The 464,964-nt window shown below is 39.8% G+C and overlaps 29 protein-coding genes and 2 long non-coding RNA genes across 40 annotated transcripts; 22 read left to right on the top strand and 9 right to left on the bottom strand.

Annotated features, from left to right (window-relative positions):
* The first annotated feature begins 8,725 nt into the window (after positions 1-8,725).
* Positions 8,726-69,537, top strand: LOC119738843 (ATP-binding cassette sub-family A member 3-like). The gene is made up of 40 exons (XM_038213814.1): positions 8,726-9,263; positions 13,683-13,756; positions 15,451-15,482; positions 19,841-19,966; positions 21,616-21,735; positions 22,101-22,251; positions 28,171-28,300; positions 30,848-30,958; positions 33,070-33,213; positions 37,159-37,355; positions 39,005-39,205; positions 40,419-40,545; positions 40,984-41,082; positions 41,526-41,807; positions 42,447-42,565; positions 43,293-43,439; positions 44,207-44,296; positions 44,478-44,662; positions 44,852-45,082; positions 48,698-49,104; positions 49,648-49,821; positions 51,033-51,121; positions 51,811-51,843; positions 52,942-53,134; positions 53,892-54,014; positions 54,676-54,792; positions 55,097-55,270; positions 56,432-56,542; positions 57,529-57,695; positions 58,289-58,427; positions 58,862-58,924; positions 59,277-59,454; positions 60,557-60,660; positions 61,919-61,948; positions 63,090-63,247; positions 63,721-63,891; positions 64,691-64,783; positions 65,844-65,958; positions 66,794-66,919; positions 67,559-69,537. The coding sequence occupies exons 1-40, from the start codon at positions 9,207-9,209 to the stop codon at positions 67,685-67,687; spliced, it is 5,517 nt and encodes a 1,838-aa protein (XP_038069742.1). The 5' UTR covers positions 8,726-9,206; the 3' UTR covers positions 67,688-69,537.
* Positions 69,538-73,248: 3,711 nt separating this feature from the next.
* On the top strand, positions 73,249-74,878 carry LOC119737934. The gene is made up of 3 exons (XR_005272415.1): positions 73,249-73,347; positions 74,079-74,269; positions 74,594-74,878. It is a non-coding gene; the product is annotated as an uncharacterized LOC119737934 (long non-coding RNA).
* Positions 74,879-76,600: 1,722 nt separating this feature from the next.
* LOC119737932 (E3 ubiquitin-protein ligase RNF166-like) lies at positions 76,601-83,045 on the bottom strand. Of its 2 annotated transcripts, none has more exons than XM_038212607.1 (6): positions 82,910-83,045; positions 80,778-80,883; positions 80,333-80,489; positions 79,331-79,443; positions 78,283-78,505; positions 76,601-77,868 (listed from the first exon to the last, which is right to left on the bottom strand). In XM_038212607.1, the coding sequence occupies exons 2-6, from the start codon at positions 80,867-80,869 to the stop codon at positions 77,803-77,805; spliced, it is 651 nt and encodes a 216-aa protein (XP_038068535.1). In that variant the 5' UTR covers positions 80,870-80,883; positions 82,910-83,045; the 3' UTR covers positions 76,601-77,802. The 2 variants fall into 2 exon arrangements, with proteins under 2 accessions (XP_038068535.1, XP_038068536.1); XM_038212608.1 differs by lacking the exon at positions 82,910-83,045 and adding an exon at positions 80,089-80,164.
* A 67-nt stretch (positions 83,046-83,112) lies between these two features.
* On the top strand, positions 83,113-93,360 carry LOC119737928 (protein SSXT-like). Of its 2 annotated transcripts, none has more exons than XM_038212595.1 (8): positions 83,113-83,340; positions 85,031-85,107; positions 85,741-85,822; positions 86,525-87,152; positions 87,506-87,649; positions 88,690-88,875; positions 89,647-89,841; positions 90,546-93,360. In XM_038212595.1, the coding sequence occupies exons 1-8, from the start codon at positions 83,272-83,274 to the stop codon at positions 90,938-90,940; spliced, it is 1,776 nt and encodes a 591-aa protein (XP_038068523.1). In that variant the 5' UTR covers positions 83,113-83,271; the 3' UTR covers positions 90,941-93,360. The 2 variants fall into 2 exon arrangements, with proteins under 2 accessions (XP_038068523.1, XP_038068524.1); XM_038212596.1 differs by lacking the exon at positions 83,113-83,340 and adding an exon at positions 83,424-83,474.
* Positions 93,361-93,494: 134 nt separating this feature from the next.
* On the bottom strand, positions 93,495-117,724 carry LOC119737930. 4 transcript variants are annotated; one of them, XM_038212603.1, is made up of 12 exons: positions 117,656-117,724; positions 115,625-116,088; positions 115,167-115,336; positions 114,487-114,591; positions 113,934-114,074; positions 112,098-112,291; positions 111,653-111,710; positions 102,293-102,349; positions 100,855-100,947; positions 99,457-99,525; positions 97,963-98,061; positions 93,495-96,567 (listed from the first exon to the last, which is right to left on the bottom strand). In XM_038212603.1, exons 2-12 carry the CDS (start codon positions 116,049-116,051, stop codon positions 96,457-96,459), a joined length of 1,524 nt encoding a protein of 507 aa, XP_038068531.1. In that variant the 5' UTR covers positions 116,052-116,088; positions 117,656-117,724; the 3' UTR covers positions 93,495-96,456. The 4 variants fall into 4 exon arrangements, with proteins under 4 accessions (XP_038068531.1, XP_038068530.1, XP_038068532.1 ...); XM_038212602.1 differs by lacking the exon at positions 117,656-117,724 and adding an exon at positions 117,532-117,649; XM_038212604.1 differs by lacking the exons at positions 99,457-99,525; positions 117,656-117,724 and adding an exon at positions 117,532-117,649.
* A 51-nt stretch (positions 117,725-117,775) lies between these two features.
* Positions 117,776-131,224, top strand: LOC119737929 (centromere protein T-like). Of its 4 annotated transcripts, none has more exons than XM_038212598.1 (12): positions 117,776-117,873; positions 118,855-118,886; positions 120,055-120,244; positions 121,764-121,977; positions 122,486-122,585; positions 124,068-124,240; positions 125,014-125,246; positions 125,949-126,280; positions 127,229-127,339; positions 128,035-128,202; positions 128,668-128,772; positions 129,485-131,224. In XM_038212598.1, the coding sequence occupies exons 2-12, from the start codon at positions 118,870-118,872 to the stop codon at positions 129,612-129,614; spliced, it is 1,773 nt and encodes a 590-aa protein (XP_038068526.1). In that variant the 5' UTR covers positions 117,776-117,873; positions 118,855-118,869; the 3' UTR covers positions 129,615-131,224. The 4 variants fall into 4 exon arrangements, with proteins under 4 accessions (XP_038068526.1, XP_038068525.1, XP_038068529.1 ...); XM_038212597.1 differs by having other exon boundaries at positions 117,777-117,873; positions 125,011-125,246; XM_038212601.1 differs by lacking the exon at positions 117,776-117,873 and having other exon boundaries at positions 118,863-118,886; positions 120,060-120,244; positions 125,011-125,246.
* Positions 130,888-135,972, bottom strand: LOC119737931 (putative ribosome-binding factor A, mitochondrial). The gene is made up of 5 exons (XM_038212606.1): positions 135,760-135,972; positions 134,395-134,443; positions 133,701-133,859; positions 132,679-132,791; positions 130,888-131,935 (listed from the first exon to the last, which is right to left on the bottom strand). The coding sequence occupies exons 1-5, from the start codon at positions 135,906-135,908 to the stop codon at positions 131,320-131,322; spliced, it is 1,086 nt and encodes a 361-aa protein (XP_038068534.1). The 5' UTR covers positions 135,909-135,972; the 3' UTR covers positions 130,888-131,319.
* A 10-nt stretch (positions 135,973-135,982) lies between these two features.
* On the top strand, positions 135,983-168,899 carry LOC119737926 (GATOR complex protein WDR59-like). Its single transcript, XM_038212594.1, has 24 exons — positions 135,983-136,080; positions 137,202-137,251; positions 138,067-138,208; positions 141,559-141,644; positions 153,301-153,419; positions 154,046-154,134; positions 154,954-155,070; positions 155,560-155,637; positions 156,138-156,297; positions 157,247-157,326; positions 157,480-157,794; positions 158,430-158,594; positions 158,989-159,084; positions 159,833-159,980; positions 160,255-160,321; positions 160,952-161,075; positions 161,521-161,687; positions 162,290-162,371; positions 163,277-163,389; positions 165,457-165,583; positions 166,356-166,516; positions 167,371-167,513; positions 167,906-168,022; positions 168,523-168,899. The coding sequence occupies exons 1-24, from the start codon at positions 136,024-136,026 to the stop codon at positions 168,693-168,695; spliced, it is 2,976 nt and encodes a 991-aa protein (XP_038068522.1). The 5' UTR covers positions 135,983-136,023; the 3' UTR covers positions 168,696-168,899.
* Positions 168,900-174,445: 5,546 nt separating this feature from the next.
* Positions 174,446-214,503, top strand: LOC119738171 (zinc finger CCHC domain-containing protein 2-like). The gene is given in 15 exon segments (XM_038212923.1): positions 174,446-175,085; positions 177,157-177,382; positions 182,055-182,128; positions 183,387-183,458; positions 187,844-187,913; positions 188,366-188,444; positions 194,237-194,376; positions 195,146-196,063; positions 198,446-198,503; positions 198,968-199,469; positions 200,165-200,253; positions 201,049-201,263; positions 205,827-206,033; positions 206,036-207,382; positions 207,710-214,503. Coding segments are annotated over 15 exon segments (4,677 nt in total). The 5' UTR covers positions 174,446-174,464; the 3' UTR covers positions 207,769-214,503.
* On the bottom strand, positions 192,956-204,780 carry LOC119738172. Its single transcript, XR_005272433.1, has 4 exons — positions 204,589-204,780; positions 202,955-203,928; positions 194,513-194,517; positions 192,956-192,966 (listed from the first exon to the last, which is right to left on the bottom strand). It is a non-coding gene; the product is annotated as an uncharacterized LOC119738172 (long non-coding RNA).
* Positions 214,504-218,219: 3,716 nt separating the features above from the next.
* Positions 218,220-241,610, bottom strand: LOC119738170 (multiple epidermal growth factor-like domains protein 11). Its single transcript, XM_038212922.1, has 16 exons — positions 241,416-241,610; positions 239,544-239,655; positions 238,991-239,107; positions 233,965-233,994; positions 233,240-233,335; positions 232,536-232,637; positions 231,908-231,937; positions 230,871-230,969; positions 230,574-230,702; positions 229,633-229,761; positions 228,033-228,149; positions 227,726-227,758; positions 224,835-224,927; positions 224,460-224,654; positions 222,942-223,105; positions 218,220-219,368 (listed from the first exon to the last, which is right to left on the bottom strand). The coding sequence occupies exons 1-16, from the start codon at positions 241,473-241,475 to the stop codon at positions 219,252-219,254; spliced, it is 1,623 nt and encodes a 540-aa protein (XP_038068850.1). The 5' UTR covers positions 241,476-241,610; the 3' UTR covers positions 218,220-219,251.
* A 5,682-nt stretch (positions 241,611-247,292) lies between these two features.
* LOC119736887 (proline-rich transmembrane protein 4-like) lies at positions 247,293-251,205 on the top strand. Its single transcript, XM_038210903.1, has one exon. It carries the CDS (start codon positions 248,309-248,311, stop codon positions 249,443-249,445), a length of 1,137 nt encoding a protein of 378 aa, XP_038066831.1. The 5' UTR covers positions 247,293-248,308; the 3' UTR covers positions 249,446-251,205.
* Positions 251,206-262,918: 11,713 nt separating this feature from the next.
* On the top strand, positions 262,919-274,212 carry LOC119738810 (transcription initiation factor TFIID subunit 4-like). Its single transcript, XM_038213772.1, has 11 exons — positions 262,919-264,274; positions 264,745-265,191; positions 265,750-265,839; positions 266,938-267,252; positions 268,556-268,722; positions 269,213-269,382; positions 270,344-270,474; positions 270,597-270,722; positions 271,403-271,579; positions 272,894-272,953; positions 273,353-274,212. The coding sequence occupies exons 1-11, from the start codon at positions 262,919-262,921 to the stop codon at positions 273,455-273,457; spliced, it is 3,144 nt and encodes a 1,047-aa protein (XP_038069700.1). The 3' UTR covers positions 273,458-274,212.
* Positions 274,213-292,582: 18,370 nt separating this feature from the next.
* LOC119738809 (BTB/POZ domain-containing protein kctd15-like) lies at positions 292,583-300,985 on the top strand. Its single transcript, XM_038213771.1, has 2 exons — positions 292,583-293,377; positions 299,085-300,985. Exon 2 carries the CDS (start codon positions 299,091-299,093, stop codon positions 299,874-299,876), a length of 786 nt encoding a protein of 261 aa, XP_038069699.1. The 5' UTR covers positions 292,583-293,377; positions 299,085-299,090; the 3' UTR covers positions 299,877-300,985.
* A 9,198-nt stretch (positions 300,986-310,183) lies between these two features.
* Positions 310,184-321,058, top strand: LOC119737272 (lysosomal protective protein-like). Its single transcript, XM_038211480.1, has 9 exons — positions 310,184-310,506; positions 313,621-313,732; positions 314,488-314,625; positions 315,625-315,783; positions 316,047-316,138; positions 316,601-316,685; positions 317,095-317,220; positions 318,460-318,605; positions 320,030-321,058. Exons 1-9 carry the CDS (start codon positions 310,289-310,291, stop codon positions 320,361-320,363), a joined length of 1,410 nt encoding a protein of 469 aa, XP_038067408.1. The 5' UTR covers positions 310,184-310,288; the 3' UTR covers positions 320,364-321,058.
* Positions 321,059-321,791: 733 nt separating this feature from the next.
* Positions 321,792-329,874, bottom strand: LOC119737273 (lysosomal protective protein-like). The gene is made up of 9 exons (XM_038211481.1): positions 329,477-329,874; positions 328,228-328,339; positions 327,865-328,002; positions 327,478-327,633; positions 327,048-327,139; positions 325,962-326,046; positions 325,589-325,735; positions 324,968-325,116; positions 321,792-324,123 (listed from the first exon to the last, which is right to left on the bottom strand). Exons 1-9 carry the CDS (start codon positions 329,641-329,643, stop codon positions 323,799-323,801), a joined length of 1,371 nt encoding a protein of 456 aa, XP_038067409.1. The 5' UTR covers positions 329,644-329,874; the 3' UTR covers positions 321,792-323,798.
* Positions 329,875-333,097: 3,223 nt separating this feature from the next.
* Positions 333,098-354,686, bottom strand: LOC119737281 (phosphorylase b kinase regulatory subunit beta-like). The gene is made up of 23 exons (XM_038211496.1): positions 354,541-354,686; positions 352,578-352,722; positions 352,101-352,200; positions 351,269-351,430; positions 350,070-350,206; positions 349,395-349,554; positions 348,482-348,679; positions 348,064-348,199; positions 347,303-347,461; positions 346,295-346,398; positions 344,994-345,140; positions 343,663-343,851; positions 342,630-342,712; positions 342,286-342,432; positions 341,205-341,331; positions 340,489-340,615; positions 339,702-339,850; positions 338,592-338,794; positions 336,918-336,972; positions 335,749-335,902; positions 334,988-335,157; positions 334,211-334,285; positions 333,098-333,307 (listed from the first exon to the last, which is right to left on the bottom strand). The coding sequence occupies exons 1-23, from the start codon at positions 354,602-354,604 to the stop codon at positions 333,116-333,118; spliced, it is 3,183 nt and encodes a 1,060-aa protein (XP_038067424.1). The 5' UTR covers positions 354,605-354,686; the 3' UTR covers positions 333,098-333,115.
* Positions 354,687-354,782: 96 nt separating this feature from the next.
* Positions 354,783-357,583, top strand: LOC119737283 (protein preY, mitochondrial-like). The gene is made up of 2 exons (XM_038211498.1): positions 354,783-355,064; positions 355,967-357,583. Exons 1-2 carry the CDS (start codon positions 354,877-354,879, stop codon positions 356,124-356,126), a joined length of 348 nt encoding a protein of 115 aa, XP_038067426.1. The 5' UTR covers positions 354,783-354,876; the 3' UTR covers positions 356,127-357,583.
* LOC119737284 (cleavage and polyadenylation specificity factor subunit 1-like) lies at positions 357,234-362,954 on the bottom strand. Its single transcript, XM_038211499.1, has 5 exons — positions 362,888-362,954; positions 362,100-362,258; positions 360,056-360,185; positions 359,205-359,343; positions 357,234-358,403 (listed from the first exon to the last, which is right to left on the bottom strand). The coding sequence occupies exons 3-5, from the start codon at positions 360,160-360,162 to the stop codon at positions 358,356-358,358; spliced, it is 294 nt and encodes a 97-aa protein (XP_038067427.1). The 5' UTR covers positions 360,163-360,185; positions 362,100-362,258; positions 362,888-362,954; the 3' UTR covers positions 357,234-358,355.
* Positions 362,955-364,302: 1,348 nt separating this feature from the next.
* LOC119737282 (neuromedin-U receptor 2-like) lies at positions 364,303-365,331 on the top strand. The gene has a single exon (XM_038211497.1). The coding sequence runs from the start codon at positions 364,305-364,307 to the stop codon at positions 365,310-365,312; it is 1,008 nt and encodes a 335-aa protein (XP_038067425.1). The 5' UTR covers positions 364,303-364,304; the 3' UTR covers positions 365,313-365,331.
* Positions 365,332-372,035: 6,704 nt separating this feature from the next.
* On the top strand, positions 372,036-373,149 carry LOC119738855 (neuromedin-U receptor 2-like). The gene has a single exon (XM_038213824.1). The coding sequence runs from the start codon at positions 372,088-372,090 to the stop codon at positions 373,039-373,041; it is 954 nt and encodes a 317-aa protein (XP_038069752.1). The 5' UTR covers positions 372,036-372,087; the 3' UTR covers positions 373,042-373,149.
* A 3,251-nt stretch (positions 373,150-376,400) lies between these two features.
* On the top strand, positions 376,401-377,420 carry LOC119736595 (orexin receptor type 2-like). The gene has a single exon (XM_038210612.1). It carries the CDS (start codon positions 376,401-376,403, stop codon positions 377,418-377,420), a length of 1,020 nt encoding a protein of 339 aa, XP_038066540.1.
* A 5,961-nt stretch (positions 377,421-383,381) lies between these two features.
* LOC119737204 (neuromedin-U receptor 2-like) lies at positions 383,382-384,534 on the top strand. The gene has a single exon (XM_038211388.1). It carries the CDS (start codon positions 383,602-383,604, stop codon positions 384,532-384,534), a length of 933 nt encoding a protein of 310 aa, XP_038067316.1. The 5' UTR covers positions 383,382-383,601.
* Positions 384,535-387,726: 3,192 nt separating this feature from the next.
* LOC119736594 (substance-K receptor-like) lies at positions 387,727-388,912 on the top strand. The gene is made up of 2 exons (XM_038210611.1): positions 387,727-387,940; positions 388,325-388,912. Exons 1-2 carry the CDS (start codon positions 387,727-387,729, stop codon positions 388,756-388,758), a joined length of 648 nt encoding a protein of 215 aa, XP_038066539.1. The 3' UTR covers positions 388,759-388,912.
* A 7,867-nt stretch (positions 388,913-396,779) lies between these two features.
* LOC119736593 (histamine H2 receptor-like) lies at positions 396,780-397,865 on the top strand. The gene has a single exon (XM_038210610.1). The coding sequence runs from the start codon at positions 396,780-396,782 to the stop codon at positions 397,809-397,811; it is 1,032 nt and encodes a 343-aa protein (XP_038066538.1). The 3' UTR covers positions 397,812-397,865.
* A 2,523-nt stretch (positions 397,866-400,388) lies between these two features.
* LOC119736592 (histamine H2 receptor-like) lies at positions 400,389-401,483 on the top strand. The gene has a single exon (XM_038210609.1). The coding sequence runs from the start codon at positions 400,389-400,391 to the stop codon at positions 401,418-401,420; it is 1,032 nt and encodes a 343-aa protein (XP_038066537.1). The 3' UTR covers positions 401,421-401,483.
* A 5,505-nt stretch (positions 401,484-406,988) lies between these two features.
* Positions 406,989-408,093, top strand: LOC119737545 (neuromedin-U receptor 2-like). Its single transcript, XM_038211983.1, has one exon. The coding sequence runs from the start codon at positions 406,992-406,994 to the stop codon at positions 408,009-408,011; it is 1,020 nt and encodes a 339-aa protein (XP_038067911.1). The 5' UTR covers positions 406,989-406,991; the 3' UTR covers positions 408,012-408,093.
* A 2,277-nt stretch (positions 408,094-410,370) lies between these two features.
* LOC119736591 (neuromedin-U receptor 2-like) lies at positions 410,371-411,534 on the top strand. The gene has a single exon (XM_038210607.1). It carries the CDS (start codon positions 410,515-410,517, stop codon positions 411,532-411,534), a length of 1,020 nt encoding a protein of 339 aa, XP_038066535.1. The 5' UTR covers positions 410,371-410,514.
* A 1,651-nt stretch (positions 411,535-413,185) lies between these two features.
* On the top strand, positions 413,186-414,311 carry LOC119737544 (trace amine-associated receptor 1-like). The gene has a single exon (XM_038211982.1). The coding sequence runs from the start codon at positions 413,268-413,270 to the stop codon at positions 414,306-414,308; it is 1,041 nt and encodes a 346-aa protein (XP_038067910.1). The 5' UTR covers positions 413,186-413,267; the 3' UTR covers positions 414,309-414,311.
* Positions 414,312-416,743: 2,432 nt separating this feature from the next.
* Positions 416,744-417,809, top strand: LOC119736590 (neuromedin-U receptor 2-like). The gene has a single exon (XM_038210606.1). The coding sequence runs from the start codon at positions 416,744-416,746 to the stop codon at positions 417,788-417,790; it is 1,047 nt and encodes a 348-aa protein (XP_038066534.1). The 3' UTR covers positions 417,791-417,809.
* Positions 417,810-418,226: 417 nt separating this feature from the next.
* On the bottom strand, positions 418,227-450,359 carry LOC119737543 (cleavage and polyadenylation specificity factor subunit 1-like). Of its 2 annotated transcripts, none has more exons than XM_038211980.1 (37): positions 450,239-450,359; positions 447,938-448,141; positions 447,203-447,233; positions 446,527-446,669; positions 446,053-446,133; positions 445,061-445,212; positions 444,571-444,711; positions 444,106-444,245; positions 443,277-443,387; positions 442,760-442,853; positions 442,054-442,141; positions 440,999-441,098; positions 440,777-440,814; positions 440,101-440,152; positions 439,498-439,598; positions 438,637-438,711; positions 437,803-437,883; positions 437,416-437,499; positions 436,704-436,874; positions 436,037-436,178; positions 435,173-435,348; positions 434,509-434,663; positions 433,986-434,075; positions 433,600-433,708; positions 432,465-432,562; positions 431,292-431,385; positions 430,879-430,968; positions 430,096-430,230; positions 429,100-429,252; positions 428,366-428,482; positions 427,747-427,837; positions 427,276-427,360; positions 425,891-426,032; positions 425,166-425,234; positions 424,455-424,538; positions 421,028-421,204; positions 418,227-418,340 (listed from the first exon to the last, which is right to left on the bottom strand). In XM_038211980.1, the coding sequence occupies exons 2-37, from the start codon at positions 448,079-448,081 to the stop codon at positions 418,242-418,244; spliced, it is 3,933 nt and encodes a 1,310-aa protein (XP_038067908.1). In that variant the 5' UTR covers positions 448,082-448,141; positions 450,239-450,359; the 3' UTR covers positions 418,227-418,241. The 2 variants fall into 2 exon arrangements, with proteins under 2 accessions (XP_038067908.1, XP_038067909.1); XM_038211981.1 differs by having other exon boundaries at positions 450,247-450,350.
* Positions 450,360-464,964: the final 14,605 nt, after the last annotated feature.

The raw sequence follows: 464,964 nt of genomic DNA, 5'->3' as shown, positions 1-464,964 counted from the left end.
AAGCGAAAAATCTTTATTTAAAGACTATTGATTGAGCGCCTGAAAATAATTTGTTGGATTCGGTTAAGAACATTCAGGAAGTATTGGGCTCGGGTTGTGATGCTTACAGTACATTTGTTAGTACATGAATATAATAAAACAAAACATCTCAAAATACCTAGATCACAATTAAAACAAAAATGTCTATGAGGTTGATGAGAAACACATGTTCTGTACATGAGCTTGGCATAATTATGTACGTCACACATTTTTCATCAGTACATTTTGTAATTTAAACTGCTGAATTGTGAAGATCCTGATCGAGGTATGAAAATTGATTGTGAAATCTTCTTGTACTACCATGAGTGAAATGCACAACTCCAGAAAAGCATACTTGAGTCCCGACGAAATTAGTTTTTGGATGGAACAGACCTCGCGTTGTTTTTTATTACTTACAAAAAAAATGATCTCAATGGCATGGTCCATACCCCCATAAAAGGCTTTGATCTGGGGGCACGTATATTATTTGTAGAGGTAATACACTTGCCACACTGCCTATATTTCTTTTCTCTAAAGCCCAGAATTCAGCTAAATTTTTACTGCAAGATTTTAATCCAGTTAATTTGTCTTCATTAAGGTTTTTTTAGTATACATATTTTTTTTTCACAATGTATAGGTTATTTATAAGTTTAGCTTATGATCTAAATTCATGACAAAACGAACACACGAATCTTGGATTTCGGATATTTTCCCTAATAATTAAAATTGGACTCCGGCCTATTGGCGTAGACACTTAAATTAATTTTAACTTTAAATGGTCTCTTTGTAAAATCATTGACCCGGCCGCGATTTTTTTCTCCCAAACGACATCCGCATACATTGTTTAGCGCCCTCTCCGATACTTTGATGAATCGCACGCAGTTATATAATTATTTGTTTCGCCTCCTACAGGCGAGTAGTGCGACAGCTCAGTCGATAAAGGACAGGATTTTGCACCGCGAGGTTGCGGGTTCGATTTTGCACCCAATTGTTTTCCTTTTCTAACCTGAGGCTTTGGAGGATTTTTTTTAAAGGGAAATAAAGTCCGAATTTCATAACGTTCAAATTCACTTTTTTTTCACATTTCATATTTTCTTCTCATGTTTTTATAAAAATTAAGTCCAAAACGCCATAGCGTACACCCATATGCGGATGTCGTTTGGGAGAAAAAAATTCGCGGCCCGGCCTTGTTTCAAATAGACCTATTTATGAAAAGAGTTTCGCTGAAACAAACAAATGGTTTATTGAGCACAAAGTGATTTATTTTAAGCAATGGGTAATTCGGGCACAACAAAATCTCAAATTTCTTGATTTTTTTAAAAGAAAATATCCTATAGTTTTTGGTGACAGTGCAAATTACCATAAATTTTAATAATTGGTGGACATAAAAAAGTCATCTGCAGTGATCAGTCGTGTCTCACGAACGTGATGTGAACGGATTTTCTGACGACTAACTGACACAAAAAAAACATGACGCCCTTTATACGGCTCAAGGTTTACGTATGATGAAAATTAGTAGCGAAAAAGTAAATATAAGCACTTTTCTACTCCGTTGATGAAATTAGATTTTTATAGCGATATTGCCTTAGTGTTATAGCATTAAATTAAATTCTATTGCAATTTGTTCTAGGTCAGGCCCTGTTTTGTTCTCAATTTGACCGGACTACTAAACATCAAGCCGACATTTCTTCCTAGGAACTATAATATAGGTTTTCCCGGACAACTTTGGAAAATGTACATTTGAATTTGCAAAACATAAATTCCATTTGGCGCTGATTTTGAGAACAACGTATATCTGGGTTTCATTTTTGCATTAACTACCATTCGATTTCATTTTGCATCATTCAAATAAATGAATATGCATAACGTTTCATTTAAAGGATTCCAAATACGTAATTAGGCTTTCGGTTCGACGGATGCGTTGCCGTTTATTACGAATGTGCAATCCAATTCGCAGAAAATCGATTTGTTATTGTGACACGGGCTGAATTGTACAGACTTTTTCATTTGTCATTATTTAAATTCGCAAAGTATGCTTTCAATTTAAATACAGTTTACAGCCTATACAAATCATGATACAGCTTTGTAGGCCTAATTGATCATTAAGGCGTTTGCTCTTATGTACACAAAGGCCTATTTGAAATAGGCAAATGAAATGTTAAAAAGATATAAATCTCACCAAAATAAAATCAATCAAAATAATCTTGTAGGCATATTATTGGGACGGTAAAGGGAAACATCACGTGTCATGTTACATGGGATCCGGGGAACTTTTTGGTTGTTTCTTTGTCTTAATTTATTTTAATGTGTTTCTGTATTTTTCTCTAATTTTATCAAATCGATTGCTTGATTATATGATGCGATTGTGGCAAATGCTGAGCAAAAAAAAAGAAGAACGATTGTCTTCCTCTTAGGTTTTTATTATTACAATAGTTGGTATGTTTTGAAAGACTGCACCACTTGGTTTAGATCAATCATCATGAATATTCAAAAGTTCAATCATTCATCCCATTATTCCTCATATGCTTTTTTTGTGAACACATAAATGAATTCCAATGCTTGACCAGGCATACGTTAAGTAACGCTGCGCGGGAAATCGGATGCACATTAGCGAAATAGATTGATGATAAATTAAAAGGAAAACAGGATTGCGGATGTGCCTTCGATTTCGCGCTAAAATGAAATGTCAATGTACCAAATTCAGTGCACATTCGGGAAATCGTACGCTGTTTATTAACGATTGAATGCACCTTCATGGAAATAGAATTATCATTTGTTAAATTGAAACAAGGATTTGGAACGTTCATTCTATTTCGCACAAAAACGAAAGCTTCTTTTACAAATTCTTGTACGTATTTTCCGAAATTGTCCGGGAAAACCTATAGTACTCCACCCTTCATCAAATAATTTAGCCATGATTTGTAAACTTACTATTGTGGCTCAAACATATGCCACGTTGTCACTAGCGGGAGACATTCATCCTAATCCTGGGCCTTACAAGCCAAAGTACCCCTGCAAGAATCTGTCAAAAGGCTGCAAAGTGGGGCCAGGAAGCTCTTGCCGCGACACGTGTAACTGTTGGTATCACAAGCCGTGTATTGACATGGGTGATGAGGTGTACAAAGTCCTTTATTTATTTATTTATTTATTTCTGATCTTTTACCAGGGTAGCTTCAAGAACATCCATCTTATTCTTGGACATGCGACCAATGTGGCATCCCAAATATCAGTCCTTGGTTTTTTTTGGTCTTCTCATAGTTTCATCCATGAAAATTCCTTTTCATCGTTGTCTAACATAAGTGATGAGTGACCAAGTGATAATGGAACCGACTCTGATTCGAATTTTAGTCTTGAGAGTGATATCTCCTCCCCTCGTATGAGTTCGTCACCATTCGCCAACAAGAGAAGAGATACACGTAGATGCAAGCCTTTAAAAGAAATTCTGATGCTGATGCAGACAAGCGTTGTAAGACCCGTAAGATAGGACACTTGAAATTCTTAATTATGAACTTTCAAAGCCTTTGGGGGAAGACAGATACAGTGGCAGAGAAAGTCAATAGTGAGAACCCTCACATAGTTCTTGGTACAGAGACATGGCTCAGCGATCAGATAGGCAGCTGTGAATGTTTCCCTGCAAACTACACTGTCTATAGGAAAGATAGACCTGGCACAAAGTCTAAAGGAGGCGTGCTTATTGCCGTGAGAAATGATATCATTGCTACGCATATGCAGGACCTTAATGTAGATGCAGAGCTCCTGTTGGTCAAAGTTCAGCTTGTGAACCAAAAACCTCTCTTTGTATGTGTCTTCCACCGTCCTCCATCCCATGGAGAAGAGCCTCTCCTAAAGCTGCACGAATCACTGCGCAAGATTAATCAATCTAAGAACCCAACAATCTGGATCGGGGGTGACTTCAACGTCCCAGATGTGAACTGGAGCATGACCGTAAGGAAACCACCAGCTGAATGCCTGTACACAGAACGTGTGTCTTCAACTTTTTGAAATCATCCACGACTTTTCATTGACACAGCTTGCCAGTGAGGTCAACCATGTTCATGAAACAAGAGTGACAAGGGTCATGAACATCCTAGACTTGCTGCTTGTGACTAATCCTAATTCAATCCCACCGGTCAAAACCTTACCACGTGTATCTGACCATTCCATCCTGACAGCGGAGCCTTCCATTAGACCCACCATTCAGAAGAGCACCCGTCATAAAGTGTTTTTCTTTCACAAAGCAGATGTTGATGCCTTGCAAAAGGACATGCAGTCTTTCCAGAACTCCTTCCTTGATGACCATGATTCAAGAACAGTTGAGGGTAACTGGGAAATGTTTAAAGCGGCTCTACACTCTGCAGTTGATAAACATATCCCGTCATCCATCAGAAGTTCCCGCTTCAATCTTCATTGGATGAATAGACCACTGAAACAACAGTCCGGAGGAAGAACAGATCATTGTATAGAGCAAAACAAACAAACAAACAACACCAAGCATTGGCAAAGATATAAATCCCTGAGGCGCTCCACCAAGAAAGAAACTAGAAAGGCTGAGAGAGAATACATTACTACGGAGGTGTTTGAATCTCTACGCTCTATTAGGCCAAAGAAGTTCTGGTCCTTCATCAAAAGCAGAAGGAAAGATGCCTCAGGAATTGCAGCTCTGCTTCTTGATAACAAATTGGTGAGCCCTTAGTAGACAGTACAAGTCGGTGTTTACACGGAAGAAACTAGACACCTTCCCACCATCGAAAAGAGAACCACTTCCTCAAATCCCAGACCTGAAGATAGGTATAGCTGGCATTCAAAAACTGCTTGAAAAATTGTGCCATTCAAAGCACCCGGACCAGACTGCATTCACCCTTTTGTCTTGAAAAGTTGTGCCAGCCAAATCGCACCCATTTTGACGGCCATTTTCAATCAAAGCATCAAAACCGGGACACTCCCACTTGATTGGAGGAAGGCAAACATCTCTGCCATTTTCAAGAAGGGAAGCAGAACAGATCATTAATACCGGCCAGTGTCTCTAACCTCAAACATGTCATCTACAGTCATGTGATGTCACATCTCCAGAAACACAATGTTTTAAATGACTCTCAACATGGATTTTAGGTCACGCAGATCCTGTGAAAACCAACAGCTCACCACAGTTCACAATAATATTCTGTTCTGCAATGAACCGAAGCCAGGTTGACGCTATTGTGCTCGATTTCGCCAAGGCGTTCGACACATTACCGCATTAGAGACTGCTCAAGAAACTTCATCATGTTGGCATTCATGGATCACTTCATAAATGGATTTCTAGCTTCCTACTGACCCAAAGAGAGCAAACAGTTGTCATCCAGGGAGTCAGTTCCCAACCAGTCCACGTCTCATCTGGTGTACCACAGGGCACACTGTGTTGGGCCCTCTCCTCTTTTTTAGTATATCAACGATATTGCCGAAGGACTGAACTCGAATGTCTGCTTGTTCGCCGATGATTGTGTCATTTATCGCAAAATTACATCTTCATCTGACTGCGAAGACCTGAAGACACTAGAGGAGTGGGAGCAGCGCTGGCAGATGTCATTTAAACCAGAAAAATGCAATATTCTCAGATTCACCAGTAAGAAAAACATCATCCACTCTTCATTCAAGCTCTCTGATCACATTCTGGAATCAGTTAAAAGCCGCAAGTACCGGACGTCGGCACCTCTCATCGGACATGAAATGGAATACTCATATCAATGCAGTCACAGCTAAAGCTAACAGCATGCTTGGTTTTATTGGCGAGCTGCGAAGCAGATGCGAGCCTATGTAATACCGATTTCCGTACGTCTGTCCGTCCGTCCGTCCGTCCGTCCGGCGTACGAACGTCCGGACGTCCGCGTTCAGATAAAAATGTTGAAGTTTTTGGTTCTAGCTAACTTGGTAAAAAAAAATGCAGTTTACATGCATCATCTCTATAACTTACAATTAGGTTCATTTCATTGCAGTTAATTTTATGATTTTATTGAGGAATTTTAATTAAGGAAAATGTTACAGTTTTTAATTGTTAAATGTATGTAATAGTGGGAGAACATGTACATGTACATGTATACATGTATATACCTGTATAACATGTACACTATGCATTTTGGGGGAGCATTCATGTGTATACTTATGTGCATGTGCTTCTGGTGTGATCTTTTAGTTTTATGGGGTTGGAGTAGGGATGGGTAGGGATTGGTTGGGGAGGATGGGGGTAGGGGATAGGGGTTTGGGTTGGTGGGGATGGGGTAAGGGAGGATAGGGGTTGGAATAATGGGTTTGGGTGGGGTGGGGATGTGTAGGGGTGGGGTGGGGACAGGTAGGGGAGACAGGTAGAGGAGGATGGGGTAGGTGGGTGTAGGGGTTGGGTTAGGAGGGGGTGGGGGAGGGGGAGGGATATAGGATTGAAGTAGGGTTTGGGTTTGGTTGGGGATGTGTAGGGGTGGGTGGGTGTAGGGGTTGGGTAAGGGGAGGGTGGGGGAGGGGGTGGGATGCAGAGATTGGAGTAGGGGTTGGGGTGGGGATGTATGGGTATGGGAGAATGGGGTAGGTGGTAGTAGGGGGATGGGGGAAGGGAGGGTGGGGGAAGGGGAGGAGATAGGAATTGGAGTTTGGGTGGGGTTGAGATGTGTAGGTGATGGGGTGGGGGGAGGAGATAGGGATTGGAGTTTGGGTGGGGTTGAGATGTGTAGGTGATGAGGTGGGAGTGGGTGGGGGAGGATGGAGTGGGTAGGGGGTTGGGGTGGGTAGGGGGGGGGGCAGGGCGGGGATGGGGTAAGGTTTGAGGCATGTGGTGATGATGCTGCGTCTACATGTACATGTACATACCCATTCATGTTCCGCATTTGTGGGGACTACACAATACCGGTAGTTCTTCCATGGTAATACATGTATGGGGACAGAAGATTCTGTGGGGGCTGCAAAAAGGATCCACAACTGGGAACTTAATACCCTAACAATGGAAAACTTTCATGTATAAATGGAAATATATGTACATGTATTTATTAGGACATTTGTTGACTTTTTATGTTGGCATTTAAAAACTGACCCCTACACCTTGGCACATCAACGAGAATCCTGATCCCCATCATGCCCATCCCCCAACCCTACCTTCAGCCTCCCTTCCTGCCTTCGACAGCGAGCCATGGCGGCTTCGCCGTTCTAGTTAGACGCAACTTAGGTCCAGCCCCACCCAAGGTCAAACTCTAAGCCTATCAAAGTTTAGTCCATCCTCATCTCGATTACTGTTCATCAGTGTGGGATCCCTTCACAGCCACCAATAAACAGAAGATTGAGATGGTTCAACGAAGAGCTGCCCGGTTCATCACTAACACATATAGCTGGGACAATTCTACATCTGTTACTGCTCTTCTTGAAAAACTGGAATTACCCACCCTGGAAATTTAAATAGGAGATACGTACAGCGCCTCACAAACTTCCACAAAATCTTCAATGGACAGATCGACGTTAAAGTTCCACCTGAAATAATCATTAGGCAGCCAGAAATAACAACGAGACGCTCAAAACCCATCTACCTTCAGAGGCCCTTCACCAATATCAAAGGACTCCAACACTCATTCTTATATCAGACCAGCAAGGATTGGAACGGCCTCCCTCAGCACATTACTGGCATAGGAGACACCAATCAATTCAGTGATACCCTTAGACCCCTTAGCACTCGTCAATAGCATGTCCATCCCTTCAAAGCTAAGTGATGTTCCTGTAGGAGCTTATCAGCTATATATCATTCAAGATCAAGATCAAGCCAAGACTTTGCTGCAAAGTACCTTTGTATACAAATATACATGTAGATACAGATATGTTCCCTATAACGTGGCTTCGACGTTTACCCCGAAATTCATTCAGTGAAATACTGGTACTTTTACCTTATTAAAGCTTGCTATTTAACCTCTGTGAACAATTTCGGTGTCATGAAATTGAAACCGAAATTCAAAAACGGCGGCGTCCGGAAATTGGGCACAAAATCGGCCGAGTGTTCCCTAACGTGGCGCACTTGAATAAATCGCGGAAAATTCCAAATTTTTTTTTAAATTTCTGTAAGGTTGACAAATTCTGCTAAACCATTATTATCTCTACTTTACATACCCAACAAGAAGTGTGTCAGAAAATAATGTTCTTATTTTGCGGGACATTTTTAAAGGGTTCACTGTGCACTTCGAAATAAAATCGGAAAATCACGCCGAAATAAATTGTTCTTCTACCTTTGTAACGGGTAGATAAACTCGTGATTTATGATGATCGGGAGTGTTTAGAACTTGCTGAAATTTCACTGTCTGTGAAATTTCAGTTAAAACTTTTGCTCTATAGCTAGGCGCGCGCTACAGGCGAAAAATCAAAGTGCGCCACGTTAGGGGCCTCGCCACATTAGGGTACAACAAATACATGTACAACTATTTTCACTTTTATCCCCCTTTTATTGATGTATTCGTTCATCATTCATTCCTTTATTTTTTAAAATCATTTTCCGGTGTATCCGTCTTTTTAACGTTTTTTTTTTTTTTTTTACTTCTTCAATGAAAATCCAGCTCGCATTACTTTTACAATGCGTAGCATGCAGCAGGCGCGTTTACCTACCTACCGTAAGCGGCGCCCTTCCCGATAGCCCAATTTAATCTGAAGACGTCATCGCACCTAGTCACCTGATCGACGTACATGTACCTATCACTGTCGGTATCACCCATCGCGCCGGCTCGGTACATGATACATGTCATTGTGTGATATCGATCGTTCGTGATCGTTGTTGCTTAACTCCTAACAGTAACAGTAACTAAAATTTAGTGTGATCAAAAACGTCATTGGACGATGTTGCTGACATGAACCATCAGTAGCCGATCACTGGATGTTGACATGTACATGGGCATGGATTATCAGTTTAATCGGTTATCGTTATCTTTCTGAGTTGACATTTGTCATGATTGTGTAATATTAACTTTCACCACCATCAGTCACTCCGTTGTCTGGTTGTTATATTCATGGTTATCGTTGTGCAGTGTGCACATAACGTGTAGGCTTAGGCGAGATATCTGCGTGCACTGCATTCAGCGCAGGTCAGAAATCGTCAGAAAACTGCACGACCAGCTCTGGTGTGCTGCACTGCACTGCATATCATGATCATAGAATTTCACAGCACATTGTGATTGTATTGAATACTGCTTTTCAACATGGGACAGAAAGGACGGCAGTTTCGTCTGCTTCTCTGGAAGAACTTTATTTTGCAGGTGAGATGAAGTTTGTTTTCAGATCAGGCTTTATTAGCTTGAGTAACTCCAGCTGACAATGCTCATATTCATTCACATGTAGCACTGGAGACATAACCTATTCGTTAGAGTGTGTACTGGTACTTGTAGCAAGAGACCCTAAAAAAAGGGCCTCTACAAAAATGGTCCATTTTCACCTCTATAATCCCACCCCAGATTCCATGGACAGACCTTACACCATTCAGCAGTCATTCACAAAGCTAATGATCGACTTGAAACAGAACCCCCCCCAAAAATGTGAAAATCGTTGAAGATTTCGGCGGCTTGTCCATAAAAACTGTCCAGTTCCACTTATGCAAATGAATGCATCACGTGATGATTATCGGAAAAAAGTTTGCGCGATGTACGGGTGTATGTGGGTACCACACCGCTTTCAAGCGCCGCTAGTGGGTTCAATTTTCGTCTGGTGCATTGTCTTGCTTTCCACGACTGCTATTCACGAATAAAAGAGTGATGAATGACTCAATCTTACGGCCGTTTCAAACCTTGCAGGGTCGTGGTCGTGATGCAGGTCACAGGTCATGCAAAATCTATCCAATCAGAGCATTCATCAGCCCTTCCCAGCGTCCTGTTTGCAGGGCAGGGGGTACGAGCGAATATTAATTATTGTACCGTCCAATCACTTAATTGCTAAATCAATTAAATTAGCTAATTTATTAATGAAATTTAATGAACAGTGTTTTGTTTTTTTAAGATTAAGTACTTTTTTTATTGTACAGTACATCATACATGTAATGCAATTTAAAGCATTTTGCAAATAATGTCAAAACTTGACCGATTGAAGGGATCATTATCATTCTTTTTACGTTAACAAATAACAACGGGTTGCACAAAGGAAATTATGATTTATTTACATTTAAGAATATAAATAAAATGCTAATTTGTTTTACAAGTCAAAAAACTTGAAGTTGGTCTCCATAATTGAACTACATGTACCGGTACTTCAGGAACTTTGTACACTTTTCAAGCAATTGCCGCTAGCGTGCTTATGACTGCTTGCCCAGTCCCCTTGCGCAAGGTTCTCAATTATTGCGATCGCCTTGCGCAAGTTGTAACGTGCGCGCGCAAATTAAAATGATGCAGTGTAATTTGCGTGCTTCGGGAGTCCCTCGCGCAAGTTTAAACTTGCGCGGGGGAGCCGGGGGACTCAAATTGCGCTCGACATTAGTACACAATATCTTTATTAACAACCCTGGTCATCATGGTCATTAGCAATTCGCAACAATTTATGATTTATAAAATCCACTTTTTTTTAAAAGATGGGCCTTCAAAAGAACTTTGTTTAATATTTTTTACTTTTAAACTGAGGTTCAAGTTATCTCTCAATGGTGATGTTTGAACTTGAAAACAAAAATTGATTGACGAAGTTGAAATCAGGTTAGTTGTTCAAAGCACCGGCCGGCGCGGCCAAGTTAAGATTTTGAGCACTTTTGTTGCAAATGAAAATGATGTACCGTATGGAAACTTCCCAAATTTGATGAAAATCACTGACATTGCTGTTTGGCCACACTTCCACCACCATGTACAAAAACATGTAGAACTTTGTCAAATTTTGATTTTCACATTTAGGCTTAGTTTGTAGTTCAATATTTGCTTTAGAAGCATACTCACCCTCTTCATAGGCTAATAAGAAAGTGCTGCCTTTTTAAGATGTCTATTTTTCGTGAAATTTCCAGATTCGTTTGTACACGTTTGCATATCAAAATTTCAACCACAGAATACATCTAGACACACCACCTGAGATACAATTACAGATCAGTGTTTAACCTGTACTAAGGTTTACTTATGTACAATTTGGACAAAAAGTGAACTTTACATTTTTTGTACCATTCAGGTGGCGTATCTGGGTGCACACCGGTAAATAGGCCTAAATCCATCCGACCTCATGAATAAATGTTACACCCTCAAAATATTCTATATTAGAGAGTTCTGAGCGTAGTTAAGTTGGGTAATTGAAGAGATAATTTATGGCAATGAACCCTGGCCCAGACTTGGGGCTTCCAATTCTGAGCATTTTGGATGCAATTGGGCTCAAAAGTGGCGCTATTTTGCCATGTTGTGGAGGGATCGTTTTTCAAGATGGCTACTTGATGGGAAATTAGGGGTCATCTTTTTTGGGTGAGAATTTCTCGAAAAGTCAATGGTCAACCCACCAAAAAATGAAAAGAAATGAAAGATGACATGTTGACCATCATTTTTCTGTGCAGCTTAAATACCTGTGAGAGTTCTGAGTAGGCCTACTGTACTTTTATTAAAAGAATTTTGAAGTACATGTATGGGCATTTAGCAATGGTGTCTATGGGAATTTTAATACAGGGGTGCATTCATCTAGCAATTCTGTGGCCATTTTGAGGTTGAAATCTGATTTTTTTTTTTTTTTTTTGCAATTTGAAGGTTGTTAATTATTGCCTATTTGAAAGCCATGTGATGGCGGACATTCAACTTGGGCCCTGCTGTCGGCTATAGTATAGTGTAGTTACGGGCCTGGTTCCGTTCCGTATATAAAAGAGAACAAAATCCAAGTTTAATTTGACTTACCAAACTACATACACACGTTGTTGGCGTCATTAAGAACATGCAGGTACATGTACATGTCATAGATAGAGGTCAGGGTCAAGGTCATTTTTGAATAATAAAAAGCACCCTTGACTCTAATTTGATCGAAACTAAAGAGGGGCCCGTAACTACTCTCCCTGCTGTTGCCAGACCATGTCAAATGTCAATAAGGCAATAAGTTTGGTCCAAGTTACTCGGGCTAGTAGTTTTGATTGTGGCCATTGTAGCAATGGGTCCCTCTTTCTTTTTGGACCTTGAACTAAAGTAAGCTGAACTTCTTTAATTTTAACAACCATATTTTTTTGGCAATTTTGAACAGGATCTTTCGGTAGAAATGCAATTTTCTTACACATTTTTCAGTTGCAAACCATGCGAATCAATGCAGTTTTGCGCATTTACGGTGCGTCATGGTGATGGCAATTTTTATATTCATGTTGGGATTTGCATTGTCATTTTACGCAAAAAAGTTCCCTAAAAAAATCAAAACAGTGCCCTGTAACCACAATAGTTAAATTTTGCTAATAAGCCAGTTCGGTATCTCAATGAAGTAGTCCAGGTCAAAGGTCATTCGGGATAAAATTGCTGATGTGACAATACAGCATGTACAATGGACCGTCTCCTTGGGTGTTAATGCGCCTTTGGTGAGCGTTGGATTATTCTGAATGACCCGTGACCCACATCATTGTGCGCATAGGCAGTTGAAATACCGACCTGGCTTACTACTTGAAGAACTGCAACTAAATGTATATTCTCTAGGATAAGGGAGTGTAACTACACAATGGCCTTGATTGCTGCAACTGAGGAAAAGAAAAATCACAACTAAGATAAAAACACTCTAAAGCTAGAACAGAAGAGAGGCACGTAAGCTACGCAATCACAATCTTACATGTAATAATGTGTTGCGAAAACAGGCTTTTTTAACCATCTAGCAGTCATCAGACCCCAAAAAATGCTATTTACCACATGTGAGGGACACAAAATTTATCACACCTGAGGGACACAAAATCAAAACCTGTCAGTGTCTGAGAAATGCCATATGTATTGTTAATTAAAGGTATAGTCCATCATTTATAATTTTGTGCATTTTATTCGTTTGAAGCAACAAAAGTTTTCACAACCTTTTAGAAGGATGCTGAACAACTAACTTGATGAAGTTTCAGCTCAGCTTCAGCTGTATATTTGGAGAAAAACAACATTCTAGGTTCTCGATTTCAAATCAAAAGTTGCTGAATCATGTTTAAAATTGGGCCTGAATTCAGCGTCCGAGACACGTTCTCACTGAGCCGATTGCAGCTACGTGATGTCGCGCACTGACCCGACGAACTATAGTAACTGCGCGCTAGTGTGCGTCATGTCAACGCCAGCGCGCGCTTCGCCAAATAAAAAAACCGAACTACATGTACTAACGGAGATTTTCAACGGTGCGTCTTAAGACGCACCATTGGAAAGGCCTTTTTTCGTTGATTTCTTCAAAATGACAGCATGCCAGAAAGAATAATTTTACAGGGAGTTTAGTTCCCTTACTATCTTTCAACCATGTATGTTTTTCCACAATAATTACGTCAGTTACTTTTTGGATGGCTGCAAATGATGGACTATAGCTTTAAATACAATTATTGCAAAGCTGCCATAAAGGATGATACATCTAGGCTATTGATCACATAATCAAATTGACAATATGTACAATTGTTATAATAGTGAACATTAACTACATGTACTTTTTGTAAACTATATATGACAACATGTAGGTCATTAATTGGCATGTCAGTCATCTAATTTGTAAAGGCTTTGTGAATCCACTCTTCTATCATGTTTATGTTGCAGATCCGACGTCCCATTGGAACCACATTCGAATTGCTGCTGCCATTTTTTGCCACAGCACTGCTTCTGCTCGCAAGGTGAGATGTCACAAAGATATCATTTGCTGTCCATGTCTCGCAAGCCATTTATGTGACCTCACTGACAAAGCAACTAATTACACATGAACATTAATGGTAACCTTAGTCAGTTCAAGTCATTGTGGAATGTTCATTTCATTAACATAAAGAAAGTTCTACATGTAACTCTAATTTTAACCTCAACCCCCCTCCCAATATTTCAAAAAGTTGTCTTCTTTTTTTCACTTTAACATTATTATTTATTACCTCCACCAAGGAGGTTACAATGTTTTCATCGGCGTTGGTTTGTAATTGGTTGGTTTTCTGTCAAGATTTAACTCAAAAATTATGGACGGATTTCATGAAAATTGTTTTAGGGGTGGTCCTTGGTACAAGTACAAATTGATTAGATTCTGGAAGTGATCCAGATCTGGGTCTGGATCTATTAGATTTGGAAGTGATCCGGATCTGGGTCTGGATCTATTAGATTTGGAAGTGATCCGGATCTGGGTCTGGATCTATTAGATTTGGAAGTGATCCAGATCTGGGTCTGGATCTACATTTGTATTAGATTTGGAAGTGATCCGGATCTGGGTCTGGATCTATTAGATTTGGAAGTGATCCAGATCTGGGTCTGGATCTACATTTGTATTAGATTTGGAAGTGATCCGGATCTGGGTCTGGATCTATTAGATTTGGAAGTGATCCGGATCTGGGTCTGGATCTATTAGATTTGGAAGTGATCCAGATCTGGGTCTGGATCTATTAGATTTGGAAGTGATCCGGATCTGGGTCTGGATCTACTTCTGGCACCCCGTGTGCTAGACCTGTGAACGTGGCTCTACATAGCCACGGATCGCTGTCAATCTGTGGGCTCGTGATGTATTTTTGAAATACCCGGTTTGAGACCTTCCACTTATGATACATTCCCGAATTTAACGAGTACACATCGTTGAAAGCAAGTTCACATCTTTTTCCAGTTTCAAATTATAAGGCACTTACGGTTTGGACCAGAAGGAAGGGTCACACAATTACCGGTAGGCACACACGAGATAACGATCCTGGATTATTCTTTAATTTCCGCAAAAGTCAAGTTCAGGTCTCTCATGGTTGATTTTATATTGAGTTTATATTGATTTTCAAAGATTAAATCTAGAAATTTTTAATCGCTTGTAATTTGACACCCAATGACGTCATCGTGACGTCAGAGTAATATGCACCACCGGGGATGAGGGTCAATATACCGGTATGTTGAAAGTTTAAAGTTCATATCATACACTGTTTAGCATTAAGGAAGAAAACCCGCTGAGAATTGTCCGGAAAAAAAGAAAGAAAGAAAGAAAAAAAGAAGATTTATCAGAACAATTCTAAACTACAACCCGACCACTCAACAAAATATCTTACTGCGCTGAGCCCTCCAGTGTCTTTCTCTCAAATCACAGTTTTACCCCATTAGTGTGAAAATGAGAAAGGAAAAGAAATCATTTATTGACAAACATAAAATATACACCCTGGAGACAGCGCTCCATGATCTGGTATGTTTATGAGCTTTGTAGAGGGGCCACTGGTAACCTCACTTGTTTACCAAATCCATTGCAAAATTCTTCCTGGCTACCCTTTTTTTTCAAAGCTCAAACTCATGACTCAGCATGCTTTCAAGTTGTATACACTGCATACTGATCATTTTGTTTTCCCTAATTTCTATCTCTCTGTAGAGTTCTCATCAGATCAGAAGACCTCTGTTTCAGTAAGTCTTGATTGCTTTATTGTGTTGATTAAAGGCTGGGGGGATGTGTGTTTACAGTAATGACCAAAACTATGCAGGTAGGAACATTACATGCACATATACATGTAGGTAGGAAATTTTTTTTATGTTTCTCTGTTATTTTTTGCACTTAAGTTTGTTTGCCTTAGTGTATCTTTAATGCTTTTCTTTTTTTATTAACATTTTCAATTGACTAATTAACCAATAGTTATGCAACAAAAATTTGCATATAGGGAAGACTCCTTTTTTTTCAAAATGTACTTTTTTAAAATTTTGTTGGCAAAACATGGTACAATACAAAGTTGTGAGTTCGGCAATTGGGCCTCAAATAAATCCAGGTAGGTTGAGTAACAGTATACATTGTAGACCTACATGTACCGGTACCACAATTGTTTCCATTGCCTAACCACTCAAAAAAGTCCTATTGGCCTTGAATTTTTCTTAGCTACATACGGTAAGTACATGTTTATAGCCCATAAACATCTTGTCTTATCTTGTGGGAAGATCCTTAATACTAGTGCTGTAACATCCTGTATTTAATTTACGGTAAGTCATGATGCAAGTTGCTGTAAGACTTTATAGTTTCCTCATGAATATTTTATGAAATGTACACACTATTGTTGAGGTTGAATGGTGAAGCTTGGACCAAATAGACTACAAACATGCTGCAATTGGCCCTGACATATTGTGTTTAGTAATGTTTTGTTGCCTCCCAACCCTACATGTAATAACCCTAAGTCATGTTAGTCAGTCACACATTTACCAGGAAAAGATGACATTATCAACCCAATTAACAGTCATGCAACTTTCCTGTGGATCTGCCAAATTCCTTTCTTTTTTACCTCTGTCTTATGCCATTAAACATATTTTTAAAATCTCCCAAAATGTCAAGCTTAACTATGGCATGTACATTCTGCTCATTACAATTTTTAAACAGACAATAAATTGTTTCCTGAGTTAATTTCCCTGCCACACCTTTTACACAGGCTAGTCACCAACAGTCAGATCATAATATTGTAAGCAAGCACTGTGACTAGTCAAATTCCATCAACAGACAGAAGCAAGCAAGTGGTAGGCACAGCTGTCTAACCAATCGCCTACATGTATGGTCAAAGCATAGCTGTATCAAGTTACATAAATAGTCACAGCCAGTCAAACCTACCGCTGGGAGTGGGAGCTCTTAAAACTGTTGAAAACAGTCACTTGGCTGATTTTGACTGAAAAAACAACAACTTTGCACAGAATGTATGTTTGCATAGCACATGTATTCAAATACTGAGCCGTTCAGAGACTCCATAGTAACTCCTCAGCTTCTTGACATGTTCAGCTACATTGGATAAGATTTAAAATGTTCTGCACAAAACTAGTATCATAAAATGTGTCTTAGTTGTTTTGTGTGAAACCGATACATACAGTACATGTACGCAACCAACAATATCTTTGGGAGTTTTCATTCATTTTATTATTATTTATTTCTTATTTCAACTGGGTGGCCCATTCAATGGAATCCACTGGTCTACCATGGGTTCCAGCATACATAAAAGACAATAAACACATAACAGTGTACACAAACAATCAACTTAAAAAAATACACATTCCCATAAAGTCACATTAATTTTAAAAGTCAATTAAATCATCGTTAACTATGTACATTCACCAAAAAAATGAAAACTCAATTGCTTAACTCTTATAATGTCTGATGAATAATTATTTTACTCCTGTTTGTTATGTTCCTGTTTGTCCCTGCGTTTTGTCCCTATTCATTACAAGTAAATAGTATTTGTACACAGGTTGGGGTACAAAAGCTATGCTTCACCCTAAAGGCCTACTACCTAACGTTGTTCCGAGTATGTATTTTGTTGATTTACGATAAATGTTAATATAATACATGTAATTATAACATTAATTTTGTATATGAGGAACAACGTTGAATAAATGTCTAGCAAACTGAAATTGAAGTCATGAAGCATGAGAAAATAGGACCCGCCCAAAACTAATTACCAGAATCGTATTAATTTACATGGTAAAAATTCACTTATAAAATAAATCCTGTGCTGTCTGTCTGATGTCTGTCTGATACATCTTTGTGTCACGTTTTTTGTGGAAGCACAAAATGCCATACATGTATGCATGTATCAACGTTTCCTCTCTTATTATGCTGTAATCCAGCATTTTGTCCAGTGTATGCCTGTGCTTTTAGGCCTTTTCACATTATGAACGTCCGATCCGTGTCGAAATCTACATGGTTCCAACCCGTGTCAACTTCTAAAAATTTCAACAAGGTTCAATTTCGCTACATTTTCACACTACTCATCGCAAACCCAGCGTTTTTGCCACATGTGTAATGTTTCGACCCGTTTATTGCGCGATCGTTTCACACTCGGCCGTCCGCCCTACACGTGTTTTGTAGCTCCAACCACGGACCCGCACTTCATGTCAGTCTTTTTTTCTGATTTCGGGCCCATTTTACATCGGAGGATAAAATATTCTGTGACTTGAACTTCTAGCACCATTGAAAGTATATGCGAAGAACGCACGAAAACTCAAGCGTGGTCGGCCACTTCTACTTTCTAGTGCTTACGAAAAAGCAAGCGCGGTCTGCAGGTGTAGCGTGAATTTAGGTGATATGAAATACGGACTCATTAAGGTACATGTATTGCGCATGCTCATGCATAGATAATTAGAAGAGGGACCGGTCATGTGAAAGGGTTTAACCAATAAAAGGGAAAAGGAGTTGATTTTCATAAGAGTCCGATTTTCATATCACTCCGTAGGTGGCGCCACAGGGCAGCAGGTAAAAGGTTATTTGTATGTTCGTTGCATGCTAAAAAGTAACAACTACAGCGTGATGCTGCATGCATGCACTCTCGTACTCTGGCCGGTCCGCGTCCAATGAGTCGATATGCTGAATGTCGAACGTAACCCAGAAGTGTTCACACTACGGCTTTCAACACGTGTTGGACTTCTCGACACGGATCGAGAATTCTCAACCCACCTCCCGAGTAGGGTTAGTTTCGACACGGGTCGAGCGCTCTACACGGGTCATTGCCGTGTTCAAATGTTGTAGTGTGAAAAGGTTAGTCCATTTTACATGTGTCGGACCCGTGTACAACACGGAGATTTTTCGTAGTGCGAAAAGGCCTTATGTGGTATATGCTCCGATTTCACTGTCCTCTGAAGCCACGGTTAGGTCATGAAAATTTTTTCATTTCAATTTATTTGTTTTGTTTTGCTTTTTTTGGCAAATTTGTTTTTTTTCTTCAGATTTTGAATAGTTAGGCCTACATTTAGGCCCTAAATATTGCAACATTATCTCTATGAAAACACATAACATAACGTTCATGATGAGAAATGTGGCAAAATGTGGCGAAATTGCTTCACCAAGTTTACCACGCCCACTTGGGGTCAGCAGTTAAATGACTCCATGCAGCTACTTTGCACGGCATCCCGCTAGTGAAGGATCAAACTGACAACACATGATGTGTAAAAAAGACCGACCTTATACAGCAATTAAGAGTGGGCAACCAAATCAACTGCAAAAGAATAAGAAAAACTACAATATTACAAATTACAGCATAAAGTTACTGTTTGGCCATGTACAGGTTCTTAGCAATCCTCTCTCTGCATGGTTTCATAAGCCTAAAATAAATTTGTAATTCAAGGTAAAATGTAAATTATGTAAGTGCCTGTTAGACCATAGACATGATAGACAAAGGAACATTGTACTTGTTTTTATGGTCAAACATAAATATTCTGTAATCCTTTCATGATCAGTGCATGATACATGTACCGGTACCGGTACGTGTCTACTGTCATGACTGTACTGCCAGGCGGTTGGTAATTTGTGTAGTTATACTGGCCCTGTTCCTATTAATAGAACAAAACTACATGTAGGTATCTATAGGTTATTGGAGTCGCCTACATGTTCTGCATGTAGATTGCAATGTTAAAACAAAATAAGAATGTTGTGGACAGAACCTCATCGATTTAGCAGTGCATCAACTGAAAAATGCGTCAGAAAACTGTGCCTTCTATGAATAGATACTGTTCAAAATAACAAAAATAGGGTCATCAGAATTAAAAGAAGAGTGCCTAAGGTCATGAATGTTACAGTATAGTTCAGTTTGGAATGATGAAGCCACTTAAAAGACTATGAAGGGCCTGTAACTACATGTACTCAATCACCACATAATTAAACTTGGAAAAATATCAACATGCAGCATTAGCCATAAGGGCGTCTTGCAAATAAAAAAAATTTCTATAATGATTCCCAAGCACTCATCCAAATCTTTGATAAATATCTACCGGTAACATGATTGCTGTTGTTTCCATGGTTACAGCAACCTTTGAGCCAGGCTTCTCGGAGCAAGAGAGTCTGTCTGCGTCGGACATTGAGCGGCTTCAGACATGCGTCACCAATGGCACAGGATGCCCCCAGTTGGCTTATTACCCAAACAACAACCTCAGTAAGTAGTTTCTTCTTTACATAAGGACATACATGTACCTTGTTTATTCTGTGGTTGTCAAATTTCCGACCAACCCTATTTTGGACTCTGACCATAAAAAAATACTTTTTTATTCCTGCCGATCCTGTCTGGAACTCCCATTAAACAAAAACAACTACATCTTTCCAAAGATGGCTTTTGTATTTAGTTCAGTGTTCACCACCCATGATAATCTCATTGCAATAAACAAAACAAGAAACAAAGTTTACTTGGCATCATTTAATCTAGCCATCTACATACATGGGTTCAACTGCAAATTTTTGTTTTCTTCAGATTTTTTGTTATTTTGCTGATGGGCCAACCCTACTTCACTACTTCAGAGGCCAAAAAATATGAGAACCATAGAAATAAAACGGGATGCCAATAATATTAATGTCCCCCAACAGTCTGACAGGAATGATTATCACAAGATGTTCTGATGATTCTTTTTATCGTGGCCCATTACATGTCAATGTGCTGAATATGACTAAATGTAATTATATCAGAATGATGGATGATTTATTTATGAGATTTATTTACAAGATGAGATAATTTATTTAGTCCCTATACATGTAAATACGAATGATTCAATTACAACAATATGTATAAAATTACATCTTTTTGTATTATAATTTATTCATTATTAATATGCCATGTATGTGTTGACAGCGATGCATTACCTGTAAAGAGTTGACAAATATTTGGGATTGTAGGGGCAATTCCACGGTTACTCACGTTACATTTTTTATGTACTTTTGAGATTCCTTGGGCTGTAATTACCTTACTGAAAAGGTTTAAGAACTGTTATCCCCATGTTAGATACAGTAGACATACATTGTAGACCTACCTCAGCACCAAAGATGACATCCAGAAAAATGTGTTATGTATGATAAATAAAACACACAAAATCGGTTACTCACGTAACGAAAATGTAACGTGAGTAACCAATTTTGTGCATCTTGTTTATCATACATAACACATTTTTCTGGATGTCATCTTTGGTGCTTAGGTAGGTCTAGGTTTACTCTATCTACCATGGGAATAACAGCTCTTAAACCTATTCAGTAAGGTATTTACAGCCCAAGGAAACTCAAAAGTACATCAAAAATGTAACATGAGTAACCGTGGAATTGCCCGTATGTTACTTTTAGCAAAATGATAACAAATTCTGTTGTTAATTACTAAAATTACATGGACTTTCACATTTTTAAAAAGTTACACGTACATGTACACATCATGTATATTTGTAAATAAATCAGGCGTGTAATCATCATATTAGGGAGATTTGTCAATGACCTGTTCCTATTTTATATATTTATTTTGCATGTCAAAAAGCTAAAACACATTGTCTCCAATAATGAGTTCATCTCAGAATAAATATCAGACATGTACATGTACATCAACAGGATCCCAATTACATCCCACCAATACATTTGTCAATTTTTTTCACAATAGTTCCCATACTCGACATGATATTCCACTGAGTTCACATTCTTTCCATGCATAGGGTTATTGCCTGCATGAGGTATTCACCAAGGCTTGTGAATTATGCAAATCTCTGTATGTGTATTATGCTGACCTCATGTTTATTCATTTCCCTCCCTCCCCCACTCCCCCCCCCCCCTCATCAGCCTCTGCCCTAATGCTTGGCGTAGCCCTGCAAGTGACAATCCCTCTGTCTCCTAGTAACTTCTCGTCAGAGGAGGAGTTGGTGAAAACAGCAGCTGAAGACCTGGACAGTTACTATGGAGGTGAGAAGAGGGAATTTGTGTCAGGTTTACTTATAATTTTTTTTCATTAAAAGTAACAGCTGAACTGTTGAACATTGGAAGAAATAAACTTTATTCCAATAAAATACAGATAATAAGCTTCAAATCAAAGTAATACATGTTTCAATTGTGGCATTTTTTTTTATAGTTTTCATTGAAGTTAATAATTCCTTGCAATTGCCTAAAGAAGTATTTGGAAAAGATGAACTGTCAGTACTATTTTTAGCTTAACCCTGAAAAAATACATTTTTTGTTTTCAATTTTGTGTCTGTGACCAATTAATGTGTCTGTGACCACATGGTTATGAATGTGACTATTTCAATCATTGTTTAAATATTTGCATGCAGTGATAGTATTTGACATTGGCAATGACACCACAACACTCCCTAAGGATGTCACCTATAAGATCCGTCTGCCTCATGACATAGTCCGACAGGAAACTTGGCGAACCGAGCGGACCTATCCCAACTTTGACGTAGTTGGGCCACGACTATACAAGTAAGCTTTAATTCTAGTTTGAATTTACCCAGATCCAAGACAGCCTGGCAAAAGTGTCAAACTGTTTTTTTTAATGTAATACTAGTTTCAGACTGACATAATATCTGAGTCGTTCGCTCCAAACCAAAGTAATCCGTACATTTGAATGAGGCGCATGAAAAGTTTGATGTTTGCAACAGTTAGGAGAAACCTCGTCAACAGTTCAACTTTACCAGAGTGTCTTGATATAAAGATGTTGCTTTGAGTGTTGCTTTACACTGCAAGTTCACCTGTCTTAAACACTAATTCTCTTTTCGGCCCAAGTCACTTCAATGGGAGTCAATGGATTATCATTGAATCTCTACGTAACTATCCATCATACACAGCAGTACTGTTATTGACTAATGCGTGAGCACCTTTCCCCTAATTTCCAGGTGTTTAAATGTGTGTAATTAGTGTACACAATCTGATTACTTGATAATCCCCTCTACTGTTACATACAAGCATGAATGTTGGGGAAACCTCTGAAATTAAGTCCTTGTCAAAAACAAAATGATCCTAAATGTGAACAAATGGCAACTGAGAAAAGACAGTTTCATGAAATCACCGTTTGTACGTTCTCAGAAAATATTTTAAACATTTCTTCAAGAAATATACAGTACGGCTCCCAAATTGAGTGGTCTATCAACAATAAAATACAACTAGAGGTTGTAGGAACAACCAGGCAGTGTTAGGCCATGGACTATCGCAAACTTTTTTCAAACACATCAACAGTAAATGCATGTTTTAATCCATGTTTAACTTAGTCAACATGCCGCTAGAGGGCGCTGTCACATTTTATGACGTCACCTGTAATATTTTTGTAAAGTACATCCTAGGCAGAAATTCACATCGTTGAAAGCAAGTTCACATCTTTTGCCAATTTCAAATTATAAGGCACTTCCGGTTTCGACCAGAAGGAAGGGTCACGTGATTTTGCACTTAATACTGTAACATTTGAGCAATTTACGCAATTTGTTTTGACTTGGCGTGCCATAGAAAGCAATAGACGCGCGATTAGTTTGTCGCCGCCAGCGGGCTAGTTAGTTGGTGAACGCTACTCGTGCTGGGAGGACCAACCAAGCCTACCGGAGTGTCAATCTCAAGGAGGCGAAAGGGCGTACTGCAGTAAGTACATGTACATGTATATGTGCCTACCTACCTTTAGCGTGGGACATATAGCGGAGCCATAGAGGCGCGACTGTTGGCCGGACGCCTCGAGGGACGACGTACGCTAGCGAGCGTACATCTACTGAGGCATCGGTCCGAGCACTGAGGCGCAGGGCTGCTGTAGGTAGCGGTGGAGGCGTTAGGACTCATCAGGAAGTTACACGCTCCATATAAACCAGGCTCACGAGGAGCCTACCCCTTTGAGGCCCGAGGAGACGAGAGGCGTTGCCGAGGGAACAACTGTACGCGACATTTAGAAGTTCATAAATGCAGCACTTGCGTGGTGGATAAGTGCAAACTAGTGGCGGGAGGCGCTATACACTCGCTAGAGGCGCCATAACACTCACTTAAAGCGCTGCTTAGGGCTTATTCAAGTAAATCACTTTAATCATAATAATTGATCTAATTAAATAAATCAGTGAAACCTTCTTCCTTTTGTCATTGCGTCACAGTCATTTTTACATGTTTGTCAGTCTGAATTGTCTGTCCGGAAGTGAGCGATCTACCGGTAGTGAGTAGACTGAGTATACGTGATGGTATATTTCCAACCTAACGGACCTGCACCTCGGCGCTGTTAGGGTTACTCGCCTTACCCGCAAGTGTTCGCCGAGGACAACCGACCTGGCAATAGTAAACCCGCCACAATACCAAAAATGAAGACCCTGCAATATTGTATCGATTGTCATAAAAAACAAAACCAAATTTGTAGCAGTTGATATTACATGTACATGTATATTGATTTTCAAAGATTAAATATGGAAATCTGTATTTGCTTGTTATATGACACTTGATGACGTCATTGTGACGTCATTGCCAGAAACCTCCAGAGCTATATTTACTGTGCTATACATGTATATAGCCACATCTTGCTTATCTCTCACGGTTGATTTTTTAGCAATTGTTTAAGGTTTAACGGTCTTTTCTTTATAACTTCCGGTCTGATGACGTAATCAATGTTTTCGCGCACAGGTCTTTTCTGCATTAAGTTCATCATGTATATTAAGTTTGAAGCGATTACCGCAAATTTCGCCACATACATCAAGTGATAATGAGTTTTTGACGTTTTTTAACCTGCCGCTAGAGGGCGCTCTAACATTTTATGACGTCACCTGTAATGTGTTTCTGAAGTACAGCCTAGGCAGACACTCACATCATTGAAAGCAAGTTCGTATCTTCTGCCAATATTAAATAATAGGGCACTTTCGGTTTCGACCAGAAGGAAGGGTCACATGATTTTGCACTTACCGGTAATACCGAAAATTACAACCCTGCAATATTGTTTCAATTGCCATAAAGAACAAAATCAAATCTGTAGCAGTTGATTTCACATTGATTTTCAAAGATTAAATCTAGAAATCTTTGATTGCTTGTAATATGATACTTGATGACGTCATTGTGACGTCATTACCAGGAACCTCCAGAGCTATATTTACTGTGCTATATATAGCCACATCTTGATTACATCTCTCACGGTTGATTTTTTAGCAATTGTTTAAGGGTGAAAGATTGATTTATAGTAACTTCCGGTTTGATGACGTAATCAATTTTTTTTCGCGCGGAGGTCTTGTCTGCATTATGGTCATCATGTACATTAATTTTGAAGCGACTACCTGACTACCGCAAACTTTGCCACAGACATCAAGTGAAAGTGCGTTTTTGACGTTTTTTAACCTGCCGCTAGAGGGCGCTCCAACACTTCATGCTGTCACCCATCATATTTTTTAAAAGGTCAATCCAGGCAGACGCTAACATCATTGAAAGTGAATTCATATGTTCTTCCACTTTCAAATTATTAGGCACTTCCGGTTTCGACCGGAAGGAAGGGTCAAGTGATTTTACGTGCACAAGATAAAATGAAGAGCATGTACATGTATTATCATGTCGATTCCCGCAAAATTCAAGTTCCGGTCTGTCACGGTTGATTTTATATGGAATTTCAAAGATTAAATTTATTAAACTTTCAAGTGACGTCACGTGACCCATGATGACGTCATAATGACATAATTACAAAAAAGCACATCTTCAATGGATTGTGCATTGACAAATGAAGTTCATATACATGTATGTTTCCATTTTCCAAACAGTTCCGGAGAAGAATTGTGTCTTGGAGAATAAAAAAAAAAAAAAGTGAACTTTTACAATAACAATAGGTGTTGGGCTCAAAAATATCTTTCTATTGTCGCATCATCGTGAAAACGGAAGCCCATATTCCATATGCAAATAACCCTAGGAGTCACACATGCGCAGTGGAAAGTGGCTGAAACGTATGTGGTTATCCATTGAAAAACAATTGTAAAATACAACTAAAGATTCGCGTTTGTTGTTACAAACGCAGAGTGGTCGGGTAGACAACTATTTTATGAACACTGTCCAGTTAAGTAATGAATATTTTTATGTAAGAGCAAAGGATCTCGAAATTGAATCCTTTTCAGGACAATCAATTATTTTGTTTAAAAAATGCATCTTAAATGCTGTGATAAATTTCAGTAAACATTCAATGTACACATACAAGTTATTTCTGGCTTGATAACGTCATTAGTCAAAAACGGGAAGTGAATACCGATTTAGTTTGGAGTGGATGTTAATTGTGAAGTTATTGAACGTATGAACATTTGGAAAAAATAAGTGTATGTATTCATAACACCAAACTTCCGGTTTGACGACGTCACAGTATTTGGAAGCAAAAGGTGAACATTCTAATGGTATCGTTATTTGGGCTAAGATATACGACATGGATCAAATGATAAAATTAAATTTTTACAACATGATCGTTGGCAAATTCTCATAGAAGTAACTTCCGGACTGATGACGTCATGAATTGGAAACTTTGCCAAGTTATCTGTGGTTAATCAAAAAATATCAAGGGGCGATTTGGTAAAATTTGAATCTATAGTTTTATAATTAAAGAAAAGAAACATTATTTTATGTGCCGCTAGGGGGCGCCCTTTCGGATGATGACGTAATCACACGTTTTTTGTGTCTGGCATTTCTCACTAAACACTTTCATAATATATGTCTGTAGTAAAATGCTTCCGCTTTTGAGTTATATTAAGTTTTTATTGCACTTCACACCGGAAGTAAAGGTCAAGCGGTTTTGTGTCCGGTAACACAAAATATTTCACACGGCATTGTCTACAACCTCACGAAAAAACAAACACGATACTCTATTTCGTTTAAAAGATAAAACGCAAACTATTTTGTCAAAATTTGCCCTTAAATCGCTTGTTATTTGATACCTGATGACGTCATGATGACGTAACAAAAGTTATAACATCTTCGTAACATGGTACAAGTTCACACAAGGTTTTGTGATCATACCGTTAACCGTTCAGAAGAAATTGTGCTTTGTTTTGATTTCAGGCTAACGTCTTCATTTTGAATTCACCTACGGTAACTTTGACCTACCAGTAGACCCGGAAGTAAAGGTCAAGCGAGTATACGTACACGACAAAAAATGTTTAGCAATTAATGGTCTATCTGATAATAGAATACAAACATCATTGATTATTTAGTTCAAGAGTTATAGGTGAAAGTAATTGGTCACTTTTTCAGCTAAAATCGCTTGTAATTTGACACCCGATGACGTCATAATGATGTCAGAGTAATATGCACCACTTAGGACGAGGGTCGATATATATTGAAAGTTACAAGTTCCTATCCTAAACCGTTTCGGAGAAAACCCGCGGAAACATGCTATACGGGAAAAAAAGAAAGAAAGAAAGAAAGATTAATCGTAACAACTCCAAAGAGTGGTCGGGTTGTACCCGACCACTCAAATATGATTCCTGGGATCAGATCTGTCAGAGAATTTACCAATTCAGCGTTACTAATCTTTAAATGAGTGAATGAGTGTGCAGCAGATAACCCTTAATTTAACTTATTTATTTAAAACAAATTCATTTACTTGATGCTTGTAGCTTGTGTAACAAAAGCCTGTCCTGATTATTTTGTTGCATCTTGGGTAATGGCATGAAGGATGTTGCATGCTAGACATATATTAACATTTATTAACATTGTGCTTGAGTTTCAAGACCATTTATTTCTTTTAAAACTTCTTTTAAGGTTTCAAGAGCCTAAAATTTAAAAAAAAATTGATCTAGCAGAACAAGGATGTACATGTATGAACCTTTGTATAAATTTGGGTTGTATTTTATTCAGCAGACATCACAGCTACATGTAGCTTTATTTTATGTCTGTTGGAGTCAGTGCATGCTTGTTTTGATTCTGATGGACTCTGCAGTGGCATTCGAAAAAAAATCGATACAATGAGACCTAAAAGCAGCACTGAAAATAATGAATTTGTTCAAACTTAATTAAAATCTGCCTATTTTTTTTGTTTTTTCCACGTTTCCCCTTGAAATCTTGATATCATGTACAGTCAACTCTCGTTAGTACAAACTCTGTTAATACAAAATTCTGGTTATAACAAACATAAAGCCTTGGTCCCGACTGTGTATTTATGTGCACAATGAATGGGACTGATGTTCCTCTTAATACAAAATTCTGATATAACAAACAATTTGGCTCGGTCTGAACGATTTGTTATAACGAGACTCGACTGTACAATGTACATGTTTAATTTCATGAAGGTACTGATACATAAACATGTACAATAAACCTCAAATGTATAATCAGGGCATCTACACAGATGATTGCTACTTAGTGCATGTTGCTCATTAGCCTGCCTACTAATCATTGCCGCTATATTAACCTAATTTTCCCCCTATCCAGCTTGTACAAAACCCGTTTCCTAGCCTTGCAGCATGCTATCGATTCAGTCATAGCCAGCTTCCATGTGGCTGAGATAGATGGTCTGTTCGGTGCCTTCCAGAAATTACGTACCGTTGAAGTACAGTTGCAGGTAAGGATAGCCAGATGAATTTCAGTACTGTGCATTTTTGGAAGAATTAAGCCTTTGATATTCAAATTGGATCCGATGGAATATTTGAATATTCACAAGACACTGATCAAGTTTTTACTTCTGTCCTGCACAAGCATGAATTGTATGCGCCGTTCATTAATTATATGGGGTGTCAATTGGGAATTGCATGTGCCTGTCGAAATTTAACAAAGTATCAAGAATGTCACATACGGTACTTGTATGCATCAATACCTTTTTCTCAAGGTTGCTGATTAGCTCGGATATTTGATAGATTTTTAAAATGCCATAAGAGCCTCTGTTCCTCAAAGGAGGTCTTCTATTAAGTCATGCACCTGTAAACCAACTGTCAACCGAAATGTAGCATTTGACACACAAAAACACCAAGTCTTATGCACCTACCTGTAAGATTAAAATTTGGACCTTTTTCTTGGTCTTCTCCAGACCCTTTACTTTTTATTAATATTCAAATAGGCAAATATTCAAATCGAGCATGGAAGTGCGTTTCCTGTCCCATTATTATTATCCTGATATGAGTTCTTGTGATCAAAGTCCCAAAAAGGTACCTTTTATTTAATAAATATTCAAATATTTGGTATATTTTGCACAGCCCTATCCCAATGATCTCCAGTGCCACACAGTGGCTAAGAACTGAGATCCACAGCTTGCATTTTATTTGAAATTAATCAATTGTGTAATTCAAGATGGACTTGCCCGGTGAATCAAATTGACGTTGTTGACGTCTGTAGGGTAACCATGGAAACCAGGCAATGTAATGATGTAACGACCCGCTAAGAGATAATAAATGTTACTTGGCTCCACATAATGTACATGAGACCTGAGACAAAGCCAATAGTGGTAACTGTATTTCACTTATTGACAATTTTTTCAGGCCTGGTTGTAAACAAAACACTTGACTTTTTTTGCTGATTGTGAACAAGTGTATCAATGATTCGTCCACTATTAAAAATCTTTCAAATTAATCTTATAATTGTTTTTTTTAATCAGTTAACTCCAGAAAATGAATTGAAACAGTATATCTTGTAGCCAAAAGTTTTTTTTAATTGTATAGAGTAATTACCTAATTAATAATTACTCAATGGATAGGTTGGTGGAAGGAAATGAAGTCGTTGAACTTTTCGTCCGGCCTTTTTCTCATACGCGCTAATAAATGCCCACATGCAGCCATCACTAGACGTCATCAAGACCTGAAGCCGGACAAATATAGAAACTAATTTCAGTTGCAAGCCTGTAATCACTCTACAAGCCATCTCCTTCGTAATAGGATGATAACGAAATGCTTGAAGTCATATTCTATACACTATTTGCTAAATATGTTGTTATGCTGACTCAAGCAACAACACAATAAATCTGAAGCAGGATATTAAAAAAAATAGTCTGTTGAAATCTCAGCTCAGTAGATGTCTTTTGAAAACACTGTGAAAATACATCTTTTATTGATGAAAGCAAGGATTCCAGTGAGAGCCCTTACTTTCAAGTAGACCCGTAAACGTGGCGTCAATAACAACATTGACGCCACGTTTGCGGGTCTGCCTTTCGAGTTGTTTATTGTTCGTTTAAACTTGCACCATACTGTGTGGTATGATACGCAGTGTGTCACTTGGGAATATATTTCTCTTTCATAAATACCTAAGACAGTTTACGCATTCCTATTGGTCGAGAGCCCGTCACGTGGCCGGTCTTAAACGGATGATAAAGACATGGCTAGCTGGTCTTAAACACTTTTCCAGTGTCACAATAAAATGTGGACTCCTAAAAATCCAGTGCCTCTTATCGTTTCATTGGTTGAACGTTCACAATCCTCACGTAGGCATGCGCAACACTACCAGGGAGTCAGAATTTTATAGTTCTAAATTCAAAATGCAACTCGCCAGGTATACGCGCGCGTCAATCTCCATAAAAGGATTGTTTACATCTTACTCACCAGCTGAACACTCCATTATTTTGCAAGAGGGATGTTTCAAAAAGCATAAAGTGAATTTGTTGAACAAAATCGGGATGTTTTGAATGAATTATATGATTTTTTTTTTACCGAAAAGGTATTTATGAATGGGAATAACAGAGTGATAAAAGCCTCCGGAGCACACATTTATTCCCTTATTCAAGGATATGTAAGCGATAGCAAACTAAACTGAATTTCGTTAATTTGGAGCAGTCTTTGGGAAAAAAAAGACCAAAACCATTGCGAGGAAATTATGTTAATCCCTTTATCTTGCAAGTGATAGCAATGCGCACTTATTTCAAAGGATGCTTGATCCTATTATTTACTTACAATCAAGTAGAATAGTTTGTAATATTTTTGGCAGTTTTGTGTGCAAATGGTGTCCATTACCTTTATTTAAAAAAAAAAAACCCCACAACATCAGAATTTTGATAACCAGTCCTCCGGACTTAGTATAAAAAAGTCACAATGGCAAAATTGTTTACAACTTGTATTTTTCTCTGTTGATAAATGGCCGATATATTTTGTAAATGTATTAATTTTTTTCTTTCCTGTATCTTCTCTAGCAATTTCCGCACCCGGCCTACCTGTCAGACAGATTTCTACTCACCCTGGAATTCCTGATGCCTTTCCTATTATGTCTAAGTTTCATCTACACGGCAGGAACCATTGTCCGGGTAAATTAGATTTGCAAAACTTATCAGAGTGAAAAAAGAAATCATTGTTCTAGTAAAGAACTTGTACATATAACATGTATAGCATTATTGCGTAGTAATTTGTTCGTCCTTGATTCTTGTTTCTGATGGTTTTTCCTGTCCCACAAGTCGTCCTGGTCAGTTCGTTCTGACCATAACCCAAAGGAACACAATGCCATCATCCCACAAGTCTCATCTGTCAGGCCATCGGTCAAAGGTCATAGATCAAAGGTCAAGTGAAGTGAGGAAGTTTACAACATTGTACATGCTTTCATTGATTTTGGTGAAACTTATATGCAGTGACCCTTGGGTGGGAAGACACATTTCTATATCTGATTACTGAGGTCAAAGGTCATGAAGGGGTCATTACTGGTCGTTCAAATATGCTTCAAGTGTTTCTTTGTCTACAGTATCGATGGATTGTAATGTCACTTGGATGGAGTGATCCTTGGGTGGGGGTTCATCAAAACTCTTCCGAAATTGGAGGTCAAAAGTCCTCTGGGGTCAATTGAGGTCGTTTTGTAAAAAATGCACAAAAGTTCACTTTTTTTTCAGAGCACAAAACATATAGGGATCGCCCGCGGAAAAAGGCGAAACATGCGATCTGCAGGTCACTTGTTACTAAGTTACATGTATATTGCTTGTTAAGGTCATGCCATCATCTTATACAATGACTTCTTGTTTCATGGTTATTTGATACTTTACTTTGGTTGGAAATAAATGTTGCTGAAAATTAAAATTGAAATTGAACTCCAAATACAATTTGGATTTAAAACAGGAAGTCAACTAAATTAAAAAATTGCATTCACATGTGGCATTGAATATTAATGTATTGCTTCTCATATGAAACAACTTACAAAATTAAGTCTGTAAAATCATATAGATTTACTACATAGTAAAATTGACTGGTCTTAACTGTTTGGTCAAATTGATTGGCAGCACAATACACAAAAAGTAATATACCGTACATATGGCACTCAAAATAGTGACCTTACAAAATTAAGTCTGTAAAATCATATAGATTTACTACATAGTAAAATTGACTGGTCTTAACTGTTTGGTCAAATTGATTGGCAGCACAATACACAAAAAGTAATATACTGTACATATGGCACTCAAAATAGTGACCTTACAAAATCAAGTCTGTAAAATCATATAGATTTACTATAGTAAAATTTACATGTGGGCAATTTCACGAAAAAGTGGACATGGCTGAAAAGTGGAAAATTCACTACAAGTATCACAACCTCAAATATGGTATCAAATGAAAGAGGATGTAATTACATGTATTATTAGATATGTATGAAAATATCGGTACTCCTTTGTTATGGCTGTTTCACTTGAAAGAAACTATGAAATTATATGCAAGACAATTTTTTTCTTGTCCTTTTTGTGCCAAGTGTGAGTAATCACATTTCCAAAGAGTGCCATGCTCAAATGAGGGAAGATACATTGTACATGTACAACTTTTTTTTGTCATCTGGGAAAAGCCTTGCATAATTGATGCAAGAAAAAAGGAAAGACATATGACTTCTAATCTAGTATCAGGACCACAGCACTTGGACTGTTAGGCCAAATAAAAAAAAAAAGTTTAGCATCCCCGCCTGCTTCCTTTTTGGAGGCCGCCTCCTTTTTTTCTTTTTTTTTTTTTAAACACACAAAAAAATGATAAATTTTAAACAGTGACATCATTCTGGCCTCTTTGTCTGTTGCATCTAGCTCATATAAAGCTGGTACAATGTATGTCATTCCTAAGTCCAAGTGGCGGCCATTTAAAAACAAAGCTGGTGGCCATCTTGAAAAATAGCCCAGTCAGGGCGGCCATTTTGGAAGGAAAACAAAAAAGGGCCGCCTCCTTCCTTTTTTTCAAAAAGGAGGACGCTAAACATGCTTTTTTTTTTTACTTGGCCTTAAAGGAGGTTGAAATAAAAAAGAAGTGTAATGCAAGTAACCTTGAAATTGCACATCTACACGTACATGTATCTTTATGGCACTGGGTATTTTCATAACAAAACTGACAAGGATGTTAATTGTGATTATGATTCTTTCTATACATGCGTCTTTGTGTTCATAATTTTTTTTGTGAATTTTAGGAACTGGTTTTGGAGAAGGAGAAACGTCTAAAGGAAAGCATGAAGATGATGGGTCTTGCCAACTGGATCCACTGGTCGGCGTGGTACATCAAAAATCTAGTGTTTCTTCTTGTGCCGATTATTTTGATTACCATCCTGTTGAAGGTAACTTGCCTCCCCCCAACCCAGATATTTTTCTCCCAACCTTAGATTTTGAAGGACCATTACTTTATTAAAGGTACAAAAGATCATTTGCTCTTTGTGCATTTTGTTCCATTGTAAGCAACACTATTACTCAAAATCTTAAGTACATGACAACTAATCTGTTAATATTTTAGCTCAGTAGCTACTGCAGGTACAATGTATATATTTTGAGAAAATCAAGAAAATATTTTTGAGGTCCCATACATGTAATTGGATTCCATGGGTACGCTTTCTAAATGGCCTTCAATGATTGCTTTCTTTCAATTGAAACCATTTTTGGTGGAATGATTTCACAGGATATTTGGTACCGTCCCTACGTGAGCGAAGGTTTTTCCTCATTAGATCAGTAGGTGCAATTCCTGGTAATTACCAATGTACTTACATGCCTTTTATAAAAAAAGAATACCCAAGCCCCCATATTTATTTTAGAAGCTGCAAATTGGAGCTCATACAATGTAGATACAGACTCTTAAAATACTTGCCAGTAATTTTAAAATGAGCTGATCTTTCTGCAGACATCAGAGTAGAAACAAAAAGTTTAGTGTGGGCTAACACTATTTTCTTTTTTTGTTTTTGAATATACACAAATATACAAAAACTATACAAATACAATATTTGACAGCCAGGTTTTCAAAATTACTAAGAATTTTCAGGAGAGTTGTAATTTTGGTGTTTCTTTTTCTTTCTGATATTTACGTAAAGATGGAATGCTATTTCCTGTCAAAGTCTATGAAGGAATGTTACGTAGAATTTTACCTTTGCCCAAACTTAATAGATAAAATCATAGAGCAGAAATCAGCTGGCCTGCCTGTTGTCCTCTAAAGAGTTTTTGATTCATACTACCTGTACTGTAATTTTCGGAATATAAGCTGCGGCTTATACGTTGAATTTGCCCATGAAAATGTTCACTGCAGCTTATACACAGGGCAGCTTATGCGCCGAGCCTTTAAGAATAAAAATGAGATTCAAATGTGTATTTAATGTACTGGTACAAGAAAACATCTGTTGCTGAAATGAATTATCAATTAAGAAAGTCATTGACAAACCGAAAGCCCACCCCACGAAAATATACCGAGCGGTAAAAAGTACGACAGGCTGGCCAGCCATGCGTGAGTGAAAGCTATCTTCGACAACCAGCCGGCTGTACGTGATACTGCTGCATGCCATGCTGCATGCATTTCCAATGGACCACACCATTTGTGGTTATAAAGGGGTGTACTTTCTTGGGAACAATAATTACCAATATTTTAGCTGTTTAAAAAAAGACAAATAATACTTTTCATGGAGTTCAAAACATTTCTTTATTCGATAATCAGTTGTTCAACGTCACAATATATATATATTTTTTTCTTGAAATGTATTCAGGAAACGATGTAAACCTCAAAACAGGGGTGAAATCACCCCTTACGAAATTAATGGATTCGTCCATAAAAATGTCAGCATCGTGTTGACTGTTTTCAAAGAAAGTTACTATCAAAACTTGAGTTTTTGACGTTACTACTCGTTAGTAATCACAACAATTTGATAAGTTTTGTTGTAAAAAAGGATCTTTTTATTCTTAGGACAAAGCAAGATTTGTAGCTCTCCAGTCAGACAACACATGGGTGGGTTGCATACTCTCTCAAGTGCTGCGGGAAAATGTTGTCATTCGCCGGCGCTGGCTGCCGGGCCATGCACTAACTTTTAGGCTGGGAACCAGAGGGGCCAGCCGGCAGCAATTCCTAGTGTTTATATTTCTCATCAATTTCCATATTTGTTTGTAAGAGTGTCGACTGTAAATGATTTGATATAACTTTTGTGGCCCTTTTTATAGCTTTTGTAGTGTAAATGGAACTGGTTCGGAGCATTTTGACTAGAATTTGGAGGTCTTACAAAATTGAAACCGCTGCAGTCGGTGCGGCTTATACGCCGGTGCGGCTTATACGCCGGTGCGACTTCAAATCTTAATTTGCAGATTTACACTCCGCGTGGCTCATATTCCGAAAATTACGGTAGATGTCTAAAACTGTTCATAGCATTCCCTGGTTACCTTTATGAAGACATACATGTAACATTGGGACAGGGACAGACTGGTACCAATCAATAACTAATTGTAAACACCGCCTTCTTCAGTAATCCTTTCACCTGACAGTAATCAATACCTGCTAAGTGCTCTGTGTCTATCATACCGGTATGTTGACCAAGTTGCTGTAATGCCACTCTTAATACTCAGTTATTGTTTGTGTAGCTTTCTTTGTTGCATTATGTTTGTTGTTACCATGGAAACCTTTCAGTAATATTGATCTGTTCACAAAAGAGGGGTATCAAATGCTGGAAAATGGGATTTTAATGGACGTTCCCGTGCTAATGAGTTGTTGGACATTTTTGTTTTCATTGAAACAAAATAATTACAACACAATGCACTTATTCTGTCTTCCAAATTATTGTTGTCCATATTTAATACAAATATGTTTTATGCTTAAAAATGTAGTTGGAATTAGGAGCAGAGTTTTCTTTAGAATTTGAAAGTTAATTAATTTATGAATTATTTTAGGTAGTTCTTTTTGTGTGATGCCTCATTGGAAAATTCATTGTAGTTATTGCTCAAAGACTATAAATTCAGTATCAACATTTCTTTGTATTATTGTGATTTATTTTGCCGGCACACCTTAAACATTTTAAAAGCATTGGCATGATGTTGACTTAGGGAATAAATAAAGGAAAGAGCCTCAACAGTGTTTTTACATACATAATATGAGTCCTATTAGTAGAAATTACAGATTTACTTTCTCTGGGGAATTGTTTTGGAATGGGGGTACTTTGAAAATAATGAGGAAAAACATTGAAATCTACAATGCTAAACATTTGTTGTTTTTTTCACAAAAATGGTCTGTTTCATTTTCACTATTGTTGAGTCTTAAGTCTTTGTTTGGCTCAAAACAATACCCTCTGGAGACAGCAAAGGGCATTGTTCTAATTTCAACCAGTCAACTAGTCTGAGTATCACCGGTTATCCACGGAGCAAGACTCCTGTACAACGTCTGATATGTCTAGACATATACATATATGCAAGCCGCGCGCCAGCCAATCGGAGTTGACTTTACTAAATCGTGCATCATTTCATTCCTAAATCAGGACTAAATGGTTTGATTGGTCAATTGGAATGCAGTGTTTTGTAAAGCAACAACAGCCGGGCACATTATCGCGTAACATGATACAGAGCGCGTGACGCAGGGCTTTTTAATCCATTGTCTATGACGCGCAACAGGTGAATGACCGAAGACCCGATATAGAAAGCGCCCGCTGATTGGTCAAAATCTAGGAGGTCAAGAGGCGGCATCTTGCCTAATTAATCAGCAAATCTGCTCTTTATCTATTACATAGACTACCAGTTAAAGAGGTTGTGGAATGCTCGAAAACATTTCCGTCATTTTTCGGGTATATGTAGCCTAAGGTGTGATGAAATACAAACAACTATTGTGTCTGTCATGAAATGAGTACAAAAGGTATTTTTGAGAGCTGTTTTTCAGGTCCTGTTTCGACCCAAACGTGCAATTTGTGTAAAAGTCGTCATTGGGGGCAGCAAACAAAACATAGTAAATCGTTTGCACTATGCTGCATCGGGAGTCCTGTTTATTACGTCATGATTTACTATGTTTTGTTTGCTGCCCCCAACGACAACTTTTACACAAATTGCACGTTCTGGTCGAAACAGGACCTGAAAAACAGCTCTCAAAAGTACCTTTTTTACTCATTTCATGTCAGACACAATAGTCGTTTTTATTTCATCACACCTTAGGCTACATATACCCGAAAAATGACGGAAATGTCTTCGAGCATTCCACAACCTCTTTAACATGGTCAAGGAAATTATTTCTGTACTCCAAGAATGTGATATTACTTTCATTTTGTGATTTTATCTCACAGGTAGGAAGGGTCTTCCCCAACTCGGATCCTACCATCATCTTTGTCTTTCTATTCCTGTGGCTGATTGCCAGCATCGCCTGGGGATTTGCCATCAGTGTCTTCTTCTCCCGTGCTCGACTTGGCCTCATCTTTGGTTTTGTTCTCTGGTTTGCCAACTATCTCCCACTGTTGTTCATAGCCTATGACAGCTCCACAACGTAAGTTCAGTTGATATCCATGCACATACAGATTGCAAAATTGTTTATGAAAAGGCCCATTTAGAGAGGGTGAGGGGTTCGACTCCAGCTGCTAACTAAACATTGTGTCTGTGGGCAAGCCACTTTACACCCCAAACTTACCTCTCCTAATCCAAGAATATAATTGGGGGTAATGCCAATCTCAGAATATATTAACTGGGGATCACCAGTGTGCCTCTCAATATGTATGGAGGTTATTAATGTGTTACCTGTACTTTAGTCTTGGGTATATATGCACATGTGCAATCTGTACATGTAGCAATAATCAAATGATCTTGGGTTACTCGAGGTCGAACGATAGTAACCAGAGCTGGTCAAGAGGTCATGTGGCGATTAAATCCCCTTGGCAAATGGATTCGGACTGTCGAAAGCGAGCCATGGTGACCACTGCACATGTACTTGCTCTTCCAAAGTGAAAAAGAAATGCGGGATATGTTTTAAATTAATGTAACTTTCCTCCCATCTGGTAGTACTATTGTGGAGTGAAGCTCAGACACTTTTAAATCGCCCACCACCGCAGCGTTAGACTTGGCCGCCATGTTTTGCATTGTATTGTGGGATACTTACTGAAGTAACCGGACTCATTGGGTCGGTTACTCGGGTTTGCACAAGTCATTGCGGGGGAAATAATTGAACGCTTTGTTAATATTCTCTTTGCATTTGAAAGACATCGGGGGAGGGCTTTATCAATGCTGTTACCATAGTAACTGAGAAATTGTCAGAGGACAATGCAAATGTGCATACACGTAAAATGTGCATGGCGACAAGATGGAATTGACCTATATCTGTTTGCGAGTTAGCTATGCCCCTTAGGCAACCCTATGGAACTTTTGTAGGTTGACTTTTGTTTGTCTCAGATTTTGCGCGTTCAGCCTCCATTTGTATATCATGTAATTGGACAATAGTTCACAAGCTGCGTTAACGCAATTCTACAGCGATAGGTCAATTTATATTGAATGAATCGTTGAGAAGATTTAATGTGATGAAAGTGCTGTGCTATGCTCTGGAATGGAAATCATCATAGAAATGAATGCAGTAGCAGTACGTGTATCTTTTTTCCCTTAACGTATCGGTACACATATGTACACTGTACAGCATCTCAAAAGTGTCAAAAGATTTGACATAAAAAACTTGCTTGATTCTGTCTGATTTTTCTCCCTGTTTTTTGGGTAAATGTCTGCATGAAAATAAAGGCAAGAAAATACATGTAGGGGACTTCCCTGTTTAACAAATCCTCAAAGTTGTTTCTTTTGAGGTCTGGGTGTTTTTGTTTTTTTTGGTGGTTTTTTTGGGGGGTTTGAAACAACAATCACGTGCTCCAACTTTTAAAGTTGTTTCGCATTTTGTTTTGCCTGAAAAGATACATGTATTTATGAATGGAGAAGTTGTAAGCATCTGGTTTAAAACATGTTAGGAGGCTGGTCACCATTATTGACGACCAGACCAATAACCGATGTGAAACCAGATGTTTAAAACTGCTCTACCACCCTATGGCTCCCAACACCATACAGAAAAGAAACTTGGGTAGATCTCACATTTTCTTGAAATTTCAATAAAAAAAGTCTCTTAATGGAAAATCATTTATTTGCTTTGATTTTTTTTGTGTTCAGACAAGTGAAGACAGCCTCGTGTCTTCTGTCCAACGTCGCATTTGGGTTTGGCGTGACGGTGGTCACGCTATTTGAAGGCAAGAGTGTGGGTCTGCAGTGGAGTAACGTTAATACATCGCCTTCCCTTGACGACCCTTTCACCATGGGCACTGTGTTTCTGATGTTCATTGTGGACACCTTGATATATCTCGTGATAACTTGGTATGTGGTGTATGTTGTCATCCTTATTCCCGTTAACATCTGTACTACGGTACATTGTATATATTCCCTGATGAATTCATAAAGCTATAGTGTGCTTAGGTGGGTTATGTGCAGACAGGAAGTAACAGACAGGGTGGTTTGGGGTGGACAGTGACTGATGTGTCAAAACGTGATGTTGTAGACCTTGAATAGCCCTGTTTAACTTAAAAGATGCAGAAATCAAACTTGTTCATAGAATAGAGAGAACAACAAGAATGTTACTGCATAGCACAAGTAACTCCACGGACCAAATTTGCGTAGGTTTAAGGGAATGAAACAATTTGTCTGATTGCTTTATTATGTAGAATAAAGTTAACATTATCAAAGTGTTTTTGATAAGATCTCTGCCATCGACGAGTGACGAAAAATTTTCAAACTCGGTACATGCATAGAACAACTATTCATGAACATACCCAAGAAATTTCATGACTGATTAGTTAATTATTCATATGCATGAATGGTAATTTAGCTCTGTGTACACTACGTATATGGGGAAATTCAGTTGTCCGATTTTTATGTTTTTGGTATCAAAAGATGCGCAAGGCTCGAGGCTAAAAATTCAACAGCTCGTATCGCGAAAAAAAAAAAATGTAAAGCTATTGCGGAAAGTGGTCCGCCCCCCCCCCCCCTTTAGGGTTACAGAAACAGAGTGCCTTGGAGTAGAATTCTTGTTAGTTGCAATGTGAAATTCAGCCAAGAACCTGTCACCATGGTCACAAGCAATTAACATCAAATTGTAGCCTTACCTGTCAGCTGATTGTGAGGAAAGTACATCTATGTCCAGCATTTAATTTTCTGTGAAATTGACTTCAAGTACAAAGGACCTTTTTTATTTGTGACCTTTGGATCCAAAAAGTCACAGAATATGATTGTATAACTCCTTAACCTGATAAGCGTAACCTGTATTTTTGCTTGTCCCAGAGGACCAACCTCTTGTACAGTACCCGATGGACTCACTAACTCTTCCACTGACTGTCACTTGTATATAGATTTGAAATAAAATAACCCCTGTTTTAGCAATGAATGAACTAAATCCAGCCCATTTGTGTAGAGCCACATACATGTACATGTACATGCAACGACTTCCAGTGAATAGTCATTCTGAATCTACTGAATAGAATAATATGTGCTCTGGGACCAGCTTTATCATGTTTGCCTTGTGTTGTTTCCCTAGGTATATTGAGGCAGTGTTTCCTGGGAATTACGGCATACCAAAGCCAGCGTACTTCCCCTTTCAGAGGTCTTACTGGTGTAGCGTATCTCCTAAGCAACAAGTAGCCAATGACGGGCAAGAGAATGAGGTAGTGCATTGTGGGAAATGTGAAAGGGGTTCTTGTAATTGTTATCATCATTCAAATTCTCAAAAGTATATATTATCGTTGCTTGAAATTGTGTTAGAAGACTATAGTTGGACTTGTCTAGTTGACTACATGTATACATGTACGTGTATTGGATACCAGCTTGCCAAGGTCAGTCAAATCACTGGTTACAACCACCGCTTGCTTTGTAATGCACAGCAGGGAGCCAGAGATCTTGTGATGATGTTTTGTCCATTGTTTGACTACAGACATTTAGACGGTGTTAGCCACATCACAAATCAACCACAAGTCCACAAAGGGTCCCTGGTCAAACTTGATCCTTATTAGAGAGCTGAATTTCATTCCCACAAAATGAGGGCCATGCTGGACTGAATCATCAATTTTAACTATTATTGTAACACTTTTGTGTTCATGCAACAGATTGGAATGAATGCTGGCTTGGATCCAGCTAACCACGAGGCCAGCCCTGAGGGAATCCCAGCCGGAATCAAGATACACGGACTGACTAAAGTCTACAAGGTCAGACATTATTTTTTAAAAATCACCCCAAATTCACAAAGAACAAAGTAAAATAGATTAATATGCTGTTGCCATTTTGTATGTCTTTCAAGCCAAGTGGATGTGTGGCAAGAAGGTGAACTCTCGTCAGGAACAGTTATTGCACACACAGAGTTGCACTGATTCAATGTGCAATCGAAATAATGACTGTGAGGTGTCTTAGCAGTTTGGTTAGGCAACACTCTGCAATGAGACAGTGTTGTAGTGAAGGAAAACTACATGTTTAGTTTTGACGGTTCACAGGTCGTCATAAGTCCATCACAAATTATCAAATACCAAGCATTCCTTTGTTATTGTTCCTCCCTGTTACTGGTGAACTGATTTGTGATATATTTGTGATACATCACTAGTACCTCAACTACAAAACTGCAGGGAGATAAATCACAAACACATTGCCTTAACAGAGCTCAGTGGGCAACAAGCTTGCTGTTGACAACCTGTCGGTCAGCATGTACCAGGGGCAAATAACGGCCCTCCTCGGCCACAACGGGGCCGGCAAGACTACCACCATGTCCATTCTGACTGGCTTATTCCCGCCAAGCTCTGGCACGGCCTACGTCAATGGTTACAACATCCGGACCGACATGGATCGTGCGCGCAACAGCCTGGGCCTCTGTCCCCAGCACAACGTGTTGTTTGATCGGCTGACTGTGAAGGAACATCTGGACTTCTTCATTGCTTTGAAGGTTCGTGGTGAAATTAGAAACTGACCTTCCTTGAAAAAGCTGTCCCCATGTTTCTTTTGTTACTGAAAAGAACCAGAGGGGTTTGGGAACATTCAACAGATATTGACACGTAATAAGAAGGCTGGTTCATCGATAAGGCGATTGAAAGCAAGCTTTTATTGTTACATTTGCCATTGAAATTTACATGATATATTACGTGACCAATACAAATCTGACAGTATCCTGTTGCTAACAAAATCATATTATGGGATTAATTCCAATTAACAATTGTCTGATTTTGGAGGCCTGCAAGGTTGAAAAAGAAAGCTATAAAATTAGCAAACTTATGATGTAGAGGGTTCATGCTGACATCCATTGCACAGAAATTGAGGTTAAAACGTTTCATTTCATCTAAGTTGTATATTATTCAATCTTTTCAATAAATTGTATATAGTATTGATTTTTTTCTTTTCAACAATGCATTTCATTGACATCAGAGGTTAAGCCCAGTAGGGAAACAAAATTTAAAGTAATAAGTAGGATGTTTACATTATGTTGTTCCTTTACAATGTGCAGGCATTTCTGTAAAATCTCACACTTTTTCTAGGCCAACTCGCACGCCCTTTTACAAAAAAGTTTTCTCAATTCTTGTTGCAAAAGGGAAAATCTGGGAAGGAAGCAGACCAAGACGTCCGTAACATGATAAGTGACCTTCAGCTGGTTGATAAGACCCATGCCCAGTCCACCAATCTGTCAGGTGGCATGAAACGCAAACTCAGGTAGGCCAAGATGTACTGTCGCTTCTTATTGTTTTAGTTACTGGTTTGCTAGCCAACATACATGTAAGTCATTCACATTTGAATGAAAATTCAAGTGAACAAATCTTAACAATTATTGTACACATTGCATAGGGTAGACTGCTTCCTGTTCCCTATAACAATTGATAATGTAGGGACAAGGAACCAGTATACTCGCAAGCAGATTTTTTGTGTGCACAAAAACAACCTCAAATAAAAGCCTCATTTAATACATGGATGCAGACAGCCAAAATAGAGAGAGGGAGGGTTTTTGTCATTAAAAATATAAAACATACAAGTTGAAAATTCGTCAGAAGAAAAAATCCCAGAATACGTCGAACAGCTAGGGGTACATCTTTATTAAACTGTGAACATTAAAGTTGTCAAACTTCAACAGCTAAGATTGAGTGCACGTCACGTTGAAATGTCAGGTCCTTGATACTATTCTGTATTTCGTCCACCATGTACTATCATGTACATTCACTGAGGCCCCCTTCAGTGATGAAAGCATTGTTCTTGCTATTGTAGAAAGCACCTCTGTATGCAAAATTATCTGAACAACAGCTACATGTATGTCACCATGTCTCTCTCCCCCTGTGTGTCTCTCTCATTTGTTGTATGGGAACTTGTACACAGGGTCCACAAGGGGTATAACAAGCTAAATACGAATCTGTCAAACTTTACTTAGTTAAATGTTCCATTCTTCTAGTTGTGCCATTGCTCTGATTGGTGGATCCGAGGTTGTGATTCTAGACGAACCGACATCAGGCATGGACCCCTATGCACGACGTGCTACTTGGGACTTACTGCTGAAATATAGACATGGAAGAACCATGGTTCTCACTACGCACTTTATGTAAGTTCGAAAATTGTTCTTAATTTGACAGTTGCGCATTGCAGAGGTCGGTTATCAGTTCCAGTTAAGTTTTATTTCAGTTTCTACTAGGGACTTTGCAGTTTTCTGATCCAGATACTCAAGTTTTAATATTATCCAGATAATTTTGTTGTCCACTTCGTTTCCTACTTACCTGTTGGACCTATAATTGTATAATCCTTAGCTACGTAAATTAACCGCTAAAGTAAAGATTTGCTATAGCGTGCCACAACGCCCACAATATAGTCAGAGCCCGCGCCATTATCGTTTGGGATTATTATCTTAATAATAATATAAAGACCATGTGACAAATCTCTTTTGTGAGTTTGTGAGGTTTTGAAAAGAACCGGGGGAAACGCAACGTTTTGGACAGTATACTCTGCCCATCGTCAGTCTTTGGTTTGTTCCCCAGTGTTGCCATCTCTCTTGCATTTTTACGTTTTTTTCCCCCAGTCATTTTTCTTGATCTATTTCTGGTCAGATTACTGTGTCCTCTTGTTTATCTTTGTCTTTGACTTAATTTATTAACTACTTGATTATTTCATGTCTTTGGTCTCCTTTCTACAGGCACTCCGCTACAAGCCTTGGCTTATTAGGATTGTGCCACCACAATATTGTATTTTGCTTTCTATTATGTTATTGTTCAGTATGGAAATAAATGTAATATTGAATTGAATGTGTTTTTCCCAATGGTGATGATATCAGGTCTTAAATGATGGGAGCACTTCTTTTTCCTTTGAATAATGCAGGGATGAGGCAGATCTCCTTGGGGACCGCATCGCCATCATGGCCAATGGACAGCTCAGATGCAGCGGCACCTCCCTCTTCCTGAAAAATAGGTAAGGACTCGGTGATACTTTCACAAAAAAGTAGCATCCTCAGTGAAAACTTTAGGAAGTTCAACAATTTTAGACTGATGCATGTGACAACTATTATATACTGAACAATCTTCTGTGGACCCAACTGTATTGGTTTGTAGCAAAATATTACTGTATATTTATAAATTTCAAACCCTAATAGGTTTGGTGTTGGGTACCATTTGACCCTGGTCCGTAACCAGACCTGTGCCATTGACTCTGTGCGGGCCGTTGTCAGCAAGCACGTACCCCAGGCTGAGCTGGAAGGCAACGTAGGCAATGAGCTGGACTTCATTCTGCCAAGGGATGAAACTGCGGTGTTCAAGTATCTCTTCATGGAACTAGAAGGTGAAATTTTACTCACAGAAATATATTTACAGTGTTCAGCAACTAAGAATGTAGAGTTTTTCTTTACCTAGTTAGATGACTCCTTAACCATAAGAACTTTTCGAGCGTGCAATCAGGACAAGTTCTACCAAATTGGTATACTATTTGTAGCAATAAATACCAATTCTTAAATCAGTGGTTTTTTTATAGGTTCTAGGGAAGCCCTGGGCATTGACAGCTTTGGCGTTTCCATAACAACCATGGAGGAAGTCTTCATGAAGGCCGGGGAGATGGCAGAGGACGCGGACAAGAGGAACGGAAACCTGGAGAATCACCGTGGCAACGGGGCCATCGTGAATGCCTCCTCCACGGAGCAGCTGGCTCAGAACGCTGAGATTCAGACCAACGGCAGCGTGCCCAGCCAGTCGGTAGACACAGGAGGTGGGTCTTTGAGCATTGTCAATGGAGGGTGCTTGATTGACAAGCTCAGCAACAAAAGTTGATTTCCTGAAGACACTTATGATAAACACACTCAGTTCCAAACAAAATACAACTCTCTTACTTGCCCAAAACACTAAATTAAATCATGTAAAAACATCTATTTTTTTGTGGGGGTGTGTGTGGAAATCCACTGACTTTGGTTGATATTATCACTCCTTCATGCTAACTCTTTGTAAAAAAAAAACTATCCCTTTGCAAAATAGCGTGAGTGACTTTTCTCAGGAATCGCAAGCTCATGAGAGCTGGGACCCTAATTCATTTACATGTATACAACCCTCAGTTGCTCAAGTGTGAATACGTTCTATATTGAGAGCAGATTTCAGGCATATAAATCATTATTTCGTTGTAGGAGAACTCTTTGGGCCTAGTTATACCTGCAATCTAAAAGGGTGCATGTCTTTAAATATTTTGTTTATCCATCGTTCCTCAGTTCTATTGTCCTTTTCTGTGTAGTTCATGGTGTTGTCAACTCAACATGTACACGCGTGCATGTCCGGTTGTGAAGTTACATACATTTTACATATGGTATGAATGTACATTGAAAGCACAGTATATTGTAACAGACCTTTGCTGTCATTGGAGCAGTTTCTCATCTACATGTAGTCATATCCCCTTGGAATCAGCACCGGTCTGTCATTAGGTAGTGCAGATTCCAATCTTCATTAGTGTTGATGAGCATTTATTACTTAATACTTTCACTAATAATAATAATAATAAAACGGTTCTGATATAGCGCATTACACAATGTCTCAATGCGCTTTACAACACAAAATAATTAAATGTTTAATAGGTATGTCTTTAGTGCAATTTTGAACTCAGTTTCAGTTCTTGCAGTCTTGATGTGTTGTGGGAGAGAGTTCCAGAGAGTAGCGGATGAGTGTGTGAAGGACCGATGTCCATACGTTTTGGTGTGAATGGCGGGGTCTTCAGCAACAGTGCTGAGCCAGAGCGTAGGGTGCGCGGTTCAATGAGGTCACGAAGGTATGATGGTGACGAACCGTCGATGTATTTATAAGTAAAGAGTAGAGTTTTGAAGATGATGCGCTGACTGACAGGTAACCAGTGGAGATCTGGAAGTATGGGGTTATGTGTCGTCGTGATGGTGAACGGGTAACAAGTCTGGCGGCAGAGTTCTGAATTCGTTGAAGTTTTGCGATTTGGGAATCTGGAATACAGTGAAGGAGACTGTTGCAGAAGGCGGGTCGACAGGAGACAAATGCGTGAACTAGTCTTTCCATAGTTTGTTGGTCCAGAACTTGTGAAGAGCTAGAGATGATGAACGGCATATGTTGTTAACTGGCTTTGCATTTTGAGGTTTGTTGTTACAATGGTTCCTATAGGTCACGGGTGCTAGTGACAGAGAACACACCTGTATGGTTTTAATTCCAAACCAGTTCTGCTTTAACTCAACCAATACTTATAGCTATCTTACTTATAATTAGTCATCCTAAACCCTGCCCCCTTAAATGTGATTAGATTGTTCGACCCCTCCCTTATCCCTGATTTTCTGCAAGTTTCGTGAAGCGTGGGCACTTATTTTCCACCGGTGGAAAATGGGAGTAACTCGCAGAGTAAATACATGCGCAGTAGGAGCTGTCCATGGTGCTTAATGCAAAGACTTATAATAAACAATGATATTTTTGTGGGTGCCAAATTAGAATAATAAATTGGATAATTTCTGTGGCTAACTTTGCCAAAAAGATAACGTTTATGTGGCTAACTTTGCCAGAAAGGGAAATAAAATTTGACAGGCTTTTGTCTATAAATTATAAGATAATCTGGGCAGTATTTTCTTGCCGATGAAAATTAAATAAGGTTCGTATTTACTTATAAATGCTGAAGAAAAAATAAAAGGAACCACCTGGGTTATCGGTAAAGGTAATAATTAAATGCGATGTCACCGTAGCTCACCTATTAGCTGTATGCTACTGCCAAACCGGTTCACTACGGCAACGAAGCAAAAACTCACGGACTAAATACGAATGAAATAAGAAGACTTGAATTGCGGAGCGTGACGATGTAGGCCTGTCTTGCTGCCGGTTGAGCTAACACGGAACTGGGGGCTCGTGCATGGAACCAATGCTGCTTTATAAGGCAAAGGACACGCTTGGCTACTCGCGTTGCGTAAGTGCAGCTGCCAATAATAATAAAAGGAATTCAGGCTACTACATCAGCCTCCCCCTAAACTGCTGGAGGCAGAGGATGATTTAACTTATTTCTATAGATATATACATATTTACATTAATCTCTTATCACTTGAACATATCGTTTAGGCCAATGGACTTTCCGGCCTGAACGAGTCGTGCGGGTTGCTTTCTCATTTGATGCTGGATATTGTTGTGGTTTTGTTTCTTTGACACTAGCTGACCTATTGGGTTGTGACACCGTTTTTCCATCATTAGTGAAATCTTGCTCCAAGTACGCCACTTTTAGTCGGTTGATGCTCACTGAATCTCGCTTGCCATTTACCTCAAGAATGAAATATTTATCTGTACGCTCCAAAACCTTAAAAGGACCTTTGTAAGGCGCTTGCAATGGTTTTCGCACTGAATCCACTCTTACCCAAACATGACTGCACTTTTTAATATCTTTGTCTATGTAAGATTTGGCTTTCGTGGGTCTCGTTAGTGCTGGTTGAAGTTTAACCATGCGTTGTTTCAATTTATCAACAAAATTGCTAGGATCTGGAACAGTGTTGTCTCGTGAAACAGTGATCAATTCGCCGGGCAATGTAAGAGTAGTGCCAAAAACCATTTCAGCGGTACTACAATTAAGATCCGCCTTGTGTGCAGTGCGAATGCCTAACAAGATCAATGGTAAACTGTCCACCCAATGATTTGGATCATCAGTAGCTTTGATTGCTGCCTTTAATTGACGGTGGAATCGTTCTACTAAGCCATTGGCTACAGGATGGTATGCGGTGGTTCTTATTCGCTTTGCGCCTAGCAGTTGTGCAAGTTGATTGAACAGGTGTGACTCGAATTGTGAACCTCTGTCTGTGGTTATAAATGCTGGAACGCCGAATATAGCAACCCATCTACTGATGAAAAACTTAGCGACTGTCTCGGCTGTGATGTTAGGGATTGGAATAGCTTCTGACCAACGTGTGTATCTATCAATGATAGTCAAAATGTAAGCACAAACAGGGGACGACTGAAGGCCTTCACAATATCATTCAATGTACATGGGACCACGACTCGCGGTCGTGTTCGGAATGGCATTTTCATGATGATTTGACAATGATTTTAACATAGGCCTATTTACATTTTGTTTTAATTTCTCACTCAACAACAACAAAAACTTGCACTCGCCTTGGATATTCCGGCTTTGGTTGATAATGTATGGCCGTACTTGGAATTTTAATTTGGTCATGTTTTCAGAAATCTTGCCATGCAGATGACGGCTGCACAGCTCCCTAGGTAAAACACTGTTTTGCAAACATGAATTGATATCACTAAAGTATAATTATCAAATATAGATAAGCGCATGCCCAGTAGGGATACTGAACAGGCATATGGGTGACACCATCAATCCACATGTCTCTTTGTTTTATAGAATTGCATTCTGGCATCCGCTTGAAGTACCATCAGTTTGCCGCGATATTTGTCAAGCGTTTCCTGTACAGTATGCGTGACAAGAAGTCGCTGATCACACAATTCCTCCTCCCGTTGCTCTTCGTTGTCTTTGGCCTGCTCATCATCAAGACCAGTGGCGACGCAGTAAGCGACCCTCTACGTGTCATGACATTGGAGAACATCTCCCGACATGACGCGACCATCGATGTCAAGATGTTCTACGCCGACCTTCGCAACCAGAGCCGCAGCACAATCAACATTGATGGCAGCACCGTAGAAGTCAATGGGACTTCTTTCACGTTCAACGGTACAACGGTAACTTTCAACGGGACCACGATTACCTTAAATGACAGCACAGTAGACATTAATTGGATGGACGTTTTCCAGGTAAGGCATTTAAGAATTATTGACAAGCAAAGCGGATTATATATTTACTTACCTCTCTCTTGCAGCAACAAAGTACATTAAACTACTTATTTCTTCCCACCATTTGCAAAAAACTGTCAATTACTTCAAATTCATTGCTCTCTGAAATTACATACTTCAATATCAGTTCCATTCTTTGTTTGTTTTGGAAAACCTCCAAATTAAATTTCCATATCATTTCTTTAATTGTATGCTTTTCAAAGAATGACATACGGTAAATGAAAAAGTTCGAGAAAATGGAAGAGTTTCTCTTATAGCTGTTTATTCCTTTATTAAATGAGCCAATAACATAAAATATTTTATTGATCTTGTATGGGTGAAAAGTTCCACCAAAAATATTGACTGACATGTACAATGCATAAAATCAACATAATAAGTTGACAATTCAGAATGTGCCATTGGTTGCCTCCACAGGATTTCAGAGGATCAAGGAACGTCCCTTGCAAACACAGCTACATTTAGGAACATTAGGGTTAATTCATGTATTTGTTTATTTCTTTGAAGTATCTCCCAAGTGTGTTGGAACCATTGGCCATTACGTACATCAACGTGTCATCTCCTGTAGTGTCCCTCATGGAGGATAACTCAGGGGATCTTGTCGAAGGAGAACCCATGACAGAGGATAAAGACTGCTGTGCCTATCCTAACATGATTCTGAATGATGAGTGTGCTAGTACTGTAAGTATTCAGAATTAGCTGGGCCCTATAGACTGATCCATAGTCATGGTCGAATGGTGCTTTTACCAGTTACAGCCACGATTAATGTCCGACATGCATGCACAAAAGTGCAACATTCGTGCATGTGTGAGTATGATGTGTGCAGCCAGAATATTGGAAGAAGGTAGGGCCTAATGAATAGGTCCATTGCTTTAAACCCCAACAGTGGCCAGTTTTGATGGGCTCACTTATGATATCAGCATAGTGCCATGCAAAATAAGGCGTTATTCTTAAGCAAATGAAGGTGCTGTAACGACGACATTATAGGAATATAAACAGATGTTAATAGAAGGCCATAGCTGAATAATGACATTTTTACAACCTTTAATTTTTAGATTTGAGTAAAGTTACTTATTTGCTTCAATAGACAGCATTTTCTAGTGTATGTACACCAAAACAGCGCCCTAATTCACTAAAAAAATATGGTCTATTAGAGTGTCCTAAAGGACTTTCAATTGACTGTAAACAATGTTAATTGAAAACATACTATATCAAAAAGTAACGTTGCTCGTCAATGTCCATATTTGGTAGAACCTCATGGTCTGATCATAGAACAGTGTCAGTGATAAACAAAATTGGAACATTGGCTTGATACGTGTTGCATGATTACTGAACAAATTGCAAAAGCATGTTTTGTAAGCTTGTTTCAAGAAAGTGTTGTTTTTTTATTTCAATTTATATTTGTAGGAAACGTAAATCCAATTTTCATATTGTGTCATACAAACTGTAGATGGGATCATCAGCAATTACACAAAAAAGGGATCCATCAGATTATATTTAGAAAAAAACAACCTTTTAGTTAAAGATGCATTCTCTGTGCATTTGTATTTGCTCTTTTCCTAGATAGATAAAAGTTATTCACTTTTGAATGAGACATCAAACAACAAATCTCCCAACATGAGTTTATTGAATAGTTCTTCAGAAATTTCAGATTGTAAGTTGCCAAACAATACCCTGCTCACGCAGGACGTGTTCATGTGTGCAAAATTAAAGCCTTTTAACACATGGCTGCAGATGCCCAAAATGTGGAAAAGTATTTTTATTTTTTACTTTTTTTTTAGAGCCCTAGCATCGTCTTCAAGGTAGGACTGATGTCAAAATAAATCCTGTGAAATTGATGTGATATTTGTGCCACATTTTGACGAGATTGACACTTTTGTCTTTTTGCACAGCTGTATAATAATGGTGAGAAGAGTGAACTCTGTAAAGACGTGAACGGCTTTGGATATCACAGCTGTCTTGCTTGCCTCACAAGCACCTCGTAAGAAAAAAGAAATCTTTTGTTTTAAATAACTGGAGTCAAGTTTCTAGTTACTTTTACCACAAAAAAACATGACAGGAAAAACTGAATTCAGGAGATTAGCAAAACTGCCTGTCAGAGTAAATAATCGAGTCAATGTCAAATCACAGGGCAATCACAAGGCAATCACAAGTCAAATCACAAGGCAATCACAAAGCAATCACAAGGCAATCATGAGTCAAATCACAAGGCAATCGCAAGTCAATCACAAGGCAATCACAATTCAAATCACAAGGCAATCACAAATCAAAATCAAAAGTCAATCACAAGTCAAATCACAAGTAATAGGGGATAAACAATACAAACAAGTGATGCCATGGTTACAGTTAAATAAGTTGAATTGAATTGGTTTTGACTTGACTTGAGAGACTGGATGACTTGCTTGTGATTGACCTGTGATGGTCTGTGATGACTTATGACTCGGTCAATTACAACTCTGCTACATGTTCATGTATTTTATGCCTTAAAGAGGTCATGTTTCATCTTAACAGTCAACCCCTAGCAAATATTAGTAGTTTACTGTCTCACCTGCACTGTATATTTGCAGTACCACACAAAAATGAAATGTTACTCATAGTCAATACATCTAACTGAAACTGTGAATGTCTGAAATGAATTTTGAGCCAGACGTCATATTCTTCTTTTGCTAGGTTTTATGAGAAGACTAACAGCAGTGATACCAGGTGAGTCATCAGTATTGCGATTTTCAATATGAAGTTTGCAGGGTATAAATTTGCAATGCCAATGCAAAAGGTAACTGCCTAAGCAGAGAGTAAACATGGTAAAACTAGACATAAATAAAAGTTTAAACAAAAATGAACTGGCAGAATCAATTTTGATAATGCACTCAGAAACCACTCACAATGCAAAATGTAAGATAGATGTTAACGTGGTAGAAGGTTAGTAAATATCCAGTGTGAGACTGTAACTTCAGTCTATTTAGAGGCATGACTATGCTCTGTGTTTTCCTAAATACTCAATGTATCATGTATTGTTTTTTGTCTTTTTTTGTTGGTTAATGCAGTGCATAATGTTAAAACAAATTCATAAATACCTCAGACAGTTTAGCCATTCCTATTGGTCGAGAGCCCGTCACGTGGCCGGTATTAAACGGATGATAAAGACATGGCTAGCTGGTCTTAAACACTTTTCCAGTGTCACAATAAAATATGGACTCCTAAAAATCCAGTGCCTCTTATCGTTTCATTGGTTGAACGTTCACAATCCTCACGTAGGCATGCGCAACACTACCAGGGAGTTAGAATTTTATAGTTCTAAATTCAAAACGCAACGCGCCAGGTGCGTTCTGCGCGACATCGCGTAGAACATGATACGCGCTCGTCAATCTCCATAAAAGGGTTGTTTTCATCTTACTCGCCAGCTGAACACTCCATTATTTTGCAGGAGGGATGTTTCAAAAAGCATAAAGTGAATTTGTTGAACAAAATCGGGATGTTTTGAACGAATTATATGATTTTTTTTTACCGAAAAGGTATTTATGAATGGGAATAAATATGTACTCCGTCGGTATTTATCACTCTGTTTAATACCACTTAGAGTCTGGGTGCTGATAATTACCCTCGCCTCCGGCTCGGGTAATTATCAGCACCCAGACTCTAAGTGGTATTAAACAGAGTGATAAAAACCTCCGGAGCACACATTTATTCCCTTATTAATGCACTCAGTTCTACACTTGTTTTTGTCAACACTTCAATATTTACATCGTATCTTCACCCCAAAGTCTGAAATTTTCATCAGCTTTTTTTTTTCTCGATTCTCAGTTATGATGCTGATGATACATGTCCCATTGGTGCCAACCGGAGTGTTCTCATGGACGGCAACACATTCTTCCAAGAGTATGTACTGCGTCAGAGCGAGAATGACACGGCATTCTTCAACAAGTATGTGGCGGGATTGACACTGACAGAAAACGGACTGAACCAGGTCCTTTTGACAGGATGGTACAGCAATGAGGTAAGGACATTGAACTTGTTTGAACTATTTTAACTGCAAAAGGGTTGGGGGGCTACAGGTACATACCCCTGGACATTTTTTTTCTGATATTGTCGAGGCGCCATTTTTAAATTTTGTAATGAGTTTATAAAACTGATATGTTGTGTAAGTTTTCATATCAATTTCATGCACATTGGATGTAACATTCATGTCAAATGTCAAATGTTGTCATGAGTACCAGAAAAATCTTTTGTTTTCCTTTTTCCATTTAAATGATACGTAATGATCCTGATTCAAAAACACTTTGTCTAATTGAGCTTAAGCTTTGTATACATAAACGTACCAGGCATGAATGTCTATAATAGCATACGTAATTTCATTGGTAATTGCATTTTCCCAACACCAGAAAGCTCCCACCCTCCACTCCAACTGAAAAAAATTATCATTGTGAGGTTTGGATCATTTAAACTACCAACCAAAATCTGATCCAAAATGGTTTGGAACTGCACCGAAAAAAAAGTATTCCTTGGCTCAAGCTTTTTTTCCCTTCAAATTTTCACCGGCAACCAGCATCTACAAGTTGTGTTGCCCTTCTAAACAGATTGTGTCGGAAAGAAGGCTTTGGGTACAACCAAAAAAACCGATGAAACAAAGTACCCGCCATTTATCAAGTGCCAAGAAATCCATCTCAGCTGTTGTAATAACAGGGTTAATACTATGTATGTTGTACTCTCAGCTCACAAACAATGTATCAAGGAATATCATACCTTATTCTCAGGCATACCACACATCCAGTGAGGTGCTCAACACCATAGCAAATATCGTCCTCAAGTACTTCACCAATGATTCCTATAGCATCACCACTATCAACCACCCACTACCCAATAGTGCTACAAACCAGGTGAGTATAAACTGATGGGTCAGGTTTGATTAACTGTGAAATTGGGGTTCAAATGCCATTTAGGAATATTCATGAGATTTAAGTCTTTCGGTACCTACATGTACTCGAATCCATGGGTTGTTCCTAGAGTATATTTTAGGATATTAATCCTTCAAAAAAAAAGCTGAGCGATTTTGCATAATCATTGTGCTCAGATTTGAGGCATTATTGCCTAGATTTTTAAAAGAAACCTTTTCATAAAGGTATCAAGCTATGACTTGCTAGTTGAGAACAGAACCAGTCAGTCTGCTTTTATTGTCATCTGGTAAAATCACTTCCCTTTTAATTGAGTAAGCCACTTTGTATGGTGTACTTATCTTCAAACTGAAGTTGTTTTCGCAATTATGTTTTCCTGATTAATTTAAGTGGGGATGTCATACACGTATGTATCGTGTGTATTGCACATCACTGATTTAACGTCCCATGTAGTTTTACTGTTAAATTTACATGACAGCTGAATGGCTGTTATTACACATTTTTTCAAGAAATATAAATACAATTATTTTGAGGCAAACACCTGGAGTGAGGAGATAGGGAAAATAATTGGGGGGGGGTTGCAAAAAATTACTTCCAGAGCCGATTTTTACCCTTGAAATTTGTGTGTATCTTTTTACTACCTCAGGTTGAAAATGCTGCATCTAGCTCAGATACCTTCACTTTGTCACTACTCATCCTGTACGGTGTATCCTTCCTTGCTGCAAGCTTCATCCATTTCATCGTCACGGAAAAACAATGCAAGGTCAGAAACCAATGAATGGTGGTTTAGGGGACTTGGTCCTGCAGGCCTGGTTTGACTAAATATTGATGTGGTGTGATGGACTTAAGCCTGGAGGCCCAAAGCAAAGCATACATTGGAAGCAGTGTGATTGATGGTTTTTGTTGGACTTGGTCCAGTGGTAAAAGACAGTAGGGGTTTAGGGTTAATGAACCCCCAAAAGTAACCACATATAACCAACAGTGTGATCGATTAATCAAATTTCTGAATAATTGTTGTGGGTCTGTGTACCACTAACTCGTTCTTGTTTTCTCCTAACAAATTTCAGGCCAAGCACCTTCAGATGGTTAGTGGACTAGACGGCCTGACCTACTGGATAGCCAACTTCTGCTGGGATGCCATTAACTATCTCCTGGTCTTCATCTGTATCATCATCATCTTTGCTGCATTCAACCTTACGGCATTCGGCGGGGAGAACCTGGGCACTGTAGCAGTCATACTGGTGAATATTTCCTGTATTCAAATAAAATTCTGGGTTTTGTTCATTAAGTTCATGTCAAAAGTTCTTACTGTTTTTTTAGTTGATAATTCAGATATTCACTATTTTGTATGAAGGAATTTATACAGCGGCGAGATGTACATTCAATATCAGGAATTTGCCCTTCACCAATATTATTTCATAATTACTGAATACTCATCAAAGCTGTCCGAGAACTTTTGAAGAAAAAATTCCCCTTACTTTGGTACCTTTTTGTACTAAAACTTTTTTGGGCTGGGACACTTTATCTTTTTTACAGTGGATGAACAGACAAGCTAAAAAGTGGCTTACCTTTGGTTATCCTACATTCATTTACAACTTTATGATCGTTGAGTGATACGGTTCAATAGTACAAATGGTGCTTTGTATGTGAAAATAAACGCCATTAATATCAGAATTTCCAAAAATCGATATATCCTAGATCCAATATCAAGAATATTCTATATATCGATTATCCCATGTAAAAGTTAAAGACCATGACGATGACAGTTAAAGTTAAAAAGTTAAAGACCATAAAAAAAAAAACAATCTGAAGTCCCAATTTTCCACGGCTTTCTCTGGAGCAATTTGCTCAAACTTTTTAAAACAAATCTCAGCACTGAGAGTTTGTCCAGAATGGGAAGTTTCTTGGCATTTCACAGTGTTTTTATTTGAGTCACAAGCGCAAGATGCTGCCAAGTTTTATTTCATTATACAGAAAATGTTAAACTCAAAGTAAAAGCACAAATGTGAGATTCGTTTTGAATGTGAGATTCATTTCGATATTTCGATATGATTAAATTAAGAAAATACCATCCGCGATATCGATATATAAAAAAATATCAAATAATCCAGTAATATCAATATATCGACAGTGCTTAATGTAAAGGTTAAATAATGATGAGTTGCAAGGGGGGTTTTACAGGATTTCTTTTTAATCTCTATCTTTGTAGTAGCAAACTTTAGTCTTAGAAATGCCCAAATTTCCAAATTAAGGTATAATCTTCATTACTCCAATTATTCCATTACTTAATACACGTATTAACCTGAGTTGATTTCACGAAAATATCTTTGAAACTAGAGCATCATACTTTTTTTTCTGTCTGCATTTTAAGGCAATGTTTCAGTTTACCTTTATCCTTACAGCTGTTGTTTGGATGGGCTGCCGTGCCTTTCGTCTATTTCCTCTCCTTCTTGTTCAAGACTCCTGTCACAGCATATGCTGTCACTGCTACTTTCCTGACGCTGGTTGGAATGGTAAGCCTAATGTCTGTATATTTGTTATTGTTTGTAAACCCCCTTTTGCATCATTTACATATTTGCAAATCTTGCATTTCTCAATTTTGTTTGAGCTACTTGGAGTGTAATCAAAGTTTTATAAATGATTATTTTGTAGCCTGTAACATACCATAACTGCCTGTGACTTTCAAGTTTTTAGAGCAGAGATTTCTGAAAACCAAGCAGGCCAGTTGATCAAAACAAAATTCATTTGAGAAGGTCCATGATTTCCCATGGAAAATTAAAGAGGGATTATCTTTCAAACTTTAAAATTGTAGAGTGGATAAGTAAACAAAAAATGCTACAGTATTTCTGATGTAAGATATTTACAAATTGATGTTCTTGTTTTGAACACATTTCAGCTTTTGCATATTTTCTCCAATAATCTTCATTACTTCAAAGTCATGTTTCATTTTCATGCAGTATGAGCCAGGCTGCATGCATGTTTAGTAATGTACAGAGTACATGTATACAGTCAATAATTATCAGCATTCCAGTCATGGTTGACATGGTGGTTATTGCAGATTCATCATTGAGAAAATTCATTCTAATAACAGTTTTGACGTCGAGTCATTTTTCTGTGTGTGTGATGCATACACAGGTACATTATCATTTAAACTTAAGAAACCTGACAGATTTGTCTGAGTTTTTGGGTAGAACATTGAGTATTTGGACAGAAAGGTATGCTTTAAAAATACCCAGGAATTTTCAAAAAGGTTGGGAATTGGACTCGAGTTGGAGTGCCCAAATATTTGTGTTTTTCTTCTGATGTGCATCCAAAAATCTCCTATTCCTACTCGTTGAAAGTACTTGATTTCTGATTTCTGCTGTACAATCCTTATTTGAGTTGACGTTTGTTTGGGACTCAAAAACAGACTCGACTGCAACACGGCTCAAAATTATTCCAAATAGTGTCAATTTTTGTTTGCTACACAATCATCCCCCTGTCACTCCTGCACATATAGTCCATGGTCATCACAGTCTTTGTGCTGGAAGTTATTGGAACTTACGAAGACGAGGTGAATATTGTCGATCACATCTTCATGGCCCTTCCTACTCACTGCTTGGCCCGGGGGTTGATCCAGCTGTCCACCAACGTGGCGATTCGCGACACATGCACCGCTTCAGACCTGTAAGTTCCATCAGCCCATCGGTTGCTCATACATCAGTCAATTCATTGTCATTACTCTTGACTGTTTCAGGGTGCTGTTCATTTGCCGTTTCATAGGAAGCCAGTTCATTCATAAATAAAATTAACTGTGGTTAAGAATGGTGTGACTAATCATGAATCCTTTTTTTTCTGTAAGTAATTTTTCAGGTTTGTTTCAGTTACATAGTTAAATATTAGTTATCTGTTAGCTGATGTTAAAAATCGTTATTTGTGCAATTTATGCATTAATTGGCAAGAGTTCCGTACAAAAAGTACTCTAGGGCAATTCGAGCGTTATGTAATGTCCGTGACAGAGGTTTTAAGAGCTCAGTCAATAAACATGAAAATTTTTCAGATCCTGTACATCGATCATCCAGTAATTGTCAAGGAGATTACAGACTAGGAGTTTTGAATCATTTCTCTCAAACATTAATCAAATATCATGGTTAGTTGGCTCCATCATTGACACGTCCATTCATAACATCCAAATTGCCTGTTACAGTTTTGTTCACACCATATTTAAACTTTATCAGCATGTGCACCGTTTGACTGGGTTTTTTTCTTCTCCTGATAAGGGATATGGAGGTTTGCGAGTTTGCCAATATCAGTTACGCTGCCAACAACCTAGACTGGGACAAGCCGGGCATTGGCCAGCATGCCGTATACTTGGCAGTAGAGGGCCTCATCTTCTTTGCTCTTACCCTTCTGCTTGAGGTATACCAGAGGCAAAGTTGTATTTTGCGGAAGTTTCTATCCATACTGTCAAGTCCATCACAATACCTCACAATGCCACTACAAGTCAATCACAAGTCCTGCAGTCCCAAGTTAAGTCACAAGGTATTCAAGTGACCTTGCGACTGGATTTGTGATTGATTTGTGATTTACTTACTTACGGTTTCGTGATGGACTTATGATGGACTTGACTGCAACACTGACACTTGGCCATAGATTATGAAGCCTTTTTCTAAAGAAAAAACGCAACACTTGTACCTCTTGTATGTGAAATTTTCACAAGTAAAATGATCATTTATGCACTGTTATTCATTTGCAGGGAAATCAGCGATTATTTTTGAATTGCACGTAGATGTAGATGTATTTTCAACTTGCTTTAAAAAACACATCAACTTTCCATTTGTTTTTCCACACAGATGAATTTTTTCATTCCGTCTCGCTCAGCCAAGTATCTTAAAGCTCACAACAGTGCTGCAGAGGTAAAAATATCAGTGCATGTAAATTATCAATATTTTTCAAAGATTTCAATTGAATAACGATAATGACTGATTTGGTAACTACCGACAGAAATGGCTGGATGGCAAAATTTGTAGGGTTTCTTTGGTGATTGCCATTTCAAGTGTCATTTTATTAATGACTATTTGCCCAATTTCAAAAATGTCTCACCTGTTTTGAAATATGATAAGCATTTACTTAATAGAGTAGGGAAAACTTTATTGTAGCAGACAAAACTGTTAGTGTCAGGAAATCTTGAAGAACAGGTTAGAGAAAAATATGAAAAACTGTCTTAAATGTGTGGTGTATTTGTGTATACTTTATCAAACATGATAGGATGTTGATGTGGCCAATGAGAGGTCAAAGGTCGATTCCCTGGACCCCAAGCGCAGTGAGTACGCTGTCATCTTGAAGAATCTGTCCAAGATGTTCCGCAGCAAACCCTCGCCTGCCGTGGACCAGCTCAGCCTCGCCATACCCAAAGGAGAGTGCTTTGGTCTGCTGGGAGTCAATGGTAAATTGCTTCATTGGTAAAAAAACTACAAACGATTCACTTCTCAAAACAATTGTGCTTTATTCACAGTGCATTATGACAATGTCCACATCTGTTTGTAGATGTTGCCAAACAATAGTAAGTTTTCGCTAGAGAAATGTTTTTAACCTGCCCCCCATTAGAGTTGAAATGTTTTTCCAGGCAGCAGTGAATACAGAACAGATTTGACATTACAATACATGTACAAATTCGCAGCACAAAAGCCGTGAAACAATGTCACAGATGCACACAATGCTGTAGTCAATTTCCTTTTCTTGTTTATTTGATGTAAAATAAAATTATGTCTTTAACGTATGTGTAATGGTTTAAGTATCCAACTCATATGATTGGTGCGTGGGGTTAAACCCTGACCGGGAGTATGGTGTTTGTGTTCTTGAGCAAGACACTTTACTGCAATTGCCTCACCCCACCTAGGAGTATAAATGGGTACCTGTGATGGTAGAGAATACAGGAGTATAAATGGGTACCTGTAATGGTAGAGAATACAGGAGTATAAATGGGTACCTGTACTGGTAGAGAATACAGGAGTATAAATGGGTACCTGTGATGGTAGAGAATACAGGAGTATAAATGGGTACCTGTGATGGTAGAGAATACAGGAGTATAAATGGGTACCTGTGATGGTAGAGAATACAGGAGTATAAATGGGTACTTGTGATGGTAGAGAATACAGGAGTATAAATGGGTACCTGTGATGGTAGAGAATACAGGAGTATAAATGGGTACCTGTGATGGTAGAGAATACAGGAGTGTTAATAGGTACCTGTGATGGTAGAGAATACAGGAGTATAAATGGGTACTTGTGATGGTAGAGAATACAGGAGTATAAATGGGTACCTGTGATGGTAGAGAATACAGGAGTATAAATGGGTACCTGTGATGGTAGAGAATACAGGAGTGTAAATAGGTACCTGTGATGGTAGAGAATACAGGAGTATAAATGGGTACCTGTGATGGTAGAGAATACAGATTGTGCTAATGTTGAGAAGATGGGCTCATGGCTGGATGAACAGGGGTGGGATATTGGCATTAACAAGCATATTATTATTGTTACATCCTAAAGGTGCGGGCAAGACTACCAGCTTTGGCATGTTGACTGGTGATCTAGGCTTGACTGCAGGCGAAGCCTACATGGAAGGATTCAGCATTCAGAAATATCGTAGAAAGGTAGCTAGAGAGCCTTGCTTATACCCCCACAATTCACTGTAACAATCTTAAACACAGTGAAGGGGTGTTTAAAACTAGGTGCATATTAGTCGTGTCTTTGCTTCTCATTTGTATCCCCCTGGCATTTAAGCCAGAAAGGGGGATATTGAGATGGTGCATTCCTTCTGTATGTCCTTGTGAAAAGTCTGACTTCAATCTCAACCAAACTTGGTGACAATAATCTTTGGGTAGGGGGTTTAAGAACTCTTCAGGCATTTGAGGTCAAAGGTCATGTAAGGGTCAAATGAGGTCATTGGTGATTTTGGTTAGGTAAACTGAAAAGTGTTGTAATATGAAAAGTCTGACTGTACTCTCAACCAAATTTGGTGACAATAAACTTTGGGCAAGGGGACTTCAGATGACTTCAGGCATTTGAGGTCATCTAAGAGTCAAATGAGGTCGTTGTTGATTTTGGTTAGCTACACTGAACAGTGTGCTGACTGACTGACTGTATAAATACTGCCAGCATGCCAGGGTGATTGCGCAAGTTTGACTTGCAGTACTTTTTCTTCTTGGTTGTAAGCCCTACCACCTATTAAGCATTTAAAGGTAACATATAACATTTGCAAAAAAAACAAAAAACTAACAATTTATTACGAAATACTTTACTTAACTGCAAGTGAATAATTGTGTCCAGCTCCTGTGAAATTGTGGCACCTGGTGTGCTGTCATGGTCAAGAAAAGCGTAATTGTATCAATTTCCAACATTGCTCGGCCGACCATCTTTGAAAAAATAATGACATTTTCAAATACTGCCCCCACTTTACAAAATTTAGGTAGTCCACATTTTGTTTGCAGTCATTTACACATCCTTGAATGGGTGCAAACCAGCTAGTCTGGTTTCCTGACCTGACATTTCCCGGACGTCTGTAAATTGCTCTGTTTCATCTGAAGTAGGGTCAGGGAACCAGACTACAAGAACAGCATTTTTTGCTTGGCTTTTCCAGTATCCAGGAACTTAAGTTAAGCAGGTCTGTGTAACAATATTTGCTATAAAATACTAACCCCAAAATCCATCCATTTCTGGAAATTACAGCAAACACAAATGTTGCATATTACATTTAAGCATTTGATGATTGTTGGCATATTGCTATTATACGTGTCTTACATATAAAATAAGGTAAAGTAATATTTACTGTTTAGAAGCACTCTTCAAAATACTGTTGTTTTTGTTGGAATGGAATTTGTAAATTTAAGTTGTTTTTTTTTTTAATTACAGGCCCAACAAAGAATGGGATACTGCCCACAGGTAAGCACTAGCTGATTCTGTTTTCCATTTTTGTCTTCAAGAAAACAAAACCAAACAAAAATAGAGCTTCATGACTGTTGAGTTAAAAACACTGGGTGATCGGGCCGAAAAACTATTTCATAGGACATTGCCCAGTTGTGAGTATTTTTATGTCGAAACAGAAGAAAGGATAATGAAGTTCAGCCTTTCCAGTAAAACCATTTGTTTTATGAGAAAAATGCATCTTTTTGGAGTATTTCAATACAAATTTCAATACACATGTACATGTACGCATTATATTTGGTTTGATGACATCAGCAGTTAAAATGTGCAAACTGAAAACTGATTTAGTTCAAAGGATACATGTTCATTGTAAGTTGAAACAAACTTCTAAAATTATAGAAATCATAATTAATGTTTAAGTGTTTGTATTAACAACACCTAACTTCCAGTTTGGTGTCACAGCATTTTGAAGCCCAAGGTCAATGTTGTCCTAGGTATCTGATTACAAAGTTTGAACATGATTGATCATTTTGTTCTGAAGTTATAATGAAAGAAGTTGGTTACTTTTTCAACTTAAATCGATTGTAATTTGATACTTGATGATGTCATCATGACGTCAGAGTAATATGCACACATCGGGATCAGGGTCGATCTTTGTTCAAAGTTTCATGTTTAGACCAGTACCGTTTAGAAGAAAAGTTGCGAATAATTATTGTCGAGAATAAAAAGTACAGAAAGAAATTTAACGACAGGTTGTACCCGATGACCCAACAAAGCAAATACAATGTGACTCACTACCCAGCTGTATTCTTTTCCATGTACTTAAGCATTTCAACCATAAACATTCTTTAAACATTTTTTTAAACATTCATCATGCACATCATTCCCAGAGTTTCGAAACAGTTTTGCTGCAGAATTTGAATTTACTACATCATAATTATGCTAATTCAGACTTGTTTGTGTCTGATATGTATCTCTTTTGTAGATGCATGGTTAGATACATTTTCTTCAAAATTATCATTGTCAAATGCAAAAAAAGGGAGCACAACACTGACTCATGGTCGATATATAATCAAGAGTTTTGCCAAGGTAAAATTTAAATTTTGAGAGAGCGATAGTAATCAGTTGGATTCCGATTGGTTTGTGTCAACCAATCCAGTTTGATGCTTTGATTGAGCGACTGACAGGCAGGGAGTTACTGACCTTGTTTGCTCGTCTGCGTGGGATTCCTGGAAAGAACATCAAGTCAGTGGTGAAGAGCACCATCACGCATCTGAACCTAGACAACTGGGCTGACAAACTGTGTGGGACATACAGGTAAGATAAACCCATTAGCACCTGTCAAATGTCTGTAATACATTCTATTTATTGCCTTATAAATCCATAAAACCACTTAGTGATTTGGCAGCACAGGGAGTAACGGGCAGACAGTTTCAGGCAGTACAGGGACTAGTGGGTTGAATGTGATCAACTTGGTCCAAAAACGACAGACAAATATCACTGCTTTCAGCCATGGGTTTTCAAGAGTCATTTTAAATTATGTCCAATTGTCCATAAAACACCTTTATTCATTTTGTCTTAAGAAGATCTGTGCACATAGTTGTTGTGACTGTTAATAATTCTGCCACAAATTTCCCAACCTCCCCCTCCCTCAAAAGCACAAAACAAAAACATTTTCTTCAAAATTACATATTACTCCACTCTTATGATTTACAAAAGACAAAAAGAAGGTAAAGATATGTGTAAATATACGCTTGTCATCGGCATTGGTTTTCTTGTCATTTTTCCAGTGGGGGTAACAAGAGAAAGCTCAACACTGCCATAGCCATCGTGGGCAATCCACCTATCATTCTTCTTGATGAGCCAACATCAGGCATGGACCCCAAGGCACGGCGCCATCTATGGGATGCATTGACTATGGTCATGAGAGACGGCCGGTCTATTGTCCTGACATCACACAGGTAAGGGACTACCTCAGAACTTGGTCATTCAATTCTGTAAAACCTGGTGTGTTTACTATCTTTTATGCTTTTCTTGTTATGCTTAATTGTTAATTAATTAATTTCTCTGTTCTTCCGACCACATTTTTGTTCTGCTTCAACATTAATTTCTGGATCCTTGCTTCATTGACATTTAGACTGTTTCTTTTGATCCATCTTTCATGTTCATGACGTTTTAGGTTTCCTCCATGTCTTCTATTGTGTCTTATATGCATAAAAGACACAAAGTAAAAAAACAAGAACTACTGAACAGCATTTTGAACAACAAAGGCCTAGTCCTCTGTGTATCAGACTGACAGACTGACTGACTCATTGACTGACTGTCACTTGAGCCTGGGGCAAGTTCGCACACGAACTATTGTTAACCATATTTCGACTAAGTTGGTTCCAACTCTGTCTAGTCGACGATGGTTGGACTGTGCTAGTCGACTATTTGGAACCAGATGACGTGGCACAGGTCCATCACTGGTTCCCAATAGCCACTGGCATCATAAAACACAGCAGGGAGCCAGGACCAAGACGTTTCTTGATGACATTTTAACCATCATTTGACCAACGACGTTCGCATGTTGTATTTGTGTTAGCCACCGGAACTTGCTCCTGTTTGTTGACTGGTGCAGAGAGCCGTGTAGTGCTGTCATAAAGGACTTCCAGTGAATAGCCATTCAGAGTAAATCGAAAAGAATTCAGTGTGCTTTGGGACAAATTTTACTAGGCTTGTCTTCTCTTTTTCCTATGTTTGTTTCATTTTGTTTTGCAGCATGGAGGAGTGTGAAGCCTTGTGCACACGTCTAGCCATCATGGTCAATGGGCAATTCCAATGCCTCGGTAGCACACAGCACCTGAAGAGCAGGTAATTGTAAACGTCTTGCTCCATAAGGCTAGGCTTATGCTGTAGTCGGGTCTATTACAATTCTGGTAGCAAGAAATCGTAGTCCATGTTGCGGCCAGTTTCTACCCTGGCAAGCTGGTCATGCCACCTCAGTGGTGGAGGAAGCTATCAACAAGATGACCAAATCCAGTCTTAAGAGCCTTGGCACTCGGACCCAAGAAAATATGAGCATACTTCACGCACATTTAGCAGATTGAATATAGGGCACGTTAAGTACACTTGAAACTTGTCAGGGTCGAGTGCCAAAATTCCCAAGATCGGATTTTATTTATCTTGTTGATAGTGCCCTCTGCTGCCGTGGTGGCTTAAGTGCAGTTGGCAGGGACCTGCTGCATTAGAGGAACGAAACCAAATCCAGTCTTGCATCAAAACTAGGTTAGAAGTCCATTCACAGGTATCAGGGCATGAGCAATATAGAAAGCACATGGCCTTTATTCATTGGAATAGCTTTTGACTTGATCTGGGACTAGATGACTTGTAATAGACTCTGGATGGTTTGTGTGGACTTGTGATATACAGAACTTCAACAATGGGCCAGGGCAGGCAAAAGAGATTTGGAAGAAAAAATGCTTTTCCATAACTATAAAAGCATGATTTTGTTTAGCTTTCCTGCAAGATTTATGCATTGTTCCTTGAAATAATAAGGGTTCACCATGTGTACTCCTATCTTTGTGAAGATTTCTTTGAAGTAAAATAAAAAGGAAAACATCCTGCTAATATTATGTAGATATGGAATCATAATCCACATATATTTGTTTACAATTGCAAGCAGTTTTTATCTCAACTTTTGTAAGCTTCAAGTTTAGTTTATACTGTTAAAATGCCACTACAAGATACGTGTAAACATAACACAAATTAGAATAAAAGTATGAAGTTAGATAATTGGCTGAAGCTTGTACTGGGCCTGTCCCATTCACCAAGATTATATGTCATAAATGTTTACATATAAGATAAATAATAATTTTGTAATATTTGATAAATTACAAAATCAATTTATGCAACATTTCATTGCATTGTCCAGGTTTGGGACAGGCTACACCATGATGATCAAAGTCAGACCCAACGCTGATGTGCAGATAGTCAAGAACTTTGTCCATTCTGTCTTTGATGGTGCTTTTCTTTTGGAGGAACACCAGGTAAACATTCTTGGCCTGTTAAGTGTGTTTACACTATGCAATCGTACCCAATCACTGGTTTAAATTAACCAGTTACACAATGCACCTACATTCCGCTGGGCGTAGAAACTTGAACTTATGAAGATAAGGTCCCTAACACCAAGATCTTGGAAATTACATGCTCTTCTGATATGTATACCATGCTTAGAGCTCATCACCTCCATTGGACTGGCCATGTTTGTAGAGAGGTGATAATAGGCTCCCGAAAAACATCTACAGTGTGCTAGCAGATTCCTTCCGTCCCCCTGGTTGCCCAAAGCTGTGGTACAAAGACATAATAAAACGCGACCTCACTGCGTTAGACATCCCTCTCTCATCATGGGAAGAAATGGCACAAGAACGCTTGCTGTGGCGTGATAGACTTCTCAGTGACTCGCATGTTTCTGCCGAGAAGTATATCGATTTCTGTGTCAAGAGAATGGAGCGGAGACACCAACAATCTTCCAATACAAGTCGTTTACTTCATTTTGCAGTTCTACTGTGGCGTTATGTGCTACTTTCATCGACTACGATGTGCAGGCTAGGCCATGACGATGATGAGAAACTTGAACAATCTTGTCAAAAAAAATACCATGTGATGATTAAAACTTTCTATGTAGTCACCCCCCGAATGTTTGAAACCTCAAACTTCTCATGCACTCGATTTAAATTTACTGAATAATTTAGCTAGGCACCGCAGTGAATGCCAGTCTTTAAAAGTGTGCAACTGTTTTCATGTGTCAGCAGTTTTTTGGGTACTTGTCCACGTAGTCTATTGCAGAATGACTGCAACCATTTCCCACTTTTTTTTTTTCAGGGATTGCTTCACTATCAGGTCAACAATGAGCAGCTGAGCTGGTCCTTCATCTTTGGTGCTTTGGAAGAAAGCCGTGTTGGTCTGGACATTGTTGATTACAGCGTCAGCCAGACTACTCTGGAACAGGTAATACTTGCACCCATTTCTGGCATTCCACTCAAGCTGGCCTCAAAAGACTTTGGTTTTGGAAGTTTAAACTTTTATAGACTTTTGTGAAAGTCTGCCTCAGCTTTTGTGGAGCTGGGTCGAGATTTGACAGGATATTTTTACTGATTTTCAGGATTTTTAAATAATCCCTTTTGTAACCTGGCATTCTTGAGGTTTTACCATTATTTGTGTTTTTACCTATCAAAGTTTGTATAGAATAAAAGAAATGGGTATTTTAAGGGGTTTCTTTAGGCAAATACAAACCATAGACCTGACAACCCTACGTTACCTGGGGCCCTCGGCGACCATCAAACCTTCTGCCAATTATTTCATGGATTTTGCGTTTTTCTCCCAATGTCATCCCTGGTTGAGTAATTGGTATTTTTACAAAGTTTGCACAATGGAAACACTGGGAAGAGTCAACATGGTTACCTACATTCTATTTGCATATACTGAGATGCTCAAATAATTGAGGTATCAAAATAAGTGCAAAGTACATGTATGCCTTTCTTGCTACACATAATAAACTAGTAAGTAAAACAAAATTGCTCTTATGACTCATTTTGTAGTATCTGATCACATTTTAGGAATTGTTACGCTGTCCCTTTTTGTTTGCAGGTGTTCTTGAATTTTGCCAAGATGCAGCATGCTGAGGGGACCACATTAAAGATTGGTCGTCAGCAACGGCCCCCTGCACCCTACAACGAGCCCAGCACTGGCCTGCAAATGCCTGTCGTCAACACTTAGGTTATAAGGCATGGGTACAGAATAAGGACCCATTTGAAAATACAAACCCACTCAGAATTAAAACACTACAAGTTCAGGATTTGGTAACTGACTACATCTTGGTCATCACGACAGACTAAGGGTTTGAAACTGAATTGCGATGAAACAATTGAAATTCCAAACCCAATTTAAAATATGTCCAGTATCTCAACCTAGTCCTGATATCTGTGGATTGATCTTGACTTTTTGCACGGGACTTACAAATTACACAGAAGACAGAAAAATTAACACAACAATTATAAGAGAAAAATAGTGTTTACGGACTTCTTATGATGTGATATAAGTCTCAAATGAAAAAAAAAACATTCCAAGGTTTGTTTTCAAAGGTATTTTATGATCAAATGCATGAATATATTATCACATTTCAATGTATGTATAAACTTTGCACAAGAGGTTAAAACTTGTTTACTCAGATGATGTTTGTGTGTGTGACATTAATGTCTAACTTTGCACAAAATGGTGTATTATTCTTGTTATCAGATGGTGTATATGTATATATATGAACATTCATGTATGTGAATTAATACAATATATTTTAAATATTAAGCTATTTTCTGACACAATTTCTACGTATTTTTCCTCACTAGTGCTTTCACAATTCAAAAATGTATTTTTTTAAAAACATTTCCAATGATCAAATTTTACAATTTTTTTTTTCACTTTGTATCCAAATGATCAATGTTACATTTTTAAAAACACTTCTATCTTAGAGATGTACTGTGCGTGCACTAAGTTCAGAAATTCAGGGTTTTTACCCCTGTGAGAAATTATTGTTTTAGGCCTCAATAAGTAGGAATTTGTAAAATGACTTTTCCATAATCAAGCATAATTTTGTGCTTGATGTCTCATTCAGAAGTGAATAACTTTGGCATTCCCAGAAAATAGCAATTTTAGAAAATAATTGTATTTTTCTGGTTGAAACGCAAAAATAGAAGTGAAAGTACATCTCTATTAAAAACCACAGCAAAGTTGACCAATTTTTCAATGCTGAACTGTCCACTCAGATACTAAAACTTAAAAAAAATATATGCACACAAGTCATTTGCTTGTTTTCAAAATGTTGTTTTGTCATTAAGAAGTGATGTTGTCAAAACTAAAATGTTTATAATCATGTGCTATTTTTTGCAATGGTTTTGTAACTTGTATTAACTTTTGAGGCATACAATGCATTTTGTGAAATCAATGCAGATATTGTTATAGTGCATTACACTATTTGCCGTCATAGATTTGACCTCACCAAGAGGTCAGCAGCTTGTTGCCATAGCTTTTGGAAACAGCAACATTTGCAAGTATGCAGCCTCTCATGTTGTGCCTCCCATGTTGTGCCGTTTAACATCAAACACTGAATTATTTGTGAATTCAGCAGGAAGGTTCCTGATATTGCACGGGCAGCTTGGTTTCCTTAATTTAGTTCATTGATACATTCATGGCTTCATTTGTGTGCCCTTTCAGTTATCAGTTTGTATACCAGGCTGTAAAGGTTCTTCCCTCTATGAGCCCACCATGTATTCTATTAGCAAGTTATCTGTTAATTTAAGTAAGATTTGATGGTTTGCATGGTGGAAGTCCAAAGATGTAAGGTTTGCGGTAGCACCATGGAGTCAAATCTCTTTTTGTGACTGTGTGTGGTTCTGAAAAGAACTGGTTTCATACAGTATGCTCTGTCCATCTTCAGGACCACACACAGTCACTAAAAAAAGATTTGACTACATGGTGCTTCCATAAACCTTATATTGCTTAAATCTGTAAAGTGTTTCAGATGGCAGAACTATCTTGGTGCTGGTATGTATGTTCAACCCCCCACCCCCCCCCCCCAAAAAAAAGGATTAAATGCTTTCTACCAAATGGGGGCATGGTTTATGTATTCAAAGTTGAATATGCACCTGTCACATATTCACTCCAGTCTTTTGTGTTCACAGTCGACCTTTCACTGTCACCTTTTTTCTTGTCCATAATTATTACTACCTAGTACATACGAAATTTTAATACACATGTACCACTTTCATAGATACCGAGGATACTTTTTAGAAGTGTTTATCAAGGCATTATAGTGAGTAATTTATTTTGGTTAGGAAATAAGTGTGATAGTAGAAAGGGGATGTTAATGAAATGCAATATATTGTAAATCATATAATTATCTATAAAGACATCTTAAAATGTATTTCATTGAGCAATATATTTTAATGTCTTTCTTCTTAACATTGGGCTGGACCATGAGGTTACTGGTCTAAATACTGTACTGGGCATTGGCTTTTGGTCTGCAGCTTTTGGTTTAAATTTGGTTTTTGCCTTTGAATAAAGTTACTTGCTGACATAACATATTATAATTATTACAAATTTGCAAACTTTGTAAAGACCACAATCTAAAATGTTTGCATAGTTCAGATACATACTAAAAGGAGGATGAAACTATTAGATTGCGTAGATCAGTACTGGTGTAGATTCACCAGAAGTTGAGATTGTTTGTTTGAAATTCATGAGCTTTGTACGGCATCAAGATCCAACTTTCCTCCTTGTGTTTCATGGCTGATGCATTGAACAGTGTGCAATGAATAGTTTTCTTTTTATAACATTCTTAATTTCATTTCATATTCAAACTTACATTTTGGAGAAAGTATGAGAAGTATATTTTTTCACTAATGGGCAACATTCCTGGATATTTGTGCACTTTCACAAAGATTTTTAAAAAGAACAAGATATCTATATGTATATTTATGGACTATTATCAAAGTATTTTGTGCCTAAGAATATTTCACACACTTAAAATGTTAAGTACATTGTAATGTATATTTTGTGCTTTCTGTTATATGTTTAAATTTTAGTCACTTTTAAAATGCATTATTATTATGGACTATTATCAAAGTATTTTGTGCCTAAGAATATTTCACACACTTAAGGGAATATACATCATTTGCTTTTGCTGTAATTTTCAGAAATGGATGGAATTGGGGGGTTGGAAATATATAGCAAATATAGTTACACTGACTTTTTTGAGGTTTTGGGTTCGAAAATGCTATAAAAATCAAGAAAAACGATCATTTTCCTGCAGTCTGGTTCCTGACTCCATATAAGAAGAAACAGAGCAGTTTACATACATTGGGGAATTGTAAGGTCAGGGAACCACTCTAGCTGGCTCGTACCCGTTCATAGGTTTGTAATCGATTGCAAACAAGTGCGATGGTCAATTAGGGCCAGTATTTGAAAAAAAAGCCAGTTGTTTCCAACGCTGATCGGCCGATCAGCGTTGGAAATTGATACAAAAATACCACTTTTCTTGAAAATGACAGTATACCAGGTGCCATGATTTTACAGGATGCTTTACACTGTCATTCACTAACAGTCCAGCAAGGTATTTCAAAATGATTTGGTAGTTTTATTTTTTGATGTTTGCAAATGTTGTATTTTCCCTTTAGTACATTGTAATGTATATTTTGTGCCTGCTGTTATATGTTTTAAATTTTAATCACTTATAAAATGCATTATGGGGTGTCTATTTTAACTCTAATTGCAGAACGAAAAGGGAACAAAGGTACTTTAAATGCATATTTACATGGGGAAAGGGTAACCTTTAATAAAATGTGTGTTCAGATTTGTGTGTACGAATGCTTTGTGACTGTATGTATGGGGTTCCCCTCCAAAAATAAAACGGAAGATTTGCGAGATGGGTTTACATATTGCTACTATTTGACTTAGCGAACCCCAGGAAAAGTAACCCAAAAAAAGGAGAGAAAAAAAACCGAGGTGCGAAGTCATATTGCTGTTAATTATGCAAATTTAACAACATGGGCGTCCGCAGGGATGTCAATGGGGGTGGGGTGGGGTGGGCAAATGTCCCCCGCCCACCCTCGAAAAAAAATGATGAATTGTCAATATGCTAGAAACAGTACAAGGACTTTTGGAAATACAATGTACGTGTAATGTGCTCTGCCCCACTCTAGATATCTCCACGCGACGCCCATGACCACAAAGCCCCAAAACATGTGTCGCATCCTATCATCTGTCAGCTGCTAACTTGGTGCAGCGAAGTATTCTCGTTGGTCTATGAGTATACATGGATCTATGATTGTGCTTTCCCTTAGGTAAAACAAAAAGTTGCTCACATTTATTGTCCAAAAAATAATCTTTTGTTTTAAAGATCCATGCACAGTGCTTGTTTTGTGAATGTGAGACATTTTCAGGGATTTCAATGATATATCCCCAATGGGGCGCTGTGGCCCTTGTGCCAACCACCATCCACCCAACCCCCTTCAAACGAGAAGTTTATTTTCCTGGGTTACGAAGTATAGCAGGAAAAATGTGTATTTTACTCACACGCTTAATGCTTGAGTGATCAGGATAATGAATAGGGTAATTTGAATAGAATGTCATTGACGTAATTGAGTAAAAGGGCGTGTGTACGTGTGGCCGCGCAGTGTGGCCATTCTAGCCTGCGTCCATTGTAATATTTTATTGTAATCTTTAACGAGGGTAGGTCGGTTAAGTTTAATAACGACCATAAGCCAGACACTCGGGAGTATATGTAAACAAGGAAGTTAATGTTGTCGGGGGATCCGGGCCACAAGGTTTTCCAAAGTTTTTAGCTCATAGAGTTTTACCTCAAGTTGTTCACCCTGATCAATTGACAAGTAAATGAAATCATAGTTCTATACAAATTCTGTATTATCTAAAAAAAAAAAAAAATTGCAGCAAACATAATTGAGAGCGAGATACGAAGACCCAAACCGACGCAAAAGAGAGCTTACATCGATTTGTTTGTAATTATACAGCAATTTGAACACAAATATGTGATTTTGAACTGTATTAAAATTGACAGGCATGTATAGCACGTCATAGACAATGGATAAAAAAAAAAAACCTGTGTCATGCACTCTGTATCATGTTACGCGCATATGCACCCGGGTGTTGTATTACAAAACACTGCATTCAAATTGACCTATCTAACCATTTAGTCCGGATTTGGAAAGAAATGACGTTACGATTTAGTAAAGTCGACTCCGATTGGCTGGCGCGTGGCTTGCATATTTGCATGTACAGAGCCGTGCTCGCTCTGGTCCGTGGATAACAACGGGTGTACTAGGCTAGCGTTGGCTGATTTATTCAGTTTATTAAAACCCTTCTATAGAAACATGCATTCTGAGCCATGCTGTTACTTGGGTCAATATTGGTCAACTAACCCATTGGTTTGTTACAAGTATGCCATAGGAAGTGGAAGGAAATGTATTTGTGTCCTTTTACTGACGCAGAATGCATGTTTCCATAGGAGGGTTTTAATAAACGTTTCGGACGCGGCCTGAGGCGCCCGCCGGACGTTGCATGGCCTTATGGAATACTTTGTATTATTTGAAAGTATAAATGTATGACCAAGTCCAAATGAAATCTATGGTCAGTTTCAATATTGGACCTGAAAAGGCCAAAATGGCCGCTTCGGCCCAGTTCAAGCACAATTAGAGGGCGCCCTCTATATAAAACTTTGAACCAATCGGCGCGCGTGTACGTACGTCCGTGTACCGCGTACGTGTAATTCCGGTTAATCGCTGCGCTTTCTTTGTGCTGTTCACGTGTAGATAAACTGCAGAAATCTCTAGCTCTATCGTCATTTTCGCCTAGATAAACTTGTCAAGGTAGGTTTTTATAGATAGTTTGTATAAGCGCAGTTTTTCTCTTTTATCTAGATTATTGCGAGTGCAAAAAATCTTGCTCCGAATTTCACAATTAAAAGACTTTACGAGAGGAATGTTTTGCGATTAGGCCTACGATATATTTTCGAAGTGCCCAATGATTGACAATGACATGTTGATTAAACCAGTAGGCCTAGCGTTAAGCCAAAAAAAAAAAAACCACGCGCCCCCCCCCCCCCAAAAGAAAATATTTTGTTTGGTGGCATAATTTTTTAGGCCTAAATATATAGTTATAAATAATAGATACCTACCTGAGTAAAAATAATTGGGTTTATCATTAAGAGTTAAGTTAAAAAAAATTTTTTGTTACCTAGGCCTATCAAGTATGTTGAAATAAGATTTCAGTGAGCTTTTTTTTAGTTCGCCTGATTTTTGTGCTCAATTAATTTTCGGACATCTTTTCAACTTTAGTAGGCCTACCACATGGATTTTCACAAGGTTCTCACATCTGTATTAATTTAAAACTTGCCAAGCAAAGTAAAGAGTTTGCAGCTCTGCATGAGGAAAATGGGGAAAGTCGTTTACCTTACGTCTTAGCACATTTTGGAAATGCATCACCACATTTGTTTACCAATTAGGGGCCTACTGCCTAAAGTCAAGCCTTTACAAAAAAAGTTGTATGTTATCTGGTTATATACTGTTACAATTGTGGCTGTTATTCCATTTCGTCTCAGGTCGTTCCACCATCAGTTTGTATGCAAAGATAAGATTTCATTTTACAAACCCTCATGGCACCATGGTCAGAACTTCTCACAAATCCCTCCAAGCGCCGAGCTGTGTTAGCGACAGTGGCCATCACTGGCATCGTGGTAGGCGGTTACTTGTACCTCAGAGATAAGTTGAGTACATCTGGAGATGGAACAAGGTAAGTCAAGTTGTGTTCTTGTGAATTTGGCCCTGTGAACAGTGAATGAATACAATGCCTTTGGGCATAGTATTTGAAAATTCTGCCCTCCTTTTCCTTGGTAAGGCCATGTGTCCTTGATTAAATATTCCCTTTCACTAGTTTCAGCAACCATGTTTTTGCTTGTACACTTGGCCTCTGCGTAGTACAGGAAAGCTTGCCCAATTTGAATGGGATGAAGATATAGTTTTAACAATCCCCCCCCCCCCCCCCCGGGTACAATCAATCAAGGGAAACTTAACTTAACTTTAAATTAATTAACTTTCTCCTGTGTAAATACTACAGGCGTATCTAGGTTACTATGGTGTTGGCATGCTGAGAAAGAAATCCACGTTGGACTTCTAAAACAATGTCTTCTGACAGTGCTGCGCTTAATTACATCAATGGTTCTCACGCCACATCAAAAGATGAAGACTTTTTCTACCAACAGTTCCTTTTTGTAACAGGCCTATATTCAAAAAAGATTTGCTGCCTACAGTAAGCAGAGCTGAGAAATAGAGAACAGGCCAAAAAATGGAATTTCGACAAATGAAATGAAAGCTCATCGATCAAAGTTATTAAAGGTATGTACATGTATCAATAAATACATATTTTAATATCAGTGTTGAACTTAAAAAAAAAATGAGGCAAGCAAACCGAGCAAAACAAATTTTATGTGGACAATTTCACACAAATATTTAAAGAGTTCTAAAATACATGAACTGAATATAAATCAGTATGAAGTATCCAGACAGAGTGCATTGTATTCGCAACTTTGTATGCAAGTAAACTTTCATAAAACTAATGCACTTAGAAGGAAACACATTAGCATAAATGTAATCTTCAAATCCTATTGAAGTTATTTCGTTTGTGTTTTGTATGAGTTATGCAAAGTAACTTGTGTATTTTAAATAATGCACGTAAATTACCGACAATGGTACCTTAGGGCGACGTTCCCATGGACTTGTGCCCCCCCCCCCCCCCAAAAAAAACACCCAACAAACACCCTCCCGTTATCCCATATTTAAATCCCCCCCCCAAAAAAAAAAAAAATACATGTTTTAATTTACAATGTATATTATTCTTGACCTTAAAAACATTTTATTCTAGAAATGGTAGTTAAAACATTAGGGAGACACTAAAATGTCTCCATGATTTCAAATAATTTACTACAGTGTTTCCCTAAGGTACCATTTAATGTTGTACAACTAAACATAATTACATACATAATTAACTGAGTTTTAATTGTGTTTATCTCATTTACAATATTTAAGAGTGTAAATAATTGTGGCTGTGTTTCACAGATTTCCTACCACAAATGTGACAAATCCCTACAAATTTAACTGAAATACTTTCTGAACTCGAATTTGCACATAAAACAGTAGTAAAAAAATTATGATCACAGAGATGAATATGTCAAATGTTTCAATGGGGAGTTGTGACTTCTGCAATGAAATTAATCAGCCAGTTTCAAATCAAGTGACAAGCTCTCAAAATGGACTGTGCCATATGCATCCATTATCATTGAGGATTCCCAGCCACATGTCAATTTAACTTTTGATTGACTTGGTTACAACTCAGAAATAAATAAAAGTGCATGTAGTTTGTAACGGAAGATTGTAAAAGGTAGATAGGTTTTTGTTTTTTATAACAAGGTCTAATTTTATTTTACAGGTGAAACGATTATGACTTTTAATATATATTTACCATTATTGTTTTTGTTATACATACATCTTTATAACTGAATCTTTTTTTAATCTCATGATAATAGCCAAAGGTACAAATGTCAATAAACAAAACTGTACAGAAGCCGAGTTAATCCACCAACCTAATTTCTTGTACATACTTTACTTGATTCAAAAGGATTCAGAACCAATAGAATGTGAATTTGCTTCAATACTCATCCCATGTTAATTGTGACTGGACCTGTGGATTGACTTGCTATTTACTGCATTACAGAATAAATAAACTTTAATTTCAAAGAAGAAACTTTAGTCCTATCCGTCTTGCTGTTGTTACATGGATGCCTCACAAATACATCACAATCAAGAATTGCAGTATGAAGCATATACGACCACAGTAAAACAGCATTGGTTCACCATGACCAATAGTTAGGACCTATTATAGTGAATCCAGGTGGGTAGCAATAATAAATAATACAACACAAGCTGTAATGCCAACAAATCACACCCCCCCCCCCCCCTTTTAAAAATTGGGGCATTTGGAAAGAACGACAAAACTGCTCATCAGGAGGGGCTACATAAGGCTTACCCAAAGCCTTCCCAATATTTTGGTGCCCCTTCCTCCAATCCCTAATAGAAATACTATGTCCCAACTACAGTAGTGGCCCCAGCCATAATATAGTTTTGACTTTATAACAAAAATAACAAAAACCATTAGAGCCCCAACAAAAATGTTGCGTGTAATGTACATGTAGAGACATTCTTGTTTCGTACCCATGGGGACTACACACGTGTTGTCCCACGGTATTATGGGAACTGAAGACACTATGGGGACAGCAGAAAGTCCCCATACCTCAGTCTGAATTTCCCTAACAATAAAAAACTTCCCCATAACGTGGTGATGGCCCGCGGCCGCTCACCTATACATGTACACAGATGCAGGAGAATCTATATTTGCAATCCATTACGTTTGTGTCATGTCTACTGTTCTGAAATGCCAAAATAATTCTGTTCAAACCATCAAACTATTTACATATTAAAATATTAAAATACTATATGTTACAAACCGAATGTCTTGATATGATTTGAATCGCTAAGTTTAAAAATATTGTTTGAAACATTCGAAGATTTCCCAGCTAACTGATTTTTTCTTTCTTCAATAACATTTCAATATCTTACTTTTTTTTCAAATTGGTTAATAAAAGCAAATGATGAGCTTTCCTTAATTTTCAGACAAGAAATCTATGCAAATGTGTGGGGTATTTGATATAATGCCACTGACCATTGTTTCACTCTGTTGTGGGGAAGGTCCAAGATATCTTGACGATCTGGGACCAGTTTCTTAAGACTGCTTTGCAGAAAATTTCTGCTCAGAAATATTTTCTGGCAAAATCTCAGCTTGGGACCGCAAAACTACATACATCAGGGCCTGATTATATGGCTCTGTTTACCGCAGAATTCTGCACTTTTAATCACCATCCTGTGCTAACAGCGCTGGCCAAAATCATTTGTACTAACTCTGTAAGCACAGCATTCTTAGTAATGGAATTTACCCATGCAGATAAGCCACAATTCCTCCCTAACCTGTGAAATAGGCTATTAACTGAAAGCGCTGATTTTTTTGCTACAGTAATTGGCAATTTTTTGCTAAAGGTAAGCAGAGATATGACATTGGGCCCAAATGGCATTCTGATTTTTTTTCCCCCAAATTTATCTGTGGTTAGCAAATGTGTGTTTGACGATCCATGAGATTGGCCTCTCAAGACAGCACTGCCAATGCCAACTTGCACTGTAACTTGCAATTTACAATACACCAATGAAAGCCAACTGAAGTCACTTGTCTTGCAGGGATGACTCCAAAACCTTCTGCAATATTTCCTCTTCGTCCTGATTGTAATCCTGAATTGTAGACAGTGAAGCACAATAAAAGCAGTGTTAACTAACTCATGTTCTGAGGGTCAGGGGTTTGAATCCAGCTGCTGGCCATATGTTTGTGTCCTTGGGCAAGCCACTTCACCCCACTTGCCTCTCTCCACCCAGGAGAATAAATGGGTACCAGCATTAGCTGGGGAGTAACCCGAGATGGACCAGCATCCCATCCAGGGGGAATAGAAATAATCTCAAGTCGTTTCATGCCAAGGAAACAGGAGATAATGCCGGCCTGGTGGGTCATATTGGCTTGTGACAGACTTCACTTACACTAATATTCTATGGTCAACATTTGGCTCTCCAAACCAAATCGTTTTGGAACTTCAGCCTGGTCCTCTCAAACTCGGCAACAATTTTAAACATCAAAACAATTGCTGTACTTACCACATAGGTATCGTACTCAAATTTATGTCGCAGGTTCAGGTGTTCAATAAAGTTACTGCTTTGGTAGTTGGGGTCCCCCCAGGGCATGGAGGCACATATCGGGCAGACAACGGACATTGTGGTCTCCTTGTGCTCCTTGTTGCAGTGCCTGTTCAGGTCGTTACTGTCTAGGTTCTTAAGGCCGCAGAATGGACACTTGAAGGTTGACCGATTTGGAACATCGCTGCAAAGTATAACATGAGTGATTAAATCAAATAAAATCAAATAAAAAGACACAATGAAGTATTATAAAAGACTTAACCATTAATTAAGCCCCAACTCATGATGATTCAAAGACCAATCATAACCATAATTAATGTCCCAAAAAAACCCGGACATGCATACATTTTGCATTGCACTGTGGCATCGGAAGATTCCTGGATCTTTACATGGAGGTCTTTCTTGAAATAATTAACATTAAACTGATATTATTTTTGGTCAATGATTTAACTGTGGATCTTAATTCAAACCTTGGATGTGAAATATCGATCAGTATTTAACAGGTGAGAGAGGAAATTTGCTCAAAGTGGATTACATACATGTACTGCCGGTCAGAGTTGAAGTAAAGTCCATCATAAGTCTATCACAAGTCAAATCGTAGAAACGGCCACGAGTCAAATCACAAGTCGAATCACAGAGTCAGCCAGGAGTCAAGTAACAAGTCCATCACAAGTCCATTTTTAAGTCAATCACAAGTCAATTTACAAATTGAATCACAAGTCAATCACAAGTCAAGTCCAATCACTAGCAACAAGTAGGGTCACAAGTCAACAAGGACCTATTTTGTCATATTCATTTCAACAACTGGTATTTTGACTTGACAATGAATGACTTGTGATTGACGTGTGAGGACTTGTGATTGATTTGTGAGGACTTGTGATTGACTTGTCAGGACTTGTAAGGACTTGACTAAAACACTGCTCCTGGTTGTCAGAACTTGAATTCCAGCATGCCATCTTAACCAAGAAAACAAACTCAAATTGCACATATGCAATGCTGGGTTACTTACCGTGGTGCTTTCTGTGATGTAGTAGCTACTGGCTTGAATTTTGAAGCCGAGTCTGTCATGGTTCCCATCTTGGGGCAGGTTGCTGTGTGGCTTCGGATTTTTGACATTGACATCTGTGTTCCCAAATATATGAAGACATGAAGAAATCTCATGAGTAAAATTCCTCTTCCTTATTTAAATCTGGCTCACAATATACATATATAAATATGGGGCTCCCTTTTTCAGTCCCAATTACAACTGACACGATTTTGTAAACTACCCAGGATAAAACTTCTTTTCGAGGAGTGATTTAACCCAATAATCACTGTAGTGCCTGTAATGCTAGAAAGCACTCAAGCACTCTATGCTTTTATGACTTCACTGGTCACATGAATAAACACAATATAATATAATGTAGTACAGTTGCTAACATGTTAATCTTCATTTAAAGCTTCATTAAACATGTTGAAACTGAATATACAGCTTTTGTTCAATCAAAATTTGTAAAAATCTATTCCCGTATCACAAACTAAATCCTTCATGATCTATTTCCCGCTATGAAGCATTATGCAAAAAAAACCTATTGCACCTCATCTGTTAGACTGTTTCCTAGTGGTAATGATGAGTCAATGTTGCGCATTCAGTTAGGACTGCCCCAACAATAGTTGGAACTGTGTTACTTATACTTGGTGGGGGAAGGGGGGGCGGGCAACAGACAAAATTGCCTTCAGAATGATGGAATTAGCAGGACATTGCCACTATCATCCTGAGCTACTCACGAACCAGCTGTTACTCTGGGAGCCAACACATGGAAGAAGACACAGAGGCAGACCAAAGGAATCAAACATCAATGTACTGAAGAGAGACACAGGGGTGGAAGAGACAAATGAGCTTGATGCATGCATGAGGAATCGTGACGAATGGAGTATCCGTGCCAGGGCTCGGCTGAGGCTGACTTTAAGTGTAGTGAGTGGGGGGGGGGGGGGGGGGGGTTATTGCTCTGATTGGGCATAACATACCAACCTTCTTACTACAGCCAGTGCAGACAGACTTAGTTGATGATATTTGTTTCTCAATGTCTTTTGCTTTGGCCTTCTTCTTGGGGTCAAAGACCTTCCGACACAGTGGGCAGTTTGGTGAGGGGACATCTAAATATGGAGCTAAGCATTCTTCACAGAACCTGATGGACAAAGCATATATATGTGAACTACCGTAAATGATCAATGATCTAGGATGTGGACATTACAAATTAATGTTACGCCCCAACTGTAGGTACCATGGATAGATCCAGTTTATAGTTGGGATTGTAATTGTCTTGTAATTTGCCTTGTGATAGATGTGTAATTTGGCTTGTGGCAGACTGTTTGTGACCCTCCGTACCACCTGATGTCATCCTATCTTCCATCTGCCCAACAAAACTGACATCTCAGTCTTAATACAGTGATAAAACTGTCACAGATATACTTACGTATGTTCACAAGTAATCTTAATTGGTTTGCAGTAAACATCCAGACATATTGCACATTTCAGACCATCATCACTTTCGTCTCCAGTGGCCATCCTCGACCTACTCCCTGACCAAACAAATTATTCAAAGAGTATAAAAGCCTGTTAACTAAATCTTGTTATGAGAAGATTGCTGAGACTGGTTACATTATATCTTGCTGATGATAAATTTAAAGGCAAGGTGTACTAATTTGTACCAATTTATTGAGGTAAAACTTGCTCAAAGTGAATGTAGGAATGGCTCCAAATTTACTATGTGAAATTATTCCTCCTGAAATGGTATCGTTCGGGAATAAAATAATAGTTGAAGGTGGTTTTAAACAAGTGTGCCCAGGGCCATGGGCACACCTTTTACGTTGTAGCAATCATGCCTGGCAATCGAATCCAGTTACGAAACCCAAATGGTACATTTATTTTTGATAGTGGATATTTTGCCGGAGGTAATGACGGCAAACTAACGATTACTAAAGGTTTGCCGGCGGCAATCCATATCAACAGAGGGCGCTGTACTCTTTAAAATAGGGCTGAATTAGAAGATGTATTAAATTCCCACCAAAAGTTGTGTAGCACGTTTGGTGTAATGGTTAAGCAAAGGCTCTAGTAAGCGGGATGACTCGCGTTCGATTCCGACCGCACCACATTTTTAAGGTTTTTTTTCTCATCCCCATATAAATAAGAATATTCTTCTTTTATTATTTTAACATGTCTCAAACATATTTTGCAGAGTATTACATTTTCTTTTTCAGATTTGTGGCTCTGGAGGATTTTTTTTAAAAGGGAAATAAAGTCCGAAATTATAAAATGGTCTGAATCCCATCTTGTGTATAAGAGGTAACAACGATAATTTTGGCATGGAGCCAGACTAAAACTTGTCACCGGAAAATATTTAAGTACCAAAAAACAGTAACTGCGCATGTTCAGTGCATATCTGGCAAACTAACGTTTACTAAAGGTTTGCCGTCTCCGGCAAAATATACACTGCCTTTATTTTTACTAGTCCGAGTAACTTGGACCCAACTTATCGCCTTTTAACATTTGGACATGGTCTGGCGATCGCCTAGACCCGTGAACGTGGCTTGTAAACTACGCCACGTTCTTATGTCATTTCGAACCTGGCGAACGTGTCCCTCTGACTCCCTCCGTTACACACACTGAACGTTATTTTGCCCATGTAATAAGTACTCACATATGAAGCTGTCTTGAATTCTATTTGTACGTCAAAACTTGCATTTGACGACAATTGAGGAAAATTCTGGCCCCGGTTCATGAAGTCCGTTCGTTACTGCTAGCTGCCATTTTCTCCCAACTGCCGCATGCGCATTGCGTTTTATTTTCGTATGATTCGACGGCTGTTTACTGTCGCAGCTAAAACAGACATCGTTTTAGACAAGTTTCAAGTCCTTTCCTCTCTCACCGCACCGCACGCGGTCGCACGTGCGCCCGCGTGTTTGTGCACACACGTACTGTACACGAGATAAGCCGAGCAGCCAATCGTCTGCGGGTTTTTTTTTTCGGGGTTGCGACAATGAAACAGCCGTCAATCTGTCCAAGCGACTCAGACGCGTCCGGGGTTATTTGTCAGGGTCAGGTTAAAATCTAATTTCTACACGTTCGTATGGGTCTTTACTGATGGGCAAATTTCGTCGAAATTACACAGCCGAAACAATCGGACGGGCAAATTTAGATTTCTTGGTGAGTACTCAACACCCATACGGAATTATGTATGTCGGATCGATTTCGCCAGGTTCGAAATGAAACAAGAACGTGGCGTTGTATACGACGCCACGTTCACGGGTCTAGCGATCGCCAGACCATGTCCAAATGTTAAAAAAGGCGATAAGTTGGGTCCAAGTTACTTGGACCCAACTTATCGCCTTTTTTAACATTTGGACATGGTCTGGCGATCGCCAGACCATGTCCAAATGTTAAAAAAGGCGATAAGTTGGGTCCAAGTTACTCGGACTATATTTTTACCGTAAAATTTTAGTATTTATTTTTAGACGCGATATCTGATTGACTGAAGCGGCCTAATTAGTAATTTATCGTGGTTAACATTACAAATACAACATAACGAAAACATGGAAAACAAAGGACCTGTTCTTCTTTGTCAGCTCCGTTGTTTCAGTTGTTTTTAGAACGTCAAATAATTGAAGATAACTCATCGACTCGACGTTGATGTTTTTTAACTAGTTACAGCTGCTGGGTCAAAGGTTACGCTTTTCCTCTGCCTGGCTCCTGCACGACTCTCCAGCATTAAACATGATCCCTTGAAAGAACCAGACTAAATACAACAAAAAACACTGCACTCGTTAATTTTGTGCGCGCGGTGGGTCGTTTCGTTTTGTTGTGTGCGATCTGTCTGCAACTGCGAATTTCTGTTTGAACGCATAGGAAATCTCTGGAGAATTCTAAAAAGTTCGTGCCTCTCTCATCGCCAACATTTGCCAATTAAGAACATGTCGCTTGCCTTTGTGCCGCCTCGACAGCGGGGGAAATCCGTGCCTGACCAGGCAACGATACAAAAGGTGAGTGGTCTGAGCAGTGTCACTGCACTGCACTTCATGCAATGAGTGCAGTATGCAAGACGAATTGCCTTGTCTTTTCCATTGCATCCTGGGAATGAATGGATGACAAACATGACAAACAAGCAAGCAATGCAGTGAGTTAGACCATGTTATTGTTAGACCCTATAAAAAGGCTATATATGCACAACCTATATGGGCAGGGGGCAGTAATGTAGAAAACCAGTCAAACTTTAGATTATAACTAGTATTATATATAAGTCGAGGGTGTTGTATATTTGTCATTCCAACATGACTTTTCAATTCATCCTAAAGCAGACTTTTCCTTATCAGTATCACCATCATGATCGTGTGTTTTTTTTTATAATTTTTATAATTTTTAATTTTTTTAAACTGATTCATTTGTATTTCTGTGAAGCGCCTTGGGCGTCAATTTTGACGGATTTGGCGCTATAAAAGAGTTAGTTATTATTATTATTATTTATGCTTATCAATAATCATTCTTTCTAATGAAACCATATTTATTTTTTTTTGCAATTTTGCAATTTTTTTTATGTGTTGTATGGTTGGTGCCATGCGAATCAAACGTGCATTCACGGTTTCCTTCTAAAAATCAATAACTGCCTACGAAATATAGGCCCTAATTATAATTTTGTTTCATGTAGGCCTACAACAAGGAAGGCTACATGTACATGTTAGTTCAATAACCTACATCATGACCTAATAAAATTAGATTGTTGTTTTCGTATATATGGAACAGCCCGTAAGCTACACAATAATGTAAACAAAGGTAAACATGGTCAAAGTGTTTATACATGGAGCTATTAAACGAGTTAAATGAGTTAGACTGGTTCATCTTTTTTTCCGCATTTGTGACTGCACTCCTTTCCACATTCGCACATACATGTAAATGTACTCATGTGATAACAAATTCTCCTTTTGAACCAAGAGAACATGTGGCTTTTGGTCCATTACATGGCATTATACATGTACGATCTTTATCATTTATGCACAGCCGCTACTGGCACATGTGCAAGGAAAAGATAGCTGGTCACTCTGCACTTGCACCACACACACCTGTTTTATCTTGTTCACTTGATGATCATGTTCTCATTTTGAGTGGACCCTGTGCTCCATGAATGACTGCTGGGATTGGTGGGAGTTACCTGAATACGATGTCCAGCATGGAAAATGTTGGCCGTAAATGCTAAAACCCTGCATCTAACTTCAATTCACCTGTGCTCTCATTGGCAAATTTCCAATGAGCATTTAAGCTGAGGTTTTGCAAGCTACATTACATACATGTAGGCCTAGTTCAAGATTGGGAAAGATTCCCATATCTGGCCATCACTTATTGTTACCTTCAGTGGCCTATCAGTCATCAGAAAGTGATAATAATGTCCTAAAAAGTCAAATTTAGCAGGGAAAATATTGAAGTATTTACTGAGAAAACTAGTCATGGCCAGATATGGGAATCTTTCCCAAGATTACAGTTTTTACAACTTTGGAGTAACTTTATTTATTGGATAAATTGTCAAGTTTCAGGATATTTTGGAATTGTTACAAAATGTGTTCATTTCCTTGTGGGTTTTAGTTTCGAATAATCTTTGAATCTACATTAACATTATATACAAACTTGCTTTTATGGCTTTCCAGTAAATTTGTCATCTTATTGCTGATCAATTTTTGTTAGATGCTGGATGAAAACAATCAGCTAATACAAGCCATTGTGGACTACCAAAACAAGGGAAGAGCCTCCGAAGTTGCACAGTAAGTTTAAAAGAGCACAGTTTTACTTGAAACTTGTTTGTAAACTTGTGTATGTTATGCCCAAAACTATAGCAATGGCCACAACTATACATGTAGTTTGGACAGTCCCAACTACAGTTGGGGCAGTCCCAATTTATAGCTGGGATAATCCTAACCAATAGATTGAACATATTAAGTCTGTTTTGTTCCCTTTTGAGATTAACAGCATCCAGCAGAAACTGCCAACATTTGGTTTTGTTGAGTTCATCATTGTATGGTTATTTGGTTTAGGTTTGTATTCTTGGACATGGAATTTGGGGAGAAGCAGACATTTTGTAAGAGCCAAAATGTATACATGTTCAATGTACATGTACCCGTATTCTCTGATTGTGACGTCTCGATCGTGTTCCCCACAACTGCATTAATATAATTGTTGCCGTGTTGTGCCTTGAATAGTCACACCAAATTCTAAGACCTCTGATTTAGTTACAACAAGCACTTTCATGGGAAGGGGGAAAGAAAGGGCACATGTTGGCTGAATTGAGTAGCAGAATGGACAAGATGCATAGAGCAATATGCCATTTTTTACCCTTGTCCAAGATGGCAAATTGTCTGCCTTAGAATTCAATGTCGGTCTGGATTCCTCTTCTGTAGATACCAACAAATTCTGCACCGTAACCTTGTGTATCTGGCAACAATAGCTGATTCCAACCAGGGCATTCAGAACCTGTTAGCAGTAAGTAGTGTGTTAGAAGTTCTAAATAAGCCAGTTTGGTATTTCAACTGAGCATGTGCACAAAGATATGGGTCACGGTCATTTGGCATGTTTGGGATAATTGAAATTCAAAGGCTCATCAACGCGAGCTCACGACGCTTGCGGGTAAATTACCAGCAGAATGGGCGCGCGCATAACATCGCGTAACATCACATCAGCGATGTTATCCCGAATGACCTCGGGTCATTGAAATACCAAACTGACTTATTCATGAAGAAATGCATAACAGCCCTTCAGACTACTAGGTAATATTGCTACTTGAATCATAACTCAGAATTCAAACTTTGACCTTCAGAATTCTCTCTCTTTGCAACACTGGAACAATGTCCTATTCCCAATTAGTTTTACACTCATGGTTGATTCTGAAAAGGAAGGGACATTCTGTGAAATCAACTGTGAACAATTATACAGAATTTAGTTTAATAGTCTATTTAACTGACAATTTTAAGAATTTCCAAGTCTACCTGCCTTAACACAATTAATACTGCATCTTGAAAATCACCCAAGCTTTTTTAATTGAATGTAGCCTGATTATCAAAACAGTTGTACAACTATATAGTTCAGATATCTTTCTTTACGCAGAATAATCATTTTCATAGTTGATACTTAAATTACTCTTTAAAAAGTACCCATTAACTGTGCATTTATTTTTTTATTTGTAAGGCACCAAACCAGAGCAATGCTAACATGGGCAACCCATCTCAGGGGATGAGTGGCCCCAACCCACCCACTATGGGCCCTGGACCAGGCGGGATGGTCCCCAATTCACAGGCTGATAATATGATGCATCAACAGCAGCATCCACAACAACAGCAGCAGCAGCAGCATCCACAGCATCAACATCCACAGCAGCAGCAACATCCACAACAGCAGCAGCATCCACAACAGCAGCAGCAACACCCACAACAACAGCAGCAGCAGCAGCACCCACAACAGCAGCACCTGCAGCAACAGCAGCATCCACAACAACAGCAGCAGCATCCACAACAACAGCATCAGCATCCACAACAACAGCAGCAGCATCCACAGCAGCAACAGCATTCACAACAGCAGCTACAGCAACAACCACCACCCCAGCAGCAACAGCAGCATCAACCGCCACAACAGCAACAGCCACAACAGCAACAACCGCAGCAGCAACAACCACAGCAGCAACAGCAGCCGCCACAGCAACAGCCCCAGCCCCAGCAGCAACCACAGCCACAGCAGCAACCCCAGCAACAGATGGGCAGTGTGCCTGCTAGTATGCCACAGACCTCTTCAGGCCAAATGCCTATGGGCCAGATACATGGTAGGATTTTTGGATGTATGCTTTCAAATAAAGTATGTATTGTCCGCCCCGCATACTTCAAGTATTAATTGATCAACTTTAACTTCTGCAGACCCTTTAAAATCCACATACATTGTAGACATGATAGAGGTTTTGAAGGGTGTTGTCTGCCTAAGAAATGTACTACATGTAGTACACTTGGCATTAGCTTTACAGTTGTAGAGTCCGGATGGTTTTAGCTTAAAAGCTTCAGAATACATTTTATATTTCTGTAGTAGATAAGAAACTATGGTATAAACATGTACATGTGTAGCTTTCATTTTGAATACATATATATATGCATTTTAAGACTGCTGTTCGTGTTTCCTTTCCAGGGTCACAAATGGCCGAGCAGTCTTCAATGGGCCCACCGTCTAGCACTACCAACAATAACATGCCTAGTTACAGTACATCAGGCAACACACAGAGTATGGGAGGATACCCAAGGAGCTCCATGCCCCCAGACCAGGCTGCACCAGGTAGATACTCCCTGCACAACCCCTGAGTAGATATTAATTGTCAGTTTGGTTTTCATTCCCCCACCAAAAAGAGAAAAATTCAAAGGGAGGTTCTGTTTACAGAAGAATACAGAAGATAACTGTAGTCCTATGCCCTTGATATCCGGGGCTGTGTTTGAACTTCTTTCTGTGTTACGAATAGACTGATTCGGTGACGACCATTTTTTGCGTTGGCACCAGGTTTGTGTGAGTTACGCTCAGGTATTACGCACACACTCTGGATGCCTTCGACCAATATGGTTACCTAGATACGCGCACCTCCTATCTAAGAACACATGCGGCATGCACATGAGCGTGGCACTACTACAAAAATGGCTTCTGATTTTGTTCTGTGAATTCCATTATTGTTGTCACACAAAACGGATGTACTTTTGAGGTGTTGTGTGAAAGTTAATTGTTTTTATGGAAATTATAATGAAAAGGTTTTGTGCCAAAATTATCAAACATTGACAAAATTCTATCGTTGCAATTACATATTTCTTTTAAATTCTGACCCAAAGGAAAAAGGGAGTTTTCAGATTGAAGAAATTTACGTACACTCTTGTTTTACTCAAAACGAATCACAAAGGAGTACCGAAGTATTCCTTGGCTACTGCCAGTGTAGTGTGAAATTTGCAGGGGTGTGAAATCTCCGCTATTTAGCGGATTTCCGCTTTTTTGTTCAGCGTGCCACATTTTGTTTTCCGCTTTTTTTCTTCCGATGGTCCAGATTTCCCCTCGCTTTTTCCCCCGCGCGTAAGCATTGATTTTATTTCCGTTTATTTTATTTTCCGCCACCGCCGAACGCACGCGATCCGCTCTCTACAACATACACGTAGCTCTGGGGTGCGTGCAATCGCAAGCGAGTATTCAATGTACATTGTACATACGGTTCTGTACATGTACATGTAAGCCAAGTAATTCAGACATGGCCAGAGAATCTACATATTTGTTTGTTAGTTGTTTTTTTTTTACTTTAAAAAAATTGTGTCTTTACCAATTTATGACTTCCTTCAATTTAGGTCCCCAAATGAGTGAGCAAAGCATCATGGGACCCCCGGCCAGCTCTGCCCTCGTCGGCAACAACATGCCAGCCAACCCCAACACTCCAACAATGCCTCCTAACCCCAGCATGCAGAGCGGCTACAGTCCCAGCATACCCCAGGGTAGTTCCTCATACTCGCACACCTCTATGCCGCAGTCGCAAGGTGAGAAGCTTCAATTTTCTGCTGAACCTTAACCCTAAAAGGGCCGGGGGGGGGGGGGGGGGCAGAATCCGGTGGCCGAGATCTTAGGGGGAGGGGGCGGAATCCACCACCCCTGGAGTCACTGACTCGCAGAGTCACAGACTCGCAGAGTCACAGACTCGCAGAGTCACAGACTCGCAGAGTCACAGACTCGCAGAGTCACAGACTGACTCGCAGAGTTACAGTCTCGCAGAGTCACAGACTCGCAGAGTCACTGACTCGCAGAGTCACAGACTGACTCGCAGAGTCACAGACTGACTCGCAGAGTCACAGACTCGCAGAGTCACAGACTCGCAGAGTCACAGACTCGCAGAGTCACAGACTCGCAGAGTCACAGACTCGCAGAGTCACTGACTCGCAGAGTCACAGACTCGCAGAGTCACAGACTGACTCGCAGAGTTACAGTCTCGCAGAGTCACTGACTCGCAGAGTCACTGACTTGCAGAGTCACTGACTCGCAGAGTCACAGACTGACTCGCAGAGTCACAGACTGACTCGCAGAGTCACAGACTGACTCGCAGAGTCACAGAATGACTCGCAGAGTCACAGACTGACTCGCAGAGTCACTGACTCTCAGAGTCACTGACTTACAGAGTCACTGAGTACAAAGAAGTATCCTATTGCATAAAGTTTACAATTGAAATCTTTGGAAAAACAAGCCTTTAAAAAATTATCAAAATTTGAACAGAAGTTGTGATATCCATAACAAACATTTTATTCTGTAATGAATAGGAAGTATGATGCCACGGCAACCAAATATGCCTAGTAACCAGCCAACCAATCAGCAGCAGCAGCAGTATCACATGTCCCAGCAACGGTATCCAGCGCAGCAGGGCATGATGGGATCATCACAGAATGGTAGTCAGGGCAACCAGATGATGGGCGGGCAGCAGCCAATGGGAGGCTTCAGGCAACCAGCTCAGTCAGGTGATTATTCAAACAATATCAGGCCATCAAAAATTTAAATCTTGGTTATCACTTCTGAGTTCATGCAGCACTAGGCCGTTACCCGCCTAGTCCCTGTTACGCCGGAAAGCGCCTGGCCTATTACTCATTACTTTACCTCATACATATTCATGACTGGAAACTGAATTCTCACTGGTCCATTCACCATCACGTGCCAGATGCCATTTTTGCTGTTAACCAAGCGTGCGGTGCGAGTATTCATGCACAGGCTAAATACGCATGCGTAGTAGACTGTCGTACAGGTAACCCTTGTGACAGTCTACTACGCACGCGCTTTACGAAGCAATCGTCAGAAACGACTTGGTTGATTTTGGAGGATTGAGGAGGGTTAGGGGCTACGCCCAAATTGCAAATCATCAGAGAGTATGTGAGATCATGTATCTGCCTACTTAACTGAAAAAGTTGCTTGAGTGTCATTTTACTTGGGGTTGACCTAAATTGAATTATTCAATATGTGTATTGCGCGAGCAGGTCACAGAAGGTCAGTGTTTATATAGCGCGCCTGTGCGAGATAACCACTTGGGAGGTGTTTGCGCAGTAACCACCAGAACCAGAACACACATACATGGAACCTGAACATTGAAACAGGTTGGGCTTTCGGGTCATATGTCCTGGATAATTTGTATGGCTTTTTAATAGCAATGTCGATTACAATTGTCTTGCAGGTCCCCAGTCATATGGTCAAGCCCCAGGATATGGCCAGCAGTACCCACCCCAGCAAGGTGGCTACCCACCCCACAACCCCCGCCAACCCTACTCCAATCAGTACCAAGCCCCACCCCAACAACAGACCGGACCACCGGGGCCCCCACCCCCACCAACCCAGCAGCAACAACAGCAGCAGCCAGGACCACCCCCACCACATCAGGGGAACTATGGCAGTTACCCACAAGGTCAGGCCCCACCCCAGGGGCGGTATGGGTATGGACAGGGTCAGGGGCAGGGACCGCCTGGGCCACCGGGACCCATGGTGCCTGTGGGCCCAGGGCCCGGCCCCCAGCAGGGCGGTGGATATGGTGGTTACAACCAAGGACAGTATGGACCTGGATATCAACAGTAATTTAAGAAAAATGTTACTGGTTCCATATTCTAGCTGACGACCACTTTGCACAGTCTGATGGTTTTGCTTACGTCAGCAAAAAAAGGAAGAGAAAATGGCGCTATCTGTTGCAAATGAATTTTGTAGGTGATGGAGGGTTTTAGATTTGTACGCATGTGAATGTTAACATGTGGCAGTGGATTTGTTTGTGTCATGAGCCAGTGAAGAATGTATTGGCGCTAGCCTTGTTAAACAAGGAAGTGGTGTCTATAAGCATGAGACTTGATAATGGCCAAAAGGACAAGGTAAGCACTGGTCCTAAGCACACTAAATTTTGAAAAGCTTTGCTTAGTATATTACTAACCATAATGCCATTTTAAGTATACTAGTTCTTGGCTAATTTTGGTTAGTAAACAAATTTGATGAGCATGTTTTCTGCACTGCAGCTGTGCTTTGCAGGTTCAGGGTTGTTTTTGCAGAAATTTCAACAACTTTCAGAAAATGTCAACACTTTCACAAAGTTACATTTTACTTTACAAGTTTAAGAAGTTGAAATGTAATGCGTTTCTGGGATCTATTCAGTTGTTGAACATCTCAAATAGCTTTTTCTTCTTTTTCATTATGAATTCAAAATCTTATCCACGGATTTGTCAGTATCTCATTTTTGCCAGTGGGACAGCAGAAGTCATTTGCACATGTGGAGTGGCCTTGGAACTTTTGAGAGCGAGACCAAAATATAGTTTTATTTCACTTTTTATTTAACCATTCTGTTTGTTGAAATGCATGTCAAACACAGCAAGTCTTGTCTACCTAGTATTATATGTAGACACCTAGATGTCTTCATATTTAAATGTACAATGTAAAGATATTGTAGTTCTCATTCATTGCTTTGCTGCAAGTACCTGTCGTTCGTTATGACTGCATTTGATGTAAACTTTTTGGCAAGTGTGTTGTGTTCTTGAATCCTTTTTAAGAGAAGTTAAAAACCATTCTCTTAAAGTACAATGTATACAATGTATGGTATCAGAAATTAAGTGCTGTTCACTCCATCAATAAAACTCTCAGCAAAAAAACAAATGTTTGCATACACTTTACCAAACATTTTGCAAGTGGAATAGCTCATATACAAAGATTCTACATGTTTTTGCAAATTGAGCCAAAAAATGTCTGGGGGTGCCACATTAGATTGTGAAATTTCATGGGTCGAAATGTGTTCCCTCGACCAATTTTAGAGGTTCGTGTTAATGAATGCCGGATGGACCAACAGAGTACACTTGTATTGTGTACTTCTGCAAAATCACCTTGATCATAACTCAAAACTTTACCCCCATGCCTCCTTTGGGAAATTCGTGATCCGCCAATGCGCATGCCAGTGTAGGTGTATTTTAATGGTAGGGGCGAGAGAAAATATAGACCGCACAATTTCATGTATAATATACTATGGTAAATCTGTTCTGAAATTTGTTCCGAGCCATACCAAAAAACAGTGGGCCATGTCAAAGCAGACAACTGAACCAGTACATGTATGTCACGTCTCCTAGCACTGTATGAAAACAAACTTCCATACGTTTTCCTATTTCCCTGAGAAATTTCTAACATTCCCAAAAAGCCACCATAGCTAGTCAGTCAATTGACACAACTTGGACACAAGATGCACATCTTCAAACTAGCGAAAACCTTTCCATTCTGTGTCACTGTCAAATTGGAAACTCATTTCCCAAGGTTTGCCTGATTGAGAGTGGCTGGGAAGCCTGTGCATGTGATTTGTCCTTGGGTCTTACGTGTAGGTCAAAAATCCCCTTCTGTATTTCCTGCATGGAGTCTAGTCTTGGTCCAAGATTGGCTTTGTTTTTTATTTCCCTTTGATTTTATTTCCCTTTACTCTGCCCGGTGACAAGTGCAGTCCGTGGCAGTAGCAATTGCTATCATCTTGATGAAGTCTTGGGAAAATTCCCAGTGTACCTCATGCACATGCATTAGCTTCAATACAGCGTGCCTGGGGTGTGCTCGGGTAGTGATGCCAAAGTTCCCAAGACTGGATTTGCCTAGATGATAGCAACCCTCTACTGCCAGGGCAGCTCACCACACATGTATTAAGGTGCCATTAGGGAAATAAAATCCAATTCCAGTCTTGAACCAAGACTACAAGGACTCCAGCCTTATAGAACTAGTACACCACCTGTTTTCATGAACACAGTTCATTTCTGCTGTATTTGTTTAGGTTTTTGTTCATGTTATTTGTAGTATGTGCTGATTGTACATCGTTTTGAATGCTTGATCATTAAAATGACAAGGAAACATTCCAATTGCCTTGTGTAGCATCTTAGTACATGTAGTTGTTGCCAATAGTTGGTCGATTGTTTTAATTTAATCAAATTAAATGAGCTACTTTATAAAAGCCATTATTTGGGAATTAAAACCATACGTTATGCCGACCTTCATTCCTGTTTAACTCGGTATTGTGTACATTTTTTTTTGGTAGAGGGAGTGGGGTTAAATTTCTAGTGGAATGTTTTGAAGTTCATTATTAATTCATATTTTTTACTCCAAAGAAGCAGACAACTGAGACACAACATATACAAAATGTTCATGAAGTGTTTATTTCAACAGTCAGTATTTATCATTGCTACTCATGCATATGTTCCATGCCATTAATTAATTACAGTTTGCACTCATTTCGTCTAACTTTCCCCATATTTTAAAGTCTTCCACCTGAGGCTTGCAAGCGCAGAGAAATCTTAATGTACTCAAGTAACAGCCATGCCGTCCCTTTTCCATTATTTTGTATAAGTTTCGCACTCCACATCTTCTAACATAGCCACTGTATCAACACCACTTCAATACTTTTCTGACAATTAATATGAAGAATTACCCACATTTTGCAGTTATTACACGCAAATGAGCATGAAAACCCTGATAAATTATCTGTATCTATCGGTGCTGAAATCAAGTCGAGTTCTCTTCCCCGGAAATATAAGCCGGTGTAGTGTGAAATTTTGGACTCTATGAACTACAGACTCATTGCTTGGTTGTGTTGCGCATGCTTACATGAAGATAAGGACAGTGACAGGTCACATTTGAGTGTTGGAGTTTGTACATGGTAGAAACGACAAGATTTCATGGGAGTCCAAATTTTATATGACATTGGCACTAATTATATACTGTTTCAAGCACAAGCATGTTATCCTACATATACCTTAAGAAATTGATGAATGAAAACATAGCAAACATTCCAAAAATACCAATAGTCACAACATAGGAGCACTAGTAGACTGATCCATTAGGCCCCAGCCACTGAACATAGGGCAACTACATTATATACGTGTGCATCTCCAATGCCATGCTGTACGTTTCAGCTGTGCATATTGCACGCACCTTTTGTGCGCACAGTTCAAACCCTAATGAACTTCAATCCTCAAAGTTTTAAAGAGATTTTTGACACACCCTTGGGTGGGGCTTAATGGGTCAGTCTGTTGCTGAAACCTTTGACTACTGCATTCTCATTGGTCAATCAATTATGTTATGTTGTTGGGAATTTTCAGCCAATTGTTTTTCAAATTGCAACTTAAATGATAGTAAAATGAAAACGCACACTAGTGAAAGGAATTATACATGCGAAGTAACAAATGACCGGAAAGTTTAAGGTATACATTCGAAAACTTTAGAATTTGAAAACTTTAGAAATTGTCAATGTGTTGCTTCAATTTTCCGCATGCATCATGCAGCTATGCCTGTTTATACACATGCTTTGCTAAGACGTAACTTTACTCTGAAAAAAAATTAGAGATGGAAGATTTTTTGAGCATATGGTATTTTTTCCTTTTGACAGTTTACAAAATGATATAACAGAATTGATAGTCAATTGTCCATACCCAATGGTTTGGGTCTGACCATATACGTTTTAATCATCACAATTATTATTCTTGTCCCCATTTCCATTACAAGCTTATCAAGTAAATTATAGGGGGGAATACACAGGGAACCTTATAAAAAAGAAGGCGTTAATTTGAATGGTGAACCATTACAAGTTAAACATTTTTGTATCACCTAGTGTAACTTAATCAAAATTTCCTGATTTCTTTTACACCCCTACCCTGGAGTTCCAAAGTCACGCCCAACTAAATTATTCCAAATAGTTAAACAAGGAACATGAAGAGTTGGACATTGGAAACAGGGCAGACTATGCAAAACATTGACAGTTGCGGTTGTTGGGAATGACTCTAGGGTCTAGTCAATGGAACATAAATACACAGTTTGGCTGTCTGAAATCAAATTTACTTTGCTGTTATTCAGTTTTCCCACAGAAATTTAAAAATGATCTTCGATGACTTTTCAATGACAATATTGAATAGAGTTTTCCACGACCAGTTCCTCCCCTGAATGGCATCCTAGGAGTCTAGTTACAATACACTGGTCAGTCATCACACTGAGGCATGGGACACCAATCCCATCAGCTGTCCAATTTGACACAAGACTGGGCGCCACAAACGCGTCCTGACGGTGCAAACTGGAAGACTGCCATAGCTAAATATTACGCCTTATCATGTAAGGGTTGTGAAGGATTCCATGACTTTTCCATTTTTTTTGGAATATCAACTTTCCATGACTCCTTGTAAAATAACAAGGCTGTAAATTTCAGGATTTTCCGTGCTTTTTCCATGACTGTGGGACCCCTGCTAATACTGTTTGATCAGCTGGACTCTGGAATGCCAGTCTAAAAAGGGTGGAAATGGCCAAGAATTTTGTAGGCTTTTAGATGCGCTTCTATTGTCTAATAATGTGTATATATTTGTACAAAAATGAGGAGTTTAAAGTTGTCTTCTTGTCACTGAGAACCAATGGACGTACGACATAATGACATCACTCTTTGTTTACATGTGCGCTATGGGAGCCAGGTAGGGATGCAAGGCAGTTGGCCCCACCCGGCTCCCATAGGAAGGCGCAGAGGTAAAACAAGGCGTGACATCACTATGGCTTAAGTCTATTAGCTTGGGTAGCATTTGGATTAATAGCTGGTAAAATTTTATATTCTACACAAAATGTTAATAACTTTTTCCAAAAAATCTGAACACTATACACAAATGAAACAGCAAGTACAGCATTTATGCCTCACACAACTGAATTCAATACGATCCAATAGTTGACAGATTCCATGGATCTTTTTGATACAGTGAACTATAAAACCGATTTGTTTTCTTCGCTGTTTGACTTCACTGGAATCAACAGGCATTTACATGTTTGCTTTTCTGGGATTATACATGATTCAGCAGGACCCAGAGCAAAGAAGTAAAGTAAAGAAAGTAATGCTTCATCAATAGTTGGAACTGGGGATGAGGGGGGATGGGTGGAAATGGTGTCTAGCATTCATTGATGGCCTGTACATGTACATGTACAAATACATCACCAGCAGTAATCGGACATGTGGTTACAGATATGTCAGAAAAGCAAAAAGTAAAAAAAAGGAAGGACAAAAAGGCAAAACCAAGCACTGTTGGAATTGAGCTGGCGAGTTCATCCTCACTGTAAATACTAGACTATCAAAAGTTGTGCAAGCTCAGTCTAAAGATGTCATTCAGGACATAGTAGTTCCCTCCGCCGCTCTTTAGTAGGAAGCTTTGATGGAATGACTTAGGGGGATCGTCATCCGTCTGCAATATAAAAAAAAACACCAAAAAACAAGAAAATGAACTTATCAAAGTACAAAAATGAAACAAGATCAAGGCCGCAACCAAATTACTTAGACAATTTTTGCAAACGGGTTATTCTATCAATTTTGATAATTTTTCCACAATTTTTTAACTGCTTAAGTATCGCTAAAAATTGAAGGTTGCATTGGGGGAGGTTGTTAACAGTACACGGACACACAGATTAGGACACTTAGGACACAAAGTGTCTGGATGTTCATAGGGCTGTGCAATTTTTGAATAATTGAACAAAGAAACTGAATGGAGCAGTGTTTGAACCTGCGACCTCCAGATTACCATTCTGGTGCTCTACTAGCCTTGGTCAAGGCATTCATCGTTATTCATTCGTACGCGGTAAACAATCATGCAGTACATTAAAAATACAGCGCGAACATCGACCTGATGCGGCCACTATTTTTATGCAAATCAGTTGGAGACGATCGACCGCCTTGGTCCAATCGTCCATGTGAGGTTTTGGGGTTGGTGCTCATTATGCTAATAGCCCAAGCTGACCTTAAAAGCAGTTTTCTTACTGGTCAATCATTGCGTGCAAACTTGCATAATAGTTTAGCGAGCGGTGTGGTGAGACATGTACCGTACTGTACATAATACATACAATTTGTATGTCGACATCTCACATTACACACAGCACCAATGCACAAAAAAATTGGTTTATAAAACGTCCGCAAAAGGCGAATAGCTGCAAATAATTTGATGACGTTGGGATTTACCAAGGTGTGATTGGACACTCCACATATTAGCCCCGCCTATACTATCTGTATTCGCATACGAGGTCGTGCGCTAGAAATCTAGCGCAAAATAAAGAACAACATAAGCTTTGGCGACGATTGAACCAAGGCGCTCGATCTTCTCCAACTGATTTGCATAAAAATAGTGGCCACATGAGGTAGCTGTTCGCGCTGTATTTTTAATGCACTGCATGCAAAGCGAGGATATGCCGCTGATTGTTTACTGAATTCAGATGAATAACGACGAACGCCTTGACCAAAGCTGGTGCTATCCCAACTAAGCTATCCAGCCCTGTGTAAGCAGTTTCCCGTTTTGTCACCATCTTTGTTCAAGGGGCGCTGATAATTTATACATATTTTCAACATTGGCCATATCTTTAGCAAATGAGGGCGCTGTAACGACGCCATCTTCTGGGAGCAAAAAGTTTTAAAAGTCCCATTTATTGGAGTTTTTTTTAGTAACTTATTTCAAGTCTCAAAAAATTAAGATTGTAAAAAAGGTATTTTTTTTAACTGCAACCATGGGTTCATGTCTGTTTATACACCTGTTTATACCGCCCTCATTGGCTCAAGAATAAGGCCATTTTCCCTCTTGCAACTAGAATCTCACCTTTACTTGACCTAGTACAGAAATCAGGATGGAGTTGTCTACAGTAGGTTGACAATCTACAGCTGTGGCTACATGTTTGACTGCCTTGAACGGAAGTGCCTGTACTTGCAATAAAACAAAATACTAGTGTCGTCATTGTTTTCATATTCATTGTAGAATGAGTCACAGATGCTCACATTTTTGGTGATAGGGACTTGGACTCAAGTCTATTTAAAGGAAAATACATTTGCAAACATCAAAAATATTGCAAGTGAGACTTTCGCAATCCCCCTGGCATATGCCGGCAGTGTCCCTAACCAAATTGGAAGATTTCTATTGCTTTAGCAATAGTGACTTTGACCTTTGACCTGTCACCCCAAAATCAATAGGCTTGATAAGACTACCAAGAGCAATCCACAAACCAACTTTGAAGTTCCTTAGTAAAGTATTTCTCAAGCATTCGTGCTGACAATATTTCGATTGTTTTAGCAATAGTGACCTTGACCTTTGACCTATCGGCCCCAAAAGCAACAGGCTTCTTAAGGCTATCAAGAACAATCCACAAATAATTTCAAGTTCCTTAGTAAAGTATTTCTCAAGGTATCATGCTGAAAAGAGGTGCCAACCAAAACATAACACACACGGACACACTCATGAGTGTTCACCGTTGATTGTGGACGTCGTATTGTGTCTCTTTTGTTTGTACTCAACTTTTTAGGAAGACTCCTATAGGTTTTGTTCACGACCCCAATCGCGGACGTATGCTAGGAATCATAGACGATATTGTTCTCTTTTGTTCTCTGGTATTTTTCGTCCACGGTTTGAAAAGATGAACACGTACACACACAACGGAGAGCTGAAGCACAGACAGTGTCTGCTGGGAGATAACGAGATGGAGAGCTGACCAGTCTCTGGATGGTTTGGCAGACTTTTGTGTGCACATTGTCAGACTTTTGTGCATAAATGTCAGACTTCTGTGCACGCATGTCAGAGTATTTTGCACGCATGTCAGACTTCTGTGCACGCATGTCAGACTTTTTGCACGCATGTCAGACTTTTGTGCACACATGTCAGATTTCTATGCATGCATGTCAGACCTCTATGCATGCATGTCAGATTTCTGTGCATGCATGTCAGACTAAATGCATGCATGTCAGACTTCTGTGCATGCATGTCAGACTTCTATGCATGCATGTCAGATTTTAGTCACTGCTGTGATTGGTGAAAGCACCACTGGGCAGAGCAATGGATCAGGCTATTATTCAGGGCCAAATTTAATGGAGCTGCTAATCACAGAGTTGTTTGGTACAGCAAATACCTGCCCAGCAAAGACAGGTTAACAACCGAAATGTCATACAGGGGGTGAGATTGGGAGAAATACATCATAGGGCTTGTTATTATGATTGGTTCGTGACAGATTATGCCCCGTACTTTAATTTGCTATACATTTCTTAACAGCTCCATGAAATTGGGCCCCGCTCAAAACTTTCACATATTACATATAGGTTCACATACCATAAGTTTTGCGATAATTGAATTGGCTCCAATTTTCAAATCACCTTCAAATGACATGACAGAGACGTCCTAGAAAAAATCAAATGGAGACACATTTTGTGATAATAAAAAGAAGATAGTACATGTAATAATAAAATAAGTCTTAATCCTGGTTTTCCAGGCAGTCTTTTAGTCAGTATATATGAATTGTAAATATTCCCTCTTTTTTAATGTTTTCATAATTTTCTTTGTCTTTTTCCCCCCAAATTTCCCTTTTCCCTCCCTGTTTCTACAGAGCGATGTCAGTACATGTACATGACTACATGTATTAGTAAAGTCTGTCATGAGCCAATACAGTCCATCAGGCCAGCGTTTATCTCTGATTTCCTTGGCATGAAATGACCAAGAATATTTTTGTTCCCCCTTGGAGGGGATGGCAGTCCATCACAGGTTACTCCCCAGCCAATGCCGGTACCCATTTATACTCCTGGGTGAAGAGGCAAGTGGGTGTTGAAATAGCTTTCCCAAAGCTGGCAGCTGGATTCGAACCCCTGACCCTCTGATCGAGAGTCCTGAATCCTAACCACTCGGCCACACTACAGGGAATCATTGCTTATTTTAAGTAAAAACAAGTCAGGTGTGTTTACAAACACAAATGCCCCGCAACCGTGACTGTTCCCATGACATAACACCACTCTTTTAACATCAACTTACATGTACCTTGGTCACATGGAAAGTTCATTGACAGTTAATGTGTGTTTTCTGTAGGTTTTATATGAATTAATCCCTAAGATCTCAGAATAAATACAAGATTTCTATTGTTTTAGCCACTGTAACCTTGACCCTTGACATTTCGACCCCCAATGCAATAGGCTTCTTAGGATTACCAAGAACAATACACAAACCAAATTTGAAGTTCATATGTACATGTAAGTATTTCTCAAGTTATCGTGCTGACAAGATTTGTCCGGACACACATACCCACCCACACACGTGTGTAAATGCCGGCAATCGTGGACGCCCCATTGTCCCTAATCCTCTTTCCTTTGTTTGTGCTCTAACTTTTTAGCGACAGCTCTCATTAGTTTTGTACACGATTTGAGATCGTGGACGTTCAGTCAATTGTGGACGTATTGTTTGCGCCCCAATTCTTTTGTCCTACATCCACGATTGCCGGTGTTTACACACCCACGCACACACCCACCCACAGAAGGACAAGGCGGAAACAGTATGCCCCTTCGGCTTCGCTGCGGGGCATAAAAATCCACTTACGAACAGCTTCATTCTTGACTCGCTTGAAGATTTGCTTTTTCTGTATAGTTGAAAAAGTTTCAGTGAAACCCCAACAGAGAGGGGGTCTTGAGGTATTATTTTCTTTTTCTTTAGACCACAGAGTTTTGTAGGACTGTGTGTACTTACAGTGTATAAAGGTGCAAGCCCTGCCCGGTTTGTGTCAAATGTATTGTAGTACTGTTCACAGAATTCTGTGCCAATGTTTTTCGCAAGTTCTGCCTGCATGAAGCAGAAACGTGGGGAAGGGAAAGAAATATCAGAAATTCATAAGTTAGAAATGTATGTGGAAAGTAGTTGATGTAACAAAACCTGCACAGGCAATGTATTTATATTTCCATAATTTTCGGAATATAAGCAGCGCACCGACCGCAGCGGTTTCAATTTTGTACGACCTCCAAATTCTAGTCAAAATGCTCTGAACCAGTTCCATTTACACTACGAAAGCTATAAAAAGGGGCCACAAAATTTATATCAAACCATTTACTGTCGATACTCTTACAAACAAATATGGAAATTGATGATGAGAAAAAAAACCACTGGGAATTGCTGCGGCTGGCCCTACGGTCCCCGGCCTACAACTTAAGTGCATGGCCCGGCACCGGCAGCCTGCGCCGGCGAATGACAACATTTTTCCGCAGCACTTGAGAGAGTATGCAACCATGATGCAACCCACCCATGTGTCGTCTGACTGGAGCACTACAAATCTTGCTTTATGGCAACATATGCTGATTTGTTTTGTCCTAAGAATACAAAGGTCCGTTTTTACTACAAAACTTATCAAATTGTTGTGATTACTAATGAGTAGTAACGTCAAAAATTCAAGTTTCGATAGTAACTTTCTTGGAAAACAGTCAACAATTTTGTTAGGGGTGGTTTAGTCCCTATTTTGAGTTTTACATAAGCCGTGGCTTATATTCCGAAAATTAAGGTACTGGCTGTGGTAATGATCTTTGTAGCACTTCAAAACGATGAATGCAAATTTTACCTGCTCAATGTAATAAGTTTAAATATTAATATGCCCATAAACTATAGTTCATCTGTTAAAAACAAAATAATTGGTAGGCCACTTCTTTTTTAACCCAAGTGAACGCATTTCTGCAGTAGAAAATTTGACAGCATCGACATATGAACCAGGAGTCAGACTCTGCACCTGTATGCAGACAGGTGTACGCATTGCATGTATCTTAGGAAAATTTATATTTTTGGGAAACTCAACACAAAAATTAATGGCGAACCCTAACCAGCAGGGTCCTATTGAATTCAAAAATGAGCACCTATCTTAAGTATCGAGACACCAAACCACTTCATTCAGTTAAAAAACTTTAAAAGCTCATATTATATTAGGGCCAATTGGATTTGCAATGTTACAATGTATGTTACAATTCCATAAGTACAACCACTGGAAAATATGTTATGGTTTCCGCAACTATATCCAATTCATTTTAAAACAGTTCTACGCTTTAAACATGTATACATGTCATATCTGTACATGTATACATGTAGGCCTACATATTACACTGTGTACATAGAATTTTGGGTGGACAGTAATATTTACTATGCTTACATTCACTGGGAGTTCTGCCATGTTTACAGACTGGTGTGATTGTCCTCGAATCTTGAACTTGGAAAATAAAGAAAACAAGATTTTAAAGGAATTTGGATTGTATTGTATAAAATATTTCTAATTCACTAACAAGGTCTTGAGGGAAACAATAGCATGATATGTGTAAATTATCGACCTAATAGAATTCAACATCGGGATCTTTGGCTGTTGGAACCTGTCTATCATTCAACCGAATGGTACTCAGACTTTATTTCCCTTTAAAAACTACTGAACTACTGATTACTGAACTTTTTTTTAAAAATTGAGCAGTGCTGCAAGCACCTTGTTTCGAACCTGGTTTCCCGGCACAGTTATGTGTAATCTATCAAGCTATCGAAGCATTCTGGTTGGATGGGTAGTTCATGTGGTATCATATAGGGCCTATTAGGGCCTAGGACTAGATTCGCAATGGTGAATACTGTAATGCACCTATCAAATGTCAATGAATGAAAGGTTTGCGGAAACACCATGTGCGAATAATTTCTCAACTAAGAGAATGGTTCTGAAAAGAACCAGAGGTATAAACTCGACGTTCCGGTCAGTATGCTCTGACCGTCTTCAGGAGAGTGCCTAAACTCTAATAAAGTAAACACTTACAAATGTAAGTAGCAAAAGCGAAATCGATTAAGTCTGACAGCTATCACTGTATTGCGTGTGAGAACGAATTTCTCGGGTCCACTTTTGTGACCCCACAAATTCGAGCTGTTTGGATGGTAGTTGTGATTTCATTCGTATCGTGTTCGCCTTTTGCAGACATTGAAGAAAGCCCTTTTTTTGCATTGGTGATTGGTCTCCGCTGATTGGTCCCCACCCATAGATAATTTCATTGGTCCCAAGTAAAGTCAGATGTGTATTAGAGTTGTAGCCATGTAAGGGAATGTTTTATAATCGTACAACAATGTACACTATAGTTGGGACCGCAAAATAAAAAGATTGGGGTGGCCCAACTATAGATTCGCCCCATCAATAGCTAATTTCAGTGGTCCCCAGTAAAGTCAGACATTGTCAGATGTGTATCAGCATGATCAGAGCTCTAGGGAACGTTTTATAGAACTTTGTACATCAATGTAAACTATAGTTGGGACACCGCAAAATAAAAAGATCGGAGTGGCCCAACTATAGATAGATGGGCCAGCCCAACAGTGGATCTTACAGTTGGGACAGGCCCAACTTAGTTGGGCCAGCCCAACTGTGGAACTACAGTTGGGACAGGCAGCTATAGTTGGGACATACTCCTAGAACTATGAGGCTCCGCGTGACGCGGAGCCTCATAGTTCTAGGAGTAGTTTGGACAGGCCCAACTATTGTTGGGCCAGCCCAACTGTGGAACTACAGTTGGGACAGGCAGCTATAGTTGGGACAGGCCCAACTATTGTTGGGCCAGCCCAACTGTGGAACTACATTTGGGACAGGCCCAACTATAGTTGGGACACGCCCAACTATAGTTGGGACCGATGCGATAGTTGGGGCGTACATGGCGTAACATCGCCATGACCGACCGTAGGGCCGATAGCTATTTAGCAGCAATGTTCCAAATGCAAAGTCTTAAAATATTAGAAGTTTAATATGATGTAAATATAGCTCACTAATTATTGAATTTCTAGAAATTTCGGTGATTTGGTGGTTACAACAGAAATATAAGTTATAACTCACAATTTGTAGAATTTCTCAAAGTTTCGGGGATTTAGCGCGGTACCCGACGAGCCTGACCTTTGACCTACTGTACGGTCGCCAGAAGTCTCCATGCAATTTTTAACACAAATCCAATGAGACCAGCGGTACCAATCTATTCGGTACTAGGGTGGGTAACCTCGCCCCCAGGGTTGACTTTATTTTCAACCTCGTTTTTAGAGTAGATTGTGGGAGCGTACTGCTCCTTAGCTCAGCGGAGCTCCTGTGAAGGCAGGTAGCGATTTTTTCCCGTAGGTGGGTTGCTCAAATGTCATGCATAAATTCAGTTTTCCTTTGAATCGTTGCAAGACACTTAGGTTCTCGTTCTATTTTTCCGAATTCCCCTTAAAATAAAATTATATCAACGATAAAAAGAAATCAGAGAACACCAAACCATTTTGGAACTATGTCAAGTCTAAGAAGCAGGAAGTGTCTCACCACTTCACATTGCAAACCGTATCATCTCAAGTGCAAAAGATAAAGCTGATGCACTAAACCACCAATTCTGCTCAGTATTTACATGTGAAGATCGAACCAACTTCCCAAACCTAGATGAAAGCCGTTTTCCTGACATCCCCGACCTGGTCTTCACCACCGAGGGAATTCAGAATCTACTGGCTGACTTGGATCATGGAGCTATAAACACATCATTGAAAAACCATACTGTCCCGATCGAAACTATTGCATTATTCCTGACTTTGGAGCAACCCACGCCACCGGCGACGAGGTCTTCCTCCGTCCACTGGGAAATGGGAAATGTTCTTATAACCGGGAAAGTATTTAAACACACTTTCTCAAGTTGATTAATCGTCTATGGGAACGAAAGCTACGAATGGTCCATTTACAACGGTCATAATAATCCGGTGAATCCAATCGTTTTGCATTTCACATTGTCTACTCACCGCCAAAAGGTTAGTTCGCCACGTGCACGGTCTAGGCCTATTACAGAATCTAAATACAGATTCGTTGATTAATTAGGCAAGACAACCGCATCTTGAGTTGACCTCTAGATTTTACCGATCAGCGGGAGCTTTCTATATTGGGTCTTCGGTCGATCATTCACCCGCATGCGCATCATAGACATGGATCCCGAGGGGAAAAAACCTGTTTCGCGCGCTCTGTATGATGTTACGCGATACAGTCCTGATTAGGGAATGAAATGTCGTCACGACTAGTTTTCTACTCCGATTGGGTGGCGCGCAGCTTGCATGAATCTGCATGTTTAGCCATGTCAGACGTAACTTGGCTCCGTGGATAACGGGTGATAGGGCCTACTCAGCCTACCAAAAGGTCGACAATTACAAAAATTGATGCACACATAAAAAAATAGTGTAATTTGTAGTAGGCCTTTATTACAGATTCTGTTTCCACATAACTTAAAATCTAAATTTATTCGGTATCGAAATTCGAAAACCGTGTAGGTTAAAGCCAGAGTCCAACGTTGGCAGCTATCCCAAAAGTAACTGGCGTAATTATTGTTGAAAAACATACTTGGTTGAAAGATTGTAAGGGGACTAAACTCCCTGTGAAATTATTCTTTCTGGCAAGCTGTCATTTTGAAGAAATCAACGAAAGAAGGCCTTTCCAACGATGCGTCTTAAGCAGCACCGTTGGAAATTTCCGTTAGTAATTCGGGTTTTTTTTATTCGGCGAAGCGCGCGCAAGCGTTGACACGACGCACACGCGCGCGCAGTTGCCATAATTCGTCGGATCGGTGCGCGACATCGCGTAGCTGCAATCGGCTCAGTGAGAACGTGTCTAGGACGCTGAATTCAGGCCTAATTCAAAACATGATTCAGCAACTTTTGATTTGAAATCGAGATCCTAGAATGTTGTGTAGCGGGATCCTACTGGGCTCTTGTCCGCCAAATCCAGCCAAACGCAAGAAAAGGGGACAGACAGTACAGACGGAAGGAAGATCTCATTTATTTCGCCAAGCGGAGTCTAAGGGCAACTTGCCGCACCGCTACCAGAACTGCAACTGATCAATTCCCAGCATAGACATTCACACAGTCTGAACAAATGTATACAACTGCAGCAACTTTACCAAACCCTGGAATCCAGCCAAGTTCTTCCCGCGCAATTGAACAAAAGAACCCCACTTAGCCAACCTATAGACCGCTTGCAGACGCGATCGATAATTGATGCGCGAAGGTGCACGACGCCATGTTATGGGACAAAATGTGCATGGATAGATATACGCCTGTCCCACAACATGGCGTCGCGCGCCTTCGCGCGTCGATTATCGAACGCATCTGCAAGCGGTCTATTTGTAGAGCCTATTTCCGGAGCGCGCGCCAGCAAGACCCAAAACCAGGTCAGGTGCGCGCCTCCGGAGCCCCTCCGCCGGAGCACTAGTGCTAGAAAGCAATAACAAAAGCGTGCATAAGACTGTCCGTTACAGTTGTTTTTCTCGAAATATACAGCTGAAGCTGAGCTGAAACTTCATCAGGTTAGTTGTTCAGCACCCTTCTTTAGATTTTGAGCACTTTTGTTGCTTCAAACGAACAAAATACACAATGATTACAAAATGATGGACTATACCTTTAATTCTACTTAGTTTTGTACTTTAAATGTACTTAGTTTTGGGCCAGGGCGGCGGAATCCCCGGAGGCGCGTCACATAGACAATGGATTTAAAAAAACGTGTCACACGCTCTGTATCATGTTACGCGATATTGGGCCAGGTGGTGTTGTATTACTACAAAGCACTGCATTCGAATTGACCAATCAAACCATTTATTCCTGATTTAGGAATGAAATGACATCACGATTTAGTAAAGTCGACTCTCTGATTGGCTGGCGCGCGGCTTGCACAAATTTGCATGTCAGGAGATGTCGGACGTTTTCCAGGATTTGGCTCGTGGATAACGGGTGATACTCAGACTACCTATGGGGATTTTCACGCCCGTTTCAGATTGGCTTTGACGTACTGAAACAAACACGAGTTATGACGTTTGACACAGTTCGACTCGACGCGTTTGGAACAAACTAACCCGTTTTGGTTTTAGACGCCGTTCTTATGAATAAAAAATATACACCTACGCGTTTGTCTGCAAGGGCGGATCCAGAACACAATTTTGGGGGGGGGCCAAAAAAAAATTTGGTCCCCCCAAAAAGTGGGTCAAAAAAATTTCGGCGTGGGGTTCGGGGCCCGTAAGGGCCCCGAAATTTTTTTGGATTCTAGATGCTCTGTGGTGCGATCTGAAGCAATTTCTGACCACTTTAACCAATGTTTTTTGAGGAAAAGATGGTGGTGTACTCATTGCCTGCCTTTATTGCGATGTCACATAAAAAAAAAAAAAATTGGTTTCGTTTTGGGGGGGGGGGGGCCATGGCCCCCTTTGGCCCCCCCCCCCTGGATCCGCCCTTGTTTGTCTGCTGTTATGAAAATCGACTTAGAGTGCGGCCCCTATAGCCCTGCGTCCGGTCCAAGTCTGGAAGGGGCCGTATCGTAATTCCGACGCCTCATAGTCCGAAATTTCGGACTTATGAGGCGTCGGACATTATTTTGAGGCATCACATTGATGTATTCCGCCGCATAAGTCCAACGTCGGAAAAACGAGGCGTCGGACCTATGAGGCGTCGGAGCTGTGGACCGTTACCCCCAAAATTTTGTCCGACAAGGCATTTGTCCTGCCAGCGTGCATTTTTTGGGCGCAAGGGTTAATGCCAAGGGCGTAAATGCCGGGGCCGGGGAGGGATGAGGGCGTGGTAAATCCCTTAATGTGAATGTTAACATTCTAAAATTTTACTCGATTATTGTATTCGTTAATAATGGTTGCCGGACAAACGCGGCGTCTGACTTATGAGGCGTCGGATTTTCACGTGTCGGAGTTATAGACCGAAATAAAAGTAAAGTAATTGTCGGCTTATGAGGCTTTATTTGGTTGGGGGATGAGATTTAGTCGGACTTAATAATATGATGCGTCGGACCTTTGAGGCTTTGGAACGCCAGTTTAGTCTCTTGTGCGTCGGAATCCGGGACGTAGGGGGTACATTATCTGGGTTCTGTCAACTACTTCTTACTCTCACTCAACTGCCAAAATTGATGCAACACCGATCTGACAATCTGTAAAATAATCACTGCAAAAAAAAGAAGATATTCCACATACATTGGAGGGGTCATTATTATGATCGTCCTATAATAATGTCATAGACCTTTCGGAATACTGTAAGCTGCATTTTGATACCCCGTTTGCTTACTTCCAAAGACTGTCGTCAAACATTGAAAAGGTACAAATGTAAAGAGTATGCGCCAGTGGAAATTGCTGCGTCACAATGTCACACTGCCCGTGCCCGGAACGAATGGCAGGGGATACGGATCGCACAGTGCTTGCGTGCGTGGGAGCCTCACGCTAATTGAATTACCCGCGCTTTGTTCGGGCACTATGCAGTCGATAGGGGCAAATTACGGGAATGTGTGGTTACGTTTACGCTTGGCAATTTCTCCTAGCGTAATCTTTAAATTTGCAACTTTTCAAACTGCATAATTTTTCATAAACCGTTGGCAACCTTGGTCGATTTACAGTCTTTGGTAGCAAACGGGGTATCAGAATCTAGCTCACAAAATTCCCCAAAGGTCTATATAAATGCCGTCATCATTAAAGGATCAGATTCAAAATTATGACCCCTCCAATGACTGTGGACTTTTTTTTTGCCTAGTTTATGTAAATTTTGAAGGGAAATTCTAGGTCTGGGCATTATATAGCGCACGTGGCACACGACATTTTGTGCCAAAATATCGAAAATATGTTTCACTTTGACATAACGTAATACTTCACGAGTCACGAGTAATGAGACTCTTATCCCTACTACTTGGCCGACTAGAGGTTGTACAAGAAACCAAGGCAATGTTTCATTAAAATAAAAAGTGGTCTATACTAGTCTTCCAACTTCGCGAAGGAATTTGGAAAAAGGAAATGCACGCCGAAAATTCCAATAAAATCCATTCTTTGCGATTTAAGGTCCTTCAATGCATGGGCAGATTCTTAAATAGGAAGGTTCTGAAATTATTCTTATTAAAGTTTCTTTCCGCCTGTTATTTTAATTGATAATGTTAATATTTTAATAACAAAGGAATTAGGGGCGTAACAGTAAAAGCAGGGCTTTTTTCTGAAGAAAAATAAAAGGCACATATTTAAATTCTGGGAAAACGTGAATTTGTTGAAGGGCAACAGAAAAGCAACGTTAAGAATTCAAACAACGTTATGGAAATATCATGGGTGATCTTAAAACCTTTGCCTCTTTTTTCATAACCAATTAATAACCAATTATGAATACTTAAATTCCAGTTCACACTGCTTCGCCTTAATTTGCAATCATATTTATGCAACTAGGAAAAATATTAAATAGAAGAGAACGAATTTAAAATGACATTATATGGCTGAAACGTGGAAAATTCATCATTTTCATAACTATTGGTGTTCATTAACTTTATAAAACTGTAAATTACTTTTGTCTTCAACTTTTAATTGTATAAAATAGAAGGCCTTATGTTTCAATGGACCTAAGCAAAGGAACAATCACAAACAAAACAAACTGATCATGATAGGTCATCAGAATTTTTGGTCTTTTACATTTCAGGCTAATCAAATCGGTAAGCAGTTCACAACCGCAATTTTATTAGCTATTGTATTTATCCCCAGCACTGAAGAGGTTTTTCCCCCCTGCTTTGGCAGTCTTCAGATTAGTTTCCTCATCTTAATTTTATTATCCTTTTCCAAATCAGCAAAGAATATAATGTTTGTAAAGCTACTTACACTGTTGTGCTCAGCTGTGCTGAGCAAACAGTGTGCACAATGAGCAAAATAAGTGGCAATATTTGGCAATTTTACACATCATGTGGTGTTTCCCTTCAAAAAGTTGTCTACAATTTTGAAATGTCCAAACTTATTCTGCAATACAAGGAATAGACAGTGGGGCTGATTATACAGCAAACAGCCTTCTAATTTCAAATATCGTCTCTTTACTCCAATAAAACGTTGTTGCTACTGTAACCCATGATAACGAAAACCTAATGCCCATCTGGATGACTGTCAATAAGCAAGGCCCTGTGTAGAAATCCTGGAACAAACAAGACAATGCAAGCCTAGTAGTGCTGGCCCAAGAGCCCACAACCTTCTCTTCACTACGGGCGATTCACAATAGTGCGCCTCCAAGAGTTTGCAACGCGTTGGCCAATCACAATGCTCGAAATCAGTCGACCTTTTCCAAACGCGCATTGGGTCGACAGATTTTGCGCATTGTGATTGGCCACCGCGTTGCAAACTCTTGGAGGCGCACTATTGTGAATCGCCTGTATTGATCCGAATGGCTATCCACTGGAGTCTTTTCATGCACCTGGTCTACCAGATGGGCCGGGTCTAGCCTATTCATTGGAGTTGCAGGGTAATCCTGTAGGATAGCACTGCCCAGCTCACAAGTAACAGTGGGGGAGTCAGTCAGTGAGTTAGGTACAAAATGAGTACAGGCTGGCCATCTCGAACCAGCAACAATTGTGATTTACATGCCTGGGACAAACTTTTGTGATTTAAGTGTATAATAATGTATATTTGTGTGTGTGTGTCTGTCCGTTTATGCTTGTTTGACCTCTTCCTTTTTCATTTTATTTTCTTCAATTTTTAAAAATGTCTTGAAATAATGTTGGTGATTTGATGAATTGTGACTTATGTAAGGACATTCCCAACAAGCTTCAGATTTTCATACCAGGGGCCTCAATTGCTTCTCAAAAGTGTGGGGGGGGGATACCTTGATCAGAACTGATGCAGCACAGCGTGAACCCCTTAAAGCATGGGGTTCTGGGCCCACTTAAGGGCCCCGAAAAAGTTTGGATTCTAGATGCCCTGTGGTGTGATCTGAGGCAATTTCTGACCACTTTCCTCCATGCTTTATCCAATACATGTATTTTCTTAGCAAAAGATAATAATTTGAACATAATTTTCAAGATTGGAATAATTGAATCAGCTATCAGAGAATAATTTAAACATCATTTTTAAGGATAAAGTCATTGGATAAGCTATTATATTCTCAGCTAAAGGCGTAGGTTTCAGTGCCCACTTAAGGGCCCAGACAAATTTGAATTCTAAATGCTCTGTGGTGCGATCTGAGGCAATTTCTGACCATTTTAACCCATATTTTCACAGCAACAGATAGGTTGTAGTACATAATAGGGCCCTGTAAATGAGACACAAGTTCAAAAATCTGGGGGGTTGGGGGGGGGGGGTTGACATTTGATAGTGTGTCCCCCATCCTTCAAAAAGTGGGGAGGAGGGGGGGGGGGGGGGGGAGGAAACATGTCCCCCTATCTCCCCCAGGATTGACGCCAATGGTTCATACCTCTATCTTACATGCATCTTATTAATATGATATCTTGTACTCATGGGCTATTACAATGTATCAGTTTTTGATGGAAATAAATGTTTAGGATCCAGGTTGTTGATAATGTCCCAAGCCGAACTGCAAGTGGGCCCCTAACAGGTTTTAAACCAGACATTTTAAACTGCTCAACCACGCTATCAACAACTGCTTTACATATTCACTGAAAATAGGAAGAAGTCACCAAATCACACAACTGATTTTAACAGGAACAAAAAATGAAAATTTATAAATTAATTTGTATTTGCTTTGGCAAATTTGGAACAAAATTTACCTCGCTCGTTTCTTCATGAGTATGCGTCTGAGGTGTACAGCACCTGTGTACTTGAGTTCTTCAACAGAGAAAAAAAATAACAAGATTGAAAAAATAGAAAATCAAACTGTATTACCCATGGTAAATTAATTAGAATTATGGTGCAGTAATCATTTTTAGATTGGTTTCAATCCCTTCCCATTAATGTCTAGAATGAGAAGTTCACAATTGAACCAACCATGTGAAAGCCGAACTATTGTCGGGCTGCAAATAATTGAAATTTTGTAAAGATATCATGCAATAACTAAACTACAGTGGATTTGTTTTGTTCTATGTCTCATTCGAAAGTGTACAGCTGTTACGTTGCTAGGAAAATAGCAAGTGGAAAAAAAACCAATCTATTCTTGAGGTGATACTCAAATTGGCACAGGGAATGCATTTATAAGTATACTATATTGTTGCCTACCGGATGGTGAACTTGCTGGGAAAGAACCGTCTATTGCTGAGTGGTATGGAGGGCTGCCCAAAGCAGATCTCGTTCTGGACGTAATTCTGCAGATGCATTCTCATTTCTTCAATGTCCAAAACACCGGCAGCCACAAGTTCCTGTAGCTTCTTCATGACCCTTTCATCAAGGGCTTGGTGTGTGACTTGGGTGTTCTTTTTGGATGAAAGAATCTGATTATAGTAGGTTTTATAACACCTCACCCACAGATTCTGTGTCTTGATTGGCCGAGAGCGAGTCACACATGGTACTTTCTATTTTTGCTATCTTTCAGTGCACGGCCCAAAGTACTATACCCATAGCAACCAAAGTACTATACCCGTAGCAACCAAAGTACTATACGCACTGTGTGCAAAATGCATAGGGGTGTGTGTGTTTCGCGTTGCGCATATTGTTTCCAAGCGCGAGCGCTACAGCGCTGGGTTCAATTATTTCGAAAAGGGGTAGTTAGAAAAAGTGCAAGTTAATTTTCAACTATTTTCATATTCAAATAGAAGTAAATTTGTATTGTATTCAGATTAAATTAATCAGTTATCGCTTAAAATAAAACAGAATGTGTGGGAGAGGTGTTATTAAACCAATATTGACTGCTTTATCTCGTGGTGTAGTGAAACTATCCTCCCTCGGTGATCCATGGAGCATTCTATTTTCCCTCGGCTTCACCTCAGGAAAAATAGAATGCTTCATGGATCACCTCGGGAGGCTAGTTTTACTACACCACTCGAAGCAGTCAATATTTGTACACGACAAAACTGAATGATCTGAACGAACTCAATGAAGATAAGAAGTTAAGCATTAATTATACAGGGTGTATTCAAAAAAGATGTTTGCAACAGTCTTACAAAGTGATGAGTGCCATGTTTTAGTGGGGGCTGAAGATTCCTTTTTGACATCCATTGATGAATGGATTTATCACTTACAAAATATTAGTTCAAGTTTTAATTGTGTTTTCTATAATTTCAGAAGCTGCTGTCCACCCAGTGATACCCGACGTACTGGGTGCCGTCATTTTGACAGTTTTTGCTGGTCACAGAGGGCCAGCCTAGTGTCATTTTTGTACCTGTCTAATGACTGACTGACTGACTGACTGACTGACTCCCCGTCATTCGTTGTGACTTACTCTGGTCTGAGATAAGCTTCACAAGGCTTGACTATTTATGTATGTCATGTAGCATCCTTACACCATGTGTGCCTTAACCCTAACCCCTTTGGTATATTTACTAGAAAGTATCCTGAATCCGCCAAAATCCATCAATTTTGCCATGCAAAAAAATGCTGGTGGCCAGTGAGTCCATTAGAATCCACCAGTTAGCCAGGAGTAAATCTGTTGTGATCCTGAATCCATCAAAGTCCCCCAACTGCTCAATATGGAGGCATCCTGAATCCATCCAAATCCTGCAGTACCCCTAGGCTTCATGTCCTGAATCCATCAAAATCACCCAACTTTTGCAATATGGAGGTATCCTGAATCCGCCGAAATCCCCTGAAACGGGTGTGGATATTGATAGATTCAGGTACGTTAGGGTTAATAATCTAGCGCCACTTGCTTTATGTAAATTTTTCATGATACATGTGTAGGCAATAAGTCACGTCTGCATGTGAAGAGCGGAAGTAGATTTTCCATTTCCATCGCGTTGCCATGACAGCTTATAATACAAACTTTTCAGCCTCTCTGAATTAATTAAACAGAATTGTGTGCACTGAGACCAACTTTGTCAGGCTTCCCTAGTCTTGTTTAAATGAAGTGATGTTCCGCTTGTTTTGCGTTAGAGAAACGCAGCCCTTGTGGCATCTTACCTGATCAATAGGATGGTTATGACTGGACACATCTGGCAGGTCAATGTAGATTCTCTTCTCTCCTCTAACTCCGCCCTTTTTCAATGCCATCCTCAGCTGTTTTGAGGCAAATTTTCTTTTGTATTCCGAATTTTCAACTATCTAAAATTATTCATGATAAAAATAAAACTATTTTATGATTAAAAAAGGTGTTAATTTCATTAATTTTAAGATCTGCTGTGGGCTCACAAAAGCAAGAAAATTCACAAGCAGATTTAAAGCCACGCCCTAAAGAACACATTAAGACAAAGATCACATTTCAACGAAACACATTAACATTTACATCCATGTCTTTTGACCTAAAATGCCTTCAAGATTTCTATAAATCTGCCACTAACACATAATAGATCATTTGCACTGTCTGCAGCTATCCTGGATGAGGCGCGTGCATTTGTTCCACAAAGATATGTTACACATAAATAAGTAGACCCCTTACAAGTGTATTTATCGTTACTGAATTGAAGTAACACAAAAATCATTTCAATTTGTTTTTTTGGTGTGACAAGGTAAATACCTTAAACTCTGGGAAGCACATAAGTTCCCGCATCGTGATGTTTGCGAGACATCCAAGCTTTCTTGTTGCTGGAGTGCACTGTTTCTTCCTTCGTTTTCTCTCTGGCTGAAAAAGTAACCAAATGAAACAAAATTCAAATAAAAACTGTACCTGCCATGTTTTGGGGGGATTTTTTTTTGGGGGGGGGGGGGGGCGGGGGGTGAGGCCTGCAGTGCAGACTCCTTGATTTCACTTTACCAAGCTTATTTTGGAAGTGTACAGTCCTGCATGGAGGCTGTGCAATGCAATGAAAAAAGCCCGCAACAATATGCAGGCCTTCCAATGAGTAGCAGGGCTATGCCCAAGCTGCAAACAACAGCTCAGACCAAACAGCAGATGAGATCAATTAAAATCCAAGCTGCTGCAGGAAAAGTTTCAATTCAGCAGATTCAAATATGGGTCATTCTAGAAATTTAGGGTTCAAATGTGACAGTATAATTTGCCATTCAAATATTATTAATAATGACATTAATAGTATTTGTATTTGTCGAGTAGGTAGTGTGCTATTCATAATCACTCTTGAAGTGTATCTGCATTAAGGAGTGCATTCAGAATTTTAACATGGACCAAAAAAGTGGACCCCAAATTCCTAGAATGACCCATATTTCAGTCAAAGTGTAAAGTCTGTTGCCTGAATGTACCTTTTCTTTGTCCCTTCGTCTGTTCCAAGCCCTGCCATGCTGGCAATCCAGAACTCTCTTGGCCAGCAAGATGAACGGCACTCCGTCAAACTTGATCCTTGACGTGCTTTTGATGGGCGTGTCTTGCTGCGGCTCCTCCCAGTATATGCGGTGATTCTCACGACTTAATTCTGAAATTTGGTTGACAAAAAGACGTTTTAATATCAGAGAGATATCTGAAAGAATAATGGCCAATGTTATAGTCGAGGTACTTGAGATAGATCACAAGTTGGGCACATAAAAAATCACACATCAATTCACAAGTCACAGGGGATGAATAACAAAACAATGCCTTTGTTACAACTCACTTAATAGCTTGTGAGTTGACTTGACACTGGATAACTGTGAGTTACTTGTGATGACTTGTGATCACACACATTAATAATAGTTTAACAAATGGCGAAAAATACTTTTAATACCCGTTTGGCCAAAGTTCGGTCTGACATTGCTGACAGCCACATATGACGTGTTGGTCCGCACTTCGAAATTCCTGCGCACTTTCTCAGCTCGGTCCAGACTGTAGACGTATCCGAATCGTTCTGACATGGCAACATCAAATAAAGTATCTGAGACAAGTGCAGATTTGTGATCTGTATTTGAAATGGGGATCTGTATTTGATCCAGATCTCCATGGCCATCTTCTTGCCCACCCTCTGCCTCAGCGTTCTGTGAAAGGAAGACTGGAATTGCATCCGAGTTGCCGTCTTGCACCTGTCGCTCTACGTCAGTAGCTCCCCCCGTACTGCCCTCTTCCACAAATGCCCCGCCCACTGGGTGTTCCTGTACTATGATCTCCACAGCCGCACCCATGTCTCCCTGTAGATGGATGACTGTACCTTGGTCCATCTCTTTGCACCTCAGTATCAATTCTTTCTGATTGAATCTGAAATATAAGTTCATAGCAAATTTGGAAATAAAAACAATCATCTGTTGCCAAAGATAAAAATGCCTTAAATTGAATATGCCTTAGACTTTGCAGTGCTCTCTAGTATTTTGCCTTGTTTTGACTCACTATCTACACTAGATTTGCACTATCGCTGGATGACTCGATGGCACAGAAATGCATTTGTGCGATTGGTCGATCCTGTGGGAAATCTCAGACTTTAGGCCTACAAAGTACTTCCCTTTACACTACAGTCCTCCAGAGCCATGAATTAGAGATATGTGAACGACGGATGGCATGATCAACCATCATGACCATAGCACAACGTGATTGGGTCATAGCTCAACGATTGTGCAATAGCACAGATCAGATTGTGCCCAACACTAATGTCACAGCATATTGCTTTAATATCATTAACATATAAAGTTATTATACTCCAACTTCTAAGAGTAAGACCTAGGCCAAGATGGGTCATTAGAGTCGACCCAAGACGCTAGTGATCGACAGCGGATTGTGCTGCACAGGGCGTCCTCCAACGACACAATAATGAGACCAATGCACCTGGGGGGGGGGGGGGGAACGTAAGATTAGAATGAAGAATGTGAAGAATGAAAATGAATACTGTGACATCCCATAGTGCTAATGCTATTTCCCATTTAAATTGCCACCAATTAATTGTTCACACCCCCACCATTACGCCGCAGAGCTGGATTCTATCTAGTCAAAAGAGCAATTTTGGCAGCTTCTGGACATCGTTTTTTTTTTTTTTTTTTGTGGCAGGCATATGACTAAACAAAGCACTTCCCAGACTAGTTCCCAGTCCTCCGTTATTACAAAACTTCCCATATTGGGCAGAAAAAAGCAATGATAACAGGTTTAATTTGATTCAAATTATCGTAGTTAAACGAGTAGGCCTACAGACATGACAGAAGTCAGAAGCATAGAACATGTTCTTTCCTCTTTATATGAATTATTTCCCTTTTAACCGCTATATATTTCATTTAACATAATTATGTCGTGCAATGTTTGTTAAGAATAAGATTGCGCAAAATTCATAAATTGCGCATGTGATATTCCCACGCAATCTTAAGATCGAATGAGCGCTCATTCTTAAGAATGCGCGCACATTCTTAAGATTGCGTGATTTTCAAGAAAGCGCGAAGCGCAAGTAAGGCTGCATCCGAATCAGATGGCTAATGCTACATGTAGGTCTAGGTCTGCGCCCATTGAAAATACGCGGGGACGCGCTGACAATAGACGTAGCCGTGTAGCTCTGGAAGCCCGTTTCGGACACGGCCTAAGGAACACTACTAGTACTACTATTGATTGTTATTACTGGCCCATGAGTAGGGCGCCCTCAACAGTCTGGCAGACTCAGCAAAATTCATTTCCGTTTTAGATAGCCACACAAATAAACAAACACATGAAAGGTACAAATCTTACGTGATTCCAAGATCTCAGACTCGCGTCTTAGTTAGCTAGCTCACGATATAGGCTATTATTAACGCACGACTAAGCTTGACGAGGAACTTAAATTAAAGCAGAAGCTAGCGCCGCTTGAAATTACCTGGCACCAACTTCGTCCCAGTGCTTACTTTATTTCCAACCTCGGGCCTTGTTTCCAACATGTACGGTAGTGGTGAGGCGCGTACTGCTCGACAACCTGCAGACGAGGCTGCACTAGAACAACATCTATGCGACTGAGTTCACCTCTTGAGGGCGCTATATAATATTTACAGGAAAAGAAAAAGGAATCGAAGACGCGCGAAACCCTATCAAGTAAAGGGGTGTCGGACGCTTCGCCCCATTTCCACGTCGCCCCATGTCACTTCGCCCCTAACCACTTCGCCCCATCCCCACTTCGCCCCATCCCCACATCGCCCCATCTCCGCTTCGCCCCATCCCCACTTCGCCCCATCCCCGCTACGCCCCATCCCCACTTCGCCCCATCCCCACTTCGCCCCATGTAGTATGAAAAAGGTGAAGGCTAGGGGTGCAGACCAAATAAACTGCCAAAGACCCCAGATAATAAATGCTCCCAATTCTAGAAACTCAGGAAAAATACAAACGCTCTGATGAGGTGCTCGAGACACAGATGAGAGAAATGATGGCTCTATCCCATTCAGAGACGCCTCTCCTATTGGCTTGTAAATACAATCATCAGCCGCTGGATTCAACTTAAAAAGAATCCCGTACATGTGTATGGGTCAGTGAGTTAAAAGGAACTCACTGACTTGAGGAAAGTGTTCCGTCAAAATTTGTCTGATATGTGACACTTACAACTTCATTGATGAGATTGGTTCCTCCAAGAGTGAAATTAGGATGTCAAAGGTATTGTCGTTCTCAGATAAGTGGGAGACGGGTTGGTATAGCCGCCGGGGTTGGGAACAAAGTTGGGTCTTTTACTTCAAGCTTCTCGGTAGGGGAGAGCCTAGCTTGAGAGGTTGGTTATGAATTGTTCATTTGGTGATGGGCTAATTCTTTCCGTTGGTTAGCAATTAGTGAATCTATTGAAATTGTTTTTTTTAAGCCAAAAAAATAGATGAGAATTTTTTTTTTTTTTTTTACATGTAACGGCTGGGGCGAAGTGGGGATGGGGCGAAGTGGGGATGGGGCGAAGTGGGAATGGGGCGAAGTGGGAATGGGGCGAAGTGGGGATGGGGCGATGTGGGAATGGGGCGAAGTGGGGATGGGGCGAAGTGGTTAGGGGCGAAGTGACATGGGGCGACGTGGAAATGGGGCGAAGTGTCCGACATTCAAGTAAAGTGATTGGGACCTCGCATGTTTTTGTTGGTCATGTAAGTTTGAAAATAAAGGCGGTGACAAAGAGGACACGATTTGGTTCAGCTGTTGTCAGTGTTTATTAATTTGCAGGAAGGAAAACAAGCCTATAACTAATGATAATGAAATGAATGAAATAGTCCAGGCCACCACTCGAATGAACATGATCATGATGTTAAATTTGCCAATCATGCCAATCGCTTATGCCTATATATCATGCCTATGGCATGGACATGATGGAGGTAGAATTACCTCCATGCCTATGATTAGCTACAGTACTGACACAGTGTACAGCCCAGAGCAGAAGTATGAACTATGATACAGCACTGTGGTGGGAGGGGCCCAGCAATATCTGTGCCTTTTCCTTCCCTTTTTATAGTGCGCCTATCATTTTATCAAATGTTTGTGATTGATCATGTTGGTAGGTGGGCCTAGATAATATTTACGTGTATGATTGTGTGTTAGGGGAGGGGGGGCGATCGTGTAGTGTAGGGCCCAGTTCCTATTATAAGGGAACAAAATCCACTTTAAAATTATTAGACCGACCATACTAGTTAGCAACATTCTCAATAAACAGGTATGTCAAACTCATAAAAGAGGGGAGGGTTTTTATTTTTTTTAGAGAAATTGGGGGTAAAATGACGATGACAGCGCAGCGACAACACGCAACCCGAAAATAAAGATGTCGATCACCTTGCGATGTACCATGAGCGCGCACGGCGCCCTGAATGGCAAGGCACAAATCGCGCAGGAAAATCGTGATTTCTACCCCAAGAAACTGTTCAAAATTGCAAAACAGGTGTCATTGGAATTGAGAAAAGTGCTTTTGATTGTAAAGGTGATTTTTGAGCAATAAAAAAAACAACACTATTTACTCTAATTTGTTCAAAACAAAACGGGGGCCCTACACTACACGATCACCGGGTGGGGGGCTTAGTGGTTTTGTAAAGCCTGCATAGCCTACCCCGTAGAACTATGGGTCTTACACGTAAGACCCTTAGTTCTAGGGGTATGCATAGATATTAGGCCATAGCATCCGAACTGCAGACAGGTATAATATTAAATTTAAAATACAAAGTTGAACGTGTCTACTCATGACATTGAGCAACAACGACCTGTCCAGAGTGAGGACACTCAGGTTATTTAACTTTCAGAAGATGATTGTTATCAGTGTTTTCTTATCAGCATAGCCATGGCAACTGATGAGATCACCCCACGTACTCTGATCCAAGGCCTGATTGAGACGTCATCAGTGAGTAAGAGCACCGCCAGGGTGCGGGCAAGACGATCAAACACTGGCAATCGGGTTGCTGCACTGAAGAGAGATGACAAAACAAGGGCGCGGTCTGTCAGTGATCTGACCCCACGCAGCTTGGTAAGTAGTCTATGTAATGCATCATGGCGTACGCCATGGTCTATTACATTTGAGTGAAGTCGCTGATTAATTATGCAAGACAACCGCATCTTGACCTCTAGATTTTGACCAAGCAGTGGACGCTTTCTGTATCGGATCTTCGGTCATTCATCTGTTGTCACGTCATAGATATGGATAAAATCAAATGGACCAATCAAAGTTTTAGTCCTGATCTGGGAATGAAATGACGTCACGATTTAGTAAAGTCGACTCCGATTGGCCGAGGGGCGAGACCACATATATCTGCATGCTTTGACGTATCAGACTTTGTACAGGAAACTTGGCTCCATGGATAACTGGTGATACTCAAACAACTTGGTAAGTGTGCAGGTGTTTTTCTGAATCTCGGTGATTATCCACAGTCATAATTGCAGAAAACAACTAACAAAAGCAACTATATATCCACTTTCATCTGCTGAGCTGCTGAAAAGGCCCTAATAAATTTGTATACCAGTAGCTTCATTGATTTAGTGAGTCCGTACTTTGTTTACCAACTCATGGAATGCCCTTGTGGAATGATGTCCTTTTAGGCGCAGTAAAAAAAAATGTTTAGCATCCCCGCCCCCTTCCTGTTTGGCGGCCGCTTGGATTTATTACTTTTTGGGGGGAAAAAAGCAAAAATGTTGACTGATCCATCGTTAAATCAAATGCTTGCAAGTCAGAACTTCAAGTTCTATCGGTCACTTCTCACATCATGCAGTTGACCCTGTGATCTTCAAACCAGCCTCGACGTGGACAAGAATGCCCGCGCGGCAGTGTTTGTCAATTCTTGTAAAACATAATGCCAGTTCTGCGTTCCCTCCATTGGCTGCCAGTACAGTTTCGAATAGTTTTCAAATTACTTTTGCTTGTTTTTCATTGTTTACATGGTTCTGCCCCTGGATATAATTCTGATTTGCTCCTTTCTTACAAACCTGCTAGGTACCTCAGGTCTGCAAATTCGTCCCTGCTTGTTGTGCCTAAAACTATTAAATCTTGGGGGGACCGTTCATTTTCTCATGCTGGACCTATGTTATGGAACAAACTTCCTCAAAATATTCGTGATAGTGCTACTTCCCATGAGTTTAAATGTGCTCTGAAGACCCACCTATTCCAAGCAGCATTTCATTAATCATCCAGTTTGATTTCACTCTCATGTGTACTGTTTCATATTCATGTATTTTCATTTGTGCGTACTTTTGTTCCCTGCTGTTTTTGCTGTTCATGTTTATTTGTTTGTTTCTCTGCGCCTTGAGCATCTAATCAAGATGGATTTGGCGCATTATAAATGCTCTTTATTATTATTATTATTATTAAACCATGCTAGAAAATTATTAAAAACACTGTAAATATGTTTAATTCTCTTGTCCAGCATGTCTGTTTCATTTCTTTGTAACTTTAAACAGTGTAAAAACCAACGGTTGTCGGCTCTCTTGAAAATAAACAAAATAGAAAAAAAAAAATTTAACAATTTTGTGCGCTTTTGTCCTACCTTGTACAGATCCAGGGTGTCCTTCAAAACACCGAAGTCGAGCAATCACCCCCCTCAAAGCGGCCCCGCCACGACACCCCTGAGACGGATCGTCCGCAGGCAAGGACCCCTGGAACACTTCCCCATTCTACCACCAGGAGAAAGGTCACAAGACTGGAAGCCTTGGCTACGCCAGGCGGCGACCCTACCCCAAGGTCATTAATACAAGGGCTCATTGGAACAGGTCAGTAGGAATGAGTCTATTCCATGTAAAGCTTCAAATGTTTCATTTCACTCCACATGTGCCTGTCTCTTTTGGAACTCTAAAATTTTGTCATTCATTTCAAACTGAAGTTGGTCCTGTTCTATTTGTAATTTTCTAATTTTTCTGTAAAGTAGGGAACCTAGAACTCTGAATGTTGCTGTTGAATTTGAAACTCCAAGTGTTGGTGTCCCAATATTGAAAATCAAAAGGGTACTGTTCAGTTTCAAATGTTTCTGTTCAGTTTGAATTTGAAGAGATTCTTACTGTATATATGGTATATGCTGGTCTAAGTTATAAAGTGCATATCAAAAGCCCTTATTTATTCACACACAAGCATGTACATAATATGAAATGATTTCATCACCCACACTTGAATTAGCTTGAACAGGCTTTTTCTCACCTCTTAAATAATTGTTTCAATTTCATTCACATACATAGTAAGACTAGTTCAGAATTTTGTGATTCCCTTATTTTGTTTAAATCCCAGCCCCAGTTGAGACACCAGCAATTCATTTGAGGAGGTCCTCAAGTCTGAACCCTGCTGATTTCCCAGATGTTGAGGAAGCCTTGCAAGGCAGAGCTAACAGGTACATTATAAATAAAGCTCAAAGTACTTGTAACTGGGGGGAAAAAGACTATGAAGACTAGGCATGTACGACGAGTAGTCACGATCATTGATTTTTAGTTGACTATTCATTATTCGGCGACTAGTGTTCCACATGTCGTGACTAGCCATTGCGCCACCACTATAGTCACACCATGTAGCACTGCAATGCCAAAGTGACTAGTCGATGTAACAAGCATTTATAGAATTAAAGGCAATGATGATTCATGAATCATTGGACTGATGATAATGTAGGGATAATAGCTATTTGATCTGACAAAACAGCCTCATAAATTGTCACAATCCGTTAAGAAACAAAGTATATAACTCCACACACACGAAACTGGATAGGTGTGACAACGTCTCAGATTAATATTGTGCAAGCGCAGACCCACATGCATGTTTGATATTATTGTTCCATTGTACCAGCGCTCAGCAATATTAATGGATGAATAACTAATGGTTGCAAATAGTCGCGACTAGTCGAACAAATTTTATCAGTAGTCAAACTGTTGAAATTCAATAGTTGTACATGCTTAATGTAGACAAATCCCACTGGTGGCATGAAATGATTGATGATGCTGATTAGTCAGGTCACTGTGGTGTACCTGGTGATAGTGTCCATAGGCCATAGCCCCCATATCATAAGGAATGTTTGTCATAATTTCTTGACTTATTTATGTTTGTCACTTAAGCCAAACTGCTCAGTGGAGTAAGTTTCACTCTAGTGTTGTAGTCGAGTCAATCACAAGTCCATACTCAAGGGAGTCCGGTCACGAGTATTAAACAGGATGAACAGTATCAAAGGAATTATTTGTCACAGATCATCTGAAAAGTTTGTGACTTGTGATGGACATGTGAAGACAAGTGATGGACTCATCTACAACATTACTTCATTCTGTTAGATTTTCTAAGGAAATTGAACAAAGACTTCCTGATTTTTGTGGAAGACCCTTTAATCAGAAGTAGAGCTGTCCCAAATATACCTAATATTTGAATATTTGATCAACTGCTTTTTGTCGGTTGGAATCTTTGGAAAAAAAAAAACTATGCACGTACACACACGACTGCGATGTTATTTTAACGCAAAGTTCACCGTTTTATTGTCAGGTGCCACTTTTTTGTCAGGTGCCACTTTTTTGTCAAAGGCAGTTCATTGTTCCCATCCTTTTAGCAGGTTAAAGCCCTTAACAATTATGAAATACTGCAAAACACTCCAGTGGCCCATATCAATCGCTGCATTCAAATTGTAACTGGCGTGCTCTGTGTGCAACTTTTGACCGGCGTGGCACATACTTGCAGGTGGCAGTTTTTATTATCAGAATATCTGGTCAAACGCAGTTCCAATTCATCGTAAATTATTTGAAAATGAGCATCCCTGATCAGAAGTCATAGCTTTCAGCATTTAAACTTGCAAATGTATTCTAATATTCACGACTTGTTCGCTTTTCTTTCTTTCCCGCAGAGATACACTTTCACCACTGGTCCGAGAACCCACAGCCAACCAATCACAGCCCCCGGCCTCAACTCTCCGCAAGAGACAGCCAATCAGCAGTGAGGATTTTGCCGCCGGAGTCCGGGAGAAGCTGTCGAAGAAGCAGGACCAGGAGGCAGAGGAGGGGGCTGAAGATGATGGGGGTAAGGATTTAACATTGACCGTTTTAATTTAATGCAAAACAAAATGAAACTCAGTTCACAAATTGAAACCCAAATTGAAAAACATAGGACCTTGTTATATGGGATCTGCCTTCCATTTTACAAAGAAAGGATGCCTGTGACCTGTTTTATTTACAAAGCACTACCAACACTTTCTTCCACGATCATATTCCAAAAAGTTTGATTGATACATCTTTCAATAATGATAAGTAACTTTATATTGAGTCAGGCAGATAGAGTTTTATTAAGTTGATATTTTAAAAACATTGCAGGGTCAAGATATATCCTCCATGCCTCTGCTATGTACGACGCATACATATGTGGCAAGCCTTTATAAGGTGTTGAAAAAAGTTTCAGTGTTCAAATGGTGCATGCAAGTTTTGCTAAATGTTTACTTGCCCTTGCTCTACCACACCCTCCAGTTCACTTCAACATGTATATATCCAAAGTGGCTTCCTGATGTTGTTTAGCACTGCCCTCTTAATCTGCCACAGTGCCGGGTTTATATTCAGGACTCACTGACAATAAACAAATCCAAATAAACAAACCTGTGGTCCCAAGGCCCTCTAAAGCCTCTACATCAGAACCATTGTTTACCAGCAGTCAAACACTAGTTCACTTGGCTAGAGAGCCAAAACTTCATCCAATCATAGAGCAAAATAAACACTTTAGCTGGAGTGTATTGGCACATCCATTAAATTACACCAAAAGAGTAAGGGTTAATTAAATTAAATATGGATTCCCATCTGTAGCAGGTGAGGTCGATGATGAGGCAGCTGATGAGCCATCTCAAGGAGCTTCAGGAGAGTTTCAGGAGAGCATCTCAGAGGATGCAAGGGAGGAGAGCTTTGAAGCTGCTACTCATCCCCAGGAAGAGCAACAAGACAACGAAGAGGAGGTTGATGATGTGGAAGATGAGGGAGATAAGGAGATGGTAGATGCTCCTGAGGATGTGGGAGTGTCTCGAGAGGGCAGTCTTGAAGACGAGGTCAGATATCTGTTATTCTTAGGAAATACTTAGATTTTGCATGGTATTGGCTTTTGGGAGTCCTTGGTATTCAATAGTGCATGTATCAGGTACTTTTCTGGGCAGACTATATTGTCATTAAAATAAAAAGAGACACATAGTGATACAGAAAAGGCAAACAGGGGGCAGCAGAACCTGAAAAGCCCTGCTAGATGACTAGTAAGCAAAAGTGTGGACTATAAGTCCAGCTCTACAATTTCTGTCTTGTATAGATACCATGAGAATTTAAACAATATTCATATAGTGCGGATTTGGCCAAGTTGCTTATGTCTCCTGGTTTTTTTTTTAAAAGAATTCGGGCTTTTGAACACATCTGGGCACATTTTTGAGGGAATATTGCACTATTGAAATTCCATATCGAGTTTTTATTTTAGCGACACCAATTGGTATTGTTCAGTATCAAAAAAATATTGTCACAATACAGTGTTTCCTCAATGACATCACAGCTGCATGATAAGATAAATGCTAGAAATTTCCAGTGATTGTCTTGGCATCTTCACACACACAACTGACACCTCAATTGAATTTGTAACCTAAAAATCAGGCCTGAATTATTTTAATCATTCTCTCACACGCCTTCTGAATTCCACTTCGTCCATCTTCAGATCATCCCTAGGATGTTATTCTTTAAATCAAACTAATTGACAGTGTTTCATGTTGTAGGAAGCAGACCCAGATTCAGCCATGACTTCTGTATCTGGCCCAGGCTCCACACCTACTTCCTCTCAAGCAACACCCCCCGCTGCGGACCGTTCCACTCGCAAGCCAGCCAACAAGCAAGCAGCCGATTCCACATGGACTGGCAGAGAGTCGGAAGCTTCCATTCCCAGCCAGAGGGACAGCAGCCCGGGTGGGACCAGGAGAGTGCCTGACTCCACGGTCGTTGATTCGGGTAGCGAGGGCAGCGAAGCCATCATGCCCAATCAGTCAATGGAGGAGTCGTTATTAGGGGAGGACCCTGAAGCACAGCAAACAGCTGCACAGGCAGAGAGCAGGTATGATCTTGAGGTTTTTGAAACGCAGGCTTCAGTATAGCAGCTTTGACTCTGGCTTCAGCTTTAACAAAGCGCTCATGGTGCTTGCTCAAAACAAAACATGCTGCTTCAACAGACCGGATGCACTAAAACAATGCCATCAAGTCACAACAGTCTACAGAATAGATTAGGAGCCTTTAATGCTGGTGTCATGTGAAATTTGGACTCCCATGAAATCTGATCTCTTGTTCCTTAACCCTTACATGTAACCTGACACTGTCCTTCACGTAAGCATGCGCAATACAACCAGTGAGTCTGTATTTCATAGTCAAAATTTCACACTACACCGGAACTAAATTTACATATTCAACCATTCTCTCCCCCCCCCCTCCAATTGATGATAAGACAATGGACTCACTACTTAGTCAGTGTCTCCCCCATCAATAACCTTTGATTGTGCAGATGCATTTTAGTTCAGACAAATGTGGTAAGTGGTTGAAAAATGTCCCACGTAATTACCCTTTCTGTAAGCACAAACACAGAAATGCAGCAATCCAAAGTTTGTATGCCGTTAAAAAGAAACTATACTGGGCAGCTACTTAAAAATACATTGCTATATTGTCATAACAAATAGATCTTCCCCATTATTACAGTGTTATTTTTTTTTAAATGGTCTTTCAAAATTGTTATGTATATCTTGAACTGATACACCTCCATCTATCCTCCCTCCCCCCCCACAAAAAAAATCACCTTAATGGGCACAATTACTGTCTGAAACTTTTCCAGTATATTTTAGTCATAAAGAAGATCACAAAAGGTAATAACGGAAAAGTGAAGGAAAAAATAGTTGTATCGATGTCCATTTCAAGCTCTTCCAAGAAGCATCTGGTTTTGACAGAACACGTATGTTTTTATTTTTTTAATTGTGTAATTGATTTATTGGAAACCGCTCTACTTTTGTTTCATCAGACTTAGTGGCTTCTCACCATTAGTCACTCCAAGATTACCTCCAAGCAGCGGCCGACCCACTCCGGCCTTAAAGAAGACTCCTGCTCATCACCGCCAACAGGCAGCTCAAGGGTAGGGTATGGGCCAGTGTTATTCAAACCAGTGTTGTCGTCCAGTCCTCACAAGTCCGTCACAAATCCTCCAGTCTCAATTAAAGTCACAAGCTATTCAAATGAATTGGGATAAAAGCAGTCCTTGTTAAGTGTTTCTTGTGACAGGACTTGTGCAAGGACTCGTGATTTACTTGTGACCGGACTTGTGATGGACATGTGAATATGGACTGCAACACTGATTCCAACTCAACTTAGGATTTTTGTCTTCAATCTGCCCATTGCAAGGCCGGTAGCAACTATTGAACATATAGCTATACCCCCTTTAGCTCTAAAACTTTATGTACAATAAAAATGTGGGTCATTCTATACATTTGGGTCCATTCTTTTCCTGTCCCTGTTATATTTGACATGTATGAATGTATTATTCTGATGCACTCATTAATGCAGTCATCCTCCATGAATGATCATGAATAGCAAACTACCTACCAAACAAATCAAAAAATTGTTTGAAGTCATTGTTAATAATACTTGAATGCAAATTAAACAGTTCAGAGGTGACAGTGACAGCAAGAATGTCGCACTTTGGACCCTAAATTTATATGATGACTCAACAGAAATCACTATTACACCCAAAAACTAAACTTTTTTGGAGGTACTGTTTGTGTTCATTATAGCAATGTTGTTCTGTGCTGAACTCTTCTTCTTTGTTTAAAGGGCGGGGCCTTCCAAAGCAGTCCCAAAACAAGCACCCCAGAAGAAGAAATCACCCACAGCCCCTCGGAAGGAGACTGCCTGCCTACCCGCAAGTCTCACCAAGAGTATCTTGTCTCACTTCTCCAAAGCGAGGATGTCTAAAGGTGCCGTGGATGCAGTAGAGAAAGGGTGAGGTTGTTAAAGGTTCACTTTTGGCAACATTTCTCCAAAATGTTACGTTATAGATTGTTGACTTACCTTATTTCTAAGGTATATGTCACAGTAAATCCAATGTCCTACATTTATGAAGAAAACATTGGAAAATCTTGTTTTGTTGACATCTGACGCTGCAGCGGTTTTGGGCCTTATCTATACATACTTCAAGCATCAAATTTTGAACCAGACTTTCAACAAAACATTAGCATTGCATACAATGTATTAAATGTGCTGTAAAATTCACTTTGAGATATAAGGTCCCACCCTAGCCTCAGAATGAAACAAGCAGTCAAATTAAACTGTGAAAAAAATACTACAGTCCTAAGAATGTAAAGGTTGTAAAATGTCAGGTCGTATTCTTTGAAGAGTCATGTCCCCTGACATCAAAATGTATACATTTTCAAGAATGGGACTGTTTTGTTGTTTCATTGTTCACAGTGCCGAAGCATTCTTCAAGAGATTGTCTAATGATTTGACAGCTTACAGCCGCCATGCTCACAGACAGACCATTGAACAATCTGACGTAGAGCTGCTCATGAGAAGGTAAACCCTGGTTTCATGAAGAATTTCTGTTTCATGTATGCCTTTTTTGGCTTCTCTACTTGATGTTTGTTGCTCTAGCCCTTTTAAGTCAAATCATATCAGGCAAAAAGTCATACTTGTGAGTGCCAAAGACCAAACTTGACATACACATGTAGATGCAGAGTACTGTTTTAAGGCAGAGACATTCTCTCAAGATATAGAAGTTTGTGTACATGCCTTCAGATTGAGTTATAAGTCATAACTGTCTTAGTCGTAGCCGTGGAACTGAAAGAGATTACAATTACACTGTAGTGCTGAAAGTTGGTTCATACTTCACACCAATGCCAATGCGAAGTGAATTTGACATGAAACAGTCATGACGAAATTTGTTTAACTTCCGGGAATTCGCAGTGCAAAAAGTTGCAGTGATGCCATCAAATCGCCTTCGCTTTTGCACCGAGTATGAACCGGCCTCTAATCTGCACATTTAGAAAAATGTTCAACTGTGTGAGTACACGTATTCACAGTCTTCCTTGTTCTTAGATAAAATGTGAAGAGGATGATTCCAAAAAAAAAAAAGGCAGAGCGATAAAAATTTCAGCAGGGTTGGACAAACTTTAACAGTGGGGTGGTTCGAAATTTCAGCCGAGTGGCCTATATTACAAGCTTTCTGGTGCGCATACATCAAGGCATATTGTTTGTGACATTCATCGCTTTTCTTTTCCCACCATAGGCAAGGCCTGATTCAAGACCAACAGTCCATGTATGCTCTGATCGAAAAGTACCTACCTTTAGAATACAGACAGGAACTAATACCTATGGCTACAGCGGGGAACAAAGTCACGCCCAAACCAACCCACTGATCGTCACTGATTTAGTACCCACTCATGGATTGCAGACAGGAACTCATACCCATGTCGACAACTGGATCCATACCCAAGCCCCCCACTATTATCACTGACTTGGTACCTAAACATTGGAGTACAGACAGAAACTAATACCCATGGCTACAGTGGGGAACAGTCACGCCAAAACCTCACTGATCATTGCTGGTTCAGTACCAACTCATGGAGTGCAGACAGGAACTAATACCCATGGCTACAGTGGAGAACAAACTCTCGGCGAAACCTCCCCACTGATTATCACTGACTTAGTACCTACTCCTGGAGTACAGACAGGAATTAATACCCTTAGCTATCCAATTCATTAAGTGTGACGTCACTTCAGCATAAACCACGCCCACTACACATTATGTAGCATTGGCACCATTGGAACCAGAAGTAGTGCTAAGTGGCATGTTTAGCAAATGGGCGCTAGTAATCAGTTGCGTTTGTTTATGGTGTAAATCGAGGACACACACGTGCAACATCATCGGTGAATCGAGGACAGGAACCAAATCGAGGACGACCTTCATAAGAAAACGTGTACAAAACCAATGAGTGCTGTTGCGAGTACAAACAAAGGAAAATGGAAGAGGAACAAAAGAAAATCCTCCATTTACACCATAAACAAACGTGCTAGTGTGTGCGCATGTATGACAAAGTCATTTACGAACCGGATTGCAGGGAACAATGTTACATGTTAACTTTGCAAAGTGGCCCTACAGACTCCGTGTACAATCATTAGATGGCACTTTCTGACCAGTTTTGAGAGCCCAGTAGGAGGGACACCACGTTTGAATATTGCTTTTTGTACGTATGGCACGAATAACAATAATAGTACATGTAATGTGGTGCTTATATAGTGCTTTATAGCAAAGGTCTCAAAGCGCTTCATAATATTACACCTGTTCAAACAATGAGACCATATTTTTCTGCAGCAGCTCGAGATCAGTTTAATCTGGTCTCTACCTTCACAGGTATCCATTTGTAGTAAAGTGTCTTGCCCAAGAACACAATCACCATATTTCGCCTACCACGTCATGAGTTGAACACTAACTGTTGGACCACGTCGCGAAGTATTCACAACTAATTTGTGTACAAACCCATAGCGTCTTTGCATTTGAATGTCCCTCCCAGTGGTCTCCCCCTTACTCTCGGGGAGTACATGTACTTGTGCAAGGAGTCCATACCAGCATCCTCAGTTTGTGATATAAGAAGGAAGTACAATAATGTACAAGTGTGAACCTCACCATCATTATATGTACCAGCACTGCTGTTTTATTACCAGCTTTGAATTAGTGCCAGTCTTGTAAATAATGACAAAAAGTTGTCTTCATGTTGGGGTGATGTGTTATAGACAAATCCAGTAACAGTACTGAAACCCCCAAGGATGCACTACTATATAGGAATTTCAGTTCACTAAGAATTATCTGATGACCACATGTTTTGCTTATAGCTACTGTTTATCTGGGTGTCCAGTGCTCTTAATGTAAGTACATGTATGCTATGTCACAATTTTCACATTGCATGCACAGTGAAACCCAATTTGTGTAAAAATTGTAATTAAAATGCCTTCTTTGTACCATATTTAAGACTAGTTTTGTTTTTCTCAGCCATTTTCAGATTAAGTTATATTTGTTTGTAAAAGGAACTTTAATACTAGAAATGACCTGCCCAAATATTTGCTTTATCTGTCCTTGGTTGGTTCATATGACGTGTACTCATCATATTCCTCGGATCCACTGTTGTCTATGGTCTCACTCAAATCCTCATTATCTGCAACACTTTCATCAGACTCTGTCTGCGTCTCGTACTCAACAAACTTGTCCAAACATTCCTTTTCTCGGCTGGACCTATACTGCTCCAACTCTCCCTTGTAGAACGCTGCCTCCTTTCTCTCTGTCTTGCCCATTTTTTTCTTCTTCATGAACCCCCGCAACTGTTGGAATCTCTTGTCCGTAGCTTCATCACCATCCAGCCCCTCTCGCACTCTGCCTACATCCGATTGCTTGATCAGCTTATTCAAGATTTCATGGTCAATGCCAAACAAGCTTGGCTGATGTGTCGCTCCACTTGCATCCCCCTCACCCTTGCTCGTTTTCTGGATAAATTCTATCCTTGCATCGGTTTTTGAATTCTCAATCTCATTGGGATCCAACTCTCTCATTTCCATGTCCTCCTCGGGTCCAAAGTCGGCAATAGCAAGGAGCCTGTCTATCTCAGACAGACTGGCACTCGCCTTGTCCTTCAGGAAGAAGATTGGAGGGACCTTGCCGAGCACTCGATGGGAAATCAAGGCACGTCTGCAAAATATAAAAATGTTCTCAATGTTATTTGAATATAATTGTAGCTGGTCCCAGAGGGCCAGCCTGTTGTCTTTGTTGCACCTATCCCACTGACTGACTGACAGACTGACCCCCTTTCTGATTGACTGACTGACTCCCCGACTGACTCCCCGACTGACTCGCTCCCCGTTGCGAGCCGGGCAGTGCTATCATATAGGATTACCCATTAACGCCAATGAGTAGGCTAAATCCAGCCCACTGTGTAGCCCAGATGCATGAATAGATTTCCCATTGAATATGAGTGAATCATTTGAGAATTGTGTGCGTTCTGGGACTACATGTAGCTTTAGTCCTGCTTACTCTCATTTTCTCTATCAGGGACCAGACCATCACCAGTTATGTGATAAAGTCAGATACTGTCACACACAAGTTCGCAAGTTGAAAAATAAAGAGAGTTCTGATATTTCATCAATTACTTTCTGTTCTTGGTCCTGTAGTGAAGGGGAAAGGCATGGACCGAAATTCTAGGGACATTTGGTAAAAATGGAGTGAATTAAGGATTAACAACAAATATAGGCATATTGAACAATTTGCATATTTGGTGGTTTTTTTTTTCATTTTTGCATATTTTATGTATAGGGAGTATATGGATGTTTTTGAAAATGCTTTTAATAAAAACGAAATACCCCCTCCCCCATTAGCCACCACTCATTCTGGACAAATTCTACATACTAAATGGTTGTGAATTGATGGTCATTTACCTAAGGGGACCTTTGTGTCTATTTAGAACTTCCTCTATTCTGTCATTTTCTTTCACGTCACCCGTTGACTGCCAGTAAACGCGGCATGCACTCATATCGCCTGATACTCGTACCTGGATTTTTAAAAAAGATACAGGTGTTCAAAGCTGAAGGTTATTCGAACAAGAGACAGAATATCAGAGCCTCCAGTGATAAGAGCTAATTACAGTTAAATATTCGGTTGTGCCTTTTTTGTTAAAGAAATGCCTTTTTGTTTTTTCAGTACTCACAAACAGCAGTGTATTTACATGTAGGAAGAGGCAACATGGTGACATTCCCCACCCCTTGGGGAGAATAGCGAAAATAGGTATTCAGCTTTGAACAAGTTCAGGCGTGAACTATAGCACGGGGCACACGTTGGCATCACTGGTTACCAATAGCCATGCACATCATAAAGCACAGCAGGGAGCCATGACTTTTGACCATTGTTTGACTAAACTTTGCCATTAGTGCGCACAGGCATAAGATATGCCACAAATCAACCACTAGTGGACTAATGGTCCTCGAATAAACTTGCAAAAAGTTTCCGTGCTTACCAAATTTAAGTAATTAAGAGATCCATAATGTCAGCCTTAGCAACTCAGGATTTCATCCTGGGATAATGGGCCTTATTCATGAGTCGGCCATATTGAATTGAAAGTGAGATAATATCTTAATTTTTGGAACTTGCGAAGAGAAATGAAAGCAAGTTAATTACTAATTAATTCCAGTCTGCTTCAATGAATAATATTAAATGTATAATTAAAATTTCCCTAATGTTTAAAGCCATATTTAAAAAAAGACAGTAAAGTAAGGCTGCATTGTGCCTGCATAAATAGTCTGGCGCCATTCCATTGAACAGTTAACACTTTATAATGAAAAACGTTCAGGGAACTCGACAAAATGGGTGAATAAGGCCTGTGCCAACATAAAGGACTACAGTTTAGTTGCTAGAGTGCCGACAGGTTGCTCCTTTTCCAAGATACATGTATTGACTTATTTACCCCTAAGACGGTGAGCTGTAGTTGCTCCAACTCTTCGCTAATGTAGCTTGTGGTCATCATGTCACTGATGTTGTCAAACAGAATCTTGTTGTATGTCCTCAACCGGATACTATCTTCACTCCTCATCTTGCTATTGGTACCAGTGGTTACACCCGTTGCCTTGGTTACACAACAAAAAAAAAGCAATAACCGTGAGCGTTTTTTTCTTGTCTTTTTTGTTGTCTTTGTACAACATTTCATTTAATTCCACAAATTCCTGCCGTAGGACAGCTAGATTGGGATTCAGGGAAACGTCAGGAAACTTTCATCATTTCTGCAGGTCCTGGAGGACTAGGTTAGTGACCTCTTTAATTGTGCCTACATGTATCTCACTGATACAGTAACTGACGGTTACTTGTGACTTGGAACTGTAGGCCGGTGAAGAGAACCGGGCAGTGCTATCATATAGGATTATCCTATAATGCCAATGAATGGGCTAACACCGGCCCATTGTGCAGACCAGATGTATTAAAAGACCTAGTGGACAGCCATTCTGAATCAATTGAATATATTTTGTGCCGCCTGGGCCCCATTTTACTACGCTTGCCTCGTCTTGTTGTTAAAGCTCTATGCTTGTTAAACGCCCTTTACAATGGAAAAGGGGAGAGAATGTGCAAATGTACATTCATCATTTCATCTTGTTCATAATTCTTACCAATCTTCCAAGCTGGGTAACATTCATAGGGTCATAGTAGAATTTTTTTCTGTAATTTGTAAAGGATATAAAAAGGTAGAGTTAATTGACTGATACATTTTGTATGACCCATCTTTTTATAAAGTATTAACTATTAACTGTCATGCACCAGATTTATTTTATGAGCTTGGCAATTATAGTTAGTGCATTATTGTTATTACAGTAGTCCTATAAAGTGTAGTGTGTGGGTGATGTAAGCATTGATTAGCACAATAAGCCTTTCAATGTTTTCATTCATGTCATGCATCTGTTTTGCACGATGCATGACATGATGCATGACTGGACGACAGTTCAACCATTTCTGCCCTGTATTAGTGAACGTTGCACGAACAGTTGTTTTTTGGACAGTCAGCTGCCTATTCAAGCCTTCCCCTCAAGGCCTAGCCACCACCATGCAACATGATGCAATCAACATGACCAGTTCAAGCAAACAGCAATTACAATTTAAATACTGAAATAAAAGTCAAAATTCTTACCCACCCCCCCCCCCCCAAAAAAAAGTTGCATCTTGCAATTAAAATACTGGCAGACTGGATCTAGAGGGGAGATTTAACATAAAAATTTTCAGAAAAAAATAAAAGGCGGCAATAAAGGTAGGCCTAACCACTTGGCAGTGGCACTAACCCATTCCCCCCCCCCTTTTCGTGTTCATAAAAATGGTAATCCTTACTTTTAGGACACCTCTATTTTTTACGAGTTCTGTTTAAAACTGACTTTTGCAGATGTCTGTCCAGTACCAAAGTGACTTTTGCAGGCTAAAGCAGTCTTTAGAAGTCAAGAAGGTGTCATTGCCAATTGTGCAGATGTGCCAAGAAGTATCAGAATGTCAATTTTGAGTGTCATTTAGGTCAACTGTTTTGGTGAATCTTTCCCTTCCTATATAGGAACGGGGTCCTAAAAGTAAGGATTACCACAAAAATGATTAAGAAAGGGGAGGGTATTTGCAGATATGAGGCTGCTACACTTTCGGTAATCCTTACTTTTAGGACCCCGTTCCTATATAGGAAGGGAAAGACTCACCAAAACAGTTGACTAAATGACACTCAAAATTGACATTCTGATACTTCTTGGCACATCTGAACAATTGGCAATGACACCTTCTTGTCTTCTAAAGACTGCTTTAGCCTGCAAAAGTCACTTTGGTACTGGACAGACATCTGCAAAAGTCAGTTTTGAACAGAACTCGTAAAAAATAGAGGTGTCCTAAAAGTAAGGATTACCACACTTTCATTTCTCAAAACAAAATATGACATTGTCGCATGGAGGAAGTCCCCCCCCCCCCCCCCCCCCCCCCCATAATCCGAGGATGAGGAGAAATCAACTCACTTCTTCTTGGTCAACAGTTTCTCAAGTTTTGCAAGACGTCTCCCGCCTTTATAGAGACATGATGAGCTGTGATAATAACACATGCAAACAAGAGGTCTGCGTAAATTACTTAGAGTCAATGAACATGATATTTGCGCAAACAGTGTCATGTTTATTAGGCAAAAAATGTGCACAACCACGAGAAGAACTGCAGGCCCGTTTTATCTCAATCTCATTGAGGGCGCTCTTTATAATCACAGCAGGCTAGCTAAAATAAAAGTCAAGATGGCGGCGCACTGGAGCAACGAAAATGTGTCGGTTGATTACTTTCGAGAGTCTCAGGTGAGTTTGTTATATTTTTGTGTAAAAAGTAAAAAAAGTGCAGGACTAATTTCATTAGTTTATAGGGGAGTATTGCCTTTAGAAAAATACATGCGGCACTATATGACTTCGTTCGACTCTGTCTCTCTGGTATGATGATGATTGAAACTAAAGTTCATTGACCGCGGCGCGGGAGGCTAGGCAGGGATTCGGGGCGGGGACAACGCAGAGGATACCCCTAGAAAAGTCTGGGGGTCTGCACAAGTAGAGCACCATAGATGACGTTTGTCACTTCACGACAGCAACCAGCGTATAAAAATGTAGGTGAGAATACAGCCAGTGCTAAAAAAAACCCGTTGGCGCAGCGTATACTGCCAAGACTGCGGGGGGGGGGGGCCTGTGCACCTCTCCCCCCCCCCCCCCCGGCAGGTTTTTAAAAAAAAATCTTATTTTTTTTTAGTAACAGTAGGCCTACACTACCTAGAAATTTTCGGAAAAAGTGCAATATGACGCCACTTTATCCTCCCCTATATCATGGCCTATAATCATATCAATGAAGGTCTTTCATTGCAAAAATGATGATAAGTCATGAATCTGGGACTGAGAAATATTTCTAGTTTTTTAGGAAATACTTTTTAGGAAACTTTTCTTGACTCTTCATAGACTTTGTACACAATCACAGAAGTGGGGTCAGGTTGCAACTTTCTTCCATATTTTCTGATAAAACCATGCCAAAAACAAAAAATACAATGCAAAACGTCAGCAACAGAAACGATTTTGCCCCCCCCCCCTCAATTCCGCAAAAAAATATGCACAAAAATGCATACGGGAGTTTTATAATATTGATATCAGCCAATCATAGGGCACCTCAGTTATTGATGTTGATTACGACATTCCACAGCCGTCGGGTTAGTCAAATCATGGGGCTATAAAATGCTCCATGGTCAAATGTACTGTGTACGCAGAATGTTTGCACAATTGGGTTTATTAATCAGGCAATGAATGGTCAATGAATACAATTACATACACATGTGTGCATGTACACTGCACATTAATGATCTTGGGAATTTAACTAAGATTTTTGTATATAAAATTCAGATTCATCTATATAATTTTCTTACCGTACGTGTCACTGCATGTAGGCCACAGCGATGGCGGTGGACAGCACAGGGGAGTTTGCCCTTCTGGCTGGGTAAGTTGAGGGTAGATGGTTGACAGTGCATCAGAAATGAACAATGGTGTCTTCAAAATAAATAAATTTCTCCTTCCTCACATCAAAAGGCACATAACTCAGTACGCCCCTTAGTTTGCATGAATAGTGCAATAGTGGATAACACTTCACCCTTTGTGAGCGTATGAGTGGTGGAGACACACAATATGTGCACACTTCTTCCCATGTTTATTGTGCGAAGCATACAAGATTTATTTCAACTTATAGTTTTGATTGAAAAGTTAATTGATTAAAGTTGAACAAAGAAAGTAACTGAAGCGGGGATTGAACCTGCAACCTCCAGATTGCCCAAAGTCGTGATGCTTGCAGCATTATCAATGCCGCAAACCTGGGAAAAAGCCAACAGGGATCACACAGAGAGGATACGGCTTTTTTTTTGTAAATGTTCAAATAAACCACAAACTTTTTATCAAAGGGAAGCTGACTACATGTAGGTGCACCATAATTATTTTTAAGTTGAACAAGGAAATTGACTGAAGAAGGGTTTAATCCTGCACCCACCGGATTACCGTACCAGTGCTCTAACAACTAAGCTATCCAGCCCTACATGGACATTGGCAGTTCCCCAATTGTAAATGTCTGTGTTCAAGGAGCGCTAGACATGATTTTGCACAAACTCTTAGCATGTTGGCATGGGTGTCGGGTGCCGATGGCAATGTTTTCAGGAGTCCCTCCCGGTGGATCCCAATTCTCTCAAGATTCCTAACTGCTGAGGGGGTACTTGTGCACGTATTCCATACATGTATGTAGCTAAGTGCATTCTGGTTTTGCTTCAGGCGGCGAGGGTTGGACCTCATCAACCTGGACAATCCTGGCGTCCACTATCCCAGGGTCAAGAGGAAGGGCATGATGAAATGGGACATTAGCGTGGTGGAATGGAACCCTCACTATGGCCGACACAAGGAGTTTGTCACAGCGGTGAGTGTGAAAGCTGATAATCAGAGTTGTAATGGAGTCAGTCACAAGTCACCACAAGTCAGTCACAAGTCAGTCACAAGTCATTATTATTATTATTATTATTATTTATTTATTCTCATCATGTAAAAACATGAAACTTGTCTCCTCGTTCTGCACACAAATATGATGTATAAAACACTTAAAAACTTCACATTAAAAACCAAAACAAAAACATATTACATAAATGTACAAATAGGCGTAACAATATAAGAACACTGACAAGAGTACACGTAAACAGAAATAGAACAACAAATTGAGCCTAATTAAATAAATAAATCAAATATCTGGATTAATAGAGCTATTATGTATAAAGACGAAAAATGGGAAGGACACAATGGCAAGCCGGGGGGGGGGGGGGGGGGGATTAGAAAGCCAGGGGGATATGAGCGGGGGAAAAGGGAACAGGGAAAGGGTTGAAACTTACATGTACGAGGGGTATAAACACACACATTTACATCACGATTTAAAAAGCATAATATCTACTATAAGTCTGATTAAAAACATGAGATTGCCCTGGGTAAAAATAAGGGGAAAAAATGTGTCGTGTTAACGAGATTTCAATTTACTAATTTAACCCGACACAAATGGGTAGATGTGTGAGGAGGGGTGGATAAGAATATTATGAGATAAGACAGAATAAGGGCTAATCTGATTGCACTAAAAACACACTACAGCACGATTATAAAAACAGCATTATCTAGTATAATTCTTGTTAAAATGTGAAACTGCACTGGGTAAAAATGAAAGGTTGTGTCGTGTTGTACGAGAGTTCAATTGACGGATTCGACCTGACCTGTTTTGTACTATGAACGAATGGAGTGGGTGAGTATTGTCTTGCATAATGGTTCTCAGTTTGGATTCAAGAGCATTGTGGTACATTGATTGAATGTCCAGAACATCAACACCAATGACCCTGCTGGCAATTTTAGTGATCCTTTTCAACTTGTTCGAATTCACAACAGTCAAACCATTAAACCAGGCGATACAACAAAAAGACATGACGGACTGTATGACACTCTGATAAAAAAGCAACATAATATCACGATTAACATGAAATAATTTCAATTTCCGCAGGAAAAAGAGCCGTTGACTAGCCTTGGCACATAACTTAAGAGTATTCACATTCCAATTCAATTTACTATCAATGTACGTCCCAAGGTACTTATACTCTGTCACAATTTGGATTTCATCACCACTAATTACAACAGGTTTGATAACATTCTGATTTTTCCTAAAATCAAAAACAATTTCTTGCGTCTTCTGCGTGTTCAATATTAGGAAGTTATCTTTGCACCAATTACAGAACTTAACAATTTCGTTCCTGTATCCAGTCTCATTGTCATGACTAATCAACCCTGTCAGTGAGGTGTCATCTGCATATTTTATCATAGGACACATAGGGTCTTCACTTCTGAGGTCACTAGTGTAAAGAGTAAAAAGCACTGGGGACAAAACGCACCCCTGTGGAGCCCCTGTATTACTATGAACAACATTAGACAGGGAATTCATGAAACGCACCCTTTGCGTTCTGCTTGTCAAAAAATCACCGATCCACATAATCAAACAGGGGTTCACATTCATCCCTCTCAGTTTGCCAGTCAGAACATGGGGTTGGATCAGATTGAAGGCCGAAGAAAAATCCACAAATAATGTTCTAGCATACGTCCTTGGTTGATCAAGATGGCTATAGACGCTATGCAAAAGTGTAATGATAGCATCTTCGACACTACGTTTAGCTCTATAGGCAAACTGTAAGGGATCAATGTAGGCACCTGTTTGACTGACAAGAATATCCTTTACAATGCGTTCAAAACACTTCATTACTATTGACGTAAGTGCTACAGGCCTATAATCATTGAGTACTGATGGCTTAGGCTTTTTAGGCACTGGAATCAAAGTTGATGATTTCCACAGTTTAGGAATTTGACAGGTATCCAAAGACCACTGAAAGAGGTCACAAAAAACTGATGAAAGTTCTTTATAACAATGTTTAAGAACTCTGCCAGAGAGTCCATCTGGTCCTGTAGATTTACAAACTTTTACCCGTTTCAGAGTATTTTCAACAACAGTAGCATCCAGTTTTATGAAGTCATTACTACAAACCTGACTCTCAAGGGTCTTACGACCTTCTTCGTGAAGGGCTCTAAAGTCCAGTCTGTCAAACCGAGCATAAAAGTCACTTAGATCTTCTATGAATGATGGTACGTCGCAAGGTGGTACTACAGATTGACTATTTTTCCCTGACCCTGTGATAGATCTCATGCCCTGCCATGCTTCCTTAGGATTCCCGGCACGGAACTGATCTTCCACTCTCTTGCCGTACTTCTTCTTGCTTGAACGAATCGCTTGAGAGAGTTCATTTTGGATCCTCCGTCTATCTGATGAGTTGCCGTTTTTAAAAGTCTGTTGTTTTTCCCTCAAGAGGTTCCGGATCTCCTTGTTTACCCAGGGCTTACTGTTCGGATATGTTTTCACTTCCTTGACAGGTACCAGCATGTCTTCACAAAACTTGATGTAATCAGTGACAACATCAGCAGCTGCATCAAGTGTGTTTGACTCAGTAAAAATGTTCCAATCCGTACATTCAAAACATGCACGAAGAGCCTGCACACTGTCGTCAGTCCATTTCTTGATGCGAGTCACCCTTGGTTTCTCCCGTTTCAGTTTCTGTTTGTATTCCGGTACTAAATGCACCATGCAATGATCAGAAGAGCCCAAGCCCGCTTTTCCATAAGCTTTGTAACCATTTTTGACATTTCCGTAACATTTGTCCAATGTCCGATCACCTCTAGTATATACGTTGACATATTGATAGTAATGAGGCAGTACATTTTTCAGGTTGCAACTGTTAAAATCTCCAAGGATCAAGTTGACAGAGTCAGGCGACTGTGATTCAAGTTGCTGAACTATCCCGTGGATTTTAGCTGCTGCAATATCTGTATTTGCTGAAGGTGGAATATACACTCAATATACAGTCATCTTATCCCGAGTCAACTCACAAGCTATTCAAATGAACTGAGGCAAAGGCATTGTTTTGTCCTTGTTCATCTCGTGTTGCTTCTGACCTGACTTGTGAATGGACTTGCGATTGACTGGATTACAACTCTGGGGTCAATCCATTAAGCCCCACCCACTGTAAACGTGAACATGAACCTGTGTGCCTCTCAAATAATAACACTGCATGTTCAAGAGACGTGTCATACCATGCAGGTGTATGTATGTTGGACTTTTATGTATACATGCATACCAAACATACATCACAACCTATGGTATTGTTCATATTGCTTTTTTTCCTTTTGTTTATCCCTCAGTCCAACCAAGTGGCTGATCTGTACGCTAAGCGTGAGGGAGATTGGTTTCAAGAACACTCATTGAAGGCGCATACAAGAGCCATTAGGTAAGTACCTTTGCAACTCTCAATTGATCTGAGTCATCCTCTTGATTACCTTATCCTTGTTTTCTCGCAGTGTGGATGTCAATCAAAGATAGATATGTGGCAGCTGATTTTAACCACTGAGTAGTGATACTTTTTTGTTGGTCTCAACCCAGAGTGATTGATTACCTAGAAGGAAAGACCTGTACGCGAAACAAAATTGATGACATCATCAGACTAGAAGCTATAATGAAAAGACCTTTAAACCTTAAAAAAGTTGCTGCAAAATCAACTGCGACAGATATAATCAGGATTTGGCTATAAATAGCTTTCTGGTAATGCCATCACGATGACGTCATCAAGTATCATATTACAAGCAACCAAAGATTTCTAGATTTAATCTTTGAAAATCAATATAAAATCAACTGTTAAATATTTGTTTTTGTTTTTTATTGGCAATCAATACAATATTGAAGGGTCTTCAGTTTGGGTACTAAGTGCAAAATCGAAACCGGAAGTGCCTTATGACTTTAAATTGGCCAAAGATGTGAACTTGCTTTCAATGATGTGAGTCTCTGCCTAGGCTGTACTTTCCAAAATTATTACAGTTGATGTCATAAAATGTTAGAGCACCCTCTAGCGGCGTAGTGAAAACGACGAACATGCTTTTTGAGTTGATGTGTGTGGCAAAGTTTGCGATAATCGCTTCAAACATGATAGCCCAACACCGTGTGGTTGTTCCTACAACCTCTAGTTCATTTTTGTTTTAATTCACGGCATTAACACAAAATGTAAAATAACTTGGCTTGGCAAATTTAATTTCGCATAGCACCATCCTCTTGCTCAAGTACTGCTTTTTGGAACAGTTGAGTGGTAGCATCCATTATAAGCCTTATCAGCAGGGGTAATAATGATGAAATGCTTCGAGCAACACTTTGGCCTCTGTAAAAAAATATTGCTACAGATATAGCCCTGTTTCCATTGCCCATTTGCACAAAGAATTGCCCATGCTTTATGTGTTTTCATGTAGGATTACTTTACAGACTAGTAAATTGAACTGTTATCTGGGTGTCCCCCACACGGTCTGTCACTGCAAGAACTAGAAGTAAATCCAATGTTTCAACATTATTTGCGACTGATAATTCTAATCATAATCAAGATTGGTAGTCCAGATCCCCTGCATAGTGCAGTTGTCAGGATTACCAGCTAGATTGATTAAATGATTTATTTTATGATTACACATGTTTCTGGTTACACGCTTTTAAAGCTGTTGAAACAAGTGACATGTGTTCAAGCTTATTTTGGTTGATATCAGTTTGTTAAAGAATGTTGGACATGTTAAGCAGAACTTGTTTAAGTGGAAAAGAGTTAAGTTATTCATAACTGAGGAATGGCAGGTATTCATTGGACAAATAGACCTCATAATCACATGGTAGTAGCCTCAGAAGTAAGTGTTCTGATCCTATTTCATTGTAACATCAAACTTGAACAAGGAAAGGTTGTGATTTTAGAAACGAGAACAGCTGGCTCAGTAATTACTCAAGACAATACAGAGCTTTGTCACTGGAAGTTACCAAAGTAAAACGGGGCAAAGCTTCAATGGACAATTATGGAATGCTGACAGATTCTGAGTTAAGTTATCTTACCTTGGAAAAGATGACATAAACAAAGGGAGCATCGGAGTTGCATTGAATTGAAACTTGAAATGTTCAAGTATAAAAGAAGACACTGTTGTTGAGTAGATTACCATAAAGGTGACCTTAGGAGGATTCGCATTTCTGCAGTTGCAGATTTGAGAAAAGGCAACAGTCGCACTTCAGGAATCAAAGAGCGATTAAAACCTATCAGCATGGCGGATCTGTCCAAGAAGGTACTCCAGCAGAACAGACAGGAGAATAATCTCCTCCAGAAACACCTGGCTGCCATCGAGAAATCCCGTCGGCTGACACTGCGACAGATGGATGCCAATATGCGCGAGATACAGCAGTGGGCCTATCGACTGAACATGCAGGTGCTGAAGTGTGCTGAGTTCCAAGGACTGTATGCCAACTACCATCAGGAGACCAATGAAAAAACGCCAGTCAGCGTCACCTACTGCACATGTAGTCGGTGTCTGGAGAAATGGCAGAAGACAAAGCAGTGGACCATTCGGTTGGATGGCGGTGTGGACCAACAGAAAGCAAGAGCTGCTGCACCATCCACACGTAGAAATATGAAATCTGCCTTTTCACTATCAGATACAGTTTCTCCAAAACCATCAATTGGGTTGCCTGCATTAATTGGGCCATTGACTCAGCCACTGTTAGAACAAAACACGTGTCGGTGCTCTGTGTGTACATATTCATTATGCAAGATGTCACCGGTCAGGCCATTGAGTTCATTTGAGGGGACACCTAAACCTAAATATTCTGAACAAAACGTCACCAATTTGGAGCAATCTAACAACGACCTGAGCAGCAGACGTTTCTTTCAAGATCAAGACAACAAGGCAGACACCAAGAAGGCCAACAGTTCGTTGGACGAAAGACTCGTGATGTCATACCAAGCCATGATCACAGTGACCAATAAGGGATCCCGATACGTGTCCAATACTTCGTTCCGAACCGTGCAGATGGCTCGGAAAATCCAGGCAGCAAAGAAGCTTATAAGACCACAGACCATGCCTCCAATCAAACTAACGCAGTCTCAGCTCAGAGCGACTGGACTCAGCCACTGACCATTCCTTTATAACAGTCTTTTCATACACTGCAGGACAACAGAAGATCTTGCACTCCACGGACAAACTAAACAAAACCTAAATTTCTTGTAGCTGAAAATGTTTCATATGAATTGTTTTGTATTTATTGAGAATGATGCCAAATAACATGCAGTGTTAAAATTATTGAAAACAATTGCAATACTATTTTTCTGTGTTACACATGTAAAAGCTAACATGTACATTTACATTTTTGTGCATGATCACATTTTATGTACAGATCTCAAATTTCCTTGCTTTTTCCCTGTTTTCAAGTATGATCTTGTTTTTTGTGTTTTACATTTTTGGCAAATCATTTCAAATCATATTTTACCAAAAGGCTGAATGAAATATATTCCTGAAAGGAATGTTCAAATTGTGCTTTCTCCTGTTGGGTGTTGTTTGTTATTTTAATCCTGCATCTCAAAAATGGCTGCAATGCAGAAGAGATGATATACAATACACATTTCATAACTTTGAAATATATAAATTTGAGATTCCTTATGCATGAAGGACACATGGTTGCCTTCATAGCTTTGAAGCCTTTGTGTCCTTCAGGTTATTTTAAGAAAGAAAGCGTGGTACTGCTTCCCTATAACTGTTTACTATTGTGGTAATCCTTTGTATTACAGTTTTAATCCTATTACGCATTAGCCTGTTGTACAGAAACTTGCAACATGTTTTGGTGCTTTACTTGTGTGCATACATGTACATAGATTGCAAAATAAATACCAATGATATTTTGACAAATGGCAAATTTTTTTTGCTCTACTATGATTTTTCTCATTTTATCTTTACTTATGTTCCTAACCGCATATGGTAATCAAGTGTGGTAAGGCCAAATAAAGAAAGCATGTTTAGTGTCCTGCTTTTTTGAAAAAAAGGAAGGAGGAGGCCCTTTTTCTTCTCTTCCCCCCCCCCCCCCCCCAGCAAAAAAAAAATGGCCACCCGACCAGGCTTTTTTTTTTTTTTTTAAATGGCCGCCACTTGGACTCGGGAATTGACATAGGCCTACATACATAGCTTTATACATATTATGGGCTAGATGCCAGCTTTATATGGGCTAGATGCAACAGACAAAGAGGCCGAAATGATGTCACTGTTTAAAATATATCATTTTTCAGTTAAAAATAAAAGGGGAGGCAGCCTCCAAAAAGGAAGTGGGTGGGGATGCTAAACATGTTTTTTTTTTGGGGGGGGGGGGGTGGCCTAAAGCACTTTGCTCAAGAACACAAATTGATGTGCTTCACACAATGAGATTTGAACCCTCGTTAACAGAGCCTGAGTTTTTGATAATGTTCCTGTCAATGCAGCCAGTCCCTAACCGGCAATTATCCCTAACTGTCGCAGTGATACAAGACTCTATCAACAAGATGTATTAAGTGCAGTCTTGGGAAAACTCAGCACTCAAGACATATGAGAAATTCTGAGCAGACACCTCACGTGCACACATAGCAAGACAGGGATGTAAATCCTTCTGCAATTGCCTAATTTCAAGTTTGTTAGTGGGTTTTTTTTTTTCAAATTGAAAATAATATATTTGCACCGTACTTTTCCTTTGTACCTCACATTTTAGGGAAAAGTGTCAAGAGTCGATTTTTATGCATCTCTATAAAGTATATACTGCCCTGAACCAACATAAGCAGCTTGGTTGCATATGCCAAGTACCGGTTGGTCAGGGGAACATAATATCCAGTCTTGTGTCGAGACTAATGTTTTAGAACCCTTGATCTCAAGAAAGTCTATCAAATGTGGAAAATTCTGCAAGATCTAATCTCCCATACATAACACACATACACAGCTCCTCTGTTATAACACTACCAGCTTGTGTTAAGTAGCCAATCAAATAATAGGCTTATCTGTTGGATTAATCTCAGTGTTTGCAAATCCCTTCCCCTTAAGCTGATTAACAACTCCTTTTGGGGCGCAAAGGATTATCAGTCATGATAAGTCTATTATCACCAGCCGCCTCTAAAATCTTCTGAATAATGTGCATTTGTATGGTTTTTAAAAAAAATGCTTAGTCCAGTGTTTCCGTATTTAGAATAGTTTTGAGATTAAGTTATAGAGTAGTGTACAATTTCTTGATTTCTCTGCGGTTGTCGCCAGAACTTGTTAATGGATAAACTCTTTTGACAAAACTTGGTACACCAGCCAATCAGATTGATCATTTGAGATCAACGGTAACCGTAGCAATCACTCAGCCAGCCAAAAAACTGGAGCAAAGTTGAACCACCTCCCAAGTAGTTGGCAATTGAGAACACCAAAAAATTGTTTCCATGGCAACAAGGAGACCTTGGGTATATTTACAGGTCACCCAGGGTGTAAGGTAACACCAAGGTGGCCAGGGTTACTAAAATTGCACCACCGAAGAATGTTATGCAGCTCTTGTCAGACATGGCAGTGTTTGGATCCGGCATTGAATTGGACTTGAACTACAAGTTGACTTGATACCTCAATGGCAGAGTTTTGCCTGGGTGCCGGAGTGCTGACAGACTAATAAGTGTCTACAGTTTCTTGCTTTGGTAGTAGATGAGTTCATTGCTTTGTTTGGAGAGGACTGACAGAATGTTTCTGTTCAACATGCGTGTGACTGCCATCTAAATAACATCTTTCGGAGACCAGCTCCACTGTTTGATGAAAATAGAAAATGGAAGTCATCAACTATATGGGACCGTTACTTCTAGTGATTCATTACTAGAATTTGAACCTGAATGACCATGTTCACCTAGTTCTGCTCTGATGTTTAACATTTTTAATGGATTCGTGTTTACTGTGCATCCTAAAATTGTGCTAGTCTTGATGAATGACAGAAAAACTGCTATTTTTCAATGCAGCAGTTGGAAACTACTTGCCTGACATTTGATGGACACATTTTTAATACAAAAGACTTTTTATTAATGTTAAACCAGACTGTGTGTACACAAGACAAACACTTGGCTGTCACCATCACCACTAAAACATTTTCGATCCGGTTAAAGCAAAATTCCACTCATGGATATTTTTTAAAGAGAGGAATTATCAGCGCAGAACCGCTACTATGGTTTGATCGGATTTGTTATTAGTGTGTTTGCTTTCGACACTGACACCCTCCAATCATCTGTGTATCCAAGCAATCGAGCGATCATCGGCAACCAACAGAAGAATAGGGAGCCCAAACGGTCAGCTTACATTGTAGTTATCGCCTACTTCAAGTACCTTCATTAATTATTACAAACAGATTAGCTTTGCCGATGCTGCGTAACACACACATATTAACCACTGTGAGCTCATTTATTAACTTGGTAAACCCATGGCCATACAAACCTAATAAGATGTCTGCTGAGCGTACTTAACGGCAAAGCTTGTGTTACGTTGTCGAGGTGCAAGAGAAATGAAACTGTTGCTGTGCTAGGGACATTGTAGATTTCTAAATCATGTCCCTCCCTTGTGGGTTCAACACCCCTAAGGAATTGGAGGCCAAACGGTTCAACAACAAAGAGGCGAATCGACTCCGACTGCAGAAGCGTTTATACGAGCAGGAGCATCAGCACTCAGAGCACGTGGCCAACAAGAACATGCGTAGCCTGAAGGAAAGCATGAACTTACTGCAGTCCAGCACCGGTTCCCTGTCAGCGTTTGCTTCCTACGAGGACAAGAGACTGCCGCTGTTCATGTATGGTCAGAGGCTGGAGAGCCGTAAGTACAGCAAACGCATCTCCCTGCTGCGGTTTTTCCACCAGCAGAAACGGCTGCCAGAAACGGACATCACGAAGGAATTCGAACATCAGGAAGTCACTCGAATGGTTGACGACCGATCAGCAGATGAGATATTTGACTCCATCTTGCAGAAGGTTGACCAGGACATGGACGAAATATCTGAGAGAAGAACCATTGGATGGAACGACCAACTTGACCCCTCAGAACCAAGAGAGGTTGTTACAAGGCGACCAAAAGCCCCCTCTGCAGTCACACCATTCCGTTCAAGATGCAACTCCCTGAAAAACAGACCCAAAACTGCACCGTGTTCGTCCGCCGAAGCAACGTCCTACGAGGAGTTTCGGAAGCGAGTGGATTCACTCTTGGAGGAGGAAATCCGACCACTATCCGGCACACTCCGCACCGGGTCACCAGACAGAGGTCACAGCGCAGGGTCAAGGTTCACAATGATGACTGAGCCAGAACGACAGCGGAATGCCTCGAGAACATCCACGTGGTCTAACAAATCGAGAAAGTCACTGAGCCCCCAGTCGCTGCGCACACCAACCAGCGCCAGTCACCGCTCTCCCGTCAGTAGATTCACCCAAACAGAAGATCCCTTGCTCTCCGTGGAGGCTTTCCTCCAGAGCGAGCTGAATGACCCCCTGCTGCCATACCAACCAGCAAAAACCAGTAAGTGGTTGAAGAGGAGGCCCAGCATCTTCGCACCCACGTTCTCCAGCAGGCAACACAGTCTTATTTCTGTCATGATCAGCTCCAGTAAGAAAAAGACTGCGGGTAAATCTTAATAAAGAGACAGAATGATGAACTGCAATGTGGTAATCCCAATTTTCTAAGGGAAAATTTTGCCTTGCCCATGTTTAAACACAAATCTATAAAATACAACATTGCCTTTAGGACCCAACATGGAGAAAATTCAGGCATCATGGACAATTTGCTAGTAAAAACTACAGTGTCGGGGAAAGCTCAGAACTGTATTAGTGTATTACACATGCAAAATCAAAAGAGAAAACTAGGTAACACCAAGAAGTTTGATGTTTATAAATGGAATAACGTCTCGTGCAATATTTTAATTTCTTCTGCTTGTACATGATATGATCCAACAAATTTGCTGCTTTACTGATAATCTGTTGAAGAGGTCGGGAATATACTCTCATGTGTTGACAAAATTTGCATCAACTGGAACAAAATGCACTTTGTCAATGATAACCTGTAAACTGATGTAGGCCTAATATTGATTTCAGTTGAGTTTGAGTTCCTCTTTGTATGCCGTCTAAACTTTGGTATTCTGAGAGAAAGATGGTTTATTGCATCTTATTTGATACCTGCATGTTTAAAACCTGGGTTTTTTTTTATTTTTGCGAATGCAAAGTGCAATAGTTTTTGCACCAAATATGTGTGCTGTGATTTGAAGGATGATTTACAATTTGACTTTTATAGGTTTCATCTTTGTATTGGTTGAAAGTATGAACTGGAAGATGCAAGAACGTCATTGCCATATTCATATACCTGAGACTGTTTACCTATTTCTACTGGTCAAGAGCCCGTTACTCACCTTTGGCTCAGGCCATTATCGACGGCCAGACCCTAACTGGTTGTAATCCACAGGTTGATTATACTGCTCCATCACACTATTATCCCCATATTTACACTTCAGTTATCCCCCCCCCCCAAAAAAAAAGATTCTTATCATAGAGTAATCATGTAGGCCCCTATTCCTTTAATTTAAAACATTTCTACAAGTCTGTATCAAAAAGCTATTGTACTTTACAAGTACAAATTATGAAGTTTTCAAACATACCATGTTCAAACCTAATTTTGCAATCGTTTTCTGAAACATGTAATAAAGTAAATGTGAAAGTCCAGGGTCTGTACCTTATCTTTTAGTGGAGTTTTATAGTTGAACCAATTTCCCTTTTGTACAGTAGAGTTGCCAGATGTGTTCTCTTCTTTGCTTGGGCTGTCTTCTAATTCTACCTCCATGATCTTATTCACCTTAGTGATTTGCAATATGAAAAAAAGGGACTCGTGCCATAATTTCTTATAATGAAGCAAATCTCAAATGGATCTCATTGAACCAAAGAGGCCAAAACTAATTCACTTTAAATTCAAACAGTATTTTAAAGTTGAACAAAGAAATTGACTGGAGTGGGGTTTGAACCCGTAACCTCCAGATTGCTGTTCCAGTGTTCTACCAACTGAACCATCCAGCCCTATGTTGGCTATTGTCTCTGTTCAAGGACGCTAGTCAGAATCCTGTGCATAATATGCCATACAGTCAGGGATCATGCCCAAAGTCATTAATTGCTAGCAACATTTAGCAATGCTGCAAACCTGAGAAATAGCAAACGGGGATGAATCAGATAGGATACATCTTTTTATTACAGAATTTTAAATAAACCAAAAATTGAATCTGACTAGGTATAGGCCTAATACTGGAAAGGTAATCTAAAAGTCGCACATCATTTGCACCTCGCTCCAGACAATTTAAAAACTATTATTCAGTTTCCCCATGAAAAAAAAGACCTTTTTTTTTTTTTTTTGTATAATTCTATCAGAAACAGTGTATTGTAATATTTTGAGTGGTAACTTTCCCCTGACGTTTTTAATAATAAGAATAATAATAATAATAATATGGAGTCTTATATAGCGCACGTTTCTACCAACTATTACGTACTCAAGGTGCTGGAGATATGTCTATTATTAATGAAAGGTAAATAAAGTTTATGAGAAATATGAGACCCATTATGTAGCACCTTATAATGGTTTACAAGATGCTGCGGCGCATATTGCAGCCACTGCCAGAAACACCGGGGCAAATCCCGGTCATATTTACAGAAATGTATATTTAAATGACTTTTTATTGCAAATGAGCCTGATACAGAATCATGTACGTAATTTTATTTAAAAATGTATCAACGTACTTCGTATGTATTATACTGTAAAGTATTTTTGTAACGCACCTACATCTTGTTTAATTCTGATGATTAAAGAAGTACAAGGGTATGGAAGTTCCCAAGAGTCGTTTGAACTGGATTATATTTTATTCTGAAACTCTGATTCCAGTTGGTTACATATGTAAACAAGTTTCATATGGGCTTATTACTGAATCCAAAACTTGTCCACAGTAACAGTTCATGGCAATGTATAAATGGCTAGCTGTAGACGTGAGTTTGTTCCGTACATGTAGTGTCATTTCTGCTATGTGTAAACCAGTGAACGAGCCTGTTCCTCTCACAGGATTGTGCCTGAAGATCTGTGTGCTATAGAACAACACCAAAACTAATGCTGTTGCATGGGTCATTGTATCAGGTTGGGAGACAAAGTGTGACATGATAGTGAAATTTTCAAAAGTTCTAAAAGTTAACTGAATCACACTTTTTAGTTTAGTAGGCCTATTCTTCTTTGGAATTTAGGGGAAGTTGTAAGTGGTGAACATACCGTACATGAAATTGGTCAGTATTCGGCTTTAGTAGTCCATGTCAGAAGTTGCAGACATAACATTGACACCAAATTAGTAAGTTTCGCGGACAAATGTTCTCCTAGGTTGGCGTACGTCACTCGACAAAAAAGTTCTGTAGTATTATACTATTAAGTCATGCATCAAATGTTTGTTGAATTAAAACAAATTTGAAGTGTCTCCAATATTTGACAATTCGCCAATGGCTGAACGTATAGACCTATTTTGCCGACTTTTGGATCGTGCATGAACGTGTAGGTACGGAACTGCCCACTACACATTTACTCTTGTTCTCTTCTCTTTTTTTAATTACCGTACTGGAATTCTCTTTAATAAACTGTCACAAGTTATAAAAAAAAAATTAAAATACTTTATCAGAAAATCTGCCTGATTCTTGGTGGTTCTGGCTGAAAAATGTATTTTCTCACATGATTTCTCCTAAACTATGCGGTCCAGCACTACAGGCACAGTCTCTCGAGACCACCGCAAGATCTTGATTACACAAAAACTTTTGAAACAGTTCTTGAACGCTTTTAGTAACTGTCCCGAATATTAAGCAATGTAAAGACTGTATCGGATGAGTTGGTACAACGGTCGAGTTGGTTTGAGTCGAGTTGGCAAATGGTCGAGTTGACTGTAAACCATTCATGGTTATTCACTCTATCATGCTCACACCTACCCATGACTACTACCATGACTACCTGAGAAAGAAACACCTGTTTTAAACCAACCCTACCCCACCCAGATCCTTCAATACCCACAAGAAATGTTTTGGAGGATTTTATAAACCATTTCATGGGGGCTTGATATTTTCCTTTGAAGGTAGAGTAGGCCATTTGTCGATTGGGTTTTTTTTTATTTAAATCAACAAAAGTGCTCAAAATCTAAAGACGTATGCTTAACAACTAACCTGATGAAGTTTTAGCTTTGTGAATGTTGTACATTTCAAGAAAACAATTCACATGGGGATTTATATGAATTTTTTCGTTTTGCTGAAAGAACACTCTCCTTTTTTTGTGATCCGTGGACAGAACTTTAAAATGGTGTTTGTGTTTAAAATTCCATAACTTGAAAAGAACATGAATAATATAAATGATTCTTGAACTGAAAGAAAGCTTATTAATTGGGCTTTCATATCCTAGATTTTGAAGTGCTACATGCAGAACTTCATTAAAAAAAAATGGTCCTGATATTTGGGTGTCCTTTTTTTTCTTTTCTTTTTTGACTCACCCTGTACAAATAATTCATAGACCCTACCCGGTATGTTGTTGTGCGAGCCCTGATAGCCACAAAACCCATTACCAGCTTTCTCTTTTCCCCTAATCTCACCCAGGTGTTGCTGATTTAAACTGGTACATTTTGGGTCAAAAAAACCTTTTGAAATATTGACAGTCACAGGCATAGTAGGTACCTGCAGGACCCTGTGGAAAAGACAGGTTTTCTTTTTCAAGAACCTTAAAAATTGAACATCATAAATCACTTGTCCTTAAGACAAGAAAACCACTGAAGGAGAAATCAGTTTAGAAACTTGTGTCAGGAAATAGGCTGAAAGAAAGACAAATTATGAGATTTTTTTTTTGGGGGGGGAGGGGAATGGAGAGTCGCCACATTTAATGTCAGATTTTTTGTATTTGGTCTGTTACCATGGTTACAAGCATATATCTTCCTTTCCTGTGTGAAATTACAGGAAAACAGGGGAAATTGTATTTTACACAACCAAGCACACAAATCCCTTTAGAAATTTTGGCATTTATCAGTTTTTACTCTTGTCTTTCTTTCGCCTGCAGTGATCTGAACTGGTCGGTGTATGAGCCAGACTTGCTGGCGACCTGCTCTGTGGATACATACATCTATCTGTGGGACACCAGGGAACCTAAGAAGCCGTCACTAGCATTCTCAACATTCGGTGAGTCAGACTAAAGCCATGTCACATGTACAGACAAGTAGAAACTTTGTCAGTGTCATTTTCAAATACTGTCTTTAAACAAACTTAGAATTCTTGATGCTGATATAATGGTATCTTCCTTAGTTTTCCAAAACATGTACGGTTTATCTTATATTTGTGATTTGCAGCTTAATTAGAGGAAATCTGCAGTCTCGTTTTACACTGATGCCATCCCATCTCTCCGTTGTCCCCCCCCCCCCCCTCCCTCAATCTGGTTTGACAACATACCATGATCAATATTCTGTGCTTTAGAAGAATTTGTGCGGGCTGAATCGTTTGTAATCTTAAAACCAGTTCGTACTCAAAAAGGAACGCAACTGCAAATATGAAGGTTATACATACTTTGGACACTGTGATTTTATAAAACTGAAAACATCAACTCCAGCAAATTTCAATTTTTTGGGGTTAAATTTGGTTCACATTACATTTACATTAAGTATGAATCTACATTCATGTGTACAACTCATGCCATAGAACTTGGAGCCTTTTGGATGATGAGGATTTTTAATGTGAGGATGGTGAGGTTGTTTTTTTAAAGTAACAAAGGTATTAACAGTTCCCTTTTGGATGTGTGTTGATTTTATCAGCTGGAGCTGCCCAAGTGAAGTGGAATAAGAGAAACATTAACTACTTAGCCACAGTGCATGAGGGAGACATCAGACTGTGGGATAAAAGGGTATGTAGGAATGATTAGAGAGAAATAACGTTAGAAAAACAGCTAAGCAACAAGCAGGGTAGAGGAGACACCAACTGGCAGTGTAAATTACCCATGACATGAATTTTACTTGGGAAGATATTTTGTGCAACTTTCTACTTCACTTAAATGTATGAAAACCATTTGACATCCCTTTTTGGTTAATCTTATTGAAAAGTGCATTTTCTTTTAATATTAAAGTTGTCCATACTTTTCCTGACAAGTGAGGGTGCTGTTGCTGCGATGTCACTTTAGGAAGACATTGTTCACTTTGGGTATTTTCTGTTCAAATTGTGAACCCAAAATTTACTCATTGAAAAAATGTTGAGAAAACTTTGCTCATTAGCCTACTGTCATGTACTGAAACAAGAACGAATCTTCAAAGAAAAGAAAATTTATGACAGCTAAACATCCAAAATTCTTGAACTTGGGTTTGATTGAATATTCAAATATTCAAACATTAATATTGGAGAAAAAAATGAAGAATATCATGTATCTGTCTGTGTATTTATTCAAGGGTTGCTGACTAGTTGCTTGAACTTCTGGAACAAAAGTGTTTGAAAAAGCAATTTATTTTTCATAGAGGAACAAAATTTGGCTTTAATCCAAGACTTAAAAATTGCAGTAAACATGTCGTCAGCTCCCTCGCACATATCCCATATATGCCTGTACATATTTCAGCTCAGGTCGTTATCAGCGAGCAGGTAATTGATTTTAAACCAGATTTCAAAATGGCTCTATTACATGTACCGGTATTCCCTTATTCGAAATCAGCACATATTTGTTTGTGTATCTGTGTAGAAAAACAGCCAGGCAGTGCAGTATATCTCAGCCAGTCTGAGTAAGATCCATGGCTTGGACTGGGATCCTGGCAGCGAGAACTTCCTGGTAACAGCAAGTCAAGACTGCACAGCAAAGGTAGGGATGAAAGGTCAAAGACCTTTACTTCAGGGATGTTTTAATCAATATTTATTTAAAGTTTGGAGTTCGAGTAGTGTAGACGGCCTGTACTTATTTCATCCCTGAAATTGTTCAGATTCTGAGACAAAGAAGTAATAAGTATTGAAAGAAGGACATCTTTCAGACCTTCCATCCATTTTTATAGACCTTTTCTTTAAATTGGCAATTTTATCCCTATTATTTGGTGTAAAAGAAATGAGAACATGTACATTGTATGTCAGGTAAGGATGAAGTTGGGCGTATAGAGGCAAGATATAGGGCCAGGGTTAGGGTAATGATTGTTGATGTAGTTACGCTACAAGTTTAGATACAGTTGTAATTGAGTCAAGTTCAGTCAAAAGTCGGCACAATTGATGAACAATGACAAATGAATGCTTTGTCACAATAAATGAAAAGGCAGTTTGTGCCAGGTTTAACAACAATTAATATTTCTTGTTTGCCTTGTAGTTCTGGGATGTCCGTGATCCTAAAAAGACAATTTTGGAGCTGAGAACAAACACCCCGCTGTGGAGGGCAAGATACACGGTGAGTAATAAATTCCTTAAGCATTGGAGTCTGTTAATATTTTACAAGATATATTTACATTCAGGTTTTTATGCAGGGGTGAGTCAAAATGGAAATCTGTGTTCAAATGCAAAGAAAACCCTTAATAGGTTAAGCTCTCTAATTGTACATGTGTTAATGGTACTGTATTTTACACTGGTGAGGTTTGTTAAGATTTTTCCTGATTTTGGAATTGTTTGTAAGGTTTTTCCTGATTTTAGGATTTTTAAAGACTCCCTTCTGAAATCTGCGTTCCCTGAGGTTTTACCTTAAAGGGTTTTGACCTATAAAAGTTTATATAGAACAGTATAAATGTAAGGGATTGCTATAGGCAAATACAAACATATACCATAGACCCTACTTGCTCTGTGGTATCAGCGACCCGCAAACCCTCTGCCCATTATTTTTATTGTCCCCCATTTTCAGCACTGACTTTATGCCCAGCAGATTCAGGATAACCACATGTTATTTTTTCTTGGCAGCCCTTTGGTGATGGTCTAGTCACGGCCACTGTCCCCCAGCTGAGACGTGGGGAGAAGAGTCTACTTCTCTGGAGCCAGTCTAACCCCGTTGGAGCCATACATTCCTTCACCGGTCACACGGATGACGTACTGGACTTCCAGTGGAGAACGCACAAAGAAGGTTAGCTGGTGTCCTTGTCATGTTCGAAAAAAAACATTTGGGGGTAAAAAATCAGATGCAAATGAGATCTGGCATGCTTGCCCTGTCCTTAAAAACCCTGTATATTATTTGAAATGTTATTGACAACATCAACAAAGATTCCTAATCAAAACAGTTTTCTGCCTTATTCCTGGTAACGAGGGCGCTGCAACAATACCATTTTGGGGGATTGGATATGAATCCAATGTTATGTAATTAAATTTACATAATGCTAAAGTTGCAATGTATTTTATTTTGTAATTTAAGAAAGTTACTAAACTGCTTCAATAGTCAGACATTTTTTAGTGTATGAACCCAGAAAATGATGTCTTTGCCCCCATTCACTTCAGAATATGGCCTTTTTGCCCTTAATACGCCCACTCACCTAAAGATGCCTGTGGAGAGAATACCGACAGAATTTTACGTTATACAAGAATTGAATGTTTAAACCTTGACAAACATTACGGGAAAATTTCAATTAACTTGATGCATGAGGTGGGGTTTGAACCTGGAACAGAGAAATAGAAGACAAAAGGTCCTTACTATTTATTAGATGGAATTTGCGTCGTGGAGATGTATATTCGATATTGGGTGCCCTACACTGAAGGCTTGTTGTCTGAAGGCTTGTGAGAAAAAAAATCACAAGTTGGGTGAGACTTGAACTCACGGCCTCCTGCTCACCAGTGTAGACGTCTTATTACTCGACCACCGAGCTTGCTGGGGTCGGTTAACTGGTTTGACCACAACCAAACTGGAATTATTTATAGAGTGGAAGATCCTTACTGAAGTATTACGGTGGATCTCATGGAATACAGAAGGAAAGCTTCGCCACCTTATCGGATTTCAAGTAATTTGACATAGATACTTGGCAAATGATCTGCTTTCCGCTTATAACCTTGCTGAAGTAAATAATTGTTTTCTTTGTGATTAGGCTCAAATGATTTTCAGTTGATCACATGGTCCAGGGATCACAGTTTAAGGATATGGCGTGTGGAGCCACATCTTCAGAAGGTAAACATTTCACTCATTTCCTGTTTTCATTTTTCTTACATTTTCCTTCATATACTGTATAGTTTTCTGTACATCTTTTGATCTTGATTAACTAGAAAACGTCCAACCTTTATTGACTTGCTTGTAATTTGGTGTTTCATTGTACCACGGCAGCTGTGCGGAGTGGACATCCCAGAGCCAGTCTCGCCCCAGGACCCTCTCATCAGTAGCTTTGAGCTGGTAGGAACCCCCAAGGATCCCCAGATGCCCCTGAATGGTATCGGTTCCTCTGGAGGCACCCCTGCCTCTACACCAGGAGCTCTCAACGAACCCCTGGTCGCAAACGGTTCTGGGGGTGTTATTGGCAGTCCCGAGACCACTACTTCAGTGGGATTGTTGGCTAGCGGTAGCTATAGTCAGAAGCCCTCGCTTCTGGAGCAAGAGTTTGCCTCAGTGAAAATCAACCTTCCTAATGTCACCATTCAAAAGGTTGGTCCATGGAAACTTTCATTTCAACCTGTCCTCTTCTGTCAGAGGTGTAATTGTCATCATGTGTCACAAGTCAGTCACAAGTCACATAACTACACGTAGTCACATTGCACGTCAAGTTTGAACTCAAGTGACAAATTATGCACATGTGACAGTGGCATTCCCTTTGTCACTGTTCATCCCCTGCCACTTGTGACCATGTGGACATGTTACAGGTCTGAGAATAACACTGCATTGTAACAAATTGAAACCCCCCCCAAAAAAAAGGTTTTGAAACCTTCGGCCTCATCTTGTGATGGAAATGCAACTCCTGATGACAGATAGTTCTTTCAACATTATAGCGTTCTCATTTTCACTATTTTAGTATTGCCATTCTCATTTTTGAACAATGATAAACACTAAAATATGAAAGTGAATAATTGAAGGAAATTTGTGTCAGGGATCTGAAGAATGTCAATTTGAATATTTGTTTTGAATAATAGAATACAAATATTCTGATAATGGGGGGGGAAAACAATGGAAAATAAATTAAAAATTGAATACAGAAAACAAATACATCTTGCCTAACACACCCATTTATTTAAGATTTAAACTGTTATCAAATGCAGTACACCATTGACTTCTCTATGTTACAGATGGATGTTGAGGGTCAGTTTTGCACAATAACAGCATTCTCCCACCGTCACATCCTCATCATGAAAATATTCTTCCCGCCCTCCTACCCAGAGAAGGCCACGCCCAAGCTAGTCTTTCTTCCAGCCACCACACTGGATAGTACTGTCAAGCATAAACTCTTAAAGGTATGTGTCATTGTGTGTTAGGATTCAGAGGTTCAGTGTTTGGACAGTTCATGTCAGCTTTGAAAGAGTCTAAGTTATCAAAGAAGGTTTGATTTGAAATCATTGCTCAGTCATTCATGACTGCATGGGTGCAAGTAAGGTATCAACGAAAAGCTGATACAATTTTACCAAACAAACGCTTCAATTTCATTTTTTTTTAAACGTACTTTAATATCTATTAATCTAGGAATACCCTTTTGTGTATATTCCAACTTGTTAAAAACGACAAGTGTCAGAATTAGGCCAATTATGTTTGTTCTTTGATAACTTCATTAGATTTACTCTACTGAGTTTAGAAGGAAAAAAAGTTTCTCAGTAGTGCTCTGATTTTTTATTTTTGTCGTTTCCACAACAGATTCTAGAAGACACATGCATACGTCAAATGGAGAATAACAAGCTTTGTCTGGAAGCCTGCCTACAACAACTTTCTGTCAGTATTGACGGAATGAAGGTATCAGTCTATTATTTTTATCACATGGCCAATTTACTATTCATAAATGTACTTGTTTTCATCGTACACATCTGTACCCTTACATAAATTGAATATCGCGTAAATTACTTTGTGCAATTTTTACATAGATCTGCTTTTGATTGACTTTCAGTGTTTTCATAAAGAACGAATGATTTTTGTCTGTTTGAGTTTAATCTGTTTAAATGCCATCCTACATGTATAAACACATCATCTTTTTAATTTCTCAAACACGTTTGTTGTTATTGATAATTGGTAGTGACCACATGGACACTAACGTCTGCCGATAATATCAGATCTCACATCAGATCACGAACTTAGCTGACTGGCTGCTCCATGCTGATTGGGCAGTACACCTTGAAGCACCTGATCCACCATCTTGGTTCCCCAAAAGTTGATTCCTTAATTCCTTAAAGTTGAGGTATTGTATCTTCTTTTAAAACAATGCTCCCCTAATAATCAATCAGTCTTTGGATTTTTACCAGTCCTAGCAATAGGATTGTTAAACACTCAAAATCCAGTCAGAAAATATTATTGTTTTTTTCATTGCCTTAACATTGAAGAAGAAATCCTATACGAACTACCTGTACATATCATGGGTGACCCAAGATGGCAGACAGCTGCTTCAATACGTCTGAATTGTCAGCCAGTCCAGTATACAGGCCAGTAGTTCTTCTATATCTGTGCATTGGTGTCTAGAGAATCACTAATACAATTCTTGTGATTTCAGTTGACATCAGAGATTCCATCAGAGCCCCCTACACCCCCAGCATCCTCTAGCTACAAGCAGACGTCGTCATTACCGAGTACTTATGGCAGCTATCTGGATAACCACATTCCATTCCCGAGAACATCAGGAGCAAGATTCTCTGGCGTCGGTAAGTCTAAAGTTTTTCGAATTTAAGCAAGGCGGGCCAACCACCTAATACATCTTTGTGATAAACACAATATCTTCATGAGTTCTGGTGTTGTTAGAAAGAAAACATTCACTTCTTACAAACTCATTGTTTGAAATTGCTGATAATTTCTGGCATTAGTAAATAAACAACATATGTCTAATACATGTATCTATTTATCTTGCTCATAACTTTGCTTATTATCTTCATTGAATTTACCCATTATATTTATTTGTCAATGTTTTTACCATTGTAGATAAGTTGGTTGTATTTCTTCGACCAGGCACTATTAAGAAAAGTGGTAGTCATCACACCACACCAAGGTAGATTTGTTTTCGTTGTATTCTGCATAACAAGTTGCCACTGTCGAGAGCTTGAGTTAAGGTCACTCTGTGTTTTCCTTGACTGAGGCCCATACTTGATACAAACCATTAGAATGACGTGACAGTGTTTAAGCCAGCCGAAGTTAACAGGTTCAAGTAAAGCTATTAAAGGTCTTTTGTTTAGTGCTCAGAAAATTTCACATACACTGTATTATTTGTGTAGCAAATGTGTAGCAAACATTATTTTAACAATATATTTACCAATTACAAGCTATGTGTGTCCTTATTCATCATAGTTTGAAAAGAAAGGACCCTTCTTGAACAAGTCAGCCGTGAGATTTATTTACAGTATATACATGATATAATGTAAAGTTTGTTTTTAAGTTAACACAGTGTGATTGAACTGTTTACTTATGCTTATGTTTTTGCCAAAATGTCCCAATTTTTTGGTGAAAAGAATCGATGTGTGAATAAAGATTTTATCTACTGTGTTGACATTGCCTTGCCCGATGTTTCGTACATACCATTGCATCATTACTTTGACTGATGAGATAACCTCCAAAATGGTCACGATGCAGAGGTATACTTGAAATTTTGAGTTATTCTCTGTCTGTGTTATCCACGTTGCAGGGCCCTGTCATCTCTGAGCACGCTCAACTTGTTAAAGCCATTACCCATAGGGCCAGGCCCTAGCAGCCAATCGCCAGAGGTCTTGCCATCACTATTGCGCAACTTCTACAAAGAGAGGGAAAAGGTGACTGAACTTTTCCTTTTTTCAACAGCAAAGACAGAGTAGGAGAATAGCACATTATAGCAGACCCTTCCAGAACTTACATATGGACTGCTTTCAAAGGAATTAATGAGCCAATTTGGCTAAATTGTCTTACCTTTAATCCTCGCATTTCCCATTTAAAGTCATTAATTTAAACTTACAGAATAATTTTGATGAAGAAATCATATAATGAACAGCGATAAAGTAGAACAAATCTGCCTACATTGTGACTGAATTTGTTTTTAAAGTTTGTGTCGATTTAATGCCATTTTACTAAATCTGGGAACATTGTACTAGTTCTAGGCACTTTTTATACAAATTATAAACTTACACTGCCTCATTGAAGTAGTGCGTACATTAATGATTGCCCCAAAAAACACTCCATACATAGTCTGCTTTCAGTTTTCATTTATGTTTTCTTTTACAGAAACAGCGCCGGATCGGTAAGCATCGCAAGAAGACCTTTGGTTCTGACCCCTCACTGCCTTCCAAATCCTCCACCACTACTGGTAGTGCCACGGCTAGCAGCCTTGTTGTTCTGTACAGCGCAGTGGGTCTGACACCGGTACACCAAGAACTGGCCAAGAAATACCAGTAAGTCACATCATAGAAATGTGTGTTTTCTTACTTCGTGGTCACATCGAGTTACGATGGGTGCAATCAGAGAAGTGAATGTATTTTGTCGGTCACACCACAAACTGATGCAACATGGATAGTTGCTGCACCAAGATGTGATGTATTGTGCACACAGTCCATACACAATACATCACTCTGTGCTGAGGCAAAAGTATCATATTTGTCGGTTCATTGCTCAAAAATGGAGATGGGGATGGTCCCAAATACCCTGTGAAAAATTTCCACCAGAATCTGTTGCGATCAAAAGAAACATTTGTTGAAGAGTTCTTGAATACTTATGTTACGTGCGATAGAATCCAGTTACAAGACCATGAAATTGTGCATGTGTTTTCTCTGTTTCTCTCAAATTGTATACATGCAGTAGCAACTGAACACCAATTTATAATAGCGAACTGCCACAGATTAGTTGTTAGGGACCCTGCTTTTAATGTAAGATTATTGAGCAATTGTGTTGCTTCTAATAAAAATATATAAAAAGTGCAAATGATTCTCCACACGAAGGGTTACACCTGGTCATTTGATAATTCTTCTCTGCTGTATTGTTATTGTTTCTTACTTAGGTTTATAAGACACAACATTCCCCTGATGTGCACCTTGAATGCTGAAGCAGCCGCCTCCGTTGGAAGGACAGACCTTGTGCAGGTAAACATACTGAATATGCATGATCTAGAATTAATATTCATGAATTGGCCATGACCCTATAACCTTGCTGGTGAAGTTTGTGTCTGAACTTTTCCTGTTCAGTTCTTTGTCGAACAAAATGTTACGCCTGAAATAATCCATTATAATAATACGTGTAACACTAGCTGTATACCAGTTGTGTCCAGAAAATTTGAATTTCTGGTGTTTTTTTTTTACATTCATCATGTTTTGAAATGTTTGAGACAGTGATGTCTTTTTGAGTACCATTGTATCTTCCAAAGTTTCAAATGTTCATTAACTCTAATCCATTTGATTGTTTCGCAAGAACAATTATATTTCCCAAATGCATGACTAGTATACATATATACAATGTAGCTCCAACTGCTTAGGTCCTGAAGTCTTGGGTCCTCCAGTCTGTGTTTTTTTATCTGAATTAAATTGCTGGCCCTGTGCTCTTCAACCACGTTGCTTCTTTTTTTTAATAAATTTCCTGCTATCTGAAAAAAACCCAGTTTTTATTTAAGGCACAAACAGATCTGCCTTGTGAGCAGACTGGCTCCCAGTCCACAGTTATCCAGGATACTGATTAACCAATCCCGTAAGAACAGAATTATTTTTTGGCCGCAAGTAATTAAAAACTGTAAAGTAATAATTGAATAACTAAACATGGGCTGATATTTATGTTTTCTGTCAATGTCTCATTCAAAAGTGATTTTTTTTTTGTATTGCTTGAAAAATCGAAATTCAGAAAAGGAATCTATTTATCAGGATGAAACTCAGAAACAGCACAGGGAACGCAACTTAAATACGTAATGTAACTATACTATCACATGAACTGAATCCTGCAAACTGTGCAAATATGCAGTGAACTTTAAGAATTTGTTGATATTTCTTATGATGTGTAGGTGTGGTCTTTAGCTGCACTATCCAATAGCAGTGAGTTGCAGCCTGACTCTGATGCCGACGGGGAAACGCCGTGGGCCCAACATCCATTTGGGCGACAGCTGCTACAAACATTGTACGTACATTTCTGGAAATCACTTTGTTAGATGTGTCAATCAACCAGCAATCAAATGTTGGATCCATGTTGAAAAATACTGGTTTCAATATGAAGGAGGTTTAATTAACCCCCGACTTTGTGTGTGACTTCTACTTCATTAAACCATTGCTATGACGTCACACTATTGTTAAAAGTGTGGATTCGGAACTACGAATCTGTTACGCTGGTCACAAAGTGTGGATTTGGAACAAAGAATCTTAAGTTAAGTGTGGATTCGGAATTACGAATCCACACTTTGAACACGTCGGACAATTGTTCTCTATAATGAGCATTAATAGGACCGTCTGCGTGAAAATTTCCTTCCGCAATTACCAATGCATCTTCCCTGTCAGATTCTCCGCCGTCACTGCAAAACCTACTTCGAGTCAGAAAGAAATCATCGTCTGAACTATCAATTTGTCAACGGAAGGAGCCGGGACAAATGTTGCAACCTGACGCCACTTTTTTTCTCCATATATCATCTCAATGAAGGGCATTCATTGCAAAAATGATGATAAGACATGAATCTGGGACTGAGAAATATTTCCAATTTTGTTAGGAAATACTTTAAAAAAATTATTGACTCTCCATAGACTTTGTACACAATCGCGGAAGTGGCGTCAGGTTGCAACATCTATCCCAAATCTTTTCATCTCCTCTCACTGTTAATGCCAATACTTCTTTTGACGCAATGGTTTAAGTCGAAGAATACACTCGCAAGTGTGGATTCTTAATTTACGAATTCACTCGGCGCTTCGCGCCTCGTGAATTCTTAAATTACGAATCCACACTTTCTCGTGTATTCTCCTTAACTGAAAGTATCAATTGGAACTTCATAAGCAGTCATAGGTTCACATCCCACTTCGTCAGATTTCTACGTCCAACTGAAATTTAAATTGATGATTACATCAGCCGAATCAAAGTACATGTACTTAGCTTTGTTGAATGGGAAGTAAGCATGGCATGTCGTTCATTCTATAAATTTAGGTTCCAAAGTGTGATATTTTCCTGTCCCTGTTTACCTTGGTACTTCAAGTATCATTAGTAATGATTTCAAATGATTTATTTGTTGGGTAGGTATTTTGCTATTCATAATCACTCTTGGAGGACGACTGTGAGTGCATCAGAATTATAAAATTATAGATATCAGAAAAACAGGGACGGGGAAAAACATTAGCCTTTAGTTTATAGAAAGACCCACATCTGAATCTGATGCTGGTGACAACAATTTGATGGGGTTTGTTTTCACTCGGGCTTAAGAACACTGTTCCGGTGCTGACTCAACTCAGCCGTCCATCCAAATTAGGCTACGTCTAGGTTCATTGGGCACTAGTAGAAAGCCCTTTACCTTGGTGGTTCATTCACTGATTTATAATAATAATAAGAAAACTGCATCCTTACTGAGTGATCCCTATTTGTTATTTGCCAGGTTTGAAGCATCACTAATATGGTTATCCTTTTGACTTCAGACACGATCTCTGGCAATGCAGCACATGAGCCTTATTCACGAGTTGGCTATTTTTGTTGAGTTACCTGAACGTATTTCATTTAGTGTTAACTGTTCAATGGGATGGCGCCAGACTAATTATGCAGGCACAATACAGCATTATTTTACTGTCTTTTGTTTTTAATCTGGCTTTAAACAGGGAATTTTTTGTTACAAAATTATTCATTGAAGCAGGCTGGAATTAATTAGGAATTAACTTGCTTTCATTTCTCTCCATAAGTTCCAAAAATTAAGATTTTACCTCACTTTCAATTCAATATGGCCGATTCGTGAATAAGGCCCATGAAGCTTTGTGGTTCTGACAAGCACTTTGTGAGCAACGACGTCGACAATTTGCAAATCAGCTAAATGAGACGAGAAATCTCAGTTGGTACAGGATTGGTATAGTGTTCCAGAGGTTTCAGATGCAAATCCTAATCATTTATCTATATAATAAGGATCTTAAGTAATTCATTGTAACTCAGTTAGTAGGGCACATACATGTAGGCAGTGAGGCCTACATTATTTACCCAAAATCAGTTTTCCCTCTCTCTGATTAGATTTGACCATTATAGTAGCCTGCATGACGTCCAGACTCTGGCCATGCTCAGCTGTGCTTTCGGTTCCATCTCAATCCAACCCAGTCTGCCAGCTGGAGGCAGCAGCCAATCACAGGACGTCAAAAGTGTAAGTCTCATCAAACATAGGTACAATCAAGTGAAAGAAGGGAAAGAGAGTTACCGTAATTTTCGGAATATAAGCTGCGGCTTATGCATTAATTTTGCCCATGAAAATGTTTACTGCAGCTTATACACAGGGCGGCTTGTATGCTGAGCCTTGAAGAATAAAAATGAGATTTAACGAGTATCGACCGTAAATTTTTTGATATAACTTTTTTTGGCCCTTTTTTATAGCTTTCGTAGTGCAAATTGAACTGGTCCAGAGCTTTTTTACTTTAGAATTTGGAGGCCTTATTTTTTACAAAATTGAAACCGCTGCGGTCGGTGCAGCTTATACTCAGCGCGGCCTATATTCCAAAAATTATGGTAGTTACATTGTAACTTGTACTGTTGATTGTTAGGACTTATTTTATGGAAGACTTTCTGGTTTATCCACTGAGCTCTTAACCCTAACCTTCCCAACTCTAGCAAAACCCATCCCCCCTTCCCATTTTGGTGGATTGTGGGGGACTTAGTCCTGCAGCCCTGGTTTGGCTAAATATTGATGGAGTATGAATGACATTGGCCTTGAGGCATACAGCAATGCATGCAAGCAGTGTGATTGATGGATTGTGGCAGACTTGGTCCAATACTTAGTTAAAGACAGTAGGGAGTTAGGGTTAAAGTAAAAAAAAAACTCAGGTTTGTAATGTGTATGATTTTAGACAAAAAACCTCAGGTTTGTAATGTCTATGATTTTAGACACTCTTCACAGTCTCATTTTCTTCATCTGTTGGTAGTATCTTGTGACAGACAGCTCAGATCCAATCTTCACCAAGGAATGGTCCAATGAAAAGTCGACCCAGGGGATGAGTTTCTCAGAGTCGCCTGACGATTATCGCTTCGGTGAGAACAGAGACCCGGAACAGATTGAGAAAGAGCAACACCGTCTCAGCACAAGGTGAGAAATAACTGCATTATTGTCATGGACTCCGTGCACAAGTACCCCCTCAAGGGTTACAAAGGAACAAGTACCCCCTCAAGGGTTACAAAGGAACAAGTACCCCCTCAAGGGTAACAAAGGAACAAGTACCCCCTCAAGGGTTACAAAGGAACAAGTACCCCTCAAGGGTTACAAAGGAAGAGTTGGGGAGACTACTAGGAGGCACATTGGAACGCATTGCTGACATTGTCTGACACTCACATCAAGACGCTACAGGTTTATGATCATCCAGAATAAAACAAGCTGTGCTTACTTTGCACCATATTCGCATCAACCAGTATGCGCACCTTACGTGTCCCTCTCACTGGAGACACAAGTTGCTATCTACTCTTCGTGCTTTCGAGCTTCAGATACAAAAAAAAAATGAACTCATACTCATACTCATACTTCAATTCTGTAAATGTGCCATCCATTCACATCATGCACAAGTGCATGAATGTTGGGCTTCTCAAGTCAGATTTTCTTCTTCTTTTTTCGGCACAGTCACAGCAGTGATTGGGAAAACATCATGGGGGGGGGAAGGGGGCCTGAATGGATCAGTCTGTGGCTTCACCAGATTCAGGTTTCTGATTCTTGAAATCAATATTTCGTTGTCGTATTTTTACTTCCAACATATTTTTTATGTCACTATACTCTCAATGTGTCTCCTGCTTACTAGTGCAGACGTCTTAACCACTCGACTACTGAGTTTGCTGAGGTCAGCTGGCTGATTCACATTATAAAAAAAACACATCGATGAAGGGCAAAACCCAATGTTGAGTTTATATTGCTCGATTCAATCCCTTCCTATAAACAATTCTTAATCTTCACAGACTGTTGGAGCCTTGTCTAACTGCCCAGTTTGATGCCTTCAAGAGGAGCTATGCTGACATCCTGTATCGATGGAGACTTCTCAATGAAAGAGCCCAGGTTCTCAACTATGTGTCTTGCCCATCTCATACTAAAATCGACCTCTGTGAGTTCAGCTTTTTTGTTGTCTTTATTTTCAAGAATTCTCTTTCAATAAATCTATTAGAAAGTATTATCAGCGAATCAAGTAAAACCAAAAATATTTTGGTTTCAGACAGGCAAAGTTTTGTATTAGTTTTTCCTGTGACAAGAATCATGAGTCACTTCAAACCACTGCAAATCATTCATTTATTTGACGTCTTGTGCGGATGGTCACTCCTAACAGTTTCAATTGTCAAACTTAATTCCAATCTGATTTCAATTAGAACAATAAATTTTAGTTTGATTTAGGAAAGCCATTTTTTTGTACAGAGGGTTTTAATAGTCTTATCTTTGATAAATTAGTCCCTGACTTAGTGATGATATTTAATTTGATGATGATCTTGTTTTTGCACCCAGCCTTTTCTGATTTTGGAGTGATATGCCAGAAATGCAACAAGCGATCCTACAAGGTGCAGTGTGAACACTGTCGGAGTTACAGCTTCCAATGTGCAATATGCCACACGGCTGTCAAAGGTATGTCATCAAGTGTGACTGTGTAGGAGTTTAAAGATGCTGTACCCAATATGTACCCAATATGTTCAATTTGTTTTCTCCCAACACATTTCCAATTTGTATGTTTTATTTCTCTATTTTGGAGGTTTTAAAATCTCTGAAAATATGTTTTTTATTATTGGTTGCTTTGCACCCATAACACCAAAAAGATACTTAATTATTGTCGGGCAGTAACATGTTTCAAATTTTGTAAAGTCACCAGTCTCGAGACCGCTGATACCACCATAATCAGAGTCCAACAGTTTGGGTGTAGCCAGTTTATCATATGGTGTTGGGTTTTGCAAGAGTGGGGAAGGTTCCTAGTAAATCACTGAATGGGGTAAGGGTTAAGAATCATTGCTAATCATTGAAGTTATAATAGTGGCACATTTACAGCTGAAAAAGTACTTTTACACAAAGTCCTTTGGAAAAATAACACTCTAGAATAGTAAAAATTATTCCCAATTTCCCATTACTTTCAGGGTCCTCAAGTTTTTGTCTGGCGTGCGGTCACGGTGGGCATACCAGCCACATGCTACAGTGGTTCAAGACAGAAGACGTTTGCCCAACAGGCTGTGGCTGCCAATGTCAGGCAAATACCAAGCTAGTGTGTGAGAAGAGTCCACTGTCCACGGATCCAGTAGTTACTAGGTGACGACTCACGTCCAAAAAGGAAAATGCTGAGTAGATGAGGAGGCCATTCAATGCACCAAGATTTATTTTCTACAGACACTCAGCGAAATCATCAGTCCCTTTTTTAATAATGTGGTGCTTATGTAGCACTTCATACCAAAATGTTAAAGCTAGAGTCCATCATTTGCAGCCATCCGAAAGTAACTGGCGTAATTATTGTTGAAAAACAAACTTGGTTGAAAGATAGTAAGGGAACTAAACTCCCCGTGAAATTATTCTTTCTGGGAAGCTGTCATTTTGAAGTAATCAACGAAAGAAGGCATTTCCAACGGTGATTCTTAAGAAGCACCGTAGGAAAATTTGAATTAGTAGTTCGTTTTGTTATTCAGCGCAACGCGCACAAGTATTGGAACGACGCACACGCACGCGCGGTTGTTATAATTCGTCGGATCAGTGCGCGACGTCGCGTATAGCTGCTATTCAAAACAATTCAAAACATGATTCAGTAACTTTTGATTTGAAATTGAGATCTTAGAATGCTGTTTTTCTCGGAATGTACAGCTGAAGCTCAGCTGAAACTTCATCAGGTTAGTTGCTCAGTATCCTTCATTAGATTTTGAACTCTTTTGTTGCTTCAAACGAACAAAATGCACAAATTACAAATGATGGACTGTAGCTTTAAAGTGAATCAAAACGATTACAACTGTTCCTCAGGCCATGAGACCTTTTTGCTGCAACAGCTCAAGATCAGTCCAATCTGTAGGCATGCAAGATTTCCTTGGATCAACTGATTACTTCATTTTTCACTTGACATTTATGCCGTTAAAATTTAAAAAGACCGTATAAAGTCTTGTAAAGCTTGGAATTTCCTCTCTTTTTTACGGTCCCATGCCATAATCTGGTCTCTACCCTCGCAGGTACCCATTTATACTCCGAGGTGGAGTGAGGCAATTGCAGTATAGTGTCTTGCTGAAGACCACAAACACCATGTTCCTGTCAAGATTTGAACCCATGTACATGCACCATCCTACATGAGTCGAATACCATTATGTAAGCAACAAATCACAGCACCCCACATTTTTACACCTGTTCCAGGGTTGTGCCAACACTTTCTTCCCTTGGATTTGAATTTAAATATATGAAACTTTTGACTTTTGAAAGCATAAGGAGCAGCTAGTCAGTGTAAAAATTTATCACATGAAGTTTGCTGGTTTGAAACCACAAAAATTAGTGCTATTAATCCTTTAAGCAGTGCCCTACAGTAAGTCGTGAGGTAAAACCAAATTGTATTTCGGTATGTCAAGTAAAATTTTATTTTGGATAGGTGATGTTGAACTCTTAACAGAAAAAAATGAGGATGAATTCACAAATTAGTTGTAATCACAACCACTCATTGGAAAGACAGAACTTCCGGCAAATTTAATCAGAGCCAACGCTTGTGGGGGTAAAGGGAGGATTTACAGCAAACTCGAGAGCAGCAGTGGGCCATTTTTCTCCCTCTAAAAATCTCTAAAAAAATAACTCCAAAACAAACTTATTCCTTTTATTTGTAAACTAATGAAACCGAGTCTTTCAGGTATGTTAGTTACAATGCATTATGTTGTTGTACCCAACCCCAACTTTCCTGCAAGCTAACCCCCCCTCCCCCCCCCCCCCCTCCCTCCCCCTTCAATCCATCTTCTGACCAGTTGTAGGGGAAATTGCGTTTGGCAGTATGGTAGCCTTGTCCAGATATGCCCTTGTTTTCAACTGACCAAAACTGAATGAATACCTTCTTTTCAGAGCAACATAACTTGATCTGTTTCCAATTTTTGAAATGTCTTCCATTGTATGCTTTATTGTCAGACAGTATTACATTGTTCATTGATCAGTTGCTGTTTTGGAACATGTAGCTTTTAACTTTAAATTACTTTAATGAAATCATCAAGTTGCAAAAATAAGTATTTTTTTAGATATTACCCTGTTTTCAGCATTGCTAATGTTGCCTAGCATAGAGACTTTAGGCGTGAACCCTGGCTGCATGTCATATGGCTTCTGACTTGCACGCATTGAACAGAGACATTGACAAACTGGGGAACTACCAACATAGGACTGGATAGCTCAGTTGGTAGAGGTAGTTGGTTGCAGGTTCAAACCCCGCTCCAGTCAATTTGTTTGTTCAATTTTATACTTTTTACAATCAGACATTAAAAGAGACTCTTCAAATGTACACTTATAAACCAATTAAATTGGCCAATACTATAATGGCCATCAAATTTTAATTATTTCTTTTTCTTAAGGTTGTTTTTTTTTCTGTGCTGATTTTCTGAAAAGGAAACCATGTGTTTGTGTATATTTCATTACTTTCAAGTCAAACTTGCTGACTAGAGGAAAATTGTGCTTAAATGGCAAGTATAAATGTAAATCCCTTAGGTTGGATTGATCTGTTTTAAAAACGAAATTGGAAAGTTAAATGATTGAGGTGTCAGAACTCTAAACATATTTTCCTATATTTGTTTTGTTACCGTTTGGCTGTGTGAAATCCTGGAATATAATCTATATTAATTTTGATACGAAGTAGATCGAATAAATTCTTGCAAAGTTATATCAATAATGTGTCACAATCTTTTCGATAAGTGTGTCGAATTGTTTTCCAACTTCGTTGAAAATTCGTTTAGGAGAAAAAATCGACATTCAACTTGAATAGAGCAATGAGAATTGCTCCTTGTTTAGTTATGGAATATTTAATTTTAATACAAATTTCGAAAATTTGCGACCCAACAATAATTTAGGGGCATCATCTTGTCTGCGCAAAAGCAACCCCAAAAATAGCGTGTGCTTTTCAGAGGGTTGAAAACGTCAAAAAAAGAAGAAAAAATGGCTTTTCCGTTGAACTAAATTATACAATTTCAAAATTCGTTTAGGAGAAAAAATCGAATAAATTATGTTGAAGAGCACGTGTAGAGCAACTTTAATGTCAAAATAAACAACAAAAACAAAAGCATGTTATGACGTTACACAAAGAGAAGAATTGTGGGGGTCCGCTCATAAGTCTGACGCCTCGTATAGGTTCTAGGTCCGACGGCTCAAGCCAGACGCCTCAGCTCTTCAGTCAGACGCCTAAGTCCGACGGCCATTATTAATTAATACAAACATTGCGCAAAATGTCAGAATGCGCCCCTAATTGATAGAGTTAGCGATTACACATTGTCGTAAAAGAGACTCTTCGGTAACCAAATTAGAAAATTCGGTAACCAAATTAGAAAATAAAATTCAAAATGTTATAAAATATACATTTTAGAAATTATGATCAGTACATTTGACCAAACACATCAAAAATGCATTTTGTGATAAAAATAGCACGATAGTTTGAATTCCCAGCGATTCTTGCCAAGATGTTAATTTTAACCTTTTTACCCAAGCCCAAGCCCAAGCTCTTTGTGAATGCCAATTAAATATTAAATCTACCCGGCAATTTCGATTGGATAATTGATTCAGCCAACTGACTCAAATATCAATGTAGTATGAATATGCCTTGTTATTACAATGAATGTTTGCCTTAGCCAATCGGAGAACACTATTTTGATGACGTCATACAGATTTAAACCCAATATTAGGTAATCTGTTGACTTTTTATGTTGCCATTTAAAAACTGACCCCTACACCTAGGCACATCAACAAGAATCCTGATCCCCTTCCATCATGCCCATCCCCAACCCTACCTTCAGCCTCCCTTCCTGCCTTGGACAGCGAGCCATGGCGGCTTCGCCGTTCTAGTTTGTATTAAATTAACAAGAAATAAGAGGAAAAAAATGAGTGTTAGTTCGTGAAACCGAAAAGGCTGCGAAACTGTAAATTTTCGTTTTCACGAAGTAACACTCTTCAATGTATTCAACACGAGGAAAGTGCAACTTCAGGTCAGCGCGCGCGCGCTCACACAACTTATTACAAGAAGAGTGTTACTTCGTGAAAACGTTTTTGCTCACTTATGAGCAGAGTGCGCGCCATGCATTTCAATGGTAACTTGGAACTTGAGTGTTACTTCGTGAAAACGAAAATTGTCACTTTTGCGCAAAAGTTGCCATGGACACTTCGAAACTTCGTGCAATGGTAGGCCTTGATGAATAATGTTTAACAATCCAAAAAACTGAAAACCGAAAAAAATATGGTTTAACACGGTAGAGTGTTACTTCGTGGTGTCGGTGACGCCTTATCTAAAACACGTTAAAGTTGTGCAGCAGCAGGATTCCAGTCAAACCAGTGAGTTTGGCGGTTTTAAGACATCATCTTTGATTGAAATTTTTTTTTTGCATTTTGCCGACGCGCATGGCTACGGCGACGCGCGCGCATACCAGAAACCGGAGACTTTTTTTGGGGGGGGGGGGCCTAACAGAATAATAGAAGAAAAATAAATGCGGAGTAAGCAGAGTATTAATGCCACACGCGCATTGTTTTGCAGGGCAAATTGGCCCACATTACGCGCTGCACTAAATTCGTCTCAGTGAAAACTGAAAATGCCACACGTGCTTTGTTTTGCGGGGAAAATTGAATTTGTCTCTTCGTAAAAACTCAAACGCCTGCAAGCGCGTTGTTTTTGCCCCATAGAACATTAACTGTGATACTTGGAATTTGTCTCTTCGTGAAGACTTTAAAAACGATGCAGGTGAATTTTTCCCTACATTAATTGCCATGATTTCATTGATTTAAACTGATTGTGACCACAAAAGAAATTGTCAAAAGGTTCGTTGCTGTTTACTTAACCGATTTCGCCAGCGGAAAAAGAATTTCGAATAAAATATGGATTTTGGCCTAATTCGTCCCTTCGTGAAAACGCTGACGATAATAACCCTTGCGTTTTAAAATTTTCATCCAATCCCCAGGTACATTTTCATAAGGGTAACAGACGTGAGCTTACTATTCAGCTCAGCTGACCAATACCGTAAGGTATGGTACGAGCCCCCCCCCCCCCCCCCCACCCCACCCACCCACCCACCCCCACACACGCACATATTGCTTTTCGGAGGACAAGTGTCCGGAGAAAAAAAACTGTCTACATTTCATACTGTCATACTACGAGTTATGACACGTACCCGGACCCTTCGACTTGCTCAGCCTGAAGAGGCGTGTTTTGTCAGTTTATTACCGGTAACAATGAATGCACGAGGGGTCTACTCATAGTATCCGTGTTGAACAAAACCATACACCTCAAAGATGGCTTCAGTGCAAACCGTCTATATAATATAGGCGAAACACACCGCGGCTGAATTACTCAGTGGCTACGGCTTGCAACTACCGTACCCGTGCCAGCAGAACACTGCCATACGTACGTACGGCCTAAAACGCCCTCTCTTGAATTATTTTTCATCGCCGAGATCGAGAGGATCGAAGGATTGAATACCCAACAACAATCTAAAATGAAAACACCACCATAAAGTAGAAAACAAGTTGCTAGTTTTATTTTAAAAAGGACATCTTTGTCTTGTACCAATTAACTCGCTTTTGGGTGCGTTTGTAAACTTGTGAAAAAGTAAAATCTTCGTGTCAGCAATTTACCACAGAAAAGGTCACTTAACAGGACGACACCAAAATTCCAAAATAGGGGGTCAAACGTGTCATTCTGTCCAATTAATCGGATAAATTAATTAGTTAAGATTACATTTGTAATATAGACCGATAAAAATTCCTATATACACAAATAAATTAAAATTAATACTTAAATTGAGTTCATATTTTTAGAAGTAATCGGTCATTATTCTATTGAAAAGAATCACACCCCTTCTTTGGACGGTACCATTGTAATTGCAGTTCCCGGATGGCTGGTGATTCCAGACGAAAATGTAATGGCGGCTGTACAGGTGAATTTGGAAAAAAATCACAGTTTGATGGTGGGTATTTAGCCGTTCTCCCGATATCGGAGGAGAAGGACCACATCACCATGGTGTGTAAGAAGGAAGTTATCAACTGGTTCCGTGATCTCAGAGCCTGCAGGAGGATAGAGTTCCTGTGTGCGTTGATGGATTGCTGCGGTCCACTGGAATTACGGTTTCTGGGAACGTACATCGAGGATTTGGGTCGGCGAGATTACGAGCGGCTCCGCGAGATGGAACTTCACGCAAATGATGTAAACTATTTGTCCAAGTTGACCAACATTTCAGATATACGGATACTTGATAAAGTACTAACGAGCCTGGCGCTTATGTATTCAACTTGTAAAGATGGTGCAAGGGTGCTCTTTAAAACTCTGAAAGAGCACACCAACACTATTTTGAACGGAGCCCGGGAGCCGTGTTCTGAGACCCACGAGAAAGTTGTTCTACTTGCCGTTATGGCTTTGAACCACCCAGCATTCACATTCAGTGAGAAGCAGGCCCTAAGAACACAGCTTTCAGCGTTACTACAAGCCGTTGAAAGCATTGCTGTGGCACCTTCCGATGTGAGTGCTTGAAGTTGAAGAGTTCATCAGCTCATGAATCGCTAAGCCTCAAATGTTGTCAGTTGTTGGCTCTTGTTAAGACCTGTTAACGTGGCGTCAATTTTGCCAGTATTATATATTTACGTAATGAAGCTTTCTGTGAATTCACGCGAGCATAAGATCTTGCATTACCAAGTAATTTGAGGGGAAAAATGACCTCAACACAACAAATGTACATGCAGAACTTTTGATTTTTTTTAGGTCACAACACGGTATGCTGGTACTGGTAGAGGTACTCCGAGTCTACTTCTAGAATTAGAAGGCACCTTTCCATTAGCCTTAGTTTCTAGCATTGTGATTTTTTGGGGGGGTCAGTACACTATGGCTTATGCACTTTGATAGACCAAATACCTTTGTCTGGAATTCCAATTTCTGAAACACAAATCCACCCAAAAAGTTGCCCTGGTTGATCCATAACTCTCAAATGTTTTGGAACCATTGACATTTGGATCATGGGACAATTTTTTTGGTGGAAAATCTGAGTTTTTACTCGCCAGCCTCGCGTTTCCGATCTGACGCATACACAGGTCACGCTGGGATGGAAGGGGGATTGTTTGCATTGCATCGTGTAACAGTAGGGGTGCTGTGGTCCAGTGGTTACAGTGTTCGATTCGTGTGCCGTGGTACATGGGTTCGAATCCTGACCGTTGAAGCATGGTGCTTGTGCTCTTGAACAAGGCACTTTACCCTTATTGCTTCGTCCTTCGGATGGGACGTAAAGCCGTAGGTCCTGTGTGTTGTGTAATGCACGTTAAAGTAACACTTATCGCTAAGAGAAGGGGTTTGCCCCGGTGTTTCTGGCAGTGGCTGCAATATGCACCGCAGCACCTTATATACCCTTGCTTCATAATGGGTCTCATATTTCTCATACACTTCATTTACTTGCTGAACGCCTTGAGTACCTAATTGTTGGTAGATACGTGCGCTATATAAAACTCCGGTAGTTAAAGTAGTAGTACTAGTAGTACATATATTATGGACGTCATTTTGGCGCGCTGAATACGCTGCGCTGTATCGTTACAAGTTGGTGGACTGTTTTTAAATTTGACAAAAATGGGATAAAAAGATCCATCAGTAAAACAGTCCACCAAAACTGACAACTTGTTGTTGACCATACAGTGCAGCATTATCAGCTCGCCAAAAGACGTACATGTATTATGTACTGTTGCAATGCAAAGCATACAATCCCCCTTCCATCCCAAATGGTCTAGACGAATGTAGAGTTTACCTGCTGAGGTCACGCGAAGATCAGGGCATTTCCAAAAGCCATAACGTACTGACCCCCGAAAAATCACAATGTTAGAGGGCTAAGTGCCTTCTAAATTCTAGAAGTACTCCGCGCAATGCACGCGCAAAATGGTAGCAGTCGTCCTGTTACCCGTACAATCTCATGCATCGAGTGTGTCTACGCGACTCTGGAGTGTGGCTATGCACAAATGTATACTACCAGCCACGTTCACGGGTACCAGGTCTAGCTCCTGTTATGTTAATTGAGATGCCCCCTATGGACCCAGATGCTGGACTACTATGTGAGATACTGTGCTGTCTGGAGGGGGGAACCCTTCTTCCCTCACTCCCCTTCCCTCTGCCCCCTCCCCCTCCAAGTGTATACATAATAGACTAGGAGCTTATTATTGAGACCCATTTAGAAGAGTGACATCGTCATGATGTCACCATCATGTGACGCCATCTTAAAGGTGCATATAAAAGTAGCATTGTGTTTTGTGGTTTTTAGAGATAAGGTACAGGTACATTGTACATTCAAATTACCAAAATGGTGCACACATTTTACTGATAAACACTATTGTCTTTCAGTTCTGACTGAAGGGAGAAATTTGACTAAATACAAGTATTTCTCTTTAACCCTCCTATGGAAACATGCATTGTCAGCCTGGTTATTACTTTGGTCAATATTGGTCTACCCCCATTGGTTTGTACACAGTATGCCAGGAGGTGAGATACAGACATTTTGACCATTGGTGACCTCTTAAATAGTAGGAGAATTAATTTTAAAAATCCTTTATATGATTAGCAGGATGTTGATGATGAGGTGAACGGCATTACAGACATCACCAGTGCGTTGAAAGAGCCCTCAAACCAACTACTGAGGGAGGTCATTGTCACCCAGCCCCAGGCTCCTGAACAGGACCCCATTGATGCAGGAGAGAATGCACTGGAAGATGTGAGCTGTAATGATGGTTCTATGATGGGCCTGGACAAGGACAAGAACTTAAGTCCTAGAGACCCAGACAACCCAGGTATGATAAGTTATAGTTCATTTTTTGGTGTAATTTGAATATGTGGTGGATTGTTACAATTGAAGTTACATTTTGTCCGTGGATTGCCAAAATCTGGACTAGGGTTTCATATGTTTACTAGTCTTATTTCATTTGGATCTATGATACAAAAAGTGAGCTTTTTTGTATACATTTTTGTAGAAAATGTTGAACAACCCATGTGTTTACATCAGATGTAGCAGCAATTCTTTGCCTTGCCTATACATATTTCCAGCAATAAATAAGGCCCGCCCCCCAAAAAATAGTTCTGCTTCCGATTACATGCCTTTCAAAAATAGGGTCGGTACATGTAGGTCAGAATTTTTTTTTTGCCAATTTTTATGCTGATTGAATGGGGATATTCATTCATATGCGAATTTCGGCCTGAAGTATTCCCACTGCCCAACAAAAGCTGTACAAAAAATGGCCACAAAAAGTGATCAAAGCTTACCTTAATTATTGTTAAAGTATTTACGGTCGATATTTCTTTAAAAATAATGGAAATTCAGGTCGTGCACACCAAGCACAACGCTAGTCAAAACGGGAAACTGGCCAACACTGTCCGTACATCCCACAGTATAACTAAGCGTGTGTGGTGCATGTGCGTGCATGTGGCAGGCGACAAACCTCGTTTTTGACGGTAGGAAATTTTGGGGAAACACGTTGCATCATATCACTCCAAATACAAGTAGTACGACCTCGAAATAAATTCATGAACACAGAAAATACATACACATACAAGAGACATCAATTTCTGTTAATTAATTAAAATGTTTTTTCTCCATCGGTGTTATCTTGGCATTTTTACGATGTCTAATTCGACCGAACCTGCCGCATTAACAGTGCACCACCACGGTCATTCATTTATAAACTGGTTACCGCATTTCCATCATGCCTTCTTTGGCCCTTGTGCAGCGCGGCGGGAACCAGTCATCGCTGCATTGAGCTTTAATACGCACGTGTTTCGATATCGTTGATCGCCGAACTAGTTATCGCGAAGCGAACTTGGTAAAAACATACATGTAACAACGGAGATTTCTTCTCCAAACATTGCGAATTAAGTAGGCAATCAAGTTAATACAAGCATTTTTGACGCAAAATAGTTGTTGAAAGGTGTTTTGTGAAGACAGAAAAGACAACAGGATTTGTTTTTATTTATTCCTTTTTTTTTTTTTTTTTGACTTGCCGATAAAATGTTTAGGGTCACAGCCTAAAAATAGGGTTGGTCGGGTAACCAGAAGCAGAACTATTTGTTTTGTTGGTCTAAAGCAGTCAAATAAGGCCCCCCCCCCCCAAAAAAAAGTTCTGTTTCCGATTACATGGCATTTGAAAATAGGGTAGGTACCTGTAGGTAGGAATTTTTTTTTTTGCCAATTCTTTTGTGTACGATCATATGGAGGGGGTCTACATGTATGTGTAGTCAAGGGTAAAAGGTAGAAATTGATGGTTTTGGGTATTTTTTTCTCATTTTTTCCTATAAAAACTCTAGGGTAGGAGCTGTCAGAATAGGATAGGTAGGGAAACCGGAAGCAGAACTATTTTTTTTTTTGGCCTAAGATTGGCAATTCATACAATGTAAATTACATTTTACACACAATATTAATAAAAGGCATGTAGCTTTTTCTCGGGTAATCGGATGCATCATGCCCTCATTTTTCACGTTGTTTTGAAAAGCTTGGAACTTCCCCTTTTTTTGTTACTTCCTAGTTGCATGCCAGTATGTACGTATGTAAAGTGACAAGTCCATGCCACAATGTCATTTTAGAGATAAAAAATGGATATCTAGTGTGCTCACATTTGATTTGAAGGAAATAAAGGTGTTGAAATGTGAAATGACTACGGGTTGTGCTCTATAGCAGCTCTTTTATTTTTAGGACCAGTATACGTTTGTGTAATAATTACAGAAAAACCGTTGGCTTCCAACGTATAGTTACCTGAAGATGGATGGATGTCAATCTTCTCTTCTATTCAGCTATTATCATTGGTTAGAGCATTTTCGAGCCTATAGGGGCCTATTCTGGATGAAAGGGTCCCTTTATGTGGTGAGTTTGTGGGGACAGCATGGATTCAGTCTCTTCTTTGAAGAAGTACCGTACATGGTTCTGAAAAAAACCCTTTTTGAATAGGAAAGAGCAGTGGTTATTGCACAACATGTACCCATGGAGAAATATTTCTCCATGATGTACCGGTACTTGTTAACATTCAGAAAATAAATTTCCGAAATGTTCATGATACAAAAAAAATAATAGTACTGATGATGAAACACATGTACGTGTTTACACATTTGGATATTGATCGTCAACCATATGTTTTTGACATGCACACGTAGCAAGTGTATTTGTTTACTTTCACTTGCTCAGTGTAATCCACTGAGTGTTTCGCTAGATTTGATTGCACATTATTAAGGAAATCGACCCCAGATTCCCAGCTGGTGGGCTTTATTGTTGTCATAGACAATCACAGATGTGTGTGTATCCGTGTGTGAAGAGGAAATGTTTATTGTCATTCTGTCAACATTGTGAATACATACATGTACATGTACATGTAGGTGTAGTGTATTGTTAAGCTATTTAGCTATGCACAGATGAATGTACCGGTACCAAGAATGCTTTATAATAACTATTGATGTTTTCACTGGTGTGTAACTGTACATTGTAATTTCTGTGTTCTAAATTGCTAACAGTTTCAGTTTAAAGTGTTTTTTTTAAATGTTACATGTTTGTTAAATTTTTTATGTACAACAAAAACACATGTACACGTACAATACTTGTAGTACTGTACTGCACGTCTCTCAAGAGTCACATTATCACCACATTGTGCCTTCTGCACATACATGTACATTAATCAACCATTACATGTGAGGGACATGTATTTTATGTTCATACAAACAATGCATTTGTATGTCGACATTTTAGATTCATTACAAGTTGATTTTTCACACACTAGACATGCCAGAAAAAACGGATACAACAGACAAAGTCAACTGACACAAATGTATTGATTCCATATGAATTAACATTAAAGGTATTGATAAAATGCATTTATGAAAATACTGATTCAATTAATCCCTTTCATTCATTCACTCATTCATAAAACTGTGATTTAACCGTGTGGAGTCCAAATATAGAACTTGAACCCTAATAACCTTACCTGAAGCTACAAAATACTGAGTAGTAAACTACAATGCAGTACTTCAGTATTTAAGTGGGTTTCAGTATATACCGGTTAGTGGGCAAGTACAGCCCTGTGGTTGCGAAGGGTGATTTCTAAAGGTTAAATGAAACTACATGCACACAGACACGTTCATGTTGGCAGGCGAAATCTTTGCAAATTAATTTCTCCTGTTTAGAAGACCTTATCCTCATGCAATTTTCAGGGTTTAATTTTCTTATGATCCAATGATCCAAATATGTGCTAAAAATTGTTGTGATATGTTCATTACACCTTTCGTTGAAATTGGAAAAAAATAGGCCAGGCTACGTGCATTTTTGAAAGTTGTAACACATGGCGTTTGCAATATCTGTCAATCTTTTCAAGCTTCATGAATATTACTAAGGTTCCTATCCATTATGGTGTGCAGTGAAAATTTGGAGAAAAGCCTCCTTCACGAGTTATTAATTGAAATATCACCCATTTTGTAAGCTTCCATTGGTAGATGTACTGAGACCTGAAATCAGTCAACCGTAGCACATACGGCGCTATAGGATTTTTCCTGAAGACCATTCACTTTGGTTCGTTGGGAAAAAATTCTGGTGACGTTTTCGAACGATTTCTTCTCGACTTTAAGGTCAGCTTTACCAGTGACCAGTATTGACATTTTGGCATCGATGATGGCGATTTTTTAGTTTATAAATTTCTTCTAAAGCTTAGAATTTCTTCTTCCGATATAATCTTTCAATAATACTGAGCGTGTTTTTTAAGAAACACGACGTTCAAAAGGCCATGTTTTGGGGGTTAATGTTACAGCGTCTTAGTACATGTACATGTACATAATCGGATTAGCTTTGCTTAACAACTGATACGCTTTCACGTTTGCAACCACATGGCTGAGTATTTGGGTACTGCATACATAATTTATACTTTGTAGTACATGTATGTGGTACTTTACCCCAAAGTAAGCTTAAGAGGGTTGGGTTAATGCTGACGGTTCTGTCGTGTCGCAAGCAAATACCGTAGCAGGTCAACTTGACGGGCGGCTTAAAACAATTCATGTATTTTTCCCCCTAAATTAAATCCCTCCTTTTTTGGTTGGCAAATGCAACAAAGCCACTCCAGCAGTCAAAGTCAATCAAGTGACTGTTTGTAATAGTTTAGATTGATAAGCCAGCTGTAAGCTGTACCTACCGGTACCAGTTACGGTACCTCTTTTTAGCTGTTGATGGAATTTGACTAGTCACAGTGTTTACTGGGAATTTGATCCAACTGTTGGTGACTAGCCTGTGTGTAAAGGCATGGGAGGTGAAGAGATGGATTGTTTTTTTGACTGTCTGTGACTGTTCAGACTTTGATTTAGTATGAATGCTTCCGTAATTTCTGGGGTGTTTTTTTTTGGGGGGGGGGGGGGGGGGGTTAACACCAGGATGGGTAAAAATTCAAAGAAGACTTTAACAAAATGAAACGTTTTATCCTGTTAGTTTGTTTTCCCGTTTTACAGTTCTCATCTGCAATATTGAGGGCAAGGGCCTAAAGAGAAGACAATCAGATAAGCGATATGAGTACATCTTCTTGGTGAGTAGCAGGACAACTCTTGTTGGCAGATTTTTTTCTTACAATGTTAAGTTGTTAAACGTGCCAAGAGCCAACCTTTAAATTGCTTCCATATTAAGTTTTCTTTCCTTAAAAGCATTTGGAGACATTTCAATAAATATTTTGGATAAGTAGCGGAAAAGCTTATCTGCGAAAGGCCCACTGAACCAGACAGTAGTGGAATGATTCTGAAAATTTTTCCTAGAATCAATATTTTGTACTGTAACTTCACTGCGGGAAGACTTTGTTCCGATAGTTGCATTCCCCGTGTTATTTTTAGTTTTATCCTGAAAAAAAATCCTTTTTTTCAATTTCCTATTTTTCTACAATTCCAAAATTTTGTCACTTTTGAATGTGACATCGACCAAAAGAAATCGGTCCACCATGTCCACATGTAGTTTGAATTATTTTTTTTTAAATTTGAATTTACATGTACCGGTACTTGTGGCCCGAATGTCTGCTGGCAAGTTGGACATTTTTGTCCAAAATAAAAAATATTTTTAAAAATCAGAGGGTTGCAGATGCCCCCCCCCCCAAAAAAGTGTTTTGTCTGGAATAAAACATACATGTTGAAAATTTAAAATGAACAAATTATTAAAAACAAATTTGTTCAAGAGCATGGAGAATGTATCCAAACATACATACAAATGTACATTCTGTGCCAAGTAGTCCTTTCAGTCAAAATCAATCAAGTTGCTGTTTTCAACAGTTAAGAATTCCCAGCCTACATTAAGCAGGATTGACTGGCTGTGACTGTTTATGTAACTTGATACAGCCTTGCTTTGACTGTGAGTAATTAAGCCAGCTGTGCCCACAACTTGCCTGCTTTGTCTGTTCATGGTATTTGAACTGACTTTGCTTACTTGACAGCACTGTGTGATCTGACTGCTGGTGACTGGCCTGTGTTAAAAGTATCGCAGGGGAAGTGGATGAAAATTTTTTTGACTGTCTGTGACAGTTTAAATTGCAGGAGGGTTAAAGATACAAAATGAAAATTGCACTCGTTTTCCATGTTCAGGAACACCCTTGTTCATTGGAAAATGTGACCATTTATTTTTCTGACCATACATTGTACATGTACATGTATGTATGGTGATTAATGTATGGATGTACATACAGTACGGTGCTGGTGACCTACAAAATGTATTTCACCTGTCAGGAGTGACATTCAATATCAATTGATCATGCCAGTTGTTGACATGAATCTTCCCCTGATCTGTTCTCTCTGTACGTGTTGTAGGTTCACTGGTCGGATGGTATGGTCACCAACATAAGTAAGACACACGGCCAGCTGCTAGACTTCCATTGCAAGGTAATGTCAACCAAAAAGGTCTGGTCATGAATAGGGCCACTGATTTTCTGTTTCAAAAACGTCATTTTTCCCTTCAGGAAATTATTGATTCTGTGTCATCCATAATACTGTTTTTAAAAAATTCATGTGTGTCATCATAGTATCTATATTCCCCCCAAAATGACCTAACTAAGTTTTCCGTCCAGCAGTTTTCCGTCAAGAGTGCCCAAAGTTGTGCATTTTCCTTGAAATTTATTTGGGAGGGACCAATGCCCAGGTGGGACGCTTGCGCAAAGACACTACATGTACATGTACAATGTATGTGTTGATGCTCATTTGGAATAAAGTCAGTCATGTACCTTGGCCATACATACCGGGAGGCATGAAGTTTAGTGCACAAGGATTCTCGCGAGTCATGACAAAGCACCATCTACATGTACTGTTAATGTACTCGATAGTCCATACAGTGTACATCATGGCACGTGTATGTCAGGCGCGGTTCTAGAACCAATATTTTGGGGGGGCTAGCACGGTGAATCCAGAATTTTTTTTCAGGGAAGCGTGCTGAAATGTTGACCGGTTATTTTTTCCAGACACTTAGGCCTCCGAAAATCAATAGGTGGTGGTGGTGGTGGGGGGGGGGGGGGGGGGGCTCATGCCATATTTTCAATGGGGAGCGCCAATAAAATCCTAAAATCATTCACACTATAGCAAGGGCGGATCCAGAACACAATTGTTTTGTGGGGGGCCAAAAAAAAAATTTGTCCCCCCAAAAAATGGGACCAAACAATTACGGCGTGGGGTTCGGGGCCCGCTGAAGGGCCCAGAACAATTTTTGGATTCTAGATGCTCTGTGGTGCGATCTGAGGCAATTTCTGACCACTTTAACCAATTGTTTTTGAGGAAAAGATGGTGGTGTACTCATTGCCTGCCTTAATTGCGATGTCACATAAAAAAAACGAAAATTGGTTTCGTTTTTTTGGGGGGGGGGGGCTTGCACTATATTAACTAATGCACCCTTGTCACGGCTATTTCTTCTTTAGGGGGAGGACCGTTCACATGTACATCACAATCCTTCTTTTTGCTAATGCAATTTTTTTTTTACGGAATTTATTTTGGGGGGGCTAGACACAATTTTGGGGGGGCTACAGTCCCCCCTAGCCCCCCCCCCCGTAGAACCGCGCCTGGTGTACATGTACATGCTGATCTCCATGTTAAAAGTCTGGAAAGCTTGTTGGTCATTCCGAGCTGTACAAAAAAGTGAAGCTGCGCACTGGTTTCCGATTCTACCATTCAAATGTGGGGAGGGAACCAGCCTCAACTACTCCCATTCTTCAAATAATTAAGATAAAGTTGTCCAAAAATATATGAAACTTTTTTCTTTTTTTTCAGAACAGAAATTTTGATATAAAATATAGTTCGTTGCCATTTTAATTTATTTTAAAACATAATAATTTGTTGAGTATAAAGGTGTGCATGTTGATTCAATTATATCTTTCTTTACAAACGTATTGTTCATGGAGTGGTAATATGGCAGAAGGTGACTTCACTTCTTACAGCCAGTGGGCTAGATCCAGATGGATCAGTGTTACTACATGTATGTATGCACATGCACATGTACATGTATGTACATGTACATGCAGGCTGTTTATTTCCTTTGAGAAGAGTCGATGGTAGCCTTGCTTCTCAGTGATTGAATGTTGGCCTGGTCAAGCATACATAGGCTACAAGGAAGCGTCCATGGAGACCAGAACTCACTGGCCTTACCCTAAGGCCAGCACAGCTGGCAGCCCTGCTTGGAATGAACCAGAAATTTTAAGAATTTCGTTTTTGAAAGTTTGAGTTCAGTCATTTTGATAGTGTTGCAGTGTAAACACATGAACAGTGTGTACCTGTATGGGGTTGTTGTTCGTTTCAAATAAAATTGACATCCACAATGGGCATGTAACTTAAAGTTCAATGTAATCTCGAAAGTTCAGCACAAGTTGAAATTATTATATTGTTACTATTTCATTATTTACCGGTATATTAAAAAAAAAAAAAAAATTTACAAGTGGCATTGCTCAATTATATTTTGGGTGTGAATACGGTTTAAGTTTGGTTTATTATACCCAGTGATAAGGTTATGCAAGTTGTAATGGTTTATTTTAGGCTGTGGCAATTCCAAAAAAATAATTATTTATATCAATTACATGGGCATGTACATGTGTATGTCCAAGGGTCATTCTGCAGTGACTTCAAATTAACTCAGCCGGCAATTAAAAAAAAACATCATGGAAACCTCCACAATTTCAATAATGTATAGCACTGAACAAAATGCCTCTCTTAAACATAATCCCCGCATTTGTTAATCATCTATTACAGTGTACATAAAATACCGGTATGTATGTGGTCAAGTATCTGCAATGTACGTGTACATGTACACTGCACTTGTGTACTCTCAGGGGAACTCAAAATGGTTGCTGCAAGAGCTTGGAAGTCGATTCCTAAAATAATAAGGAATCCATCCTATTCGTTCCAATCTGGAGCTTTCCAAGCCTACCAGTGTAAGTATGCATACATACCCACCCACACACACATACTGCACATATGTTATTTGCAAAGAATTCCTTCTTGAACTGGCATCTTGAAATGTCACATTGTTCCATCACTAGTCATCACAAAAGTAGGAGGTTTGGCAATATACACGACTGTTAACTCTCTCTTAATTTTATGAAATCAAGTCCACTCGGTCAGCAGTGTAGCCAGTGTTCTCACCATGGGGGGAGGGGGAGGCAATTTCTGCAGCATCTGTGCTGAAAGGGAGACAGGTTTTTACATAAAATCGGGGGGGGGGGGCCACCATCTTTCTTTGGGGTGCTGTTCAGAACAGACACTGTCAGACAATAGCTGGCGCTCTTCAGGGCGGGACAATTAAAGGCGTTGACACAACGTTAAAAAGAGGCACAAGTGGAAAAGGACTGGCAAATTTCTGAGGGGGGGGGTGGTGGGGGAGGAGACAATTTTTTATGGGGGACGTTTATTCTAATGTAAACCTATCACCTACACATGTACTTGTACATGTATACATGTACATGGATCATGTACTGTATGTGAAGGCCATACTGTACTTGCCATTGGGGTATAAGATAAGCGATATTCAGACTTGCATGAGTCTAGCGCTATCTGCTTCTTAAGAACCTGCTGTACTTGTACACGCACACGTACAGTATTGATGTGCTGTATGTGTGCACAAGTGCATGTTCAAAGATCAAACATTTCATCTCCTCAGAGTGAAAGAGCATTCATGTGTTGTCTAGTGATTGTATTAACTATTGGCCAGCCGGAAATAAATGGTCATGTATGTATGAGAGAGGGTGAAAGACTGAATGGTAATTTACTGTGCCCGCAATCTCGCATTGATTGCTTCGTTGGCTTATTAAAAATAGAGGCAACAAAACATGTAGGACAAGATGTTAAAAAAACAAAAACAAAAAAAACCAACAATTTAACAAACACTAAAACTAAAAGGTCATTTCAACAGCCTTTGAGTACAATGTACCGGTAGTTCTGCATTCTGTCGGATAATTACAAATTATTTCCACGTTTTTGTACATCTGTAATACAACATGTGCATGTGCAGCATTGGTTTAAAGGCTCATTTTGTGTTCATTTACCGGTACATTAAATATCGCTGTGTACCGGTACTAGTGGCATACTGGGGTGGGAAGGGTGAACTCGACCCCATTCCCTGCTTTTAAAACCAGAACCCAAAACCAGGGGCACGTTCAATGGTGCAATACGTACAATGTATTCCATACATGTAGATTAGGAATCCCATTATACATGTACCTTCAATGTTGAAGGTATGTGGGAATGGCATACGTATTGCACTATTGCATGCGTCCCTGAAAATGCCACTGCTTTGTACAATGCAAAGTTTCAACAATAAGTTTCAACACAATTAGGAGTCAAAGTTGTTCTGATCCATGTACTGGTACCTATATAACAATTGCTCCTATTTTAAATTGCTGTTTCATGCAGACAATGCTGGGCTTGGCTTGGAATTTGTTGGGATGTCGTGACTGACTTAAATGCCAGTCCCAACTGAACAGCTAGATGTAATCAGAACTAGGATTACCTGTGTAATCAGCATTTACCAGGATTACCTGTGTAATCAGCACTAACCAGGATTACCTGTGTAATCAGCACTAACCAGGATTACCTGTGTAATCAGCACTAACCAGGATTACCTGTGTAATCAGCACTAACCAAGATTACCTGTGTAATCAGCACTAACCAGGATTACCGGTACCTGTGTAATCAGCACTAACCAGGATTACCTGTGTAATCAGCACTAACCAGGATGACCTGTGTAATCAGCACTAATCAGGATTACCTGTGTATGTTCTGTTTTTACCTTTTAGTTATCCAAGCTCTTCCCTGAGGAGGCAAGGGAGCAGCAACATCATGACCGAGTTATCCCTTACTTACCTGGTGAGTCACTTTTAATAATGGTCCATGCCTTCGATAAAAAAAATAGAAAAATATTGGCAAAGAAATGTTTGGCAAAAAATGCAGGGGTACATTGTACACTATGTAGTTTTTGGATAGTCATTGTATCCATAATTGTATCCATACAAGTCTGGAATACTTGTAAACTATACCGGGGTATTTAAAGCTCCTTTCAATTGTCCTCCAATATATTCATGTGAAATTACTCTGTACATACACATGTACATGTAGTTTCCGAATACATGCACACAAAAAATTCCTACCAAAACCTGTCTTTTACTGGAAACACAACATTACTTTGTTTTTCTTATTTTTTACTAAGAAAGTTTACAACTGATAAATATTCCCCTGACTGCCAACCTTTATTCTTCCGCGCTCTAATATTTCTCTCCATCTTGGACTTTTTCTTCCATCCATACCGTGGTCCACTCAAGCAGGCAAGAACATCTTCAGCACAGCCCACAAGGGAGAACTGGCTGAGAAGATGCTGCCAGAGATTGCCGTGTATGCCAAGTAAGTCTGCTATTGAAAGAGAAAATGATTGCTTAGCAAAATTGTTGGGCTAAGCGAAAATTGGTAAGGAACTATTTGCAAGCAATAAACATTGAATGAGATGTTGGCTGGTAACCTATATTTGCTAAGCAGATTTCTAAGTGTTGAGCACCAAACTTTGTAGAGAAAAGGCAGCCTCGCCTTGCTGGGCCTATTTCCATGATCCACTAAGCAGAAATATTGCTTCTAAAACAAATTTATGTGCAAGCAAGAATGAGCAAGCACACTTTGGATTGTAACCATTTTTTGTTTTCTTATTTTTTGTCTGAGCAAAGAATTTCTGAGCTAGGCAAGTTTGTGTGCTTTAGTAAAATGGTTCCTGGAGAGAAAAGGGTTTCCTTGCCTGACAGAGCCAAATTGTAGGGATCTCCTAAGCAGAAGATAATGCTTAAGTAGCAAACTTACGTTCTAAGCCAATGTAAGCAGGCAACCAGTCACAATCAACCTACACAAAACAATATCTTGAATGGTTCCTACATTAATCAATAGTTTGAATTGTAACCAGTTTTTCTTTAATTAAGGGAATATTTTCTATGCCTTGCAAATTGTTCACTTTAAGAAATCTCCATGAAATTGGTCCCAAGAGGGACAAGGCGTCTTCCTCCTCGCCTGCCGACCCTGCATTGTAAGTCATGAAAGCATTGCCCTTTATGGTAATATCAATCTAGGACAGTGTTGGAAAGTAGGCTGTTAAGTAGTACACAGTGCCTGAGTTTTTTGTAGCGGTCTGGATGAGTTAGTAATTTCACGCATGGAAGCTGAGGAGATGGAGGTGAAATAATTCACATACATGTAGGATACATATATACAGAATTTGTCGCGGCTAGAGGCATTGATAAAACAGTGTCCATCGGCCAAAATTGGATTACACTTGTATGGTCAGTTGAAGTGAAAAATTGCTCACTATCATCAGTATATCATTAAGTTGAATACTGCCAAAGGTCTCAAAGATTGCGACAGGCAAGTTGCTAAAAAAAAATGGCCAGTTTAAAATACAGCCTGTATGTAATTTCCCTTGCATTTAATATGCACAAGTCTTTTTTATAAATAAACTTCCATAGAATATATAGAGTGGTATACAAGCACACTTCTTTTGATAACACCATATTTTCCTTATCAAGTCACATTTTATTATGAAAAAGGGTTTTGGAGCAACTACATACCGGTATTTTGTACAGGAACATGTTTACAAGTGTAATTAGTATGTACACAGGTCCTCGTCTTCATGTACACTAGCAGAGATACGTACTTCACATACATGTACATTGTACATGTTCATGTGCAGAACTGACCAGTGATTAATAGTTTCGTGGTTGCACCCATTATAATAACATTCATGACTAGTCTCTGGTGCACATATGCACTTGTGCAACATGACGTGGTAAATGTAACTTATGTATGATGTACATGTGTACGTGAACAACATTGTACATTAGGGCTGTGCCGAATATTCGAATATTCGGTTATTCGATCGATAATCGAATATTCAAATATTTATTTTCGAATAAGAATATTCGGTGGTGATATGCAATGAAATAAAAAGGTGGAAAAAACTTTTTTTTTAACAACAAAAGTGTATTCTCAAAGTTAAGTTTGAAGTTGCTGCCAAAAACCCCATAAAAGTAGCTTGTATATATGCCAAGCAATAATGCCACACATATATTACTTCTGCTTTGGGAGTGCTTGCAGTAAAGCCATGCAACCCATTTTTTTAACGCCGGACTGCAACACCAATCGCTGATGCTTCCGACAAGATAAACAAGACATTTTGTCTTTCATGTCTTCACAAAACACTTCCTGACACCTTTTCATATCAAACTTCTAGCATGAGTAGTAACGTTTCCGTTGTCTGTATTTTTGTTTGTTGTTGTCCTACTTACAATCCCTACTTTCAAAAGAAAAGCGCCGCTGTTTTCCCCGATGCGATCCTGGCAAGTTTCCCCGCGCGTTGGTGTTACATGTACATGTACATGTGTGCAGCATAGGAAAATGCAGCGTGGCATTGGAGAGGAGCACGTGTTAATTTGCCCACGTGCGCAGTGGGAGGGGCTTACTGGATCGGCTATTGACATCGCGAAAATGGCATGCCAACATCGATGTAGAAGACCTCTGCAATCTCATGCAAAGAACTTGATTTCTTTTCTCTGTGTGGGCCTTTGTATTTTCCGTTTTCATGTACTTATTTTGAGGACGTACTGCTCGCACAGGGTCGCACAAGAAGCGGTACATTACACTGATACAGCGAAGCCAATTCCCCACAAAGTTTTCCATCGCCTGTTCAATCGTGTCGAATGCACGTGGTTATAGGGAATCGCCTTGCACGCAGTATGCTGCCCACAGCACGTGGCTGTGTTGTAGAAAACTTGTCATGAACCCCAACATTACATTAAACGTTTTTAAAACCTTGGTTCATTTACGTTACGGACTCTGGGATTTTTCTAAAAGAATTTCTTGTTTACTTTTAGGGGTAAATTTATTATGGCTGGTTCGATGTTCGCCTCAATGCCTCCGTATACATGTACATGTACAAAATAATCTAGTTCTCTCAACTGATCAGAGCACCCATTTATCGAACACATTTTCGTTCGCTGTCCGTCAGCTTTGTTCGCTGGGTTAGTCTGCTAATTGCACTCAATATTTGCACAAATAAAACATACATAAACACTTCAAAAACTAGTTCAGCAATTATACTTTCAGTAATAATAGCGGGAACCTCTGGCTTATGTCCTCCAAGTCGAGCAAAACGCAAGAAAAAGGGCAGACAACAGAGAGGATTTCAAACTCAAAAGAGCTCTCATTTATTTCGCCAGACAGACTTTGCGGTCAACTCACCGCACTGTACCCCTGATTCCCAGCATAGAAAACCACAGCTAGACAAAATGTATCAAAATGTTGCAAGTTGGAATATCCAAACCTTTTAGTGGCCTATTTGTTAGAAAGTTATCTCCAGAGCACGCGCTTAGCCAGACAAAAGAACCGGGTCAGCGCACCTGTGCCCTAATTAGCCCGCCAACAATGCGCCCGCCGGAGCTCGGCCGGCGATTTTTTTTTTTTTTTTGCTGAAATGTCACCCTTCGTGTTTTGGGTACACAGCTTATAATACATCCCCTGTGGGCAAACAAGGAAATACTGCTTTGTATGTGTCAAGCTGGGGCGTGTGTATGCTGCGCCCACGCCCATTATTTGCATAAACTTAAATATGCATTTACAATTCAAAGACCCATATTTCATTGAATAAAGACATTAAATATCATAGGTTTTTTTCTTGGAGTTTTTGGTTGTTGAGAATAAGTTATTTAAAATGATATAAAATCATTTCCTCAATTCTTGGTGACAAAAGTGCGAGTTATTATTATAAAAGTGACTTTTTTATCCTCAATACTGTGACTAGGAAGTACACCGTTTTGTAGACTTCAAGAAGCTTCCAGTAATAGATATGCTCGGTTCCTGTTTGCGAGTTAAGGGTCGGAGAGTCACAATAGCTGACGCCACCCGCCGTGTTTGGGGTTCACGGCTTAATACGTCCCCCATGCAAACAAGGAATCCTTCACTCTAGCTTCTCTGGTTATTGTTAATCTTTAAATTACTGACGACTGAAGAACAACTGATTGTTGTCAAATACCTGACTTACCTGTGAAGAAATCATGCATGGCATGCTGACGTGCGCACGTACGTTGACTACATGTACATGTATGGCTTATTTTTGCTTTTGAGGGAATTTGGAATGGCCAAATAACCGAATATTCGAATATTCGATCGATTGGAAGGTCGAATATTCAATTATTCGAATTGACTCAGCCCTATTGTACATTATTATGTATATCAGGCTTCCAGTGGTAAAAATAAATCAGCGTATGTATGCTTTCGTAAAAGATACCTGGATGACTGCTATATTATGTCAATAAAGTACCCGGCTGACTGCAATATTATTGATATTGCAGTTAATCCGGGTATTTTCACTGGTTCCTGCACAGTCTAGAGCGTAGAAAGTCACAGTCAATCAGTCAACAGAGCGTGGCACGCGGATGCAGTGCACAGCACTAGCAGGGTATACGCGCACTGTTGTCAACAGCCACATTGGCAGCTTCGAACAGCGCGATAATTTGATCAAGCTAGTCAGCCTAATATAAATAATAATAATAATGTTGGATGGCTTTGTTTCGGGGGATAAAAGGATATTTTGCACTCGCTATAACAATATTGCACGAGTCGAAGTTATAGCTTGTGCAGTATATTCTTGTATCCCTTAAAAAAAAGCCATCCAACATTATATAATTGAACAAAAATGAGAACAATGAGTTGTGATCACGGAAATGAAAGTCGTTATGTAGTGACCAAAGTTTTATGTTTTATGTTGGGAGTCTTGGGACAACCCTTCTCTAGAGTGAATAGTGTGGCCACCCCCTCATTATTTTTAAGATAAGTAAATTCCTTGAATGTGAGTTTAAGGCTTCTCCCAGTCTTCTGAAATACAATTTGTTTTCTATTTTTTTTTTTTTTTGTGTTCATGTTATGTTACCAAATTTTTTTTTCTATTTCGGCAGTCTGCATCTATTTTTGGTTGCTGTTGTGCCTCTAATGCAAACAAAATGCGTAGATCATTGTCAGGCCGCATATAATTATGCCATAACTGAATGCGGGCAGATGTTTTCTTTCATTTGATGTCTCATTTGATGAATAACTTTGAATTGTTTTGCATATGTATGTTTTTCAAACTGAAACTCAAAAATAACACAGGGAGAACAACCTTAATCCAATTTCATTTATTCAAATGTAATTCAGTATGCTCAATATTAAACAAAATTCATCAGGCAAGGGGGAGAAACTCTCTCACATGAATCTGGAGGAAAATGGGCATTTGGAACTTGTCTCCATGTGCTGATTAGAGTATGCGGTGCACATGTAGGTCATCCATACCATGAAGGTTCATTTATGCACTGGACACAATTTGGCCTGTAATTACAGGGTTTCCTCTTGTGGTGACCATTACCGATTCCAACATTTCCCAATTAAGAGGAGGATGTAGAAATATTATTACATCCATACCTCCCCTCCTGTGCACCTGCAATACGCCCTTATCTTCAAGTTAACTTGTCACCAATTTTTTTCCAAGAGAGGAACAACAAAAACACATAATGCATTGGATGACATCACCTTTTTAAAAATGTGTAGAAATGTACCAAACATGTACACAGTACTGAACCGCATTTAATGCCATTTGTCTGTTTCTTCAGAATGTACATATTTTAAATTGTATACCAAACGTTTATCTCTTGGCGAATCAAGGAACTTTCATTTGTGCATCGTTACTGTCAGTCCGTAGGTTAATTGTGTTAAGATTTGTACCAATAACCCATAAAAAAGGTAGCATTCAGTATGTATGGACATGAACACATGACAATTTTCAACAAGTTTGGGCTTCCATTTCCCGAATACATGCATTTGGTCTTTTACCACCACAGGCATTGCCAAACTTTTTTTTTGGTGGATGTGGGGTGGGGGGGGGGGGTGTGGATATGAAATCAAATTTGCAGGCGGAGCACTTCCAGTATTAACATTGCTAGGTGGTTAGGTGACTTCATTCTTAATTTTTAGGAACCAAACATAGTTTTTACATCAAAATCAAACAAATCAGTTCCATATTCGGACTTTATTTAGATAGTTTGTTGTAACCTACATATACATTCTCTCTTTATGAATACATTTATTCTCTCAATGTATGCAATTCCACTTTTTTCTGTTTGTCCTTCCAGGCAACTGTCTGCGTTACCACAGCATATCCTTCATTGTGAGCTGACCTACACCTTCTTCCAATCGTCTGAGGAGTCTGTGATTTCTACCCTTGATGCTAGTAAGATGGCAGGCCAGACAAACCCCACAGCTCAAGAACAAGGTACATAGGGTAGCAAGTTACTCTGTTTGGAGGGCTCAGACCTTGAATTGGAATTTGATTTTACTGTGCATTTTCGAATAATTTTTATTAATGAGGTTGTTCGAACTTGGGTTCAATCAAATATTTGAAAATTCACAAGGCCTCGATGAAACTTTACATGTGCCATGCACCAGCCAAAAATGAATGTTCTGGCCGGAAATTGAATGGTCTGCCAATTGGAATTTGTGTGCGTCTGTCAAACCTTGACAATGAGCTTATGTATCAATATATTTTTTTGCCTGAGCTAGCTGGCTAGGAGATATTTGAAAGAGTACAAAGATGCAATTAGAGCTAACATTCCTGCCAGAAGCTTTCAAGTCATTCATGCAAAGTGACTTGCCCAAAATTTTGCATTTGTACAAAACAATGAAACCATGCTACTTGCACAGTTCAAATTCATACAACAAAGACACTTTTCTTCATGTTCTTGAAACCCATCACATTTAGTCAAATCAAAAACTTACTATTTGAATATATGGTGCATTTTGGAATATTTGGTGTATTCGCCACAGCCCAGAGTTCTGAATTTTTAGATTCTTTAAAGGCCACTTGTAAATTCTGGCTTGAATATCCAGAATTGTAATGGAGTCAGTTACAAGTCACCACAAGACATCTAAGTCCATCAAAGTCATTGCAAGTTCTCCAAGCTCAAGTTAAGTCATAAGCTGTTCAAATAATGAACTTAGTTGTCATGCATTGTTTTTTTTCTGCCGTATTTGTTAAAATGCAGATGTGAAATCAAGTCCCAGCCCAACTCAAGTCTACCAACAACTCCCCCAGCACATGCAGCAGCCTCAACATCAGCAGCAGCAGCAGCAGTATCCACTGCAACCAGACATGGATCAGCAGCATCTTCAAGTACAATACCAGCAGCACATGATGACCAACTCCCTGCAGCAGCAGCAGCAGCAGCAGCAACAGCAGCAGAAGTACCACAATCAAATAGTCAGGCAGCAAGCACAGTTGCCCTTCTCCCAAGCCTCAGTGCCCCCACTGATGGTGCCTTCACTTCCCCAGCATCAGCAGCCTCCATCAATTCAAATCCAACAACAGCAGCAGCAGCAAAGTGACTTGTCCTTACATCATGGTCAGCTCCAGCCTGCTCACCAGCAAGTCAACCACCCCAAGAATCAGTCACACCCGGCGCCGACGTCTCAAACGCAGCAGCTACCACCACAACCGCATTCTGTCAATGCTCACTACCAGGAATTCTATGCCCAGCAGGACAACGGCATGCTGACCTCCAAACAAAACCAAGGCACACATCAACAATACAGCAAGTACTCCAAACAGCAGCGACAGCTCCAACATCATCAGCAGACAGACGGTGTGACATCTCGTCGAAGTCAATCTGATCCAACGCCTCCGTCGTCCCAGCCAAACCCTCATCACAACCCAACAGCTCTAGTCAGCCAGATAAACATCTCCCAGCACCATCAGGTCAACCTATCCACCCCCATCATTCCCCCGGCAGTAGCCAATAACTCCAGCAGCAGCTTGGGTGTCTGCCAGCAAGGCACTGCGGTCACGTCATCTGTCGTGACCACGACGGCCAGCAGCAACTCCGTGTACTATCAGACTGTAACTAGTATCATCTCAGTACAGAGTCCCACCCCGGATCCCTACACCACTGCATCAAATAACACAGGTAAAAGAGGACAATTGTTGATGTCTTGAGTAGAGCTTAGTAGATTCATATCTAGTATACAAATATCAACAGCTTTGAGTAGTGTAGCAGAACTAACCTTCCAGGATAACCCATGATGTGTTGTGTTTTCCAAAGATAAAGCAAAGGAAAAAATAGAACGCTTCTTAAATAATTTTGTATGAGTTAACAAGCATTCAATTGAAAATTGGTTGCAGATGTCACAGATTTGCCTTTACCTGGATTCCCTAGAACAAGTACATGCGCATAATGTGCCTACCCATTCACTGGTTCATATGGCGGAATGTTTATCCCAAGATGTGTGCATGTGCAGTTGACATACGGGCAATTCCACACCAAAGTGGACATGACACCAAAAAATTCAAATACATGTGACTTAAACAAATTTGGCATCAAATGAAAGCTAAAAGTCTATATTTTCAAGATTTGAAGTCGGAATTTTATACATTTCAGTACCAAAAAATAGGATTATGTAATAATCCTGTTTTAATCCTAAAATTGTGATTAATAGTGATATAAAAGTATTCTACCAAAACACACACAAAAATATGTACTAATGCCATCAGTATCTGTCATGAGAAAGTATTGGTCTTGAAAAACCGACTAAAACTTGTTTTTAACATTTTGCGTAATTTGCTTCGCTTCAGTGACTTCTAATATTTCAGCCTTCGAAAATGTCCTTCCGTTACCGAAAATATACATATTTTTAATTTATTTTTAAAACTTGCAGTATGAATGCATTGAAAGTTATTGTGCAAAGCAAGTTTAGGTAGGCCTTCAATATGACATTATAACTGACACTGCTTTTCTTCTCGTTTTTTAATTACAATTAATTAAATCACGTCCTTCCGTTACCAAATTGGTAACGGAAGGACGGTAACGGAAGGACAAATCGTATTTTTATCAAATGTTACGACATTTGCGCTCATGTTTGAAAAATGAAAATCACTGCAAATACATGCATGTATAATGAGCATTGAAAGGACATTCATGTGACCCACCTTCACAAAAGCGGGATAAGCAGGGCAAGGTGTTTGTTACAAAGGAAGGCACAGGCATGTACAACATGTACAATGTACATGTACATATATGCTGATGTACCAGTACTTGTACATGTATGGAGTTGTTGCAGAAAATCAAATCATAAAGTTGCTGCCATCAGCATTCATGGACAATAGAGAAAGATACGAATTCTGTGAAGCCATTCCAGAAGCAAATTAAGTCAAAAATGAGATGGCAGAAAGTACCGGTACTTTGGGGCACTTTCATTCAATTTACATGTGTAAGACATGTGAGGTGCAATCTTTGAAAATTATGCCCAAGTTAACAATTTCAGTTTGGATGTTTATAAATTAATTGTTACTACTCTAAATCATTGTAATTTGATTTCAAACATTGATTTTAGAGTTCAATTAAAAGCAACACCTAACTGAAGCCATCAGTACTACCGGTAGATGTTTTTACCTTAAATGTACATGTAGGCTGGTCGCCCCCCCCCCCCCCCACCCTTTAGGTAAACCACTGAACCTACCGGTATTATTATTAAAAGTTGTTGGTGAACATGTAACCAATATACTCAAGAGTTCAAATACTGTGTATTTAAACTTTTAAGGATTGAGGTGATGGGTTTGAAGTCTATTTCTGTAGTTGTCTTGTGTTCGTGAATTATGTGTTTTGGGTTGTTTTCGTTTTTCTTTTGTTATCATTAATTAGCAGGCTTCTATCTTTATCTCAATAGTTTCTTGGGTATAATTATTTATGCCAGGTCTGCATATTGTTGATTTCACATTCAGTTACACATTTCAGCAATTTGTTTCACTTGTATAATTAGTGTAAATTCACATTTTGTTCATGCTGTAATTGAGTAAACCTTTTGTCCTTCCGTTACCGTCCTTCCGTTACCAAATCATAATCTGCTTAAAACGTTGTAATTATATTACCGAAACACTTCAAGTCAAATGAAAGGCGGTATAGTATAGATAAAGCTTCAGGGATTCCATTTCTTAACTTTAAAATATAATTGCCCCATAAAATTCACAGAGTTTACGCAAAACGCGAGTAAGTTGAAAAACCCTTGTCCGTTTTACCGTCCTTCCGTTACCGACCTCATTAATATTCATAATTCAAAAACGGGAGGCATTCTTCCCCCTCAAAAGTGTGGAAAATGAAAGTAGCATTATAGCAATACAATTGTGACATTTGTTTGCTGTAACTATGAACAATGTCTGTGATACACACATTTGAAATTTTGTTTAATGAGTGAAAACGTCCTTCCGTTACCGTGGAATTGCCCATACATGAACCAAACTGGCTTATTTGTAATTTCGTTTACACATTCACCTGGGGTATTTCAAATCAATGCAGGATCTTCTCAGCACTTCAAAGCATCAACTAGCAAGGAACAAGCCAAGCATCCAAACATGTGAGAACCACTTTGCATAAAGACTATTGTAACAACATCTGACCAAATCTAGCACCTGTTTTGCATTACATGTGTGTGATAGATTCAGGACTTGCCACCCAAGCCACTATAACTTTTCATGGGGCTTTAATTGTGCCATTTGATTATTGAGCATACATTGTAGTTAAACAAAAATTGAGGATTCAGAAAGCACCTGGAAAAAAATCCAGGGAGTTTCATATGTTTTTATAAAACGTAGGTTACAATTTGTCCTTCATTGATCATGAAGTCAGTTCAGACAGATAATGTCAAGCTTTTTTTAATTTTAAAAAATAAAACCTACAGGTGTGAGTTTCTGAATTCATACTTTTTAACTTTAACCCACAAAGAAAAAAAGCATTGTTAATTTCTGATTATAATGTACAGTTTGTCATGAAGTTGAACTGAAGTTCTGAGATTAAAATTAATTTTTTTCCTCCTGACAGTTCTACATACTCCCAGAACCCTCCCATGCCAAAGCATGCCCCACCTACGCCAACGTACACTGCCAGTCTAATGCCAAACTCCACCCACCCCTCCATCTCCCAGTCCCCCTCTCACTCACCTGCCCCCACCTCCCACAGCCCTGCCCTCTCATCAGCCAATCGGCCTTGGCAGGCTCCGCCAAATAGCACCATGGCCACACCCAACAGCACCATGGCCCCGCCCATCGGCTCCATGACCCCACCCAACAGCACCATGGCCCCACCCAACAGCACCATGGCCCCGCCCATCGGCTCCATGACCCCACCCAACAGCACCATGGCCCCACCCAACAGCACCATGGCCCCACCCAACAGCTCCATGGCCTCGCACAACAGCAGCATGGCCATGTCTTACTACAGCCAATACCACAGGGACAACGTGGACCCCTTGATCCGTGAATGGTTGAAGAAACAAAGACTTCACAAGTATGCCAAGTTCTTTGAGGGCAAATCTTTAGAACAGGTGAGGTTGTTTTTGTGCAAACTCAGTCAATAATGCCCTTTCAATATCAGGAGAATATAACGAATTATGTCATGAAATGCAAGCAACAGAAAGAATTATTTGATATATATGTACATTTGATTCTAGAACTTTTATTCAAAATTGACTGATTGACATTTGTCTGCACTAATAACTTTAAATGAAGCAATATTATAACATTTCTTGAGCCAATTTGAACGCTGTATGTACATGTAAGGTCTATACATGTACAGGCAATAGACCCTATGCATTGCAGGTGTCTTAGAGGTTGTTCTTTGTTATTTTAATTTAGTAACAATGAATGCACACAAGGTTTACTCATGCCTATCCAAGCTATACAATCCCACTGCCCTCTGAGTCCACCTTAACGCATAACGTCTGTAATTTACAGTTGTTTTCAGGAACTTCAACCGTAAATTGCTTTTACTAAAAATTGGGACTAAGGTAAACAGTGATCCAACATAAACTAGTTTTGAGATGTAGGGCTTCAGAAATCATTTAGAATGTCCAACTCATTGTTCCCAGAATTTCTGTTGTTTAATTCAATTATTTCAAGCATAGCTGTACTTTATTCAAATAGAGCTGTGTTGTGTCTGATGCTAGAATGCTGATGTTGTATAGTATAGTAGGGTGTAACCTTCACATCATGTTTGTATTTTGTTCATTTGGCTTTCCAGGTGCTTCAACTGAGTGACAAGGAGGTGGATTCTTGGGACATTGTGCAAGGAGCCAAAGGCAGAATCAAGTCACAGCTAGAACGACTCAGGTAAGTCTCAGGCATAAGGGAAGAATGCAATATTATACAAGCGGTATTCATTCGAGGTGAAACCCTGAGGTACCCCGTAAAACACTTTCAAACCTCAAAGTAACCTCAAGTTACTGCCTACATGTATTTAGTTTTGCATTCTCAATATACAGGGTGGTCCAAAAAGAAGGAAACCCACTTTTGACAGTAGTTTTCACCTACTTGTTGAGCATATTTCAAACTTCCAATTTAATGGTATGAAAATGTTGATCTTTAAACATAAGTGACGAAAAGATGATTGCAAACGCAAGTTTTGTCTCTGAGATATGGTAGTTAAAACATGTCCATGTGCCAAACCTGTTTGTCCATGGACAGCTTTATTCCATCTGCTTGACTGAGCTCTGGAGCTGGATTTGAAGACAAAAACCTACATCAGACTTACCGTACACGTGGACAACAGTGATTTTGGTGACTTGTATTCCAATTAGCATAATAACACCATTCTTGCAATTTTTAAAATAATTTTCAGCATGTACGGTTGAAGAGCTATGCCTCACTACTTTATAAAAAAAGGTCAAATAAATTAGATAGGTTAAAATTCCTGTCAAAAGTTCCTTCTTTTTGCACCACCCTGTATATAAGATTCAGTCCAGCCAACCGACTCTGGCAAGCTCAATCCTCAAGAGGTAAGCAGCTGCACTAAGCAAGCTACAGGTCATTGGTTCGAGTCCCACCTGAGGAAGCTTTCAAACAAATTACCCATGTGAAGGAAAAACTCAATACTGAATGACCTTTTCTTTAAATTTTTCCCCACAGGCAAAAAGGTCTAACTGGCCTGAACGGGTTGTCCCAGTTGATGACCCACACACCGCCCCCTGCCTACTACTACCCAGGCCAAATCTACCCTCCTCTCAGCACGGCCATGCTGTCACAGATGTACATCCCCCCTGGGATGGGAGGGGAGGGGACCGGGTCAGAAGGGTCCAGCTCCCCGTCCAGTCCCAGAGAGAGCTCAGATGAAAACGAGAGAGGTAGGAAAAGACAATCTTCTGTGATCGGTTTAAATATCCTTGTTTGATTGAAGAAGTGTCTGTGCCTGATAGACTGTGAAGTGGTGTGACCTGGACATTTACTGCACCACAGACATGAGTGCAAAAAGTCTATGCATGGCCCGTCACTTTGTGGTGCAACTGATGCAGATGTGTATTTCAGCTTTCTAGTCAAGTCTGTCTCAAGTCATGTCACAAATAACAGTAACAAAGGAATGCCTTTGAACAGTAACAAAGGAATGCCTTTGTCACAATTCATTTGAATAGCGTGATACTTGACTTTCAAATAGGATGAAGTTGTGATTGATTTGAGAGGAGGACCTTAGTGCATATCTGAATAAATATAATCTTTTGACAAAGCTTTTATCATGCAGAGATATCCGACTTTTTAACTTTTTAAACAATATTTCCAATATTTTAACGATTTTCCACAAAATGTGATTTTATTTAAAGTGCAATTTCAAAGAAAAGTTGAAAAGTCGATGAAAAAGATGCGTAAAAAAAATTGTGAGCATAGTTCTCTTTCACCAGTCATAAATTGAGCGTTTCTGCAGTAAAAAATGCCTAGGCCAACATTCAGCGCACAGCATACCCGAAAGTGCTTTCGTTTATTTGCAGCGTATGCACGAACACACTAGAAAAATGAATATTCATGAGATTGGAGATCCAATCTTCGAAATTCATTTTCCGCTTAACGTGTCTTTAAAAGTAAGATTTTATTTGAAATAGAGATTGAAAATGCTATAGCCTAATTGTTAAATGATAATAATTAAGTTTTAAGCAACTATTTTGTGAAATATGGGGAAGGAAATATGACCGTTGTTGTGAATTTACGGTCGGTGAAAATTGTCCTTTTTTCTAAACAAAACGAAGTTGGGCAGAATGTTTTGACAATTTGATGAAAAGTGACATTATTAAGCTACCTTTATTTTATAACTTTGGTTCTCTTGAATATCCCAGGTAGTCAGGAGCACACAAAAAGGATGTCTATTTCGAGTGCCCAGGTCACGAAAATAACACAGCTCTGAAAGCACGTGCGCGGCGGTTTTGTGCCCTGCTCCACACGTACACGGGATCACAATAAGTAAAGGCGGAGTAAAGGCGCCCGACTATAATAAACTGGTTGCGTGTCTTTTCGAAACAGGGAAGTAAAACGATGTTTCATGTAAACGCATTATAAACAGACTTCGTCGGGGTCTTTTGGGGGGGGGGGGGGGTCCTACTAAGTGTTTATGCTGGCAATGCAATAACTATTTCTTAACCATTATGGGGATTTATTGGGAGGGGTGGGGGAGTACAAATTCGCAAAATAAATCACTATATTTTTGCTATATTTTTGGCTTTATCTTAAGTAGGAAAGTGGACATGAACCTGAAAACAAATATAAAGAATCAAGTCGTCTCTTTTTTTGACTGAAATTCTGGGAAACACTTTATTCATAAAATCAAAATTACATACTTTCAGGTGCATTTAGTCAAACATTAAACATTGAGGTATACTGAAACACTTCAATATTTGAACCATTTTCAGTTTCCAAGAAAAAAAAACTTTACAAATGAAAGTTTCTCACAACATGGAATGACTTACAAATATAGAACTGAAAAAAGTGAACATGAAAATTAAGGTACAGTTTCTTTATTGTGTTAGGTTATTAATTGTTTTAAGACAATAACAAGATTATTCAACCGCTCCAGCCCTTGGCAATAACAATTATTGTATTTCTTAAAAATTACGAGGGTAAGAATGCAGGCGTATAAGAACAAATAATAAATATTTAAGATTACCATGGTTACAAACTTACAAGCAATCAATTCTGTTCAGGCTAGTTTCCATATCAACGTAAGAAACGCAAAGTGAAACGAAAAAAGGGACCAAAACTGCAAAACAGATAATATGGAAACATTTCATCTGGAAGTGTCGCTGACAACTCAGACGCAACGATCAGCAAAGTTGCCTGTGGTTCATAATGCTACGCAGTCTGCGTATTTTCTGAACATCGATATGGACTTCGAGTGCAGTGTACATCCGTTCGCAGAGGTTTGTATTGTATTATCGGTTTTCAATATACAGCATAAAGGCTACTGACAAATTGATTAATATGTGAAATAAAACTGGAAGTTGATATTTAGAGAAATTTGATTGAACTGATTTTTTTTTTTTTTCACTGTAATGCGTCATCTTGCGTACCGGGCAAATTTACATGCATTGCAGTCTACATGTCAAACAAAACCTTTTGTGCTTCCAAGTCATCATGCCTTCATTCCAAAATGTGTCCATTTCAAAATGTGTCCGCATCTAGCAATGCTTGTTCTTTTTTCCATGTGAACAAGATGGCGCATATATTAAATGTACCCAGTGAAAGTGCTTATTCCTCAGGTTTTTTATCAACGAACAATACATGCAATATTCCATGCGACATGGCGTAAGAATCCCCGGCGCCAGATTCATCAGTTTGTGAGTTGTTGATCACACGTCTTTAAATTAAACATGCCAAATCGTTATCCGGTTGCACCACAAAAATTGTATAGTTCAATCCATGGTAAAATAATAGAGTTCCATTGAAATTTGTCATGTTCATCTTCCAGTGCGGATGCTGTGTCCAACCATCTTGACAGGGAAAATGGGTAAATCACTCTGCGTACTTGACCTAGGGTATATTAAAGAAAAGAAAAAGGAGAGAAAAATTATAATACATGTAAATCAATATACATGTACATTTACTGGGAAAGACCTAATAATATTATTAGGTTAGTCATTGCAAAAATGTTGAACAAAAAGACATAAATCTGGGACTGAGATTAATGTTAGAATAACTTCCAATTTTGTTAGGAAATACTTAGAAAATTAATTTGGGATGTATTTGTTTTTTACTTGATACGACATGCAAAAGTAACGGGTAGGAACCTATTGTCGACATCGGTCGCGATGCACCCACGTACGAACATGTACGTACTAGTACCGGTAATACACTGCATACACGAGTGACGTCATCCGAATCAGACGTTGCCGACCGAAATCATGCAATTTTCGCATATATTTCGCATCAAAATATAAATCGCCCACGGAACCTGCAGAGATGGGAATAGCACGGTTGGAAAGCATAACTGTTCAAGAGTCCAGAAAACAAAACATTTTATCCAACAATATCCCGAGGTAGTCAGGATCACTCATAACGTGCAGGTAGTGTTAGAAAAAAGGGTTTTCATACATGTACCTCATTTTGCAAGCCTAATTAATCACCTTTACAACAATATAATCACTAAAAAATGGTATCATTCGACTCCGAAAATATTATATTTTCACTTACCCCTCCATGTTGGCTCAACACTGCCGCAAAAACGGGTTTCTCGTCGATCTTCCAGGGGCACTGCCAAACGCTCGCGAAACCTCATGAATTCTCGAAGGTCCGAGACCGTACAACTCGCTGCAAATAAAACTTCGCTGTGTGCCTCATTATCGAGCACGCTGCACACTGACTGCCAACGATGATCGAAGCCTTTCCCAGCTGGATAAAAGGTTAAATATTGACCTGTGACATGGAAAACATCACTGCGTCACTCAGTGTGTGCGTGCACACAATGGCATGGTACCACCGTACCACCAGCTACGGTAGCTAGATTTGTGTATGTGTCCATATGGCCGGCCGGGTATGGGTAGCCACATGAAAAATCCATTCGATAAAATCCAAAATGTTGTGCAATTTTCTGAGGTTTCAGATTTAGTTGTACATAATACAATGATTTAAAAATCACAAAGATTATTTTGAGGATGGTGAAGAGAGTATAAGTGATACCTTTTCACTGGCAGATGTTAGAAGAAAAAATGATAGTGCCTGATTTTTTCCACGTATGTTTAATAGTGGAGTTAGGTTAAATCATGGGTGTGATTGAATAGTGTCATGAATGGTGCCCTTGTCTTTTGGACTTCTGCCTTGACTTTCTCAAGTAGGAAGTAAACTTCTTTGTTGATGAGTCTGTCACTCTAACCATAATTCAGGCTTTTTAATTTTATGAAAACGCTGAACATTTCTCTCATTGTAAAATTTTGTTTGGATCTAAAATAAAAGAGGAGGCGGCATCCAGAAATTGGGCATAAAGTGTATTGTACATTGTACATGTACTTGTGTAACTACAACGCGGCCCAGCTTTCAGACATGTATTTTTGTATTGCCTATTTTCCGATTTTTTTCCTCATATGCCAGTTTCATCCTGCCTCACTTTAAGCTACTTTACTTTGCTATTTGGTACATTGATAATTTACGTGGCTGTTTTGGCTGTATGTGTTGATTGTTGAAATTCTTTTAGTGCCATGATCTTGCCTACTGTCTCTGTATAGACCAGTGTATACATGTAGGTACGTTATCAATTCACGAGGGCCCCCTTCAATGGCGAAAGTATTGTGCTAGTTTTTGTTCAGATAATCCATCACAGGGCAGTAGCTTGTGCAGTAGTGTGCACAATGGTTTCTCCATTGAAGGGGACCCGTGAGTGTACATGCACACATGCCCGGATTTGTCTATAAGAGTGTCCTTATTGTGTCCTGCAGAATCTGAGGGCAGTGAGGGTTCTGTGCTGTCGTCACCTGATGCCCGGTCCTTGGCTAGTGTAAACAGAGACCCTGGAAATCAGCAGCAGCAACAGCTAGCTCAAGATAACAACAGCCCTTTGCCAATCACCCAGCAGATCAACCCTCAGTATGGCCAGATGAACACTCTCCCAACACCTCAAGGGAGCATGCTTCAGGGGAACCCCCACACAACTCCCAGGCCATGCCAGGATCTCCTCTTACCAATCCAGCAGCCAATCTGAATTACAACTACAATGCTGTTTACCCCTCCCCGAACATGGACCAGCTGCCTACAGGACCTGTGGATCTGAGACGGCTTATAGACAGCAATCAGAGACAGTCCGACAGCCGGCTTACTCCCGTTCCAATGATGGATGTTCCCAATCCCTCAGTCAAGGCAGGCAGTGGCTTGCACGGCAGTAACAGCTCTCACGCTGGCAACAGCAGTGGAAACGGTTGCTCTGGCCTGGACAACATGGGAAGACAGCAGATACAGGTGGTTGGCCATCTCGGCGATCCCAACATGATGGCGGTGCCTCCTCCCAACATCCCGCCGCCATTGGCGTCCCTCAACCAAATGGACATGGGGACAAACATTCCATCCCAGGTAGTTGGCATCAAGCAGCAGCAGCAACAACAGCAACTATCTTCAGGCCAGCAGCAGCAGCAGCAGCAGCAGCCTACTCTGCCGGGTATCCAGTACTCCATTGAGTGTGCTGACTCCAGCATGTTCAAAATGCCATCCATTACCGTGCCCGATGTTGTCCCCACTTCCACCATCTCCCCCGGTCTCTCCATACCCTCATCCTTACCACTGACTCCGACAGTCTCCGGCACCAACAGCCCGCGACTCCTACCCAGTCCCATCAACCCAAACTTCCCTGGCACCAGATCAGGCTTTGCTCCCCAGAACATCCCCTCGTCATTTCCCATGCGGCATGGAGGGGAGCAGTATCAGGCCCCGACCTCGGTGACCTATGTGACTAGCATGGCCCAGAGCCCATCCATCAGCTTGTCAAACAGCAACATGTACGATAACAACCCCAACAACATGATGTACAACAACAACAATCAGGCAGGTTATCCAGTGGGCAACCCAGGCTGTACGTCCTGTGGCTGCAGTGGTCGGTGTGGTACCTCCGGGACACACCACGGCCCAGTCCATCACTTCCCGCTGCAGAGTGCCTACCCATCGAGCCAAGTCGCCTACCAGAACATTCCCAACTTCTTCCCCAGTAACCTGCCCGGAATTCCCCCTCCCACCAGCATGATATCGTCTCCCATTCCTGGAAGTCCCCGATTCCCGGGACCCATGTTACCTTTCCAGAACGTGCCCAGTGAGATGCCTTATGGGGGCAATAACCAGTTTGGGCTGATGCCTCATGGTCAGGTGTACCTTGGTGGCATGAGCTATGGACACAGGGGCAATCATGGAGGGCAAGGCGGCAAGAAACGAACGTGCTACAATTGTGGTGGCATTGGTCACCGACCATCAGAGTGCCAACAGCAGTCCATGGAATCAGTCACTCAGAAAAGTAAGTCAAACATCAATAATTTTTTTTCTAATTTTATAATTGATCAACATGGACATTGACTGGGGCAGGGTTTTGCCCTGCAACCTCCAGATTGCTGCTGTGGCGCTCCACCAACTGAACTATCCAGTCCTACGTTGGTGGCTCCAAAACAGCCCAAGCACTCAGTGGTGTTATGTATTCTGCAGTGAATAAGCACAATGTAATACAAGTAGCTCAGTTGCTATTAGGTTAGGGGCCTAATTAATCTGAAAATAGGGTTTGCTTTGTTGTCCTTTACCCGATTACTTAATCAATCCTTTCCATTCTTCACTCAAACAAATTCTGCAGGTCTGTACCACCTAAAGTGGGCTCCTTTACCGGAATCTAACGTCAACAATGACAGCTAATACACGGCCCAGGCCCCGCCCTCTTCCCCCTATGTTATTGGACAGAGACTTCACTGTATAGATTTGAATACTAATTACCTGCAGCGTTGCTGCTGGCTGGAGCAATTGCAAACAAGGTAACACTTTTTAAATACAGGATAAATTATTCATGAAGAATCAAAGGAACAATACACTGGTTTGGTTTTGTAAAATCTGCGTTGATGAAACATTCATGAGAATATGTTGAACAATCTGAATAATTCATGAGATTGTGTTGAGTAAATGAGAGTGAAATTTTCAGAGCAAGAAAGATCATTTGGCTTACTTTGAAGAAAATAATCCAGTGTACTGTTTGATATTTTTGTGTGATCAAGTCTTAATTTGCGGGTAAAAGTTTGTGTCATGATAGCAGGAAAGAGGCTTTCAATGATTTTATTCAACAGTTTGATTCAGTTGATTGCAGCTATTGCATGCATATTTGTATGCCTAAGTTTACTCTTGCTGCTGTGTGCATATTTGTAAGCCTTGGTAAACTCCTGAAGTATTTGAATCAAAAGGGTTTAAAAGGTGATTGAGATCTACATTCAGAGTTTGAAACTTGTCAGGAATTCTGTTGAAAGATGGATGCCTCCAAATAGAAATATTAGATGAGTAATTATTTGGGGCATTCAGCAGATTAGTAGATCCTGATCATACAATCTGTTCTTTTAAGTTAGTGTGTTCTGTGTCCCATTAAAAAGGTAAAAGTTTGATACCAATTTAAAAAATAGTTGATACAAAATAGTTGACATACATAAATAGAGAGGTTTTGCAACAGAAACAATATCAAGAGTACGTACAATGGAGGAGTTGTTTTGTGGGAGTCAAGACATCGTTGTAGCAGGAAGCAAGTCAGTCTAGTCGTCCCTTTGTTAATTGACTTCAGTGTGGAAGTTGTAGTGTTAGCCGAAACATAAATTCATAAAGCCTACAAGGGGCAAGATGCCCCCAACGTCAAGCTCTTCTAAAGTTTGGTAATGCTGGAGTGACCAAAAAGGGTCAGCAGTTGTGCCTTCGCTGGTCTGAAGAATCGCTGAACTTGTTTCAAATTACTGATATATAAAAACATTGAAGGTTAACTCTGTCTGTGCAGTGATGAACTGGGCCCAACTTCATGTATCTTTGCTCAAATTGAAGATAGAAATGGAACCAATTACCCCTGTGATGTTTTTTTCTGCCTGATTTGGTATTGTTCATGAACAAAACAATCATTGAAGGTGGTTTAGACAAAGTGTGCCTGTGGCCACCTTTCATTTTATCTGTGTAAACAATGGAATCCAGGTATGAGACTCACAAATTGTGCATATGTTTTTCAGTTTTCTCAAAGTGTATAGTATATGTTAGTTTTTGAGCAATTATTGTTGTTCCCAACCAAAACAAATCTCAAAAGCAAATGCTCCTATGTATGTTCCTGTTACGACATTAGTGCCGGTACAGTAACTCATGTTTTGTTCAGCAGGTTTTTCTTGACTTTGTACATATATGCCTCTCCTTTGGTTTAATTAAACTATTCAAAACTGGTCGTATTAAACTATTAGTGCTCAAACAAAAGTTGAAATACTTTTTGTGAGCCGACAATTCGAGAGTTTGCAGACCTTCAACTGACAGATATCAGGTAAAACAAAATCAAGCGCACAACTGTACAGTCACAAGAATTGCAGCTTTTTCATTGTCAAAATCATCAGCTACTTAATTACACTTAATGTAAAAAGTAAATATCAAGAATTATTAGAAATTCTGTATTGTTATGTCTTTGAGACAGAGAAACCTACATTGATTTGTTGCTAATTTGGTTTACTTTAGACACCGGAATAGATGGTTTGCACTGTGGCCATCTTTGAGGTGTGTGCTTTTGTTCACTCGGGATACATATGAGTGGACCTCTTGTGCATTCATTGTTAATGAATGAACATTCAACAAAACACGCATCAAAGATGGCTGCTGAATTCAATCCATCTGTAATCCGGCCTTGATGATGTTCGTGTGAACCATGTAATTTGTTTTGTAGATACTTTTTTGATGCTGGTACCTTTTGACTAAGCTAAATTGTAATTAATATATTAAATTTTTATTTTGAGGTTTTTAAAACAAATTTTTTTTTGGCCAAAGTTATTACGGAAAACAGGTATTGAAGCCAAATAGACCAGTGTGAAGCAACTGAATGTATATAGAAACAAAAAGTGGCATTTTAATGTTTATAAAAACAAGGCAGATGTTGTACAAAATAGCTTATTTACCTCAGAAAAGAATCCTTAATTAAGTGGTCTGGTGCTGTGTTATCTGCGACCTATTCTGTTTATTCTGTCGTTACAGAGCCCTCTGTAGTGGAGCACTGAAAAGTCTTTGATTCTTGTAAGACCAAAAAGATATTAACTTAGGTCATCAATTGTCTCATCACTTTATTAAACAGGTGATTGTCAAAACCAAATTCTGAGGGGAACCTCTTTTTGTAAGAATTCTAAATAGTCTGTTGAGTCTTAGAAACATTGACAGTTCGTGAACCCTTTGATGATATTGCTTTTTATTTGCAAGTTGTTTTTTGAAGGGAAAAAACACGGTAATTTTTTTGTTTCTCATAAAGGAAGATGAACATCATTTTCAATTCAGTTTTGTGTATAAATCGTCACCGTCTGTCAGGTTTTATTAGTCATAATGTGATTCATACATCAGTCAGTTTAACACCGTTACTTTACCCTTTCTAATTCCCAAGTCGTTGTGTCTATATATACCGTCAACGTTAAGATAATTACACGGTCCTCCATCCAATTATTTTTTTTGCCAGAGCAGAAATGCTTAAGCGAGAGAATTGTTCGACCTTTTTTCCACTTCTCCGTTCAAGATGGAAACAAATCCACGCAGTCACTTACAAAGGCTCATAATTATTGTGCGTTTGAAAGGGTATTTCACAATAAGTGAACTTCAATCATTGATGGTTGAATAGGCGTTGCTTTTGTTACCGAATGCTTGGGGGGGTGTCCCGGTAACTCTAAATGTCAGAGCCTGAGAGGACTTGCGCTAAAAACGCTTTGAATTATCCTTATGGTTTTTTTCTTCACATTGTTGTGAGGTGCTTGTAGGCGGGCTATTCGCATGACAATAAACTCCCCAACCCCAGCAGGACTTCGGTCAAAACTGCATTAAAACACGAAGCTGTTTTAAAATCCTAGAGTTTAATTTTAGAAAATTCTAGCGCCAGCGGTCCGATAATGCATGGAAACCTCAAGAATTGTATTCAGGCCGTTATTTTTTTCCATCACTGTTTCCATGGTGATTCCATTATTCTCCAAGCATTAGAAAACAAAGAAAATATGTATTTTTTTTTTATTGCTAGCCAGATCTAATTTATGCAGGTTGCCGCTTCAGGGCTCGAATTGTTGAGGGAGCTAGTTTTATTGAAGTAAAATTGAAGATTCATGTAGTTATACACACCTTACACGATCCTGTCATTCCGTAAACAAACCCGCAGCTTAGTTCTATGGCAGTGGAAATGTAATCACTTGGTAATGACAATATCTGGTAATGGGACTACTAAGTCATAAACGGTACGGCCAGCAGATTGTTTTTCTTAGACGGTGTTAACGTGTGATTTTGTCAAAGTTATTTGGCGATAGCAAACCTCATCGACATGAGGAAAATGTGACAGTATTTTATCGAGAAAAACTGAACTGTTTTTTCATGCAAGAGGACTGCAGTTAAGGTAAAGAAATTTTATGAAGCGTAACCACGATTTTGGAAGTAACCCAATAATTGTCATTAAATGTAAATTGTTACTGTCATGTTCAAAGATATTAGAAATAGACATGTCCCGTGTGTATCAAGCATTGAGATGTCTTTTCTGTTTTGGGTTGGGTTTTTTTTGGGCGTTTGAATTCGTTTTCACTCGGCTGTCGTGGAGTAGTGAATTTAGCCCTTGATTTCATTATGCCCCTTTGTCGTAATCGAAAGAAAGAGGGGAATATCTTGATCTCCAGGATTTTACAGTAGGGCACTCACAGGACAGTAATTAGATGGAGGTCGTACGTGCAAGGAGAATGGATGTCAGAATTATGAGGAATGAACGTCAGAATTATAAAATAAAAAAAAGAAAAAGATTTTCTCCTAGTTCCGTTATCTGCAGGGTTTTACTGGATCTGATTCAGAACTGACAGGTACTGTGACAGGAGGAAAAGTTAACGCAGATTACAACGAAAGTTATACTTTGATTTAAAAAAAACAATCGGCAAAGAATCGATACTCTAGGAATTCAAGTAAAGACCCAATTTTCACTTTATAGATGATATTTTCATAAACTGGTCAATTATTGGGAAATAGTAATCTTAGTTTAGGTCCTATAACTTAGCAACCATGTACATGTTTTATTACAGCCGCTGTTTTCATAGTTCTCTGAGAAACTTAGTTCTTTTTCTTTTTTTGTAATCCACAGAGTGAATCTAAGAATAAAGATAGGTTTTAAGGTTACGAATGTAAACCTTATAATTAAACACATTAAACATCTCGTTCCTTGGAAATGTGTGAAGTACATTGCGGGTAGTAAACAAGACCACTTGACCAACAAGAAAGGCTTTCTGATGGTGCTGTGAAACTGCGAGCTCTTGGCAATTGTTTCATCAATTTAATGTGTTGCATGAAGTAGTACTGGGGATATACCGGGAACTCTGCTATAAAAGGTACACACAAGTCATGTGTCAGCCGAGTCGTTATTTTATGCAATTTGAACGATGGTTTTATTGTTTATTTTAACTTTGTTTGTTTGTTGTCTGTTCACTATCACCAAGTCCTTTGCTAAGACATAGGAACCATTGACAGTAGTGTGCTCGTTTAAATATCACTAAAATTTAATTTGTACAAAAAAAAGGTTTTATGTCTGACGATATTTTTCGGTATTATCTTCCACATGTCGTAAACTTGTATTGTGTTTCAACACTGTACATGTTCATGTATAGAGTTTTAAACGGGGTAAATAATTGTGTGCAATGTGCTTGCTTTCGGTTTGTGGCTCACTTGTATAAAGTGAAATATGAACTATTGTGTTTGTCCTATGTGGGCTATATCTGATTTAATCGTAAGTTAAATTTATGTCATTGATATTACTGCCCTTAAGGTTTTGTATTCCATTTGTGCGCGGTTCCATTATTATGTAAGTTACAGAGAAAGAATTCCTCAATTTTAAGTTGGTTATCTATGTGAATTTGGAAATAAGGATTAAGTGTGCAGTTATGACAAGTCAGGCGGGTAAGATTCAAGTATTGCAGGAAGCGAAAGGAATGCCTACAATTTCTAAGTAGCAGTGAAATGATTTGAACTGTGGACAGAATTAGATATCTACGATTGCTCCTTTGGTTGGACATTTTTTCTTTTTAGTTTTACCTAGTGCCTTCCGGAATCACATTCGTCTTCATGTTGTCTCCTTGTTAAGTAGAGTTTTAGTGTTATTGTAGTAGAGCGTAGTTTCTTTCTTTACTTTCATAGTAGTCTTTCCCTTCACATCATGGTGTACATAGTAGGCCCTATACACCCCGATTGAACATAGAGCAAGTTGAGAGTTGCGGGTTGAGTTTCAGAGTTATATATACCTGGATAGAGGTACAATGTATACTATCAAGTACATGTTTGGAGAAAAGTTACAATTGGAGATTATTGGGTTTTATATACCCGGAGAGGGGTATATTATCAAGTATTGGTATGCCTACATTGCCGTTAAAATATACATCTCGATACAGTGAAATCATCATTTGGGGTTCACTGTCCGAAATTACAATAATAAGCATTCTTTCATTCTTCTTCACTTATAAGTTTGACCTTTCAGTTGTTTTCCCCCAATGTCTTCCTTGCAAAGTATTCTTTCCGGCAACGTTTGCATTGCGCTTAACGGACGGTGGCTGTACGAACATTTGAACTCCCGACATTTCGCTGCAAAAACACAATTATCTCCTTCCCGCATAATGCATAACAATAATTTGTTGACCGATTCTGAACATCGGGACACTGACAATGCCCAAATGACATCAGCGGAAGTCGCAAAAATAATTCTTGCCGAAGTCTGTCCGATTGCTTTTCTGAGTGTTAACCTCGGCCTGTAGCAATTAACAGCGATGATTGCTGTGGAAAGAAAAAGAAAAGAAAACCTCACGAACAGCCCGGTACGCTTCGTGTATCGTTATTGAGCGTGCACATGATTGTGCATGTGCCCTCGCTGTGATAATAATTCCCAGTCCTGTAGACATAGCATTCCCAACCCTTGCTACTCGAATATCAAGGTAAACATTTCAAGCATTAGAGGAATTATAACCGCAGACTTGAGTGCGTTTTGCTGCAGAGGGGACTTATGTTGATTCAAGAATTATCTTTTGTTTTTCCTTAAGATCGACATGTGTATTCATGGTTGCCATTAAAACCTTGGAAAAGTAGTCCTGAGCTTCGCTCGCACCCCCTCCCTGCAAACAGGACGCTGGTAAGGGCTGACGTCATTTGAGCTCTCATTGGATAGATTTGCGTGACCTGTGACGTAGAACGCGTCACACAAACGCGTCACACAGCTTCCGGTGCCCATCATGCGTAGCGCGCGCTAGCTACATGCGAAGGTCAATCTGTACTTTCTTCACAAGATTCTGTGAAGCTCATCAGCCCTTACTAGCGCCCTGTTTGCGGGGCGGGGGTACGAGCGAAGTCCTGAGCGTTTAAAAATTCGAGGTATTTCAACCCATGTTGGCGAGAGAACCTGCTTTCATAAGTAAAAGACAATGTTGTGCTCAACGAAATGATTGGTTTTTTTTTTTAAATTTATTTCGAGCCATAATTTGTAATTACGCTTGTATAACGTGCATAATAGCGAACTAGGCAAGTCAATGCATTAAACACATGAATGAGTCATGTCGGTAGAGGGTGGAATTAAAAGAAATACTGGATAAAGATTATCTCAATTATTAGACTGAAATTAAAATTGCATTGTGAATTATCTTCAATTTCCATTATCAACTTTCCATGAACGTGTCCTCCGGAAAACGGAGTTTGAAATACACATCGCTAACAAGCTGGGTGGTTTAGTTTAAGAATGGAACTAATGAGCGTTTTTTTGTGATTTGTTTAGGTTTACAGTTGATTTGTTTAATCTACATGTAGGAAACACTGTGGTAGACCCCTGTAGACTTGTTGAGAGTGGTCATACAGGAACAAGTTTGATGAAAAGCTTATACAAAACCTATTTTTGTTATAGATCGTTTACACTGCGGCCATCTTTGAGTTGTGTGCCTTTGTTCAATGAGGATGCGCATGCGTAGACCTCTTGTGCATTCATTGTTAATGAATTAACAAAACAAACACACCTCCAAGATGGCTGCTGAATGCAAACGGTCTATTGTCAGCTGTGCAAGTTAAATTAACCTATAAAAATGAGGCAGAGCAGAATTAAATAGGATTTCGATTAGAATGGAATTGACAGGGCATTAACGAGTTGCATTTTGATGAGGCTTGCATTACCGAGTTGCATTTTGATGAGGCTTGCTGCTAGCCATTCTTGTATTGTATTTGCTACGATGTGTGCTGGGACAAGGCTCAGATTGTTTGGGGCTTGCTTCCCTCATTCATAGAGCTTGAGATCAGCTGGGTGAAATCGACTGAAGTGTAGATAACGGCAGATTAGACTACGTCTGAATTACGTGGCTACAGCTGGTGAAGTGAGAAATTTGGACTCTATACAAATATGGAGTCAGTGGCTGTACTGCGCATGCCTAAGCGTGAAGATATTTTGGAAAGTTACAGGTCACTTGTTAGTGTTAGATTCCGGTAGATGAGACCAGATTTCGTAGGAGCCCAAATTTCATGACAGCGGCAGTAACCGCGAGGTTTGCAGCCGTTTCCACAAGCACATTTGTAAATGCCGGTGTCATATGAAATTGGACTCTCACACGCGACTTGTCCCTTTTTGAAATTCTGAGCGTTGAGGTTTGCGCAATGTACATCCAACTTATTTAATAGAGTTCGAACTTCACAATACGCCGACCATTGCCGAATAACTCGGGCGAGGTCCTTGTAGAGACTTGCACACTTAAGTATAAATTCAAATCTAAAAATAATGTGGCCTGACGTTGCGAACTTAGCCTCTTCTTCAGAGGCTAAAACAGAAAAGTTCTTCTGAAGAAGAACTTGCTAAGTTCGCAACGTCAGGCCACATTATTTTTAGATTTATATATTTCAGGTCCACCCAGTCAGTAAGCAGTTTGCAGCAGTATTACTTTTTTTCATGTTAAGTATAAATTAGTTGAGACTAGCTTTTGATCTCACAAGAACAAAAACCTTCTGCATTGTCAGTGGTTTGTTCCATTTTCCTGTACATTGTTCAATAATTTAAAACTCCTCGATTGTACAAATATCCTTGTAGAAACCCGATGCCCACAGTCTCATATTGAAAATCTTATAAGTTAACAGTATTATTGTTTAAATACTTGTAAATCAAGTTAAGATATGTTTCACTTTAAGCCGACAGAGGGCGCTTATTGCAGGGGGTCCAGGTGACTGCCCTGGTTGTCATGACGTCATGGTATATTTGTAGCAAAAGCGTGAGGTTGTAAGTTTATCCTGTGAGGTACATGTACATAGCATACGTTAAAGATTGACAATTAAAATGGTTCAAAAGCTTTAAAATGTCTTGTCTGAAATCGGCGTTGTTATTTCTGTGTGCATGCGTGATAGAGAGACCAGTTGTAGTGTGGAATGCTTTGGTCCCACCTCACTTTGCTCAGCGAGTTGGAGATTTAATGTTTAAACCAAAGTCCTTGACTGTGTTTCATGTGGAAGGGTTTGTCCTGAGGCAGTCAAGGCGATTGTTGGAGTACGATTGTTGGATAGTATATGGATTCGGATCAACATCTCCACATTGCTGACGTTTCTGAAATGCTACTGTTGAGTTTGCATAACATTGCACCCGTGGTCCAACGTATACGTGTTTTGGCCACTCAAGACATTAGTAAATGGCTGCAACATGTACTCGCTCAGTACTGCTGGCTCCATTGAAGGAAGTCCATGAGAGAAGCTAAAGCAGTAGAGCGTGATATCCATTGTTCATCCAGATACGTAGAAGCGTGCAGATCTTGCTGCAGAGGTAGGTGAGCACCGATTGAGCAAATTGTTATTTAAAAGAGCATTAATCACTACGAATTGATTCAGTCTGTATCCTAGACACTGCATTCAAAAACAAAACTTGCCTCGCAGTATTGAAAAGGCACCCGACTATTCCGTGCCTTATTGTAATATTATATGCACGTTTTTTAACATGCAAATGATGCAGTGCTCGGAAGCTGCTAGTGGTAGCGTACTGCTCGGCGCCGTGGGGACGAGGTTCATGTCGGAAAAGGTTGCATATTTAGATCTTCGAACCAGACTACAGCTTTACAGGTGTTTTAACGGGTAACCACAAAACATATCGCCCTTGTTCCCACACGTGTACGATGTGCTGCTTCTATAGGCCTTAAACATGATGTCACTGGTATTTCAACGTATATGGCGTCAAAACAACGTCATTAATCACAAGATTAATGGGACTGATATTACACCCGTTTATGACGTCATAGAGCTGGCTGCTAATATGGCATAATTGACCAATGCGCGTTGAAGAAATTGATTCACCTGGCCATTTTGGATCCCCAACTGACAAGGGCGGATCCAGAACACAATTTTGGGGGGGGGGGCCAAAAAAAATTTTGGTCCCCCCCCAAAAAAAGTGGGTCTAAAAAATTACGGGGTGGGGTTCGGGGCCCGTAAGGGCCCCGAAAATTTTTTGGATTCTAGATGCTCTGTGGTGCGATCTGAGGCAATTTCTGGCCACTTTAACCAATTTTTTTGAGGAAAAGATGGTGGTGTACCCATTGCCTGCCTTTATTGCGATGTCACATTAAAAAAAAAAAAAATGGTTTCGTTTTGGGGGGGGCATGGCCCCCTTTGGCCCCCCCCCCCTGGATCCGCCCTTGCCAACTGAAAAAAAGTCACATTCGACATGCAGTTGACGGTTTTTTTTTTCTACTTACAACAATTCCCCACACAAACAATTATTCTTGGATCGGTTGGCCACACCTAGGAATACAGGAATAAGATTGTTTAAAAACTGGTAAGGAAATGCAATTTTTTTCGCCGCTTTAAAAATAAAATAAAAAACAAAACAAAACAAAGGAAATCTAATACCAAAAACCCGTAAAAGAAACTTGTCATGTCATGTGTCATAGGTTTCACGCTAGCCCTGGTGGTCCTACAAACAGGGCTGTAAATGGCTCACTTTTGAAATTGGTCACATTTTGTTATGGCGACAGAAATAAGACCAATTTCAAAAGAGAGCTATTTACAGCCCTGTTTGTAAGGCTACGTTTCATAATTAATGTATAACCACTGACTTGGCTGAAGAATAAAAAAGTGCAGGCAGCACGTACATGATATCCACAAGGTGATCAGGCAGCCGTTAAAAAATCACATTTATTGCGGTTTTATAATGCCTCCTAAAATGTATGCGATATGAGGGGAAAAAATTAATTGATAAGAAATAATCACATGACAGCATAAGTCGATTTACAGTCGAATAAATTTAAGAAGTTTTAAGAACTCGATAATTTTAAATCAAAGAATAAATTTGATGGGTAAACAAGAGTCACGGGAAATACATTCTCTGTTTTAGTTGTTATGGACTATAGGCCTACTTTAAACTGATTTCAATGTGGCTAGTTTCGGCCATGAAACATAGCACAATTTTACCGATAATATTCACACGTTGCCTGAAATTAAGTCGAGCAAATGTTTGTGTACCCTAACATGGGACTTGTTTTTGTTTCGGTTGCCAGTGTGACATTCACCCCAAGCCATCTTATTACACACTCATTTTGATCTTGTAAAAATTGCATATTTTTTTCTTATCAGTGATTGCCTTTCATAAAACGTTGGTGGTTATCCTTGATAAAGTAAAAGCGTGGATAGAACTTCTAACCGTCAGTATGCTTTAACGTTAACAAAACATGGCTAGCCTGGTCAAGCCGTGTTTGTAAAGTCTTTTCATGCATTGTGTCCTACACAATGGTCTGGATTTTAGCCTTGTCATTAGCGTTGTGAGTTATCCTACACGATAGCACTGCCTGGCTCATCAAGTGGCAATCAGTGAGTCAGTGGCTCAGTCAGATGGGCGCAAAGTACACACCAGACACGCCCTCTAGATCCAGAAAAATACAATCTCGAGTCTCTGAAAGTAACCCTAAGGTCAAAACAGACACACTATACAGCTAACACTTAATACCAAATTATCTAATGCTTTAAACAATCAAAAGGCTTTGAACAACCAATTTATAAATTAAAACTTCAACCGTTAGTTTTCATACACTTTCGTATAATAGCGAAATGAATATTTGAGACTGTTCAGCCGCTCTCTTTTTAATGACCTCACGACGAGGGTGTGTCTTGAAAGAGACTACTGCAGGCCACGCCCAGTTACGATCTTAATACAAAGCTGGGAGGTCACTTGCTGAGGTCACAACCTTTACATGGGCGGGGTCATCCACAAGTTCTTCCATGTTGTCCGGCATATAATGCTCTGTGAAGCTCAGAGCGTACATCTATATAAAGAGAGAAAACACGACTTTAAACAAAATGTTATTTCGACAATTTGATCCTAAAGAAATACCTGAAAGTGTCTTCATAATATGCTATCATGATTTGTGTTCATTAAAAGTACTGAACACCATTTGCAACAAAAGGAAAGATGTTTGCCCATTCAAGAAAAACAATACAATAAATTTAGGTTATTACAAAACTAACCTGTCGAAATTTCAGCTCAGTAGATTTTTTTTTTAGAAAACTGTGAACATGCATATTCTTTGTTTTCTTGACGCAAAGCAAGGTTTGAAGCCCTCCCTAACAAAATGTTCATTAATAAGTTTTAAGTTGCACCCTCAAACTCTCTAGTTTGTCACTCAAGAAAATGAATTCTCATTCACGGATATTTTACCGATTGCAAACCATTGCTAGGAAACTGATGGTAATTTTCTCCTTTCTTGAAAATGACGGCATACCAGGTGCAATGATTACTCAGTATGTTTGATCCTCAATAATATCTTGGCAGTTTCGGTTTTGAATGATTGCAAATGGTGTACCTTCAAGCTTCATGAACGATGAATGCAACAGTTAAAATCACTTTTTGTAATACTCGTTCATTTAACTCGATATAAAATATGGCAATTAACTCTGATGTCTGAAATATCGATCCACACATAAAAAATCACATTAGCCGTTTGTTCGCTGGAAAAACGGTAATGTACTCCTCTCGATGTCCGACTTGCGTTTCTCAAACATGTCCACGGAACATTATCGCATTTCAAGAATATCAATTACCATTGAAGTATGTCAGTAAAGCTATGAAAACATAACAAGCCTAATGCGTGCCTACGGTGAAAAATGAATTCACTTTAGTAAATACAATTTAACCTGATTGAAATTGATGAAGCACTTTTTCCTCTTTGCGGTTGCTTCCCTGTCTCCTGTTACTGCGCGTCTTTGATAATAATTATAGTACACTGTGCTGTCAGAACATTAGCTGGGAAATGAAGTAACATTGACAGCTAGATTGACTCTCCCTCCCTCCAACAGCCGTTCAGTATTCGCGCAACGGGAGTGAAATAAAAGCCTTTCAACAAATCTGGAAAATCAAATGCTTTTGACTTGACAGTTCAATGCTTCCAAAAAGCTTTTACCGTGAATTGACTCAGTGAATCGGCGAAGATAATTTCCGGTATTATGTTTCTTATCGCTTAAGTCAATGATCTTACGTCGCTTAACTCGAGACGGTATTAACGCACACAAAATACAGCACAACCATTGAAACATTACCGTACTTGTACGATTTGTTTGCAAATCTTTTTCAACATTTGTTTTTCCTGTTTTTCTGTAGTCTACTTCAACCATAATGCAGCATTCTCAGATTACCCAATAATTCAGTTTCTTTCAAATTTATGACTGGGATTGAATTTTCTTGGCAACAATGTTGCAGCCAAGTCTACCCGAGTCCTTGAGTAAATTCACGGCGTAGCGACGGTGTGAGGTCGGAATTTCGACCCCTCTCCGCCTTAAAAAAAAAAAGAGGGGGGGGGGACAAAGAAAACTCGACAAAAGCAAAGAAATGGAGAGGCTAAACGGCCCGGCAATTTGGGATATTTAATGCTAGTAAATCTAACAGCAAAAAGTGTCTGGAAGGGACCAAACAGAGATTTTTTTGTGTATTATTAACAGCGCCCCAAGCGTCGGATGATACCCGCGATCCGGAAACAAGTGGCTTACTCCTCAATCAAGTACAAATTACCAAGGTTATGTCGGCTTCTTCAAACACACTTTGACATAGGTCTGCAACAAAATAATGGATTAGAAGCGCAATCTTCTTGATAGGATTTCTTAAAGTGGTGTCATCTGAAAGGGTAGTTCATTAGCCTTCCATTGATACCTTATTTGCAGCTCTGCAGTCACGGATGACAGCGCACCATTGTTTTCAAAACAAAGGCCGGGAAATCTCTTTTCTAAGTTTGCCAGATTCAGGGGTGAATCGAGCTGTTAAAAAAATGCGCCGTCGCAGTTGATAATGTGTTGAATGTGTGGTGTGAGACATGTTGAAGGTGTTTTAGCAAAAAAATGAAATATCGTTTTTCTTGGTGATTAAATAAATCATTTCAAAGATTGTTCTGAATTCATTAATCATAATAACTATACCCGATGGCAAAATGTACTCAAAACATAGCTTAAGCATCAGCCCAACTTTGCAAGGTTTTGGCTAAGCTACAAGCTATGTTTGAAAGCATGTTGACATGGAATAGCTAATTTGAGATGATAAAAACAAAATTGAAAAGATTATTATTCAGAGAACATGATGATGTAGGCCTACCATCTTATGCACCAACACCTCCAACATAATGTACCTCCCGTTTCAACGTATACTGCCCACAGTGACAGTGCATTCTTCGGACAATATTCACCATATATTCAGAACACTTGGGAAAACGAGGTTTTCTGGCCATTGTTCTGAAACGAAGGGTGCTCGGTCATACTTGACTTCTAAGATGCAAATAAGGTATTAATGACATTGTTCAAGTTCATATCATAACTTTCACATACGAACCTGGGTGTTTTTTTATTACCTTTTTCGTACACCCTTTACAAAATGTTTCCAAGGACGTGGGCTCAGATGCAGCCTTGTATCGATTAAATCGAAAGCCCCCAGTACTACTCAGGCCACAGTTTCCAGTTTCTTTTATTCGATTCCTATTACACATCCGCATGTAGGCCTCGCCGAACTCAACACTGTTTGGTATCAGGGCAAGCACGCATTCAATATTCGATTTCGCACTTGAATGTGCAGCGAGCGGAGATTATTTGAACACGTCGGCCTGTGAAAATATCGGAGAAGTCTATCGAACGGCAATTAAATTCTCGTCTTACCAAAAAGTAGATATGCGTCAAACGAACGTGGCCGGCTGTATGTCTCCCGCACAAAGCTTTAGACATTGGCTCTTTCTAATAATAAATCGTAATTTATGCACGTATGCGTATGATGTAATTTTGAGGTGGAAGTGTATTGAAGCAGTGGTAAATAATGCATGGGAGTCTGGGAGTGGGAGATCGAACTTTTTGCCCACGTTTCAATTCTGTTGGCATTTTTGAAGGTGGAAAACCTTCAGACTCAACAGTAGTTATCCACATACAGCCAAATTGGTAAAGCGAGGAACAAACTGAAGAGTACTCGATGGAAATGTTTCGTGTCTTTGTTAACAGGCTGCCTACAATATTTACGGAAGCATAGAGGGGCCACGAGAAAACAAATCTATCTGTATTTCTTGTGTTTGTCCCCGATTGTCGCTGATGCGCCTGCGTGCATAAAATTAAACAGAATTTATTTGATTTAACTGGCTATGCTATTTCGCACAAAGATGGGGACGATTGATTATGATAATATTGTCTGACTAAGTCATGTTAAAAATCTTTTCAGTCCATCTACATAATAACTATCACTCTTTGCTGCGGCATCCTCTGATCATTCTGTGCATTTATATCTGCAGAAATACGCCTCAACAGGGGTTTAATCTGCACGTCTGAAATTGCCTTGTGCATGACTTGTTTTCCGGTCGTAAACTACAAGATGGGCCTACCTCTACTCCTTCCTTACGGAGCGCTGCAGCGAGTTGTACGGGCGACTGGCCCGTGAACAGCCCATCGGTGAACACGAAGATGACTTTGCGTGCCTTCTTGCGTGAATGCACCAGAACCAGTCGCCGTGCGATCTGGAACGCCTTCTTCATGTTCGTCTCGCCACCTTTCAAAACAAGGGAAACACTTTTTTGTTTCGTTTCTTCCTTTCCAACAACCACAGTTTACAGGACTTTCTTAACATAAGATTAAGTCTAAGAAGTCACTTGATACGTGCAGCTGCCTGTCGGTCGAGGACAGACAAAACAGCCAACCATTCATCTTTTTTCACCAACAGTGCGACATCAAAACAAGTAACAGTCAGTCAGTTAGATAGGTAGTCAAGTCTAAGTTATACAAGTAACTTACAAGTAAATAAGTCAGTCTAGTATACAACATGGAGGAGATTAAACTGGCCCTCCGGGACCAACAAAAAACCTCAATATTAAATAACATTATTTTAAAAAATCATTTTCTCCTTAACTTCTGCGATATTGTTTTCAATACAAACAACCATTAAGAAGGGCTAGGTCCTGAAGTAAATCCACAAACAGCAAAATAAAACTTAAATCACGAGATTCAAAAACGGTAATATCCAATATATACCACGATATTTTCAAATACGTTATATAAGCTGTTTTGCAAAAAAAATGCGTTCGTTACTGTTTTCAGTGCCTTGGGACAAGATAAAACAGAAAAACAGGAAATGCTTTCCTCCATCTCTCGGTTTTGACATCAATACATCGCCCACTCCAACCATTTCAGGTGATTTATTTTCTACATCTACACTTAGAGTGTTTCACGCTTCCACAGGAAACCGTTCCAGTTGCGTAAGAGTCCCCAAGAAATCTTTGTATGGCACAGCCCCACATGCGCAATTAGTGTCGAGAACAATATGTTGTTGTTCAGAAAAGTCTTGTGTGTGGGGGGGGGGAAATTGCTTCGTAATTTTCGAGTTCGAAAACAGGAAGAATAAGTCTGCGGACTTGGCTACGGCTCATTTTGTTGGGTTGGGCAACAAATAAGGTTAGCTATGTGACGTCATCAGTATGGTAGAATTAACAAAAGTATAAAACAGATTCAACGAGCAAACTGCCCCTTTATGGTAATGAGAAATAGACTGCTTAAAGGGACAATATTGTAAAACGTGTGCATAAAAGATTGTCAAAATGAAACGGATTAAAATGCAATGGATTTCACTTAATCCGTTTCATTTTAATCCCTTCGGTATTCGTTTAAACAGAATCTTACACAGTGCAAATTGCTCAAGCCTAAGTGAGATAATTAGGACAGTGACAGGCCACGTGGGGTGTTAAAGTAAACGTTTATTATTGGAGTGTCGTTTGTAGGATCTGGCCATATTTTAACATCTTTGGAGCTCAGCAGATTTAAGAGCTTAATAAGAGCAACGTTTGACGGTCTCAAACCCATTTATGAAATAATCGACACTGTACTTCCCTTGTAATAATTATTCATAATACCTTCATAGCGAACCTCGTCCAAGCTACGAAGCACCCGTGGTACCGAGTCGGCATCGAACAGGTTAAGGCGTACGCTGGCCCCGCTACCGAAGGTAACGAGCGACACGCGCAGGCCCCCACCGGCCATGTAGTCCAAGGAAGTCAGATAGTCACGCAGTATGGCGCGGTGCTGGTCTGCATCGGCCCGCATGCTGCCTGTTATGGAATCGGAAAAGTGCGGGGTTTTAGAGGACCTTTTGGCTGAAACCTCCGGCTGTTTAAACAAATATTTAGAAATTATTTTTTTTAGCAGGTTGATGAAATTGATCCATTTTCCTTCGCCGAATCATTCATGTTCATGATAATAAAGCCAAATGAAATGAGTATAAAAGTTACCCGAGCAATCGATAAGGAAGGCAACCTCGATCCCAGGTCCTTCGTGTGATACCGCTGTTAGCTCTTCGGTTTTGGCAGGGGTCTCTCCGTGCACTGCGATTGAGAATGTTAAAAGTAGCATTAGTGTGACTTAAACATGTTTCAAAAAGCAAGCTTCAAACCTCAAAAAAGATTTCGTGGATCCACTGAATCGACTGGATATCATGGAAAGATAAATACATATCATCAGCAGAGGGCATTGTACTATTAGTTGAAACCTTTAAGCGAAGGTGCATCGTTGGGTGTGATCTATATGCACGCAAACTTGAATTTTCATGCGTCCAGGCCAGCGACGCAATTTATTCGGCTTGTGTTGTTTCCACGGGAGCAACTTCTAAGTTCTTACACGAAGAAAACCTATACTTTATAATTTAAAATTCCGGTGTTTAACAACATTATTGTGCGACTCTAAAACAAAATGACGTAAAATACTCCCAATCAATAAAATGACCAAGAAGTCAATGCACGGCAAAAACTAACGGTTCTATTAGCACCGAGGTAATTTTATTGGATGAATGATTTTATAAATTATGAAAATTTCATGATGTAAGTAAGCACGGCAATATTGTATTTGATGCATTGGCGAGAAACAATCGCAGTTACTAGCACCGCATCGCGTATATCACAACCCATAGTCTAACCATGAGTCCTATGCGCATGATTATCACGCATTGAATCCGATTTTGATAGTTTTCAGGTTTAGTTGCGTCTTACCTACGACTACCATGCAATAACTAGATTCGATTCGGGAGTGTGAGCGATTTAATTTAGACCGCAAGAAGTTGACTCAAAATATCTCGTGAAAGTGCAGTACCTTTTAAAATGGCTGCTTGTTACAAACAACAAAACTAGGACAGACAGAGTTGATTGGCATCGTGGTAAATGTGGCCCGAGGGTTTACCGATTGCCTGATCATGTTGAAAATGGTTATGAAAATGTCTCGCTGTTGAAAAGTATTCTCCCAGCCAAGGGAGATAACAATGGGCGAGCCACAAATGTGTTTGGTTATTTCACTATTCCTCAGTATTCAAGACACTACAGGACAGAGGGGGGTTAAGATGAATAATAAGCCAGTTTGGTATTTCATCTGCGCATGCGCACAATGATATGGGTCACGGGTATGCTATATCTATGGTCACGGGTCATTCGGGATAATCGAACGCTCATCGAAGGCGCTGCACGCGCACGGAGACGAGTGCACCATAGATATAGAATATATAGAATCAGGAGTGTCCCAGGGCACTGTTCTTGGACCGCTACTCTTCATCTTGTATCTCAACGACCTTCCGGAAGGAATCTCATCTCAAGTGAGACTTCTGGCAGATGACTGCATATTATACCGTGAAGTCCAAACTCCAGAAGACAACAAGAAACTACAAAACGACATCGATACCCTTTGTAACTGGGAGTCCAAGTGGCAGATGCGATTTAACGTCACCAAATGTTACGCCATGCACATGACCCAAAAAAGGAAACCTCTTCTGTCATCTTACAAGATAAACGGCAATCCTCTCCAAACAGTCACAAATAACACCTACCTGGGAGTAGAATTAAACAACAAACTGAACTGGGCCGAACACATAAGTAACTCTACTACTAAAGCAAACAAAGTTCTTGGACTGTTGCGCAGGAATCTGTTCAGCTGCTCCACCAAAGTTAAAGAAACTGCATATAAGACCCTGGTCAGACACAAGTTAGAATATTGCGCCAGCAGATGGGATCCATACCATCAGGAACACAAAAATAAACTTGAAGCTGTCCAACGCAGAGCGGCCAGGTTCGTCTGTAAGGACTTCAGGCGCACAAGTAGTGTCTCATCCATGATCACCCACCTCGGATGGAAATCATTGGAGGAACGCAGGACCATATCCAGACTAACCTTGCTCTACAAATCCATTTACCACAAAATCGCAATTGATGTTGATCAGTACCAAGTTGATTCCAAACGGGACAAAATGTCAACTAGAAAATCATCTTCATTATCCTTTGTTCACCCTACATCTAAGAAGAACTGCTACAGATACTCTTTCGTACCAAGAACAACAGCTCAGTGGAACCTACTTCCTACAGAAGTCAGGGAAGTCAGCTACTTCAGTGGAGTCCTTTAAGTCAAGACTCCATGAGATGCAGTTGTCTTCAACACTAAGGGGGCCTACTAACAAAATTGTTTAGGGATGCTGCTAGCCACCACGCGCCTGCAACCGTATATCCCATAGTGGAGTTTGCTTGCAGTACGCTACAGATACAGATACAGAATAGAAAGACTTCTATATCTATGGGGCGCACATTGATCTCCAATGGGGGCGCACGATCGATGCTCGCATCCGCGTACAACATCGCGTATCATGACGTCAGCCATTTTATCCCGAATGACCTTTGACATGGAATACTTGGCTTATTTCAAATTCGCCAGTCAAAGCGTCAAATAACGCTCTTGTTGCCTGCATAAGTACCTCAAGGGCAGATTCAGAGCTACAGTTTCGGGGCAGGGACCGGCTAGCCGACCATCGAGGGGTGGGAGTGGGCTTGTTCTCATCTGACGCTAGGGAGCGCTCTTTTCCCATTTTTGTCATCTTTCTTTTTATTACTATTTCACAAATCCGTAGAGAAAAAAAAGGTACCGATTTAGAGACCAGTCTTCACTCCGCTTCTAGTTTAATTATTGGGAAACAAATGCGACTTGTTGTGGCACCTGTTGATCCGTCTATAAATTGACTTTTTATGTATAACTGATTGATTCTCATTTACACTTTGTGTGTAAATTCATTTACGCTTTATGTCCTAGACTGCTTGTTACTGTGTTTATTAAGGCACGCTAAATGTGTAATAAATTTACAGAAGTACATACATACCAATGAAAAACTCTCCGAAGCCTTTCTCGCCAGCTTAATGCAAGAAAATGTAAAGAATTCAAAATCAACTGAAAAGTTGGTGTGTTGTTAGAAAGAAGAACAAAATGATATATATTAGATAAGTATCGTTCCATAGTTCATTTGTTGCTATAGGTGGAGCTGTGACTGTGGTATAGATCTTTACTTTGCATAGTGCAACCATCTCTGTGGAGTGTACTTTTGTTCCGCAGGAATACGCATAAGTAGACACCTTAAAAAAAAACACCTCATAGATGGCAGCCAATTTCAAAGGGTCAATATATCTCACCGTCACAGAAGCCGCAAGTCTTGGCGCAACTCTTCTTCATGTAGGCCGCGTACGAGGCCCGTTTGCAGGCGTACGCGATCTTAGTGCAGCCGCCTGGTCGCTTGTCCTCGCAAGAATCTTAAAAAAGAAGAGAGAGCATTTGATATTTACCACAGAAAGGTAAAGAGACACACACCAAAAAAGGTTTCCAAGATAAACGGGCCTAGAAATGAATGAAAGAATATATAGTTTGAATTACATGTATAACTCTGAACTAAATTTGAAAAACGGGAGACGCCTTTTCGGGTTTACAGTGCACTTATATGCTTTTTACATGTGCTGAATAATCCATGCTACATCTAACACATCACAGCGCCAAGTAATTTCGCACCTTCTTTTCGGCTGAAGGGTTTTCCGTACACATTATTAACCATATTGGACATATCATACGTCCTGGTGTAACCAACGATTGCATTTTTCACAACTCACAGCATTGTCACTATCTTTCACCTCTTTCCGGCAAGAAAGTAAAGCACACTCGAATTCGATCACTTCTGCCTCATCATTTCTACAAGATTTTGGTGAGCTATGATTAGCTGGGATTGATGGAAGTTTTCTAGATCCACTTAGATTGAATGGGCTATGCATGCCCGAGTTCCCACTACCGTTGTGTATCGAGCCGCCGTCTTGGATTTTTGATTTCCTAGACCTTGGCATTTCTTGACTGTCACTTGTTACTGACGTTGTTCTGGCTGTTCGAACCATAGTTATTTGGATATATCAGGCTCAACCTTCTATTTATCCCACCAAAACTTTTTGGTCCTCTTCTTCGCCAAAAATCAGCTTTTTTCCGGTCACTTCTTTTGGAGCTCACGGCAAACACGTCCGCTCACTGTAGCACCCTTATGTTTTGTACATATCGCCAAAATGGGGACCTTCGGGAATTGGGGACCCTATTGTACTCTATTGTTCAACGTCTCATTATTGAATGCAGAAACAAACTCACATACACCCAGCTCGTTTTTACTATACTCATGAGGACCTGATTCTTTCCTTCTCTTTTGTTCCCTTTTGTTTGTTCACTCAACTTTTTCTCGACTGCTCCCATAAGGTTTGTACACGAAATTCTCCCGAGGACATGGGCCCCTCGGGCCCATTGAAATCATTCACACCCCGTTGTCCGAAGTCCTCAGTCTGAATGGATAACCAGCCCACACACATACACAATGTCTACCGTACATTGAATGGAAATGACTGGAAATACGTATGTGAATGCCACAAAATGTCCGCCGCGTCCGATGTAAAAGACCGGGTTTTTGTTCGTCTTTTCTCGGTAACGGTAAGACATTAGGTTAGTTTCCTTTAACCAGATGTTTGAAATGGGATAAGTAAACAATCCAAAATGTTAAATATTTCAGGCCGGAAATTCGCATTAGCATAATAACCAAAAAGGCACCAAAATGCCCTTAAAATGGCAAAATGAAGATTGAAAATAAGGTTAAATTGGACGCAAAGGTGCATTTTCAAGGATTACATTTAAAAAAAATACATTACATGGGCCTCACATTTCAGATACCTCACATTGTTTGAAAACAATGGTATTTTTAATGTTATGTTTCACCTTCACACCTGACACCCTCCCAGCCCTCTGCGCATGTGCAGAAGCAGCCAGTGTCGTCATTAGTCAGGACCCCACTGTTACCGCACGTCAGTGTGCACTCGAAACCCGGCGAACTAGGACCAAACTTCTCTACATGGAAAAGAAATACATGTACATGTAGTGAGGCATGAGAATTCACGAGAGGTCACGTGGTCTGAGCGTCACTTGAAATTGTCATGCAAAGGGCTATGCTTTGCAAGCTTACGCATTAGGGATTTTCAATTTAAATGAAAACAACACATTAGCAACACGTGTACGTATTAATTTAAATGTGTTAGTGACCCAGGGCGAACAGTTCTTTGACAGCTTATGGGGCTACCCTGGTAAATTAAAACATTTAAACACATGGATAAAAAGAGCCTATTAAATTTTGGCGATCATTGACAATTTCCCAATTCAGACTGAATGAGAATCAAGATGTACTTGTTTTAAGGATCGCTTTCACCCTCTGAATTTTTCTGTTTCGGTTTCAATCAAAATTACGTTCTTTCTAAATTCCAAAGAGTGAAATTAGGGACTAGACGTTTTAGAGTGAAAATCACTCTCATTTTCGATTGAAATAGTCTAAAAAAAAGAACCACTCCAGTCAAAGCTCGAGTGAAACCTCGATCTTTACGATTGAAGAAATTTCACTCCATAACGGCTAGTCCCTACTTTCCGACTGTTGGATTGAATCTTCACTCGAATGGATACATTTATGTTACATTTACAAAACTTTAAAAAACGACATTCTGACGTAATATTCAGAAACAAAATATAGAGCGTACTGCTGACACCAAATTTTACAAAGATCTTTCACTAGCTCAAGTTATTGTAAAAAGTATATGTATTATTTTTATTTTTTTAGATACGGCAATTGAATTGAAACATTTAATTTGTTTTTTTTAATTATGCTCACGTACCACATCGCCCGCACAGTAGATGACATTTGTCGTAGACGAAATCAGTGGAGCATTGTTGCTTGGTATACGAGCCACGGTTAGGCTGGTTGTCATCCGGCTCACACAGTTCATAGTGATTTTGACACACAACTTTAAAAGGGAAAAAATGTTGGAAAATAAAAATAGTTTAGGCCCAAGTAATTTTTTCTCATCAACCGATTGAAGGTTATCCCTTTACCCTTATACTTTGATCACAAATTGTCGTTAGAAATGATTAACAAAACTAGCCGGTTGGATAATTTCGTCAAAATTGCTTACTTTCACATTGGCTCCCTTCCCAGCCTTTAGCGCATGCGCATCTGCATTCTTCGTCATTGGCAATCAGCGTTCCTCCGTTGACACAGTCGAGACGACAAACTCGGAAGAGAGAAAACAAAATAAACACTACCATCGTACCATTCAAGCATTACAAAAAATAAAGTCATCACCATTATCAACATCGTCACAGCCATTAATACAATCAGTACCACCATCACCATCACAACCATCATCAAAATCACTGTCAGCAATACCGCTCATCGTGAACAACACACATCTACGAAAACACCAAACTCTCCCTGAACATAAAAACACATCCTCCAAACCTGTACTGCCAATGCCACATAAGTCAACACACATAATGAGTTTAATAATATATATGTTTTGTGGTGGTCTGGAATTCATGCCTGTATAGCGTTCCCAAACGCTGACCGACGCATCAATTTCACACCTCGCTCCGTTCACTTTCTTGATTGACAGGAATTTTCACCGTTATCTTATAAAATTCGATTTAAAAAAATCGACTGCAAATAGACGTCATCTGGACATGTTTCCACAAGAGCACTCCCGATCCTCCGCTATTATATTCTTCCTTATTATTATTTTCTGGGGATAAGAAAAGCCGGGGTACTTTCTGGAAACAGGCATTTGTTATTAACGGAGTGGGATACTGAAATGTGCTTAATTTGACTGTCAGTCTCATTGAGCTGAGAGAATAGACGCCAGCTGCTTGCAGAGGCAGTAGGCAAATACTGAGAAGTGAAGGTTTGGGAAGAGACGGGAAGGTTGGGTTCGTCAAAAGGAGGATTTCATTTAAAAAAAAATCAATCATCGACGCGACATTTGTAGATGAAATCTTTTCACAACTTTATTTTGTGAAGCGTCGTGGCTCGAAATTAATTTTGTCCCGAAGCTGTTGCTGCTCAAATGTTTGTGAATCTTGAGCCAAGGCCAAAACCATTAATTAGTGTCCAAAATCTAGGTTCACCTTTTCAGACTTTGTCCCCCCCCCCCCCAATTTTGTGTATGCAACTTACCAAATCCGGGTGAACCTGGCCCAAAGGCAGCTGTTTAGACAAATGAATTCAAACATTTTTCAATATTTAGTTGCATTATTTAAAAATGCCAGAATAGCCTATTTGGGAAAGGGAAACATTTTCTGCTAGGCTTTTTTGCTAGTCACAAAAGGTTCAAACTAGTTTCCGCTTTGTACCTATCTGACTGACTGACTCCCCGACTGACAGACTGACAGACTGACTGACTGACTCCCCGTGACTGACTGACTTTCATTTGTCAAGTTAGACTAATTGTAGAGTGGTGGAGAGAGCTGGGAAGTGCTATCGTATAGGATTACCTCGTGACGCCAATAAATGAGCTATATCCGGTCCATTGTGTAGACCAGATGCACGACAAGTCATTCAGTGAATAGCCATTCTGAATCAATTGAAAATTATGATATTCGCTCGTAGAACAGCTATCATAGGTTCTTGTCTTGTTTTCCTAACGAATGCCTTGAATGTGTCGAGAGAAGCAGACAGTTAAGTATCACGTTTAAGTTAAGTCACATTTTCACCATTCTTAAGCGACTCAAGGTTTGTTTCCAACGATGCGGCGACTGGAATATAGATGAGTGCAGAAGGCACTTAGTTCCGTAAATCGCCTTACCGCATTCGCCGCACATTGCCGGGCACAAATTGGCCACGGGCGGGGAACTGCATTGATACTTCCCCCACAGGCTGCATTTCTCGCTCTGGTCTTCGCACTTTTCTGGATGGAAAAGAGTTAAAAAAAACCGCAAGCACAGTTACCATGGAAACAGATACGAACGTATGTAGTGACGTAGGCATGAGGCGGCCACAAGGCTACATTAAATGAAGTGCGCAATCGGTGGCCTTTGCAGGAAGAAAAAAGCCACGAAGCTTAATGTTTGACTTTATCTCGATATCAAGTTGGACTTGGGTCGGGGTTTCATTTTTTTTGCCAGCATCAAATAATACGGTACGCCGGCACATACTACAGATAATTCGTTCAGTTGCAAGGATGATTTTATTAGCGAAGTCTGTTAATTCTAATAGTGAATTTAAATTTAACTGAACATTTTATAACTCATGATTGTTTTTGTGCTTCACATTTTTAAGGCACTCTATACTTCCAGTACATCAATTGCGTTACACAAGCGTACCGATAAATTTCTGCATCTAGAATGATTAATAAGGCCCACCAGATAAAAAAAAAATGATACTAAAAATATAATATATTTTTTTTTTTATCATCTATATTTTCCTGTGCATTGGCCGCAGCCCCATGTGGCCATATTTTGTTACGCGAGCGGAAATAAACGTTGGCGTGTTTTGGACGTAAATGCTTACCGTTACACAACCTTCCCCGCCAGCCATTGGCGCACTCACAGACACAGTCCTCGGTGTTTAAAGTCCCACCGGGCTCACCGCAGTCTAGATCACACACTACCGCAAATAGAAACATTAAAGAAAATTGAACAACACAAATAAATTTCTAAAACATTATAGGTTTTCCCAGTTATTTTAACACTTGTATCATTTAAGGTCCAAGAAAAGATACTTTAATTTCGTTCCAGAACGTCGTTGGGCTCCATTGTTAATTCCGATTTCGAATTTACACCAATATATTTCATATTTGGTCCAGTCTAATTCGCCATTGTAAACATTCTGTTCCGTCCTAGCTTCGGGAAATTCGACTCAAGTGGAGAATGGTATTGAATTGAAGAAAATTTTCATATTTGGTCCATTGTTAAAGTTCGAAATTGGAAAAAGACCAACGACGTTCTGGAAGGAAATTAGAGTGTCTTTCCGATTTGAATGATATATTTGTTTAATAGAGTAAATGGGAAAACCTATTTTTATACATAAATGGTGAACTGCTAGAGGTGTGTAGTGATACACATACATTTAAAAAACAAATCATGATATATTTTCTTTAATTCTTCTGTAGAGATTTGTTTCAATAAGAAGCCAAGTTTCTAATAACGTCAGTGTATAATTATTCCCCTCGAATGTCTTTTTTTTAATCACATGTTAATCTATTTGCTTATCCGTCTTTGTCGTGAACAACTCACCAAAACCCTCTGAACTTGGTCCATATTTTTCTGAAAGAAATAGAAGGAGAATTACTTTCGAAACAACAACTTTATACCAAGGTTTCCTTTATACGAATCGCAAGCCTGTTCATGCATATTAAACACAAACAAACAAACAAACACCCCAACAACCCAACAAACAAACAAACAAATAAACAACGCAAACAGAAGAAATCGCCACTTAGTGCCTTTGAAACAACCCAAATTTTCACTCTCGTCTATGTGACATTTTCAGTGACATTTAAAAACAGGTTCTCACTCCCCAGAAATGCCAACGCTGAGTTCGTCGGCCGTGAAATAACGTCAATTGAGTTTTTAAAAAATTTAGTTTTGTTTGGTGGATAGTAAGGAAAATGTTGCCAAGCATACGTCTAGAATAGCCCTACCCGACGCCGATGTAATGTCGGTGCGTGCTTGTTAACGTGTTGGCCTAATATATTCTGCCTTCAAATTTGCAAGTGCCATAACAAGGGTCCAAGTTGTTAAGGAAGAGGCATTGAGGAGCTCATTTTCTAGAGGCGGGCACTGATTGGGTTTCAAACAACAAAAAGATGTCTTTTTCTTTGAGAGAAGGGTTCTACAAAGTCTTAGGGATGCAGGGGGGCAGGGGCACAGGCAATGAACTAGGAAGGGCGTGGAATTGCAAAACAAGGCGTTATAAATGGAGTTCAAACTGTTTCATAATTCTTTAACATTTTCAGTTCTTTTAAAATTTAGTATATCACAATTATGCTTCAATCTTAACGTAATGGTGTATTGCTATTGGTCTAGCGCGCAGACTGATGATGTAACCTATAGGCCTATGCTAAATTTACCTTTACAGTAAAATGCACTTTATCTCATGAACTTTATGGCGACAGACACGGTACAAGAGAAGCCGATGTTTCTCAACATTATTGCTTTGTACTCAATGAGAGCAGCAGGACGTGACTGAACATGGAATTAGTGAGTTAGTGACACGTAGCTATCAGCGACCCGGTCATGTACTTGAGAGAGAGGTTATAGGGCTGTTTGCTCTAATGAGGTCGTCCTTAGGGACAACGCGAACCTGACATGGGTCTGTTTGTTTTCACGGGAAGAACGTGACTTGAATTTCATTTCTAGAGATGCACGGTTGTCCTTTGACTTTTTTTCACTGAACGAATATTACACCAGCGGTGGTGTGCCATTTGTTATCTTTCACAATAAGAAACACTTGTGCCAGGGTATACGTGGGTTCGAACTCAGACGGGGAAACACTGGGCTTATGTTCTTGGGCAAGGTACTTTACTATAACTGCCTCTCTCCATCCAGTAGTATTAATGGAGGGTAGAGACAACATTGTGCTGACCTCAAACTGCTGCAGAAAAAAAATTGTCTCATGGCCTGATGAATTGGGGTGATACTAAGTGCTTTGTATCCTTTGGCAAAGGCGGTAAATACCACTAATTATTATTATTACTTACGGCTTGGTTAAAAGATACGGTTGATACGTGGACACAATATGAGGGCGCTATGTGAAGTGGGTAAACCATTCTCTAAAGAGCGCCCTCAGATTGTGTCCGCCATCTCAATAAGGCTAATAGGTACTTCGCACTGTATTTGTTTTTTAAGTGGGGCTGGATTTATAGCAAGATATCGGTACTCGATTGGATTCTCATGATGGGCGGGGGTCTATGACACTTTTCGAGTACTTTATGAGATAAATAAAACGCTGTCACCCATATCTAAGGCGTGCAGGCCCACCGGGTAAGTGTTCAGATTGCTGTAGAAGTAAATGTCATTGCACTGATCAGTATCTACAGACTTCATACTCGATGGCAATCGGTGAGTTAATGAACATCTCCTGTAAAGTACGGTTCATTGCATCGACTGACCGTAGTGCAAGTACCTAAAAAGATCTCAAGATATCTCGCTATTATCTGAAGGCAACATCCAACTATCAATTGTCATACGGTGAGCTGCAAATTTAGAAAAGGAGATTTGTCCACGCTTCAAAAATTGGTTCTTCTCACGTTTTTATTCGCAGGTGAGTTAAAAGCGCCAGCCGTCAAAGCCTCGCTCGTCCCGAGGGGACGTCAGTGTTTCCAGCGGGAAAATTGCTACCACGCTGTCTTGACAACGGTTTTGCCACCCTTAAAAGAAGTGCCATGCAGCGATGATTTGTCGCTCCATATCGGCGTCAAGAACGCTCACCTCTTGTGGGTGAAAACCATTAACGCTTAAAACCTCAATCCACCACCCACCGTCGTCATTACAATTTGGCATTCAAGGAAAATCATTTCGCGCAATAATTGGATGTCGTGTGGAGGCCATTATTGGGAGGAGGTTGTCTATGATTTGAACACACTAGAGTTGTCACTTTTATTTTGTCGCTCAAAAACTGATTTTTTTTTGTTGCTTCGGCTGAGAGGTGCTGAAAGGCAAATTTACTGCATGATGTTTTCGCATCGATGCAGTTTTAGTTCGGTTTGAATCGGCTTGATTGAGATCCAATATAATTTGGGTAATTGGCGTAGTTGGACAATCGTAACTTGGTGAACAAAAAGTGCTGGCGCGTTTTTACCGTCCTGGCTAAAACATTTATTAAACAATTTATATCGGCACATAAATTTGAGTAGCCTAAATGTGGTCACTGAGAAAGTTTGATCGAGTGTACATTTGCGGTCAGTGGGACACTATAATTGCATAATTGAACTTTACAAATTTATGATACCGAAGTGCAAGGCATCACCAAGGTTTGACTCGTGATTGCCGAGAAGTATCTAACTTGGTACAGGAATGGTTAGGGTGGTGTACTGAGTTAGGCCCTGCCTCTTTTTCCGCTCTCACTAATCGGGGGTAGTATATAGTGTATACCCATCTTTGTCACTCGCACCAAGCAGGTACTTAATACATGTATTATCTATCTTTCTCACTCACACCGATCGGCAAGGGCGATGATCGGGGGAGGGGAGAGATAGCGAGGGGAAATGGGCCATTGGATCATCCCCCCTTCCGAATTTTGCTGCAATGCTGATTTTAAGGTTATTTTCTAACATTCCAACAGCCCAAACGTATTAAATAGCACTGATAAACGGAATGTGACGAACTGCACAAAAACATTAACAGCGCACCCTGACCCTAGTGCCGTGTGGTGCCAGCCCCAGCCCCCCCCCCCCAGAATGGATATGACCGGACAATTTTAGGCTTTTGGTCATCTCCCCATGCCCCCTCCCATCCCCACTCGCCGGAACATATTTACGCCACCGCTGATCAAGGGGTATATAGTGAGTACCGACATTGTATCTTTCTTACACACTGATCTGGGTATAATAATGAACACCCATCTGTCTCACCACAAATTTTGGGGTGAGCGGACAATTGCGAACATCGAAAATTCAGGTTTGTTTACAGAAACAGCCATGGGCGTCGCGAGGGGGGGCACTTGCCCCCCCCCCCCCGAAAAGCAAAAAAAAAAGGGGGGAAGGGAAGAAAAAAAAAAAAAAGAAAGAAAAGAAAAAGAGGCGCGAAGACAAAGTGGTGTAAATTTAATGAGTTGGGGGGGGGGGGAATGTCCCTGCCCCCCTCTAAAACTGATAAATCGAGAATGTGTTGAGAAATACAAGCCTTTTTTGGCAAAAAAAATGTTGCCCCCCCTAGAAAAAATCCTGGCGACGCCCATGGAAACAGCTTTTTGGTTATCAGCAATGGAAAGCCTTTTTCTTTTTCGTGACGTGCTTTCCTTCTATAGTCCTCAATTTTGTATCTTGAAAATGTGGTATTTGTTCGGGTCTTTATCTTCCAGTCAAGACCTTTATGCAAGAAACTCAGGGAAAATCTCGAATTACTTTCACAGCGGCCTAACACACTTCTTAATGTCAAGGCAGTCGTGCTGATAGTAATTTAAAATGGAAATAAAATGTTTGATAATCCTTGTTATTTGGTAATCTAAATGTCAAGGCTTTCTGTCTTAAATTAAAGATCAACGATATTCAACAATGAACACCACACTATACACTACCTAAATGTCAACGACAGATACTTGCAAACATAAAAAATGACCTATTAGGGCGAGTCTAATGGGGATGTTTTAAAGTTATGTATTTTTTCGAGGGGAGGTTTAAAAAACGAGAGGTTTTTGAGATCCTTTTCTCCGGATATTGAACTCTCGAATTGTCAATTTTGTCAATTTTGAGTTTCAGATTTCCACTGCCGTCAGTCGCGGCGGGAGATCAAAGATCGCGGCGGCCCAGACAAGCACGAGACGGAAAGTGGATAATGTCTCCAGTTAAAAAAAACACACACACACTAAAATAAAATGGGGAAAACAATAATCGTGTCCTTAGTGCGCATGTGCTCGAGAATGAAACAATACATATTGCAAAATAATTATCAAAACGGCAAAAGTAATTAAAATACACAAACCAGCGGCTAAAATAACTACTGTTTCCAAAATCACACTAATGTTGATAAAACCCTAATTTCTAATTTTCACAAAACGTACAAAATTAACACTATTTCAGACGGAAAAAGGGAGTCTGAGTGCTACAGAAGAACTAACATTATTTTATATAGGATAGATTTATAATCGTGATATTTAATTGTGACAGCAAATTTACTATATCTTTATAGAGGCTATAATTATGATAAATGTTTCTCTTGCAGGGATGAACTGTTTTTGGATATTAAGGTAACATATTCTATGCTCACCTGTTGGTTTTGTTCCTCAAAAACTTTTGTTCTCCTTTGGTGACTCTTTAAACTCGTTATTATATTCTATTAATTAGTACCAATGAAGGTTTGATGAGATTGCAGTTCAATGCTGAATGGAATTTAGGCTTTTTACAGTCTTTTCTCTGTTAGAAAGTTTTAAAGCCGTATCACTGATTCCAATCATTGTCACTGTTATGATGTTTACCACAATTTCATAATCTGTCAGAACTACGTTAGGACACTTGGTGGCAGCAGACACCATAAATGAGCATGCGCAGATCTTGCAAGTTTGCTGCCCTCATGATCTCTTAGAGATGCCAATCATTCTTACCACAGAATCCACAGGTTGCCGCGCAGTTGGTGGCTAGGAACTCCTCGTATCGTTTATCGGCGCATAGACCAGCGTAGCCACGGCAGGCTTGCTGTCCGCGTGCGTCCAGACATTTTTCTGCCACAAAAATGAACGGAAAAAGGAAATGTCGAAGCGGTAAATTCGCAGCTTGAGCTCATAACTATGCCCTATCTTGTTTTCATTGATATTGCCATTAATGCATCAGGGACTGCAGCACTTAGATGTAACACAGGTGAAGTCCTAGTACAACATTTTGACTGTAAAGAAAACAAACATATCCAACTGCTCGATTCGCTCATTTTAACGGATATTTTGTAACTACGAACAGAGTTCATCAGCATCAATACAAACTTTGCCTATAATTACAACGAACAAGTATCGCCTTTGTATATTGCAACCCATGTCGTCATTTTCAATACGTTTGGCCATTCATCTCGAGGTAGCCAATTTACCTGCTATTACAAAAAAATCACCTCAAAGAAAATACGCTGGGGAAAGTGATCGGGAGTTTTTGTTAAAGAAATGCTTTCACCATCACATCTGTCGCCTTGCCAACCGTCGCTGCACAAACATTGGCAGGCATCGTGTGTTGTGTGCGATTGACCATGTTCGCATACTCCATCGCACGAAATGTCAGTATTAGCCTGCGGACAGTCAAACAGCGTAAAAAAACTCGTTAGAGTTACACAAAATGTCACATTGCATTTTACAAATTAAGGCTCGAATGGCAACGTGATGCATGATCAAGAATCTCATGTTCCATATCATGTCTTCACGTTTGTGAATATCGATGAATACAACTGTAAGCGGTATTTTTGTTTTCTTTTCACCGAGGTGAATATAGTAGAAAGAGTGTTAATAGGAACCAAGGGAACTTCTTGACATTTCACATGTTCACTAAGGTCTGATTCACGAGAAATGAGGCAGAGAATTTGAGCAGATTGGGTGACAATAGATTGTCATTTATCCCGCCTTACACCCATTATGGACAAACAGACACTGCCGAGCTGTCAAATAACATACCAAGTGACAAAAGCCTGCAAATTGCTGTCTTCTTTTCGACTTTGCTCTTTGCTTTGGATATGTTTTGCCTGAACGTTATCAAAAGGAAAGAATACGCCTATTTCACAACGAATCAATGTACATCTGGTTTGGGTGTCACTAACCGATCGCCCATTTATGACCTGAAAACAAAACATATTGCAACTACTTGCAACTCGTTAACGTTTACATCACATGAGAACATTTACTTCAGATGAAATTTATTAACATCTACACTCCAAGGAAAGTTGAAAAGTGAATTATAAATAGACAGTCTTGTATCAGCGGAACACTTGGCCAGAGAATAAATCATTTATCATGAAATTTGATACCTTCCAGACAGATGAAAATCTGAACTGATGAGCCGATGGCGGTTTGAACAGGGATCTATACAGAAACCTGAAATATTCATCTGCCGTGTCCATCGGCCGAAGTGACATGAATAATTTATTATCAAGAAGCGTGCGAAGGGTTTGTTCAGTTGAATATGTTACTTTTGACGAGAGGGTTCATGGCAGTTCTCAGGAGATTTTTCGTTTGAATTGAGTAGAGAAGACTAGTTAGAAACTTTCTTGGGATGAGTTACTCCAAACGACTTGGAGCCCCTAATTGACAATAAGTCTTGTCCCTTCTTAATGATAAACGTTTTTTTCATATTTATTTTATTCCTGAATTTAATAACCAGCTTTCGCACCTTGCCGATGTAATTGCAAAACATTGTTTAAACTCAATAATGTTCTCGAGCTTTGAGGGAAAAATCACAAGCTTGCTCCAAATAATTTGATCAATGTAGCCAAATGAAACAAGAAAAGGTACGAAACCTCAATCCTCCAAGATGGGCTGGTATCCATTTTTTTCTTGAACCATGCGTTGGTAACAAGGACATGGTTTTGTTTTGCTGATCACATACAGGTTACAACCAAAATTCCGTGCGAGGTCTCCGGCTTGTGACTGATATTAAGTCACATTTCCTTTGATATGGAAGCATATCCAAACTCTTCAGCAAAAAATAAATGAAGGGAACCAAAAATGGTGAAATATAACCCCTTTGTCCTCCTTGAATATAACTTTAATCAAGAAAAGTGTTTAGCGCAGTACTTAAAATTTAATTGAATGTGTACTACGTATTTTGATACAAAGTGCAAGTCTATTCTAGAGACTAAAACAACACATGATATGCGAACTAGAATTCTAAACAAAAATACGTTTGTTTAGAGTATACACCTGGGAAGCAATTTAACCCTCATTTTCTCACAGTGAATACTCAACTGGTTTATGCTGAGAACCCCTCCCATTGTATGAATCAATTCAGTCAGAGAATTATCCCTGCAAAACACCTGAAAACTTAACTGTGGAACTGTACCTCGTGAGCTGGAATTAGCAGAATCAGAGGCAGGAAAACGAGCTCTGCAAAAGCAAACATGATTGAACTCCGTCGAGGTATAGGCCTTGCAGAAGGAAATGGGGAGCTGCCTTGAGGGGATTTCGGTAGTGGAGATGTTCAAATTCGTGTCCTTCAGGCAAAGCCTAGTGTCAATTTCTCAACTCGATCAGTGGATCCTCTGGTAACACATTGTTGAGTTTTCGCTTTTATACTTGCCATTTTAATGTAAATTATGCCCACGTTTTCATAAATCGATTGTCGTGATTAAGCCAGTTGTTTGGTTTTCTTTGGTAACACATGTTTTAATTAATTACACTGGTTGCATTGTAAACCTGGTTGTGGTTTATGTAAGACACCAGCTGGAATAGTTTTTATGAATTTGAAGGGGTGACGTCACAATGCGTCATTTTGTTCGAATTTAACATCTGTGCATGGCAGAACCGACGCGTTTACTAACCCGTTACAAACTTACAATAGAAAAAAAAATTATCGACGTGAAATCCCGATTTTATTTAAATGCGCATTGAAAACTTTTAAAATTTGCCCCAAAGTAAGGATTATTGCTGACAAACATATGACTGAATATTATGAGTGGACCCCAACTTGTTGACGTTCGGAATACATATTACAGTAGTTATTATTGCTGTTCACAACGTTCCCATAGTAGGTTTTTATCACGGTCATGGTATAATTATACTGAAAGACGTTTTCCAGGCAACGCTACGTGAAGAGGAAAGTCGGGGGAAAGTTTTCTTGTTTAGCGTGGAGCCCCCACGACCCAGGGCCCCTCGCAACCTTAATCCGGCCCTGGCTTATAACTTAACCATTGGAAATTCATGTGAACAGTCAACCTTTTCACCCACTCAATATCTTTATAATTAAAATGTCAAACAGTGATAAATCAAAACGAAGAGCGAATTATGTAGGATCCGGTCGCAACTGTGATTGTCATTCCGTCCACGCTAGGGACCTTAAGTACCCGGACTCCGTTCAAGTCCTCGAATGGTAATACGTTATTTCTCTCTTGCCGACTCTGTTTCAGAAATAGAAACTCCTGATCTCAGAGATAAATCCATCGGTTAAGAGAGAAGAGCAAATATCCCCTCTCATCGGCTTTCTGTCTGGGTTCAATGACTGCGGCATTTGGCGGGGGAACGCGAAGCCACTCCATCATGTCTCCCGATCGGATTCCAGACTCGTTCCTTATTTGAGGGGACATCGTTTTTAAGAGAAAAGCTCTCCCAGGAAATGTCATCGTCCCAGACAGAATATGGATTAGCAGGTTGTATATCTGCATTGAGAAAAGGTCAGACGTCCTTTCACAGGGGGGGGGGGGGGGGGGGGGGAGTGAAAGGCAGGAAATTAATTTTGCTGGGATTGGTTACAGTTTGCGCACGATTGAAATTTGGGAAGCTAGTCACTGTCTCCATTTAAATGTTTCAGAAGTATTGTTCTAGGAAACAGGAGAAGATTTGAACCTAGTTAGAATTGTGCGATTCGTGTTTGCTTTTGGCATATCTACAAACGAGTTTTGTCAGTGCAAAGAGCAACCCACATTCAAGGTGCATGCTCATAGTCCCGCGATCTTCAACATATTCGACTTTTTATTCTCGTACCAAATCTAAAATTTATTTAAACGGCAAAAATACCCCTGCATTATTGTAGGGTCGTAAATAATTCGAAATTTGTAAAGTAAATATTCCAGAACTAAGCATGGACGGATTTTTTTCTGGATAACTTATTTACAAGTGAATATGGCAATTTAATTTTTGGTGTGAACCTCGAGAAAGCATGGCCAGAGAAACTATAAAGTACTACACGTCATGTTTGAAAGTACTTCAGAAATACAATGACAGAGCTAAGATTGAAGTTCCATATAATCTAGGGCTTATTTAGCCATCCGGCGAGTATTTAAAAAGGCATGTATGTTTATGCAATCCCCCGCTCTCGATCTTTTAGCTTGCAAATTGTACATTTGCAGGATACTTCCAGAGAATTCGTACGATTAAAGGCCACCGCACAGCATTAGTTTTTTTGCCATTTAGTTATCTTTGTCTTTAATGCAATATGCGGATTCAATCTTCTTGACATTTTCAAACGCAGCCGAAACCTTTCAAGCGGATTTAATGCGATCAGAGATTTCAAAGATGCTGAAGCTTGCCTGGCCTTAGCGTGCCATTAGTACGGGAGCTCAGGAATTATCTTGTTTTCATCGGCCAAACCTGCAGTTACTTCGCTTGCACATAGGACGGCAACAACCGCGAAAACAATAAGCTTATATCAACTTAGAACATGATTACTTATGCACGCTTGAGGACAGCGGCGTAACTCTGAACTCCTAAGACCTAAAGTTACCTTGACAAAAATTAACCGATGCTCGAACGCCTTTTGTACTCAGTTTACAATAACGAAGGTTTTCGGCTCCAAATACCTTTTAAAAAATGTCTGTACATGGCTCTATACGCCCTTTAAAGTGGCTTTGTTGAGAAAATGCAAAGGAAAAAGCAAGGAAATGTCTGCACGGAAATTAATTCTGACTAACTTTCCGAAGAGACTTACAAAACCAATCCATACATTGTACTAGATAAGATTTGAAGGGTAACAAGCGATCCCTAACAGTCCTGAATCCTCCAATTTAATACGATTTTGCACAATATTCCTATAGGGAGTAGTTACAAGTAATCAACATTCTCTAAATAAGATTTCGTATTTCACGAAGCTAGAGAGATGAAGTTAAGTTTAACATCTTTGTCCGTTCTTCGTATATAAACCGCGGTTGCAATATGAGACTTAACTTCAAACATGTTGTCAGTAGCGCACTAATAACTTGGTAGTAATCTCTCACCGAACCGTTAAAAATGAGAGTCTCGACTTCCGCCAATTAGAGTGGTTTCCATTCGTTTAGAACCCACTTCACAGATCCCTGAGCTCACAGTACAGCAATCACTGAAACAACCACTATCTGCGTCTTGAAGCAACTCTAGACTGTCGTCACTAATAGGCCTACTCGTTTGGGAAATTTGCTGATGGATTTTTCCGCCCGTCACAGACACAGTCTAAGCCGAGCAGAGACGAAAGTATCAGTCAGTCTTATTTTAAGTCTGCTATTAGTCTGGTTCCGGAGGTAGGTAGCCGCCAATTTCATGTGTGGTCGACCCGGGAAGAATTTCTCCGAGTTCCGAATAATGACTGCGACTGTGTTGCTTCAAGTTTTCATGTGACATCTACCTGACCTACAATTGATTAAAGACGTCAAGGTGATCATCCGGTCAGGGAACCAGACTATAGTCATTGCAAACAAACCATGCCAATAAAGCAGCCTAGTCACGGTGTTTCAAGAAACCTCGGACGTTAATTACCCTTTGATGCGAATTGCCCTTTGATGCGAAGCCTTTCATGGTGGAATGGATAAAAATCTCTGTGAAGAAATTTAAACTTTAAGATTTGAAGGTTCACAATGTGAAGATCACTGTTATTATTCGCTCGTATACAAGCGTCTATGATATCTAGCGATTAATTATGCGAAACAAGACTGCGTCTTGACCTCGAGATTCTAACCATTCAGCGGGCGCCTTGTATGTACGGGTCCTCTGTAATTCGTTGTTGTATTACCAAAAATAAATGCCAGGCTTATTGACCAATCAACAGCTAAGTCCACATTTCTGACCTAAATGATGTCACACTGAAATTAATCAAATCCGATTGGCTGGCGCGCGGGGTCGCATAAAATTTGCATGTTAAGATATATCAGACGTTGGATACGGAGAGCACCGTTAGACAACGGGTACTACTCAGACTAGGTGAAGATAGCACTAACATAAAGGATTATGGCAGCACCATTTGACAAATCTCTTTTGTGAATTTGTGAGATTCTGAAAAGAACCGGGGGAACTCAATGTTTCAAAATTTGAAATTGGAAGAACTGATGGGGAGAAAGTCTTGACGTTTATATACAATGCTTTGTCTCTCCCCTGGCACATGGAGCTACAGCTCATGAGGCAACATTCCCAACATCGAGCCTTTACTCGGAACAAATATTGTTTACAGAGTTAAAAGTACAATTCATGAACTAATTAATTACTTCATTAAATAATCACATTGCATTTTAAGCACCTCTCCTTTTTAGGAACCGTTGAAATTCACTTAAACTTTAAATAGAAAAAAGCAGGAGAAAGGTGTTGATTGTGATGACCTGTGATTGTGATGATCGTTCATTGTGATGTCCTTTATAAGTGCATTCTTATAGCTTTCATTAATCCACTGATACTCAGCGGACAGGTTGAAGTTATTCCGTTGTGGAATGGGATCATTACCGCTCAGGTCATATAAGTTTCACACACTTTTTACTCCATCAATTCCGTGGCTATCGTAGGCAATATGTTATAGTTAATTGTGCACGGGGACACTTCGGGTCATTATTTTTTGGAGGGGGAGGGGGACATAATGAGTTTGGACATAATTTCAAACGATACAAATTTCCTTTTGCAATTTATCCCAGTTCATAGCGGGCTTCCCGAAGGACACGGGTCACAGCCCCCCCCCCCCGCTCCGTTATGGCTTAACCCTTAAAGGGCCTAAAAGGAGCCTTAAAAAATGTTCGCGACCCGAGCTGTTGTGACTTTTTAGCCCGGAGTCTTGCGCATCTTTTGATACCAAAAACATGAAAATTGGACCACGGGTTGCCGCGTAGCGAAAAATTTTCCGGCGCTAAATTTCCGTCAAAACTGAATTTCCCCATACGTCGTGTAGGCCTACACAGAGCAGAATTATCATTCGTACATATGAATAATTAATTAGCCATAATTCCAAAACCCTTTGACGTATAGTCATTAAATTCCTTGGGTATGTTCATGATTAGTTGATCTATGCATGTACCGAGTTTCAAAAATTGTTGTCACTCGATGGCCGAGATCTTAAGGGGGGGCTGTATCCGCCCCCCCCCCCCCGGCTGAGAGATGGTTAAAAAAAAACCCGGCCCTTTTAGGGTTAAGGGTTACTGGATACATCGACGGTTTGCGCGTTAGGACATGCCTAGGGGCAATTATAGAGCGTACATAGGGCGAGGGGTACAGTCAGGTTTGCGATATGCTGTTGTAATTTTTTTTAATGGGTCACGGTCACGTGATTAATTAGTCATTACCCCGCGTAGCGACCTCAAGGGTTTTGAAAGGAGACAAGAAATAAATTTGTTTTTTCCCCTCTTAATTCTGGTCGGGGCTGCACAAGGGGGCCTCAAGCGGGCGTTCATGCTCCTCTCTACGTGCCTCTGTTCGGAACAATCTTCATTAGTGTCATAGCAGAGCTCTCAGATCAAAATGATAGTCTTCATAGTTCATTTCAGCATGATCAAGATGAGTGTTCCTTGTTTACCATTCATTTATTTCCCGGGACAGATGATAGCCAAAATCCCTTCGAAATGAAGGAGAGGATTTCTTCAAATCTCTGCTCGTTTTTAATTACCTTGCAGCGCATAACATTTTACTTTTTCTGTCCCCTCCCCCCCCCCTTTTTTTTGGCTTCTAAATATTTCCGATAGTTTGCTCCCGGTTTTTCATTAATTTCTCCAGACAAGGAATTCCGAGACCTCAGTCAAGTGCTTGTTTTTTTTATTAGCAGGCGTAATTCTGTGCATCAAGATTCTTCCGAACACAAAATAAATTATTTTTTCCTTTAGGTTAAGGTTCAATCTTTGGTTTTTTTATTTGAATTGTTGGGTTGTTGTGTCCAAAATTGTGCTCGAAAGCGCGAGTCCAAAATTGAACCGGCAAATAATTTAACTTGCCCAGCTGTAATAATCAGTGCCGGTATCGGATTCGAATGTGTAACAACATTGTTCTCAAATCAAAATAGATTTTTGTTCTCCTGTATCAAGTTACCGTTTGAGGTATAGAATTATTCTCGAAGTCCGGAAAATCGATGGCGCAAATTAAACAAAATCCCATACGTAACCGGGGTCTCACCGGAGTCGCAACGCATCACGAGATCGCACGGGGAGAAATCGTCCAGCAGACCGTCATGTAAGGGTTCTGAAGGCCACCCTTGACGTAGTTGCACCTACATCTACATCTCCCCATCACCGGCATTTCAGACGGCACGACGAGAGCTGATTGCTAGGTAAAAGAACCCTACTGCAGGACAAAATCATACTACTAAAAACGGCATGGGAATTGGATGTTAATCAGGTGAACCGTACAAAAAACACATGTAACTAAAAGCCGGTTTGTCCCTTACTCCCTCGATGTATTTCTGTGGTTGTTTGCTTGAGTGCAGCGTGGAATTATCACTGCTGTGCACTGACATATACGCAAATTGCGTTTCTATAGTGACTGCAAGCGACCGAAGGACATGATTGGCACTTCTTTAATACAGGATGTTCGCGAACGGGAGACTCGAACACGAATACTCAGTGAGAGGACGGGCGAAGACGCAGCAAGCAGAGTGTTTTCTCGCCGGCAAAGACATGTCAATTATGCCGTGTGATTTCACGGACTGAGCCACCTGCGATGACGGATATAGACTCTCTGCTGGTTTTTTTTTTAATAATGCAGTGTTGCTCGTAGGCATGCTGGGACCGACGCGAGGAGCATAATACGCGATGAGTGACTTAGCACGTTAGTAGTACCACTGAGAGAGGGATAGGCATTGCGTGTGTCGTCAGGTGGTGCTACACGTGCATTACATTTACATCTTGAACTGCCGGTGTCTACTCACACCAGGAATAGTCACTTTGCCTAGAAGGCAAGGATCAAGCCGCTTAGAATGCCAACGAGCCTCTCCATACATACACTACAAAGCTATCGAGCTAGCAAGATGCTAGCTCGTGTTTATCAGTGACCACGCACGTTGGATTGCCAGAGCGGGCTGGAGGCAGGATGAGCGGGAACGCGAGCGAAGGATTCACCGTCCCGCAGATGGAATATTCGACCCCAACCACCGTCTTGACTGGGATGCAGGTGGGAACTACAAGCCAGACGCCCTGGCAGGAGTGCCAGCTGAGCTGGCAGAAGACTAAGGATGCCCTGGGAGCTGGGATGGAAATCCACGTCTATGGGTTCGCAGTGGTGTACGCCCTGACAGGTGTTGTGTCTGTGGCCCGGCTGCACAAGCTCTACACCTTCCGGGCCGGGCGGCTCATGAGTGGCTTCCACTTCAAGATGAACATGCACATATCCACGCTGATATTTAGCCTGCTACGTACCGTAGTACTCTGCCTGGATCCTTACGGCTCTCGTTGCAGGGTCCTCCTTCTTATAATCGAGCTCCTGTGGTCTCTGGCTTTCCCCTGCCTCGCCGTCGCATTCAGTCTTCTACTCGTGGTGTTAATGGAAACCACTAAACTGTACCCCAACTTGCCTTGCATCATCCACCGTACCTGGACCTTGGTTGCCAGTACCGCCTTGTACACCACGGTTCTGGTACTGAAGGACGTCCTTCATCATTTCCTCATCACGCCAGCAGCCACTACCTTTAATGTCCTCTCCCTCATCATCTTTGGCATCTGGGGTCTGATCATGATGCTGGGTTACTTCTTCGTCGCTCGAAAGATCCGCAACAGCTTACGAACTAGTGGCAGCCCTATCGAGAGCGAAGCACTGCGGAGGTTTTCCAGTTTGCTCCTGGCCTGCGGCTCGGTCGGTCTACTCACTATCATGATGCAGGTATTCTCGGCAGTCAGCGAGTACGGGCTGAAAGCGCCGCCCAATGCGGCTCTGGCCAGCATCAGCCCCTGGGCCTGGTGGATTGTCCAGTCGGCACTCCGTGCTCTGGAGTCGGCCATGTGCTGCCTGCTCATGTTGGTAGCCAGCCGGACAGACAACAAGAGACACGTCCAGGTGGCACCAGGCACGACCTGGGATTGGCCTAGGATGCACGGTTGGAGCTTGGAAGCAGTGCCCGCTAGGCCAGGGAGACCGATACCTGCCGATCCCAAACATAACAAGAACTCACCCGCCATTCCAACACAGTCTACCATCACTAAACCACCAGACATCGAAACTCAGGACCTTTAATTCACAGCCTGTTAATCGTTGTGTGCATTGAGTCCTACGCGATTGCCACTGGTGAGTCCTGAAGGAGAACTCTATAATCCAAAATGTTGGGATAAAACGGGCTCAAAGCGCGACTTTGTGGTGAGACAAAAGTAGGATTAACGCAACATCTTCTTAACTGTAGATTAGACTTGTATCACATACAGAAGATAACGCAGGCTCACAGAAGAATTGCATGTACATTACCTTGCCGGGTGTGCGGTAAGAAAAAACAGGAAAGACGTCGTGGTACCAAACCAAAGATTACAATTACACAGTAAAGCACATTAATTAGAATACTTGTTAATTGTTTAAAAAATATTGATTGTATTTATTTGTGCACTACAAATAACCGAAGTTTTAATACATATTTGAAGGAATTGTTGTTGAATTAATCGTGTCTAAAGATCAGTTGTTAAGTGATGGTACACAAATCACCCTTATGAACGTGTTTATGTTAGAAAAAACACAAGTCTTGTTATGTAATGAAACAACACGTCTTGTACCAACACGTTATGTTAAATATTCCACTGAAGTCTTCACCTACATAGTTTTTTAATTAACCGCTTTTTATCAAAACATAAGGTGTAAAAAGCAAGATTTGAAAGGCTGAATTCAACAATTATTGACGATAAACTCATATTTGTCTAAGGTCACGAGTCACCCAAGCATAAGAAAGTTTATAATGCTGACTTTAAAGGCCAATACTTGTTCTTAGTTTCCTCAATTTATGATTTGCCGGACCCACCATTATGGGCCAATAATACCAAAGAGATTTTATGATGTCCTGTTTATTATGATTTTCACCTTAAATCGTTGAATTGGATTTTCACGAATTCCTCGCATGAACCCCTGTAGGCCTTTTATAATGATAGTCGTTGGACTCGAGCCCAAGACCTCCTGATAACAAGTGCACTCGTCTCAACCGCGGACCTTGCATAGGCTGGGCATTCGTCTGCATCTCATATAGCTTTGTGTACTCATCACCGATTGACAAAAGATGTACATTATTTAAATCCATACACCAATTTGTCCGATGAATACACTGATTGTTTTCTGATAATACCTTGAGTGGAAATATCATTATTTACATTCCCAACAATAGACATTGTGCGTAGCCGCCATCTTAGAAGACATCTATCATTTTAATTCAGTATAACAATGTACAAACGGGAAGGTTTTCTAAGATGGTTGCTACGCATAAGGTCTTAAATAGGTGCTAAATGTCGCAGTTGATACAGTTCCTGCAGCGTCATATCAAGCATTTACAAATCCATTGTTACGTTATGTGCTGATTTTTACATCAAAGTCTAAAAGAAGGGTTAGAAGACAAAAGTGATACACCTTAGGCCCCCTCAAATAAATAATAAAACACAAAAAGTACTCTAAGATGACAGAAAACGATTTTTTTCACGTTTCATACAAAAATTACTAAATGAAACGAATTGAGAGGAACACACGAATCCCCTTTACGCGCTGTACTTGCAGTCAAACTCTATTTTCATCGGATAAAGTGCAACCGGCATTTCCCTCAATATTAATTGACTGAGTAGACATTAAAATTGTTATTACACCTTGCGCCACTCATTTGCATAACGCCTCCTCAGCATTTGAAGTGGCAATTTTCCGAACTTCTGTTGTGATTAAAAAATAGATCAAATGCACATTAGTTGAAACGGGATAATTCTTATGAAGCGAATAGATTTAGGAAAGCTAAGATATACACTGTACATCTTACGAAACTGCATTTCACCATCTTTATGCATCGCGAAAAGAAAAACAAGCCTTTATGTTTTCTTTGAAAAAAAAAAATAAGTGGTGCCCTTTAAACACCATTCAATGTATTGAGTTGTATCAGTATAATATGTAGGGCGCTAATACAACTCTCTTCATTCAAGTATCAATGTCCATTAACCTGAAGAAAAAAAACACATTAAAAATGTCCATTTCAATGCGACAATCAAAATGACATGAAGCGGACGTAGCGATGAATCTTTAAAAACGTTTGTGTATTCATATGCCAATCCCTATTGGCATTGCTTTATCAATGATGACTAGGAAGCAAGCGTATTAAAGGTACGGCATTTGGACCGAATTTGATTTTGTTGTGCACCAATAACCCGCCTTGCGAGAGTCGATCTGCCGGCAGCCAACGATTCGAATTTCATGAAGTTGATACTAAATAACTAAACATGTCATTCGATTAATAACTTTTTTAAAGCTAGGAAATTAGCAACTGAGAAATGTCGAGGCGAAACTCGAAAATAACACGTGGAATGCATCACGTGGAATGTAGCAGGTTCCAGAAAGATTGCTTAAGATCTATAATTATATCAGGTCCATTTCTTGAACTATTTGATGCCTAATCAAAAAAACTCATTTTGAATGTTTTCAATTCACAGAGGTTTGAAAGCCTTTGTTTTCTCTAATTTATTGAACTTCTATTGAAATTAAACTTTAATCTGTCAAAACTTGTTGTATATTGTTATTCTATCATCAGATTTTTTTCAATTTACGCCGGCTTCATAAGAAAAATAGCCCTGTATGTACCTTACAGACACCAGCTCCTCACGATTACAGAGTATTCATCTTTCTGACAGTATAGCATGGTGAATGGGAGCCAGTAAGATGGAAATAATCAAATTGCTCTGGAAATTGAAGATCAAATTAAATAACGGCCTGACCTATAGCTGACTACAAACAAATTACTCTTTTGCTAGGCGACAGAATGTAATGAATGTACACTCTTCTTTGTCCATGAATTATGACAATTTCAAATGTATCAGATGAAGTGAATTCAAGGCAAAGATTTCACGTGTCCATCTCTCAAGCAACCAAAACTTGTCATGAATATTTTGATTTGTTGTTTTGGTAGGTTTTTGTTTTTGTTTTAATTAACATTTGAGGCAAACTGGCAGAAAGATAAAAAAAAGACCTAACTAGTATGAAATCAGCTGCTCCTTTAGGAACAGCAAATATTGTTCATCCGAGTGTATTTCAAAACGATGGGTTTTTTTTCTCACCAATACGAATCCAGAGATATGTTTTATTAAGTGTCTGCTTAAATAATGCAACTGTTAAGAAATAACAGTTAAAATATAGATTTGTGACAACAAAATGTTGGAGAGAAAAAAACGCTGAACCTAAATTGGTTCCTGAAGCCGATGCTAAATTTGTAATTAAACCATTTGGTCAACATCTGTAAAATAAAAAAACGAAAAAAAAAAAACGGAACAAAAACATGCTTGTGGCGATTTCAAGATCGAGTGGATTTCTTATGTTTAGAAAGAGGGAATGCTTCGAAGGAGAATACTTAAAATGCTAGGCTGGAGAAAACTCTTTATATAAATTGCATGCAAAGAGGTCAGTTCGTGCGTGATTTAATTAAGCACGCATGGCTTTGTGCAATCTGGTCTGCCTCTTTTCATTCGTTGTATCTCCGAAGTAAAGGTCAATTCTTTACAGGCATTTTTACTCAACCCATCCCTGCATGCATTAACTTTTAGCAGATTAACTTGACACGGTATTGTTTTCAGCCATTGTTGATTTTCGAATACGAGTTTCTTTCCCTTATGACGTAAGAAAAGTCGAAACACCAAATTTCATTGACTAAAACTGATCACTATAGTATTGGAGTTTTCCATGCAAATTCAACATAATAAGGACTTCATTATGTGTGCACGTTATAGCATCGCAAAAACATGAAACTATTCTCCAGCATTTTGCTTTGCCTCCCCAATGTGATATTCATACCAATTCCCGATTCAATTTTGGGAAAATTTTGAAAGAAACACAATGGTGTTTTGTTCTTTTCTAAAGCATTCTGTCTTCGAAGCAAGGCAGTACGGTGACATTCGATCCCCTCGTCCAATTATGAAGACACGTTTTGTGATTCCATCTTGTATGTTAGCTTGGCCATCATGTGACAGAGCACGTATGCAGTAGCCTTGCTGTTCCATCAAGTAGATAATTGAAGAAAAAAAACGCCAAGTTGCTAATGCCTTTTGTCAGGTTGAAGTACGTCTTAACTGCACAGAAACACTTCACAGGGTACTCCTTGTTTACAATTTTCTACGCTCGTCGAGTATCACAGAAATGTGAATATCATTACCGTGAAATTTGTCTAGATTGAAATAGAATAGGAAGAAGCTTTTTGCGTACCAATATTGTCCGTTATTCGTGAATCGTTTCCTTTCCTATATGGTACAGAAAGTTGTGAATGGAAATTGTGAATTTGCTACAAATTGAACGTAATATTAAGAAAAATATGATAACGAGTCCTTTTTTGAGTATTCGCAGGTCTTTGAGTATTACAGAACATCAGTCCAACATAATGTTATAGCCTAAACAATGTACAGGGGCGGATTAAGCTTTCATGAAAGTAACATGGGGATACATAGTGAGGGAGGGGCGTTGCGTGAAGGCACGCCCTGCTATTGGGGCGGAGGGGAGGGGAGGAGGAGTCGCCCCCCACCTCGGAGAGTTTGAATCTAAGATGCTTTCTACTGCATTCTATTTCAATTTTAGAATATATTTAGGAACTTTAACATTCCATTTTTCATGCCCCATTTTATTGAATCTAAAATGCTTTCTACTGCATTCTAATTCAATTTGAGAATATATTTAGGAACTTTAACATCCCATTTTTCAATTTTTGGACCATTTTATTGAATCTAAGATGCTTTCTACTGCATTCTAATTCAATTTGAGAATATATTTAGGAACTTTAACATTCCATTTTTCATTTTTTGGCCCCATTTGATTGATATCATAACATTAGTCAGCGGCTGACTGTATTATGTGATTTTGGAAGGGTTTGTTAACCCTATAACCTCACCTTAAGCTACAAAATACTACAGGGTGAAAAAAAGCGGAACCCAAACCCCCAAAATTATGTTTCATATTAAAACAAAATATGCAGCACCAAAAATAATAATGACTGGAAAGCCAATTTCATAAGCTACTGTTAGATGTAAAATTTAATGAAATTTCATTACATTTTGCATCTAACAGTAGCTTATGGAATTGGCTTTCCAGTCATTATTATTTTTGGTGCTACATATTTGTTTTAATATGAAATATAGTTGTTTGGGTTTGGGTTCCGCTTTTTTTGACTTACCCTGTATAAGTAGTAACCTGTAGTATGCATTTCTTTCCATATTAGTGTGCACAGCACATGTAGTATTCTGTGGTATTTGGTACTTGACCCCCATTTTAGAGATATTTTAACCCAAGAATTGTCATTGTCACGCGGTCACGTATAATGGTGAGATACCAGATAACAATCCAGTTCATTCAAAAATCATCGTGCTTTTGTCTTAACAATATTCACCTTTTTCTAGAAAAAAAACTCAGCTAATACCTATGACACTTCCATATTCACTTTGTTACTTCTCCGTTCAGGTGTATCACATTCGCTTCCGTTTCACAAGAGCGACTCGCCGACTTTGATAGATAGCAATCATTCATCTTCTCCTTGCTGAAGTCTTAACTGATTAAATGATTTGACCGCAAGGAACTCATCAAAAAGGGTCACCTGCAATCCACATGGGAGTTTGTAAAGCTGAGGGTGTAATTAATTAATTTCGCTGGTCGAGGGTACCGGATGTTGAGGCCAATCCGGTGTAGTGTGAAATAGCGACTCGATGAAATACAGACCCGTTGGTTGTATTGCACATGTTTTAGTGAACATAATGCAGTGACAGGTCACATGCGAGGGTTAGAGTCCATATAAGGTCGAAGAGACCAGATTTCACAGGAGTCAAAATTTCATATGACAACGTCCCATATGACCAGGCCCCACTCATAGGCTCTTTGCATTGCACCCAAGTATCTAGGCCCTATTAATCGTGAATGTTGACAACCCACTCAATTATCAAAATGTCTGTACCGTTGAAACAGATGGTCTCATAGGCCTGTAGATATAATGTTTCTTTGAAAATAACTTGAATTGTTATTGTATCGTCGGCCTTAGTGTCAGTTAATTAAATTAACACATTTGATGGCAAATCAAATGTTTCATAATATATTCTAACACTGTTTTAATTACAGTTTGAAACATTTCAGTGTACATGTACTTGTTAAGCATGCATAACTCGTTTGTTGATCAATCAGTAAAACATTTCAATACGCTGGCGATGAAAATTAATTTTTATAAGAAACTCAAAATACCAAAGGTTTATGGGAAATGCAATGTATAAAAGTCTGACTTTAATTAGAAAATGATTTGCCAGCATTTCTCTGAAGAAATAAATTATAATGTCGAGAGTCCATTGTACACACAGCTATTCCTAAGAGAATGACATAAAATCCAATCAAACATTAAGGTTTTTGACATGTATACTGCACACTATACAAAAGAAAGTATACAATAATTTCCGTCTGCATTTAAATAAGGCGGGAAGTTAGCTTTTATGCCCCTCCTCCCCCACCTACAGGAATAGTTGTGTACCATAATGCGTGACTTGGCTCATATCAATCCTCCTTCTGACGTCACACATGACGGGCAAGAGTGAAGCCCTTCACGTATCCCTTAGCAACGCAATTTATGCCGCAGTAAATTGGACATTCCGTAGATAATGGTTGCCATTATTTTATGTCGCGCGGTCTGCCTGCCACTTTGAAATAGACATTCATTGGCTTTAAAACACAATTGAATTGTTACAGTAATACTTGTCGTTGTTGTTTTTAATTTATATTAAATCATGTGATTCATCATGTAAATAATGGTCGGCCCTCGTCCATACTTTCAAATGCATGTTATCAAACTACAAACATGATTTATTTTTATTGGCCGTTTTGTGGGAAATATTGAATAGCAGTATATAAGCGACACGTTTGTAAATATTGCTCCACAAGTACCCTACTGTGTGATGCTTATTTTTGATGATGTAAGAATAAATTTGGTTATTGATACACGATCTGACGTTATATTACTCGAGCTTCATTCTGTGTATTTAGTATCATATGAAGCGGTATATGAAACCTATAGCTACAGAATCAGCTGTTCTGTCCTCGAAGACGCACGCCCCAAGAAACTAGCCTATTATATATAACCTAAGCTTCACCCTCCGCCTTTATGGATCAGTATACATCGGCATGCTATCTCCACCAAGGGGCCGTATCATTAAGTCCGACGCCTCATAGGTCCGACGCCTTATAGGTCCGAAATTTCGGACGTAAGAGGCATAAATTCCGCCTCATATAGGTCCGACAATGGACAAACGCTGTTTCGGACTTATGAGGCGTCGGACCTATGAGGCGTCGGACTTATTAGCGGACCCCTCCACCAAGACAGCATGGCATTTATCGTTGATCTTGTAAAATGTCAAACTGACTTTGTTCAACTGTAGACTCTAAAGATAACTGCCGTGTATATGAAGTAGTAAGTTAAGACAAAATCCATATAGATGCTTGCTGTAAAGGGAACTTCTCCCAAACCATTGAGTATCATTATGTCTCCAAATTGGGGTTTTTTTTTCGCTCAGTACTTTGCCCATGACGGACGCAAGCAGCCTGTTCAATTAACGTCGTTCATTTATTTTATCCTGTCCCCGATATGGTCCATCACTTATCATGCACCATCTGTCTGCACTTGCTGAGGAGTCAGCTAGTCGCTGTAGTACGTTTCCGTCGCCGTCTGGGCTTAATCTCTTTGACTTGGGTTCGAATCCATCATTAGTCAAATTTGTAGAGGATTAAAGGTATTCTTTCGTCCGTAGATTGCAAACTTTTAGTGTTTGATATTGCTTGCTATAATCCGGTATTAAAAGTCATGGTCACAGAAAATCTACATAATTACATAATACCTTACATTTACGTAGAAAATGTTGGGGAACAAAACGTTTGTTCACACACGGGGTTTTGAATAAAGAATCTGAACTAAACATCCGCGCGACAGCGATTATTGCATGGCCTATCATTTTCCAGCAGTGGATAAAGGCATGGAAAGTTGAGCAAATCTTTCAGTATCAGTAGCCTGGCGCGGCAAGAAATGCATATTACACAAGTGACAATTCATAGATATCAGGTCCCACACTAGTTGCAGACTTAAACACGTACACATGGCGATCCTATAGCAGAGATGTCGTTTGAAGCAACATTTTGAGAAAAATACAGTAGCGGGTGCAGGGGGTGCCCCCCTTCAGCCACTGACTAATGTTATGATATTATGGTAAAATGGGGCCAAACATGATAAATGGAATGCTAAAGTTCGTGAATGTATTCTCAAATTGCCTTAGAACACAGAAAAAAGCATCGTAGATTTCAAATTTTACCGGGGCATGCCTCCCCTTTATATCCCTCTCCCGTTTCCTAAAAGCTACGTCTGCCCCAGGAATCTATGTGACTGGAATAACAACAAGGAGAACCAAAATTGTGTGCCCCAAATTTCCTTTGTGCAGTTACAGGAAAATAGTGATCTCCCCCCCCCCCCCCAAAAAAAAAATATGCAAAGGAATTTTCAACTAATATGGTTTATTTTAACGTCCCCCCCCCCTATTTTCGGCATCTGCAACTCAATTAAACATTTTGATAGGGCCAGGAACCAGTCTACCCTTCAGAACTGAAGTATATTTGTCCTGCTGAAAATAATTGGAAATATGTAAAGTCATTATTCCATAGCTGAACGTGTGCCCAGTGTCTCATTCAAAAGGAGATAACTATTGATATCAGTTAACAAAAAATCTCGAGAAAAAAAATAACACAGATAGTACATCTTTTAGTGTTATACCTCACCGAACCGAATGGACATACAGACGTCAGCTTAACTGCATATTAGGCCTATAGGAAGCTTACACAACTCCACAACGCTGTAAACATTTTGCCACATCATCACACAAAAACATCTCTTCGTTTCAACAATGGAGGATATCCAGTAAGAAAATCAATAACATTTCTTCACATCAAAATGAAAATTGAAAGAGTTATTACAGGTCCTGCAAAAAAGCGAGTTACATATTGATTGTGTTGGGTGAGAAAATGCGGGAATCGTAATTTCATTTCAAATGTCAGTCCCTTTCAGCGCGCGTCAAGCGAGAAGAGACTGAATCGTCGGTTGATGCAGAGAAAGATTGTCCCGGCGTGTTAGCGGGAATTATGTGTATCGCATGGCCTTGATCGGAGATTTGCCTCTCTATAGCTGTTGTTCACTCAAATTACGAGTCGACGTGCAAACGAAAAGTGTTCTTCATAATGCAGCGGAAATAACGTAGCGAAATTGTGTTCCTTTTCTAAATCTTCTGGGCTTTACCTGACTTTTTTTCTGGTAATTTTCCATCCGGCGGCTGACCATAAAAAATTCAAAGTGCAAGCAGGGGTTGGGCTTTAGTGGTGGTGGGGGGGGGGGGGGGACACATCATCCGACGCTTAAGGGCGCTGTTCATGTACGCGTGTTTATTTTCGTGTTATTTATACAGCTGAGTAACAGCTTGTCAGTACTTTCCAGACATAATTTTATACTAGTAAAATTATTACTCAATAGCCAACCTCGTCCCCAGTGCTTACTTTATTTCCAACCGCGTTTCCAATAGTAAACCCTGGATAGGAAACTTTCTTCTTGTATCCTGATTGGATACCGCAATTGGCTAGTAATGGATTTTTATCGTGTACTTGGTGCTATATATTCACAACGTGCAGTACGTGTTTTCGCTATCATTCGTCCACGCCTTCTCGAAAATACTAATTTCCTTTCCAATTTGCTCATATTAATATGAAATATGATACTGCATGTTGTCTTGATAAGATCGTTACAGTTTGATTTCAAAAATCGTGTTTTCGTAACTCACGCCGTGCTCGCGCTGCTACGAATTGACTCTGTTTTTACCCCAGACACCGCATACAAAAACAAACGCTAATGTGTAACGCATATCCAGGCACCAGACTGTTCTCATTTGCATACGTGTGCAAAAATCTTGCACATGCAAATGATCCAATACCAGGGTGAGAGAGCAGGTAGTGGCGGGCGCGTACTGCTCGACACCCTGGGGACGAGGTTGCTCAATAGCCGACTGACCTCTTTTGTTTGTATTATATTATTGTAATATTTTTTAACTTCCTTTGATAGTCTAGAAGGCTTTGTTTCAATTTGATCTTTGGAACATTCTTTCCATTGGATCGTAATCCCGGTCATCATGTGGGAACTGATTCCATAAAAGCATGATCCAAGAGCTGGTCATTAAGCGCTATTCTAGAATATTCAGAACCTTTTCATAAACAGCTAGCTTCAAAAGGGAACACGGAGGTACTCAGAGATTCATTGAAATTCATTCTATTAAACACTTCGATCATATTTTTGTAGGTTTTCTGAAACTACAATTGTATTAATAAACTAAGTAATATTGAAATTGTCTGTAAGATCGCTTAGTTCTAGCGAGTCTGGAGATCTTATTATTTCATGAAAAATTAAGTTTTAAGATTATATTGGCGTTTCTTCAATTTACCTGAAATTCTTTGAAAACGGGGCCGTCGAAAGATTTGGCACCTTGCCAGGCACAACATTTTATCGGCCTGACTCGCAGAGAAATGCTTAATTTCAGTGGGACGGTATACTGAGAGTGAGACCACTTCACTCGCAAGCATTACAATTAACAATCAGAACAAGTGAGGGCAGTCTTCATCTTTTTAATAGGTGTCTGATCCTGCATGTGTACATGTACTAGTCCTACATTTTGCGCGTAGTGGATGCATGTTGGGAAGGGTGACTGCTCAATGTTCCTACACCCCTATAGATGTTCCGCCAACCCGCACGTAAGATTGTGTTACTCCCGTTGAGGGTTGGGTTACTCGGTTAGGGTTAGGGTTAGGGTTAGGAATAGGAATATGTGCAGTCGGAACAGAGGGGTGTCGACGGAACAGAGGGGTGTCGGAAAATAGGGGTGTAACCGTTGGGAACGGCGAGCGTGCACGGAAGTGGGACGTGAAATCTTAATCCCATCTCAGAGGATGATAATCCCATCTCAGAGGATGATACAATAGTTTCTCAAATATGCAGTGAGCGGGCTTCCGCTATCCACAAGATAAGCCTCTTCGAGTCTCAGATGAAGGTTAGATTAAAATAAAAAGAGGGGGAAAATAAATTTGGGCTGGGAAACTTGCTTTCCACCGGCGACATTTTGCCCATTTTCAACTGAAATGAAAATTATACACCAAACACCTACCCTGCCTCGATTTTGCCAAGTCTCAAAGGGGAAAAAGGCATTCCCTGATTTGTCCCGTCGTTCACCAAGAATATGTCATAATCCGCGACTTTGGGGGTTACAGAATCGGAAAGAGTCTCAATTCATAGCGCATGGACAAGCAAGACAATAAGCATAATTATTTCAACTCAGTAAACATTTTGGAATTATTATGCAGTTTACCCATGCGCAATGTATGAGATACCCCTTACACGATGCGCCTTCACCGAGGGCAGTTTTGTGCGGCCGCCTTCAGATGTGACGTCCGGTGCAATGTGTAGTTGTTAGTATGATATGTCCTTCCTTGTGAGTCTAAGTTTGCCTGAATTTCTCAGAAAGAATGGTGGCGCTATCCCGTTGCTACATTCAGACGTTAGTGAATGTGCTTGCCAATTTACCAAATAGTACCAGCAATTATACACGAATCCGGCCGGGAACATGGCCAAATACTCATGGGACCAGGCCCGGATTAAGTGTTTCGTAGGCCCTAGAGGCACAGTGCCTTCTGTGTCTATTGGGTAATGGCCTGCATGGGACACCTTTATAGTTATGGTCGCGGCCAGGGTGACCGTAAGGACCGTAAATTCTGCTAAATGCGCTTCAAAAATCTGTCAGATTTATCAAAAATCTGCCAAATTCCCCAGATTTCCGCGAAATACACTAAAACCCCTTAAAATTACATGCAGATTTGTAGTACTGCCTTAATTAAGGTTCAAATTACATTATTAACAATCTATAGTCACATAAAGATGTTATAACATTATTGGGTATATTTTCAGGCAAAACGTGGTTGCGGCGTGAAGTCAGGTTCCCAGTAACCCCCTAGACCAGCCAACCTGTCCCATTATGCAAGGATTTTTTAAACAAATGTACAATTTTTTTTCAAATTTGCTATGGATTTCTGTTTATATTTTTGCAGAATTCTGCCAGAAATCTGCCAAAAATATCCATTCTGTCAAAGTTTCTTTCAAACTCGTTTTTTAACAAAAAATCTGTCAAAGTTAGCCGAAAATCGGCTAAAACGGTCACCCTGGTCGCAGCTTTGTGGCAGCTGCTAGGCCTAATGATCAAAATACCCCCCCCCCCTCCCCAATTACAGGCATCTATATAACACACGAATGCAACACACCATCGTACTTTACGTTCGAGGCTCGACTGGGCATTGTGTTTCTTATTGTTTCAAAAATATAACATAAATAGACTAAGCATACACGAGTGAGGACTGCTCCAAACAACAGAATGATCGCCCTTCGGGGACAATAATGGATCGGTTCTCTTTTGTTTTTACTGTCCTCAGTCGGGATGTATCATGTACACAAACGTTTAGTGCTCCCAAATTAGCTGTCCATTCAGGACACAGTTCAATACGGCTTTTTAAAGTAGGCCCCAGGTGTATTTGAAACTTGAAATAAGTAGGGCAGAAATTGATAAATTTATAATTCGTGTCCTTTTCCTCGCACAAGCCTTGGCAGCCTTTCTTCTTCCATGCAATGCTTAGTGTACAGTGAACTCGGAATTTGATTTTTGTTTAGGAATGTTATATAATGACAACACAAAATTAGGAGAAAAAATAAGACCGCGATCAAATCCTACATTGTGGGTTCCTTTATTGTTCTAGTCTTATCACGAATTTCTAGTGTGGAATACGCTCAGAGACATTAACTATATTTACTTGCGCGACTAAATGGAATAATTCGAAAATTTCAAGTCCGGTCTGTAAAGCCAAAATACATGTAAAAGAAGTGGATTTGTTTTTATTCAGATTTCGATTACTTTACGTTATAGCGAAAAATACGCTTAAACTTACTCTTGCTATAATTGATGCGAACGAATCAAACAAAAAGGGAACATTCACTCGAAACAAAAGAATGCACTTCTCAGGTCAGGTGATTCTATTACGACAACCGTGTTAACAAGTTCAAATTACTGCAGTAGATTTCGCAGAGAACACAGTCACTTCTTTAATTTCAAATTAGGTCTTATATGCAGTCACCGCAGATGAACCAGAAGAATTTTTTTTTAAAGTTTAGCGTTCAAAATAATTTACATGCGTTGTTTTAAATTGCTTCCGTACCGTAGGCCTTTCGTTTGAGGATCTGATGTTACCTGTGCAGACTCGAATATGCATTTTATTCCATAGACTACCGTACTGCCTAACCTTAACCCAAAAGGTTTAGCCACCAGTAATTATGTCTAGCGCCCTCTAATTGCAGCCACATCCCATAATATTATCTTTGCGCATGCGCTGTTTCATTATCTTTTATGCCATCGCGGGGTAAAGATGGCGGGCACAACGTCCATCGAAGATATTCTCTCGTCTGTGGTCGACGAAACAGCAGTAAGCGCACTGATTGGATCACTAGAGTCAAAATTGGCCGCTGGAAATACTGTACCAACTTCCAGTTCACTCGATACTGCCTCCGTTGGTTCGAATCATGTGAGTAAACCCGGTGTTACTTCGGGAGACGGGACCGGGAATTCGACGCACCCGAACGCCTCGCAAATCAACGCGGGCCAAGATGGGCCGAGCGCGGTCGCCACGGTCCCTGTCGTGGTCACGGCCGCGTCGCAACAGCCCTCCTCCGGCAACAGTAAAGCCCTCGATAACCTTGCCCCCACTGCTTCAGGAACTACTGCTGCTGTCCAGAACAGTAACGAATCAAAACCAAGTACGGGGGTGGCAGTTCGGGACGGCAATTGTGCTGCGATTGCCCTCAACAGTGCGAGCACGCCGAGCAGCCCCGGCGGTGGCAAACTAACTACTTCGTCGGTTCCCACTCCAACAACGTGTGTTCGAGTCATCACATTACCGGCCACTATGGGTGGAACTGTCTTTACTACAACTCCAGCGGGCATTGCAGGTAGAAATTCATCCAACAATAACGCTGTTAAAAGTGCTGTGCTGGAGTCAAATGCAAGAACTGTTGTGAAAACTGTGGGAATTAATGTGCAACAGCAGGGAAAAACTGCAGACGTAACACAAACTGGTCTGGCTTTGACAACAGTAACAAGTAGTGTCTTAAGTTCAGGCTCATCACCAAGTACAGGAATCAGTGGACAGAAGCAGGTCAATACAGCGCAAGCATCAGCACAAAATACTGTAGCTGGGCATGCTGGGAGTCTCTCGATTAGGGAACATTTGACAAGCACAGCAAAGCAACCAATTAAAACAGCCATCGTAGCACCGACACCTCACCAAACGGTCTCAAATGTGAACACAAGCACCACGCAGCCCCAGATAGTTCTACGGCCTGCGCCTACGTTACAAGTCCAATCTCCTAACATTATTAAGTCCAATGCTTCCAGCAGTTCGGTTGTCACAATTGCAGCCACGACCGTATCCCAAGTGAAGTTGCCAATTGGTGTAACTTCCGGAATGCATAATGTTATCACTGCGAGCCCTCAGGTACAACAAGTGAGATTGGCATCCCCACAAGTTATTGCTCCCAGGACCCCAGGAGGAACAGCTGTACAGTTTCGTCTACCCCAGGGTACATCATTACCTCCCGGCGTTATGTTGATAAACAAAGATGGTAACATTCATGCTGTAGTGAACAGTTCAATTGGACCTGGGGGACAAATACAACATTTACCAAGTGGGACAGTTCCTGGGGCTGTTACGTATAGACAGGTGCAGGTATGTATGTTGAACCACTGATTTCATTGCTATGTAAGAGTCCAGGGACCAGACACGTACTGTTATTTTAATAAATTGTTATGATATTTTATAGTCCCAATATATTTGATTGTAAAATATTAATTTTATAACTGATTCTGATTGTTCATCTTTTTTTGTTTTGTTTATTTGCAACCACACTCCATCATATCTATGAGCCTTGGTTCAGTGTCGTGGGTTTACTTAGTGTAAAATTATTATGGAGCCTGAATTAAACATGCACGTGTCTAATAATGGAAGGCACTTGGCACTTTCAGCACCTGGCAGCATAGGTTTTAGCACAAGCTTCTTTATTTACATTTGTAAATGCAGAAATAACCTGAGTTAATTACCTAGAAATTATTTTGTTTTAATTCAGATGATAAGAAATAGTAGATATTGTGAAATAATTAAGTTATTTAAAGCAATCATTCCCACTTTTTATTTTATAGCCTGGCTCCACTACATTACAAAGACCTAGTCCCCAGCCCACCACTGTCGTCCAGTCTAGCATACGACCCAACATGGGCCAACTCATGAACACAACCAATGCAACCATCAGTCAGCTGAAGGGAGCCACGCCCATTGTGGTGGGTGGCGCCCCAGGATCCCCCTCCGTTAGTATGAGCAGCCAAGGGGTGCAAGGGACCATGTCCAAAATGGTAGGCGTTTCAACAAGTGGGTCTGTCCCCATACAGCGAGCGGCTGGTGGTACCCCAATCGTTGGACAACCTGTCGTAGGGGGTGCTCAGCCCCAGCCTATACCCATGTCCCAGTCAGCCATGGAGAACGTCAAAAAGTGTCGGAACTTTCTGACGACTCTGATCAAGCTGGCATCCAATGGCAACCAACCGGCAGAAACTGTCAAGAACGTCAAAGAACTGGTGCAAAATCTGATCGTGAGTTTTCATATTGCTGAAAGTTTGTACAATTCCATTGTTATCATCATAACTGAACTATTTGGTACATGTGCTTTTGTGCATTCACAGTACCAATCAACTATCCAAAGTTTTATATGGCACTGCATATCTTAACAAGTTGGTTTTAGCACAGAGAAAGTGTCGTTTGAAATGCTGGGTTTGGTGGCATAACTAGGGTCCTATTAGCAGGGCATTAGGCAGGGGGCTAAGTAGATATTTTCCAGGGAGGGGCACAAATGGGTTTTAAACCAAAAATGTGTTTTTTTAGAGGGACTGGCTTGTCCTTTTAGCTTTTTGAATTCTAGCTGGGGTGCCGGTGGGGGAAGGGGGTGGCATAAGGGGAGCATGACTATAGGTCTTGAGAACACATGTCCCTTGCCTCAGGTTCACTCACCACTGATTGGAGATTGGTAGAATCAAGTGAATGTCCAAGGAATTTTAGTCCATGATGCAATTGTGTTATAAAAGTAAGCATTGATTTTGAGTAATGGATTTTTTTTTCTATCTTTTTTTTTTTTAAATATATTTTTTTAACAGGACGGTAAGACAGAGCCAGAAGAGTTCACCTCCAAGCTTCAGAAGGAATTGAAGTCCTCCCCTCAGCCCTACCTTATACCCTTCCTGAAGGTATCCATCCAATCTGGCTTCTAAAACCTTAGAAGAAACCCAACTAAATCTTACAAAATCCTACATCTGGCAATTACTGTTGGATCTTGTTGATCTTTCTCTTGATGGATTCTGTTTGATTCAACAGGTTTCACACTGTGATGAAGCATGTTAAAATGCACAGTAGAATGCTTAAGGAAATATCTGAATGGGCTGTGATTAAACCCTATCAGGACTGGGGGGGGGGGCAAACAAAATGTCCCCCCCCCCCCTTGTGAAACTTATTGTAATAGCTTCGGAACACTTTTGCCGATTGGCATGAAATTGGGTGAGTTTTCCTTTCTGTTAATTGGGGGTCAATAAGGTATCCAAAGAAGTCCTATAGGATGTACATGGTTACCATAGCAACCAAATTCAGAACCAGTTTCCCCTTTAATGTTGATATCAACTTCAAAGGGGAAACTGGTTGTGAAATTGGTTGCTACCATCCAACTTCACTGCACCTGTGCCCAAAGATAAACATATCAAAGCCCCCTTATTTGATTGATACTTTGGATCCAGAATTACTTATGATGTCATACATTACCCGCTGTGACCATGGTTCTATAGATGCCTTGCAACAATGCACCTGTCTTAATCACGCACATGTTCCCCATCCAGCTGCTGTATGCTGATAAGTCTGCAAACTTCACCTGCTATTTTCATTAATTGAAATATGCATAAGGCCTAAAAAATATGTATTTCTGCTTCCGGTTTCCCTACCTACCCTATTCTGACAGCCCCTACCCTAATTTGGGGGGGGGGGATTTAAAAAAAAAAACCACCCAAATTAATCAATTTCTACCATTTACCCTTGGCTACACACAGATGCCTCCATATGATCGTACACACAAAAAAATTTGCCAAAAAAAAAAATCCCCTGCCTACCTACCCTAATTTCAAATATCCCAGTCCCTGACAGAATGTTGTTGTATTTTACAGGCTTGAGACAAAAATAAATCTTTTGCCATGTTTTGTTAGGCACAGCATGTATGCACAAAGCTAGTTTGCTTTTGATGATGATGAGACCAGTCGTATTAACAAATTTTCAATTGCAAATTTTTTTCTTCTCTTATTTAGAAAAGTTTGCCCCTGCTTCGCCAGACCCTCCAAAAAGGCGGGTCTTTGCAAATCCAAGGCCTGAGCGCGCCCACCATGACTGCAGCCCAGACCATGAACACCTCCAGCCCTGCTGCTACTGGCACCCTGTCAAGCATCGTGGCCTCTCAGCCGACCCTGTTATCTACCCTGGCCACTGGGTCGGGTAAGACAACGACGCTAAACCTGACGCCGCAGCAGCTACAGCAGCTGCAGCAGCACCAGGCTGCCAAGAACAAGCAGCAGAACATGAAGATGCCCCAGCTGCCCACATTTGCACAGAAATCCAAGGCACAGGTGGGTTGTTTGATGTCAAACAAAATCACAGATAAGAGAGTGCTACCAAGAGCTTTTTATCGGTCCTACTAAACTGCGTCAACAAGCGCCAACAAGCGTCAACAAGCATCAACAAATTTTGTACATGCTTTTGAACATTAAAAGTAGCTTTATATGGTAGAAAAGCAATAAAGAACATCTTCTGCATATCAATTTAAGTTAAAATTATTTAAAAACTTGGTTTTTTTAACGCGAAATGTACGACGAATTTGTCGATTAGTGTTGGTCGCCATCTTGTTTGGATGGTGCTGTACACTTCGCGCATGCGTAGTATGGCTCTGTACACTTCACGCATGCGTAGTACGGCTAAGCTATACGTGAACAAAATGGCGGCCAACACTAATCAACAAATTGGTCGTACATTTCGCGTTCAAAAAAACAAGTTTTAAAATAATTTTAACTTTAATTGATATGCAGAAGATGTTCTTTATTGCCTTTTCTACCATATAAAGCTACTTTTAATGTTCAAAAGCATATACAAAATTTGTTGATGCTTGTTGTCGACCGTTGACGCTTGTTGACGCTTGTTGACACTGTTTAGTAGGACCCCTTTTGATAGAAACTCAGCCAGCTTGCTCAGGTGGGATTCAGCGGATGAAAGTCAGTTGTGTGCAAACTGCTTGTGCGAATGTACAACTTTGGCTCTAATATTGAGTAAACACTGCGCCAAACTTTTGTTCTTGAACAAAGTTAATGGGAACATGTTCATCAGTTTTAAGATTGGGTGTCTACCGTCCAAATTTACCTTGAATTTTTGTGCTTTAGCATACATTCGTGTACTAACAAGACACAGCAACCCTAGCAAAGGTAGTCTCAGGGTGCACAAAATTCTATTCAGTTGATTCAATTGATTCAATATTCAGTTGATTCAATATTCAGTTGATTCAGAATGGCTATTCTCTAGAAGCCTTTTGTGCATCAGTCTACAAAATGAGGCGGATTTAGCCCATTTATTGGTGTTATGGGCTTATCCTATATGATGGAACTGCCCAGCTCACAATTGACATCCAGTCAGTAAGTCAATCCGGGCATGCTGTCATTTCTATCATGAAGGCCCCCTTCAATGGTGTAAGCTGTCGTGGGGCAGTAGCTATTCACAGTAGCTTGAACAATGCTTTCGCCATTGAAACGGGGTTCGTGAGTGTACTGTGATGACGTGTCTTTAGGCAGGCCCTCTTTGACCAGTGTCCAAATAGCCCACAGACTCTGTAAACCCTATACAACTGCTGCTAAGATGAGATCTTTCTTAATTTGTCATCATCAGACGGTAGCAACTACTTCATCCAGTAAGTCCTCCAGTTCAAGCCACTCCAGTTCATCCCGATCCAGCCAGTCCAAAAGTCACTCCAGTAAATCCTCCAGTAAAAGTAGCTCCTCGTCTAGTTCCAGTAAAAAAGACAAAGTTAAAGATCATTCGTCCTCGGGATTCAAGTAAGTGCCTCAGTTTCTTGGTTTTGATATTTTTCCTCAAAACAAGGAGGACAATAATATAGAGCCGATAAGCTTGGGAAATAAGTGGTAAGCACAGAAATAATTTGCTGATCAAAAACAGGTTACTTCTCCAAATATCTTGGGATTTTTTTAAGCTGAATTCCTTCATTATTCTAGTGTGTCATGTAAACCTATTTGCGATAGCTATTAAGAAGTTACATTTAAGAAGTAACTCTGCTTTAAACAAATAGTTCAAAACCCTCGAACAGTAACAAGATCTGAATATGGAATAAAACTGAGTGCAAAGTCTACACACTTGATATAGAGTGTGTGGATACAATGTAGACAAGGTTCTGTGGCCAGATGCAGTGATTACTCGATAGATGCTTCGATTACTTCAAACTTCTCCTTACTACACATTTTTGTCTGTGATTTTATTGCCTCAACAAAATTCTTTTTTTCATAATGACAATTATTCTGATCTTTGAAGGGACGACGATGACATCAATGATGTCACCTCCATGGCTGGAGTCAATCTCTCGGAAGAGAGCGCTCGTATCCTAGCAACCAATGCTGACTTCATTGGTACCCAACTCCGCTCCATCAAGGAGGAAAAGTTCCTCTTCTCAGGCCCACTTCAGTCCAGAGTCAATGAAATCTGTAAGTAGCCGTCCATAGCTTAGTCTGAAGGTTGTAAAACAGTGCCATCAAATCCATTTGAGACCTGCATCCCAGAGACATGGCCTAACCAATATGTCAAAAACAAAATTGAATTAAGTCATGAAACATTTGACCTTTTAAATAGTTAGGAGTGACTACGTCGAAGAATCAACTACTGCAATAATTTTCAAATAAATCTGTACTCTAGTCAGTGGAAAAGAAAATTTCACCTATCTGACACCAAAATCCATTTGAGTCAACATGAGTTGCTCCTAATACGATTTGGTTTTGTGTGACTTACTAGGTTACATCAATCTGAAACAGGTCTCAGATGCCTTTTGATATTACAGACGTGCAATTTAAATGCTACAATGAATTCTTTGAAGTGGGATAATGAGATAAAATAATGCCAAGATCAGGAGTCCAGATGAATTTTACATGATACATGTACCATCAGACCTGGAAAATGTTCATCTTGGGAACAAGACATTTTCCATGAAATAAAAATCACGGTTGTATTTCTCATTAAATCCCCGCAAACTAGCATGTGTACACATGGAACACTCGGGAGTGATCACACAGTACCATTCTTGTATGTAATCTAGAGCAATATGGTACGCAAGGGCGCATTCCAGGAGGTTACTGGGGCAGCTAACCCAGCTCCTTCAGTCTGATCACTGTTGAAAAAACCCTGAAATTTCTTCTTCTTCCTGAAGTGACATCATACCATAACGCCATGCAATCTTTATTTGCTGCTTCAGGCCTTTCGTCTCTAACATAGAAAGTATATTTGTTGACTTGTACAACTCAGTCACTTTTCTCCCCCCCCCCAACCCTACCATCCCCCTTCCCCACCCTACCACCCCCACCCTACCATCCCCCCCACCCTCCCTGTCCCCCAATCACCCCATTTCAACACCTCAACCACCCTTTTTTTAACAACATACCATTACTCCCACAGGTGTCAAACATGGCATCCAAGAGGCATCGACTGACATGATGGAGTTGGTCTCTCACGCAGCTCAAGAAAGACTCAAGGGGCTCGTGGAAAAACTTGGAGTCATAGCCAGGCATAGGATGGAGGTCTATCGGGTATGTGTAGCAGTGCCTTTGTGGTTTATTTGAAGACGGGAAATAATTGACGGGAAATTAAGCATGCTCATATATATCCAATGTACTTAACCACATTGTGGTGTTGTGGTTTTCTACTGCAGAACGATTCCAGATACGAAGTGACAAGCGATGTACGGTCCCAGCTGAAGTTCTTTGAGCAGCTAGATTCGCTGGAAAGAAAGCGGAGAGATGAACAGGAGCGAGAACTTCTATTACGAGCGGCAAAGGTAATATTCTTACTCTCCCAACCCTCCAACTCCCAACGCTTCGGCCCCAAATATAACACAGCTTTGCGAGGAATTTCTGCTTCTATCCTGTGTCACATTTTAATGCTTACAGGGTTAATACAGAATTTCTGTGCCAGCACTGTAAGCAAGGAATTATGAGCTCAAAATTCAAATTCCTCAATTAGTAGGGCCATGAAATCAGGCCCAGCAGACCAAGGTTTAGTGAGTTTTAAATATCAGAAACTGTCATACTTCTGTCATATCTTTTTGCAAGGATTCTTGGAAACATTGTTGTACCGTGATAACATCTTCCTTTTTTTACCAAGAAATAGGCTTTTTTCAAGTTGAACACAAAATTTGACCTCCGGATTACCGTCCCAGCGCTCTACCAACGGAGCTATCCAACCATATTTTGGCAGTTCCCAAATTTGTCAATGTATTTGTTCAAGGGTGCTAGTCAAAAGCACTGTCTGCCATATAGCCAGGGATTAAGCACCAAAGTCATGATGTGGTTCCCTTTTTGGTTTATTTGAAGAAAAACAATGTAAGCAAATGAGAGAGTACAATTGTTGGGAGTCCAGAGATGTCTTCTTTATATGCCAACAATGCCCATTTTCTCCCCACATTGACAATGGATATGCACAAAAAAGCGTTGGCAACATTCTATTTGGCTTTCACAGAGTCGCTCAAAACAGGAGGATCCGGAGCAGGCCCGACTCAAGCAGAAAGCCAAGGAGATGCAACAGATGGAGCTGGAACAGATCCGACAACAGGAGGCTAACATGACGGCACTGGCCGCCATCGGGCCAAGGAAGAAACGGAAATTAGACTCGCCCACACCGGGCTCATCGTCAGGGGTAAGGCTGTAATCCATTAGCACTTGTATTACATTGTTGGTAAAGTCTGTTATGAGCCAATAGAGTACCGAGGTGTGATGTTATTTTGAACTGGGAAGTGTAGTGCAAATGAATGGAGTATGAGTGCGTGTTGGTTCACGGGCTGAATCACGCGCTAATGTCTTTCACACACATAATTGTGCGAGTGATGTATTCACTTCGGTACTCTGTAGGGCCCATCAGGCCGGCGTTTATCTTCATTTTCTGTGGCATGAAACAACTGAGAATATTTCTACTCCCCCTGGATGGGATGCTGGTCCATCGCAGGTTACTCCCCAGCTAATGCTGGTACCCATTTATACTCCTGGGTGGAGAGAGGCAAGTGGGGTGAAGTAGCTTGCCCAAGAAAGCAAAACACCATGCAGTTGGATTCCAACTCTGGACCGTCTGATCATGTGTCACTAACCCTAACCACCAGGCCACACTCCTCCATTGTATTGCATTGTATTTATTCACTGAAGGATCCATAAAATTGCTGACTGCTCGGGCAGTTTTGGGTGCTACAGGGAGTAATAGGCAGGGAGGTTTCAGGCACTACAGGGACCCATGGCTTAACCCAATAGTAAATATATTGCCTAAACCACCCTGCCTATAACTACCTGTAGTGCCTGAACCACCCCAGCACTCTATGGGTTAACCCAATAGTCAATATACCGCCCCAAACCACCCTGCCTATAACTACCTGTAGTGCCTGAACCACCCCAGCACTCTATGGGTTAACCCAATAGTCAATATACCGCCCCAAACCACCCTGCCTATAACTACCTGTAGTGCCTGAACCACCCCAGCACTCTATGGGTTAACCCAATAGTCTATATACCGCCCCAAACCACCCTGCCTATAACTACCTGTAGTGCCTAAACTATAACTATAACTAAACTATAACTACCTGTATCTGAGCGCCAATAATTACAATTTTGTGAAGAAATAATAAACTAAACATGGGTGGAGTTTTTCGTTCGATGTCTCATTCAAAGGTTAATAAATGTTATATTGCTAGGAAAAAAGCAACTGAAAAAAAACTAAATTATTTTTCGAGGTGAAACTTGAAAAAAGCATCTTTTCTAAGCTCTACCGAGAGTCGTGGTCGAGTCTGCTCAAGTCAATCACTTGTCAATCACAAGTCACTCAGTTTCAGGCCAAGTAACAAGCTCTTCTAGTGAAGTGTGTCAAAAGCATTCATTTAACCAACCCTTAGAGACTGAACTATGTTACTATGATATATTGAGATTTGAAACTGGTGTTAACTAACACTGTATGTGGATTTTGTTTCAGTCTGGTTCCTCGTCTCTTGGTGCAGGAGGTTCCTCAGGGAGTCCATCTGTCAGATCACAGGTACTAGACATGAACAGAATTCAGTAGGAGTCATTCCCATTGCAATGTGCCACTAAGCGTTGTCTTGAAGATGCCTCTTAATTAAATAGCCGACGTCATTTATATACTGTCCTGTGGTTTACCCATCCTTTGATCAGGTGCTTGCATCACCACACAAACTTAGTGCATTTGAAAAAATGGATTGGTCAATTTAAACACACTTCTATCGCATAATATGCCTTTAATTTACCAAATGTAGGCTAAAAAATGAAAAATGAAAGTGAGGAAGACACTGCTAGTGTCTAAAACATCAGGCCCTCTAAAGTGTATATTTCTTATATTGTTTTGCAGCAGTTTTATTCATTTTTCAAAAAAATAAATGTCCAGACTGTGACATATTTCCCCTCTTTGTCCACTTAGATCCGACGTATTAAGAGAGTCAACTTCCGAGACCTCATCTTTCTTATGGAGCAAGAACAAGAGATGAAGAAATCACAGTTTTTCTTCAAAATGTTCTTCAAGTAAAAACCATTGGATGTCAGGTATCATAAATAATATATCAAGATGTGTTATTAAAGTAATATTTCAAAAAGTTAATTGTGAACGAGACCCAATAGTATCTTGGACAACAAATTCTCTTTAATTTGCACGAATAGATTCACCAAAAAAAATAACAACTTTTATAAAGAGGCAATATTTGTCCCATTCTTTGAAAAACAAATGTAAATTATTATTTTTGATGATCCTATTTATCATTGTCGGGTAAGTAGTTTTCTGCAAAAGTGCCAAATGTTTGGTAGGGTATTATATCCCACGACTGATTTTTAGGTGACTAGTCGTTGTGAAATGCTTCCTCCCTTGATATTTTCATGGACATCTTTCATAGTGACCCAAAAAATGTTCACGATCGATATCGTCAAGATGCATGTAAATAAATCCTTCCTCCACACCTCAGAACTTTAATTTTAAAAAATGCACATTACATGACCATTCTGCAAAATCTTAATCTGTTGATGCACACATTTTGGTTATGGACCTTGCACGGTTTTAGAGGATGAAAATAGGCTAAAATTGGGCATTATTTATTTTGATTAATTTGGTAGATGTACATTCTTCCTTTCATTTTTCAAGAACTTTCAATGTCTTTTTCAAAGACATTGATTTTTTTGCTGCTCTCTGTGTTTATTATGGTGTATTTGACATTTTCAAAATTATTTCTCAAAATTTTACTAACCGGATGTAATAAAACAGAAAAACACAATATCAGAGAGGGGACCACACTTTACCTAACAAAAGCATATCATTCATCTTCCATTTATGACTTCAAAAGTCAAACCAAGTTGGAAAGTTAAAATATGGCTGTGAAAATTAGTTCTGTGAAAATTAGAAATTATTATTTAGCGAGTCTTGGGGCTCAGCTGGTCTTTCTGTACAGGAGCTGTGGATGTTTCTAAGTAACATTTTGGGGTTTTTTAACGAGAAACTTTTGAAAGTCTATTTTCAACAGATAAACTTGGAAAAACTGCATTTTTAAACCTCCTAGTGGAATTCAATATTCAGAGCAATATGTAAAATCCTGCAGGTCACTTTCAGGTGAAGGGATCTGATGAAGTGTTAAAGTAACTGTGTCACACAGAGAGTCACTGCACACACAAAAAGCACAGTGGAGAGCAGTGAAGCATGACTGAATCTGCCTGCTTGCTTTGAGCTTAAGCACATCAAAGATTTGTGCAGGGATTTGAAGTGTATACTGCACAGATTACCTCAAAGGAATTGGAAGTGTGGGCGCTAACTCTATGGGCAAAAGTGGTTTTGCAAATCTTGAAGGGTTGTGAAGTGCAGAAGACTAGGAGGATTAAACTACTTCAGTCTAAAGGCCATTGTTAAGGTATGTTACAATAATTAGTACATATGAAATGAAACATATCAAGAACGCCAAAAAACTCAAAACGAATACACATTGCCGTATTCGCTCTCAAAATGTATTTCGTTCTCAAACCTTAAGTGCCCGTTGCATCTTAACAGACCTAGTGACCAGCAGTGGTTCATTCAGCATAGCATACTTTCGCATAATGCCCTGCAATCTTCCCACAATGCCCTGCAATCTTCCCACAATACCCTGCAGTCTTCCCATAATGCTCTGCAATCTTCCCAGATGCCTTGCATGATGGAAACCGTACCCATACCCCTATTTGATACAAATTACACATTTGTCATCAACCAAACTCATTCATCGATCTTCGTTGGAGGGAGATATTGCACACTCAGTGAATGATATTGTGAGTATGGCTGTGTTCTTGGCTGTGGCCCATAGTGTGAAATTTGGATTCTGATAAAATATGGCCTCATTGGTCGTACTGTGCATTACTCAAAGGGCAGAGTTTAAAAAAGTGACAATTCACGTATGAGGGTTGTAGTACTTTTAAGGTAAAATAGACCAGATTTCAAAGGAGTACAAATTGACACTGGCAGTAACATTCACGTTTGTAGGTGTGTTGGCCACTTCCATAAACTACATGTGTTATAGGCGAGTACGGACATACAGGAGCTTCTTACATTATTGATTAAATTGTCTAGTTCCCTGACCCATTTTCATAAAACTGAATGGTTCTTGAGTCTGGAGTGCTGAATGGTAACTCATGGCAACCGGTGAAAATGCATGTGTTGATGAAAAGATTATTTCCTTAATGTCATGCTGCCCTATTGCTAGTCCTTGCCATTCTGTGATGCCATTCTGTGATCAGGGTCGATGATACCCTATTGCTAGTCCTAGCTCAGTAATCCGGATGCAGCCAACTTGTACATCCAGCGTTGTGTAATATACACCATAGCAATTTGGGATATCATAATGCTGTTACTTTGAAACCCACAAATCAGCATTGCAGACTCAAAAGTGCTTAAAGATAAATTAATGACCCTCTTATTCTAACACTGCATCATAGATTCATGACCATAGCCAAACATGCCTGATTCGTAACCAGTCTGTTGCCCGCCTCAAAACTACACCACCTATGTGATATACACCCACCAACATATCCACTACGTTATAAATCATGTACATTAACAGAAATCCAGTGCATGCAGCTGATGTGACAAATAGCGCCAGACTTTATGTTAATGCTATGTACCAAATGCAAACACTGTAGCTCCTATAATGGATATTATGAAAAATGTAAGGGTTATGTGTTTTACAATGTTTTACGATTGCTGCAGTTTTCCTTGGTAATTCCAGATTGCATCAGATACACGTGAATTTGCACCGAACACACTTCCACTTTTTTCCCTGAATTTTATTATTTTCTCACATTTTCAGAACTTTGGTATTTGATTCTTGTCACCATATGAAAACTAGAAACTTGTAATTCAGTGAAGTTAGGAAAGTTATAGACATAATAACATACTCTTGCAAAATTGGGAACTACTGCCTATAAAACCATTAGGACATTTCTTCAACATTTTTAGTTGAAACTTCATTTTAAATAATGCCTTGTGAAATGTTTCCCGTAAACGTAATCAGACATGTGAACAATGTTCAATTCAAGAGTGTAAGTGATGAAACTGTAGTGTAACATTTATGGGAAATAGCTTGAAAGGGGTTTGTGTTCTCAACTCTTGTCTATAATATTGACAGTTATAATTTATCACATGTAGGATATCGGTTCGGTCTAGGGAAAGAGGTTATGAATAAAAATGTTATCATTGGACAGTATGTGATATGTGGAGTTGGTCTGCAGACTTTGAAGTAACTGACGAAACTGGTGAATAGGTTCACCTGTTCTGCACTTAAGATATAATATTATGACACATTTGTACAATTTTAGCACACTGTTCACAGTGCGTAAAAACCACTGACTTCTAATCTAACTTGACAGGTTGCTGCATGTTGATTGGCCAGTGCGACTTGAACCCACAGATTTCCAATCTGGGATCCTCAGAACACAGTGATGTAGTCGAGTACTTTTTTCCGAGTACCGAGTACTGCCCAGTACTTGGGTTGCCGAGTATGAGTACTTGTACTTGTACCTCCGAGTATAAGTTCAGGTCTCCGAGTACTCGGACTTCCGAGTACGAGTACGAGTACTTCCGAGTACGAAAATGAGTACGAGTATTTGTATTTCCGAATGAGGCCATACGGCAAATGGTTCAATGTGCGTAGTTGGCCCAGGCCCAGTCGGACCGAGATACAGACCCACTCACAGCGAGCTGTTAAATGTGTTTGTCCGGACGTGCACAGGGTCTTGCAGGATTGAGGCAGTGGTCACCCCTTTAATGAACATATTCAAGAAATATTGGATGATTATGGAGGATTGAGGTTGTATCAAGATTTTCCACGGAGGCAGTGGATGATTTTGAAGGATTGAAGATGCATCCTAGCAAAAAGGCCTACGGGGGTAAGGGTTAAGGAACAGCATTTTTACTTAGGAACCTCAACTTGTGCTTTGTTGCAATATTTTCAAGGTAAACCAGAAGACAGTAATGTGGAAACCAAAAGTAAATCTTTTTGTGTAAATATAAAGTGGGTCACACTGTTTTCAATTCTGATACACTGAGATAGTTTCACAGTGAAAATGAAATGTTACATATCAGAGCCAATACTTGGCAGCCAGTCATTGTAGATGTAATAATTCTATCCATGAATATGTGTTGCTGGTGCTAGCCCCAAACAGTCCTAACTATAGTTGGGACCGTCCCAACTATAGTTGGGCAATGCTCTAGTTGGGGAGTGCAGTTGTCATTGAAGTATGCCCTCTTTTGACAATATTTTGCAATGCTATTTGCTATGTGTCGAGTAAAGTCTGCAATGTGCACTGTGCTGCCTGTGACTTAGAACACTGTGTTCCAACTCCAGCAGCAAGACATCTCCCCTTAAAACATGGAACAATAAAAAGGTAGCTCAGTGACTAGATATGGGTTAGTGACTGCATATCATCTTTAGACCACTCTGTGGTGGTTTTTAAAGAAAACAATAGAAAAAAAACTACAGCTGAATTCCTAGAGGAAGCAAATAGTGTTCCCTTTTGTTGTGCATGTATTTATTTTCAAGGTCTTTGAATTTTAGCACCTAGTCAATTGAATTCATTGTCATGTTTATATGTGTTCACTTTGGTAATTTCAAATTGACTGATCTTTTTTGTATTAAGTAATACTACTATGAGATTTGATAATTCACTCTTGAAAAGAGAATCATGTTCTTTGCCGGGGCTGATAGAAATTTGAGACGCCCTCTGTTGATAAGTCAGCAGTCAGCTTGGTTGACCTTTGACCTCGAGTCTATTTGTGTATAAAAGAATGAGGCGAGGAGAAAGGGAAAGTCGACCTTTGTTGACAATTTTTGTGTATCTAGAAGATTGTTATAATTTTATTACAGAGAAAGAAAGAGAAAGTCAACGTATGTGGAATGGATAAAATTACATTTACAGTGTGAAACATGTTAAAAATAAAAACATTTATTACTTTTAATGACTTGCCGTGTGTATGGTACGCAGTCAATTTTGCCAAGAACCAAAAGCCTATAATTCTTCATTCAGCCATCAGCCATACCAAAGAGTGGCTAAACATGTGTTAAAAGCCATGTGGGATCAGTTGCTATTACCCGAAAAAAAATACCAACCGATTTAATGAAACCTTGCTCAAAGTCAAGATGGGACTGGCATCAAATATCCTGTGAAATTGTGTCGTCCCCCCCCCCCCGAAATGTTATCGTTTGGAATAAAACTAACTCTGAAGGTGGTTTTAAAATAGGGTGTTGTGCTTCCACACCGGCGTGCACACATCTTTACGTGCGTAAGCTAAATACGAGTCCTAAAAAATCGTGCATACATTTATAATTTTCTCAGTTTTTCTCGAAATTGTTGAATCCACTGATCTGAAATTTCCAGTTAGTTGTGATTTTGAGTTGCTTCAAATGAAGAAGAAAATCACAAAAACAAAAGATCAACGTACCTTTAAAAATGAACAAAAATCTACCTGTCAAAAATGTAATGCGGCGGCTTGACATCTTGTTTTGTAACCAATTCTACCAAAATTACTTTTCGTCACTCAGAAACAGTGCCATTGATTTCACAGTGTCGGATTAAGGTTGGGGGCCGGGGGGGGGGGGGGGGCTAAGGAATGTGGGAGGCCTTCACGCAACACATGACTTTCCCCCTGAAGTCTTGTATACGTAGTGTCGCTCAAACCTCTGTGTTGATCCCCAAACTCATCCAGTAGTTATTGCACTATTACTTCAATGGAACCTGTTCTGCCATTTACGGTCTTATGTTCAGTCAAGTGTTGTCTGGAAATTTAGCAAAAGTTCGGGGAACCGGGGAGACTGCTGGCGCACTTTAATCCAAGAATTTCAAAATTGAATCCAGTTGACGAATTACGATAAATCATTATCTTCACTGACATCCATTAACATGTTTATCAGAATATAGCTTCTTGGTTGTTTTTGTGTTTGTTTTTGTGTGTGTTTTTTTCGCATTGAAAAGGGTTTAGCTGCAGTTATAAACGACTTAAAATGAATTCTGGGAATCACGTCGAAATAACATCTCGTATTCTTGGGGTCTTCCTCCCACCTCTAAAACTAATTTCTTCTCATTGCCTACTCTCTACAGGTTTCTTTAAGGCAGTGGCGTTTCTCCCCCCCCCCCCCATGCATCCCAGCTGAGGTCCGTTCCCCCGGGTGCCCCCCCCCCCCCTCCCCATTTGAAAACTTAAATTGCACAAAAACAATATATACGTTGTCGTCAGCAGTGGCGTCGCCAAGGGGGGGCCAGGGGGGGGGCACGTGCCCCCCCTGGAAAACCTAGTGCCCCCCCGAGTGCCCCCCCATCTGAGATTTGGGTTGGTAAAAAAAAATTCTGCGCGTTGTTAAAATCATTACCTCGAAAATAGCAATTTCTGGAGATATCTTCAGATCGAATTTAGCATCAAATGTGGCACCATTTTGCATCTAGCCCATCCTCCGTATGCGAAAATTTTCCAAAGGGGAGGGGGGCACCTCCTCCCCTTAGACCCCTCCCCCAGGACGGCGATCCGTATCCACCTAAGTGCCCCCCCCCCCCCCCATCAAATGCTGGTGCCCCCCCTGTGCCCCCCCAGACTGAAAAGTCTGGTGACGCCACTGGTCGTCAGTGCCCCTTGGAAAAATTGGTGCACCCGTAATAAATAGATACCGCATACACCGTGCACGTAAAGCTCGTTTGGCGCCCTCTCGGGTTGGTAACATGCAAACAAAACAGCACCTGCTGTGTCCGGACCGCGGAAATTAACGACGCCTCGAGTGAACTGAGTTTGTTAGTTAACCTACGAATGCCAGCAATTTGCATCTTTCAAAACACTACCATGTCTTTCCAAAGGATCAAGCGTTGTGTTTCCCCCATTTGTTTTCACAGAAAAAGAAATCTCAAAACCTTAAACAATAAATGAGGTGGGACAAAGTATTCTAGAGCTCTTCCTTTCATTAAACAAAACCGACCTCAACTCCTCACAATTCAAAACATACTAAAGCCCGTCTTTATTGTTTTAATGAATATCGTGTGATGGCGAAAACGCTCTGACCTATTGAGGAAGAAAATATTTTCCCCCTTTTCAGCCCTGAGGGGACAAAAAAGTGAGATAATTTATTCCATTTGCGCCAGCAAGCGTCGGGCCCTGCGGGTACACGCATTGCCTCGAGCGTGCAGGGGGCACCTGGAAGGGTAGCACACCGCACAATTATTCCCATCTTATGTGAACTGAGTAAGAATACATTTTAAATGAGCAATGATGTAGCCTCTCAATTCACTAAAATCTACTTCCAATGTTATTCTACTGACATTTCGACGGCAGATGTTGGAATGTATATCATTTTGGCCATTTTTGTAGGCCTTTCTGTGCCACTAATAATGTCTCGTGTTCATATAATGAAAATTGATTGCATTTCGTAATTTCATTTATTTTTTCCGTCTCCCTCCCGCCCTATACAGTCTTCTCTATAAACGGGAAATCTATTTAGCATGTATTTGTTTTGGCACAGGTATAAAGATGGATCCTTATATGACTGTTTACTTGAGGAATTATCTGCCGACTTGCGAGTACTTTCAGCTGCCCGTAATCAGCATAAATCATGCATCGGAGAGATATACAACAGAACACAGTGTGGCTGTGTGCCCGTGCGCCTGCGGGCGGCGGGGCCATTTTGCTCCGGGCACGGCGCATAAACAGACCGATGTTTGTCGCTTCCTATCCGTTGTGTGTACATTATGCCATGGACATACTGTTCTAGAGGCATAGCTAAGAAGCAGGAAAAATAACATAGATTTCAATGCAAAAAATACATAAAATTGTGCTGTTTTGCTCATAAGTGCTGGTAGAATGACTGGTGGAAATTAACTTTTGTCAGAAAAGTAAATAATGATTCGTAAATTAGAAATTACAATACATGTTTACATGCGCTTTTTCACTCATTTAATAAGGAACTGGATGGTGATTTTGAAACAGTAGACTAACAGGATCAAAGACTATTAAAACCTATTTTCACTTTTGTTTTAATTATGAGGATTTCACGATGCTTCATGGCTATAATTTTGTTGTAATGTTCACGCATAAGATTTTCAGAATCAAGCTTTGTATAAAGGGAATAAACCATCGTAGACTGTTTTGAATCAAAACAAACCGAAACCAAGACTCCATGAAGACCAACTCTGAGACCATGAGGGTCCTATTTCCATGCTCAGGCCATAATTTGATGGAAATCTGTCTGACTTTTACATTTTACTGTCATTCACCCGTGGGTTAAAATCAAAATGTCTACTCTTTCGTAGTTATTTTGCTATACTGTACATAAATGTAGCAGTAGGACAAACTCGCGCAAGTTATATGAGGTAATAAAAAAAATACACATTTATGTGAGTAAAACCTGACTTTAATAAAACTTGACAACTTTGAGATGGGCGATTAGATTCTTTCTTGGTCAATTTGGTCACGGTGGTGTACTCCGCCTACGAACAACTCAGATACGTAGATAATACCTGTATGGATTGCATCACGATTTGCACTGTTACTCTATTATTCAATAGAGGGTTTTAATGCCTCAAAACTGGTCTTCTTACATGTATGTTTGAGAAATGTTGAGTGAAATTTGATATGAGATGTATAGGCTTCAATTTATTACTGCTGTATATATAGCCTCAGGGGTGACTATCTTTGGAGTGAAAAATCATCTAAAATTAACCGATAAAACCCAAAAGTGGGCATATCAAGCTTTAATTTGCTGATTATGTTAAACAATTTAGAGAGTTGTGAGTTTGTTCCCCAATTTTAAGTTGAAACGAGGGTAGGCTACTAGGCTAGTTGTCATGGGTGTCTATGGCATTTACTGGTCTGCTCCCATTTAACATACCATCTCGCTGAACATATCACGTGGTCACTGAAGAATGACGAGAAAATTTAAGTGTTTTGAGAATTTCAGAAGAATCTTCAACTCTGAGATCATCTTGCCAACACTAACTCACAGAAACATTATCCTAAGAGTACTCAAAGGTATCAATAAAATTACGATAATCAGAGAGGTGATACTTTCCTCGCCTTCCACCACTATGGCCCGGGTTCGATTCCTGCCCGAGCCACATGTAGATTGGGTTTTCAGTCCCTACCTGATTCCTTGGGTTTTACCCTGAATATTCTTCTGGACTTTTCCTCCCACCTCTGAAACTGTAATTTCTTCTCATTGTCTTCTCTCTACAGGTTTCCTCATGCTTTCTCTAGAGCGAAACGCGCGTGCGTGATGGCTTGGAAACCTATACGCATTGGTATTTTAAATGGTGCGCATTGCGGGGCCGGCCGCGGCCGTAGGTGGGTCACTCCAAAGTCATGAACAATTCAGTAGTTTCGATCGGGCCAGTATGTTTATTCACGAAACAGAACAATGATATCAAGAGCATTGTTGTTATAGTCAACCAGTTACCTTTAAAGCATTTTAAAGTACGGACGTCGTCGAGCTACCACAGTAGCATAGTGGATGGCGTGATGAGCACAAGGGTCCCTGGTTGGAATCCACGTCGTCGCTGCTCATTTTCATCGACTATTTTTCTTCTCTGAATTTATCGTTGAGATAATTTTATTATCGCGGGCTGGCCGGGGACTTATTCCACCGTAACACCAGTCCGGTCGTTCTGTGACAGAGAACATTATTACTTGCGTCACTCATCGATTATTATGGTCCATTGAGAAAAGGGGTTGTTTTTTAACTACATGTGTACATAAGTAAAGTGAAGTCAGGCCGGCGTTTATCTCCGGTTTCAGTGGCATGAAACGACTGATAATATTTCTATTCCCCCCGGATGGGATGCCAGTCCATCACAGGTTACTCCCCAGCTAATGCCGGTATCCATCTACTCCTGGGTGGAGAGAGGCAAGTGGGGACGAAGTGGCTTGCCCAAGGACACAACATATGGCCACTATATACATGTAGTTGTATAAAATTCCACACACTCGGCCTACACACCCCAGTGTGTAAATACCTGCATGTATGAAAACCCTATCGTCCCTCTTTTGTCTGTACTTGACCTCCCATATGTTTTTACACGATCGTCAATAATTGTGGACCTCTATTGTCCTCCATTGTTCAACGTCCCTATTGAATGCAGAAACAAACTCACACACTGATTTTCCAGTACTTCCCCAGTATTAACTTCTTCTTTTTAGAGAGAAATTAATGTTTCTTTGTATCGCATTATGTTTTCCTCTATTTAGTCATTCATTCTGTGTAATCACTTCATTATTGAAATGATTGTAAATGTACGATCTGCAAGTTTGACCACAGTGCGAGTGTTATTGCTTGCTGGTGGTTACACCATAGGGTGATTCCGAGAACAGGGTTGAGCAACATCACTATGCAATTATATTACCTCTCCATCCCAAACTCCCCCCTAAAATGCCTAGAACACTTTCCCCTGATGTACACAGTCACTTCACATTTGTGGTGAAAGTCAGCCTGACTATTGGCATTTCGAATATTATACTTTAATTACGAGTGGTCAGTGAAGCGAACACAGCAGGAGTACCGAAAAGGCAAAACAGGGGGCTCCGGTGATGGAACGGGAACATTTCTCCACTATCTCTGCGCCGCACCGACCGAGTGCCGCCAAGACCCTTCGGCATCAATCCGCCTCATCATCAGCGTTGTCGGATGGATAAAAACACCTTAGAAAACTCAGCCAGTCTGAGAGATATGATGGCCCAGCTCTGGCACAAGACGCCACGGAGCAACCAAGTTTGCAATTTTACCGGCACGCCGCTAGGCAGGCCCGAGGACACGCTTCCATTTCAGCCGCAAAGGGTCAAGAAAATATGCTTTTAAGGTTTTGAATTTCAATATATGGGCCGTCGTTAATTTCTTGATGCAATTATAGGGGGAGACTGCGGCGGCTTTGGGCAGTTGGGGGCCCCGGGTGTGAGACGTGGGAGTAGAGAAAACCTCCTGTCGTAGTGTTGCCCCGGGTTGATACATGCATGCTGATTAAGCTGCATCATTCATCTTTGCCTCCCTTTTATCCTACCTGACTCTTCTTAAAAGTGAGGCAAATCCGTGTCCTAACAAACTTTGGGGGAAAAAAACCTTCTCACTCTTGAATGTTGACGCATCTTTTGAATAAGTCAGCCTGACTGCGGTACTATCGAGTCACTGAAAGGAATGGCTGTGACAGGTCAGATGATCTCTAAGGCTGCAAAAATCATGGTTGTATTGATGGAAGCACGTGCGATTAGTGTCCTCTCGCTAGATGTCTAGGGAGTTGAGGAGATCAGTGTAATTCGTCACCCATTGCATGTAAGATCCGTACAAATGATAGCTCCTAAACAGGAGATCTATCCCCTCTCATCTCTGCACAAACATCGTCATCCACTCATCAGCATTCTCCAGAATTGTCTCAATTCGATGTCAGGGGAGAAAGGGATGCAGCGAGACGGGGTATCATGTCCAACCAGCCCGCGAGGAGTCAACTCGAACCGGCGCGTGAGCGGCATCACATGCTGCAAATATGGACCGATCTCCGGGCGCAAAACCTCCTACAAATTAAACCGATTCAGCGCCCGGCGTGAAATAGATACGGCCCAGTGCAATAGATACTGAAAACTCAAGTCTCGCTTCTTCTTCTTTTTTTCCTTCTTCCTTTGGCCAGCAACAAGGCAAGCAATATTCCCAAGTGGTCCTGCGACAAAGCTGTAATAATTGATTTTTCCGGAAATCTGGGACGGGTTGTGTGTCGGGTGGAGGGTTTATTGGGTGTTGGGCAATGCGGCAGGTAGTTTCCTAATTGGCAGGTGTTTCAAAGACAAGCTTCCGTGTGTAAATATGACGTGACTTGAGAACGTCTCGCGATTTACTCCGAGATTTAATGCCGTGTTTAGACGGGTAGTTGTAGAGCTATCTTTCTTTGAGAGTATAGAAGACTCGAACGAAGACCAGGTGCTTTGTCGTGTTGATGTCTCCGGTTAGTTGAAAGAGTGTGGGTTCTGGAAATCACGTCGATTTTGAAGAGGGCGCTCGCAGTTGGGAAGTGGGCGTTTCTCTCGCCACTCCCCTGGTATTTAAGCAGTACAGTCAGTGTTGAATGCACTCCCCGATTGTATTGAAGATTGTAGTTTGAAGGCCGGTTGCCAGATAAACGACGAATGTGTTATTATTTGTTTTTTCATTTTGCTTAATGACTTCAATCGTGCATGTCTTATTCTAGCTATTCCTCGTAACGTAATAATTTGTCTTAAATGTGACACCATATTATATGTATTTTGTTAATTTTATTTAAATATTCTAAATATCTACTAAAGCTAAGAGTGAGGAGGAAGCTTTGCAGTCGAGGTGAATCACTGAATGAAATAGGCATGGCTCCATTGTAATTTTGAATGCGAAAGGAGATTAAACTGGGATTTAACACCGACAGTAGCCTCAGGAATGTACCGAGTTAATTAAAATCCGCCGACTTTTTTTTTAATTTAAGAGTAACCTTGTCTCCAGAACAGACTATGTCACTCAAGCCGGTCACTCGTGTAAATTATACCTGAGAACGATCTTGTAATTATCCGGTTGAGGATTGAGCATGCGCAGACTGTCGCTACGGAGAGGAGATAGCCTCTGTCTCTTTCGTCACCAAGTCATTGGGATAATTGCAAAGCGCGGACCAGAGCGCTTCCAGATTCATTTCCCGCGGCTGGAAATGAAGCCGTGAAGATGTTTGGCGGCAACACAGCTGCCTTGGCAAAAGAAAAAAAAAAGATTAATGTGCCGCCAATTGCGAGCTGACAAGAGACAGATCTTCCCCTTTCAAATTCTGAGGTTTGATTTATGCTCTGACTTTTCGCAATTTTGGAAAAATAAACCTTTTTTTCTAGTCATAGCACTAGTTCAAGTAGGTTCTTGCTTGAAGAGCGCCCTCTGAAGTTGAATATTATGCGTTCCACATGAATTGGGTTATTTTTTTCAAAACAGAATCGCTCATAATAACGTTTGTTGGACACAAACTAAACAGTCTTAATTCAAGTGCAGCTAAAAGTTATTATTCGTTATCAGGGTCAATCTTTAAGATGCAGTGCTGGCCAATACATCTTAAAGATTTACCCTGCTAACGAATGGAGTAAAAGAATGTTCTCAGAACAATCCAAAACTCTTTATTCACTTATGGCATCTTTGTCTTCCTCAACAAATATTTTTATTTCAATTCAGATTCGAATCCGATGAAATGTCTTTCTGGTCTTTGGAAAAGGTCACAACTTTTCAAATGCTGCAAATAAATAATTTTACATGAATATTTCTTTTAGAGGTGCCACTCCCGATGGTGCTTTGGGTTCTTCACCATGAAAAAATATAAATATGGATTCTATCATCTGTCATTATCGCAGTAACAAAGTTTTAAGTAAAATAATCGAAGAAGAAAAAAATAGGCCTACAGATTAATTAATTAAATAACATTTAATATTAACGAGGGCCGAGAGCATTACTTAATCTATGCATGTATATTTGGCCCACTACGTTCGATCAATCGCGCTTATTTTCAGGAACGTCAAGCATGAATTTGTAAAGAACAGACATTGGTCAGGGTGACAACTTCTTGGCTCAAATCCTTACTAATTTTGAAAACAAAATAATAATAAATTCGATATGCACAACAGAGTCAGGCACGGAGGTAAATCTCAGGGGCGTGAAAATAATGGAAAGTATGAGACTGTATTCGTTAATCAAAATGATAAAGCAAAGTTCTGTTATGGTTTGGTAGTGAGAAAGGGGAATACAGTGAAGAAGAACACAATGGTTTCTCCATTGAAGGGGGCCTCATGAGTGTACAGTGATCACGTGCCCAGATTCTACGTTTACAAGTTTCTCGTTTAACAGCGCCACCAAGAGAGAGGTGATCCCCCATGCACCTTCCCACTTTTCAAATTGTTCCCAACAGGAAAATCTCAGGTTTTTCCTATTTCAACATCATGCTGCATTCGTCATCAGCGCACTTGTTGTCTGGGCTGTAGATCAGATTTGTTAACGTTCAAAAGGTTTTCTTTGATAGTTCGATAGCGTGATTTGTTTTTTCTTTCTTTTTCCGAGGGGGTGGATGGCCGGCACGAGTAAAGTCAATACAACTTATGTATGTCATTGCTATGACGTGGTACAATTTAGCATTTAGCCATAGTTTAAACATAACATCTTACCGCCAAACACTGGGGATCCTATCTCTTTATGTCTACATCTAAAAAGTCCAAAATTAAAATTCTTCTTTCAGGCTGTTTTTCCCGGTTTGAGCGATTATTACTACGAAATAGTCCATTCAGACAAAAAGGAAACCACCACAAATACTGCGCTAAAAATATTAAAAGGTGTACTATATAGGCCTATTTTGGAAAACATATAGTGGCGTGTTTTCCTATGGTCGTGTTCGTGATACAAATTCTTATTTGAATCTTGAAAATCACTGAACGCAAAAATCTTTTTAAAGAATCCTTCTTAGAACAGCAGATACTATGCAAAAATGCAGTCTAGGGACACGGAAGTTTGTGTCCATGTATTATCATGTGCATAACTGAACCTCTCGGCTGCCTCCATTGATGTGCCTCGGTTGGTTGACTGAGCCAACGAGATATGACGGAACTGGGGTGGATGGGTCTGACAAAATAAAAAGCCCGTGGACTCATGTACGAGCGTGCAGCACAGGTCTTCCGCTCCTCCCACGACCCGCACTCACTGCCCCGTCCCGCTCGAGGGGCCTGAACGGGAGGAACAAGACGTGCCAATAGAAGCGAACTGACATGCATTGGACATGTTTCCGTTGGACATCATAAACATGACTTCTTTCATAATGCATTTGCTCGCGGTGCTTTATATTCATTTTTTGGGCCAAACTGGATACAGCGTTCCCGATCCCCGCTCGCTGTTTACGTTGTTGGGAGTGGTGTATTAAACATTTTGTCAACGTGTGTAGGGCCTGTGTTGTCGTCAGTTCATGAATATGAATTGCTCATTGGTCAACTGTGCCGACCAATCAGGCAGCTTGTATGAAAGGTGTTCCTCAATATGGAAAAACGTAATAAATTCACTTTGTGTATTTGTCGCAGATAGATTTTAAGATTACTTTCTAACTTTCCAACAGCCAAAATGTATTAAATTGTACTGAAATGTGGAGAACAAATTAACAGAAAAGCTTTAAATGCACCGTTTGATGTAAGGTTAAGCGTAAGTTTGTGTGAGGTCTATTTTTATATCACAATCAGTGCCCTTCTGTCGTATAGTGTCCAGCCCCCCCCCCCCACCCCCAGGCTCCTCCCATCCCTTCTATCCCCCCATCCTCCATTCCCCTATCCCACCCCCCCCCCTCCCCTCGCCGACACGGATTTACGCCACTGCAGGAAAGGTAACCTCAGGGAAGTGCCCAAGTTAATTTCCCTTGGTATACACAACGGGCTGTTTTTGCTTCATATCCGAGGAACTCATAACCATCCTACATGACGTGAAGTCATGATGGAGGTATATAGCCTTGCTATCTCAGATCGTTGCCATACCAGTACCTCCTCGTTGGAATAGTACCTAGCGGGAGGTACTTTTCCAACGTTTAACTCTGTGAGTTGTCATACTTATATGGTTGTTCTGTGCCTCTCTTTTCTACGTGTTTATGGTTCAATTGGGGCAGTCCTTGTCTTATTGTGCCTCAATGGGAGCGATATATAAAATACGAGATAAACTGCCTCTAGAAGTATTGTCTCCGTGAGGATGTGAACCTACAGGAGGTAGCAGAGCCTCCATTGGAGGTAGTTCCTCTGCATGAGGACTATTATATCATTTTGTTTCGGGCAGAATGTATCCATGTTGGATGTGTTATGCTGCCTTTCCAGTGAGGTTTATAATAAGTAATCTACGGGAGGTATAACACCATTTTATGGGAGTAAGTAAGGGAAAGAAAGCTACATGAGGGATATTACTTTTTTTGTATGGAAATCGGAGATCAGAGGTGTCTTTGTGGATAGTGCGGTTGAGAGGAGAGTACCTCTGACACTGAGGTTAGTACCTCAATGAAGAGGTTGTTTTCTCATGGAGGAGCTATCCCTATAGGGGAAGTATATCCACGGCCAAGGTGTAGTGGTCAGATAAGGAGCAAAGCTTGTTGACAAACCAAATACTGTCATTGTGGTTACTAGCTAGGTCTAAATGAAGAGACAGTTTCCCCAGTAGATGTACCTCTTGCAGAGGTGGAACTAACTCCAGGTATAGTGACTTTATAATTAAGAAGGAGAGCAAGCAAGATATGCATGATGTGGGATATCGGTTCCATGCATGGAAGTAAAAGATGCCTTAATGGATTTGAACTTGTGAGGGGTATTGTACATCTGTTTCTCCATTCAGTTTGTACCTCAGGAGGTGGTTTTGAGGGATGCACCTAAATGAGGCAGAAGTAATCCACGAAAGGTAAATGGCGACCGAAGGAACTAAGCTAGGAAGAGATGAATGGGAAAATTGCCTATCGGGAACCGAAGGTGACTCTCCGCGGATTGTTAGCTCATAAGGAGGTAGGATAACAATGGGGGTGTTTTTCCTATGATGTATCGCTGGAACGTACAGAAACTACATATTAAAGAAACAAAAACAGGAGGGGATATATTGCCTCCATGCACAGCCTCCATTGAATCCATTGAATATCAGCTCAGGGGGTGTATTCTCTCTCAGTGTGGCTAGTTTCTAAGTGGAGGTGGTGTCTCAATGAGATGGAAACTCCAAAATGCAAAGTACATCATCCTCATAACGATTACGACTCCGAAGCAAGGAATTCGGACTCCACAGTCCGTGTTCCTTAATTATGAAAAGAGGACTTTGCTATAAAAGACTATATTCATGACACAATCATTGACATTTTTAAAGATGGCCGGAGATATTGTTGGGATAACGCATTTGCAATGCAAGTGCAACGTGGTTATAATATTGACTAAATTATCAACATTCCTAGATTTAGCGTGAGGCTATCATGATCGTAAAACGTTTCTATGTGGCATGAGCATGATGAGTTGTGTTGCCAAGATGACGTGTTTTACATGGAAGTACAATCATTATATAACACATGGTTATTGGTATAATTACATTATGGAAGAGTAGTTCCCATAGATAACACACAATGTATGATGTTTAAACTGCCATGTACAGTTCGCCTTTATGCTGATGTTTACAAGTTTGAAAGAGCGAAGTATTCCTTACAAGAATAGGACTAGAGCTAGGGCTTGAACCACAAAACATGCTGTGATATAAAAGCTGAAAAAGACCACAGAAAGGAACTCAGTTTGCCTCGTGCAAGCGTACATTTTCTTACTGCAAAATGCCATGATTTATATTATCCCTTAATTACGTCAAATGGGATAACTTCGATCATTTTGAGACATATTTAACTATTGCTTTTATAACAAACTTGGTGGATTTTTCCTAATATTTAGAACAGTAGACTAAACTCTACACTTTGGTGTTGTTTGGTGTCAAAAAATAGTATTTAACAAGGGGGTGGGACCCCAAAAGATGAGACCAAAGTTACCTCCGTTTTGGGGCAACGTTGGCCAGTCCTAATAATTCCTATGGACAAACAAATGTCACATTTCAAAAATTGTTTCCTTCCAGGTGAAAAGTAGATAAAATGAACATTTGACCCTAGATTTCTAAAAAAACACACCATTTTTTCCCCAAAGGCTTCATTAATGTCATTTGATATTTGACCTTCTTGTTCCTTGACCTCTGACCTTTGACCTCTTGAAATTTGACCTAACATAATTATCCACTTCAAATCCACAAGTGCATTAAACTTTGCAGTGGCATTTTCTGAAACTGATCATATGAAATTTACTGAAGAAATCTGGTTTTATAGAGATTTATATTCACTTGTAGGTAAAATATAGGTGCTGACCAAAGTTACCCTTCTGACCAAAGATACCCCATCTTACGGGTAGCGAATAGAACAAAAGTCAAAATAATGACTAGCTTTTTTAGTTACTTACCGACCTGAACATTACCCGCTGTAAAACTCGCTAACTGTAGCACTTATGGGTTGTTTTGGGATTTGCATTTTACGTAGAATTTTCCAGTCAATAATCCTGACTAGGCGTAAAACTACAGTTATTTAGGCCGATTTTTTTTCGAGGTCAGCTGGAAGAAAAGTTTGATTGTTTTACAGTCAAATCTTAACACAAATAAGAATACAGCTTGAGTCGGAAAAACAAATGGAAGTATTCCTCATCAGATTTTCTCCATCAAATATGTCTCTACTTCTCAACATTATTGTTTGCCTCTTAGTAAAGACTCGACATCAATCGATCACAGAGGACCGCTAACTATTTGTGATCAGTCTGATATCGTTGCTGCTCAATTGATGCCAGATTCAGCCCTCGCTAAAACTTAAACACCGTGACTTGTTTCAGGTCATCCGTTTGTAGATAATTTCTTGCCAGTCGTTGCCGAGTCGTTGCACCCCCTGGCTACTCATTAATATTTTGGAGGCCTTTGCCTGTATATCCTTTGGATTAATGTCCCTTTCTTCAACTCGGCTGTGGGGCTTATTTTGTTTATGCAATGATGGCGCACATGTAAAATAGGACGTCGCACTAACGGCGATTACTTGGGGGCGTTGCCACCTTAAGGCCCCTCCCACCTATATTACTCCAATCTAATTATTGGGTTAAATAAACCTCAAATTGTCCAATGGTTTGTTTTTTAACACGTCTCGTATGAGTATTGTAGTTATTATTATTGTGGTTTTTTTTACTTATACTATGGTATACCCCAAAAACTGACAGACACAAATAAAACAACAACAAAATATACTAAATACAGATAGCTTACAGATGACCGAATTATAACTGATACTGTAAAAGCAAATTATTATGAGTCATTCATATTTTTATAGTCCAAATTATTTCCCTCATTTTAATCATGTTGAGCTGTCTAGCTTAGAGCAACATCAAATGGTTGTAATTGAGACAGATATCTATCGCAGATTCGGTCGCCGGCATACATCTCAGATGTGTCCTTTCTGCTGATTTCATAAGAATTCTAGAGGTGTCCTGAGGGTCACTGTGCCCAAAATGAAATAAAGAAAACCGGGGAATCATAGATACATACATGCACAATGAATTGGCGGGGGCGCTATACGCAAAGGGGGGATAAGTTCCAGGCTTTACGCGCTCTTAAAAATGCTGGACAAGTGAGAGCTTTCTGTTTGGTTCTATCCTTTAACCGAGTTTCGCCCGGGGCCAAATCCGCTGTGAAATATTCAAGCCTTCCAACAGGGCCAGGCTGTGCAGTGAGTGACTCGGACCCGCAGATAGCCCGCAGGCACCAATCAAGCGCAGAGAGAAGAGGCATTCAAGCAATGAATGGATCACGGCCTCATAAGCACGGTTCCCACCGCCATTCTCCCTGTACATGTCCATGGAATCCGGCTCTCTCTTCTCTCCCTGGACTCCTCAGTCGACCGTGCAACTACCAGTACACCTCACCCGTCACCGCGAGGGGCCAGCGCCTGCCTCGTTCACGGTCCTCCGGAGAACACACCAATCCCTCTAACATCCTGTTTCCCTCCTCTAAGGCACGTCCAACCTGTCTGGTTTTCTCAGCAACAAAATCAAAAGGAACTTGGAAGGGGAAAAATATTCGTCACCGGCCAACCCTTTTTACCTCCGGACTGTAAGCCTATACACTTTAATATAAGCAACAACTGCAGTGTGTGTATTGTTGTTCGCCGTAAGAAAAGGAACAGGCATACCCTGGGGCAACTTTTGTAATTATGTCACATCTCACGAGGTTTGAATAGCGCGTGATGCCCAGCAGCACTTTCCATCGCCACTGGCGCACTATTTTCACCGTCGCCATCGCTGCACTAGCCACACTCGGCAGTTTTTCCCCAGATTTTCACCAGTTTACCATGGTTTTCGGAGCCTGAGAGCACCAGAACGTGGATCCAACGAAAGGTAAGTGCCGTTGGTTCCCAGTTACCGTAGTTTTGGGGAGCGGCAACGGACCGTGGACCCCCTGTAGAACCTTCCATTTTTATAGGAGGTAAAACAGCGCGACTGCGCCTGTTCAAAAACATGTGTGGCTTTGCGCTAGACATGGCGTGACTGAGAGCTTATCGTTGCAATGGAGAGACTGCGGGGCCGCATACAAACATTTACCGCTCGAGTCCCTGCACAGTTTCGCTGCTGAAAAGATCGATTTTTGTTGTCGGCTGTTTCGCTATTTCCGCCTACATTTCCCCTTTCGTGCTTCGACACTGTAGCAAACGTCTTTTGTGTTTGTAAATCTGACCATGACAGTCATGAAACACAGTACGATCGTTTCTGTACACAAACGTACGCGTGTCGAGTACATGTAACACCCGTGCACATGTCAACTTGAAGTGAAAAAGGTAAATTGACGCGCGGCATGCTTAGTTGGCATGGAGGTCGTATCACGTTTACAACCATTCGCGAAATTGTTTCTTCGTTCTATCATGGTTATTCCATCAAAATTTATGTCGCAATGATTGTGTGAATTGTGGAAGTTTTACAATGTACTAATTTTGATTAGGCTACATGACGTTTAGGCCGACTGCAATTCTTTCCATGTATGGTGTTGCGTCGAATTTATGAAGTAAACCTCCATGTTATGGTGGTTGATTGGAGCATTGGAGTTATTGTACCTGTAACCGGCAATTTGTCACTGTTTAGTCCTTGTGGCATATCCGGGTTAGACGGGGAAGACAGGAGCCAATATGTGAACCAACTGAAAGCATGATAAATTGATATGATATGACTATTTTTGGAATTAAGCCTTGACCATACTCACGACGATAATCACAGTTCTGGTTTGGGTAGCCGCATGCCCCCTCCCCTCCCAAAATACTGCAATTTTGTCTCTGCGCCTCAAAATTACTTGCCGAAAATAACAAATGTGGAATTAATAACAAAAGCAGTACAGTCCAATCGTGTTTATGTCACGGTGGATATCATACGACAGTATATTGTCATGATATTACCACAGACCAAACGATCCAATGATGAAACAAAACAGGAATTATTCCTATAAAAAATGTTATCTGCTGCGTACTATTGTATATATGCAAAATGCCCAAGGCAAGGTTGGTACAAAATTTAAGCAACGTGTATATTTGGTTTCGATATACTCGTCCGATTTTCGAAACGATATATGTATTTTTTTATTTTGGGATTCCCCTAAACATTTTGGGTTTGCCGATGTACGATCAGCCTCGTACACAGGCGTACAAACTTGGACGTTCTAGATTTTAACTGGTACACAATGAGCTATTAATTATGACAAAATAGTTCTGCCTCCGGTTACCCTACCTACTCTATTTTGACAGCCCCTACCCTAATTTTTGGGGGGAGAAATGAGGAAAAACCCCGAGAACCATCAATTACTACCTTTTACCCTTGACTACACGCAGACACCTCCTTATGATCGTACACCAAAAAATTGACAAAAAAAATAAATAAAAAATTACCTACCTATACCTTCCCTTTTATTCATATGCCATGTAATCGGAAGCAGAACATTTTTTTTGGCCTGACCATGATTTCAGATTTTAAAACATTTAAAGGCAATTACTTGTTTTATTATTATTCAGATTTATTTTGCTTTCTTGCTTGTTGCTGGCCACATTTGTATGCATGTCGATATCGCATCGTGACCCCTGGCTATCAGATATCACGGTGTCGTCAAACAACATACTTTATGATGTCTCGCTTATGTGTTATTGAATTGAAATAGTCTTTCTACGTTTTTAGCACCATTAGAGTGACTTTATCAAGTTGGAAACTGGAATAAATGGCGAAAAATTAATTTTGTAGAGTGACAGATCGGCAAATATAAAATTGGGGACCTCTTTTGTGTGACTTCTAGGACCAAAATTTACGTCCCTGCTTGTGTATTGAACCAGTGGCTGTGAAATTGGAAGAAAACAACACCAGCAAACTATCTGGGCTGTCTGACAGATTGAGTAGAGCACGCGTCGTCGTTTGTAACTTGTCCCAGGTGGGGAATCGAATAAATGTCAGGCGTTCGTAATACGAAATGACACCCGTCATTGTATTGGCTCAGTGAGCTCTCATGGCCTAAAGAGGGCGCTCCTTATGTACACATTGCCTTGCTTGATATTTTTTATTTACCTTCTCAGTGAAATAGTTTATTTGTATTTTTTTTTTGGAGGTTGCGGTTCAATTTGAACACCCTTGAAAAAACTTGGTCAACATGACGAGTTCTTGAAAAGTGGCTGAAAATCAAGTCGCTGAAAGCACACGCTGGTCGTTTCAGCTTTCGACTCACATTATCATTCACCGTTGGTAAACCGACTAGAAATATACCCTTTTTTTAAATTGCACCCTGCTGACCCGAACTTAGCTGACAGTCAAGTTTACGAAACATTTCCCTGTCAATTTGACGAAACCCATATGGATGTTTAAAGTGTGTTTACAACGATCCACCTTGCTTTGGATACTTCTTGTATGGGTATACACTCAACCAAAAAAGAAAGTCCCCCCCTTCCAATACTTTTTTGTCTAACTCAAAAACTACTTAGCACCTCTCGCTCAAATAACGACTAATCAGTACGGAAATTCCTAAGCAATCCAGCCATACTCTTTATTTGGCCCAAAACGGTGATAACGTGTACGAATTTATGCAATTTATAACAAATGATACCGAAAACAGTTGCACTTTTGTATACGTGCATGTTGTGGTTCACACCCACCTTGCACGAAAAGTGCAACATTTTTTTCGGTACTACTTGTCATAAATTGCATAATTTTGTACACATTATCACTGTTTTCGGCCAAACAAAGAGTATGGTCGGATTGCTAAGGAATTTCTGTACTGATCAGTCGTAATTTGAGCAAGATGTGCCCAGTAGTTTTTGAGTGAGACAAAAAAGTATTAAGGGGACTTTCTTTTTAGGTTGAGTGTACTATTGGATACATCAGCCCACTGAGATCTCAAGATCTGCTTTTGTATAGCGCGAATGAGCCGACGTTTTCATTATTTGTCAACTTTTTAAAATATAAATAGGAGCGATTTCAGTGTCGATTGGTACGAACCCAGAATCGTGCATAATTGCCAAATCTCAGGACACGAAGTAGGTAACCAGGGAAATCATCCACATTCGTAAATCAAATCAGTAGAATTTGATCTTTGTCTTGAATCTATTTCAGTTATTCATTTTTGACGACTCAAAGGAAAAACTATTAAAAAGATTACGTCAGCTAAGTTAATTGATGTTAAGTATAAGTTAATTGAAGTAGGAAGAAATTGTGACAGTTTTGTTTTAGCATTCCAGACGTAATCATTTCACATGATGGTTTTGCATTACGGTCAAGAAAATACTCCGTGTATAATAAGCTATGTCTCAATTTCCTGGTAGTTTCATGTGATTCTTTGGATTTAATGAAATAAACTTCAAGTATAATATTCTGTTTAGCCTATTTTGAACAGAAATTGTCACATTATCCAGCGTCATCCAAAATTCATGCAGAGAACCGCGAACATAGCTACACGGCTGCGTTTATTTCTGATAACAGTTGACATACATTGATATCTGAATGAAAATAGTTCCAAAACCTAAAATGTTCTGACATAATACAAAACAAATCTTGAATACATAAATTCCTGTCTTTTGCAAAGTGATGGAAAGCTAGTGCAATTGTGTTGACGTAAATTGACTGACTGACTGACGGACTGACTGAGTGACCTTGTCGTGGTTTTTTATCATTTCGTAATTTATTGGTACATTAGATCGCTTTCTGGTTCGCGCATTTGATTTCAATTTAAATTTTCTCGTTATTTAGTCAATAGAAATGGAAACAACATCACCGAAGTTAGCTTTGTGGCTACTCACTAACAATCTGTCGCTATTTTCGCATCAATCAAAGAGGCATTTGTCGCTGATTTTGGCTGCAAATCCCCCCATTCATAACGATGGTTATTATTCATTTGTGTAAACCGTTTCTTTCTTTGTCGGCTTATACAGCCACCTTCACAAGAAGCCATGCGCCCTACTTTTTTTCCGAGGCAAGCAGATCATGTATCGTGACGCGTGACTCTGTGCCGACTCTCGCCAGAATTCTTTCAAACAACCCCCCTTTTGACGGCCGCGCGATATCCTTTTTGTCCCGTCTATTCTTACGAAGTCCCTGCCACCGCCGCAGCAATTCGCCCCCGGCGACCCCCGGGGCTGCTCGGCGGTGTCAGTTGCCGATCCCGCTCGCACCTTATTTGCCAGGGTGGGTCGCAAACTAGTCCGTTACCCTGCTTCTTTGTACGGAGACAATGACGCTATCCGCAGACAACATCTGGCAACTGTTTCTATTTTTTTCTCGGCGTTTTCATAACTGCTGGTTTAGCGGCGGTTGAAACTGTTGGTTATCCACCCAATTCTTGAGCAGCTGGTGGAGTGTCTCGCCTGGGACGATTCCCCATGGTTGTCAAACATGCACAAAAGGCTGAATCAACTATTTTTTCTACCACAAAGTCGATCACCGTTGGCACCAATGAGTTTGGGAGGCCCTTCGGAGATACTAGTGTAGGCCTTTACCTACCCGTATTACCCGTTTCATTAACTTTAAGAATGCGCACTCGCTAAATCCAAACGTGACTGAATGACGTGAAAGGCGCCGCACATAAATAACCATAAGCAACAGTCTTTCATGGCAGTCTCAAAACGCCCCCCCCCCCCCAGTTTTGTTGTTGTTGAAATTTGTGTACGGATGAAAAACGTACCTTGACGTACATTTATCATAGGAAAAGCATTGAATTTTGGAGAGGGGTTCAAATATTGAAATTGGTGAGATTGTAAGATTGTACAACAAATTTTATCCATCTGCACATGTATCTTTTAAAAAAAATCTGGTTTCTGTTACAACCGCGAATTAAGCTGGGGTGTACCTTTTATGTAAATATCACTGTCGTTTTGAGGGTCGGGCGTCGTTTGCAAAAACAAACATTTTCGTAGTAATCATTGCACTCTACAGATTCTTTTTATTTTTTTTCCCAAATGATAAGATTACTTTGTATTTTAAATATTACCAACATTGTTTTCTACCCATGATTGATATTGGATGGAGGATGCAGTTGGTGACAAGTGATAAACTCCGCCAATTGAGTGCAACCTTAAATGTCCCGGGTTGGATTTGACCCGGAACTTATAATGGGTCATACTTGACCTTACATGTTTCTGGGTCAAATTGGCATGTGTCTTGGCCAGAATGGTACTTCGCTTGATCATTTTCCCGGTCAAAGTGCAACATTAGCTAAAGTGTCATTTTGACCCATAAAAGTGCCATGTTTGACCCTGGAAAGTATCAGGTCAAGTATGACCCGTATTCCGGGTCACATCTGACCTACAATCTGTAGAATAGTGCACCACAATGTGGCATTCCATTGGTCTTGGATGTTAACCCTTTTTGGAACTATTTTTTGTACTAACATAATTCTTATTTCCCAACTTATTGAAGTGCAATCCCCGCTGAAGTCATTTTAATCTTACTGAGAGCAAAAACAGGAGTTACTCAGTTGTTAAATGGTGCGTTCTTGGCGAAGACAACTCGACCAAACAGAGACTGCATTAGAGATACTTTTGCATCTCGTTTATTTCGACCTGATTTGATATGAGTTCATTGAATCTTACAGGTGTACATGCCGACCATATCGCCATTAACGATGTCATCCTTGTCTCCGACTCCATCGGGATCGGGTACTCCGCCACCAGGTCATGGCCACGGTCTACCACGTGTGGCTCCCAACAGCCGCTTCAACGCTCCTGTCCACATCGACGTAGGCGGCCAGATCTACACCTCGTCCCTGGAGACACTGACCCACTTTCCGGAGTCCAAGCTGGCCAAGCTCTTCAACGGCTCCATCCCCATCGTGCTGGACAGTCTCAAACAGCACTACTTCATCGACAGGGACGGCCACCTCTTCCGCCATATCCTCAACTTCATGCGCACCTCGCGCCTGATCCTGCCAGACAACTTTGGCGAGTTCGAGGCGCTCTACGAGGAGGCCCGGTTCTACGAGATCGCCGAGATGGTGGAGGCGCTGGAGAACTACAAGATGTCCACAACCAAGACCCGAGGGGAGAAGACCATCAAGACGGAGAACGGGCTTGGCAACGAGTGCATCATCGTACACACCACCCCCGACTGCGGTGAGCGCATCAGCCTGAGCGGGGACAAGGTCTTGATCCATGAGATCTTCCCTGAAGTCGGCAGTGTCATGTGCAACTCCACCAGCGCCGGTTGGACCCAGGAGTCCAACCACGTCATCCGGTTTCCTCTCAACGGCTTCTGCAAGCTGAACACGGTGCAGGTGCTGCAGCGGCTGCTCCACTGCAACTTCATCGTCATCGCCTCTAGTGGTGGGGGAATCGAAGGCTCCCAATTCAGCGAGTATGTCATGTGCCGGAAGTACTCCGGATGCTAGAAACCGGTGAGCATTGGGAAAGTTTTCAGAGACTAAAAACGCCGCGGTAAGAAATGGTCTCATCGGCAATCACTTTATTTCTTGCACAACATTATGTTTTCTCATTACTATTCAGCATTAACACTTACACGTTACAAACTAATAATTGCAAAGACTCTATATGTAACACATAACAGATTTTGGTATATTCTTCATTTTTTGGGGGGGGGGGACGAAAAGATGTACAACGTATGAACAACATGTAAGACAATAGTGCGCATTCTTAAATTGGATGGAAATTCTAATTGGATCGAAATTCTTATATATTTTTAAGGGACGTTTTGGCAAGAGGGTGTAACTGACATATGTAAGGTTTCAGAAAATATTTTATACTGGAAAGTTAAGCCCAATGTCATCATCAACTTAAGTCCTCTGTCTATTGATGCTGTACAAACAAAGCGTTTAAAAGCGCGATATGCAAATCTTCCACATGTCATCTCTGGCAAATTAGTATATCTTTAATAAGTGCAGGGTTTACTTTTCCTGCACCTATTGCAGTGAAAACACAACACTTTTTCTCATTTCGTATTGAATCGTCGAAAGATGCATTTCTAGATGCCACTGTTGCAAGATTTGATATCTTGGGAATTTTAAGCTTTTAAACATTTTTGGACTTCTTTCGACCTACAAGTTTTGAACACTCGAATTATGTTTTTAAGTTAATGACTGCGAATGTTTGTGCGAACGATACACTCTTTTGCCAAAATCTCAGCAAATCCTTCATGTCAATTGGATTGCCTGCCTTCTTCCTTTTTGGGGTTCTTGGTTTCAACCTTTTGCATTAATTCCTGTGTTGCCTTTTTGGTTACATTTTTGTCTTCAACAATGTATATTGATATTAATATATAAGCTTTATAAAATGTACATAAAAGTAAATTTGAAGTAGGTGTAGTTTAACAGAAATTCTGTACAGGAAACTTTAACAAGCCAGCTCTAATTTTTGACTAATATAGAAGTTTGGAGCAAGACACGTGTTACTCGGTTGTATATAGCCAGACCTGTTTTATGTTAAGAAGTGGTATAAGAAAATAATAGACATCGATTTTCAAGAAGATGTGAAAACTCCAAAATTGCTTGTATGAAAGTGTGCTTGTAAAAAGAGTCTGCGATCAAATTTTGGAATTTAATTTTTGCCTCGAAACCGAGAATCTCGCTCCCTTCTTGTGCTGAATTCCGCAATGTCCAATACAGTGGCTTAGTACTAGCCTTGGTTTTCCTGAGTAGGAATTTATCTAATGGGGTTGCGATAAGGAAAACAAGCTCTTTCGAAGACTTGTTGAATGAAGTCGGTCGGATAGGTGGCGTAACATATGAGAGTACAGATTGAGACCACTGAACCAATGGTTCGGTCCTTGGTCAATCAATAGGCAATCTGGTCTTGTGTTTCCCAGATTGTACTCATCCATTTCATAGTGCTAGGTCCTTCAGCCTGCCATAGCTCAGTGCTGTGATCCGAGGGAATGCATACATGACTCACAATGTAAGCCATGTTTATCGGCCTTACGATACTGAGGGGATTTCCGCCTTACATTGGATCGATATCACCCCCTACGTAAATGTTTTCCTTCACCGAGAAACGTGTTTTTCTTCGCGGCAATGGGAAATGGACCAGTGCTGTGCTATGGCTTGTTGATCCATTTTGTGCGCTTGAGCCTAACGGGTTAAAAAAAGAGCTTGTTTTTCCCCCACAGGTTTGGACATGATAAGGGTGGAATTATTGATGGTGCAATGATAATTCCATATAATTGAATGGGGAGAGCAGATTGCATGAGTTGCTCTTAGATTGTATTGATATCGATGCAGAGTTAAAGTTGTGCATTTAAGAACAAGAGCAGTGGATAGCATAACGCTCAAGTAACTTTTACATGCAGACTGTTTAAATTCGGCAAATTCCAAGTCAACAGTGACCTGAGAAGATCCATTTTAATTAAAGATGATAGTAAAAATTAAAGATTATAGTAAAAACAGTGGAACATTGTTAGAATATCTGCTGAGATATTCTGTATTGAAATAATATTTCAGACACTTCAGTGATCACAATTGCGTAATTACAACTCATCATGTAGGCCTACTACTTAATTATGTCCATACTGATCATTAAAGTGTGCTATTTTGTCAAGCCCACGAACTGTCCAATCACCGAGCTGCAAACGTTAATGGCGCGTAATTTGCATAAGAAGGCGGAGTCAAAGTGCGCAATAGAAGTTGGAACGAGGACGACAAAAAGGGAAATGGGGACTTGACCTCAGCTCTTGATAACTGTTGAAGTGCTTCAGCAACTAATAGTTGTCAAGAATCTGTGTACACAATCTTGTTATCTTGTTCAATAGGCCCTATTATGTTGTCACACACCGGGTTTTTTTTTACCGTATATCTGGAGATGTATATGCTTCATTTACAACATCAGTGACAAAGATATTATGTAGTTGCTCTTCTTCCAAATTGTTGAAGGATTAGAGAAACTGCGATGCAATTTCATTAACGGGAAACATTTGCATAATATAATGCATAAATGTTTACTGCGTGACAATAAACCAATCCAAGCTGACCTTACAAATCCCTGGATTTATATCAAACCTATAGGGTTTAGGGCTGAGGGGAAACAAGTAGTTTGCGTCTCTAAAATCCCTGTTAATGTGAGAGAAATATATGACGGGAAATGATGAGCAAATAACAAGTAAGCAGTTTACAGGTATAATGCTCTTGGTTAATGACACGTATTATTGTCAACTTTGGTAGTGTAGGCCTATCTTGATAATAAGTAATTCCTCACTGCTCCGCCTCGAAGCAGATAATTATTGTGACCGTGCCAGAGAGCATGTTGTGATAATAGATTCGCTGGTCCCCACCGCCCTATCCAAGGAGCTGGGTACCACCAACCACTTTCAACTGTGGCCGTGTGCGAATTACTTGGCTGCGGCTGCTGCCACTTCCCATAGACCCGTGTGTAATTTCAAGCAGTGTAGCGAAGTAATTCGGACACGTCCTCTCATTAGACGGACGGTTTAAAAAGGAATATACATCATTTGCTTTTGCTGTAATTTTCAGAAATGGATGGAATTGGGGGGTTGGAAACATATAGCAAATATAGTTACACTGACTTTTTTGAGGTTTTGGGTTCGAAAATGCTATAAAAACCAAGAAAAACAATCATTTTCCTGTAGTCTGGTTCCCTGACTCCATATAAGAAGAAACAGAGCAGTTTACATACATTGGGGAATTGTAAGGTCCGGGAGCCAGTCTAGCTGGCTTGTACCCGTCCATAGGTGTGTAATCGATTGCAAACAAGTGCGATGGTCAATTGGGGCCAGTATTTGAGAAAAAAACCAGTTTTTTTCCAACGCTGGTCGGCCGACCAGCGTTGGAAATTGATACAAAAATACCACTTTTCTTGAAAATGACAGTATACCAGGTGCCATGATTTTACAGGATGCTTTACACTGTCATTCACTAACAGTCCAGCAAGGTATTTCAAAATGATTTGGTAGTTTTATTTTTTGATGTTTGCAAATGTTGTATTTTCCCTTTCCGATGACCTGGGTCAACTTTTTGAGTTCTTATTGGACGAATTTTAGTTGTCATGGTGACCCAGTTCAACGCTTCCGTGTGCGCATGACGCGTGCCCACGGAATGTACGCACAGCAAGTGCCCAACCAACAATGCTTTGCGAATCTGCGTTTCCTTCATAATATTTCATGAAAACGGATTAGCGTTCACCAGCGCCCCCTGGATAGGCGGTGGGGACGAGGGAGCGTTTTTTTTAGTGTGGAAAACCGCGTAAAATGTTGCACAATAATTTGCATAATTGCCTCCCCCCCCAAAAAAAAATGTTTAAAGACAGAAGCTTAATGGAATCGGATCTAAAGAAAAAAGGATTTTTTCTATATCTTCCTTTGCCAGTTTTGTTATACATACTTTTCATGGCAGTTTGAATTAAAACTTTATAGGAGGTAACATGAAAGCTCATATGCGTCGTAGTTAAATAAATGGGATAATGCTGGGTTTGGGGCTTATGATGAACAACTGTCAATATTCTTAATGATTTGTAATTGTGTTTTCAAAATAATCATTAGTTGCATTAACACAGACTAGTAAGAAACTTTCACATTCGTATATAGGCCTAACCAAATGTTGTCAGCTTTCCCCTTTCTTTACAGTTTAAAAAACAGAAAATGGATTTAAAAAGACTGGTCAAACAGTAGTCAGTGATCATTTGACTAAAAGGCTTCACTTCTGTTGCTTCCTTCTAGCCGCTTGGTATTGTAAATTATGTCTTCATACTGATTTGCATAAATGTGCATTAAGAGGCAGATATCAAAATGTTACTTTGTATCACGTGCACATAAAATGATTATAAACACTACCTGTATACCTTTATTTCCGTGGTAATTAGTCTGTGGCTATTTTGTCTCTCCCAGAGTGTGATTCGAGCGGTAATCTGATCCCTCCTGCGTTCCATTAATTGGCTATGAACGTTTCATGAAGAGATCGTTGTGGGGGACGGTGGGCTGTAATCCAGGGGTTGATCCCAGCGTAGGGCCCGGCGAATCCACACCGTCTCATTTCGTTGGCGCTCAGTTCGCCCGAGCCCATAGTCAGTCGCTTCCGTAGACTTGATCCCCTGTCTGTGCTTACGATGACGGGTCGGTACTTTCATCTCGCAGCACTGCAGGACATCCCAAGCACTTTACCATCGCCGTGGCATTAGTGTCTCTTTCTTCCCCTAAAACCAGGTTCCTCTTTCCCTCATCTTCACCGAACTATATTTTTTATTTTTCTCCCAAAGTTTTCCCTCCGGCTTACTGTGTCATGTATAGTCCACAACGCGGGGATCGTGCTTAGATTTTTTTTTTCTGAGAGTGTCGGTGCGATGTCTTTCATGTAAGTGATCAACCACAATAATGACCACTTAATGATAACATGTAGATGGCCTTAAAAAAAATCCCCATAATTCTGCCACTCTGAGCGTTTTATTTCATTAAAGTATGATTTGACCTGGCGGCGTGTCCTCAATCCCATGGACAGGCACAAATATATAAACTTTCTTGGGGATAACTTTTCCAAAGTACGTTGAGTCTGCAGAGGCTTACAAACTAATGAGAATTCGATATCCCTGTTAAATTAAGCAAAATTGTATCTTCTGGTATAGAGGGATTGCATTCAGCAGCCATCTTGGAGGTGTGTTTTGTTTTGTTAATTCATTAACAATGAATGCGCAAGAGGTCTACGCATGCGCATCCTCATTGAACAAAGGCACACAACTCAAAGATGGCCGCAGTGCAAACGATCTATTCACTTCAACGCAAGAACTGTTTTACCCATTTACAGAGATTTATTTCTAACTATAACGATTTTTTTTGGTATAGGTAGATGAGATAACTAGTACATCCGCTTTAAGTTTTTGACCTTGGCCTACCAAACTCTGTCCATGATTTACGGGGGGGGGGGGGGGGGAGGTTACAAATGGATGATGTTGTATTCACAGTCATACACATAGTTTTAACTGTGTGTCTTATAACGATTGCCTTGTATACGATGACGTTCCTCGTGTCTGTGGGGAAAATACACTTTGTTTCCGAGATCAAAATATGATTCTTATGTACTTGTGGGTTGTCTTGATTTGAAGAAAAAAGCCACACTCAAACCTTGGTCGCTAATCAGGCATTTTACAGATTCCGTGCCCTGGGTGTCTCGACCAGAAAAATCCTTGCGTCATGCGCCCTCCCCTTCCAAGATCCGGAGAAAAAAAATCAACGGTAAGTTATTTTACTGGATATCTGTCCTCCCATCCTGTGGGCCAAACTTCCTCCCTCTTCCTGTGCCCAGGGCCACGCCTCCTCCCCTTCCTGTCCCATGCAGCACACATGCGCGCCACGCCTCCCAGCACACTGGGGCGCCATCACAGTGCTTAAAGGTGCAGTGGCCAGCCAAATTGTACTTGTAATACTTTATTCACTCGAAGAAAAACATTTGATGAGTAAGTTCTTGTGCATAGGCCTACTAAAAATGAAAATACATTTCAGACCTCTCCCCCTTTTTTTTGGAAATCCAATTATTTTACAGACTCCAGTAGCCTATAAAGTCACTGCTTCATTAACTCGAAGTAAAACTTTTTTATGGCGCCTAAGTTGTGCGTACTTAAAAGAAAATAAATGGACAATTTTTCTTGAGATTCAATTATTTTAGAGTCTGAGTAGTCAACGAATTTTGAGAAAAACCTTGTACATGTTATCGCTTTTGAATTGGACAATTAAGAACTGGTACTCTGCATTTTGGCTGGTGCTCATTTCACATCTGCCACCATGTCAGTTGAACACCGAAAACTTCAAACTTGTTAAATTCATACTGTTTAAAGTGATCGTTGCTCAACACTTTGTTACTTGTATAATATTTTCCTCTTCATGTTACTACCTTGATATATTTGAGTGTATCTATAATTGGGTTTTACTTTTCATTTTGTGTCTGTGAACAATCTGTCCTTGATGAAGTGACTAGAGACACATGTCGGGCTGATTGTGTTTCTCCCCTACAAGTCTTCGCAGGTGTATTTTCGAGGCCCGTGTGTTTTTCATGCCCCGCCGTTCCCCAAACCTCTTCCCTTTCTTTAGTTTATTTCAGTGCCCGGCACAAAAGCATTCTTTTATCCCCAGGCAGGTATTAGTCATGTAGGCGGGAGAGAAAGGGGGGTATTGTGGGACAAGTGAAAGAAATTTCAAACGGGACCCCCGCAGTCAGCGGTGTCCAGGCAACTTGTTTGGATTAGACGGCTAACCCCGAGGCAACGCCCCAGGCTTGCGCTGGCTCGTACACAGCTTTCCAAAAAAAAATTACCATTAAGCGTCCTTGCCTGGCGGCTGCAAACCAGCTGGCTGATCAAAAACCTAAATCATGTCTGCAAAGACCGCCATATTCATCCATCATCTTTTCTTAACTGACTGCCCGGCCAAATTAACAAGTTTGTTTAGTACAAAAAGTTCCCTTTTCAACACAAAACAGCTTCTCTTCCCTGGGGTGTTTTTTTTTCGCGAATGTGTTTAAAATGTAACAAGGAAGTTTAGTAAGTAATGTGCACAGCAACGTGGATCCGATTTTGAAACAAAAACCAAATAACTCCATAGCCATAACCAATGAATTAAGAAAGTTAAGGGAGACTTGGACCATGCTTGGACAGCCAGAAAGGCCCGCTTGGCAAACAGCCACTCATCACACAGATGAATCAAAGAGTTGTCATCCACACAAAATAAAAAAAGAATAGTCGGCTGCAAAAAAGCGCCCGAGTGTAGCGGCCAGTCCAGGTTGTTGGCAAGGGCCCCTCTCCATCTGCAAAGCCGGTCGGATGATGAAGTTTACCTGAGGCTGTCACGTACCGGCTTAAGATGAGTTGGCGGAATGGCCTGCGGCTGCTTTTTTCCCCCCATACCAGGCTGGCCATTAATTTGACCGTATCAGGAATGCCAGGGGGCGGATACAAAGACTATTCCGATTTGCAGAAAGGGAGATCCGAGTAGTATAGAGCCCCGCCGCGGTTTTAGCCCGCATCAAATATAATATGAGAAAAAGATTTACCAAGATTCGATATCCTCTTGATCTGTGGAATATCATCCCCAAGAAAAGATTTGTTTTAAAATCGTAAGACGAATCTCTGTTACTTTTCCATTTTTTTTTTGGTGGCATTTCCCGAGACGGTTTAGAAATAACTCGACAAGCGCCGCCGCGCCGTTGCGACTGAAGTTACAGTATAAATATCAAACCATTCTCTGTGAAGCGTCAAGAGGCGGGAACCCGACAATAGGATCAGGTTCACCCAGGGAGTGGAAATTGAAAGAGGTCGCCTGCGTCAAACAATTCATCAATTTATTGAAAAGAGCTTGTTACCATGACAACGGTCATGGATCGGCTTTATCTAGTTATCCCTTTCATGGAGTCATATTAATATTACGTCCATTGGATGACTGTCTCCTGTTTTTTAAACAGTTGTTTAGATCAAGGACTCTGTTCAAATACTTCACCCTTCACATGATGGTAGGGCCTAAATGGAGCAAGACCGATATCGGGCAAGAAAATCTACACTAGTCCAGCCAAGGCATGGAGGGGGGAAAAGAGAGTAATCAGTATCACCACATTTCTCTCCCTTGCCGCCTCTGGCGCTCGTCTGCGCTAGCCCCGCGATCTAACTATACACCATATACAGGCTCAGGCTAAACTCCGAGGAGATATGCCCTGGCAAGGCCTCGCTCGGTTACTGAACCCGGGCCGTGCCGCTAGCAACCCCCGGGCCAGGACGACCCAGATTCGGCGTACCCGCTCAAATGCACGGCCCGGCTAAGGCTTGTTATTTTCTCCGGAGCGGCAAGAAACATACCCCGAGATCCGTGGGATAAAAAAGAGAGAGAGAAAGACATAAAAGTTCCTGGCAAGTTTTGATGTTAATCCGCGGCATGTTTTCGACCTGAATATTAAAACGTTGACATAATATCAAGTGACTAGAAAGTCACTTCTTGAGTTGCACTCGTTGGAAAAATATTTACCAGTGGAACAGAACTCTTGTCAGTTGTGTGAGAAAATACCAAATGATTTATTTCCAACCTTCAAAACTGCACACAGTTTAACATAAATACTTATTGTTTCAGCTAGTTGTCACTAGCACTACCAAAAACTCTGTACAGCTGAGCAATTTTATTTATGTCATTGTCAGCAGTAAGTTTCAATTCGTAGTTTGCGTTTTCACACTAATGATGCCGACTAATGATGCCGACTAGGATGCCAACGATAATTCGTGCAATGACAATGACGAAATGGCCAAGACATTATTAATGATGAAAAATGACGTTGACAATGGACATGCTGACAAAACGACACCACGACAACTGTGACAACCGTTGGGACACTATATACCCGAGGAGAGACAGTCTGGCCAAAAAGTTATGTGAGTAAAGACAAATTTTGGCTACGTCAAAAGGGACAACATTTACAGTGATGATATGAAATGATATTTTAATGAAATGTAATTCCCAAATTTCATTTTAATAAGACTCTATACACACCAGCCTTCTACTGCAACCCGGCTAGAAACGAGAGGATGTTTCCTCCCTCCGAGCCCGGGAAGATAAACGAGATTTAATGATTTAATTGCATCTGACGACAACTTGTCAGAAACATTTTGCAGTTTGCAAAAGAGAGTCACGACAGGTTTAATTGGAATCACTTTGCACGTGTCGGCCAGGATCAATGGGACGGTTGACAATGAAGAATGGTGCAGCCCCCGTGCTCTGAGCATGGATGACGCCCTCAGGGATGAAATGGGGGATCTCTACCTCAATGCTAAATCAGCAACTAAAATAAGTCAGCCTGCAGTTTTTTTTCTGTTGATGATAAATTTGACGGAGATTCCCAAGACGGAATAAACAAGGCAATGGAAGATTGCTGCCGGAGACAGTCCAGCACAACAGAGGATGGATTGGGAGGAGGAATTATGTGGAGGATGTGGAGACTATCTTGCTTGCTGATTAGTATTGGCCTGTTAATTAGGGAATTCCTCTCAAAATTGATGATTAGATCCGGATAATCTTTAAAATTATCTCGATGAGAGGTGCTTAATAGGAAAAAAAGATAAGTGTAAGAAGAAGATTAGAAATTATGATAATGCTGTTATAGAATAATGATTGCGATGTTGATGATCATGATGGTGATGGTGTTAATGTTGGTGAGATTGCTAGTGGTGATATTAATGTCAAGGGTGGGGATAATACTGATGATGGTGGTGGTGAGTAGGATGATCTTGCCATCAGGGCGGGGATGCTGGTGATGTTAATGTTAATGTATCTGTAAAATACTGTGCAAACTCCGTGATAGGATGTCCCGCAAGGAATATTCATATATCTTATACACAGTGTTGATGGTGGTGATATGTTGGTGGTTTAAACGACGGATTGTTCAGGGGAGAGCTATTTCAGGTTCAAGGGTGTGTGTGTGTGGGGGGGGGGGGGGAGCCCATGGGGATTGATGAATGTTATAAGATGTGCGCCCTACTTGGGGGTCCGCCCCCCCCCTCCCCCGAAAGGAACAATGATTTGTCCTGCATTCTAAGGCAATTAATGAATACATTTAGAAAATTTACAATTCCATTTATTATTTTTGGCCCCTTTGCTGGGATGATAATCGCGGCGTTGGTCAGACGATGGTGGTAGTGTGCATGGGCCTAGTGTGTGACGCCCTCTACTTACTTTAAATCTCGCGCGAAAAAAATATTAAATACTTGAGGGCGCTCGTCGACCGGAAGTGAATTCATCACAGCTAAAACTCGAATTCTGCGCGCAGAGTGCTGTGTCATTGTTGGTGTTTACCTTGCCTACTGCTGATCAAGACCTTGTGGTATGAGAACAACCAAAATGTCAGTTTTACTTCAAAGGAGAATGACTTTATTCATGAAAGCCGCATTGTTTGTTTGCTTCGTGCAAGTTTTTCTTGGAGCAACATTAGCTCAGCCCGCAGCGGACGAAGTGACGGCGCTGCCTGGTTTATCCGGTCCGCTCAGCTCCAAACAATATTCTGGATATCTGCAGGCGTCGGGCACAATCAAACTGCACTATTGGTAAGGTAGTAAGGAGATGTTAAGCCATGCACATAACTTTTACCTAGTAACACTAAACAGATTAGCCCCATCAATGTGGCCAATTTTCTGGACTAGGCCTACCGTACCTCTGTAAATAAAGCGGAGGCTCAGGTAGTACAGAAAATTTGCCACATGCACATTTATGGGGCTATAAACAGATGACTTACATTTTACTCAATTTTTAATTTTTTTTCTTCAAATTCTACGTAAAAACAATTTGAAAAAAAAAATACAAAAAAATGAGTAAAAATTAAATGATTAATTTGAGTGTTTTCTTTTAAGTTTTATAGGAAGTGTATATTTAGCTGGTAGATTTAGCCAGCTTTCTTTCAGTTGACGATATTAAGCCAGCTAGATTGTACAGCGCCCTCTTTGACGCGTATACGAGTAGAACTACATTAACCCTCCTATGGAAACATGCATTGTTAGCCTGGTTATTACTTGGGTAAATATTGGTCAAGACCCCCATTGGTTTGTACACAATATGCCAGGAGGTGAGATACAAACATTTTGACCATTGGTGACCTCTTAAATAGTAGGAGGGTTAAAAGGTATTAAATTACCACCAGCGTTTGTGTAGCACATGTGGCCGAGTGGATAGGGCCTGTATCTCATGAGAGAGATCCCTAGTTCAATTCCAGGCTAGGAACACTTTAAAAAAAAAAATTTCATCCCAAATTGTTTGAAAATTCTTCTTTTATTATTTTAAATTGACTCCAACATTTAATTACAGAGTAATACATTTCGTCGTGTCAGTGCAAAAACGTCGTAACTGCCAAATTTGTCAAATTTTGTGTGAAATTTTGTAAGATTCACCCATAGAATTTCATTGAAAAAATGTTGCTTGCGTCATGATGACATAATTTATTAAAGTCATATCGAGGTCGTATCTCGATTATGAGCAATTGCGTGCAAACAAAAATGTACATCTCAACGCGTTTATATGCACCGGCTAAATATCCACTGCCTTTATTTTAAGCTTCCTTCTTGAGATATATCAGTTTTCCTTGTTTTTGATCAGTTAAATTCTGGTTTCTTATAATTCATCACTGATTAAAATCATTTTTTGGGAAAAAAAAAATCCTATTTTTGGCAAAATAAATTGAGGGTCATTTTAATCATTTAAATCAACTGATTCCACTTGATTAAATAGTGTAAGATGTTGATAACACATTTAAACACCCCTATTTCATCAGCATCGACTCAACTTACGTACATAGGTTTTGCATAATTACCCACAGTCATAGTTTTGATTGAAGTCAAGATCTCAGTCTCAATGTTTTTCTTCAATGATTTTTTTCAGTCAGCACACTCACTTTTGTTTAATCATTCCATGATCTGTTTACACTAATAATATGAATCAGCTTTGCTGGTGTATGCTTACCTAAACCATTTAAATGTGTATTAAAATCCCAATTTATAGTCTCAACTTTGCTGGTAATGGCTTGACTAAGGCCAAAACAAAATAGTTCTGCTTCCAATTACATGGCATTTGAAAGTAGGGTAGGTAGGGCAAATTTTGGGCAAATTTGTTTTGTATACGATCATTTTTTTCCTCATTTCCCCCCCCCCCATTTTTTTTGTTAGGGCATGTCAAAATAGGGTAGGTAGGGTAACCGTAAGCAGAACTATTTTTTTTAGCCTAAACCATCTAAATGTGCATTAAATCCTAATTTATAGTCTCACTCATTCCTAACTCTTCTCCATACAAATTTAGGTTTAGCTTTGTGTAGTACCTATAAAGGTGCAGGGCCTGCACCTTGTTTGAAGAACCATCATTCAAAAATTCTCTCTATAAGTTTCACAAGGATCAGGGCATAAAATCAGAAGCATTTTTATGAAATGCATGTGCCCAGGGAGAACTGTACTCGTTATATATAATATAAAAAAATAGGCATTAAAGCCAAAAAAAAAAAGTCTCCGGTTTCTGGTATGCGCGCGCGTCGCCGAAGCCATGCGCGTCGGCAAAATGGAAAAGTTTTTTTTCAATGAAAGATGATGTCTCAAAACCGCCAAACTCACTGGTTTGACTGGAATCCTGCTGCTGCACAATTTTAACGTGTTTTTAGATTCAGTTATGGTCGAGAATAAGCTTTATGTGGCCTCTCTGGACTCCCATATATTTGCACTAAGTTTAGTCGGGCACCATTTGCAGTCATCAGCCGACATTTGAAGCCAAAAAAAAAAAAAAAAAGCCGCGTCGCCGCACCACTTTTTGGGCAAGCTCCATACCAGAAACTGGAGACTTTTTTTTTTTGGCCTAAGGCATTTGTTTCAATGTTAATGGGGAATATTTGTCAGGAAATTTTTGAATACTGAATTGAGTTTTGTGGATGATGGGTATTATAGAAACCTGAAAACTGCTTGTTCATGGTTGTAAAGGTGCATGAGAAGATGTACATGTAGACACATTTTGAGACAAATCATTCATTTGAAAGTTAAAATCTGATTTATAAAAAAATTGATTTAAATTTTTTTTTTTTTTTTTAAATAGCCAACCCTGATTAATCACCATATATTATAGTTGCTCTCCCCGTACTATTTTTGAGTTTCACCTCAAACTATATTTTGTTTTTTAAATTTATATTTTTCTAGCAATATGAAAGCTGTTCACGTTTGGTGTTTAGTTATGGAATCGACAGTAATACAGGAGTGTCTGTTTGAGTGCAAAAGCATTGCAATCAGAGTGTTGAAAGCTCCAAAATAGATAGAACAAAATTAGCTTTTTCTGCTTCAATAAAGCAAACTAATTGGAAAACTCTTGAATAAACCACAAAGGGAAACTGACTATGGGCATTATAATCATTTTTTTCAAGTTAAACAAAGAAATTGAACTGAGGTTGAATCTGCGGGGTTGAACCTCTGGCTTTATCTTCTGGATATGAATATGAGTATTAATGTATTTGTATACTCTTCAGTTTGCACAATTTGACAAAAATGTCTTTGATAAAGCACTTGAACTAATGACATATTCTGAATAGCAATGACAAGCAAAGAAATTGTTTATAGATTTCTGCCATTTTTTTTAATGAAATGTGTTAATAATCTAATAAAAACACTTTTGTTTCAACACATGTACGATGCTTTTCCCAGGTTTGTTGAATCGCAAGGTAACCCGGTTGACGACCCTGTACTTCTGTGGTTGAATGGAGGTCCTTCCTGTAGCTCTATCATGGGCTACCTCACAGAACTTGGGCCATATTGGGTAAGTGCACCTTGTATTCCCCGTTCAGAACCCTCACCCCTATACACACATACCCATAGCTATACCACCCTACCTCTTCTCCGTACACAATTTCTTAAGTTAGCTCCATCCTACCCTCTCCTCTTTGACACCCAAGCCTCACCTCTACCCTAGCCCCTTGTCCACCTGTACCCCAACCCACCACCACCAACCCTACTACTACTACATGCACCCCGTTACTGCCCCCACCTCTATTTTCACATTTTTTTTGTAATTTAACAATTATTTAAAGTCACATAGAAACCCGAAAACAGACCAACTAATTAAGTGAGAAAAATCTTGCTCAAAGTGAATGAAAGAATGACCAGTACCAAATATCCTGTGAAATTATTCTGCCTGAAATGGTGTCATTTAGAGAACAAAAATAGAACGGGGTTTTAAAAACATGTGCCCATGGGCACACTTTTTTGTATATGCATTAGCAGTTGAATCCAGTTACTGGACCAACAACATATATATTTTCTCTGTTTTCGCAAAATGTAGGCACATAAGTAGCCACTGATAGCCACTGAGCTAAAACTTCAATAGGTGAGGTGTTACGCATCTTACTTGAGATTTGGAAATTTTGTTGCTTCAAATGAAAAATAATGCTCAAAAAGCAAATGATTCTACATACCTCTAAGATTCATGAAAATCCCTGTATCAAATCTGTTAGTTATAGTCAACCTTGTTATGGCCATACTTTAACTGTGTAAGTTCCATTGTGATTTTTGTAGGTCAACAGTGATGGGAAAACTCTCTCTGCCAATGATTTCAGTTGGACCAAAGTGGCCAGTGTCATCTTTCTGGAATCACCGGCTGGTGTAGGCTATTCCTATGCAGGTAGCCCAGATTACACTACCAATGATGATAAGGTGAACTTTCTAGGATTTATAGATTCCTCTAAATATGTCAAGATGCCCAAATACTCTCAATCCTTTATCAGGTTTTGCATAATAATGGATTCAGGACTGGACGACCAATATCTGCTTTTACTTAACATGTAACATGGGATTACATGTTACATGTTGTAATGGCCTGATCACTACTGCCAAATCCCATGATGCATTGTTCATAACAGATCAATCAATTGGGCTCCGCCCACTGCACATGCCAAAAACAAGTGCCCCTCTGCAGTGCCACACCTCATGCGTATGTCAGATGCAAGAGCACGCATGTTCAACCTTAGTGCACGCATTTCAGGCATTAATCAAGGCTGTGATTGGTCAAAAGTTTTATAGGGTACGTACCTGTAGGGTGGGGCTTAATGAGTGGATTGGTTTATTGCTGTGACTGCCGTTTAATTTCTGACAAATGTCTTACATGCATGCACTACGAATGATGCAAGCATCTTAAACATTCAGAGTGGCATTGGGGAGACATATGAATACAGTGAAATCTCGATATGTCAAACTCTGATAACTCAAAACAACTGTTTGGTCAGACAAAGAATCCATTGCCTCCAGTATTATAACAATGATATACAAGCCTGCTTAGCTCAAAACTCTGATGAAGTCAAATTTTGAACCTGTTCCCTTGAGGTTTGACTGATCGAGATTTCACTGTATATGCGTTGTTGCCTGATATGGCCAAATCCAGATAGATCCATTTTCTTGATGCACAAAAATTGATCTTTGATCCCGGGAAGTAAATGTTTGATTTTGTGAGGATAAAAGCAGCATGCACTATAAAAAAATATATCTGTGGATACCGTACCTTTTGAAAAGCAAAAAAAAAGGGAAAAACCTAATTTTTCAATTTGTTTTTCAAAACATGTAATTCCACCAGAACACCACTAAACTCTGTTTGATAACATGCACCAATAAAGCTAATGTTTTCATATTTGTAGTTTTTCTTTCTCATCTTTTCTTTAGACTGCTGAGAACAATTTGTTGGCCCTCTTGGATTTCTTCAAGAAATTCCCCAACTTGGTCAAGAATGATTTCTACATCAGTGGAGAGAGCTATGCTGGAATTTACATACCAACTCTGGCTGTGAAAATCATGGAGCAAAAAGCAAACATCAATTTTAAGGTTTGCTTATTCAATAAAAGTAGCAAAAGAATCCATAAATATAAGTATCTTAATTCTTACATGTAAATATCCAACTCTTAATTGTTAATGAGGCTCATAAAACTTTGTCATGTGACGAGAATAGCTACTGGTCTCAACACCAGTGGTCACGTCACCATGATCATGTGACCATCTTCTTAATGAATAACTCTATCAAAACTTTTGTGAAAATGTCTTGATGATTGCCTTGTGACAAATGATTGATCTTTTTTTTCTAATTACAGGGATTTGCTATTGGCAATGGTGCTTTAGACATTCACTTGCTTGTTGAGACCTCATATCAGTATGCCTACTACCATGGCATCATCGGTGACAGGTTAGTGTTGCCATTATACAACGCCTGAATAAATCCCATTCATCTGATTGGTGGCACATTAACGTAGTGTCATTGAAATATTTGCCCAATTTACGGCCAGACCACACCGCAAAAATAGAAGTTCCATTCCATGGTAAAAAGTACTTCCATTGCATGGTCACTTTATTACCAATCAGGTGACGAGGATTTATTCAGGTTTTGTATAAAACAAATAATGAATGTTTCACATACGTGCAGTGGTAAGAATAATTTCATGAGGTGGCAGATGGAATGTTCCATTCCACGAGGCAAACATTCCATCTGTCACCTCATGAAATTATTCTTACCATTGTACCCATAAACATTCATTATGTGTAAAGTTCTGGTATATAGCTTAAAAGCTGTGTGAGGATGTATATGTGCATGAAATTTCGGAACATGGTTTTAATATATTTTTTTTAAAATTTTTGTCCCGGTTGACAGGCTGTGGAAGCAATTACAGTTGAGCTGTTGTAAGGACGGATCTTGTCAGTATATTGGCAGTACAAATCCAGCATGTGTTGATGCGGTAAGTTGAACAAAAATGAGCTGAATGTGTCTATGGGGATTAAGCAGGTTTCTCCTCAGCAAATGCTGGCACCCATTTATACTCCTGGGTGAAGAGATGCAAGTGGGGACAAAGTGGATTGCCCAAGGACACAACATATGGCCAGCAGCTAGATTCGAACCCCTGACCCTCTGATCATGAGTCACAAACACTAACCACTACACCACACTCCCCAACAATGATGTGTAGAGTGAAACAATACAAGAACTGACCCACCCAAATCACCCACAACTTTGATTAGCCAGTATGTGTATTTTCACCTGTGTGATATCAGAAACAGAGGTTTTGTTTTCACAATTTTGCTCTTTTGAATGAAGAAACCATCTAAATTTGTAACTAACCTTTTTCTTTTCTTCTTTCTAATGTGTAGCAAAAAGAGGCTCAATATTTTCTAAAGCACATTGGCCTGAACCCCTATGACGTGACAGGTGATTGCAAAGGGAGTTACTCCAGTGAAATGAACAGCTTCTCCATGCTGAACTTCCTGGGTTCTTGGGTATGTAGCATTGTCAGGTTATACTTGTATATTCTTGAAAGATTTAAGATAGGACAAAGCCATAAATAAAGTTTGCCAATTGTTTTGTTATATTAATTTGAATGATGACATGCATGTTGATCGTGTCCATATGAAGAAAAAAAATGAAAAGAAGACCAACTTTAGCTGGCCTCTGACCAGTTTGGTCTGAGGGGTCTAGGTTGGGCAAAATTGAGGCTAGGGGAAGGGAGTCAGTCAATCATTCAGTCAGTCCGGGAGTCAGGAGGGGGGCATTTGTGGAGTCGGTCAGTCAGTCAGGGAGTCGGGGGGGGGGGGGGGGTCAGTCAGTCAGTCGGGGAGTCTGGGGGGGGGTGGGGGGTGGGGGAGCAGTCGGGAAGTCAGTCAGTCATTCAGTCGCATACAAAGAGGACTGTAGTCTGGCCCTCTGGGTGCAGACCTGCAAATTGACTCCCATAGGCTACAGTAGTAATTACGCGTACTTCTATCAATTATTAAAAATACTCACAACTCTCCAAAGTGTTTGACACACCTATCAAATGAAAGCTTATTTCATAATATTTCATTTCTGTAAAATTTTTGTTCCGTTATCTTATAACTTTGGGGAGAAAATTCCATCCAAAGATGATCACCCCGAAAAGTAGTCCTGTGGCTCATCGCCATTTTGAAAAATGATGCCTGTGCCCCATTGCAAAATAGTGCATAGGAAGCGCAAATTCACGAGAATTTTTACAGAAATATGAGCTGACACTCATGTGCACGGCTTTCACCCATCTTTTTTACAAACCTTCAAGTTCATGGCCCAAAAATGCTCTAATAACAAAGAATTTGAGGGTGCACAAATTGTGATTTGGCCCGCGTAGGCAATTCTGGACTCATTTACAGGGGTGCACCCCTCTGAGACCAGCAGAAAGCAATTTGTAACTTACAACATTGTCAAATGTTTTTTTTTTAACTCAATTCCATGTTGTCAAGTGATGTTCAGTGATGTGCACCAGTCAGTAATGAGGTACACAGAAGTGTGTATTTAAAAAGAAGTGGTGATCTTTAATAAGTGTTCTTGACTTTTGGATTGTGTATTCTGTCTTTCCCAATTTTTATTATATTAACACTAAAGCATATCAATGGTTTGTGAGAAAAAAACCTTGGAATTAAGCATCTCAAACCATTTCTCATCCTCGATTCTCTGTGTTTGCCATCTGTACCTCATTCATTTTTATTAATTTTGTTTTGTGTCTGCAGAAAAGCACATCTGGACCACCGGGACTGCACAGTGCATTTCTGCCTTGTATCGATACAACCCAAGGTGACGCCTACATGAATATACCTGAAGTACGGACAGCTCTACACATACCCAGCTCCCTCACCCTAAAGTGGACTAGCTGCAAGTAAGTTGGTCTTTTCTTAATTGATTTGATCTGCAAATGAGTTATCTTCCTTTTGAATGCATGCTCGTCAGCAATAATTCAATGTTGGGCCTTGTTTCACATTTCATGACTGCTGATCACAGAATTCCGCACTTATATTGTGTAATTCAGGGGGAGTGTGATCTAGTGGTTAGGGTTCGTGACTCATAATCAGAGGGTCAGGGGTTCAAATCCAGCTGCATATGTTGTGTCCTTGGGCAAGCCACTGCACCCCACTTGCCTCTCTCCACCCAGGAGTGTAAATGGGTACTGGCATTAGCTGGGGAGTAACCTGCGATGGACTGTCATCCCATCCAGAGGGAATATATTATCAGTCGTTTCATGCTACTGAAACCGGAGATAAACCCGGGCCTGATGGGCTATATTGGCTCGTGAAATGCTTTACTTTACTGTGTCATTATGTGTATTCTGTGCATAAAGGGTAGGCACAGAATACTGACCAAATTGTGTGAGCACAGCCTCTTTAGTAGTCTAGGGGCTAGACGTTGTTATGGTTTGCTGACCAGTAAAGTTGCACAAAGGTCTTGCTGCATCTTTTATTGCACTGGAAGAAATTCGAGAGTTTGCTTCGGAACTACTATAATTTTTTTGAATTGGGTGCTGCATATATTAGGGCAAACAGGTCCATGCGCATTACGCAACCAATAAGAGTTTCCCCAGACGTTCTGACAAGTCCGTGGGCGATATTGGTTGGTCGTGATAGCGCCCTCTCACGACGGTGGGTTATCGCGGCCGCGGGGTTATCGCGTATCAAACCATAACAAGGTCTAGCCCCTAGACTACCTCTTTAGTTACACAGTGTATGCATGTGATCTCTTCTTGATTTTAACAGTTGAGGGGATTGGATTGCATGGGATTATTTAGGTCAAGTCCTCACAACTAAAATCACAAGTCCTTCAATCTCAAGACAAGTCCCAAGCTATTCAAATAAATGACGACAGAGGATTTTCTTTGTCATCGTTCATCCTGTGATCGGTGTGACCTAATTCGTGATTCACTTGTGAAGGACTCGTGATCGACTAGTGACTAGTGATTGAATTATGATTGACTTCTGACTTGTGATATACTTGTGATTCACTTGTGATTCACTTGAGATGGGCTGTGATCTGACTTGTGATGGAATTGTGATGGAATTGTGATTTGATTTGTGATTGACTTGTGACCTGACTCTCGATGCACATGACTACAACTCTGGCAAGGATCTTAGCCGTATCTGAATTACTTGGCTATTCTTAGCAATGTACACATGCGCCGACTTAGCAATGTACACATGCGCCTATGGAAGCGGCTGCATTAAGTCTCCATAGACATGCACATTACTGCCAGCCATAGCCAGTAACTCAAACGTGGCCTTACTTTTGATCCTGTACCCCTTGTCTTTTCAGCCCTGCGTTAGCAGCCAATTACACCAACCAGTACACATCCATGCACAGCCAATTCACAACCCTCCTGCCCAACTACCGAGCGCTGATCTACAACGGTGACGCGGACGACGTCTGCAACTTCCTTGGGGATCAGAAGTTTGCGGCTTCGTTGAATCAGACGGAGTTGGGGGAGCGTAGACCCTGGATGTATGAAGGGCAAGTGGCTGGGTTCGTTAAGGAGTACAAACAGTTGACCTTCATGACCGTCAAGAACGCTGGTCACATGGTGCCTATGAATACCCCCGGGCCTGCCCTGCAAATGATAACAAACTTCTTGAAGGCTCAACCACAGTAACACAGTGGAACATCAACATGATGGTGTCCATGGAAGATTGTTTGGTATAGTGGTCGTTCATTATAACGATTTTCGGTTTCAGGTGCTACAGGAAGTATGTAGTAGGCAGGGCTGCTTAGTGTGGTACAGAAATAACGGGATATTCACATGTCTTTCAGTTTCAAAGAGTCTATTCATCTGAGGAAATAAAGTATTCTATCAATCTATTTTTGTAGGTCTTTTACATGTTATAGATGGAACAGGCCTTGATTTTCTGTAGTGTTGATTTATAAGAGTATAGTTTGTGAGTTGGTTTAGGTACTTACACATGTATGTTTATGAGGTTCTGTATTGTTGCAAAAATTCCCACTAAGAATTCGTAATTTGATATATTTAACCAAAGAATATTCTCTCGTTTTATTAAATTTTAATTTTATAAAGTTCTTTTCTTTTTGTCATAGAAAATATGAAATTAGTTTTATGGTCCATTTTGCCTTCATGGGAAAAAGAGTAAATAAATATAAATTACCACTGTCACTTTTTTATAGGCTTTTATACGTACTAAAATTTATTGCAATTCATGAAATTTACAAAAAAATTAATTAATTGACTTTGTAAAGAAATATACAAAGGTTCCACGTGGTTGGAAAATAGTAAAGTCTAACTAGAAATAAATCTGTTCATTAATAACAAACTTAAAACTACATGTAAAAACAGTTGCTTTGTATTTCTAAAAGCTGTTGCTCTTTATTTGTCCAAATAGAAGCATATACACAGCAAGTACTACAAAAGGAATAATTTGAACAAATTATAAAGTCCATGTTGAATTATAATGCATTCCAATCACATTTGTAATATTCAAGAGATGACCAACTTTTGTTTCCAATTCCACTTCACTTGGACATCGGTAACATAAGAATGAGGCAGAATAAGTTGAACAATGAAAACACTGATGTCACAAGAATGCAGCATTAAGGCAAACAAATCTAAGACCTCACAGTATAAAGAGATCAGTTAAACCCCAAGATTTTGTGTTTGTACATGACTTGCAAAAGTATAACATACAGTTGACTGCCAATAAAAATACTGTACTGATGATAAAAGTTGTACAACAGATCTGAGTACAATTGTGCGTTTTGAAAAAAACTAAAAAAGAAAGAAAAATTAATTTTCAGAATAAAATGTTCACACAGTTTCAGTTTACCTTTTATATAAGATCAAGAGTACATTCAGATGGAATAATTTGTTACAGCTGCATGATTAGATTCAAATTTATGCAAAGAGAAAGGAATGCTACTCAATACATGTATAAGAATTTACCATTTCAATGTTGCATAATTTGTGGACGATCACAGTGCTATACAACAGCATTTCAGATTGTGAAGAGTGGTAAATTGGTTGCACTGCAGTGCACAACAAACTCAACGTAACCATGGCTGGCAAAATCAATGTCAAGTAAGTGTTCCCACTATTCAAAACTTTGCCGGACTCGGCCGGACCTAGCCAAAATGTTTGTTATATCAGAATTTTGTATTAAGAGGAGCATCAGTTCCATTCATTGTGCACATAAATGCACAGTCGGGACCAAGCCTTTATGTTTGTTATAACCAGAATTTGTATTAACAGTGTTTGTACTAAACGAGAGTCGACTGCAGCTACCAGGAAGTCAGAACCAGGAAGTCAGAACCACCCAGGAAGTCTGTGTACTGTGTAATTGCTCACAATAAAACAGCCATATTGCACAAAGACATGTACATTATGCGCCCTCTTACAAAAGCGCAGAATGGAAGAATTTCCTAACAAGGATATTAAGTTGCTAAGAACATGAATGAAGATAAATAATTGCGGAGTTTCAACATGCGCTTTCCTGTTATATGTTGAAATAGTCTGTTATATAAATACTTGGCATGTACATTGGAAGCAATGGACTTCTTTCTGTGGTACACTTCTTGATATTTTTTACCGCGAATTCATCCCGAGAAAGGCACTTTCTAAGGTGACACTTGCCGCCATAAAAGCCTAAAAATCTATTGCCACTCAAATTAATCTCTAGATTTGAAAACAAAGAAATCATGTTTGATGTTCATTTAAGCTCCGTGCAAGAGTTGCTAGATATTGCTTGCAGTGACTTGCATATTAACTTAGGGCTACAAGTTAGTTAGAGACTACAGGAAAAAATAAAGGGCAAGACGGCCTAAAGGCCATTCATAATCGGAACAGACAACATGACTGTGAATTGGTGACGTCACGGCAAGTATTTTGCAGAAACTGAAGACATTCCATTTCTGGTTTTCACCACCAACTTGTTGATGTCAGATTCATTTCATATTTCATAAACAATTGCATTTTGGATTTCAGTATGAACTGGGCTTGAAGATTAATAGCCCACTTTTCATTTGAATTTCTTCATAATGAAGACTATAGTATTACATTAAAACGTCTTTCAGTAGTTCTCACACACCATGAAATACCTTTTTATGATCATCTAAAACTACGCTTAGGTGGATAAATACGCTAAGGTGTATGCATTTTATCTTTGGCTTTCATATCTGAATTGGAAATGGTTATATAAAATAACTGATTAAAAACAATAATTTTATTAGCCAAGTTTATTAAGTTAATTAGCCAAATCGAAAAAAAATAAGTACTTTTAAGCCCGTCCAAAATTGAAAAGAGAAAATTAAAACCTAGTCTTGAAATCAAGTATAGTTCTATGAGTTGTCGATGGGGCTGAAACAAAATCATCTAGCCTTCATCAGAACTGTATACAGACATTTTTGTAATTAAGCTAATGTAATTAAGCATATGTCTCCTGGAATCCCACTCCACACCCACTTCCAATTTTTATACAGAATTTTTGGAGAAAAATCTGAAAAATCAATGCTAAACAAATTAATGCATTCATTAGGTTTTCATTTAGGCTACTAAAAATATGTAGCCTAGAACTGCACCTACTTCAGATAACGGGAAAAAAGTAATTAGGTAAGTAAGAGTTTCAGCGTTGTTTCACAAGCACTCCAGAGTTGCAACAATCAAAATAGTCTTCAAAGTGACTCAAGTCAACATAAACAGACTTTGGTTCCAGAATTGAACTTAATACGTTCCATTGACTAGACTCTGGACTCGTCAGATCTTTATACATGTACATAGTACCTCCTACATGTTTCAAACAATGAACTTTTAGTTTGGTTAACTCCAGACTTTGGAATACTTTGATTCAGTGCAACTCCAGAACATCAGTCTGAAATACACCGATCCATTAAGCCCAGCCTCATAAGTTTTGAACAATCACAAAGGTGATTGATCATTTTTAAATGTGCTCGCACAAAAGTTGACATGTGTGCATATGTGAATGACGCTTGACTGGAACATGCAGTTTGGCATTGGAGGGACGCACGTGTTGTTGCCCCTGTTTACAGTGGGCAGGGCTTAACGGACCGGTCTATTACTGATTGATTACTGTGGCTTGTTACTCAAGAAGTTACTGATCATTTGCAGGGATGCACCAGGCTTGAAACTGGGTACCATGTGGCCAGCGTCTTTCACCGTCATGAACGAGACTTGGTCGTAGTCCTGGACAAAGCCTGCCACCTGGTGATCGTAAATCCAGGGTCGACGATTACCCACCATTTTCCGGTTCAGGGCAGCGACAAACTTCTGGTCTCCGAGGTAGTTGCACATGATGTCTGCATCGCCATTGTAGACCAGGCCACGGTGCTTCGGGAGGAGGGCAATGAATTGATTGTGCATGCTGTTGTACTGGGGTTGGTAGGGGATCTGACTGTGGGGAAGATATGAAATACCAGTTGTGTCACAGCAATACATTTCCTACTGTAAAGTATGCACACATTAAATTAAATATTCATATAATGTGCACAACACACGCATGCAACTGCGAATTTAGAAAAAAAGGAGGAAACTCCAAACCACACAAGACTTTGTACAGTATATTTCAATTTGGCATTCATGAGAAGTAAAAAACGAGGAAATCACCACATCCAAGGAAAAGTTGCATGCCTGACAACAGGAGTGCATGCCACATTCAGCATTAGAGTAAAACAAACAAACAAACACCCCAACAAACAAACAAACAAGCAACAGGCAAAAAGATCACTAAATAGTAAACTTGGATGGGTTTGAATCTAGCTTTATAATTCATTGAGACCGGGGTTGTAACTCAATGAGTTACAGGTCAATCACAAGTCCAGCAGCAAGAATCTGGGATAAATAGAAAAGGAATGCCTTGAGGATAATTCTCACTTTCTCTACTTTCCCGAACTGCGCTTCTTCACAGAAGAGATATTCCATGGTGTCCCCACAAACCTATCACTTACAGAAATCCTCGATCACTTTGGAATCCTCACAAGTCTATCATGATCATACGTCATCCAGTCTCAAGTCAAGTCACAAGCTATTCAAATGAACTGTGGTTCTTTTGTTACTATTCATCCACAATAATTGAGGCCAGGCTTGTGAACTGCCTTTTGATTTACTTATGACTGGCTTGATTAAAAACACTGTTTCTTGTGTCTTGATGACTGAGTTAAACGCTGCAGTTTCCCTACAATTGAGATTAAGATGACTCTGCTTCAAAACTGACAAATCAGGCATGATGTCAATCTTACCTGCAGACAGTCCATTTAGGAACAACGTCAGGTATATGGAGAGCCATTCGTACATCGGGACGGTTCAAATAATTTGTCTCTGCGGTCGTGTTGATGCAAGGGATGACGTTTTCGCTGACGAATGACCAAGACATTGTCTTCGTTTGTGGCTGTCGAGAGGAAAAAACTTTTAGAAGAACTAAACAAATAAAAGAAATCTGTAAAACCAATATTTCAATTATGTATAACAACCCACCCCCTCTTGCTGACAAATTCAGCTACACCATCACATGTAATCAAATCAATCAAGTGACTGTTTATAACAGTTAAGATTCCCTTCTTAATTTGATATAGCCATGCTTTGACTGGAGGTGACTGATATGCCAGCTGTATCTACCAAATACCTTGTTTGTCTGTTGATGGAATTGGACTAGTCATATGTTTACACGAATGTCATCTGACTGTTTTTCAACTAGTCTGTATACAATTTCTTGTCAGGGGAGGTGGGATACTTTTTTGTTTTCCGGGCTGATCAAACTATAGAGAAAGGAACTCACTATAAAATGGGCTACTAGTTGTGCCCTAGAGAGGCTACTTTTCAACTTATGACAACATCAATAATTTCCAAACAAAAATACATACTGGATTCATGCGAAGCGATTCAAAGAAATAAGAGAACATCTTGCGAGCTCTCTTGGTTGAAGTGCCTGGGACGCCCCCAGCACAGTTACCGGTCACGTCATATGGGTTGAGGCCAGAGTTGAAGATTATGCCTTGTGCTGTTGCCAGCTGTGTTGCAAGGGAGCAAGAAAGAGATAATTATGAAGGAAAAAATGTTAAGATACATTCAACAATATTTCATATGCATACAGAAATCATTTCAAACAATAAATACATGTGATGTAATAGTACATGGTATAGTAAACAAACTTTAGGGAAACAATAGGAAAGGAAAATTCAGCGCTCATAATCAACTCAAATACAGTATTATTTTGTTCTTTTTTCAGTAACTTACCGCTTGAGTGCACTGAGCATTCGGTGGAGTAACAAAGCTACAGTTTCCGTTTGTACAGCAGTACTTCTGTAATTGGGCCCACACGCTAAACAAACAAACAAACAAACACCCCAACAAACAAACAAACAAACACAGATTAATAAATAAATGATACCAGTCCAGGAACACTTGTGAAAATTCAAAATACTTTACACCTTAAAATGCAGGTCTCCAAAAGTCAAATCAATAATTGTCAACCATATTTTTTTAAATGAATATGAAATTATTATAAAGTATTATAGCAATTCTGTATCCACAATCTACAGTCCAGCTAACAAGAGGGGCCTTTATTTGCACAGAATAATTGGAAAAAGTCACATTCTTGTGCAGAAATGTCACTGTGCACAAAGTACCACCCCTTGTTTTACAGTTTTTGTCACCAACTTAAATTTGACGTGTTTCTGCATGAATACATGTAACGAGGAGTTTATTGATGACATTTCTCATGCATTTATTTTTGCTTGAATGATGAAAGAAGGGTGAATAATGTAGGGTTGAGCTGAATGTCCCAAATAATTAAATATTAGATAATCCAACAAATATCTGAATAACCTTTTTTTAATTCAAATATTCAAAAATTGTGAGTAATCGTGAGAAGATGGTGAAAAGTGTCCACAATGTTATATTGTAATATTATAAGTTGTGTGGATGTGTAAATTTTGTCAAATAATGGCCACACTTTTGTCAAAATCCACTTTACACGCACGATTTGAGAGCTTAACTTTTTCTTAATAGTTTTTGTTGGCAAAAGCCAGTTTGCTGGGTTGAAGAGCAACACCTGTTGTCCGATAGTGCATTAAAATCCGCTTTAACCATCGCCCTCATAGGAAGATGGTGTCTACCCTCCCCCCCCCTCCTTTTTTGACTTTGAGGAGGGATGGGGTCTGGAAAAAAATCATGGTCTGTCCACATTTGTTGTTGCCCCCCCCCCCCCCCCCCCCATTCTAAGTGGTCTGGCGATGCTCCTGCATTAAATATACAACAAACTGGACTTAAACCATTGCGTAATGTTTCATAAAGTCAGAAGCTGGATTGTGAATGACTTACTCTTCACCAAGGATGCCATGGTAGTAGGCGTAGTACACAGCTGTTTGCTGGTTGAGAGATCTATCAAGCAGACCATTACCGACGGCAAAACCCTGATGATAGAGTGTTATCAGTACAGAAAGGGGAAGCAGAGGAAAAAATAATAATTGAGTTTCCTTCAACAAACTCAGAAGAGGAGAGGATATTGCAAAAATAAATACCCTTATTTTCCCTGGTCAGAGAAAGGGAAATGAAAAGGGCAGATTAATATCCGACATTCAAAAAATCTTCATGGTTTCACTCAGACTATTTTTGAAAAACTTCTCTTTTTAAAGTGGATCTTTGAATAGATTTGTGTCCGGGTTTGTGATGGGATGTAAGTTTTGTACCTCCTGACAGTGACCTTTTCTGTTTTTATTGGTGCACTTTTATAGTAATCAAATTAACTTACCTGAAAATTGATTGAAGCATTGGCCATGACTCTGACAGACAAAGTAGGCACATATACTCCCCCATAGCTCTCCCCGGTGACGAAGAACGGCTTGGAGGCCATGTTGGGGAACTTGGTGAAAAAGTCCAGAAGTGCCAGGTAGTTATTCTTGGATGTCTGCAGATAAAAACCCAGTCAAAACAGATGAGATAGTAACTGGTGCACAATATAGAAACAAAAATCATGCCCAAAGCTTAAGAAACAACACACAGTTGCACTGGTAGGGCATACAGGGCTTTACCATTTTTAACAGGTTATTTTTAAGTTCCATTTTATGTAGGCACATTTGCAGGGCCTATATAACCAATGCAAACACGATCGCCTGACTGGGACACACATCAGACATACCTCATCATCATTTGTGGTGTAATTTTTGTCATCAGAATAGGAGAAGCCCACACCAGCTGGTGCCTCCAGGAAGATGACATTAGCCACCTGATTCCAGCTGAATGGATTGGCTCGTAGGGTCGCCCCATCAGCATTCATCTGAATAAAAAAAAAAATAATATAGTCATGATTCAATTTAAAAACAAAATCCAAAAAATAAAAGGGTTGTTGAGTCTGGTCTGCCATGTAGTCAAGAACAATAGCAGCAATTTACAAGCATTTGCCTTGATGAGGTCAATTTGGGCGATATTTTCTTTAGCCCCTTGTTCAAGACGGCACGGATCCAGTACATGTTTACTACAAAGACTTGCTGAATGAAGTTACTTGATAAGGTCCAAGTTCGGACAGGAAGCCATCTAGTGAGCTGCATCCTGGGCCTCCGTTCATCCATAGCACCAAGGGATCATTCTGAGGGTCTCTCTCCGACTCAACAAACCTACATCAAACAAGAAGTGACTGATGAAATCTAACCAAAAAATGTAAGATATATTTGAAGAATAGCACATACACAGCTGACAAATACACTATAACCTGAGCCTTGTTGATAAGAAAGTAAAACCCTGATGCCACTTTGGTGGTTGTATACCTACATAAGCTATTGGAGATTATTGAAACTTGATGAGTAATTTCTGAGTTCCGAATCTGTGCTTTTTAAAATATTCTAAGACTGACCATTACTCAAGCTGTGTGCGAATAAAAAGGCAGTGGATATTTTGCAGCAGGCGGCAAACCTTTAGTAAACGTTAGTTGCCGGATATGCACTGAACATGCGCAGTTACTGTTTTTTTTGGTGTACTTTGGTGGTAATTTAATATATCTTATAATTCAGCCCTATCTTAGAGAGTACAGCGCCCTCTGTTGATAGGGATTGCCGCCAGCAAACCTTTAGTAAACGTTAGCTTGCCGGGATTACCTCCGGCAAAATATCCACTTCCGAATAAAAAGGCATCAGAATATTGCATAATTTTATTAGCTGTTGCATTTGTACAAAAATAAAAAAAAAATTACTTAAAAATTAACATTTAGTTTTAGTTTTAATTATGGATATTTTCCAATCATTAAATCAACAAATGGCTTTTGTAACAAAGTCAAAAATCAAATTGCATTCAAAACTAAATAATATGCAATTTCTACAAAATGCCTGCAAACAATTTAGGACTGAAGAAACAAAAATTTCATCACAGAGCTTGAAAATTATGAATACATATCTAACCATATAACAATTATGCACAAATATATAATTTTGGTCACAATTGCACACAGTGATATTAATGTGGTTCTCGTTTAATAAAACGTAGATGTAAAAATGGTTGAGTAATAAATTATTTAAATATGATTGTGGGACCTAAGCTGTTACTGGTATACATTCCAAACCCTTAAAAGAATTAATTATATTTTCAAATTTCAGCAAGAGAGGGCCACTGTGACTGTGTGAGCAAAATACATCATCAATATGTAATTTAAAATTTCAACTCTGAAAAAAAGGGAGAAGCACGATATATTTTTTTCACTGAATTGAGCAGAACAGCCAAAAATGTGGAAATGTTGCTCAACGTTACAAATCTATTCTCACCAATAATGAAGTTTGATGGTTCCCGAGGCACTGAGGTAGCCCGAGTATTGCCGGGAACTCAGCGGTCCACTGACACCGGGCAACGACGTGATTTCATCGGCAGCTGGCTGCGCCGATGACACGCAAAACACGCAGACGAGAACGGCTAGAACTGGTGAACAATTCATCTTGAAATCTCTCAACAAATGGAAGGGAAGTAACACACACTGATCTCAACGAACACGCTTACCTAACCAAAACAGTGTTCAGTTCCGTGTCTCACAACACGCCTATAACTAAGGAACTGTACGATTGGATTTTTCCCCCCGGTGTTTTTATGCCGGTTTTCTAGCATATCACGAGTGCCGTTTTGCTTTCACTCCACTCCACGTCCAACCTCGTGCACAGTGTGACCTCAATTTAAGGTCCTTGTCACCATAAGAGAGAACTGTCGACGCAAAATTAAACAATTATTTGGAAACGAGGTTGGAGATTACATCACCTGATTTTTCATGTGACTTGCATACGGCAAATATCATGTGATTGATAAGCCTTTTGTTCTCAACTTCGGTCCAATCATAATATCAACATCACCGGGCAAAGTTCGCATTTGATTAAGCTACACCATGAGACCACCGTGTATGACTGGAGTAAACTTATCAGTTATGTGGGTCAAACTTAACTGTGTATTGATGGATCCAGTTAAAATGGAGGTAGACAATTTCTATCACCTGCCCGCATATTTTTATCAACCAAGATATAACAACTGTATGACCATATGGAGGAATCCTCCATGGTATGACCTAGATCCATGTACCTTTGCGTTAAAACAAATAAAACTATCTTCTAAGGTGATATTATAAGGAGGCCAACATGTTTAAGCTTTGCGTCTCCTATGGCTCCCAGAGCCGCTTCCCCTTGGAGAGAGATACATACAAAAATAACAATCCCCACCCCCTACAAAATAAAATTAAAAAATACCAAGAAAGAATAGTCACTCAAGTAAATCTGGTCCCAGACCAATTTGGTCTGGGGGTCTAGGTGTAGCCTGAGATAATTTATGGGCCAAGATAAGGCTTAAGCAAGTCTAATTCACAAGTGACAGCTCAGTCAGCCATCATTGAATTAGTCTGCGCTAGGCGCAGATGACTTTAGGCTGGCCCTCTGGGACCAGCAAAGAAGGGGGGGATATTGCCACGAATTACCAAGACAATGTGCACCATGTGAAGGTCCATGACCAACAAGGAATATCACAGGGCGTTTCAAGAAAGGTACAAATCAAACTGTAATGGATAAGTATGGATAAATTCAGAGCTTGAACACCATCAGTGGGGTTGCATCTTAAAGAGTGATCTTAACCCTACATCCAACCTTGCAGTCATGGATCACTGAGCCATTTTTATACATCCTGTACAGGTCCCGAGGATACCTCCCAATAATAGTCACTTGATCAAAGCCAAATACGAAAACCCTAAGTCTACTGGCTTAGTTAAAGTTGTAAAACACAGAAAACAATCACAAGATCAAAATCATGTTTACACAAAACATTTCTTTATTTATTTTATACTATTATTTTTACACACTTTGTTTAACTTTCATTGGCCAGCATAGACGCGGTAAATGTTGTTTTCACTCTTTGACAGAAACCTCTACTGCTTTGGATACAGTCAATGGTATCTCATAACATACTGGAGATAATGGAAAAACTTGAAATAATTATTAAAAATTATTAAATAATTAAGTTTTTTTTTTTGGTCAGATGAGAAGGCAGTGGTGACCAAAAATATATTTTTTTCTTCCAAAAAAACAAAACAATGATTAAATCACAAGCTGGAAGGGAAGATTACAAAATAAAATAAACTATGTTAGGAAGCAGTAGGGAATCTCTACGTCTTTAATTATTTTTCCTTGTCACGGGACAGGGTTAACACCTCATCCAAAGGTAATTTGAAATAAAAAATATATTAAAAACAATTATTTTAGAGCTTAAACTTTACCAAAGCATGATCACTTAATGCGAACAGGGTGACCTTTATAACAAACTTCACGCCAAGCTTAATGCATTTATAACTGGCTAGTTTTCAATTAACAGTTAATTCCCAATTAAAACAAAATGTTAATATGTTTATTAAAGGGAATATACAACATTTGCAAACATCGAAAAATAAAACTACCAAGTTTTTGCGAAATACCTTAACAGGATGTTGGTAAATGACAGTCTAAAGCATCCTGTAAAATTATGGCACCTGGTATACTGTCATTTTCAAGAAAAGTGGTATTTTTGTATCAATTTCCAACGCTGATCGGCCGATCAGCGTTGGAAACAACTGGCTTTTTTTCAAATATTGGCCCCAATTAACCATTGCACTTGTTTGCAATCGATTACAAACCTATGAGCGGGTACGAGCCAGCTAGACTGGTTCCCTGACCTTACAATTCCCCAATGTATGTAAACTGCTCTGTTTCTTCTTATATGGAGTCAGGGAACCAGACTACAGGAAAATGATCGTTTTTCTTGGTTTTTATAGCATTTTCGAACCCAAAACCTCCAAAAAGTCAGTGTAACTATATTTGCTTTATATTTCCAACCCCCCAATTCCATCCATTTCTGAAAATTACAGCAAAAGCAAATGATGTATATTCCCTTTAATATTAAACTGTGCTGGGCAATTTAATTTTTACAACTATACAATTATTGCTATAAACAACTAGAGTTGCAAAGAACTTATAATTATCACTCAGCAATTCTTATAATGTACATTATTTCTACAGTATATCATACATTTCACACACACTGCACACACATAACATGCATACATTATATGTATAGTACCAGCAATATATTGCCTACATCAAGATTATTGTCAACTTTTGTCAAATCTTATCTACTTCAAGTAGCTTTGAAACATCGTTCAGTATCATTAAGGATTTTATCTAGAAGCCTGAACAAGAAGTCAGGCCAAGTAAAACAATATAATAGCTTCTTGTCCGGACTTTTGGAAAAAATAAAGGAGGTGGGGGCGTTTTTTCCCAAGAAGGCAGATGGATTATTCCATTTTCTTCACTCTTTTGCTGACACAAAATTGTGTCCAAAGACGCTGTAATCCTTTCCACATAGCAACAATTTTCTTGGAAACAAATACAAAGAGTATTGCAAATGAATGAATTTTAAAAAGTAATAATAAAAAAAGGAGAAGGGACGAGAAACTGGTTTGTATTTTTACTTGGCCTCATATTTTTGACCACAACAATTAAAATGCAATATTCTCCAGTGGCATCTCTAAGGGGGGAGGAAGGGGAGGGTTTAGGGTCTAACACCCCCTTCCCCCACCCGTGTTGCAAAAATGAGGAATTATGCAGAAAAAGTAGCACATGCCTACTACCCCCCCCCCCCCCTACATGCTAACACCCTCTACAATAATGGTAGTGATGTCTTTGTTTTCCCATGAAAACGAAACAAGTATTCTCCCTGGAAACTACTGAATTATTCATGAAAATTTGCATCACCCACTACGGAAAAAAGTCGCGCCTGATCACGCTCTCAACTGATCAAGCAGTTATCCATACTGGTGCCCATGCTTTCGTCTAGGAGATGGTGGACGATGACTTTGTCTAGGAAACTCATGGTGCCGTGGGTGGCGATGGGCGGGGATCACGCCCTCAACTGATCAAGCAGTTATCCATACTGGTGTCCATGCTTTCATCTAGGAGATGGTGTACGATGACTTTGGCCAGGAAACTCATGGTGCCGTGGGTGGCGATGGGCGGAGTGTTGTAAAAGTCCTGCATGTCACATGTTTTGCCTTGGCTGGCGTGGTGCTCCTTAAACAGGTTGAACGTCTCCTTAATCAGCTGTCAGAAACAAATGGAATACATTAAGCAGGGTGCTATAAATAATTGTTACCTGCTGTGATTTTAGACAAACGCTTTTGCCTCGAGTGTCCTGTGTCTTTGGTGTACAAACATATGTCCTACTTTTCATCCTTCAGAAAGGGTTTGTTAATTCCCAATGTTAATTTTGTAATTATTTTACTTTCCCCTTACAAGACTTTTACAAGTGTCTTTCAATTTTTAATGGCATAAGTGTGAAGTAAAAAAACCCCCAGGGAATTCAGGTGGTCCGAGGAAAAGCTGCATGCCCTTACACATCTGACCAAGCCTTATCAGCTCACACAATGCTACCGTCTAAATAAGGCAAGTGTCTATGAGTTAAAAATGCTACTATCCATTCAGGATCATGCTTTACCCAAGGGTGAATTAAATAATCCCCAAATTCTTTCTTTTGACCATGAAGAAACACAATATTTATGACTTTTTCACTGGCACTCCAAACCTGTTAGATCTATATATTTGTAGATGTTCCTTAAAACTGATGTGTTGTCTTATCCCCAATAGAAAACATGCTGAAAAATAGACTCTGTGTACGAAAACTGCAGATGGCACATTTTTTACCACTTTTAAAAGCTCCACTGATGAGGGGACACATCATGTTCATGTACCGGTTTGCATGAATATTCCTGCCAAGTGAACACACAAACCGGTTGTGTCTTTGCATCAGCGTCAGGTGCCGAAGGTAATGCATTCATATGTCCCTCCTAGTGGTCTCCTCTACCTCTCCCTTTGTAACCGTTGAGGGGGTACTTGTGCAAGGAGCCTATAGTACTTTCACCCCAAACATGATGGCATTTAACATATTTACTAGCATTAATATCAGGATGAAACAAACCTGATACAAGAATCAAGAGTGGCACTTACAGCATCTGTATTGACTGTGCTCTGGAACTCCAGCTCTGGATTTCTCTCCAAGATTGTGGATATCACTGTGAGCAACTGCGGACAGAACACATTGAAAAATGAAACACTGTTATGATGAACAGACCCAGGAAATAATAGCATACAAAGTGTGGGGTAATCAGATTGCATTGGAACTGTACATTCTAAAATGCCGGTGGATTAACCCTTGCTCTTCCAGACTCTTCATAATTGAAAAGGATGATTTTGCAACGACAGATCCTAGCCAACAGGGCTGCAAATTTGTTGCCCAGAGGGCAAAATTGTGTGTCACTCTGCAAATATGCCGCAACAAATAGTGCCATCCTTGTCGTAAAGTGTCAACGTCCGTCCCCCCCCCCCCTTGATTTTGCAGCGGCCGGGTGACCGGACAACATTCCTGGCTACCTCCCAGCACAGAGCGTTTGTAGACGAATTTGTTGCTACACCCAACCATTCAAAGTAATCTTACAACACCCATGCATTGGGTTGATTCCCTTTGAAAGTTTAAAACCTCATCAAGAATATGCCATTTTAGTTCCAGCAATTAGAGGATTTTGGACAATTAAGGAAGTTTCCTCGCAAAAGTACCTAGGGAGTTAGCATTAAACGACAAAACTGTTGTTGAATTGAAGGCAGTTATTTAAATTCCATGGCAATGAAAGTATGGCTATTCATCTGTATGACCGAGGAACAAAGACCTGCCCTCAGATGTGACATCAGATGCAAGAGGTCTACAGGAGATGTCGTTGTTTTTCTCACCTCAACCATGAGTTGCCTGTATTCTGGATGCGCAATGCGGCTGAACATCTCCTCAATCCGTAGGGCAAAGTTCAGGTCCGTCCTGGTCATGTCTGAGAGCGTGGGTTGCTGGGGTAGGAAGTAATCTGCTATGATGATGCCGCTGGGCATGCGCGCCATGATGTCCCATACTGAGAGGGCCAAAATAGAAATGATGGTTAATCAAACTCCCACAAAGCCCAGCCAAACTTGTAGGAGTTGTTTTCACACAAAGGCACAGAAAAAAACCTAATCTCTCCCCCTCCAACATCCTTTGTCCAGCCTGCTTCCTTTTTTCTGTTTTTTTTTGTCTGTTTCTTGTTAATCATTCATTTGCTATACGTTTTGTCTTTTTATTTGTTTACAGCAAAATTGTAGAAAGGCTGACAGCTCCTGTGGAAGAATCGATCTGCCATCTTGAAAAATCCGCCATCTTGAGGAAAAAAGGGGCCTCCTCCTCCCTTTTTTTTGGGTGGAACTGATCTTTTTGAGGATTTAAGGTTTTTTGAATCATTAACTATAACTTTACAACCTCCCATAACATGCATACAATCCATCAAACATAATTTTTCCCCAGTAGAACGATTCTATGACAAACTGTGTATGGAAATTGCACACACTTCCTTACCTGTGAAGCTGATTAATCTCACAAATTTGAGTTGTCAGGATTTTGTCAAGTTAATTTGTTTATCCTAAAATGCTACCATTTCTCAACACCATACCATGCAAGAACAACATCTCACCTTTATCGTAGAAATTAGGCGGAGTGCGGTTGAGCGAGCCGCTGAATTGACGCTGCTGTAACCAGGTACGGTAGTGGCTTGCTGTGGTGATGTTGGTCTCTAGCACCTGAACTAGGAGATCCTTCAGCGAGTGTGGGGACAGACTGTGGACGGGCTGCAATATAACAATGAGTGGACTTGTAGTAAAATTAGGGGCCAGTACAAAATAAAAATCTGAACCAATGGTTCTCAAATGACATCTACAGGTTTGTGGCTTCTAACTTGTGCCATACTCCAAATAAGACTTTAGGAACCATGACACATCAGGACCAGAGACGTCAGCAACTTGTTGCTGATTACATCTTATTTCATAAGGCCCAAGCATAAGCATCTCAACATTCTGGCCTTTGATGCACGTTGTCAACATTGTATCTGATGAGATTTCCATACGAAGTGGTAATGTCTTATTGCCATACTTGAATAACTTCTAATGGTCCAAAATATCAAATCTGGGAGACCACCATTACAGGGCTTGACGGCTCAGTGGGTTAAGTGGTATAGTAATAGGGAATTTGCATCTTCAAATTAAACTCAAAGGGTTAAGAACAAGAATTCCTTCATACCACAGTGAATAAGAAACCAGTATCTTTAAAAGAAAAGGATTTATTAAACATTTCAAAAGGAAATTACTGTTGGCGATTACAATACCCGAATGAATTTTTCACTGAATCATGTATCATTATAAAGTGCAATGCTTGATACAACATCCATGACACGATGAGGGAACTGCGGGGAGTCAGGTTAGCGTAGCGGTACTTACTTGCCTTCCACCGCTGTGATCCAGGTTCGAATCCCACCTGGACCAATACGTGGATTTGGTTTTCAGTCCCTGCCTGATTCCGTGGGTTTTCCTTAGAATATTCTTCTAGGGTTTTCCTCCCACCTCTAAAACTGTAACTTCTTCTCATTGTCTTCTCTCTACAGGTTTCTTCAGGCTTGCGAGCTACAGTGCCTAGGGCGATTTTGAGGAATCCTTGGTTTCATTACCAGAAATAATTAATAATAATAGTAGTAAGTATAAAAATAACATCTTCAAATGTATTTAACAAATTCAATGTATGAATGTGATCCAGTTGATGGCTGAATAGAATAGGTTGAGAAGTAAGCTGGTGAGAACAAGCTAATGATACCTTTGTTTCATTAAAAGCTATTTTGAGTTCTGTCCTCATGGCATGCAGAAGCCACCTGAAAGCAAAACAAATATAAAATTAAAAAAGTTAAAATATCCTGAAATACATGAAGCATGTGGATGTCAAAGGATAGCAAGCAAGTAGCAATAGACTTTATTCATGAGTCGGCCATTTTCAATGGAAAGCGAGGTAAACTCTTCATTTTAGAACTTGCAAGTACAAACGAAAGCAATGAAATAAAAGTTCATTACAAAGTAATACTAGTCTGCTCTGATGAATTATTTAACATTTGTGTTTAAAGGGAAAATACAACATTTTCAAACATCAAAAAATAAAACTACCAAATCATTTTGAAATACCTTACTGGACTTTTAGTGAATGACAGTGTAAAGCATCCTGTAAAATCATGGCACCTGGTATACTGTCATTTTCAAGAAAAGTGGTATTTTTGTATCAATTTCCAATGCTGATCGGCCGATCAGCGTTGGAAAAAAACTGGCTTTTTTTTCAAATACTGGCCCCAGTTGACCATCGCACTTGTTTGCAATCGATCACACACCTATGAACGGGTACAAGCCAGCTAGACTGGTTCCCTGACCTTACAATTCCCCAATATATGTAAACTGCTCTGTTTCTTCTTAAATGGAGTCAGGGAACCAGACTACAGGAAAATGATTGTTTTTCTTGGTTTTTATAGCATTTTTGAACCCAAAACCTCAAAAAGTCAGTCTAACTATATTTGCTATATATTTCCAACCTCCCAATTCCATCCATTTCTGAAAATTACAGCAAAAGCAAATGATGTATATTCTCTTTAAACATATCCTAATGTTTTAAGCCACATTTAAAAAAACAAATTGAAAGTGAGGCTTGGCACGCACTCCAATCATAAAATAGTCTGGCACCATCCCATTCAACAGTTTACAATATATAAAAGAGATTCAGGGAACACGATCTAAAATGGCTTCCTAGTGAATGAGGCCCATACTGTTGCTGGATCCAATATGGAACTAATTGTTGAGGGCGCCGTATAAACCATTCAGGGGAGTTAAAGGTAGAGTATATGATTGCAGCTATCCAAAAAGAAACTGACAAAATTATCCTGGAAAGCATACATGTATTTGGTTTAAAGATAGTAATTACAATAAACTCCCTTTGAAATTATTCTTTCCGGCATGCTGTCATTTTGAAGAAACATGATTCAACAACTTTTGAATTAAAACAAGATCCTAGAATACTGTTTTCTCAGAATCAACAGCATTCACTGAGCTAAAACTTTATCAGATTAGTTGTTACGTATCCTTCTTTAGATTTTGAGAACTTTTGTTGTTTCAAATGAAAAAAAACAATGCACAAATGACAAATGATATACTCTACCTTTAAATGTGAAAACATATGACTCTCTGTGGCTGTTTTTAGAATGGACTGATCTATTAAGCCATGCTCCGTGGCATTTTGACCAATAACGGCCGTGATTAGTGTCAGACATCCATGTGCAAAGGTCCAATATGTGTGCACCTGCATATGATGTGCGTTTCTGGAACATGCAGATGTTGCATAACAAAAGTACCTTGCTATTTTGTGCTGCTTAATTTGGAATTCCACACAAATTTTGTATTAAAATAAGGACCTTGGTCGAACTTTGTGTCTATGAGGATTACTACTTGCACATACCCTGTCCTGATCTTGAGCATGCTACTGAACAGTTCCGGTCTGGTAGTGACCAGCTTGCCCACTGTAATAATAATCTCCTGCTGCATGACAGCCTCTCGGATGTTGTACTTCTGACATCGAGCAAAGATGATGTCTGAGATCTCGTTGGGGCTCAATGGCCGCAGGACCAGTTCCTCCTCATGACCAAAGACGCCTATCGTAACCTGCATGAAGCACAAGTTACGTGTAAGAAACATGACTTTCTCTCAACGTTTAGTGTCATTTTACCCTTCATCAATGCCATTTCACAAACACTGTATTCATTAGAATGGTACTATAAAGAGCACTGCTATAATGAACAGTGTTGTAGTGGAGGTAATCGTGATAGATCACAATTCCATCACAAGTCATCACAAGTACATCACAGAAACACCGCAAGTACATCACAAGTACATGACAGAAACATCACAAAATACATCACACGTCATCCAGTTCCGTCAAGTCACAAGTTACCCAATGAACTATGAAAAGGCATTCCTTTGTTATTATCTATCTCCTGTTACTTGTGATGGACTTGTGATGGACTTGTGATGGACTTGTGATTGGACTTGTGATGGACTTGTAATGGACTTGTGATGGACTTGTGATGGACTTGTGATGGACTTGTGATGGACTTGTGATGGACTTGTGATGGACTTGTGATGGACTTGTGATGAACTTGTGATGGACTTTTGATGTGATGGACTTGTGATGGACTTGTGAATGGTCTTGTGGTCCATCACACCTCGACTTCAACACTGTTACTGAACTTTTTGGCTAAAACGAAATGTCCTTTTGGCTGCCAAATTTCGTTTATGATTATACTAAAAATTGGCAGCCTCAGATCACTGTTACGAAAGACATGGCAAACAGACGCAAGAAAAGGATTAAAAGCTATAAGCAATAAGAAGTATGGTGTGTATTCACAAGGTCCTAATCTTACCAATTTTTTTATCAATCTTTATGAAACTCAAATGTTATTAACAACATGATGTTTTCGCCACTTACATCTATCGATACCACTGAACAAACATCTATTACAAACGCTATCATTCACACAAAAATGACCACAACTTGTTCTCAAAAACTCACAATTTTTCCGCTGACCAGCATGGATGTGATAGAGGGCGACAGACTGTCTATGACTTTGCGCAGGATGCTTGCGCAGTACCTGACAGTAGACCAGTCTTCCTTGACGCCAGCGCGGTTGTACAGTTTGTTCAATGCTTCAGCCACTGTGCCTGTTCAAAGACAGAAATCCAATGACTATCCTTAACATACCTCTGCCATATGCCTAGTTTTGCCCATTACATGTACCTCTACTTTTCAATATTGAAAGAGTTAAGTCTAAAAAGGCTATTCTTGTTTTCTGAAAAAAAAATAACAGAACAAAAGTCTGAACAAAATGACTCCTTTGTATATGATAAATCTTTTTACACCACTTGAGCAGATTTGTGAAAATTTTGACCCACAAAATCCGTTCTTGCACCATTCTCACAAGAATAACACAAAAATGCCCAGTTTTTAAAGGATGGTTGAGTGGATGTATATATCCTACTTTTAAATGCCCCTTCCAATTAATATCATTTCGTTTAAAATGCATTTTGTAGCCCAATTGGGCGCACTCCAGGTTGTAATATCCCTTTAAGGGTGCCTTCCAATAAAAGTTGGGGAAAATACATTAAGAGTTATGTATTTTTAAAAATTGTATGGGATATTACAGTTCACTTGTTCTTTTTACAATTGGTACTGATGAATCCGCTTCCCTAAAGCAGCATTCATGTTTGTTTTCCCCACATAGTGACATCATTATTGAGCCTCAACAGTCACAACATCAAATGAGTACACCATGACAGCACTAACATTGAAGAGGACTAACCTTTATCTGTCAAGTAATTAGATCCTTCTCGGTGGAACAGCATTCCCAGAATGCCACTCTGCACCTCCATGTTGATACTGTGACGAAGACACTCTACTAACTCCCATGATGGCAATCTCTCAAATTTCTAAAGAAATACAATTGAGAAAAAAAAAAGGACTTTTTGCCTGATGATACTTTACACGTTTGCAGGCATCTCAGAGGGTGTTCTTTGTTTTTTTTAATTCAGCAACAATGAATGTATAAAAGGTTTACTCACCCCTATCTAAGCAATACAAACCCACTGTCCTCTAACTCCACTTTTAATGCTTATTCTCGACTGCTTTCTTAAATCTTCAATTTGAATTCTGTTCAACACTTGAATACTTTTTCAAAAATACCTCAGTATCAGCAAACAAAGAATTCGGTATCGGTTACTTGGGAAAACATTAAGGTGTATTTTAACAATCAATAGTCTGGTTCCCTGACCTGACAATTCCCCACACGCCCTGATGTCTATAAATTGTAGGTCAGGTAGCCACCACCGACAACAGTAGATCATGACACACTGCAGGCAGTGCAGCTATTTTTAGATGCATCACCAGGTGAGTTTCTGCTTATTTGGTTGAACCTTGACAGAGTGATGGAGAGCAAACCTGCATTGGCTTTAAATAGTGTTATTACTTCCAGAATAAAATTCAAATCCGAGGACCCATAAGGCCATTGTGTTTTTGTACCTTAACATCAAAGGCCTCCTCCTCATGGTCTTCTGAATGAGGCGAGCTGAGATGCCTACTCTTGGTCTGAAGAGGAAGATGGGTGACGTTCAGCTCTTCTAGCCGCTTGAATAAAACCATGGAAGCACTGAAAGCGGACAAAACACACCAATGAATAGTCAATACCAAATTAAATATTTGGGGGGATAAACCATTAATTAAACGACTAATGCTAAGAATTCAATATTGAATTCCACCATTCAATATTAGTGTGAAGAAGGGGTGCCATTTGCCCTGAGTGTACAAAAGCCGTGGAACATCACAACAGACAACTGTTCTGTTGTAGCATGGTAGTATTTTACGAACTGTTTTATTAAAATAGTATGCAAATTAATCAATAGGATAATTCAAGTGATTACTGTTTTTAATAACTTTTGTTGTTCTTGTCAATATCTTGTCTTTGTCATATCTTTGTCTTGTTGTATTTGTTTGTAATGTGAGGGCCCCATTTCAGCTTCAGCTGGATGGGTTACCCTCATTAAAGATGGTTTTAAATAAAAATAAATAAAAAATAATTTTGGGAAAGACAGGATTTTTTGACACTCCTATGCATTTTTAACGCTTAAGTTCATTGCTCCCGTCATAATGCACCCATCATCATTCATCATGATATGTGCATGCTCCAGGTCAATAACACACTTGTCAGTGTTGTAGTCTAGTCCAGCACCAGTCTCACAAGCAACAGGGGATAAACAATAACAACAGAATACCTCTGTTAAAGCTCATTTGAATAGCTTGTGAGTTGAATTGGGACTGGAGGACTAGTGATGGACTTGTGATGGAATTGCAGGGACTTGTGATGGACTGGACTACAACACTGTCAGAGTCTATTACAACCTTACTGATTTAGCTTGTGCGGAAGCTGATCACACAAAAGTCTTTGACAACAATCAAGATGATCTTCCCAGGGTACAAGACCGATGCACTTTCTGAGTCTGCCAGGTGGTCTTAAATGGACTACTGAAATACTGTCAACACTTCAACCAATGAAACTTCACAATCTAACTCCATTGTATAATAAACATTTCTGGTGACCACTTACACTCCTTCAGGGAGCTGGAAGTCCAAATGCTCCACAAACGATGAAGCAATTAGCGTCTGAAGACGGTCTACTTTGACCCGGTTCCCTCCACATCTACCCCTCTTGAACATGGCCAACATGTCCAACATCTCAGACCCCTTGGCACCACTGCATTGTAACAAAGATGGTCAGCCTGTTAATACTGTGTCCTTGTAAGAAACTAAGAATTGGTTTTGTCAACATAGGTTTTGCAGCCTCCTTAAAGCAGGATGGATAAACTTCAAACTAAAATGTCTCTCATTAAAGGCAACCTTGATCCAAATTGGCCACAAAAAACTCACAATATTAAAGACCACATCTTTTACCTGAGATGGTCTTCCTTGATAAGCATACAGATGGTTGGCCTGCCAGACATTGTCCAAGATCTCCTCACGAAAGCTACAAGACTCTGACAAATCCAAACAGTGTAAATAATGTACATGTTTCATTTCCAACCAAATGCACTGAATCTGTCCATGCTATAACTGACAGTTCATAGTCTCTGATAAGGTGACTCCATTTGCTAACCCTCCCACTAGATGTACACCAAATCTTGCTGTTATTAATATCTGAAACAATACTTCTATTCCATTCCAATTATCTAGAAAGTACATCATAGCCAAGCTGCGAAGCACAAACAAACTGAACATACCTCCAATATAAAAAATGCATACATGTATTCAATTTGGTGAACATTTGAATGCAAACAAGAGAGCTGTGAACAATTATTTGTGACTGAGCCAAATCAAATGAGTCCCAAGTTGCCACAGCTACTTCTGAGTAATAGGCCTTGTGTCGAATCTTGCACAATGCCAATTAATAGGAACAACATAATGATTAACATCCACATATTATCAGAACATACTATGGTATCAAACTAGGTGATATTATACAGATAATGAATGTTTATGAGTTCAATGGTAAGAATAATTTCATGAGGTGGCAGATGGAATGTTCCATTCCACTCGGCACATTCCATCTGTCACCTCATGAAATTCTTACCGTTGCATTCATTATTTGTTTTATGCAACACCTGAATAAATCCTCATCATCTGATTGGTCAAAGCCACCAAACGCATGACCGTGCAATGGAAGTTCTATTTACCGTGGATTGGAATGAAATGAACATTTTTGCACTGCGACCGCGCCGTGCACTGGGACAACTAATTCAATGACACATGATCAACAACCCACCAATCAGATGACAAGCATTTATTCAGGTGTTGTATGAATCAAAATGAAGAGAGTCTGCTGTGTTCTACTGCATTATTCTAATAACTGCAAAACATGTCCTTAAGACTCATTTTGTGGGATCTAGACACATATCATTCTTACTGAATAAGAAAGGAAGCAACGTACCTTAATATCATCAACAAGAAGTGAGCGATCCTGATACATGTAGAAGTCAGTCAGATCAAACTGCAGTGGATAACACAGGATGGTCCTGCCTAGGATACGATAGATCTTGGATGTACCCAGACTACCCACAGGACGAGGCGGCCGGCCGGTTAACCCCAACTTGTCATTGTGGCCCAAGAATTGGTATGCCTGGAGTGTGTGGTCAATTGGAGAGAGAAGTCAATTAGAAAACTTGCTTAGGATACAGCTGACTGTCCCGACTTTGTGTCCCTTAGATGGCACTGCATGGACAACTTGTGAAACTCAGTAGAAGATAGAAGGCACTGCTTGGGAACTACACATGTGACACTGTCATGTGACTCTGTCATGTGACACTGTCAAGTGACACTGTCATGTGATTGTGAACAATTTCACAATATTCATGATACATAATTTCACAATATTCATGTAATACTGTCGTGTGACACTGTCATGTAACACTGTCATGTGTCACATGACACATGTGACACATGTGACGTGACACTGTCATGTGACACAGTCATGTGACACTATCATGTATCATGAATATTGTGAAATTGTTCCCATTCAGTGCTTACCTGTGAGGCAGGTAGTATTTGGGAGCTACCAAGATTAGTCATAATCAAACTGGACCATGCATGAGCTGTGACAATGTCCGTTCGGTTGTTCTTAAAACTGCAACTGTTTAAATTAAGCCAGTGTGTGCAAAGTGCAAACCTAAACCATATTCAAGTGAGAGGAACACACCTGAGTGTGTTTTCACAGTGAATGGCCTGATAGTAATTGCTTGCTCTGTCTCAACACCCAGGGAAGACTATGCCAAGCAACCTTAGGGCCAGTTGATACCTGACTTAGGGCCAGTTGATACCTGATGGTGGTGATGCAAAAATGACTGCAAAATCATGACGTCATGGCAAGTATACCAACTGCAAATTTGCACAATTGGAGACTTTTCAACTCCAGACTATTTTGACAGGAACGCTTTGCAACATCAAACTTTGTCCCCTACTTTTAAGGTCTCATAAATAGGTTCCCATGATACTCCTGGGTGGAGACAAGCAGTTTTGGCAAATGCCATACAGATCTTGCATCTAAAGCCCATTTTTCGAAATGTATCTTACCTTGATGAGCTCATTAGGAGGCCATATCTGTATGGGTTCCCCCCTCCCCCCGGGTGTATCTTACCTTGATGAGCTCATTAGGAGGCCATATCTGTATGGGTTCCCCCCTCCCCCCGGGTGTATCTTACCTTGATGAGCTCATTAGGAGGCCATATCTGTATGGGTTCCCCCCTCCCCCCGGGTGTATCTTACCTTGATGAGCTCATTAGGAGGCCATATCTGTATGGGTTCCACCTGTGTTGGGGTCTGTGTCTGAATCCCATAGGTCTGTAGTGTTGCTTGGAGCCTAGCACTCTCCGCTATGAATGCCATTTGTACAGTCATGTCCTTACAGGTGCTCTATAAACGGCAAAATATACAGCATAAACAAGGGATTACAAATGACTACAAATAACAAACTACGTGATAAATACTTTCATCAAATTAAATAGAATCACATTTTGGATTCTATAATGATCCATCCCAGTCCACTTTACAGCTGTGAGTGCACTGGACTTTTTCTGGCGAGTCGACTTGAATTACAGTTAAAGTTTTAATGGTTAAATTTGACCATTTTGTTGAATAGTACCTTTTGACTAAGAAAATTAGATCAAGACAGTAGCTTCAGTCAAGGTGCTGGCACGATAAAAATCTATTAATTAGCCTTCCTATTGTTTGATCAGTCACAGACAGTTCAAACAATTTCCACTTCCCCTGCCATGCATTTGTATACAGACTATTAGATAACAGCCAGATCACATTCATGTAACAGCCAGATAACCTTTAAGTAAACACTGTGACTAGTCAAATGCCATCAAAAGACAAAAGATGTAACTGGTAGGTACAGCTGGCATATCAATCACCTCCAGTCAAAGCATGGCTATATTAAATTAAAAAGGGAATTTTTAACTGTTAAAAACAGTCACTTGATGGATGTTGACTGCTGTGATGGTGTAGCTGAATTTGCAATCCAGAGAGAGAATAATATACTACATGTATATGAAGTTGACAAACCGAGCGATTCAATTCACCTTACAACTTTTAATGGGCGGAGGTTGACTTATAGATCACATGACTTTTAGGAAGTTTGTCAAGATGCTTAAACATTTAAAACATCTTGAACATTTCAAATATGTCCAACCTCCAATATTAAGTAAAACACTGTTCTTAATTTCTTTTTAATTCAATATGTATTTTTTCTTTTACAGAAATTATATCATTACTAAATTGGACCAAATGCCTCTTTACAGTTTCATATGAGCACGTATCAGCTTTGGCAACTGCAAATTAAAACAATGAACTCACTCTGACATTGATCAACTTGTGGATAAATAATGAATAACTAAGTGAAAAAAAAAAGATTAAATAAACAAATGGGAAGAGGAGGGATAAAGTATAAACAATTACAGAATCAACAAATACATATATGCAAAACCAACCAGTACGATTGCATCAAATTTATAACAAAATCCTTAAACTGAAAAGTAGTTAGGATCAAGATTCAAGCTACCTACCTCAAATGCTGAGTATCTCGTGTTGTGTCTGACTGTTAATCTTACGGATGAGCCATGATATCTACCCACAGGATCAATCTCATCCATGTCAACTAGTCCATCCTCTGAAGATTATAACAAAAGATTGAAAATAGGAGAGACTTACCATTTATTCAAAATAATTTCTTAGTTGCTAAGTTTTATCTCAATGAGAGGAATATTGAGATATAATTATCTGGTGGTACTCACAACCAATTGCTCAGCATGCTATCATTATACCTATAATAACTCATGAGTAGTAATGTGACTCACTACTCACTCAGCATGCAGGCAATGAGGTACACTGACTGCCCCACAGGAATATCAGATCAGGATCCTACTAGAAGTGACTACTCAATATAATAACTCATGACTCAATTTATTGACTCACTACTCACTCAGCATGCAGGCAATGAGATACACAGACTGCCCTCACAGGAAGATTTGGTCTGGATCCTACTAGGAGTGACTACTCAATATAATAACTCATGACTCAATTTAGTGACTCACTACTCACTCAGCATGCAGGCAATGAGATACACAGACTGCCCCCACAGGAATATCAGATCTGGATCCTACTAGGAGTGACTACTCAATATAATAACTCATGACTCAATTTAGTGACTCACTACTCACTCAGCATGCAGGCAATGAGATACACAGACTGCCCCCACAGGAAGATCTGGTCTGGATCCTACTAGGAGTGACTACTCAATATAATAACTCATGACTCAATTTACTGACTCACTACTCACTCAGCATGCAGGCAATGAGATACACAGACTGCCCCCACAGGAAGATCTGGTCTGGATCCTCCTGAGTGACTACTCAATATAATAACTCATGACTCAATTTACTGACTCACTACTCACTCAGCATGCAGGCAATAAGATACACAGACTGCCCCCACAGGAAGATCTGGTCTGGATCCTCCTGAGATGACTACTCAATATAATAACTCATGACTCAATATAGTAACTCACTACTCACTCAGCATGCAGGCAATGAGATACACAGACTGCCCCCACAGGAAGATCTGGTCTGGATCCTCCCCCTCATGGCTGGCCACTCTCGGTTGACTGTGAGGGTTTTTCCTTTCTGCCTCAATGTGTCTCGTCTCCACGTAGTAATACTTGGGAAGCACTAATCCTGTAACATAGACATATTTGAACGTTTCTAGTTTGTTGCTCGTGGAAAATGGACAACATTGTGTCATGGCGGCATGGGTGGCACAGTGCGTAAAGCACTCGCCTCTCACCAGGTCTTCCAGGTTTTGCTCCCTCTGCAAAAATCCACACTTTGGATCTTGCTGGACTCCGTGGTCAGACAGGGGTGGTACGGCGCTGTCTTATACGCCTTTACATGCCTTCGGCACAACCACGTTGTAGCTGCATCCTTCGAATTCAGCTTCTGCTGTGAGTAAGGACGATTAGCGCCCCCCCCCCCCCCCCATTCTCTCTGAATCACATACTTTTCCAACATCTGAACATCATCATGCCTGGTGTAAACAAGAGAGTGAGATCTGAATCATAATCGTCAATGACACAAAGATATAATTACTTTGTTTGTAGCATAGCATCAACCCTCGTCGGACTCCAGGTTTGTGCTTTTTAATGAGTGATCCCCCCCCCCCCCCCCCCCCCCCCCCCCCCCCCCCCGGTTGAGTATACCTGCACTTACTCTTGCTGTTTTAATACATGCTGTCATTGAGAAAATCTTCCTTGGACACTAGCAGGTATGGCATGGCTTACCATTGGCAGATTCCTTCAGCAGTGGTTTGAGTAGATTGTGGTATTCCTCTACTTGTTTGGTGTCTCCTTTAGCGGTACCGTCAATCATCATGTACACAAAGAACATGGGCCACTCCGCCTCTATGTTATCAAACATCTGAAAGCATGAACAAAAATACATAAACCATTCTAAGATACATCTAAATGCAACATTCCACCATTTGTGTATTTGTCAATTGGATTTGTAGTGTTGACGAAATCAGAACTTGAACTGTCACAATTTTAGTTTTCCAGTGATGTATTTTAATGGCTTATCCAAAACTATATAAAGGAAAACATAATGCAAAGATGTCTGCTGCGTTTAATTCAAATCATGGGATCAAAACAGTACATTAAGTGGCAAAACATCTTTGAAGAATGATTAATATTGACCCCTGACCTTGATTTCGGCAGGTTTGTAGTACTTCCTGTTCTTGTCTTCCAGCTCCGTACCGTAACCGTCTCGTAGGAAACGTCGAAAGCCATACTTCCCCTTCAACTTGCGGATGACTTTGTCAAAGGTCCTGTTCTTGACCTCTACGTTCTTGACAGCGAAGGCTGGGAAGCTGATGACAGGTATGAGAGAGGCATCTGTGTTCTGCAATGATTGAGGAAGTGATGCTAGAATAACTTATTCTGTATCATTATTGTTACCTGTTGTTTCTTGTGATGAAACCAAGGATTTCTGAAGCTTGTGCTGTAAGCATGAAGAAACTTGTAGAGGAAAGACAGTGATCATGATGGGATTTTCAGGGTTTTTTTTTTTTTACAGTTTAGAGGTGGGAAAACAATTCACATCACTTTTCTGGCCAAAAACCCAATCAACTTTTTTCAGCCTTAGTAGAATCCAAACAGAGGTCTCAGGAAAGTATCACTATGCCAACCCGACTCTGAGATTTGTTGGAAATCTATAAAGGTTGGAAATAATAAATTATATACATTTTTTGTAATCTGTCCTGGGTATATTTGAGCTTAATAAGCACTCAAACTAGTATGAAAATTGCAAAGATTATGTTCAAAACTTGCACAAATTACGTTTTCAAAACTTTAGAGGGCCCTACATACAATTTACAGTGAATTAATTTGTAATCCAACCACTGATGATTTAAAACTGAATTTTCCAAACATTCTTTGGTAATTCTTTACAAGTAAAATACTTGTAAACATGTTCCTAATTTCTTTCTTGTTTCAAACTATTTGAAGCTGCACTTGTCAGTGAAGACACTTTGAAGACACTGTAGCAAATAATTGTTCATCTGTATATTGAAAGTGGTACCAAGCTATACAAAAAAATGGATAAAGCAATGTCAAACCTTGGACATGCTCTCCCTTGGCAGCAAAGTCTGTAAGATGGTTCGATTCCTGCCGTGGGCATCGGGATCAACGTACAAGATAGACCAGGATGTTCCCTCGCGACCAAACAGGTTAAAACCATTGCTTGCTTCAAGAGCTGCAATGGCCAAACCAATAGAACTGCCAAAATGAATGAGAAAATACGCATCAAAATTCTACAAAAGATCTGTTCTTCACTCATTAGAAACTCTTTCACGTATGTCATTTTTACTGGTGGTTTTAGATGATTTTTATACATACGACAAAACAACTGGCCCAAAAGGTTTCCTGCATCTTTAATATTCAACATTGAGCAGTAAACACATCACGCATTCTTGGTACTTCACTGATTAGACATCAGTTGGGTACATCAAGCATTGGACTATTGAGGATAAAAGACAGATAGGGTAGTTACCAGATCCCCAAGATACTTGAGAGTATTTTAAGGTTTGAGGAAGGAAGAGGCAAGCTTCTATTACTTTACACTGGGCTTGATCTTCCTTTAATTGCAAAGAACGTTTTCCTAGCAAAAACGCCAAGGGAATTTGATGTTATCTAGTGTATAGAGACCTGAGGAAGTATTGCACACAGTAGCTATAAATCTTGTCAATGTTCACATTGTCCTTGAGGTGATTAAACGACAGTAGTCTTCTTACCTAGCATTGAGTTCACATTTGCCTGTGTTGTACTTGCTACCACGCTCCCACATGCCATAGTCTGGGATGCGGTAGGCTCTCTCCACATAAAACACAAGGTTCTGAATAAAGCTGACTTCATCAAGCGTCCAAATAATCTAGGAACAATTAAGAAAACAAAACATTTCTTTGTGACACCTAATTAAAAGCAATCCTCAAAAAGTGAAGAGGAAACTTCAGGACTTTGAAAATTTTTGGTAGAAGATTGCAGAAGTTTCATGTACTTGTGAAGGACCAACACGTGTGCATGACCAACTGTTTTTGATATTTACTCCACAACTCATATTGAATTAATATCATTTTTTAATGTACTAGTCACTGACTGAAACAATGCATAACTTTCATGGAACATGTTATAACTTGTTGTGCAATATATGAAATAGGGCTGTACCAAATATACAGAATATTTGAATACTTGAACCACTGATTAACATTTTTCCATTCAAATATTCAAAAAAATATGAGCCGTCTCAAGGAGATGATGAAAAACATCTGCGGTATTATTGTCATCATATAAGTTACGTGGTTCTATTGTTTGTCAAATGCCACACTTTTGTAGAAAGTCACGTGATTGGAGAGCTTCCGTGAGGAATAACAGCTCAACTTTCTTCTATAAAATTGGTCAAATATCAGCCATTCCGTCACCTTGACCAATATGGATACATACATGATGTTCTAGCTCTTTGTCAATTAAGACAAGCGCAGGTGCATGCACATTTGGATCGGCAGCCAGTTTAGGCCAGTGATTGTAAAACGTGATCAGGGCTGTTCGATTATATTTAAAAATGTGATCAAGTCAATGTACTACAGGAATCAAAATGCACCGCACCGATATGAAATAAAGTGTGGTGCAAGTGGAGTTGCATGAATGTCACTGCATGAACATTTCATGGTATTAACCAGTTTACGTCGGATGACGTGTATAATTCATGCAAATGTTTTGCAGTATTCGGAACGAATGATGGATAAACACGCAACGAGAGAGGCCGGAAATATCTCTCTGCGACCTGCTCGCAGCAAGCGAGGCCGGAAATATCAGGGTGTGCTACCCACAGATGACGGCCTGAACCCGTCTGGCATTGAGGTTTGTGAAAACAATCCCGCGCCTGGGTCTGGTCAATGTCAAAATAATCCCGGCGCGAACTGGTTAATAAGTTTACCTGTAGACCTGATGAGATCATCTGGACCAGGTAGAGTAGATACAGAGACACCAGGTCAATCTGTAAGTGATGATAGCTGTCAGGCAGCGTGTTACCTCGCACCATGTCATAGCGGCAATGCAGGGCGTTATCCTCTCCCTTTGTGTATTTGAACTTCTCCAACTAAAGTAAGCCAATAAAAAAAATGAAAACTAAAAATGAGAACTGCTTCTTCAACTATTATTTTTTACACATTGGAAAACTTTGCTTTATTGTCTGCTCAAACCAGGGGTGGGGGTGAGGGGGTGGGGCCCAGATGACTTTCTTTTTCTTTGAAGGGGAAAGTAAAGGACTGGAAGAGGTTAAAATTCTTTTTTAAAAATTGCTGAGAAATTACATATTTGTTTAGTTTCAATTTTTGCTGGTCGTAGAGGGCCAGCCAAGAGTCGTCTTTGTACCTGACTGACTCATAGACTGACTGACTGGCTGTCACTTGTGAGTCCAGCAGTCCTATCGTATAGGATTACCATATAACACCAATGTCTGGGCTACATCCGGCCCATTGTGTAGTACGTAAAGACTTCCACAGAATGGCCATTGTGAATCAATGGAATAGAATTTCGTGTGAAAAAATGAATATTTATGATGGTTTATATATTTTTGAAGGGAGGCAAGGCATCTTGCAGACCTAAAAAATCACACCAAGAATTAAAACTTTGACACACACATTGCTTGAAAGAAATAGTGCTCAAAGTCTAAAACCGGGGAAGTGAATACCCTTGTAGTGACGCAACATTTATGAGGTCAATACGGACTTGCAAAATACTGTAAATATAGAAAGCAACTAATGAACCTTCTCAGTTTGTCGTAGGTAGCAATATAGTATTCCCCTCATGCACTTCACAGCACTCTGCTCTAGCTCATATGTCCGACCATGGTCATTGTCAATTTTCCTATAAAAAACATAGACAAATATTTATTGTCATTGAGGGACATTTTGAAATACAAATTTGTGAATGGCCACAACACTGGCTCGTGTTCCTGTACGGAGGCCAGGGCGTTGTCATAGATATCAGAATTGTTGTGGTCACATGGTAGGCTTCAAATTGAAATCACTTGGCTTCATTCTCTGGTGCAAAAATGTTGAAGAATTTTAAGTCTCCTTTAAAAATTGAATTGGGACCTCAAACTTGGCTGGTGAAATACTGAGGACCTTGTCTTTGCCTCTTGAAAATGTTGGATAATTTTATCAGCTGAAGATTAGGTTAAGTTGGCCTTATTTTGTTTTGCATGTTTTGTTCTGCACTTAAGGTCCCTGTCTGGTCTTCACCTATAAGCTAGGGCCAGGGTCCACGTTGCTACTGCACAGTAGATACTGTCTCTCACGTGCGCCACGTGGGATCTCTTGGCATCGCCTGTGGTAGCTGGAAACAGGCCGATCGTAGGGCTCTGATGGTGCAATATCTGGGACTTGACTGGTGGAAGAAGAAAGGCATCAAATGTGAGTCAAAAACATGACCATGATCTTGTACTTTACTTTCTATTTTCCTTTGTTGATTTACAGTTTACGGGTATGTTGTGCGCTTTCTTGAAAATCACGCATTCTTAAGAATGAGCATGCACATTCTTATGATTGTGCAACTGGATCCTTGCGCAATCTTCGCAAAAAATAACTCTTCCAGATTGAGCGCACATTCTTAAGAATGCGCGACAAGATAACGGTCTTGTCGATACCGAGCACTGGCTGCGCTTGGCAAGTCTAGCTGCATCCTCGTTCACCGATTCTTAATAATTATACTGTTGCAACGCAAGGCGCTGAAAAGTAGAGTGGATATGAAAAGTATACGCGTATGGGGGGGGGGGGGGACCAGGAAAAAAAATAAGAGACATAATAATAGTGTATTGGAAAGAATTCTGATTTTTGGGATAATAAAAGCGGGGGGGGGGGGGGGGGGGGGCAGTAAGAATGAAGAATGTTAAGAATGAGAATGAATATTGTGACATCCCATAGTGCTAATGCTATTTCCCATTTAAATTGCCACCAATTAATTGTTCACACCCCACCATTACGCCGCAGAGCTGGATTCTATCTAGTCAAAAGAGCAATTTTGGCAGCTTCTGGACATCGTTTCTTTTTTCGTGGCATGCATATGATACATACAGGGACTTCCCAGACTAGTTCCCAGTCCTTCCTTTATTACAAAACTTCCCATAGTGGGCAGAAAAAAGCAATAATAACAGGTTTAATTTGATTCAAATTATCATAGTTATACGAGTACAGAAGCATAGAACATTTTCTTTCCTCTTTATATGAATTATTTCCCTTTTAACCGCTATACATTTCATTTAACATAATTATGTCGTGCAATGTTTTGGGCAATCTTAACCATGTTAACGATTGCCCCAAATTCATAAATTGCGCAAGTGATATTCCCACCACGCAAGCTTAAGAATGAGCGCTCATTCTTAAGAATGAGCGCTCATTCTTAAGAATGAGCGCTCATTCTTAAGAATGCGCGCTCATTCGTGATTTTCAAGAAAGCGCACAACAGGTACAATGCAATATCTTGACGTGACATTTCACCATAGTCATGAATTCCTGATTTAGCTTGAGTCTCAAGTTACACTGTCATGACTGTCAGTGTCTAGCCCCGGCCACACTAGTGGGGCTAGTCAGTGCATTCCTTGCTCCATGGTCAGTGTCATGACTGTCGTGACTGTGCCTAGCCCCATAAATGTGGCCTATTTACTGGACTGCCTCCGTAAACATAGGCCACACATCCACATGTACAAAAATCGTGTCGACGGAGCCAAATTTTGATTTGCACATTTAGGCTTAGTTTGTAGGTTTTTTTTGCTTTAGAAGCATACTCACCCTCTTTACAGGCTAATCAGAAAGTGCTGCCTTTTTCAGATGTCTAATTTTTGTGAAATTTCATGTTGAAATTTTGATACGCAAACGTGTAAAAATGAATCTGGAAATTTCACGAAAAATATACATCTGAAAAAGGCAGCACTTTCTGATTAGCCTATAAAGAGGGTGAGTATGCTTCTAAAGCAAAAAAACCCTACAAACTAAGCCTAAATGTGAAAATCAAAATTTGGCTCCGTCGACACGATTTTTGTACATGTGGATGTGTGGCCTATGTTTACGGAGGCAGTCCAGTAAATAGGCCACATTTATGGGGCTAGACTGTGCCTAGGCCTACTATTTCAACAAATGTTTATAAAATATAAAAAATGAAAGGAAACAAATGTGTTAGAAAAATAAAAGGGAAAGAAAATCGTTTTACCGCGGAAGTAATACGAGTCCAAAAGTTTCACTTGGCGCACGTAGTCCTCGTCTTCAGCTGCCATTTTTGCAGTATTTCATGTATTTTGACGGGCATGACGGAGGTCACGACTACACTAGACTTGTACAAATCTTTGAGCATCGAGTTCCAACGCTGTTATTGTTAATTTGATTTTTAAACATTCACTGAAATTATTCAATGATTTGAATCACAAAAGAGCAATAGAATAATAACCTTTTTTATAACTATTTCAATGCGTTTAAATAGTTTCCTTAAAGCTGTTTTAAAACAAATAATGATTTTATTTTATTATTATAGTTCGTGATAGAGACCAACATGGCGGCGCCCATGAGATGTTTGATTTCTCGCAGTTCTGCTTTTCTTTTTACAAAATGTGTCAAAACTGGCGTTCAAGTGTCATCTCTCCGTCGGTTCCATCTCTCGTCGAGTGTCTTCTACCCAGCAGAATTTGATCCAAGCATTTTAGACACCGTGGTTTGTCCGCTATCAAAGAGCCAACTGCGGTAAGGTAGCCCGATATGTCATCTTGTAAAAACCTCGTGAGTTGTAGCCTAGCCGGCTACGCCTACGGAGTCACGGCTCATTGCCCTCAGTAAACATCACAAGTCTTGTGTACCAAAGTGCTGTTTCAACACGTATCACGCTGCATTGCACTCCCACATTTTCCCCTGGAGTGCAGAGGAGCGTACGTAGCCGCTCCATCCAGGGGCCGGGGGAAATGTGTTCTATAGCTCTGTGATTCACTGATTGGACTTATTAACTTAAACTAAAGACTTTTTTTCTCTAATCCTAATCGTGTAGTTTAGGACCCCTTTCCATGATTATTATACACAGAACGAAAAGATACTTCTTATGGTTTGGGACTTAGGCTTAGTAATATTTAGGCTTCCTAAACTTTTGCGATGACACAAAAATTACAAACAGGAAAAGTTACTTTGTTTTGCTTTACCATTTTGAATATCAGCTAGCTTAATTTTGTGGAAAGAAGGCAGGGTTTTGATTTGTGAACGGAACTTGAAAAAAATAGAGGTCTCCTTTTTTCATATCCATTCACTTGATTCAGTTAACGCTGATAGCGATACTTTATTTATGCCCATGGAGGATTATTCTTTTGAGGGGAAAATAGCGCCCTCTTTTTCTCTCTCCGATTCACTCCCGCTGAGGGGTTATTTTTGAGTTGTGGGTATTGTGCACTCGCTTGACATAACCTGGTAGGCAACATCTAAACTCAGAAAAATTAAGTTGACTATTCCAAAATGTTGTATAATTTCCAGAGGATAAGTTGAACGAAAAATGATCATAACCCACCTTGAGGGTTTGTGGGATAATTGATAGGTTCATAAATGTGCACAAGGCTTGTACAAGTATTTTCACAGGCAGTTTTTTTGCACTATTTTATCGGCAGGTATGATGTGGAGGCCTCTGAACTGGTTAACGACGAACTAGGAGTGGCATACAAGATTATTGATGGGATTCCAAACCTCATACCAGAAGATGCTCGCATGATCAAACAAGACAAGGATTCAGCAGACAAGAACTCGGATCAAACCAAGAAGGAAACATAGCAGAGTTGTGGAGATGACTACCTATGACTTCTGTGCATGAACAGTAGATAGTACTTCATCACTCACCAGAGCTCAAGTGGAGGAGGCCCACAGCATGCATGCCCCAGTAGTGCATACGACTGGATGCCATGGGAATTCATTAGGAGGGCCTCCCAGTGGTCTCTCCCAACTTGTTGTAGATGCTGTGTCAAACTTGTTCATGTATGTAGTCTTCCACAACAGATACAACTGACTGTGTGTGACCCTTCTTGGAGACCAGTTTAGATCAATCAAGGTTTAAGATCAATCTTCTGCTATTCAATTCCTAACACCTTATTTGTATCTTTACTTGTAATCAATATAACTACCGGGGTGTGTTTGGAAGAGAATGATTGCTCCAGTCAGAATGGAATGTTGTGATCGTTCTGCATTCGGTATTTCATTTAAGTCAAGATGACTAGATTGTAGTCACAACTGAACCTGGCTATGTGTAAAGTAGGACATGGTGTACTGCTGCTTTTATGCATTATTCATAAATACCTTAATTTACCCATTTGTATTGATCGAGAGGCCGTCACGTGGGTGATTTTAAACGGTTGATAGAACACCAACTGGTTTTAAACACTTTTTTCCCCCAGTGTCACATGAAATTTTGACTTCTATGTAATCTGGTCCCTTTTACCCTTTTATTGGTTGAACCCTCACACGTGACCAGTCACTCTCCTAATTAGTCTGTATTTCATAGAGTCCTAAATTCACACTACACCGGCACCGCTGCGTTCTACGCCACATCTTGCAGTACGCGCCACTCGCGCACCAATCTCCATGGAGATTTTTAGTGCTAATGCGAGGTACGTACCATAAACATAGCTAGAGGGGTGTTTCACAAAACACGAGGTAAAATATTTGAAAAAGATTGTTGGAAATATATAATTTTTTGACATGACATGACCGAAAGGTATTTATGAATGGGAATAAGTATGTGCTTGGCTGGTATTAAACAAGTACGTTTAGTATCCGTGTCTAGGCCCCTATCCGATACTTCTGTTATTTGTTTAAAACTGGCCATGCACATGTTTATTCCCTTATTTAGTAACTTTAAAATAAATCACACAAACAAACATACAATACCAAAACTTGATCTAAATAAAAGACCATTTATTTACCACCTTTACTTTGAAGTAAGACGGGTGCCAGATCTACACTTTCATATTTCAAGTAATCCATTGTAAGGAAAGTGAACATAAACATTCATCACGACTGTTTTGCCAAAATAATTTCAATATTTTTCTGAAAGTAAAAACAGCTATGCATTGGAATGAGGAGTTGACTTAACTTTCTGCAGTTAAAATACCCTATAAAAGGATCCAGTTCTAATTCTGTAGTTAGTGTGATTAACTAAATCTACACAAACGGTGTTATGTACAAACCATAAACAGTTCAAAAGTGAAATAAAATTATTACAATAACTTGAAAAATCTTCGTCCTCCGTTTGCAACCTTCATATGAACCAAACGAATGAATGAATAACTGTGCATAATCTGACAAAATGCCAAATGTTGTCTTACTGTTCAAATGACACTGAGCATATACATATAGATACATTCTCCATCAGTATTCTCAGCTTATGGATGTTGCAGTTATACAGAATATACAAGGGTTGAATAAGGCAATGACGTTCGTGAAGTTTCAAAACCAAATGGATATTAATAATGTGATGAAGATCACTTTATCACTTTTCAACTCCTTGTTATTGTTGCTTGATGGAATGAAATCAATCATGGAAGTGTAGAACTGAAAACAGGATGAGTGTACCAGACTAGCATTGGAGTAAAGAGTTTGGACAACCATTGCAATTTATTGAACTTGGAATAGATGGAGTTCAGTATCTAGGTCTCGTTCAAATGACGTCATTTCCTACAGACCAACCACGTGCATCGGCATTTTGAGTGTCAACTTGCATAACGCGCATCGGCTGTGTCGTATTTCGAACACATTTTGAGCAACAAGCGCGCGTGTTTGGAACATTTTCAACACTGTGCAATGCGTGCTTGATTGCGTTAAATACGCAGTTGCAGTTCTCCTACAGAGAGATGGCCGTCATTGAACGAGCCCTATTGGCACTGTTGAATCCCAGCTGAGAGTAGATTTCTAGTAGACAAACTGTTCCTGTACAAGATTTGTTGCAAACGCTGCATCTCTGTGGTGTCGTATGGATGTGTACACAGTATTTGTGGAGCCTTCCATTTCTCAGAAGTGAGTCGTTAATCTCTCTACGTCCATTAAGTCATCCATGATCTGCAAAGGAAAGATACAATTTTGGGAATTATTGTCTTATACATATAACATGCCTCTTTATGTCATTAAACTAGTAGTGCAAGGGGAGTTACCCTTGTAAAGCATTCAGTTATGGAAATGCTCCTGTTCTCTTTAGGAAACTTTCTGTTTAACAGCTGGAACAGGGGAAATACTGATTTTTTTGTTTGACAAAGTTTGATGGTGGTTCTTCCTCGGACAAACTTTTTCCCTGTCATGACTACTCCAATGATCACAATTGCACTGTGAGCCTGTCGCACACATTTTGAAAACCCTATTGGTCGAAGGAGCACTGAATGCAAGCACAGTTAGGACTCGTGTGTGAGTCTGACCATGACAGCTATGGCTTCTTATTGAGGTCACCAGATAAGTCTTGAAAGCACAATGGTTTCTTTAACTGCTGAAATGTTGAACAGGATAGCAAATGAAGTCACAAAGTGCTTCCAAAAGGATCTCAAGGAGATATAAGGACAGTATTGGAGAGGAAGTTGAGGTTTACTGGGTTCTATTTTGGAGTAATCTCATTAAACATCTAGAATAAGTTACGGATATGTTATTCCCAACAGGCCCGTTGTATCGGGTACTACTTGCAGGATCCTGAACAACTTCCCAGGAATCTTCTGGTGATAAAGTAACAATATTATTCACAAACTGATTAGTTTGTTGCGGGAAGACCCTGGGGAAGTTGTTCAGAATCCTGCAACAAATACCCAATGAATTGGGCCTATTGCAGTTAAACTTGTCAGCAACTTTTCCCGGACATTTCTAGAGATGACTCCTTACCTGGTCCACTGATGTGCCTATCTTCTTAGCAAGCTCATTCTTCTCCACCACACTCAGGTAGGTGTACTTGTACAGCAGGTCACCGTCCAGAATGTTACGGTGGGGATTACTCAGCTCACGCTGGTGGGACACAATGTGCCTGCAAGGAAATGAACAAATGGTTTCATTGTAAAAATCTGCATTTATGAATCGTCATCCCAAACAAAGTTTTGTGCCTACACCAAGCACATCACGAGTGAGATCCAAACAGCAAAGAAATATTAATGTGCTAAAATAAGGAGGTAGCTATAGGGACAAGTTTTATATAATAAAAACCATGTGGGGAGAAAGCATTGTAAGACTTTCTCATAACCAACTATCTCCTTTCAAAGAATCACTCATTTGCAAAGATCTGGGGATTCTCTCACCCAGCAGTCTGAACGTTGAGTTCGCCGCGTTCAAAACATGCAAGAACAGCCCCTGAAGAAGGACCAAGCACTGCTTTGAAATCGTCTCTACTGTTTATCATCTTTCATACCTCCAAATGGTATATCCACACAAAATTTTCCTAGTTGTACGCACTAATTAATGTATAGTTGTAATAGAAAAGTCATGCAACTGGTTAGACATGCCAGCTGATTTTTTTTTTTGACTTTTCACTTTGTTCAAGCAATCATTGTGAAACACAATCAGTCCTATAGAGAGATGCACAACATGACCTCACTGAGGTCAAATCTCGCATATTATGTTTACTGTGCATCCCCTCTATTGGACAAACAGACCGAGGCCTCCTTTTTGTTGGGGTAGGAGGAGGGGGAAACAATATTGACGAGCCATAAAAGTGAGTTGAATTAGCTTTTTTGGAGGCTTACCTGTATGCCTTAGGATTAAGTCCACCAATATGCATGACACTTGTCGTGATGGCATTCTGTAACATGAGCAGGCGTCTGTAGGTCTTCTCAGTCATTGGTAAGAGCATACCAAGGCTGCCATCTAGAGTAGCTGTCATTCAGAAAAACCAGAAGAGAGAGATATCCATGGATTCCATGCATAGGCTTTGAGGATCATTTGTATTTACACCAAAAGTGACCTACCAAATCATTACAAATCATACTGGTACTAAACACCCCGTGCAATTACGATATTCTGTCTTGCTTGCTGTTCTTAAGAAGAAATCAAGAAACGTAGGTGATTTCCAACAATCAGTCAATTGACTGACTTTCGGAATAAAGAGTGCTATTGACAAAATTGTGTTTCGTGATCAAAAGGTTGTGCATGCTTTTCACAGTTTTCTCAAAAAGTGTAAGATCCACTGAGCTGAAACTTTAATAGGTTAGGTTTTGAACATTCGTCTTTGGATTTTGAGTGGTGTTATTATTGGAAACAAACAAAATGCATGAAAAGCAAATGATCCTACAATGTACTTCCTATCATGCCATGTATCCTCTGTATGATGGGAAACATTTTCAATAAAACACCACAAAGATTACCACATGATCACAAAGATTGTGGTATCTGAGAAACGGGTAATTTTCCCTAAATGTGTGCACTATATCCAACTGTAACTAAGTAATGTAGCCTATATGTATATCAGTAAGCAAAACACATACATCCACACTATAAGGGGCTTTTTTGTGGAACTGCTTATAAGTGCAGACATTTTCTTAGCAAAAAGATTTTCATTGGAAATCAATATAGCTACCAAAATGTCATGCAATACCAACTACTCTCAATTGATTTAGCATCAGAATTCATCATTGCAAAATACCAAATCTGATATCATACTAAAAAAAACTTCAAGCAATTCCTTTTAAATAAATACGCCTAAGCCTTGTTCACTATTTACCTTGTCATATTTTAATGTATATGGACCAATAAATTTGTGATCATTTCATTCTAATCAAATTATCAACATGTACGTATTCTTTCTTTTCACTTTATTATGAAATCGATTTTCTCTTGTTTAGTTCAACTTTGAGTCTTTTTCACTATCAACGTTTAGCTACTGATCAGAGGTGTTCTTCTTGATTGTGTTAATGATTTTGTTCTATCATCATTTTTACCTACATCTTATTGTAATTTATTTTCATTTATTCCGGTTTGCCTTCCATCCCCATTTTCTTGTTTCGTTCATGTTTGTTGTGTTTATAATCCATTTGTCTGTGTATATAATCATGCTAATTATCGGGGTCCATACCCACAAGCTAAGCTTTCTTATGGATTCCACATCTCTATTAATTGTATTTATTATCTGCTTATTACCTTGTACTCATGTAAATTATGAGATGAAATAAAGTCAAGTTCAAGTTCAAGATCTTGCCAAAAACTGTTCCCAGAGATGTAGTCGAGTCCATCACAAGGCCTTGCAAGTTCATCGATCACAAGTCCTCCAGTCCCAATTCAAATCACAAGCTATTCAAAGGACCTTTTTAAAAAAGCATTCTTCGTTATTGTGCATCCACTGTTTACTTATGACTGGACTTGCGAATGGACTTGTGATTTACTTGTGATGGACTTGTGATCATGGACATGTGATGGACATGTAATGGACATGTGATGGACTTGTGATGGACATGTGATGGACATGTAATGGACTTGTGATGGACATGTGATGGACATGTGATGGACATGTGATGGACTTGTGATGGACATGTAATGGACATGTAATGGACTTGTGATGGACATGTGATGGACATGTGATGGACATGTGATGGACATATGATGGACTTGTGATTTACTTGTCATGCTTGTGATGGACTTGTGATGGACATGTGATGGACTTGTGATGGACATGTGATGGACTTATGATGGACTTGTGATGGACATGTGATGGACTCGACTACATCCCTGACTGTTCCACAATGGTTTGCTGAAAAGAAGCTGGTTAATAAATTATTTCTGTATTTTTGGACTGACCATAGTAAACGACATGTCTCCTCTCAGCTGGCCCAGTGATTGACTTGCTGGATGCTGGGTCATTCAGCTTGCAACGCACTCGGACAAACGCATTGACATGACTGCCAACGTTAATGTCAGCACGGCGGAGTAGTCTGGTTCCCCCACAGCTCTCACGTGCTGAGAACAACAGAGAGAAAACATAAATGCATTTTTAAGAAAAAACAGAGCAGTTTGTAATATTAAAGCAAGAATACTGCTCTCATCCTTTTGAAGAGAGTAATCTACAGAATAATCTGGCAAGTTCAATTAAAAAAGCCAGTCTTGAAATGGTTCCATGCTTTTTTAAATATTTGATTAATCATTTCTTAGTGAAACCAAGGATTCCACAAAAGCGCCTTAGCTTGCAAGCCTGAAGAAACCTATAGACAGAAGACAATGAGAAGAAATTACAGTTTTAGAGGTGGGAGGGAAACCCAAGAAACATATTCTGGGGAAAACCCACGGAATTAGGCAGGGACTGAAAACCCATCCGCTATGCCAACCTGACTCCCCAATATGTAGCTGATGCACCTGTGAGTGCCAAAAAATGTCCCCAAGTGACTGATGATTTCTATGACTATCTAGGGCACACACATCAGTCATGTGCTGCATCCTATAGGCTCGTGTGGGCACTTCTCTCAGTGGGTACGTGACCAAAACAGAGCCCATGAATCTGTTTTTGGTGCTCAGGGGGCCAGCTTGTGGACTGACCGTCCAACAAGTCAATCATCAAAACGTTGAGAGCTTTCATTTGTTGTGATTCTTACCTCCTGGGTGATAGTGATAGACGATCAAGTTCTTGTCCACATCTGACACTGTATAAAAATAAAATAAATAAGTGGTTATTGACAAAAACAACAAATTTCATCTCATGTAGACTAATTCAACGACAGCCATTTTCTGAGTTGGCACCAGGCTGGCGTAAGTCGTGCTCAGGTAGTACGTTGACAAGCACTCTGAGCTCCTTACTCCAATAGTGTTACCAAAATGCACACGCACCCTGTCTTTCAGAACGTGTGCGGCATAAGAGCAAACGTGGTTTCACCTCAAACATGGCTTCTAATTTTGTTTGCTGAATTACAATGAGGTCTATATCTGGTTCTTGTTCTGTAAAACCCATGTTCTGGCTAGGCCAGAAGATTTTTTAGATGATGTCTCCAGTTTCCATGTTCTCAACTTCTGCATAGTTGCATGTAAACCTCTGCCTGTGAGATTATCAGCCTATTAAAAATAAAAACAAAAATCAGTTTTCATCCATGCCTTTGTACAGCAGAATTTTCATTATTTTAATAAAGTTAATAACAAACAAATGTCTGCATATGAAAAACCCAATCAGTAAACAATGATGAGCAACAAGATCAATCTTTCCTTCCATTCACCGGCTATCGGAAGGAAATCAGATGACAACCCTTGGGCTGTACGTAGCCCAGCAGATTGAACTTTTCCATTAAAATGAACTTTAATTATGTAAAGACACTCACGCCATCCCTTTTATACATGTATGCCATGCAAACTCTGCGCATTGTAGTTGAGAAAATAATACTTAATAAACGTTTACCCGCCGTCAACTCACAACTGAGAGATCGGAGGGACAGTCATTTACCCAATGCTACAAACAAGAGAAACATTGGAAAATAGACAACTGCAGACTGATACTGAACTGAGGAACTGATGACAATAAATGAACTGAGGAAATAATATACCATGGGCTTACAATTCCATGGAGCTGTCAGACCAAACATCTGACTGAACCACGAATGCTTCTCTTGCAGCTACCGGTAGTTTCTGATGCAATGTGTGCCCCGTATGACGGATAGGCTACAAGTACCGATACTCGGACTACAGATTCTCATGCATCCTCTCCAGTTGTTGGTATACAGTGCATCTTCATTATCAGAAACAAAACGCATTTTGACCATGGGAGAGTAACACCGTTTCATTGAGGAACTGGCATGCAACTTGGACTAAGCGAAGTGACAACCACGAATACGAGTCTAAGTGTTGATGACCATGAAGATCGAATCGCCTGGATGCAATTGGATCTGCCACATTGTAATGATGGAAGGAGTCATCAGTGTCTTAGGAAACCTCTTAGTGTACAGATAAAAACAGAAGTATGAGATGATACCAAGCTGCTTAGGAACAAATTTGAACTACGAAAGCCTCAGAGGTGTATGAACAGCCATGAATTCAACTCAGCATCTCAATGACAGTGTGGGGCCTTCTGAAGGCGATTGGATCTACCAGATTATTGCAGCAGAAGGAGCCATTGGTGTCTTAGGAAACCTCTTAGTATGCTTTGTCATTCTACGAGTCAAATTCCTGCACAACATGACAAACTATCTGCTGGTGAATTTGGCGGTAGCAGATATGCTGTCATGTTTAATAGCATTCACCTTCTACTTCGCTTCTTTTCTGAAGTACAATCCAGCAAGCTTTGGTGGGAGATTGCTTTATTGCCGACTTTTAATTTCTGATTTTTTGCCATGGGCTGTAATCTATGCCTCAGCTTACAATCTTTGTTTGGTGACATTAGAGAGATATGTTGCTATAGTGCATCCACTACAGTATGCAAGGAAACTCACAGCAAAAAGGATGACAACTCTGATTGCTCTAGTTTGGACAATGTCGTTTCTAATTTCTATACCTTTTATATTTGACATTGAACCTGCGAAAGAATCTGAGACAGCTTGTTCAGAAATCACATACCCCAATCATGCATTCCCCATTCTTCTAAGCGTGCTTTCATTCTTCATGGGGTACTTGCTGCCTATTACATTAATGAGTTGGGCCTACTACAAGATACAAGTCAATCTCAAAAGACAAGCAAAAGCCCTGAACCTGCAACATGCAAGGGCAGCAGCCTATGATCTTGTGATTGCTAGACAGCGTCTGGTCAGCATGCTTACAATTGTCTTAGGAGCTCTCATTATTCTCTGGACAGTATGTTACATCGCTATTCTTCTGTGCTTGCATCCAACAGACAAGGGTCCATTTCCTTTCTGTGGTTCAGAGAGCTACAGGTATATTCGAGAAATCAGCAATATCCCCTTCTATTTGAACTCTGCTATTAATCCCATCATCTACGAGTTCAAGTATAAAAAATTCAGGCAAGGTCTGAGGGTAACTCTTTGCGGCTGTTTTAAAAGACATGATAGTAATCGGATTGAAGTCGAGGTGCTCCCATTGTGAAAAAGACACAATTGAGTTGACGCTTTCATCGTTTACATTCTTGGCATTCAATACAAGATACACGTACATGTTCAATTTACTGTACATGGTGCGTAAAAAAACCCAACGTATCCCAAATTGCAGGACCAATGTTTGAATGAAGTTTTGCCTGTAGCACTTTCAAAATATAGGATATAATGAGCTTTCTTTTAGTACAAGAATCATTCAGGTCACTCATTTTCAAGTTACGGAATTTTGAACACAAAAAAACGTTTTAGAGTTCTGTCCACGGATCACAAAAAAAAGTAAGTGTTCTTTCATCAAAACAAAAACGATTCTCATAGGGATGCATGTGCATTGTTTTAGTTTTACTGAAAAAGAACATGTACCTTTTTTCGTGTTCGGGTCAGTTCAGGTTTGCTAAATTACCTTATTTTTTTGTCGGGTCGGGTCGGGTCGGTTTGAGGAAGTTAAGATCGGTTTCGGTTCGGATTCAGTTTATATCTCTAATGTTTCGGGTCGGTTTGGCCTGGTCAACCCGACACGATGCACATCATTGACCTGAACTTGCGATGGTGCCAAGATAAAAACGAATAAGACTGATTACATCTCTACAAGTTATATGTCAGAGGAGCAGACACTCAGTAACTGTAAATATGTCAAAGACCATATCTTTGGTAGATATATATCAGAGCTCTCAGCTTGTTTGAACAAAATGGCAATGACATGTAGCATCGTCGGTTTCCATAACACTGATGAGTTGGGCCTACTACAAGGCTATTAAGCAAAAGCCCTGAACCTTCAACATGCAAGGGCAGCAGCCTATGATCTTGTGATTGCTAGACAGCGTCTGGTCAGCATGCTTACAATCATCTTAGGAGCTCTCATCATCCTATGGACACCAGGCTACACAGCTTTCTTCTTTGCTTGCATCCAACAGATAATGGTCCTTTCCCTTTCTGTCATTCTAAGACTTACGAATACATCCATGGAGTTTTTGACTTTGCTTTCTATTTCAACTCTGTCATCAATCCCATCATCTACGAGTTGAAATACAAAGCGCTCAGATAAGGTCTTAAGGTAGCCCTTTGCAGTTGTATTAAAAAGACAAAGTAATAACAGAGTTGACATTGAGATGGTGCCAATGTGAAATTGTAAAATGTCTACGAGTTGGATAAAACATTTCAGACAGGTAGTGCTTTGCAGATGTATCTTGTAGGTTGCCAAAGATTAGTTTTATTAACAAAGAATGTACATTGTAAGAACAAATAAGATTTGTAAGAACAAATAAGATTAAACTGTTCATGCTAGCTCAAGAGAAGTACATGCCATTATTGTAATTGTCATCCATCTTACATAAATTTGATGGATATTTATTTAAAGACACATGGGAACATTGCTCATGATATGGAGAAAACCTACCAATTTATTGATAAAAACAATTGCACAAAACAAAGAAAGGACTGGTAGCAATTACACTGTGCAATTATTACGCCTAAAATGTTGTTTGAAAGAAAGCAATATCAGTGATGATGGTTTGAAAGCACTGTGCCCAAGTACACCAAAAAAGATAATTATGATTAGAATTTTGAAACAGCCTCTTTTGAATTGGTAGCAATAGCTGATGGAATCTACTTAAATGAGACCAAAAAAATGGGGCAAGTTTTCTTTTTTTACTAAATTATATTGTATCCACTGAGCTGAAATTTCAAAAGCTTACATGGGTTTTGCACCCACATAATAATTTTCAACAACCACCAAAATACCCCAAATTGCAAACGATCCCTCGTCCCTTTATCTAGCTTTTTTACTAGATGAAAGGATTGCAGAAACATGTCCTGTGTGTCTCCATTTATTTGCTTCTCTGATTGGAGACTTTGTCAATATTAGTTAACCGCAACCCCACCCCCCCCCCAAAAAAAAAAACCACCACCCTCCCTCTCCGAAGAGACCAGCAGAAATCACGCACAATATTGTGAGTGACAGCAAATTGCAATAACAGCCAGAAGGAAGTCTTCCCTAGATCAACAAGTTGCTAAAAATGTAATCTTCTTTCATTTAAAAGCCAATATAACTGACAGCAAGTTATTATGAATTGATGAAGAGACTGTATCTATATGAAACCCGTCAATCAATGATAGCAGTGGTGCAGCTCGTTAAGGAACAACTGGCTAATTAGGCCTAATTGCCTTCGTTACCAAATACCATGAACTTCCGATCATTTCAGCCGTTAATCACCAACACGCAAGTTTGATCAATTCACAGACCTATCATAAGGTGTAATTTAAAAACAAAAATTGTTTGGCACTATTTCCAAAAACAATTTCATGATCTACATGTACATGTATGTCACTGTTGTATAGTTGTCCCGGTACTTATATTGATCAAACTTGTTACATTATATGCATTTCATGTTCCGATAATTGTTTAACCTTGGACTGACTACAACACTCTATGTCAGCGTTCAACAGTCAAATGTTACCATAACATCATTTAAACCAGAGTAATCACACAAATGTCAGAAAAAGAAATAGGACTACAGGGGCAACAAAAAATATAAAAAAACACCCTCCTCCTCCTCTCCACTGAGCAAACAAATCATATGATTGACAGATACCAGATACCTAAATCAACTAGTTGCTAAATATGTAGTCTTCCTTCGCTTAAAAAAACAATATACATGTAGCTAACAGCGAGTCTAATTAATTTATGAAGAATTTTAGACACTCTGCGGCTCCATGTACATTTTTGGGCGGCAAAAAAAATCAACTTCTGGATATACCGACAACTGTAATGTACTATAACACACCAGTGACTCGATCTGAGTCAGTGGTTTATTTAGAATGACATGGGCCTTATTCACGAGTTGGCCATTTTTGTCAAGTTCCCTGAATGTATTTCATTAATTGTTAACTATTGAATGGGATGGTGCCAGACTATTTCTGCAGCCACAATGCAGCCTTATTTTATGGCGGCCAAGCTGGACAAATGACACACCAGCAGAAACTTGTCCTGTTTGTCTCAATTTACTTGCGTTTCTGATTGGAGACATTTACCCCCCCCCCCAAGATCTCGGGCATTGAGAGACGAAAATTTTTGAAACTCGGTACATAAGCGCATGCATAGAGCAACTCTTCATGAACATACCCAATAAATTTCATGACTATAGGTCAAAGGGGGTCCGCTCATAAGTCCGACGCCTCATAGGTCCGACGCCTCATAAATCTGACAAAATCGTATCCCCTAACCAAATAAAGGCCCATAAGTCCAACGCCTCATAAGTCCGACGCCTCATAGGTCCGACGCCTCATAAGTCCAACGCCTCGTAGGTCCGACGCCTCATAGCTCCGACGCCTCGTAAGTCCGACAAATTAAACGCCTCTTTTTCCGTTGTCGGATTAATGAGGCGTCGGACTTATGAGGCGTCGGACCTATGAGGCGTCGGACTTATGATACGGCCCTGGTCAAAGGGTTTTGGAATATGGCTAATTAATTTTTCATATGTACGAATGGCAATTCTGCTCTGTGCACACGACGTATATGGGAAAATTCAGCTCTTCAAGGCGCATAGCGCCGGAAACTTTTTCGCTACGCGGCAACCCGTGGTCTGATTTTTATGTTTTTGGTACCAAAAGATGCGCAAGGCTCGAGGCTAAAAAGTCATAACAGCTCGGGTTGCGAAAACAATTGTTTTCAATGCTATCGCGGAAAAACTTGAGGGTGGGGGCGGATTTTAGGGTTAAATACCAAACGCTATGAACTACAACTTTCAGCCATCAATCACCCACAACATTAACTTGACTCTGAATAAAAGAAGCAGATTCAGTACAGGATATCACATTTTGCATCAGTCGGCTTACAGTCAGCATCAACAGCAAACTACATCAAATGGCAAGACGGGCAACTGTACAATAGGTGCATGGGAGCCTTCACTTAATGGTACAAGACGATCTAAGAAGAGAACTTATACTTGAAAAAAGCTGCTACATGGAAAGACTTTACTGCTTGGTGCATATATCTACAATTGTTGCTTAAAGGATATTGCATCAGCAGCATTGTGAAGCTCTTTAAGTTCAATGACTGATGGGGAAACGGACTACTTCGCTGGACACTGATCAAAGGCACGTTTTAAATACACGGACCTATAAGGTGTGATATTTTGAAAATAGTTTGGCACTATTTCCATATTTCCAAAGACAAACTCAACATCATACCCATGTGGTAAACGACAACTTGAATTCCACTGCTTTGCTGTTGGTAAACTGATGATCTACATGTATGTCATAACTGTATAGTTGTACTTATCAAACTTCTACATGTAAAAAAAACCCTGCATGTTCTGATGATTGTTTAACTTTGGGCCAACTGGAATCATTCTGTGTCAGTGTTCAACAGTCAAATGTTATGATAACATCATTTAAACCAGAGTACTCACACAAATGTCAGCCATGAATTCAACTCAGCAACTCAATGACAAGGAGGACTTTACTACTAGCATCGAGTGGCAGTGGCTGTGCAATATCATGGCAGCTGAAAGAGTCATTGGTGTCTTGGGAAACCTCTTAGTGTGGTTGGCTGGTTCAAATCTGAGGTACATGTAGCAGCGGGTACTGCAATTAAACTATTCATAAGATGAATTTGCGTCATGATGATGTAAAGACATTTTCGGTTTAGCCCTTCAATATCATTATTAGGTTTTGCCGATCCTGCAAGCTCGGTGGTCGACCTGATGTGCAAGGACCCTTTTCACAAACGTTTTACCCCACCCCCAATAAAAATGACCTTGCTACGCCCCTGAACTGATCTGAATCTTCAAAAGGTTGGTTGTTATGCATCCAAAGCAAGATTTTAAACAAAAATAAAAATGCCCCAAAATGAAAACAATCCCTTTATCTAGCTTTCTTTACTAGATGACAGGTCTGCAGAGACTTGTCCTGTGTGTCTCAATTTATTTGCTTCGCTGATTGGAGATTTTTGTAAATTTATATTAGTTAACCGCAACCCAACCATCAACCCCCCCCCCCCACAAAAACCCCCAACCTTCCTTCTCTTCAGACACCAAAACAAATCACGCACAGTATAGTGAGTGACAACAAATTAAGTTGACAGCAGGACGGAAATCTTCCCTTGATCAACAAGTTGCAAAAAAAGTTAATCTTCTTTCGTTTACAAGCCACTATAGCTGACAGGGAGTTATTATAAATTGATGAAGAAAGAGACTGTAGCCATACCAACTCCATCTCTCTCTCTCTCTCGTATGCAGCGCTGAAGCAAATGTCAAGGTCCATGTTTGACAGCCACAGTGTCACGATCGGGTCACAGCTGGCTAATAATAATAATAATGAAGATTTATAAAGCGCACATATCCACCTATTAAGGCGCTCAAGGTGCTATAAACACAATAAATCTAATTTACTCAGAAAATAAACATAATACCAATAGAGAGAGAAAACAAATTACAAATTTTAAAATAAGAAACAACATATACACTCTGTTGGTGTCTTGGTAAATTTTTCCCACGTGAACAACATGAACGTCGGCCTACATCGTCAGGCAACTCCAATTCAGATGTAAACATAAAGATGTGGCGAATGCACACCGACACCCACACCGCTCACGTGATCAGAATGCACCTGGCTCTGAAACAATAAACGGAATGAAATTTTTAAAGCCAGATTCATTAAGCAAGACCAGTCATTAGGCTAGACGAGCGATGCCACCGTCCAGTTTTCTGATTGGGCACTCGTTGACAATGTGCCTTGCTGTCTGATCAGCAGCTCCACAGTCACACCCAGGTGTTGGCTTCATATGCCACTTGTGTAGCATGTAGCCAGTACGCCCGTGGCCTGTGAGCAGCCGGTAAAGGCGACACCAGCTTCGTCTGGGGAGGTCCAAGCCAGCTGGTACTACAGAAGGTGACCGGAGTTCTTTGAGGGCATTGTCGTCATTCTCCCACTCTGCGGACCATTTCTCAATGATGAGTTGATCAGCAGCGGCTTTGCGGCGATCCCTTGTTTGTGGTCTATCCTGGTCTGCAACTCCATCAATCAATGACAGCAATAGTGCAGCTCATTAGGGACAACTGGCTAAGTAAATGCCTTCTTTACCAAATGCCATGAACTTCCAATCATTTCAGCCATCAATCACCCACAACGTTAACTTGACTCTGAATAAAAGACACTGATTCAGTACATGATATCACATTTTGCATCAGTCGGCTTACAGTCAACATCAATAGCAAACTACATCAAATGGCAAGACGGGCAACTGTACAATAGGTGCATGGGAGCCTTCACTTAATGGTACAACACAATCTAAGAAGAGATTTTATATTTGAAAAGAGCTGCTACATGTACATGGAAAGACTTTAGTGCTTGGTGCATATGTATTTAATCCTTTCTTAAAGGATATTTGCATCAGCATCACCGTGAAGCTCTGTGTGATCAATGAATGACAGGGAGAAAATGGACTACTTCGCTTGATACTGATCAAGACAAGTTGTATCAATTTACAGACCTATCAGGTGTGATCTTTTGGAAATAGTTTGGCACTATTTCCAAAGAAATAGTTTGGCACTATTTCCAAACACAAATTCAGCATCACACCATGTGGTGAATGAAAAGTTGAAATCAACTGCTTTGCTGTTTGTAAGCTGAAGATCTATGTTACTGTTGTAACAGTCAAATGTTATGAGACCAGAGTACTCACACAAATGTCAGCCATGAATTCAACTCAGCAACTCAATGACACGGAGGACTTTACTTCTAGCATCAAGTGGCAGTGGCTCTTCAATATCATGGCAGCTGAAGGGGTCATTGGTGTCTTAGGAAACCTCTTAGTGTGCTTTGTCATTCTACGCGTCAAATTCCTACACAGCATGACAAACTATCTGCTGGTGAATTTGGCAGTGGCTGATATGCTGCTGTGCCTGCAAGAGTTTTTCTTATATCTGATGTATTCAGACATTTCACTACTTGATTTTGTGCCAACAAGCGTTGGTGGGAGAGAACTTTACTGCCGCCTTCTTGGTTCAGACTTTTTAGCATGGGCTTTGGTCTATGCATCTGCTTACAATCTCTGTGTGGTAACATTAGAGAGATACGTTGCAATTGTGCATCCATTGCAATATGAAAGGAAACTCACAGCAACACGGATGAAATCTCTGATTGCTCTGATCTGGGTGATTTCATTTCTCTTTTCTTCACCTTATTTATTTACGATTGAATCAAGCACTGATCCTGATCAGGCTTGCTCTAAATTAAAAGACCATCATCAGGAATTTCAAATGCTGTTGAAAGTGTTTACATTCTTCATGGGTTACTTGCTGCCTATAACATTAATGAGTTTGGCATACTACAAGATACAAGTCACTCTCAAAAGACAAGCAAAAGCCCTGAACCTGCGACATGCAAGGGCAGCAGCCTATGATCTTGTGATTGCTAGACAGCGTCTGGTCAGCATGCTTATGATTGTCTTAGGAGCTCTCATCATCCTATGGACACCAGTTTACACAGCCATTCTTGTCTGTGCATATCCACTACACAAGGGTCTAATTTCATTCTGTGATTCAGATACCTATGAATTCATTGTTGAATTTATGGATTTTTTCCACTATTTCAATTCAGTCATCAACCCTATCATCTATGAGCTGAAATACAAGAAATTCCGAAAAGGAGTTAAGGTAGCTTTTTGCAGCTGTGTCAAAAGAAAATGGAATAACAGAGTTGACATTGAGATGGTGCCAAAATGAGAATAAAAATACATGTACACCAGGTATGTTGCCAACTATTTGCAGAAGATTTGCAAAAGGTATAGCTTTATAAGGTTGTGTATATTGCATTATAAGGAGTTTATTTTATGACAGTATGGGCTCCGTGCACCAACAAAAGAGGGCGCGTTTCTACCCCTTTTGAGAGCTCTGTGGACGGAACACACAGTGTGCGCATACTGTACTGTACTTGTTCGCGTGCGAAGTACGCACAACTTCATGAATGTGCAAAAGTTATAGCCACCACGTCTTGGGGCGAGCGTCAGGCGTCATTGGCACGCGAATACGTTCGAATTTAACTTGCGATGGTCTTCGAGATTAATCCCCGCCTCCAATAACTTTGGATACATTCGAAATACGCAGTGGATGGATCTGGAACCAGTCTAGGTCACCCCAACTCTCCTTTTCTGGCCGTTGATGAGGCACTTGTGCACAGAGCCCATAGACCAATCCATGCATGCTATTGATTCTGCCATGAAGGCCCCCTTCAATGGTGAATACACTGTGCTAGCTATTGTTCAGATAATGCTGGTGGTTTCTCCATTGAAGGGGGCTTTGTGAGTGATCATGTGCCCAGATTCATCTATAGGTTCAATTATGTATATTTGGCAAATATTCACGCTATAGTAGCTCTTAAAGAAAAATAAAGAACAGATCTGTTTTGGTCTTCACTTTCACACTCTCATCCCTTTCTGTCACTATCTCACCTCTCCTGTCTCCCAAACTCTTTTCGATTATTCGCTTTTCTACCCGTCTGTGCCTTCTCTCCTCTTAATGCTTTTTCCTTCCTTCTGTAGTTTTACTGTTTACTTTTTAACTGTGGGGTGCCTAGCTGTGTTAGTTATTTGTTGTTGGCCCTGTAGGCTGGGAGTGATGCCCAGTTGCCCCACTTTCAATAGTGTTCAGTAACACTCCTAAAATTTCTAAAGGTAGCCCCGTGATATTTAGCTGCTTTGGGCCCAATATTTCTAAAGACTGCCATTTTCTATTCAAGTGCCTCAATATTAGGTTTTGCCTTTCACTGAGACATAAAGACTGTACACTCAGTGTGTTATCTCATGAGTGAAATTTTGACAAAAATCACTCAGGAGGGCCCACGACCTCCTGCTTTCTAGTGCAGACGACTTTCACTCGACCACCCAGCTTGCGGGATTGGTTGGCTGGTTCAAATCTGAGGTACATGTAGCAGCGGGTACTGCAATTAAACTTTTCATAAGATGAATTTGCGTCGTGATGATGTAAATAAATTTTTAGTTTAGCCCTTCACTATTATTATTAGGTTTTGCTGATCCCGCAAGCTCGGTGGTCGAGTGGTAAGACGTCTGCACTGGAAAACAGGAGGTCGTGGGATCGAGTCCCACGCGAGTAAATTTTTTTGTTCAACTTTCACTTGGGAGGTATCACACTGAGTATACAGTGTTCATACGTCGGTGAAGAGCAAAACCTAATATTGATTTACATCACCACGATGCAACTTCATCTTATGAATATTCAAGCACCCTTTTTTTACCCCCAACAATGTTAGTAGAGAGTGCCCTTTTTTTTTAAAAGCCCTTTTTTAACAGCAAGTGCCCATTTTTTGTTACCAGTGGCCTTAATGGTACGAGCACCCTTTTTGGAATTTCGCTTGACTGTCAGCAATTGTGCTGCCCTGAAAAGTGCCACCAATTGTCCGATAGTGTCCATGATTGTGCAGTTTGGACAGCACCCCCAATTGGAAGATGGTACCAGAGGCCCCCCCCCCCAAACCCCCCCCCCCCCCCCCCCCCCCCCCCCCCCCCCCCCCCCCCCCCCCGCGATTAAACTTTTCTTTTGATTTTACGGAGGCCAATTGTCCGGAGAAAAATCCCTGTGGCCATTGCAGCACGGATGTGCGAGGACCCTTTTCACAAACTTTTTACCCCACCCCCAATAAAAATGACCTTTCTACGCCCCTGAACTGATCTGAATCTTCAAAAGCTTGGTTGTTATGCATCCAAAGCAAGATTTTGAACAAAAATCAAAATGCCCCAAAATGCAAACAATCCCTTTATCTAACTTTCTTTACTAGATGACAGGTCTGCAGAGACTTGTCCTGTGTGTCTCAATTTATTTGCTTCGCTGATTGGAGATTTTTGTAAATATTAGTTAACCGCAACCCAACCATCCCCCCCCCCAAAAAAAAAACCCCACCCTTCCTTCTCTTTGGACACCAAAACCAATCACACACAGTATAGTGAGTGACAACAAATTAAGTTGACAGCAGGACGGAAATCTTCCCTTGATCAACAAGTTGCAAAAAAAGTTAATCTTCTTTCGTTTACAAGCCACTATAGCTGACAGGGAGTTATTATAAATTTACGAAGAAAGAGACTATACCAACTCCATCAATCAATGACAGCAATAGAGCAGTTCATTAAGAGACAATAAATGCCTTCTTTATCAAATGCCATGAACTTTCGAACGTTTCAGCAATCAATCGCCTGCAAAATTTACTTGAGTCTGATTAAAAGACACTGATTCAGTACAGGATATTACATTTGGCATCAGTGGGCTTACAGGGAGCATCAATAGCAAACTACATCAAGTGGCCAGACAGACAACTGTACAATAGGTGGATGGGAGCCTTCACTTAATGGTACAACACAATCTAAGAAGAGAACTTATTATCTGAAAAGAGCTGCTACATGGACAGACTTAGTGCTTGGTGCATACATGTGTAATCGTTTCTTAACCAGTTCAGGCCGGGTTTATTTTGACAGTGATCTGATCCAGGCTTGAGATCGATGCCAGACGGGTTCAGACCAAAATCTGTGGGGAGCACACCCTGTTATTTTCGGGTCACTGACAATGCTTTCTCCAATGCGCGTTTATCAGTCGTCCGTTCCGAATACCAAAAAAACATTGCGTGTATGTATACACGTCATTCGACGTGAACTGGTTAAAGGATATTTGCATCAGCATCACTGTGAAGATTTTTGTGATCAATGACTGATGGGGAAAACTGACTTCTTCAATTGACACTGATCAAAGACACGCTTTAACAATTCACGTACCTACAAGGTGTGATTTTATTTTGAAATAATTTGGCACTACTTCCAAAGACAAATTCAACATCACATCATGTGGGGAAGGACAAGTTGAAGTCAACTGTTTTGCTGTTGGTAAGCTGATGATCCATGTCACTATTGTACAGTTGTACTTACATTTATCACGCTTCTATTTTAAGACTCCATTATCTGCATTTAATGTCCTGAAGAGTGCTTAACTGTGGGCCGACTACAAACATTCTATGTCAGTGTTTAACAGTCAAATGTTACGATAACATCATTTAAACCAGAGCAATCACACAAATGTCAGCCATGAATTCAACTCAGCAACTCAATGACACGGAGGACCTTACTGAAATCAAGTGGCTGTGGCTGTGCAATATCATGGCAGCTGAAGGAGTCATTGGTGTCTTAGGAAACCTCTTAGTGTGCTTTGTCATTCTACGAGTCAAATTCCTACACAACATGACAAACTATCTGCTGGTGAATTTGGCAGTGGCCGATATGCTGCTGTGCCTGCAAGAGTTTTTCTTATATCTGATGTCGTGTTCACTACTGGACTTTGTGCCAACAAACATCATTGGGAGAGAACTTTACTGCCGCATTCTGAGATCAAAATATTTAGCATGGGCTTTGTCCTATGCATCTGCTTACAATCTCTGTGTGGTAACATTAGAGAGATACGTTGCAATTGTACATCCATTGCAATATGAAAGGAAACTCACAGCAACACGGATGAAAACTCTGATTGCTCTGATCTGGGTGATTTCATTTCTCTTTTCTGCACCTTATATATTAATGATGGAATCAAGCACTGATCCTGATCAGGCTTGCTTGGATTTAAAACACCATCATCAGGAATTTCAACAATTTTTGAAAGTGTTTACCATTTTAATGTGTTGCTTGCTGCCTATAACATTAATGAGTTTGGCGTACTACAAGATACAAGTCACTCTCAAAAGACAAGCAAAAGCCCTGAAACTGCGACATGCAAGGGCAGCAGCCTATGATCTTGTGATTGCTAGACAGCGTCTGATCCAAACTCTTACAATTGTCTTAGGAGCTCTTATCATCCTATGGATGCCAGTATCAATAGTCTTTCTTCTCTGTGTGGGTCCACCATATGAGGGCCTAATTTCATTCTGTGATTCAGATACCTACGGATACAGCTTTGACATCAGCAACTTTTTTTACTATTTCAATTCAGTCATCAACCCTATCATCTATGGGCTGAAATACAAGAAATTCCGACAAGGAGTTAAGGTAGCTTTTTGCAGCTGTGTCAAAAGAAAATGGAATAACAGAGTTGACATTGAGATGGTGCCAACATGACAATGATAATACGTGTACACCTGGTATGTTGCCAAAAATGTCTGAGATTCGCAAAAGACTCTGCAAAGTATATTTGTACAGATTGTAAATAGTTGTTTTAGCTTGCCTCATAAGGAATTGTGGATATTACATTGATTTTAAGACAGTGTAGACCAATCTGAGAACACTGTCGTTTCTACCACTAAGGCCCCCGTTAATGGTGAAAGCTTTGTGCTAGCTATTGTTTAGACAATCCGCCATGGGGCAGTTGCTTTGTACAATAGTGAGTGTACAGTGATGATGTGCCTGGATTGTCCATACGTAGTTAGTATCATGTAGGTCCACATTTTTAGCAGATATTCATGCTACAGCAGCTATTTAAAATAAAGAACAGATCTGTTTTGGTCTTCACTTTCACTTTCTCATTTCTTTCACTATCTCACCTCTCCTGACTCCCAAATTCTTTTCGATTATTCGCTGTTCTACCTGTCTGTGCCTTCTCTTCTCCGTGATATTTAGCTGCTTCGGCATTTTGGCCAAAACAGCTGTTGTTTTCTTTAAGGTTTTTTTTTTATATCTCCAGAACAACAGGTCCAATTGAACTGAAACTTGGTAAGTTCATAGACTGTTTGAAAATTTGGCCAATGCATGAAGGATGATAATAAAGATGTGATTTCAAATAAGGCACAAACATGACAAAGTCATTTAAAAAAAAAGAAGTCAAAACAGCTGTGCTGTCCTCATGAAAAACACATTTCTCATTGCATTTGTTTCTTTCTCGAATGACATTTAAGTCCACAGATTTTCCGTGTTGTCTTAATGTATTTTCTTTAGCATATGTTTTAAATATTTGTATGATGTAAAACTGTACGATAAAAATATTAACAAAAACATTAACTGAATTTAAGTGTGAGTGTAAAACAAGAAAACACTGCGTAGTTTTTGTTGCCTAAATCAATTCAAACAATTCAATTGGTCAAACAATTCAAAGACAATAGTTGAACTGTTAAAACATTTAATAACTTTGTGCAGTCCAAAGTTATACACAAGTTCTGAGCTACATATATTTAAATGTATTAGGGCAATTCCACGGTTACTCACGTTACATTTTTGATGTACTTTTGAGTTCCCTTGGGCTGTAATTACCTTACTAAAAAGGTTTAATAACTGTTATCCCCATGGTAGATAGAGTAGACCTAGACCTACCTAAGCACCAAAGATGACATCCAGAAAAATGTGTTATGTATAATAAACATGACGCACAAAATTGGTTACTCACGTTACGAAAATGTAACGTGAGTAACCGTGGCATTGCCCATTATATGTTGACTGCTTTGAGTGGTGTGATAACTCCAGCCTCCGGTGGTGATCCATGGAGGGTCCCATTTTTCCAGGGGGGGGGGTGGGGGAGGAGGGGGGAAATAGTATGCTTCATGGATCACCAAGTGAGGCTAGTTTTACTACACACCACGAGTTAAAACAGGCAATATTTGTTTTATAACGCCTGACCCACACACCACAGATTCTGCTTGATATTGAGAGATAAATGATTAATTAATCCAAAATCCAATTAAAGCGTACTTCTATTTCAATATGAAATTACTTGAACATTTACTTGAACTTTTCTAAACTACCCCTGCTTGAATTGTTTGAACCCAACCCTGTAGCGTGTGGGAATAATATGTGCAATGCTCACACCTGTGTGCACAGACACTGCTACATGTACGTTGCCTGCTAAGTGTAGAGTCTGCTAAGTGTAAAGCATGGAACGAATTGAAAACCGAGACCAAGATGGCCAAAGAGCTGTCCACTTTTAAACGTTTATACTGGGCATCTCAAATGAAATAACTACTTTTTTAAGTAACTGTAAGTGTTTAGGGTGGTACTGTTTCTATGAATTAAGGTTTTATTATTAAACTACAGGTCTCTCATTGTATGTATGTATGTATGTATGTTACTTTCTGAAGTCTTTTTATCAATCTGTAATTGGAATTCATATCTTTCTTTGTAATATGTAATTTTCACTTTGTGTATGTACAGTATCTTCTAACATTAATATTAAAATCAATGTATGTATTTTTTAATAACTAACTAGTTTTTAATGTCCTGTAATTTGTATTGTTTAAACGTTTAAATCCAGGGCCCTAAGGGAGAACAGTTCTTAGATAAATGATGGGGCTACCCTGGTAAAAAAAAAAAGATAAAAAAAAATTAAAAAGAGTAGTTTTTCAGTCTTTTTTGTATAGTCTTTTTGTCTGTGCACAGCAAGATAGTAAAAATGGCGATGCCTTGTGCCTCATGCACTCTCAGCCATATATTGATAAACTGATTTGTTTCACGTTTTGGGCTTGAAGATGCTGGAAAGACCAAGAAAAACATCATAATCTTGTACTCTGGTTCCCTGACCCCACTTAAGATGAAAGGGAGCAGTTTGTCGGCTTTGGGGAATTGTAAGGTCAGAGAATCAGTCCAGCAGGCTTGTACCCCTTCACAAGTGTGTAATCATTTGCAAAGAAAATGCGGATAAAATAATAATGAAAATTTAAGAGCATTTTACCATTTTTCTTGAAAATGTCGGCACACCAGGAGCCGGCAGGATTTTACAGGGTGCTATAGAATATCATTCCGTAACAATCCAGTAAGATATTTCTTGATTATTTGATCATTTCATTTTTTGAAGTTTGCAAATGTTGTATCTTCCCTTTTAAACGTGATTATCTCGAATATTTGTTCAGACAGTGAAATACTAAATTTGCCGCTTTGTGAAAACGGTGAAGATATATAGGTAAAGGCACCGTGATGATTGGTCGAAGCATCATCGGGCGGGGTTGAGTGGCATTATTTTATTGCAAATGTGTGCCCAATCCATCTTGGAAAAATCCTGGATCTGCCACAGCAAACGTGCAATTAACTAAATGAAATGTCTCCTGTTTTCAATTAAGAAAATTGTGTTTGTTGTAACTTTACTCTCACAAGAACAAAAAAATCATCAGTACATGTTACCTCAAGTCTGTTGCATCAAAACATCCAATCAAGACACTTTGGTTGACAACACATAATATAAAAGTAAAAACAGCAAACTTTCTTTCGTCAACATTTGGAAAGTAAGGAATCCTAGTTTTGTTAAAGGTACAGTCCATCATTTGTAATTTGTGCATTTTGTTCGTTTGAAGCAACAAAAGTGCTCAAAATCTAATGAAGGATACTGAACAACTAACCTGATGAAGGTTCAGCTCAGCTTCAGCTGTACATTCTGCGAAAAACAGCATTCTAGGATCTCGATTTCAAATCAAAAGTTGCTGAATCATGTTTTGAATTGGGACTGAATTCAGCGTCCGAGACACGTTCTCACTAAGCCGATTGCAGCTACGCGATGTCGCGCACTGATCCGACGAATTAAAGCAACCGTGCGCGCATGTCCGTCGTGTCAATGCTTGCGCGCGCTTCGCCGAATTAAAACGGAAATGTCCAACGGTGCGTCTTAAGACGCACCGTTGGAAAGGCCTTCATTCGTTAATTTCTTCAATATGACAGCATGCCAGAAAGAATCATTTCACAGGGAGTTTAATTCCCTTACTATCTTTCAACCAAGTATGTTTTTTTTTAACAATAATTACGTCAATTAATTTTTGGATAGCTGCAAATGATGGACTGTAGCTTTCAAAGCATGACTATGATGATTTGAACGATGATTTGGCAAAGCAAATTGTGATTAGTAAAAGCCAACATGGACACACACGTACACTTTGTTTTATCGAAAAAAACCAAGGAGTGTAGCAGCTCATTACAATATAAGCAACTAATTGGTGGAAAACTGCTTGGTGGAAGCATCAACGGGATTGAAACATTTGATAGTAATTTACTTGAGAGGCTTGTTCTCTAATGGGACATTGATGCCACACACTCATTACTTTAACGTAGATCAGGGACAATACATGTAGGATAGATCTGCTTGATGGGCAACAATATAAGAGGAAAAGAAATGGGAGTACTATCAAACACAGATTTACCACGACATCTACAATGTAGGTACTCTCTTTTATACCTCCATGCTTTACGCATCTAGACGATGAACGTACATGAAAATACATGCAGGTCTATCCACTTGAGGTAAAACAACATGTACTGTTTTTATCAAAGTGTTATTGACATTAATGACACTGAAAGTGTTTACACAAGTTCTCAATAGAAGTGTCAGTCATGAATTCTACTCAGCCAATCTGTGAGGGGGATACAGGAGGCAACTGGGTCTGCCAGATCACGGTAGCAGAAGGAGTCATTGGTGTCTTAGGAAACCTCTTAGTGTGCTTTGTCATTCTACGCGTCAAATTCCTACACAACATGACTAACTATCTGCTGGTGAATTTGGCCATGGCCGTTAAGCTGCTAGGTCTCAAAGAGTTTTATCTGACGTCTTCAGACTAGTAGCTTTTCTGCCGACTTCTGGTCTCACAATATCTAACGTGGGCTTTGTCGAATGCATCAGCTTACAATCTCTGTGTGGTAATATTAGATATGTTGATTTAGTGCATCCACTCTACAGTATGCAAGGAAACTCACAGCAACACAGATTAAACTCTGATTGCTCTGGTCCGGGTGATATTTGTTTTTTGGTGCATGTTCATGTCTCTTTGGTTACATTATACCCATATATTGATGAGTTGGGCCGACTACAAGATACAAGTCACTCTCAAAGACGAGCAAAAGCCCTGAGCCTGCTACATGCCACATGATCTTGTGATTGCTAGACAGTGTCTGGTCAGCATGCTCAGCATGGTATACATGTACAATCTCATTAATCCCATCATCTGCGAGTTTAAATACAAGAAATTCAGGCAAGGTCTTAAGGTGGCCTTTTGTAGCTGTTTTTACAGACAGAGAAATAACAGAGTTGACATTCAAATTGTGCCACTATGAGAGTGTTGACCACTAGTTGCAACAGCAAATTGGAATATAATTGATAATATGATCTTCCATCTTCAAACCATCTTCCGATGTGGCCGCTTCTCAAAACTGATATCATGGTCCATGTTAGATAATCATAATAGCTAAGCAATTATCCCTCTCCAGGCGACGTTCAAATAAACAGTCAATCACAAAAAACATGGTTTGGGTGAAAATACTCACCAAAAACATGCAATGAGGAACTTTACGTTCAACCCACTAATCATGGTAACTCATAGTACTGTCCTTTTCTCCAGTTACCAAATTCCAAGGTGGGGGGGGGGGGGGGGGGGGGGCAACTGGGGGGGGGGGCCCACATATTTTTTATGAGACCCCCTCCTCGTAGCTACATGTACGCTGCTGGTTGTAATTAAGAATGAAAAGAGCCCATGTCTCTTCAATTTATGATAGAAGGCAAAATTGTACCTAATACTGGTACTTCCATTAAAGTTGCATTTACAAGTGGCTACAATGATCCGGATGATGGCTGAGCGAACTCTTTGGTGGCTTTTAATGAAACAAACCCAATGTACAAAGTGTTTACTTTACTTTAGATGTAATGTAGCGCAGCTAGATAAGTGACAAAGATGTGGATTATTGCTTCATAAAAGTCAGTTGAATTAAAACATTAGGCATTAACTATTCGACATCCAATAAAAGAGCCTGATAGTGCAGGGAGCGCCACACTGAACATCAGTTCAGGAGTCTTTACGTTTCTGTTAATGAACAAAGGCAGTGTGGTAGTTCTCCAAGTGACAGCCAGATAGGCAGGTTGTTGCCCTGATCTAAGTTTTCAGTCAACCAAAATCATCCGATTCTGAGTCAAAAGATGCTGACTTCAGCACAGCATATCACTCTGAGCTTCGTTTTCATACACTGAGCATACTACATTATCAGCAAAGCGTTTCCTACAAGCAAGAATTTACTGCTGGATACACAGACTGTAACAGATACATGTAGTGCTGCCTTTATTGGCTGTCTTAGTGGAAATCTCCTTGATGAAAGACGACCAAAAGCACTGAGGAGAGTGTGCTTGGATGTTGCTCTGGAACACAGGTCTGTCTCCCACAAAACTCCATCACTACTGTACATTGTATCATCAAGTGCTGATTTGGAGCCATGTGCACATCTTGGTCCAAAGAATGCTTCAGATGTTTTGCCAAGTTTTAATCCACATGTATGAACAATGCATCAACAGTTTTAACGATCAAATATTTACTGGACACATCTTTTTTTTTTAGCAACATTATGCTAAAAGATGTCAGCCATGAATTCAACCCAGGAAGTCCTCGACAATAAGGAGCCTACTATCGGCAAGTGGGTCTGCCAGTTATTCATTGCAGAAGGAGTCATTGGTATCTTAGGAAACCTCTTAGTGTGCTTGGTCATTCTACGCGTCAAATTCCTACACAACATGACAAACTATCTGCTGGTGAATTTGGCTGTGGCCGATATGCTGCTTTGTCTATATAATATTTTCAGTGGTCTGCTATATAATGACGACTGTAAAATAATTGACTATGTCCACAAATCATTTGGTGAAAAGGTTGTTTTCTGCCGTTTCCTGCAATCACCCTTTTTATCATGGGTTTTCTCGTATGCATCAGCTTACAATCTCTGTGTGGTAACATTAGAGAGATATGTTGCTATAGTGCATCCACTACAGTATGCAAGGAAACTCACAGCAACACGGATGAAAATTCTGATTGCTCTGATCTGGATGATATCATTTCTATTTTCGTTACCATTTATATTTCGATTACAACCCAGCAAAGATCCAGACCTGGCTTGCTCAAAAATTGAATACCAAGACAATACATTTCACATTCTGCTTGGAGTATTTGCATTTTGCTCAGTATACTTGCTGCCACTTACATTGATGAGTTGGGCCTACTACAAGATACAAGTCACTCTCAAACGACAAGCAAAAGCCCTGAACCTGCGACATGCAAGGGCAGCAGCCTATGATCTTGTGATTGCTAGACAACGTCTGGTCAGCATGCTTACAATCGTCTTAGGAGCTCTCATCATCCTGTGGACACCAGCTGACACCAGTGTTCTTTTCTGCTTGCATCTTCCAGACAAAGGTCCATTTTCCTTCTGTGGTTCCCAAGGCTTCAAGTACTTCAAAGGAATTGCAAACTGTATGTTTTATTTCAATTCAGTCATTAATCCCATCATCTATGAGTAGAAATACAAGAAATTCCGACAAGGACTAAAGGTAGCTTTTTGTTGCTGTCACAAAAGTCATGGAGCTAACACAGTTGACATTGCGATGGTTCCCCTATGAGTACACTGACCGTCTCTTTCATCCTGACATGATTTTCTTACATGCTCCTTCATTTATAACTGTTTATGGCATCTGTAAGTGTGAAGCTGTTACGCTTTCATCAATCCAAGACACCCTGATTCACTCACATTCCGTCACCTTCCTGCCCGTACTCAAGCTCTCTTTCAATCTCCTTGCAGTAGATTTCCGAGACTTTGAAACGCTTTACCCACCCACATCAAGTAGGGAGTCCAGCGAATTTTATTCTTTCACGACAGAAATATCATGTTTTGTATCACTGAAAAGAGAATTACACAACAGAATCAATGGCATCTGAATCAGCTTCATCTGTGTTTGCATTTTGGAAATACAACAATTTAAATAGTCAAATTTGGAGTTTCAATTCTATAAGATTTACATTATATACTCTCAAACGCACAGCCCTCCATGCCCAACTGAACAACCCTTCCTCACATGCTGCAATCCAACAGCATGCACAAGCTAGGGCTAACCTGCAGAGGGAACTATGTCGCATGGAGGATGGCTGGTGGGCGGCAAAAGCGAAAGAGGTGCAAGCTCTAGCAGACAGGGGCGACTCTCGTGGTGTCTTCCAGTCCCTCAAGGGAGTTTACGGCCCACGCCGTTCAACTTCGAGCCCAGTTCTCTCCTCTGATGGCAACAAACTACTGACAGACAAGCCGGAGATCCGAGCCCGCTTTTTACTAACTGGACCACGAGCAATTGATCTAGCCTATTTGCAACAGTAAAATTTTGCATCTAAATAGGGGCAGTGGCATTAGGGAGACATTGAAAGGTCTCCCTAATTCCACATATTTCCCAAAGGTATTTGACGCTATAAGTTTCTCCCAAAGGTTATTCATTGTACTTGCGGTTGTAACACTTAGTATTGGTTACATGTATATTCTTCAAGTTCACCATTTCTACACTATGTAGGATAGTACAGTGTGGCTTACCCATCAGCCAACACTGATTTACACCTGGCACAAAAAAGAAAAGAAGTAGTTTTTATAATCATCCTTGTTTGGACATTTCTCGGTGAACAAAGAAAATGATGCAGGGCCTGCATCATTTCATTCAATTGTATGTTGCAATGCCAATTGAAAATCTCTTGAAGTGCAACTTTTGGTTTGGGGGTTTCAGGAGCTTCAGTGCTTGTGCTGTCGTTATTTCTTACACAGTGTTTCCAAGTGAGGTATCAAATTGAACCAGAAAGTTTCCGTGACAAAACGTACATTTGGGAGATATGTCAAACAAGAATGATTATAAAAACTGCTAAGTTTCCATTTGTGCCCGGTGTGTTCCACTAATAAGTAAATGTTGCTGCTTATGTTCAACATATAAAACTATTATCAAAACTACAATTTGTTTTGCCATCTTCTCAATTAACTAGATGAGAAGCAGGTTACGGTCCAGGGAACTTTTTGAAAAACAAGACCCAAAGTAACATCCTTTGTCTTGCAGTTGCATTCAAGCAAATATTGAATCTGGTTATATCATATTAATTGTACGAGGCAAAGTCTTGCATTTTGTGTGTGTGTGTGTGTTGGCAGATGTAAATGTCATCGTTTGGATTTGCCCCTTTACAGATGTAATTTTGCACTGTATGTTTACTCCATGTTGATCAAAAGCTTGTAAGAAAGAACATTCACAAGCTGGCTTGATTGGGTGGGACTCACACCCACAACCACCTGCTACAGTTGTAACTCATGCAGACATCAACATTCAACCACTCAGCTTTCTAGGTTTAACTGGAAGGTTTGTTTCTGATAATAGAACTGTACATCAGAACCGGGAACCCAAGTTCCTGACCGCTGATGTCATGAACTGGTTGCAGATTACTGAACTGAGTACCCATAACCAACTTTACTTATTAATTAGTTAATTCTCAAACAAAGAAAAGGAAGGTTTTGAATGTCAGGCTGCATGGAGAAAAAAAACCAGATTCATGTTTATGATGCTTTGTTAACTGATAATGTAATGAATAACCAACAGATAACGTATCACCAATTGATAATGTAACAACAATTGATTGATACTGTATCACTAACCGATAATGTAACAAAAATTGACCAACAGTGTGGTAAATGTTATTACTCTATCTCAGTCAATCTTTGTTACAACAATTGACTGATAGTGTAGCACATTCTACTACATTATCAGTCAATTTTGTGTAACATTATCAGTTAGTGATACAGTATCGGTCAATTGTTGTTACATTATTGGTTGGTGATATGTTACCTGTTGGTTATTACATTAAAAGTTGAAACACGCTTGCACAAAATGCAAGTTACACCTTGTCTCTGAGCTCGCTGCACACTTGTATCTAGCTGTATTGAAGCACCGATATGGCATTATCCTGCGGACCTTTATGAACAATAATTATCTGTACAGCAATTTCCAAGATTTAAATTTTGGGGTTGGGTTTCTTTAACATGTACCCGGGTACCCGTGTTTTTTTCAATCGGGTACCCGATTACCCGTGTTTTTTCCCAATCGAGTACCAGATTCCCGTACTCCCTGTAAATGCACACCCCTTCTCTTTACTTAGTCATCGAGAATGACAGAATGGCAGCTCTCTAAGTGCCAGCCAGAGATATTAAACTAATTGCCTATTTGCCTCACTCATCATCTACTGATTAACCCTTCATTCAATCACAATCATCTGAATCTGAGTCGACAGATGCTGACTTCAGTGCAGCATATCACTCTGAGCGTCATTCGCATACAGTGAGCATGCTACATGATCAGCAAAGCGTTTCCTACACGCAAGAATTTATTGCTGGATACACAGACTGTTTTATGGTAGTAAATAGGGCTCCTTTCATTGGCTGTCATAGTGGAAATCTCCTTGATGAAAGACGCCGAAAAGTACTGACGAGAGTGTGCTTGGATGTTGCTCTGGAACACAGGTCTGTCTCCCACAAAACTCCATCACTACTGTACATTGTATCATCAAGTGCTGATTTGGGGCCATGTGCACATCTTGGTCCAAAGAATGCTTCAGATGTTTTGCCCAGCTTAATCTACATGTATTAACATTGTATCAACAGTTTTTAATGATCAAATATTTATCGGACACATTCATCCCAAAAGATGTCAGCCATAAATTCAACCCAGCAAGTCTTAGACAATAAGGAGCCTACTATAGGCAAGTGGGTCTGCCAGTTATTAGTTGCAGAAGGAGTCATTGGTGTCTTCGGAAACCTCTTAGTGTGCTTGGTCATTCTACGCGTCAGATTCCTACATAACATGACGAACTATCTGCTGGTGAATTTGGCAGTGGCGGATATGTTGCTGTGCCTAGAGTGTACTGTCGAAGGTCTAATATCTAATGACGACTGTGAAATAATTGATTATGTGCCCAAAACGTTTGGTGGAAAGGTCATTTTCTGCAGTTTCCTGCAATCAAACTTTTTATCAGGGGCTTTGTCATTTGCATCAGCTTACAATCTCTGTGTGGTAACATTAGAGAGATATGTTGCTTTAGTGCATCCACTACAGTATGCAAGGAAACTCACAGCAACACGGATGAAACTTCTAATTACCCTGATCTGGATGATATCATTTTTATTTTCCTTACCATATTTATTTATATTCAAACCCAGCAATGATCCAGACCTGGTTTGCTCAGAAATTGAATACCAAGACAATACATTTCACGTTCTGCTTGGAGTATTTTCACTTTTCTCAGTATACTTGCTGCCACTTACATTGATGAGTTGGGCCTACTACAAGATACAAGTCACTCTCAAACGACAAGCAAAAGCCCTGAACCTGCGACATGCAAGGGCAGCAGCCTATGATCTTGTGATTGCTAGACAGCGTCTGGTCAGCATGCTTACAATCGTCTTAGGAGCTCTCATCATCCTGTGGACACCAATTAACATAACTTTTCTTGTCTGCTTCGATCCAACAGACAAGGGTCCTTTTCCTTTTTGTGGTTCAAAAGGATTCAAGTACTTCATGACAATTACCGTTTTTTTGCTTTATTTCAATTCAGTCATTAATCCCATCATCTATGAGTTGAAATACAAAAAATTCCGACAAGGACTCAAGCTAACTTTTTGTTGCTGTCACAAAAGCCATGGAGCTAACACAGTTGACATTGCGATGGTTCCCCTATGACTGCAGTTCGCATTGGTTATATTCTACAAGTTCACCATTTCTTAACTATGTAGGATAGTACAGTGTAGCATAGTAACTTACCAATCAGCCAGCACTGATTTATTCCACCAATGAGTAAATGTTGAGCTTATGTTCAACATACAAAATTGTTACCAAAACTTCAACTTTTTATCACCATCTTACCAAAATACTAGATGAGAAACAGGTTACTGTCCAAGGACCTTTTTTAAAAACAAAACCAAAGACAATATTTGATGCTTGGATGTTACTCTAAAAAACATGTTTTATGCCCCAAAACTCCATCATTATTGTTCATTGTATGTTTATCAAGTGCCAATTTAGGGCCATGTGCATATTTTGGTCCAAAGAATCTTTTTCTTGTCAATTTTATGGGCAAACAACAAATTATGAGCATTGTAGCAACCTTATTTAACAATCAAATATTTACGGGACGCAATTTTTTTTCAGCAACATCATTTCCCAAAAATGTCAGCCATGAATTCAACCCAGCAACTCTTGACAATAAGGAGCCAACTTTTGGCAAGTGGGTCTGCCAGTTATTAGTTGCAGAAGGAGTCATTGGTGTCTTGGGAAATCTCTTAGTGTGCTTCGTCATTCTACGTATCAAATTCCTACACAACAGGACAAACTATCTGCTGGTGAATTTGGCCGTGGCTGATATGCTGCTGTGTCCTGGTTTATCTCTTTATGCTTGAGTTGATTCCAGCAAATTTATCCTCAAATTTTATCATCACGTTTGGGGTCTTGATAGTGGAGACCACGTGTATGGGTGTACATGTATGTGTGCAGTTATGAATTAAATGCGTGCGTGGTATTGACTGCATCATTCGATAAGACGACCCCGAAAATGGACAGAGCGCATGCGTACAGGACTAAAGGGGGCACTGGTATTGATATGCTCACGATGATAATGGGAAACCCTTGGCTTGGCCTTGCAGCAACACCGATGCATGCAGCGATCACGTGGGCCATGCCAGCCAAACCACTTTTCACTCGGCACTTCTTGCCTACCGCAGTGCAGGAAGTCAATGCCAATGCGTGATTTTTTGAATGCCGACTTACTCAAAGGATTTTGTTACGCTTTTTATGGAAAGGGGACTGAGAGTAAGATGACCACTTATGTGAAATGGCGACTTATAAAAGCCGACTTAGAAATAAAAAATTTAATGGAAATGCATTACAGACAATAGGAACTTTAGTCAGACGGCTAACTTGAGCGATTTGACTAGTTGTACGATGTTGACTTGGCCTGAGTTTACTGTATGTCACAATAGTGCATCCACTACAGTATGCAAGGAAACTCACAGCAACACGGATGAAAACTCTGATTGCTTTCATCTGGGTGACATCCCTTTCGTTACCACGTTTATTTCTAATCAAACCCAGCAATGATTCAGACCTGGCTTGCTCAGGAATTGAAGATTGGTTTCTGGAAATTCGTTTTTTTAAGAATTTTTTTTTTCAAAGTGACACTAAATAATGTGTCTGAACCCATTTATGAGTAAGAGCACTTTACAAATGACTTGATTGTATTGTGTTGTGTTGTATTGTATAGATTACTTGTATACATGTACATGTACAAATCAGCCATTCCATGGTGACTCGCGTGACATTTGAACAAAATGTAAAGTTTTAATGCATTACTGTTGTTAACCTGGCATTTATTCAACTCAAACTAGCATGTATTTGAGTCAGGGCATTGTGAATTTATGGTTTAGTCTTTATGTGATTACTTTAAAATCGCTATTTTTTCATGTATCACAGTTTCTTTGACGTGACTCGCATGACAGGATAGAAAAAGGGATTTTTGACATCCCTTGATTCAAATAGCTTTTCCTATGGATCTACCAGTGTTCTAAAAATTATTCTTACAGAACTTAGAACTTAATACCCTCACCCAATACATGCATAAGTTGTATTGTGCCAGATATCCCTTGTTGTAAGAAATGGCCTGAAGAAAATGTGACTCGCGTGACACAAATGCGTGACTCGCGTGACACAGTAGCTTTTCACTTTCACATTACAACTGTAATTTTAGTATAACGAATCAAATCATAATATTATATTAATAAAAATGATTTACCTATGAATACCTTATGAAAGAGTGTGAAAACTGCTATTTATCCCTTTACTTTGGCAAATGTTGGGGGTGGAAATCTGGTTTAAACACAATATCCTTAACAATGACATAGAGAGAAAAAAATGTTTTGGAATTTTAGTTACGAAGTGATGTCATCAATCCACGGGTGATTATTTCAGGAAAACAGTTGTAATTCTTGGTCATGTAGAGTCACAGTTTCCTTAAATGGTAAGATCGAGCTGCAATTAATGATGCAGTTGTATCGGAATGTATACAGTACAGTCGAATCTCGTTTGTACAAACTCTGTTAATACAAAATTCTGGTTATAACAAACATAAAGCCCTAGTCCCGACTGTGCATTTATGTGCACAATGAATGGGACTGATGTTCCTCTTAGTACAAAATTCTGATATAACGAACAATTTGGCTAGGTCCGAACGAGTTTGTATTAACGAGACTCGACTGTATATACATTTGTAAAAAACTGATTCAATTTCTTGTTACATAACTAATGCTTTTAAAGACTTAATTCGAATTCTATAATTTAATAGGGCCTATGGCATTGTTTCTTTGTATTACCCGGTACATGTAAATGAAACATTCCTGGCTTGTGACCAGGTGCGGATCCAGAGGTTTTTTTGGGGGGGTCAACCCCCCCCCCCCCCAGCTCTGTCAAAATAAAAAATTTCATACAGATTCCTGAAGAATAAGTCGAACCCCCCCCCCCCCCCCCCCGCGACACCCCCAAAAACATTATACTGGTCTAATGTCCGCCTGTTCAAAATACGGTACACCATTCTGTAATGTGTTAATAATCGTCGAATTTGAACAGCGCCCCCGATTGAAATTGGTACCAGCCCCCCACCCCTTCCCCCCCCCCCCCAGTTTTTTATTTTACGGAAGCGAGTGTCCAGAGAAAAAAACGTGTGTACATTTTCAAATTTTTTGGCTGATGAAACCCCCCCCCCCCCCCCCGCAAAAATTCCTGGATCCGCCCCTGGTGACTCGCGTGACATACATCATGTGTGACTCGCATGACATTCTTGAGATAGTTTTTTCTACAAGGAATGTAGAGCAAATAAGAATATTCATACTTTTATTGATAGACCACCACTATTTCATTTACAAATATCAAACACTAGCTGAATCCCTCTCTAGTTATTAAGTAAATTGAAAAAATGGTCCTTTTTTGTGACTCGCGTGACATATTTTTGAGGGTGTTTTCACGATGAAATAGTGGGAAAATACTGAAGACATTTCGAAAAATTCTCAATGTTTTATCAAATAGACTGGAATAGCTACCAAATGTATGCAGATAAAGCACAATCTTATGAATGAGCTTCAATTACTTCCTCAGTTTGTGATTTATACCCCTGACTCTCCGTTTCGCCCACAAAATTCATCCATGTTTCAGGAGGCTGAAATTTTAATTCAAATGATTTATTTTAAAAAATCTTTTGAGATTTAGATGGTTTCAATATTCCTCTTATCAAATATAACTGACAAAAATTTATTCCTTTCACTTCAATTTTTGAGTTTGGTGATGACCCTTACATGGAATGGCTGAAATGTACATGTACCATAAATGTTTAATACACGGTGAAGTTACCACATCATCATTAATTCATTTGAAGATATTTGAATATTTCAGCACAAAAGAAATGTCCCTATTTTTCAGAGTTGTGGGACCAAAAAGTAGGCAAAAGAAGGAATTTCAAGAAACCAGTAGAAAAAGTAGGAGCAAGGTAAAAAAAAAAATAGGAAAAAATAGGAAGTGTAGGAATACTAGAAAGCTTGAAAGCTCTTCTTCTGTTTTAGAACATAGATATCTAGTTTCTTAATTGTTTTTTGATCCCAAATCACATAGAAATTGTACGCATGGTTTTCTAGACCAGACTTTTGAGGGCCTTCAAGTCACATCCTAATCATTTTGGTTAATACGTACGTCATAGTAAAATTGTGTTGTGATCAATGATGTGGTTATGACATCTTTATGGGTAAATAATGCAATTAAAGGTCCATCTTTCAAAGTCTAATACCTTCGAAAAATTTACACATCTGATTTGGTTGAAGTTTGGTGTGTGGAGATACTAAATACATTGCAAAAGCTAAATTTGAAGGGAAGTCATGATGATGGCATTGTGCAATTCATTTCTTGAATTTTAAATATTAAATTGTTTCTAGGTATCTACTGAACAAAAAGGCTAAATTCAAAACTTGTTTTCTTTACAACATATAGAGACATGTGAGGTCATGACATTTAGAATGCAATCTTTGTTTAAAACTCATGGCAAAATCAGACAATAATGAAATTTGGTAGAAATATAGAGTATGTGTTTTACATTAGAATTGAATTGAATTGATAGAATTTGAAAATGGAAATTTCTTTCACACGACTTGATAGTTGAACTTTAATTTCAAGCATACATTATCTGAGAATATGCCACTTTATTTCTTAGTCATACTGTTACTTTTAAACATGTCTAGTAATAACGCTGCATTTAGCACATGTACCAGCACTTATAGTTTATGCTACTGACTAATTTGGTATTATCACTTCATCAAATCTAATGAAGTAGTTGACTTATGGGCTCTGTGCGCCAACAACAGAGGGCGCGTTTCAACACTTTTGAGAGCCCCTTGGATGGGACACCATGTGTACGTACTGTAATGTAATGGTTCGCACGCGAAGTACACACAACTTTAATATCCTGAATGTGCTCAAAGCTAAGCCATAGCGTCTTTGCGCGTGGGCGTCAAGCCGTCAAATTAGAGTTACGATGGTCTCTCAGACTAATCACTGCCCCCAATAACTTTGGATCATTTGAAATACGCAGTGGATGGGCCGGGAACCAGTCGAGATCTTCCCCAACTCTCTTTTCCTGGCCGTTGAAGGGGTACTTGTGCACGGAGCCCATAGTCATCAAAACATTGTGTAACTCGACTAACACAGCTGAATAAACTTAGTTCAATAATAAAGTTTCATGTATCAATATCAAACACTTAGTATTATGATATGTCATCATTCTGTTACCAGGTATTTTTTTTTACAGTGTTAAATTCATTCAGGTAACAGGGATGTCATTTTAAGTGTGAAAAATGTTGTTGCATTCAGCAGGGTATCTAAAGAAAAGCCGATGGCGGTTACAGGGTTAAGGCTTTAAACATCAAATGTAGTTTAATTATCATTAATAAATACTTTGGAGAGTTGATGGTTTCTGATTGGTCGAGACTCGATCACGTGGGGGTGTATTAACGGTGATATAAAGACCGGCTTTAATTCAAAGAACAAGCGAAAAAATGGCCCCTGAACCAGCATTGATCCAGCCCCATGGAAGGCAATGATTGGCCAAATTTACAACAGTCATATGGCAGATTGTAACAATACAGCACTGCACATGTGCTCAACCACCTTCGCGTGAGACTGACATGCGCGTACGCAACACAGTTGCTATGGGTGCACGCACGTAAGGAAGTTTTAAAACGACATCGTACAGATGTTTACGATGAAAGCGTAGATCTATGATTTATTTTCTTTAAACACTTCGCCAATCGACATATTTACCTTTCCTAAACCAAGCATCTTTGTAATTCTGGACACAAGGAATGTGTTTAACGAAATTTCAGCTTCCTCCATCAGGTAAAAATATGAAAACATTGTTGTAATTTGTTTCGCTACGGCAGCAGTACGCAATGAAGACGTTGTCCAGCGCAGCCTGGGCCCGGCTGTGGTATATAACAACGCTTATTGAAGAGACAGGGTACCACGCATAAGTTAAAATATGGCCCATGAACATGAACACAAAAAGTCTGGAAATATCGCCAAAAGAAAGTCACAAATTGGAGCATTTTAACTGTTTATTTCGTTAAAAAGGTATTTATTAATGGGAATAACAGTGTGAGGATCTGGTCTTTACTGCGTGATAATGACCGGGTTTGGGGGTGACCGCTGTTAATGGACCTCGACTTCATCTCGGTCCATTAAGACCAGCTCCTTTTACTGTAATTCCTTATTATTTATCAAATTTGAATCATGCTGCTTCACTATAAAACCAGTTTTCATGTGGGTGGGTGTACATTTATCCAGTGATCACTTGTCCTCTTTTCAGCGTTTATGTGTGTATGATGGCGTTCATCAATCAGTTGATTAAGGAAGTCATGACTCAGGAAACGGGTTCAGTGGTAAAGCAAACAACTTCAATATATGTAGGGTATCTTTGTACGTATTGGCCTATGAATTATATCTAGCGCTATCCATCATGTCAACAATCTCAAAGTGCTGTACACTTTTTCCCCTGTTCACCAGGCTATGAAACCTTGCGGCAGTCGAGAATCTGAGCGCACATTCGTTCCTCTACCATCAAAGGTACCCATTCATACTCCTGGGTGGAGAGAGGCCATTATAGTTAAGTGTCTTGCCCAAGGGCACAAACACCATGTTCCTGGCAGGGTTTGAACCCACATACCATCGTACATGAGTCAAACACCATAACCACTGGACCATGGCATTCTTCTGCACAGTGAATAAAAGCACTGGACACCATGGCAACTGTTGCCAATTTTGTTACACTAATTGAATGTGTTTCAAACTTTTTTTTTCGACTGACAGATAAGTAAATCATTGCACGATTCCCTGACATCAAACAGAAACGAATGGAAGTTTATCAGGCTGACAAGCGTATCATACCATGTATGATGGATAGGAACTCCGCAATATTGGAGGTAATCGATCAACAGCCTCTTGTACATCACTGACAGCATTGTCCACTAGTTAATTAATTTCTAACTGCGTTAATGAACTATGGGGTAAATGTCATTAGGACATGCTGTATGGATTTCAAAACCGATACAGGCAAGACGTATAATCCGAAGCTGCTCACATTTATATTGGAGGCTAGAGTCAGCGTATTAGGAAAGGTATGAATTGCTAGAACTCACTCATTTCTTCAGAGTTGCTTAATCTGTAAGAACAACAAACTAAGAGCACCACAGTCTTGTAGTTGGGAATCCACATGCTGGCTACATCTTGGGACTGACAAAGTTCTTATCCCAGAGTGTTTTCTGCAGACAGTTCCGTTTTAATTTGTTTGCTGTGGACTTCTACTGAGCACGGTGGTTGAAGACATTGATACAATTGAGTGCAGCTACAACAGTGCTAAGTCGTGAAGCTTCCTTCATATTATACGGGAAGTGAAATATATCCAACATGTAAAGCGACAGAAGAAGGCTATGCCGAAGACGAACAAAGTGGAAATGTCCTTGGTGATAGACCACGAAAAGCACTGATGACATTGTGCGTGGATGTTTCTGCTTCTGTTTCTGCTTCTACTCGTATACTGTACACAACACCCTGTTGGACTATCTCGGTACAGTGGTCAAATGTGGCATGTGAGCTTAGATTCTGAAGTGGGCGTGGCTAACTAGATTCCTAACATTGATGTTGTCCAATGCTGACTTGAAGACATTCAGGTCTGGTGTGGAGCAGATATCTTCAGGGATAAGATTCCACTCTGGGATAGATCTTGTTGCTCTGGAACACAGATAGATTTTCATGCTGAAAACCTCCATCATTTGTGTACATTGTATGTTCATGACGTGCCGATTAAGGGCCATGTGTATACTGTATCTGACAACTGCAACTGGACCGATCAGTCACTTGGGTCTACTAGCCCGAACGGCAGAGGAGAGAACATCTTGGAGGAATCTGGTGCGACTGGCTGCCAGAGACAGGAAAGGCTAATCTCTGTTAGCGGATACCCACAGAAACCATGACAGAAGAAGTACACTGTATTTCGATCCAAAGAATCCGTCAATTTTTTGGTCAGCTGTAATCTACGAACATTGTATCAACAGTACCGATATTTAACAATCAAATATTTACCGAACATCTATTATTTTTTAGCAACATTGTCCAAAAAGATGTCAGCCTTGAATTCAACCCAGCAGGTCTTTGACGATGAGGAGCCTACTATAGGCAAGTGGGTCTGCCAGTTATTAGCTGTAGAAGGAGTCATTGGTGTCTTAGGAAACCTCTTAGTGTGCATCGTCATTCTGCGCATCAAATTGCTACACAACATGACAAACTATCTGCTGGTGAATTTGGCTGTGGCCGATATGCTACTGTGTCTACAGTGTATTTTCAATGGTCTAATATTTCACCAAGACTGTAAAATAATTGACTATGTGCCCAAAACCTTTGTTGGAAAGGTTGCTTTCTGCCGATTCCTGCAATCTGACATTTTATCATGGGCTTTCTCGTATGCATCTGCTTACAATCTCTGTGTGGTAACATTAGAGAGATATGTTGCTTTAGTGCATCCACTGCAGTATGCAAGGAAACTCACAACAACACGGATGAAAATTCTAATTACTCTGATCTGGATGATGTCATTTCTATTTTCCTTACCATATTTATTTCTATTCAAACCCAGCAATGATCCAGACCTGGTTTGCTCAGAAATTGAATACCAAGACAATACATTTCACGTTCTGCTTGGAGTATTTGTATTTTTCTCATCATACTTGCTGCCACTTACATTGATGAGTTGGGCCTACTACAAGATACAAGTCACTCTCAAAAGACAAGCAAAAGCCCTGAACCTGCAACATGCAAGGGCAGCAGCCTATGATCTCGTGATTGCTAGGCAGCGTCTGGTCAGCATGCTTACGATCGTTTTAGGAGCTCTGATCATCCTGTGGACACCAACTAACATAACTTTTCTTGTCTGCGTGCATGGAGCATTTAGAGGTCAAATTCCTTTCTGCGGTTCAAATGGCTTCAAGTACTTCAAAGCAATTGCACATGTCGTGTTTTATTTCAATTCAGTCATTAATCCCATCATCTATGAGTTGAAATACAAGAAATTCCGACAAGGACTCAAGCTAACTTTTTGTTGCTGTCACAAAAGCCATGGAGCTAACACAGTTGACATTGCGCTGGTTCCCCTATGAATACAGTTCGCATTGGTTATATTCTACAAGTTCACCATTTCTTAACTATGTAGGATAGTGGTGCCCACGCACCAAACTTCAACCAGATACTATTAGTATTGCAAAAGCTAAATTTGAAGGGAAGTCATGATGATGACATTGTGCAATTCATTTCTTGAATTTTAAATAATAAAATGATTCTAGGTATTCACTGAACAAAAAGGCTAAATTCAAAACTCTCTTTCTTTACAACATATACAGTAGAAACATGTGAGGTCATGACGTTACAAATGCAATGTTTGTTTAAAACACATGGCAAAATCAGACAATAATGAAACTTGGTGGGAATATAGAGTTTGTGTTTTACAAGTGAATGTTAGAATTGAATTGAATTGATAGAATTTGAAAATGGAAATTTCTTTCACACGACTTGATAGTTGAACTGTAATTTCAAGCATACATTATCTGAGAATATGCCACTTTATTACTTTGTCATACTGTTACTTTTAAACATGTCTAGTAATAACGCTGCATTTAGCACATGTACCAGCACTTATAGTTTATGCTACTGACTAATTTGGAAAATTATCACTTCATCAAATCTAATGAAGTAGTTGACTTATGGGCTCTGTGCGCCAACAACAGAGGGCGCGTTTCAACACTTTTGAGAGCCACTTGGACTGGAAACCATGTGTACGTACTGTAATGTAATGGTTCGCACGCAAAGTACACACAACTTTAATATCCTGAATGTGCTCAAAGCTAAACCATAGCGTCTTCGCGCGTGAGCGTCAAGGCGTCGTCGGCGCGCGAATACGTTATTAAAGTTACAATGTCTCCCAGACTAATCACTGCCCCCATTAACTTTGGATCATTTGAAATACGCAGTGGATGGACCGAGAACCAGTCGAGATCTTCCCCAACTCTCTTTTCCTGGCCATTGAAGGGGTACTTGTGCACGGAGCCCATAGTCTTCAAAATGTTGTGTAACTTTTCCATGTGTATTAGTGGGACTAACACAGCTGCCCTAAACTTAGTTCAATAATAAAGTGTCATGTATCAATATCAAACACTTAGTATTATGACATGTCATCATTCTGTTACCAGATATTTTTTGACAGTTTTAAATTCATTCAGGTAACAGGGATCTTATTTTAACTGTGAAAAATGTTGTTGCATTCAGCAGGGTATTAAAGAAAAACTGATGGCAGTTACAGGGTTAAGGCTTTAAACATCAAATATAGTTTAATTATCATTATTTATCAAATTTAAATCATGCTGCTTCACTATAAAACCAGTTTTCATGTGGGTGGGTGTGTACATTCATCCAGTGATCACTTGTCCTCTTTTCAGCGTTTATGTGTGTATGATGGCGTTCATCAATCAGTTGATTAAGGAAGTCATGACTCAGGAAACGGGTTCAGTGGAAAAGCAAACAACTTCAATATATGTAGGGTATGTTTGTACGTATTAGCCTATGAATTATATCTAGTGCTATCCATCATGTCACCAATCTCAAAGTGCTGTGCAGTAATTCCCCTGTTCACCAGGCTATGAGACCATGTGGCAGTCGAGAATCTGAGCGCACATTCGTTCCTCTACCATCAAAGGTACCCATTCATACTCCTGGGTGGAGAGAGGTCATTATAGTTAAGTGTCTTGCCCAAGGGCGCAAACACCATGTTCCTGGCAGGGTTTGAACCCACATACCATTGTACATGAGTCAAACACCGTAACCACTGGACCATGGCATTCTTCTGCACAGTGAATAAAAGCACTGGACCATGGCAACTGTTGCCAACTTTGTTACACTAATTGAATTTGTTTCAAACTTTCTTTTTGGACTGTCAGATAATTAAATCATTACACGATTCCCTGACATCAAACAGAAACGAATGGAAGTTTATCAGGCTGACAAGCGTATTATACCATGTGTGATGGATAGGAACTACCGGTACGCAATATTGGAGGTAATCTATCAACAGCCTCTTGTGCATCACTGACAGCATTGTCCACTAGTTAATTAATTTCTAACTGCGTTAATAAACTATGGGGTAAATGTCATTACGACGTGCTGTATGGATTTAAAAGCCGATCAAAGCAAGACGTATAATCCGAAGCTGCTCACATTTACAGTTATATTGGAGGCTAGAGTCAGCGTATTAGGAAAGGCATGAATTGCTAGAACTCACTCATTTCTTCAGTCAGCAAAAACTAGAAGAAGTAAGAACAACAAACTAAGAGCACCACAGTCTTGTAGTTGGGAATCCACATGCTGGCTACATCTTGGGACTGACAAAGTTCTTATCGCGGAGTGTTTTCTGCAGACAGTTCCGTTTGAATTTGTTTGCTGTGGACTTCTACTGAGCACGGTGGTTGAAGACATTGATACAATTGAGTGCAGCTACAACAGTGCTAAGTCGTGAAGCTTCCTTCATATTATACGGGAAGTGAAATATATCCAACATGTAAAGCGACAGAAGAAGGATATGCTTTTTTGGTCGGCTGTAATCTACGAACATTGTATCAACAGTACCAGTATTTAACAATCAAGTATTTACCGAACATCTATTATTTTTTTAACAATTGTCCAAAAAGATGTCAGCCTTGAATTCAACCCAGCAGGTCTTTGACGATGAGGAGCCAACTATAGGCAAGTGGGTCTGCCAGTTATTAGTTGCAGAAGGAGTCATTGGTGTCTTAGGAAACCTCTTAGTGTGCTTGGTCATTCTACGCGTCAGACTCCTACACAACATGACAAACTATCTGCTGGTGAATTTGGCTGTGGCCGATATGCTACTGTGTCTACAGTGTATTTTCAATGGTCTAATATTTCACCAAGACTGTAAAATAATTGACTATGTGCCCAAAACCTTTGTTGGAAAGGTTGCTTTCTGCCGATTCCTGCAATCTGACTTTTTATCATATGCTTTCTCGTTTGCATCTGCTTACAATCTCTGTGTGGTAACATTAGAGAGATATGTTGCTTTAGTGCATCCCCTACAGTATGCAAGGAAACTCACAGCAACACGGATGAAAATTCTAATTACTCTGATCTGGATGATGTCATTTCTATTTTCCTTACCATATTTATTTCTATTCAAACCCAGCAATGATCCAGACCTGGCTTGCTCAGAAATTGAATACCAAGACAATACATTTCACGTTCTGCTTGGAGTATTTGCATTTTTCTCAGTATACTTGCTGCCACTTACATTGATGAGTTGGGCCTACTACAAGATACAAGTCACTCTCAAAAGACAAGCAAAAGCCCTGAACCTGCAACATGCAAGGGCAGCAGCCTATGATCTTGTGATTGCTAGACAGCGTCTGGTCAGCATGCTTATGATCGTCTTAGGAGCTCTCATCATCCTGTGGACACCATCTATCACAAGTTCTCTTCTCTGCTTGCATCTTACAGACAAAGGTCCACTTTCCTTCTGTGGTTCTCAAGGCTTCAAGTACTTCAAAGGAATTGCAAACTTTATGTTTTATTTCAATTCAGTCATTAATCCCATCATCTATGAGTTGAAATACAAGAAATTCCGACAAGGACTCAAGGTAGCTTTTTGTTGCTGTCACAAAAGCCAAGGAGCTAACACAGTTGACATTGCGATGGTTCCCCTATGAATACAGTCAGCATTGGTTATATTCTACAAGTTCACCATTTCTTAACTATGTAGGATAGTACAGTGTAGCATAGTAACTTACCAATCAGCCAGCACTGATTTATTCCACCAATGAGTAAATGTTGAGCTTATGTTCAACATACAATTTAATTGTTATAAAAAATCCAACTTTTCCTCACCATCTTCCCAAAATACTAGATGAGAAACAGGTTACTGTCCATTACTGTTTTTAAAAGAAAACCAAAGACAATATTTGATGCTTGGATGTTACTCTAAAAAACATGTTTTATGCCCCAAAACTCCATCATTATTGTTCATCAAGTGCCAATTTAGGGCCATGTGCATATTTTGGTCCAAAGAATCTTTTTCTTGTCAATTTTATGGGCAAACTTTAAATTATGAGCATTGTAGCAACCTTATTTAACAATCAAATATTTACGGGACGCAATTTTTTTTCAGCAACATCATTTCCCCAAAATGTCAGCCATGAATTCAACCCAGCAACTCTTCACAATAAGGAGCCAACTTTTGGCAAGTGGGTCTGCCAGTTATTAGTTGCAGAAGGAGTCATTGGTGTCTTGGGAAATCTCTTAGTGTGCTTCATCATTCTACGTGTCAAATTCCTACACAACAGGAAAAACTACATGTATCTGCTGGTGAATTTGGCTGTGGCTTATATGCTGCTGTGTCTAGAATGTATTTTCTTTAGTCTAATTGATGACGAATACCGTAAAATAATTGACTGACGGTATGTGCCAAACACATTGGTGGAAAGGTTGTTTTCTGCTGATTCCTGCAATCTTACTTTTTAGAATGGGCTTTGTCGTATGCATCTGCTTACAACTCTGTGTTCTAACAATCAAGAGATACAGTAAACTTCGGCCTAATCGGCACTCTCGGGACCCAGAAATTTATGTGAATGCTGACATCGGCTGTAAGTCGTCGTTTTGCCGACTTACATGAATGGTCATTTTGCACATATGTTTCATTGCACTAATTGGCTTCAATTTACACTGGTTTATCTCCTTAATGTTTGAGTTGATTCCAGCGAATTACTCCTCACATTTTATCATCACGTTTGGGGTATTGATAGTCGAGACCACGTGTACAAAATAGTGATACATGTACATATACGTGTACAGTTACAAATTAAATGCGTGCGTTGTATTGACTACATCATTCAGTAAGACGACTCCGAAAATGGACAGAGCGCATGCGTACAGGACTAAAGCGGGTACTGGTATTGATATGCTCACGATGCATAGTGGGAAACCCCTTGGCTTGGCCTTGCAGCAACACCGATGCATGCAGCGATCACGTGGGCCATGCCAGCCAAACCACTTTTCACTTGGCACTTCTTGCCTACCGCAGTGCAGGAAGTCGATGCCAATGCGGGTTTTTTTAAACGCCGACTTACACAAAGGATTTTGTTACGCTTTTTATGGAAAGGGGACCGAGACTAACACGACGACTTGAGCGAAATGGCGACTTGTAAAAGCTGACTTAGAAAATAAAAATTTAATGGAAATGCATTACAGACAATAGGAACTTTAGTCAGACGGCTGACTTGAGCAATTTGACGAGTTGAACGATGTCCACTTGGCCGGAGTTTACTGTATGTCACAATAGTGCATCCACTACAGTATGCAAGGAAACTCACAGCAACACAGATGAAAACTCTGATTACTCTCATCTGGGTGACATCCCTTTCGTTACCATGTTTATTTCTAATCAAACCCAGCAATGATCCAGACCTGGCTTGCTCAGGAATTGAAGATTGGTTTCTGGAAATTCGTTTTTTTAAGAATTTTTCTTTTCAAAGTGACACTAAATAATGTGTCTGAACCCATTTATGAGTAAGAGCACTTTACAAATGACTTGATTGTATTGTGTTGTGTTGTATTGTATAGATTACTTGTATACATGTATGTACCATAAATGTTTAATACACGGTGAAGCTACCACATCATCATTAATTCATTTGAAGATATTTGAATATTTCAGCACAAAAGATACAACGTATGTCTTAATTTTTCGGACTTGTGGGACAAAAAAGTAAGCAAAAGAAGAAATTTCAAGAAAACAGTAGAAAAAGTAGGAGCAAGGTAAAAAAAAAGTAGGAAAAAGTAGGAAGTGTAGGAATACTAGAAAGCTTGAAAGCTCTTCTTCTGTTTAAGAACATAGATATCTAGTTTCTTAATCTTGTTTTTTGATACCAACTCACATAGAAATTCTAAGTATGGTTTTTTAGACCAGACTTTTGTCGGCCTTCATGTCACATCCTAATCATTTTGGTAAATACATACGTCATAGTAAAGTCATGTTGTGATGAATGATGTGATTATGACATCTGTATGGGTGAGTAATGCAATTAAGGTCCATCTTTCCAAGTCCAATGTCTTGAGAATTACACATCTTATATGGTTGAAGTTGGTGCATGGAGATACTAAATACCGGTATATTGCAAAAGCTAAATTTGAAGTGAAGTCATAATGATGACATTGTGCAATTAATTTCTTGAATTTTAAATATTAAATTGTTTCTAGGTATCTAATGAACAAAAAAGCTCAATTCAAAACTCTTTTTCTTTACAACATATAGAAACATGTGAGGTCATGACGTTAAGAATGCAATGTTTGTTTAAAACTCACAGCAAAATCAGACAATATTGAAACTTGGTGGGAATAAAGAGTTTGTGTTTTACATGTGAATGTTAGAATTAAATGGAATTGATAGAATTTGAAAATGGAATTTCTTTCACACCACTTGATAGTTGAACTTTAATTTCAAGCATACATTATCTGAGAATATGCCACTTTATTACTTTGTCATACTGTTACTTTTAAACATGTCTAGTAATAACGCTGCATTTAGCACATGTACCAGCACTTATAGTTTATGCTACTGACTAATTTGGTAAATTATCACTTCATCAAATCTGATGAAGTAGTTGTTGCCTTGAAAGATATTGTTAACTTATAGATGGGCTCTGTGCGCCAACAACAGAGGGCGCGTTTCAACACTTTTGAGAGCCACTTGGACGGGACACCATGTGTACGTACTGTAATGTAATGGTTCGCACGCGAAGTACACACAACTTTAATATCCTGAATGTGCTCAAAGCTAAGCCATAGCGTCTTTGCGCGTGAGCGTCAAGCCGTCATCGGCGCGCGAATACGTTATTAAAGTAACAATGTCTCCCAGACTAATCACTGCCCCCAATAACTTTGGATCATTTGAAATACGCAGTGGATGGACCGGGAACCAGTCGAGATCTTCCCCAACTCTCTTTTCCTGGCCGTTGAAGGGGTACTTGTGTACAGAGCCCATAGTCTTCAAAACGTTGTGTAACTTTTCCATGTGTATTAGTGGGACTAACACAGCTGCCCTAAACTTAGTTCAATAATAAAGTGTCATGCATCAATATGAAACACTTTGTATTATGATACGTCATCATTCTGTTACCAGATATTTTTTTTACAGTTTTAAATTCATTCAGGTAACAGGGATCTCATTTTAACTTTGAAAATGTTGTTGCATTCAGCAGGGTATCTTAAGAAAAAACACATGGCGGTTACAGGGTTAAGGCTTTAAACATCAAATATAGTTTATATATCATTATTTATCAAATTTGAATCATGCTGCTTCACTATAAAACCAGTTTTCATGTGGGTGGGTGTGTACATTTATCCAGTGATCACTTGTCCTCTTTTCAGCATTCATGTGTGTTTGATGGCGTTCATCAATCAGTTGATTAAGGAAGTCATGACTCAGGAAACGGGTTCAGTGGAAAAGCAAACAACTTCAATATATGAACGGGTATGTTTGGCCCATGAATTATATCTAGTGCTATCCATCATGTCAATAATCTCAAAGTGCTGTGCAGTAATTCCCCTGTTCACCAGGCTATAAAACCTTGCGGCAGTCGAGAATCTGAGCGCACATTCGTTCCTCTACCATCAAAGGTACCCATTCATATTCCTGGGTGGAGAGAGGCAATTATAGTTAAGTGTCTTGCCCAAGGGCACAAACACCATGTTCCTGGCAGGATTTGAACCCACATACCATTGTACATGAGTCAAACACCATAACCACTGGACCATGGCATTCTTCTGCACAGTGAATAAAAGCACTGGACCATGGCAACTGTTGCCAACTTTGTTACACTAATTGAATGTGTTTCAAACTTTCTTTTTCGACTGACAGATAAGTAAATCTTGCTCGATTCCCTGACATAACACAGAAACGAATGGAATTTTATCTAAATCAACAAAGTTTTTAAACAGGCTAACAGGCGCATCATATGATAGATAGGAAGCTCCGCAATATTGGAGGCAATCTATCAACGGACTCTCGTACATCACTGACAGCATTGCTCAAAAGTTAATTAACATCTACCGGTAATGGCCTTAATGGACTGTGGGGTAAATGTCATTACAACATGCTGTATGGATTTCAAAACCGATCGAGGCAAGACGTATGATGCTCACATTCACATTTATATTGGAGGCTAGAGTCAGCGTATTAGGAAAGGTATGAATTGCTAGAACTCACTCATTTCTTCAGTCAGCAAAAACAAGAGTTGCTTAATTTGTATGGACAATGCGCTGAGCGTGTTAGCACCACAGTCTTCAGTTGGGAATCCACATGCTGGCTACATCTTGGGACTGACAAAGTGCTTATCCCGGAGTGTTTTCTGCAGACAGTTCCGTTTGAATTTGTTTGCTGTGGACTTCGACTGAGCACAGTGGTTGAAGACATTGATACAATTGAGTGCAGCTACAACAGTGCTACATGTAAGTCGTGAAGCGTGCTTCATATTATACAGGAAGTGAAATATATCCAACATGTAAAGCGACAGAAGAAGGCTGTGCCGACGACCATCAAAGTGGAAATGTCCTTGGTGATAGACCACGAAAAGCACTGACAACATTGTGCTTGGATGTTTCTGCTTCTGTTTCTGCTTCTACTCGTATACTGTACATTGTGTACACAACGCCCTGTTGGACTATCTCGGTACACTGTGGTTAAATGAGGCATGCGAGCTTAGATTCTGAAGTAGGCGCGGCTAACTAGATTCCTAACATTGATGTCGTCCAAGGCTGACTTGAAGACATTCAGGTCTGGTGTGGAGCGGATATCTTCAGGGATAAGATTCCACTCTGGGATAGATCTTGTCGCTCTGGAACACAGATAGATTTTTATGCCACAAACCTCCATCATTTGTGTACATTGTATGTTCATCAAGTGCCAATTTAGGGCCAGGTTTTTCTATATCTGACATCCGCAACTGGACAGGTCTGTCCCTTGGGTCTGTAACCCGAAGGGCAGAGGAGAGAACGTCTTGGAGGAATCTGGTGCGGCTGGCTGCCAGAGGCGGGGAAGGCTAATCTTAGTTAGCGGATGCCCACAGAAATAATGACAGAAGAGATATACATGTACTGTATTTTGATCCAAAGAATTTGTCAATTTTTTGGTCAGCTGTAATCTATGAACATTGCATCAACAGTATTTTACAATCTTGCATTTTATACCGAACACATATTTTTTTTTAGCAACATCGTCCAAAAAGATGTCGACCCAGCAAGTCCTTGACAATAAGGAGCCTACTATAGGCAAGTGGGTCTGCCAGTTATTAGTTGCAGAAGGAGTCATTGGTGTCTTAGGAAACCTCTTAGTGTGCTTTGTCATTCTACGCGTCAGATTCCTACACAACATGACAAACTATCTGCTGGTGAATTTGGCAGTAGCCGATATGCTGCTGTGTCTAGAACGTATTTTCAGTGGTCTAATATATTACAAAGACTGTAAAATCATTGACTATGTACCCAAAACCTTTGGTGGAAAGGTTGCTTTCTGTCGATTCATGCCATCTAACTTTTTGTCTTGGGCTTTGGCGTATGCATCAGCTTACAATCTCTGTGTGATAACATTTGAGAGATATGTTGCTATAGTGCATCCACTACAGTATGCAAGGAAACTCACAGCAACACGGATGAAAATTCTGATTGCTCTGATCTGGATGATATCATTTCTGTTTTCTTTACCGTTTTTATTTACGATCGAAGCCAGCAACAATCCTGACCAGGCTTGCTCAGAATTCAAATACCCTCATCCACTATTTCCCTTTCTTGTTGGTATATTTACATTTCTCACGGCCTACCTACTGCCAATAACATTGATGAGTTGGGCCTACTACAAGATACAAGTCACTCTCAAAAGACAAGCAAAAGCCCTAAACCTGCAACATGCAAGGGCAGCAGCCTATGATCTTGTGATTGCTAGACAGCGTCTGGTCAGCATGCTCACAATCGTCTTAGGAGCTCTCATCATCCTATGGACATCAGACTACATCGGTTTGTTTCTCTGCTTGATCACAGATCGCAAGGGTCTACTTACTTTGTGCAATTCAGTGAGTTACAAATACTTCAGTGCAATTTGTTCTTTTGCCTACTATTTCAACTCGGTCATTAATCCCATCATCTATGAGTTTAAGTACAAGAAATTCAGGCAAGGTCTTAAGATAGCTTTATGCAGCTGTTATCATCAGCACAATGATAACAGAGTTGACATTGAAATGGTGCCATTATGAGAGTACCGGTATACCAAAGACTGATTTCCTGAAACTTCTCATTAAGAACAATTTTTTGGTCAAAGTATCGCCAAGAAATGTGTCTAAAGAATCTAACCAGTGTGATTTCACGAAATTTCACGAAACAGTGCATAAGTTGCATAGAACTTGCGCTGCAAATTAATTGTGCAGCTGAGCAATAAACTTACGACCGATTTCACAAAACGTTGCCTACACGTAGCTGCTCAATGTTTTAAATCATCTAATAATTTTGGACGAGGATAATAACAGCATTTACGACGGCTGTTTGGTTCTGATTTTGTTTAATCATGAGTAAAAAAGCAATTAATTTACTTCAGACACACAGCCTTGAGTGCCTTGTAAAAGTTGTATCAACAAGCTTCACGACGATCACTATTTACTGGTAAAATAGGTCATTTTCAGTAACTATGCCACAACTTACGCCACCTATAATGATGGCACAAGTTACGCCATAATTTGTTGCTCAAGTTGCAGACTTACATGTAGTTGACTTACGCCACTGCGTAAAGTCTCATGACAAAGGCTGCTGATCACACAAAAATGAGTCAGATCTCAGAATACATGCATTACATGAAACAACTCAAATCTTTTTATAAGTCCAACATCTATGAACTGATAATGAAATGGGAGCCAACAGCTGGTACGATGCATGTATAGATTATACATACATGTACCATCAATGGTTAATACACGGTGAAGTTACCACATCGTCATTACATGTAATTCAGTTGAAGATGTTTTAATATTTGAATATAAAACAATCTTTGTGTGACATCTACAGTCATGACAGTGACTTGCAAGTTGTATTCATAATGTACATTGTAGCCATACTAGAAACGTGTGCAAAGTGATTAAAAAGTATATGACCTACCGGTACGTGTAGTAGTAAAAAGTGTGATGTCATCAAGATGTTATAACATCATTTTGTGGAGTTAATAGTGATGTTGTTCAATTTTAGTGAGGAATAAAAAGTATCAACATTATGATTTTGAAGTTAATTATCACAAGACCGGCAAAGCCCGTCTTCTGTTCTTATATCCAGTTTCTTAATTGTTTTTTTTATCTCAATTCACATATAAAATGTACACAGGTTTTATAGACAAGACTTTGATCAACTTTAAAGTCATACGTCATAGTAAAATAATGTGATCAATGATGAGGTTATGACATCTTTATGGATGAAATATGCAATTAAAGGTACATCTTTCAAAGTCCAATGTCTTGAGAATTACACATCTGATTTGGTTGAAGTTTAGTGCATGGAGATACTAAATACATTGCAGCCTTTTCATTGTTTTTCCAAATGTTAATGAAGAAACTCTCGGTACACACCATGCAGTAGCAGTAATAAGAGGTCGTATGAGTTATATAAATCCTCATTAGCAAACGTTTGGAACTGTATTATTTCATTACTTGAAAGGGGCAATTGATGGTGATGGAGAGGTATTCCTATAAAACGTTTGCTGAGGGGCAGATTACAAATTTCTTCTGATGGTGTTAGGAATGAGTAGTGCAGCATCAAACCATACATGCATATACTGAAGCAACCAACTTGAAAACACATCCATGTTTGAAAGCACAATTTTAAAAATTCTTTATTGGCAACTGTTGCCAACTTTGTTACATGAATTCATTTTGCTTCTAACTCTCTTTTTCGACCGAGAGATAAGTAAATCTTGCATGATTCCCGTACATCATACAGACACGAATGGAATTTTATCTAAATAGAACACATTTTTGAACAGGCCAACAGACGCACCATTTGATAGATAGGAAGCACCGTATATGTCAGCCCCGCAATATTGGAGTTAATCTATCAACAGCTTGTTAAACATTACTGACAGCATTGTTAACAAGTTAATTAATTTTTAACTACCTTTTAGGAAAGTGGGGTAAATATCAGTTCTGCGTGTTACATGTTGAAACCAATCGAGGCAAGATGTATTCTTCAGCTGCTCACATTGACATTTAAATCAGAGGCCAGAGTCAGCAAACTAGAAGAGGTATCAATTACTAGAACTAGCAGGTGATGTTAGTCAGTTAAAACAGAGTTTGTATCAATGTACTGAGCGTGTCTTTTGCAGTACTGACGACAATTTGCAGTTTGGTGTTTATACATGTATGCTGGCCACATCTTGAGACTGACAAAGTGTCCATCACTTGAGTTGTTTCCACAGACAATTCCGAATTATTTTATTTGCTGTGCACTTACATGCACACTGTGGGTGACACATTGATAAAAATGAGTGCATAGATCTACAACAGTGCCTGTTGATGGATAAGTCGCAAAGCTTCTTTCAGATCACACTGGAAGTGAAAGACATAATATATGTACAGCAACAGAAGAAGGTTATGCCCATTGGGACACAAAAACAGGTAGTTGACATCACTTCAGATGAGACCATTTTCTGTTTGGAATTTCTAAGTCGAAATCAGGAGTGAATGAAATCTTCTGCAAGACTTCAGTGACAACATTTCAAGGATGAACCATACAAGCAATGAGGAGTCTTCTGGGTGCGTGTGGGTCTGCCAGATCATAATGGTGGAAGGAGTCGTTGGTTTCTTAGGAAACCTCTTAGTGTGTTTGGTTATTTTACGTGTCAAATTCCTACACAACATGACAAACTATCTGCTGGTGAATTTGGCAGTGGCTGACATGCTAGTCTGTGTCCAAGCTTTCTTCTTCTACCTCTCTGCTGATCAAGACTTCCCGCTCATTCGTTTCGTTCCAGCAAGCCTGATTGGTAAGGAATTGTTGTGCCGATTGTTGGCCTCTGCTTTCTTGTATTGGTTTTTTGCCAGCGTGTCGGCATACACCCTTTGTTTGGTGACATTTGAGAGATATGTTAGCATTGTGCATCCTCTACAGTATCCAAGGAAACTCACAGCAACACGGATGACAATTCTGATTGTACTGACGTGGGCGATTTCGCTCCTGTTTTCTGTACCTATACTATTCACAAACAAAGGGAGCCGGGATCCTAACAAGGTTTGTTCAAGTACCGAACGTCCCCATGACGCACGCATTACACACGTGCTATCATTTCTTGTCGGTTACCTACTGCCCATAACATTGATGAGTTTGGCCTACTACAAGATGCAACTCACTCTAAAAAGGCAAGCCAGTGCTCTGAAAATGGAACATGCAAGGGCAGCAGCCTATGATCTTGTGATTGCTAGACAGCGTCTGGTCAGCATGCTTACAATCGTCTTAGGAGCTCTAATAGTTCTGTTGACACCTGGTCATGTCGAGTCCCTCATCTGCTTACATCCGTCACAAACTGACCCCATGTGGTCCATCTGCAATTCTCCAAACTACAGCTACCTCAGAGGTGCCTGCAATATTCTTCTTTATCTCAATTCGGTCGTTAATCCCATCATCTACGAATTCAAATACAAGAAATTTCGGCAAGGTCTGAAGGTAGCTTTTCACAGCTGTTTCGGTCAGCAATGTAAAAACAGTGTAGATATAGTGATGAATCCTACTTCACATAACCGCTAGTGAAGCCCTGATAATCCAAGAGTGAGTCAATACCATTTATATTTTTGATGATAAACGTGTGAGGAAAGACAGTGGAAGAGGATTTCTGTTGAAAGGGTGTAAGGGTTCCTATTGAAAGTCTAAAACGGATTGGGAAAGTAAAAATTGGAGTGATTATGATTATTGTGACCCATTCGTCAAATTGTACCAACCTAGCTATCAGGTCGATACCTTGTCTTGTGCAAGTCGGCTTTTGAATCTGCAGATATAATTGTTAAAATATTTAGGAAAGAATACAAAGTTTTGTCAGACCTGTTCAGAAAACAGGCCTTGAAGAAAACTTTGTAAAATATTCCAATGATTTGTGAGGAATGTACTAAAAAATTCAAACCTAATTAAAGGGAAAATACAACATTTGCAAACATCGAAAAATAAAACTACCAAGTTGTTACGAAATACCTTACTAGGATGTTGGTAAATGAAAAGCATCCTGTAAAATTATGGCACCTGGTGTGAAGCCATTTTCAAGAAAATGGTATTTGTATACATTTCCAACGCTGGTCGGCCGACCACCGTTGGAAAACCTAACTATTTTTCAATTACTGCTCCAAATTTAACATTATTTTTTAGTCTAAATTTTGTTTAGCTAGCTATTGGTTCCATGTTCATGAACGGGTGCAGGCCAGCTAGACTGGTTCCCTTACCTTACAATTTTCCGGTATTTTTGATCCATTTCATCTTTAGTGGAGTCAGATAACCAGACTACTTGAATATTTTTGTTTTTCTTGGTTTTTCCAGCATTTTCGAACACAAAACGTCAAACATGTCAGTGCAACAATATGTGATCTATTATACTAACCCCCCAAATAGTTCATTTCTGAAAATTACAGCAAAAGCCAATATGTACATTCCCTTTAACACGATATTAGAATGAGCTGTGGCCAAGGCACTTCTTTGCATTGTTCATCCCATGTTGCTTGAGCCCTTACTTATGATCTGACTTGTTTACTTTTACTTTACTTTTTCATCTCGAGGCACAGAAAAAGCAATTTATACTTAGACATTATTGTAATACATACCACCTTTTTAGAGAAATAATAATAACATAGGAATAACATAGCCAAGAGATTAAAATAAAGTACTACACAATTTCCCTTTGTTTAAATGAATAACCCAAGAGTAAACTAATCAATCTATAATGGATTGCTTTTTATGAGCTGTGCAAAGGTTTGAATCAAATTAATCCACAGGAGAGAGTAGATAGTCTGTCCACTTTTTCCCCATTAGGGAAACGTTCTCAGGCATGACTTGGGAAAATTTGAGAGTGATTAATATTGGTGTAGGGCACTTTGTGTAAACAGTCGATCCCGATCGCAATCACGGATTCGTGTAGCAAAGGGCTTGGCTTAACATACCGGTACCCTTGCCAGTACTGTCAATGCTGAATTCACGTCCAGACGCATCATGTTCAGCGTGAAGATGTTCACGCGTGAAGATGTTCATGGTTTTTGTTAGGTTTGGAATGAGATTTTGACTGTTGCACTGGATTTCAATGAACTTCTTGAACACAATATAAGAATTTGCCAACAGACCTAAAGCATCCAAACAGTTACTGACAGGATACATTGTACAGCTCTATATGTGAAACAGCATGCTCCTTTTGCTTGTGCCATAGAAGTCAACACAGAAAAAACTGTAGTGACTAACAAGTAGAAGAATACTGTTTACATGTAGACTACAGTGAGCTATGGATAATGTATATCTCAGGAAGAAATTCAAGCCAAAATTTTGATGAAAATGATGAGGGTGATTGTACTGGAGGCAAGTGGGTCTGCCAGATCATGGTAGCAGAAGGAGTCATTGGTGTCTTAGGAAACCTCTTAGTGTGCTTCGTCATTCTGCGCGTCAAATTCCTACACAATATGACAAACTATCTGCTAGTCAATTTGGCCGTGGCCGACATGCTCACATGCCTCACACTATTCTTTTACAATCTGACTGTCAGCCCGACCTGCACGCTTGTCAGATATGTTCCCAACAGTTCCTGGCAGAGGGAGCTGTTGTGCCGGATTCTGGCAAGCAGCTACTTAGGGTGGGCGTTCTCCTACATATCAGCGTACAGCCTCTGCTTAGTCACGTTGGAGAGATACGTCGCCGTGGTCCACCCACTGCAGTATGCAAGGAAACTCACGGTACCGCGGATGATCACCCTAATCTCTCTGACTTGGGTGATATCTTTTGCAGCAACGATTCCGTTCTTACTGATAAACAGTCCCAGTGATGATCCGGACAAGGCCTGCTCGGAGATCAAATACCCAAGCGAATCATTCCCAGTTGTTGTTGGAGTACAGGGGTTTCTGTTTGCCTTCCTTCTGCCGGTAGCTATGATGAGTTGGGCCTACTACAAGATACAAGTCACTCTCAAAAGACAAGCAAAAGCCCTGAACCTGCGACATGCAAGGGCAGCAGCCTATGATCTTGTGATTGCTAGACAGCGTCTGGTCAGCATGCTCACACTTGTCCTAGGAGCTCTTATCATTTTGTGGATGCCAGTCTACATTTCCCTTATATGCTTACATCCGACAAACACCAGTACATTTTTGTTCTGCGGTTCAAGCTCCTACGTCTCTGCCAGAGGGATCCTGAATTTTCTCTTTTACTTAAATTCAGTGATAAATCCCTTTATCTACGAGTTTAAGTACAAGAAATTTCAGCAAGGTTTGAAGGTAGCTTTTTGTGGCTGTTTCAGTGGGAAAGGTGGAAACAGGGTTGCCACGGAGATGGCACCATTGTGAGAAAGAAACAGAATTGTCTAATAATATGAAAAAAAAATCGCTTTTTAAATGGGTTGGGTGGAAACTTGCATAATAACAGCCCTATAATCAAAATGTTTTGACAAAAAAGTAATGAAGATTTGAATTTGGGCATTTGATTTGGGGGGGGGGGGCAGCCCACAAAATTTGACCAAATCCAATAGTTTCTAGTCGCACCTCAAAAGCTACAACACCAAACTTGCTGATACATGTACTTGGCATTAGCATTTGATATTAGTAATAGACAATCCATTATATGAGCAGGATGTAAAAATTGTGCACCTACAGTGAGTATGGCTGGTGTATGGCGCCCTCGTCCAACTGTGCACGGATAGAATGAGAACACCTTGTAATTTGAATGCAAACTTCCTTCGGCAAATTAATCAGAATGAAAACAAACCAGAATTTTTTTGAATGGGATGCTTTAGACAGTTTTACAGTCAACTGCTCATTGCTCAAATTATTGTTAGGCTATCTGCATGGATGTAAAGTGTTGCATAAGCTCGTAACACATCACTGGAGAGAATTTCCAGCGTTATGGAGGAAAATGCAATGTCTATGACAGAGCCAATTATTAACTATGATATCTAATTAATGGTTTAGAGAAAAGATCCAAAACTCCTAGTCTATACTCTCCTTGACCATTACTAGATGATGGACGTATACAATTTGAAAAATATATGTTCAGGTTTAAAAGCTGAGCTCTTAAATCTCTTTCACAGACATTACATTTTCTTTCATAATGCTGGAAACACCCGGAAACAAAATGGATCAAGGCTCAAATTTGGCCAAAAGTTCAGCAATGCACAGAAAGCATTTTCAATTAAGTTTTACTCAAGAAAAGGTCAGTTGAATATTTCTTACTAAATTTTCCCACAAGCACGATAATAATAATAATAATAATAATTACCGAGAATGGGTCATTTGGGAGACCGAGAATGGGTCATTTGGGAGACATCCCCATAGACTTGTGCACAAAATTTCTCAAACTTAAATGTGCCCTAACCCAATATTCCCGTGTCCTTTTTCCACGAATTTCGGTGTTTTTACTAATTAGACCACGAGCAACAAATATAACCCGATTGGGACAGTAAAATTGTGCCTCTAAAGGGGGGCTGTGGAATTAGGGAGACATGAAAATGTCTCCCTAATGACCAGTGTCTCCCTATTGTCGAAGAAATTACGATAACGTGTCTCCCTAATGGTACATTTGTAGGAATAATACAAATAATAAATAAATAATAACAATTACTAATAATAATAATTCACAATTATTACCCCTGTTCATCAGGCCACGAGACTAGTTTTTGCAGCAGCTCGAGATCAGCGCATTCTGGTCTCTACCTTCACAGGTACCCATTTATACTCCTGGGTGGAGAGAGGCAATTGTAGTAAAGTGTCTTGCCCACTGTAACCATTGGACCACAGCGTTCCACAATGCATGTACACGTTCTTTCAACTTATTAATCAATTGGTAAAGAACCCAACAATATGGACATTTCTAATGTTTAACCTGACAAAGTGATTCATGTGAGACACAACCCAAATAAAGTCTAAATGTTCTACCAGGACGTGCATGCAAATTGTAAAATTAAATTACCACACAACCGGTGGATCACACAGCTTGTGGAAAGAAAAAAGGTAGAGTCTGTGGAGGCAAGGTAGTGTTAAATAAATATCTGTGCGTGGGTTTCTTTGAATTAATCAAGAGAAAGTGATTGAGATTTCCCATGTTCTTGGCAACATAATCAATTTAGATGTAGATATAGAGGAAAGATGTAGTGACTTCGTGACATGATCTGAAGTGGTGCACGCACACAAGAAACTGCGTTTACTTTTGTTTTGTGGCATTAGAAATCGATAGCTGGTCACAGTGGCTGGTTGCTTCAGAGTGTGAAGTACAAGGAAAGCAGTGCTCTGTATTGTCACACAAGGCAGTGGACACATTCATTTGTGAATAACTTACAAATAGTTCAGCAGATGCTTGGACAGTGAGTGAGGATTGTGGTCATTTCATGAACAGGGATTTTTTCCTTTGCTGGAAAACTTTCTACAAGATTGCGTCGACAAAATCAAACCTACAGTCACCACTGCTTACAAATGCAGATATCTTATCATAAAAACTCATAGTTTCTATGGTATGTGTGACTGAATTCAACGACTGAAGACAGTTATGAACACCCTGAAATCAAGTTGCTGTTCAGTTTTCTGGATGAGTCACAGGTATTACGTCAACGGCATAAAGCCCATATTTGCTGAAGTGAACTTCAAGTTTATATATTCTTTCCCACACATGTACTCTGGAATTTCGAAGGCAAGTCCATTTGCCAATCTGCTCTGAGCAACTTATAAACTTTCCTACTTCTGTCTAACAAAATAATTGTAGAAACCCAGACTGCACTGAATTAACCATCATTATGTCGTCAATGAATGAGACTCGACTGAGCACTAATGACAGTGAGCATCCTGGCAATGAGTACAAATGGATCTGCCACATCATTACAACAGAAGGAGTCATTGGTGTTTTGGGAAACCTCTTAGTGTGCTTTGTCATTCTACGCGTCAAATTCCTACACAACATGACAAACTATCTGCTGGTGAATTTGGCTGTGGCCGATATGCTGCTATGTCTTCAGGCATTTTTACTGTACTTCTTTGCGTTTTCAAAGTGCGCAATCGTTCATTACGTTCCGGCAGGCTCTGTGGAACGACAAATTTTCTGCCGACTGTTAGCCTCTGATTTTTTGTCCTGGGCTTTGTCCTACGTGTCAGCATACAGTCTGTGCTTGGTGACATTAGAACGGTATGTTGCTATTGTGCATCCTTTAAAGTATCAAAGGAAAGTCACGGCGTCACGGATTGCACGTCTGGTTGCTCTGATCTGGGTGGTTCCATTTCTTTACTCTTTACCTTTTGTGTTTACAATCAAACCCAGTGATGATCCTGACCAGGCTTGCTCGGAAATCCAATACCCTCATCAGGCATTTCCAATTGTCATTGGTGTACTTTCATTTCTCATGGACTACCTACTACCAATAACACTGATGAGTCTGGCCTACTACAAGATACAAGTCACTCTCAAAAGACAAGCAAAAGCCCTGAACCTGCAACATGCAAGGGCAGCAGCCTATGATCTTGTGATTGCTAGACAGCGTCTGGTCAGCATGCTTACAATCGTCTTAGGAGCTCTTATCATCTTATGGACGCCAGCTTATTTGGCAATTACAATCTGCTTGCAAGCATCCAGAGGGAGAAGTCACATGACCTTCTGCGACTCGGTGACTTTTCAGCACATCAGAGGAGTGTGCAGCTCCCTCTTCTACATAAATTCTATCGTTAATCCCGTCATCTACGAGTTCAAATACAAGAAATTTCGGCAGGGGTTTAAAGTAGCCTTTTGCGGCTGTTTTCAAAAGAAACTCAGCAACAGAGTTGAGAATTTGACACCTTTACAGCCGAGATGACTGACACCCTCAATTCACATCACATCGATAAATAAATTACCTGATAACTCCACAATGAAATTATCACCAAGATATGCATGCACCTGCCACCGTGATTGTTTAACTGCCTAACTCTTTGTCTATGTGTGAAAATGCATTATGTGAAACTGTGAAACTAAAACTGTGGTCAAGCGATCCTCTGTGATGTTGCTAGCATCGTGACTTTGGGCGTGATCCCTGGCTACATGGCATATCGGGGTAAAATGGCGTATGACTAACGCCCCTTGAACAAAGACAAACAAACCTGGGCAACCGCCAACATAGGGCTGGATAGCTCGGTTGGTAGAGCACCGGTACCGTATTCCGGAGGTGGTGGGTTCAAACCCTGCTCAAGTCAACTTCACTGTTCAATTGTTAAATCTTTCTAATGCACCTAGTCTGTTTCCCTTTGTGGTTTATTCGAAGATTGTGGTCATGAGTAGAAGACGGGATTTAATGACTTACCCAGGAAGGCCAGCTGAGAATCGTCCACCATGAACTCACAGCTGTAGACTTGAAGAGGCTTGGAATCCTGCCAAGATATAACAAGATGAAGACACAGAAAGTCAACGTAGACACACAAAAACATGCCAATACAAAATGAACTACATATAATCCAATAGGAGCCGTAACGTTTCCTCTGTAACTCGATGATGCACTTACAGTGCTGAACAACTGTTTTTAATCTGAAACATGTGGTCAACTTTCAAAAAATATATATGTTGTCTAATTGTGATTTCGTGCTTTGGAGACTGAATCAGTAATAAGTCTCTTTGTGCCAATCATGGAACATATTTTAAAAAAATAAGCATTTACTGGCAATTTTTAGCATGTACATTGTATTGTGTATTCACAGTGTGAACAGATATAATTTGGACTTAGTAATACCATTTTGAAGTTTATCATGATTGCACTAGGGATTTTTCAAGTTGCATTGGATCAATTTGAGGGACTAATATCTAAAGTCTGTTACAAAAAAAACAGGTTTCAAGATTTTTTAGTCAATCTTGACCTCAAAATGAAGACTATTCTTGAAAAGGAAAGACATCTTAAGTATTCATTTCTGGAATGCAAAAATATCAACACTTCTTGTCAAGTTCATATTTTGAATGAAGCTTTGAATGGTCTTATAAGTCAATCATGTACAGTGTTTATGGATGTTAAGCACATTTATAAAGTACGTTTTGTTTACTTGTTATAAAATGTCGCAATTTCAGCTTGTTAGCATAGTTAGAAAGATATCCCTGCTTTGTATTTCTGTCGTTAAGAAAAGTCATTCATTACAGTAGAATGTGATTCTTACATTTGTTTTAAATGATCAGCCCTCAACTTCAAGATTCTTCAAAATCACATTGAAGGGTTATGTAGGTTTTTGCAGGATTTTCCAGGATTGAGGAAGGCAGAGCCCAGCTACTACAATTGTGCATGGGGCTTGATCCTCAAAGAGAGTGCAAATAATTTACCACTGGTTTCCAACACAATGAAAGATTTTTGAAAGATACCGCTAGGGGCTGAGTAAAAAATGCCTGAGTAGTTACGGTTAAATTCACAAAGAAAATGTATTATCTGACAGCATGATGTATGTGAGTGTAAATACGCAGTTATATTTTTTGGTAATTGACTGTATATTTGTTTTGTGGCACCAATTATCAATATTAATTGATAACACACGCCACAGCTGCCAGACGAGCTTGCAACGACCTGATTGATTCGTTTGATATCACGTTTTCTTGCCATAAATGACTGTAACGTGCATATAGCTAATGTTTTGAAATCACCATTGCCGCCAGTGCAAACAGTTGTAACAGTTGTGTTATCGGGGTCGGCAAAACATTCAGATTAAAGATGCAATTTGGTCTGGAGTTGGCAAGAATTGAGTGTTTCATATAATTTACTCACCACATTTCAAAGGTCTTTGTCACAGAAAACAACATAATGTCTTACATTCGCACACAAAAATATTGAAAAACAACCCATTTGTTTACATTCAGCTTTTGTTTTTCAGGTCCCATGCTTGTTTCAGATTTGCACACATGGCAATCTAATACACACGTTTGGGATAACCTAATGAAACCCAACATGCATGATTGAAATTACAACTAGCGCTCCAATGGCTCAATTTATGAAGACCAAATATTTTGTCACGTGAAAATGGAAATGTTTAAACAACAGTTGGATCAATGTTCATATATTCTACTTTGTAACAATTTTTCCCAGTGTTATCATATCGTGCTAAACATGTTTCCGAGCCCAAAAGGGCAGATTCTCTAAAAATGCTCCTTTAAGACACAGCAGTAAGTCATTATGATGGCATTCCAGAACACCTGTTACAGCAAATAAGCTCACAGTCAGTATGGGTTTATGTGCTATATAAAATTGCCTGCTAAACATTAATTAAGATATTGACAATAATCAATTCTTTTTTATAACAAATCAACAGAAAGCAAGAGAACACTGTTTGTAATTGTGACTGTGAATCACTTCTTCAACTGTACTTTGGGCACTCTTACTAAAAAGGTTATTTTGCAGATATTTTACAAAATGTGCAGAATAAATTTATTGTAAAGGATGCTTTGTATGACTTTTTATTCTTCTGTATTGATATTTCTTGATTCCTCGTATTTTGTCCCTGTAAACTATTGTACTGCACATTTGCTGTCTTATTTTCCTGTACCTTAAACCTCAAACCTGAATGTGTGGTGAACACCCATGTGACTCTTCAGAGTTTAGGGGAAAATAGGTTTTTTTAAGGGTTATGGTGACCACCACCATGAATACTGCAGTTGTTCTTATATTTATTTTTCTAACTTGGTAACAATGAGTGCACAAAACGTCCACTCATACTTTTCCCTGTAGAACAAATGCACGCATATCAATGATAACTATGACAGCGGTGTGCATTTAGTTTGGGAACCGGGTACCAATTAAAAAACACCATCCAAGCTTTTTGACCAGTGTTAGAGTATTCCAGACTGATCTTGGCAACGAAAAAGTCTCCAGACCCAATTTTTGTGGTTTCACTTTCGATGTCCCGGGACTCCATAAATCAGCATTAACAAGATTTTTTTTTCAGTTTTGACAATTTTGACAGTTTTTTTTTACATGCTCATTTCACTGAACTGGCATTAATTTTTATAACGGTGCTTTAATAAACCGTCTAGCTGTGATATAGAGATGATTCACGGTATGGACTAGACTCCAACCCTGGGTTCTACTCACCCTGCTGACTAGAGCAATGGTCCTATCCGACTCTTGATACTGCAGGAGATAGATACTTTTCGTGACATCAGCAACAAGGATGAAGTTCTTGACACAGACCGCCCTGTGGATGTAGATCTGGGTGTCGATGAAGGCCAAGCCAAGAAGATCATTGTCCTTGAAGGTCCACAGATACACCTATTTAAAAAAAGGCAATCCTATTAAAGTTGGTCCCAAAGCACACAAAAATAAACTGTTTTTAGAATGACTATTCACTGCAAGTCTTTTCATGCATCAGGCATGCAACTGTAAATTCACAAGAAATGAGGACATTCCAAAATTCAGACGACTTCGTAAAGTGATTTTCAATTTTGAATTGCAGAATGGGAATTAAAGAGAGGAAATCAGCTGATCCGAGGAAAAGTTGCATGCTTGATGCATCAGGTCTACACAATGGGCCGGTTTTAGCCCATTTATTGGCGTTATGGGGTAATCCTACATGATAGCACTGCCCGGCCCACAACTGACAGTCGGTCAGTCAAAGAGGACAATAGGCTGACCCTCTGGGACCAGCAAAAATCTAACACTGTACATAAACAAAAATTCAACCAACCCGTAAATTAAAAAAAAACTTTTGTGTTTGATTTATCCATTTGAAAAAAGTACCTCTTTCCCCTTTTTGACAACCCTTTATTCTGCTTCAAAGATTATATAACAGGATAAAGGTTGCTCTCTTCATGCTCCTGAACAAATTCCTTTTTTTTTTCAATTTGTGTATGTGTTATTTTTATGAGAAAATTACTTTTCCCCCTATTTTGGGGCAATTTGAAATAAGATTTATTTTAGGTTGCTCTTGCACCTATAACACACACACACACAAAAATAATAAATGCCTGAATTATTGTTGGGCTGCAAAATATTCAAAATTTGTAAAGCAATTGTTCCATAACTAAACGTGAGACTAGACTAGATCTCACACTCAAAAGAAAATTAACTTTTGTATTGCTAGAAAAAAAAAGCAATCATTGGATGAAAATCAAAAGCAATACAGGAGACAAGCATTAAGGTACATAGATATCATCAAAATCTTGTTGGCAACTGGAAATGACTGAATATGAGTTGGGGTATTATATTAACTTTACTACTGAATTGTCACCAGCTGTAACATTGCCCAAGACCAACAAATTTTGTTTTTAAGTCATTATATCATGAGGTTCACTTTCAAAGATGAAATCTCCAACAGTTTTGTAATTCTTTCTGTAGAAGTCAAAAACAATTGGCCTAATAATGTAATGTCATCAAGTATTCCATGGTCCAGTGGTTATGGTGTTTGACTCATGTACAATGGTGCGTGGGTTCAAACCCTGCCAGGAACATGGTGTTTGTGCCCTTGGGCAAGACATTTAACTACAATTGCCTCTCTCCACCCAGGAGTATGAATGGGTACCTGTGAAGGTAGAGGACCGAATGTGCACTGATATCGACTGCCATGCGGTCTCATGGCCTTATGAACGGGAATCATATTGTACATGTAATATGGTAAACCACTTTGAGATTGTAAGCATTGCAATTGATTTATTTATTTTAATTAAGTATTCAAATCAAATGCTTTCCTGTTTTGTGTATAGTTATGAGTGTAGTGATTTCCCCAAGCTAGTAAGAACACTCTGATAAATGAACTAGTGGCAGAAAGCAAAGTACTTGATTGAACATGCTGGAATAGATGGTTTGGTTGTACCATAGTACAGTTAGAAGAGTTATAGCCTAATTCAATCAAGCTGTCTTAATGACTAAGTAAGCTTTAGAATAAATATTTGTTCACTTTATATGGGGTTGAATATATCCGTATGTACAGTTACCATTAAAAGCTAATAAAGTCCAAACCACTGTTTTTGTTCTGCAGTGTAAGTGCACTCTCTTTTAATTACAGCATGATTGATAAGCATTGTGCCTGAGCATAACCTGGCAGAGATAATAGCCAAATTGTGGACCAAACGTGCATGAGACACATCCAATGCAAAACCTTTCCAACCGTTCAAAGTCCACTTCAACCCAAACTGATCACTTCTAGATACCACGGTCGGTCGAGAGGTAAATTCATCTTACTTATTTGGTGCCTAACCTCAGATTTGCAATGCTGAGCACGATTGTGGCCGCCATTTGGCTCGAGATAATGCACTTGCAGTGCTTCATGCAAACACACTTAAAGGCCTTTTTGATAAAGAAACGTAAAAGTAATAGAAATGGCAAAGGAAAAAGCACCTACTACTGTAAAAGCAAGCTCTGTGCAGAGAGTAACTAAGACGGATTTATTTTTTTCTCTGTTACAGAAATCTATATAAATTTATTAAGAAGTAAGTACTTTGCATCTCTGAAATTGTAACTGCCAAAAGGGGGTTTGTTAAACTGAAGAAACATGAGGTTGGAAATAAGTGGACAATTTTTTGTTCTGCAAATTATGCAGTTTGTTAGATAAATGAACAGATGTGGGGCGCTGTGGTCCAATGTGGTCGCTGTGGTCCAATACGGTGTTAGACTCATGTGCTGTGGTACATGGGTTTAAACCCAAATGGAGAACATGGTGCTTGTGTTCTTGGGCAAGACACTTTACTACAAATGCCTCTCTCTACCCAGGAGTATAAATGGGTACCTGTGAAGGTAGAGACCAAATTGCGATGATTTCGAGCTGCTGCCACATCATTATTATGATTACAAGATAAAGGTTTATGGTAGTTCCATGTGACAGATCTCTTTTGTGAGTTTGTGAGGTTCTGAAAAGAACTGGGAGAAAACACAACGTTTTGGACAGTATGCTGTATGCAGTATACATGGTGCTACTGTAAACCCTTGTCTTATTGCCGTCTACAATCATTGAAATGTTGCCTACTGTCGTGCCTGCTTTATTTAACTGCTACACATTTAACTATTGTTATTATTTGTAAATTCTTTAATTAGTGTTGTTTGTCTTGTTTTGCTTGTATTGTTGGGCACATCCACCACAAGCTTTGGCTTTTTGGGATGACGTCTCCACAGAGTGGAAATAAATGGTTTATTGAATTGAATTGAATTGAATCTATATCGGTTGATTGTAAAGCGCCAGGGAGCATTTTTTAAATGCGCTATAGAAATTGCCATTATTATTTTTCCATTATTATTATTAGCTTGGTTTGACAATAAATTATTCACTTTTGTTTAAAACATCCAGCATACAGTTTATTTCTTCAGTTTTATCGGTGATAAGTACATGTAAGGCATTTCTACAATCATTAAAGCAATGCCATTAACTACGAACAATTACTAAACACACCTCTTTACTAAAGAAAACATCAAAATGTATGTGGCGGCATGTGGGAGCTCAGATTTACTTGAAACACTACTTACTTTCTGGACCATACAAGTTCATACACAAACTGCAATAAATCCTTGTCTTTTCTGACATCCTACTTACCTTCTGGCCAACAGAAGTGAGCAGGTAGCCCATGCAGTCACATAGACTTGACACTGGTCCTTTCTGCTCTTTGTCATATAACACCTATTAAAATAAACAGGATTCTTTCAACTCCCATTCCAGAAAATTGGAACACCTCTAATGTATCAGTGGTAATAACCCTGCTCGCCCACGTTAGTCACTTTCATAAATTTGAAGTGCATGAGCAATTTGACAAATTACATCTGCACTTTTGGTTGAAGGAGCGTGTAGTGTGCACATATGACAAGTGCGCAAACATGTTGCCATCACATTAATGTGTTGCTATTATGATTATCAGATTAGTATTTAACAAAAACATGGGTTTAAAGTAAAACAAAGGACTGTTGGAATGGGAGTGTTTGTTTCCGATTTAAAAAAATAGTCATTAAGTCTTTGCCTATCTTTACTGTAATCAGAACAACCCTTATGAATGTTAAAATTTGGAGAAATTATGACCATTAACACTTGCGTTTGTGCATTTAATAGAGCGATTCAAATCCAATTCTTTATCAACTTATTAATATCTGATGCAAATGTTGTTGAAAATTTTCATCTTGGCTTTTATTTGGTACGAAACTTAAATATCAATTTGCACAATGTGAGGGGGTATCCCATGTCACATCGCATGTTATATATTTTTTGTGAGTAGTTCTGTTGTTTTTTTCTGTTGTTTTTCTGTTTTTCCATTACCTTGATCTTGTTCTTGGTGAGCGGCTGACCTGGCTCTGGAACAACCTCAATCACGTCGTAGATAAAAACCTGCAAACAGATTACAGATGAAGTGAAATCAGTGTTCCCATCAGGAATTATTATCTGGGGGCGACCCCTACTACTAAAGGTTTACGCCGGCCTGTCAGAGTTATGTTAAAGTCAAAATTATGCACAATTGAAATACTAACATGGCTTCTTGTATACAAGAAAGGCTACTTTTTGCAGTATTATAATTTCAAGTAGTAACGATTTGTTTAATAACACCTCACTCATAGATTCTACAAAGTTTCAGAGATATTTGTAAGGTACTTCGTTTTTTTTATTTGAAACTTTTGAAAAATTCACATGCACTTTTCTAAACCTTCTCTTGATGTTTGCACCCAACTCTGCAGTGGGACAGTAAAATACACACAATGCACATGCCTCACACGCAAGTGTGCAGGTAGATGGGTTTCTTCAGTTACTTTGTTGCAGGTCATTTGTTGCCATGTAAGTATTACTTTTCTATACAGGGGAGCACAAATTGGGCCAACGATGTTAACAATTGAATTTTTCCTTGTGATGTGTTCGTAGATACCCTGACAAATTTGCTCTGCACAGAAATTCCCAGGAAGTACAAACCGGCCTTAATCAATTACAAAACAGTGAAAACTGTGGGAGGTGTTCTTATCCAATCACGAGACAGTATTTGTCTCAATTGTTACCTTTCCTGTACACTGGACATCTTCACTGAAGACCCTCGTTGATGCGGCCGCTATGAAGCACTTCTTACCAGTCATGGATCCCTCACAGCTTAGATTGACCACCTTCAGACACGTCACATGCTCCAATTCCTCAAACTCAATCCTAGAAAATAAACAGACGCTGTATTATTAGTACTTCCTAAGGAGTATAGAGCAACTTTAATCACAGTCCAAGTACTTTTGATCGCATGCATGCTATCTAAAGGTACGTAGGATCATCTACTTTTTGTGCACTTTTCTTCTGAACGATTTCTTCCAGAAGATTTCAAAGTGCTAAAAAACAATGGTCTCACGTCCTCTTTTATGTTTTTTTAAATACACTTGTTTTGATTGTCATTTGATGATTTTTTTTTCTAATAAATCAATTCTGTTATATAATGTAATTTAATGTTTACTGTTTTTTATTGAAAATTTTGTCTAAATGTTGTGATGTTAATTTTTACCGTCAACTACCGCAATTCGGCCCGCGATGGTAGATTTTTTAATAAACCAAATTGAATGAATGAATGAATGAATGACACCATTTCAGCCGAAATAATACCACAGGGTATTTGGTACTATTTATTTATCATTTATTTATTTCTTCTTTATACTGGTTGGCCTATTCTGTCCTTTTATCAGAACTGATCTCCCATGGGTCCCAGTAGGAGTAATAATACAATAAAACATGATTTGAACATAAAAATTAATAAAATCAAATTCTAAGTACATGTATGTAGCCTATATTCACATTGCACAGTATGAAACAAACGCTATTTTAAAAACGGAGAGCATAAAAATTGCTTTAAATTGAACATTAAAACTTGTACCTTACAATTAGCCGAAAAATAAACATAAACATTAAAAGTCGTTTACATCTAGCAACTAGTGCCCAACAAAAGGCACATTTTTCAATCCCTCAGACATCATTATTGCATATTTGATGATCACAGGGTTCGGCCTCAACTTTTTTTTTCACTAGCCAGCCGGGCTACTGAAACAGACTCTTAACTGCCGGGCTAGTTTTAGTTTGAGTAATTTAGAAATTCGAAAGATGGACTAAGTCTAACAAGTCCAACCATTGTTAAAGGCACCATCCCTATCTTCAATTTAAACAAGGATTTTCCTGTTGAATCAGTAGGTCCATATCCCAGTGATTACCAATGCTCCTAGGTGCCTTAACAATGGTTGGCCTTGATGGACTTATGTGTAGTCCATCTTCCCAATTTCTAAATTACTAAACCTAAATATATCAAACCCATTGTCGTTAAAAACAAAAGTAAGCAACAAATATGTATTGATTAAAAAAAGAAACCATGCATTTTTTGTTTGTTTTTCTAGTCCTGCAATCTATTTTGTCAACTAACCTAGTGTTTGGAATGCCATCCCAGCTGAGAGGGGAGAAGAGCTGGATGGAGAAACGATCCTTCTGGGAAGCCACAAACCGCTCATCTACAAAACAAGAGTTCAGACAGTAAAACAGTTAGAGTAACCCAAACGTGCTTACGACTGATCACAAATGCGTCATAAGTCCAATCACAAGTCAATCACAAGTCACTCCACAAGTCTGGGGATGTACAATAACAAATGAATGCTTTGGTCACAGTTCATTTGAATAGCTTGTGACTTGGCTTCATTTTTGCTTAGCTCTAAGATATTTTTCATAAGTAGCTGCATGAATATATTTAGTTTGGGAAAAAAACTGGATTGAAAGGTTTGAATTACAAAAGTTGGGTTTGATCACACAATCCGAACAAATCAATGCCCGTCAACCACCAACACTCATGCAAATGTTTGAATAATAATAAAAATAATAGCATATTGGTCTGGTAGCTGACCTCGTTCAGCTTCCTCAAACTCTTGATCGTCATAGCCCAGTCTCCAGATCTTCATGAACGGCTCCAGACTACTTGTGACCACTGCATAAGTCTGAATACAACAAATCCATATATTAGCACAATTAACACAGCAAGAATTTCACAAAAATCAAAGAAAAAAAAGCTTTATTTTCAATGAAACTCTCTGATTTATGGCTGTCCGTTAATTTTTCGAAGAAACAGGAGGACCATTAAATTTCAAAATCTTTCAAAGTGGTGATTTTTGAAGGATTAAGGCGAGTTCTTAGATGTAGAACAAAGAAGCTTCCAATAGCTTTTTCCCACATGCTGCATCTCGTTGGAATTCCTTGCCTGGTGCTTGTTTCCCTCCAACCTATGATCTGTCCTGTTTCAAGAGGAATGTTAAATCCTATCTTCAGTTTTCCTGAGTGCCTACTCTGCTTCTTTCTTTTGTAGCCCTGTACCCGGAGTGGCTTCTAGCCTTGTTCAGGGTGAATATGCACTAGCAATACTGGCTGAGGAGTGTGTGTGTGTTCCCTACGGAGTATCCCAATTGTACGGTATTGCAGGGTATATTTACAATTACTGATAATTTCCCAAGTTTCAAGCGTGCTCCTACCTTGCTGTCGACATGGTAACAGATGAAGTGAGGAGTGCATCTTAGCGGGACCTTTCTTACTGGCCAGGGGGCATCATAGGACAGATGAGTGGGTAGGATGGAGATCCGTAGATCACCCTAAAGCAACATTTAATAACGACATCAACAAATGGCACTTTGTGCTGCAGGGGCCAATTTCAAAATTTGCTTAAGCACAAAAACCCCAGGATACCGGCTAACATTCCATGTGATTGTTATGCCTAGTAAACAACAACTAAATACCAGTCACAAGCAATATACATCGCATCTACACCACATGTACATTAGTTTGGCACTGCTACTTTCATGAACTTTCATGGCATATGTGTAGGTAACAAGTCAAGACTACATGCGAGTGACAGAAGTGGATTTTTCATTTCAATCGGATTACCACTAGTACAGCTTATTCTACTTTTTAACCATTGTGAATCAATAGATTTGAAACCACATTCAAAACATGTTTTCTTCTGTTCATAAGATGGAATTTGCGTCAGGGTGATTTAAATTCAACGTGAGTATACAGTTTTTATAGGTTGGTGAAGGGCAAAACCTAATATCAAATATTTTCTTCTGACCGATATCATTTCAGGCAAAAACGTTTCACATGAATTTTGGTACCAGTCCTATCCTCACTTTGAACAGGTTTTTCTCATTAAATCGGTAGGCTTGTTTTTGGGTAATTACTTATGTTCCTTCGTGCCTTTAAACAAACTCACCTGTTTGTTGAAGTAGAGGAAACCATGAGGGCAATTGACGTTGTGGAACGGGGCGAAGCAGGAGACAGAACCGTCGATGGGCATAGGATGGGCCCTCAAGGCACCGCGTGACTTGACAAAGATCCAATGTGGGTAAGGACCACAGACAAACACCTGTACGCAAAGGTGAAACAATCACAAGACATCGTCACGAAAAACAATGCACCCAACATAGACACACGAGATATCACTAAAAGACAATGAATGTGAGATCAAATTGAACATGCCAAAAACTTTACCTGCAAATGCAACTTTTAATTTTATTTTAACATGATGTATAAAGTCACCACACATTCTAAATTTGTAGCATAAATTCTGTGTAATTGTCAGGTTAAGGAATGGAGAATTCTTGATTTGGCCACAAGCCCCGTCCACCTTCATTTTTTAACAATTTCTCACAGTGTTCGTGATCAAATTTGACAGAGCAACTGTGGTCATGTGACCCAAAAGTTGTGGTGTGATAGGTCCATGCATGCTGTTTGATTGACACACAATAAGGGTCCATCCTGGTGCTTGGCAACCTTACAGCCATTACGGAGTATCAGTTGGAAATTTTTCAATAAGCACCCAAGTTGGAATCAAGTCAATCACAAGCCAAATCGGATGGGAAAAAAACAGAGGATACCTTAGACACAGCTAAGACTCCTAAACTTGCCCCCCAAAAGGAAAGAGAAGGCCCTTTTACACTATCCAAAATCTCCATGTTGGACCGATCGAATTGCAAGATTTCGGGAACCCCTCTCACACTAGCAAGAATCTAAGACGTATTCTACAAGGGTCTAGCCTTCTACCCTGGTCCGTCCAGGACTGAGAGGCTCTATCAGGGTAGAATATCCTAATTCCATGCCAGTGAGAATGGTAGGCCTTGTCAATCCATGTTCAATGGGACCCAGTTCCACTCCCGTTCAACAATGGGTAGATGAGACGATAGTCTGACGAGGCCTAATGACTACTCACCCCTGAATAAGAAGAGACATCTTCAAAGTATCTGAGCTGAGAGACGTAGCGAGCGGAGCTGGAGGCAGGGGCCTCCGCCATCTTGGCTTGCTTCTTGCCTTTCTTCTTTTCCTTGATGAGTATATCATGGCAGACCTAAAGACGCAGAATGTGAACAGATCATAAAGCAACAAGTACGGCTGTGACTGGTACCTGTATAACATTCCCAATCGAAAATGGCAGGTGTCTGGTTCAATGTTTTTGGTCATATTACAGAAAATCTTTATGGATTTGGTGACCACCACTCTGAAATAGAAGTACACATTTTAAACAATACCGTAAGTTGCAAACAAAAAATTCATTTTAAACAAAATTTTGAGTGCAAAGAATTCTGTTTTGAATCCAGTTGCTGACCATTTCAAATGATCTGATTGCTGTTGGAAGTATTCCATTTTGCACAGCCTAGTGCAATAGAGGGTTTATTTTTGCAGAAAATTGCACAATGAAAATCGAACATCATTGGATTTTAATTCAGTCAGAGGTAATTAACTTGCATACTGAAAAGGTTAAAAGTGACTCGTCTACACCTTTTGTTTAAGACTAAGTTAGGTTGAATATAGGTTGTAATCATTTTGTTATTGGAAGCGGTTATTGGTTTAAAAAAGCTGATACAAGTTACTACCTCTGGTTAGTCATTGAAGTTCTACATATCTCTTCCACCAAAGGTAGGCGTGTAAATACAATTGACAATACATTTCCACTAAATAAAACAGTATTCAAATAAATAACCACAATATAACTTGCCTTTCTGAATCGCAGTTTCAGGTGAGCTACGTCAGATGCGGAGTGAGACGCAAACGCCTCATATATCAGAAGGTCCTCCTCCACTATGGCCTGTTGAAAACAACCAGTAAAAACAGGATATACTATTTGCATTCTTGAGGTCAATACTACTTCCAAATAGCAGTGATTAGTACTCAAGAATTGGCAAAGTTGTCCAAGAATTATGCCAAAAACTAGCCACATTGGTTAAGAGCGGTGACAAAATCTCCTGTATTGTCTGGTATACATGTACATGCAGATTTGAATTTTATTTTTTGTCAATTAAAAAATTGAATTGCTCTTCTACAGACCTATTTTTCATGATGTCACAATTTATATGCCTTAATTGTTATGTCGAATTAAATGGCAGGGTAGTAAGCCAAACATAAGCTTACCATGAGGAACGGTCTACTGTTCTTGTGACCCAGGCCCACCAGTTTGACCTCTTTGACTGTTGGCAGCATGTCATGCTGCTGTCCCTGCTGGTCACTGCAAAAGAAGAACAAAAGTACCAACATCAAACTGCAGTGTCAACTCTATCACAAGTCCTAACAAGTCCATCACAAGTGTATGAATCATACACCACCCAGTCCTAAGTCACAATCTACCCAATCATTCCTGTTTCTGATGTCCCCTGTTGCTTGTGACTGGTAGGGGTGTGTGGTCTAGTGGTTAGGGTGCGTGACTCATGCTCAGAGGGTCAGGGGTTCGAATCCAGCTGCTGGCCATATGTTGTGTCCTTGGGCAAGCCACTTCACCCCCACTTGCCTCTCTCCACCCAGGAGTACAAATGGGTATCGACATTAGCTGGGGAGTAACCTGCGATGGACTAGCATCCCATGCAGGGGGGGGATAGAAATATTCTCAGTCGTTTCATGTCAAAGAAACCGGAGAGAAACGCCGGCCTGATGGGCTATATTGGCTCATGGCAAACTTTATTTTTTACTTTTACTTGTGACTGGACTTGCGATAGACTCAACTTCAACACTGACAACATTATCACTGCAACAAGAAGTCAACTGACAGACGGAGTGCAACTGCCTAAGGTTCAGTTCATACGCTAAAAAACAACAAGGCAAAGGGAATGTTGTGATTTCAACAACTGTAGTTTCATGACAATATTTCCCAAACACATTTTCTTTAAAAACAGTTTTGTGTCAAGTATGTTCTGGCCTTTATACTTAAGAAGACTTAATACAAAGACTGGTATACCAAGTTTAGGGCCTTAGGCCAAGATGCACAATTTTGTTCAATTGCTTCTCCCAATTTGATTGATCAACACCATATAGCTCAGTCACTGTTACCAAAACGGGGCTACTTCTTGTCCCAAATGTTTAGTACAAATAATGTGCCCATGGTCTTTGCATAATGAAGGACTCAAGAGAATTGAGGATAGTGCCCCCCAAAAAACGCCAGGCAGTTAGGGTTCAATTGTATTTCCATGATGAATTTATGTTAAGAGAAATGTTTAAGGCATTACATTTTGACTTGCCTTAATTTTTGTTTTCTTGCAAACAACAAAATACGAGATAACAACAGAGAAAAACCAAATTCAAAGTTGTGCTTACGTGGTTGCAGTTGTCTGGACACTGTCCACTAGGACTTTCTGGGCCATGGGGAAGTTTCTGACTAGAAACATGAGGTTGAAGTCTGGAAGGCTGTAGATCTAACAGACCAAGAGAAACGACAAATAGTTATCAAACCAACCTTGTTTTGTCAGAAGTAAAATGAAATCAGTTATTCTGAAAAATTTTCGAAAATGTTTGAAAGAACACCAGAGAATTACACTTCAATAAATATGGGAAGTAATGAGAAGTAATATATCTATGTCAATTAAGAAGGGCAAGAAATCATTTTTTTTTTAAGTACTTGAACAATCAATTTTCATTTTCTGGGAATTGAATGTTCCAAATTTCACACTTTAAAATAATTCAGTCCTATTTCTGTTGTTAATCAAAATGTAAATCAACTCAAAGGCCCATTTTCATGAAACTACTAAGAAGAAAATATTTCTCAGCTAAATTTTCACGCTCAGCAAAAACCATCCGAGAGCTACAACAACATGCCAGGAGATTTTCAGCTGGTAACCTGGGCCCCAATTTCTTGGCTCTGCTTAATCCCTGCTTACTTACTGTAGCAGGAAATTCCATGCTTACGGTAAGCGTATTTCACATGTTAGCGAGGAATCTTGGCTTCAGCGCATGCGTACATCCCGTAGCTAAGGATTCTGTGCTTACAGGGTTAGCACAGACTTTTTCTGCTCACACTGTTAGCACAAAATGGTGATCGTAAGCGCGGAATTCTGTGGTAAGCAGGGCCATGAAATTGGGTCCTGATTCTTACTTTTAAGTAAATGATTTCTCTGCTTATAAATGTTTCTGCTTAGCAAAACACAATGAATTCTGATCCAAATGCTTGATTCTTTCACAATCTGCTTCTTCACCCAGTAAAATACTCACTTCTGATACCAATAAATGCATTCCCAATGCGCATTAATAAGCAAAGAAAATTCCACTGCTTACAGAAAAAAAACACCATTATATCAACCACTACACCGCAAGTCTAAAGAAATGGTGAGATATGATACTATTTAAAATGAATACTCTTCCTTTATTCAAGTACCCAGCACAACGTGTACACAGAAAATGCCACAGCTCCAAAGGAGTGTATTTCTGATACATTATCCGTAAAAAAAGGACATACCTCCAGCAGACCGTTCTCTCTGCAGACAACTGACCAGAATGTTGGGCCATCGTTGCAGGTTTCAGGGATCGTCGGTTGGGTGCTGAGTCCTTCTGTCTCTGCCTCAGGGCTGAATCAAACAAACAGTCAAGACAATGATCTCTTAACCCATAAACATCTGTACTACATTGTATTACATTGTATTACATTGTATTGTATAACATTGTATTAATTGCCTGATGAATCCACAAAACCATTCAGTGCTCAGACAGTTGAGGGGTACAGGGAGCAACAGGTTAGGCAATTAGAGGCAGTAAAGAGTTCTAAACTAAAACTTTATGGCCTATTAAAACAAAAGTTTAATTTTTTAAGGTAAAACCTTAAAGGTGCTTCAAAATATTGCCTACCTGAGGTTGGGTTCTGGTTTGACGGTTGGACTGGGAGCAACTTTAGGTTCAGAAGATCCATACAGTAATTCATCCTCATCATCTGCACTGCTGTAATAGGAGTATCAATATCCACATTAAAAATGAAAATATAAAGATTAAATAAACCCAAAAATGGTAACAGACACGTTGCATGAACACTCCATGATGGCACTCAGTCACTCCTTGCGAGAACTTTCTCCATTGGTTCGTAAGTACATGGTGCTATTTACGCACCTCTTATTTTATTTTCAAAATAAAGCGCAAAGGGAAACTGAATAGGTGCATTATAATACTTTAAAGTTGAACAAACAGATTGTCTGGAGTGGGGTTTGAACCTGAGACCTCTGGATTGCCGTTCCGTTGCTCTATGAACTTTTCTGTTGAGTACAATTCCTACAGCTGAAGCTAGGATTACAAAGAAATCATACTTATCCACGAAACAGTCATCAACGTTTTATAAAAGAAAGCTAATTTTGGTCTTCTAGTATGCCTAGTCAGGTACCTGGTATCCATTGCCATTGCTTCAGCCTGTGAAGTGCTCAGGGTACGAGGCTTCCTCTCCACAGTCGGTTGTTCAATGGTATTTTGTTTCTTGCTTGTTGTAGTAAACATGCCACTGTTGTCTTTGTAAGTGCACAGTGTTAGGATACGACTTTTCTGTAATAAAAAAATGACAAATAGTAATCACTGAAAAATCTGTCCATAAAAGTCATCCATTAATCTAAAATACTACAGTATATTGTAGACATGTTGGGAATTACAATGTGGGAAAACGCACCACAACACCTTTTTTTTGTGAGGGGGGAGGGGGGAGGAGGGGGGAAGGCGGGGTGTGCTCTGCCTAGAAGTGTCTGCATTTTGACAATAAAACAGTCCAAATACAATATCAGCTCCCTGGGGAGTATACAGCTCGAGGCACAAGGCAGCTAAAATCAGTCACAATAACCATCTCTGCCCTCACAGGTACCCATTTACTCCTGGGTGGAGAGAAGCAATTCGTGACAAAGTGCCTTGCCCAAGGACACACGCACCAAAACCCCAGGCTGGACTGGAACCCACAACCTGCAGAAGTACCTGCAGACCATGGGCTCAATGCTCCAGACCACGAGGCCACAGCACTCCACTTTCTTTAACAACTTAAGAAACAGCACATTGATCGTACTGACCTGTGGAAGTTGGGGTTTGGTCAGACTGAGACGATGTCCTGAGCCGTACTGGTCAGCCTTGAGGGTCAGCAGCATGACGTCACCCCTCTCTGTTATGACTAGTAGGTATGGGTCACTTAGGGAACACAGGGTGATGTCAGACTCCAGGTCCAGGGGGATATGCTGCAGTTGGTTCACTGGGGGAAAAAAGTATGTAAACAAAAAATGAGTATGTAAGTCGGGCGCGATTGGTGGACGTGCATTCTAACTTGAACGCGTAGAAACATGTAGGAATTCTCAGACTTTACTCTCTTTTACAAAACAATCCCTCCACAGCAGACAATCAGAAATAATAGGTTATTAACCGGTGATGGCACGATTGACCGATGGCGCAGCAGGATTGACCAATAGCACAGTTCACTCGAACGACAGCGCAGATCCATCGATCGATCCCAACATTCATGTTTATTACACCTCATACATATTGATGAGCCAAAGGCAAACCTATCATTGGTTGGTGTTCCTGTAAGTAAGGTTAGTAAGTTTAGCTGTCCTGCACTCACAATACACATACAATCACCCAATCAGTCAGTGGGACCAGGGAAGTAGTATCTCAAAATAAGATCCTAGACTCCCAACTATGCAATAGTAGTGACTGCAAGAGAGGTTGCTGGATGAACCATACTAAAACCTTCTTAGCAGACTAATCATTATAGCATTCTGTGGGAAGGATTCCTCACAAAATTTAGTTTTATCTGACAATAGATCTTTGAATGAGTGAACCACCAAATGGAATTGTGATTTACTTGTAAACAGTCTTGTAGACTTGTGACGGACTCACTTTCAACAATGCAATGATGTCATGAATGTGTAAATGATTGTTACCTCCTTCCAGTAGTCTGACGCTGGACGGTGACACCTGGACAATGTATCTATTGTCACCCAGATTGCCAGCAAACACAGTGGGAGTCTGGGTACTAAACCCGCTGTGGTCCAGCTCTGTTATCTCTTTGCCTGTCTGTAAAACCTGGGAGAAAGACAAAGCGAAGAACAAAGAGTAAATACACGTAACTGATCAATTAGAATATGACTATTGGTCAGGTGGCCATGGTAAAAAATAATATAATGCATATTGAGAATGCTCACATATTCATCAGAATTTGTGCTCAAGGCACTACATCATTAGTACCCCTGCTCGTTAGGCCCATGAAACATTAAATAGACCTTCTCAGCTCCCTGGGGAGTATGGGCTCCAGCGCCAACAAAAGAGGGCGCCCTTTTACCTAGCAAAGACATCCCATGGGTGGGACACATACATTTTGCTGATTGACGCGCGCACCGTTCCTTGTGCATGACGCAGGTTCCTTGTGCAGGTACACCAGGGGATTTGCACTATGTACACCAGTGGCCACGCGCGCACGGCTGCAAAATATTGTAGTCAGGCAAAATGGCGTCGTTCGGTCACTCCCAACTGTACTTTCTTTGCCGGTTAGGGGGTACTTATGAACGGAGCGGATACAGCTTGACTCATCACTTTATGGTGTCTACTCACCATGCTGGAGTCTTCCCTACTCAGGATCAGGAAGGCATGGCTGTTGGCCAGGTCCTCCGCCATCTTGTCTCCAGATGTCTTCTCTCCGTCTCCATCCTCCTGCTGACCGTCCTCCTCACCTTCCTCCTTCTCCTCCTTCTTGACCTCATCCCCGGTCTCATCCTTCGAGGTCTAGGTCAACAGGTCAACAGGTCAAAAGTCAAAAGGTCAAATGGCAAAAAGGCAACAAAATGACAAAAAAAACAATTACAAAATAACCTTGATGGGTCAAGATCATTTTGGTTTCTTACTCAGATGGTTTTGAACCGGAAAATCAAATGTTTTTATTGAAATTGGATACATTACTTAGCTGGGGCAGTGACCTCTTGTCCTGGTCTTTGCCTTAACCCTCCTAGTCTTAACCTTCAAGTATTGCAAACCACTTTGGCCCACAGAGTTAGTACCCACACATAAAGCTCTGAGTATTGACTTCCCACGAGGAGGGTTATTACTGTCGTAAGGTTAGTTTCTACTTCATGATAATGCAAAGTTAAGTAAATATCACGTTTAGTCAAATTTGCAGTAAAATCAGTAGAGTTGAAATGTTGACTTTGCAAATTCAAGGCTCAAATAATGACTGTCAATTTAGCACTTGCAGTTGCTTTCAAACCGATTGAACTTGAGTTTAAAACTTTTTATCCAAGGATTTTTTTTTCTGTAATAATCCACCTACCTCTGCCTGTTTGTGAATGACTGTCCACATATCCAGACAGCCGGGTAGCTCAAATGTAGTCACAACCTGTGGTCTGATGGTCCTCTGTCATTATTCACAAAACAACATTCAAAAATAGGTCTGAGATGTAAGGTCATTATAGTGTGTTTACTGTGTTGCATCATGGGATCCAATTGAGACTGTAATGCAATGTTCCCCATGGCATCCAGCACAGTTGCAATTCTGTAATGTGAGTGTTGATTTCTTGTTAGCTCAAATGGTATATGTAGATTGTTGAATCAGGAAGTATGCGTCTGAAGCATGGAATCAGCTCCTGGAAAAACATCAACATTTACTAAAACACAAGCAACAGTCGAATGCCCCATTTGGTCTATGGCTAGTCCATACCTGCAGCACTGAGAGAGCTCCGTTCTTGCCATAGCCTGAGCAGGTCACCAACTCTAGATCAGGGTCCAAACTGTTCTGAAACTGCAACAAAACACACACAGCTCCTGGGTAAAATGGCATATTAGATGCAACTAAGACTGCAACTGGGAAATCACAAAAATGAAACTCCAAGTGGTTTGAGACTATCTACAATCGTATACAACAAAACACACACAGCTCCTGGGTAAAATGGCATATTAGATGCAACTAAGACTGCAACTGGGAAATCACAAAAATGAAACTCCAAGTGGTTTGAGATTATCTGCAATCGTATACATGCAGTTTTAAAAAGACGGTCAGAGCATACTGACCGTAACATCGAGTTTATACCTCTGGTTCTTTTCAGAACCATTCTCTTAGTTGAGAAATTATTCGCACATGGTGTTTCCGCAACCCTTTATTCATTAGTATCTCCACCATGCAAAGCCTCAAATCTTACTTAATTTTAAAAAGAAGGTCATCCAGTGAATTAAGGGTCCAAAGTGTGCCATTTTTCCTGTCCCTGTTAATAGTACTTTGCCATGTGCCATTCAAGTATCACTAAAAATGACTTTAAAAAAAGTGTTTGATTTGTTTGAATGACTGCATTAAGAATTATTTTTTTAAAAATAGGACCCCACATTTATAGCCTGGCCCAACAAGGAAATCAGTCGAGAGGAAAAATGGTTGATGGACATACAACTTTTTGCAGTTCAGGCTAAAACTATACTACATTTCAGAAAAAGAACTTACATACAGTGTCTTAGATTGAGGGGTTTACAGCAGGTAAAAATTGTTGGTTTTTTTCTCGCTTACCTCATCTGACAGGAATGCAGGTTCGCCCATTGTCATGTTGCCACACGGTCCAATGTTGATCACACTGTCACATACCTTAGAAAAATAAAAATAATTTTTAAATGGAATTAATTTAACATGATTAGCTTTTATGTAGGTAGCAGCAGAATTGCCAGACATGTGACTCACACTTTTTTCTTCTAAATAGTCAGTATCAGTTTTAAATCTAGGTTTTTTAAAGTCTCAGAACTATTTTTTTAGTATTTAAAGATCCATACTCCATGCTCTTAAAAAAATAGACAATTTTCTTTCTCCTAATGACTTTTCAATTTGCATGTTTTGTTTCAACGGAAGAACCACTTGATTCCAATTTTGGGCGTCTGCAACCCTCTCCAAAAGGGCTTTCATTTTGTGCACACCTGACCCGCCCTGTGAGAGCCAAGTTATTGTCTTGAAACCAATCATTTGATTTTGTGAAGATATATTTCAACAACTAATAGTCGGGGAAATTTTTTTGTTCAATGTCTCATATAGAAGTGAATAACTTTTCTATTACTAGGAAAACAGCAAATAAAAATACAAATCTACTTTTCAAGGTGAAACTCAAAAATAGTACGAGAACACATCTTTGATTACTGACTTAGTAAGGATTTTACTATTTGTATATCCATTTCTTATTCAGCAATGTGCAACGAGACATGGATTTTTTTTATTAATAAATAAACAATCATTGAATTGAACTCAATTGAATTGAATTCTTTCCTCCGTGCACCTAAAGAAGAAGTATAGCTATTTTTGATCTCACTTATTCCAACAGTATATTTTGAAAACGATACCTCATGTCAAGAGGATATGACCTTTGACTTATGACCTTTGACTGACCTCAAATGAATATGTAATGACATTGGAGCTGGTACTCTGCATGGTTTCCTTGCCGTACACCTCCAGCTCCTCAGGATCTTCCACCAACGCTACGTCACTCGCTGGAAAATCAAGGATGCAACGTTGACAAGTTTAAAAGAATGAAAATAAACAATTTGTTTACAAAGTTGCTGTTGTGCTGGTCTGTTGCCCTTGGACACCCAATCAACAGGGGCAAATTCTTTAAAGAGTATTGTATGGAAAACTGCTTTAAATGTTTTTATATTTTAAAGCAAAAACATCTTTGTGTTTTGCAATCTGTGAGATTTAGCCAAGATTGATTAGCATTTTGCGATCTGCATCAAGGGACATTGCTCATCGCTTATGCAGTTATATTGCATTTCTCTGCGTTACGGACAATCCAGAATACATCAGTGCAACACTAATCACAATGTACAGTGAGCCAAATCGCTTTGAGGTAATTTCACACCGAAAAAAAAGCAAAAAAAACCCCTACAATTTTGGCTCTTGATTCCACCGACTTAGCCTTGGTTCTTCGTGTTATCAGTTGAGACTTTCAGTTAAAAAAAGCATATCTAGAATATCATATTCACACATCCTTACCCATCCAATCACTAGCATCATCGCTGCGTATCTTCTTGGTTGGGGGACCATCCTATGGATAGAAGTGATTACAATTCTTACAACATTCTACATCAGAAAACTGCTCCCCCCCCCAAAAAAAAAAAAAATGTAGCATCCAAAACCACCCTGCCTATTACACACTGTAGCACTCAAATGGTCATATGGATTCATAAGTGAATAAACACAATGCAGGTGAACATAATTCCATTCTTTTCCAAATGTTGGCATGCACGATACCTCCCATGTTTCACCTCCTACAAACCCTTTGTGACTCCCACCTGGTATATCAAGTCTATGTTTGTTTACCTGAGGTTTTCACAAAATCTCTTAGGCTTACGTCCTAAAAAAGTTATGATATCAGCATCGTTTATTCTTCACTAATTGTTGGCAACACACAGTGGTACAGTGAAAATAGTCTTAGTCTCAGTGACATGAAGAGAAAAAGCATGAAGTTCCTGAACTCTCTAAATGAGAACAAAAGCCATTTTATATTCATAATAACAATTATATAAAATAAGGGGTAGTTATAATAACAATATCAAAGCACTTTCAAATTATTTGCGGGAAGTTTATTCAATCATTACCATGAGACCAGCTAAATTTATTAAAACAGCCACACACAATTGGAAAGAATAAAAAATCAACTCAATTATACCTCTTTTCTCTCTTCCTCTTTGTCCTTTTTTGGGATATCTAGAGGAAAAATTGCAGAAATGTTTTAAAATTTCACAAAATCCATCACAAACATTTTGCAACAAATTAATGACACTTGCAAATCATGTAATGTGATGTATGAATCTTGACAGTTTGAACTAGTTCTGTTTCCTTCTTTTGTTTGTCTGAATTTCAATTATTTCCATAACGTCAATAACTTTACCTGAACTGACGCCATCCGTTGCCTTCTCTGTGTATTTCAAGAGGAGCGAGTTACCCAGACGGGAACCCAGGAACAGGAAGCCTTCGTCCATGGCACAAATCTGAAAAACGGCATGACAAACAAGAGCTTAAAAACCAAAGCATCATCCCAACAACGGACACCGTGTACAAGTACCCCCTCGATGGTTACGAATGTAGAGTTGGGGGAGACCAACAGGAGAGACATTCCAATGCATTTCTCATGGGAAGGCGGCAAGGGTGTGTGCACATTAAGAACCAAATTGGTTGTGTGTACTTCAGCCATATGCATGCGAATCAGAACGCGCACGTGTCTCCCCTACTGGAGACAACACTGTGTTCGCAAAGCCCCATCTATTGGTCAAAGGGGGCAGTTTTACTTTCCAAGGATAATTTGAAATATTAATACAATTTCTGTTTTGCAGTCCATGAAGTTACAGAAAACGATAAAATGCACTTTCAAGAATCGTCATCAGAATGTCTTCAAACATCACCAGTGATAAAACCTCAGTTTAAAAGTTAAAAATATTCAACAAAGTCCTTTTGAAGGCCCGTCTTTTCAAAAAAGTGGATTTTATAAATCATATTGTTTGCCTAACCAGGGTTGTTAATAAAGATATTGTGTACTACAGTTGTTGACAGTTGTTGAAACAAATATTCTGTGTCATTTTCTTTGTTGTTCCAAACAGTCAGAATACACAATAAATTGTTTTTTTTTGGATGAAAGAGGTTTTAGGGTCATTGCATTAAAATGGTGCTATTCTTTGAATGGATTGAGCAATTTCAGTAATTTTTTCATCTAAAAGTAGCTTATGAAATTAGCTTTCCAGTCATTATTATTTTTGGTGCTACATATTTTTTTAAATATGAAATATAATTTTGGGGGTTTGGGTTCCGCTAATTTTTTACTCACCCTGTGTGTCATATGGGAAAAAATCCATGAGCCAAATAAACCCTGAAAATGTTCACAACAAAAAGCCAATAATTAAGAAGATACAATAACTTTCTTCCTTCCACATTTGTGAAGAGGCTACTTACAGAGCATGTGAGCACACTCGCTGCTGCCTTGTCAAAGTGAAACCCTCGTACACTCCGCATACAGTCAATCAACATTGTCAGTACATAGCTACAAAAACAATGATAATTGGGTAAACAGTCTTCAAATTAGTACTCCACCCAGACCAAACACATGGACAAATTCAAAAGCTGTGGACATTTATTTATTTGTCACATTTCTTTACCCAGGGTTTGCCCAATCAGTTAAAAACTGGTTTCCATTGGGACAATACAAACATTCAATATTATTAAATTAAGTTCAGAAAAGTAAACATCACAAAGAAAAAGTGCATTCAAAGTGAAACAGACTACGACCATTTAAATTTATAAATACTTACAAGTACCTTGGAAACATTGACACAAAAGAAAGCTACATACACAAGTTCATTGAATACATATTTAAGTATTAGGTACGACTTGCTGATTACAGGATGATCAAAAACCTGCAAAAACCCTTTTGGGAAAGAACACATGAACATACCTGATCCAAATTACCATGGCAACCAAGTTAGGCCATATATCAGCTCATTTCAAACCAGTGGATTAATAGCAGATATATTACTGACCAATGGCTTGACATAGTTCTGATTTGAATGTAGTTTATTTTACCTTAAACACTTTTGATGTAAAGAGTGATCATTCAAATAGTTCTTTTCCTTTAAGTCTTAAGGAATCTCTAGGGACTTACAGTTCTCCTCCCTTGAGCGACAGCACCAGTTTATCGTAAGATATGAAGGTGGCTTGAGCACAGTCTAAGCTGATGCATATGCCTTCTTGCGGCCCTGGTGGAAAAACAACAGCCCAGGGAATAGAACTGGTTATGAAAAGCAGTGAAGATGAAATACGGGTGCAGTGCTCGCAACTGCTGAGCGTACTATTCAACACTATCGTACTGGTTTGCACGCTTATAGCGCGAAGTACGCACAACTTGTTTTATTTCTAATGTGCACAAACTCATAGCGTTGTTGCTTGACATCAGGTCAGCCTTGTCTTGTTGAAAAAAAAAACACACAATTCTGGCATTTCATGTAATAAGTAGTTTTAGCAACAACAAAAAATAGTTAACTTTCTTTCACAATTTACAAAGACAAATCATTTAAATGGAATTTTTCATGGGAGAGGATGGATTGCAGCATGTGTCTCCATGTACAAATCACAAGTAAAATCTACAATTTCACAAAAACTGGAACTAAAAACTGACTTACGGAGAGGAAAGGCTGTACTCCGCTCAGTGATGGAGTTGAGAGACACGCCGTAGGGCGGGATACTCTGATTGAGGTACAGTAAGGAGTTGACTGCCAGGACTAACACACCACCTAACAAATTCAAAAAAATATGACCAGTTGATATAACAGCGGGGAAAAAAGACGAGAAAAAAAGGGAATCAATCCCAATGAACACAGTGGACCAGTTACTACAAGCAGTATAAATCACAGTTCTGGCAAAACTAAATCTGAAAATAAGCTAAAATTGTAAAACTTACCTTAAACGGAACTTCATAAAACATGTCAGCTTGAAATTTCCAAAACAACACCATTTCTTAAATCTATGCACTGAAAGTTGCAAACCCTGTGCTGTGGAATTTTTTCTCCTAATGAATTTTCAATTAGTATGTTTTAACGGAAAAACTTTATTCCGATTTTGGGTGTCTGCAACCCTCTGAATAAGGGATTTCATATTGTGCACAAATAAAACCACAGTGCAAGAATTATTGTCTGGCAGCTACTAATTAGAATTATGGGGAAAAAATTGTTTAATAAATAAACAGTGGTGGATGTTTTCGTTCCACATCTTACATGTACCTTTTATATTGCTAGGAAAATAGCAGTTGAAAACAATCTATTTTCCGAGGTGAAACTCTAAGATAGCACAGGCAACGCATCTTTAACCTTAATTTTGACAGATTCTTCGACAGCTAATATATTCTAGGGTAGATAATCTGCCTTACTGGAATAGTAAGGGAGTGTAGATAAGGATGCTCTGTCTCACACAAAAAATTCTTTATAACTGAAGTGATTAAAAATTAAAACTTACCAATTGGTTTAGGTACAGCGCAGACTTGTGCACAGTCATATGGCAGACCGTTTAAAGCCCAGATGACGGGGTGAACTCGCTGAGCCAGATTCAGTGACAGCGCCACCATGGCACATGTGTCGTGTCGCATGGCTATACGACTGCAATATCAAAATAAAAACACAGACCGATTAATTAGCAACGGCTTCTTTAAATTCAACCTTTCATTGTGCTCACAGACTGGCTGCCATTTACATGTACTTTATGTTCTTGGGCAAGACACTTTACTACAATTGCCTCTCTCCACCAAGGAGTATAAATAAGTACCTCAAGTTTGAGGGTAGAAGCCTGGTTGCCCTGATGTCAAGTTGCTGTGGAAAACCAGTCTCATGGCCTGATGAACAGGGTAACAATTATGATACGAGACTTTGGTATAATGGCCTATATAAGCAGCACATTTGATAACTTCTACCAGTTCACGCTTACCCAGGCCACGTTCGTAGCGGCTCATACAGCAGTAACAGTGTTGGCTCATAGTATCCATGCAGGAACTGTATATCCACCACGTTCAGTACGTGTTCCTCCAATTCTGACAGGTTGATGACATAGCTAGGCATCACTGCAGATCTAATGGGCAGAAAAATACCAAGTGCATTTAAGACCAGAGCCAAATGACATGGCGCTGCTAAGCACACAACCTCCATCTTTTTCATGGAGACAATAAGCAGTAAGCACAGTAAGCACTAACCTCCAAGGAACATTTGCCTAACTTAGTGGCATAACAATCAAATGAAATCCCATTACTCCCTGCACTGCCCCAAAGCACCCTGCCTGTTACTCCTTATACCGCTCCAACCTCCTTAGCATTCTATAGTTTTATCGATTCAGCAAGGAGTAAATACAGTGCAGTGCAATGTAATTAAATGTCTACGGGTTATACAGTTTGATTTTGCGTTTTTTTTCCCCAAGGACTTACTTCTTTGTTGCTTGGTCTGTATCCTCCACCAACCCTTCCCCACGGTTGAATGGTAAGACCACAAGCTTGGAGCCATAGACCAGCATGACAGCACAGCGATTCTCAGGGTCCACCCGGACATGGGGGGTGTGGATGTTACGATACAAGCCATCCTAATCAGACCAGAATCAATAACAAAATACAATACACAGGCTTAGCAGGCACTTCAAAATTCTGCAAAAAAAATGGTTTACAAACATTCATTGGTATCAATGGGTACAGGGCTCACATATCCACTGGACTGCAGGACAAAGAACAATTTGAATATCATTTGCTTTGTGTGGATTTTTTACATTTGAAGCAACACAATTGCATTAAACTCAAAGGGTGCATAACTTCCCTTTGAAATTTCAGCTCAGTTGATATCACACATTTTGTAGAAAACACAGAAAACATATGCATATTTCATTGGGTCTTGTAAGTGGCTTACATTGCTAATGCTGGCACACTATTTTGAGAACACTTTCAATGTTAGGTTTATCCAAAAAATTCAGAGCCTGTGATTCAAACGTGGCTCTTGAGTCCACTCATTTGATACAGTTGGGGCCCATGCACAGATATGTACAAACACGTGTTATGAATATAAATGTTGACTGGTCCCATGGACTCATCGATTACAAAGGGCAAGTTGGGAGAGACCGCCAGCGCAGGAGGGACATTGGAAGGTATTGCTGACAAGGCCTGATGCTCGCCCCAAGATGCTATTAGTTTGTGCACATTCACAATGAAATAAGTCATGCGTGATACTAGCAAGAATCAGCATGCACACGCGGTGTGTCATGTGCACAGTGTGCCCCTCCCACTGGGGCTCTGAAAAGCGGTCACGTAAGCGCCCTCTACTGTTTATGCAGAGAGTCTCTTAGCTGCAATAGTGCAAGATTTGTTACAACAACAACAAAAAACCACTTCTCAAAAGTAAGCCTAGCGACACATTTGGATCATAACACCCTTACCCTTAGTTCTTCGTCTTCAAAGTAATGCATGGACAAGGTCTTCAGATCATGAGTGCTGGGGTCATACTCCACAATCGAAAGCTACGAGGAAAGGAAAGTTACCGAGACATAATACAGGTTAAATTGCCTTCTGACTACTGGCCGATTATTTCCTCCAAATACTTGTGACAAAATGTCCCGTACCAGCGTGTGTTGAGTTCATAATAAGCTATACCTCCTGCAAAATATTACGTCAAACAAAGAAAATTTGCCCATTTTGACCAATGACTTTTAACATTCACAGCCAGAACTTTGTAATCATTGTCTACTCAGTCTGTCTCTGTCTCAGAGCTTCTGAGAGAAACAAATTTACAATCCTGCATGAGAGGGGCTCGAACCCATAACCTACTGCTTACTAGGTGCAGACACAATGCTTAAATTTCACATAGTCTCCAAGACGTAAACTTCCTTCACCAACGTTACTTTTCCACTGACCTTAGCATCTTTGAAGCTGAGGAGCATTGCATCTCGGCCGTTACCGGACAACGGCGCCGTCTGCAGTGACATCACATTGCCATGGAGAGAAAAGCTCATCAGCTGCTCGAGTTTATCCCGCTTGGGCTTGACAGTGATACCATCTGGTCAATTCCCAATCAATAATCAATCAATTCATTATCAATACATCAACCATAACAATGTTTTAGTGAGTCACTGAATTTTGTGACTCGACGCAAGCCAAGTCACAGCTTTTTTGGGGTTTCTGCAACCCCAGGAATTGTTTTTCTATTTTGACCACAAAACAAACCTCCTTACGAGCAGACATGTTCCTGGTCTGTACAATAATGATTGTGGGCGGGAACTAGCCTACCCCGCGAGAAGAGAATTATTGTCGGACCACAAGTAATTCAAACTTTGTCATAATAATTCAATAACTAAATGTGGACGGAATTTTTTCAGTTGATATCGCATTAAAAAGTGAAAAACTTTTATAATTATTGCTAGAAAAATAGCAATTTAGAAGAGAATTCTATTTTTTCAGGATGAAACTCACAACGAGCATGGGGAATGCATCTTTAATGAGGTCAAGTCCAGTCACTTTCTTGCAGGCAATTAGGCAATGCAAACCCACTTGATCTCATTAGGGCCATGAAAAAAACCTGACGTATCTTACCTATGTTTTTCTCCGCACCTTTAGCCGTTGTCTGTAATGAAACCCAAAAGAATGATACTTAAATGATCATAAAAGAGTTGTCTTCCTTATTTTTAAAGTCCTTTCATAAACATCACAAATGTTAGACATTTGAAGACATAGCCATATTAGACATAGACATTTGAATAAATGTGTGTGCTTGTAGAACATAATACATTAGATGGAGTGCAATTTCACCACAAATCGAAGACAACAGCACAACAAAAGCAGACAAAATGTCCTGTTTTACATTGGACAAGCCATCTTAGCTCATTGAGGATTTAACCCCAACCCTCCACAATCCTCCAAATGGACCAGGTACTTGTGGAGGATTTTGGAGGATTGAGGCTGGATGGCATAGATGGCGGTATTAAGGTGGCTGTCAATTTTGGAGAACGCATCGTTCAAGGTCTTAAGCTGCACCTTGTGTTGTTTATGTTTAGCCATGCATACATTGAGGCCCATATTACATGTATATTAGATAATCATTTGCACTGCTTCCGGATATCATTGGCACTGCATTAACGTTTAAAACAATGATTGTTGGAGGATTTTGAAAGATTAAGGCAGTGATCACCCGGCCACTGGACAAATTCAAGAAAAAATGGATAATTTGCAGGATTGAGGATGCATCTTAGCAGGCTTGGAGTTAGCTCACAACACATCTCAACTATGCAATCTTTGCAAATAAGACTTAAACGACAGACATATCCGCACCTCCACATCACTGAGAAGTCTGTAGACGGTCAGCTCAGAGGCCTGAGCAACAACAAGACTCCTTTCGCCTGCTGAAAAGAAATTACAGTACGCGCTGTGTTCCACGCCTGTGGGTGGCTGGATCTGCTTGTGAAAGGCATACATCTCGGCTCAGCAACCGAGACCAACAAGAAAGAGAGTCCAGCTCAACCAGTCCAAGAAAATCTGAAGAAAAGAATAACATTTCAAGATGTATAATATCGGGGATACTTGCTAGAATTTTCTGGGACAAAAAAAAAGAGAATTGAGGAACAAATACAGTATCTTGATATCACTAAAAAAATCTTAATTTCATTAATTAATTATTGCAAATAGTTGACTTACTTCTTGGTTTATACCAACTTGAAAAATTAATTTGAGTAATTCACTAATGCATATCAATCAAATTAGGTTTTTGCCCTTCACCGACGTTTATAAACACTGTATACTCAGTGTGTTACCTCCCGAGTGAAAGTTGGAAAAAATCACTCGGGTGGGACTCGAACCCACGACCTCCTGCTTTCTAGTGCAGATGTCTTACCACTCGACCACCGAGCTAACGGGTTCAGTTGGCCGGTTCGAATCTGATGTACATGGCAGCGGGTACCGCATAAACTATTATAAGATGGAATTATATCAATCAAATTAGGTTGATTTGATTGATATCACCCCGACGCAAAATTCCATCTTATAATAATGCATATCAATCATATCCACACTGGTTTCCAACCTGGTCCCTTCATGATTGGTTGCACTTTAAGTGGTCGGGAACCAGTTCATGTATGCCTTGGTTCCTGATCTCTCAAGTACCATTCAGAATGCACTTGTAAATAAGCGGGAACCATATCTTTTATCATAATTAATATTCACGCGTGCCACAATTTCGCACTCGATCTCGATGCTGAGAACCGGTTGTGCTTGGCGAGTCTAGCTGCATCCTCGTTCACAGATTCATTCTTGGGCCGTACTTAAATAATGATACTGTGGCAATGCAAATTCATATGCGTATTGGGGGAAATAAGAGACATAATAGTTTGGTGGAAAGATTCTGATAACAAAAACGTATAACGTGTTCCTCATCACTCAGCATGCGTACATGTATGGTGAGGGACTTTGTCTAGACTAAAAAAAAAACTTCCCAGACTAGTTCCCAGTCCTCCATTATTACAAAACTTTCCATTGGGCGACAGAAAAAAGCAATAATAACAGCTTTAATTGAATTCAAATTATCGTAGTTCAACGGGTACAGAAGCACAGATCATTATCTTTTCTCGTCATATGATTATTTCCCCTTTAACCAGTAATACTAGGGCCTACGTTTAATTTAACATAATTAATGCCGTGCAGTGTCTGTTATTGTTAGGCAGTGTATATTTTGCCGGAGACGGCAAACCTTTAGTAAACGTTAGTTTGCCGGATATGCACTGAACATGCGCAGTTACTGTTTTTTTGTACTTAAAAACATTTTCCGGTCAAAAGTTTTAGTCTGGCTCCATGCCAAAATTATCGTTGTTACCTCGTATTCACAAGATGGGATTCAGACCATTTTATAATTTTGGACTTTATTTCCCTTTTAAAAAAAATCCTCCAGAGCCACAAGACTGAAAAAGAAAATGTAATACTCTGCAAAAAATGTTTGAGACATGTTAAAATAATAAAAGAAGAATATTCTTATTTATTTGGGGATGAGAAAAAAAAAACGTAAAAATGTGGTGCGGTCGGAATCGAACGCGAGTCGTCCCGCTTACTGGAGCCTTTGTTTAACCATTACACCAAACATGCCAAACGTGCTACACAACTTTTGGTGGGAATTTAATACATCTTATAATTCAGCCCTATTTTAAAGAGTACAGCGCCCTCTGTTGATATGGATTGCCGCCGGCAAACCTTTAGTAATCGTTAGTTTGCCGTCATTACCTCCGGCAAAATATCCACTATCTTATTGTTAAGATTGCACAAAATTCATGAATTGCAAAATTAAGTAATATCCAAGCAATCTTAAAAAATGAGTGCTCATTCTTCAGATTGCGTGCTCATTCTTAAGAATGCCCGCTCGTTTTTAAGAATGCGCGCTCATTCTTAAGATTGCGCAAATTGCAAGAAAGGTTCATTTGTTCACTGACGTTGCCATTTTGCCAATACCATGATTCAGGATCGAAACCTCGGAAAAGTTTATTCAATTTTCAAAAGTAAAACTAATGAAAGCACGACAAACCAAAGTAGCCACAAACCACATCTAAAAGGCTTTATTACCCTTTATTAAACAAAGAAAGGAGTACATACCGCTAAACCGCCTACAAATTTTAACGCCGCTCAGCCACTTTTCACACACTGAAATTCGTCCTTTCTGCGGCGGACATGCATACAGCCCGCTACGACGCGAACATGTGGATAAAGCCCGCCCTCAAGAGACACACTTTTGCTCCATGACGCATTGGCAGCAGCAGATAGGCATGATTCAGAAGTCAAGTTATTCATGAGAACGTAACAATGACGTCTAATACTCAAACCATTGTTATTACTTATTTAGTTATTTTATTTATTTATTCCATTATTTACCCAGGGTATGCCCAAACAGTTTAAAACTGGTTTCCACTGGGGCCCTGCATACAATAAATAATGACAACAAACATGTATGATTATACAATACATTACAAATACAATAAAATTCAATACAATGAGAAAAAACATTATTTGATTAATGCATAGTTGTTAAGCAAATATTATATATACAATATATTCAAAAACTATTATAACTACATGTACATGTACAGTGTGAATGCTTTACTATAAAGTGGATGGTTGACACACACAAAAAATGGATCTGTCTTGTAATAACATCAAGAAAAAAAATATTGCTGTAACTATATTCGCTGATTACGAGAGGGGCGAAAACCCCGCGAAAAACCCTTTTGGGAGAAAACACGGGGAAATTCCCATCCGGCTCCTTATTATCTTCTTATTATCTTCTTAGTCAACATGTATGCCTACATTATTAATTTTAAAGAATGGATCTCGTCAACCAGCCTAGTGGATAGTGTAGCCTAGTGCAGAGTGAGATGAATTTGAAATGTATTATGGATCTCAAGATCTCTGGTTCAAAATCCACTCAATCATGCCCATTTTCCAGTCATCAACTAATTTTGTTCTCAAAGTTTATCGGTGGGAGAATTTTAGTGAAAAGTATCTAAAAGTGTCTTCCACACAGTGTGATAAATATTCATGTCGCGGAGAGTGCGTGATACAATTGATTGAAATGTGAAGGGATTGGCGATGTCTGCGGCAGACTAAAACAAAAGTGCCGCCCGCACGTCGACGTCGTACGCGACGGTCGCTGGACGTCGGTCGAAATGTAGCAGTCGGACAGCCTATATTAAGTCGGTTATGATTCAGCTGGGCGACGTCCCGTATTTTGGTTGGAGACAATATACACCAGTGGCGTAGCCGCCGGGGCCGGGGGGGGGGGGGGGTCTTGGGTGCCCCCCACAAAATTAAGAGTGCCCCCAGACGTGTGCGCGTGCCCCCCCCCCCCCCCAACAATCCGAAATTTGCCGCTTGCCGAAGATGTGTCTTTTTAAAGTATTTTTTGAGATGATTATTGTTGACTTATAATTATAGTCAAATTGATAAGTGGATAAATAGAAAGAGCAAAAAGAGCGCCCTATAGCGTCAAAATAGGAAGGAAAAACCTCCCCCGCTTATCAAATTTTCAGTACTTGCGGTGACCGGTGGCCTGGAAATGGGGGGGGGGGGGAGTTGGGTCCGCCCTGGTGCCCCCTCATAATAATAATTATACTGGTTCCCCGTGCCCCCCCCCCCCCAAGTGCAACAAATCCTGGCTACGTCACTGCGTCCGAGGCCGTTTCCGAAGTATCCATGCAACCAACGTCGGTTGTGAGCGGTAACCAGCCTACCCTGCGAGAACGGAAGTTGTCTGGCAGCCAATCATGGGCGTCGCCAGGATTTTTTCTAGAGGGGGGCAAAACATATTTTTCCCAAAAGATCTTGTATTTCTCAACATATTCTCGATTTATAAGTTTCAGAGGGGGCGGGGACATTTTGCCTCTTTCTCTTTTCTTTTTTTTCTTTTTTGTTCTTCCTTTTTTTTTTTGCTTGCCCCCCCCCCCCCTTGCCCCCCTCGCGACGCCTATGCAGCCAATAAGTCGAAATTATAAAACATATGGGCCGATTTTTTTCGGTCGATGTCTCATTCAAAAGTGCATAAGTTTTGGATTGCTAGAAAAATTGAATTTAGAAAAGGAATCTCTCTGACCACGCAATGTAGTTGCTTGCATAGGACTTGGTATTTAAATAATAATATACAACAATAAATATTAGAGTTAAAGATTACATGAATGTTTCCCAAGAAAATTCTGCCATGAAACCTTGTCGCCCCCCCCCCCCAGTCGCGCCCCCCCCCCCCCCCCCCCACTGAGATTTTGAGTTTCTAAAAATATTATCATTGATCTATATGACGCCCCCCATGAAATGTTCCAGCCCCCCAGCGCCCCCCCCCCCCCGAAAAATTCCTGGCTACGCCACTGGCCCCGGTTGACCTTGCACACCATGGCTCGAACTATAGTGTGATCCGGTACACTCGCTGGCCCCGTCCAGCTGTTGCTTCCCCGTCACTGTAGCGGTCCGCTCCCGCTTCGGTCCGGCCGTCTCTGCGAAGCGATAGCTCGTACCGTGCCCACTCGGTTCAGCTAGAATCTTTGGCATACTTGGTTCCCCCAGTTAGTGTTGTGAGACTCCGACACCGGTGTTGAAACCAAGGAAAAGCCTGACGTTGGAGAATTCCCCACGAAGTTAAATAAACCAGTAAAGTCACTGTGTGAAAGCTCTGTTTCCCGCCAAATTCGTTATCATAGATAATAATGTTGATTCTAATATAAAGTTAATGAACTAATAGGGAATGCAACAATAATGTTCTCCGAAGTCACCGTGTTAAAATTAGAAAAAGTTTTAACTATGGAAGGTTGTGAAATTATTGCAGTCATATTTATTTTATCGTCAATGTAAAATTGTGTCTTATTTCATTTTGTTCCCGGGTATTTTCTTGTTGTTTCTTTAGTGTGTGTATTTAATGCGAGTGTAGACCTATGTATGTCAACTAGGTTGTTTGTTTTTATGGTTTGCATTTTTCTCTCTGGGGAATGGGATTGCTTTTGTTTCTCGGTTTTGTTTTGTTTTGTTTGTAATAACCTTTTTAGCCCGTTTGTCATTCATTCCCGTTATTGAGTCTGGTTGTTTGTTTTGTTTGTTAGTTTGTTAGTTGGGTTGTAAGAGTATTTATTTAGTAGTTCGTTTTTATATTTGTGTATCTGTCTGGCTTGTCCAATGTTTCACTCTATGATTTTTTTTGCTGAGTCTTGTCTCATCTCCCCCCGTCTTGTCTCGTCTCATCATGTCTCGTCATGTCTCGTCTCGTATGATTTGTACAATTTACTTTTCAATAGTACTTTAATTTTTATGAATGGAATTTTAAATGTTTTATTGGCAGGGTTTGGATAAATGTCTGATGACAATTGTTTGTTTTTTTACTTTTACATATCCGTGGCAGCCTGTCCAACTTTTAGCTTTTATTTTATATTTTAAGATTAAAATAAAATAATTGAATCAAATAAATCAAATAAAGTTTCTTCAAGTCTTTATTACGCTGGAGATTGATCGCAGTACATATGAGAGGCAGCCCGAATAGGCGCGACCTAATCCGGCCAAATTACGATTTGTGTACTAGTTTATCTGTAATAATAAAGAATTTTGGCCCCTGCATTTGAGGGTCTGTATTTGTAGAAGTGAAGGGTCCATGTTCCTGAATTTGGATTTCTGAACAAAACATTTGAATGGAATCTATATTGATATGGAGTGGAAGGAATCTGTTTTTTTTTTTCAAAATGGCGATGGGGTGATCATCGTTGGAGGGAAAAATCACCTAAAAGTCATAGGTCAACCCCCCCCCCAAAAAAAAGATTTCCAAAAAGGTAAAGAGGATTAATTCAGCTTTCATTTGATGTATATTTTGATGACCTGTGAGGGTTCAGAGTATGTTCCCCGATTTGTTTAAATTGGGGTATTTATCTTTTGAAAATTGTCGGTTTGTGTATTATGAATATGATCAAGTGAAACTATTTATGCAGTATTTTGCCCATTTCCCTCAAAATTGCATATTGTAATATTGTACATTTTTATCAATTTGCTAGAATATGTGATACCTCAACAACAAGTATCTTTTAACGAAATTCATTCAGAATATTTATCAATTTTTAAAAATTTTTTTAGTTGTTGGGTTACTTGTTAGTGTCCCTGCCACTGTACGATGGTGTAGCCGTGCGTTATGCACAGGATTGTTTACTTCCGTTTTGACGGGGACTTTACTGAATAGAGTCTGGTAACTGTACATAGAAATTTCCTTGAATAAAAGTCGAATCGTTCATTCATGTGCACTTGTTATGCAAAGCGGGGGCAGTGGTTCAAGGATATCTATGTCGACTTGCAGAAAGTGTGCAGGAACGCGACTTGAATGCTTTTATGTGTTCACAATACAACGACGCTGTTTAGTTATTTCACTGTGTGACACAGTGAGAAATGTTGGAATCATTATGGCGTCAGCGATCATCTTGCTGGGGAGCTCTTGCGTACGACTTTCTGTACTTTGGTACTGTTGTTTCCAGGACAATTGTGTGTACGGTAACCCGACGTACCCAGATTTTTAAAGACGAAATTGCCGACCTCAAACTTGTTAGTGCCATATTTGGCAACTATATGTGCGTTATTAGTTTAATTAAACAAATGAACAGGTTAATTAAACATAGTACCATTGAAGGTACCTAAAAGTAAACATAACAGCATATAAAAGACCGACAGACGAACATAAAATGTCTGGATAATTTTTTAGGGCGTTAGGCCGGCAAGTTAACACAAACTTGGTGTCAAATAGATCATGGGAGTTACTTTTCTTTGACTTTTCATACAACTTTACATAAACTTTAACTGTATGACCTGCAGTGGCATAGCCACGGGGGGGGGGGGGGGGGGGGCGTGGGGCGACAGCAGTGGCGTCACCAGACTTTTCAGTCTGGGGGGGGGCACAGGGGGGGGGGGCAAGGGGGGGGCACCAGCATTTGATGGGGGGGGGCACTTAGGTGGAAACGGAGGGGGTGCCCCCCTCCCCTTTGGAAAATTTTCGCATACGGAGGATGGGCTAGATGCAAAATGGTGCCACATTTGATGCTAAATTCGATCTGAAGATATCTCAAGAAATTGCTATTTTTGAGGTAATGATTTTAACAACGCGCAGAATTTTGCAGAGGATAGGGGGGCACCAGCATTTGATGGGGGACACTCGGGGGGCACTAGGTTTTCCAGGGGGGGGGGCCACGTGCCCCCCTGGCCCCCCCCCCCCCCTTGGCGACGCCACTGGGCGACAGCCCCCCCCCCCCCCCATGAAACCTTGTCGCCCCCCCCCCCCCCAGTCGCCTCCCCCACTGAGATTTTGAGTTTCTAAAACAATTATCATTGATCTACATGACGCCCCCATGAAATGTTCCAGCCCCCCCCCCCCCACCCCCCCCCCCCCCCCCCCCCCCCCCCCCCCCCAATGAAAAATTCCTGGCTACGCCACTGACAGTACATACAGGGGACGAAGTTGGAAAAGAAACACGCATCGCAATATCGGAACGCTTGCGCGTAGTTCAGGCAAGTCAAAAGATCTATCTGTCTTTGTGTTTTTAATCTTTTTCTATGGAAATGTATTTCGATTTTCCATTATTTAGCTTGACCCACCCACCCACAATTTGGAAAAAAGATCGAAATTTTAAAACATTGAAAATTCTGAATGGCCCCTTATTCAGCACATTTCTTCAGGAAATGTTTATTACGGCTGGTCAAATTGATACTCATAATATAACTGTCATTTTGTGTGATGATAACCTCGTTAACAGCATAATACAAACAATTATTGACAATGAAGTAATGACGTTAACAAAAATTGCAAAGATAATTGTGATAAAAATGGTGACCATGTTTAAGTGCAGATAATGTTCAGTACTGTGTTGATCAAGAAGTTTTTGCTATATATCACAAACAACTCGAAGCTACAAACATTTTTTCCCAGCAGTTTGCATATTGCAATTCCTTATAATCTTCGTCTTGAAAGACATGAGTTTAATACGAATGCGATTGTTTGTGTTAAATAAAATAATTTTGCTTGCATCCACCCACTGAATAGGTTATCATTAAATCTGTGTTCATAAATACCTTCAACACCGTCGAGAAGTGTCTAAACCCGGCTAGTAATAAAGCTGGCTCCTGAACCAGGACAATCCATTTCTGCTTTCATCTTCGTATTAATGACAGAGCATATTAATAATATCCTTCAAAGTGCGTAGGTTTTGATGTTCAGAAACAACAAATTTGATGAAGCAATTTATTTTACATCTTTTTTTTTTAATGTGTATTTTAAATGGAGGAACAAAATGGCTTAAGTCCAAGGCTAAAAAAAGCAGTAATGTCGTTTGCTCGCTCGCACGTAACCCTAATCCCATGCATGCATGGTTATTTATTAAGTTTTTATTTATTTATTTATTTACATTTCTTTACCCAGGGTATGCCCATACAATCTATTGAGGCCTTGCATACATTAAAATGACTGTATACAATTACAAATACAATACAATAAACTAAAAGAACATGTAATTATTGCATAACTATTGAGCAACTATTAGAACTTTTGGAAAACTATTACAACTACAATGTGTATTAAAATTCATTGCTAAAAAGGTTTTACTAAGGTGAATTAAGTGCAGACAAAGAATGTGTATATATCGTGCAATCACAAAATTTAGCCTAATGATTCGCTGATTACGGGAGGGGCGAAAACCCCGCGAAAACCCGTTACATTATTACATTTATTTACACAGGCTACAAGTGCGGATCCGGGGGGGGGGAACGGGGGCCATGCCCCTCCCCCCCCCCAAGCGAACCCATTTTTTTGTCTTAGACGAGTCCAAATAAAGGCAGGCACTGAGTACACCCCCTTCTTTTCCTGAAAACAATTTGGTTAAAGTGGTCAGAAATTGCCTCAGATCGCACCACAGAGCGTCTAGAATCTAAACATTTTTCGGGGCCCTTGAGCGAATCCGAAGCCGTCATTTTTTAGACCCACTTTTTGGGGGACCACAATTATTTTGCACCCCCCCCCAAAAAAAACTTGTGTTCTGGATCCGCCCTTGCCAGGATGTCCATATAGTTTTAAACTGGTCTCTACTGAGGTCCTGCATACATTACAAATGACTGCATACACGTACAATTACAAATTCAGTGTGTCCCAAAAAAGTCCCTCTGGACGATATACAGAATTCTCGTAATTTATGAAGAAAATTTCAAATCCAATTATAGAATTCATGAGCCAAAACATTTTCCTTTCTTGTGTGAAGTTTTTGTTGGATTCGGTTCAGTGGTTTTGAAACATGTTATGGAAACATCATTTCCATAATTGAATTTGAAATTTTCTTCATAAATTACGAGAATTCTGTACATCCTACAGAGGGACTTTTTTTGGGACACGTACCCTGTACAATACGTACCCTGTACAATACAATAAAACACATGGAATTAATGCATAACTAATGAGCAACTATTATATCTATTTGTGACACTGAGAAAATCACGACCGAGTGACAAGGCAAAACCAACGGCGGACAACTGAACCTGATGAGGCGGCAAATCTGACCGCAGCAGACAGCAAACCCAAAGCCGAGCTGCAATAGCTACTGAGAATGGAAGGGAAGGACCCGAAATCGGGGAGACCTCTAGAACACTGAGTAGAGCCATGATGCTGGAGGAGGGTGAACCGCCACATGCTGGATGTCATCAGTATGATGATCCAGTTTTGCCAGCCGTAACCGACGAGGATGAGGAGGCGGACGAGGAGGCGGAGGAGGTGGTCGTCATAATGGAGAAACAGGCGGATGTGACCCCAGAGATGCCAACAGGTCAACCTGAGCCAGAGAATCCATCCGCTGCTTTCACAAAACAGGGGAGCACCACTCCTAGCTATGAACACGCCCCTCAATCCTCTTCAGTAGTGGAAGATGCACCGGCCGGAGCCCACTACCAAAGATGAGGTTGCACTGGAGAAAACAAAGCAGCTGCGTCACACAGGCGTGGTTCTACGGGGGGGGGGGGGGGGGGGGGGGGGCTAGGGGGGGGGGGCTTTAGCCAAGATGATTTTTTTGTAGATACATGTAGTAAATTGTACTTTGTTTTGTTTGTATTAATCTTTTATTAGTTAAGGTTGTCGGGACGCCAACCTAGAGCAGGGGAGTACATGTATGTGACAGCTCATTTACATATTTCTCATGCGCAGCGCCCTCGCTTGACCCTTAAGGTGAAGCACACACTTGAGTCATTCCACCACTAGCACTGGTACTGTCCACACCACACACAGTGTTCTCCTGCTGTCTTCTACATATGCACTTAGTTGCCTCAAGATTTCTTGGATGACTCGACTGGCATGACTGGGGTAAGAATTCATTTATTTTGTTTTCATAAGTGTTCTTATTTTAAAGTTCCTTATTCTTTTAATTTTTATTATTTAGACTAAATGAACATTTTCTGATAAACTCTGAAGTTAGCTTGAGTATTCGTAAACTTTACTCTGACTAGTGAATAAGTAGATTCATTGATGGTCTTTAGAGCAATCACTTGCCTTGTACATTCTTTGAATCAACATTAACTTAACTATTCGTTAACAGTTAAAAGCATATTTTCCCTAGTTTAAGTTTAACTTTATATCTCTAGTTTTATCATGAAGTTCTTATTTGTGAATTCTTTGTTCTTTCTCACGAAGTAAAATATTTACAAAGGACTTTGTATAATTATCTTTTCAGGGTTTTGTGTGGTAACACCATTAAACGAACCAGGCACTGAATGTACACCATCCTGTTGATCGTGATTTCCTCAGTGTCACATTATTTGAAAACCATTACAACTACATTGTGTATTAAACATCCTTGCTAAAAAGGTTTTACTAAGGTGAATTAAGTGAACACAAAGAATGTGTATATTGTGCAATCACAAAATTAAGGCTAATAATTCGCTGATTACAGGAGGGACGACAAGTAAAGAAAACCCGCGAAAACCCTTGGGCGAAAAACAATGGGAAATTCCCATGTAACCAAACGTAGGCGAATTTGTTTCGTTCAATTTGTTATTACAAGTGAATAACTTTGGTATGGCTAGAAAATAGCAATTAAAAAGACAATGTTAGGGGGTGGCTGATAATGTGGCCAGCAAAAATAGTACATGTACCGGCAGTCAGCTAAGACTGTTATGTGGCTCGTGATGACTGTACTGCTGACTTTGAGATTTGCCGATCGATGCTTCAAGTCTCAATCAGAGTAAGAGAAGTAAGAAGATGATCCAGAAGACGTTCCTGTTCCCTTGTAAACTAAGTCGCTAACTTGCTACACAATATGTTCATGACTTTTGAAACTTGCTGCAATCGGCGAAATTCAGATGACAATGATTCGGGACGATACCATCACGAGTATGCCTATGTAGACGGATGACATCATGAATCGTCTAGGGTCAGTAGCACTCGATGGACAGAGATCAGCCAAATCATCCACAACACAAAGAGGCTGGTTGAAGGTGCAGTTGGACTCGTACTCCTCAAAACCACCGGTGGCACTATAGCGGCACGTGTACACGAAGTGTGCAGTATCATCAGTCACCGAGTTTGTGTAGTTGATGCCGTATTCGTATCCGTGAGGAGTAAGAGGAGTCTTGGTTTCATCTACGGCGACTCGGAGTCTGACGTCGCCATTCCACAAAGTGACCGACCCACGGGACAGTCTGTCGACATCAGTGACGTTGCAGTAGCGCGACACATCATCGCCTTTCTTGGCTTTGGAATCGGGGAGAATGGAGCCAGAGCATGTCGCTGAGGGCGGATTCCAGCTGACGTCTATTGACCGTGCGGATCTTCGATTGAACTTAATGCCTTGAATGTCAACGCCGAAGTGACAGCCGAAACGCGGCGTCCCGCCGTCGTACCGGTCAATCGGGCTGATGGCCATCCGGTATACGGTCTCGTTCTGGCCGTTGACGGTGAGATTCGGTCGGGAAAACCGGTTCCGTCCGTCGCCGAAAACGATGTTCTCATGATCAGCGATGGTAACCCAGTCATCATGGCCGGGCCTTAGCCAGTGTATCTCAATCGAGTCAAATGCGCGGTTGTGAGATGTTTCCCGACCCACACAGCGCAGAATGGCCGTATCACCCTCCACGTAATCGTATCCTCCCCAAGCAGGAGTGCCATCCAGGCGACGCCAAGACGAATATATAGAAATTCCGATTTCCTGGGCATGGGCGACTGGACTCACAATCGCCAACGACATAATAAAGAGAACTCGAAAAAGCGCCATGATAACGGTGTAATTCTGTATACTTGTGGCTATACCATATCAGTGTGTATGCGCTGCAAACGGATAACCGCACCTCAATATCCCTGCGTTCAATGGTTGAACTCGACATTGAGCTGCTCGCATCTACTTATATCGTAGCCTTTAGTCAAGTCCCACGCGTAACTTATACCCCGGATTCTGATAACACGTAAACAGACTAGCACCCACCAGGCCCCCCTTCCAAATTTGCAGCAGCCAACAGGCCTAGGCTGGTTCATTTTTCAAGGCTGGGTTGGGGCTACCTCGAGAATATAAAGCAAATACTTATGCGCAAAAATTGCTGCATTTATTAATAGTAATCGCGCCAAAATTAACACAAAACGTTAAAAAACACATATAATACCATACACTTGATTTTGAATACCATTTATGCGAAATTTGAATATTTTTTATTAATAATTCCATTACCAGAAGAAACGATAATTTCGCATTTTGTTCACGATATTTGAAGTGTTAGCGTAAAATTCAGTGCGGCATAGAATGATTAAGGAGACATTATTTTTATCCAACGGAACCCTGGGGACTGAACAAAATGTCTTGCCTTCTTTCTCTAAATTCAGGGAATTTGCATCTGACGATGTTGAAAAGATAATGGATAAAGTGTCCACAAAATCATGCCCATTGCATCCAATGCCAACCGTCTTGCTAAAGCAATGTGTCAACCATAGAGCTATATTAAATTACTTAATATAGCTCTATGGTGTCAACACACTTTTTTTGCCGGTAATCAGTAAGTTTAGTTATAACTTGTCACTGGAAACTGGTACTTTTTCTATGCACTGGAAAGAGGCTCTTGTTTTACCAGTCTGAGAGAAGTTTAATCTTGAGCTCGCTATTAAGAAATGTTCATCATTATTAATATTATTTAGTATCTACTTCTCGGGATGAAACTCGAAGTCTAGGAATGAGTCTCTAAGAGCGAACTGATTAATTTAACCAAAATCCAATTAAAACGTACTTCTATTTTATTATGAAATTAGTTGAAAATTTACTTGAAGGAGGCAAAGCTGGGTCTACCCTTGAAATGTTCAATGCAAACAATACTGAACAATAGGCCCATTATTCAGCACATTTCTACAGGAAATGTTTTATTACAGCTGGTCAAATTGATACTCATAATATAACTGTCATCTTTTTGTTATGATAACCTCGTTAACAGCATAATACAAACAATTATTGACAATGAAGTAATGACGTTAACAAAAATTGCAAAGATAATTGTGATAAAAATGGTGACCATGTTTAAGTGCAGATAATGTTCAGTACTGTGTTGATCAAGAAGTTTTTGCTATATATCACAAACAACTCAAAGCTACAAACATTTTTTCCCAGCAGTTTGCATTTTGCAATTCCTTATAATCTTCGTCTTGAAAGACATGAGTTTAACACGAATGCGATTGTTTGTGTTAAATAAAATAATTTTGCTTGCATCCACCCACTGAATAGGTTATCATTAAATCTGTGTTCATAAATACCTTCAACACCGTCGAGAAGTGTCTAAACCCGGCTAGTAATAAAGCTGGCTCCTGAACCAGGACAATCCATTTCTGTTTTCGTCTTCGTATTAATGACAGAGCATATTAATAATATCCTTCAAAGTGCGTAGGTTTTGATGTTCAGAAACAATAAATATGATGAAGCAATTTATTTTACATCTTTTTTTTAAATGTGTCTTTTAAATGGAGGAACAAAATGGCTCAAGTCCACGGCTAAAAAATGCAGTAATGTCGTTTGCTCGCTCGCACGTAACCCTAATCCCATGCATGCATGGTTATTTATTTATTTATTTATTTTACATTTCTTTACCCATGGTATGCCCACACAGTCTATTGCGACCTATACCCTTCGTGTCAAAAAAAGTCCTACTTTTGATTTAATAACTCTGTTGTTTTCCAATGGAATTAAACCAACAATTCAGATCACGTAAACGAGGCATGACAAATATTATGGAGCGAGTTTCATCAGTTTACTCACTCACTTTCAGAATACCACTTTCGACTTGACGTCCTCCAATGTCGATACAGCACTGGAGGCAGGGCTTTAGCCACGTGCTGCGACCGGAAGCTTCTGAAGGAATACAGAACCACCCCTGATGTCATTGCACACCTCCTCGATCGTCCTGGATCATTTACAAGGACATCAGGAGTGATCCTGCATTCATCCAGAAGCTTCAATATTCAGAACGTGGCTTCAGCCCCGTCCTCCAGCGCTGCATCTACATTGGAGGACGTCAAGTCGAAAGCGGCAGGTTCTGAACGTGAGTATTGTTTTCGTATGGCGTATAAATCTGATCACAAAGCTGATGAAACTCGCTCTATAAAATTTGCCATACCTTGTTTATGATCTAAAATTTTGGTTTAATTCCATTGAAAAACAACAGAGTTATTTAGGATCAAAAGTTGGACTTTTTGGACACGTAAGGTATGTACTGTCAAACTTGGAATGAAGCAAAATGGACTGGTGTTACATTAATGGTCTTTGTTTCAAAACCACTGAATCGAATCCAACAAAAACTTCACACAATAAAGAAAAATGTCGGAGCTCATCAATTCTATAATTGAATTTGAAATTTTCTTCATTAATTACGATAATTCTGTACATCCTACAGAGGGACATTTTTGGACACGTACCCTGTACAATACAATAAAGCACATAATAACGGAGTCTTAATAACGGAGTCTTATATATATATTCATATGGAATTACTGCATAACTATTGAGCAACTATATATTATATCTATTGGAAAACTATTAAAACTACACTGTGTACTAAACAAAGAATGTGTATATTGTGCAATCAAAATTAATGATTCGCTGATTACAAGAGGGACGAAAAGTTGAAAACGCCGCGAAAATCCGTTTCGGCGAAAACAATGGGAAAACCAAACGTAGGCGGATTTGCTTCGTTCAATGTGCCATTTACAAGTGAAAAACTTTGGTATGGCTAGAAAATAGCAATTAAAAAGACAATGTTAGGGGGTGGCTGATAATGTGGCCAGCAAAAATAGTACATGTACCGGCAGTCAGCTAAGACTGTTCTGTGGCTCGTGATGACTGTCCTGCTGACTTTGAGATTTGCCGATCGATGCTTCAAGTCTCAATCAGAGTTGAAGAATTAAGAAGATGATCCAGAAGACGTTCCTGTTCCCTTGTAAACTAGGTCGCTAACTTGCTACACAATTATGTACATGATTTGTGGAACTTGCTGCAATCGGCGAAGTTCAGATGACAATGATTCGAGACGATACCATCACGAGTAGGCCTATATAGACGGATGACATCTTGAATCCTCTAGGGTCAGTAGCACTCGATGGACAGATATCAGCCAAATCATCCACAACACAAAGAGGCTGGTTGAAGGTGCAGTTGGACTCGTACTCCTCAAAACCACCGGTGGCACTATAGCGGCACGTGTACACGAAGTGTGCAGTATCATCAGTCACCGTGTTTGTGTAGTTGAAGCCGTATTCGTGTTCGTAAGGAGTTTGAGGAGTCTTGGTTTCATCTACGGCGAGTCTGACGTCGCCATTCCACAAAGTGACCGACCCATGGGACAGTGTGTCGACATCAGTGACGTTGCAGTAGTACCACACATCATCGCCTTTCTTGGCTTTGGAATCGGGGAGAATGGAGCCAGAGCATGTCGCTGAGGGCGGATTCCAGCTGACGTCTATTGACCGTGCGGTTCTTCGTTTGAACTTAATGCCTTGAGCGTCAACGCCGAATTGGCAGCCGAACCGCGGCGGCTTCCCGCCGTCGTACCGGTCAATCGGGCTGATGGCCATCCGGTATACGGTCTCGTTCCGGTTGTTGACGGTGAGATTCGGTCCGGAAAACCGGTTCCGTCCGTCGAAGAAAACGATGTTCTCATGATCAGCGATGGTAGCCCAGTCATCATGGCCGGGCCTTAGCCAGTGTATCTCAATCGTGTCAAACGGGCGGTTGTGAGATGTTTCCCGACCCACACAGCGCAGAATGGCCGTATCACCCTCCTCGTATCCTCCCCAAGCAGGAGTGCCATCCAGGCGACGCCAAGACGAATATATAGAAATTCCGATTTCCTGGGCATGGGCGACTGGACTCACAATCGCCAACGACATAATAAAGAGAACTCGAAAAAGCGCCATGATAACGGTGTAATTCTGTATACTTGTGGCTATACCATATCAGTGTGTATGCGCTGCAAACGGATATCCGCACCTCAATATCCCTGCGTTCAATGGTTGAACTCGACATTGAGCTGCTCGCATCTACTTATATCGTAGCCTTTAGTCAAGTCCCACGCGTAACTTATACCCCGGATTCTGATAACACGTAAACAGACTAGCACCCACCAGGCCCCCCTTCCAAATTTGCAGCAGCCAACAGGCCTAGGCTGGTTCATTTTTCAAGGCTGGGTTGGGGCTACCTCGAGAATATAAAGCAAATACTTATGCGCAAAAATTGCTGCATTTATTAATAGTAATCGCGCCAAAATTAACACAAAACGTTAAAAAACACATATAATACCATACACTTGATTTTGAATACCATTTATGC

Source organism: Patiria miniata, unplaced genomic scaffold (assembly GCF_015706575.1).
Source record: "Patiria miniata isolate m_02_andy unplaced genomic scaffold, ASM1570657v1 HiC_scaffold_3, whole genome shotgun sequence".
In the NCBI taxonomy this organism is placed as follows: domain Eukaryota; kingdom Metazoa; phylum Echinodermata; class Asteroidea; order Valvatida; family Asterinidae; genus Patiria; species Patiria miniata.
This window is presented reverse-complemented; position numbering and strand designations above follow the sequence as displayed.

What these genes read in the sequence shown, in the direction of transcription:
- LOC119737281 (XM_038211496.1), bottom strand. Translation starts at nt 354,604, where the DNA reads ATGGCAGCTGAAGACGAGGACTACGTGCGCCAAGTGAAACTTTTGGAC. An exon ending in ACCCTGGCCCTAGCTTATAG is followed by an intron (nt 352,201 to 352,577) that starts GTGAAGACCAGA and finishes TGTTTTTTATAG; the next exon opens with GAAAATTGACAATGACCATG. An exon ending in GCACAGTCAATACAGATGCT is followed by an intron (nt 333,308 to 334,210) that starts GTAAGTGCCACT and finishes TGTTTCTGACAG; the next exon opens with CTGATTAAGGAGACGTTCAA.
- LOC119736591 (XM_038210607.1), top strand. Translation starts at nt 410,515, where the DNA reads ATGAACCATACAAGCAATGAGGAGTCTTCTGGGTGCGTGTGGGTCTGC.
- LOC119736594 (XM_038210611.1), top strand. Translation starts at nt 387,727, where the DNA reads ATGTCAGCCATAAATTCAACCCAGCAAGTCTTAGACAATAAGGAGCCT. An exon ending in TATGTTGCTGTGCCTAGAGT is followed by an intron (nt 387,941 to 388,324) that starts GTACTGTCGAAG and finishes CACTTTTCTCAG; the next exon opens with TATACTTGCTGCCACTTACA.
- LOC119737931 (XM_038212606.1), bottom strand. Translation starts at nt 135,908, where the DNA reads ATGACACTGTTTGCGCAAATATCATGTTCATTGACTCTAAGTAATTTA. An exon ending in TTACCCAGCTTGGAAGATTG is followed by an intron (nt 133,860 to 134,394) that starts GTAAGAATTATG and finishes TGTGTAACCAAG; the next exon opens with GCAACGGGTGTAACCACTGG. An exon ending in TACAGCTCACCGTCTTAGGG is followed by an intron (nt 132,792 to 133,700) that starts GTAAATAAGTCA and finishes TTAAAAATCCAG; the next exon opens with GTACGAGTATCAGGCGATAT.
- LOC119738810 (XM_038213772.1), top strand. Translation starts at nt 262,919, where the DNA reads ATGGCGGGCACAACGTCCATCGAAGATATTCTCTCGTCTGTGGTCGAC. An exon ending in AACTGGTGCAAAATCTGATC is followed by an intron (nt 265,192 to 265,749) that starts GTGAGTTTTCAT and finishes TTTTTTTAACAG; the next exon opens with GACGGTAAGACAGAGCCAGA. An exon ending in CATTCGTCCTCGGGATTCAA is followed by an intron (nt 268,723 to 269,212) that starts GTAAGTGCCTCA and finishes TGATCTTTGAAG; the next exon opens with GGACGACGATGACATCAATG.
- LOC119738855 (XM_038213824.1), top strand. Translation starts at nt 372,088, where the DNA reads ATGGCAGCTGAAGGGGTCATTGGTGTCTTAGGAAACCTCTTAGTGTGC.
- LOC119738170 (XM_038212922.1), bottom strand. Translation starts at nt 241,475, where the DNA reads ATGTTTGCTTTTGCAGAGCTCGTTTTCCTGCCTCTGATTCTGCTAATT. An exon ending in GCAAGGCGACAGATGTGATG is followed by an intron (nt 239,108 to 239,543) that starts GTGAAAGCATTT and finishes TTTTTGTGGCAG; the next exon opens with AAAAATGTCTGGACGCACGC. An exon ending in GGCAATGTGCGGCGAATGCG is followed by an intron (nt 231,938 to 232,535) that starts GTAAGGCGATTT and finishes TTGTCTAAACAG; the next exon opens with CTGCCTTTGGGCCAGGTTCA.
- LOC119737545 (XM_038211983.1), top strand. Translation starts at nt 406,992, where the DNA reads ATGTCGACCCAGCAAGTCCTTGACAATAAGGAGCCTACTATAGGCAAG.
- LOC119737284 (XM_038211499.1), bottom strand. Translation starts at nt 360,162, where the DNA reads ATGCTCTTACCAATGACTGAGAAGACCTACAGACGCCTGCTCATGTTA. An exon ending in CTTAATCCTAAGGCATACAG is followed by an intron (nt 359,344 to 360,055) that starts GTAAGCCTCCAA and finishes ATTTCCTTGCAG; the next exon opens with GCACATTGTGTCCCACCAGC. An exon ending in TAGGCACATCAGTGGACCAG is followed by an intron (nt 358,404 to 359,204) that starts GTAAGGAGTCAT and finishes TTTCCTTTGCAG; the next exon opens with ATCATGGATGACTTAATGGA.
- LOC119738843 (XM_038213814.1), top strand. Translation starts at nt 9,207, where the DNA reads ATGGGACAGAAAGGACGGCAGTTTCGTCTGCTTCTCTGGAAGAACTTT. An exon ending in TCCCTCTTCCTGAAAAATAG is followed by an intron (nt 44,297 to 44,477) that starts GTAAGGACTCGG and finishes AAACCCTAATAG; the next exon opens with GTTTGGTGTTGGGTACCATT. An exon ending in ATGATGAGTGTGCTAGTACT is followed by an intron (nt 49,822 to 51,032) that starts GTAAGTATTCAG and finishes CTTTTTGCACAG; the next exon opens with CTGTATAATAATGGTGAGAA.
- LOC119737282 (XM_038211497.1), top strand. Translation starts at nt 364,305, where the DNA reads ATGAATTCAACTCAGCATCTCAATGACAGTGTGGGGCCTTCTGAAGGC.
- LOC119737283 (XM_038211498.1), top strand. Translation starts at nt 354,877, where the DNA reads ATGGCGGCGCCCATGAGATGTTTGATTTCTCGCAGTTCTGCTTTTCTT. An exon ending in CTATCAAAGAGCCAACTGCG is followed by an intron (nt 355,065 to 355,966) that starts GTAAGGTAGCCC and finishes TTTTATCGGCAG; the next exon opens with GTATGATGTGGAGGCCTCTG.
- LOC119738809 (XM_038213771.1), top strand. Translation starts at nt 299,091, where the DNA reads ATGCCGACCATATCGCCATTAACGATGTCATCCTTGTCTCCGACTCCA.
- LOC119737272 (XM_038211480.1), top strand. Translation starts at nt 310,289, where the DNA reads ATGAGAACAACCAAAATGTCAGTTTTACTTCAAAGGAGAATGACTTTA. An exon ending in CAGAACTTGGGCCATATTGG is followed by an intron (nt 313,733 to 314,487) that starts GTAAGTGCACCT and finishes TGATTTTTGTAG; the next exon opens with GTCAACAGTGATGGGAAAAC. An exon ending in CTAAAGTGGACTAGCTGCAA is followed by an intron (nt 318,606 to 320,029) that starts GTAAGTTGGTCT and finishes TTGTCTTTTCAG; the next exon opens with CCCTGCGTTAGCAGCCAATT.
- LOC119737929 (XM_038212597.1), top strand. An exon ending in ACAAGGGCTCATTGGAACAG is followed by an intron (nt 121,978 to 122,485) that starts GTCAGTAGGAAT and finishes TTTAAATCCCAG; the next exon opens with CCCCAGTTGAGACACCAGCA. An exon ending in CGCCAACAGGCAGCTCAAGG is followed by an intron (nt 127,340 to 128,034) that starts GTAGGGTATGGG and finishes CTTTGTTTAAAG; the next exon opens with GGCGGGGCCTTCCAAAGCAG.
- LOC119737544 (XM_038211982.1), top strand. Translation starts at nt 413,268, where the DNA reads ATGTATATCTCAGGAAGAAATTCAAGCCAAAATTTTGATGAAAATGAT.
- LOC119737928 (XM_038212595.1), top strand. Translation starts at nt 83,272, where the DNA reads ATGTCGCTTGCCTTTGTGCCGCCTCGACAGCGGGGGAAATCCGTGCCT. An exon ending in CCCAGACCAGGCTGCACCAG is followed by an intron (nt 87,650 to 88,689) that starts GTAGATACTCCC and finishes CCTTCAATTTAG; the next exon opens with GTCCCCAAATGAGTGAGCAA. An exon ending in CTCTATGCCGCAGTCGCAAG is followed by an intron (nt 88,876 to 89,646) that starts GTGAGAAGCTTC and finishes TGTAATGAATAG; the next exon opens with GAAGTATGATGCCACGGCAA.
- LOC119736590 (XM_038210606.1), top strand. Translation starts at nt 416,744, where the DNA reads ATGTCGTCAATGAATGAGACTCGACTGAGCACTAATGACAGTGAGCAT.
- LOC119737926 (XM_038212594.1), top strand. Translation starts at nt 136,024, where the DNA reads ATGGCGGCGCACTGGAGCAACGAAAATGTGTCGGTTGATTACTTTCGA. An exon ending in GTGGAGAACGCACAAAGAAG is followed by an intron (nt 156,298 to 157,246) that starts GTTAGCTGGTGT and finishes CTTTGTGATTAG; the next exon opens with GCTCAAATGATTTTCAGTTG. An exon ending in AGCAAGATTCTCTGGCGTCG is followed by an intron (nt 159,981 to 160,254) that starts GTAAGTCTAAAG and finishes TTACCATTGTAG; the next exon opens with ATAAGTTGGTTGTATTTCTT.
- LOC119737932 (XM_038212607.1), bottom strand. Translation starts at nt 80,869, where the DNA reads ATGGCCACTGGAGACGAAAGTGATGATGGTCTGAAATGTGCAATATGT. An exon ending in AAGATTACTTGTGAACATAC is followed by an intron (nt 80,490 to 80,777) that starts GTAAGTATATCT and finishes TTTGTCCATCAG; the next exon opens with GTTCTGTGAAGAATGCTTAG. An exon ending in ACATCACAGAAAGCACCACG is followed by an intron (nt 78,506 to 79,330) that starts GTAAGTAACCCA and finishes TATACTTTGCAG; the next exon opens with CGATGTTCCAAATCGGTCAA.
- LOC119736595 (XM_038210612.1), top strand. Translation starts at nt 376,401, where the DNA reads ATGAATTCAACTCAGCAACTCAATGACACGGAGGACCTTACTGAAATC.
- LOC119737204 (XM_038211388.1), top strand. Translation starts at nt 383,602, where the DNA reads ATGTCAGCCATGAATTCAACCCAGGAAGTCCTCGACAATAAGGAGCCT.
- LOC119736592 (XM_038210609.1), top strand. Translation starts at nt 400,389, where the DNA reads ATGTCAGCCTTGAATTCAACCCAGCAGGTCTTTGACGATGAGGAGCCA.
- LOC119736887 (XM_038210903.1), top strand. Translation starts at nt 248,309, where the DNA reads ATGAGCGGGAACGCGAGCGAAGGATTCACCGTCCCGCAGATGGAATAT.
- LOC119736593 (XM_038210610.1), top strand. Translation starts at nt 396,780, where the DNA reads ATGTCAGCCTTGAATTCAACCCAGCAGGTCTTTGACGATGAGGAGCCT.
- LOC119737930 (XM_038212603.1), bottom strand. Translation starts at nt 116,051, where the DNA reads ATGGACCAAGGTACAGTCATCCATCTACAGGGAGACATGGGTGCGGCT. An exon ending in GACGAAGGGACAAAGAAAAG is followed by an intron (nt 114,592 to 115,166) that starts GTACATTCAGGC and finishes TTACTTTTTCAG; the next exon opens with CCAGAGAGAAAACGAAGGAA. An exon ending in CCCAGCAAGTTCACCATCCG is followed by an intron (nt 111,711 to 112,097) that starts GTAGGCAACAAT and finishes TCTCTGTTGAAG; the next exon opens with AACTCAAGTACACAGGTGCT.
- LOC119737273 (XM_038211481.1), bottom strand. Translation starts at nt 329,643, where the DNA reads ATGAATTGTTCACCAGTTCTAGCCGTTCTCGTCTGCGTGTTTTGCGTG. An exon ending in ACACCACAAATGATGATGAG is followed by an intron (nt 327,634 to 327,864) that starts GTATGTCTGATG and finishes TTTTATCTGCAG; the next exon opens with ACATCCAAGAATAACTACCT. An exon ending in ATGCTCAGTGCACTCAAGCG is followed by an intron (nt 325,736 to 325,961) that starts GTAAGTTACTGA and finishes CTTGCAACACAG; the next exon opens with CTGGCAACAGCACAAGGCAT.
- LOC119737543 (XM_038211980.1), bottom strand. Translation starts at nt 448,081, where the DNA reads ATGTATGCCTTTCACAAGCAGATCCAGCCACCCACAGGCGTGGAACAC. An exon ending in ATGTCTCTTCTTATTCAGGG is followed by an intron (nt 429,253 to 430,095) that starts GTGAGTAGTCAT and finishes CTTTGCGTACAG; the next exon opens with GTGTTTGTCTGTGGTCCTTA. An exon ending in TCCTCTACTTCAACAAACAG is followed by an intron (nt 428,483 to 429,099) that starts GTGAGTTTGTTT and finishes ATGTTGCTTTAG; the next exon opens with GGTGATCTACGGATCTCCAT.